Source organism: Anopheles stephensi, chromosome 2, assembly GCF_013141755.1.
Source record: "Anopheles stephensi strain Indian chromosome 2, UCI_ANSTEP_V1.0, whole genome shotgun sequence".
Classification (NCBI taxonomy): domain Eukaryota; kingdom Metazoa; phylum Arthropoda; class Insecta; order Diptera; family Culicidae; genus Anopheles; species Anopheles stephensi.
In genome coordinates this window covers 55,827,039-56,365,859 of record NC_050202.1, presented here as the reverse complement: position 1 = coordinate 56,365,859, position 538,821 = coordinate 55,827,039, and the positions used below count along the sequence as shown (strand labels likewise).

The window sequence follows — 538,821 nt, the reverse complement described above, 5'->3', positions numbered from 1 at the left end:
GCAGGTCGATAAGCCAAGAAGAAGTTATTCTGAACGCTTTTAAATGCTCCTAGAAAGCGCTTACTTCTTTAATATATTACAGCAGCATTGGAGCAAGTTATAAGTGCGTCTACAGCAAATTTTCACTTTGCCTTTAAATGAGATTGATTGACGAATCGAATTAAACGACTAAAGCTTTATGTAGATCTCTAAATGAATTGAACCACACAAATCACCCATTCCATCACAATTGCTCGCCTTACCTCAATTTACACTGCTCACTTTGCCCACCTTTTTCCCTCTCGTTCGCTCGCCCGTAACGAGGCAATAATTTTCGTCAAATAAGTTCCCCCCATTTTCGCGTCAACCAGCCAGCCAGCACTGGCTAAACAAACAAACGAGACTCTTCCGAAACCTTAAACCATCAAACCCGAAACGGGCGTGAAACTGGAACGAACTCGTGTGCCGAATGTGCACGCGTGTTACGGTTTAATTAACCTTGACTTACCGAAACTCGTGCCGCGCCGAAGTCGCGAATTACGCGGAAGGGTTTTGTGGTTGCTGGCCTGGGTAAAGGCAAACACTGGCCGATGACGTTCGTAAGTACGCCGGTCCTAAAAGGTGTTCGTAATAGTGTGTCATTTAATTTTTCATGCTTAGTTGACGCTCGTTCCCAAGGGGAAGCAGGAGGGAGGGAATGAGAGAAAAAGAGGGGAATGATCGAATTCAATTTTAACTTCGAAGCTCCATTAGACACGAAACCCGGAGACCGAGAGTCGGAATCGGAATTGGTCAGTTACCAAACGTCGAAAGGAAGCTTTCTCCGGGAGCTTTGTATTTTCATTCCTTCTGGATTGATTGATGGCAGTGGGCGTTCTATTCCCGGCATCGATGGGGGTGTGCGGCGACTTTTAATTAACCTACTTCCCTCAACTGAGACCCCCATTGTTCCCTTGCCGTACAAAAGCTTTTAGTGAAGCCCGATGGACTGTTGGCTGTAGATGGTGAAGAGCTAGCCTAGCCTGCACTATCAATTATCAATCATCACCTGCAAACATGAGCCGAAGTTAGGGAAAGTAGAAAAAGCGGAGGGAGTGGGTGTGGGGGAGAAGGGGGTAGCTGGTGGTATCGAAAGCAAGACGTGTCCATTAGTGTCTAGGGTTCGTTCGGTTGGAAACATCTCGTAAAAGGACTCCCAGCTCGTGCCAATCTCTCTTTCGCATCGTGACGAACCTTCCTCCGGCGAAGGTTCCTTCGGCCTTGACCTTCATCGGCTCACCTTCTGCTGTGAAACTTTAGCCATCGAACATAGTCACCCGATAGTCATCCGAACGACAAACACTTTCCCCGTGTGTTTGAAACCTGAAAACCGATGCCCGCTCCCGTTGATGACTGCGCTCGATCTGCGCTGGAATGTAAATGACACAAAGGTGTTTGGGGCCTGCATGCATGCTTTCGATATCCACCCAAGCCCATCCCGCCTCCCTCACTCCACCCGGCTCATCCCGGCATCCAGGTGACGCGCGCCACAGTGACCCACTAAACATATGCCCTGCCTGGTCGACTCGACGAAACTTTTACTGTTCCCGGCCCAAACTTCGTCTCCTATTCCACTTTCGCATTGGCGTCAGTGGCCCCCAGTGGGCCACGGGTGGGTGGCCCCGGGTGGGAGAGAAATTTGTAATTTCATCATTCCGATAAATATTTATCGCGAACCAACCATGTTCCGCCTTTTTTTTTGCTCCCGGATGAGGTGTGTTGGCTTATGTGTTTGGCGCAGTGTGGTTCGGGGGAATTAATCCACTCATACTGGCTGGATACATTCCTTTGCTTTGTCAGGTTGGATGGAATTTCGTTTCGCCGAAAACTCCAACATTCTAGGTGGAAGCGTATAAGCTGGCACGTTAGAATAGGTGAGGTGAAGAGGTAGACTTTCTGAGTGATAGTCCCGGATAATTTATTTAACAAGTTTTGTAACTATCATATTAACGTACCTAATGAGTATCGAAAAAGCCTTCTCGCATCAATCAATATCTTTTCTAAACAAGGGCCGGAGTGATTATATTACATGCTAATTGGGTCAAAATTATGCTCGAATCAACAAATGAATCCTTCCAGGAATTATACATTGCAAAATATTCATTAATAATGAAACAGTATTTTTTGATAATTAACGGCAACAGGTTTTTGATAATCAACATGTTCAGGTGTGGAAACCGTTCGTCTGAATTTTATCTGTCAAGCAGAAATGAAATGTTTTATTATTAGTAATTCACCCATCCGTCAATTGTAGGTAATGCCCGGGACATCAATTATTCAGCCATTATTTTGGTAATTAACCACATCTGACAACATGTTTGAGGGTTGGCTGAAATACTTTGGGGAAAACTGCTCACAGATGCATAGTTTATGTGGATAATAATTTCTGTCTTCGAGGTTTTTGTCGTTGTCGTTGGGTTCTCTCGGGCATTAATAAGGCCAAAGTGGCTGAACGGTCACATTAGTCCTTGTGTCGTAGAATCGATGAACCGTTCTTTCCTTCATGAGATCTTAAATTTTCTTCCAGGTACAGATTCCTTGTTGGGCGAGGGATTTAAGATCATACATTATTATCTTCGTCCAGAGCTATTAAGGATGAGACACAAGAGTCGATGTTTGTTTTGAGAGCATTAAAGCCAACAGGCAGTGCTAGTTGCATACAACTATTAAGCTTCTGATATCTCCAAACGATGACGAGAGCCATGATATCTTCAAGGCAAGGCGCTCCTTATTATGCTAATTTGCGCATTCCATCTTGATATCCTCAAGAATTGCCAGAAATAACTTCTGCAGACACATTTGTCAGAACAAAAATCCCTCCGTCCATAAAGAACCTTTTCCCAGTTCCCATTAGCAGAATTGTTGGAAGTAGATGATCTTGGACGATTTCTTTTATGAGGGCGATCTATATATGAGGCTTCGCCAAAGAAAGTAGTAGTCTGGTCCTATGAGTTATTTCTTTTTATTATCCTCTTTTGTCTTCTACCATAATTGTCGTTTCGTCTTCTGAGTTATATATATCATCCGTCCAAGACCTAAAGCTCATTGAGGATAAAAATAAAGCTGCAAAAAGCCAGTCATGGATCTAAATATCATGTTTGGCCCTTTAAATAATCCTTCCAGAGATGAATTTCGAATGTGTGGTTGTGGTTCGTATCAACTCTTGATACTGATTTAACAAATTAATTTCGTTTCGATGTTGTAACGATAGCCTGAGCTACATGGTTACAAATGAACCTACAGTCTAAACGGTCAAAATTCCATTGCTTGTTTGCATTTCTATTCTACTAATCCGTAAATGGTCCATTTAATTGATTATTCCGCTTGACGCTGTTCGGTGCTACCGTATAATGGACCCATTGGCATCGATGAGGAAGATCAAAGGGTCTGTCTGGGTAATGGTCCTTCTCGCCCGGAGGTAATATCCATCGTATGAAGTTAATAATCATTAGCGTGGAGGTTCCACAACTACCGGAACTTGTTCCAGCGTTCGGGTGGTGTCACTTGAATATATACATTGCCCTCCTAATCACCATTATGCGTAACGATGGTAATTTTTCACTATGCAGAGTTGGCACATACACAACTACAAGGGGCACATACATAATGGTGGTCAAAAAGTTTGAGGCGGCTCATCCGGGCGTAGGTGCCGTCCGGTGAGTTGCCCGGCTTCCGTCCACCGTCCGTCCAGACGTCAGGCACGTGACACGACCATTTATCACCGTAGCCGTACATGAGCATTAACACACTGTGACTAGTACGTGCGAATGCACTCCTGTCACTTGAGACCACACAAACACGTGAACAATCACGGAGATAAAACCAAAGCAGCCATAAAGTATTCCGCTTACGATCCCGCCACGAACTAATGACAAAACTCGTCCAGTGGTGCTGGCTGTAATGTCGTGCGCGCCGTTAACCGTGGTGAACGAATGATGGCACACATCGAAGGTGCAGCATAGAAAAAGAAAGTTTTGTTTTTGACTTGTGTTTTTCACCTCTCTCCCCCCGACACTCCCCCACGAGATCACCCTTCAAAACGTTCCACATTTAAATGCGATCGCAATGCGGTGGCACCCGGTACTGGAGTTCGGGATTCGGATTTTCACCATCACACTACTCGTAAGGAGGTTTTTTTTTGGAGCTTTTGAAGCCAGTTAGACGCTGTTACGTTACGTTGATGTTGTGCCAATCGAAAGACGACTTTGATCCTGTGTGCGGTGGTGACAGTTTCATTGATGGAATATTGATAAGCAGCCGAGAGGCTCAAGCTCGTGACGTTTAATGAAGACGCTGGTTTCCGTTGGACAATTTGAACGAGTAAACACGAGCTTGGGAAGGTTTCTCTCACTCTGGTTTCCCCCTTGAATGTTTAATCTCGCTATGTGCTTGTTGTGCTCCGTCGATACCGAAGACGATCGAGATTGTTTGGTGGCGGTGTTTATCCTGTCCGGAGGCATCCGCATCATCGGCGAAAAACCAAACCCCGGGGACGTGCTTAAATTCCCTAAATTCTACACCAAACAGCAGCTTCCGACGAAACCTAGCAATTGGTAAAGTTTTAATTAAATTTCCTGAGCGCCGTTCCACGAAGGACCCACCCCCTGTTTGGCGATGGATGTTGTTAAAGAAAACATTTCAATACCACCCACACGAGGTGGCGAGGGTTTTCACCCTGCCCCAGAAGAAACTGTAACCGCTTCCATGCCGGGCACCCGACCTTCGGATGGGTTCTTCTCCGTTGGGTGCTTGCACGGGAATGCACTTTTCAAACTCATGGCACATCAATTACAGTGTACACCAAACCAGAAACCACTTGTTTCAAACCCGGGGCCAGATTCGGGTTTACGTTAAAGCGGAACGCAAACAAACAGAATTTAAGATGCCGGGTAAAGAGGAACAATCAGAGTGCAGGACATCAATCAAGTATGTTCGAGCAGAAGCTAACCCGGACGTACGAACGGAACGGGCCAAGTTACCATTTGTTTTGTTTGAAATTGAGAGATAATTGAACATTGCTTTGCAATGCTGCTAACGAATGGTTTCTTCAGCTCGATTGGTTAGAAACTAATGAAATCATGCTTGAAGAAGCAGCCGTACAGCTTAAAGCGGGTGCTTTGCGATATTGTTTGAACCGAACCGAAGTCGACGCAACAAATTTTGCGGTTCGATGGAAGACGAAAATTAGTTGCAGGCGAGCTTAAATTCTTCCCTTGTAGCAGGAAGACGGAAAAGCTGGTGGTGTTCCGAGCTGTGTTGCCTACATTTCTACTGGTTCGTAGCTGAGAGTGCTCGACAAGCGAAAACGCTTAAGTCGGCTGTGGCTGTATGTAGGCAATGGATTTTGTGTACTGCACATTGCATACATTTCAGTCGACATTGATGATGCCGTACAATGGGCTTATGAGAGGTTTTTTATTTTATAAAGAATGGTCTGACCAATGATTTATTTTTAAATTTAAAAAATTATTTTTTATCAAATTTGTTTTCTTTTTTGGAATTCAGGTATCTTTAAAGCATGTACTTTGAAATAAAAGAATGACCATTCATTGAAATAAATAGATAAATTAAAATAAGACCTCCAGTAGAGGAACAGTCTAGTTGAGATTAGTAAACATGCTTGACCACGCCGGTTTCAGTCACGATGGATCTGGAATAAAATCTCTCCTGGATCGGCACCTCAAACACAATATTAAGCTACGGGTAAATTAAGTCAACGAAGCCTGAAATGGTTGGCTGAGACTTTTAGGATCGATGACCTTTTTGACTGGCTGATGACTATCGGAAATTATCTGGGTGGTCCGACTCAAACGGAAATTCCAGGGTTCATATCGCATTGGGACTGTTTGGATGTCCATAGTATGGTGGTATTTGTTATGTATTTTAAATTTTTCTATCCTTCTTTTACTGAATTTTACATGACCCTATCACCTTTAAAGGTCTTCAACTATCATTCCTGGCTTTCAATGGCTTGATTTTACCCGTTGCAGGATAGTCTGGCTAATCAGCAAACTTCCTTTTTTCAATTTCCTAGCAAATTTTTTTGCTTGAGAAGAATCTTTTCATGATAAAAATCACTAAATAGAAAAACGAATCTCAAGTGGTCAATATGACATCAACACTGATTAAAACAATTTAAATCAGCAATTAATAGAAAAAAAATCGCACATTCACCAACACTTGTGAATCGAACAAACCGAGTTCTTTTCAGGCGATCGAGGCAGAGCTTGATTCGGGGAGAGTAGCCCTGTAAAGCTTGTTGATGGGTGTTGATGGGTTTTAGCGGGCGATTACAGCCACTCCATCATCATAATGGAGAGTACCTTTGAGAATTGTTTGAAGACGCTATGTGAATGTGCGAAATGAAATATGCATGGGTTTATATTGTTAATATTTGTTTGTTTCACTCAGAAACAACATTTTTTAAATATCTTTTCATTCCAACAAAATCTAAAGCAAATTCATCTTCATCCAAAAATTATAAATTAAAATTTTCTTTATCATCTCCTGTTTCAAGGATCAAAATCACATGTCGCTTAGCCCTTCTGACCGATAAATTTACTACAAAAAATATTTCAAATTGTCATATGTTTGATAATACTTAAATCGCTTGTAGTCACTGCAGGCCAACATACCGGCTTCATGTTTCATAAAACCAAACGTAAAAGAAAACCAAACCTTTGCTGCACTCGATCAACTAGATGCCCCATTACAGTAATGATTTCAAATTTAACCAACATGTAACAAAATAAACCACGAGTCACACAAAACAACTTACCCGTTGGCCAGCGAAAAACTCGGTGACCGTTGGGCCTATTTACCTCTTTTCCAGCAGCAACTATCCGCTACTTTCATAGTGCGTGAGTGATTTAGGCTCTCTCTCTCTCTCTCCTCCAGTTTATCTCGCCTTCATCTGCCATCCATCAATCTCCCATTGAGCTGTTCTGATTTTCCACCGTTCTTGATTCGTCGATGCGTCTTTTGTTACTTCCAGTGCTTGTTTTGATCTCACCCAGCTTAATTTCCAGCTCACTCCAACGTAGGAAACCGTAAAAGAAAGAAAAGGAAGCACGCACGCTGCTTTTTGCGCAAGGCAGCCCCTGCTGATATGGGTAGCTCGATTAGAGCAAATTAGATAATCGAGCTCAGATCGCGGCAGGAATGGGTTTTGCTCGATGTAGCGCTCCCTTCAGACCGCCGTTTCACTTTTCCGTGCATTACCGATGGCTTGGGGGTTGCTTTTTTTTTCGTTGTTGGTCTATTCTAGGTTGCTCAACTTTCTACTGGGGCCGCTTCCGCTGGGAAGCAGTGCAAAATTGGCGCTTATTACGGAACACCACATGCCGTTGATGTTGCAATGGGCATTTGAACTTCGACGAGAGTACCAACGGGTGTCCGTTGGAGATGTTGGATCTTTTTGTTGATGGTGGGCACGCATAAGGATAACATTGGCAGGCGATATGAAGCTCGTTTGGAGAAGGTTTTGTTTTTGCTTTTGAAATGGCAATCGAAATGCTTAGTGATGTTTCGGAGAATTGGTCAATGTTTCTCAAGTTTGGTAAGCACTTCGACATCAGGATATGATTTATTTACGGTGTTTGGTTTATTTTTATGGACCATTTAGGGACACCCGTAGACTTCATTCATGTAATTACCATTTCGTAAAACTTTGATACATTGAAGCTTCGGAACGTTCGGGGCCAACAACAACTGGCCATCTCGTAACGGTTACGGTTCATCTTGAGTGATAAATTCTTGGAATCAAATAAAATTCCTACAGTCGCTGGGTGAGCAACCGACATCAATCATCCGTAGCAAAAGGTTAATGGATAGGGTCTGATGGTGATGTTTTCGCTTTCCTTCGAAACGCCCCAGCATTCTCCGAAAACCCGGTAATCTATGCCAGTGACATTTTCAGTTGATCCTTTTTTGTTTGCTCCTCTCCCGTTCAGCTCATGACGTAAAACCTCGGAACTGTTTGTCTTTAGACTTTGCATCGGAAGCGTGGTGCTCCCCGATACACCTTCCGAGACATTGCGGAACTGAAGCATAAAATTGACCCATTTACTTACAAACCCTGCCCGCTCCTGGTGACGGAGCCATCACAGCTTCATGCGTGAATGATATGTACCGGGTTAGGGTTTTTTGGGGGATTGCGTAGGCCATATGCGACCGGCCATTTCCTCCGTTTAGTCGGTCGGTCGGTGAAAGTGAAACCTGGCTGGCGTCCCGGGTGCCAGGGAGAATGAATTACGGTCCGGTTCGATTGAAGCAGGTGTCGAAGCGAATTACATCGGACCCCGTAGTACCGTTCCGGGAGCGTAATAGAGACGCATTTGTCTTGCCGTCTCGCCCGGTCGGATTTACACCGCCCCGTGTGCCGCCAGCCCTTGTGAGATGCCTGCTTCCGAGACGAGAATCTCCGAACGAGAGATCGGTAGAAAATCGATGAAAATGATTCAATGGAATATATACCGGTAAAGTAGTTTCTTACCACACTCAATTGGGTTAATCATTGATGTGTTGGGGTTTTGTTGCCGTTGGGGACTACTGGGGCCACACCGTCACAATGGCTAACGGAATTCGCCTTAAACCGCGCGGAAGGGCGACCAGTGCAAGCCAGAGAAGGTTGATACACGTGTTAAAGCAGCAGCACTTGATCGCTCAATTAGTGCGCCATCGAATAAATTATGCATTCCAGTGTATATGATCGAGAAGGGAGGAAAACAAGGGATCAACATTATTATGTCCCCAAAAAATCCTCAGCATGTGTATTTCCCGGCACAGCTTTCGCCCGGGTCATATGGGTCCTTTTGGTGGCGTCGTTTAGTTGCTGCCGCAGCTCGCTTTGTCACACTCGTTCTTATACAGTAGGGCCACGGTAACAGACAGGGGATGGTTTTTCCGGCCCAAAAGGAACCAATGAAGCATTAATTTATTGACCGGATTTTCTCTTCGTGGCACCGAACAATTGTCGCCAGCCTTCAGTGGTGACGTTTGTTCGGAGGGCGTTTATTTGCGATTCTCCAATACGGAGCCACGACCGGATACAAAGCAGGAGAAAATGGGCAAGTAATGCTTTGATGCGTTGAGTTTTTGGGACGTACTCTTGGGGTTTGGGTGAAGCGAGTGGTGGAAAGGGATTAGAGGTTTCACTGGGAAATTTAAGATGTGGCTAAATAGAAACTGTAATGTGTGCGTTACATTCAATTTCTCGTGTGTAAAAACGAAGTAAGGCTTTCGATTCTTCTTAAGAGATGCTGAACATAATTTATAAAATTTTATAAGAACTACGTTTGAAGAAAAAATAATTTTGAACGTTTATATGTTGAAAATTGCGGTCGTTTTTCATTGTTCAAAACACACAAACGGTAAAAATATTCTAAAACATTCTTTAAATATTTTATTCCTTAACTTACAGGATTTTATTTATAAATTGGATTCTAAGAATCACTAAGGAGAATTTATTAAATTTAAAGTAGAATATTCCAAACCTATTTTGGAACTTTGCAATCATATTATTGAATCTTGCATTCAATGAAGGGAGAATGTCATTGTGGCTGCAGAACTTTGCAATCAACTGTTCAGTTTTCCACTAAGTGTTTGGTCCAATCCTGCAGAACTGGGATATTGTGTAGTGTCATCCAATCGTTTGTTTCAATCCAGACGACGTTTGATTCACATTCAAACGGGGCTTATGCAAAAATAGATGGAGAAGTTGCTTAAATTACTACTTTGTAGTAATACTGCTGTATGCTTTCTAGGATTATGGACATGTGTCTTAAGCTGTTTGAACACTATACACAAGCTCGGAGTAAAACTACCACCATTAGCCTACTAAATGTGTCACATTATACACCGCTTACAAGTCCCAAATTTTGGCATCCGTCATCCGACAGCTTACTTTCCTTTAAGTACACATCCACAGCTTTAACGTGCCTTCATCAGTGACAGCAAAACGCGACGATCCAGAGCGCAAAAACAAAGCCCTAGGAGAAAGACCGCGACTACCGCTGGAGTGGCATTAGAAACTGTAAGTAATCAATTTCTGCGGTTGATCGTATGACTGATCTTATTATGGCTCCATAGCTCCCTGCTGGCAGTCAGCTAACCGAATTGGGCTGCCCGAACCCGATCCAGCCCATTTCTCTGCCCTTGGCGGGAAAGGTGGGATCGGGAAGGAGGAAGCTCAAGCAGGGGGGAAATGAATTCGATCACGGCCATGGTCATTCTAGCGCTCGGAAGCACTCCCAGCAGCAGGTGTGTGTTCCGTTGTATAAAAGCAACTTGCGCAATTGCAGCCAAACATCAGTCGTTGTTCAGCTGTTCCCGGTAGAAGTACTACAACCTTCCAGCATCCCGATCGCTTTCCAGTCCATTGCTTCCGATCTCCAGTGTTCCAGGGCTTTTCCGTTGAAAGCCTTTGTGATCTGTAGTTTCAAGTGGTGTCAGTGATCGGTGTGCTCAAGATCGTTTTCTTCGCTTCAAGATCAAAGATGAAAGTGTTTGTTGGTGCTTTTGTGTTGGTCGGATGTGTGCTGGCATACGGATCGGCTCTTTCGGCGCAAGGTGCTAAGGTTGAGTGTGCCGGAACCGAGGGTGGTCTATCGTGCCATGGTGCTAAGATTGTGCGTAATCTCGTCCGACGGTTGGCACGGTCGGGAAAAGCGGACGATGCACTGAAACTTTTCCCAGGAGTGGAAATTGTTGCCAACGAAGACCCGGAAGAGCGTGAGCGATCGCTGAACGAAGTGGCGGACGATGATCGCAGCATGTTCGGGCGCTTTGCACGCTATCTGCAGAACCATGAGCTGAAGATCAACTTTGGACAGCTGGTGCAGCGTGGCGACATTCAGGAAGCGATCCGGACGGCTTTCGGTGCGATGGATCAGGAGGTGATTGCTGACGTGGCTGAGGCGCGCAAGAAGGATAAGGGTGGTCTGGGAGCGATCATGATGATGGGTCTGATGATGGGCAAGCTGCTGGCGGCACTCGGATTCGGAGGGGTTGGTCTGCTGGCACTGAAGGCACTCGGCGTGTCGATGGTGGCACTACTGCTGTCTGCCATCCTAGGACTGAAGAAGCTTACCGAGCAAGGTGATCATAAGGGACGGCACAACGATGAGCATTTCGAGGTGCACTCGGAGAATCAGCATGGCCATGAGGGTGGTGCTCGTAAGCGCCGTTCGGTTGAGACGGAAACGGTGGCCAACCAGATGGCTTACACCGGGTGGGCACCGCTCGTTCAGTGAATGGTTGGGAGTGGGCTGGAATGGCAGTTAATTAAATTATTTATTTATCCAACATAATTTATTGCTACATGTGTAGAGCCGAAACCGCATACGGGCTAATCTCCAAAGGATACTCCATAATAAAGTTCGAGCAGTTGGGCAGTCCCGTGCATGGATGCAAGCTGCTCAGTAACTGTCTAAAATTGTGTTCTTCATTTGAGTGTTTTACTAATGACTTAACTAATACTGAACTCATAATCTCACCAACACAAATCACATGTCTCTTACGTTGACTAGAAAAAGCTGAATCCGAAAATGATGTTCTAGTTGTAAACTTATACAAAACAAGGTTCTTCAGAGTTGAAATGTTTGTGGCCAATGATTTTCAAGGGACGGTATTTTAAAGCAGTGTGATATGATGCTCCTTAAATACGCTCACAATACAAAGATAAAGATTTTAAGATGCTACGATAACAATTTCATGGCTCTGTAGGGTAAAAGCTTTCCGCTTGTTCTCTGTCTACCCATATATTTGCTCTTCAAATGACCGCTCTTGGACAAAGTATTAAAGCCGTCCTAATTCATCAACATAAAACAGAATATTTAATTTAAAATGGCTTCAATTTATAAATTATACCAAATTTTCCTCCTTCCGTCTGCTGTGGGTTGCTTTTCACATTCGTGGAATTTAAACTAAGCCACTGCCTGGCTTTGTCGTACGGATCGTTTCATCGTTCGTTCGCTTCCGCGAAACATTTCAATGTCTTGCGGTTTGCATACAGCACAGGCGGACGCAAATAACGATGTAATTTCAGCTGCACAATAGACGCAACGCTGCACGACAACAAGGCGTCCGCGTAGTCCGCGCCATTTATGAGCTCCTGCCGCGCTTCGACAGGCACTGTATGTTACAAAAGTTATCAAATTAATTTAATGAGTAGAAGCTTCCGCGAGAAACCCCATTGAGGGTGAACAAAATACGGGAAATGGAAGTTTAAACTAATACTGCAGCACTTTGGCGCGCGAAATGAAGTGTTGTTAGTAAATCATTAAGTTATGTGTTGTAATGTGTAGAGCTAAGTAACTTCCATGAATATTTTCATATTTCCATGTTTAGATCATCCGAAAATGGTTAAATAATTAGGTGGTAAGCAATGTATGGTGGCTTTACGAGTAAGCTGTTATTACGATTTTAACAGGGTATTTGATTTGATTGGTATGGCTCTGTTGGTGTTTCTCTAGTTCAGATGGAATATTCAACAGGCCAACGGCCGTTTGGAAATGTGATTGCAGCGTGGTTTTGGTTTAATGATCGCTACTGGCCAATGCATGGCCTACGCATGGTGCACTATTTGCTGTTCAAGATAAAATGTTTTAGTTCGAACTCGAACTCGTTTACATTCCTAGTATTTGAATTGACATTCCTACAGTAGAGTGGGAAGTGGTAATTCCCATTCCCCTTTCCCATTGATATATTGTCCAAAGGGTACAACTATCAAATATGAATTTTGCGGCTAAACTACAATAAATCAATACTTAAAAAGTAAACAACTATTATCGATGGTATTTTTTGTAGTGTTTATTTCTTGGAATAATCAGGAGATTAGAAATAACGGATTAGATTCAAAATTTTCCATGAAACACAAATAAAAATGAATGCAACTAAAATACTGAGTTTCCAAACCGGTCATTTTCACCACCAAAATAAGTAGAATTAACAAAATATTTTCAAACGATAAGTTAAGTTAACATTTTAAGTGTCGTATTTTTCCTTAATCAGGAAGTCCAGTGGCCAAGGATACACGGCAAGACCGGAGACCAAATCCCGTTCAGACCGCTTTCTCGTAAGCAGAACCGTCTATCATTTTCTTGGTGATATGGTAAAATACACTAAAATGATCAGTTTTGTAAGTTTGGTTTGAAATTAACAATAAAAATCTTAAAATTTGGCTCAATAAATAAAGAAAGAAGCTTTGAAACAAAATTTCAAGTTGCAATGACTCCGATTTATTATATGGCACTGCACAAAATGATTTATGGATTGCCAGATACTAGATTTTAGCTCCCCATTATCCTTTGCTTTGTTGGATTTTTTTTCCATATCGACTCCCGTGGCGTGCAATTGCATCGTATCGCTAATGCAATACATGCAATTTGTTTGTATTTTCGACACATTCCGATGAAATGTTCGCTTTTTTCTCATCCTTTTTTTCTCCATTTCAACGCCTTACCGAACGGATGTGACAATCGCAACGCCAGCAGTCGTCCTCCAAACCATCCATCATTAGCCCCTAATGTGTATCGCTTAACATCTCCCGGGCGAGCCGTTTTCCACCCACCAGCCTTATATCCCTCACCCCGGACTTATGTAAACTCATCCATCTTCTCCGTCAACACGGTGTTGATGGAAAGTGAAAAATCAGCTCATGATAAATCGCCGGCCGCCGCACCGACGATGCGCATCCAAATTAACGATACACATACTACACCGGTGTAAGTCCCGGATTCGGAGACGTCCCCCAAACTCCTGACCCCCTTTCCTTCCTCTCACACCTCAGATATTGCATTCTTTCGTTTGCTCCCCTTTCGGCGAAGCGGAGTGGAAAACTTTTCCCTCCAGTCATGCGGCGCGACCACGCAACAAGCCGTTACTGATGCACAATTTTTGCACAGTCTGCAGGTGCCGTATGCAAACAGTTACTGTGCGGTGTGGGTGTTGTTCAAATGAAAAGTGAAAAATTTTAAACATACACACACACAAGCCTGGCGCCCCTTTGCGTTTTTTTGGGCGTTGGGTATCATCCATCCTGCAGACAACATGGATCGTGGAACGCTTCGGAACCGGCTGCACCGCTGGCACACTTTTCCGCCGTCCGTTCGGGGACGGTGTTCGATACAAGATGGTGGATCTCACCGCTCCGCTCCGCTTTCCCGCACGCGTGCGCCCGTGTGTGTCTGTGTGAGTGTGTATCGTTCGCGCAAGGATGCGCGGTCAGGCTGCAAACGGTTGGTGCAAGCTCGCGTGTCCATGCACGCTTGTTAATTAATCCAATTGGAAAATGTGCTGTTTGGAAGCTTTCAAACAGTTTACCAAAGCGAGGAAAATGTGTGGAAGAGGAGAAGGGAGGAGTTGGAGCCGTGGCAGGAGGAATGTTAGAGAGAATTTTCCTTTTCTCTTAACACCCCAACACGGAGCACCTCGTGTGTTGTTGGGGTGTTTGGTGTCTGTGTGGCTGTACTGCTGTTGTTGTTTTGTGGAGGTGGGCGAATTTTCTTTTACCGCCGAGCCTAGTTTTCTTCTTCTGCGCCCTAGGAGCACGGCAAGGGCCGATACAACCGCGTAATGGTGGGGATGGCTGCTCAGCAGTGTGTGAAGTGAATAAAACTCGTTGTATTCTCGCAAAATCTATCATTTTATGGCTTCTTAGTGTTTAGTGATAACATCGGAGCGGATATCCACCCCCAAATGAGCGTCTAGTCCGAAGTCGTGATCGAGTGAGTGGTAAAGCAGCAGCAGCAGCAGCAGCGTGTGGAGAGTGTGAAGTAGTGCGGGGTCCATACAAGAGTCCTGATCCTTCGTGTGTCGGTTGTGTTGGGATAGTGTGATAGAGCATCTTGAACAGTGATCGTGTCTTGCACCATGTCGCTCAAGAAGGTAGTGTCGATCCTGGTGATCTGTGTGGTCGCCGTGCAGGGTGCCAGCGTGGCCCAGAAGGATGCGAGCGTGGCCAGCCAGCTTAGCTGGGCCTGCATCAACAACGTGAACTGCGTGACCGGGCTGGCGAAGGATGTCGTCCAGAAGTTGCAGTCTCGCCGATCGATCGATTTCGGTGTGTTCAGCGTGCAGCCGGTCGAGCGCATTCCGCTGAGCGTGGAAGGACGTTCGTCCCGCGCGCTAGACTTCCTTAGCTCCAACGCGCTCCAGGTGCCGGTTGGACCGACCGTCCTGAACATTGAACGATCGGCTGACTACCCGAACTATGTTGAGGTGTCGCTGCTCAAGAAGGAAGACGGTAGGTTGTTTTTGGGGGACGATGTTCCGCAGGACCTCCGGTCAACACTCAATCTGGGTCCGGTTTTGTTGCAGGAGCCCGCGGACGTACCCGCAAGCACATGCGCTTCTTCGTGCCCGCGTTCCTGGTCTTCAGCCAGATTGGCTGGTATGCGCTTGCCATCGCCGGCGTGAAGCTGCTGGCCATTAAGGCGTTTTTGGTCGCTAAAATTGCCCTAATTGTCGTAGCAATGATGACGTTCAAGAAGCTCATGGAACCGGTCGCGTAAGTATTTTCTCCATGGTGATGGTGGTCGACGAATTGTAAGCTCAATGAACCCCTCCCACAGTGTCATGCCAGCGCCGTACTTCGACCATCCGGAACCGTTCATGATGCCGTACGGCATGGACTTCCACCATGGGTTCGGTGGTGCTAGCAACGACATGTACTCGATGGGACTGGGCGGCCATTTGGGACACCACGACGGACCGTCGGCACTGCACGCCGCCGAGGGTGGTCTCGGTGCGGCCAGCAACGTGAATGCGGCCGTCGTCGATGCTGCTGCGTCCACTGCGACCGACAAGTCGAGCAGCTCGCCGGCACAACCCGTTGCGGTCGCTGGCGGTAGCGAGCGTCATCACTTTAGCGCCGGCAGCAAGATCAAGCGGCAGGATGTGTACTCGCAGCCCCAGGCAGCCAAGTACTTCAGATAGGCGCAGCTTATCCACCCACCAAACCAACACCACCCACACACAACCCACCATACAAAACCTGCAAGAAAAAAGTATCCGACACTCGACTGAACTGAGCTGAACCGTGTGCGGACGTTGAAGGTCGCACTGGTTTGGAAGATCGCGTCCAACCCCCACCGCGGTGGTGCCTGTTGTATAATTTGTTTCCCACCAAAATCGCAATCGGATGTCTCCCGGTCGCCACCCCCCGGCCGGGTGGTGATCGCGCCGAAGACAGCAAAGCCTGACGAAACGTTTGTTTGCCAAAAAATGTAACTATAACCTCCGCCCGTTTTCCATCCCATCCTGCGTCCCCAATACGTCCTTGAACAATTATTCCGCGAGACCTTCTCCACTCCAAGCATGCGCCCAAAATAAAGCATATTTATTTATTTATTTATTACTTGTGACGGAACACGTGTATCATTGAAAGTCTTTATTTTCTTGCATATTTTTTCCACAGTCTCAAGAATGATCAAGCACGATCTTCGATTGAAAGAAAAGGGAAAAATCTGGAGCAGGCAAGAACATCGGTATGGAAAACAAAACTCTAGCGCCTCATTTTCCACACTGACAGACTGACCTATTTTCCGCCGACGGAACTTATCGAATCGGTGCATCGAAATTGCAATGTGCATTCGTGTGTGTGTGTGTGGAAGGCTCTAATGAGGCATGGTTAAACCCAGCACGGACGTCGGTCACTGCACTTGTTGCCAGTGGAATGCAAATATTCACCTCGCTAGGGATGGATTTTCCTTTTCACTCTTCAACTATCTCCCTCTCTCGCCCTCGCTTCTACGCTCTTATCGGTGCATGTGGTGTTTGCTAGCAATCGCGCACAAAACCCCCTTTTTTCCGTCCGTCCCTTATTCTTTCGCTTCCAAACGGCGTGCGCGAGCGTGATAAACGAATCGTAAAATTGCTTCCGCGAACCGCAACGTAGCGAGAAAAATATGAGCCAACGCGAGACTTTTGCACCAGATCTTCTTCCGACGGATTAGAAGCATCAACGGGACGGTCTCATTAGTGCGACTGGGATTTATCTCGTGCTTGGCGGTTGGTGAGTCATGGGTACCGATACGCCGGCAGTCCGAAAATAATTGGAATACCTTTCACGGTTTCGTGATGTAGGATGGTTGGATGGCATTTACTGTCGGCATCGGTGTGGTCATTCTCGAACGATGTTCCGTGTGAGGAAGTTCGGAGCAATTTCGAGCAAATCGTTTACCCCGACTGATAGGAGCGCCGAAACGATATCAATTAAAGTTGCACTGTAAGTCAGTGATTTTCTATTGGGAAAAATGATTTCAATGCATGCAATTAGTAGGGTTAGTAAATTGCTGCAAAAGGATTTACTTTCAACAAGAAAATAGTGGTAGCGCTAGTCTTTGGACGTAAATCGGACGTAAAGTTTGTTCATCAAAGTATTACTCGCCTGTCCCAACTATGGCGATTGCTCTAAACGGTTTCAGAGAATTTCGTAGCTCTCTTCCACCAAATGCATGCTTGGTCAAATCTTCACATACTCACGCGAATAGCTTAAGATGAATCGGTTGTTGAATTCTATTCGAATGCACCATCTAACTAGCCGCCTTTTGTATTAACCCAGCAGTAAACAGCTCATCAGTTTGAGTTATTGACCGCATTATCAGGTAATTTGGTGCATCTCTGCTCTACGGCTATGCTAGGAGCAGCTTTAAGTGTCTTGTTTATGGGAGCAGCTTTAAGTGTCTGTTTAGAGCAATAGCTAATAGTTCTTTGATTGATTAAGACACATTTTGAATACAGGAAAAACTTCTATATTTTTTCAGTCGAAAGAAATCTTTAGAATTTCAAGAATATTAAAATCCTCACAACAGATTTTTGGAAAAGAATCTTCAAGAAGTCAATGGCTTTGGCCTAATCAAAGGTCTCGGCTAGCGATTTCGGCTTTCCGTAACATGATTTTATACTCAGCTGAATAGTCAGCCTTGCGTACGGGGATAGGATTTGAACCCCGGTCCTGCCATGTCAACCGCCGTATGCTGACGGCCCCAGAACATTTTATTATATATTATATCAAATTGTATTTAATAATTTCTCTAGATCAAAAATTTCTTTACAATACTTTTCCAACGTTTGCCCCTGCTAAACAAAGCACAGCATTGCCCAGCTCAGTTCCTTCCGCTTCCGTGTGTTAAATTATAAAATAAATAATCCTTCAATTTTCGTTCCACTGGCGTTCCGCTGCCACACCATTGCTATTCTAATCTGTAAAGCAAACACCTTGATACACAGTAGCAAATCCGTCCAATCCAATTCAATACCGCGGCCGCCGGGAGGAGAAACATAATCCATGCGATTTTCCCGTAACACGATCTACGTTTCATGCAGCCAAGTGACCAAAGACAAACTGGAGCAAAACAAAAAAAAAAACAGGACTATGAATAAAAGTTATTCCGGTTCGTTGAATTGGCGTTAGAGGAAAATGGTGAAATAATTATAACTTGTACCATTCGGTTGGCGACTGTTTGCTCGAATCATTAAAAATCTTGACGATCTGCGAGCGCAAAAATATGTTTCAGAATTTTCAAAGACAGCGATACTTTTGCACGAAACAGCCTGACAAGCGACGATTGTGAGTAGAAGATAATCTCGCGGAAAACGGAGAAGATAAATGAACTGGAGAAGTTTTTCCTTCCCTCGAAGCTTCGAACATTATCTCCAGTTTCATACGCTTCGGGCAATCGGCCGGGGGAAAGAAAGTGATAAAATCCCATAGAGAAGACCGTTGGTAATAGATAAAATAAATTATTTATTCGAATCGCCCATCAGTTCACGGGCTTTGTTTGAAAGGTACATTAGGACACGGTGGGAAGGACGTCCAGTCCGGGAGCCTTCCCTAGTGAGTGGGCGCCTGTCGCTGGTAGGCAAGGTCATGCGAATCAACCGTCAACCGTCGGTTAAGTTCGCTCGAGAACGATTCCACAAACCCGTCCAGGGCTCGGGCCCACCCGGAACTGTACGTATCCACGTGGTGATGAGGTTCCGGTGCATGGGCAACCACCTCGTAGGTGACGTACTTCTTGTGCAGCAGTTTCTTGATGCCCAGTATGCTCGCCAGCACCAGGGCCAGTTTGGAGACGAGTAACGCCTTTCCGACGAGTAGGGCGATACCCTTCAGGACCAGAGCACCCAAAAGGACTGCCTTCATGACGACGGCGGCCAGTATCGGTGCGTACTGCTTTAGGCGTCCGCGGCCCTCCTCGAACAGACGGCGTGTGTCGAGTGAAACGCCCAGATTCAGCTTGCCGCCCTCACCGGACGCGACGACCACATCGGTGGCTCGGGTTGCCCGCCACCGGAGGCTACGGCTGTGGATGAAGCGCCAGATCTTGTCCGCCACCATCACGCTCAGCTTATGGTCGTCGGAAGTGGTTGAACGCGCCAACACTGACATCTCGTCCGCGTCCGAGTCGGAAAGTTGCTCGTCCGATCTGGAATGGAAAAGCGTCATTGTTAGCGTATTGTAGCGGGTCACACAATAGCGGAAGCTTTTCTCCGCTAAAGAGCACAAAATGTGGCGCCTGCCGGTACAAGGCATAGTGAATGTCTGGCCATGCAAAACTTTGTGCCATTGTCTGGGACTAGTTTCTTCCGTGGGGGGTTTTGTCCAGCAAGAAGAAAGGAACGATTGGCGAGGCATGGGACGAGGTTGATTGGGTTTGGGATGTCCACAACACACATCGGACATTTTTCAACGTTTGTCGACAGCATTAGTTTTCCCCCCGGGAGCTCAATATCGGAAGTGGACTGGGTGGAAGAATTTCCATTTGAAATCGCCTCCGGCCATCAACGCTGTCGATCGGGAAGGATATTGTGCAAAGTTCAATCTGTCCGTTAAACAAACACACCCGTGCCTACTTTGATTGAAAAAACCTTTGTGTTGGTGTAGTTTTACCAGCTGTCAAATTAATGTCAAACACGAGCGGGCCTAAACATATTTGCGCAGAATGTTTCGTTCCATATCAAATGCACTCCATTTGATGCGTAACGTACCGTGTTTTCATCAGCTCGAAGCTATCCCCCAGGCTAATGCTGGACTTTTTCAACATCCGGTTCATGTAGGTGACCAGCTTCAGCATCACGCACGAACTGTTGTCCTTCTGCGTACACTTCCCACCAAGTCTGCTGATGAAGCTATCCTCTAGCGCCGCCTTACTGAGGGTCCCGTGTTCCGATTCCTGATTCCATTTTGTCCCCGAAAAACAAATCGCAAAAATATTATTAGAATCAGGTGGCATACGGTTTCCGGTTCACCATTGATTGATCGCTCACCGCATGGTTGACAACACTGCCACTATCGACGGCCGGATTCGATTCGATCAAACCGACCAACACACACACTATCACCACTCGCAAAATGTACGCCATGTTTTGCCCGGAACTGGAACTGGCAAACCGTTCGGATCGATGCGATGGTACGAAAATAATAAACGTTTCGCTGGTGACACGTTTCTGATTGCACTTTCTGCTGGGGCACTGGGATTTCAAGCGTCTTCGCACGACCTAGGGCAACCGCTGCACATCTTGAACTTGACGGAGACGAAACAAAACTGTGTCCCCTGGCTGATGTCTTCCATTTATAAGCCCAACGACTCTTCTGCTCGGTCCACCGTACCATGCTGAAGAAGAACTTGCTCCGTACACATTTTTTCCTTCCGATACCGGTTTTCACAGCCCAGGCCAGCATCCACGCGATCCGGCACGTTAAACGGGGCCACACGACAGGGCAGAAGAAACCCCGGTACCTTCGAGGCAGTTCAATGCAAGGCTCGCCACCTGATGATGAGAGGATTGAACGACGATAACTCGCACGAACTCGTCTCGGTTGAAATTGTTTTCCCTATTACAGCCCGTGCGTGCACCCCACCGTGGGCCGGAAAAATGCATGTCAAACATCCTGGGCGGAACTCGCCCTCGATCTACGCACCGAGAAGTAGCGAAAGGGCACCCAAGGGGTGAAAAACTCGTTCGGAAACCTAAGCTTTCCGCGAGGAAAAAGGTATGGAAACCGAAAGAACGCGTTCGGAAAATGTACATCAGCCGCCCAGCCCAACCCAACCGAACGAACCACTTTCCATCACATCCGGTCGATCCGGTTCCGGGGCTGGGGATGGAGTGGTCCGGGTGCGGATGGTAATTCCTGTGGGCCTCTCGTGGCGCGCTTTTAAGGCGATACGATTTAATGCAAAGTGTTCGCGTAGATTGCTGTTTTTAGTCCGACCAGCGGGCCCTAGTTGGGAGCGTCGTGTGTTTTTGCGCCGCAGGAATTACGTTTCTGCGTAATGGGTGCATCTTTCCCTTTCGTAGCTAAGAATGGAAGTGAAAACCGTGCTGGTAGGTATGGTCGGTTGTTTGTAGCCGGGACGGTAGTAGCAATTCTGTGCATGCGGCCATCGTTGCCTCGTACGAGTAGCATAAAATTACTGGAAGGGAACTTTGCTTGCGAACGGTTCGCTGTAGTGTGCTATGCAGACATTGGTGTATTTATTTTTGTAATTTGTATACATTCAAGTGCATCTTTCTCGGTAAAGGCTTTACGGCGTACGTCTTGGGTACAGCTAACGAGACTCAAACAAAACAGGTGCAATGAGTATGAATGGTTGAAAATTGAAAGAAGATGTTTTAGAGGGCTTGAAAGTATATGGAGAGGATCCACTGTCACTTTTTATGTTCAAAGCAATCAACTAAGTCTTCGGTAGCGGTGCAGTATAAAATATTGTCCAAAAATAACGTAAAAGTTTTTTAAAATAAATGATATGTTACATTAAATTTTGAACTATATTTCGGAAAGTGGCGAAGTCGTACCAAAAGAGATTTTAACCAAATTTGGGAACACTTAGTTCCTTAGTCGACAGAATTCCTTGAATGGCAAGACTATTTTTAGACGATAATGGGCAATGTTTGTGCCAAATGAGGTGCCGTGGAAGAAGAGGTCTTTTGAACGAATAATTTTCTTTGTAGACCAGGCCCTATTGGTCTTTGAGAACCTTTAAGTACGCAAGAACGCTTAGGCTCTTTGGACGATATCGTCTCTATAATACGGGACCAAAAGGACGGTTTGGCTCTTGGAAGAAGGTGGTTGTTGAGGGCCTCTAGGCCTTCGTTGAGGATGGTCGTTGAGGCCTTCGTTGCTCTTTCTACGACATAATAGCAATGGGCATTGAGATCCTTTGAACGGTAAGGATCTTCGGTAAGGTCTTAATAGGCAGGACTTCATTATTAACAAAGCAACTTGAACAAAGAATTCTATTAATAGACGAGAATTTATGGTCGGCATTCAAGGGCTTCAAGTTCTCTCTAGTGCATAAGGCTTCATGGTCGATGAAGCCCTCTTACAAGACGAGGCCTTTTGCTAGATGAAGTCTTACGGTTAGAGAGACCCTTAAGTCTTAAAGCTTAAGGTTTGTAGTAGACCAGGCTCCAATATCACTGAAGACCTTTGCATGATCAAGATTCTTAAGATTGGCTCATGAAACAACGTATTAAATTTTGAATTGATCAGCTAACCTAGAGCGTAATCTATAGAAACACTTCTCAGTTCCAATTTATGCATTAGTCCCATTTATTTGTCCTCTGTAATTGTTGTTTTTTTTTCATCGTAACTTATACGTATAATGATAGCTTTCTATTTTAACATTGAACTTTTTTACTTATCTCTTCTTCTTTCTTTTAAATAATTATTATTAAGCTCTGGAAATGAAGTCGTTAAAAGTTGATTGGAAAAAAAGCTCCTCACCGGTCGGTTAATGTGTCAATCAATTTCTCACGCTATCGCTATTGTCACTCACGGAAGATGTTCTTTGTTTTCATAGCTTTAAATCCTTTTTTCATGCAGTACAGTGGAGTGAAAAAGTGTGATAGTGGTCAAAGAAAATCGTTTCAAACTGGTGGCAGCACTTTATTCTACGACCAGCGCCCGTCAAGTGGTGCACGAAATTGTGCAGCCGTTAAGATGATCTAGAGCACAGCTGCAGCAGCAGCTGCATCGGTGTGGCAGCTCAATCGGTGCGCAAGTGTAGTATGACCCCCGAAGGAAAATGGACGGCCGGACTAAATAAATAAATAGGAGAAAAAATAACCCTTGCACAAGAAAAAAAAACGGATCTAGGGAAAGCGCTTCAGTCCTTGCTCATCCGTGCTGATGGTCAAGTGGCCGCGATGTGCCATCGCCCAAGGGGTTGTATCGTTATTGGGTTTTTCTTTCACTTACCCAGCACATTTTCCACTTCTGCACTTCGATCGAACCATTTTGCTCGCCGTACAGCGCTTAACGATTCCTTCGTGTGGTTGTGTTTTTTTTCCCTCCCATTTATTTTTTATCATCATGAGCATCACCATCATCATCATCTCCGGTGCTGGAAACGGTAGTTTCCGTCCGAAGGGCGAACACCGACCACAGCGTACGCTTCTCACAGTCCTGTAATAACGGGTCGTGTTTTTCACTTTTTTCCATGGGAGTAGGACACGCCACTAGCAGAGCAGCTTTCATTGATAAATCACGATTTTAATGCGTACCGTGCGACGATGCCACGCGTACGTACTACGTCTTGCGTGAACTGAGCATAGCGCTGTGAATACCAACTTTGGGCTGCGTGCTTGCCCGGGACTGCCCTTGAAACAGGATGCCTGACCGTGGTGCCGTTCGCCACCAGCAAGTCAACCGACAATTTTCCCGCACGCTAACACCGAACCGGTTCCCACTTTCGATGGACCGAACGGCCATTTCCGGCGTGCAAAGTCACACACACACAGCCACACACAGGAAACGGGCTCATGTTTTCTCTCTAAATCAGGTTAAGCAGCGACCAAAATCAAAGCAAATGTAATGTAGTCCAATTCAAATGGATCGATTGCCGTTGGTCTGATTGATTTAGCGTACGGTGGAATACGCTAACGAGCCGATGGAGGAGCGAAACGGCTGATGGATCGATTATGGTGGCATCCGTCGCCAGGCGCCGGATTGGAAAACCCGCAAAGCACACAACCGAGCGCACCAGAACAAGGACCAAATGGTAGCGCGGAGAAATATGATGAAACCTCGGAGATGGATGAGAGGGCTTTGGGTTTGATGGTCTGTTTGATCCATTCCAGAAACTGCTTCCATCCGCCGTGCCCATCGTGAAATGGAAATGGTGAAATAAATCTTACCCGAATGAGATTACGTAGTTTCGGGGGTTTGTTGTTTTTCTTCGACGACTCGCGTTTGATCAATGTAATTTACGCTCGGAATCAATTTCCAAGGAGGTTTTGGAACCATCATGGACCTTCTGATGGGACCGGTCGATTTGGTTTGGTGATAGCCTAGTGCCGACCGGGATCATTAGATGATGATGTATATTGCTGGAAGGAAGCGTTGACATTATAATGACCGAAGGTAGCAATATTAATTGCGAGAGTTCGTGTGAGTTAAGCGGCAATCAGTATTATCTTATTAGATGATACTGGAAGATAGGAAACGGTGTCGTTTAAATATGAGTGAATGAGTCAGAGAAAAACTAATCATCGGCATTTAACCCGAGGGAATATTTTAGATGCCAAGTTGATGTTCCAAGTGCACAAAGCAAGTTCCATCAATAAAGTGGCGAAAGAAGTGTGAAGTGACAAATCGGTCTGGGAAGCGAGGCCTTTTGCTGAGCTATATGGTATAATTCTCATCACAGTTTTGTCCTGAAATGAGATTAGCTTAAGAATGTTCTAGAATTCCGATTCTGAGAATGGTATCCGATTGTCCTTGATGCGACCTATTTGAATATCGGACGTTATAAGAGAAAGTAAATCAATAAATCAAACGAACTGTTATTACTGATTTAAATAGCAAATACATCCACGCAGTTCACCATCGCGGAACGATTGTTTAATTTATTGTACAACATGTCATAAATATTTACACTAGCATGGCCTACACATGCGGGGATGAACACGATTCGATGCATGATACACAATATGAACAACATTGCTCCCTCTAATTCTCCGCCTTCACGTCCTTCCCGCTGCTGCGATACTCCGAGTAGCCTTGGTAGGCGAGATCATCTCCAAACTTTACATTGCCTCCCTGAGCGTCGGCCCGTCCCGAGTCCCGGTAATAGTTACCGTACGGTGAAGCATATCCACTCTCCACCGGCCGGGAATAGTGTTGCCCACCACCACCAAACTCCTTGTACGGACTGAACCCAATCGAACCGAGCCCTTGCGGTGAGTACTGTGGTTGATAGCCGCCGGAAAAGATATCGTTCGTACAGCAGCTCTGGTGAGGTTTGAATAGCTTCAAATACCCAATCACACCCGGCACAACGATGGCCAGAAAGCCGAGCAGTTTCTTAAAGCTTGCCAGGCCAAGCACGAGCGGCAGGAAGAGTAGCAGCTTCAGCTTGAACACCTTCAGTATCAACAGCAGTGGGATGAAGATTTTCTTTAGCCGATGGCGCGTAAACAGTGGTGCCTTCTTATCCTCGATCACATCGATTTCGTCCGAAATTTCGTCGATAAAGCGTGCCGAGTAGCGGCCCTCCTCGGTGAGCTGGTCCGGGATTTGGAACTCCAGCGCTGTGGATTTGACGAATCGTTCCAGCCGGCGTAGTGCGTACTTGTAGAGCAGTTCCCACTCGGAGTCGGAGTGCCGGGACTCGCCTACATACTCGAAGCCTTCCTGAGCTAGGGAGCGTAGCTGTGTTTCCGGAAGCCGAACGATGCGAGCATCACTGGTAAGTCTGTTAGGAGAGAAGAGAGGTGTAGTTAGTTTGCCATCAGAGTCTAGTAGGACTTATTTTCAAAGACACTTACTGGTACTGATCCTTATCGAAGAACTCGCCGAATGTGCTGAGCGCCTGGGACTTGAAGCATTCGGCCAACTCCCCGTTCAAACACTGGGCGTTTGTACGAGCCAGATACGGGTCCACATTGCTTCCCGTTCCAAGCCCGATGAAGTCGAATAGATTCTTGCCCTGTCTTCGTTCCTCACCGACAGCGGGTTGCTGCTGCTGCACCGGAAGCGCTGGACCATCGTCATTTACTCTGGAAGTTTGGTCCGGGAGCTTGATGCCCTCCGGGAGTCCTGGAGAGACACAGTACGCTAGCAGTAGAACCGCCAACATCAGCCATGTTCCACCGCGGTATGAGCGCTTCACGAGGACATCCATTTCTGCAAACAAGAGGATAGCAAAGAAATCGGGTTGTAAGTATCGCGGGTCAACTGTGTCCTATTGTATTATCCCTAACAATCTACCACCTAGCCACTTTGCTAACATCAACCGCTGCTTGTTCATTAGCGCTTTCCGAACCTCTCGTAAGTGCGTCTCGATCGGGCCTCGTGTCCGACGGTAGGGCACCCACTATCGTATGCTCCGATAAACCCATCAACCACGCACGTCATCAGGCGTGACGATCGGGCCAAAACGGCACACGTGAGATGAACCACCGGTAAGCACGCAGCTGGCGATCGATCAGTCGATCAGGCTGATCGAGGTTACCCACTGAGCAGCGAGCGAGCGTGTGGAAAACTTGCACTCGGTCGCAACCCAAATCCACACACACACACACACTCACACGCACGCGATCGATCGGCAAGCGCGAAAAGCGGAACGTGCAGGAAAAATCGCGTCGAGCCTCGAGCCAACGAACGGAATCGGTGTATCGGTGCCCGGTTCCGAAAGCATGCAACACCGATCCGAGAAAGCAGCGCTCGGAATTCGAATTTCTCTCGCCAGCTGGCCTTCCAAGTCCCGAGCATCAGCAACAAAACAAAAAAAAAGCCACCGACACATGGCGCACATGTGTTGGAGGGTTGGGAAAAAGCGTAGCCCCAGCAAACTCCAACCCGGCCTGGACACATTTAGTGCGTGCGTGTTGTGCAATGGTGTGCTGTGCTGTTGTGGCTCATAATTACGTTCCGAAATGAGAAATGTTATCGTACTCCAACTGTTGGCTGGACACCACAAACAAACAAAAAAAAAAACATGACAGCGCAGTTGTAATCAACCGACAGCTCATGTGTTCATCTAGCCCGAGTGCGTGCTATCGAAATCGAACACGCAGCTAATGGTCGAGTTTGTGTAGCTTCTGTATGGAAACTTGTTTCCATTTCGCCGGAACTGGAACCATGAGCTTGCATCAACAAAGCCGACCGTACACTAAACAATGTTGTTAACACTGCTTCTGCCCTTTTTTTCTCTTAGCTAAACATCACAAGGGTTAGCCAAAGTCGAGCAAAGCTTCCGAGAAGTGTCTCAAAAAGGCGATGCACAGCTCATCGAATCGTGTTGGATGCTGTTGAAACATAATACTTTCAATTGAAATTTCGGTGAATTGGTTTTGGGAAAATCGAGTCAAAGTTTCTTCTTCTAGAAATAAATAATCGGAAGCTGGCCGAGTTTCTCGCTCGGTTAAAGTTTCCTCCCAGAACTCACTTGACTCCCGGTTTTTTTTTGAGGGCGGAAAATGTCATGTTTAGTTTGTTTGACACATTGTCTATAGAGATTGGACTTTGGTATAATGATTTCCGTCCAGAAGTTTCCGGCAAGGTCTGCATGTCCTGATTTGTATCGAAAGTTTTTCTTGCTTCGATGAACAGTTTTGATCCTTTCAATGGGGCTTTCCCATTCAAACTAGCTGAACATCATCGAATGTTTGACGAGTCAAAGTTTAGTTCAACACAAAAAAGGTACTCGAAGCAAAACAAATACTTTTTACCCTACGCAAGGGACAAACTATCTGCCTGCTCAAGCATTGAATAGCTCTGTTCTGTTTGCCGATGCAAACACCCTTGTTGCTGCTCGCAATAACATAACCACTCCAGACATGAGCGTTTGTCTCTGGCAGCCATCATATCGGTACATTGGCCCACGGTAGTCATTTTGAAACCCATCCAAACACTTCAACATTGAAGTTGACGATTGAGTAACGAAATGAAATGAAAATCAGCCACGTACGCAACTGTTCATCCGCTCAGCCTCAATCTATCACGGCGATTCACTTTCACTGCGCCACATTTATCCATACGTGGGTTTGGTATGTGCGTGTGTGTGTCTATACATTTACGTTCAAGGAACGGTAGAACTCACAAGAAAGTCCTTTCCAAGCATCACCCTTAGGCTGTTCAGCGTTCTGGCATCTGTCAGCTATCAGTAGCTCTACACAGGCACGTGGCAAACACACACACACCGAGTTGGCCCCAAAGTTGCCGTCAACAGCACACACTCCCCCAAACCGGCACACACACACACACTAGCGCTTGTCACGTACCGGGGAGGTTGGCCGAAAGTTGGCTACACTTTCACTTGCTCACTTTCGAATTGTCATCGGTTTTTGCGCGGTTTTCAATAAATTTTTGGGGTCGTTCGGGTTTACCAATTTGCGCTTTTAAAGGTGCGTTGCTAGTAAAAACATCCTTTACTCAATGATCTTACCGATCTTCGTTTTATCTCAGCATCCAGACCTGGTTCACCGGGTTCATCCTGAACGCGGCCGGTATCACGCACGCAAACCGCAAAACACTGGCGACGACCTCCACCGGGGGTTTGTGTCTGAACCGACGCACTAAGACCCCACGAATGGGGTGCGCCAAATACACACGCCCCACCCCACACGATCGGCTCATAGCCGGCGAGGGCGAGAGACCCAGCGAGAGAGAGAGAGAGAGAGAGAGGCATGAAAGTCGCAAAGAGAGTCGCAAAGATGCAGCCACACACACACCACCGGAGCCCCTTCGGAGAAAGGAGAACGAACACAACAACAAATACCCGATCCACCAACCCGGTTGGAATGTGGGTGGGTGGAACAAGGAGCATGAAAGCATGGCGCATTTCCGCCGATTCGGTGGAAAATCGGCCGTGAGTGAGCTGGTTAATTTCATTAGCTTTCGAGCGAGATTCAATTTCAATGCGAGCTTTTTGGCCACCAAAGCGCACGTGTTGCGATCGGGTAAACGAGCCTCGGTGCAGCTTTTGCCGGTCCGTTGCATTCACCACCGAGTGGAAAGGAGGATTGAAGGGGGTTTTGAAAAAGGCGAATGGTAGTGGCAGGGATAAAACATGGTAGCTGGATCGTGATGGGAAAGCTTCAAACCGGTTTGAAGTTAATGCCATAACGGAAAGAATCGCTCATAAGTGTGGCCGGCTTGCTGGGGAGTACTATCAGCGGCCTGCACTTTGATAGCTGGGTAAATATATTCTTCCGTCCCAAGGAGTTGCGCTTTTTTTCGGTTTGCGTGTGTTGGGGTGTGTATTAAAATCGGGAAAACAAATGGTAGCACTCAGCTATATCCATCAAGCACTGTGCCGAGAAGCATATGTTTTTCAAATTAAGAAAATTAATCGAACCTAATTAATCGGCTCAATTATTATGCTGCTGTTATGCAAAGTATCGCTCCGCTAATAGAATTATAATTGAAGATTATTCTTTGCCTGTTTCACTTAGCTAGTAAAGTAGCGCAAATTGATTTTTTAACTCATTACATCAATCTTCATTATCAGAGCTATGATGCAATCGTTCTGGGAGCAATCGTAGATTATTTAAAAGTGTTCGTTAATGTCACAAGTTTTTTCTTGCGGATAGAGGATTAAATCCTGCTTCCTCAACGCCTCTGAAAAAATGTTTTGATTGGTTGATGAAATATTAACCAATGTGAGTGAGTAATATCGAGCAATTGAGATGTTTTCCCTAAGCTGAAGTTGAGGTTTATGGAACCTTGTCGTCCAAGAGACCTCCAAGTCAAAGAGATATGTTTTGTCTTACATGAGACCTAGTTTAATAAAAAGTTTATTGGTCCTTACCGATCACGGGGCCTCATCTTGTAAGAGTTCTTGCCTCGGAAAGAACTTCACCGATCAAGAAGTTTAGCCTAACAGGGACCGTTTATTCTTCGGCTAATAGTCTAGAGCATTTATCTTCCATAGGCCTCACCATCCAAAGACCTTTTTCACATAGTCCCTCAAAATTAGATTGAAAATTGCAAACGTTTTTGAACTGAAACGAAGTCTAATTGTAATGAAGGCTTATTAAAGTTTTGATCCTCAAATAACACTCTGAGACAATAGATGAATAGATCCCTCATATAATAGAACTCATAGATCTGCAAATCTAATGGCACATTTATCGATGATTTCATCGTTGATTCATCAACGGTGTGGTTCAAAAATTGACCCAAAAAACATTTCCTTACGATTATTTAATCTCTAACAATTCATAAAAGTTTGAAGGTAAAAGACTCGAGAAGGCCCCCCCCTGACAAAATTTGTTAGGCGCTGTAGGATTTACGCCTAAAGGTATGCAATCCGCAGTACACGTTGCGAGAGCTTCACAGTGAGCTTTCAGTGTGCTTTCAGTGTGGTCAAAATTGGTTGAAGAAAGTCGAATAAAATATTGTTACTATTTGATTAAAATCCCCTCTCCGCTAACCCTACCATTCATTTTGGGTTACAGGAGCTTCGTACTAGTTTTCAGTCGCACTAGGGGTGAACAATTGGGCCTAAAACATGCACGGCGTTCTCGGACGGTAACGGAACAGTAATTCGATGAATACTGGTTACCTTGCATTGATATTCAGCAAAGGAGGAAACATAAGAATATCATAATCTCAAACCACTTGTTAAAATGTATTGTATCAAGTTCTACTCGCTGTCTATTAACAGTATTAAGGAACAATGCACAATGTTTACATCAAATGGGTTTTGACCATACAGAAATTCCACTGTACAACAAAAATGACAGGCCACAGTGCTGCACACAAAAGATTCTAGGGGGGGCCTTCTCGAGTCTTTTACCCAAACCCGTTTTCCAACGAACCCCTTTCCAAACGGTCTTATTACAACACGCGGCCCAGACAATAATCCCGTAGCGCCGGTTGACCTTCGTGTGTACGTGAGTCGTCGGCCATCCCCGATTCGATTACGTGAGACGCGCGTGTGGCAAACATTGGCGACTGTGAAACGATTTGTCCTATTTATTAGAGCCGCCATCGAAGCTCGGACGAGGGAGAGGCCATCGTTTGTCGGTCATGTCCGAAAGCTGAGCGGAATTTTGATGACCACGGTCCCCGGGTGTAATCTATCATTGTTTTTCTGTTCTGTTATTTTCCATCGGCATTCAATCGGGATGCCGCAGGTCAAAGAGGGAAGAGGAGTTGTTTTCCGTTTCTGTTTCTTGCGGGAGAGATCCAAGAGATTTTTTCTAACCACCTTTCGAAATTGGCCTCTGACCACAATTTCGGTGCAAAGTTTAACCGAGAAAGAAGTTTTTCTTTTCCCTGGGAATGGCGTTAGCTCAACGAGGAGAGAGAAAAAGAAATCAATTTAAACCAATCACCAGATTTCAGCAACAGATTGGTTTGTGGTGGTTTTGCTTTAAACAAAAGCGTAACCAAACATTGTTTTTTCTCTCACCATCGAAATGGGCGCCCAAACGCATCCCACATTTTCCAGGACACTTTAAGCTTTCAGCTGAGTAAACAGCCCACCGAACGAAAAGCGCATAAATAATGGGTGTCACCCACTCGCCTTAACTGTTCGCACGATATTGGAAACCGGGTCATTCGGAAAACTCCCCTCTCCCAACGAGCTCGCTAGGATCCTTCGGCCACCGTCGATGGATGAAATTAATTATCCCGTGCCCGAAAAAGGAGCAATCGAAGCGACGGTTCATTATGAAGCCCGGGCGTTTGCCATTTACGAGCAGGTCCCATCCCCGGGGGTCGTTCGGTGCGAAAGATGGTTCCGTGGCTCAAAAATGGCATCGAAAACGGTGCGAACGGAGCGGCCGGATCCTTTTGGTGCCGGGGTGCGCTGGACCAGCCGGGGTCACGTTTGTGCTATCAATCTTTCACCAGTGTGCTCTGGCTGGGGTTTGCTCTAGGGTGCCGGCTCGGTTAGCTCCCTGTGTTCATAGCGCTCATTTCAGCAGAAAAACGGTGCGTGTGGTTTTTTTTGCCGCTTGTTTTTTGTTTAATACTGTTGCGTGCTCATTTTCTTTGCTACACAATTTTCCACGTGATCGTCATTTTGTTTCGTTTTTCCTTTTTCCTCGCCGTTGCTCCTTAATTTTGTTGCTTTTCATTTCGCACGGGCTGTGTGTGTTTTCCTCTTGGGATATATCTTGGCTCGGGTCGGGAGATTTTCCCCACTTTTGTGCACAGCTGTGTGTGTGTGTTCGTGTTTTATTATTTTCTTTTCATTAGGTTTGCGAGCGAAAAGGATCAGTTACACCGGTTTGACAACACCAACAAAAAAATCTACGGATAGGACACGGGACGAGATAGCTCAAATCCATACACAACCAGGTATTCACATTTTCTTGCACAAAAATCCACAGCAGAAGGGATGAAGCCCTGGCACATTATTCAACTGTTCAACTGGCGAAAGGTAATCTCATATTCTGTGAACTATATATCTTAACGACGCCACAGGCTCAGGTGTAGTCCGGAACGGCTTTTACGTATTAAATACTCACCCTGCTGCTGTGAGCCGGGTTACACCAACAAAACTCCACACACACAAACACACTAGGAAGTTGCGAACGAGACTCTGGTGAACGAGAGCGAAAGTGGTACTGAATGGTCGAAAGTTCACTTCATTCGGTTTTATATCGGCAACGCTGGCAGAGTTTTTCAGCCATCAAATGAACGTACGAACGGTTCGGCTGGATGTCGCTGCACACGGTCCTGGGAGGGAGGTGCGTATGCTGTAACTTCAGGCTGGCCAAGGTTCTTCTGCGCGACGCGTGGAGTCGCACCGACCGGGATGCAGCTAACTACGTCACATCGCGTCATGTAGGTCACCACTGTGTTGGACAGTTAGTGTGAGCCACCCGTGAGTCATCTTCACCGGGCGGAACCTTGAAATGGTGGTATCCGTGAGTGATTGAAGAAGCCTTCATGGTGGGCATGTCGGGAGAATTTGTGGTGAAAGTATGCGCCTTCCTCGCTCTGATTTAAATACAATTCTAAGCATCACGCACCATGGCGATAAGAGTTTATTTTGGGGGAATTCTGGTACCAGAACGCAGAAGCAAACATTGTCGGTTGCATGATTGTCCAACTAATTTAATTCATATCGGAATGATTTTCTCAAGCAAACAACGCACCGAGCACCGAGTTTGCCCTAACAACGATCCGATATGATACATTGTCAATATTTGAACGAGAAAACCCACCCGAGTACCGAATCCTTTGCCTTTATTTTCCCGCACACAATTTTCTCTTTTCTTTTCAATCAACGTTCCCAATCCCACCCTCCCCAAAAAAAAGCTCACTCCCACATGCGCACGTACGCAATCAATCTCGCTCGGATCGGTCGCGGAGCAAATATATTCGACAAGTTGATAACAAATTCTATCTCTCCCTTTTTTCCCCCTGATTTCGTTCGGCAGTTCATGAATAATAAATCGCGGCCCGAAACGCGTCCTTGCCGGCTGGGCGGGAAAACTTTTGACCTGCCCCGTGATTGTAGTACGGTCCAAAGTTGGCCCAAAAGTTGGGCAAAGCATCGCAAGCATCCAGAAGTAGCAGCAGGAACAGAGCAGTTTTTTTTCATACGCTACTCTTGCTTTCTTCAAACACATGTGGTGCGTTGCTGAGACCCCTTTCGCTCTCAAACCGGAGCCCAGCGAAATGTGGCGATTGCATAATGGCGTGGGTCTTTACGCGAAGTACAGCATCCCGGGACAGTCGACAGCCAATGCCATCGGTAAGATTTAGTTCAGCAATTCTCTCCTCTGTGTGTGTGTGTGTCCGTGTGCGCGGACACACACTGTATCGCTATTAGCTTCCCGGTCGGACGTTGTACGGTACGGTGTGGAAACGGAAAGCATGAAAATCAACATAAAACACAAACAAACTTAAACGCCAACACGTCCTGAACCACCCAACCTTCCCGAGCGCACCGTACAGTCAAGCATCAATCGGTTATGCAATGCCGGCAAATCCAGCACCAGTACACTCAACCGGTCACCGGGGTCCGGCTAGGGGGGTTCGTGCCCATCCGAGTGAACGTGTGAATCATTTTCCCTTGCCACCGGACCACCAGTGCTGGTGGCGTCATGCGGTGCGGGCACTGGGTCAGTCGGTGAACAGCATGAAAGCATGAAGCACCAACCGTGTCCGTATGGGGTTTTTCCCGAGCAAATCGCGTCGACGTCTAAGAATTGTGTAGCAGCGGCACGGTCGATAACCTTCTGGCGGGTTTGGATCCGGGTGTGCATGTTGCACCAGCGGTGGGTAAATCCACCACAAAGCCATGCCCACCGTACTACATCGAGCAGCTGTCTCGGTGGCTTGGTAGCGTAGGATTGATTGCATCATAACGGTGCAGTCCGGGATGTCTTGCCGTATGGGAATCATGCACGTTCGTTGATTCGAAGTGAAGCGCCTAAAGGTAGGCAATCACGTGTTTTAAATCTGCTTTGAATTTGCTGCTCCTCTGACCGTTGGAGTGAATGGGAGAATTTGCTTTTAGAATTAACAATTGGAGTATTAGTGTTGCTTGGTAGCAATTCAAGGGACTTAACTAAGTTTGATGTACGGCCTGGTCGTATAAACCCTTTTCGGGGATGTATGTATGAGCTGCGTTATTGTTAATGTGAATGTTTGTAAATTGCTTTTGAAAAGTGTGAGGATTTGAGTGTTTTTTAGGGCAAATGAGATGAGCTGAATTAGATATAAATGCTATTGTTTCTGATAAATAAATGTAGGAGTCTCAAGAATTCCACTCAGCTAGCCGATCGACAAGCTTTTTTTCCAATATTTTGGTAATGTGCTGGAATCCAAATAATGAAAATCTATAAGCCTCCGAACGGCCCGACAGATCATTCAAAGCTAGTTTTTCTTACTAAGTGGCCTCAATTGCACTGAAGCTGTCGCTAAATAGCATATTTGTCTGGCTGCTTAGAATCAATAGCTTCCACTGCACAACAGATTGCTGCAAGCTCCGTGATAAACACAGCGCATGGTTCTTCCAGCTGTTGAGAAATGTTTAAATGCCTGGCAAAAAGTCCGAAGCGTGTTTTACCAGCTCCTACCAGGAAAAAGGCCAAGATTTTTCGAAGAACATTGTGATATGCCCAGCATATGCACAGTATTGATATGAACAATACCTATTTTATAGATGGCTCCAACATAAATGTGTTTGAGAGATAATAGAACATATTATCAACTACGAACTGTCATCAATTTGGGATCAGTTAATTCGAACGCAAGGATAGTAGATATCGTCGCAAAATTCTGGGTCATTAGCTAGTACTAGTGGGCAGTCGTCACTTTTTTAGTAATTGAAATAGCTTCCATCTGTGTACCATAAACTAGGCAGCTCCGATATTCAGTGCAGATAGGTTAGAGACATCCATATAGAACTGATAACATTAAAAATGCTATGAATGTTCTAGCAAATGTGCATGCGCATTCGAACTCCGATTATAAAGACATAAATTAAATGTTTAGCATAGCTGCATCATCCAGCATGATATGCAATCCGTTGTACTGACTCATGAGCTTTCAATTGAATTTGCCTAAGTGAGGTTCAATAAACTATTCAAACTAGTTGAAGGCCTGTTGTCAAAAGCTTTCCAATGAAAGCAAGCAGCTTTATATTTGATCAGCTAATCGCTAGCCTTTTGATGTTGTTAATCGTTTAAGTGTGAATAAATGATGAGGGTTTGAATATATTTTTCTGCTTTAATTAAATCTCTAAATTCCAGTTTTAGCAATCATTTTGAATCGGATAAAAGGAATTCTAGGCAAATAAATATGTAGGAAGAGCACACTTAGCTTGTATTAATTAAATACGATATTCCGGATTATTCAAAAACTTTCATATTCCCCACACGGTGTTGTGTGAAACATTTTCTGAAGAGAAATACATCAACTCGCAACTCGCAGCTATCTGTACACTCTTCCACCTACAGGCACACAATGAAAAGGTTTGATTGTGTAAGCATTCCCTTATCAACTCCCACGGCACACCATCCGTAGAATCTGCGAGAAAAAAGAACCCTCTCCGGTCTGGTTAATATAAATACACATCATTAATGTCCGGAAGTGGGTGACTACTCGGGCATCATCAGTACGAACCACCAGATCTTCCGCCCACCGGTTTTGTCACCAGGAAATGAATGTAAATGGAAACGAAATAGAAAAACGGCAGCAGCTTCTTTCTCGTACGGCGGGACCCTTTATTGTTCACGACTGCTTGCGCGTCCAAATTCGCGCCCAGTGAGCTCTTTCCCTTCCCCTCCCTTTCCAAACACGCTACATTCTAACACACATTCTACCACGCACGGTCCCTTTACTAGTGACGGATTCTACATTCTAGACATTGGGCGTTTTGTCTCTGTCACGACTGTCGTCTTGTATGAACGACACTACTATAATTTACATCCACCACATCAAGCCCCAACCGACGCAAGGGCACATCAGCACATCGCTGACGTGTTCGTAACGTTACTCTACTCTGCAACCGCAGAGTTTCTTTTCGGAGCTTTCGCTCGATCCGGAACTGCCATAGTAGGACATCCCGGCTGCATGTTCTTCATTGTTCTTAATTATAATGCCACTGGTTCGCATTTCATTTCCCACCGTGCCCACATTACTTTCTTTCAACATTCACTCGTGGGCAAACCTCCTAAATACACACATACACACAACCTGTACATAGCAGATATGTTTAAAGATTTTGCTTCCCTCCCCGGATCAAGACGGCAGCGGCAGTAAGACGAGTCGCAGATTTTAAATAAATAAATAAATAAATAATTTAAATAAATAAATAAATAGCTTCATAAATAAATCCACCGTCGATCGATTTTTCCTCGGAAGAGAAAGGGATTGGAAAGCAACAAACAGAATCGGGACAAAGCCGATTAACTTCCAACGGAGCAACACTGCATAAGCTTTTGCTGCTAGTGCTAGTACTTCATGAACGAGCGATATTCATTCACGTAATATTCCCATCACCATCGGGGCCGTCCGGGGGGTCCCCTAACACACAGAAACCAACTGCTGGCTCCAGTTCGCTTTATCCTCGTAGTGAATGTGTAAGGCAACTAAGGCAGGAGAACGAAGCATCCTCGCCCCGTTGCCGTAGCTGTTTAGATGGCGTTTGAAATCTTTCTATCCTTTTTCGGGCGGCTTCCGAGCTACAGTTTGCGGGCATGGACGAGCTTGTTGATATCATTGAACGTGGTAACCATGGCCGGATTCGATAGGTCCTTGTACCCGATGCACTCCTTGTAGTGCGCGTCACAGTCCACCCCGTCCTGCCCATCCTTGGCCGCTCGCATGTACTTGAAGAACCGCAGAATGTCGGGATTATCGTTGGTCGGTTTCCGCAGCTCATCCAGTTCCCTGGCGACAAAAAAAAGCACGAAAATTGCAAATGCAGATTAGTACCACGGCAGTGTGGACCGGTGTCGTGTAACATTTACCTGCTCAGCTGCGCCGATATCAGATTACTGTACGGTGCATATTTGGCCGGATTCGCGTACATCAGGCAGACGAGCCGCTGCCGGCACTGTTCCTCCCTGTTGGATAATCCCATCTGGGCAAAGATGGCATCGAGCCGGGACAGGAGCGGACTGTAGAAGGGGTCGTAGTTCGTCAGCAGCAGGCTGCTGCTCGGGATGTCGTGGAATATTTTGAAATCGTTCTTGGCCGACTGTTGCTTCCGCCGGTTCGCTGCCTGTGCCATCGATGGTCCGACATATGTTACGCGGCCACCACCGTACCCTAGCCGGGACAAGGCGTTGGCTGCATTGGTGTGAGCGCCCATTGAGGCCTGGTCGTAGATGATGGAGTTGTAGCTCGTTCCTGCGGCGTGAGCATCTGGTTATTGAACGAGAGTGGACATTAAGATTTAAGCTGGTTGGAGTTGTGATACATGGAAAGAAAATTCCGAATTCTACAAAAAATGGTTCAAATATTGTGCAGCTTCATACGGGGGACTTAAACTTAAACTTTCGAGATCTCAATTTGATGGCGTGTGAGTTGTTTAAATTAAAGTTTAAATTTAATTGTCCTTAATTACATCTCTCCGTCCCCTGAAAGCGCTACAATGATTCTAAATGGAATTAACTTCATTTACTGTTGCATTCATTCGCTAGCTGCGTCACCAGCCCATCGCGCCCCTTTTAAACCCATTCCTCCTTCCCAAACATACCATCCGACGGCAAATAGCCGTGCCCGTCGTTCATGCCAAAGTCGTGGTCCGCATTGTAAGACGTGGTGTCCTTGAAGTCTAGATCGTCCACCGTCTGCACCGGATGGGACAATCCAGAAACCGACGACAGTCCTGCTAATACGAGACGAATGCAATGAGTCAAGCTGCTGGCCAGACCTGGACCGCTCGGGCCGGTCCTAACGAGCCTGCTTACCTTTGCCCACTATTTTGCCGAGTGAACCGATGATGCTGGGCAGGAACATCATGACCAGGACGGTTTTTACAATCTGCAATCCAATCATGACGGGCCAGAGAAGCTTCTTCATGCCTGTAACGACACGCCGAATGGGGCAACCATGTAAACATTGCAACTATCCACCCAATCCGCAAGCGTTCAAACATGTACCTTTGAAGAAAAACAACCGTCCCGCTTCGGGTGCCTTTGCCGAGGCGCGGCTTGCGGCAACATCTGCGGCCGTACCAAGAAACCGTGCGACGTCCTTTATGACGGCACGATCAAAGTTGCTGAGCGCTGTGGACGAGTTGGTGGTGGTTCCGTCGGCCTTTGGTCGTCCAGCGACGAACGCACTTTCAATTAAATCCTTTGAATTTCGACTAAACCAATCGCCCACGTAGTCGGTCAGGGCGCTCTCAAACTCCTGCAGCTCGTTCGGGCGGTGTGAGCTGGTGGTGGTGTGATTTTCCGCGTTTACTGCTTGCACGGTTGGATGAAGGTTAGCCATCGTCAGTAGCACCAGTACCGAGCCGAGTGCCATCGGCCGAGATAGACGTCTAATTGTTACCATGATGGAAGCTAGAACTCACTTCGTCCCTTTTTTGCGTCCCGTTTGATGTATCCTTTCACACGAAATAGCTCAATTCAGCAATTCGGTGTGGGCCGGTTTTTTTTTGTTTCTACAATTCCTTATTCCTTAGGCGGTTGCGTGTGTGCGTGGTTGGGGTTTAAGGCTGAAGGCTTGCTTCCGTTCGGTTTTATCAGTTCCTTCCACTAGACGCACCATCGGCAACGAATTTAATAACCAAAAATTAGTTGCTGCTCGTCGTACTTCGAATCGATCGTTCGACCGGATAGCTTCCACCGGAGAATCTGTAAGCAGGGAGAGAAAAAGAAACGGAAAAGGCGGCAATTAATTAGTGCTGGGTAGGAAAAGGCAGTGTAGGCAGTACACGGTAGCCGCGCTGATTAATGCTGCGGTACAGACAGCTGCCCGAGTGGAAAACGGAACAAACAAAGCAGATTGGGGTTTAAATTGGACCATTCTATCGCGTGATACCGATCTGACGCTACCATACTGACTCGTCGTCGGGGTTTCCCAGAGCAAAAAAAAGCGAAAGAGGAAAACCGAATTCTGGTTGTCGGTTTTCGAATATGTTATTTTTCCATCCAGGCCCGGCGCCCAAGTGCGCCCCGAATGAGTCTGACGGGTCCGCTGGAGGATGTTGTGTTGTGTTGACTAACGATAATGGGTTCCGGATCGAACGTGAGAATTGAGTGCATTTTTTTTTCTGTTTCGCCGAATTTCATAAATCAACCGTGCTGTTGGGTAAACGGACCTGTTTTTGTTTGGTGCAACCGAGAAACCCGGGAAGCGTTTTTTAATGAACTTGACCGGTAAACGGTGTATAATGAAAACAATCATCAATTCTCAACGCTTCTCTACGGGGAGGAAAGATCAAACATAAATTACACGCCTCTGCTAGCGGATAATAATTTAAGAATGCGTGGAAGCTTTTTTAATTACGCAAGCGTTTAAGTTAGGTCAGTTTAAAGTGTTAAAAATATAATTTTATCAAGTGTTGTTTAAAGTCGCTTAAGTTGGTTGTAATTGAAGCGTTTACTTAGAAAGCTACCAAACGCAGCTCCATTCGGTTCCGTACGTACGGTGAAAGCCAAAATAGCAGAGCCGTTACCTTGCGAGCGAAAGTCGTCAAATATTGGTTATTGTCTAATGATCATACTTGATCGTGGGAACTTTTGGTCTCTCTCTCTCGTGGTGAGACAATCGATGCTTTAGCAACGTTTTAAAGTTCACACCGTTTAAAGCTCCGTCGAGCAAATGTCAGTCTGAAAATTAAATTAAATTTGTCGTAACTGATATCCCTAACTGCTTAAAGCAATCAAAGCACTAACAACTATATTTAAGTTGATTATTCATGTTCTTTACGAAGCTATAAACAATATTTTAATCTGTTTTACTTATATTTGTGACGAGATCAATAAGCTTTATAATCGATAAACTCTACAAGGTATTAATTATTAAATGCATTCTTGAAACTTGTAACTTGTAATTAAACATTGAATTTATATATTTTTTAATTAAAAATATGATCATTTAATTAGTGCAATACATGAAGAGGGACGAATTTTTTTTTCACAGTTAGCATCATTTAGCAGCATTTAGTCTAACACCGCAATGGGTGTGCACGTAAAGTGATAGCTCCGTCATCGCTTATCATTAAATGGATGGCTTTAATTGTATAAAATTCTGCTCGTGCAGAATACTAATCAGCATCAATTATCTCGTTCAAATAAATTATGTTCCATCAAACACCGTGCTTGGGCAGTGTTTTATGGAACCCTTTGTGATAATTTTTTTCTCATTTTATGTCAGCTGAACGTGTAATTAAAACCTTTAAACGAGTCGGTAATGGATTATCTGCTTTACCTATTTCACTTGAAGTTTTAAATGGAAACTGTTAGAAAAATATAAATACTTCAGACCCCCTCAAACGTCTAGCGAATTAGCATTGTCAAAATTTCTCTCATAACTCCTGCATAGAAATAGAAAAAATCCCTCAAGCAAATTTCACGCGTCTGTTCGGTTACGAAGCATCAGACAAACCACACAGACCTACACAAGCCTACAGAAAAGGGCTGAAGCTCGTGTTTGTTTGTATAAATTCCCTTTCATACATGCTATCATACCCACTTCATACTAGCGTTGTTGCATAGTTTCATAGCTTTGCTTTGTCTGCTCGCAAGATTAATGCTAAAAAAAATGCAACGCGCTCCGACGATCGTTGCCATTAACGCTTGAATATGGCGAGCCGTGGAAGCGCAAAAAACCCACTCACATGCAAACAACAATCGAGCGAGAAGCTAAACTGAAGTGGTGGTTGCGAATTGCATCGAAATGGAAAATGGAAATCAACCAGCAAATGCATTTCACCCACCCAGCAGCGTACCGGCGCCTCGGTCGGAATCGGCTTTCAGGCGGTTTGCCTTTTCTCTCGCTTACCATCCGTCTGGGAAGATGATGCGTGGATTTTGTTTTCCATTTTATTTTTGCACGTTCACTGACCCGACCCGCTAAAGCATCTGGCGGGGTGTATGTGTGTGTGTGTGTGTGTGTGTGAGTTAGCCACCCTCCTCGGGTTTTTCCACCCTTTTGTAATGCATTTCTTATTAATTCGCCGACTAAAAATTAACTCGACATTTGAGGAGACTCGAGAATTGGTGGGTCGTCTCGAAAGGCAACAACGGTTCTTTGACGAAATACGACCGCTACGATCCTCACATTCTCAGCCCCGGAAAACGAGACCCCTTAATTTGGAAGACACACACAAATCATCGCCTCTTCCCAAACTCGTGTGCCGTTGGGTTGTCCGTTGCAGAACCGTTGTCCGGAGAGGATGGTACGAGGTTACCTACTTCTGCGCCCACCGACCGGTTGTTGCCAATGGCCCACCAAAGATTATCAGAGCGGAAATCTTTACCCTTCCCGGCAGGGAGCAGGAATCGGGTGGAAGGAAGCAGAACCGGACGGTACGATTGATGACCCCTGCTGCCACACTTTGGTGGCACAATTTCGACTCAGTGCTCACGCGAATCGGGCAATCGGATCGAATCGCGTTCCCGATTCTCGACAATCGCACGCCGCAACCCGGTAGCGATCAATCACCGAAATTTGAACGAATAGAAGCGAACGCACTCATCGTTTACGCCGATGAGCCCCGGCAATTGGCCCGGTTTGATAAATCGTACACATCTCTGCTCATCATCGTCATCATCACTCCTTCATTTACATCGGGATGGCCACCGTTTTCCGTTTGCTATTAAATTTCTTCTGTTCTCGTTTAGGTTGTTTTCTTCCTCTTTGGTTTGCTGTTATCTCGAACCGTTTTCTTGTCTTAGCACTGAACTCGATTGTGTGCAGTTAAGTGTGACGTCACTCGAGACACACACACATGCTACATATGAATAACAATGTCAAGAGCGGGATCCGGTTGAAAATAGATCAGAGTTTTGAGAAAACCTGTTATGAAAATGTATCACTTGGATTAGGTTTTTTGTTCCCGATCGATTGCCTTTCGGAGTTTACGCATTCTGTAAGCTCCGTTTATTGGACTTCAAGAGTGATATTCTGTCTGTGGGTGGACTGATCGTGCCCGGAAAGGGACTTTAAATATTTGGGGCTGAATTGATCGAAACTATCTTGCCTATTTATTTACTGTCCTAAATCGTCAGAGATCCTTCAATGATTGATTCCTATTCATGGAAGGCTTCTTATATTGCTATAATGCTCAAACAGTCCTTGCTTCGATCTTTGGAATGTCTAGTCCATCAGCCAGTCCAATTGTCCTCAACCGGGTTAAATTAATGCCAAAGAATAAAATAAATTAAATCGAATATTTTTTCACATTCGAGCACAGACTTTAATTTGCTAGGTTTAGCAATGTTCAAGAAAACTGACAATTAAAAATCTGAAACTTAACCTCCATATCATTATTTTGATCGCTCTACTAAATTGGGAGACTAACCGGCTTTAACTTGAAACATCAACCCCTCCACTGCATTCAGCGCGGATAATAATTGTTAGTGCAACTACGGCCCCAGGAAGCAATCAAATTCCCATCAATGTTACATTGTGCATCAAGGTTATGCTTTCGTCGAGGAGCTTATTGGAAAACGGGCGAATGAGAATTAGTGCACACAGCTGCACTTGACCTTACACTTATATAGCAATTACTGCTTTCCTGGTAGCCTTGCCGGGGTTGAGAAGAAAGCATTGAACAGTAACACAAAGCAGCAGAAATGTAACAGCTACTCAAGACGAAATACAGTATGAAGAGGGTAGCTTCTTCCGAGTCCGAGTAGATTTTTAAAAATTGCACTAGCTTTCTCGTGATCAATAATCATCAGAATTATTATTGTTTGCAACGGAAAAGTGAGATCAACCAAATAAAAAATGAAGCCATTTCCACTTCACTTTTTTCCCCATTCACCAAGTCAGAGATCGAGAAGATTGAGTGCAAAAATAAAGTGGAAAATAGCGGAGAAAATATGTTTTGCGCAGAAACTGTGTCAACACACCATCGAATGGCCATCGGATGCCAGTCCAGTGACGAAAAGCACTACATAGCAGACCAGCCCCACGGAAGTCTGCCAGCCCTACGAAGCATCCCATCCAACCCATGTCAGGTGCTCTTACCCTGAAGGGCCACAGTTTTGCATCTCGGCCACACCTTGCCCGCCGGTATCGGTCGGGTGTCGTTTCTACTACCACTTTCTAAAGCTGTCTTGAGGCAGCCGCATTTGCTTGGCCCTTCTACCAACCACTAACCAGCCACGTACACGTGCGATCGGTTCATGCTGCAAAATACAATTGCGCCCAACATCCGACACCGTTGTAACGCTGCTCGATACATAGTGGATGCTCGGATCTTTCTTCGCCCGTTTTTATTAACGCATCAACCACCTCATACGCACGCATTTTTCACCACTCTTGTTTTGTTATGATAATTACAGGGTGCTTGTCTACCGATTTCGTGTCGAATTGATCCAATCATCGATGGTTTTCGACAGCGGGAAGCAATCGAAAGGAACCGAATCGAACTAATGGGGCGACTCTCGCAGCAACATAAACAGCAACAGTGCGCGGGAAAGTTCCGGTGGGGCACTGAGGAGCTGCCTGCCAAGTGCCGGCAAAAGTGGGTGAAAAAAGCCGGTGAAACTGTTACGCTACTCAGGCGACCGCGCCTCACCAGCGTCAGCGGAGAACGCAACGGCCTTACTAGGCCATCTCGATTAGTGGCTCGGTTCCAGCGGTTTCGGAACGGAACGGAACGGGGGCCTCGAGGGTACATTTTCCCTCGGTTTTCCCTTGCGTCACGTTGGGTGTGTGTGCAACGAGATGAGTTGCCATCAGACGGCATACTGCGAAGACAAGGCGCCGTGGGTTGTGTACCGAAACTCGTCTCGTCTAATGTCGCCCTTGCACTGCATCTACGTGCACACGAGAAATCGAAAGGTGGCTTCAATTAAACACCGCACAGCTAGCTCAGAGGGTTAATTGAGCTAATAGAAAGCGAAACATGACTGTGGGGGGAGAGTTAAGGCGGCGAAGGTAATGAGTCGAGCTGGCGACGCGTCGATGCGATGAAGGTGATGGATGCAAAGCAGATTCATCAGCACACTTCCGGCACACGGGATGGGACTGGTTGAAGCGCGCTATCGATCGATCGGTAAGCTTTGACCGAGATTTGGAAGTGGGAAGCGTGGCTTTAATTAATCATGTGATAAGGAGCAATTTCTTAATCCATTAGCCAACCCTGGGTGACTGTGTCGAAGATGAAACAGGTAGCTTGGAGCTGTGTTGTTTGTTTGGACGCGGAGAAGCTAGATTAAATTATTCAAGCACAATCAGTCGCTCGTATTGTCAGTAACAAGTATATGAATTAGTAAGAGTATAGAGTTAGCAAATGTATTAAACAATTTTGAAAATATTTGTTTTATATAATAAATACGAAGAGTTTCTAGTTTGTTTCTCTGCAAAAATCTGCGCATTAAAACGCAGAAAGACTCCAGATTTCTGCATAAATTTTTGGTTGTATTTCAAACTGATCTTCCAATGAGCTCACCAAAATTCCAAGCCTTAGAAAGCGCAGCACCTATCGATGCTTCAAGATGGGGTTTTCCAATTTTTATCTGCAAAATTGCTGTCCAGAAATGCCACACAATTCTTGAACTACAATCGAGAGAAAGTTGAGACGATAGCTATGGAATAAATTTACATCGTCCAACTTTGTATCATTTCTACTTCAGTCGTGGGATGGATGGAGGATGGAATCTTCCAGAAAGCACATAATTGATGACCAGGATATACAGAGCAAGCAAGGTTAAAATTACTCAGGACAAATAGAACAACTTCAACCAATTCGTTTTTTAAATTAATAGTAATTAGTACAGTCTAACATGCTCTATACGTAGCTTCTCACAAAGTGAACTAGAATCTATCTCTACTCAGCAAAGTCACAGGACTCACAGGACTTAAACAATTATCTACAGAAATGCATCAAGCTCAATTTATTTTCTGTCAGACATGTTATACACTTTTCATAAAGGTTCCCAAGCGGTTACAGGAATTGCGCCATCGTCAACTATAAAAATATGCAAACAAACATTGCCCGCGCGTTCACAAAGAAAAGGCTTTCATTCTTCACAAAGCACCACACCTGCGCTCAAGTGTCTCCCTTTGCTGTGCTGCTTGTTCCGATTTCGCGCGCATTTGAGTTCTTTATTCGCATCTCGTCGCGCGATTCAATCCCAAAAACCCCATGGTGAAGCAATGATGCGATATTCCAGAGCTCAACAATGCCATGCTGCGCTTGCGGAATCCGCCGTGTGCACATATAGAGATAAATCAGTTTCGCCAGTTCCAGATTCACAAACGAACGCTGAACGATGCAGTTAGGCAAAAGAACGCTTCCCGGATATCCGGTGACACCGTGCTACAATATGGCAACGCCATGAATCAGTGACGCGCGCTCGGGCCAGGATGCGACACGGAGAGATCGATGGGAGAGAAAGAAAAAAATGGGTCATATGACAGTGTCCGTGGGGGTTTGGGCGTTTTGGGTCCGGAAATTCAATTAGCATGACTGCTGCAGTTCAACATCCAGTTCGCATACTCGCTTAATCCAACCCACCAGGTGGGTGGAATTAGGGGGGGGGGAGGCAAAAATGAAAACGGATAAAAATAAGACGTAAAAGTGAAAGCCAACTTGCGAGACACGCCACACCACGCCATCTTTGCAATGTAGCCGAGCAGGTAGGACAACGGTAGATCCCAGCCGAAACCTGCCCGTGAAGGAAACCGGGTGGGTGACGGGGTGTGTGACATTCAGGAACCGGTTTTCCGGTCGGTGGAGTCGCTTGCGTGCGGGTTGCCCCCATCGGGGTCAGGGTGCTTCAGTTCGCGTGGAAGGGAGGACGCCCGTTTTCGGGACGTAATCTTGTACTTCTCCTGGATGGGAGAAATTTGTTTGCCCAACAAAAGTTGGCACGGAAAGTTGCCGGTATTCACTTTCGAATGCGGGAGTCAGCATCAGCAGCAGCTCCTTCCTTCCCTCTGCTTTGTCGTAATAAGTCACACAAATACAGAAACGCACTCCGGGATGGAAAGTAAGACTTTCCGACCTTCTCCACTGAACGGCTGTTTCCGTCGCTGGGTGGCTGCTTCTTTTTTTCGGCTGGCGGTACTCCGGCCATCTCGAGGGCGCATCTCGTTCGAACGGAAGTATGAAAATGGATGGTTTAGTCCGTTGTGTGTTTTTGCAGATGGTTTTTTTGTTGTTGCCCACGCTCCTCCTTTCTAAGTCCACCTTCGCTCACTACCAACTTTGGGCGGCCCATCGTTAGTGGTAATGTTTGACAGAGTAAATCATTTTATGTTTTATCATGCCTTTAGTTCTTTTTTTGTCGGCATTTTGCTCGGCATATTTTATATCATTTCGATGTGGAGCTGGCGCTTCTGCCGGCAGACTGGTTTCATTTACGTGACTAGAAAACGGAACTTCAAGTACTTTTTTTTTTTTGGAAATCGTTTTGACCCTCCCATTGCGCTAGAAAAGGATCGCTTTCAACAGCATTGCAGCATGGAGCAAATGTTTGTTTTGATGTGGTTCTTAAGCCACCTCATAAAAGGCCCTCTGTTTGGGTGGAGAACGAACATTCGGAATCGTTTTCGGTTGGTAAGGTTCAAACTGGTAGCAAATGATCTGCCATACTTTATGCAACGGCGGATAGTTTGCTAACCGACCATCTCTATCGGAAGTGTCTATTAGGACGTTCACACAAAGTGTATGGGAAAATGGATATTAAAAGTAGCTGCTTTCAATACTTGTACTAAGAATAACTATTGGAAAATGTTTAAAAACGCATCATCATATTGCTGTAATTTATTCAATGACCCTAAGCCCTTATAAAATAAACGAAACACTTTCATCCACTTATTCTTGCTTAGCAAAATTTGAATCCTTAGCCCCAAAGTCTTTATAAAAAAAAATCTTCAACAAAGTCTTGCTAGGCAAAAATTTAATAAATTCATTGAAAATCAGTAATATAACCTGCTACAAAGACTTATACAAATTTAATAATTTGTTCAAACACACCCGGGTAAAGGTCTTCTTTCACGATTTGGAGAAGGAAACCGTCAATTGAACTCTATACTGTAGCATTACCCATAAACCCCCTTGAATGCTCTGTATTGTAATACCCTTGAACAAATATTTTGAAAGAATTTTCCTTTGATAGGTACTAAACGATGTCTTGAAAATAAAATAGGTGTTAAAACAAATATTTACATTTCAAAAATCTTTGGGAAAAAGTCAAAAAGCTTGCTGAGCTTGCTTGAGACAAACCAAAGCAAATGCTAATAATACGGCTACGAGACCTCTTACTTAACAGTTAAAAAAAATCATTAATTTTCAGGGCATTGTTAAAACACCGCAGGGAAAGCGTAAAAATGCTTGGGGACACCCAGTTTGAAACAATGTGTTGCACAACTATCATTGTAGGTTTTTACAGGAAGCTATCTTATCACATTATTAATATTTTATTCACTATTGTTTTAAATTGGCGGGAGGCAGTCCGGTGACCAAGGCGATAATGGCGCCAGTCTGCACAGTTAAGTCACAGAAAGCCAGATTTCGGCAGGCCGAGATCTCTCGACGTTGTAGTGCCACCGAAGAAGAAGATTGTTTCAAATGAATTACTTACGGTTTGAAAAGTTTATTATACAAAGCTGTTGAAGAAAGCAACCCAGCAAAGAATATTTGTTCCATCGCAATGTTATGCAACGAACGGCATCCCAAACCATCCCCCAGTTACCACATTGGCACACCACCCGGTTAGGCTGGGAAAAACGCATAATCCCAAGCACGGAATACACGATACCGCTCAAAACACTAAGCAAACCACCATTAAAGTTGGCCTCTTGACTGGACTTCAAATGGTACGACTGGTTCACCCTTTCACCCTGTGGCCGGGACTGTTAAGCGCCTATGCAAACCCCCTTTTCGGCAGGCGTCGGCCCCCAGTTTTATGGCCGATCCATTCGCACACACGGCCAACAAAACATAGATAGTAAAAGTTTAATTACTACCTATACCGCCATAAAATACGCTCCAGTTATGCAGGGAAGTAGTGCACACGTCCACGAACGGGTGGAGCAAAAAGTTATTTCGCTTTGTTTGTTTGTGCCGCTTACGGTAATTCGTAGCTCGGGTCGGAGCCGGAAACACATGTTTTATTGACATCGAGCGGTTTTCATACATTGATCCGTCCCGGGGGGAGCCCGAAAGGAACTAATTGCCGATCCGTCCGCTGACATCAGCTGCAATATTTCTGCTGTCTTCGGTGTTTTTCGAAGCTCTCCCTAGCGTCGTTGTTTGCCTATTGACACTTTTCCACCATTTCGTGTGTCCGGCGAAACGGCAAATTGCCTCTGGTGAAATTTGCTATTATCGTGCCCGGGAAGACCCGTCGAACGCGTTTAGCGGATGTTTATGAACCGCAAACAACCGTACAAACGCTCCCGCCGCTTCCGTGTGCCTACGCTCTAAAATCCCATCAAATCCTCGGTCCGATCACAAGTGCAAATTATTATTCGCCTGGTCAGGCGATATCGTAAATTAGATTTTAAGTCCTCCGTCCGAGCATCCGCACCGCACTCGAGAGAGAAAGAAAAAGGCCTGTTTTTTCGGGGCAAGCTTTTGTTTTGTTCCTGTTTTTTTCCTCCCCTTGGAACGCACCAGCCAGCCAGCGTCAGTTGTTCGCTTATTTCCCACCTGAGTTCGTTTGTTTGCTTCTGGGTTTTTTTTTCCGTTTCTCGATCACATCAGCGACTGGGCTGTTTACTCCAGTACAGACCGCTACTACTTATCTGGCTCTGGCTTTATGCTCGGCTGGCCCCCTTTACCGGGGGCTGACTCTGCACCGGTACCTGTACACAGGCAGCCGGGTCACTGGCATTTGGGCACCCAGCAGGCGCGTATAATATTTTGGGCCATTTTATGAGGTCGGAACCGATTTTTGATGCCACGGACGCATTTTTCGCTGACGTCCCTCGCCGCTTATCGATCTGTGCCGCAGCGCGATCACGGTCGAAACTGTTTCATGGCCCGCATTTTTTTTCCATTGCCTTTTTCTCCTTCCACACAGATAGCTGCATCCCGCGATGGGGCATCGTTTGGCAGTAAATCACGCTGGCACGTTTGCGTATCTCCGAAAACGGTAGGACGCAACCCGCCCCAAATAAGTCCGAAACTCCTTCCAGGAATCTGGATCTTCTTTCGATCCCTACTTCAAAGTGACATGCACAAAAGGGACAGTGAAGGAGGACAGGAAACCAAATCTGACGGCATCCGGGATGAATTTCATCGATTCTCGAGCGGGAAGCAGCACGCGGCTTTAACTACTTCAAAGACGCAACGACCCGCGCAAAGACCTTGGCTTCGTGGTGGTGAGTTTGGAGCGGATAATGTGGCGAAACCCCCCTACCCTCCAAGGATTGCGAAGCTCGAAATCGGATGTCGATAGGATCGATGGGGTTGGATAAATTGTTTGGAGCAAAGTTAGCGACGGTGGAATGTATGCTAAAGCGATTTTTTTTTGCGTGGGAAGACGTTAGTTGATTTCGTTAGCACGGCTAGCAACGAGGATCACATTTCCCAATTTTGAATCTTCTTCGGGCTTTTTGGTTGCTACATTCTTAAAGTTACATTCATTGACTTAAATTTTTGCGCTAGCTTGTAGAGGACTTTTTGTCTAAAAATAAAATAATAAAGAGGAAGTTCGTGGAAGTTTCCGTGCTTGCTTCACCACCTTCACTTTAACAGAAAGCTCCATACATCTTTTATCACTTCCACGGACCAGTACTCCCGGTTGTAAGTATCGATCGTCAAGAAGCGGACGATTCATGAATCAACCACCACTCGCCACGTGTCCGGCTCTGCTTGCCGATGTAACACAACAGTTTGCTCTTACGTCTGCTCAAGTATGCTGCAGGCGCATATTTTCCGAGAATAGTAAATCGATTTAACCCTACGAATGAGTGCTATTTTGCTCTTGTCGACACGCTTTTCTTAGACAAAGCATCATTGCTCGTCCGTCCTTGGCCGGTGTTAGAAGATCTTCCCACGCCTTCATGAAACATTAAGTAAATTTATTCGTCATATTGGAGCCCGAGTGTGACTGCAGGACGCTTGCCAATGCCGACGGTGTATATCACTTGATCGAAAAGGAAAGCCAATCTATGAAAACGGGAATTCCGATAAAAGCCGTCCATGCAGCAGCCAGCGAGAGAATTCTTCAACTAACAACTTTCCTTCTGCAAAACGGGTTTTACTACATTTCGACGCATCTTAAGGATGGAAGTGAGATGTGGCTGAAGGCAACAAAGAAATGGATGGGGCCGCAAGCTTAATTGAGTCAACGATGATTCCCAACGTCATCGCCCCACTGGTCAATAGCATGGTCTTTGGTATTCGCTGGACGTTCGCCGGGGTGTATATACAATTATGTGTAATTTTTCCTGCTGATTGGTATACATTCAATTACCATTGGACCAGCGATGAATGGTGCCTCGGTTTGAGAATGTATCCTTTCGGTACATTAAACATCCTTCCACACGATGGAGAAGGTAGCTATCCGAATTGTTGCGAAAAATGTACATGTCTAGGTAACTAGAAATGATCTGTTGGCATAACTTATGGCAGTGGTTTGCAGCAGATATGGGGAATTTGCTTGGTAAATATCGGAAATTCATATCTGATGAACTAAAGATAAATGTTGTAGGTCTCCAAATTTCAAGTGGGTTGCTTTTATGCCATAAAACGATTCGAATTGAGAAACAACTTCTTGAAGTTCAAGATCATAAGTTCCACCCAGATAACTTATGACTGACGGAGAAGGTATCAGCTAGGGATGCTTTAGGAGCTATTTGCGCACCGGAAACGCGATTGCTCGTTGCCAACCACTGACGTCTGACGTAGCATCTGCATCAGTTCCGTACCGACAACGGATTGAAAGAATTGCACACGTGTGCAAATAAAAGCCAGCTATTCCTTGCGTCACACGGTGACGTGCTTTCCGTCGAAAATTACTCCACATTCATGCAGCGCTACGTCGTGTCGGTTGACATCCAGCATCCCTGACTTGTACAAACGCTCTGTGATCTTTCCTTTTCATTATAACAGTCACCGTATAAATATGTTGGTATGGATGCTTTTGGCTCGCTTCCCCGGAACCCGTCTTGCCATTGCCAGTACGAGATCATTGTGTGCATTGCGAGAGAAAGAAATAAGAAAGAAGCGGTATACCCGTCCAGAAAGTAGTAAACAGCAGCAGCGTTTTGGCTTCAGCGCTGGTTGCCGTCGTCGATAACGTTTTGCTCAAGCTAATGTAACGCTCCGATTGGTTCCGGTTCGATTTTCACCCTCCTTTTAGGTGAGCTTGGCAAAGGTGGTTGGATGGACGGTGAGCTGTGGGGCACGTCATGCAATCTCAATCGAGTCGAAGTATGGCGACTGACACTACCGGGTGGGGTGGTGGTGAATCAAGAATCAACTGCTTATCGGTGTTGGGTCTTCGGTTTTATTTTTTTTCGGGGCACCAGGTTCGATTGCAGCTGCACTCGAATCCGCTCGTTGCACTTTCACGGCACACCTCGTCAAATCGTGCACTTTCTCGCGCGACTATTTTTTACCACGCTGATTCGATTCCATTTCTCTTTCGCGTTGGCGTTGTTTGGCGGGCTTGGCGGTCAACTCCCGGATTTTTCTTTTTCGGTAATCGAACACCCAAACACACACAAACACACTCAAGTATACACACACTTTTGCATTAAACACCTGCAAATTATCGACCTGATTCGATGGCAGGGCTCACTCCACGCTTTGGCACCTTTCACTTCCGATACAAGATTCGAATTTAAAAATGCGCATGAAAGAATTAAGGAGCAACACAGGCACTATCACACACACACACATACACACTATTTCGTCACAGCATAAGCTCCCCCTTTTTCCGGCTGGGGTGATGCGCGAGAATAAGAACAACAGCGGGAGAGAAAGAGAGAGAGAGGGAAAGCTCCTTTTTAGCGGGTCGTCACGCACGTGATCTCGTCTCGGTACCGTGTGTCGTTTATGCGGCAAGACGTCTTGCTTCGACCGATTTCTCCAGCCAAATAAATCCGGTCGCAACGCTGGGGCGATCGCGAGCCTCTAACCGACGATCGACGCTGGCTGGCTGGCTGGTTCGCGCCGAGAGCGCTGGTTCACGATCACGTATACGCCGTCGTGGTGGAGTGGTGCGTGCGAGCATACAGCCGGAGAGAAAGCAGCGTAAGACCAAAACAACGCGCGCCGTAGAAAAGCTCCCAGCCGTGGTGGACGTGAAGATGTCGGGCGCTAGCACTGCAAGACGAATGTCGTCATCGGACGTCATTGTTTCGGTGGGTCGAATGGCCAGAAAGGGCCACGGCGAGAGAGAGAGAGAGAGAAATCGCGAGTTGGATCAGAACTGCATACAGCCGTCTGTCTGGTGGTTGTCAGTCGATGCAGTATAGGGCGATTTCCCGGTTATCCCTGGCACCAGATGTTTGCTGTCTGACGTCAACAGCCACGCGAGAATCCGGCCAACGAACCGACGGAAGCTGTGGAATGCTCATCTCACTAATGAGCTGCTCGCTAACTGCCAAGTTCATGGTAGCCGACGAAACGGTGTGCTGCCGTTCGGTAATGCATTAGCGGCCATCCCTGCACCAAAAGAAAACAACAGCCCGAGAATCGCTACGACAAACAGCGTCGCTATAATATCTTACTCAAACTAAGTGACGACTTAGTGGGAAGCGAAACCGAAAACCATGGACCGCTTTCACATCGTACGGTCCCGGATGGCCGGCAGGTGTCGTCAGCACGGGTCCGACCTTTGGTCAGCTGGCACACAGCACCAGCGGACGCATTGGGCGTTAGAAACACTTCAGACCGGCGTTCGGCTGGGTGGTGGAAACAACAACGAAAAAAAACACCCGAACAAACACGGACACTCGCCGTGTTCCGCGGTTTATGAGTTTATTTTTATGAGCCTCCAGGTTAATTCTATCAAATTGGATGTGCCTGCTCGGGATGGAATTTACATAGTAAAACACTGGTCGCGGCTCACAGCTGAGAAGGTGATCATCGTAATGGTGTTAAAACATCCAACAAGTAGTTGCAAAACAAGTTGCCCTCCCGGTTCTGTGCATCCGGGTGGAAACGCTGCGTTCTGAAAGTTTCTCTTTCATGCTTCGGTGCAATAAAGCTTGGCTTATGTCCGTTCGAAAGTTGGAATGTCTGCTGTGAACGGTTTTATGGAAGTTTAGCTAGAAGTTGAGCCCGGTGGCATAAAGAGACACGGTAGCAGCGGCGGCCTTTTTTACAAGGCAGAACTGGCATTTGAATTTCATTTGAGACTTTCTGGAAAGATATTATTATATGGCCTATCAGATGCCTATTCCAAATAACCGACTGTCTGGGCAGCCAGCCCGAATGTAATTGCTTATACATCCTATTTTAGGCATCTGATTTTCTTGAAATTTTTTTTATATTCGGCTGAATTACGACTGTTGTTATCTAGAAATTTAATAAAAATTATTTGGTTTAAAATGTTTTAAGGAACTATGATTCTCAATACCCCTTCATCAAGCAATCGAGCTACTGGTCTGGCCAGTGGACTTTGAAGGTTTATAACTTTTGAATGCTGTATCCAATTTCAAAACGATTTTTGAATTTTTAAAATAAATCAAACTAGTTTTTCTCCTAAAAGTTGGTGTATGTAAATCATTTAAACTACTTAAATTTAAACTAGTTTTGGTGTTATAAACGGTTACAGATAAAAAGTTTTTTCTGGACGTTTTTTTTTTTAGTTTTTAGTTTGGACGGTTCAGCATATGTCGGTAATAAAAGATAAATAAATAATAAAAATAAGTTGGGGTGGTCCGGTGGCAATGGCAGGCAGAATCCGAATGCTCGGTTTCGGATGTGAAGCGATTGCAGTGTGGTTATCCAGTTATATTTTAGAGGTTGTAAGGATGCTTTGCTCCGGGGTTATTGCTGGCAGTGATATGTTGATGGCACTGTGGTGTTAAAACGGTTAAACTAGACAATACAAACATTTGTCTGCGTACAATGTTCTTCAAACCGCCCAGCAGCAGCTAGACCACCACCGAACTCAGAAAGTATCGACGAATTCCATCCCGTAATAGCAGGGTCTGATCACGAGCTTGGACTCGCCGAACCCAACGCCAGCAAGGTCGAACTCGGGCTCGATCAAAGCTAGGCAATTTAATTGTAAAAGTTCAATAAAATACTTGCATAATTTTCTCGAGAAAAAAAAATCAAATCAACTTTGAAGAACCATAGCATGCAAACCGCTTGACATTGAGGTAACATGTTTCATACCGATGGAATGAAAAAGGAGCCAGTTTGGATTGGATTATATATTCAAAAATTATAGCCGTATAAAATGGGCTGGTTGCCTGGAAGAAGAAGTTTATCCGATTACCCGTGACAGGTTTAAGCTCCAATCCAGAACAAACGCTCCAATTAACAAATTATTGCATCGAAAGCATACATTCTTAAAATGCTTCAGTCTAAATTCGATGGAATCTTTCCTACCTTCAGGGGACTAGTTATTCGTCCTCATCCAACGAGAAACCTGATAGAAGATTAAATCCAAAAATGCTATAAAATCAAGAATTTGGAACATTCTTGATGCAAGGTTGCAGTAAGAGAGAGAATTCCTGCGGAGAAAACGTCCACCAACAGTGAGCAGCTAGGCCGTGGCAAGACACGTCTGTCGATCATCAATCAGACTCGTTCTGGTTTCACTGCACATGGATTTGAAAAGGAAAAGCGTAACAACAGACGGTTCCGGATATTAGGGCAGACACGGTGAGCAGACACTCTCACTGAACATCTTTATCCCGCTGATCTGCTGTACAGAGATCAACAGATGACGATGGCATGTCTGTGACCGGTTCCCCGTCCCCGCACTTACCCCGAGATCGAAAGCTTTGGAGCGTTGTTCGTCAACGATCTTCCAACCGCTTATCACGTGTACGTGATCGCGCAACGAGAAATCCTTACCCTTTTGTTACATTTCCTTAACCAGATTTCGACTTGGTTTTTTTGGAGGAATGTGAGCACAGGAGAAAAAAAAAGATAATTTGGAATCACTTTCTCATTGTGTCCCGCTAAGGTTTCGTCGGTTTTTTTTTTGGGGGGACTCATAATCACACTTAATCACAAGCTCCAGCGATGTACTTTTCCTGCACTGAGGGCACTCTGTGCCGTTCATGACGGTCTGCTCGTTTGTGGCGTTTGTATCGCTGTCATTCGATCGGACGCACAGTCTTCAAGCGTTTACTTTCTTTCAATTCTTACCCCGGTAGGAGATCATGCCGTGTGCGCACTCGTTTTGGGGTCTCCCATGGGTTGCGCTTTGTTGTCGATGATCATCACCATCATCTTCATTATCACCGGCGAGTGTTTGAACGGTGGCCAATCCTATTAGCCTGGTGAGCCTGGCTTTCCAGCCCAGGCGGTCTCCCACCCGGGAAAGGCACCGCTAAGCAGTTTAGGCCGAAACCAATAAAAAGCCACAACACAATTGGAAACTCTCAATTGTCCAGTCGCGGTGGGACTGTCGGTCATTTTTCTTTCGTCCACTTTTTTTGTGCTCGGTTTGTGTTTGCATTTAGCGTTCCCCTTTTATCATTCCCCCCCCCCCCACCCCCAGCCAACCAAAAACAACATTCCCAACTCGCCCCCCTCTCTCGTGGGGTCCATCACTCTCACCGAGATTTCCCTCTCACCGCACGAAAGCGAAATTAACATTCACACTTTGCCTCAAATTTGCGTCTCCCCTGGGAGCTTCCCTGTCCGAGACAGTACTTACGACCAGTTCCGTTTGTACCGGTCACCCTCCCAAGACAATTGCCCGCATCCAGCCCGCTCCCGCCCAAATGATTATTGTCGCTGGTCGCAGAGAAAGCACTCGGGCAGACCGCACCCGTGGTTCAGGAATCGGAAAGTCCCCGGGCCGAAACGATGCTGGAACCCAGCCGCACTGAACCGAAACATCATCATCCGATCGCAACAGCCAGGTACAAATTCACCCCTAACCGGACACGTCACCAGTCTTGTGTTTTTTTGTTTGTTTCGGTTGATGTTGGTGCAGTTGATGCTTTTTTTGTTTTATTCGCTCGATTTCTGGGTCACCAAATTGATTCGAAACACTCGCGCACCACTCACTACTGTTTGCTTACTTTCCCACTAATTAACGTTCACTCTTCACAGATTCGGGCACAGGACCCAGGGCCAGCTTGTGCAGGCCGGCATGGATGGCCAAAACTTCCACACGCGGTGCGTGTTTGCGGTACGCGTCTAATATCTGTGTCGCTCACTAATGGAAGCAAATGAACGATTCCGATCCGGTGGAGCTTCGCATTTAATAATGTTATGCCGTGGGGTCAGGGCGTCAGTTGGAGGTGGAAAAAGGGAACAGTCGACTGGTAGTAAAAAAAAAGCTTAGAATAGGCGAGCCGTGTTCGTTATCGCTAATGCAGTCAAACCAGCAGGGCGTGTGTGTGAATTTGGCCTAATTTACCTGCCAGTCAGTTGTGCGCTGGCTACTGCCAATCGCACGGTCCTATAAATCATTCTGTTGCTGGGGGGTTCTGCTGTTTGCTGTACGTAAACACACGAAACCGCACCGAATCGTCCTGTTTTGTCGCATTAAAGGGAGCCGTTTTGCCAAAATTGGACTTGTCTACTGCCATGGTGTAGTGTTTCCTTACGGTCAGTTGTCAGAATCAATTAAGAGAAGTGCTAATGAGAACCAGGGGATATAGCTGAACACACTCATGTATCTTACTATTTTTCTCTATCTGCTCGTATGTATAAAATTAGTTAAACAAATTAAACAATATAAATCCACTTCACTTAAAACGAGAACTACGAATACTGTCGGTAGTGAGCAAGACCTGTTTAGCATTAGGATGGATAATAAATGTATTTCAAATTAAATAAATGGATTTCAAATGATAAAGTGCGATTTATCATGATGGTAAAGCCCTTTTCCAATTAATTATCTAATTTATTATCAATTATCTCTCAATTTTCTTACTTTAATGCACAGAAATCGCGAATGAAATTAAAAATCCGAATTCGTTTCAATCGGATTCGGTGGTTCTGATTCGAGCGCCTGGTAGGTATGCAATATTTTGCTTCCGTACAGGAAAATGATCCTCCCGTTTTTGTACATTTTGAAATTTACCATAAAAAAACCCGGTGCAGTATGAATTTCAATGGCAACCTAAAAACATCCAAGGAAGGTGCTTGTACGCTTACTGGTAGGGGTAGTGTTTGTTTGAAATGCGCCAACATTTATGCAATCCGGAAAGCACCGCTTCAACATTCAAAATTATTATTCAAAAATTGAAAAAATACGAAAGCAAACTGAAAACTGCCTTTGCTCCCTGTTTAGTTTGGTTTCCGATTATAATTTACTCGCTTCGAATCATATTTCATTTGTGTTCCGAAAATCTTTCACTCTGCTGGTCCCTGGTTAGAAAAATTGTCCGCTCCAGCCACGAAATTTTGGTATTTTTCAGCGCTACCAGCTGTTTGTGTAACAGGAGAACATGCTGCGAGCAGGTATCCTGTAAATTCTATAATAATTTCGATATACGCCTGTCGGTATACTACTCGTGTGGCATGATGTTCGTGTCCAAGCTGCACGTGTTATAGTAAGCTAGTTTAGTGGCTTTATAGAACGCTAAATTAGATCGGTTTGGTTTATGGTATGCTGTTTATAGTATTTTACCACTATTTACTTATGGTACGCTATGCCATACAACTTCTTGTTTATGGTGTGGTGTACTATTTTATTGCACACAAATATTTTATGGCCTAAACGCCGTAGTACAGTTTTTAAACGAACTTGGCGTTAATTTTTTGTAAATTTGTAATTCGTCAGCACATGTGGTGATGGAAATACGGCATCAAGCCGTCATAATTTAAAATAAACTTTTAAATTCGCACCGCTTGCAGGGAAAAGCAGCAACAAGCGCCTATTGAATTGAATTGAAGGAGGCCAAGATTGGCGGTTGCTTTGATGGCAAAATCATGAATTCACAGATAATAGCTGAGTGAGGATCGATCACAGGGAACACTGCTCACAGTACTCGCACCGACAGTGCCGGGTGTTGCGGTCCTAGTGCAGATGTCCCTCCAAACTTCCCCGGTGCACAAACCGATTGGCGCAGTGGTCGTAAGTAATATGTTTGCTGTTACTTATGTTTTTCAAGGTACAGAATAGTATCGTAGAATAGCATATCTACAGATTTCTCAAGTTACCGGAAACTTCGTCACACGTCTTCAGCATCCACGTCGTAATGTTCATCGCATTACTAAGAGTGTGTAGCACGTAGAACTCAAACAGACAGCTTCTCGACTGTTTCTTTTGAATCAGATTTTTACTAGCCTATATTTTCTGGCTTATCCGACACATTTTCGGTAGAAAAACTAACTTCTCTTCATAATTCGCTAGCGATCAAACGAATTAGCAGGTTAAACACCTTCGCTCGGCCCAGCCTGGTTTCGTCGTCTTCTTCTTCCTTGGCACTACAACCTCGAGAGGTCTCGGCCTGCCATTTCTGGCTTACTGTGGCTTAATGTTACACTTGATAAAGTAGTCAACCCTACGTATGGAGAGGCGGTCTAGATGGGATTTGAACCCCGGCCCTGTCGTGTGAAGACCGGCGCCGCTGTCGCCTTGGCCACCGGACCGCCCCAGTGATGTGCAAATTGAGTCGGAAAGAGTGAATGAGTTAAATCTTAGCAAAGAATTAGATAATTCAAATCATCGCCAAGAGTTATCACTCACTCACTCACTTATGATTTCACTCTCCACGCCGGCTAGCCACTCACTCACTGACAGAACTCACTCACTGAAGATTAAATTTAGTCGTGAGTAGTGTTGGGTTCGCAGGAGAGCTACCGGGAGGCCTCGTCTCAATAAAATGGGGGCTCTGAGCGCACACCTCGACTTCAAAAAGGTAGCCCGGCACTCTTCGAACTCTTCGCCCTCAGTGAGTGCGGAATTACAGGGAGGTCTCACCTTTCGCATGTTGGTGAGCAGTTGCCCTCTCCTCTTAAAAAAGAGCTTCTTGACCCAACACTAGTCGTGAGTAAAACGCCTCGCAGGGAGGTACTTTTGAGGAACCACTCCTCTCCGTTCCCCCTGTCGCATAACAAAAAATGTATTGAGCCGGCCCAACACCAAGCCACCCTTCCATCCCCCGGTAAGCAGATCTCTAGATCAAATCACTACTTGGACCCGATCTTACCGTCTAAGGTCTTAGTGAGTTAATTGGACCGAAGTGAGTTAGTTAAAACGCGGTAAGTGAGTGATCAGTGAGAACTGAAAGTTAAATCATTTATCGAAATTCTACTCTCAAACAATGAGAGGTTATTCCCATCAATAGTTTTGTTGCGGTCTGTTATTTTTCAAATCAAAATTGAAACTGAAAAAAAAAAAGTATTGGTAGCTAAAATTTCGAATTTAAGCTCCCTCCTTCGCTCTCATGCAGCGATCGAGATGTGTTTCGCACATTCAGCCTATGTTTGAATTAAAATCCCATTCCTATTAATGAGATGACACTTTCACCCCGCCGATAGTCGTCTGTGAGATGGATGAAGAGAAGAGAAGATGATAATCGATACCGGATCGAATAAAATCATCCTCAACTTTATTTTAATCTCAAAATTCAAGTCCAGAAACGGATGGGTCATCCAAAGCGTTCTGTTATGGTACATAATTCTCTCGCAAGAGCATCAAACGCATCCAGAAAAGCTTGAAGACCCCTGAACTAGTTAGTATAAGCGCTGTATTTTCGTCCATAATTAACTCCAAACAACTGGCAATGTAGCTGTGTAGCTCGGGAAATTTTAGGAGCACCATGTGTGTTGCCTTATTAACCCAATCATTCCCAGAGTATTATTTGTTTTACTTTACCGTGACTCATCCAGATGGTTCCTCGAGCAGCGAGACTAGCTGCGTTAAAGCGTTGTATGTTGCGATTTCTGCCATTTGGTGTGAGATTAGCATAAAGTTTGCGATTAATATGTATCGCCCCTATAAGCGGTAAATGTAGGCCTCGTTTGGAGCGATTCGTAGCTGCTACCCTCATGCAAACGGCTTAGCGACAGCCCCAAACCCAACTTCGATAGTGAGTCCGATTATAAGGGTGGAATATTTATGTATTATTCAAATAACCTTTTGCATCCTTTTTTTGTACTTTCTACCATCAATTGTGGCTTATTTTACAAATTAACGATCCACAAAACCATCCAACACAATTCCCTTCAATGCTCAATAAAAATCCACCGAGACCGTTCTCTCGCACCTTATTACACCGATTTGACCGAAAGTGCCGAATCGAGAATGAATCGCAATTGGCACAAAAGGATATTACCCCCTGATTTTTTTGTTAGCACAACAAAACAATTTTCCCAACCCAAACCCAATCCCAGCGCCAATCGTACGGTTGATTCCACAGTGAAAAATTCAATTCCATATCCAATGTCAACGCTGTCTCCCCGAGTCGAACGGGGAAAAAGTCAACCTTTCGTAAATGAAAATTTCCACCTCGCATCCCAATAACACCCATTTACCCCGGGGAAACAACAGCGAAGCATTCGAAAAGGATAAACTCGTTCGTTTGTCTGCACGGGTTTTCAATCGAGCGGTGTCCTTTGGTGTCCTCAGTTGCCGAGCTTTACAGCAGAGGTTGTTACCGTTGGTTTCATGTACAGTGAAGCTCGTAAAACAAATTGCCATGCCCATAAATGATAGCACTGCAGACGATGGAACTGTAACGGGGTCTGTGCTCGAGGCCTCGAGGGGACAGAAGAAAAAAATCAGTAACGTTATCGATAAAATCAATTAACCGTGCTGTGTTAGAACACGGGGGTTGGTCCCACCCCAAACGCCTAAAGCAAACTTATCTCGAGTGCAGTTTAGTGCTCAAAACTGTTAGCTGTTTTCCGACTACCTGTCATACGGTGAGTGTCCTTCAACACCCCGGGGGCAAGTGCGTTGCTGATTGAGCTGGTAAATGAATTTCCATTTTATGGCACCGGCAGCCGCACTCATTTATCAATCAATCTGGAACCATAATCCGGGGCCGGCTTATAACGCCAGACGGCTTCGGGGAGGCACTTCGAGTGCTCACACGGGTGGCGGTGACTAGGGTTACGATAAGGAAGTTTATGTGTCGTGCGAAGTGCGCGATAATGGCAGCTCACTGGGCACGGCCTGTGGAAACTATTTTAATCCTTGCCTGCAGGCTGTTTGCACATGTCGAACGTCGTCTGTATGTTGCTGATTGAAGAGGGTAGAATATGCAACAGGTTGACATTATAAAAAAGAGCGTCGAAACGCATTTATGATGGGACAGACTGGCTGCATCGATCGATTCGTATTCGTGGTGGAATATTTTCGATGCACCGGAGATTAACTGGATGGCTTGTTGAAGAGGCTTTTTATCGTCCAAAAGCACCATTTGAGTTCATATCCCAATTTATCAGTCGATAATAAGTCGACCAACGCAAATTAATTATAGCAATTCTTCCTGACGCTCCTCTCAAGCTTTATTCGGTATGAGTAAGCCTTTACCTTTATTATTAATTATTATTAATTATTATTAATATTATTCATAACTAGTCAAGCCTTTTGCTACCTTCGTTTCGAGAAACCTTGGACATGCCAACCGGTGAATCACCCCCATCGATCACCCATCCTTTTCCGGTACCGTGACCTACATTTTGATAACACGAGAAAGTGAAGCGTGACGAACCGGTTCGGGGAACCGCTGACAACACTTCCCTCCAATAGAACAGTGCTGTCGAGGGGTTTTCGGTTGCTGTGGACGCTTTTCGCCGGCTAGTGTGGATCGTTTCCAGGGCAATGGTTCCCGGTTCGTTGCCCAAAACGCTGTAATGATGGTTCTAACGAACGTTTGCTCACTATAGTTTGTTCAGGGCGTATATGAAATACATCCAGAGCTCGGTCTCGATAATGTATGCCAACCGTTTAAGGTTGCCGTCTGAACCACCCCACCCAAGGGGATCAAGAAGAAGTTGATGTCAGTTTTGCTCGTAACTAAGTAATTTGTTCCCCCACTGGGTCATACAGGTGGAAAGGCATGTTGTGAGTGATACTGTGGTTACTATGTTAATAAGTTGCACATTTTATAATGGATGTGCCCGCATGTGGTTAGGTTTTGTCTGGAGTTGAAGAAGCTACATCATGCAAAGAAGAATGGAAAAGAATGGCAACGCATTTCTAAATTGGGAGTGATTTTCTGAAATAATTTTAACTAACCGAAATATAGTGAAGAAATTTTATTTATTCTACCTATGGTTCTCGGTATGGTTCTACCTACCTCAGGAGGCTAAACCTTTTTGCCCGGGAGGCATTTAGGTGACATTCATGGCATCCTTGATTTGATTGTACCAGTAGCTGGGAGTTCTTAGCAAGCAAGTAGCATATCCGACAAAGGTTTTAACTATTTAATATAATAATTGTTGTAGCAGAAATTGGGGCAATAGTGTCACTATAAGCAATCAATTATGTAGTTTACTTAAACGTTTTGCAAAAATGCTGGATGTACTTTCTCATTACCATTTCCCATAATGCCATTTTACACTTATTAATGAGTCCCATAAAAAATAAAACACCTCCTCTACAGACATTTTATTTTTACTCATTTATTTAAATTTTTTTTTATCTTTTGCTTATGTAGGCTTGGAGCAGACCCTAAAGCATAAATAGGGGCGGGGTTCAAATCACTTTTGGGAAGACAATCCAACTATGCGGAATCAATAAGTCTAGTAAGCCAGAAGTGGCAGGCATCCCAGGTAACAACATCGTAATGCTTTCTCGCTCTATCTAAGTAGCAAGTAAACCTACCAAAGCGAGAAATGATGATGATTTTGTTACCTGAGATGCTGCTTAAGATGTCATTATTTCAAGAAAGAAGAAGAAGATATAGGCTCTGGGTCCATGGGACCTTATTGTATCCATAGACCTCATTCGCTTCTTTCCTGTCTATGGTTACAAGTATGTCTCGGTTAAATCTCTCCGTACAGGTTGTTGATGCGTAAACGTTGATGCAGGTTGTTGCCACAGACGTTTTATAATTAATTAAAAATGTGATGATTTTTTGCGCTGTGGAGCAAGAGGGCCCATTAGGAATAATCAAACTAGGTCGTGAAAAAATGGAAAATCGGTTCAGAGACATCACAAGTTAGGGATGTCGGTTGTTTACCAATTCCTCCACTTGCTGTGCCTTAAAATTAGTCGCGTAATGATCAGAGCCAACCTTCAAACTAACGATAGGTGTAAGGACTCCTTGGGGTTCAATGATTGGCGAGCGATGTCAGAGAAGCTTGTTGCTGTTTCTGTGTTTCTGAGCTATTCATGTCACCAAAGGGTTCTTTTCGGTTAAGGAACGTACAGTCATTTCTATACTGTCCGCTGCTTATTGGTAAGATAGATCAGAACATGATTCCAAGTCCAGAAGTTCTGTACAGTTTTAGTTAGTTTTTTGATAACTTATCTCTCTATAAATATAGTACAAAACTTGTGGCACTCTTGTCTTACACATTTGATCCGATTATTTGCTGAGTGGCTGAGCAGAGTGGCTGTACGCAGCCGTGTAAGTATGGGCCACGTGCGCAGCCAAAGGAAGCGCCGAATCGGTTTATTTTATTCGGCCGAAACAATTTAAGGTCAATAGCCAATGTAGCTGATTATCATAAAATAGTTGATTAAAAATGAGAAGACAGGCACGAAAAATCGTTTTTAAATTATTGGAAAAAAAATTAAGTTAAGTAGTTAATAATTTAAAATGGGTGGCTCATTTGCCACCACGGCACACTTGCTCCAATACTTGCTCCAACTGCCATTTCAAGAGACGCTCAACGAGTGTAAAAAAAGGATCCAACCACGGATTTTGGTAATAGTTCAACAATGTACACAATGTTGCACATGGAGCAACAATGTTGCTCCCCTTTTGACTCGCGTCTTTGTGAGATCCATCAATGAGGGTTCCTTTCCTACCATATGGAAGTCTGCTTGGCTGGTCCCCCTTTTCAAAAAAGGTGACCGCTCTGTATGCTCCAATTACCGTGGTATTTCACTACTCCCCCCCATTTCCAAAATCCTTGAATCAATTATTCTCTCCTCCATCCTTCCTATCATTGTTGGTCACCTATCCCCGCGCCAACATGTTTTCATTCCCAAACGCACAACTTCCTCCAACCTTATGTGTCTTGTATCCTCTGCTCTATCGAACATGTCATCCGGTGGTCAAACTGACGTCGTATACACCGACTTCAGTACTGCCTTTGACAGTGTTCCTCTCGATCTGCTGATTGCCAAACTCGAAAGACTTGGTATCGGGGGTGGTTTACTGTCCTGGCTGAAGACTTACCTGGTTGCGAGATCGTATAGAGTTAGAGTTTCGTCTTGTCTGTCCGATTCCTTCGTAGGTTCCTCGGGTGTTCCTCAAGGTAGTGTCCTTAGTCCTATTTTATTTCTGTTATTTGTTAATGACTGTGTTTCCATCCTCCCCGCCGAAGGTTTTCTGTTTTACGCAGACGATCTTAAGATCTTCCTTCCTGTGTCCTCGTCTGCTGACTGTTGTCTTCTCCAAACTGTACTTGATTCCTTCTCTGTTTGGTGTCGTAAGAATGGCCTACTCCTGTCCCCCGATAAGTGTTGTGTGATCTCGTTTTCTCGTTCTCGTTCTCGTTTCCCGTTTAGCTACACCCTCTGTGATACAGTAATACGTCGTGTATCCTCTGTAAAGGATCTAGGTGTGTGGCTCGACGAAACGCTGTCCTTCAGTTCCCACGTTGATAATGTAATTAGCAAGGCTAATAAATCACTGGGTCTGATCATTAGGCTATCGTCCGAAATCCGCGATCCCCTCTGCTTGAAGTCCCTGTACTGCTGTTGGGTGCGATCCTCCTTGGAATACGCGGCTGTAGTCTGGTCTCCCCAGGCTCCACTGCGATGGCCAGACTGGAGAGTGTTCAGCGCAAATTCACTCGTGTGGCTGTTCGTCGCTTCCTTAACGGCTATCATCTTGCTCTCCCTCCCTATCCAGTCCGTTGCCGTCTTCTTGGGCTTGAAACCATTGAGGATAGGCATTTCCATATCCGTGCTAGCTTCATTGCAGGTCTCCTGTTAAATGAACTTGATGTCCCTTCTCTTCTGTCTGCCATCCCCCTTTATGCTCCTTCCCGTCGCCTCCGCGATAGACCTCCCCTTTATATCCCATCCCGCCTCACCCGTTACGGTTCGAACGATCCTCTGCTACGAGCTTTGTCGGCTTTCAACAAGTGCTATCACCTGTTCGATTATAATGTCTCCTTGTCTCGTTTTCGTGTCCGTCTTCGAGAAGTCTCTTTCCCTGCCACCTAATCCTGACTGTCATCCTCGCTTTCCCTTTAAGTGTTAATGAACATTGTTGAACCATCATTGGCGGACAATATGAACTAAATAAATAAATAAATAAATAAATAAATGTATTTTATTATGCGATTTTTGTTTTGATTTTTTATCACCTTATCGTAAATCATTATACATCAAATCTATTTTAAGATCTGCAAAGCTTAAGAATTCTTATTTGAAAGAATATCAATCGGATTGTATAGTTGTGATATGAACTGCTATTTACACACAGAGGTTACGTCGTTTTATTACTAATTTTATTTAAAAAAAGAACTTGAATATCCTAATCAGGGTCGGTCCGGTGGAAGATAGCAGTACCGATCATCACAAGGAAGGACCGAGCACCAAACCCATCCAGGCCGCCGCCCCGTACGCAGGATTAACTATTCAGCTTTGTATAAAATCGAGTCAAAGAAAGCCTGCAATGACAGGTCGAGACTTCTTGAGCTTGTAGCTTATATTTAACTATCAAGCCGAACCACATCCAAACTCATACCAGTGTTCTCGGGCTGTTCATTTTTATTGGATTAAAACCCCTTTTGATGTTTGGCACAAATTGGCAATATGAACCACCTAACCGATATTATTTCAAATGCCATACATCAAACCCATCCATTTCTACAACAAAAGCCGCTTTCAAATAAGCCTCTCGAGAGTACAAACATTAGCATCATTGACGGTTGATGGCTCGAACGTAATAACTTTCAGCTCCACCGTTGCTAAGTTGCTCCACTACAACCCTACCATGGAGCGGAATGAATGGGTTAGCCGATTCTTTGAATCTTTCAATCTCTATAATTAAACTTCCATCGCCCACGTACGTGCCATTTTACAATGGCAGTGTTTTGACACGCAAATGAAAGTCTTTTTCCTGCCAGCAATCGATCGTAAAATTCGTAGCATAAAAGCGGATTAATGGGATGACGGGATGGTTGGATGTGTCGCACCCGAGTGGTACGCCAACTTGTACGCTTTTTGCATATTGGTTTTGCACGGAACCCCAATAAACACGGTCGATGGTAGCAAATCAAACAAAACGCTGCTCCGAACCATAATCGAGGTCTGGCGAAGCCGGTCACCGAACGGCGATTATTGTTGTTATCTTCCGCGCAACTGAACCACTTCCGATTCGGCCGAATTCTTTGCCGTTGCCTATCTGTCGACAGCTGCATATCAACAGTATCAATCCGATCGCCTGTACCGAAGCTGCTCGTTAGCATGGGACGTAATTGATGGTGTACGGATGGCATACCCACAGTCAATTACACAATCAGCACCAGCAACAGTAACGGAGCAAGTGAGCAACGAATACATACCGCGTTGATGCCGTGCAAGTTGTCGCTCAAAACAGGTCATTGTGTCAGAAGATGATGTCATCATGAAATGGACAATCAAGAACTCGAGACACGACAAGTTCGATAAGGTGTTTAGCGTTCTTAAAATGAATCCATAACGAAATCCTCGAATATCTATATTTGTTGAAACATGCTCCATTGGCAACCGGGCCTTGTGGGCTTGTGAACCGGCGCGGGAGCTAGAAGCCTCTTACCTCATACAAAATACTTTATCCTCTGATTTATTTAACGATAGCCCAACCAAGTACAAACTTCGCGGTACGCACACACACACACACCCTACATTGACTACACTGTACAAAACTGTTTCGCTCAGCCGACCCTAACGATGACTATGACCCGATTTTCACTGAACCTATGTGCGGAGCTTACTATCGATATCACGTTCGACTTTTTAATCGCTATATGTACAAAAGTTGTTTCGTCGCACAATCCTCTCACAGTACACTCGGCTGTGTGGCATCCCGAAGCATGGCATCGAAAAGGCTGTAAAATTTGCAACAGCAATTTAGCGATCGGTGTAGTGCGTTTTGCAGGCCAAGATGACAACCATATTGATGATAACGGCGTGCATGTCGATTCGCTGACGAGGGCAGCAACAAGTAGAGCCAGTTTCCAAAAGCCCCCCGCTATCCTGTGACCTGGCCTTGGAGTGATGCGTTTCGCTGGAATCAATCAGGCTGTCCCGTGCTACGATGGCACGTGTATGGTTGAAGCGGTTGCCGATTGATTAGCATCGAAACGCATCGGTAAGGGCTCAAGATTTTCTCCGCCGCCAGTTGTGGTAGCGATCGGGAAAGTGGCGCCAGTAGCGGAAAACTCCGTTCTCCTCTACGTTAGCTGCTCTACTTGTGCTGCTGCTGGTGCGGCACGGCAGGCACATTTGAATGGGGACCGTTGATTGGGTGGGCAGCAGTGCGGGCTGCATAACGTTAGGCGCGTTCGGCTTCAGCATTCATTCACGCCGGCACAGAGACGCTCCTGCTCCTGGTTGTCGTTCGATGCGCACAGCTTCTGTTGCTCCTCCTCGTCGTTGTCTGTTAGTACTTCGGACTGATTGATCCAATGGCTCGGAGGGTGCTGAGCGAGACAACAAAAAAAAAAATGGGGGGAAAAAGAGACGGAACCCGTGAAAATGGTAGTCTATGAAGTAGAGGAAGCAAATAGAGTAAGTCGAGAGTGTATTCGAGTAGTTTGTTGTTCGTTCAGGAGTATAAATAAACACGGTGCAGTTCCAATATCAGATGAAGGCCCCTTTCTCCAACACTGTCATTTTGAAGTGTCCATCTCTACCGATCGATGCCACATAGCCTGACTCAACAAGACTTGCCCAATTACAACGAAGTCAAAACATGGAAGTTCCTTTTTTCATCAAGAATCCGTTAATTTGCTTGAAACCGCACGAGCTTATTGATAGTCCTGATAAATAAAACTAACAGTTTTATGGACTATTGTAAAAGATAAATAATTGGCAAAATCTTGGAAAAATGAGCAAATATTTGATGGACTAGTTTAAAGAAGAAACAAGAGAAAAAGTCACCTAGTGCGTCAAATATAACGCTTCAAATATTAAAGAGATGATATTTTAAACAAACCATAACCATAATAATTTAGTAAAAGAAATTCTAAGGCCGAACAAAGCTGCCTGCGACCATTCATCTCAAAATTTTTGTGTAAAATTTTATATCCTCTGGTTAAGCTACAGAAAACCGTTTTCTCCAAAAGTGGTCAATCTATTCGAGTGTATCTCATCAATAATATGCTATTTCACTGGAAGTCATCATTCTGGCCCTGGATATATTCATCACCGAAAAAGCCATAAATTAATGAACGAAGACATCAATTCTGATTTATGGTTTGATGTCGTTATAGGCTGTTGCCGTGATAGAATGATGGCCACCAGATGCAAAGCATTTCTTCTTTGTGAAGCAAATTTGCATAATTGAATTTGTGAATGGTGCAAGATGTATGGCCGGACTGTTCGAAGGAGAAGAAAAAACATAAAAAATGTTGAAGGCAAGGAAAGGAAAGAAGCGTTTTGGACACGCTTGAAGCAAGCATGAATAAGGCAATTTAAATAAGAGATGACAATGTTAACAAAACATAGAGAAAAATGAAGAATGTTTTAAATAAGTAACATAAAACAATAAAAAGAGTGAAATAAAATAGTGGGAAAATTAATTGTGAAAAAGAAAATGTCCATTGTAGTAAAAGCAATATAGGTTTAGGTTGCTTTCTTGGATAGACAGATAAGCAACACCGAAAGCAGTGGCACACATGAGCACAAGAGAGCGAGTGATAGGAGCGTGAGCGCGAAAAAAGGGGAAGCAACCAATCAAAGGCAACCAAAGGCGCACAAAGTGCGTGGGAAGGTTGGAATTGTGGCAAACCTCCGCGGCGTTACGGGCACCCGCTACGGCCCACCGGTGGTCAGTGTCGGGGGTCAGGATCAGGACATCAGCTCGGTCAGCTCAGTATGGTCACCGTTCTCGGTGATGCCTGATTCGTGCAGCAGTGCCGCTGCATGGCGATCGCGCACCTGCGTTACTTCCGGCAGCGTTCGATCGTCGGCGAGCGCACCGTCACCGGTCGCAGTTCGAGCGCCTCTCGTTCGTCCGGCCGTGGCAGCTGCACCGTTCGCTCGGCTTCCGTTCGAGTGGCCGCCCGATCCGGTCGAGCGGCCGCCCGACGCCGTCCGGCACAGTAGCTCGTTGAACTCTTTCCGAAAATTGTCATTCAACCAGCCGTACAGCAGCGGGTTCGAGCAGGCCGAACTCATGCCGGCCATATGACAGATCGCGTACGCCACCATAATGTCCTGCGTGATGGAATGGACGTACAGATCGGCGAACAGGTTGAACAGGTTTAGCGGTAGCCACGAAACGCCAAAGATGAGCGCGATGCTGATCAGCAGATAGTTGGTGCGTTGCATCCTGCGGCCACGTTCCCGCTCGCGGACTGGTTTCGCTTCACCGGGCTTCCCGCTCGTGCTGGACGCTGTACCGACCACCAGCCGGTGCTTTAGCTTCAGGTAGATTCGAAGGTACGCTACCGACACTATGAGAATAGGCAGCACGTACTGTACGCAGAGGGTGAACGCCGAATAGTAGACGCGGCCGTACGCGATCGGCCAGTCTTCGATGCAGTACGACACGTACTCTATGCCGAGGCTGGGAAGATTGACGTCGTAGTGGATCAGCTGTCGTGTGATGAACATCGGCGACGCCAGCACTATCGAGATGATCCAGATACCGGTGAGGATGGCGATGGCACCCATTAGCTGGAGGCTATCACGCGTTGGATATACAATTACCTAGAGTCGGAAGGTTTCGGGGTTGAGTGTTAGAGGGATCAAGCACAAATCCTGACGCGTGCTCGTACTCACTTGATACCTATCTAATGCAATGGCGGTGATGGAGATGGTCGACACGAAGATGCTCGTGGCCTGCAGTGTGCCGATGGATTTGCACAGAAACGGTAACCGGCCCATCGGCCAGTATTTGGTGAGAATTTCCACCAGTGTCAGTGGCATCGTCACGAGGCACAGTAGGAGATCTGTGGAAAGAGTAGAAGGGCTTGCATGCATTCTGAGGACTAACTGAGCTGTTCTAGAGCTGCGTCTTCAGCAGTGATTCAAGGTAATCCTTGATGGTTTTTGAAAGTAAACTGAGGAAACAAGACTTTAAGCTCTCTTTCCTTACATCCACAGGACAGAACAAAGATGGGAGAGCAATGTTTTCTTACAGAACTTCGATCATTGGAATCAAATTACCGTAACAACTCTAATTATACAATGCTAATGATCACAAACCCGCATTCAAATTGAAGAATAACATGAATTCAGCTTTAAACAACATGAGCAAACATCATGGCTCCGAAATCCAAACAATCCGAAGGCAGTATATCGCTTTTAAAGCACAAAACGCCAATGAAGTTCTGATGAAGTTTAGGATCTATATACCTAATGCTAACGTAAAGCCCTTGTTTGCCCAACCTCGCTCATCGATTCTACGAGGCTACGGTGGCTTAACGTGTTCCGAATCAACTCTACCTTCGTTACGTTGCACGACCCTCCCAAAAGAAGTCACAATTTTGACTTCAAAATAGAACGAACGTCAAGCGGCAAACAGAAGAAAAAAACGATCGGAAAAGCGTTCCGGCATCATTTGCATATTTACGAATGGAAATGTAGGCAATTTCCTTCGAATGTGTACGCTTCCGTCGTGGCAATCGAATTTCGAGATTCTCATCAGTAAAAGAAAAGGAATGAAAGAAACCGTATCCGTATCCTCGCCCCACACACGCACCCGGGCACAATCCAACCGTATGGGACCGTAGTCGTTGTCAAAAGTGTCGGCAAAATACCTACCGGAAACGGCCAAATTTACGATGAACATGTTGCGAGCCGTACGCATCTGCGGTTTCCGGGCGACGGCCAACACCACCAGACTGTTCCCGGTGGCACCGAACACGATCAGCGTGCCGTACATGACGATCAGGATGTGATACCAGGGGTCGGCCACCTTCCGGTTGTTGCTGTACTGCTCGATAAGCCCCTGCCGTATGTTGGAGCTTAACGTTGTCATATTGTCGAGCGTGAGATTGAAGCGGGTCAGCACCGATTCCATCTTGGATGGGATGACGTGCCGTTGTTTTTGCGTACCAAGCTAGAGGCCGTTCTGCGTTTGTTGTGTGATTTATTACAATCTTTCTTTTTCAAGGGTTTTTCGTTTTTCGTCCACTATACGCGCCGGGTGATGGCAGCCGGCCCGGTGCGTGCTGGATAATCCTGACTGGGGTGAAGGATAATACGCATTATCATATCAACGCACGGCAAATTGGAATGGCTCGTGGCGTGCATCCTTGGTTGGTAAACTGTTGACCGAAAGGGATTGGTTTCCCGGCTGGGACATCGTTCTGTAACGGGAAAGCAAACGACAGGTCGGCCTTATGAGAAGGTATGCTAATGAAAACATTACCCAAGTTTTTCATCATGCATTATGCTGTACATCATCATGCATTCATACAAATCTCACGTGAAATGACATAAAAATATCAATTTTTTATTTGGTGTTACTAAAGCTTAGTTCTATTTACGGAGGCGCACCAGGTAGTTACAGAGTCCTAACGCCCCCAGGATTATATTTCTGAGAAAACGGATAAATTGCTTAACGTATCAACGTGTTTTCAGCCTCACGGAAAAAAGTATTCGCAGATATGAATGATGCATAACGCAGGCACATTTCCAGGAACCTAGCTCACCAAACATGCAATCGATATCAATTATGTTTTGCTGGAAACATTATTATATATCTTTTCCAATTGGATAAAAAGAAGCAGTGTGAATAATGTGTTCTCGCATATTCAGAATCAGCTTATATTTAGTCGGGCATGAAACGCATCACTGTGTAAGATAGACTAGGATTTTAAAATTGTGGGATAAGTTTGTGAACTTTGTCATCCTCTTGTACCACTAAGAATTTAATGCTGTGTGAATGTCGTTTTCCTTCAAAGCACCCTACTCGAGGCTGAACTCTTCCCACACTGAATCCCTAGAATTCTTCTCTTATTACTATCATTACTAGAAGAGGCTTATAGTCAACTCACATCAGTTCGCTGGCTGGTGCTGAAAGGCTCGTTGATGAAAGGAAAATAGCATTGAAATGAGTTGAGTTGATAGTGAACAGATTTTTGCCAGAAAGATTCAAAAGGGGACAAAAGGGTTCATCTGGGAAGACATTCACCAGGACTAGTTAAGTACTGCTTTTCCTTCTTTTTTGTTTTGATTATAGCTGAGTTACTACGAATGTAATTTTTTTATTCATATAGAACGGCCTAGTCGTGTTGCTTAAGAGTGTACTTGACTCTGTGTAAATTGTGAAGTGCTAATTACGGAGACCGTACTTTGTTAGTTGTGGAAGAGTGCGAGAGTGATATAAACTCATTCTTGTTAACTTTGGGCGTCTATGAAATCAAAACTACATCAGATAACTTAAAGGGTTAAATGTTGCTCGTATCACACACAGTTTTAGGGCAATTAACGACCATCTAGGTGAGGACGGCCTTTAACAATCAAGATTCCTTTTTTGAAGCTCTTTAAGAGCCTCTGAGTTGTTACACCATCTTCGATACAGAATGACTGGATAAGGCAGCTAGTTTAAAGCTTCTAGTAAAATGTTGCTCCAAAATAAGCTATTGGTCGCTTTTGTGATCAGTCGAGAGTATTTTTGGTAGACAATATCCTTCTTCCTTGGCACTACAACGTTGAAAGCTATCGGCCTGCCGTTTCTGGCTTTCTGTGACTTGGGTTTACCCGTAGCTAGATAGTCAGTCATGCGTACGGGGAGGCGGTCTGGATGGGATTTGAACCCCGATCCTGCCGTGTGAAGACTACCTGGGCCACTAGACCGCTCCGATGTCTGACAATGCCTCATATTAAAGAAATTTGTCACATGCGCCGTCTGCTGCTCATTTTGAGTGATCTAATTAAAGCTTTGTTTCAGATATAGACGATATTTTGATTTGTTTTTGTAATAACTGCCATCTTGATCAAGGCATTTTACAACAATTAGATGGGTGCTCTGACTCTTCTTTGATCCAAAACTCCAGCCAGCCAACCAACCACCAGTCAGAAAAGCCTTCATATTTCACTATTTTTTCCTCAGCGACAAGCCTTGTCGTGCGAACAAACCTTGAATTGATGTTGCACAAGGTTTCCGGCTTGGACGAGTCGCTGCTAGGAATCGACTGCATTTTTTTTTGCACAAATTATAAGCATAATAAATACAAATAAAACTAGTTTGGTCATGTTTGATAACATGAAATCGATTTTTTTTTCAAATAAAACCAAACTGATATTCTTGATCGTTTAAATGTGATCCACCATTTTCAGATAGCTTGCTGAAGGAAACCACCCTCCCATTACCACGAAAGTCACCTAAGCCAATGCAATTTTTCCCCAGCATTGTGTAATACTAACCACCATAATCTCATCCTTATCCGTCACTTCGTCACCTTGCTTATGGGAGAAATCTGCACAACAGTGTGTACTTAGAGTGCTCTCTACCCCAAGGGAACGGATTGCTCCCGAACAAAAGCAAGCCAGATTTTATAGCAGCCAAGATCGTGGTCCCTTCCAGAAGCCCGGGTACCAGGTACTAGAAGACGTGCTCGTTTACCACATGATGGCGCAAATAAATGGGCATCATTACTCATATCGATACGGTATTACATCGAAGCTGGTGGAACGAGCCGCGGCAGACGGCACTGATTTAGCCGGGTTACGTGCTACCGATAATGCTGTGTCCTTCTCTCTTTCTCTCTCTCGGGCGAGCTTAGCTTTACGCTACACCGCCATCGCAATGTGCTGCATCACGTACAGGTGTAATGCCATTTTTATCAACTCGTGTAGTTTTTTTGTAAGCGATTTCATTTGCAGCAAACATCCATTTTGTTGCGGTCATTGCACCGAATCAAACGAACGACTACGGATGAACGGTAAGCGATATTCAACACATCGTTCATTAGATACGCTTCGTACGGAATGTTTGGTGTGTAGATTTAACTTTAGTGAGAAAAAATGGTAAAAACGTGCTGTACAAATACAAAGTCCGGTAAGTGTACTTTATGCATGATGCTTATGGGTTATAAAGCTGGGTGTTGAATGGATAAAGTGCTGGCCATTTTTTCTCACTAAACCTTGTTCCAAGAAGCAGTGCGAATGCGATAAAAATTGTTGATTTTATCCGGCTGTTATTATTGATTTGAATTTGGAATGTCAACTGCTTGGTGCAATCTACCAGGCACAATGTGTTAATGGATAAAGTGTTGAGCAATTTTCTGGCTTAATGCATTCCAAGGAAGAGTGCAGTTGTGCTATAAAAATTGTTTACAAATCCTGTTTGATTAATTTGCATTTCAAAGGTCAATGTAAAGGTGCTGGCAGCTATCTGCAACGACATTAAAGCCATTTTTACCTAGGAACCTTGGAAATTATGGCAGGATTATATAGTGCAACAAAACCTTTTAGCTCGTACTCATTAAGAAGGCATTTTATCGCCCATTTATACCATTTTCCTTTGCATTTCCCAGTGAACTGTTAGCCACAATAGAAATAAAACTATCTTTAACGAGCTACAAATTCTGTGTAGCACACGCTCGGCAATTGTTTATCCGACCGATGCAGCTCTACAATCCAACGCCCCTAATGCATCATTAAGGTCAGTATAAACTCTCTAAAGTAAACCTTATCCAACCTGCAAATGCATCTATTCACCCATCTATCCAGCGGTGAGTGTAAACATTAGCAGATCGAGCAGATATTCCGAACTCACAGGAAAAAGGCTTCCCATTTTCCGACTCCATTTTCACTTCATGTACCAGTTGAAACCAATAAGGAAGGGGCCAAAATGTTTATGTACTGTACAGTGATTGTGCGTGCGATAATTCGAGAGCACCGATTTACGATCCGTTCGATTAGAAATCGATTATCTCGGCCATGGGAAATGTGCTCACTTGGCAGTTTGCTCTCTCTCTCTCTCTCCCGCTTTTCCTTACCGGAAGTTCGTATCCCCACACCGCAAGGCTAATGGAACAATCTCTTTCCCTCAGAGCGGTAGCTAGAAGGAAGAGGAAGCAGCCTCATAAAATCGACTGCCAGATTGAGTGGAATCCTCCGATAAGGTGGGGACAATTTTTATGGCTCTTTTTCAACAGACGGTTTCGGCGAACGAAACGCTTGTTTCTATTTTCTTCTCCTCACTCGCCACCGTATCCGGATCAAACGATGCGTACAATAATCGATGGCCCATTCCCGGTGCTTCCATGCATTCTCACAAAAGCCGGCAAAGGATCAAAATGTGCTCTCGTCTTGCGAGCTATTATTATACATCGCTCCATTCTTCGCTCCGTAGAACAGTTTGGTCCTTTGTCAACGTGATAGAAGAGATTCGTGCGCTCTTTTTTTCTTCCTTTGCCTAGATTTCACAACATCATTATGAGCTACTGTCACTTACATGCGGCTGCCCTTTTTATGCGGCTTTCGTAATGTGTGGCGTGCAGTACTGCTAGTACCCTTGTCTGTTTTATGTAGAGAAATTAAACTGTCAACAGCCAGCTGACTGATAAGCGAGTCAGAAAGGGCGGCCTTGTTTTGCTTAATCTAGTCAAATAATGTTGTCACACGCATGTTTTGCAGATGGGTTTTGGGGGCGTTCATGGACGATGTATAGAGAATGATGAGATAAAATTCTAAGAACGTATATTTTTAGCAGAAAGGTCAATTTAAACTCTGTCGAGCGGGTGTTTTTCTATGGGTGGTATTTGGAGGAAATTTTTCTGGCCATATATTTATCGCAAAACCAAAACGGTTTTTATTACAGAAGAGCGCTCACGGAGCTTGGGTATCAAACCTAAATGATCAATGAATTCCCAAAGCAAACGGTCGCCATAAACGGACTGACGAATCATGAACCGAATCGACCAAATCAGCAAAGTTACAAAGTTGTACAAAACTGCCAAATCAAATTGCACCAAAATCGGTCCCTTCCATAAAACATAAATATGAATACCCCTGAAATAAAGTATAAATAAAAACGCTCCCTCACACAGCCAAGCGAATACACTGCGAGGAAAAACAAAACACTCCATTCCGGTTCGGTTTGCAAAGGCTTATCGATGGGGGGAGGCTTACGTGCATGGCCATGCTCGATATTAAGCCGTAAATTTACCATGGGAAAAAAGCACAAAAAACCCTCCGAAACGAAACGCACGAAGGCCCGGTTGGATGGTTGTATCATGCGAAAGTTGCTCCTGAAAAACCGCACGCCATAACAATTCAATCAGCTGTCGGTATATAAATTTTACCATCCGACCTCTGTCTGTCTCTCTCTCGGTATCGCTGCCGTTTTCTTGTTGAATGCATTTGGAGCTTTTTCCTTTTTCCGATATGGATGCCTCCGGTAGATTCTGGCCTCGGGAAGAGTTGGAGAGACAAATGTGGAAGCCCCGGTACGGGCTTGATGGGGACCGTGCCCTGTACATCATCAATGCTGTGAGCTGTCATTGGCAGCCCCGTATCGAACAAGCCATGTTTTAACGATTATTCCTGCCGGTCTCCGGTACGATTATGGCTGTTATTTCCTGCCCCGCTTTGGTTGTGCGGGTTGATGTAGTATTATTTTACTTTTTTTATTGAGCGTGCCGTTGTCGTTTTAGCGCGCTTTGGGCCCTTCGTTCCAATTTGCAGTTTGTTAAAGCCCAACGTGAGTGAAGCTGATGGTGATTTAAGTAAATGGGGTTTGTTGTACTAGCAGCGATCCGTTCTACTTAAACATTGTTTGGGGAAATTTTCGTATAATTGTAATGAAATATTTGATGTGTTACTGCTCTGTACTGCCTGCCTTGTCTGTTAGAAGCTAAAAATGATAGTAATTTTATTCAACCGATATCCTTTAGGGACGCGTACAGTGGATCAAACGGAAATTTGGACAGCTTAAAATTGTGCAATTGCTGGACTTTGAGGACGATTTTTTTAGCCTAGGGCTGGATCATCATCATTTTCTTTCCACTCAACTCTTTGTTCATCTTTCAATAAACCATTGACACAAAAAAATTAAAATCGGATGCCAAATGGCCGCGAAGAAACGAAAATACGGATCCGTTTTATGGAAATTATTAGAAACGAACCGTTCAAAAAATTGGTTTAAGGTTCTTTTTAGCTGTTTTTCTAGTTTCTTAAATAAATTTAATAGGTTTTAATAGAATTTTTACTCATTTTAAATGCATACTGAGGCAAAATGAGCCTCCTGCAGGAAGAACTATATATCTGATTCGTTTGACGTATGTTTAAAGGAATGAGGCCTTTAATATTTTTCTAGCATAGCCTTTAATTTATATCTAAATTTAAGCAAAATATTAATAATACGGCTACGAACCGTCTTTCTGATCAATAACTGACATCAGCAAAACTTATCAGAACTTATTCATTTCCAAGAACCTACATAAGAAAATCGCCCTTTAAATCTCAGTAATTGTTCGATTTTAAGGTGTCCGGATTTCCGTTCGAGGCACTGTAACTTTAGTACACAAGCCACAGGCAATACATTTAATCCCTTTCTCTGTACATCCAACCAATTTCATGGCAAATTTCATGCAGCCTTCCAAGCATAATGTCTCCCTCTTTTTACACCCTGTTTAACCGTCACCAGAACAAGACCCAGTAAAATGGCTTTTTTCCTTCAACAAAGCTCCTTAACATGGTGCGGTTTGAAGGACATTCTTTAAGAGACGCGTACCAATCTGCTTGACGAGAAACGTTTATTGTTTTTATTGCCACTGCGCCATATAATGCTTTTGTCCAGCAGCTTTTGAGCTTAAAACACTGGTAACTGCTTGGAGAACTGCTTGGCGAAAAGCAACTGTCGCGATTTTCTTTCGCTAGCAGCTCGTGGTAATTTGCATGGCAACCACATTCCATCTTTCAATCCCGCTAGGATGTACAAGGGCTTGGCGGATCGGGAATCGTCCACTATTCCGAAAATTGAAACTAACAAAAACATAAACTGCATTATGCTAACGAGATGACAACGGCGTGCCGTACACACAAACAGCGCGAGTGCACCATTCGCTAGGCAAACAGATACAATGGAACGATTGTCCCACCGTAGGGACATTGTCCGTGCGGTAAATAAATCCGGTCTGGGATGTAAGGGAATTTACAGCTACGAAGCTCGGCGAGATGGTTGACGTGCAGCATATAAACTTTAATGCACGTGTCCATTATTTATGTCCATTGTATGATGGACTCCGCTCCACAACATCATCATACAAAATCCCACTGATAAAACCTTCTTTGTTCGCTTTTATTTGCAAATTAAATAAAGGGCTTACGCCAGTTTACCCGGTGGTTGAGTTTAAATTTAAAATCACAACTTTAACTTCACAAACGTGCCGTTCGACGGGGTGTTAATAGCAATTTAACAAAAGCGCTCCCTGCGCTTCTCGGATCGTTCGTTCTCGAAATCGATGGAAAACACTCGATTTGCACCGTAATGCTGGCTCGTTCGACCGTTGATCGTAATCTACTTTACAGCTGCCATAGTGCCGTAGCGATGACTTTTTTCCGGCTGCGGGATGGCCGATAGGGAAAGCTTCGCTAGTTTCGCCCAACTGGCCAAGTGGTTTGGCTGCGTTTGTCTTGTGCTGTGAATTATCCTGCCTAGCCTCGATCGTGTTGATGGAACGCAAATCGCTTAATTAAATTTTCCTCCATTACCAACTTTAGAAAACACCCACCCCAGCTCGTCCTTGCCAAACCGACCTCGCCACCCCCCGATACATCAACATTACCGAGTTTCATCATCAATCTGCATTTAACAAATTATATCACCCTCTGCTCCCCATTATCCACAGCTCCGATTGGCCCGGATGACGCACAGCGCTCCCCGTAGCTACAATCAAACGCACGAGAGACACACAGCCGTGGAGCAGTACTGTCGGATAAGAATGGCATCTTCCCGGCCGGTTGTGTTTGGGGTCATGCAGTCGCGAGCTGCTGCTGCTGCGGTGACAAAAAGCAATCTCGCCTCGGTTTTTCGACGTGGAAATTTATGGCTTTCGCAACTTTTTGCTCCGGTAGCTTCTTCTTTCCTCCACAGGCCACGATGTGATAACAGCGAATCTTGTGCTTAAAGCCCGACTTGCGCTGATCAAACTGTTGATATAGAAAGTACCGAAGAGAGCGAGAGCCGGTAAACGGGGGAAAGAAAAAAGCAGAACATTCTTATGAACATTGTTCGACCCGGCCATCCGACCAGGAACGGGAGGGAATTTATTGCAAACACTAATTTCGTGCCAACGCACACAAACACGTATTCTTACCGGAGTGACACGGAGAAATGTTTTGTGGGTGAAATGTTTAAAAAAAAAACTTTGGCATTTTACATAACCGATGGCGTTGTTTGTGCGGGGATCGAGAGTTTTAGATACGCATTCCATCTTCCAAAACATCGTTTTAATTTTCGTGGAAAAGTACGGTGCGTCTTATTCAATTATGAATTCGGTAAGTGTATGGCAACTTGGTAAAATGTTAATGTCAAGAGTAAACATTCATGCGACATGACATGAACTGGAATTAACTTCCGTGTTTGTGAGATTCGTAGCATCCTAACTTTTTCTTCGCCATAATTCGATTTAAAACATTTAAAATGATTAATCTGTCGGAGCGGCCCTTTAGTAGATGCAACGACGGCGACGGTCGTCACACGACAGAACCGTGGTTCAAATCTCATCTGATCCGTTCCCCCATAGTTAGGACAGACTATCCAACTATGCGGTATCAACAAGACTAGTAAGTCTGACATGGCGACATGGCCCTACAGGAGTCGTTATAAGTAGAACAAAATGATCATTCAAAAAGCTTGATTTTTACAGGGTTTTCAAGATGCGCTAGTAATGTTACAGCTATTTCTAGGCATTGACCAAGATAAAAAATCACTAGTAGAAATATAATGTAATGTTTAAAAGTTATAAATAGTTTTAATTTTGTCATTATTTGAAAATGACATGGAAAATGTCCTATTACTTTTGAACTGTGCCGAGATAGAACAGTAGAGTTTACTTGATCTTAAACATCCACATAGAGCATCGACGTGGCTTTAATATTAAGGTCTACGACAACTTCAACAAGACGATTTGATGAAAATTAAAAAAATCCAAACTTTTTTAATTTGTTTTCAAGAATTTAAGGAGTTTCTACAGCATCCTTTAAGACAACATTTTTATAAAGGTGATTAAATCTTAGTATAGTAAATCAAAAATATTGAGCTTACATTTCGAAAAAAATGGTGATATTAGTTAGGCCTATCAAAAAAGCTCGACAAATAATCAAAACAAATCTGTTTACAATTATCTGCTTCAATCAAATTTGAATGCTTCTGGTGGTGGGCAAAACTTTTCTTAGCAGCATTTCACAGACATGGGTCATCATAGGCCCGAGTAAAAATTGCTCTCGAAAACCCTGCAATAGGGGATTCATTAAAGCACGATCTTGCTGTAGGAAAAATTACATAGGGCTACAGTATGATTTATTGGAAAAATAAGTTCCCTCTTTCGTACTCTTAAAGCCATTTCTACAAATTATTTAAATACCAGCAAGCTTCTAAATCCTCTCTAATGATTTAAGTCTCATTTTGGTCAACTCCCTAAAATGTTCAACCTTAACATTAGCGTTTCCCCCCCATTAATTGGATTAAAAAGGCATTAAACTTTAGAAGGGAAAGAGCAAAAAAACAACCCCTCAGCAAATGAAAAGCTATTAGGATGATGAATTGATGTTCCGAACAAAATCCATCATGGAAAGCTGTTAAACAAAAGCTTGGCAAACTATTTATCGAGCAAAAATCCCTACCACTAATTAGCTCCACTTTTATGGCTGCTCCAACCATGGAAAACCGCAAAAATGGCCACCCCCTACCGCTCGGTGCAAAAAACCCACCGTGTACCATAAAAGTCCAACCTCACTTTCGCTAAGCCTGTGCTTATAAATGTTCACCGCCAGCCAGCTAGCCAGCCAATCATCGTGACCGACCGACCCTTTGCCGAAATTTGTCACAGTGGATGTGGTTGGCAGATGGAAGCCCCATGAAGGCTTAGAGCGTATTTTGATGATAAACAAACAAAACATACAAACTCTTGCACACCACACCACATTACACCGAAAGAGGCCGACAAACTGTCAACTCACGTTCGCGGGATACGGGCGCGTGTCGGGATTCTTTGCGTTTCGCAGGGCAGCAAAGTTTTCGCCCGGCTGTGACCCATTCCCACTCTTGCCCGCCCGTGTGCCATCGCGTTTGTGATTTTTTTTTCCTCCATCCCATTCGTGAAGTTATTTGGTGTCCTGTTCGAGAAGCGCCACGCACCATTTAGCGCGAGTTTTCCTTCCGAAGAAAAATAAACATTCCTTACGGATTCCCTCCTCTTTTATTTTTTGTGTGTGTTCATATTACATTTTCTCTCTTTGGCATTAATAATGCCGATAATATTGCGCTTTATGCACACAGCAGCGCAAAAACTGCGTTCAAAGTTTTTCCTTACCAGTATCGCACATTCCCAGCAGCGAAGCTTTGAACAGCGTCGTGGTGAAGGTGCCGGACTGTTGGCGAAGTGTTCATGCTCAGGACGTAGGAAGCGCAGTATCATTGAGGAACGCACGGTTGGTATTCCGGTTTATTTAACAAAATATAAATTTCACCACAAATTGTTTTGTATTTGCTTTTTTTTGTATTCTTTTCACTTCCGTTACCAATGTCGTAACGTCAGGACACGGGCACAGCGTTTTATTGTTTCAGTTCCGGTGGGAACATGTGGTCACATCCTGGTAGTGGCATGAAAAAGAGGCCGACACCTCCTGCACGTCACCAGCCCGTTTTTACACCACCTTTTATAAGGAGTGGCCGATGGGTGGTAAAACTTTTCAAATTATAGCACCATAGGGGAACTGATCTGAATCGCTTCCACGCCGCCCGATTCGACCTACCTAGCAAACCACCGATGGGGGACGGAAAATTAATAACTTGCACCACCACTCCGAAACACAGGGGAGCAACAAACGGGAGTGGCTTGGCGAAAAAAAAATTCACTTCGCACTTATTGAACGCTTATTGTTGCTCCGCTCACAAGTAAACTCGCTGCTTCGATTAATATTAAACCATTAAATTGGATTTCCGCTTTCCCACGGAAGCCTATATCCTTACAATTTTCCCACACAACACACTCAAAAATTGCTCGTGCACGTTTTATCCCACGGTAGGGAAACACTCGCTCGATGGAGGCACGTTTCATTACTTCCTATTTTCACCACCACTTTGTGCAACATTTATCACTCGTTACGGGATGCCATTGTGTGCTGCCTTCAAGTGGTGTTGTTGTTTTTTTTTTGGTTGGTCACACTCAAAAACAACACCATTTTTTCCTCCCTATCGCCTCACTGAGCATCACCCATAAATCACGCTTTTCGCTTTTTGAAACTCGATGGAGACGCCTAGTGCTCCGTTACACCTATTAGGCTGCGTACGTGTTTTTTTCCTCTACGCCGCCCTCAGCTTCAAACGACCTAGCGAGCAGCAATTCGCAAACACACTTCGAACTCCGACCGCGGTCAAATCACAACTGACGCTACGTTGTTTCAGTGTGCCTATCAAGAGTGGAAACCCCGGCAGCCAGCACCAGCTACGAAATCGAGCATGGTGCGAGACCCGAACGCGGTTTCCCACCCGAAGCACATCAGCGCTTTCACTATTTTGGGCTGCGCTTTCGCAATGCGCAGAAGATCACGGGGTTGTAAGCAAACGGCAAAGAACGCACACACATCACGGCTCGCTATAGGGAAGTGTGATTCGAATACCATTTCGGCAGGGTACCATATGCTGGCATGCGATGTCGAGCGTTGTTGTGGACTGATTTAGGATCTCGCTGATTGATGCTCTCTTTCGAAACGGGGGGGAACGGAGCAGGGCTAGCGGGTGTGACCCTGCCAGCCGTTGACGGGGTTGACAAGACAACAATCCTCAGGCACAGGCAGCCTGGGTGTAAGATGCATTGGGTGAACTCGTACGCTTATTGCTTTTCCGGTCGGTGGTGGCTCAGCTCGGTTCGAAGCCGGCGTTCGTTAATCATGACCTTCTGCGATTGCGATGTTGTATTAAACCGGGTTGCGTATGTTTTTTTCTGCTTCCATACAGCGTCGTTGTCTTTGGCTCGACTCTACTTCCCGGTGCTTTTGGGAAATACGACGCCTCGTTAAAGGGCGTATGTTTAGTCGGTTCCTGGAAGCAACTCACGGGGTCTCAATGGATTACTGCCGCGCGTAACCAAACGACGACGGTGAGGGGAAATGTGTTGAAAATCTAACAAGCAAGGTTGATGATACGAAAAAATAATCTGAAAGGGGTGCTTTGTCTTTAAGAAGACATCTTTAAATCAAATCTATAATGTGGTAAGGTAAATATTAGCATTTAATGTTGCATAAAATCAATTTTTACTGAGTAATGTGGCTACGTATTGAAGATAAAATAAATCATGATTGAAGATATAATGTGATAAAGTAAAACTATTCCATTAAAAGATCCATTTCATTAATTTTTTTGAGTAAAAACTCACCTAAATCCAGGAAAAAGTATACAAATTCCAAAATAGTCTTCTTAACTTACACACGTATTATGCAAATACCCTTCTCCTGACGAATGGAGATGAAAGTAAACTGGGTTCACCTCACTATCCACACAAACAAAAATATTCCCCAAGCATCTCACTAAAGCAAGTATCTCTTTCAAGCACAGCACCATAAAACACGTTCCCTAGGCCATCTCGGAACGGCGCAGTAGTTTGAAGAGGCAAAAAAAAAACTCCTCCTTACATAAACACATTGCCGTGCTTGCGTGCTTAAAGATTAGCATCAATCAGCAGTACCGAGCACTAGGCAAACACTGCAAACCTTCGGGCGTTCTCCGCAATACGATATTCGTTTACATCTGGTTCGTATCATTGCCAAAAATAATACGCCCCGGTCTGGGTGGGCAGGGCACAAAACACCATCAGACATGTTAGGTACCAGGCAATGTATTATTAGGTCATGTTGTACAGGCAATTGAGTGAGTTGTTGGAAAATCATGACAACCCCAAACCTATCTCTCGGTTAAACCATGAATGGATGAGGTTGTCCGCTTGTTTCTACTGCCTTAGGGGAGATAGCTACAAGCAGAGAAAACAATCGGAAGGGATTGTTTGATTGAAGCAAAAGGATACAGTTTGATTGGGTTGCTGTGTGGTGCAGAACATGCGTAAGGGATTATGAAAATTTATGTTAAGAGAATCTGTCCTGGGGACGTTTGGGAAAATTATTATAATTCTTCAAAGTACTCTTAAAATTGTGGTTACTTGGGAGCATTTTCTTATTTAAATTCTGATACTAGCATCCAACCCGTTTAAACGAACCCTTCAAACCCACTTACAGCAAATTGACGTCAATTCTGAGTAATGTCTTTCAAAAATGTTGGGCTCAACTCAACATGGATACATTGTGGCCATTGTTCTGGCCCACTTCACTATCTTCCTCGGTTGCTGGGAATCTCCTATCGCTCAACCGCCAACAAGCACCGGTACACGAATGTCATGTAATGCTAACAACGAGATATTGATGAGCAGACCGGTGCAGGGAAGATCCTAGCGGCTCCAAAATGCTTTGTTCGCAATTAGCAGAAAACCGTTTGACAAGGGTCACAACATCCGCAAGGGTCTTCGGTGAAGCTAGGCGAATGAAGGTTAACCGATTTCTGCTTAATCGAAAGCCTTTTCAAACGAAATTAATTTCAATCCCGGTATGAATAACTGACGATTTATTTCGGATTTCGCCTTGGAAAGTGCAGCGATTGGTGTCCGATTTTCGGCTATTTCCTTGACAATTGTCATACTGCGCTACGTACGAGCGCTAAATCATAGCCCAAAAGCTGGTTATGTTTTATTCATGATGAAGCTCTGGGATGCGTTTAGTTTCCCGACCCAAAACACCTCACACCGACAAGAATCAATTGTGCTTAACAAGAGCTGACGGCGAGCTGAGTAATGCCCCTTCGTCAGCCAACCGATGACCCGCCCGCATTAAGCGCTGCAAAATTTGTCGGATATAAGATCGATAAAACAATATCGTCGTACTGCTATCAACCGATGGGAATGGGACCTCACCCCGGGGGAAAACCCGTTGGGAGGATCCGCTGCAAGAGGGTGGAACAGTGTAAACAGAAAAAGGCCATCCAGTGTACTGTTTTCGCACGTTTTATTCACCGCATCCGTGTTTCGCCGGACCGGGGCTGGACACTGATGTCGTCCCGGGGTTCTCTCTCTCTCTCTCTGTCCTACCGTTTACATATATTCGCTTCGGTGTGAGCCTTTCGTGAAGACTGGCACGAGCACGAGTACGAACCAATAAATAATTCAATAAATAATTAAATCAATAAATAAATACATTAATCAACAAATTACTACTAGACACCGACACGGACCGAGCTTCATGGGGAAAAGCCTTTCGGGGAAGAGACAGCATTGGGCGATGATGAACATAAAGCTCGAGTTTGCACAATTTTCGTTTCGATAGGAGTGATGTGCAATGCGTGTGAAAGTGAAAGGGAAAGACGGAAAAAGAGATAGAAAGCACGGGGAACATGAAAAATGAAGTAAGAAAAGAAGTAGGATCGAGCGTGCTTAAGAAGGAAAAATGAGACATCGGACAAGTGATGACGTGTTTTTTTTCCCCTGAAGGAATGCCACACCACCAATGTTTAAGTTGAAAGCGAGACTAGAGCAGGTTCGAAGGAAGCTTCAAGAGAAATTCTAGAGAGAAAGTACTGTGCTTGGAATGTGTCATGGCTCGGTGGACCGTGTCCTCTTTAACAAAAAGAAAAAGCGTTCTAGATTTTATGATTATCGATGGCATCGAGGAAGCTGTAGCCGCTGTACGCCCGGTTGCTGGCCCAATCCTTGCTGTACGCATTGTAGGGCGAGGCCGAATACGATGGGTACGCTCCGTACGCGGCGTAGGATAGTTCTGTGAGAGAAAATTAGAAGTTTTAGGCCGATCGCTTCGTCAAGGAATCCTCGATCACTTGAAGCTCACCTGGACTGGATTCGCTCGAGATGTGAGAATGGGCATGAATGACGTGTGGCTGAATCTTGCAAATATTCGTATTGCGGAAGAAATGGAAGAGCAGCAATCCGCCAGCAATCAGCAGCACCTGGATCAGTCCCACCCCGAGCAGAATCGGCTTGAGCAGCAACTTCAGATGGACCAGCTTCAGCATCACAGCCAGCGGAAGAATAAGGCTCCACTTGCGCTGCTTCTGCTTCTTGCCACGGGCCTCAAAGTCTTCGTCGGCCAGAAACCGGGCTCCACTTTCCGCACCCATGCCCACCTGCACACCATGGCTGGCGATGAACGTGTTCAGGGACCGTTGCAGAAACTTGGCGCCTTTAATTAATTCACTATCGTACGCTGTTGGAAGGTAGAAGCAGTAATAGAAGGCGTCAATTCACCAAACTGCTGACCTCATTGGCCCATAATCTCACTTACGGCTAATTTGTCGTGCCTCCGGAAACACATCGTCCTCCTTCGGTTCGTTCAGTCGCACCAACTTCAGACCACCACCGGTGCTCTCCACCGCTTGATTCTCGGCCGCGAACCAGTTCATGCGCCCGGTCGCGAACGACCACAGGTAGCGCGAAAACCGATACTTGAAGCAGGACAGCAATCGCTTTGACTTGTAGCACTCCGACTGGGTGTTGAGCACGTAGTCATCCAGCTTGGTTGGGGTCGTACCGGCCGGTCCCGGGTCGGGCTCACCGACCGCACCCTGACAGACGATCGCTAGCAGCAGTACGGCGACTGCAATCACACCGCATCCTTGTGACATCGTGATCGTCCTTTGGATATTCACACACTTTCCACACTGTCCACACTGCAGGGAAAACTGACGTGTAGACACACAAGCACACACAAGCACACGCACACACGCACTCTCTCGCAGCTGACTGGACTGGTGAAGGCGTAAGATCACTGCGCCAGCTCGGATGGATCTGTTCGATGCGCTGATGATTGATGCACTGTGACTGCAGCTATCCAAGGCCATCGCTTTTATACGCATCTCTCGTTTCCAGGTCAGCGGCGATCGTACCGAACCGATCCGCGTATCACTTTCCCGGATCTAATTGTTCGGGATCCCGTCCTGGGGTCCGATCCCGCGAGCCGATTCCTCTCAGGCGTCTTTTCACTATCGATCGTATGCATGAGAAACGCATCATTACGCCCTTGGTCCGGTTTCTGTGTGCGAGCAAGGCATCCGGCACTTCGGTATGAATGAAGTTATGCAAATGATAATGCATGAATGAATGAAACTCATATCGTTGAGCCAAACAATCAAATATCGCTCGACAAACAACACGCGGTTTTAAAGTTCCACGTAAAAAGTCGATCATTGGAGAATAGTTCCACTCGTAACTCGAAATAAATCAAAGGAATGTACAGAATTTCCATTGAACATTGGATATTTTTTGATAGATTGCGTTATTCCGGGAATCCTTTGGGAAGGCAAAAATCATCCAATGTAGCAATAAAAAGACACTACAAATTGTTTATCGCAGGCATGCTTTTAAGCCTGTTCATGCAAATAACATGCTGAACACCAGTAATTTAGGATTCTAGGAATGATAAATATCTTTATTGAGATTGCTATCGACATGAATATTCTGTACTCAATCATAAAATCCACAAAAGCCTATGATCAGTCTGGTAATGTCTGCAATGACATGTACTGTAATTCCAAGTATCCAAAGTTCTTTCTCCGAACTTCAATTTTCCTCAATTTCTGATGCATCTATTTTTGTACCAGGGCTAACTCCCATCACTAGAATATCCCACTTCAAAGCCAATGATGGCATTTTTAAGTATTTTGGAATGATATATATATGTTCGTAAGTAGCGTGTAGAAGCATTCTCAAGAAATTGTTTACATCACCCAATCCATCACAAGCTGGATGCAGATTGGTCGTGTTAGAGTAGAGAGAGAGAGCAATGGTAAGCACAATCGTTAGCAAAGCAATCGAAACGTTTGCTCGAGCTCATGGTTAATTATTTACTTAAAGTCAAACGTACGTCAAAAATTTATGACCCACTCACGCGCTCGGAAAGTGTTCCGAACTGATGGGGTGTGTGGATACGAATTATGAATTCATATACCATTATGCGTGCTACCACAATCTCCTCAAGAAGTTTGTAGCGTTTTTCGGTTTAACACGCACTTCAACCTGGTTGGATTAATAGGTCTTGGGCGTTCTGTTTTTGTGGCAATAAAACGAACCACAAAACCACATCGGATCGATTATAATTTCACATAAAGCAGCACAATCCGTCATGAAATCGGAGGCAGAAGTAGATATGGCTTTTCATGCCCGATGTGAACCGTGTTATGGCGCTCGATAATAAATCCATGCAGGCGGCTTCTTGCGCCGGGTGAGATAGAACGTTCTGCAGATGGTAGGTCAAGGTTTTTTTTTTTTCGATGATGATGGTACTAGCTGTTGCTGTGTTGTTTTTTCTTCACTTCCTTTCCTTCATGACCGGGATCATCAACCGGCCGGAGAAAGTGGTCAGCAAAAAAATAAAACAGGGGTAAACTTTCATCCAGTGAGTGATGCTAGCCGACCACCTAGCCCTACGATTAGCCCTATCGACGAGCGGTGTACAGGCATGATAAGGTTGTTTGCAGCTCCTTGCTAAATAAGACATTGTATTTGCTGGTCAGTTAAAAAATCCATAATATCGTTATAAAGGAATCTCAAAGAGTATAAATAAATACAGAATTGTCTTATTTTAAATATGTTTAGTAATTACATTTATAAAAAGAAAATCAAAATAAATATATGTTTTGAAAAAAAAAATCTTATAATAGAACGCAATATTAAGAATATGCTGTAAGTTTATGTTTTTTTTTAATTCTTCTGCAGGCGAATTTTAGCCCATCACTGTTATGCCAGCCCGTGCGATGAGCGCGCGACATGAAGATGCGTTGATGTTTTTTTTTTTTGCCTTGGAATGCTAATCACTGGCGACACGAGTCGGGCGCACACGCCCTTAGCCTTAGCAGCTCTTGCCGGTCACTGGCCCAATCACCAACTGATCTAGTTCGCAGTTCCGCCTCAGTCCGGGGTGCATGTGCATACGGCCAGTCAACGGCTGCAATTATGTTTTATCTGACACTTATGCGATCGGTACCGGTGTGCTTGGTGGAGAAGAGAGAAAAAAAAACAACAAATCGCTCGCATAGAAGCGATAAAGCAAAGAGAACGGCAAAGAGATGGAATTAATCTTCATCTCCCTTTGAGCGCGTTCGCGAGCCTGTGCGTATGACGCGCTCAGGACCTTGAAGACGAGGCCGCGGCCATCGTTATCGTTATTAACCGAAGCGTATGTCTGGGACCCTTCCGACGACGAGGGACCCTGCAGCGTTCGAAGGTGTAATTAGCATAGTATCACTTTTTAATGAGATTAATTTAAATGTATCCAGACTCGCCACTACCACTACACTGTGCATATGTGGTGGTGAAGGTGGTGATAGTGTAGCTAGCTAGTCCGGATGATGGACTGAATTAAGTGAAACCGGACATGATTACGGCGAGTAATTGTAACCATCCTGGGCTGGATCCATTGATTGATGGATGGTCGAGAGTGTGTTCCTTTTTTTTTACAAATGTTTTCACTTTGAATGGCATGTGGATGTTGTTTTTGCTTACAAAGTTTATGCTTATCGTTTAAACTTATTTTTTAAAATAATTTTTTATCAAAGTTAAAAACATCCTTTCTAGAAGTTACTTGTGTGTACTCAATAGCTCAACAAGTTAACCGACAGCCCTACTCATCAAAACAATCTCCTCATGCAAAATGAAAACCAATTACTCGAATGGAAGTGCATGGATTTAATCGTCACAGGTGGTGCACTTGACTGGAGCTTTCGAGTTAAAACAGTGCCAACAGCAGTGGTGCATTTCCGCTCGACGCGAGGTGTCATGATCGGTATTGATGTGCTTTTCATCAACTCAACCGTCACCTTTTAATCGACAAGAGTTTAATGGATGGGAATTAACACTACTTGACACGGTTAGCAACTGTTATCCACAAGTGTCTGTTGGAGTGTGTTTGAATATTTAAGTGTGGGGCGGTCCAATGAAACAAAGATAGCTATAGCTACACTTTCCAAGCACGGAAGGATCGGTATCAAATCCCATCCAGACGCCAGCTTCAAAGTAAGCAGGACTGTCCATGCCTCTTTTTCCATTTTATGGCTCTTCAACGCCAAGAAGACTTGACTTGGTTTGCCGTTACTAGCTTCCTTGATCTTGACTTGGGGTTTGTGGAGTCCATCCAAACGGGTTCAAATTCCTGATCCATCGTCTAAAGATTGACGCCACCAGCTCAACTATTCGAACATATAGTGAAGACCCCTGAATGGCCTCAAATAAATGAAGAATAAAAGACCTGAAGCAAGAAGAAAAAAGACTCCTAGTTCTTGTGTACGAGCAAATTTCTAAACACTATATTTTTTCTAAATTTAATGGCATCAATAACGGTTGCTGAAGAATTACAATATAATCACATCTCAGTCATTTATCAATTCGACATGAAAATAAATGGAAGGTTTTTGTGTGCCTTTTGTTGATTCAGTTTTTGTTATTCAATAGGAACGGCCTGGTCCTTTTGGTTTGAGGAAAACAACACACGGTTCGTGGAAAATTTAAAAAATTCAAATTTATGTCCGAAAAATATATCCAAGCGTTTTCGAATTCGAACTTACATGCAGCAAATGTTTTCTCTCTCTCTCTGTGTCTCTCGTTTTAATGCTATGTTTATCTCGCTCTCACTAAGTGTGAAGAAACTATAAGCGTATGGTCGTTCCATTCAGACCATAATTATTTTATTTTATAACTAATAAAAAACATTCGTCTAAAATTGCAAACAAAAAAGTAGAATTAGATTGAAATGAGACAAGACATAATTTTTGGTCATTTTAAAAGTAAAAATTTCGTAAAAGATGTTTAAAAAAATATTTTTTTTCTACTTGCGTGTTCTGTACAACAGCACCGCTGAAAAGGCCTTTTCGCTCCGCACTATGGGACGCCCGCGAACGGTCAAAATCACGCTCCATTTGACAGTTGCCTAATTTGACAACAAGAAACGGAGAAAAAAAATAAAGGAACGAAAAATCGAAAACATTATCATTTTCGCAAGTGAATCTAGATATTTTTGTGATTTTTATCTTCCCCCGGCGCAACCATCCATTGCTCAAGGTTGTAATTGCTTGATGTGCTAAACAGTGGACGAGTTGGACGCAGATATCGAACCCACAACGACTGTGGTGACTGTGCAGCATTGTGTACTGGACGAACCCCGTATGTAAACCAACATACACCAGAAGGGAACACAGGTTCATCCCAACAACAAAACGGAGGTGCACTAGCGGGCAACGAAGACGCTAGCATTCGCCATGGCCAATGTACGAATGTCCCAGCCGGGCACACCGGCCACCACCCAGCCAAACTACATGAAAGTATTCATCCAGCGGGACTACAGTGAAGGCACGTCGGTAAAGTTCCAGAACCGATTTCCGCCCGAGCTGGAGAGTAGGGTAGGTAGTAATTGGCAGCTTCGAGCAGCAGCGCAAAAATCACTATGCTTCGCTTTCCTTTTATTTTGCAGATCGATAGACACACGTTCGAGAGCACCATGAACAAACTGAACGAGTATTTTGCAGAGGCAGAGAAAGGATCGTGCAGCACATACTGCGAAGGTTGCCTGGCCTGTATTACAGCGTACTTGATCTACATCTGCACGGAAACACACTACGAAAAGGTAAACAAACCTGTTCTGGTTCGGATGTGGTTCCCTTCTTCATTGCAATCTTTATTCCTGTGTTGTGCCATCCTGCTTTCAGTGTCTCCGGAAGGTGTCAAAGTACATCGCGATGCAAAACGAACGGGTATACAATCCAAAGGGGCTGCAAATCACGGACCCAGTGTACCGTGGGCTGCGTGTAATAGAAATTTCCATACTGGATCGGCCCGGGCGCACGTGACTGCCGCTGTCCCATTCAACGGAGGAGTTTTTCATGTAAGGAAGGTGTCGCGCCCGTGCGTTGCCAAAACGTGTCCTCCGGCGAATAGGCGTGTAGGGGTTAAAAACAAAACCGCAGCATTAGCGTGCAGCAATCGTATGGAAACTGAAAGATAGAACAAAACTTCCAATCGACGACAGCGGAGTAGGATCGGGTGTGGGAGCCAACCCACCCCCGAAAGGACTGACGAAGGACAGATCGACGCACGGACCAAGGACGCGCATACACCTACGACTCTTCACACACCCCATAGTGACAAACTATTCCTGTAGAAAAAAGCAAAACACGTCTACGAACGAGACAACGATACGCTACGGGGAAGATTTATTTCTACCACAGCGTCAGCGGGACGATACGTCATGTTGAATATGTTTAATAGTAGCCAACCTTTTAACCCTAAGGCTCCATACTTCGTCGTCGTCGTCGTCGCGATTTTTCCCCCCACTTTCCAGTCAGAATGCAGTCGGTAGTTTAAAATCTGGTCAGCAGTTGGCCGCTTGCACTGAAACCTCAAAAACCAAAAATCCGTGCGCCAAACGGAGAAGGGCATTAGTGGCGCAGGCAAGACGGGCTGCGCATATGAAGATATCATCACATGAATTCCATTATACTTATACAAGCCTATTCTACCTAATACCGTAAGGATGAGTTCAGGCTGGTGAACCGTTGGGAAAGGATGTACATGGCGACGACAGTGCTCTCTTTCTCTCTCTCCCTTACTTCCCCCCTGTTTGCAATCACACCCCTGCAACCACTCCAACCGACATGGAGTCCGGGTGGAGTTTGGGCACTAAAGCAGATAACGAAATGGCAGCAGATATGAGTCCGTTTAGTGTATTGACAAACACGATTCTTTTTAAAAAAAAAGCAAATGGAAAAAGAAACACGTTATTTCCGTTCCGTTTAGGGGTTTAGCCCCGGTTTCTTAAACACTTGTATTGGCATCACCCGATCACGCTGGCGGTGGTGAGAACGGTGAGTGAATGATGAGCGAGTGCAACGTTAATAGTGGGAAGGGTATGCATTTGTGCAGGGAGATCATAATAAATGAGACGAAAAAGATGGTTCTATATTTATCTGTACACCAGCTGGGGTTGGATTATTCGTTTGGTTATCGTCTTATGAGAAAGAAAAGAAAGGTTTGGTCTTGCTTATGAAGGATTGTTTGTCACAGAGAAAATAATTAATTTGAAAAATAAGGTACAAAACACATTAACGGCTGGCTTGATCCTAAGACATTCTCCCTGTCCTAAAACCATGGTTTTACAGAGCAACTTTTACAGTCCTACCACAACAACAACCCTTCTCTGTTAAGTTCAAATATACTCAGATTAATCATCGTGTCTCTTACATTATGCAGAACAAGCCCGAAAAAAACCGATTTCTTATCCTGTACCTTATCGTAGCGGTAATCGCTTCGTAAGATAATCAGGAAGGCCTATTATTTCAAATATCGAGTGATATTGCCGTTCTCTGAGGTGAAATCTTGTCCGGATTGTGCTATTTTAAAGGCAGGTCAAACAATCTGTTCAAAAAAGAGATTGTCATCAGTTCTTGATTTGATTTTTTTTGGTTTTGATTAAAAAAATCATAATTTTAAGGGGATTTAATTTGGTCGTTGAGTTATTGGATAAGGTCCTCTAATTGCCTGAAAATGTTATTGTCCACCAAAGGTGGATGAAGAAGGTCTTTGGAGGCCCAGAGCAGAATGGCAGTCGAGGGCCCTCTAATTGTAACTCGTTAGCGAGTAAGACTAACATAATTTACCTCGTCGACGAAACCCCAAGCGGTCGCTCCTTCCGCTCCTAGATTGATCCGCTGCTGTTGTCCACGACTGAGATCTGTTGGGAGTGTATTCGATCGATGACGAGCTCACCGTCTAAAGATATTTTTCATAAGCACCATCGGCCTCATTTTGAACAATTATCGCATAGGTGACTTTGTCCTGGACATGGATAGCGGGTTTATCATTTTCAGAATAAAGTCACCTTTTGAACGGATGTCCCTAAGCTCAAGTTTTAGAACCATAAAGCCACCACAGTCCTTGGTTTTCCTGGTCAGACCGGAACCTACTATGTTCGTCCTTTTTCTCAAGCGAAATGATATTGTTAAACTCGAAGACGATACAAGCACTTTTAAGGAGGGTGTATTCAGTTTCCAGCATCATCGACAGAGATACCGTGATACAAACGATGATAGACTGTCGGGTAAATCGAAAGAAAAATCGGTAAAACTTGTCTAGTTAAAGTTAACATTACGTGAATCGATTGAAAAAAAGTTATTTTAATTGATCAAATCCTATCCGGAACGTTACAGGGGAACTGACTATTCAATTACGTGGAATAATTTTGTCTAGAGAGTAATGGAATGGTCTTTATGACCACGCAGGTCGTTAGGCCAAGAAGAAGACAAATAGTCAGAGGAACTGACCACAGTGACGGAGTAGGCGGCCCCATCGAATACCTCGTATAAGGGAGCTTGTACTAGGGGCCTCGAATTGGGACCCTAGTATAAGGATCTTAGTGCAGATTCGACCTGGTAGAGGTCCAATCCATTCATTCCGCCTAAGGTCTACGAGGAACTTCATCCTGCACTGATTACCCATACATTATCGTAGAGCTCAAGCAAGCTTACCATTTCCCGCTCCATTTTCTTGCCCATTTCGGATGCCCTTAACACGATTAAATCCCTATAATCCGCCTATTGTTCAGTGCTTACATGTTGTTTGTATTCCTTTTCCCATCTTATCTGGCTTTAACCATTTCTGGCGGTTCGTTTTGTCGGTGCTTTTCATTTATTTCCGCTTAAAAAGCCTTTCCGCTTTCCGCATTATCTATCCCCTTTAGCCTTCCTGCCTATGCCTGGCGGGGTTTGTTTTGCATCACAAAAAAGTATATTTATATATGGATATACAATCACAAAAATGTTTCTAACCATCAAAGACACGCGGTTGCTTCATTTGCTGCTAATTATTAGTGTACTGGATCATGCAACATGTGTACTGTATGTCCGTGTATTGTGTTGATGACTAAGTTTATGTGGGGTTTAGGGTTCAAATTTTCCCTTACAAAAGCGTTCTTCGTTCCAACGGTGCATGAAGTAACATGTTGCCACGTGCTAAACCGATCCGATTGCCTAAACACTTCTTGCCTGGGGATGACGTTCACAACAAAGTACCGGAGATGAATGATTGCACGGGTCACATAAGATGCCTGCCAGTCTTGGAAGGGATTGAAGAGATGCAGAGCTTTCTCCTTTGCAGTTACCAACCTCCAACAGCCACAAGACCTCAAGTGTGGTCTTGTGGCCGTTGTCGAGTGAATTGGAGCAATTTGAAACAGCAACTACCTTCACATATGCCCGTAAGCTTCAACAAAACAGGCAAAAGTACACTTACAACATAAACGCACGAGCAGAGGACCAACAGTTGAAGTTAGGCGTAGGGTAAAATAAAGTGGAACCCGAACAAAGCTTAACAATAGTATCACTGACGCCCTTTTTTCTCCCCTGGCGAACCCAAAAAGGAACAACGACAAATAGTCCAACAATAGTGCAACGAAACAATGGCGCCCGATGGGTGCATACAGTAAGCAACAGCAGCAGTGTCAATAGAATTTTGTAGACAGCAGTCATCAGACACCACTGCTAAAACGAGGACGGTAGCAACATTGCACACTCCATGGCATCCCTTATCGGAAAACTCTTATCTGCCTAACGGACTGCAAGCTCTGCTGCAAGCATGTCGTCCGTATAATCTTGCATCATATACCATAGCCTGCTTGGTGTATGGGGGGTTTTTCCCTTTTTAACTGCCTACACCGACCAGACCATGCTGGTGGCTGCCCACCTAGTTCTACACTACTAGTCTTACCTTTTAACCAGCTTCGGCTATTGTGTGGACGTTTTGTTTGCTTTTGCGTTCTGTCTTTGGAGTTTGTCACTTGGCGCTCTGTATCTCTCCCTCTGCCACACATACACACACACACACAACACTACACAGAGTTTTTGCTTTGGTTTCGTAAAACGTACTAACACGTACCTAATTGCTACTGTCTCTGTGTGTTTCCCCCGCCCTACTACTAGCGTGTAATAACGATGTAACGCGAAGCCCTTCTTCTCTTCTCACCCCTTTTCTGGTGGAAACAAATCATCGTTTCCAGCAAATTAACAACCGCATTTTCACACCGACGGTACACCGATAAAAATTCGGTCACTCCATCGCCTCGCCTATTTCCACTTAGCGACACCCTCTCGCACTCGCACTACACTACAATCATGGCCTGCTAAGAACGATGACAGCTAATGACTAGGGATTCCGACCACCGGGCAAATGATCTCCCCACTTCTTCAACTCTGGCCGGAAACAACACGGATGCTAACATCGATTTGTATTTGCTTATTGAAATTTTTTTTCTCTCTTGGACATACAAAAAAACCTGGTGAAAAAACTGCAATCATGGTTTACACGATTCTGTGGTGTTTCTTTTTTTGTGTGTGTGGTGATTTTCCCAAAATTGACCGGTTCTGTGTAGCCCCCTACTTCACGTCCCCTTTTCCGATGCTCTCCACCCTCCCGATAGTGTATTATTAGTTCTAGTGTTCTTTGTTGAGCATATATAACTACGTGTAACTTTGCTTGCTTGGTTTGCTTGTTTTAAATGTAAATTCCCCCCATTTGAAATAGGAAACAGTTGGACTATATTGAACAAACATTGAACTAACAGCCTTGTACGAACATCCGTGCCACCGGGTTCGAATTGTGTATTGTTTGCTAACATAGTGGCCACAAAAGCCTTCCTCCGTATTTCCACTCTTTTGCCTCTTGGCATTTGACTTAATTTTCCCCTCGGAATGTTTTCTTTCGCTACAACACGAAATACGTCAACCAACGGCGGTACTTTCCGGTGGCCATTTTAGACGGCATTCTCCTTATCTCCAGCTGAACTACCACCAGCACTGGCTGCGTTATCCGACGAGTCGGTGTAAAACTTGGGTCACAACAGCATACAAAGCTTGGAGCGCTTCTTGACCGGTTTGGTGGGATGTTTCGGCTGTGGCTGTGCGGTGGTACTGACGGCGTCCTGAAGCTGCGATGGTGGAAGTCCACTGCCCGGCGTTACCGGGACGGAATGGGAGGATTGATCCTGCTGGTGTTGGTGCTGCTGCTGGTGTTGCTGATGATCGCTGGCATGATCGGAGATCTCCCCAGGTGGTAAAGGATGATCTCCACCGTACGGTGTTCCATCATCCGTACCACTCTTGGTACTGCCCGGTTGTGACACAATCGACGATGGACGCTCGTTGCCGGCTGTATTGTGATGTACGGATTTGGAGAGCTTGTTGCGGACGGCTTTCCCAAGGGCACCCGTCTTCCGGAGACTGCTAAAGCGGGGCTTTCGTTCGTGTACGGGCGTTGTTTCGGTTTTCTCCTCCGGATGGGCACAGTTGAGCGTTGTCACCGTGAACTCGATGTCGGCCAACGGTTCCTTGCCGGCTGTACGAAGTAAAATTAGACATACAAAAATGATATCCTTTTTGGTTAACTGGAACACAGTCTTCATTCTCGCTACTTACCAGCAAACTCTTCCACCGGCTTATCGATCGTGTCGTGATCGATCCAGGTCAATCCCATCTCTACCTTTTCGGCCAGATCGTGCCAGTGCTGCCGGTTGTCTAGCGTGCCCTCGTACAGTGGACTAATCCACGGGAACGCTTCCGTCAGCACCTTGTACAGCGGCAGACAGATGACGTCAATGAACCCAACCTGCATCTTAGGCAGCTCATCCTTACGCTCACTGTGTACGCAGAGAGAGAGAGAGAGAGAGAGAGAGAGAGAGAGAAGAAAAAAGCTCGGGTAATGGACCGCAAAACACACCAAAGTACAATAAAACAAACAGCAACAACGTGAATCAAGTGGCCAGTCACCACTCCCACAACGCCATGAACGTCATGGTGATGGATTTTATGATCACTGCTCTTGCGTTCCCAGCGAAGTACCCTGCCTTCGCTTCCAAGGACAACGCGTATCGATAGCATTATCGTCATACTTCCTCCCCCCCCCCCCCCTTTCCCATCTACACCGCCTAAATCCGACCAGCCGCCCGAAGGACATGGCCGGCACACGGCACTGGGATAAATTATCTCCCGGCGACTCTCTCGTGCAGTTAATTAAAGTTATGTGCCCGCTGGGACGCACGCTTCTCGCCATGCTGGCTCGGGCCGTCTTGAGGCCGTTAATATTTTACGTGCCTTACGTCCGATAAGACTCTAGCCCACGCTGAATGCCCGAGATGTCGATGGTAGGTGGCACGTAATTTGGTTACGTCCGGCATTGAGCTCCCAATCAATCGGTACACGGATTGCGCCGTGCCCGAATTATTCTCATGATCTCATGATTGGAGGCTGATAGCGGAGGGTCATGGATCGTTCTGCGGGCTAGTGTGTAATAAGCTCTTTTACGATTCGGGTGTAAGGGGAATTCGTACTCATGGGAACTATTTTTAGAGAATCGTGATGATCGTGAAGTTGAGACCAAGTTGCAAATAGCGATGTGCCCGAAGATTTAATACTACTTAGAGGTAGTAATAGAATGTAAACTTAAGCAAATAAATAGATTTGCTATTATTACGTGCTATTAGTGCTTTTAAAGATTTGGCTGAGATGTGAGCTCCTATCACCCAAGCAATCTTAGTTTTTCCTTAGTTTTTGGACCTTTTTGAAAAACTTCATTGCATGCAAAATAATCCAAAACTATAAGAATATAATTGACAATACGGCGTCAAGCCGTAATACTACAAATATAAATAAATAAGAATATGGTTGAATGTATCACCTCATAAATATAATAAACAAATTTTAAATATAAATTTAGAAATATTCAAAGATTGTTGTTTTTTTTTTATTACCTGTTCTGGAGTTTTCAAACAAACTGTTTCGAGTTTGGACCCAACATATATTTTTCGAACAAATGCAACAAATTTTTGCTCCAAAATTATACATTAAAATAAGTGAAACATGTTCGTATAGCACAATAAGTATGCTTTACACACGTAATAATACATTAACTTATTCAAAGTAAAAAAATCAGATTCAACAGAAATCTCTAAACAAAACCACAACGCAATGGAATGGGATGAGTTTCCTGATCCTAAAATCATCTCCCATAATAGAATTTTTACCCCAATTCAAACCTCCAAATGAACGCACGCACAATACTCTTACCCCATATTTCAAAGATACGAGTTTCAATTTTTGTCACTATCATTTCTATTTCCAGCAAACACACAAAGCGTAAGCCCATTCGGCTGAAACCTGTTCCATGCTTCCAACCCTATCAATCCTTGCACAGCACCAGCGTTATAAATGTCGCCCCCGGGGTTGGTTACCAACCAACAACGATTGTGGTGATTGTGTGTGTGTGTGTTTGCGGGGCTCGGGACTTTTTTGGGGCCTGATTGTGTAAAGGATAAGGAAAGGCTTATTTTTCAATTACCGTCTAAGCCCCGCAGGAATATCCGCCAAAGTTTTCGGGCGCTACGGTTGAAACCGTCTGTTTCAGTAATTGAGACCCCTGCATTGAGCCCTCGGCCCTCGGTTCCGGTTGAGAAAAACAATGATAAAAATAACGCTCCCAGCACGCTAGCACACATCGAATCGGCGCCAGCCCCGACCAACTGAAGTGCCTGAGAGGATTGAATGCTTTTGCCACGCCGTGGAGGTTATAACTGTTTCATTAGCTTGGATTATTGGCCACACTTTATCAAACCGGGCAACCCCCTCCCGGCGTCCGGGGTTGCTCAGCAAACGGCCTTCGCCAACCCCGACCAGAGTGGAAAGCAAAACACGACCTAGCACAATCATAATGAAATAAACAAATTACCGATCCATCATCGCAACGGGTTGCTGATTGAGCTGTAGCTTCTCCAGATCGCCCTGGTCGAAAAACTCGTCCGCCACTAATTTGGCCACCCGGTGCTGAACCTCCCACGGTTTCGCAATGGCGCTCACATCACATGCCGTCATCATCATGCCGCACAGGACTGGATTTTTGTTGGCATTGTTGGCCGGTTGCAGAAATGGCGATTGAAAACATGGGAAAGAGAGAGAGAGAAAGCAACACATTATTAGTAGTACCACATAAGTGAACGTAATGGCAACCCGTGCGTCAATGTTGCCAATGAAAGTGAATCGAGCAGCAGCAGCAGCAGCATTACTTACTTTCCTTCTTCTCCTCGCTCTGCCAGTCAAACTCGCCGTTCTCGATCAGCTCCAGAAATTGGTTGCGCTTCTTGAAGTACATCGCCAAATCCGTCGACAGGATGGCTGTCTCGACGACCTTCATCACCGTGCGGAAGTCTTCCGGTGACAGTGCCTGCCATTAAACATTAAAACCGAAAAAAAAACATGTTACCGATGCACGGTGCAGCATTAGTTCAGTGCAGGGGTGGAAGAAAAACAGCACAACGCGGGAGACGCGAGACGGGCGGGGTTCCGTTTGATCCATCACTTCAAGACACACCGGGCCTCACAGTGACAGGTGAGGATCGTGCCCGGGTTGTGTTGTTTGTTGGTTGAATAATTAAAACCCTACTGCACGGGTCAATTGAACGGGTTTTTGCGTGGGGCCGGTGAGATTTTTTTGTGCCATCATAGTGCAAAAGGACGATGGGAAAAAATGTTCTATTAGTATGTTCACCTATCGTAGGGCAGAGGAGGTGTAGGTGTGAGACCTGCTTTTGCTTTCCTTTCTTGTACTGACATCAGACATTTTACACGAGGTGTGTAATGTAAATGAAGAGGGGTTTCGTAGGTCATATTGGAAAGAAATGTTGAAGATAAATGGATGGTATATTCTTTTTGAAAGAAAGGTCTATGATACTTGAAAGAACTCTAGGAAATATGAAAGGGTCTTTAATGCTTGAAAGAACTCTAGGAAATATGAAAGGGTCTTTAATGCTTGAAAGAACTCCAGAAAAGATCTGACAAGCATAGTGTTGCGTTTCTGTCCGGTGGCAGAGGCAACAGCGGAGTCGGTCTTCAAACAACATTCAAGTTCAAATCCCATCCGGACCGTCCCTCCATAGTGAGGGACTGACTATGCAACTACGTGGTATCATTAAGTCTAGTAAGCCAGAATTGGCAAGCATGACCTTAAGACTTGGTTAGGCTAAGAAGAGATAGAGAGAGAGAGAGAGAAAGAGAGCACTGCGTTTGTTACAAATAAATGCAACTTCAAATTATTCAAATATGTTCTTTTAGATTCTAGCTTGATAAAAATTTTGGGAAGAACTGGCTGGTACCGGTGATGAGTTCAATATTGTTTCAAAAACTTTTTAATTTTTTCCAATATTCTTACATAAAAACCTAAATGGCAAAGCGCCTTACTTTAAATTCTTTTGGTAAATTTCACGGATCAAGCAATTGACGCAATTGAGCAGCTGAGTTTCAGAGAACGATAACGAACAATCTCGTCGTCATAATACAGGTTATCCCTGAGTCACTGGATACATTCCCTTATATTTTTGCTTTCGTCTCAAGGTCTTTGACAATTTTTTCCAAGTATTTTAGGATTTTCGTTCGTTTTCGTTTTTTTTGCATCAAATAATAGCCTCCAATGTATCCAAGCAATAAAAAAGGAATTACAAATAAACTATTATAAAACCTAAACTTTCTAGAAAACTATTGAAAATTGTGGACCGGCAGAAACATATCTGGAAATACGTCGAAAAGCCTCAGGGCGATGTTAAAAATTTTTGAGAAACAATCAAAAACCTCGAGACAGAATCAAAAGTATTTAAAACACCTTTTGGTAAACATGGGAAACCATTAAAAAGCTTCGAGACAAAGGGTATGGTACACTACCATGGAAAACAATTAACAAACAAGCATGCCACACTCAACAGGTATAGTTTTCATATGGTATATGAAATTTAACATGCTAAGCTTGAGCAGAAATTCAAATTGAGCTCTAAAATAAAGGAAATAATCAAGGTACAAATTCATTAAAAAATGGGATTACGATTAAAGGAATTATTATTTCAAGCACCAAACTTGAGTCTTGAGTGTATAACAGGAGCTCAAGCTTTCAACGCAATACCAAACAACTTTGACTTCATTTTCATGATGCAAGTGAGCAATAAAAGTACTCAGTGACAGTGCTCTTATAGCTATGCTCTTATTTCCAGCCAAGAAAAAAACGACATTGCGTGTATGCTGAACAGTTTGAAGTTGAAAGTGTACTGGAGACTTGTTTTTACCCACAGAAAGGATATGAAAGGAAACAACTTATAGTAAAAGAGCTCAATATGGGCACCAGTAGCACAAAAAAGCTATCAATTACAATGGCAGCACTACACAAAACTATGCATGAAAGAGTATGATCGTCTCACTGCATTTCGATTCTCTCACGAAAGCAAAGGCTCATAATGCCTTATAACCGATAAGAATGGGCCGGAAAATTGTGAAAGGAAAATGCACGCCACCCTTTTGCATTACGCTGGCAGTTTTTATGCTAGTTTCTGCCGCTTGCTCAAAGGTAAATAGTATTGTAATCTCACACTTTCATTCATTAGTGTAAAGCTCGCCTAGCGTTCATTGTGTGTTTCTCGGCACCGTGCCTGGGCGATTCTATAGAACAAAAGGCTACTACTACAAATCGTGCTGCGAAACACGTAGCTTTTCAGCCCTTTTTTATTTCTTCTTTCATACAAAACCGACCACCCTTTTCATTCCAAGCACAATAAGACACCAGCGGAAACAAAGAGCATGCGGGCCACTTATTTTTATCATCCGCCATCAATCGTGTAATTTCCTTCCTGGGAAGAAAATGTCACTGGCTTAAAACCATCCAAGCCCCCGCCATCCAACCCGTCTCCAGTAATCCGGCTTTTTCCTTTGCCAGACACGGGTCACCACTGCCCGTCAACGGAGGAATCCCAATCCCAACGAAGGACCTTTGGGGTTCTTTTCTGGGTAGGCAAAACGAATAACCGAAGGGGGGCCAAGAAGCTTTTTTGGCAAACTCGGCAACAATAATGGGTTCCCCGTAGAACGATGTGGGCCATGTGTGTTGGCATCTCCACGTTTGCCATTGGAATATATTTTCAATTTTACGATCAAAACCGATGCGGTGCGAAACCTTTGGCAAACCGCAAAACGAAAACCATCACACTGAAATACCGATGGAATATGATATTTGATACCCGGTTTTTACCGCTCGGGATGGCAAATGCGATCCCGTCTCTCTCTCTCTCTTTCCCCCCTGCCAATGGTAGCATTTAGACATCACTGCCAGTGAGGAATGCCCGTCGCTGTCTCTCAGCTGTCAGCAATTTGATACGAATTATATCGATTTTTGATCTGCTTGCCGTTCTGTTTACCATTCCAGCGGGGCGGGTGTTTTTTTTTTCTTATTGTCATTGCGTTATCGGATCGGAATCGTCAAAAAAAGGGGAGCCGACAAAATGATGGGGATGACAAAATTTGAGAATAATAAATTATGCTGCGTCGGCTGGTTTTCGGCTGGTACCGCTACCGCTCACACGCAGGTGCGTTCCTTCGCAGTTAGAAATTAATAACCAATTGCGGTACTAAATTGTTAGCACATTTGGTTGCCAATCGACGATAACGAGCAGGATTCAGGTTCTTACGAGCCGATCGATCGACGCGTGAATCGGGAGTTTGGTGAAGCAGCAAACGGTGACCGGAATCGGTTAGGATTCTGTTCCAACTTCGAGGAATAAAAAAACGCTTCGGAATGGAAAATTCTTCAGTAATTTGACAGGATTTTTTTCTCCATTTCGTAATGAAATGAAATGCTTCAAATAATATTTGGAAATAGTTAAAGAGTTGAAAACTCTGATTAATTGAGGATTTTCCCGCAGTTCGGAGCATCGTATAGCTATTTTCATCCCCCAATCTGATGAAATTGGAATGTTTAAAGAGGATTTCGAACTCTTTTCAATCGATTTGCATGTCAACAACTGGTCAACAGTGCTGTCGAACAGTCCGCCCCGAATGCTACTCACCTGAAAAATGTTGTTACCCTCGGAGTTCAGTATCATCACGCACTGATCGAAATGGTGATGCTCCATCGTGCTGGTCGTGTACAGAATGGCCAGCGGGCTGTCGGTCTTCGATTGGAATGCGTTGTTCGTGCCCCTGTGGTCGAGATCGTGGCACAGGCACGCCACCAGCAGACCGAGAATTTCCAGATCCGTCATGAAGCGCTCCATCTTGCCGGTTTTCATCATCGCAAACATGGTCTGGGCCACGTTCAGTGCGTGGCGCCAGTTGTGATACTTCACCGGACGGTAGTTCTTCCGCACGCTCAGTATCCAGCGGCACAGGACCTGCAGAAACGGGACAAAACAACCACACCCTGCGTTACCATGCGTCACCATGCGTGCCTTGTGTTTTTTTGAATCCGCACACTCCGCTTCAAAGCCAGTTTGTTCTCCGAAAAGCGGCTTACAGCACGGTACACCGGGGTAGGGAAAATGTAATTAAAACCGAACGAGGACACTAGAGAAACCTGGGGGGAAGGGGGGCCTGTTAGAACGGTGGTAGTGGAAGTGGTTTTGTGTTGGTATGCCGGTCGGTTCCATCACGTTCGATGTCCAGATCCTGATCCCCGTTGGCTAACTCAAGCGAATGGCATCGTAACAGATATATAGAGAGACGAAACAAAAAACTTTCATCCATCCACACCATCCAGCAGCGTTCACGGAAAGCAGATCCACTTTTCGGTGTCCTAACGAATGGAGATTTACGATGTCTCTAATCAGCTTTCGAACAAGGTCGCGATGGGTGAGTCGCAACGCATCAAACTCTGGCCCCATAAGACGTGGACAGTAAGGGAAGTAAGCTCGTAATCGTATTTTACCCGTGGCACATAAATTTATGCCCCTAGCGTTACTTCCTTCTCCGCGCGTACACGAGCACACAGGCACACATGTGTAGAAGCTTCGAACGATTGGATTTTCTCAGACCCCCCGATCAGGGGGGGGGGGGGGGCAAAAAAAGAACACTAGTGCGGGTGCGATTGGTACCCAATAAAACTGCCACTTACGTCGTATGGAATGTGAAATTGTTGAACCAGATTGCATTGTAGAAACATCCGCACCGCTGCCCGGCATGTATCATCGTCGTCGAGATCGAAGTCTGGGAAAGAAAAATGGAAAACGGAAAGGGAAACTATTTTAAATAGCAGTATCACATTACGAATGGCATCCCATCGATAGGTTGGTTTGAGTAGTGGACCAAGAAATTGGTTTAATTTGAATAAGCTTAACGGAGATCCTTAGGCTCGTAAGTTTGTACAATCGTACGGATAAGGCTTTTGGAAGATAAAGAGTAGAATAGGGTTTCTACACTTTTGGGATCTAATTTAAAGGATATTATAATCTCCTTTATTCTTTTTCCTTGGCGTAGCAACCTGCTAGGTTATGCCGACCATCTAATGGCTTACTAGACTTATCGATACTACGTAGTTGGATAGTAAGTTATCCCTAGAGAGAAACGGTATTAATGGGATTTCGTGTGAAGACTAGTACCTCTTACGCCTCTACCATCTGACCTTCCATTTCGCAATGTATTAAGCATCTCAAAAATTTTATGGACTGCAAGGCTGCATCCGGTCTTCGACAGATTATACTCCACCTGATCCAGCCAATGAACTCGCTGTGCTCCACTGCTACACCTCGTGCCGAACGGATTGCTGACGAGCATCTTCCTGGTGTGGCATGAGTTCAAAATTATCATCACGTGCCTAAGCAATCGGATCCTCTATCGTCAGCATATCAGCGCCACCAATTAACTCAGCCAGCCAAATATCTCAGGTTGATGCTCGCACTCACCGCCAATGATAATTCTAAACCTCTGCCGCTCGATAATGTTAAGGGTATTGGCGTTGTTTTAGCGTTGTTATCCGACGTTACAATCGTACCAAGGTAGGAGAACTCCTCTACCAGCTCGAGATCGTCGCCATCAACTGATACTCTGATGATACTGAAGTTGTCCCTAGTACGGACAGAACCTCCGGCAAGTAGGTACTTTGTCTTTGTCACATTGATCCTCAATCCAATCCAATGATGTCGATATCATCCGCAAAGTCAAGGAATTGTAGAAATCAGGAGTAAATTAAGCCACGGATGTCAAAATCTGCGTTTCGCACGAGTCCTTCCAGAGCGATGTTAAACAGCAAACAGACTCATTCTTCTTTCTTGAAGCTGCTTCCTCTGAAGGTAGTTGCCTGCCATTACTGGTTTCTTTTGACTGGATTTTGTTCATATATGCTCATATAAACCGAAGCTCTCTGTTTTTAGAGGACAAATTATGATACTACCAAACAAACAAATTAGTCCATCCAACAAGCTAGAAGCAATGCAATATTATTTAATACCATTTTTGAATTGACTGCTTTCAAAATAATCACACTTTGGAACACTCATCAAAAAACAATTAAACTCACTTAATTCTAAATAAAGCATAACTCCACAGCATAATCCTCCTACTCGCGCTGTATCTGTTTCATAATGACAACACAAAGCAGAGCTCGCAGTAAAAATAAAATTTCTAGCACAACGTTAAGCCGGCTAGCATTTGATCTCGCACGCCCCGAGGATATTGAGGAGATAAAACAATATATCATATCCACCCGACCGGGGACACTCGAAAACAAAGAAACCAACCAAAAAGAAACAGATTGTATATATATTTATATACGACGTGACAGTTGCTTAGCATCCGTAGCATCTGTCTCTGGGACCAGCGTACGCCGATAGGACCCGTAGGCCGGCGTGACCAGGTACTGCAGATGTTGCAGCTTTTATTATTCCTTTTTTCTTTTTTGCTGTATGCCTACACCGAGCCACTCGCTGTATCTTGGGTCCAAATTCAGTCTGGACACGCAAAAACCGTTGCCCGTAACACAACGGTCGGTTTGTACATTCGAATAGAAATTCAGACCTCGTCAAAGATTCGCCCACCCGCCGTCGGACTTCCCCGTGCAGGGAACGATCAGGGAAGGAGGGTGAGGAGGTACACGTTCCAAAAGCCGTTTCCAGTAGAGAGAGAGAGAGAGAGAGAGCCAAGTCAGGATAGAGATAGGCAACTCATGAAAAATTCAGCACCGCCTAGTACTTGATGAATGTGTGATCGTGATTAAATTCCCTCCATACCATTCGCTCATTCTTATGTTCGCGTGTTGAACGATATACTTCACCTTCAACGCGAAGCATCTTTGCCTACGCTTGGTTATTCTCCACCTTCCACGAAGAATTCTTTTAGCTGGAAGCGAGAAGCGAACTCACTGGTTGCATCAACGCTGTGTCTATTACTGCCGTCGAGCTTCACCAAACCAGCACGATCCGCTAGCGCAAACCGATAGCGAACGAAAACTAGCTTCAAATAGATTCCACCGGCAGGTCCTATGGAACGGGAATCTGGGTGGAGAGCTCCTCCACCAAACTCCTTCCCACGGGCTACTGACGCTAGAAGCCGTTTCGTGTTCTACACCGTGTTCCGATTTTCTGCACCATTCCATTAATTATGCCAACCGGGCGAGAGAACGGCACGCTCTGGGCAATCTCAACGTAAACCGATACCAATAACGGGCGCTGACCGGGACACCGGAAAAGGATTGTACGGTGCAAAGGATAAACGACACGGCAGGAGGATATGTGCTTTTCCAATTAGCGTAGCGATGTGGGCGCTAAAAATCCATTAACCCTGGAAATCATTCCATCCTGTTGCTGCTGCTGTTGCTGTTGCATCGAGCACTCACACACACACACACACACACACATCCCAAATGGCACCACACACCAAACAGGCGAGCAATCAATCGAAACCGTTCCGGGAAAGCGTTCCGGAACGGTTGAACATTCATTCTCATTTGCAGGAACAATTTGGTATTCCGTGTCGGTTTAACGTGAGGCGAGTTTGTCTTGACTTCGCCCGGGGAACCAGCAAGCGAGAAACTGATCTGAATAAAAGCGGACCACACACACACAAACACACTTCCGTATTCTTCAAACGATCGCTTTGTAAGCTGAACCACCCAGGTTCACCCGTAAACGATGACCGGCTGACCGAAACCGAACCGAAAACCGTCTTGATTGCGGTCTTCCATTTTGGGCGCCCAACGTACGACCCGGCAGGAACAGGTTGGCGTGCGGTGCCCGGAAAACAATCGCATAAAATATTAATTTACATCATTATGCAGCAGCTAACAGCCATCGGAAACAAATCCGATTCCGTTCGTCACGTTCGGTGAGTTTGAGTGAGCCTGGATGCTTATTATTCGTGTGCGTCACTCACCCGAACAGGAAAGTTAGCCATTCCTGCACCAAGCTTTCCGTACAATCCAATTAGTTTTTCCCACCAGTGTCAGTAAGTTGGGCGTGCGTACTTACCGATGAACTTAAAACTATACAGCTTGTACTCTTCGGCCGACTGGATGGTATCGTTGACCAGCTTGAGCGTCTGGTCCTGACTAGCGGTCGCGTGGTACGATAAACATTCGAGCGCCACCTTCTGCTTCGCCATCAGCTTGCAGGCACTCTCGTACATCTGCGTGTTGTGGATGCCGAGCCCGCAAAAGATGGCGAACGCCTCGAAGATGGAGATATCACAGTTGGTAAATTGTAGATCATTTTGCTGAGAAGAGAAGAGCAAACAATTAGTAACCGGCGACAAAACACCTGCCTCGATCCAGCCTACCTTATTGATTAATTGAGCGACACCGATGACCGTCTTCTGCCCGTTGATGATCGGCATGCACAGGATCGATTTAACGCTGTGCGTCTCGTCAAAGGACGACGTGGTGGCAACCGTACCGTCGCCGGCTGGTACCGGCGGCGGACCCGTTTGCCGTTGGCAGATTGGCTTATCCTTGAGCCACTCGAGCACATCGCTAATGTTAAGCGTTTCGCCCGTGGCAGCCACATACTCTGCAATCTGTGCCAGCATCGAACTGTTCAGATCGCTCACCGACGGTCGCAGAATGTTGGCCGATGATTGATGGCTGCTGCCGAGCTCGAAAATCATCGTGAAGCGTGTCGAGATTGCGTTCTAGCAATTGTGGCGTACAGAACGAGGGAAGGAGGGTAGGAAAAAAGAAACGCTTTAGACATTTTCTCTTACAAATCGTCTGATCGACGTGTGAAATCGTAACAGAAATCCATCATTTTGCGCTTCTTCGCTTTTCGAGAGGATATTTAATATTTTACCATATTTTCATCTTCAAAAGGGCAAGCTTTTCCCAGCCCTGATTGAGGCTTGAGTTGATTGCGGAACGTAAACTTAACCTCAGCAAAAAATAAAATAAAAAAGCGAGTTATTAAAAAAGTGCGGGAAAAGCGAACGAAAGCAGCAAAACGATGGAAATTTTCCGCTACCGTTCGAGTGTTTGGCAAATGAATAACCTGGTGCTGGAGCACATCCTCTACGTCCACGTTGTGGCTGGTTCGGCGCGAAACGGTTTGATGAGTTCTCTCCGGCCGTTCCAATATCCGTTCAAGGTGGTTCTGGATTGTTTTTTTTTTGCCGTTCCGCGTCGGATCAAGCACCGCCCAAAAGAGCGATCGACGGTGATGACGGATGCATGGAAAATTGAAAGGAAACGATAAAAATCAGTGCAAATTGTACCAAAAAAAAAAGCAAAACAGATTTTAATCTCGATGCTGATTACTATACAGAGTGAAATAGGCGTACACCGTGAGATCAAAGCGAGTGGGAACAGGCATCGTATGGGTGCGCGTGTGCCGTGTTCTGATCGAAGCAGCAATCTACAAATGACCAGGCGTCTCCATTAGAGGAAAATTTTTAGAAAAAAATTATTTGCAGGAATGCATTTAAGAATGCCTTTAAGAGAGTGTGAATTAAAAAATAACTACACAATAGATCGATCGTTTTCCTACGGTCGGTAATTGAAAGTAAAATAATAATAATTTCCCATTTCGTCGCTCTTAATTACCGATTCGAATTTCGCTTTTCCCACGCAGCAAAACTGCGTGCACTGCGTGTATAATTGAACACGAGGCAGGATGGGCTCATCGCCTTTTTGTTTCTTTTTCCTCTGTTTCATGTTCGGCTCTTTCTATCGGAAAATGCACGTACGCTCTCTAGGAGATAGAGAGATACAAAGAGAAACAGCGAGCAAGCGGAGAGAGTGCAGTAGTGCAGGCTTATCAATTTCCCCCTAAAATGAGATTTTATATCCGGCGGGGCCGTAAATGACGCAAATGCGTTATTCAATCGAGCTTAGCCCACGCGTTGAAGGTGTTGGGAAAAAGGCAGATGATGTGGATCTAGATTTGATTTCCATCTGATTTATGCAACGATAAGATAAGCGCTCGTCGGCTCGATGCGTTTAGTCATTTTAATTATTCAGATTTCTATATTTGCCTTTGAGTTGTTGTTTTCATAAAACAAACCGCAATAAAAAAAAAGAGAGCGACTTGTACTCGTACAGGAAGGTAAAATTTTCTGTTGAAATATTAAGCCCTTATAAAAACCCAATTCCCAACAATAGTTTGAGGCTTATTTCGATAGGAATATCAACTAAATAATGAAAACTAATTTACGGCACTCTTGCGCGTTGCGTGATGGTTCGGCATCAGCTCATATTTTATTCCCATTTGCCACACCGTAGACCTATTCAACCGCGTAGCGTGACACTGGAGTCCACAAACGGGTGCTTCAGATAATACCACATTCGAACACACGGGGTTCCCATTTGTTCGGTGCTGCTGTCAGCACAATCAATATAAATAATTCTTTCCCCCTTGCGAGGTCTTAAATTTGGTCAGTTTATTCTGCCGGGTTCATCGTTTTCCTGAACTAGCACCACTTGCAGAAAATAAGCCAGCTAGAGTAGCCTTTCGGTGGCCAAGCAATGACCTGTTTCGTGCCAGCTGACCACCTTCACAACGCTCTGTGTATGTGTGTGTGTGGGTAGATTTCATTGGTTCGTGCAAGGAGTGTTATCGAGTGTGCGTTATCAGATCTTTCCGACGATGGTTCCCGAAAAACACGGGAATCTCTAATTAACAAAAGGGGCCCCTAGCGAGCTCTTTCCCTCTCTAGCATCTCTCTATATCTCTTTTGCCCTTCTTTCTTCCATCCCTACGCTCGTTTAGTTTGCCCTTAGTAAAAGGGAAAACGGCGCACGTCAGCAAGCCCAGCTCACTCCCTTCCATAATCAACATTGCGTTGCGTACGTACGTGACTACCGGTGCGTTTTATCGTTTACCGAACATTTCTTCTTCTCGATATGGAGAAAAAGCTATCAAGCTTGTCTGCATGTGTTTGTGTGTGTGCATACGTTACGTGTGGTTATTTGGCCCAACGGCACAAACTATCTATCGTGCTTACGTGCGCTTTATCAACGTGTCACATTTACTTTCCGGCCCGGTAGCTCAATTTCACCGCCCCAGTACGTTGCTAATCGTGTTTGGTCAGGTGTTTTTGTTCATTGCTATTTGCCACAAATATGGCAACTCGAGTGCAAGCGTACTACCTCCACCGAGTGTGCTTCCTTGTTTGCTAGTGACTAGGCCAAGCGTGCTTCAGTGCTGACGTTCCCACTGACAGCTGTCAAAATGCGATCGCCAAAAAAAAAACGGCACCCGTTTACTTGGGCGTTTGATCGATGGGTTTTAAACGTGCTGGCAAGTACGCGTACTGCAAAACGGCACTATGTACACGCAATGTAACAATAACGGCAGCATACATTGGGTGAGGCGGGTTCATACATTTTACCAGCAGCGGTTACCTTCAACGTATTTCGATTACAGTCGTCATCTAAACATGCACACTTGAATTTAGCAGCAAGAGCCATAAGGAGTGAGAGCGTTTGTTGTAATGCGCAAGCCAAATACGCCAAACGAAGCGCGAAACGGAATTCAGAAGGTAAGTACCATGCATTTGCACTGTTGACGGCCATTAGCAGGCCCGGTGGTGATAGCTGCTGCATGCTGTATCAACAATGAATTCAACCCGGTGCTACACTTACCGCTTCACCGCAGTCCAGATCGAGCAGAAAGACGGCGCACCGTTCGCACTTGAGCAGCTCCCGGGCCTCGGTCATAATCTTCGTCACCAAACACTCGAGGTTGTTCTGCTCGGAGAAGATGTTCCGGGCGAGATTGAGCAGTATCTGGTTGCGCCGGTACTCCTGGACGGACATTTCGAAGAGCTGCGCGTTCTGGATGCCTATGCCGCAGAACGTTAGATAGCGGCGAAATATCTCCACGTCGCGCTCGGTAAACTCGGGCGAACCTGCGGTGGATGGGAGGTAGAAAGGCATCAACTTTGGACATAACATTAGCAAAGAGCCCGTCTAGAGCTAGGGCCGTTACCGTTGGTTTTGTTAATGATCTGTGCCACTCCGATCACATGCCCCTCGTAGTTGCAGATCGGCATGGACAGGATGATGTTCGTTTTGTAGCCGGTCTTCTGGTCGATTTCGCTGTTAAAGCGCGGATCCTTGTACGCTTCCTTGATGTTGATGGTTTCGTTCGTTTGTGCGACCGTGCCGGCAATGCCGACACCGAACGGTATGATGATTTCGTCCTGCTTCGCTCGCCGGACCGCTTCGTCCAGGGCTGTAAAGTGTTCGTTTAAGTGCGGGCCGTAAAACCGAGCGAGATGAGAGAACATTGAGTTTTAAATTATCTTGAGTTTCTTAGCAAAAAAAAAGGTTCTGCTTTGCTTGGGCATCAGAGATTTCATTTTGAGTAAGATAGTTTTAATCATTACGTACTCAATGACTTGGTCGAAACAATTCTCAACCACAATTAAATTTAAATAATATTAGATTTGGCATTGCAACCTTGAAAGGTCCCAGCCTGTCATTTCAGGCTTCCTGTGACTTGAATTAACCCGTAGCTAAGTAGTCAGCCATGTTTACGGAGAGGCGGTGTGGATGGGATTTGAACCCCGGTCCTGCCGAGTGAAGACCGGCGTTGCTGTCGCCTCGGCCACCGGACCGCCCCTATAAGCACTGTATAATGGTAATAAATTCTTTTAGTGTATCATATTCAAAAATTTTAAATTTGTTACGCTTCTGAATTCTTATCTTATGCTTGGGAGCTTATTCATGTAACCATTGTTTTATATACCAAAACTACACTGTACAGGATTGAGCATGGGAACAACTTCACAAATATTCTTTCGTTTCTCTTTCAGCCAAACTTAGTAAAAGTTTGCTTCTAGTTCCTTTTAAGGGACAAAATCTCACAGTGACAGACACTTAACTAAACCAAAATTGTTTTTGATGATTCACATAAATCTTAACGAATCATTCCGTACACTAAATCACAAAATCATCACGTCCCGAACAGCACCAAAGCCACCTTCTCGGGTGGCTGTGAAATGTGAAACCCCCAGCAAAGCTTTCGTCAATTCGCTCAGCAGATTGATGTCCCCGCCAGTCAACGCCAGATAGTGGCCCGATTCGTCAGCACACCGATGGCGGGGCCGCCCGCACCCCTAATGGGGTGCCATCAATTAGTACTTACGTGTGTTTTGCGTTACGTCGAACAGCTTGGCGACCAGATACTTCCCCGAGGGTGGCCCATTGACGAGGAACAGCGAACCCCGGTCGGCATGCGTCAGTAGGCCCACGTTGACCAGAATCTTGTGGCACAGCACGTCGATGTCGAGCTCGTTGGCCACGTCCCGTATCAGCTCCATAAACAGCTCGCCCTCGTCCAGGTCGGCCAGGTGACTGCGGTTGGAGATGGAGCTCCGGGAGGTCGGCGAACGACATTTCTGCGAAAGCGAAAGCGAAACAGTAGTAAGCAAACGACTGCCAGCCATAGCTACGAGCACATTACGTCAGCGCCCTTGGTGTTGCTCTTCCACACCCGCGCATATCGATGAATTGGCAAAGTTGGTCCCCGGTGGAACGATGTCGATGATGGTGATGATGACGCCGGGGAGAATGAAGACACCATTAGTATTCATCGTTGGTTGCATTTTAAATGACGCTCGGCTGTCAGCCCGTCAGCACGAGACACCCGGTGTCAGTAAATCGGTTAAAGTTCCTCGGCCCTCAGTCAAGTTCACTGCTCGTTCAAGCGCGCGGTTCGGAGGCGTGGTGCTCAACAGATTACACGCCTTCACACCTTTGCTCGCGCAGCCCGTTAACAATGCGGTCGGAATTTTTTGTTTATTTATTTAAGTGTGTTTCTTCTACTGCTGTGCGATTCCCTTTCAACCGTTTCACCACAGATCGGTGGCGGAGAGGGACAACACGGAAGGCTTCTCGGAGAAACCACCTTAAACCGGCTTTAAACCATCCACAACGGCAACGGCAAACCGGTGACGTTTGATGTTTATACTGCCTGCCTGCTTGTCTGCCTGCCTGTGTTTCGTAAGCCTTTCCCAGCCGAGCGCCAGCGAAATCGACCGAGTCCCAAGTCAGAACCAAGGTGCCAGTAGGGAAACGAATGAATGTTGTTCATGAATAAAACAAATCGTTCCCTCGGCGGCTAAGGAAAGTACACACTTTCCTTTTCGGTCGTTCCTTGTGCCAGCTTCATGCCGGCAACACAACACCCCCGAGTTCGAGCGTCTCTGTTCGTTTATTAATTTGGTACTTTAGTTCTTAGGGAGGGGGGGGGGGGGGTTGTGGGCCGGTAGCTGTACGGTACGGGATCATTCGCTTAACCATCGAAACCGAACACTCAACCCGGTCGGAATGGTTGAGCTTGTTAGCGCGCTGGAGTGGATTGCGGAACGGAACTTATTGGCCAAACAACGTGCTCACACGTGTAATGTTATTCTTACGCTCACTTACTTTGGACGGCGGGACGGAGTGCCGGATGATTGATGTTGGCACAGTGGTTTTGGGTGATTTTTGTGCGTTGAAGATATATTTATTTAAAAAATGAAGCCCTTTTTTAAATTGAAAGTGTGTGTTTAAAGCGGCTGAGATAAATCTCATACCGTGCAAGGTGACAGTACTTATGAATGTTTGGATGTTATGAATTAATCTATTCTTTTAGTGGGAATAATGAGGCGTACTTCTAAAAATAAAAAACTCCACAATCATGCGCGAGGCCATTGCTCATTTTATTCTATTACAAATTGGGGATCTTGTTCACCTTCATCAACGCTCTAAGGCTATTAAGGCATAACCAGTGCTTGAAGTAAGCGAGCAAAGCGTAAAGTCCCTACTAAAGTCCTAAACATTACTACAGATCCAGAACCAGAATACTTTACTAACATCGACCATGCATCTTTTGAAGGCTTTCTTAAGAACTGAATTCATTTGAAGAACAGGTAGGTTTGAGCGTTACCAGAAGGAAAATTTTGATCTCTTGGCCGTATCTTTCTCATAGATACCACCATAACTGACCTTTTGACACTCATTAAAAAAATATGTTAGACATCACGATGGATGAAGTTTATTTTCTGCTAAAAATGGTCTTGGGATTTTGAGGAGGACTGATACGAACCGGAACATCTGCTCGTACGAAGGACTGAAAATCCATCCATGAGTAATTCAAACCATGAAAGGGAGACATGGTAAACAAAGATCTTTCCAAGAAGGTTATTGTACCAAAGAAGAAGGAAACTAGATAAGATGAATTCTGATGTTATTACACTATAACATGTATGATGTCGAAACGAACTGGTCCAATAACACAGATGGATTCAATCATCGCTATGCCATTTTGAAGCTCGCTATACAGAATTTATAGTTTACAATGGCAATGTGAGGGGCGGACCGGTGCTAGAGGCGACAACGGCGTGTCGGTTTTCATACGGGAGGACCGGGGTACAAATCCCATCCATACCCATATCCCATCTTAGCATGATAGCAGGCATGACCTAAGAGGTCGTTAGGCCAAGAAGAAAGAGAGACATGGCAATGTTTCAGTGCCCGAAACCATGCAAGCCCATTATGATGACCGATTGGCTGCATAAATCCTACGATAGGTGAATACAACAATACATAAACACCTAAATACATAGCAATAGCAAAAATTCCCAAATCGTTTGTAACAAACCTGATTTATTATAAACACACAAAAGCTCCAATAAGTAAAATAAACAAACACTGCGAAACACAATCCCAAACACAATGACTAGTGAAACAGCACCACCCCATTTACAAAACCTGTTGTCACAAATGGATGCTAAAAATGGCTAAGCCTTCCCATCCGGCGGCGACGGCTTCGGCCGGCTATTATCAGCACGCCTAACGATCTGCGAATGAAGCGCCAGGGTAGCGCAGGCAGCGCAAATGTTTACCAAACTGGAAGTTGTCGAATAATTAGCGCTAAACGCTGCAGCTCATTAACATTTCCACACCGGAAACTCGCCGGTGTGGCTTTCACCCGTCCTGTAAGGTGTTTGTGTGTGTGTTGTGTTGCTGTGTCTCCCATTAACCACCCTCGACACACACACACACACACACACACACACACACACACACACACACACACACACACACACACACACACACACACACACACACACACACACACACACACACACACAAACACATGCATACATGCGCAGGCTCACGTAAATAGCTTCCCGTGGCGGCAGTCCGGGAACAGTTAGTTAGTTGCACGGTGGGACAAGCGAGCTAGAGTTACAAATTGTCTCCAGCCTTTTACCATACCTTTCGCCATCGCTTTCTGCGCTTCCGCCCGGCGAGGTAAATCTAGGTCACTAGGAAGTGGTTAAGCAAACACTCGTTCACAGGAGGCAAGCGCTCGCCCTTGCAAATGGAATGGTGACGCGAATGACACGGCGCGTTCAAGCCACCAAACCCTACCGGGCACTGGGCTTGGCTCAACTGACCGTCAATTGCCTTGTGCCGCGTGTTGTAATGAGGTGAGAGACCTGAACGGGAGCAAAACGAAAGGAATTGTTGGTACGAAACAAGCAGCACGTCCTTGACGTTGGCATCTTCACAAACACCGGACAAAAAGTAAAGGTTTGGCTCCGTTTTCTGCCAGCGTCTCCAAAAGCTTCATTGTCTTGGGGCGCGTTGTTCGAGTGTCCGCACAGTGACGCTGTAAGCACACCGGCACAAGTGTCATCTATCACACACACACACACACTGCGTGCACACTGCCACAAAGACTGAGTGTGGTCAAGGGGCTCTCCAGAGCGAGAATGGCAGAGACTGTCGCCAGTGTCTGTAACGAGCCACCGAGCATAGATTCTTTATCTCGTTCTTTCCCCACTACCAAAGACTGGGCGCCTCCATCGTCGAGCACACCCAAAAGGGGGCCAATACCGCCTCCTCCACCACCACCACCACTAGCAACGCTGTAATCCGACGCGTGTACCCTTGGGAGCTGGAATCGAACGAATTGGAAGTGGTGGCGTTGGTGGTGGTAGCAGTGGACGATGTTGTGTTGTTGTCGTTTCGAGACTGGTTCTGGGTTTTGTTTCGTACGACCGAGAAGCAGAATACTTACCACGCCACGGGGTTTCAGGGTTCAAGAGGAGCGGAGAGTGTGGGAGGCGGGGCGAAGGACAGAAGAAGGCGAGAGGGATAAATACCAGACACACTGTCTAACCTTCCTTCGTAAATCAGGAACGTGATTGGGTTACCAGAGCAATGGCTGGCATGTGAAGATTTGCGTGTTTTTCCTTTCCTTTTTATGTCGTACGCGTTTTTTTCATTTTCATTTTTACGCTGCAAATTCATAGTTTTATGCTAAACGATTTCAGTAGTGGCTGGGAAAATATCTTATTAGAAACATCAATACAGCACATTCTTTTGTACGATAAATGGATGCTATTTTTCCAAGAAACATAACAAAAGCAAGGGCTTTCAAGCGAAGCATCAATATTAATTGGGCAAATATCGCTACTTCGTGTGTTATATTTCCATTCACCCGAATACCTGAAGAAATACCTCTTCTCAAACATTTCCCCTTTGGAAATTGAGAACAGCTTGCACAGCATAGCAATCGCCAGCAACGCTTCGTACAGTGGCTTCCGAATTGTCCGGAAATCCACCCGATCTGGCACTGGCTAGCACGCGCCCCAAACGCACGGCTGAATGTCTTCAGCTGCAATAATTTAATTTAATTTATGGCTCAACTTTCCTCGCCTCGTCTCGTGCGCTTATCGTCTGCCCGCACCGAACACGAACACGAAACCTGCGCGAAAGTTTTGATGCGTACCGGGGGTCAGGTACCGGCCATCGATTAAAACTCGGTAACAACCTTCCCGGGTACGTGGTGTTCTGGCCCGAAAACTTTCCCCCAGACGAGGAAGCAACCGGTTCGCTCCGTTCGTGAGTTGATTGTTGTCTTGCGGGCCCTAGGAACAAGTTCTTCCTGTGCACCGTTTACCGGGTGGTGATGTGTTTGCCGTGTGGTTGAACACCGTTCACTTCAAGTCAGCTTTAGAGTTTCTTAGAAGGGGTGCGGTTTTTTGGAGATTAATCAGTGTGAAGTGGTTTACGGTGGGACGGTGGTGCTACGCGGTGCTAGCTGGTAGCTGGCGTTGCAGTTTATTCACTCGCAATTGAACTTTTGCGCTTGGTTTGGTGAGCGTATATAGTTTGTTGGCGTTTGTTTGCGTCAACATGTAATTACATTTTACTAATTGATACTTCTTTTCAAACATATCCGTCGCAGTAGTAGCAGTAGTTGTATGAAAATGACTGTTAATTGTACTTTAATATAATTTAACCGCTCAAAATCAAACGATTTTGTCTTGCCCAATTATTTGTAATTAGTTTATTTGAATTTTGTATTAAAAACAGATAACCAGACAATGTAACAGTGGTGGTGATGATACCGGTCTTCACACGACAGGACTGGGGTTTAAGTCCCTTCAAGACCGCCTGTAAGCAGGACTGACTGTATTACTTTGGGTAAAATCAGCCAAGTCAGTAAAAAAGCCAGAATTTGGCAGACCGAGACCTTTCGAGGTTATAGTGCCAAGCAAGAGGACAATGTAACGGTCTTCAATCAGTTAATTTTAGAATCTCTGTCATACAGGAATTGAAACAAATCTATCATTTCTAAATTACCACTAGTCTAGTATAACAAAATGAGTCCTGTATCAAAAGGTAAAATTTTAAACAATCTTGAGATATTTATTTTTTCTCATTTGAAGCTTCTTTTCGTGTGTTTTTATCACATTTTGTCCACATAGGGAAGACGAAACGTGTCCGTGAATTACAATTCACTTATACAGCAAATACGACATCCAGCATAAAACAACCACAAAGAAATCCTTTTACCCGCATTCACGATCCGCTTATTTGCATAAAACATTTTAACAGCTTAAAGCTTTTTAGCTTGTATAATTCACAGGAATAAGGAAGCAAAATACTACCCAGAATGTAGCACACCAGCTTTAAAAAAAAGCGGCACAATTGTCGGATGGAAAATCTCCTAAAAAAAAACTTACTTTTCATCGTTCCTGCTAATGCAGGATGCGCCAAGGGTGTACTGTGACCACCGAGCAGATCGTGCCATCTTCCATCCACGCTGCACCGTGTCTATAACGAGCAAAATTGACTTTCTTCCACGTTTCGAGCCTTCTCCATAATTTTTTTCCCCTAACCGTTTGCAAGGGACGGATTTATTTCCAGCATGTTTCTTTCTGCTCTCTTACTATTGCTGCCTGCCCGCGTTTCCCGATGCCTTTCCTAACGTTTGCACTGCCAGCCAGCTTCTCTGCTTTGATTTACGGCACCGTAGCTTCCATTTTACGAACCCGGTGGAGCTCGTGGCAGCCTTCGAAAAGCACACCCCAAAAGCAATCAACGCTACCTTCACGAGCGCTGTGTCCTTCTCGCTGTGCGCCCATTTTGTACGCTTTTAATTCATTTTAAGTACATTTTTCTTTAACAAACCGCGCGCACACAGCACATCTCCGGAAAAGATTTATATGCGCTCTGTGCTGCTTCGTTCTAGTTTTGCAAATGCTACGGCCACGGGAGTGGAAAGCCATTCCCATTTTGTGACTAAATAGTTGACCGTAGATAGATGGCCAAGTGCTTTTATCGTCTATCTATCATCGGTTGACGTGCGGCAGTTTTTTTTTCGTTCGTTGTCGTTCGCTGTGTTGTTCAGCTGAAAGAGCACACTATTATTATCGCAGTTTTATTTCCCTCCGGGGGCTTTTCTAGCGAAGAGACAATTTAATTACCAACACCAATTGTGTGGAATCCGCTCTGTGCGTGCTCGGAACCGCCAAGGATGCTGGTGGATCTTGTTGGCAGAAATCATACTTCAATGAGGAAGTGAGTGAGAAAGCAAACTAGAAAAAGGAGACCAAAAAGCAAGCCACTATAAATCATCATCTTATCGGGAGAATAACTGCAGGAGCCGGTCTGTGCGCAAGGTAAGCTAAGCACCACTGCTGCTAGTGCGACTCATAAATCTCATTTAAAAAACCTTTTTTTTCCTCCAATAAATTAAATCACCTACCCGTGCTTGCCTCAAGTCGCTCAAATGGTGGGTTAAGGCACGGTCGAAAGGCAAACATCACCGCCCAACGGTAATGCCAAGGGTTTTCTCGCCGGATAAACAACCGGTTTCCGTGTGGGTTGGACGGTGGATAATTAAGCTGGGACTGCTAGGCCGTACTGCGGGCACCAGTTTGACCAGTGGGCAATTAAAAATGTACCAACAAAATGGGATCGCTTCGGACAACAATTAATGAAGGCAAACGCACTGGTAAGCGTTGAACAATCTTGTGGAAAGCAAAACAACAATAGCGGCAACATACCATATGGTCAGGAAACTTCAGATCCATAGAAATCTACTTTATAACTGTGTTTGAACATGCCCCGTTGCGTCTCTAGACATTTTATTCATGCTTGTTGCTCTGGAAATGGTTTTTTAAAGAAGCGTAAGGGAATTGTTAACCAACTGTAATGTCACGCTGGATGGCAGGTACATGCCACTCAGCCGTGACATGCTATCGACGCATTTCACTGCAAAACGACGGCTACCGGTGCACCGGCAACCGTAAATACCGGTCGGTCCTTGACCACCGCCTGGGTAACCGGAACTGAGATTTATTTAACTCAATCGTGCCATCGTCCGTGCAGCATCGTCGTCCACTTGCTTTCGACCGCCGGCGGGAAGGGTAAAACACCGGCAACTAGGTTATGGTTATTTCCTACTTCAAATCATTCCCCCTTCTGATTCGCCCGAAGCGGTCCGGTCGGTCCCACCGGGAGGACAGTTGCCTGTGAGACTTCACACAGAATGACAACCGGTGTGTTTGTCCGTTTGCAACCACCGACGGTACGGTACGACATTTCAATCGATGAATTTATGTAGCCACGGCTCGATCTCTGTGCAGAAAACTCATCCTTTCACCTGCACTCGTTTGTGCTCGGCACTGTGTTTGTCGCTGTGGTTTTGCAGCGCAACCCGAAACAAGCTCAACTGGGCTTACAGCAGGGCTTTTGCAACGATGCAAAACCACGAGAAGCATAACAGAAATGCTTTTTAAAAAAATAACACCCACACGCACGCACACGCGCCCACAAGCATTGACATAGACCATAAGCGTTAAATCCGTGCCGGTCGATAGGCGATGGAGGCTTCGCTTTGTTTCCCAGCTCACCTTTGTTTCTGTTCAATGCGTCGCAATACAGGGCCATCCTCGATAATGGAAAACGCGAGCGAGCGAGCGAGCAAGAGCGAGCGAGCGAGCAAGAGCGAGAGAGATAGAAAGTAAGAGCGTGGAAAAACACCCACACCAATGCTTTTGTGCGCTCTGTTTCATTTCATCGAAAATAAGGGGTTTATTGGATTTCGATCATCAAATATTAACGCTCACAATTGATTGTTGCTTTTTCTATTAAGCCGTTAAGGCAACCGCAACAAAAAAGAATCGCTCGAAAACAATGTAATTTGTACTGCATTGTCTGTAAATTTAAATTAAATTCGATTGTGTAACTGTCTTCACAAGGGAAAACGAATTAAAACGAATCCTGGAAAAATTAAATTCAACTCTAATTTTATGAAAAGCACTATGCGCCTCCATCGTGACGCTGATTCTGCAAAATTGCCTATTTCGTGTTTAAAACTGTGCCTCTTAAATTGTGGTGAAATTGAAAACTATTTTCAATAATAAATACGGTGGGTCTCAAATCGAGAAAAAATAATTATTTGATGCAAATGTATTCAAAACAGTTTTTTGGTAACAAAACTCACATAGGGTACCAGGCATCTCCATCATCACATTGTTTGTCGAAAATAGGCACTTTCACTACCCAAAATTGCCCTTTTCTCTATGCTTTATTTCATCTTCATTACATTGATTGCGTAGAGCTGTCCCCAAAAAATAATAATTTAAAAAAGTATCCAGCCATTCATTTTTCATCTCACATTGTCTACAAAGTACCATGCGTCTCCATCAAGAGAATGTTTCTTGCCAAAAACAAAATGTCCTTTCGCAATAAAAAAACTAAGATAATCATAAAAGTTGGAGCCAGCACATTCAGAAAAAAAAGGAATTTGCGGATCTCGGCTCATTGTAATGTTTTGCGTGTTTGATTATCATTAAAATGCTTTCTCCATTCAAAACGCAGCTAAGCAACTTTGCCCCATTTCACTCAAACGGTAATGACGTCAATGACACTTTGCTTCGCAAACATTTTCAAATCTACTTCGCTGCAGAATCCCCCCCCCCCCCCCCCCCATCCACAATACTAAATTACCCGCTCGAACCTTTACGAACCATTGCACCGGACAAATAAACGCGCGTGAAACTGTTCCGGGGGTATTGTTTTGCCCGGCCCCAGCTCGGACGACCCGGGAAGCAATGCAGGGAACTGTCAACCATTACGCCACCATTACCTTACCAATCTTGGCGGAAGCAGTAGCAGCAGTAGTTTTCGTAATTTGTCCACCGGGCGGCACTAAGCCCGGCCGGCACTGGAACGGAACGCCAATTAGACGATTAAACTTTACGAGGTTCCATTTCCATTTCCAGCGCGTACCCGCACCATAATAATAGCCATAATTAACCCGCGCCTTGCCACTCGGTTCGCTCCTCCTAATGAAGCGAACACTGTCAACAAGTAGCAGCACCTGGGGTCGCACCCTGCCTGACACTGAGCATGACAAAATGCATTCAATTAATCTGCATAATGATACCCGGGGCCTTCGCCTTCGGGAGGGGCTATAAATTATCATTAGTACCATCTGCATCTGAGTTGCGGAAGCTGGTTCGTTTCTGGACGATAGGAGAAAGGAGTTTTTTGTTGTTCACTTTTTTGGGACTTTCCAACGATTCGCGTATTGAATCGTTCTCGCTCCATCTGATGCTACAGGGGTACAATGTACGTATGTTACGCGTACGTGAACTCACCTTTACCGGAGACGATGCAAGCCACTGCTGGAACAGGTCCGAGGTGACCGACGCACGGTGCGGCGATTTCGGTGACTTGGAGCTATCCCCGGCGGTAATTGACTGCAGCTTGGCAACGACATCGTTCGGAGCACGTTCCCGAAACCAGCGTTCGATGGCGGCCGAATGTTCCTCGAAGAATGCGCCCACCTCGTCCAGCTCCTCGAGCGAGCAGAGCGAATCGGGCGGCCCCGACCGGTGCGATGGGGACAGATGGTGGTGGGTGGGTGACTGGGACATGCTCGAGCGGGACGTATTGGGGGACAGCAAGTTGCCATCGTCCGTCGAAGGTCGGGAAGTGCTGCGCATTAGGGTGCAATTAGCACTCTCGCCATTTTCGGCCGGACTCGACGGTCTCGGTGAGGCGAGCTTCGGCACGGTACAGCAACTATTGTCATTTGGGTTGCCATTATTGTTGATGGGCGGTTCCAGTGCATCGGTGGAGCTTGCAGGTGGTGGTGGTGGTGGTGGTTGAACGTCATGACCATCAATACCGTTGCTGGTCTCCGCTCGACTACCGTTCTTCTGCGGCCAATCAAGTGTCTCTGTGGACTCCATGACGCTAGCAAAAGCGAACACTCGACGGTTCGATGCGTATGCTTGGCCGATGTGTATTTGCTATGCGCTGCCTAAATAATAGGCCGGACGGTAACTATTACATCCGCCGGTGCGGATGCTAACGCGTCTCCATGAACCATACCGTCACACACTCACACACGCACACCAAATCGTCGTTTAATTATTCACATTACCACTTGTGCCACTTCGCTTAGCACGCATTAAAAAAAACCACACTCGGTCGATCTCTTTCACACATACACATTTAAACACAATAAAACACTGAATGTTGACACGAATCCTACGTGGAAATATTGGGCGTACGGGACCACAGTACGACGGGAGCGTAATCAAATAGTGTTTTAGCGCCAATTAAGATGTCGAGGCTAAATCCCCTGCTAGCCGTGTCGGTGATTATCGCGCCTGCTGTTGAGCCTGTGTGGGAAGAAACAGCGAGAGAGAAAGAGAAGTGAAATGTTAAGAAAGAAAATCCTGATTGAAAGCGCCGAAAGTCGGCATCTGGCACCTACTCAAGAACTCAAGCCCATTGCCATGGTGAATGTACGGAAAGAAACAAACACAAAATGGAGTCAGGAGAGCAAGCAAATACAAACAAGCCACCGACCAAAAAAAGCAAAACAAGATATTGACCGAAGGGAGCCACTACTGCTAAGCCCATTTCTGAAAGAGGGAACGAAGGTAATCTGCTTGTTGAGCAACGGTATGATCGTTAAACCTTCGCGGGGCATTATGAAGGTAAGCATTATGGATTCACAGTTGCTGTTGCTGTGTTAGTTGTTGATGGTAGATTAAGGGAAAAGAATATTACGTTCTATTATTATAGCGGGTAAGGCTCAAAACGCAAGAGAACTCCTCAACTTTGTTGTTAGGCGCTTTGTTTTCTTGGAAACATCATCCTTTTTTTTGTAAAACATCTATCCTCCATTTTTAATTTACTATTTTGAATTCAAAAATTCAATATTCACTCCACGTGCTTTAAATGATTTTTTAGCGACGCATAAAACATGGAAGACTCGCTGAAGAAAAGTCAGACTTGCGAAAAGACACCAGCAAATCACGACCGGCACTATATTTTATCCCCCCCCCGAAAGCACTCACATTTAAACTCTAACGCAAGCAAACTGGAACACGGAACCACGCTTCTTTAAGCCATCAATCTCGTCTTGACCCGTGCGCCCACGGACAGGCGATCCTTCCGGCGTACGATCCCATAGCAGACACCGCTATCAAGTGATGCTTTTCGCTACAGAAACGAAGGAAATAGCTTTCTCGTAAGCTGCTTGGCCGAACGAATCGAAGAAAGATTGTGCTCATTAAAGCTTAAAACTCCATCCCAGTGACGGTCGAGTCGAGCGTCGGAGGATCACTCAATGGCATCCACCAGCAAGCGAACAAGCGAGCACACCCGACGGTGGCGCTGATTTTACCCGGTCTTGGTTCTTGTTTGCGCTCGCATTTTCAAAAGCACAAAAACTAATAGCATCGATCTTCGTGGAAAAGGAAACACCAGGAGAAGGAAAAGCTGGAATAAAAAACTTTCCCTTCCGAGTGACTCCCGGCGGTGGCGGTTCGTTCCCGGGTTTCTGTTTTCCTGATTGGAAAATTTCCGAGAAGCAGCATAAGCATGATTGCACTTCTACCATCACGGGCTCACCGCTAAATGGTGCTTTCTTGCAAGAGTTCTTAACCTTACACAGCCCATACACACACACACACATTCTCGCACACAGCCAATGAGACACATAAGCGAGCATATCGAGTGGCTGAACTGTCGAACCGAAAGCATCACCAAGGACGCGAAACGTCAGGAAGCATCAGCCGAGTGGCCCAAACATTGGGATAGCTGGGTGTAGCAGCGAGACAAGCAGCTATAAATAGCACACAGTAAGCACACTGGAACGAACCCTCCTGGCACCTTTTTTTGCTTGCCGTTCCGTGCTTCTTTTTCCCCGCGACGAGCTTCCGCCTCGTCGCTAGGAAAGCTTCCGCAAAGTTTTTGGCCAGGAAATTGGAAGTGATTGAAGGCAGGCGCATCGGTTTTGGATTTGCTAAGAATAACATTTCTACGAAAGATGGCACCACAACCGACACACTGAAAAGAACCCAAAGTTCAATGAGGCTAACGACTGTACTGTTGAGTGGTCAGCTTGTACTTAAGCGGTAGAATATTGGAAACTCGGTTGAGTAGAGCAATGTTGATCCAATATTATAATTAGTTTCGGAAATATTTTCCCCTTATTATGAAGTCCTTCACTTGTCGGTGGATTCTAATCCACTTGCCGCTTTTCAAACCAGTTCCTGGCAGATGCTCAACTTACCTGAAGGAGCCGCTTACAGAATCACTCTCAACCGACTGTCTGCCAGCTCACGCAACACACAACCATTGCTCCGTTTGTCAGCTGTGTGCCAAACAATAGCACAATCACTGCGCCATGCCCTGCAGTGATAAAGTGGAAACCACCATCACCATCATCCCACACTTCACTCGCTGTCACACGTGTGCCAAACCACAAGTGCAGCCTCTCGGGGTTCCAGCTGGAAGTCAGTCCCACCTATCCGGCAAGACTTTTTTCGTTTGCTCTTGCGCCGCTTTTGCCGTACGAATACTTGACAGTTGGCTGCAGGCGGTGAGCACATTAGCACCAGGCATTAGACACCGCGCACTGGCGAGCGATGATGGATGTTTGCAGTGTTTGCCCGGCGGCAACAGATAAATAGCCGTGTGCTGCACAGTGCCGTACTTCGGTAGTAACACAAATCGGCAGCAGAGAGAAGTCAAAGTAGTGAAAAAGTTGCAATTTCTGTACACCGGCATGTTGTCTAGCTACCTTTGCGAGAAACAGCGACACAGCTGAGCCGGGACCCGGCGTATTGTGCTTGGGGAATTGCATTTGCTTTGGAAAAGAGTGTGTGTGTGCTTTGCTGAGTGCTTTTGAGAGCATACAGTGTGTTGGAGCAACATCCAATCTATAAATCCTGAGGAACAAGACTTTTTCGCTCTTTTGAAGGAATTGTATGTGTGGTAGAGATCCAGTGATCTCGTTTTTTCTAAAGCTTTCTTAACGGATAACTCAGGAAAAAGGATCTTGAAATGTACTTCTTTACTGAAACTGAAAATTACTTAAGCCACCTCAGTAAGATCCCACATAGATCAACTTTTCCTACAACACGGCGCATTGCAATAATAAGAAAATACAGTAGGGCACATTGGCATCGAACCGGCTCCGGAACCTGGAGCTAGCCCTAGCGACCATGGCTTATGAGGACAATCTAAGTCTCATAGCCCTTCGGATACATTTAATGCACTCAACGAGCTTCCAACATGGCCTACAGGCTTTGGAGAATGTCAAACCAAGCACCGGTCCATGGGGCGGTCATTGAATGGCGGACACCTTTCTCCAAAGGATCAAAGCTCTCAAGCCCTCAGGACCAGCTCATAGGAAGATATCCCTTGAGGTTTCTTGAATCCATGGCTCCAGGCATCTGCTTAGTATGCTTATACTATGATTCATCTGGTCTGTTGAATCTTGCCTCCTTCAACCAACATTTACTCACAGGTTCTTTGGACGCTACATATTTAAATTTGTAACACGTGACCCAAATAACAATATTCCGAATCGTACCTGTGTTTAAAAACCTCCTATTCTATTGTCCTCTATTAATCTTAAAAAATACCTACTCGGCCTTTTAAGAGTTTTGAGTCGAACGATTTAAAAAAACTACCAGCGCCATCTCGCGGGATTGCGCAAAAGGCGTTTGGCGATCGTTCGTTTGAGCCGCTGCTTGTGATGCAAGATAATAATACTTCTATTGAAACCAGCGTCTTCAAATTAAAATAAAGCTAGCTATTTATATTCCACTCTTAGCTATTTGAATCACCTCTGTGGAGTTTTCACCTTGAATAAATCAGAAATAGCAACTAGGGGCTCTCGATTTTAACTGCAATCCGACTAAGGATTTGTCGAGCGCTTTCCACTTCGCATTAATCCTTTTCCCCCAGACCACCAGAACCGGGTCGTCAGGTAATATGTATTAATGAGCTCTTTATTTCCGAGCGCGCACTCTTTTCTGCTCATTTGCAAACCGACCGACCGACCGACCAACCAACGTATCCACGTCATCATCATCATCATCAGCATAAGGTGGAATTGGAAGCGTTATTAAAGATGCCATTATGTGCGCTCAAAGTGAAGCAAGCAGCAGAGGCGAACGGCTCACCTGATCGTATCCGTAACCTTACACAGCCCCTGACCTGGGTTTTGGTTTGCAATTTATAGTTTTGCGCTTGGTGGGAGATTTATTTTTACTGCAGGTTAAATACTTCTCATAAAATGTTCCGAGAGCACTGTTAAACCTTGGGCAAGACGTTAAGCAGACAACGAAAAGCTAATTGAATATCAATTTAAAAAAAAAAGTTGTATTTTTGAACGGTTAATATGGACATATTCAAGTTGATTATAATCTTGTAAAATCAAAACTGGAGCACAGAAAATTGGGTTACGAATTCCTACTAACATACAAAGCTTCATGCACCCGTACTGACTCAAAACCCTCTTGAAATTGAAAATCTAATATAAATTTTATGCTGTTTAATATTGACGCAATAGTCCCATTACGTGAACCACACAGTTTTCCCGGAAGAGCTACACTACCGGTACATCAAACCATCTTTCCCTGGCGCCGCCGTACAGCTGCTCTAAGCAAGTGAGCACATGCGAGTTCCCAACTATACACCCACCGAGTGAATTAATTTTCAAGCAGTGCATATAAACTTTATTGCATCCTGCTTTCATCCATCCTACCGGATGTTGATTTATTGCACACGGCTGGGTAGCAACAGGGCCGTCACTCCAGAGCAAAACCCAACACCATCACACACTACACAAACTTGTGACCTTTGCTGGACAAAACTTCAAACCGAACATCACCGAACACCGCAACACGAATGGAATGTCACACGCAACCGCGGGCCACATCGATTGACCATTAGTGCTATATGGTGATCGGTCGAAACTAACAGAAAAAACACACACACAGGAACGACAACACGTTCATCGGCTCTTAAATTTTATGTGCCGTTTCGCTGCTCGTAGAAGGAATTGGGGCGTGAAGTGGGTTGCCTCTAATCCTATAGCAAACTGTTTGCCAAATCGGTGACCCTGACATGATCGAGAGAGAGGGAGAGAGAAAGACTCCGGGCCGATATAAATAGATTTTCGACCATGGGTACAATATTCATGAAAATATACGTAAGGCCCATAAAAAATATGGATAAAGTGCTGGTATGCCCCATACGCTTAGTTTCTATAGCAACAAAGTAACAAAGTAACTTTAAGCGAATACGCGCGTTGGTATAAACATTTGCATAGATGTCCGTGTTGGTTGGTATTGGTATAATATTATTTATGATGAATCGATCAAACGGCAAGACCGGGCGGCTGTGTGTATGAAATGAAGATATTTGCAGCAGCAGCTGGCGTGCTCAAGCTCGCTTACATTCGAATAAATTTCTCCTCGAGCTGATCTGACGCATTAATAAGGCAAGGAATTTATAAGAGGTTGAACATTTTTCAAACTATTTAGAAGCCGAGCTTGGAACCGATCAACCCCTACCTAACAGACGAGGCTTATTGATTTATTGTTGTCCAATAAAGTTGTTATAACTTTGTCCCTCGATTCGCCCTACGAAAACCCCTACAGAGAGAGAGGAATTTTCAATAACAACATTCCATTGCTTCATGTTGAGTTTGAGAATCAACCACATCCTACCACAATTACATACATATCCTGTGCTAGGCGAACTTCAATCGGAGATATAGCCATTCAATCACACTCGCTATCAGTATGGTTTCACTATGCATGCATGATAAAAAAAGTTGTTTACAGGGATTCGATTCCAATAGTGAAACTTGTAAGTCGCGAAGGGTAGTGTTTCGGAGGAATAGTGGAGTATTTCAAGTCCACTTTGAAAATTTACAATCACTCTCTGGAATCTGGCATACAGCATACAACATGCACTTTGGTGGGATGGCAAGAAACGCATGAAGGTTATTAATACGATTTTAATATCGCTATAAAACCCCCCTATTTTTTCGTGTATTTCTATGTTGTTGGATAGCGAAAAACTTTACTCCCATTCGTAGAGAAAACTCATTCGTCTCGTCAGTCATTCGCACCGAGTGTCCTTTGCATGTCATCACTTTTCTACCCTCGACAGCTCAACCGTGTTAGGATTTTTCGTTTATTTATTTATCCACACACACACGCCCCTCTATACAGACCTCTCTCAAAGCCGAGGTCATGGCTGACCGGTGAATCTGAACCCCAGCTTCACCCACGTTACACCGAAGTGGTACCGGTCTGTCAAGCAGCGACACTCGTCCCCACCATTCGCCGAAGGAACGGTCGGAGCCGAAGGTTCTTCACGGTTTCAACGAGCAGCTTCAGTCGGTCTCAGCCTGCTCACAGTTCACAGCCGCCGTGCCGTGCTTCGCCAGAAATGGAACGAAAATAAACATATCAAGTGTCACCGGCAACGGCTCACCGCGCCCGAGCTGTCCGTCTGTCTTGCCGTCTATCTTCGCCATCCTGCGGGAGGACACAGCACGATAAGGAATGTGTTTGCATTCAACCACATTCATTCTAGCTGCAGCAACCGAACCTTCCCGCACCCAATCTCGGTGCCATGCGTTTCGCGACGGTGAAGCGAGCGTAACGAACAGCAGTAAAAGCTGCACCGGTATTAGGTATCTGATGATTGAAACCAGTCAATTACGGGTGGTTATCCAGATTTAGCGCAACGCCAGGTACCACCGCACGGAAGCATAGATAGCAAATAGACCTTCTCCAGTGAACGTAACAGCTCAATCAATATTTTCCAACCTCAATAAGCATATTCGTTGCTTTGTCCCTGGACGCAACGATACGATCTCATTTATCATAACCTTCGGAAAAAAGAGAAGCTCCAGAAATCACCACAGAATGCGGGACAGGAATCCTCAAGAATTCTTCGCAAAATCAGACGCTAATATGGGATTACTGTACCGGGAAGGAAAAATGGGAAAACCTGAAACCCAATTCAAGCAAACCGAAACCCCAGAAGGGGCAGATCATAAGCAAAAGCTGATCATCCACCAGCCAGCGCAGGGAAGGCAGGATAATTGGACTAGCTTGCGCCCGGGCATAAGCACATATATACTATTGCAGCGAGTTTTGCCAACGTTTCATTTGGCCTTTTTGTTGTTGCTGTTGCTACATTCAAACCCAACCAAATCCACTGCGTTGAGCTGCTCCCGCTCCGTGCGAAAGTGGAAAGGCAAAGTTTATGCTCCACCGTGAGCATGTCGTACTTTCGGGGTCGCTGATTTTGCCAACTCTCGCTCGGTTCATTCTTAAGAGCCAACTCGGAGCTCCATTAAATAGAGGATGCGTTTGGGTGGACTCCGGGTTCCTTTTGCGCAAACGATGTAAGTATGCAAATTGGATCGCTTCCCATTTGCATAACAGAATCATTCATAACTGAAACAAGATGCCGGCGCATTCGTAGCACCGGGCATTTTGCCATTTGTTCTATCCGCCGACCCGAGTCTGTACGTTGGCCTGCGAATGCTTTCCAGAGAGTAGCAGAAAGCGAAACCGTAACCAAACAACGGCGGACCAAAAAAAAAACTTGAATGAGCAAAAACCCGTAAGCCACCATGACGACTGTCATGACAGTTTGGCATTCTATTTCCGGTCCCCCGGTTTCCCACCCAAGAACCCGTCAAAACCGTTGCCTCCAACACCAATCACTGCAAGTTTTCATTTCCGCACACGTCAGAGCCGGAGCCGGGTACAGTTGATGACTCTTGTCAAGATGTTCACACACACACACACACACACACACACACACCTGGGACGTAACCAATACCGAGAAGGTGTGGTACCTGTGCCGGACCTCAACCATTTGCCGCAAAAACCATAAGTGTATCTGAATCTATGCACCGGATAGATACCTTAACGCTGTTTACAAATTTCTGCACCGCCAGTTTGTGGGAATTCCAATCGGAGCAGCTGTCCGATGTCTTTGGGGTGCGGTTTTGGGGAAATATGGTTTCTGGTATGGAAAACTGACATAATACCTGTTTTTTTTTGTTTGTTGTACGGATGACCTATTGGTGTAATTGACATTCGATATGAAAAGTGACATAGTGACTAAGGGAAAGGTACATTGTGCAGCTGCTGCCCCTATGGGAAGCGGTGGGACATTGCTAATGATTTGTAGGTTTTATTAGAATGGATATGGATAATCTAATCAATTAATTAGAATTCAAATTTGGATAGAATCGAATCGATTTTGTTCGAGTATCAATAAAAGATAAAAGCGGATTTATCTTTAGCGTACTAACAAAATACGATTATAAAAAAATCTGACTAAAAACTTTAGTCACTGCACTACAATCTAATTTACGCATAAGGATGCTGGTTGTCCAACGGCCATACTACAGCCTGATAAAATTAAAAGCCCGAGTAAAAATGCATGTAACAGTCAGAACATTTAGCCGAACTCCTATTGGCCGTGTTTGAGAAGGAGATACTCAAAAGGATCTCCGGAGTCGCACGTGTGGAAGGGCAATGGAGATGCCGGTGAAATGAAGAGAAAGTCTAACAATCATGCAGCGCCATGCTCCGGTGTGCTGGCAACGCCATGAGAATGGCACCGGACAATCTCGACGTCGACGAATGTCGTTTTGGGCTGCTACAACCACAGAGGAAGAGTTACAGGTCCAATTCCTTCTACTAAGGTGATGAAGCTATCACCAGAGAAGCCAATACATTCGATTGAAAGACGACAGAGTTATTGGGAGGCGGTCTGGATGGGATTTGAACCCCGGTCTTGCCATGTGAAGCCCGAACCACTCCAGAGACTTTATTATGCTTAAAATACCATATTTTTTGCTGGGCTAGTTAACCACGGATTTCACATTCACATTACAGCAAGCATCATTTTCGCATTTACTTTTCCTTCACAGAACGGTACCCAGTCAACTCGCCCGAAACAAGTCCCCTAGACCGAAATGTTTCCATAACAAGCTCCTGCAATCGAAAGGCAATCAGGAAAACTTTCACTCTGAGCCTTCGAGGATTTCGAGCGAGCCAAATCCAGCCCGCTCGTAAAACTCGAGAAATTCATCACGAATCGCCCCTCAAACTATCATCTGCAGCATTATCCTCCAGCAACGAGGGATGGGCTTTCCTCGGCACGAAACTTTCCGCACGGCGCTCCCGATGGATGGCCCCGGAAACGCACACTACTGATTTACCATTTGCAAATTTATGACCCCACAAAATCCCATGATAATCCCAGCGGCGTACAGTTTGATTGTTCTGGAGGGCGGTGGTGGTAAGCATTAAATTCCGCTTCCCCGACAAGCCGCACGGATTAAAATCGATTCCGCTTGTTTCGGTTTGGTTTGGAGATTACACGGCACGATAGTGACCGAATCCGAAGCCGAGACTTACGAACGCATACCACGGACCGACCGGACAGGTCTCGCACAAAGCTTGCCTGATAAGGAAAAATACGGATTTAATGGGCACACCATTAGACGGTAGGACCCCGACTAACCTCCGCTGTGACCGATGGAGGCGCCCGGTCGGTCATTCGAATGTCATTAGGAACGGTGGAAGCGGTACAAAACTTTGTCAGTTTAGCGTGCAGACCAAGCAGGCCGGACTGTCATAATTATGGCTGTAGTAAGCTGTGAGAACAACGATACGCGTTCGGAACGTTTCCCCCGGCCTTGTTTACTCGTTTTGTTTGTCCAGTTAATGTTGGTGCATGGCTGGGATGGAACGATGCCAAAAACCGATAAAGTAGGGAACATTTTAATGGCTCTCAAACAGCACGTCGATGTAGGAAATTGCTCATTAAACTCGGCCTTATTCTGTAGCCTGACAATAGTAAAATCTTTATAGAATTTAACCCATTTTTATTCTTCATCCCTACGATAAGCTTTGATACGAAGCTCAAACTAACGCTCCGTTCAATGGACGGTATTTTCTAAACCATTTAATCTTCACCCGAACGAAATCTTTCACCATCATCCTCCAAACAATGCGAAACTAAATAAGTGAAGAAAAATTCTACCAAAAACCCCAACTCCATATGAAGCCGTGTTGTTTTCGGAGATCGTTACGCCCGCTTGCAGCGTGCGTTACACAGCGCTCTTACGTGGCGGATGTGCGCTTAAGACCCTGGTAAGCCATTTATCGTGAAAACCCGTCGATTCATCGGTGTGCGCGTTTGGGGCTTGCGTTGTGAAAACATCCGCCACACCTGGTACCAAAACTTCTCGCACACAACTTTTTTTTTTCCTTCTATTTTTTATTTTTTTGTTTGGGTCTCTGGGACACACAAGCTGTCCGGCCACCTTCATAATCGGTGAAACGCTTTTCTCTCTCTCTCCCGTTCTATGAATCCCCTAAACAAAAGGTAGCGATAACCGTCCCTCGATCCCAGACCGGTTATATGTCTCTATTGTTGTGCTTTCTCTCTCTCTAGTACACCTTTTACGTCGGTCGGAAATCATTGACTGCTGCTTGGGCTTACAAAAACCGACCCAGCCGCCCAACAAAAAAAAGGATGGCTCGAGAATGTTGACTGCGTGCGTAAACTAAATCACCATCTGTGTGTATTTTGGTGAACACCGGTCTAGGGCCACGTCGTAAAGGACACCGAACCCCGGGTTGGCCCAATCGACTGCCAACCCGCAGGAAGAAAAATAGATGAGACCCATCTAGAAGTCAAGGTGGTGTTACCGGTGTACATGCGTGTGTATGTGTGTGTTGGGAGCACTTGAGCCACAACCGGTTTCCACAACCGTAATGCTAATCTTTATTGCGCCCCAAAGCACTCGTTAGAGCAGCCGATGAAAGAGGACGATTTTGTATCGTGTCCGTGATCGGTCTTCCTCCACCAGGGAGGGGGATGGGATAGGCTGTTTTTACCAGCATAGGCGTCCCATCAGACACCTATTTTTTAAATTTGTTTACGCTCATCTACTGTGGAAAGGTGTTTTTTTTCTAAATTCTCCTCGTAAAGTCCTCGTAAAGTCCCAGAACATTTTTATCAACCTCCACTTTGTAATCGTAAACCCTCAGTTCATCATAGTGTATCTCAGAATGAAAGAGACGAGTAATCATTAAATATATCACTCCATATATCAAATGTCTACATGTTTGAAACAATAAGCAATTTTGACACAGACCGCAACCGAAACAATCTACGTCATATCGTTACTGTCACTTGTTTTAGGAACTGGGAAATACTTTATATCTTTATGTTTAAGGATTTATCAGTATTGTGAAATAGTGCTTAGATTATTCGTCAAGGCTAAATCTTCTTGATTTAATGAGCTATTAGGTTATACCGGCCATCTGATGTGGTTTGATACCACGTATCTGGATAATTAGTTCTAACTGAGGGGCAACAGTCCGAACGAGATTTGTTCCCCGGTCCTACCGAATGAAAGACCAGCGCCGTAAGCTATTTCTGGCCACAAGTGACTCGATTTTACCCGTAGCTGGATAGTCAGTCCTGAGTACGGGGAGGCGGTCTGGATGGGATTTAAACTCCGATCTTGCCGTGTGAAGACCGGCGCCGTTATCGCCGCGGCCACTGAACCCTCTCGCTTATGTATTTAACAGTGTGGAGTTATTTTGGCTGGCCAAATAAGACATTTGAGATAATCAATCCTGTGTTCGCAATTTCAATTAAAGTTTCACAATGCCAAATTGGTTTACGGTGGCAAAGTTCAAGCTAAATTCATGCTCCAAGTATAGGTTCATAGCTAATACGGCATGGTATTTGTATTCAAGCGGTTCTGCATATCAACACGGCTATTTGATGCCAGTAATAACGGTCGTCAAGACCCATCCAGATAGTTCTCCAGAGCAAGTTGGGTAGGGCTGCAAAGCTACAACAAGGTGACAAAAATGTGACTAGTATGTCATGACTTTGCCGATCATGAAGCCAGAATGAAAAGTAAAAAAGCCTTCCATATTAGCTTGTGTTTTTTTCTTCTACTTACTAAAAAGAGTCTTAATTCTTCTATTCAAACAGATAATTAAAAATTCAGAAAGTTTACAATCAAATCATTAATGCTTCAAAAGTTCTCTTAGGCAATACGATCCAGCAATCCGTCATGAAATGAATTTTGAAAAAAAAGTACATTATTGTAAAAAGCCCATAATTATTGCCTCCAGCATAAGCTATCATCAACTGCAGATAAATAAAATATCAATCTACTTCACTAGCAACACAACATCATCGACATCCAGCAGGCAAACACCGCCGCGGAAAGATTATCGCTCCTCGCCCGGCAAGTGGTGGTGGTGGTGGTGGTAGTGGCTTTGAGTTTTATAATCGTCTGAAGAAGCTCGAGCCAGTTCCCGCGAGACATCCACTCAACGGAAGGATTTGCCTTTCCTTTCATCTTCTCTGTCGGCTAGCCGTCCCGCCACAAACAGGTGTTATAAAGCGTCGAGTAGCGCGCAACGCAGTACCCGCCAAGACTCGCCACCACACGCAACAACGTCCGAAAGTGTGCGGGAGCCGCGACTCGGATAGCACACTAGCACGTGGGACGGCAGGGCAATTATCTTTTGTCACGTGTACCGTTCACACACGTTTCGCTTTCGCTGTGTTCCGTCCCGTAAAAGAAACGGCAGACCGTGTAGTATCGATAATGAAAATAAAAATTCGCTCGATACTTTGCAAAACTGGCGCCAGCTCTCTATTCGCTTCTCTAGGGGTGTATTTTTATCGTTTGAAAATATTATCAACTGTTTCCCAGTGGCCACAAAAGTGAAGGCACACAAGCGGAACCAATGCCAGCAACAACAAAAAAAACCAGACAAGGAAGTTTCATTTCCGACCCTTACGAACAGGAGGAAGCACCCAACAAACAAACAAACAGAACTGAGTGACTGAAGAAAAAGAAGACAAGAAACAACAGCAGCAGCAGCAGCAGGAAAAGAATGCCAAATTCCCACGCACAATGGAATGTCGCGTGGGAGCAACAAAAAAAAAACAACAACACGCCACACTGTAAATAATCTTTCGAGCGTGAAAATTTATCTTTTGCGCACTCAATGCGCGCCCAAAGCGACTTGCTCAAAAATGGGCACGATATTTCTTCGCGGCTCCAATCAGCTTGAATCTTTTCGAAGGCTTTCGTGCTTTCGTGCCATACCGACACAAACACACACACACTGAAACTCAAACTTCTTGCTTTGCCACTTACCCACTTGGCCGGGATGCTGCTTGGGAGAGCTTTTGCAGGAAACACTTCCTGGCCTGGTGCCTGCCAAGTACAGCGAAAATCACTTTCGTTTCATCCGGTTAACTTTATTCGCCGTTTTCGCGCGCGGGGTTTCCGATTTCACTTGTCTCCTGTGGAGATCAGACGAGCACTAGCCGACAATCACTTTAATTTTCATCCCAATCACAAGTTACGAAACAGCGGTCACGCACACACAACCTTTGCACTTGAAGTTCTCCAACTGTAAAATAACCAATTTTTTTCCGAACTCAAATTACACTCACGCACCAATGGAAAATCGAACATTATTTCACGCTGAACCGTGCCGGGTTTTTTTCTCCACCCGCCAACACATCGCTGGCTCACGCGGCGTAATCAAATTTCCACTAGCGTGCCCAGCGCGCGACACGGCTGTGCCCGGGGATCAATGGATTTTGGCACGGCTGACCTCGTCCTCGGATCGGCGCCTAGCACACGCACTCCCACACACACACACAACAATGGCTTACCCGACCTAAGCGTCTAACCGACAACCAGTACCGTCACTGTACACCCAGCGAACTTCGTCTGGTACCCAAGAAAATTCGTTCCCCACACACAGCTCACACACTCAACAAAATAGAACAGGAAAAACCCCTCGAACGTTTTACTAAAAAAAAAAACTGATACCTCAATGTGTTCTACCCACTGCAGGCTGAAAGAAGATGTTCTCCCCAGGTCCTCACGCCCAACAGCCCGAAGCCACCCGAGGGAAACACAGTGACGGTGACAGTGACGCTGAACGAACGGCGAAAAACCACCACCGTTTCGGTTGGAAGCTGTCACGAGTCTGGTCCTGGTCCGAGGATCGTAAGCTCCAGCAAGCTGCCCCTTTGGCTCTCTGGCAACGGTAGCGGACTGCTTTCCCGCTTTTCCTTTCCTAGCTCTTTTGGTGGCTTTGGTGCCGCGTGGGATGGAAACGAGAGAGAGCAATACCGTAGATAAAGAGATGAAGAGCGAGCACAGCAGAATATGACGCTCTCTGTGTTTGCTTTACACTTTTGTATTGGAATGGAGTTGCCGGGAGAAAGAGAGAGAGAGAGAGAGAATGCTTTTGCACACCGTCGGCATGCAAACAAAGAAAAACATACGAGAAAATTGAGGGGAAAGTTGCGTCCTCGGATACATTAAACGGAACTGTAGGGAGGGAAATCTTTGAACGGTGTGAAATGCTTGATTTGTGAGATATTTTCCCCGCTGATACGTGAGCGCATTGAGTGACAATGAGTGGTTGTCCACATATGTGCACAATGGGGCTAAAACGCATACTTTGGTGGTCAACATGGCTCAAAAAGATCGTTCTGGGAGAATATGAAATTGATTGATCTCGGTAATAACTAATCTAATTCTTGCCTGGTGCAAGCAAATGTTAACGAAAAATCGATTGACTTGGTATTTTATGACACTATAAAATTGAAAAACTCCATCATGTCTTCTAATTAGCAGAGGATTAAATTTAATTGGCAAAATGTATGCAGTGAACAGCTACTTGGAGTAAACAATCCGAAAGGAAGCTGTTCTCAGTACAAACAGTGAAGGACAATATCAACTTCAACTAGCTTATTATTTGAAATTTACTAATTTTCTTTAATAAAGTACTCATACTTAAATATGGAAAAAGATATTTAATATGGTACATAGGAGCTTTTTGACGCTCTTTTATAGGAGCTTTGAAAGCATTTCCTCCATGTTAGTTGCCATATCTCGAGTATGCTTGATTGATGCTATTTATGGGTTACTTCCATTACGGACGGTCCGATGGCTGAGGCGATAAGTTCGCCGGTCTTCACAAGGCAGGACCGGGAATCGAATCCCAACCGGACCACCTCCCCGTACGTAGGGCTGACTGTAACATTAAGCCACAGGAAGCCAGAAATAGCAGGCCGAGACTAATTCAAAGTATGTTTGATGCTTTTTCATATATTTCTTCGAATATTTTTTTAAAAATTAGTTTTTGGTTATCATGCCCCATTACAGGGTTTTTAAGTTGATAAGGCATTAGCATCCACTTTTAAGGCAGGCTTCTTAGATGGAATTGCAAACAAAGCAAGTTGACATGGAAACGGCTTCAGATGGTAGGGAAATACCTTTTATTGTGAAGTCCTCAGATGATATTGTTAAAGTAGCCGTGTAAAGTAGGACATGTACAATATCAACGGCTACTATGACAACCAGCTGACATCTCCATCACCTTAGTGCGTTCATCTTCAAACCACACTTACAACCTATCAAAAAATTATTTCACGCTCCATTTGCATTCAAACTCCAAAGCCAAACAAGCACCCCACAAACTGCTTCCATTAAATTGGCCTAATGCCAAGACACAAACCCCCCTCCCATTTCAATCGATCGCGTTGATCGCGCACTTCAATCAATCGTTCATCTGTCTGTATTTGTCTGTCACCCGGGGTTTGTTTGCTTTTATCGTACGGCGCTGAACAGGCACTCGCAAACGGCGATCTAATCACAAAACCGTCGTCTAACTCATCATCATCATCGCACTGCAAGACGCTACTGTGTGTTTGTGTGTGAGTGTTTGTGCTGATTGGTTTGTTTTGTCTTTGCTTTGCCACTGTCACGGGCGTATGTCGTTGTGTGTGGTATACCAATCAATCGCGCGTAGTAAGGGTTTGCACCGTACCGCACACTCGCTTAATCGGTTCTCCACGGTTTTCTTTTCCTCAATCTCTCGTGTGAGCTCCTCCATGCTCTATCAACACTAATGATCACTTACGATTCAACCCAATAACGTGTATGGACGACAACAACAACTACACACCTCATTAAATCGTATGTTGATGGCGGGGTTTTTTGTGCTACCAACATCCGACTCATCCGAGGCGTCGATCGGCATGTTTCGTTTGACGCCAAACCCGTAAACATTCCCTTCGGTCGCCACCCAAAACCCGCTTCAATATCGACCGCATCAGCAAGGCGCACCACACACACACACACACTGCACTTGATCGGTGACGCTACCGATTGGCAATCGACCCGTTTGTCAATATTTACCATGTGCCGCTCGTGCACGTCCCATCCGCCGGGGTGCGTTATCGCAATCACCTTTAACGCGTGCACTCACTCACGTTCGTCACTCACACAGCTCGACGAAAGAGTCGCGCGTCTTCTCGTGCAAGCTGCTGATGCCTCCCGGTTTAACTACCATCTGAGAGCAACGACGGCACGACCAACTGGATGCAAAAGAAACGGTCGCACAAGCTTAGGCATCCAGCAGGAGGAAAGCATCACCGTCACCGGGTAGGACCATCACCGCAGCGGGAGCCCTTTATGTAATTACGATCGAATTTCATCACAACAAACGCAAACTAGTTAACTAGGACACAGCTCACTACACGCAGCTCGAATCGGAATTCATCTTAAACCCGGGGTTGCCCTAGCCCCGGGATAGGGATGACATAATTTTAACAACTCTGCACCGCTAGTTGTAGCAACCTCAGACAGCACTCACGCATATATTCACTTGCAAGAAGTAATACTACGACACAACACACACACAAAACTCCCCAAAAAAAAACGCTCTCCACCTGACCTGGATGACACACGACTACGAACGAAGGAACACACTCGTGGCGTCGCTTTGGGACACGTGCCAAAAAACCGCTGCCGTTCGTGTAAGATGCGCCCGCAAAGACCCTTCCGTTCGCACTGGCTACTGCGAGTGGCGTCTACGTCGTTCTGCGTCTGGACTCCGGAACGCCATCCAGCCAGTGCCCCAACCGTGCGCGATGAGCGATTTGTTGTTGTCGCAATCTCTCTCTCTCCTGCTCCGACTCTCTCTCGATCGAGGGAAACTTCCAGCACCCCCGGGGGCTTTTAGTTCTCCCGAGTTGCCACTTTGCGCCCTATCAACTGCCCTATTGCGTACGGGCGCGTGTGTGTGTGTGTGAGCACGCGTTGGCACATGCTGCCATTGAATTAGCAATGCGAACTGCTGTGTGCGTACAGGCAACGCTGTGATCGGGCGGTTGTTTATGTTATGACTGCCAATCGACAGACACTCCGGATCCCGTGAGCTCCCACCTCTAGAAAAGGGAAGACGGTGAGTACCCACCACTCAACGAGTGAGTGTTCAAATCCTTATCAAACCACCCCGTCCGGTGGTAGTTTTAAATAGTAAAAGAAAGGTCGCTTGTTTTTTTTTGCCCCGTTTGTGTGCCAGCAATTTGTAAGTTGCACTGAGTAGAAGCTAGATGCACAGCGAAACCCGAGATCCGGTCCGGTATGAATGAAAACCTCACACCATACACCATCTCGTCGCACGTGCACAAGTCAATGGAGGCGCCTGGTGCCAGCAGAAAATTACCCCGAGAAGCAGTCACAAAGGGAAGAAAGAGGAAGCAGGGGTAAATAATAACATCCGGTTGTTGATTGCCAAGTGCGACTCACTCACTCGCGCCGGGTGCTAAAGCAACACATCCAGGCCCCAGGTGTGCTTCAGCCGTGCGTGTATTTTGCGCTACAAATTTAATTTGTCTTGCGCTCACTAATTTGCTACCGTACATAATTGTTAATTGGGTTGAATTAATTTTTCTGCACCCTACTCGCTTTTTTTTCTCTCTCTTTCTCTCTTTCTACTTCTCTGTTTTTCGTTCCTTAAATGTAAATTTCTGGGCTGATATATTCCAGCTGCCCGGGACGACGGTGTGTGGCGGTGCTGTAGCAGCTTTGTTCACACTTGCCACTTGCTGTAATAACAACAAGAAATCGGGTTTCAGTTAATTGGCGGACGGGTATGGTGAGGAGGAAAAAAAAGTGCATTTCTTCTGCTTACTCTCTAACCTTCTCCTTTCCGCTGCTTCTCCATTGTACAGACTCGCTTCAAAAGTGCGACAGCGTTAATTGGACCAAATTGAAACATTGATCGATGGGACTGAATGTTTGATTTATCGACGCTTAATTGATTGCGGCGGAGAGGTTCTGAGGATGGTGATGTTCGTTCCTTTTTCTCCCACTGACTTTCGTCGATCTTGCGCGCGAGAAATCAACAAGAGAATCAATTTGTACTTTGGGTCGTCGGTTTACCGAAAACACGTTGAGCTGACCAAAGCAGCTTTCGCCGGGAAGGTACACTGGAAGCAATTAGCTTGCATAAGCAAGTCATTAGCCTGCGCTATTAGATGCTTATCGGAATGGTCGAGTCGAGGCTGTTTACCTATTGGCTCCTTTTGAGATGGGGTCGGCCATTGTTCATATTGATTAGGTTTTTTTTCCTTTTCTTGAAACAGTTATGAAAGGGCAGTTGCTTGTGCGTGCATTGGAGTACGTTGCTTCTGTAAGTTGAATGAGTTTTCGAGAGAGTAATAATTGCATTCGGAGCTTTCTTTTCAGCTTTTAATTATAGAAAGGGATGAAAGTTCACTTAGTTATCGCAATTAGTATATCGCAAGATCACTTGATTAAATATTCGTATTGTATATCGTATATATATTGTAGACGCGGCTAATGGCGATCGTGCATGAGAGATAGGACCTCAAACGATCGAGGATAAATTAATGTAATATTATTTTATAAATTTTTTTAACGATAAAAAATTAAGGAATCTTAAATATAAATCAACAAAATGAGATACTAATTAATGCCTCAAAGAAGAAACAACTCACACAATCACGTGATCACAAACACATTCAAATATTTATTATTGCTTCATCGTCCTAATCTACCCATTCCATCGCTCCTGTTCCCGCCTCACCACCCTCTACGGACGCTCCAGCTTGCAATCGAACACCCGGGCGTACGTTTGCGTGTACAGCAGCCGACAGGTTGCCGCATTATTGTCGAACCGCATCTCCGGCACCTTGAACTCCGGGTTGATCGCCACCCGCATCGTGTACTCGCCAAAGTCCAGCTCACTGATGTCCACCCACTGGCAATCGATATTGTGCCGGTAAATGTCGGAACAGTTCACCGATATGCCCTGGTCGCCGTAGTTCGCACACGCGTACCTGGGCTCCACACCCGGCAAACACTGATTATCCTCCAGACAGAACGATGCCTTATGACCTTCGGCCACCCGTTTCCCGTGCGCATCGATCACATCGAACGTGGCGAACACTTCCATGCTGTGATAGTGCATGTGGCACAGATGCCACTCCCAGAGGTGCTTGGGAATGTGTGGTCGAAAGTCCGCCGTGCCCATGTTTACAACCCGCGCCGTAAACTTCAGCAGTCGACGCGTCTCCAGATGCCAGTTTGGATTGTCTCGCTGGATCTCGTACGCTTGGGTGGCCACACAGTTTTCTTCCATCGCACACTGCAACAGGTACATGAGACGATCCTCCAGATGTAGCGATTGTTCCATCTCGACGTGATCGAACACAAGATCGGCCATTTGCGGGACACAGGTAACGGCCGCCACATGGCCTCGTCGATCACTGCACCGCGCGTCACCTTCTCCAATGGGGTTGTGTAAGCAGTCGGCCAGTGAGCTCTCATTACCGTAGCACTCCGTCCCACTCAGCAGTACACGTTCCGGGAGTTTGCCGTTCGCTTCCGACTCTTCCGAGAAGAAGTCCGTCTGGACGGCATTGTTTGCGTAGCCAAGGCCCAGCTGCCGACAGACGACATTTCCCTCGAGCAAACCCCACCCATCACCACACACACTTCCCCAAGGGCCGGCCGCACCTTCCCCATCAACCACTCTCACTTCCACCCGTCCTTCGCCGGCCACCCGGCCCCCCACCAGCCGCAACTCGAGCCGTTCCCCGAACCGCTTCTTCGCCACCTTCAACTCAACCGGAATCGGCTTTTCCGTCGTAGTTTCTGCCGTGTCGTGCTGCTTACAAATCACACCGGCCGCCTCACCCGACTCACAATCGTTCGTGCCCCACCCGTCAAAGTGACAGTCGGCAAGTTCCGCTTCCTTTCCACCGCACCAGAGATTATCCATCCAGAACTTTCGCTTCGCCCGGCCGAAATAGCCCGTGTGCGTTGGTTTGACGTAGCCCGGGAAGCCCAGCTGTCGGCAGACGACCTCCGCCTCGGACTGGTCCCACTCGTCATCGCAGATCGCACCCCATTTGCCGGCGTGAAAAATCTCCACATTGCCTGGATGGACAAGCAAGAAAAAAAACGAATCACAAACACTGATTACTGCAGCATCATGCGCTAGCGGCAAGGATAAATCGTTCTCCGCGTGGGACTGTCCGCGTGCGGGATTTGCGAAGCTGTCTCACTTTGCAGTGGTAGTTTCCTGCATAGTCACGCTAGTGCGCTATCCATCATTGGAGGCCCAAACTCACCCTCAAAATCTCCCCGACCGCCAACCAGCTTCAGAGCGCCGTCCTCCTTCTTCAGCCGTTTCAGATACTTTCGCACAAGGTTTTCCCGTTGCAAACGAGCTTCTTCCAGGGCGGAGATACGACCTGCACCGTCTTCAATGGCACCGTCAACGGTTAGTGCCGTTAGCGTTAGCGCCAGAACACACCACACCGGCAGAGACATAATGAAGTTGTCCTGTTCCTTCTGAAGATCGTCTCGAACTACTGAACGATTCGCTAAACTTCAGAGGATCCCCCTATCAGTGCTGGCCGATTCTCGTTCCCCCATTGATGATTACCTCCCGCAGCAACCTCCCCACAAAAGTGCTCCCTCCTTAGCATAAATAAAAAAGCATCAGCCGCATTGGAATTGCTTTCCAATGTCAGGCCGGCGACACGCAATTGTGTCACCCGGATTGCGTCCGAAAGCGGTCGGCAACTAAATCAAACAATTAGGAACTGTCAACGAGGAGACGCGTTCGGGTGGTGTGGTTGTGTTGGTTAGTGCAAGGGAGCCAATCTTCAGTTGAACTTATCAGTACGCGAACCACAATGTCTGGACGAAATCGTTCGTCGATCGTGGGGCTGTTTGCTTGGGGTCTTCAAAAATTGATAGCAACGCGCAAAATGCAGCCGAATGCTTCAGAATCGTTTTTTTTTTCGGAATCGAAGCCGCTATTACTCATTATCAGAATTGGTTTTTGTTAGGAGTTTGAATAGATCGCTAATATGGGAGGGTAATAAAATTTGCTGATGGCAATTTTGAAGATGATGCAACGACCCAAGCATTCCAAACATCCTGAGCAATTAGTTCTACCATGCGCGATGGGTGCCGGAACGTGCCGGAACGTGTGGCTGTTCTCATGCACACCATATGTCGTCATCGTCTGCACTCGTTCCTTCCTTCCTTCCTGCACCTCAAAGCGAAACCCCCGTCGGAGTTTGCTACTTTTTGCGCGAACGATTCCTACCGACTCAATTGAGATTCATTCATTCCGCATTCGACAAGTGTGCGATTCGATTAACTTAATGGGACTTTGGGGCGAGCGCGGCTCACGTTACAACGGGTTTGTCCGATTTCCTTTCCGTCTCTCGGAACACAGTTGCTTCTTCACGTTCATTAATTTCGTCAGCACACACACACACACACGCGCGCACTGTGTACATTGTGGTTCGCTTATCAATAAAACAGATGACCGAAGTACGTGCCACACGTCATGCAGTCTCTTTTACCGATAGCGACATTAAAATGCTTGCGGTATTCCATTTTTTGCTTCCTGTACTGTTCAGAAGTTTGTTCTACTGGTTCAGTTGCTGTATTTTTTTCCCTGGACTGGAGTAATGTAATCAGTGCAGGGACAATAAACCACATTATTTGCTGCCATCAACGTTAACCAGCCGATTGCACATGATTTGTTTTATATTGCGAAACACGGGGCATACATGGATGGAAGCATTTTTCGCAATAAGATTTAATCACAAATACTGCATGCATTTCACTTTAAATAAATGTATTAACTGATACTTACAAAATGCTGATACTTTGTGTGCCAAACGTCCGATTCAGAAGATATTGACAAGTTCTGAGGAATTTTGGAGGATTCATCTTCTTCAATATCCTGTTCATCTAGAAGCGTGGAAGATCCTGTTCGACTATGCTTCGAACGTTAAAAAAACTGACTTCTACTCCGTCTGATCACAATTTACAAGTAGATATCAGTGGCTTGTGAGCTGAACAGCACTCAGGATTTATCCAGACGTAATATTTCATCTGAACCAATCTCTCAGAGTTTCTAATCGGCACCGAGGTCTTAAGCAGTTCCATATAACCCATAGTACGATGCTAACATACAGCAAGTCCTCAGACCAAAGTCCTGAGTACCACATACTCTCTCCGATAGTTTCACCGAGAGTGAGTAAACATCCCAGACAATGCATAACTTTTTCTAGTAAACACTACAGGGCAGATAGTTGGGATTCATTATTAGCAGTCCTATCTGGCATTGAAAGAGGTCTTCAGAATTCAGGAGCCAGTAGTGTGAAGGCTTGGCTGCTATGGCTGAAGTCTTCAAATGAGCCAAAGAAAGGCAAAGAGCATTTGGAGTATAAGATCGATTATGACCACATACTTAAATTGGCTCTATGTAACGACGCTTCACGAGCTTCTTCCGCGTTCCAGGGTTCTATTTCTAACGATATCTGTAATAATAGAATAAAATGTGTTAGCTGACGAACGAGTACAAGTAAAATGAAATAGATAAAATTGAGATTTACAGAGAAGGTGTGATATTATACTAAAGCCCTCAACAAATCTAGCATCTCAATAAAAAAATCTTATAAATTGAAGTAAAAAAAAAAACAAAGCGCAACTATCAATTACTTCCCGGTCGTTGAACAAAAAAATCATCGCTTTAATTTAAATTTCTCTATTTATTATTTAGTTGTATGCATTTTCTCACTTTCTACGATTCTAGCACTCTTCCTTGCCACAAAGTTTTGCATCCTGCCCAAGCCATTCGACACACATGCACGCACGCACGGCAAACTTAATTCCCTTCCCCTTCTGCTGTTCAAAAATTTGGAATTTATTCCATTTCCACACACTCTCTCTTGCTCTCCTTTACTATCTGCATTCTGATATTACACGTAAAAAGTTCCATATAGTTCTCATGTTTGTTTCGTGTGTGTGTGTGTGTGTATGAGTGTGTATTTTCTGTTTGTTTGTTTGTGTCACTTAATAATTATCATCGAAATTCTATGCTTGGCTTTCAGTGCCGCTTTCCGCCACTAGCAAATACAGTCCAACTGCCACCGCCTAAACAGGCTTGCGCACGCACACAGGTTTAGGTTATGTGCCTTCTACTACCACCTGAACCCTCAGAATTTGTTTCTGTTTTGTATGATCATATTAAATGAGCTTCATGAAGACGCCAATTTTTGGCTACACCTCGACTATAACTTCATCGCACCACCACCGGCGAGCTTGTACCGACAGGGGAGCGAATTCCAATATAGTAGCCATCGAATGTATCATTTAGTTTTATTACCAGATTCTTGTACTTCTCAATATGTGTCAAATAAGGAAGGTATGAAACATACACACACACACATATAGAAGATCTTTAAATATCTTTTGCCAACGCCATGAGGGATGTGTCCGCTACCTACGCTACCGAAAATGGTAGCGTACTATCAAACCTGACCCCCCAAGCACACAGCACAACTACCCACCATTACGCTGGTATCTACTAGGATTCCATTTTTTTCCACTGCAGGACAATCGGAGGGAGAGAGGGTGACCTTTCTGCTTCTACCTTCTGCTAACCGCTACTATATACAGTAAGTTTTTTTTTATTAAAAGAAAAACACATCTTGAGGAGGTTTTGCTCTGTGTTTCGGTATGCTACAGCAGCTTGTATAGACGTGTACAGCATGAGCTAGCTCTCCTTGCCCTGTCTTTCGGAGAACCACGGCACTCAATCCCTCCCTAACGTAAGTATGCTAACAATCTACACATCCTACAGCATCTCGGCAAAACGAACGTAACACACGTGGTCTTGGCTTAAAAGAAAAAAACTTGCTTTAAAACAAAAGCTCATACATTACACCTGTAGTAGTAGTAGTGCAATTAGCGGCACAGTTAGGTTCGCTCGCAATCACAAAAAAACTGCTTTTGTTTATACTTTTTTTGTGTGCGCTTGATTTTGCTCCGTTTAAACGTTTTAAATAAAACCTTAAAGTGCCGAGTTCCGTTTGCGTAGTAAAACTTAAACCTTATCGTTTGTGCGGCACACACGTTTAGCTGTACAATTTAAAATAATTATTTAAAAAAAAAAGCAAAACAAAACGTAAGCACATCCTGCTGCTCGACCCTAAATTGTGCTTCCGCCGCGTGCGGGATGATGATACTACATGTTTTGAACACAATACTTGAAAGATTCGGTAAAAACGCTAACAAATTCCTTGCTCCTACCACCGCACGCCTTGATTAAAGCTAAAACAGCCCTAGTAAATGATTGCTTTCACTCATACTTTGTGTTTGACGTGTGTTTTTTTTTCTTTTTTTGTTAAATCTTTGTTCCGATCTCTCTTACTCTCTCGGTCCGTCCTATTAGTCCCCCTCGATTCTTACCGAGGTTTTATTCTTTACACGTTTGCGGTAACTAGTTTTTAGTGTCTATAATTATGAATAGTGTATGCGTGCGAATAGAGTTGAGTTATTCCATTTCTTATCGGTCCGCTCGGCCATACAGCCGTGCTCCAGTAGCCGGGAAGATAGAGCTGCTATTTACGTTATAATTGATTAGTACATGTGAGTATGCAAAACGGCTGCTAAAAAGGGCTGCTTCCTTTTCAACCATTCGAATATTAAGAGTTTCATTTTTTAACTTCCTTTTTAAGTACTTTTCCCCCATTCCCGTTTCCACTGACAGTACTGCTTCGGCACCCAATCGCGTTCACAATGCACGTCCGTTGCTAAGAAACTAAAGGCTAGTATAGAGTTAAAATGTATTCCGCCGGCCAAAGACTATTTTTCTTTTGCTTGGGAGTGTAAATAGCTTGCCGGAAGCATAAATCATGCATACTTGGATTGTTTATGAGCATTTCTGAGCATTTGTCGGGTAACATAGTAACAGAGCAAGAACTGCCGCGATGGTATGCACTCACAAGCACACAAGCGGATTATTTTTTAAATATATTACCAAAAAGCTTCTTCTTGTGCTTTTGATCTGAGCACGTGTGTTAACTGGTCTTGGTGCTCCAACTACGTAAGAGAAAAACCAATCATAATTGCAATTGTGAGGCTTTTTATGTACTTTTACAGTAAAAAAAAACGCTTGAAGCGGAAATCATCGCCGTCCCAGCACTCAAAACTCTCGAGAAGAGATCGCGAGAAGCAAGCTCACTCTAAAACTGCCTGCCTTTAGCCAGTGCGCGATGAAAGACGCGGGAAGGGGGGTGGGAGGGGGGAGGACACCATTTTAGCTTTGGTAAGATTTGTTTTGCTGCTGTTGGTTTGTTTCTTGTTCGCATCCATTGATTGTGTTGTACACGTGGCAGTATTAAGATTAACACAAGACTAAGCGATTCTAGGCGATTCCAAATTCGAGCTCCGAAAAATTTAAAATAAAAACAACACTGTGCGACGTCGACAATAGATAGAACAAATAAAAACAAACCGATCTAATTGTGTAGTCAAAAAACTATAATTCTCATACAAACAAATCACGCATACTTCTTAAATGTGAAGTACCGTGCAAGCATTTGTCTCCATTAATGGCTCGCAAATGCAACGAAATTACAAAAAAAAGGATTTGCATCGTATTGTTAGCGTACGGTAGCGCCAAAAATACTGATCCAACAAACTGGATTCCTTCTCTCACGCTCTCCCGTTCATTAATTACTATTTGTGCGTTATGAGAAACTGTTCATGTGCAATCACTAAATTTGTGTACCATTGACTGAGTGAGTGAGTGTGTGGGTTTGAGGATGAGAGACGGTCTGAATGGTCCGCCGTGGTAGAAGATTCAATTACTTGTGCACGTATTTTTGCTTTGTGTCACGCTTTTTCTGTGCGAAAATAACACACACACGGTCCCGCAGATGGTGAGGACAACCCCCGGTGGAGGAATGGTTTACAAACTCGAGGTTTGGCACCGAATCTGCGGACTGCACGAACAACACACACAGTTTGGTTGTTCCGTACGTCATTGGTTGCTACTACCGTGCGCTACTAAGAATACTAATCCCGCCTGCTCATCATCGCCTGGATGTGCCACGTTTCGGGGTTCTGTGTCAACGTACGGCCGCCAAGAGATCATAACCTCCCCGGGCTGCAGCTGGGAACAGCACGCCTGATTGTAGTCCCAGCAGTTCGGCTCCTCCTATCAACTCTCGTTAGGCGCCTGGCTGCAGCTCACCGTTGTTTGACTAGAGGATAGCAGTTTCTCGTTGAACGGAACCGGCTTTTCGCGGGGCGTTTGTTTTTTCTACAAAAGAATAGGACCAAAACTCGGTTAAACATGTTACGACGGTTAGGAATCGGGGCGGCGCACACTTACTTTTCTTCTAAATGGAAAGCAACCAGGCTTCTCCACTACCGGTGGTGCGTTCGTGAGCAGATCGGGTGTCGGACATTCGTTCACACCGAACACGTTCAGCTCCCGGAAGCATTCCGTTTCGATCATCTCGTCCTGCCACGGTATCGATACTGAGCCGGTGTTGAACTTGGTGTAGAAGTTCTCATCGGTCGCGTCGAGATTAACGCCCTTCACGGTGGAAAACTGCTCAATGTCCAGTACATCTTTGGCATAAACGGCGTGTGGCTGGAGTTGCAAGTAAACAAATTAAAATTTAAATACCCCTATCTCCCTCAAAATGCACACCCTTCCGGCACACTTACATCCGGCACAAACGGAGGATCATTCAAACCAGCTTCGAGCCGTTTCCAGTTAATACTGTTAAAGAATGGATTCAGCTTAACCTCGCGCGCACCGTGCCGCCCATTGCGGCACCCGAGCCGACTTTTGACCGCCTTCATCAGCAGCTGCTGGCACAACGTTTTCGCATCGTCGCTGAACTTGTGCGAATATTTCTCCGGATCTTCCTTCACCCGCCGGTCGACCTCTTCCCGCTTCACCTTCTCTTTACGGGCCCGGAACGGTGCCTGTCCCTCGATCATCTCGTACAGCAAACAGCCAAAGCTGAACCAATCCGGCGAGAACGCGTACTTCTCGTTGTCAATAACTTCCGGTGCCATGTAGCCTGTTGAAAAGTGACAAAACAACCGTTAGTTTAACATAGTTACAAAGAAAGTCACACACTCACACAGAGGACTTACCAACTGTACCCACTCTCCCCCTAACCATCTCGCCCTCCGGTATCTCCACGGCCAGCCCGAGATCCGAGATGCGCACGTGACCATGATCGTCCAGCAGAATGTTTTCCGGTTTGCAATCTCGGTAAACGATTCCCTGCTGGTGTAGGTGCTCCAGCCCGCAGACCACCTCCGCCGCGTAGAACCGTGCCCGGGACAGTTCAAACCCAGGCTCACCGCCCATATTGTAGATGTGAAACTTCAAGTCACCACCTACAGTGAAGAACCGAAACAGCAGTGCATTAGAGTTTGCCGGTAGTTTTTCCCCATCCCCAAGGGAAAGCGGTGTTAGCTTTCATATAGAGATCGTGAACCCCCTCTCTCTCTCTCTCTCTCTCTCCCTTTCTTTGCAACTTACCGTTCATAATCGTCAGCACCAGACAGAGGGCGTCCTTGGTTTCGTATGCGTACGCCAGGTTCACCACGAAGCGAGAGTTTATCTTCTGCAGTATCTGCTTTTCTATCAGCACCATCGATTCGCCCTTCCGTTTCTTGATGCGCTTCTTCTCCAGCTTCTTGCACGCGTACATCTTTCCTGTGGCCCGTACCTGCACCAGCGAGTGAGCGAAGGGAAAGCAAACAAAACGTCCATGTTAGTGGATGCATCATAGCGTATGCGAGCGTTAGAGTTAACTGAGTGCGCGTACTGATGCAATAAATAGACGCAATTAGACGTTTGCTCCTTGATTGATTCAATTTACATCCATCTGCATGATCACCACGAGAGCCCTTCGACCTTTTTGGGGATACGGATTTGTAGGCGAAGTGTTAAATTCAATTAACCGTGAACAGAACGGTACAGAGAGAGAGAGAGAGAGAGAGAGAGAGAGAACGGGCGCCGTACTGGAGCATGTCCAATCAATAAACCCATTAATAGGTTGAATCCATCGAGTTGAACATGAAAGATAAATCTGGGAATCAATTTGCCATCTAGCACCAACCAACTAGGAGGAAAATAGCTCCAAAAATTTAATGAAACCTATGTATAAGATTTTATTCCAAAAGTTAATCTAACTTTTACATGAATTAATTTTAAAGAGATTAATATAGTTAATGTAACTTTAAAAAATAAATTCCAATTCAGAAAACAGATGCAAGGGCTAGAACACCTCGAAGACTTCCCTTTACGAACATCCTCTTTTGCTACATAAATATTTAACCATCTTTGGCTGCTTTCGGTGCGAACAGTTGCATTGTACGGTGGAGTGACATTCATCCCTCGGCAGAGAATGTCTTCTCAACAGTGCACAACACAGCGTCACGATCGCCATCTCCATCCGGAAGTGTTATGAATTATTCATACACCAACAACTACAAAAAACCTCCCGTTTCCACTTTCTATCCTGCTAAAACATTGACTTTCGTCTCGTTTCGGGCTCTCGTGCGAAGAAGAAAGGCACCGCCATTGATTTTGGTTCTTCGCCGTTTGTGACACTTTGCTAGGTTTCGCTTTCCCCAAGATATCTCCATTTAAATCTAAATTACAAACAGTATCTCAAATCCAACGGAAAAGGGCTGAAGAACAGAACCGAAGCGCTGCTGTCCGTGTTTATTTTCCTTTCTTACTGTCCACGCTTTGGAACGGTAGAATCCTACGAACCGTACGAATCCCTTTTTGAAGGCATTCCAAACACAACAACTACATCTGACTATCCAGAGATACCCGGGAGGTACCGGTTCTGCCGGACGAGCACCCTCTTTGCTCGATCAGCGAACGGAATCCGACCATCCTCGGAAACTCGGCATCTCACCAACATTAGCCCCATCGTCGGTCGCTATCAATATTCACTTGAAGAAGGCGAGCAGCGCGACAGAACTAGCTGCTGGCTTCGTTCCATTAGCTTAGCATTCTGAGCTCACCTCTGCCCGTCTTGCTGCATACAAATTACTTGCATGCCAACATTGCTATCTATCATCCTTTACGGAAGAAATCGTTGGAGGAATTCTTCCGTTCGCTCCGCAACGAAATGATGCTTTCGATTGGAAAATCAAAGGAAAAGCAGGGTACATCTTACAAAATTCCAACCCTTTACCCACCTCTACATCACTACTACTCCAAGGTGTTTCTTCGACACCCTTTCCCGGGCAACGAAAAAAAGGGAATTCAGATCAAATGACGAAGCGATGTACACACGGTACCGGGAACGCGTACCCAGTTGTACCGCAGCTACAACAAGGCCAGCAGAAATCAGTCAGCTTTCGCGAATCCTAATCAATATTAATAACAACGGCCCAACCACCATCTCCGAATGCTCTAGCTCCTCCGATTGGCAATCCTACCCTCTTCCATAATATTGCCCGCGCTGGAAAGCTATCGGTGCTTTTTATTGTTAACAAGCGCGTCCTTTCTATTCTAGCCGGCCAGAAAGTAAATCATGAAAGCATTTTCACAGCTCCCTCGAGGCCATTCCGTTTGCGTCTTTTGTACGCTGCCAAGATGGCTGTAAGAAGCGAGCTAGAGAGAGAGAGAGAGAGGAAGCAGAACAAGGCCTAAGATAATAATAATAAAAAACACACCAGCGAAAAACATCCCCCACGAAAGAGAGACTACATGTCGTCAAAGTCACCATTATTTTCGGCAGAAACCGGCTTTACCACCGTCAAGCGAACCGGTGGAACGGAGCAGCGTTTAGCTTCGAGACGTTACAGCCGCGTTTCGCTACCATGGGAACTGCATGGCGCGTAAGAAAGATCGGGAAACATTGTTTCTTCCTTGCTGAAATCGTTTCATCCAGAAACTCGGCATCCTTTTTTTTTGTTGCCAGCTGCTTGACCCGAGCCTCGATGAGAGCACGCGGGCGGAGGAGGAAGCTCACCGTCTATTGTTCGGTTGGCCGGATTAACGTCGTGCGGGCAAGCTTTAAGAAAATCGATACTAGGACAGTGCATGCGAACAGGCGCTCCATTGATGTTGGAAGCCGAACGGAGGACGAGACCGAGGGCGCATAATTGCAGCTCAATAGTGTATCAAGTATCTGGATCGGATCGCTTGATTCTAATTAGGTTCCCCTAACTCCCTGTGAGCGGTTGCAAGCATCGCTCTTGTTAAAATGGTTACGTTCGTTGGTATTGAGCAAACCACACCGAGAAGCTATTCAACACAGCATCGACAGCTGTGTCCTTATTAGCGTATAAATATCGTTGAATTTCTGAGAATTTCCTCGAATTTCTAAGAATCTGATAACGGTATGTTGATTTCAAACATTTATGTAATTACTGCTGAATTAAACCAATTCATCTAAATCGCTCTATCAGCAGCGTACTACCATCCAGTCCACTGGAATATTTGTTCACTCCCATCCTACAACACTACCAGAGATAACATTGGTAATAAATGTACCGGCGTTAACATTACTTCTACTGTAATTGCCTTCCTTCAAACGGACACCGACACGAGTGCAAGCTACCACCAGGGAAAAAAAATTCTCCCTACTTTCGTTCGTTTGCATAATTGCACCCTCTCTTAGCACGGCAGGGATGCAAACGGATTCGAATGAACATCCTATGCCGATTTTATTCGATACGATATGAAAAAAAAATCCCCAGAACAGAAAATCAACCGCGCAAAGCCTTTCCCTTGTTGTAAGCAGTTTGGTAGAATTCGTACTTCATTCCCTTTTTCTTTTTCGTTATCTCTTTCCATTTACTGTTTGTTCCATTTGCTTCTTGGAACCCCTTGCCAAACAGGCTTGTAAAGCGAAAACATTTTGCCGGGTATGGCGCTTCGCACACAGACAGCAGCAACAGCAGCAGCAGCTCAAACTTTTGCTTTCAAGCAACACCTACCTGACATGCGCAGACTTCACCGAAACCACCCTTTCCCAGGACACGGTACATGCGGAAAGTTTTGTAAGTAACCGGCTGGGCCTCGAGCCACTTCCACTGTAAATATCTGCGAAAAAAAACGAATGGGGAGAAAGAGAGAGAGAGCGAGTTAGACTTAATGTTTATGCACGGTATACACGGTCGGAATAATTTCAAACTGGCCGCAGAGGCGAAAACATCCCTAAAACAAGCAAACAAATTAATGCGCCTTCCTTTTCAAACACTTATCACCCGTTGGTTGGGGTTCGAGTAAATCCAGGGAAACAGATCGTACGAAATGGAGTTGCAGTAGTAGTAGTAGTAGTAGTTATAGCTGCTAAGTGCTTTCAAAACAATAAAGTGTAGGTCAAGCTTAAATTAAACCTCTTGCCGTTAAGTCCCTAACGGTCTACTTTAAAGCTTTGCCAGAGGAGAGAGAGTACGCTTCGTTCGTCTTCGTAACACGATCCCCACCAGGAAGCATCTCGAACTTTTCGGCAAACTTTCATTCTTATCACTCAGGCGAGCTTTCTGTACAATTCCTCAACATTCGATGCGGGTGATGGATGTGATTGCTATGGTAAAAATAAGAAGCATTAAAAAATCTAGCAAATTTCTACTTGTTTCGAAGCGATCCTCGGGGAATGTAAAAATAAACGTACCACCCTATCCCACTGGTAAGTGCTCGATCTTACCGGAAACTCATGGGTAGCGGCGTGGTACTTCAAGCCGCTTGTCCTCAGGGCACCTCATCGCACCGAGAAAAATACTCGAGAAGTTGTACTCCCTTCTGGTGGTAGCTCAAAAAAATAATTCCAAACGCAACTTTCGCCTCACGCTTGCACAAGTTTCGCCTTCGCCGAAGTAGATTAAACGCGGCGATGCTAGCGAACTGTGTTTGGGGGCAAACACAGGATTGTAGGTGTAAATGGCCTGGGCCTACCGAAGCGATTTTATTTTTATAACCCTCCCACGTGCAGAAACGTGCTAACGCCACAAAACGATCAATATAATGTTGTACACGGGACGATCCTGGCAATCGAATTCGCCAAGATTCATTACATTTTTGTGGGATGTTTAAATGCGGGAGAGAATAATCTGATTTGAGAGCTTTTTATGGAGCTTTTACATCGGTTCGGTCTACACCGTTTTAGATAAGAATTCCGATCAACTAGGACTTCTGTAAGCTATATGCCCACTATTTTCATCATTCTTTCCTATTGCGTATTGCGCTTTTCACCCGAAATCCGTCCAAATCCGCCGCTCCACACATGAAATTGATCAGGATGTTGATGGACAAGGATATTAATCTTAGTGATGAAATTTCCGCAAAACGTCTTCCGACAACTAGCTCCCAGCTTTATTACGGTGCCTTTTCATTACACTCGTGCCAATATGCCTGGTCCGTGTGCGTATCATAGCTATTCGCCGAAATACGTGAACGGACGGACGGTACCAAGCTCGCACCGTACCATCGATAACAGCCACGTGTCGTTATCCTTCCATCCCAAAACGGGAACAAACAGTGAGCTTATCAAGCTCACACACACACACACACACACACAAATATCCGTCCGCCGGGCGTTAGTTTGTCATTGCCTTCATTTCGACACGATTACCCGGAAATGCGCACCTAACCGAATAGCCCGGGTGGTCTATCTATAGCACACATCCGAGAACACGCACTCAGGCGAGAGAATGCGTTTCCAGCAGCTAACGCAACCAAAATTGCATCTCCTGTTTGCTTTCTTCCCCCTGCCCCCCGAATCAGGCAAAAACCGTGAGCATGACACGATTGCCGCAAACATCAGAGAGACAACCAAGCGCAAGCTTCATATTCCGGCAAAAGTCATAAAGCATTAAACCAACAATCCACAAGCACAAGAAAGTTGCCGCAGCAATCAAACGCGATGGAAGAGATCCAGGTGCATCTTCTTGTTTGGTGTGGAACCGTTATTAATATATTTGTGTCGAACGTCATTTCGCTGCGCAAAAGTCTTGGCTCGAAAGCTCGCAATCGCGAGGTACATCTCGGCAAAGTACTTCATGTTACTATCCTTACTATGTCGATGTCGATGTGGCGCTGTGGATACTACAGCAAGGCACCCAAAACGGACCAATGATTATGTATCCTCCAGACGCCACTCAACCGGATCGAACCGAGCGAGAAGAGTGACATATGATCGTGCCGCTCGGTGTGTGCATGCTTATTGCCCAACGGCAATGTACACCACCAGAGAGACAGTGAGACAGCGAAAGATGGCGAGGAGAAAGCGAATGTAGACAACCTACGATGCGACTACATTAGCAAACAAACACGATACGTGTAATCGAGATATAATTGAATTAGACCAGCGAAGAGATCCTTCCCGAAGTTGACAAGCGATTTACCCGCGCCATGTTCGAACTCCAAAAGAGGACTCTTCGTGTTCTGCTTCTTCCTCCCCACTGGCGATGCTTGCTCGTGGCAACAACTCGTCGAATTGCATGCGAACGAGCGATTCAATTGCCCGTCCACCGACGTATTTCGCACTGCAATTCCACGCTAGGGAGAAAGCTTTTCCCAGACATCCCGTAACCCAACCACCGCACCTTGTACCCGTTGTACAAAATGAAGGTTGGGGAAAACGGCAAACATCATTAATTCATGGATGATGTATGTTTTGCTATGGGGGTGTATGTTTAATAGCTGACAAACAACGAGGCCCGGAAGTGAGAATCGGGAACTAGCGTGTGTATGTGTGTGTGTGTGCTTCGTTTGCTCCCCACCAAAAAGTGGGAGGAACGTTGGCAACCCTCTATTGGCAAACATTCGCCATTTCTTCTTTTCCCCGGCGCTTCTTATTGCCGAGGCTGTTGGGGATGATAGTGGTGCAGCACCGAAACGGTACAGAACACACGAACTGCTACCGGAAGTCATCCGTCAAAGTTTATGTCTTTATTGATTTTGTGTCTGAATCGCACACGGTATCTTTATGCACCACGAAAGTAGCGCAATGCGAGAAGAAGAAATGCACAAGTGGTTGCTGTGGCAGTGTTTCATCGCAAATTGGCTGCATAATGAGCGCTGTAAAGTACGGTGCTGAATTGCATCTAATTAAGGAGGATTTAAGCTATAAAACGACGGATGACCCACATTCACGTACTGGAAGAAGAGATATGGAGTAGTTTGATCAACAGGCTGTAGGTTTATTTTCCAGAAATTCTTGGTGGATCATTGGAAGGAATTGCGTCCTTTATAACATAGCTTATAGAGCTTTCGGAAGGTAATACGAACGTTCGAATAATTTAGCTTTGGATGTTTATCTATAAATCAGTCTTTCACGAAAACATGCAGATGAAATATAGAATCCAGCTCCACAGTACAATTCAAGCACCCAACGCCAGCCAGCGGGCAGCTGATGCAGACACTAATGACCAATAAATTTCAAATTTGTGTTCCACGCGCCCAGACATTATCCCGCTAGAGCATCAAGCGTCCACCATTCACAAGAAAGCAACACTTTAGCCGCCGAGTAAATCGAACCACTAACGAGCAGCAACCAATAACGGACTAACCGAGCACAAACTTCTTAACAAACTGTGCTCTCCACGTTCGTGAGTGCGTACCAGTGCCATTTAATTACTACTCCAAACTGAAAACCATACTCCGGCGGAGGACACCTCAACGTGCCCTCTCTCGTCGGGTGACTTACTAATGACAGAAGATAAAAGTTACCATCTCGACTCGATTGTGCTTTCCTTCCTTTGTGCCATTTAAGATTGTACCATATCAAGATGCAATACACAGCAGTAGGGAAACTGCAACACCGAGGATGCATTACTCGAGGACAGCAAGCAATTCCATTTCCACGTGACACACTAAATGCCCCCGGCGCTAGCGCTAGTGGTCGCAACCTTTTGCAAGGATCAGTTCCATTGGCTGACATTGAGCAAGCAATGGGGAGTTCGGTTGGGCGCGTCCTTACTTCTGTGTTCAGTGCAACGGGAAATGCAACGGAAAGAAATCTATATCGATCGGCGATGGTTGTATGATGCCAGTTTTTTTTTTCGCCCCTTTCCCCAGTTTATTCATGTCCATCTAGAAAAAGGGAAACTTTTATACAAGATAGTCAAAAGAAGATGGAGGAGGAAAAACCAGCTCGAATGGAAAATGCGGTTCCCGGCAAGGAACCGAACGCAACGGGCGAGCAATGCTGCTTGAACAAACTGAACCCCACCACCGTTTGCCGACAACAGAAAAACGAGGTAATGGCACTAAAAGGAAATATTATTATGTACCGCACACGACGGCTGCTAAACCATTTTCCTCCGATTTCCGGTTCTTCGCCGGGTTCCGTGTTGGAAAGTCGAGAATTGTTCAACCGCGTTCGTGCGCAGGGTACGAGGCTGTGGCGAACTTACCCTCTTAGACTCTCTAAACGACATCGAGGACATTAAAAGCCTTTCCAGCGCTTCGTTGCTGCTGCTGCGCTATGGAATTTGATATTACATTCCGTTCGCTCTAGAATCGTTACATCGTCCATTTCATCAATGGTTTCGCCCGTCCTCTACCCAAGCACCCCGAATGAGGTGCTGATGAGGAGGAGGTGGAGCTGTTGGGTTGGTATTTGGTTTTCTTCAAAGTTTTGTAATCAATTGTTTGCACTAGTCGCTCTGCCCGCACACTTTACGATCTCGCACTCTAATTGCCCTACATTTATCAATACCTTAAGCGAGAAGGCACGCGGAAGGATCTTGGGTCCGGTTCGGTGCGAATGGGGGAGGGGGGTTTTATGTTGAACAGAAAGTAGACAAGTGGTTGCTAATTAAAGAAGAAGCAGCAACATTCGAAAGCTGCTGCTATCAAAGTACTACAATTTTTTATTTCGTTTTTATAATGGCTGGGAATGGAAGTAAGCGCTTATCGGATGTTTGAGTTTAGAGCTAACATAAAACGTTAGGTTTGAGTTCGGCAATCAGTTAACGCGAGAGCATCAGCAAAATGTAGCGATAAGTTTATACTTTAACCAAGAATTTGTAGCAACATTCATTCGTCTACGATTTCGGTACCTCTTGAAGCTCGAAATGCCTTTATGTACGTACCTGAGCCTGATAGAAGGACAGTATATTGCAGAGAGAGAGAGAGAGAGAGAGAGAGAGAGAGAGAGAGAGGAAGCAAATACTCATGCTAGTCAAATAAATCCACGTGCAGATCTGGACGCGGTACCTTGTGCAAGTCATGCCCAACTTGGCATCATAAATAACTTCTCGAAACTGTCCTACTTAAATTCCTGCTCCATGTTCGCTGGAATCGGACCGGGAGTAACAAAAAGCTTCTCAACGTCATAAATTATCCCGTTACTGCTGAAGATTGACAGCACGTACCAGGAGTATGCACAATGATCTTACCGCTGTGCACTTCCACTGGCACAATATTCTTACCACAGTAGCAGCAGCAAATGGAACAGCCACGCCATCTTTAGTCTTCCCCTACTTGCCCCTCCATCGGTGTAATAGTGGCAACAGGAGAGCACAATTTAAGCTACAATGTTAGTTTCCATTTACCTATCCATATGTCACACACCCTGCGGTTCAAGTACCGACGCGGTTTAGCATACGACAAAGAATGGATTGCACACAATATAGAATGGTGGACATTTAAAATTCTCGTACGTTCTCGTACGATGTAGGGCGAGGCATCCGTACCCGGTGCGCCAACGATCACTAACTGGATCGATGGCCCGTTATCTCGGAGACTGGTTGAATAAATTACGACGCTGACACTGGAGGTTAAGTGTGTGCGCTTCCCCCGTTCATTGAGAGGTCTTTGAGCTACTTCTGGTACAATCGCATATTAGAAGAATCAGTCGCGGAATGTGACAGTAAAATCAAACCCGGCGATATGGACCCGTGGCTTGTTAATTGGCGCATCGAAAGAATTGTACGACTCGATTCATTGCTTACAGACCTCACTGATGATGCTCACCTCGAACTATGAGACGGTTAATGCGTTCAAAGGGTTAAGTAATTTATGATCAAGCGGTTGAGAGACGTACACAAGTTATTTCTTTGCTGGAGTACTTTATCCGTTAATATTTGGACCGTGTGCACAAGACACATCTTCATCTATTAACACACACTGTAATAAGTCCATCAAAAGCCGAAGACACCGAGTTTCTTTTTCAATAACTGAAAATAGAAGTTCATAAACTGTCGTAAAAAACATCGAAACAATCAGTTTTACGCTAGCACAACTACCCGTGCCAACATACTTTTTACTAACCTTACGACGGTCTTCATCATTTCGACACGCCCTTTGGCATAATTTATTGAGTGCCCAGTTGCGCTCGCTACTTTCATTCGCTTCTGGCGGCGGGCCCCCAAGGCGACAAGCTAATGTGGCATGAAAAATGGAAAAGTAAACTCGATTTTGCATTGTTAGTTCGCTTTCGGCGGAAGCCACCACTCGTCGCACTGCTCAGGGAGCGCTACAACAGCAGGCAGCAGCACACGACGGTACGCTTCTTGAAACATTGAATCCGAAACCACATCAATCACTTCTTCTGCTCGTGAATCAGGTGCTGAAACGCTGGTACGCTGCTGCTACCATGACACCGGGAGGGGGAATGCCAGCTCTTGCCTTACCAGCGGTGTCAACTAACACAAACGCCAAACGCCACACCAAAGCACCGCCACCGCCAGTCAGTCAGTCAGCGGCAGCTAGTCAGTTACTCGACGAAATAGGATCAGCCTTGGAAACAGGACCAACCAACAATCCTTCCGACCGCTTCCGTATGAGTCGTTTCTTAAGGTTCGCATCCTTCCATAGCCGTCCGCCCGCCTCAGCTGTGTCCTTCAGAGGCTCGTAACGCACACGTGCCAGTCGCAGCACATATCCGCAATTACTACCCACGCGCAGCTTCGATTGGCTTCCCTGGCCGCCTGCCCCCCTCAGAAGACGAATGAAAGCCATTTTCGCTCAAAAATATATTATTTCCAATGTTTGATTGGAAAATTCAATTTCACTTCACATACGGTTCGATCGACACAGAGGCTTCTCTCCCTGCTGCTGTTCATCGACCGTTAAAGGAGGTGAGCTACTCAAAGACATTTTTTGTGGAGTATTTGAAGTTCAAAAGTAATACTGTGAAGGTCACTGAGTACAGGCAGGCTTCGTGACACGTTTACGCCGACAACGTGTGCTATCAACCCGACACACACACTCAGATTGCACAAAAGGTTCTTTGAAGCATTTTGGTGCTTACAGTTCTTTTCGGCGAAATTCTAGTCCACAGCAAAGCGCGTGTAGGCTTTCACCAATTCTGGTCCTCTTACCGCAGGCACACGGACAATCCAACACGGTCACATTCATTGCTTTCCCAATGGCTCAACAAACCGACTTTCCGAGAGCCATCCATCCGCCTCCAACTGCTGGTTGCATACGGTTGTGAAGGACCCGTGAGAAACTCGACTGCACCAATGAGTTAGGTAACGCTGTGGACGCCATTTACAACGAAAGACCTGCCATTATCGGGCGTACACACAAGCAATCCTAATCACGGTCCTTTGATACAGACTTTGGAAATTCGAGAAATGCATACCACACAACCAACATACCGGAATAGTTTACCCGTGTACTCTCTCCCTGTCCCGACGACGGTCGGTGTCACCTTTTAATCCCTTGTCCTTGGTCTTGGCCGACAAATGCTTCGTAAAACCAGTGTCTTCATCAGTGGCCTCTTGTCGAGACCTGGAACCTGGTGCTCGACAACGATTGCGGTAACGGTTTCAAACATCCTGTAGGAACATTTCAAAATCCAATGATGTCTGTCGACCACTCGCTTCGCTTCTGCTTGCTTTGTCCCATGGCCACTCCATTCATTCTGCTCGCTGAGCTTTTACCATTCGACGACAGTCACACACGTTCAAACCTCCCGACCAAGCAATACGAGCGAAACGACCAGCAAAATGATTATATCAACAGCAACCGAACCTGTTAAGGATAATATCTTCCGACACAAATACCGTAGCGCACCCTAGAACCGATGGGCCTTTCGATTCTAAAGCACTTCGTTCGAAACCACCGTCGGAATGTTTCTTCCCCCCTCCCCTGTTCTCTCGCCCGTCCCCTTGCGTACGTACCTGTGGAAGTACATTGAAGCCTCAAATTCCCGGAATGGCTCGCCGGCCAGGAAAGCCCGTACCGCCGTAATGGAAGCCTCGAACAACTCTTTGCTGCCGGCTGAAACGACACAGAAAACGATGGAGAAAACGTCAGGTCAGGGTGCGCGCGCGTGATGGTAATCGAATGGAAATGGCCATTTAGTTGAAATTGCATCAGGGTAGATGCGTCCGATGGTTGGCAGGCGGGGACGGTTGATTCTTCACAATCGTCATCACATACCCGCGTCCCATGCGACACTTACTCGCCAGTTTGGTCCGAATCTGCGTCACCATATCATCGTTCAACACGTCCAGCACGAACTCGTCCTTCTCGTTGTTGATGGTATTGGTGGTGACCGAGTTCGAGCCGGTCAAGCTTTTCTCCGGATCGTCGTGGTTGCTGAGCTTCTTCGTGTCGCCCCCGATGCCACTGTCGTCGTCGCACTTCCCACCGTCACTATCGCAACCGCCGCCTCCACCACTGTCCTCCCGTTGGCTTTCGGTGCACAGGCCGAGATAGCGTTTGGCGACCTCGTACGCCAGATCGACACGATGCTCATCGGACGCAATTTCGTATCTAGCAAAGTAAAGCAAAAAGAAAAAAAAAGGAAAGGAGGCAAAAACATTACTACTACAATAAAATCAACGCAATCAGCTAATAGAGGCCCCCATCGCGTATGGGTTCCACGATCGCATCCACTTAATCATATGCCGTTTATACTGTCGTCGCCATGATAGCGAAGAATGGGGATGTTTTAAATGGGTGTTCTATGTAGTTCATAGGACAATCTATAAAATGTTAAGGCGCCCTCAAGAAATCTTTCAACCCGAATTGTATCCCTGATCGCAAGTTATAGATTTTCTCTTCTCTAAGCTTGCAATTAAAAGTTTCTTACCTCCAGGAAATTCAACCAGCAACGCATTATCATGTTTCACACTAACGAACCAAAAGCTAATACAGTAGCCAAAAGCACTTCCCGGCTACTAAACGGCATCCTTCAACCGTTCGAGAAGATCGGTTAAGAGCAATGCTTGGTGGGGTCGTCCTTTCAAGTTGCTCTCATTGGCCTTGAGCTAATACGTCAAATTTTGAACTACCATTTCCCATTCGCCCGTTCGCCTGCCCGTCACATCCAATTTGTTTTGCGAATGACTTGCGAATAAGAATGAGAATCGGGCTAAGGGATCGTTGCACATGATACAGAAAGGTGGCCCTGCTGTGTGTGTGTGTTTGTGTGCATGCTATAGTTCAAACAATTGCGAATGTGAGTGGTGTGTGCAAAAACTTTGCACTAACATGCATGGCAGCCAGCGCGGCATCCGGAAGAAGTGCTACACCGAAAGCGTTTCCTCCCGGTGTCTTGCAAGGTATGGCAAAGTTCAACAAAGTTCAGACCCAAAGATATACCTCCCATACCTTCATACCTCTTAACGTCAGCCAAAATTGCATTTGCCTCAAGTGCTAGAGGCGTACGGGGTTTTTGCCAGTGCCAGGTGCCACCTTCTCCCTTTGGAGCGCCCGGCACCACACTTGGACAGCTTGGCATCAACCAAAACTCCCCGTGAGGGAGACGCAAAAGGATCCAAAAGGATGGAAAATTTATGGTCCTACTTTGCAGTTTGGCGTCTGCTCTGCTTCTTGACGTTTTGTGCCACACACTTTCCGAACGCGGCGCATGAAGCCATGATGCAGCACCAGGACGTGTACAGGTCCATCGCCCAATGCACTCTCGCTCATCTGACAGCAGAGTGGAATTGTTCCGGGTTCAGGGCTAGTGTCTAGAGACACAACGTCACCGCCTTCGATGTGGAGCAAATGCTCGGAGAAGAGTATGCCCAGGGGTAAGTGTGTGTGTGTGTGTGTGTGTGTGGGGGGGGGGGGTAATTGTTTAAATGTGATTAAAAACAAAAGCACCACGGCGTCATGGAGCGATAGTTCGCCATCGTACGATCGCAGAACAAAAAACAGAGCACGACATTGGAGTCCAACCCGGGGAAAGGTTTCATCTGATAACCTGAAATACAGCAAAACAACAAAAAATACTAGCAACGACCGAAACCGAACTGAGTGCACCATAACTCATTTTCATTTTGATTTCAAATAAACGACCGACCTAGTTTCTAATTGAAATTCTTCTGTCGAGAGGGATGGGAAGCACGCTGTGAGGATATTCTAACAGCATAATTGATGTCGTTTTGAGAAGGGGAAAAGGATTCTTTCCGTTAATTCAGTTAAAATAGCATTATGCAACATTGAGATATTACAGCTATAACGAAGATGTGTTACAGGGAAATGCTACGCTTCAATACGTATCGACGAATTAATAGAAAAGGCTCAAGAAAGGGCACACGTATGAAGATATCGTCTTTTAACGGGAATCTCGGCTTTAAGAAAATTGGTTTGAGTTACATCAAACCTTTTCGATCAAGCCATAAAAGGAAAAATCGCTACCTTGAATTCTGTAGAAACAGAAAAATGGAGATGTTTAAACATATTTGGTTCTGAGATTTCAAACATCAGACCTCATGCACTTGTGCTTATCATAGCATTGAGGACTACACCAAAGCTTCGGTACTAATTTTAAGAATGCTTTCGGAGACTATTTTGAAATTAAGATCAAAAAAAGCGCAACTAGACTGTAAAAGGATCTCCATCAAGAAACACACCGAAAAGAAAATACTCCAACACTTTCCTACGATGCGCTGTGTAGTAACGACGTGCTCACCCATCCTCACCGCATATGTGCGTCACAAAAATCGAAAGCAAGCTATATTTCATCCCATTTCCAACCCAAGCATTGGCTTTAAAAAAAAAGCCACACACACACACACACACAACCGTTCGTATATTCTCTTTGTGCCAAAAACAAAAACGATTGCCATTGTTTTCCGGTCACCAGATCCGTAAGGAGACCGGGTTGAAAGCGGTGGGAGCGCAAAAAACCGCGATTTTGCTGGCACTTTTTCCCTTTCCTGGACTCAGCACATTTGCTCGGTCGGTTCGGTTGAGAAACACATCGTTCTTCCTGTCGCTGCCAGCATGTGTGTTGGTGCGCTGGATTTTATGATTGCGCCATTAACCCACATTTCCGCGAGATTATGCTCAGCAAGAACTGTCGTTGCTATCGCGGGTCTCGACCACTGGTATAAGTAATCCGCACAAACACACATGCGGGCGCGTGGAGGTTTATTATGTTCGTTGCTGTGTCAGCAAAACAATGCCGAGAGGGAGAGGCACGGTGTACGGGAGCTAATAATTCTAGCAAACTTTCAAGCTTCTAGAACAACGTTGCTAGCTCAGCATCAATATTCACTTTCTCCATTCCGATCACCTATCGCACCCCACACGTGTGACGCACGCGAAATGTAATACCATCCTGCGCAACCTCAACTTACCTTGTGGCGTCATCGAGGAAGGTGATATACCGGGAGTACTGCGGTCGTTTCACCTTGCAGAACTGACGGAACAGCTCACGTCCGATGGGCTGCTGATCGACTACATAACCATAGCTTACATCTGCAACAGTAAAATATAACAGGGACAGAGAAAGATAGCAATAAGTAAGCGATTCTAGCGATACTTCTATATATATACAACTAACTACAATGAATTTAACATTTCTCCAACTCTTTGCGACAAGCAATAATTTATTCTATTCACACTTCAAGTCCTCAAGATTATACTACCTACCTTACAAACCAGCTGAAAATCTCATTTGTGGGAATGGGTCTCCACAAAGGAAATCCTCTGACAGTGTCTGACGCAAAATTTTAAGACTTAAAAAAATAATACCCGGAACCCTCGCATTCAATAAAATCAAGGCACTAGAAGAACCTTATAAATAGAAAGAAACCCAAACCGTGTCTATACATCCCATCCCATCGAGACAACAAGGCTAGAAGCTTTCGGTTCCTGCAGAGCAGTTTACTTTTTTTCTTCTGCATAAAACATTAATAATGTACGAACCAGCGTGGGACAAATCCTAACCTACTATATAACGAGCGAAATCGAAAAGGGTTTCGGGGCATTACAGGTTTTCCGCTTTTTTTTTGCTTCACTTTCTTTTCCACAATTTGGCCCTTTTTACACTTAATATTAAGAATCAAGAGTTCGTTCGTCTTAGGAATTAAATTAACGACGCGTTTCGAGTGACCGCATTGACAGCAGAACATCAAAGGCGACCGAATCACCCCCTGCGCGAGGGTGGATTTTAATTTTATTTCCGCTCCTAAGCGAAGCGTTCATGCAGAATCGGATGCTTCCTGCTGCGGATGAGGGTACTATTTGGGATGCTTTTTCTTTACGCACACAAAAACACACGCACACCGCATTGATTAGACGAACCTTTCAATATTTTGCTCTGAAGTTTGATGTATTGAGCACTGGTTGAGGCCTGTTCGCATCCTTTTATTTTAATATAGCCGAGCCACTTAAAATCAATAACAATAGTGCAATTGATAGCTTCTCCGACCGAGTACAGACACTAGTTCAATTTGCCCACCAGCATCAGGGGTAGCGCCGGTAGATAAAGGCAAGAACCCTATAAGTGCATCGAGGGTAATTGAGTTCGAGCGTGTTGGGTAGAAATTGCAACACGCTGCATTGTCTGGTCCGTCCTCGTTCTACTCGATCACCTTTGCTTATGACTCTATCCTTAGCACCGTGCCGCCTTTGCACTGCTGCGGACGTTGACGTTAATCTATATTAATGGCTTTGTCCTCGTCCGGATGCCATCCCACCTACAGCAGCAGACGGTTCCTCGGAGCAGCAAGGAAGTAAGGGTAAACCGAACAATTCGATCGGAGATGGTCTGTCTCTGCCGGTGGTATAAGTAATGTTGGGCAAATGTTTACCATCCATAGAACGATCGTTCTTACGACACCTTTCTAATAAGCAACCCGGATGAAGAATGGAGCTACCAAGAGCATGCATGCATATGTCCGTGTTCAATACTGTTGGAAGTCTACTGTACAAGGGAGGGTCACTGTAAGACACTCTGGACCGAACCTATCAAGAAGCTCTGAAGAAATCCTATGAAGATACTCTCCTATCGTACAAGCCACATTCTATTCATTCGATAGAAACATTGGAAATCTTTAAAAGTCTCTTCAACCTTTTTTGCAGAAACCATCAGCAGCTTGGCAACGGTACAAAATGGCTAAGTGCTGTCGCAAAGCGTTCCATCCCGTTCCAGACACTTTACCAGCCGAGCAGCAGCACACGGCGCACGGCACGGTAACGGTAGTGAAACGAAAATTTATCTCATTACTTCCGCCGTCCGTGACATATTCCCCAGCCCTGCCGTAGCTCAATTTTCTCCACGGGCTTTTTCTTGGGAGACGATTTTCCTTGTGTTTTTTTTTTCTAATTTTTTGCTCCAACAAGAACAGTCTCAAAGTCCAAAGTACAAGATTTATTCAGGTATTGCAGTGCTTTCCAAGTCGATTACGTTGGTGTCATAAGCAGGATGTTGCTAGGCAGCTGTCTAACAGTGTCCTTTTCGCAGACCACCAAGAGGCACAAACACAGCCTTTCATGCCATGCCGGGTGCAAAGTTGGCAAAACATCATCCTTGATGAGCTTGTTGGCTGGCTGGCTGGCTAGCTGGCTGCTGCTGTCGTTATCCGTTTGGCGTCATAGGATTCGTTGGCACTTTAGCCAAAAATTTGGTTCGGCCCCAAAATTTTGCGTCGCCCGATTGTATGTTTGCAGTTTCGTTGCTTTGAGCCGGTCTTTCGCGTGACACATTTTCTTTTCGAAGCCCATTTTCACCTTCCCAAAAGCCGGCTCATCCGCTGCTCGTGGCATGCTTTCCTTTTAATCAATTTTGTCAACTGGCACTATTAACGCACACTGCCGACATTCAGCGACGTGCCGTTTCAAACGTGCGTCTTTGGTTTCGCTTTGATTCCGCTCCAGCGTGGGGTACTGCTGGTACGCCGCTGCTTCTGCTGTGCAAATGAACATAATTTCATTCTGACGGCTACTGTATACGTCTCCATTTGATCACCCAGCCCAATGTGCTCACCAAATTATTACTTCATTACAATATAATAATAAAAGCACTGATTGCGTTATCGCGACCGTGCGAGCTTCGACTACTAGGGGAACCGCAATGAACAAGAGAGAAAAATGCATTTATCGTAACACACCCTCGAAAACACGATTCTCGGCAGTTTAGGGGGTTATTTGCTCGATATCTTATCTGCTTTCCCTGATTTAACTACGTGTATGCCTGTTGTACTGTCTCGGGGAAGCTCAGTCCAACAGTCAAGCAAAAACGAGACCAATTCCTCACGATTTTGCTATTCGTCAGGATTTTAAGCCAACATCTGCACACATTAAAGGAACACAAAATGGCCGTCCTGTATTCGCTCATATATTTTGCCTACACTAAAGCGCCATCATGAAGATGTTTGTCCGTCTTTGGACAGCAGCCAAAGTACATGTTCAACGGTCAAAGTTAGTTTGTGACAATAAATCGAATTACTTCCATCTGCACCACGCTACTTGTAACGAATCTCCGATCCCCGTCCCGCAGAGTTGACGGTTAAGATTGGACCGGGAAGCATTAAATAGCAGAGCAGCTGGTAGCTAAAAACATAGTTCGTACAAAGCTACCACAAGCAGAATAAAAGACGAAAGTTGCGGAAAAACAAAACAGCACTTTCCATCTCACCAGGGGAGGGCGAAAATTCGTTCCAGGTGACTTTTCCGCTTCCAAGAACGCTGATTAGATTTTCCAACAAAGCCACATCAGCGCTAGAGTAAATTCGTACGGAAAGCACTCGCGCACACTCACACCCAATCGATCGATACACGCTGGCTGACTTCCGATGCTCCGATGGGAAAGCTTTCGGGAGGACGTCACACGCCCGGGAGAGCGACACCAAAGGGGGCGCGCGGGCGCGCGTGTAATTCCCATCTTTTTCGATCATCTAAATCCCATTAATGTCACACGATGGAAAGCATGGGAAAATTGCTTCGCACTGGGGCGCAAATCCTGCCAATGGGGGTACACACGGGCTACAATCGTGATTCCGTCGCCAAACGTTCCGTCTCCCGAACAGGAGGACAACACACTTGCTTCAAGTGGTTGGTTGATATGGTAGCGTTACTTCGGGTGCTGCTGTTTGCATTCTGCACGGCACTACCTTATACGTTGGACAAAAAATCGTTCTCAATCTTACAACGGAATACGGAGCACGTCTTGGAAAGTTTGCCCTACCCTCCTCAATCAAACACACACCCGTTTGAAGCAGCGAACGGGTAAAATGGTAGGTTTCGGTTGCGTACATGTATGCTTGCAGAGTGGCCGGGAATGCAGAGAATGCAAATAATACGACACCGTTCGGTACTGCTTCGGTCGCAAAGAATGGTGCTATTGGGAGTGTGCTTAGTTAGGAACTGCTGATGCTGCTGGTGCCGGTAGAATTGATTTGCTTTCTTAAACTTCCGCCGTTGGTGCTTCCGACTTCCGAGCGTAAAACTTTGCATCGGCTCTCTCATCTTCCACCCTAGCAATGTGTGGTGTTTAGAAGTCATCCAATCCATTAAAAAAGGATTTTATACCGCATGGAAAAGAACTCACTAACTTATTCATCACATGTTAATGCCCTGGGCCAAGGTCCCAAGGCTCCTAACGTAAACCTTTCGGAAGACGAATATTACGCAGTTGTTTAAAACAAAAACCATGAGTTTTCTGAGCGGTCTCACGGAATATGTGACGCAATAGGAACTGTGGAAACTGTCTGAAGCATCCAGAAAATAAAAACACTGTAAATAATCAAGTAGTACTAGGGTCGAAGATTATGAAGCCGAAACTCAAAATGATGGTGGCACTGGACCAGCGGCCCAGCTAACAATCACTGATGGGGTGATGTACAGATTGGAAGTTGTCCATAACTTCACCCATCTGGGATCAAAAGTCAGCAATAATATCAACATAGATATTGAGGTACGCGCAAGAGCCCAAACCACTAACCGATCATACTACAGCCAGAGGAAACTTCTCCACTCAACATACCTGTCGGAACGGTAGAAGCCTGTCTTAAACTGACGAAACACTCTTGGCCGCATTCGAGTGGAAGATGCTCAGCTCAGAAGGATATTTGGCTCCGTATTGACCTCGTAAGACAATGAAGACGAGCTATGGAGAGCTGGTAATGTCCTAAGTATGACACCCAACAACCTAGCCCGTAAAGTCGTTTCAGGCCCTCCAAATGGACAGAGAAGGCGTGATAGGCTTATATTGAGATGGAGTGAAGGCTTCGATATGTCCGCCAGAACGCCGAAGTAATGGATTAGCAGACGACGGCATTAGACCGTGAGCGGTATCGAGGAGTTTTGCAGCCGGCCAAGACCGTGAGGCGGTTGTAGCGGTTTTTTAAGACCAATTGCTAAATAGTCAGTCCTGTCCTGCCTACATACTAAAATTCCTGGACGAGATACAACCAAAGGCAGCCCTTCCAGTCAAACTTCTGATAAAATAAATACATACATACTGCTCCGCCAATTAGCGTTTATAAACAGCCATGAAACGTAAAATAAACCAACAAACCAAGAAAAAAAGTAATCATCATTTAGAGTGACTACCAGGAAATGCAGTATCCCACCACCAAAAAGGGCCGCAGGATGTGTGTTCGGCATTTAATTACAGCGTACCGTACCGTGTGTTTGTACATTAACGACAGAGACATGCAATGAAGTTTTTGTTTCTGTGTCTATTTTACAGTGCCCGGAGAATCCAGGATGGCGAACGTATGCACCGTGATGATAATGAAAGCTACAGTTTGCTGGATTTGTATGGACTTTTTCTCGCAATAAAGCTGTAACCGCGTAACGTGAGAACGTAGCGAATGTTTATTTCCACTTCATTTTACCTCCCAAAGCCCCGTTGTATCGTACATTCCCAATTCCCATTCAATATGGTGGTGGAAAGGAGGCAGAGGTTGAAATTTGGATTTTTGCTCTTCGCTTGTAGGCGTGGGAAAGAAAACCCCCGTACAGCACACAGATTATTTATATTGTTAATTAAAAGTGCTATAAATTTACTTAAATTTATCTCTTTTTCTTAAATAAACGATCATGGAGTAATTAGGTAAGATTAGTGGATTGCTTGGAGAGGGACAGCGCACGTTAGGCATTAAAGGCTGGATTGTTTTAAATCATTTTCAAGAACAATTCATTAAAGATAAACCCTTCTTAAAGAAAATATAATACTATTTCCGAACAGAAACATAAGTGTAAAGCCATTCACATACAATTCGCCGAACCCCCGACAAAACAATTCCACTTATAAACTTTCATCTCTTGATGGCAGCAATTTTCTCCTATGACACTACCATTTCCATCTGAAGACTGTGTGACAGTTCTTTCGGCAAACCATCCTCGCCCCCTACAATAAGTTTACTTCTTGGAAGAGTAAAAGAGAAGGACAGCAAAAAAAAAATGCTTCCATCATTGCTTCAATTTCCGGCGATTCAATTTGCATGCCAATGGCACGGTTAGGGCAACCGGTACGGTTACTCTATTTTGACTGACAAAAAAAGATGGGTAGAAAAAAATAAAATCATCCCCAACAAACAAAACTTACCTATTTTGTTCTTGAGATCGATGCATTGCGATATGTGAGGAAACTGGAGGATCTTGCGCCATTTTTTGCTCTTTCCTTTGTTGCTGTCGGAGCCTCCTGTAACGACAAAGAAATGGAAAGAAAAAACCCAGAACATGAGAAACGGGTCGCCCAGTCAAAATGATATGTAGATAAAGCGAATGAATTGAAAGGCATTAGGTAAAATATTTCTCATAAATCATATCGACCCGTACAAGCGTAACACGAGGCAAAGGGTCAACAAATAATTCACAATGAATATATCACCACGACTATCCTTTGGAGACAGCGAGAAAGGAAAAAAGTATGGTTCTTTTTTTGCTCCCACTGCCACTCGGAAAAGGTGTGAAAAATGAAGAAATGATTCCAACATTAACACCAATTTGGTATAGAGACATCATTTACTCTAAACGACGAGATCGTGTCATGTGTGCCTACACAGTGGGAAGGACTAGCAGTTCAGTTTTGCCCTTGGCCGTGGTTTGTTTTTCTTTTTTTTATTTGTTAGCACAGGTTGTTGGCAACCCGATTTTTGAATATATAAAAATGCTATTTTCACTTCCACGAAGGATTCACCGTAAAGACGCAACCCACCGTATACGCTGGGGACATAAACCAAGTGTGGGTTTGGATAAATACTTTCCCCCCATTTTCGGTTGCGACAAATGGACCAAATTTATGTGCAGCACACACGCACACACACAGCCGCACTCTGAAGGAGGTTAAAGGTTTTTTATTTACCTAAACTTTGCCCAACAAAACAGACCCGGTACGAGCGTTGAAATCATTGCCGGTCTGTGCTGCTGATGCGTAGGATGTTGGTAGCGAACAAAAAAAAGCCCCTCACTACACAGCGGCCATATTTGTGTGTGTGTGTGGATACCGGTAGCACATGTATATAGATATTCTTGAAAAATCGAAAGTCCCAAAAACACGACAAGACACCAACAACAAAGAAAGCGAAACAATCAACCATCGTAAACAAGGACCCCACAGAGTAATCAAACGAACCCACCCGGAGGCATCGGGCGACGACAAGCAGTAATTGAAACGGAAACAGAACAACATTCCTCCGGGAAGGGGCCCCCCCTCCCCCCTTGGAGTGGTTGTGGAGGAGTGGTTGGGGAACCGATTGAAGTGAACCCGCAGGGGAGTTGAAGAATAAATTAAATGTGAAAGCATCCTACCAGAGCAAATAGTATTGAGTGTAAAGAGGACCTTCGGTGTCCTAACCAACGAGCTACGATAGCGCGCGACCGAATGTGACTCTGGGATGTGCAAAAATACTTCCCGATTATAAAGGAAAGGAGAGTTGAGTATGAGAATGATTGGAGAGATACATTTAAAAAATAAATACAATTTCTATTTGTGATTGTTTGCAATAAAAATTTGTTCAAGTCCTAGTATATGTAATGATATCTGAATTGCTCAAACACTTATCTCTAGTCCATCGATTAGGTCTCTGATGATCGAGGCTCCTTTATCCCGGAAACTGAGAACTTGGCAAGATGAGTTGGACGTCTCCTACAATCCCATAGATTTCCTGGCCGCAATTCCTAGCCGAGCTGGAAATTACTGAACTGCATATGTCTCTTAGGACTATGTTCAGGATATGTTACTGGGATACTACTAAGACTTCCTGGGGGTTAGGATCAGTATTGATCTTAAAGAGATAATGCTGAACCCTTTTATCAGGCAAGCAACCAGGAAAATTCTCGCTCATAGCTCTTCTTTATTGCTATCTAATAAGAAAAGATGTCTCGAGAACCCAAAGAATCGATTAATTGAAACAGTTAATCGTACAGATCATTACTTGAAGTCCAAGCGAAATAGACTTGTTACTCCTTAACGATTCTACTTCGCACTTTTGATTAAGATTTCCTACATCTAAGAGACCGAGAGTCCTGTGTCCACGCCACACCCATATGTGTAAAGCTCGAACTTGTTACCTGCTAACCAACGTCCGCTAACGAACACGCCCGTCACGACAAAACTCCCTGCATCGTTCCTGCAAGTCAAACAAAAAGCAAACCAAACGCGCTGACACACCTTACCGTCGCGAACTGTACAGAGGCAATTACAGGCACCTAAATTGACATAGCGTACCATTTCTGCAAAAGCCCTCGTCACTGCACAACAACATTCCCAGGCCAAACAGGGTACCAACCCCGACACCGTGGGAGGTTGCGTGCCATGCTCGAGTTAGTCACACGCTTCGTTAGCTTTCGGAGCAATTTCATCAATCAGCTTTTACGCTCGCGCGGGTCGGGGGCGCATTCGAAGAGTTTCTGCTCTGAATCTGAACCGAAAGTGTACGGTCACTGGCGGTCAGTAAACCCACCGACTCCAGCGTCCACCTTTCGCGGAGGCATACATTAAATCTTTCAAAAGTTTGTACCGATCGAAATGCACACCACCACAATCAGGAGGGGAGCTGTACCACGGACAACCCTTTTAGGCATGCTGCCGTTTTGTGTTCTGACAGCATGTAGGGATGCGGGAAGCGGACTACTCACAGCAGACTGAGCAGCAGCGCATCAAATTGAAAATTTGGAACCACGTGTATGTTGCCGCTGATGCGACGGACGGGAAATGTCGTTTATTTCGTTCAATGGAATCAATTGTCTACTACTGGTGGTACTCATGGTACAGTGCACAGCAATTTCAGATTCACAGTGGAATGGATATCACTTTCAACTCTATCCCCGCGGCCAAACCGGGGGTACCCACATCAACCGTCGCGCTATTATGTTTTTCAAAATTTATCAACCGTCACTAGCGCAGAAGAGCATCGTGCTTATCTGTCGTCCAACATTGCATACTTCCGGTTTAAGTAGAAGTCCCCACCCCTCCTGCTTTGCAGAGTTGCAGAACGCGACCAGAGCACCGGAACCATCCATCCATCTCCGTGTGGATCCCTCTACGCGTGCGAGTTGATTCGAGAGGGAAAGCGCGCGACAGGAGATCGCGACACCATCACTCTTGGAGTAATGGCATTTATCAACAAACCAGCCGTCGATATTTAACGAATGACTGAACGTGAACGTCTACTACAAGCATGAAATTCTCGGATCGATTTAACACACCAGCGCACTTCCGCAACGTGAACGACTAGAAACACAGCACAGCTTCTGCCAAAAAAAAAAAGAAGCAAACCTTCGCCAACGAAAAATGATAGCAACGCACCCGAAGCAGGATATAAAACTCAAATCCCAACGTAATCCTGTCGTGCAGTGTGTGTTCCGTTACATCGTGCGAATCTGGCTGAGAGGTTCAGCATTTCTGCTTCAATCCATTTTAAAGCTCGTACCCGCACACGATCGATATTATAACGAAGCCACAGGGCCACAGGGAGGACGAAGGAAGGACTCGTTATTAATGCAGGGTGTGTCAAAGTCCCGCTTATACATGCATAACCCTTGCTGCTGCTGCTGCTGCTGGATTGCTTTGAATATTTGACACGGCCTGTTGCCCAAACGATTATCGATAGCTGTTCTCAAACAATGCGCTAAATGTTGGGTTGGTTAGTTTTCCTCGGCTGAGTTATTCTCAAGCTTTTGCTTACTTCTCGTTTTTTCTTCAGGTTACTACAACGTCAGGATTTGTGGTTATATCCTCATATTTTTAGATCCCTTGAAGTATTTTAGATCTCTTGAAGTATATTCTAGTCCTACGTAGGAAATAGCGGTCCTCACATGGGATTGGATACCGGCCTTATCTATCTATGTTATCTGATATTTCAGGAGCTCCTGAACTACCCATAATTGCGTAGATAAGTATTTCAGTCTTGTGCACGAATTAGCAATCCTCGAAGGGATTAGATACCTGTCCTGACAGTGGTATACATATCTTGACGACATGATGTCAACTTGCTCATATTATATTCATCGAAGTCAGCATTGGAGCATCCCGCGGGAGGCTCCGGATATAACACTCCGGATCGTTGCTTTTCGATTCTAGAAAGTTTGATAATCAATATTCTATACGTAATTTAAGTTAGCGTCAACAATTTCGACCAATAAATCAAATTAAAAGTTGTTGTAAATTGTGTTTCTCTTTACTCGCAGAGCTCGCACCGGTTGGTCTGGGAACCTAAAGCCAGAAATAAATAACCTTCCAATGGTTTATGTTTAGCTCGCTGTTCCTAGCTAGCAAACCATCCACCATGAACTTCCTCGTACCCTATCGGTTGGAAGGTGTAAAAATATCGTTCACATAAAGTATTCCTCCCGAAACAACAACAGTAACACCGAAAACACTCCTCAATCACGAGCACGTTACATCGCGTTTACCCCCGGGGTCGAAAAGGGTTCCGGGGAGCGAGGGAATGCGCAAACGTTTTTCAAATTTATGCACGAACTACGAGAACTGCATTCATCTGCATCGCCGTCAGCGATCGTCGTAGTTCCAGCGCACAATACACGCGGGCGCACGGCCACCCCCGTCACCCCGTCAGAGCCGTCAACGTCATGCGAGCAATTTTGCAGTAAGTAACGTTACCACACACGTCCAAACAAACTCCTACTTTAGCCTCCTGCATACCGGCGCTCGACTTCTTCCTTCCTGTCACGGAAAAGCCTGACCGCAAAACGATCATTCCTGTAACGCACCTACGGTTGGTATGGTGTAACAAAGTAGTATTATTTTTTCGAATTTTCCTACCATTTGAATGGTGCCTGCTGCAATCAGCATCATTGCAAAACCGCAGGCTCTCCCCGAACAACAATAAGATGGGATGGTTGAGAGGGAAGAAAAAAAAACCCGGCGGATAAATTTCCATTACTGCTGCTGCCGCTGCTGCTGCGAGAGCTTCACCGGTTTTGATGACGTACGCGCGCGCTTACATGCATGTTGAATTGGCGGCGAAAGCGAAACCCATTCTACACGAACCGCTCCTTACACAATGTGCTTGGTTCGACGTCAAACAGTGTAGTGGTGTTGTGGAGGTCTGATCGATTTTAGCTTCGATTGCACGAATCAAATTTCGATTTGTCATACCCATTGATTGGATCGCTACTTTTTTACGTGTGTGTGCACACTACACACACACACACGGGCAAGATGCAATTTATACCATACCGAGAGCATCCGGGAAACGATTCGTTGGTGGAGGGATAGGCTAAGAAATAAAAATAACAGACTAAGAGGCATTTACAACTTAAATATTTTAAGAAGACTAGTAAGACTTATTACAACGATTTTACATAAAAGACAACCACAATCAAGAACTTGGTTGTGACAACCAAACTTACTACACGACCAACTATTTAGCTTGGTTAGCTTTAAAGTTCCCGATGTACTCCCGGCGCGGTTGCACATACTTCGTTCCGAGTATTACGTGTGTGCCCATTTTTACTGCAATGCACTGCGCCGTTATGTTGACAAAACTGCACGGTAAGCAACACAACAGCCGACGGAGGAACCTTCAGCGAATATTTTGACGTTGGCAAAGGCACGTTTCAATTGCAATCAGCCGGTAAGCAGCGGGCGCATAGAAGCGTGTAGCGAGCGTGCACTTGGCCATGGTCAACGGGTCACACCAAAAAAAGGGGGGAAAACGGAACGGTACTAACGGCCCGGAGAGTCCGTTATACTCCAGATGTACCAGAAAAAGGAACTCTTTCTTACTATATCCTCAGCCAAAGGGTGAGCCAGGCATAATCTTCCCTAGGAAGCAACTTTGACGATCAGAAATCTTTATATGATGTATAATTCTTCTTCTTTCTTGGTCTGACGACCTCACAAGTCATGCCTGCCATTTCTGGCTTACTAGACTAGAATTGGTACCGCATAGTTGGTAAGTCAGTCCTCACACTATGGGGGAACGACTCAGATGGGATTTGAAAAACGGTCCTGCCGTGTGAAGATCGGCGTCGCTGTCGCATCTACAACTCGGACACTCTGTTGTCTTCAGTTGATTTCAATAATAACAAGAAGCTTAGTCAACAGAGTAAATTTAAACACTCAAGTGGTAGACATCCTTAAGCATAATGTAAGCCTCTGTACAGCAAACACTCACCGTACCGTAGAAGCAGGTTCGTTACCAACGAGTGCAAACGGCTCCATCAAACTCAAGCCGCTGACCGGGCGAACACGATGGACAAGCACAAATCAACCAAATGCAATTTACACCATTAATTACAATTTCCTACCGACGGCATCGTTACTCTCCAACCACTAGCTTCATCCTGCCCGGAGCAAAGGACACCATTCGACCAGCTCTCTTTAAGCGCAAAACAACGATGGCGCAATTTCCTGTCCCACTTATTTGCATCTCAAAACGATGCTCAAGGTGTACAAAAGTCGTTAGCTGATGAGCGCCATTGTTCTCCCGGCAGTGCCTGCTGTCAATATTTTGTACGTGCATGGATATTAGATTATACACCAAATCGTTTGTCGATCCAAGGCAAAGATCGATTGATTTACACCTTCGCGTAATGTAAAACAAAACAAACTTCTCTTCGAAACTCCCATCCCTTCTAGGGCAAGCTAGCCACCGTATTCTAATCACCTTTTGAGGTGACTTGGAGCCGATAAAAGCTACAGCAAACGACTGCCGGCCTCTTTGGCCGCCGGTTATCACTTTTCCTTGATCGCTCACGACCGGCTGTACTTTTAATTATCCGAATCAAAGATGAAACACTTTGGACACGAGTGAGTTAACGATCGCAACGGTGGATAATGAAGAAAACTTTACTAATGACATTTGTCACACCATCGACCGCAGCAGTACCCCCAGCTCTCGGCCAAAGGACCAGCAGCCTAAGGGTATATGCTGCTGAGATCGATCGACCCCGTCACGACCTTCCTACGCGGCATCAAGATTTCGCTTTGGCATCCGAAGTGTCCGAACTGGCATTATGTATCCTTACAGCCGCATTACTACCTTCCAGTAGTGTACATTGCGCCCCTTAACTCTCCCCGACAACAGCCGACAAATCTTTAATTCATGAAGACGTACACACTTAATTATCCGGTTCGCGAAACTCCCGCCAACGGCAAGACGGTTTTTGTTGCGCGTCCTTTTGACGGAGGCCGCCCAGTTGAAAAAAAAAACGACGTGGTGCTGCGGCATCACTCGGCTGTCAACGGGCCTAGGTGCGTGCGAAGGCACACTTCAATTAAATGACAACGATGATGGTTGAATGGTGGTAAGAAAATGGGCTAAATGACAGCCTGTTCTTACCCCTAATTTCTTTTCAAGCATTAAAGCATACCAATTTCCCGAAGCTTTGAACAGCTCTCAGCACTACAAGGTGGATTCATTTTCTAGACAACCCGACGGTTGGAATTGGAAAGCTTTCAACAACGCGGAGTGGCTATCGTCATTACAATTGCCGACCGCTTTTTTGACGGTCACCAAGAGACTCTCTTTGCTACTGTTATCGATGATTGGAGGCGATACCTTTAATTACCACCCTCCCAAATGGTGGGCTTTACCTTCTTGGGACTTCATGGTGGGTCGAGCACTAAGCGAAGAAAAAGGAGTGTTCTCACGGTACGACATGGCCATGGTCGGTAACCAAACCTACCAGTGTGACCATTGCACGCTGGTAAGAATAACCGCGCCACAATAGTAGTGGCGTTAGCGTAGTGAGCCGGGACAACATAAATAGTGTGGTGCGGGACATTAATTGATCGTTTCGTTAACAGGCGTCGCTAATTGCCACGGCTAAAAGGTGCACCGGCAGAGAGTGCAATGAATAAATAAACTTCGCCTGTTGCACCTTCTTCTCCTACAGTACGCTTTGATTAGATCGAAAAGGGCAATAATGATGTTGTTGAACCAATTTCCTTCACTGGTAAAGCCAATCAGAAGCCATTAATTATTACCTAATGCAAACAAACAACAGACATCAAATTATTGATGAAAATGTTTACACAATCTTGGTGAGTCGCTTCTGAGACTAGGACGTATCTCGTGGGCGTGATTATCAAATTCAAATTACTCCTCTTCCGAATATAGCGAAATTGGCGTCCTGAGGCCTGAGCATGAGTAGAATAGCATTTGAACAAAAAAGCACCAAAATTGCATTTGCTTTCCCTTAATTAAGTTCCTCGATTTCTCGATCACTTCGTTCAAGTCCTTGTTTTTGCACTCCACATTAGACAATGATAAAGTCCCACAGTAGATTCTGTCAACAGGAGCAATTTACCACCCCAGAACAGGCCAGCGGAATATAGCGCGGCATCGGAAAAATTGCACGGTATTGAACAATTTTCCGGCCGATAGTTTCTAGGTTCGCCGCGAAAACCAAAACGCCTAAAAATAGCCCGAATCCTTACGAGCTTCGAGCCAAACCAATCGTTTACGAGGTCTGGTTTTGGTGTGCCCGGCCAGAAACCCCCCTGGCATTGTCTCTGCCGCCATGCAAAAGAAACCCAACCGTGCCCAATGTGCTCATCCATCCAATATACTCTCCGATTCCTCCATCGGCGCTCTCTTGGCTGGCCGAGAAAATGCGACGAGTTAATCGAATTCACTTTCGATTATCGGAAACAACCGTCCGCGTGTCGTTCGCCAAGGTTCATGCTTGGCCAAGCGTATATCGTGTAGCACCGCAGACTGACAACGATCCCGCCGACGGACGTTTCCTCCGCAACTCCGCGATTGTCCTGACGTCCTGTTTTATATTTGGCGAACTTTCCACCACAAAGATGTAACTGCTCCTATTATTTTGTGCATATCAATGAGAGCGCGCGAGGCACTTGTTTACTTCGCTTCGGGGATCGTGAATTTTGGACGTGCAAACAGCTTTCCGACGGACGAGAACAACGCTCGGTTCCTGAGGAGGGTGCAGAAGTTTGCGGTATCGTTCACTTTGTAGATGAAATCTTTATTCATTTCGGGGCCGTACGAAGCGCCAGCAGTGACGCCAAACAAACGAACTGGCTCTAGTTTCTTAACGAATTTGCACATTTTGTGGCTTTGATTTTTGCCGCCCGCAAACAACACCTCAAAACTTGGACCGCAGCAAAATTACATTCTAGCTCGCCCGGATCGCGCACAATATCACGGAAAGTTTACACTGCCGGATGCAACATTTTGACCACGGCAAACGATACCGAGCGCTGGAAAAAAGAATATTAGCATCAATTTTCATCGATTGTTGAAGCAAGTAACAAACCAATCGAGAAGCCCCCACAGAAACCGCGCCAATGGTTTAACTTGCTTCAAAACTTGCTTTCCCAATATATCGAACCTTAACAGTCAATCACGATATTAGTTTGATAACAAGCGTAACGAACGCGTTTCCCACCTCATTTGCATCTTGTCGGGGTTCGAGCCGAGCGTACCATCGCACAAAGGTGTGATAAACGCAGCAATTTTCCTAATTATATCTACCCGTCGGCCAACGATAGCTAGTTACGTCGTAGCGCCGCGCGTCACAACTGTTGGTAGGCCATCCAGCATTTCTACGCGCTTCGTCGCCGCAGACCTGCCCCGGGATCGACCAAACTCGACCTGGACTCGATCGCCAGTTCGTCATTCACATTCACCGCCCCTCCCGCCGGGGGTCACAACTACTTGCAGTACGAGGGCAGATGCGAAAAAAAAACTCCCGATAGACCCGATGCCCGTGCCATCATAACAAAGGCAAACGCTTCGAAGGAAGCGAGAGCTAATCGAATAGAAAATGTGAGAATCAAATTATCATTTTACGAGGCGGCATCACTATCACGGAACAGGAAGGGAAATGGCCCGTCGAAGCTCACCGAACCTCACAAGGAGAGTTCGTACTGCCTTTTTTTTTTGCTCGTTTTCCATTGCTGCTCAAGATGTTGTAAAGCTGCTGCTCTCCTCTTGTTCACTTGGCTATAGACCCGGCCTTGGACTCTTGAAGAGATACGTGTGAGGTACCGCATCCACACGAGAAGATGCCACCGGGTAAACACTCTATCTGCCAGTCAATTGAAAATCTGCTCCTCTCTAACGGGCTGGCATCGTGAAGTGGTGTAGCAAAGGCGCTAGACTCCTGAGCCAGGGGGTGCGTGTTTTATTTGTATGCAAAACAAACATGCACACCATGTCAAACGTCGTCTCCAAAGCAGACGAGAGAATGGAAAGGGTGAAACGCACTGGAAGAAACATGAAGCAGCCACAACCAACAACACGGAAAGGGTTTGGAAGGTGCGATTGACGTTGCGAAACGCGTTTGGTCAACCCCGAAGCCACGGCGGAGTGACACTACCCTCCACAAAACCGACGTCATTCGGAATCCGCCGCTGCTGCTGCTGCGCGGTTTATTGGATTGCCGTGTGCCGTTGTGATAATGAAAGCTCCCTGGTCCTTCTCTACACCTTCTTCTCCCCCCCCCCCCCCTGCTGACGAAAGCTGCAGCGGTGATAGCTGAGGATGATGATCGTGATCGTGATGTTGATGATGGTACGTACTGATGTTGCGCCGCCCATGCTTTGTACTTTGGATTCTCCCGACCGGCCACAAACCGGTACGGAGCAGTTTAAGCCGTTCGCGATTTGGCTTCATATTTACAAACTTCGATCCTCGACTGCGCGGAATCTCGTTTCGGTGGTATTAGGGCAAGGCGCGATTGCTTGTTTTCTTAGCATTAAAAAATAAACATTTTTAGTACAGACATTTTTATGGTCCCCACAACATCTGCGCATCTGCCATACCAGTAAACCAGGATTTTAAATTCAAGCTTCACAGAAAACCTGTAGACGTCACTAGCTTCGAAGAACGTCACAGACCCTAATACCTTGAGTTACGAATATAAATGGAAAACGCGACGCGTTTGATCTTTAGCTCAAGAAATCGTATAAAAACATCAAGAAAATAAAATTCATCTAATCTATTTGGAGTAGGATCAGCGATCGTTACGCATATAGTGTTCGGGATCTGCTCAAACAGCTCTATTCAACAGTACAACGAAAAAACAACACTTAACTACCGTGTTAATAAAGCCCACCGGAAGGTCCGGAAGGTGCGCGAAACTGTGAGAAAACAGTGGTGATCCAAGCGGCCAAGTGGTGGTGGTGGCGGGCGGCGCTTTGTTTACTCACAACCAAATCACATGCCAATCTCGGGGGCATGTGGCACTGGGAATAAATAAACCGGGCCCCATGGGCTAGCCTGTCCGTTACGGTTGTTTAGGTCAAGATAAGCCCGAACTGGAAATAGCGCTTATTATCACTTATCTCGTCAGCCGCCCGGGCCGGCTTATGCTGTCACAAACCATTCTTTCCCCATCCCGTGACAAGCGCGGGGCCATAGTCACAAGGTTGGGGAAGCTTTAGCGAAGCAAAAAAAAAAAAAGGGAACGAAAAACAAACATGGAAAAGTTGCACGCAGATTTTTGGCTAGTATTATTCTAGAATTTTTGGCGGAATTTTAATCAGCTAAAGTTGCTAGGTTATGCGGTTAATTTTCAGGATGCGCTGTGATTTTGGGATATCAAGCTCCATTTTTGAGAATATCTACAAGATCGAAGTTCCACAATATCTCATATCTCAAGAATAGATTGACAACGCGGATCGCGGATGCCGAAAGATCCCGAACCTCAATCATTGCGACCTAAGACAATCTGGAAGGTCCAGTATATTCTTCTTCTGTAGCACTACAACCTCGAAAGGTCTTGACCAATTTCCGGCTTCCCTAGACTTTTTTTATTTTTCCCGAAGCTGGATAGTCCTGGTCTTGCGTACAAAGCTTATTTGAAACTAAGTAGAAAGTTTGCCGTCATTCAAATAATGGGACCAACAAGTTAATTTGATCAAAAATGTATTACCAACGTTATCTTCTATACCCCCAATATTCAGACATCGCCTACACTTCGTCAAACTTCTCTCAACACACAACTGAACCTAAAAACAAAAGAAAATCCCCAACATATCCATCACAGTTTCGCTACATCCGGCCGCTTCCGGCAAGCTTGATGAATGGCTACACATGACCCTCACATGAACCAGGATTTCTGGACATTTGTAGCGCATAAACCCTCTTCCCCCCATACAAGCCCTCCTGTATAGACCGAGCTTGCTGCATGACCCTTTCCGCTTTGTGCTTTGAACTCCGAATGTCCGACACAACAGCAAACATATTGTACCGTCGAACAGCCCCAAACCCCCCCCGAAAAACGGTTCCAGTATGTTCTCCTGTCAATGCTGTCAAAACAGCTCGTGCTACAAAAGATTTCCGATACAACAAAACATGACATCCCTCGTTTTTTGTTGATTGTTGGTGTGCGCCTTCCGGACGACATTCGCACAAAACCATACATCTTCACTACTCTTGTGATCTCGGTTTGATTCAAGAATAGCAAAAATGACCCCTCCGGTGATGGGAGGACAGGGGTCGAAGTACACTAAACATGGAACATCGGAACCAACAACCAAACTTCACACTTGTACCACCATTTTGGAAGCAGGATAGATTGCTGGGTTGTGGATTGCGTTTGAATATATCCCGCTTCAAGTGGATCCGATCATGGATGGCGCGCCGACGCACTTCATCTTACGTGGTGGTAAACGGACAACTTCATCCCCATCTGTCAATGTCCGACACTGCCGACGGGCGGACGGACGGACGGACGGACCGCTGTCAACACAACACGCAAAGGGTCCATCATGAAGACCTCGACCCGACGGCATCGAAAAGTGGGAAGATTCAATCAACAAAACGTCATTGTTCTTTGCCCTCTACGCAATTTTTTGGTGCTCCGTATGGTCAATTTCATGTTTGTACATATTATCGGAAAAAACGGTAGAATTTAAAAATGGGTTTGATTTGTTCTTTATCCAAGTTCAATTTTTATCCAAGGGTTTTACACAACTCACGCACACACATCGCCGTTTTAGCCGCTTTGAGACATGGAGGCAGCTGTTTGACAGAGGCCACTACGTCTACGTCATTCGTGCGACGTCACAAACCCGGGACCACGTTTAGTAGACACCAATAAAACCAGGGCCCACAGTGCGATAGATATGACGACGCTATGTGTCCTGTTTGCACAACTGACGAGACCTTTCGACGAAATAATTACGACCCACCGTGTTCACTTTACCCCTGCGGCACCCCACCGTGTGTTATCGATTACGCCATTCCAGATCGGACTCACGATGCTATGCTGGTCCCGGATGTCTCTACCGGTGGCAGGGCCAGGATCAACATAACGGGCACCTTTGTTGAAGCCTCGCCTCGACACGGTGTGCGTGTGTGTGTGTGTGAGGGTCTGTGGTCGTGTAGGTCACATACGCCACTCCACCTCAAGTGCTCTACCAAGGGCGGAGGGAAGCAGAAGGAGATGATAGAGGCGGAGTGTAAACAAAAACATCACATTTTCCGGAACTGGTGGTGCCCTGTACGTGTGCGAGTTCTTGCTTGACCAAAAATTAATAACATAACAAGCTAGATCAAACAAGATCCTCTCTATCAAGTTGCAAATGGGCAGCTGCTGGTACTAAATTGATTATTTAAAGCGCTCTACGGAATGTTTGCGCCTACGGAAACAATGGCAGCCAATAGCTAGACATGGGATTCGTACGCCCCAAAGGGTAAACTCAAACGGGACAAAAGTGAAAAAGGTTTAATTAAGCTTTAATTGATAATAATTGATTGCTTTAGAGTGCTTACGGTTCAAGAGCCACACTTACCTACGGCATCTACGGGGATCAAAAGCAATTAATTCTAGAGCTGCTATCAAACGTGCTAAGAATTTTCGTTACATTTCGCTTCGATTTATTACATTACGCAATATCGAAACTCAAAAAATAATCAAATCAACGCACAACTACTGTTCATGATTACAGCATCGAAGAATAAAAGCTATCGTTTCCGCCAAGCAGGAACCCATTTTCGTACTGACCACGTTTTGGCCAAAGAGACCAAATAAATAACAGAGATCCGAGACGGGAGAGAGCAAAAAAAAATGCCATTCAGTAAATCAAATTTGAATGTGACATATAACTGCTTGCTGGTTATCCTTAAGCTCAGCAAACTTTGGCAATAAAATGAGGTCTAAGCCAGAAGTCGGAGCTGGAACTCCTGCTGTGAGCTGCTGCTGGAACCACCATTCTATTGACTTTTTTCTCCCTACATCCCTGTGTTCACTGGTCTTTGTCAATTCAATGGTACATTGTAAAAGTTTTCGGAATAAGGAAACTTATTTTACGACTTTTCGGGCTTTCTATCGCCTGTTGACGGTTCGGCAACAGACAGAGATCACACTTAACTGCTGTCTGTACACAAGTTACTGTTGATTGAAATTCCATCGACGAAGTCAGCTTAAGTTTAATTCGATATTTGGTGAATGTCGTTTTTGAGGTCGGAATTTTCGTTGTAAAAAAATGGTTCCTCAGGATAATCCTACCGTGGGCAAACAAGACGATCGATCGTAATGCGATACAACGCACCGTACGAACTCGCGCGGTGGTGAGCAGTACCGTGTAACTCCCAGCCCTATATGGTGTCTTGTGGCCGAACTAGCCACACGACACTCTCTAATCGATTCGACACATTCTCGCAAATGGCTTACACAGTTTGCGCCACCGTCGAGTGTGTTGAGCAAAAACCGGAAGATAAACAAAAATTCGAGAAGCACCCGTACCGTATATACACAACGCTAGCCTAAATCATCCGTTAATCGGTTGGTGGGGAATTCAAAAAAGAAGCAAAACGCCCAAGTACCGGCCGACTGGCACGGCAAGCAAACTGGGCGCGCACGTTGTGTGATAAACGCTTGCCTATCAATCATCCATAATGCGGGGTTGTGTGTTTGTTCGATTAAAAAAAATCAGATCGAAAGCGAAAAATGACTCCCACACACAGGCTCTTTTTTCCATTGAAGTCAGCTGGAGGAACTCCACCGATCGACATCCTGAAGCCAGCAATTAAGGGAACATTTTTATTTATCTCCTACCAAACTTTTGAAAAAAAAACGATCGTAATGCTGCCTGGCCGAAGCTCGAGAGGTACGACTGACGTAAAATACGCCACGCCACGAAGCTTCATTGCAGCAGCATTTCGTATCTAAGTAGGAATAAATTCCCTTAGGCAGCAAGCAACATCTCATAACGGCTTGTTTGAAAGACCAAACAAACGGGGGAAAAACCAACAACCAAACAAACAACCAGACAAACAAACCGCCAAAAACAGGAGCAATCAAATAAACCACTCTGCATCGTGCGCGTACGGGGGAAGAAGACCACGAAACGAAAAAATCTCAGAACAAGAAGGGATCGCAGGAGTGAGCGGGAAAGCATAATGTGAGGGTAGAAAATTGTGGAGTCCCAAAATTAGATCGTTTTTCGCGGGTGTGCCAAAAATAGATCCAGTTTACCCAGCCCCACCATACATATCAATCCCACCACTCCAAGGACAGGCTCGCTACAATCGCGCACATTTATAATCGGTCTGTCCGAACCGTCTTACCTTCACGCGCCTTCAGGTAGACCGTATTGGCCACGATATTCTCTAATTCCATTAGTTCCAGGTTGGCGGCTTTTTGTTATCCGAATGGCGACCCAAAATAGTGTACCGATGCTGTTGACCGGACTAACACCCCCTGCTCCGTTGATCAGCTGCCAGTTGGGGTTGGGTTACTGGGTGTCGTTGAGCTCGCGCTCTCACGATTGCAATTTTCGCGTGTGCGTGTGTGTACGTTGCGGTTGCGTGCGCGGAAATCTTAACCGGTGGAAAAATTCCGAAATTCTTCACGCCCACACCGTGTACCGAACTAGGTGGGTGCGCACGTACATGTGTTGGGTGTATATTTCTGTGTGTGTGTACGTTATAGAGAGTGTTTTCTTCTGTTTCACTTATTTGTTGCTTCTTCGCGGTTGATCTGCACGCCACCAGCTGCTGCTTTACTGGACACGATGGACGATTGGAAGCGATTATTTTTATTTTTGCAACACCACTTTCACTACTAGCTTTTTGTATGCCGCCGACTCACTCTACAACGCGTGCACCCAACACTGACAACACTGCCAAACCACACATCGACACCTATGGGACGCAAGGGTTTACAGTAGCAGCAGGCAAAACCTGGGTTCTGACTGACTGGCTGCCTGTCTGGCAAAACGCTACGATTCGATGACCCTAAAATTTAATGTTGCACACTGCTTTCGGGTAAAACAAATGACCCGCGGCTGGTCAATTCAACGCGAACCACTTGTGAACGGCTCACACACACAGACACAGGTACAAACGCACGCACAGCACATTCGATCACGCGATCGCGGCTGGGATCGATTGTAGCTAAGCAGTAAGGGCTGTTGCTGGCTTGCACCGTCGCGTCGTCGCTTATGTTGTGTGTTATATTTACACACAATTAACAGGGTTGACTTTCGCTGGTACTTCCAGGTGAAGTAGGCATGCACATGAGCGTCGTGTGGACCAGTGTAGAACTTTGGCGATTTTGTAGACAGCTATCTGAAGTGCTGCAGGGAACTGCTTTTATTGATTTATTTCTCCACGATAGTCAGCATAGTAGGCATAGCTAAAAAGAAATGGAAAAATAAAGAGGAGGATTAGAATATGTACTGCAACCAGGATAGATGGTAACGATGGTGATAATGATGATGTCTTTCGTGTATGGACAAAAATAGAAGATTTAACAGAGGGTTTGGAGTAGTTATGGGCAAAACACTCGAGAAACTGCAAAAAAGATGAATGAATGAAGACCAATTATGAGCCTTTCTGCTTACGTCTACTCCAAAAGAAAGAACTCTATTTCCAGACAGATTTCCAGATTACCAGACAGATTTCAGATTTTATTCAGTGGTGGTGGTAGTATTCTTCTAATGCACCCGTACTTAAGGAAGAAGCCTCTAGTGTCTGGAGCTTTTATCGTTGTTAACATTGCACACATAAATCAGAATATCCATCTAGAGCGGAGGGCAACCCCGGCAGCAGATTTCATCTGGTCGGCGAGAAAATATTGGTAGGTCTCAAAACAACTGATGATTTCTTCATCAAGACTCCAGGTACTATTCGTGTGAATCAACTTTAACCAGTTTTCTGGGACATATACTAAAACAAATATAAGGTCACATTAAAAGTCCTCTGAGTTCTGAGGCATACAGCTTTAATAATTGAAAAATCATACAAAGTTGAAATGTCTGGTCCGTGGTTTCAGGTTTTTCTGATACAATCTGGACATTCTGACATTTCAGAAAATATCCTGGACAAGAAAGACATTACTTACTACACAAAACTCGCAGTCCAAGTCTGGCGCTTGACAACAATAGTTTTGCTTTCGTAGGTGAATCGTCGACCGAATGGACTCCCAAGTCATCTCAGCCAACCCAAGAACCTTCCCCAAACATTCTGTACCCAAGACGAAACAGTAACTGATCGCCAAAGCCCAGGGAGAGTTGACAATGTTCAGCTCATTTATTAAGCCTGACGATCCTTGTCAGTAAAGCCTGGCGATCCTTGAAGAATGCTTCTTGCTTGTAGAATTGGATCAAAATTTAATCCTCTCAGTTATTTGCAGTAGTTTTACTTTTTACCATCGAAACTTCCTGTCAGTTTTCTTTATGTAAAACGTTTTTAAACCCGAATAAAATCAGCATTAATGAGTTACATACACCTGCCTAAAATAATTGAAACCAATTTAAATTCATTGCATCGTAACGAATCGTGCCAAAACGTTGTTCTGAAAGCAACTCCCCTGATTCCGTACTCAAAAATCTCAACTCTCGCCTTAACATAATTATGCTGCCGGTACAGAATAAACGATTAAACGCTTGTCTGCCGGAGAAATCCCCCCGTGTAGTGAATATTTTAGCAATTTCCCGATGCCCAACTCCAACGCTTCTACCTGCCGCATTTGCTCGCGTGTTCGATGGACAGCTACCAACCACCACCTGGTAGTTCTGGCCCAAAAAATACTTTCGTGCTGAGGTTGAGCGACACGCTACATTGTACACCTTCGCTCATAACGGGCATCGGGGCAGTGTACACCAAGACACCATTTGCTTTACAAATCACACGAAGTCACCTCCGCATCGTCATCCGTCTACAGCCTTTGACCCCGCGGTAATGTATACCACCCGCTGCCACCACCGTAAGCATGACCCAACAGCGAGCCGACACAATGTCAGAACCCTTCCAGTTTTGCAACAAGTTTCCTAGACACGGCAGCAAAAGGGGCAACAACATTCAGCGCGCAGCAAAACTTATGGGGCCTCCTTCCCGCGGTCGCGGTCGGTGTCAGCTGGTACACCGTGCAAAACCGGCTCCATCGGCAAACTGAAAGGAAAGGCACACCATCACTACTACACTGCTGGAAGGTTATGCACTGATTTATCTATTTTTGAAACCTTGTCAAAGTGTCATCCAATCTCGGATGATGTCGCGCAGCACGACGGCGAGGGTACCGGCGTGTCCGTCCGGTCATAGGCCTCCAGTCGAGTGAGCGAACCGTCCGCGATGATGCTGCTGACGTTTGTTGCGCTGGCTGGCTGTCTGAACCTGTACCGAAAAGCCGAGGTCAGCCAGCGGCGAACTCGGAACACGGGAACACTGTTGCATTTGCCCGTGCGGTTCACCAATTTCGTTACGCTCTTTCGTCGAACATCTGATCTGATGGGGTATCGTAACCTTCGTGTATCCGTCAATCTTGGAGTGGAGTTGGAGGATAGCAAAAATCCTTTAGAGCAAGAGGGTTTCGCCAAAGAAAAAAATCAACAATGTGGCTTGTGACAAATTTTTGCAAAAAGTCATGGACTTTTGTGAAGGACATTACGTTTAACTGGTTTCTCGCTGAAAGCTCGTCTCGCACGCAGCTTCTAGCACTCCACAATGTTGCTTGCGTTAGATCTTGCTATGGAAGGCTCCATCCATCATCGGGCCATCCTTTCGCATTCCGCACGGTGGCGACAGCTCAACCAACCCGCGTTAGCAAAAAAAAAACCCCTGACGAACGACTACATTGGTCCTAAGCAACGGGTGCATTCTTGGGGTGGATCTGGAACCTGTACCCTCTGTGGGGAGTGTCAATCAATGCCTCAAATGGGCAGCCATCAAGTTTCCGAGGTGCATCTTTTTGGACAGAGTCACCGCGACACGTTCCGTCCAACATCCGTTTGCCCATTCGAGCCCCGTTCCGCCCTGAACCACCAATGGTGGTTTGCAAAGAAAAACAAACATGAACAACCACTGTCCTTTCTCGGGTAGCGTGTTGCATGGTTCCGCAATTTGACTAGGTCCGGCTCACAGCGCTCTCTCAGCAAAGTTGCAAGTGCAAGTGAGAAAGCGTAGAGGTCTTGTGATCGACCAATTTATATATATATATGGTCAAATGTTGCGATAGTAATACAAGCAGCGGTGTGGTTGAAGACCTCTGCCAGCGTACCTGGGACAGGGTGGTGAAACCAGTTCCAGCAGCGGTTGCAGCGCAACAAGTAATGGGAGGCCCCCATTCGGTAAGCCACCTGAATATCTACGTCGTCCGCTGCCTGAGCATCGATCGGTGGTTTGATCGTTTAGTTTCTATTTTATTCCATTCCATCTATCGATTCCGCCGCCGAGGTTCGGAGAGCACAGATATTTTGAACCGGGCTCGGCAAACCAGTATTTCGATCAGCGCCCTGCTTCGGAGTCCACACACGGAGTTCAAGTGGTTTCCCTGGACGCATCACCATCGGCATCCGCAGTTGTAGCCGGTGGCCTCCGAACTGATTTTTCTAAATAAAAACGCAAACACTCCAATTTCGGAATGAGGCTATGAGGGGAACATATTTACGATATTATGGCGGCCACCGGTGTGAGCAAGTGCGTGCGTGCGTGCGCCGCTCTCCATTGGCCCGATTGGATGTTGAAATTCATGCATTGAAATGTTGATGGGTGCCTTATGGTGCGTAAGCTTCTAGGTGGGGGATGATGATGTACTTTACTTTTAGTGCGAATTTCAGTTTAAACGGTTGCTCAAGCAAATCTTGATTTCTATACGAGATCAATTGTTGAAGAATAAGACGAGAATTAGACCAATCAGATACAAAATCTCGACAAAAGACCAATAAATACGGCGGGAAGAGTTTTTAAGGAAAAATGCTGCCTAAACAACCGCCAACACCGGTCGTACATACACGGGTACGGGTTATAAATTTGCTCTTTGACACGAAGGTTAAACGACTCCTCATTTGCACGAACCCCTCTATGCTCAACCCACCTACGGAACGGAAATTTAAACCTTTTCCCACCCCTTCAAGAGAAAGCACACACATTAAAAGTTCTCCAATTTACTCGACCTCGCCGCTGGTAGTTAAATATTTCTTGGAAGGTTACGCTCGCCGGTCATATGAAACCCATGCAGACAAGCATTGCGGGACAGCAGTGTAGCACCTACGAAGAAAGTTGGGCGAAACGAATTCCGTCGAAGAATAAAGAGCTTTCTAAAGATGAATTTACTGCAAAGGTGGCAAAGCATTGTATTGCTGATATAAATCAAATGACAGAAAATTATTTGCATAAAAATTATCGTACAGCATCGATGGGGCTTTACAGCTCACCACTTGGCATGCGAAATCTTACAAATGAGCCCTAAGGTTTGGCAAGGGTCTTTGCATATTTCAATAAGCATGTCGCGAGTAATTATGATCGATGAATAGTATCGATACGGGGCCGGATGCTAACACGAAAGGTTCGAAACATCGATTTTAAATCCTATCCAAACCCTCGTCTCACTCTGACTATGTTCCTTCTTCTTCTCCTCTTGTGGAACCACAACTTCAAGGAACAATCACCCGCCAATTTTTGACTTCTCAAAATTAAAATTTCTAAAAGCAGGATAATCAATTCCTGCATTCAGGGAGCCGATCCGGATGGGATTTTATGCCGGGCCTTTCGTGTTAGCAGCTTGCTCCGCTATCAGTTCTTCCGCGATCTCTGGACTCAAGGCTTGGTAAACCTCGTGTGGTTCGGCCTTGTCCTAAATTCGTCAATTTTACTTGTTAGTCCACATTTTCATAAAGAAATAAGTCTCAATCGCTGAAGTTAAGAGAATTGGGAATCTGTTTCCTTACGCACGGGGACTAACCATCTAGATTCAGGAAAGCTTATTCAAGGAACCCAGTAATGCAAAACCTCTTGTGATTGTAGAGTTAAAGAAGAAAAAAATATATCACGAGAAGAGAAAGGAAAACATACAGAAAAGTTCCCAATATGTTACGGGTCGGTCTGGAAGGACTCGCAAGCCGTATGGTTGGCATGTCTGGTATAGCGATAATACAGGGACCGGCAGCCTAGACCATATGTCTCCACGATTGTTTGTAAAACTCCAATAATATGCTTTTTATTCAAATATAGAATTTTTTGTCATTTAGAAATTATTTTTTATTTACACCTATTTACACGTCCATTAAATTGAAAAACACAATTCCTCAGTTAATGCCGATTTCCCGCTGTAAAATTCTCTCTCGCTCTAGCTATCAAAAGTACACATACACACAATCCGTCAAACAGGGAATCCCAAGCGAAGGATATCTTTCCTTCTCATTCGATGCACTTGCACCACCCATCATCACCCATCTGCACCTTGCCTGCCTCCAGTTCCCGCAAACTCACCTTCAATTCTCAACAGCACCCACGGACAGGAACACCTACTCCTTGCAAGCTTGATTTATCCCGCTGGTGACGATGATGCTAGTTAGTATGGAACGCTAGTTTTGATCCTGTCGGTGGTGTCCTGTTCCACACGTCAAACTGCGCCTCTCTCTCTCTCTCTCTCGCTCTCTCGCGCTTCTTCTTTCTCGCTCGCGCGTGAGCTATTTCGCTCGAATCTCAATGAACCAATCTAGCAGCCCGTTGTGTACTTGTCGGCCAGGAACGGCAACGACGACAACAACGTCGGGGTGTGGTAATGATGGTACCCACCGATGGTGTCCGTGAAAGATGATGATGATGATGTTGCTGACGGCCGCCACTGAAGAAAAGCGAAATGCATTCCTTTCTGCACTGCACTCCCTCCCACACCACTTTTTCGCCACCCCACCCGTGTGTAACTGCACGCGCTCGCGTGTGTTTGTGTATGCGTGTAGATTTTCGGTTCACTATTGTTTCACACTCTCGATTGCGTTCACCCACTCATGCTGTAGCACATTACGAGCGAAAAAAAAAAATCACACACACGGCACACAACACTTGGCTGCTTGGGATGGACCACCAGGCAAGCACAAATTAAGGGGTCCTCCTGCTGGACACCCTCTCCCTGAAAAACAATTGCACGGCACTCGGTGCTAGGGCGCTAGCAAGCTGGAACGGTGCTGCACTGCGTGGGGAATTGTTGAAATTCACTTTTTCGCTTTCGATTGCGCGCCTCGCAAAGATACGTTCGCTCGCCTTCGTCGTTCACTTCTTGGCATGTCGCGCGTTTGTATTAATGGAACGCCGTGTTGGCTCGTCCTACACACTGACTCTGCTGCTGCTGCTGCTGCTGCTGGTTTGCTTTGCTTTCCATTCAAGCGCACCGCACCTCACTAACACACACGCAGCGCAGTCGAAGCGCACCGCACGCACACACCAAACACCACCACCATCAGAACCCGGTACGTACGTACGCACGCGTCACCGAGATGAGCAAGATCGCGCACACTCTTACGCGTGACACAAAACACACACACGCACGCACGCACACAGGCACACACTTGCACACACCCGCGCGTTCGGCCGTTCTTCGACGGCCAACCTACAGCACTGCCTGGCAGACACACAGCGAGCGGAGGCGAACAAGTCCAGTGGACAAAAAATAAATAATAAACGGTATGTGTGTGCAGAACCGACCACGGAAGTGACCCCGAAAAACCGACTGACTGTCGCTGCTTCTTCGTTTTCGCTGCTTTTCTCACTTTCTTCCTTCAAGCAGGTTGCTACGATTTTACATCACTTCCAATCGCTTCCTTTGAAGGCAAACGGTTCACAGTGCACGGGCGCCGTACCACGATATCCTGCGCTATCCGGAAGTGATCAGCAACTGCTGGGGCCAACAGACGGAATGTCGGAATGAATGAATTACCCGCGAGGGTGTGCGTATCTGGAAGGATGCGGCGGAGGCGGGGGGACAAGGTGAGCAACGATGGGGTGGTTCAACGACCAGCTTCCACACACCACAGAGCACAGGATCGATGCGAACGGTTTCGAGCAAAATCGGCCGACAAGGGGTGTCCACACAGCTTTCGATAATTCCCAGACTCCCAGGTAGCCTCCTGTGCAGGATGATTTCGGTGCTGTAAGTGTGGCAAGCGGGCTGTGTTTTCGTTAAACAACCGATTTACCCTGATCGCGACTAGTTTCCGTGGACTCGCGACGACGAGACGCACATCCGCACGCTTTGAGTGTCAAAAGAGAACTTATTTTTTATGCGCCTCCAATGCTTTTCTCTATGCTGCTCTCCGTACGTACGGAACAGGCACTGATTTCACACACACCTTCGTGCAGGCAAGGTTGGTTAGGCGGTGGTCTCTTCCTAGCTGCATCGAAGTGTGATTCTTCGGAACAGTTGGTGAAGCAATCGCAATTATTGGTCAAAATTTTGAACTGAGTTTCTTTTTAATGTGTAATTTTTGTAACGAGACTTTATTTTGAATTTTAAAGGACATTTCCTTACCATATTGTTCTTTAGAGTGCAAATCCAAAACAAAAACCACGTGCTTTTAGCCTCTAAATGTAAAATTTATTCATTGTAGTTCAAGTCTTTTGAACATATCAATATCACTAGCAAACTATTAGCTAGCTCCTTGGTAATTCCAGTCCACTGTTGTATGGCCGTTATGCATGGCCAGAGACTCTCGTTTTAAGTAGAAACACTCTGCCTGGGAGCGGTCGTCACACTCCCTGGGCCAGGATAGCTTTCACCCTGGAGTTCGATGTAGTTGGAGTTTCTAAAATATAAGAACAAAGCAAACGATTAATATCAAAATTTCATTAGGCCGCCTTATTGTGAGAAGTGTTCCAACCTGTACAGAACGTAGTGCTGCACAATAAACAACACATCGAACAGAACGGAGAACAGTCCTAGTCCGAATTTGGCACCATCCCCGAAAATGGACTCCCAATCGTCTGCAAAGAAGCCAAAAAACAGGAAGCTCAGATCAGCTTACTCTCCACAATCGGGAACTATCTTCCTTACACCTACCATAATTGTATCCGTTGATTAGCATTTGCAGCATGCTAAAGGATCCCCCGGTAAAGTCGAGCAGCACGTTCCCGATGCTCCAGCCGACGGTGCTTTTGCGCCGATAGTTTAGCACCGCTTGCGGGATGTACTTCACCAGAGTAACGGCCAGCTTAATGTAGCTTAGGTTGTAGAAGAAATCCAGCCAAAGGTAGGTACCGGTTGCAACCAGCACGCCCGAAATTAGCACAACCAGCGCAAAGACCGTCATCAGTGCACGTGCCGTGTAGGACACTTTCTGTTGACCGCGCTCGTAAAAGAAACACTGTACAATAATCAACCCCGTGGCGAACGTAGCGTGAAGCGAAAACGCCACGTCGTTCGCTAGCACCGGAATCAGTCCACGAGGGTTACGGTGCAGATACTCCGCCTGGACGGACCCGTTCCAGAACAGGGCACAGTTGAACGCGGCATACATCGTGTGGCCCAACAGATTTAGTGCGAGATAATCGAACGACAGACCGACGACGCTGGCACGTGTCCGGTTTTCCCATATCTGCGGCCAGAACGACCAGGTCCAGGCCAGGAAATACGTCCATCCGATCACCGACGAAACGCTGATAAGCGTCCAAGATTTTGCTACCGTAACGCGCACGAACGCTTGGCTTAGATCGATCACATTGCTGGATGGGGTGAGGTGAGCCAGCAGATCGAATATCCCGGCCCGCAATCCGCGGAGTGATATGTGCTCGGAACGATCGATAAAATTGGAGGTCGGAGGAACGTACTCGATGCTATCAGGTGTCAGTTGTACATAGTAGTTCCCGTTGGTAACATTGGTCTGGGTAAAGTTGACGATTACACGCTCGGCCAGGGGCCCGTGCAGTCGCAGCGTTACATTTTTAGTGCTGCCTACAATAACGGTGGTGTCCTGTGGTCCAAATTGTAATCGCAGCAGGGTTTTGTTGCTTTGAGCCGCAGAGGATGCTGGTGAATGGTGAAGAAATTGTATTATTATAAGGCAGGTTTAAGCTTCTCGAGTTCCAACTTACCAATGAAAAACAGTCCCAGAATCCATATCGCTGAAAAGAGGAAGAGGATAATCTTAATTAGAACCAATTTGATATAGTTCTACTACCGGCCTTCCTATAAAAGAAAGGGAAGAAAACTTGAATGCTTGTATTCTCACGTCACAAAACATCGATATCGTTGCTTTTATTCTTAATTGTCACACTAACTTTACATTACACTACATCAAAATCACTCCAAATGGCATCATCAGTTGCTGATACAGTACGCCTGTCAAGTGCACTTAATGCTAAAAACGTATCACCCTAAACGTACAACGGAACAGATGCGTTACACCTAATGTCGCAGTAGTAGCAGCCCTATAATAACGCTACTGTCCTGGCAGCACTCTCTACGGCAGACTGTCCTTGCTGCCTCCAGTATTGCTGACGGTGGTGGCAGTCGTCGAGGAGTCCTCCTGCAGCGTTTTTGCTTCACCCCGATTCCTGCAAAACCAGATCAGATGATGATGGGTTGGGGTTTTAATTAGCTCCAATGAAAGCGAACGATTGCCCAATGCAATGGCGCGCTGAGCGATAAGGTTAATTATATTAGGCGGAATATTATTAGCGCAAAACCAACGATCCGTTGTACATTGGTTTTTATTTGAGTGTGTGTGTGTGTGTCTTTACTTGTAATGCATGCCTGGGGGAGGGGTGAGTAGTGTGTAACTGTTCCGAGCGGTTAACGAGCGCTGTGTAACGCGGGTTTTAAGGTGTTTTTGGTGTGTTACTGGCGCGTGTAGGTTATTCAGTATCAGTGCTGGTAATGGCATGCGGTTGTTTGAGCAATGTTTCTAGATTGGATTCGATAGGATCGATCCGTTTTTTCGGTGTTCTGCAAAGAAGAAATGTTGGAGAGCGGTGTGTTATGTTTTTGGTAGATGTAACAGAATGTCTTCCGTAAGAGATCAGTGTTGGTATTAGCTAGCGTAAAGTATCAATAGACGGTAGGATTGCTCGTAGTCCACTACAACCACCGCTCATACCTGTAGAGGATGTAGTGCTGCACTATGAACAGGATGTCGAACAGCACCGAGAACAGGCCGAGCCCAAACTTGGTAGGATCTCCGAAAATGGATGCCCAATCATCTGGAACAGGAACAGATAATGCGTTATTCGATGACGTTCTAGAGGGCTATTGTTCACCTAACCCTACCATAGTTGTATCCGTTCAGCAACATCTGCAGCATACTGAGCATGCCACCGGTAAAGTCCAGCAGCACGTTCTCTATACTCCAACCCACGGTGCTCTTGCGCCGGAAGTTTAGTGCCGCCTGCGGCACATACTTGATCAACGTCACCGACAGCTTAATGTAGCTCAGCACATACAGAAAGTCTAGCCAGTGGAAGGTGTCCGTACCGACGAGAATTCCCGCCACGACGATGACGATCGCGAAGATCACAATGACTCCCCACGCGATACGGGACACCTTTTGTTCGCCACGCTGTAAGAAGACAACAATTCAAATTAATCTATCATTAAATCATTAAAGGGTTTACCAGTGCTGTCCTTACCTCGTAAATGAAGCACTGCGCCACGGTGAGCAGTGTAGCGATGGTGGCATGTATCGAAAACGCCACATCGTTTGTGAGAACCGGATTAAGACCCCGGGGATTACGATCCAGATACTCCTGTTCGATGTAACCGCTCCAGTACAGCGCACAGTTGAACGCGGCGTACACCGAATGGCCGACGAGATTCAGCATAAGGAAGTCGAACGAAAGTCCCACCACACTCTGCCGCCGATAGTTGACGATCATCTGGGGCCAGAAGGAAACGGTCCAGGCCGCGAAGTAGATCCATCCAATCACGCTCGAGATCACAATGATGGCCTGCGAGTTGGCTACCGTTACGCGAACGAACGCTGCGGCATCGTCGATCAGCCCGGTAGGTAACGCGTCCGCCTCGAGATCGAACTGACCCGGGGATAGACCGAGCAGCGTGACTTCGTACGCCCGATCGATGAACCCATCGGATGCCGGGCTCATCAGTATCGAATTGGGCACAATTTCAACGAGATCCGTATGTTCTTTGGAGAAGTTTAACCGCACGGCTTGCGCTATCATGCCCCGCACTTTGGCCACTATCTGTTGCCGTTCGCCGACGATCACTGTCACATCCTGTGGGTCGAGCACTACGCTGGCACCGATCGTCGTTTGTGCGTTGCAGTGGTCCGAGGCGAGCAGGCCCAGCCATATCGCTATCGCTATCGCGAGGCGGCACGTTCTCGTCATCTTCAGCCGATGGTTGCAAGCTTTCTGCACTGGCAAGACCTGTAAGCGGACGATCAGCACTTCGTTATTAATGGATATCTATTCAAATGTCTTGATGTGCCCCTTCCTCCCAAACGATGGCTACTAAGTGATGGAGTTTCGTTTTTACAAGGATTCATTAACCGTAACCGAAGGACCACCGGTAATCAATCTCCTCCCCAGCGCAACCCGACAGTTGACGCACACGGAGGGACACGTGCGGCAAGCACAGTGCCACCAACATCGCCACTCCGATCAGTGGGGCATATTCATAACGCGAGCTCGTCACTTTCGCACAACATTTTGCGGCCCCGGCGAGCGAAAGTTGACGGTTTGGGGTTGGCTCCAAAAACTTGTCGTCGGTTCGAAAAAACCGCAACGCGACCCGATCGACGGGTAAAGCCCCACACATACGGTAATGGGGCGCGGCGACTTAATGCCGGGGAAGTTTTGTTTTCGTTCGTCTACTACACAAAACTTGTCGGCTGCATGTTGGTGCGTGCTTCCCACGCGGTATCGGCACGCTGGCTGTACTACTGTTAGCGAGTTCCACCCTCTCTTGGCTAACGTGTCTAGGCGCAGGCTAGGGGCACTGCCAAGTGTTGGTACATAGCGTTGCGGTGAAGGAGGCTTCTTAAGTTTGCTAGTTTCAAAACCAGGGGCGGCTAAAGTTTTGCGGCGAATGGCGATGGGTTGAATAGGAAACACTACCCAGCTCACCGAGCGGAAGGAAACCACAGCGGCACCAGAAAGGTCACCTACCTTACAGGAGGTTGCATTGCGATGGGCCGGGTTACTTCTTACTTGCGTCATTGTAGGTAGAAACTTTAAACAAAACACCAAAATATTACATGACACGCTTCGTAAGCTTGATTTTAAATTTTAAACTACTGATGTATGGGCAAAACTTGCAGTAATCAAAACAATTGCATATGAACAACAACAAAAAAAAGCAAAAAAGCCGACAGCCTTGGGGCAACACCAATGCAGAATATAAAATGGCATGCCCAACCAACGTCCGACAAATTTTAGGTCATCGCAGACATTCCGCCCAGCATGCTTCATTCATAGCACTGAACACTTGACCATTGGAGTTGGTTGTCTCGACACCCTCTCGAGACGGAAAGTGAATTGATTCGATTAGATGGCAAACGGACTGTGAAGTGCCGGCGCCAATAGATCTTCACCGATGATCGTCTTCAAGAGTTCGCCCCGATAATCCTCCACAATTGATCGAATAGGCAAGCAGCTAATTGCTTCTATCGCTAAGCCATTAGGAATTCCCCGAAATATGGGCCAGGAACTCGGGATGTTTGCTGCAGTTAGCGTCACTCGAAACATCGTTGTGCGCGCTCTTTGCTCACAACCAAGCACCACCATAAGTAGGTTTCTATGTCGCTACAGAAAAGGAAGTCACAGGAAGGGTGAGTTCTTCTAACGGTGGTTCCAGCTATAATGTATGCTTCTCCGAAAAATAAATATCCCTCCAAGCACACCGTCACAAAAAAGTAGCGTTGTAAAGGTAATAAACAAACAAACGAACAAACCAAACACAGATAGCACCACATGCAACGTAGCACGGCGCACGTAGAAATTTGTCTTACTGATGTTAATCACGGCGGAAGAACGCACGGCACACGAAAGGTAACGAAAGGAACCGAACACGTGCTAACGGTCGCACTGGTCGCTAGTAACTGTGGACGGTGGACGTACCGGCCGCACTATCGTGGACCGCATGTTGCACCTTTGATTTGGTGCAGCAAACGCTGGTGGTGCATCGTAGGAATTCCCGACTCCCTGGGCAACTCCCGGAGAAACCGGTGGCGGCCATGTGAGCAAAACAACACACGCCACTCACTCATCCTGCTATGTGCTCCATAATCCGTAGGAGAGTTACACTACGCCCGTTTTCTTCTCCCGAAGAGTGGCGATGAAGAGGGCTGTATCTTTACAACCCCGGCCCGCCGGTTATCAGATCTCTGCCGACAGGTAACCGCCTTCACCGCCATCGACACTTGAGATAGCCTACGAAAATGGAGATGATCACGCTGCGAACAGCCGGCTAGTCAATCTCGCGACGCGACACCGTTCAGATCGGGTCTCCCAGCCGCCGGTAGTTTTCGATCGCTGTCCCTTTTTGCGCAAAGAAACGGATTGTGAGCAGCCCGTTTTGACGAGTGCCTGAGAAGCCGCCGTATCGGAGGCACGTGTTGCATAATAATCGAAAACGCGAGAGGTGAAAACACGCCGTCTGGCGTGCACCGACAAACTGTGACCCTGGTCGGTGATGGGGGTTTTGCGCTCGGTCTCTCCACTTGCTGCGCTCTCATGGCACCCGTCGCTTCGGCAGGCTTTGAACGCCTGACATTGAACGCCAAGATCGAGCCCCTCTACGTACAACCTCTCGTTCTCTCTCTCTCTCTCTACTTGAAATTCGAAATGGAACATACCGTAGGGCATATGCGTGGCAGTATCGTCCCAAGAGCACCGTGTGGCCTCCGGAAAACCGGAACGATCTGTCCAAGCACGCGGGGTGGATGCCTTAGGAACACCTTCCCATCCCTGAACTTAACCCACTGAACCAGTATACGAGTGTTTCCTTTTTCGGGGGGGCCCGAGAATGTTGCGGACAGCTTCCTGCTTTGGCCACAAGTTTGGATGGCAAAGAATTCTCTCAGCCCAATCGTACGAACCTGTGCTTGGTTGATACCTGCTCCCCGATCGTTGATCGACACCACCGAAAAAAAAAACACCTTTGCGGACGATGATCACTTGAAGATCACCTTCAACTGCAAAACCACAAAACACACTAGAGAGCCCCCAGCCACACACAGCACACCACCGGTGACCCACGGACGCAGAAACACGCTGCACGTAACGAACCACACAAGCGGAATGCGCAAATCGCTTGCCAACTGTGCGCTTTAAATACTCGGACGCGAAATGGCCGTGCGCACACACTTGCCCACCAAGCACGGGCACGATGTGCGAGTGTGTGCGTGGTGCGGTGTGTGCGCTCGCGTCCGGGCCATCCATCCGCCTTCTTCTGCGTCCAACCATCCATCCATCATCATTGATCTGTCCCGCGCCGATAATTACACGGGTCCCCTTCTCTTGGTGGTGGTGGTGCGGTCAATTAGTGGGCGCATCTGAGGGTTCGTCGCGAAACAAATTGGGCTCAACTTCTCCCGTTTATTGGCATCGCATGTGTTCCAGTGTCCCGTCTTCCGGGAACACCGAACACCGAAAAAAAAAAAAACAAAACCATGCCAGAACAGAGGTTAGTGGCCGTGCCCGAGTATCAATTTCATCAGACCGCTGGCCCGCATTTCTACACCAGTCCAGGTCGAGGGAAGTCTCAGGGAACGGTGTAATAGGATTATGTTTGAAGTACCTGGTTCAGACAGTGTCAGCCGTTTTAAGTGGATTTCAGTGCAGTTTCACTACCAATCTCCAATCTCTTCCACCAATCGGGCCGGGGGCCACTAACAATTACCTTCGCACCGGTTTTCTAACACTCTGCTGAGTCATTGTGTGTATCTCGCAAAACCCATTCAACACGGCAGGGTGACAATCTCCTTCGCGGGTAGCGTCTTATCGCTGGATGCATAAATATCCCTACGAGCCAATTCGACTGACAATGAGGACATTTATTATCAATTGTTCTGGGGAGGGATGTTTTAAGGGATTTCGTAATGGGCAATTACACTCCGCCGTTGCGGCAGTGATTAGATATCGCCCGGGAATGTGATTTACAACTTGGGTTTCTTCTAGACAAACAAAAAACATGCAACAGAGAGGGGAAAATTCTGTTCGGAATGATCCACGATGGATTGCGATTGTTTGACAACGATCGACAGCAAGGATTAGCTATTCCCCGGAACCAGTATTTTCCAACATTCGTCATCGCACTTAAGTAGGTGCCGTTGACGTCTGCATGATGCAGCAGAACTGCTTCTTGGTAGAATAGTCTCAAATGAAAGAATGATGCTGTAAACATTAGCAACTCATTTGTTATCACAGCACCACGAACGAACAGGAACTCTGTGGTTGGAAAAGCGGTGATCTACTTTTCGACACCACTACGCGACAGAGTTCCTGATCAATTTGAACATCGACATTGCGTCATACACACGGCCATCAGCTCCGGTCGCTGCTTTTATCACTCCAATCACACGCCACGATTGTTGTCTGCTGATGTGCACGCATCGCATCTAACATCTAACACCTCACGACACACTTTCAACCGGTGAAGAAAGGTGAACGTCGATAGCAGGTGGCGAACACTAACACAAAAATTATATTTAAAAAATCACCCCGCCCGTCTTCCCAAGCAAATCCCTACAGATAGCAGCTACAGTGCAAGTGTGACGACAGGAATGGACTAACCGTATCGACCATCGGCTTCCACTCCGGGATGTTAACCCAGCTGTAATAACAAGCCGGTGTGTGTGTTTCTTTTCTTTGCTCCCATTCTGATCTGCCCAACAACCCCCCCAATGGTAGGTGAGAGATCTTTCATCGTGATAGGGATCTGTTGCTATTGCTTCCCGCGAGCACGTTTCCCAATTTACGTAATTAATAATCTGTTGCATCGTGTGCATCTCGTGCGGGATAATGTTACCTCGTTCGATTCTACACCCCTTGTCGTTCTGGCTGGCTGCTGTACCTGTGCACGGCACTCTCTCGCTTTCACTCAGTGCACCCTAAACACTTTCCAACTACAGACTGAACATCGAACCTGCGTGCGGTGCTATCTGTTTTTGCGACATCGGAGGCCGCTATCCTACGTGTGTACCTCGTGATGGGCGAACGCGTACCGTGCGCGTTTTGAGCGACGTTTTGCTTCGGCGAAGCCAATCAATCGGGTACATTTAATTTTATCGGTACGCTCGATATCGATGCTCTCGAGATCGGATCGCTCGGGTAAAACGGTGTTGTTAAAAAAAACCCCTTCCCATCCATGTTATAGACATTGCAAGGAATCAAAATTAAAATTGATGGACAAAACAAACACCAACACCACCAACATCTTCCTGGCGGTTCTGATGAAACTGTTATCTAATCTTAATACTCTGTCTCTGCTTCCGATGGTGTTGGTAAGCCCAGCGGTACTACGCAACCACCGACCCCCAAGGGTATGAAATAAGGGTGAAAAAAGTAAAGCTAGAATTAAAATGTTTTTAAGCTGCACGATATGATTCATTGACATTGCCCGGTTACTTACCATCGCGATCGCTGCAGGCATTCACTTCAAACCCGTACACACTGTACACACACGGTTCACTGTACCATCTTTTGGACTGCACTTTCCTGCCGAAGACGCGCGCGGGCACGCTGGTACGGTGGTACGATACGCAACATTTACGAGTCTGATTAACAACGATCGACACGGTGGCGCCGGCTGTTTCGGTTCTGCACCACCGTTAATAGGGAGAGCCGGCACAGCATCCGGGGCTAAAAATAAATCACGCGATCCGAAACTATGCGTTGCGTGTGTGTGTGTGTGCATCGCTCTCAACAGATCCTTCCATTATCGCGCGAGGTTTAAAACACTGACGCCCCCTCTCAGCTCCGGGGATCGTTCTCGCGGCGGTAGGAAGCTTACTTCTTTCGCCTGTAAGCATGACTAGACAGAACGCGCTTTTATTCGTGCTTGCATGTGACCCCCGAGCGGAAAACGGTTCTGAGTCAACGACCAACAGCGGCCATTGATGACGAAATAAGAACGATTAGTGTGTTAATTATAACGACATGCACCTGGCACCGGCTAATTATACTGATAAGCAAGGAACTATTGGCAGAATCGTATACAGCGCGATGGGAATGTTTGTCGGAGCGGGTTTCAACTTACCGGACGCCCATGCAGCCATAGTAAGCGGAAGCGGAAAACGTATAATGATAAGCTAAGAGCTAAGAAAAGTTTTGTTCCACACGCACAAACAGGAATAGATTTACATTGTTTCTTTAACAATTACATCAAGCTAAACACTTTTCTTGTATTCTTGTATGTTTTTCCTCGCCCAGCTGTGTTGTTTGTTTTTATTCGCGTTTGACAGCTGGCTCGTTTTTGCCCTGTTTTGGTGTTTCGAGCAGAATGCATTATTCGAGCAGTTTCAAGTCGAATCGGGATGATTGCAATAATTTTGTCCGTTAATTGCTGTTTTCAACGCGTTTTTAAATATTTGGACTATCGAATTGAAGAAACACGGTTAAATAGGTCCCGATTACTCCGCAGCTCTGAAATGGAAATGATACCGACGATATTTTTAAATTGTCGAGACTTTCGCTTATGATATTTACCCCGTACAGTAGACCAAAGTTCAAGTTGATTGATTTCAGGATTCGAAACTTTGGCTTCCGCTCAGCAACGTACAGAGCGAAGCTGGTGATCATGATCGTTAGTTCACTATCGTCCTGGACCGTCTCTTTACGCAAGCCACATAGCTGTTTCTCAAACTCTTGCAGTGCCCGATCCGTGGCGACGCAAGCCCCGATTAGCAGCATATCATTCAACGCCAGCGGAAACACCCAAACCATCATCATGGCCAACACTTGCTTGAAGGTGAATCCCATCGGCAGCCGGTACATGCGTATCGCAAAAAAGGATCGATCCGTTAGAATCAGGAAATGTTCGAAAAAAATTATCAGCAACACCCAACCATAAACATCGCAGAAACATTCGATGATTTGGTGAATGTGCCGGTACAGCTGTATCATAGAGCGTAGCTGAGTTTCGCTGACGGTGGACCGGCGGATCATATTTTGCATTTCCACTAGCACAATCCTTAGCAGCATTGCAAACAGCCCGAACGAGGCACCTGCTGCCGTGTGCGATAGGTATGAAAATATGCGCAAACCGTAAAGGATGAAATGATTCGTCTGCACTATGAACAGCACTGCTGAGGTAAGCACCATGTAGGTGAGCAAAACGCAGTACGATAGCGAGAGCACGCACATCCATAGCCAGAAAATAAGGAACGGTTGCTTGGATTCTATTTCGCAGCGGTACAGAGCTTGTATTTCTTGCACCTTCACTATCAGCTGCTTCCAACATTCAGCTAACGATTCCTGCGATGAAGGCCACGCCATTTTAAACGTACTGATCACATTGAAAAAGATGGCTATAATCGTTTCAATGATGACGAAGTAATAAAATAGAACAACCCGGGTCGCTAAGAAAAAATGAAATAAAACAAACTTTTAGCTCTGGTGCCTGACCCGCTTCAAGGCAATTTTGCATTGGGATGTATGTTACCGTAGGATTTGCATACGAATGCTGATTCGTTCTTGCCATAGATGAACCAGACGGCCAGTAGAATGATCAGCAATAAACCCACCAAAACAATCTTCGGTCCCGCTCTTCCCGATCCTAGTCGGCCTTCTTTGTCGATTGTTAGCGAGGAAACTCCAAAACAGTTCTGCGCGCGTAACGCCCATCGTAGCCGTGTCACAAATGCGTCGTGCTTGGTGCGCTGAAGCATAATTGAAGCTTCATGGTTGGCCATACCGAAGACCGCCTGCTAATTGAATGGTTCGCGGTACACTGAACGTTTGTTTGCAAGCTATTGAAGGCATATGTGCTATTGATTAACGCAAAGCGAGCGCCACCAATTGATATTAATTATTAAAAGCCGCGCGGCTTCTTGGCAGCCGGCTCTCGATTATGTCTAGACCTTGAGCTTGAGTTTGTTGATTGATTAGAGAAGCACTAAATTTGTGTGTGTGTGAGAGAGTTTTTGGAATATTATTTGTTGGGAGACAAAACCATTTGTTCGATGGGACTCTATTTCACAACCGGTGATGGTGATGCCGACAGGACAGTTGGTGTTGATGGAGCGACGGTCTGATAATGCGTTAGCGGTGCAAGCCTGCACAGGGCAGAACCGGGTTCCGAATCTAATCAAGCCCATCTCCCCGTACGTAGAACCGCTATCACACATCCTCTAATAAGGTATGTAATATATTTTTAATATATTACATACCTTAAAAATGTAAATTCAAACTTACAAGAATAGCTATAGCGAAACATCGAACCCGATGACAATACCCATAAGGACCGGGAGTTCTAAAATGATTTGTTTTCCTTTTCCAGGATTGAAAAAAGTATTCTAGAAATGCGTACACTCGTTTAAAAAATAATGTGTTGTACATATTGATCTTACCGGCTTCCAGGATAATATTTCAAACATTCGAGCAATATTGTGAGTTCGCCCTAAAATCTGCCGCGCACTCTACTGTAGCTGTCAGAAACGTCATACGATTGTCAAAGTCGGCAAAGGACAGAAGAAAAAAAAATAACACACTGATTGTAAATATTGCGCGTGCTAGTGCTCCGGGTTATTCAATCCTGCAAAAGAGAGGCGATAAGCGTTTTGGAAATGCAGTCAACAAAACTACTTATCGGTATAGTAACAAACGCCAATGCGTGCGCCGTACGCTGCCTATCGTCCAATAGTGCAGCCATAGTGAAGGTGCACCGCAGTATCTACGCCCGCCGGTATCCCACCGTGATGGTACTTCCGAATGGAGCCACGATCAACCTTAGCTATCACGAGCCAAGAAGGATAATAAAGGTATGCATCTCGCGACCGATTATATCACTGAAGACAAGAGTAATCACCGTTTAATGTTTGTTTTTTAGCTGCCCCTTGATTTGAGTTTGCTGACGGAAGCGGAACGAAAAGCACGCATTGAAAAGCGTAAACCCAAACTAAAGATCCGTATCGACGATGATGTTGAGGACACATTCAATGCCAACAAATACTTGAAGTATATGAAGAAAAAATAAGCCGTTTCTGTGGAAATGACGTGCATTATATAGCTTGTAAATAGGAAGCAACACTATGTAGGGTGAAGAAAAAAAGGATACTAATAAATCTGGTCGCTTGCCGGTTTAGAAGCGCGTACAAAATTGCATTGAATTCGTGTGTTACTCCAAGTAAGAAATCAAGATCGGTTAAAAATAAGTGTACTAGAAAAAATCATGAAACTTTAATTAATCTAACCAAAGCATGAGTATAAAACGAGTATTTTTCACGCTTGCGATGTTTTTAACAGTATTCAACAATCCAACATACAAAACCATCCGATTAAATTGAAAATATCCCTTTAAAAAAGGCAAAAAAGCAATGACATTATTTAAAAAATATTAAATTTTAATGAAAACGAAGAAAATCCGCTTTTTAAGACTTCTATCTATTCTAGTTTTAAATTATACATAAAAATATGAAGACATTTTCATCTCTTCGTACCGTACCAATGTTACATCGCTTTGGCCAACGCTTCACTTACAACGCTATGGTGTCGTATGGGTGTGTGCGTGAGCTCGCCTGCACAGCCGTACGTAGCATAGCCAAGCATAAAAATACCTTTAATTTTCTCTTCAATATTTCTCTCTCTCTCTCAGACACACGCTCACTCTCTCTCTTTCTCTATCCGTCTTACTAGGGGTGTACGGGTGTATATGCAACCCCCCGTTCGTTGTTGTGCTCGCGAGGGTTAGTGCTAGTGAAAAATAGCACGCACACATCATTCGGCAAGCAGCAGCAAAACAAATCGTGCGGGTCCATAAACGCGTTGCGTACACCGTTCGTTCGTCGCGCACACAGTACAATCGGATCACAGCAATGCCCTCCTAACAAAACGGTCAGTGTACGCGCGTGTGGCGAAAGTGGATTGTTTTCCCGACCATCTTTTAGCGTAACATAATACCATTTTGGCAGTATTTAAGTGTAAAATTGTTGCTGACGAAGAGAAATGTTTTTGTTTTTCTCGATGTTGTGTGTGTGTGTGCTCTCCTTTCGTCGACGGGGCTGAACAGTGCAGCGAAATGTAACCAAACTCGCATTGCCTACTATGTGGATGGCAATGATTTTGGTGCAACGGAATGTGTCTCGAACGGCGTTCTGCTTGGTGCCTTCTGCTCCCATCTCTAAGCGTGTGACCCATCTTTGAGCGTTGGCAAATGTGCCCACAAACACACACACACACACAGGCACGTTTCCGTCTGGTGAAAAACGTTGATGCGAAAGAAAAACAGTTAGCCTTTATCGGGTAGCGTAACCTACCCACCCGCGTTCCGAAATGGTGCAAAGAAGAGAGTTTGTGTAAGATGGAAAAGTGGAAAAACAGAGTGCTTCGTCGTCGTCGTAAGCACGCACAAGAAAAATCAGCGTAACTGTTTTGGGACTCGCTCCCCATCAATGGAAAAGCGCAACATGGAAAAGGTCAATGTGAATATATGTGCGTGCGTGCGTGTGTGAGTGTGTGCGGATGCATTACATCGGTCAGTTGCAGTTGGCACCGGAGGAATGCATTTTCGCCAGTGCTTTTCATGCAGTTGCGTCTTTGATAAGAGCATTGCGTGCGCGTGTTGGTGTGAGTGGAACAGGAAAATGAAAACACGCGTAAAAAAGCCCTTCGAAGAAAAACGGGGCTTACTGCGTGAATTGAGAACGAACGAAATCCTAGAGCGAACGAGAAAGAAAGATGTGTGTGTGTGTGTGTGTGTGTCTGGTGTTGGAAAAGTATCGAAAAAGGAGAAGAAAATGTCCGGGACTTTTCATTCTCGTGGAAGCATCTCTGGCAGCATCACGTGCAACAAAACGAAACAGAGAACAGAGAAAACAGACGCCACGGTGTGTGGCTCTCTTTTTTGTCGTAGCTTTCCATTCAGATTTTCATCTGTCGGGGAAGACCGTCTCCAGGAATTGGGAAAATCTGTAGTCTCAACGCTTGCTCTGTTTGTTTGTGTATGTGCTAAACCGGAGAGAGAGAGAGAGAGAGTGAAAAGAACGATCTCCATAGAGAGAGCGAGAGCGAGAGAGAAGCTGATACAGAACGCCGCTAGAAGAAAAAAGAAATGTCAGCAAATGTCAGAACTGTTGTTGTTTACAGTTCCGCTGAAGCCAAGTGTTCCCGTGCCCATTTTTCGCCGGATGCTGGCTGGCATCGAAACCCACGGATCATCATCATCATCCCACCCGACACCATCTCTAATTGCGACCAGGAATGGATGCGGGATGGCTGCATTCGTTGCCAGCGATTGCTATTTTTAGGACCATATTTCCTCGCAATCCCCAGCGCAAGAACCCTTTGCAGCCCTTTTTCTTTTGTGTGCGCGCGTGGAAATTCATCAAACCATTTGAAGAATTCGCGGAGTTTCGGATCGAGGTGTGTTGCAATATTTACCAAGCGTCGTGTTCAGATTCCAAATTCGAAGAGAGATATAATTGTGTTTCCTGCCCTATTTATAAACTTTCTGACTGCCCCCCACGCGAGCGACACTCATCCTTACTCACTGTATACTTGAAATATTTCGTTTATCAAAAACTTGACGAAACTAGCTTTCGTCAAGTATGGTGTGACGTCTAAGCGTAAACAAAACATCTAAACGTAAACATACTCCCCCCCATGACAGAATGTCATAACAAAATAACTAACACGCGGTACTAACAGGACGGTTTCGCAACAGGTAAAACGCAAATTTTCGTAACAGGACGCGTGACTAATCCCTTTGCCGTTTTCAGCTTCACTACACGAGTAAGCTGATCCTCTCCAGGGTGTACATCAATGATGCGCGCCAGTGGCCAGCGGGTGATGGGGAGGGAATCGTCCACAAGGATGACCAGTCTGCCGGGAACGATTTCGCACCGAACCGCAACCTTATTGTCCTTCTGCATTTCCTGCAGATACTCAGTGGCCCAATGCTTCCAGAAACGTTGCACGAATAATTGCCAGGTAATCCCCATGTCAGAGCAGTTGGTTGCGATGATGTTTTGCTGTTGCTCACTCTGAAATAACTCAAAAAATTCTTTTAGCGCGTGTGACGAACCTTCAAGTTGTTCACGTTGTCGGAGTGTATATCCGACGGTAGCCCGCGCCGGGCTGTGAAGCGGTGTAAAGCGGCCAAGAACCCTGCAGTGGTGAGATCGCTGACCAGCTCCAGGTGAACCGCCTTGGTTGCAAAACAAAAGAACAAAAACAAATAACACTTGGCAGCGGCAGCTCTCTTGTACGTCGGCTTAAGACAAAATGGGCCGGCGTAATCCACTCCAGTAACAGAAAACGGCCGGCTCGGAGTGATGCGTTGATACGGAAGTTGGCCGGTTTGTTGTTGCACTAGGGCGGGATCCTGTCGTATGCAACGAAAACAATTACGGACTACTCCTTTCACTAATCTCCGTCCGTCGAGCGGCCAATATTCTTCTCGAATCTGGGAAAGTAATAGTCTTCCCCCGCCATGCATCAGCTTTTCATGAAAGTGGTATGCGATGAGACGAGCAAACAGATGGTTCTTGGGAAGCAGGATAGGGTGTTTGAACTGGTAGGGAAGCTGTGCAAGCTTCAATCGGCCACCCACTCGCATTATTCCTTCCTCATCGAGGAATGGTTTCAAGCGCCGTAGAGGTGAGCGCCGCCCTATAGTTTCTCCCTTTTTCAGCAACCGGATCTCCGATGAAAACTCGTCTTGTTGCGCCAGGATGCATAATGTGAGTTTAGCTGCTTCCAGGAATTTAGGTGTGATCGCGGATGAAGTAACTTGTGACGATTGTTGTGTGCGTGTCCGACGAATTTCAATATCAGCTTCGGCCGCCAGCAATGAATTCGATATTGGCCAATCAAAAGCAGGTAGCCCCAACCACTCGGGACCACAAGTCCATATCGACCTTTTCAGCATGTCCACTGCTGACATCCCACGAGATACCAGGCCGGCGAGATTTGTTGAGCCGGGAATGTGTTTCCACTGACGAGGACGTGAATAGTTCTGGATCTCAGCAACACGATTAGCCACAACGGTTTTCCAGGTGTTGGGTAGTGACAAAATCCAATTTAGCGTGGTAACGTGTACGTTACTCGTCTTCAAACTTAGCCGTTTAGCGAGTCGATCGCTAGTTAGATACGGCTGCGATGCGCTGTCCAACAGCGCGCGCGCAGGATGAGCAATTCCGAAATTATCAATAATATTCACGAAAGCAGTTTGGAGCAATACCTGCTCGGGTGCTTGCTGTAGTGCTGCTGCAAATGTGCGTTGTGTGTTATCGGTGGCCGTGTGATCGTTAGCGGTGTTGTGTGTGTGATGTGGCGGAGCTGTGTCACTAGGGCTATTCGGTGTGAAGTGCAGTTTTGTGTGGTGTGCCAAATTACAATACCGGCATTTGTAGTGCGCCGGACAATCACGAGCCGCATGATTCTCGCGTAAGCAATTTGTGCATAAACGCGCGGTCATCGCGAAACGATAGCGATCCTTAGGCTCCATTCCTTCAAATCGTGGGCATTTTAGCAATGAATGCGAGGAATTGCATAAAATGCAATTTGGCGTTTCATGTGACGTGGTACCAAAACTAGTTTGACGCGGAAAGGTTATTCGCCGCGAGTGACTCAGTTCGTGACCCTGTGACGTATGATGCGCGATGGTGGGAAGCTTGATGCCCTTGAGTGAGTTCGATCCAGTGCTCGGGTGCGCGGTAGGAGTTAGCTTTGCCTGCAGTTGAGATTGGACACGAATCAATCTATTCTCGAAATTCTCTCGAAATGCAGCATTCTGCGTTGTTTCTTCCAGCGTGGAAGCGGAATCCTCTAATTCTTGTTGAACACTCTCTAGGTCCTTGCATAATGTTTCGAATTTTCTTAGGCGAACCTCCACTTGTACTTGATCCCGTGCGTGAACGAAACTATCCAAAAATTTCTCGTACCGAGTAAGGGACGCCAACAAAATTGTCCGACGGGACGCCAAAACAACGGGTGGTACGGGCATTGTGCAATCTTGTGTGTGTGTATGTGCGTGTGAGTGAGTGACCTGCAGTGTAATGCGTGATGCGGCAAAAACAGCTGTACGGTGCACGAAAATCCAAACGAAATGTGGTACGACACAGAAAACGGTGAACGATGGGTCGATCAAACTCGCGAAAGCACCAGAAATTCGAGCTATATCCTGGTCACGGCACCATGAAGAATTCGCGGAGTTTCGGATCGAGGTGTGTTGCAATATTTACCAAGCGTCGTGTTCAGATTCCAAATTCGAAGAGAGATATAATTGTGTTTCCTGCCCTATTTATAAACTTTCTGACTGCCCCCCACGCGAGCGACACTCATCCTTACTCACTGTATACTTGAAATATTTCGTTTATCAAAAACTTGACGAAACTAGCTTTCGTCAAGTATGGTGTGACGTCTAAGCGTAAACAAAACATCTAAACGTAAACACCATTCTTAGTTGGAATGAGGGATGATGTGTGTCCGTGTGTGTGTGATGGTTTTGGTTTGGAATTTGCTTCTAAAACCCCTAGCCCCCTTACACATCCGGCGGTAAGCTTCCCGGAATGCTAGAAGACACAATTATTTATGTGAAGGGATTTTAGCTGAGCAAAAGGGAAGTCGGCCTTCTCTCCGGTTTATGCTGCCACATTCCAAAAAAGTGGAGACCGAGTTGCCCTGCATATGGTACCCCACCCAAAAACCGACGCATCCGGCTTAATGCTGTTGGGGAGTAGCATCGTTTTGATGCTTGCCCGTGTTGTTTGATCACCCCAGTAGGGTTTCAGCATCCCACGTTCTCGACTTCCTATTTCGATCCGCTTTTCCGCCATGTGAATCAAGCACGATTCGTGACGCGCTAGAAACCGCAGACGATGTTGGCGTTTTTCTTGCTGGGCTTGGTGCCAAAACTCGAGCGCGATGATTATTTTATTCCAACGGCAATGCTACCGGAAACGGTTGCCAAGTGTCAGTGTCAGGTGCTTCAGGAACGAATTCTTGAATGTACTCGAACTGCTATGGCCAGTCCAGCAAAATAAACCTCTTGAGTTTAAAGAGATAATTTGAGGGGATTTCGGGAAAGAAACAAACCAAGATGTTTGTGGAAATTAAGCAGATGTTTTTACTAGTAACGATGGAATAGAACAAACTTTGATCGCCATGAGCTGAAGGGTATCGGATTGCACTAAATGCGTAGTTTGAAGAAGAAGTTTTCCTAATATGCAGAAACCCAGAGGAATACGTCTTGCGTTAAAGAAAAAGACTAAATCTGGACGACGATCCAAGTCGATCTTAAAGCTTTTTTGAAAATTAATTTTCATCTTCTCTGGGACGTATCGATCGGTAGCTACCCCGTAGTGGATGCATGCTGATTGGACAGCGCCCTCCTCTTTCGGAGGAGTCTGCCTGAAAAACTCGGTTAATCTGCATCGGAGATCAGTTGGAACCACCATGGATCGACGACGAGATCTTCGTCAAACATATTTTTCATAGGAGTTGTCGGTCGTTTTTCTGAATGATTGACACTGTTCGCATGTTTTGTGATGTTTAATTGGTTCAGAATATCCTATTTTCTTTTAATGGATCCAAGTTTTAAAAGAATATAGTAGCCCAACGATCAAGACTCAGATTTTCCTCATCAGTTTCCGTCAGACGTTTTTCGTCTATCTCTGCAAGTAAGACGATATACCACTCGCATCTGTTCTATCAGATCGTCAGGATGTGCCTTACCATTCTCTCCAGGAAACCCTATCTCAGAATGGCTCAGGGATGGAACTTATAGTACAAACAACCCTTTAATAATAAATGATACCCTCTTGCTTAAAGTATTGATTTCTGAAGGCTTAATTTAACTCTCATCAAAGAGAAAATTGATACTCAAGCACCCTATCACCCCTGAGCGTACCAATAAACAATTTCATCAACAAACTTGGCAGCCAAAAAAACACTTGCTGACACAGTTGCTTCAGCCGGCCGACGCGAGTTACGATTGATCGGTGAGCCTTGTACGACCTTGATCTTTCAGTAATGGACCCCACGTACCGGTGGCTTTGGCTTCATTCGCAGGCCCCAAAAAATCACACTATCACCATACCGATTGATTGTTGATTTACGATCGAAACACGACAGGACAGGAGCGCGGAAGAGAGAAAGAAGTCGTTGATAGGACGACCTTGGAAAAGAAACTAGTTTTAATCTGTAGACACATATCAAAAAGCGATGAAATAAAAACAGGTCGATCAAATTGATCTTCCGGTTCGTGCCGATCGTGGCACAATAACTGACGCGTTGTGAGGATCGAAACCCATTTGCCCATTTGCTGCTGGTTTGTTATCGTATTCACGATTGCTCTGAAAAACTCCCTTTTTCCCCATCATCACTCGACTTCAAACTGTTGCTGCAGCAGTGCAGCTTATCTTATCTGAAGCTGACGCCGAGGTTTTTTTTCGTAGGTTGCTCTTGTCTTGATTGCCCCTCGGGAATGCTATACCGTCACATACAGTGCCTGTTTCCTTAACATGAGTGCCTCCTTACGAGCAGATTGATAGGTACAAGCTGCGGCAGTACTGATGTTGTACACGGCAAGTAGAAAAGGGTTCGTTGTTTTTTACCCCTTTTTTCGGTGGGGGAGAGAAGCTTGATAATGGTATCTTTATGCTTGGGAAAAAATCTTAACTTCATAGGCATTTAATTTTTTCCCGAAAAAGGTTTTTTCCCTGAAAAGATAGTGTTCTTTGAAAAGTGTATAGAAATGGTAGAAAATTATGTGAAATTTTAGGTATTTTTTTTAATGCTAAGAAACATACTCCTTAGCAATACGGCCAGACCGCCCTTTACGAATAAAAAAAGACATACTCCTTTCACTTTAAATTTTCACGTTAAGTAGATTGTCTTATAGGAAATGCCTATTTTTTCAATATTTTAAGCTAATTTTGATTCAATTATTTGACTGATAATTTTGATACTAATTTATAAAAAAGTCAAAAATACAACACTTTTCCTAAGTGCTGAAAACAGTAAATGAAGTATCCGCGGCACAGCTTTATCAGCTGTGCGCCGCGCACAATCAAAACACACGCGCGTATCACACCCACGCACGCACGCATGCAACCGTTCGCTATCTTAAACTTATCGCACCCACACACACACACACACGCGCGGATCAACGTCTTCCATTGTGCCCGTGACTGTTCGTGACCACGTTTCCAGCCGCCGATTTCCGTGTTCGTGTGTGCGTGCGCGAAGAAGCATCCCCATGAGCGTCTTAGCTGCGCCTAGTGAGCGTAGTAAGTAACACCTGGCGTACACTACCTGGCGTGCTGAGGAGACGTGCTACACGAACGGCAGCGGAAGTGACTGCGTTGACTTTCCCGGCCACTTTTCGGCAAACATTTGAACCGATTTCCGCTAATGCCCGGCATTTTAATGTGTCGGTGAATGGTTTTAATGCTTTTGCTCGCACCGTTTAAAATAATAAATAATAATGTTTGTTCCATCCACGTTCAGTTTGACGCAGGTGTGAGACAACAGTGCACACACACCAGGTGGAAGGCAGTGAAAAGCAGAAGTGAAAAACAGCAAAGAAAATCACCCCAAACTTTAGTTTGGGAGAAGGAGAGGGTGGTGCTGCTGCTAGTGGGATTCTAGTGAAACGTCGTGAAAATGCAGGTCCCGTACGCAGCGATCCCCACCAGGAGACGATGAAAGGTCTGGTGCCCTGGTGAGAGCGAGAGAGAATTGGGGAAAAAGAAAGGAAGGGCACGTTCGCACGGAAAAAACAGAAGCATAGCCTACTACTACTACGCACGATCCGTAAGATGCATGCATTCGATCGGTATTCGTAAACGGGCATTAATCGTCTTTAGCTGCGACCGAACGTGTCAAACGCCAACGGTGTCAAACAGCTTCCGTTTGGGCTGCCATAGTGCAACCGATACAAAGTCTAGCCGCGAGTGTTGTGGGTGCGAGTGATATTAATGCATTAAGCCAGTGTAGGAGAAGTTCCCGTGCGTCGATGCAGCATGCATACAGTAGCAAATAGTAAATAGTTAAATAAATGCGATGAGTGCCAGAAAAGATGCTGCACAGCTGGTTCGGCTGTTGGTGCAGTAAGTGAAACGCGAAAAAGTATTGTTTGTGTGGGTGCGCTGCGGCTTATCTGCGTCGAGTGAGTGAGTTTTTTTTGTGTGTTATCGTTCGGTACCCGTCATCGTGCCCGATCGCGCTCGCAGGTCGCAGGTTTTTACGCACATTTTTACACCGGTGGGCACTGGGCCATACCAGCGTTCCGACGGCCTTCGAGCGATGTGCGTCTACATTGTCGCTGTCGTCGAACGGCTTGACACGAAGCGCAAACGCACACCGACGAGCCTGCGGGTGGTGAGCTGATAAAGATGAACGTTGGACAGCACACCGGCCCGGGGCCGCCATTGAGCCGCAATGGCTGCTCGGACCGTTCCGTTACCGGGCCGTCCTGCCGGGCGCTCCGGACCGCCGTATCGGCCCTCTACTGTCTGGACGATTTTCACCGGGAGCATATCGGGTCCGGCTTCTTCTCGGAGGTGTACAAGGTAAGCTTGCGGCGATGTGTAGCTTCCTCCGGACCGCGGTATCGAATCCTCTGTCTGGACTGTCTTGTCGTATGTGGGTAAAACCCAGTCAAGGATGCCAGTCAGATGGCAGGTTAAGATCTCTTGAGGTTGTAAGGCTAAATAAGAAGTCCTGGAAGGAACAGCAAGTTATTTATTTTATTTATCAAACTTCAAAGCTTGACTCAAAAATCGTTAAATTATAAATCTGTTCACCAGTTTACCTTTCGACATTTAATTACCAAACAAACAAACGAATTAATCGCGAGGAAACGCACGCATGAAATGGATAAGAAAAAACGAAAGATCACTGCCCGGTGAAATCGGACCCCTCCCGCTTCCCCCCATTCCACACCGCCCACCTTTTGCGCGTCCCACCACTTGATCACTGGGTTATTGATTATGCGTGTAAAGGTCAAACAATTCCGTCACTTTTGATAAACCACCACAACAACCGACACACACACACGCGCGCATGGCCGCTGGGCTGTTATTTTTGTCCATTTTCGTTTTTAAAGCACATCTCTTTATCCGTGCATATGGGGCCTTAACAGTAATTAATAAACGCACCACCGTGTGTGAACATCGTCACACACCGCAAACGTGTAAAGTGGCGGCAAACGCATAGGAAAAGAGCTGACGTATGAAGCTGATTGACGGATGTGTGTGTGTGTGTGTGTGTGTGTGTGTGTGTGTGTGTCCTTCAATACGCACATACGCTCGTAACGATGATAGTAAGATAAAAGAAATTTTCTCTTTTTCATTTGGAAAACAACCTGCACCACGGTGAAGAAGCTGCTGCTGCTGCTGCTGCTGCCTCTAATGTTTTCATTTTTCCGCACTGGATAAAAGATGTTGTCGGTCGGCCACCAAAAGAGGCGGCCCCCGCCATTGGAAGGGATACCACACACGTTTCACTTTTCTCTTTTTTTCCCTTTGGTCCGTCCCTTGTTTCTTTCGGCGGGTGATCTCAGGGGTGCGATGCATCTTAAGCTGTACGGAATTTAATTTTAAATATATCGGTGAAAAGACGCCAAAACGTTTCTGAATGAAGAAAATTATGTTTCGAGGGCAGGTTTCAATTTTAAAACTAAATTTGTACACTGTGCTGCATATGTATAAGCACACTTAAATTTTATTGTTGAAGCAAAAAATATATAGACGGATGAACATAATGTTCATCAAATTCTTAAGACAAATAAATAATATTTATATTCTCCAACCATTCACATATACCTTTTTTTAATTTAATATGATGTTCCAGCTAGAGCAATAACTTTGGTTGATAGAGCTAAGCTTGTATACAATTAATTATAAATTAAATTGTGCAGATAATGATCATCAATCGGTTTTGGTGGTTCGTTTTTGAAAATTGTCCTAATGTCCATAAAACAGCATGCAATATATTGAACCAGCTCATAATTTAAGGTTAGTAAGGACACATTTCACTACTGACTACTTTACTACGGGTAAAATTAAGTCACAGAAAGCCAGAAATGGCAGGCCGAGACCTCTCGAGGTTGTAGTGCCAAGAAAGAAGAAGATATGAATTCCTGTTTGCATTTTTTCCAACATGAGTTCCTCTGCAATAAGCTCGTTCTTCAAGAATAAAAAGAACATGATTTCTTCATTTTATACAAACGTCTTACAATTCGTTAATTTGGAGAATTATTTTTCTCATCATAAATAGGCATGGCGATCCTCTGTCGCCCAGTCGGGGCGGTTCCACACTTCCACACAGTAGAAGCGTTCGCTGAAATCGGTTCGTACGCAGGAAAAAGAGGCGAATGAGCTCTCAAAGACCCAAAGCCTCTATAAATAAACGATTTAAAAAATCGTACGCAAGATTGACTATCCTGGTGATAAAATTAAGTCAACTAATCGAAAAATAGCAGGCTCAATCCTTTGAACATTATGGTGCCAAAGAAGAAGATTGGGAAGAAAAAAACGTGATTTTAGTCTCTAAAACTTACTAAAAATCCATATATTTTCTGTTGATTTTTTTGTTTTCGACTACAAAGATAAGTGATCGTATAGTTACGCTACGCACTGTAGATCACATCTCGAATTCAACACCCACATTCGCCACTCTTAATCTGTGAAAACCTTACGGTGACAATCCGGACTATCACCTCGCCTCGGTTCATCAACATCAGCTCCGCCTAACGCTTACCTTACACACCTCATCTCGATTGCACCAATCTCGGTCGGTGGTAAATGAATATTTTTAAAATCCATTAGTTTTCCTCCAAAGAAACTTTTCCTTTCCAGCGGCGTCCGTAGCAGCAGGCAATTTCCCTGCGTGAATTAACATATGCTGATTTTCGCCCGATTATAGGGGTAAACGGAAAATTGACCGAAATTGGACACCGAAATAGGCAAAGATCGAGCGAGCGCCGCAGAAGCGTGCGGCGTGGGGCCTAATGGCGAAAGTCTGGAGCCTGCGCCTGGTAGCTTAGCTTAGTAGCGCGGTTCGGGTTTTGTATTGCGAAAATCGATCTACTTTTCACGCAGCGTTACAGCCGGGTGGTCATGCTCAGTGCACCAGGCGTTTAATTTCGGACCACACGGTGCTTAAGATGTTGGGTAACGGTTGTGTTTTTTGGGGTTTGGTAAGAAGGACACGAGGAGACAAAAAAAAAAACCCACCGAATCGCGTCACATACAATTCGGTTCGGGCGCGAGCGAGCATTGTTTCTAACAATTTCGATTTGTCAACGACGGTTTTGATTGGAAGGGTTTTTACTTTCTTGGTACGCATTTTTTTGTTCGCTTTCAAATTATGGAAAACCGTTAGTAAAATTTAGCGAAAGTCGTTTCCAATTCAATTACGAACCCTATACCGAGCGCAAAAGTAACCCACAGCGGGGAGTACTGTGTTTTGCTCTGAATTTTCCCAAATCCGACCAATAATTTCGGATGCCTAATTGAAATATTAAACGTATCTAGTTTTTTTTCGGGACGGTGGTAAAACCCGTCGGTAGAGGACACCCTGTCGTTACAGTGCACTACTGAGTAGTAATTTGGCGCGGCTTCGATTTCCAATCGCTTTGCGACCAAACAGATCGAACGCCGGGGTTCCACCGTAAAGGGTTTTCGGTTCTTCAGTGGGCTGTTGGCGCTGCTTTCACGCTTCGAAGCGTTATTTTAGCGGGTCAGTATTGATTGGATTTTCCGATGTTTTTTCTATCTTCTATCTTCTCTACTTAATAACACTTGTGCTTGATTCGGAAACATCTCCTGTGAGGAGGGGGCTTGATGTTTTATCGCCTGGATGGCTTGTTAGGGTAAGGTTGGTATTTTTTTAATAACCGAAAAAAAAGTGATACACTGCGCCGTATTTCAGGTGCACGTGTGCGGGCAGTAATAGTAATAGGCGGGCGTCCCTAGGAAATCATTTACTGGCGGCTCATCATTTAAATGTGGTAGAAAGTCGGATGAACGCTTTCCCAAAATGGATATGTATATGCACAGTTGGTTGTCTCTTTTTTTGTTGGCTTCTCCGCAACAACTATCCGCATCCTCATTTGTTTGGTGGGTACTATCACGCGGGAGATGAAATAAATTTTTCCATTCCGTAGGGCATTGGAGAGAGATGAGTTTTTTCTTTGCTCTTGATACAATGATACATCATTAGCGGGGATGGAAAATGATTCGTTTGCAGTAATAATACTGGCAATATAAAGTGTGGCAGTAGATGAAAGCGTTTTCATCTTGTTTTTTTTTTTAATTTGTGGAAATTCGATTCGATAAAACTGTGTCTTAACAATATATGCACCTGTTTAGTGTGTTTTGCATTATGTCTATTGTACGCGGACAAAATATTGCAGAATTATCTATGGATTTCGAGACCATATAGCCAAAACAGTCGAGGAACTGTTATTGAAGATCTACGATCTACGATCTACGAGTTCTATCGGGGTGGCCCTGTAGCAGAAGCGGGTTCGATGACGATCTGCATATGACAGGACCGCACAGTGAACAGGACTATCTAGTTACATGAACTTACATGAAGAATCCTGTAATCGAAGGCCAAGATCTCTTGAGGTTTTAGAGTCAAAGAAGATAATTTTTATCCGGAAGAAAACGTCTAATGGATTACAGACTCTGGCCTTAAAACAGTACTGTACGACCGTTCAAATTCAACTTAAAAAATTGATGTGAAAAACCAAAGTTTTATGGTGGCTTCATCGTTGAGAGACCTCGAGTGAGAGGTGTAAGTTTCTGTTTAAGATGAAAATTTGCGATACAACAATCACCGGCCATGTGTAAATCAATCATCATGAGTGATCTTCCTGATGGTGAACACGTCGTCGATCAAGTAGACTCCAAATTGACCGGCAGACAGTAGTGTCCAACACATATTTTTTTGGGAAAACCCTTAACCGAATGATTTTGTAGAAAAAAATTGTCTTCAAATGTCAAAACGGGATATCAAATCTCGTCATGATCGTCTGCTTGTGAGCAGGGATGACTATTCAACTACGTGATTTGAAGCCCCGAGCTATCAGCCCAAAATGTAAAGCCAAGAGGAAAAAGAAAAGTTTCTTAAGACACTAAGCAGACACCTTTTTTTTTCAGCAAATCCTTACTGAAATTCTGGAGAGTATCAAATATTTCTGTAACCTATATTCATATGCAACTGTTCGTCAGAAAGAGTTGAAAAAATAGCATTTATATGAACGACTGCCAGGGCTAGGTAGTCAGCTAATTGCCAGAAGATCACCTCTAGTTTGAGACCCTTGTTTGTAAATTTTGTGTAAACAGTTTCTTTATTATCGCCAAACGCTCTACAAACTCGTCCATAAATGGTCTACATCATCACCCTACGGTATCGCGCAAACGTGATGTATAAAACAATTCAACCACCTGACGGTTCCATCCACCATCATCCTGGATGGGCTACTCTTATCAGCTCGCACATCACAGCCGAACTCGAGTGTGAAGTGTTTGTTTCGATTGGACATTCTTCCCTGTCATGTGCAACAATGATTAATGTGACATATTTTCGATGCAAAGAGCAACATCACCTTCTCCTGTTCGCTTATCAACAGATTGTCCATTCTCTGGAATGCGTGTGCGTGTGTTTGTTCCCAGGCTCAAATTAACACGCTCGGGTGCTACACCCCTGCCTGTGTCAGTTGTTTTGGTTTGGAAAGAATGTTGCCGAATCATTTATCGTGTCGTGCACCTCACATACAGGCGCCTGATGGCGGTAATGGTGTACGGTCGAAAAAAGTGAAAGTATTGCTAAATTACGCCCAATCGAACACACGCACGCATTCATTTTCTTGTTTACCACCATCACCTTCCCCGGGTGCCTCCCGATGGCACCTGTTGCCGTGCGTCTGATCATCATCGAAAATGTTAGGCTCTCGTATGCAGATCGGTCAAATTCCCGCCACCATCGGGCCATGCCGCCATATGCGTGCGATTTTGGCGTACCGCTTACGCAAAACCAAAAACTTCGAGCGAAAAACCCTTTTGCGCATCACGGCGTGTGGGGCGTGTTGTGCTGGGTGAGGAAAAAGTGAGAAAAAGTTGATTGTGCTCCTTTCACCGTACCACCGCAACGGGGCTTTAGGGAATATAATTAAGCAAGTTAGCAACGAGCGTCGGTAATCGCTAAATCAGCATTGGGAGTGTCGTGTTGTATCCAACGCGACGAGTTATGCTGATGCGGCGATCGCTGCTGGGCCGTTTATGGGCCGATAACGGAATCGGCTGAATTCAATAAAATAGTTAATTTCAAGACACCGAACTGTAAAAGACTCTTTCTATCTATTCAGAAAGAAAAGTTTTAACTGGCGCCCGAATAGGGACCTGACAAAAAAATCAGCGGGAAGTGTATAAGTTAAAAAAAAATCCTATAAAGTTAGCCATTTAAAAATTGTGGCTAATCTCGTGGTTGAAGGAGCCATCATAATAACGAAGCGAACTTTGGGACACCGTGGTTAATTCCCGATTGCTGCCAGCGAGCCCCCAGTCATCAGAAGGATAAAAAGGAACATCTTGCTGTAGCTGCCCAATTTTCCCCCGAAGAAAAAGAAGTCAGATGCCCATGGAAATTAACTCAACCATACTGTAAGTAAAAACCTAAAAAATCCGAAATCAGTGAAATTTTGGTGTTTAATTAAATAGCTTCTGCTGTAATTTGTTAGTGGTGAATCGTGATCGTGACAAGTGTTAAGTGAAGTGAGCATTTAAAACACAAAAATGACCAATCCCAACACTGAAATGGTTCTACGATCTTTCGTGGAGATGGGAAAAACCCCTGACTTTTTGAGGGATGTTCCTATTTTTGATGGAAACCCAAATGAGTTGATGAATTGGATTTCGGATGTGGAAGATGTTTTTATCATGTATAGAGATCTTCCTGACGACTCTGTGCAGTTCCATCTGATCGAACGAACAATCAGAAGGAAAGTCCGTGGAGAAGCTTCCGATGTGTTAAATGCAAATAATGCAACATGTAGTTGGCATCAGATAAAATCTATCCTAATGCTTTACTATAAAGATAAGCGTGACGTGAAGACCCTGGATTATGAATTGACGTGTATTCGTAAGGGTAATTCGGAAAGCCTCGCCGGATATTATAGCAGGGTTAACCAATTGTTAGCCGCTATAATAGCACAAGTTCAAACTGACAGTAAGTACTCTCTGCATGCAAATGTCCACATAAACTATTTCAGAGAGAAAGCTTTGGATTCGTTTATTAGAGGTTTAGAAAAACCATTATCCACTTTATTAAAAACTGCTGACCCGAAGACCCTTAGCAAAGCATATCAATTTTGCATTGATTACTTTAATATGGACGTTCGATCAGCACCTTTTAAAAATCAATATGGAAATCAAAATTCTCTTAATATTCCCAAGCCAAGAGATTTAGGCTTCGAGCCTCAACCCCCTAGGGTAGCACCCAGAAAAATTGTTTATCAACCAGTACCCCCTCCTAGAGCAGCGCCTCGTCCAGCTCCACGATACAATTCCCATTACCTGCCTAATCAGCAATATACCCCACAGAGGCAACAGCCCGAGCCAATGGAGGTAGATAGAAGTATAAATTCACGTCATATTGACTATGGTAACAGACCCACATATGGCGAAAAAAGACCAAGACCACCATCAAGTCAAGAAGCGTGGGTAAAGAGGCAAGCTCACCCATTATATGCTCATCAAATGAATAAAAATGCCAACGACGCAAGGTATTGTCACGGACAAACAATAAATGAATTTGAGCTCACAGAGCAAAACAATCTTGTTGACAAATTACAAAACATAAATTTGCAACACGAGCATGATCCGTTGGAGGGATCAAGTCGCGATGGTCAGAACCATTTTTTAGAGTGGAAGATGAGTTGGTAGTTCCCAGCCTTCCTTTTATTTATCTTAAAACTACCATTGGAAACTTTCCGTTTTTAATAGACACAGGTGCTAATATTAATTTAATACATCCACAATTGGCACGTGCATATGAAATCAGTAAACCGTACGAATTTTCAGTAGGTCAAATAAGTTGTGCAAATAGTACATTTGCTCCTACTAGTGCAATTAATATAAATTTTTTCCATCCCAAAATTGATTTTGAAGATCGCTTTTTGTTACACAAATTTCACAATTTTTTTTATGGAATCATTGGAAATAGCATGTTGAAAACATTGAAAGCTAAAATTGATCTAGAAAATGACCAAATCACATTGAGTAGAAACTCTAAAAGATTCGTCATCCCAATCTCATACTATTCTCCACATAATCGGTCATCCCACAATTTGATCCGAACATCTCATCTATCCAAATTAGAGCTAGAAAAACTAAACCAGGTTTTAGATAAAAACAGAGATGCATTTTACAAACCAGACAGTAAACTAACATGTACAACCAAAGTGGAATGTGCAATACACACTTCAGACGATACACCTATCCATCAAAGAGTGTATCCATATCCTGCAGCATATGCTGACGAAGTAAATAAGCAAGTTGACAAGCTATTAGCGGATGGAATAATCAGACCGTCTCGCTCAGCTTGGACTTCACCGGTATGGATTGTGCCAAAAAAACCGGATGCATCAGGACAAAAGAAATTTAGAATGGTTATCGATTATCGAATGTTAAATGCTAAAACCATCTCCGAAAAATATCCAATGCCCGAGATAAATTATGTGATAGACCAATTAAAAGGAAAAAAATATTTCTCGACTTTAGATTTAGCTTCGGGATTCCATCAAATTAAGATGAAAGCATCAGATATTGAAAAAACGGCTTTTGCTATTAATAACGGTAAATACGAATTTACTAGGATGCCGTTTGGTTTAAAAAACGCACCGGCTATATTTCAAAGGGCTATCGATGATGTACTTCGAAATTTTATTGGAAAAATATGTTACGTTTATATAGACGACGTAATAGTTTTTGGCGATGATTTAGAAAATCATTTGAAAAATTTGGACACAATTTTGACAACATTAAATAATGCAGGACTAAAAATTCAATTAGACAAATCAGAATTCCTTCGCCAAGAAGTTGAATTTCTTGGTTTCATTATTTGCACAGAGGGAATAAAACCCAACCATAAAAAAATAGAAGTTATAAATAAATACCCTGTGCCCAAAACCATTAAAGATTTGCGTGCCTTCCTAGGATTAATGGGCTACTATCGACGATTTGTCAAAGACTTTGCCAAAATTGCTAAACCTTTGACAAACATTTTAAGGGGAAAGGGATCTGACACATCCAAAAAGAAAATTACATTAAATCAACAAGAAATCGAATGTTTCAATAAAATGAAGCAAATACTATCATCGAGCGATATTCTCATCTATCCAGATTTTAACAAACCATTTATTTTGACAACCGATGCTTCAGATTATGCAATTGGATCCGTTCTTTCTCAAGGTGAATTAGGCAAAGATAAACCAATTCACTTCGCATCAAGAACACTATCTAAAACTGAAGAGAAATATTCCACCCCTGAGAAAGAAATGCTTGCAATTTTCTGGTCACTACAAACTTTCCGCAATTATTTGTATGGAGCTAAACTCAAAATATTAACTGATCATCAACCACTTACTTTTGCCCTCTCCCAAAAAAATACTAACGCAAAATTAAAACGTTGGAAAGCATATTTAGAGGAGCATGACCACGAGATTTTGTATAAACCAGGCAAAGGCAATGTTGTAGCAGATGCCCTCAGCAGAATAGTTTTCTCTATGACTGGTACGCAACATTCATCACAAACTAGTGACGATTTTTACATTATCTCTACAGAAGCACCACTTAATGCTTTTCACAACCAGATCGTGTTGAAAAAAGGGAAACCAAACACAGTAATTGAATATCCATTCCAAAATTTTAAACGTACAACAATTTACTCCGAAATAATAACCGAATCATCTCTTTTACAGATTCTAAAGGATCATTTCACAATATCAAAAGTAAACGGACTTTTCACGAGTGAAGACATAATGGGAAAATTTCAAGAGGTTTATAGGAAGTATTTTGGAAGTCAGAAGCTCCTTAAGATTCGATTTACTCAAAATCTTCTGGAAGACATTACAGACGAAGATCAACAACGAGAAATAATCACGGCAGAGCACAATAGGGCACATCGTGGAGCCCAGGAAAATAAGTCGCAAATTTTACGAAAATACTATTTTCCAAAGCTGCTAGCCAAGATAAAAAAAATTGTTTCCAATTGCTGTATCTGCAATGAAAACAAATATGACCGAAACCCTATCCGGTATCCTCAACAACAAACTCCAATCCCCGTACACCCTTTCCAAATTGCACACATTGATATAATGTTTCTCGAAAAACATTATTTTTTAACTTACATCGATAAATTTTCAAAATTCGCTCAAATTAAAGAAATTCAATCGCGAGCCGCCTTAGATATTGTTCCGGCAGTTAAAGAAATAATTACAAAATACCATCCTCCTAAAATATTAGTAATGGACGGCGAAAAATCTTTTGGTACACAAGATCTAATAGATTTTTATAAAACTCACCAAATCCAAATATATTTAACAGCTACAGGTCGAAGTGAAATGAATGGAGTAATAGAAAGGTTCCATTCTACCATATTAGAAATTTATCGAATAACGAAATTTGAGAACAACAATTTAACTATTTCTGATCTAATCGAGCTTTCACTTCACAAATATAATTCATCCATTCATTCGACTACTAAATATACTCCTTATGAGATAATTTTACCGTCTGTCCGTTCATCAGATATTTGTGAAAATGTTTACAAAAATTTAACAAAGAAACAGGAGAAAGATATTTCATATTACAATAAGAGAAAAAAGGAAATAAATATAAAAGAGGATATGACAGTTTATGAAAAAACCAGAGCCAGATTAAAACACAAGCCGAGATACAAGAAAATCAAGATTAACAAAGTAAACAAAAGCACTATAAACACAAATGATTCACGAAAAATTCATAAAAACGATATAAAAATAAGATAGCTAACAATACCGTCATTCTAACATCATTGTTCTCTTCTTACAGTTTTCTATTTGTAGTATGTACCCTAGCTGAGCCGAGGATCTCTATTCTGAAGGTAGACAACCAACCTATAGTTGCAATGGACGAAGGTTGGGCAAGAATAAGGATAGATAGCCATATTTACATACACCATTACAATTTAACTGCGTATAAGGGTTATATTCAAGCAATTAAGGACGATTTCGAAAAAATGAGCAATAATCAATTTTCCAGTATTATCCAAAACCAATTCGAAGAACTGAATACCATATTGAAAAGAATGCTTCCCACTAAAAGATTCAAACGTTGGGATTCCATAGGAACAATTTGGAAGTTTATTGCAGGAACACCAGATGCAAACGATCTTCGTGTTATTAACAAAACAATTAATAATCTCATCGATGACAATAATGCACAAGTTACAATCAATAGGAATATTAACAACCAGATTAAAGAAATAACAGAAAAAACTCGTAACGTAATAACTCAATTCAGATCAGAATCATTAGAAATTCATTCCATCAATATTTATCTCCACCTAAAAAAGATGATAGACACACTGCAGGAAATAGTTGATAGTATAGTTATGACGAAAGCGAATATTTTAAACGAAAAAATATTGTCAAAATATGAAATCAATTGTTTGGAAAAAAACCTGGCAGCAGAAAACATTCCGTTCGACACAACTCTAGAAGCGCTTTCCTACGCCGACGCCTCTATCGCCACCAACCGCCAAGAAATAATGCTGCTCATAAAAACACCCAAACTCGACCCAAGAACGTTCCGTAAGATAAAAATTTATCCAATCCTGTACCACGACGGCAAGATTCACCTCCAGTATGACAGATTCATAACTCACGAAGCAATCAGATACCGTGTTAGCACTCTAACCCCGAAAATCTATAAAATCAATGAAATAGAGTTGGATGAATCAGATTGCATTCCAAGATTAATGGAAGGTCGAGAAGCAGAATGTAACTTTACGAAGAGTCCAGCCAAAACTGAAATATTACAGATTAATAATCACGCCATATTGATTAACTCTGTAGAGAAATTTACACTCGTCTCCAACTGTGGTATAAGCAACAGAACACTTCAGGGATCGTTCGTAATAAGCTTCAACACATGCGATATTTACATAAACGACGTGAGATACTCATCCAAACTCACCGATCTAGTTGGAACGTTGAACTTATATCCACTCGACGGAGTGTTTATTAAAAGACAGCTGGAAATTTCGAACATAAGTCTGGAAGATTTACATAATCTGCACATCGAGACACGTAAAGAATTGGAGCACATTCGCTTACAAAACAACTCTTTTCAAATAACCTGGCCAACGATAAACATTTTCGGAGGTATCATCTTTCCTCTCATTATACTGGGAGTAGCATTGCTTTACTGGTTTACAAAGAGGTGCAAAAACACGCAAACGGTAGTCACAGTACATAATTCGTCACCAAATCAGACACCCGACTACGTCACATTTCCTAAACAAACACAGTGAATCGTGGACGTTCACATCTGAGGGGGGGCGAGTTAGCAACGAGCGTCGGTAATCGCTAAATCAGCATTGGGAGTGTCGTGTTGTATCCAACGCGACGAGTTATGCTGATGCGGCGATCGCTGCTGGGCCGTTTATGGGCCGATAACGGAATCGGCTGAATTCAATAAAATAGTTAATTTCAAGACACCGAACTGTAAAAGACTCTTTCTATCTATTCAGAAAGAAAAGTTTTAACTAGCACAATAATTTAATTCAGCTGCGTTGCTCGCACACCTGCCCGCCTGGTCGTGCCAACCAAACATCGACAGCGACGAAATCGGTTTATTAGTGGGTAATCAATAAAGAAGCCAAAGTAAATATGGGGGCATCGAAAGAAGAAGGCAATGAATGGGTGGGTAGCCCATTGTTTATGTAAGATTTGATTCGGAATCGAATTGAGGAACGATTGTTGTAACGCTGATCAACAAATCACCCGTAATGATCGTGCAATTCGCGGACGTATCGTGTGTGTTGGATTCGATGGTAATCTGATTGTTACATTCTTAATCCATTTTTGATGACCCTCAGCAATAAGATGACTGTAAAGGGAAACATAATTTTGATAGGATAAGATGGGACGAACTCTTGACCAGACATGTCAAATACATGCCCTGGGGACGTTTTAATTCGGGCCTGCAAAGAGCTGTTGAAATAATCGACTATTAAGAGCTTTTAAGTAGGTTTTCCGGTAGATATTTTGGCACTTCAACTTTCGTTGCGTCCTAATTTGTATATCTGTAAGTGGCAAACTAGGTAATACATAGTATGTAAACTGTCTGACAGTTAGAACAGATCCCAAATTTGCTCGACTTTAGCGTCCGAGACCCACATTTTGAAGAAAAGTTTTACGATGTTCATCACGTCGCTTGGTCTTCCCAGAAACTCAATACTGGACTATCTACCTTGGGGTTGACCAACAGGCGATCAAGTCTCTCTGTCGATCAAGTTGCACGCCTTCCAGCAAAGTCTAGGCGACCAATCATTATCTCGCATATAGTTAGTTGTTGTCTCTCTTTTACATTTAATTATACGGTCCAAAATTTGCCTTTGTGGCTCATGAAAGCTGTTTTTTTGCGTTCAATCAGCACGTGAGTAGAAAAGTGTTTGACACCACTGCCCCCCGAAGCTCTAATTGACGAGTTTTAAAATATTCGAAACTTTCATTTAAATGGAAAAGCTTTATTTTTGCGCTGCAGATAATTAGTATTTAAAGGAAAATGGCAATCGAAACACCAACCCTGGTATGAGAAACCATGTGTATAATGTTAACCCAACCCTCCCGGGTTAATAAATACATGCCATTTCACGTTCCTCAAGCCAGGTTTTACTTTCGTAATTTTACCTTACCGATTAACCGTTTTATCCCCCCAGAGGTGCTAAACAGCTCGACGCGTGATTAAAAAACCGAATGCAACAACTTTCGCTGCAATAATTCTCCCTGCCCGAGGAGAGCGACGATTTTAACGATATCGGATCATTACTGAAATAGTTTTTCCACCGGTGTGTGTTGTGGTTTGAATCATTTTTCATTCACTTTCTCGAAAAAAGAAAAAAAATGGAAGCCTTTTCGGCAATGCGATCGATGCAAAACAATGCGTTATTATGCTGGAAACATCATTAGAGGCGAGTCCAAAGTGGTTGTTGTGGCACAACCACCATTTTGCCGACATCTCGCTGGTGCCGTGTTAGCGCAGGAATCTGAAAATGTGAAACTTTTGACGATTTATCCACTATACTCGCATTGCATGGGGACCATTTTATGTTTCGATTCGGCGGCATTGACGAAAACTCCGGTGCAATTATGCTACGGAAAACGGAATTCCCTGGAGGCGACGAAAAATTTCTCTTCGAGTGTGCATAAAATTAAATTAATGGCACAAATCGATTTCTCACAAGGGTCCGACAGCCCTGTATTGAGTGTCCGAGGGAAGTGAATCGGTTTGGTTCGGTGACGAAAACCGTCCCACCCAGACGTCGGATGGTTCAATGAACTTTATGTCAGTTTATGGAGGACAGATCCACTTTTCGGTGGACCAATTAGGTCCCAGATGGTGATATCTCACGGAATTGGAAGGATGACGATTGCTGATCCCCCGATAAGCTACGTACCACTAGGAACTAACTACTCCACTTGCTGTTGCTGTTGCTTTGCCCAATGTTTGGACGAGATAATTTTAATCGCTAGACGGATTGGGGCGATGTTCGTGTATTGATAACAGGTTCACACTATGGTCACGATAAGTGGTCGTAAAGTAATTAGGATGAAATGGGCTCTCATGCCTATTGGATGGAGTTGATAACTACTGGGTCCTTTTTATTGGACACGCAGTTTGATGGTGTTTCGATAGAGAATATTGAGCATATTGCAGGTTGTTATTGAGATATGACTCCAGAATTTGCCCCATCGACTATCCTTCATTAAGTCCTTGATCGTTTCCCTTCCACCATTGAGATCATCTAGAAGGTTTATCTTTCCCTGTAATATCAGCCAACGGAAGTTACTCAGTTGTATGCTCTGGTCGATTTTCCATGGTGTCAGTTGCACTCTTGCTTAAAAAACGGGGATAAAAAGAAAAACCACTCCAACGACGCTGTGAAGGATGGATTACATCTGGAACAGCACACACACACACACACACACGGGCCAACCGAGAGCAAGATATTGATCACGACGTCCTTCAGTTGCCTGGGTCGACCTCAATCATCCGCTCGCCGGGAAGTTGCAATGCGCGCACAATCTTAATTGAAGTGCATCGCACACAGCCCGGCAAGGTTTGATAAATGTCCGGGCAGCTATAATCAGTGACGGCATCTTTAACCGTGGCACCGAGAGCGAAAGCAATGGTTATCCCTCGCCGCTGTTATTGCCCATGTTACCGTGTGGGCTTCAGTTCGCTCAGTTTATAGCGAGATGTTGTTGGTGACATTTTCCAGCTCCGCTTCTGTCAGTAGTTCGCGGCGTTGCGATTAGGTATGCTGCTGAGCGCGCGCTCGCTCGTTCGTGTACGCTTGGTGGAGAGTTAATTTATGCAACACGGGCAGCTGCCGGCCGCCTTACTTTATAGCAAGCAATCTCTGTACTCACACGCCCAGTTAGTAGTGGTTTGTTTACTTCCACTTCCGTCGAAGGTATGGTAGGTTCGGCGGGCATCTTTGATTTGAAACGGTGCCCCATGCAACCGGGGTGGGGATAGGTCTTATTTACGTAGCCCTTCACGAAGCCCTACCTTTGTTAGAACACTATTTAAATAGCTAGATAGAGCAACAGTTGGAGTAGAGTGGTGGTCATGAACTTGATCGGCGTTTCCCGGCCCAGCCTGGTAGCACAGGGTCATTGCGCTCGTATGACATGCTAGTCTGGGGCCGTTTGATTGCCGCGTTGGGCTGCGCGAAGGCCGAGGACCGTCGGAGGAGGTCGTGCGTCACGTTTGCTATCGTGTGCGGCGATCGCGCAAGTCGTGATCGGAAGTTTAGCGACGTTTGATGCTCTAAATGTGCAAGATTATCCGTGCCGTGGCCCATGCTTGTGGAGCGCGGCTGGAAGTGGAGCTACGAGAACTGCTAGAGCAAAAGAGCTAGAACTGAAAGAGAAAGATCGTAAAAGGTAATATTGTGTGCATCAAGATCTCCCTTGAGCGGGTTGCATTTATGGTGAGCGAATCAAAAGGGGTCCACCTCGTGTTCGTTCGTATCGTCATCGTTGCTCTACCCTACGATATATCACGTGAGTCTCCACGATCAAATGTTTTGATGGCCAATGTTTAGCCTTCCAATTAGCTCAATTGACAGCGCTTTTTAATGCTATGGAACGATGTTTTGAGTCTATAGCAAAGCCCAACAAGTGATACAAAATATGAAGATATGTTATTCTTCAAGTGTAAATATCTTCAGAGCTCAGGAAAACTTGTAGCTCCTCCAAATTGCAAGCGATAATTACATGTACGGACATTCTCGATGAGAATCTCTCATCCTATACTGTAGCCCAGATTCTTCAACAGTTAAGCTAATATGGGTGAATTAACTGTAAAAGCTGTATTCTAAAAATAGCATAGAAATCAACCCGAAATCTAGGTGAACTAGAGAGAGAGAAACCTCATTTCTTGCCCGGATGAATAAATCTATGTCATAATTTATTTTAAAGACCTACCCAAACTGATGATGCAGATAGAATGTGGATGAAGCTGGCTAAAGTGAGGCAGGAATCATCCTTCTCCTCCCAAAATGCAACGCAACTGACCCAGAAACCGATCCGTGTAAAATTTCATTTCCAAACACTGTAGCTGATCGATGCTTCGCGATTGCGAGCTTGCGTTACAGCGATGATCCAGAATATCCCCAGCCACTCTCAAGCTCATCACGTTGCGCCCACATACAAAGGAGGGCTAACAGCAACGAAAAAAGCACCTTACCATATACATCGTGAAGTGTTTCGCTTGCATTGAACGGTGGATGCCCAAATCGGCAAAAGGAAAACCTACTAAGCAAAGTGTAAAAATATCTATCGCTAGGCTTTCTCTCCATTCCATTTTCTACTGCTTTGGACTCGCAGATTGAATCAGGTCCACAGTACAGGAGGTGGATGGAGTCCTCGATACTGGGTGAGCAGCAGGTGAGCTTAAGAAGCGGGAAGCATCTGGGTGGAGGCCGGCTGGAGCCGCGCGATCATTATCATCATCATAATCATCATCAGTGTGCGTCAATTACGCGAACCATCAGAGATTTATTGATCGTCTAGGTAATGGACGAAACGAAACGGGCGTTCCCTTCTGCCACCCGGAACAGGGCATGAATGGAAAACCGCAACGCGGGCTGACCTTCAGCTCGGGATCTCTCGAAATGGTTAGAAGATCGGGTTTTGGCTTTCTCGGCTTGTGAGCAATAACCTTCAAATTACGTAAAGCGAATCATCGGGACGGCGGCTCAAGATTAATCCTCTTCTTCGGGGGCGTTCACTACCCTACCGAGACCGAGCTTTTCGACCGAGGAGACAAGTGAATTGCATGCCGGCAACAAAACGTAACGTGGCTCGAATCTAGCAGCATTCGACATGTGATGTGAGCGATCTTTCAACAGCCGTTAGACGATCGTAATCAGAAGCTGGCAGATGCAATCCGACCGAACCGACCTCCTCGCTGGTGGTTGCGGTTGTGCAATTGGAGCAGGATGATGCACTCTTAAAGCTGACGTTTATCCGTGATGAGCGTTGCGCTGGCTGTAACTATGTTGGTGGATGGGTTGAAGATTTTCCAAATGACGCACTTGCGGTACCTTGGCTAATGACGGTTAAATTGGGGCGTCTAATTGATTTCTGACTGTGGCACGGTTTGTGCATGTTTTGAGGTGGAACTGGTTGGAGCCTTGGAAGAATTATGATTATGAGATAGATCGCGCTGTGTTTATAAATTATTCTTGCTCAGCTAGTTGGAGTAATCTTTTTGCCAATTTTATTTAAGAAAATACAGCCTAGCAGGGTTGAGTATACAATTAAAGTTGAAGGTGAAGTATAGAATTCTGATTTCCTCAAGGTTTTTATGCATCAATTAAGTCAGATTATTGATTTCTCTCATGATGCTCATTAATTACTGTTGTAAAATCCCATACATTTCTTTATGGGTCACGGAAACGATTAACGTAGAGGATCGTTCCTATTGAAACAGCCGGGAGAGTACCTCCATCTCTTATCCCATCGATATCCTCCAGTACCTAAATATTCATCCAATCGAACGATAATTAATGTACAGGACTATCCCGTTTATTTGCACATGTAATCGCGCTGCCTAAAGCATATGAGTGTGGTCCAACATTCTTGCTCGAACTATTCCCGTGAGAAAGATGCTCCAACTCCCCACCTTTGAAAAAACCTTTCTCTCAAACCAGCAAGCCACCATTTTTTTTCTTCGGGCCAGCAGCACCGAGAAAAAAAAGCACGCAAAAATATTAATTGTTTCACAGCTACTTTCGTTTGCGGGCCGGCCCGGTCCCTCACCCAAATCGGACTGGCCCGCGCTCGGAATGTGCGAAATGTTGCTCCGTTTTGTGGGGATGCGTGGTACCCCAACCAGAGGTGACCAAACATGTGCCCAAAGCACAAGTGTGTAATTATTAATCGCATCAGCGGCCGAATGATGCGTGTGTGTGTGTGTGTGCGTGATTAAATCGAAAGTGTTAACGCCATTTGCTAAAAATCTGATGATCGCTATCGATGCCGGTCGATGCCGGGAGGCCGAAAGTCTTCGATGCGCTTTTGCGGGCTTCTTTCACTTTTGTGCCAAACAATCACCTGGCCTCCCCCAGCCCCCAAATACCCCTCCCCTTCTCTTGATTGCCGGGTGAGGGACTAATGCAAACTAATCGAATGGGGCAAGCGCGCCCGATCGCGTGGAGTAATTAAATGTTGCAGATCTTTGGCACCGTGACAATCGGCACAAAACAATCGCGCGAGCAGCTGTTGCGAAAAAAAATGCCGAAAAACTGGCCAGAAAATTAAAGCGGAGCACAGTACGAATTTTCCAATAGTCAATTGCGATCATGATTTTGATCGAATCCGCTTTTGCAGGGTACGATTATCAGATGCCAACGAATGTGGTTGGCACACACGGTGCAGTTTTGGAATGTTGTTGGCAAATTGTTCGCCGCGTTTTCATATCGCGATCGAATCATTCAGCTAATGTATTGCTGTCAGCTCGATTATTGGACATGCCATCTGTTTTTACAGTCTGGACCTGTTGCGTGTTATCAACGTATTCCGATAGCATCGACTGGAATTGTGGAGCTTTTCGATTTCGTAGCTGCACATTGGAAGCTATTGGATGTATTACAGCAACTTGAAGCATTTCTTGTGAAGGCAATGATCGCTAGGTTCGCAACGTTTTGGGCAGCGAAAGGCCGTGCTCTTTCGGCAGTACACACAGTACATGGTGATGACCATAAATTTCAAACCGTCCATCATCGACCGACATTTCTCGCGTTACAGCTTACGTTAGAGCGTGGCAGCATTTATATGACCCACCGTCGTGTGTCGTTGCACGTTTTTCCCCCCTGCGAGGTGTTGCAATAAACTACGTTTGCCTCGCCTCGTTGCGAGTCGGGCGATGCAAAAGTGCATCGTGCGAGGGTGTGGTTTTGTTGTTTATGTGCTCCCGATACAGTAACGGCCGTTTAATCCCGGTCACTAACACCATCGTTTGAGCGCATCATGCGGGTGAGATAGAGCAGGATGTACATAGATCGACAAGAATCGACAGTCAGAACATTAGGCTTCAGGAACAATCGAACACAGTCGGGGTGTCGTTTGTCAATGCGCTACGCCTGAATGGTTTCGTTATTGATTCTGTTTTTTATATGAATTTGAAACAGTTAGCTCTAAGTTTTTTTTGGGAGGGCTTTTAAGAAAATTTAAACACAAAGTCATTCTAAGGCGTGAGCACGATTGATTGCGACGGCCACGAACATGTGACGTTGTTGTTTTTGTCTTCTATCGCCATCAAACGCGGAAATGTGGAAAAGAATACTTTGTGGAAGAAGCGTTGGTGTTAATTTAATCACCCAGAATATGGGGGGGGGGGGGGGTGCTCCCAACCTAGCTGCAAGTCGTTGGGTCATTAGCTGTGGATCCCCACCCACAAAAGACGTTGGGCGATCTTTATCACAGCACGAACGTGAGGTTATGGCAGAAGGCGCTGTGACGCGTGTAAGCAGAACCTTCCACGCGCCTTGGGGGGGGGGGGGGGGGGAACTGACATACGTTGGTGCAGCGTGGAGTTGCGAGTAGGCGGTCACCGTATATGCAGCGTCCTACGCCCCGAAACCTACCGACCGATATTGAATTCACCAACGAGGAAGTACATCGTCAGGTCCGGACGTCACGTGCCATCGAGCACATGGGCACAATGGTTCGATGTTCGCATTGTTTCACCGGCGTCGTCCTCATCACCTTGATTATGCAGCCCCCTGTAAATGTTTTGGACGCGCGAATGTTTCTTCATACTTTGACTAGCTGCTGCACACGCGCCCCAGGGTACCGGTGGTGGGTCATTGACGTTTGGACTATTGGAGCTATTGAACACGGTCCATTCTGGCTATCTCTCTCTCTCTTGCCCGCATCATTCATTGACCGGAAGCTGTTATAGGGCGTTAAAATGCTCATTTCCTGACCAACATCTAAGCACCTCCAAAAAAAAAAAGCAAAATTTGATTGGAGAATTGGGAAATGGTTGCATATTGCTCTTGGTATTCTAAGCGCCAGAAGAACAGATCTTGAAGGTGTCTAGCAAGCTGTAAATGGCGCTATTATTTTTAATTATCCACTTTTTGTGTGTAATGTTAGACAAGAATTTCTATCAGTATAATTTTATAAGGGGTCTGCAGATCTCCAGAACCGGGGTTCAAATCCCATTCCGACCGACTATCCAGCTACAGGTAAAATCAAGTCGAATGAAGCCAGAAACGGCATGCCGAGGCCTTTCGAGGTTGTAGTGCCAAGGAAGAAGAAGATAATTTTATTAGGACTCATACCAGCGAGTCAAAAAAGAGTTCCTTATTTTCTTATTTAAATCTTCCAAAAAGGAGCTTAAAATTTTTACTACTGTTTGCATAATCAGTGTCTACACCTTTTAGACGTCAGACTACGATTTATGTTTTCGTGTAGCTTTCCTTGGCGGAAAACGTAAGTTTAATGCATTATTATCCTTCCGCCACGTGATATAACGAGTTTTGCACTGGGAAGCAGCGTCAGAGGTTCAGACAGAACAGATTGTTTTTTTTTGTGTTGTCCCCCCTTACACTTCCTTCTGAGCGAAGTAAGGGGGGCCAAAAGCAATCTCCGTACTTTGCAAAACGCAAACACTCACCACTTGCTAGGAAGTCAACCTATTGCTCCGTTCGTGTACAGGTGAACCACACGATGCGACGTGAAGTCGTACAAGTCGTGGCACAGAATGACCTGCTAGTAACCGCACGAAAGTTTAGCCGACGCTGAGTAATTGGGTTATGACAGCCCACCTGGTCCGTGACTTTGGACCGGTGACATGACATAGTTGTCGGTTGGCGTGTGCTATCGAAATCAGTCACACTCTTCCTGCGGTGAGATCCTAGATGGGGATGGGTACTGCAGTTGAAATGGTTCCCTTGTCTCAAGATCGATATTGGGCGAAAATACTTGACTCGTTTGTGCGAAAAAAAGTAAGAGTCGTTCACGATTGTCAACAGCTTGACAGCGAATAATTGGCGTTTGTCAGTCATCCGGTCTAGCTGGCGTCCATTAGCAACGATTTCTGTTGTAGACTTCAAGTTGTGTCCTGAATGAACTTACCCGGTTTCACGTTGTTTACCTCAGGATATCTGTCCTTCACCGCATCGGAAGAGTGTGTTTATTTGCGTTTAAATCACATTTCGGTTTTTGGTGCAAAATTCCATCCCCGGAGCGGATGTTTCCATGTGGGGTAGAATGCAACCCCAAACCATCTGTGCGATATTTTAGGAACGCACACGTCGCACACGTCAATGTCTCGTACGGCCGGAAGAAGAGATGTCTGTGATTCATCGTTCCCGGCCATGTCTGAAGCTGCCGTACCGCTTCTTTGTTGCCCATGATGTTTGCTGCCAAAATCATCTCGCAAGAAGATGCGGCTCGGTTCATAAACTAATTCCACGCCATATACGTTTGTTACCATCGGAGCGCGCGTTGGGGGGGAGATGTTGCAAAAAAGCAAAACAAATACGTGAAAAAATCGCCATAAACACAATCTGCTGTTGTGTTGCACAGTTGAAAAGTGTTGCTAACTCGGCCTTTCCTCATTTCTTTTGCAGGTAAGTGTTTCACACGAACAACCGATTGGAAGCCGTTTCGATGATGGACCGATGCGAAGGATTGGCAAGTTTCCCAGAGCCTGTGACGGTGGAGAAAGAAGACGATACAGGCCGTGGGGGGTCTCCTCAATACCGGCACCGGTCGATTGAAAGCGGTCATATTCATTAAAGAAAACAGTGAGAGGGCTAGATAGAGAGAGAGAGAGAGAGAGAGAGAGAAAATCGCTGATGAAGGAATTGGATGGAAAATGCTTTTTTCATCTTTTCCAACCTAGCCCCCGGTAAAATTATGGTAACCGCGCTCTCCGGAACAAGCGTGTGGCCGGTAAAATGCGGCCAATCTTTAGTGGGATGGTTGCGCAATCTCGCTTATGATTTTGGGAAAATTCCTTCACTTCACGCGTTCACCGATGACGGAATTGAAGGGAATGGTCACTTTGCTTTTTAGTAGCGGACAAAATGGATATGATGTTGTAAAAGCTTTCGGAGATTCGGGTTCGGTTGGAGACATTGCATAAGAGACAGGCACCAGCAGAACGACTCGTAACTTTGAAGATAACGTCTCCAAGATATTTTTTCCCAAGAATCTACCCGCGATGGTGAGCTATTGCCAGAGGTAACTAAAGGACATAAGCTCCATGTGTTAAGCTAAAGCGATCATCACGCGACGATCGGCCCGAGAAGGAAGTTGCTGGTGAAAGCAGGAAACATATCGGGTGCTCGGCACTGCTCATAATCAATGGATGGCCAGGAAAAACAAAACCCACCAATCGACGACTCTTCACATGCATTTGGTTTGCACGTTATGTCTACACACTGTACTTGTTGCGCAGAGGGTCTGACGTATGTGCGGCTTCGATGCGCCTGAACGAGTGATCACCGATGCGTTTGGCCGGTGCGTGTGTGTCTGTTAGACCAGCAGTGTCCACCGTACCATCGTTTGGTCATTCGAACACCTTACACGACACCCTTTCAACCGGGGGACAAAGTGGTTGCACAGTGGTGTGCCGTGTGCCTTAGCGAAAGAAGGGAAAACAAAGTTGATTTGTAAAATGGAGGGAGGATCCGTGGAATCCGCGTGGAATCGTCCGAGAGACACAACCTGACAACCCTCACTTGGGACAGTATTAGATACGCTATTGCTGGGTTGGTTTGGTTGGGTTGTTTTCGGCATTTTCTTCCATTGCACAACCGATTCGATCGATGCTGAGACACTTGGTTCATGACCACTCGGTTCGGACGATAACTCACGCTTTCTACTGCTAGCTATTACGCACAAAGAACGCTTCATGTAAAGTGATCTCAGTGTTGCTCAATTCTATAATGGGACGTAAAATATATTCCCCCTTTATTGCGGTCTCGTTTGAGGCGCAATGGGGAACGAATCACGGACCAGGGTTTTCTGTTTCGGAGATTTCGAAAAGATGAAAGCGATTAATCCTGCTGTGCTTGTTGCAATTGTTGCTGTCGTCTAATACTTGCATGGATTAATGACACGCGGGACTGCTGCACACGGTACTTTTAAATGGTGCATGAATGAATGAATGTTAAGAAGGAGAGAGCAAAAAACCGTTCTGACTGACAGTTGGAGTGTGTTCAAGAATTTAGCAATTAACACTCCTCTGTCGGTGGCGTAGAACGTAGAATGAAAACGCTCGAGCTACATCGCTCCGGTGGGCGATGGTCTCGTTCTTGGTGTTGTATGGGGAAGAATATTTTTGAAGATGCTGAAAGAGATATGACATGTCCACTTGTGTTACGTGACTCGATGGTCCTGGCACTTCAGGGTGCCTCTGGTGACTAACAGTGTTTTGATATTTATCCTGCACGCTGCTTTCCACGGGAAGCGAAAGCAACGATAGAGTCGTTTGAAAAATGTGACCCGTGATTTTTAATTGCGCTTGCCAACAGACTAGCAAATTTTTGGCGTGGAAAATATCATTCAGAAAGATGATGATATTTTAATATTGGAATTCGCAATAACTAGGATTTATTAATGAGCAGAGTACGTTTTAAAAGAGATTTGATTAATATGTTTAATTCACCGAAATGTTATATCTACAATCTACTGCCAAACGTTTGTCTCATCACGAAAAAGTTTATCCTTTCTCTCCATATAATACATCTTTATCTATCGCACAGCGTCCATCAAAAGCTTGAAGTCAATCGCGCACCAGGGAAACCATCGCCTTCGGGTCGAGATAATCGAGCAATCGGCGTTTGAGCATCGCATCACGCGTGAGCTATAAAGAGCTTAGTGTTCAACGAGCGCACTCATCCGGATGACCGGCACGTAATCTGCCGCACCACCAAAGGAATCAAAGGTTCCAGCCCGATTAGCCCGACCTTTCTATCTGGCGCGATGGGGAGCGAACTTTTGCCAGTGTCACTCACATAACCATTTTTTTTTATTTGGAAATCTTTTCGCTTCCAACTTACTATCGAACCATCGCAATGAAGGGCGTTTAAAGGGAATTGCCACTTCAAATTATCGTTTGCGGGAATTCTTGTTATCTGGTAGCCTCGTGCAAACCATCATGTAACTGTCATGCCGCTCATCACTCGGAGCGAATCTTTGTTGTACAAGTGGAGGGTTTTTTTTTACTATATTCGATTAGTAAAACATATTGGAACGATGTTATATTGGGTGCAGCTACGTAAGCACGCAATGTTATATTTTTTTTATTGGAGAAATGCGATCACGCGATATTGTTGTATGATCAGTTGTATCTCCAACGTTGCTAGGCACAGGTTTGAATTAGAGGTTTGAATGATTTCTTTTATAAATTAAGGACAAAAAATCGACGGGAAGTTTTTTTTACATAGTTTTACAATTTTAAATCCCTGGAGCTTAATGTCATCCCAAAATCTTGATAATGTCCTAACCAGATAAGGCATCCACTCTAAAAAGCATCCTTTAAAGTAAAATCTTTATAAGATATAAAAGGTTTTTTTAAACCAAACTCCTTCATCACGATAGCAGATTAGATAATTTTAAATAAAATAATATAATCAATTAGCTACTTAAGGATGTATCGCGATTGGAATCAGTTGAAAGCTTGCGCACCAATCTATCGTGCACTAGTTTGTATATTTATGAGATATGTTTGTTCAAACATTTCCCACCGAAAGCGAGGAGCGGGTCGAGAGTTCGGCGAGTGTGTGTGGGCGGTCGAAAGCGAAACGGTTTCGATGCGCGCACCCGGTGCTGCCCGGATTGTCATAATAGTAAGTTTTGCGGTTTGTGTTACGTATTTGCCCCGAGCTGAGCTGCTGACCGGGAAGAGTGGAGTCTCCGCACAGTTGTGGTTGGTTAGTTAGTTAGTTTGTTTGTTTGTTGATTCGTCGGTGTCAATGAAACGTTTCGTGGGGGGTGTCTCAGTTGCTTTTGGTACGGTTGTAGGTACTGAATTTTCCGACCCAGACACACGCGCATAACCGAGAAGAGAAAGGTTTCCGCTTAGAGGTTGTGCACCAGTTAATGTTCGGCTTTGATCAATTGCTTCATTTGCCGAAAAACAAAAGCAAAACAAAAAAAATGCAACATCTTTAAGGGTCTTCCACCAGGCAGGCAGAGGGAGTCTTATTGGGGGAGCGTTTTGTTACAGCAGCGGAAAATCAACGTGCGTGCGCTTTAAAAAGGGTGAAAAGCTAGTCGTGCCGTGTTTATGTAATCTGGCTAGGTGTTACACTAATTAGTGCTTTACAGTTTTAACACTTGAGACATGAAGCAATGTAGCTAAATGTATCGAATGTAACCGGTAGATTCAAATCAAGATGAGATGTATTATGTATTTAGTTTATAAAACATAGCCATCCTAATTGAATATTCCTTAGACAACAACCTTTACCCCCGGGGCGGCAAGTAACATTCGAGGAAGTTGACACGATTCTGCCTCGCGTTTAATTGAGTTGTCGCGAGTCCATCACCTAGGCCGTACGATACGGTGCATCGTTTGTTGGTAGACAATCCTCCAGAAGTGGGTCACAGTTGTGTCGTCTGCTAGTTGTGCTGGTAAATATTTACCACCAGGCAGGTAGGCCGGCCGCCCAGCAATGCACTTTAATGGGTGTTTACCTGTTTTTCCATCGTACGTATAGACGCCGAGCCGTTGCAGAAGGAGCAGTTTGGTATTGATTTTGTGACTCTCAAATTGGCTACAATGGTCACTCGCAGGAGACGCTTTACGGAAATGTTTGTTTGTTTGCCGTGCCGGTAGTCTTATTGGGCGGCCGGTGGAATTTGTGTCATGTTTTTATGTTTACTGTTTAGAGTCTTGTGCTTGTCCTGCAACAACAAACAAGTGTCTCCAAGTTTAAAACAATGTTAAATCAACATTCAAGACACAATTGAAGAACACTATATTTCAAATAAACGCATTGGATTAGACACCAGAAGCCTCTAGGGGTCTCGTGTCAGAGACGTTAGAGCGTCCAATCTATCACTCGATAGACCCGATAGGATCTGAATCCCGTTCAGATAGTCCTCCCGACAGCACAGGCCTCAACCGCTCCTGCTACGAGTCAACTCGAGTCAAAATAGCCAAAGTTGGCAGACTACGATCGCTTACTCGCAGTTCTTCTTCAAGCCCGCTTCATTCTGCTTACTAACCTTGATTTTGTCTTAAATTTAGCCTCTCCAACAGCTTGTTTGCCCACCGCCACAAGATGTCTGGGTCTGCTTTTCCCTTTTCTTTATGTAGAGAATTTACTGGATGTGATATCGTGATTGTCTTGCGATGATTCGAAAGGAATTCACGATGGATGGGTATCGTGAATTTCACAGTAGAGTAGGATACTCAATGTTCGTGCCCTTGATAGCGGGGCGATGATTGTACTACACCGTAAGCCTAGTACAACCGGAACTGGCTTGCACAAAACTGGATGAGAATTGGTAACACGTAGTGCCCTAATTCACTATTGTACAAGGATACAAGTCACGACACACGATCCGGTTCGAAGGACCAAAATGTAGAGATTTTACTGGATGTGATATCGTGATTGTAGAGCGATAGATGTAACACGTCTGGTTTCCTTGCGAGTGTGAATTCAATTGTCCTTTATTCTTATGCATTAATTAGAGTTCATTACAAATTCATCATGATTCATTTCTACCCTATAAACATTTTCGTAATTCGAACACTTTACTTACTTTTTAATTACACGTTTCGAAGGGTACACATAATGGTACTTCGTTCGTAGCGCAACGTGTTCGCGTACTCCCGTTAGTCCTGAATCTATCGGCATCGAGTACCTCTTTCGACATCCCGTCGGAACTGTTTCGTGGGCCAATCAAATATTCGCACAGTCGCAAAGTTTATAGCGTGCCCGCTGGTAGGCTGCCCTGGAGCGGCGTTGGTTCGACTCGGAAAGTGCATCACCTCATAACCATCGCTCCAGTTTCGTTTTCTCTTCCCGAGTGCGTCGAAAAATTCACCGTTCAGCTTTGCACGCGCATATACCGCCGAAGGTTGCGAATTATTTGTTGCCACCGTCGGTGTGGGGAAGACCACCCCACCACAAGTGCACCCTCGAACAAGCGAGCACTTCGGTTGTGTGTTGCGATGCTCCACATTTTCCGGCAACTGGGTTTTACCGACGCCGGATCCGAGTAACCGATCATAATGTCTCTTTTGCTCACCCCAAACGTAGTGTGCGACGCGCACACTCGACTGCTGACCGAGTAACGGTCCTTTTTGCCAATTTTTCCGGAATGCTAGAGTGATTGCTGCTCCCGTGTAGTGACGCTGTGCGAGCAATGCACGAGATATGTAACATCGACAAGGGGTTTGGCTCTGAAAAAAAAACAAGCCAATTTGTCGTAGCTCGGGAAGTCATCCGGCTGTAAAGTGTTGTAGAGGTAGCAGAGGCACCCTATTCTAGGGGGGGAGACTCGACACACTCCAGCATAATCCAGCAGTGAAGCCGTTGTATATGGTGATAGAAGGCCACTCAAACTCATTTGGGTTATGTGTTTCCAAGTGGTTTTTTCTGTGGCCGCGACTTGTATGCCTCCATTTTGGATACGTTTCGGCGACTTGATGGTGGATTGGACAAACGCACCAAGAAACGCTCTACCATCCGGTCGATATGGTTACAGTTCTATGGTCACCAGCAAATCTCGTTTCTGGGGTGCTTTCATTTTCGTCCAACCTCAAGCAAGCTTCCATTAATGACGCTGACAAAACAGGGCTGTTTTGTTCTCCATTGCTCCATATGACGGATGAGGACACATTTGTGACAATCACGCTGACTCACGCATACGCACTCCCGTATCACAACAGACCTCAGGGGCCGTCACCATGGTAATGTGTGTCTCCCTTTTACGGGGGGCGACGTGTCGTTGTACGCAGGGTGCTACACTAATGAAATAATGCTCATTCATGCGCAACCATCCCTGAGCCACCGAATATGGGAGCAGGAATTCAAAGGCAATCGTCCGTTCTCCACCACTGCACCGATATGCGAAACGAACGAGGAGGGGGGGACCCAAAAAAAAACCGGCCCTGGGCGACCGGAGATGCAATCGTTTACCGTCAATTGAATCGACATTAACCAGTGGCCGTGCCCTATCCGCTGCGCTCGGGGCCTATGGGCGTAAATCGAGCGTGGGAATCGGAATTCGTCAGTAGTTGTCGGTCGGTTTCAAGTGTAACTTTCGCAATGCTAGAATACGGCATGCACAAACATCTTTGGAAGCGGAGAACGGAACACACGGCACAGAGAAAGGAAGTATAGGCATGAAGCTATTCCGTCAAGGTTACCGGCGGGATGTGTTCGAATTCTTGGTGACTATTTTCGAAACCATGGCAACTGCTTCGGATGCTGCATTCTTGCTGTTGCTAACACGAAAGAATTCGCATCAGGAAGAAGTGATGTTATGGAATAAGATGTAGGATTTTTGAGCATAGCAGCATAGAAATTGTCTAGACATGGATGTCTCCGAGTGGATCACGATTATGAAATTGAAAATGATGAAATTCCACAGTCGCATCATGCGCTCATGCGTGCACTTACGAACTTAGCTCGAGAGGGTTGATAGGGTCCCTGCCCTGTTACTAGGGAACCGGTAACTCCGAGGGCTTTAATGCTCTCTCTGTCTCTATCTTTCTTCTCGAGCGTTTTCTCCTTGCACCCTATCAACAGCCGGTATCATGTTGCTTCTTGGGAGGCTTTATGCCGCAAGGGAACTACCGTGGAACCAGTTTCTCACCCACCACTTCACCGGGTGGAGTAGGGATAATGTCACCGACGCCCCTTGATTCGCCGCGCGTGATCTAGGCCTTGGCTGGCCCGGTGTACGATCGAGTACAACCGCGGTTGGTTGGTGCACACATGTGACATCACCGTTTTGCCTTGGCGGGATGCAAAATTACTTCACCGCGACATCGCAAGAATGTCATTTGGCTCTGATGTTGATGGCCGGGGGGAATGTTAATTTGGCGTCTGATTTGCGTTGTGCGAGTTGATGCGTAGCGTGCGAGAAAATTGAAGGGAACCGCATTGGTTCCAGAAAGGTACGTCTGGTACTGAGGGTTCGGTGGTGATTATTGGTATCAATCGGTAATTTGGTGCTTGCCGATCTGGGTCTCGAAAGTAAAATCGATTACGGGTAGGAAATGGAACGTATCGAAATCAGGCGCATGAAATTGCTAACCAAAGGTTTTATTGCTTCATCGCTTAGAAGTAATTGTTAAGCAACATAAAACATGCGCATTAGCTTGATGATCGATCAGCATTTTCCTAATCTCGTTTTCTCTTCCCGCTATCGAGGGAACTAGAATTTGAGCTTGTAATTTAGTTTCTCTTTTCTTTCTCGTACGGTAAACAGTCTAGCCTAACAATTTTGTCAACACGATCGTTTCTGGCAAGAAAGAGCTGCTGGAGATATATTATTTGTGACAAGTTGGGCAGCTTAATAACATCCTATAAAGCGGCCACGCCCCAACCCGTTCGGCAACATGAATGACAAACGATCGAAGTTTGGAAATTTGGGTCGGGTTTCTACATAAAAGGCCACATGATTGAGTACCATGCATTAGGCGTGTGGATTAGTGCAAGTATGAAACGGTTGCCGGTTTGATGTAAAATCTCTCGCACGATCACAGCATGGAAAATGTTTATCTCTTCGTCGAATCAAAACATAACAACATATTGCCTTGAAGATTTCAAACAACTGTAGCTGTCCCTCGGGTAGGATTTAGAGACGCAAGAGAAGAACTCCTCTCCCCTTGACGTGCGTGGAAGATGCGTTTCGGATGCGTTGATCGCCGATTCTGAACGCGTGCACCGTTGGCGTGGCGTTGGAACGGTGCAGTGTCTAAAAATAACCACACCAAAAGGCTTCGGTAGCAATCCGATCCGAGGACCGGTTGTCCGTGAAATGCACGCGTTTGCACTGATGATGACATGCGCAACGGATCCTGGGCCGAATGTGCTACATTTGGGCTATGCGGCGTGCGTGTGTGCGTACAATGCAAGGCTAAATTACCGTGACAGTGTACGTCGAGAGGAGCGGAAAATCTGATTAACTAAGGCATCAGGGATAGTGTCTCGCGGCGGCCTCCTTTTCCGTCCGGAATGTTACGGTATAGAGATGTCAGAGAGTTGCGAATGAACAAAAACGAATCTGCCTGAACCTGAAGATGGAAGATCGTGTGTGTGTGTGTGTCGTCCTACATGCCGTGCTATTTATGCCACGGGTAGGCGGCTTTTCTACACCGGTGTGTTTATTTACGCTTTTACAGTCGTTGCATGCAGTGGAGAGCGTATTTTTTTGTTTCGTTTAACTTGAAGTCTTCATCATGTCGGGTGGGTAAACGTGATGGAAAAATAAATCGTCGGGCCGTCGTGATGGATAGATGGATGGCTAAAGATGATGTTTTGTGTACCTTTTGAGAAGGAAAACGTTGAGTACTTAACGGTATGGAAGTGGTTGTTGTTAATACATTGTCTTTTTCTGGTCTTTGTCCTAGAAAGGCTGTCCGTTTAATGACTGCCGACGTTCAAAAGGATGTTTTTTTAAGTTTATTTCACTATTCTTAAATGTTTAAAGGTTTTCCATCTACTCTAATCTGTATTGCATATTTTGCTCAACATAATAAATTTAAAAAGGAGTTTAGATGAATTTACTATAAATATTCCTACCAGGTTGTGCGAAGCTAAATTCAAACTATAAATAAACTTAGTTGAAATCTTAATAATAATCGTTGATACTAAGACGCTAACCAATGACAACTGCAATCTTACCCTAAAGTTGGAGAAATTAAAAATTAAAAATTTAATTATCAAAACTCAAAATAATGTCCCTCGAAAGGATTCCATAATAAATGAAAAAGAAATCTATGCTACAACACTACGTGCTTGGCTGTGTTGCGTGCAGCTTCGACCGATCTGTTTGCGTTACAGTTTTCACCACAAAACTAGAGCAAAGTGAAAAGGGACACTGTGTGGCGTGGTCAAAACCCCACAAGAGAGCGACCGAAAGCGGCTCGAATATCATCCTCAAATCGTTCGCACACACAATCTGTGACACAGCTCGAAAGGCCGTGCCCTAGCGTGACCGGAAGGGATGGCCATATTGGCGTGACAAAATAAAAACACCCCCCTCCCTCTCCATTGGCGTGCTCACGTTGCATAAACTTACGCAATCGAGTCCACCACCAAGCAGGCACCACATTCTTGCCACATTCCCGCACTCATCCGGTGTTGCATGTGGGACGTGATCAATCACCTCCGGCCGGTGCGTAGAGAAAGCACCACCCGTGTGTTGGTGTTTTCCTTTCCGCAAACTCCTCACCGAATGCCGAGATACCCCAGCCGGGAAAGCGAATGAGAATGAGCAGGAAAATGCAACATCGCCATCGACACACTGACCCACTGGTGCTCACTTCGGTTCTCGGATTTTCTTGGTTGGTCGCTCTCTCTCTCGCCTTAAGCCGGCTTTGTGGATCTGTTCCAAAACAGCTTTGGGACTTTCCTGTAGTGGAGTGGATTACCAACGAGCGTTGGTAAGAAAAACATAAATTTCCTTCGCCGTTCCCCGAAAAGCGGGCGTGCATCGAGCATGGATAAAAATATACACAGCACCAGGCTAAACACGGCCGGGAAAATTGAGCGGAGAAAGAAAGAAAACCAACCCATCCAACTGGAACGAAATCGACGGAGGAAGATGGTTAAAATAAACGACATGCATATATATTTCCACCCGCCCATGATTTCGGGTTTGCTCGCTGGAACCCCGGTGGTGAGACAGAGCTAACTTGGCATAGTGTAAGTGTAACGAATCTGCACGAAATTCCAACGAGAGCTCCCACGCTTTCAGGCTTTCGTGGCAGGAAAAAAAAAAACTATAGCTCCTAAGACTTTGATGAGAAAAAAGGCATTAGTTAAGCCTCCCGAATCGGTGTAAAAAATCAAGTATCTGTGTGAAACAGCTGGTCTGTTTTGTGAGGGAGTGTTCTGTTGCTATGGCTAGGAGTTCTAGAAACGTGACAGCCCAGCTCGCACAAAGCAAAACCGCAAACGTCGCTTTCGGTTGGAAGATTGGAAGCCGAGAAATGACGAGAAACGAATCGTTTCTCTTGCTTCGATTACAATCGTTACATCATTAGCAGGTTTTTTTGATTGACGTTCTGTTGGAAGCGCACTGCCGATGGTTGGTTTTTGTGTGTGTGTGGCGCCACTCATCGTGGTCTCGTCCCGAGCGCATCCGATCGACGGTTTACGCGTTCCGCGCCCTTGAAGGTAATGCGTAACGGCGCCAGGCGGATTCCACCGATTAAACGTACCCGCGTCTCTAACCTGTCTAACCCATCCGGCTTACGGTCGCGACAATTACGCCCGCTAATCTGAAGGCGTCCGCAAAAGCGTCACTTGTTGCGAGGTGACCCACAAGCCCACGGATAGTCGGCCGGGCGTTCGGGTGGTCAACGAACGCCGCACACCCAGGGCGTCTGTGCGCGCGTCTTCGTTACGCACGAAGACGCTGCGATGGGCGTGAGCGACGGCACTCATGACCCCAATATTGTTGGGGTGCAACTGCAACAGTTGCTGTTTTGTGCGGGGTCGCATCGAAGCTATTGATTAGCATGAATTGCCGTTAGTATATTGGTGTTGGTGCAGAATGGTGGATCTTACAGGGTTTTTGAGGTGGATTAGAAATGTTGGAGGCAACTACATGAGCTCTGTACTGTCCGGACTGTTCAGGAATCCTCTTCACCTTGTAAGGTGTCAATGAGGAAGTCGTCCCAAAAACACTGTTATCGAACTGAGGACTCCTTCCTCAAAGCTTTTTGAATTTCGAATTGCTATCGAAGTTATTAAGATTTAAATACTAAAGGTTGTTGTAACATCTCTATCCGATAAGCTCCCTTACCTTTATTGCAACATATTCATTTCGCTGTGTTAACATCAACCGCCCAATAGTTTCATCACTTTATGATATTTTCTTGCCAGTCGTTAATGACTATATTGGCCATCCCAACCATAATCATTAACACTCCGCTAGAAGATATTATGGATGCATTAAAACTGTTTACATTAACAAAGTTCATGCCAATTGTGGTTTCGTAAGCTGCCAAGGGTGCCCCACAATCGACGCCACGTTCGTATCAGAGTGATTAGGAAGAAATCACTGTGTGCATCGCCGTTTTTGTTTTTCCCAAGATCGATGTTAATAGGGTAACCCGCTCATAAAAATCGATGTTGAAACAATAGCTGCTGCTTTTGCGTGGTAGAGTCAGTTTTTGTATGCCTCCACTCGAAGCGTCCTGCCTCATCCATCATTTCGTAAGCAATCGAATTAATTAGTGTGTGTGGTTGTGTGGAACGACCAAAGGGAATTATGAATGGAAATCGATCGAACGGCGGGGCACATCATCGTCCAACGGGGATGGGGAAAACAAGTTATGATTAAGTGATTGGAGGCCTCCATCCCAGCTTAGTTTTTCCTACGCGATCGACACCATTATCATTATTGCAGCATCACAACGCTCAACGCTAGTGTCTGATGATGGGATGGCTCAGGAACCTTCGCGACTTCGACAAGTGCATGTGTACATATCCGGCACGTGGCGCATGAATTAAGTGTGGCAAAAAAAAAAACAACCTGCCATTAAATTGACCTATTAGCTTTCCGTGTACCGTTCAAAAGTTCGATTGTTTCCTTCCTTCCTTCCTGCGCGAAATTGCATGCAAAATTGCCAACTTTTCCTGGGACTGTCCACACGATCACCACGCAGCACGACGCCCCATTATGCGACGACCAATTAGCGGTCCACTCGGAACCCGGCGTGCGTTCACTTTCGATTTTCGGGCAAATTTCGGCGTGCTGTCGACAACCTGTCGCATCCTTCTGCAGGGCCGGAAGGCGGAAATGTCCAAACAATCCGCCCTGTTCGGTTTAAACCAGTTTCAGGGTGGAAATGGACCTGCACCAAGTAACAGGCAACAGCTGTTTCGCGCGGTGTTAGGTTCGCGAAAACTTTGTACACCCCGAAAAAAGTGACATAAGTTGCGGTTGGTTGAGCCCACCCGAGCGAGCGGCCCATTCACCGAACCTCGGCAGGATGTTTGGTACTTTCTCTGTGTGAAGCTAGCACGAAGAAGAAAATGGACGGCCGTTGTTTTTTGTTTCGTGTTTTGATTAAAGAAAAATAAAATAATAAAACAAGATTCGGAAGGAACAATGTCACATTCGCGGCACGTAGAAAATTGAAAGTGACAACTGGAGTTTGGGGTGCAGGGATTTTGGGGCAATCAATCCAAACGTCGGTTGCTTTGGTTGCATATTTTATCTAACTGCCGGCTGGTGGATCTAAACGCTTTCTTTCGTTTGTTTGCAGTGCGGTTGCAAAATAGATAAATAGATTTAATCACAGATTTTACTCCCCGAAAAAACGCACTGCAAATTGATGTTACGTAGCGCCTTTTTTTTTGGTTGGGAAATTGTTACTATTGTTACATTTCCTTTAGTAAAAGGAAAACCTTTTTTCTCCACGCTAAAGCCGCTGGTGAGTGCTCTCGTCTGTTAAGTTTGATTTATATTGTTTTAACTATTATTAATCGAATTCCAAGCGATGGGAACCCGAACTATCTCTCGCCATTGGAAGTGTGGGCCCAAGAGACAATTGCGGGGAGAAAGACCTTGCGTGTCGCAGAATTAATCGCTACTTTACTCACCATTCCTCTATCTATAGCTGGAAGCGGAAGTCGATTAGCGCTACCCCGTGGTCGGAAATTGGGATTGAAAAAGGTTCCCGAAGCGCGCTCCACACCTTGCTCGCAATGGCACTGCAATGTTTGCCCTTCAACGGCACATCGCCACTGTGCGTGCGTATCATCTTCACAACACACCGGGCTGCTTTGATTGATTGGTCGGTCCGGACCGGATCGGTTTTCGCTTCCGGTTTTTGGGTAACTGTCATCGATGGTGGATTTTTTTTCTTCTAACTCACTTTTACCCAAGATCGCGAAGCGACTTTCCGTTTGGCCGTGTGCGGAAATTGTTGTTTACCGGTCGTCGGGTTGGTCGATGGGAAACGCCTATTTTCCTCCTCGAGGTGTTGAACGTGTAACGGAGGATGTCGTTAGTAATGTTGTGTAAACGATCGCGGACCATTAGTGTATAAATTAGGTTAGGATTGTGGTTTAATTATAGATATTTGATGTGTGCGTTGTGATAAGGATTGTAATTACCTTTTTGCAAGAGAGTACGTACCGAGAACACCGAGGCCAACATACTGACAATGATGCATCGTACTCATTGCAGAGGCGCTTAAGAAACGCTTAGGATCAATTTATTATTTAGTTATTTGTCTTAAGGGTAGTACATTTATTTGAATAACATTATTCATATGTAAATTTTTGTGTAATTAAAAATCTATCGTGGAAAAAAGGCGTGATACGGCGCAGGCAGCAGCTAGCGCTAGGGGTTCATGAACCTCCGAATAATTTTTCCGAACCCCACGGAGATGGGAGGCTTAATTTTCCTTTCTAGGCAACCGTGAACGGGTGCGCGCGCGCCCACACGAGAAGATTCACGGCCACTTGCTGGCCAACTCTCGCCCAATTTCAATCAAGACAATCAACCAGCCCCGTGAAGTGATGTGCAGCGGGAAAACACAATTCCGTGAGAGAGTGGAGAGATGTTATCGGAAAAATAGACTCCCGCCACTTCGCACCACCGATCTCCACCGGTCATACCTCAGAAACCCCAAAACCCACCCAAAGGCCTTTCTTCGCGTTATTTTCATCACTGTGGCGTGGCGCATAAATTATGCACCACCCAAAAGCTTTCTTTTTAAACGGCTAGAGCCCCCAGTCGAATCGCCCCGTTCGCGCGCCTACTCAGTTTGCTCTGGGGGCGAGGGGTGGCCCACCTGTCATGATCAAGATCGGATCGGTGACCATTTACCGAAACCGAATGCGTGAAATATAACGTCGTAATGGCTGCTGCCTGCCCGACAGGATTATTGGGCGGGTGGAAAAATGCGCCGTTTCCAAACGCGAATGCCTCTCCGCTAGTCTGGGCAATTATTTATGTGACAGCTCGGCTAAAGATTAATTCACAATATGTAATTCGCAACCAACCAGCGCCCGGGATGATGTCGCACCATTTCGCGAATCACTACCATTGCTCACCACATTAACGAGGAGCATTTAAATTCACGCTTCAAAGGGATACAAAATTATGGGTCGAGCGTCGGAAATGGGAGCTGCTGTTAAGATAAGGCGCACGGGGCGTTCGAGCGGTCTCGCCTCCCACTTCGCGGCCGCTTGTAAGCGAGCCAATTAGTGCACGACTCACCTTGATCGTTCAACTTCACGCGCTCTATCGTGGGCAGCCTCCAGAAGTCAACAATTTCCGAGCGAATTTATGGTTGCACTTTCTTATCATCGCCGCACGTGCTCTGTTGGAGGGTACGCGCATGTGTTTGTGGTGTCCGCAGATGATGGTTGGCCGGGTGTCACGTTGGGCGGGTGGCACATGCTCCACTCTTGCTACCACCTGAACATCTATCTTATCGAGTGGGCCGCATCATCAAAAGGCTGACGGCGATGCTCGGCGAGCGTCTTGGTGATGAGCGCAGATTGGATGACTTTCTCTCTAAGACCACCAACGGGCTCATCCTTACGAGGTGATCAATTAGCTTCTTTCTTGCGCTCTCGTGACTTGACGATCGGTTAACGCAATTGTTTTGCATACTACTATCGTTTGTAACGGATCTGCATATGTAATGGATAGCGACAAAGATCGTTTGATGCAGAGTGGTTAATTTCGCTATGTCAAACATTGACGTTGGATGTGTCCTACGAATTTGCGCCGTGGCTGTTGTAAGCAAAGATGAATGTTTATGATACGGTCGTTAGCGCTTGACAAACGAATATTTAATTGTTGTGCTTTTTTATAAAGACAATGAGAGTGAATTCAATTGTCTTTGCTCTAATGAGCTTGCAGTTAAGCACGGTGTCTGCGTGCCTGAAGGTAACGGCGTCAGAAATCAATATAAAGCGATCATGGACCTCTCTATGGGTAAATCTCTGCAGACGAATGAGGCCCGCCACTTTCAATGCCGCCACGGTTTTGTTGACAGATTTATCTCACAATTGAAAGCGTTTCATATCCCTGCGGGTGGCGGGAACCCATATTCTTTTCTATCTTTACAATCAGGCAGACGAAGTCATATCTAGAGGAATGCCATCTCTCGGACATATTTTTCTATCTTGAATGGATCAAGGTTTTTTTTGACTATACAAGGACTTGGGGTATAACTTATATTTTTAGTAATTTCAAATCTGAACCTCAATTTGAATTCTCCTCTTCAGCTCTTGTGATCTACCACATCTTCTCAAGATTAATTGCTGCAAAGCTTACTTATGTTTGCCAATCTTTACTCATATCTAAAGGAATGTCGTCTCTTGAACATCTTTTTCTATCTCGAACGTTTGAAGGTTTATAGGGAAAAATCTAGAACATTGCTCGTATCAGTTTTCATTTCAGTTTGCCAATAAATCGAATCAATTATTGCGGTTCCACTCGAGTCGGATAAGATAAGAAATGGAAACAACTGCCTTTCATCTAATATCAAGGTACTTCAAAAGGACGAAGGTGCTGTTGAGAGTTTAAAAAATGCTCTAAGTTTGCTATTGCTATGTAGCAACGGCTTTAAGAGGCAGTCTCTTTATATTATCAATCCTTTAAAAAAATGTATACTTTAATTCTCCAGCTAAGTGTTCTTATAGAGCTAGCAGGTAATTTTTTGTTGAGGTCTTAAAATGCTCCAACCGCAGCACGCACAAACAACCTCTAATTTATGAGACCGCTACTGACGTCATTCAGATAACGTTAGATTATAAGCGCTGCAAATGCTTATTATGCAGCAATGTTTGTGTGTGTGTGTGTGTGTTTTTTGTTGTTGCTTGGACATCCCCCAAAATGGCTCGTCTAGCCGAACGTTATCAGGTAATGTGAAGTAATTTCCTACGGAGAACGTCTTGGTCACGTTGGTATAATTACCAGCTGTGGTAGTTATTGTTTTGCCCGGTAAGCCTCAATCTTCAAGTGATGTACAATGACTATGCATGTACGCGAAACTTCTTACCGTTCAAGTTTCCTGCACGAACAGCAAAAAACTCCCCCATACGCTAATTACCTTAATATGTTTGTTCTGCTCTTTTCCAGGTGACACATCGGACTACCGGTGATGTAATGGTGCTGAAGATGAATCAACGGCGTGCCAACCGACCAAACATGTTGCGTGAAGTTCAGTTGCTGAACAAACTGTCGCATCCAAACATTCTGAGGTAAGTGATAGGGTGGACAACCACACCGGTTGATATTCATTCATCGAAGCGCGCACTTCCATTCATCCTGTTCTGAAACATTAAGTTTGCCACTACACCACCTGGCTGGCAGTCTAGTCAACGTCGTCTGGCCAACCTGTGGGAAGATATTGAGCGGCAACGGGTGTGCAGTGTAATTGATTTAAAAAGCCATTTCTCATTCCTTCGATCCAACCCGGTTGACTGAGTTGAGAAGGGTCAAAGCAATTTCCCTAACCTTCACAGTCCTCGTTCAGTTTTACCGTCTAGGGTCTGTGGCCCGCCATCTTCGACGATTCTGACGAAGCTGCTAAGGGTACGTTCTAGGCAAGGAAATGTGCCAGGAATTGGTTTCTGTTTACTATCCCGGCTGTTACCGCGGCTTGAGGAAATGGATGGACGCTGATACGAACTTCCGGTGGGGGTTTGCTCACTTTTTTTCATTCAATCCGATTCTGGCTGGAAAAGAGGCTCGTCTGTACGATGTCGCGCCGTGGGAGCAAACATCGTATGGGTGAGGGTAAAAATTGCACGTTAACACGAACGCGCACAGAAATGCATTTCCTTCTCCATCGTCTAGACTAGCAGGGGGTTTGTTCGTCTGTGTTTACAAGACTGAAGACCAGACCCTTTCCATCGGTTGTCTGGCGCTGGTTGTTGGGGATTGGCCCATTAGCCGTTAGGGCGGTGGTACTGCTTGCATTCCACAAATCGTTCCGAGCACTTATGACGGAACGGAATGTTGTGATTGACGGTGTAATGGTGTTTTCATTGAGAACAAACCACTCTTCGCAGATGAAAAAAATCAATATTCACAGCGAAAGTAAAGCGAAAGTGTGTTTTAAGTTGGTGTGATCTTGACCCACCTGTAGGCTTTTTGCTAGGGTTTAATTGAATTGCCGTACGCAGGATTGGCTATCCAGCTGGTATAATCAAATCGCGATCAAACCCAACCTAATCCTGATCGAATCCCAATCGAACCTCAATGGAATCCCAATCAAATCCCAATGAAATCCCAATCCAACCTAATTAAATTCCAATCGAATCCCAAACGGATTCGGATCGGATTAGTATAAGATTCGACCCGGTTTTAGTTCGAATTCAGATCAAATTTGGATATGATCCCTTTCGAATCCGAATCAGATTCGAATCTGTCATTAAAATCCAATCCGATTCGAATCTTTCTTGGGATTGGATCTTCGAATTTTCCGAGACACGAATCTTCCAATCCTACTTTTCAGGTGGTAGTGCCGAGGAAATCATTAGACAATGGTCCGGGATATTTAATATTAGGAGCAAATAGTATTTTTATTCAGAACGAATATCTGATACTCTATTAAAATTTTCCTCTTAAGCTCTTATGAACTACCACATCTTCTCAAGATCAATTTGTTACTGCCACTTGAAACCAATCTCCAGAAAGCTGGATTGGAAGATCACCCCCAACACACACACAAGCTCCTAGCCCCAAAAAAAGAGAAACTAAATCACACATTTCGGTGCATGGACCCAACCACCCAGCCAAAAGAGGCTGTAGTTTGCTCTGTTTCGCCTTTATCTTAAGGAAAGATTTATTATGTGCAGGTTTTCGAGCAGCTCGAGCACACACACACTCATACGAGCGAGCACACAAAAGCATCCATTTTCACAGCACAGCATGGGATGGAAAACGCAACGATCACTCAGGCCCGTTCCCTGGCATTGGGAAGGGTACACACAGCAAAGTTCAAGGGTCGGTGGCCCTTTACGATGCGGAAAAGATGCCCAACGGTTAACGATGGCGAAAAAGTCGGGAAGGAAAACTGGTAGTGGACTAACGTTTGCAGCAAGTCGTTCGTTGGTTTGCGTTGGGAAGCAACCACGGTAGACAATTCTCTGGTGCCGCGTTGAGGGCGAAGATTTTCCCGGCCGATATGTAAATGGTCGCAATGTGTGTGTGGATTAAAAGCAGTATTATGCTTTTTAGTGTTTAAAAGGTTTGAAGCACTTTCTTTCTTGTTTGAAATAATTTTTAATGGATTTTTTTAATTCAACTATAGGAGTCTTAAAATCCATTTCTATTGTAATAATTTCCTGGGGATAGTTTTAGAAAAAAATCTGCCCCAGAGCAACTTTTGAACGCTTCCGTTGTCCCTTGCGCATAAACTATTCAGCCACACACATATTCGGAGTGTTTCCCCCGTGTTGGATTGCGCTGTTTTTTTTCTTTCTTTCTTTCTACTATTTCGAGCATAGCTCTGGCCTTGATAGTTCATTCTGTTATGCTCGCGCGCGGTTCGTGAGTTTGTTGTTATTTGCGGTAATTTATTCATCTTCGTAAAGCCCCTAAGCCGGAAATGGTAGCCGTACGGGCATCGGATGCAGAGCAGTTTCTCCCCCGTGTGCGAATGTTTGTTCCCGACGACTCCAGCGCCGTTCAACATTGTTTTATTTATTTAATTGCAATCTTTAATATGGACTGCCGGGATGGGTACTCTCTTGCTCCACCCTCCGGAATTGCTGAGTTGGAGTTTAAACAAACTGTGATGTAGGTGCGAAGGGTTGCGCACGATGATCGTCTCGCTTTTGCTTTTGTTTGCGTCCAGGGGCTTTTGCACATCGACTCTTTTTGTGCCGCAAAGTACGATCAACAGCAGAGTTTTTGAGGCTTGGTTAGGCTTTTCTCTTAGTGGCTTTTTTATTTGTGTGTTCCTGTTGTTATATTCCTTTTTTTACTCTCTGTGTTTTGCCTTCTCACACATACAATTGCTCCCGAATCGGTAAAATTTTTTACCATCGATTGCAAACCTTGGTACGCCACAAAAGGATGGAGAAATTCATCTCTCTTGCTCTCCAAGAAGAAGAGAAACGAAAACCCTTGTTCAGTTTGCAACCAGCGTAATGAAATCAAAACAAATGAAATCATATGAAAGGTAGCCAACACCAACAAAAAAAAAAAAAAAAAGCAGAAACGGCCAAGTTGTAATGAAAAACCTGAAAACACCTTTATACAACACGTCTACGCACACAAGCGCACCCAACAGCCTTGGCAGTGGAGACGCCTGATGAACGGCGAGAGAGCGTTCGCGCCTCGGTGGATGCCACCCCGATCTTCGACGGCGGGTGTGCGTTGGGATCAGCATTGGGAGGAAATTAACGAAACGAGAGTGAAAGCCCCGGCCAACGCACTGTGTGATTCGCGCCCGGCTTCTTCATTCACTTCTTCGCTTCTTCTTCTGCCTGTTTGCTCTTCACTGCACTGCTGATCGTTGTCTCCAAAGAGTTTGGATTTGGTTTTTTTGCTTCCTCTTCTTCTGCAATGTATGTTTTATGTCCGTTCGAGTGTTCTCTGTTTGTTTGGCGTCGGTAAGATCTATCTTGTTGCAAATCAAACATTGTTTTTACCTTCATTTCCATCACTTTCGTGTTTTCGCTCTAGTTTTTATGGTAGAGTTTTAATTTTTTTTAAAAGTTTTCTTTGGATGAGTCTTGTCTTCTGTTATTAGTTCAATGTACACTACTATTTTATTTGATCTTTATTTTCTCTTTTTTCTTTGTTTTTTTTTTTTTGTTTTCGTTTTTTTTCTTCAGCTAGATTATCTTGCTGGAAATCAAACCTTGTTTTTACGTTCATTTGCATCACTTTCGTGTTTCCAATTTATTTCTTCTGATTATTTTGAGCGTATTGTTTTTTTATGTTTTCTATTAAATGAGTTATTTTTTATTGTTATTTCAATTTGGTCCTATTTTATTGAAATTTACATGCGTTCAATTTACACATTTACTTTTTTTATTTTATCTTTTTTTGTTTTTGCTATATACTCTTATTTGCTTTTTTCATTTAATTTTCTTCGCCATGGTTTGCTTATCGCAAATCAAACATTGCATTAAATTCTAAAATATTTTTTATATGAACAGAGCGTTATTTTAATTTCAATGTACACTACTTTAAATTTTTTTCTTTTTTTCCTTCTTATTTTCGTATTTTTTGTTATAAATTTGTTTTTGTTTTAATGTTATTTTTACTTTTGCAGAAAGGCTTGGCCGTATTGCTTAGCTTCTTCTTAAATTTCTCCAAAGTTTTAAATAAATTTCTTACCCAACTTTCCCTGTAACACCGAGCACATATTCGCTTACCCGCGTTTTCACAGCACATCCTACGGCTGTCACGATCATTGACAGTTTGTTTAACACCGTCTGCACTTGATCGTCGTCATCGAGCATGCAAACTTGCGGCTACTTGCACTGCTTGTTTTAGCAGCAGATGCATACAGAAAACGTTAAATGTCCGATTAACATAAGCAGCTCGGGAAAAACTGGCAAACGTGCTGCGATGTCGAGTGCGAGGTGCGTAAATGATCACGTTTTACATTTGGCTTGGCGTGCAACCGCCGAGGCTGTGTTTTGTTATTTTTACGCTGCTCGCATCGTTCGATTATGGGGTCCGGGGTGGTATGCACTTGATGAAGCGCCCGTTTGCGCATAAATCGTGGGTGAGAGAGTCTCGTTTTCGCACGAGCAAAGGGGAGGAAAACTACAGCACGCTCGTCGATGCTATGCTGCTGCTGCCTTACTGTAACTGTAAGGTAAGTCAATGTTGCCACCAACTAGCACCAACTAGTTGGGGTGCATATCGAGCGATCGGTTGGTGGTGGTTGAGATTTTCACGGCGTCAGGTCTTTGAACTTGCTGAAGGTTACGGTGAACGCGAAAAGGGTTCGGTTGCAGTCAGCGTCGAGAACTGCAACGGAACGCTTGGCACATCCACCAACGCTAATGATCTAGAAGAAAGTTTCTCTTCTATTTTGGGCTTTTTGTTGGTACGAATGCTGGTAAATTGTTAATAAAATTCACATGAAAAATTAGTTAATAAATATTTGTTTTTAAACAACAAAAAGGAATCTACCATTACGCTTCGTTACGCTGAAGGACGTCCTTCAGTCGCATCCAACGTGGATTGGTTTAGTGAATGTTTTTAAACAACAGTTTGAAATCATTTTTCTCCAACTGTCATCAGCTTACAATTCGGTAAACCGGCAGATGTTGGTATCAATTATTCAGCAGTTAAATCTTCACCATTTAGGCATGTCCAACTGAACAAGATGGAACGCTTCAGGAACGACCTTTTAAATTTTGTGATCGTTATTTTTGTTTTGTTTCTTCGGCTTCGTCACACGCTTTTTATTATTACGTCCGCTTAGCATGCAAACAACTCACATTGAATCATCATCTCGCGACCGTTAAGAAGGTTTACCCCCGAATTGTTTTTTTTTTACATATGCTTTTCGCCATTTTTTCGCTAGACGTTGTTATTGCTTTCAGCGTTAAAATCGGATTGGTTTGACGGCTTGGCTGTTTTTTTTTTCTTTCAAATTCATTTCCTCCCCTCAAGTGTTTGGCTACATATTTTGTTTTGCGGTATGAACTTCTTTTCTCGCTGCCGTAAATATATCGTGGGCGTCTGCTCTTTGGGCCTTTCTATTTTTAGGCAGAACAACCTGTGTGCTATTTTTGGGGAGAAGTTTTGCATGAAGAATGTGAATAATTCGGTTAGCATTTTTTTTTTTGCGTGCGCACGAACTCGAAGTCTCTTTGACCCTATAATTTGGCGCTCGTATCATTATAGTAATGAGATGGCGAAGGCTATGTTTGTCCTAACATGTTTGTTGCTTCAATTTGCCTAATTAGATACACGTATACACACGGGCACCATCGATTGGATCGCTCTTATCTCGCGTGTGTTTACAGATAAAATACGCCTGCGATGAGATCATAGACCGACCAAATTGTTCCTTACATTGTTATGTTTGCGCTGAGCGATCGCGCGTGTGCCCAGCCACGCATTTTCACCCAGCCAGCCAGCTCAATAATTCATTACTGCTTTGATCGGATGGTTAAACTTTCGCTTTTTCGGGGAGGGAGGGCCATTTTATTGCCCCCATAGTGTTAAAACTTGTTATTTTGGGTGGATGTGAATGCATAATACAACATTTATCCGTACCTTTCCAGTCGGCTCTCACAAAGCGAGAGGAGGTTTTAAAATTTGTTTGCCGAATATTTGAAAAAGATAAACGGTTGGCTTGATATGAGAAAACGCTCCCTATCAGGGGGCAGTAAATAATTAACCGAAAACCCTTCCAAATATTGTGTCTGTACTTTCGCTTTTTTTTTGCGCGGGGCCATGTTTTGGGGCAGTTTGTTTGTGCTTCCGGAAATGCATACCGGCACCGGTGCATGTGTAGCAGCAAACGATGCAATCAACAACGAAAATATGCTACGATGGGCATAACGATCCTCCGTACTGGTCAGTAAAGGTAGCAGTAATAGTGTCCATTGCATAAGACAGATTCAAGCCGCAACACAGCGCGCAATGTCGTCTTTTTTTGCATCTGGCCAATCCGTTTCCTTGTGCACGCCGTCAGCTGGTGGCTTTTATTTTGCCAACCCAATCATGTCGGGCTATTGCCGTGTTTGGCTGTAAAAATGTGTCCAACCAGAGTTAAGATTCAAGAAACGGAAGGTAGAGAGAACGCAAAAAGGGAAACAACAATCTGCGGCCAACATTGCCATCCGTCGGCCAGTCGTCGTGATGTCTCACGGAAGCGGATAGAGTACGGAACCGGTACTTGGTTCAATCGTCCCCCTTTGATCGTTCCCAGTCGGTCAAGTGTGATACACACAACCGTATCACCGCAGTCAGGCAATTGTCCCGGAGATGTACATGCTCCGTCAACTACTCTCTTTGCGACATAAAGTCTCAGGAATTGCTCCATTTATGTCTTGCTGCTGTAAGATATCCATGCTGTCGCCCTCTCTGCCAGTCGAATAATACCCGAAACACATTGAAAGTGAAATTTCGATTTGGGAAAGCTGGTTTGATGTGTTGTGTTGTTTGCCGATACAAACCGATATTGAATCGAGCCGGGTGAAATGACCCGAAATGGTTGTGTATGTTTTGCAAATTCGCAACACGTTTAACGGATTTGCATTCACTCGTGGGTGGGGGGGGGGGGGGGTGCAGCAGCAACAACATGAGGCCTATACCGGTATGCGCGAGAAGGCACGTGCGTATAGGTAAAGTGAAACATAAAATTTAAATCAACCAACACAAGTGTGGCTTTATGGGTTTGTACCGCTTTAGAAAAATTGTTTATCTAAATTGGTTAAAGTTGGCAGGTTCGTGCGAGTTGATCATCGACAGTTTATTGCCCAGTTTAGATGCTGCCACACTGCTGCAAACAAACATGGAGTAGAGTCGCTCGTTGACACTTGCCCGTGTTTACTTGCTTTAATCGCACACTTGGGTAAATAATTTACCTCTTCACGCATAGACAACCAGCATCTCTCTCTCTCTCTCCCCGATCGTGCGCTGCTGTGGAAGTCATGGATCAAGTGTATGGCAACGGTTTTTGCGCAAGCACCGAGGAGTTAATAACACGGCCCAATATGGGTACAGGCTCAAGATCGTTCAGAGCTCATGATCGACCTCAATTTGTCGAACGGTGGTGAGATGGGGTGCGAATCTGAAGAAAGGTCACCACGGCGGAGTATGGAACGCAGTGTTGGAGACGTTCTGTGCTAATTGAATTCCGTCCCAATGTCTGGAGTAAGGTGTCCGCCATAAGAAGCAGTGATACATTGGAATTCTTAATCTTCTCACTTCACCACTTTTTCTGGCGCCAGGTTTGTCGGCATGAATGGAAAAATCTGATATCACAAAATGAGACCTAAAAAAACGGAATCGCTTAGCGAAGTGTACGTAAGAAGCGGCTTTAGACGATCGTAAAACTAACCCAAATAACTGGCACCATAAATGACGCGCCAAAGAAGAGGCGTCCAATTACGTGATGTGTCTAACGCACACCGCAATCAGCTTGAGAAGAATTTCAAACTCCAATTCAAGACCACATCAATCGATTTCGAGATCGAGAGTTAGTCCGCAAGTCGCTCACGAGGGACCTGCTGCTCTGCCATAAATCATTAGCTGATAGCTTTTCATCGAGAATGATGGGAAAATTACGGCTCGCCAGCAATCAACATACTGATCGGGGACCGATTGGACAATCGGGTGGAATCAGCACGATGTCCCTGAGGCATCAATGGGACAGACAACGTTCCCCTTCGAAACGGAACCGGTACTTTCTTGCCGCACCGTCTCACGAGAGCTTCACCGGCCACGTCTAACGGTTCCTTCCGCTTTCACGAAGCTGCGGAAGGAAAGTGGGCGATCGAGTTGATTAGGTGCGCACTTTGTTGCGCTTTGCTCCTTGCCAGAGATTAGGCTGGGTTGACAGACGGTGCATAGTCGCCAGCCCATGTCACGTGCCTAATTTTCGGCCTAACGGGTAATATTTTCTCCGCAGGCCGGTAGACATCCAGATACTAACTCGTACAGCTATGCTTGACGAGGAATGATGAGCTTTATGGTTAGCTGATGCGATCGTTCCCTTGCTTCCAGGCAGGGGTACTAATAATCGCCTTAGGGCCGGTTCCTCGACTAACGAGATTATAACATTCAATTCAGCCTTCAATGACCGAGACATTCCGCGGTTTGGTATGTCCCGGGCGTTTCTCCGAGCTGTGCAAAACGTGATTGTGTAACGGGGGTTTTTGGGTACGATTGTGCGATCGATCGTGAAGTTGCAGCAAGCGTTGATGTATGGACCCGATTCTCACAGTGCGATAAAGCAACCAGGTCTATCGGTTTGTTCATCGATACATTTATGAAGAAGCTGTGAATGGGTTTTCAAATTAAAGTACTAATTTCGAACTTCTTCTGTTTGCAAAGAAAAAAAAAGCTCGTGAAGAAGAAATAATCAACCCCGGCACCTTGTGTTCCACCTTCCCAATCTCAATCAATACGAAATAGCAATATGGTTGGATGGAGCCGAGCCGCGCCACATTTGGTAGGAAAAATGGAGCGATAAACAAGCATCATTTGAATATTGGGGGGGGGGGGGCTGAAAAATCTCCGCTCCACCTTAAAGGGCGCCGGGTAGGCCGTGCTCTGTTCGAGCGGAACGTCTCTGAGATGGAATTGAGCCGGGCCGGGCCAGGAAATCCGATGTGGATTGCTGAGCACAATTGGGTTGGGTCGGGTTTTGGTGGTGGATTAAAGGGTATTATTTAAAACAATAAAAGGGTGGAGGAGATTAGTTCGGGCGGCCTGTCGGTCGGTCGGTCGGTCGGTCGGCGGTAAATGCAATTCCAGGCGTACCAAATCGGGTACGAATAAATAAGTGGAGCATCGCATTGCATTTATTTGCTTTCGAAGGCGCGTGGTGAAGCTGTGGGGAGTTTTTTTGGATACAAGATTGTATTGGTTAATTTTTAATATTTTTTAAAATATTTTGAGGTTTCATGTTTTGAGGATTCTTTTAAAACTTTTTTTTGTTTGTTCAGCATTTGAAAATATTCATAACAACACAATTTTTCTTGCATTATTCAACCGCTTTTCTCTGAAGCATCCATGTTGTCTTTCGGAAAATTTGTATTACAATTGAGACATAAGCTGATTACGATGTCTTAAACAGGCAGCTCTAAGACACATTGAAAGCAAATCTGGGCAGTGACTCGGTAGTCTGTCTCTTTTACTTTGGCTCAAGAACCTCGAGAGGTCTCGGCCTGCGATTTGAGGCTTCCTATAACCTGATTTTACCCGTAGCTGGCTAGTCACAGTCCTGCGTGCGGTTTGGCGGTCTTGATAAGATTTGATCTCAGAAGCTGACGTGTGAAGACCCTCACCGCTCACGCTTCTGCCACCGAGGCAAGCTAATTTGCCCCATTATAATCTAATTCCTTGTGATTGTTAGGGCTCGAGGGCCTCGAACTCCATAAGGGGCCTCTGTCTCCGGTACAGTTAACAGATACCACGTGTTAGGTGCCTCCAATTTCCATGTTGTTCAGGGCATCCAAGGGACTTAATTCGCCATTTCTTCTTAGTGAGGGATGTTAACCATTAAACGGCTGGTGTTATGTATTGGGAGCACGAAATTAAAACTTAAAATTAAATAAGACGGATATTATCAGCTCTTCTTATGCTGATGGTGTACAATAATCCCAAGACATTTTCACCCTGGCGTTTGCCTTATCTCGGGCATGCTCGTTTAAAGTAGAAGTTTTCCTGGTATCATTGTTTGGTAACATTGTTCTTTAAGATCTTGATAACTATTCTTAATAATTCTTCAAATGTTAGTGTCCAAACGTGTTAACGATTGCAAAACCTCTAGACAAGTCATCATGACAAGGTCCACAAAGGAATAAATTACCTCTTCTTGAAGTGAATCCGGAAAATTGTCGCTTCCTGCTTAACGTTTGCCCGGGTTGATGATCGCAAGCCCCATTGGATCTCGATTACATCAACCTGAGCATTATGGTTGTTTCGGTTGCAGCCGGTAACCAGCCACCATAAAGTGCAGTGATTAGGAGAGGACCGGTGGCACGTTTCGATGCGCTGCTGCTGCTGCTGCTCCACCACAATGACACCCACCTATATATCTACTTTGTTTCGTTCGATTATGTCGGCCCCGGGGTGGCGTGGTTTACGCGAGGAAGTTACGCGAACGTGAGGGACCTGCTCGAAGGCGATGTAATCCATCGCAAAACCGCATAACTTGGGCCCTGCCGACTAGCCGGTCGTAGTCGCCGATCGGATGGCCATAATACCATAGCCGGGGCCCGCAACCCGATGGTGTGGAAAAGAAATGGCTCGCCGTGGGGAAAGATGGTCGCCGATATTGTGATTGGGGGCGCGAAGCGGAAAATGAAGGTGCAATGGGAAGAAAAACCGGTTGACCGCCTTCAGCGTAATCGGCAGGGAAACAGGGAGGGGGCACAGGAAAATGGGGGAAAACAAGCGCACACTGTGGTCGACGGGTACATGTTTTTTCCCCCCTGCAGAGAGGAAAATCTTACGGAGTCGGATTGGCGAATCTAAGCATGTTTCATGAGCTGTGCAGCAAAAGTAAGGACAACAAAGGCACGGTTAGACTTGCTTCGCTGATCGGGCACTGATTAACGCCATATCCACGACAGTGCCGAAATCGGATTATGGGACGATTAACATTTCGGGACCTAGTTCCGGGAGACCGTGACCAACAAAACGGTACGATGACGAGCCTTCTGACCTGAATTTGTGTCATTTTCATCGCGTCATTTCCTCGTAATGATTGGGATTTTACGCGAAAACCAGGCGAAAAACAAAAGCCCCCAAAAGAAAAGAAATGGTTAACATTAGCACACATTGCTCTCTTACATATGGTACGGTGGGGCCAGGTTGTCGATGCGACTCCGGGCACCAAAACAAGGGCAGCAACATCGCGCTGGTTTCTTTGGCTCCTTTTTTTGATCGTCTTTCTCTCTCAAACCAAAAAAAAAACACTGATGTCCGACATACAAGAGCCAACGAACGATATGTCGAAATGGTTCCACCTTCTCCCGCGTTTTCCACCTTCGCCATCCACGCCGCAGAAGAAATGCACTCTAATTATCTCATCAACACCTGCGATCGTATGATGCTGCTTGGATGATGCGCCAAGCACAGGAGGATCGTCTGCATTCGCGGGCCGCTCGATCTGGGCCAACATCGAAACAACTGACCGAAAATCCCTGCCACTGCACGGGGCAGACCTCGCGCATGGGGAAGAAAAGATAGAAAGTCGAATGTGCCAGAGCCCCCTGCTGTACGTATGTATGTAAGGCTTTCGGCTGTGTGGGCCGTGTAGACCGAAATGTACTTATTATGCTGCGCGATGTGCTAATGTGGAAGCGTTGGTGCTGATTGCTTTATGTTAGGGGGTTTGCCAGGAGCGCCAACCTGGTGGATGCCAGATTATGTCCGTCTGAAGGAGAGTGTTGGGCACCTCGGTTCTTCGGTGTAGTTTGTGTGGGAAGCCAAGCCACTTTTAGGTGCTATTTGGAGAGCAAATGAATGAAAGATCTTGAAAAGGAAGATCTTGAAAAGGTAAAAATAATGAAAAATGTTGGAAGAATCACAGTTTTATTGTCTCAAAGACTGAATTACTGATATTAATATCTAGCAGATATTGCAAGGACTGCGATCTAAAGTTTAACAATTTGTAACACTGTACTATCAGATGGTTTTGATAGAGAAATTAATCGAAAATCAGATCAATAATTGAGGAGACGTAGATCAGGCATTCTGCTTATTATTTGGCCCTACAACCACAAGGGCTCTTTGCCTGCCATTTCTAGCCTCCCTTGACTCGATCGTAGCTGCATAGTCAGTTCTGCGTACGTAGCGGTGGTCCGGACGGCATTCGATCCCTGGCCCTGCCTTGTGGAGTCTTGGACCGCATCTACCATCGACAACTTTCCAGGTTTTCCAGGCGCCCAAGAGATTTATTAGGAATAAATCAGGAGGTTGCTGTCGAGATACACAGCCTGGTCGTTTAACTAAAATATTTCAAAAATACAGCTTGGCAACTGTTGTCCTAGGAATGAACCAAGGATTCTGTTCCAATAAATTGCCGACTTAACCTCACATATGGTTCACATTTCAATCAATAATTCTCAACCATTTTTTGAATATCTAAGAATTATCTCGAAATAGTATATGATTTTGTACAAGCTCCGTTGCTTCATTTCTTTTTATAGCTCCATAATGCCGCGTGTTATCTCTTATTGTTTGCCCATCTTAAACATAGCATAATTGTATCAATTATCACCATCTCGCCGCGAACAATTTACTGCTTCCCACGCAACGCTTTCTGACTATCCATTCCAACCACCACAGAACGGCTTGCTCTTGAGACGATCGGAAAACACGTGTGTACAACCACTTCTGTCCAGCGTAAAGCCGGTGCCGCAGCACGATCGGCAAACTGATTCTGAGTGTGCCAAGCTCTCCTGAACAGGGGCTCTCAGGAAGCACGTTTCTCGAGCAGCACTTGTAGCTGTACCAGCGCCAATTACCAAACTTTGCCGTGTTGAGATTGGTTCCATTCCTGTTGGCGTGAATCGGAATCGGCAAAACTGGAGAATTGTGTTAATTGCCACTACCGCATTACCTAGATTTTGGGTGGCTAGAATTGAGCGTAGCTAAGCTGATGGATCATTCTCCGGGCTCGAATGCGGAAGAATACCGTACGAAGCGCGCACGTTGTTAAAGGTTAGCTAAAGTGGTAAGCAGGCAACACTTGTCGGCATGCTACAGAGACATGCTAATCGTACGCCTGGGGTGGGATCTTCGTGGGCTACGGTCGGGCTGCTGGATGTAAGTACTTGAGTCGGGTCGGGTACGGAAAACAATCTGTTGGCGAAATGAATTCGTAACTAGCTATATCTTTCAAGAGCTGTAACGATCGCTGCGCTACTCATCTAAAATTTTAATTTTGGGGAGATGAAGAAAACCGGGGCCGGCAAAGGTTTTTCCTCCCCTTTTTGTCCCGCACAACAAAAGCGAAAGCTGCAAACTGTCTCCGAAAACCCGTTCGGCTAGCACAATTTTGCCACCGGCAGGCAGCGCTGTGAATCATGTCACGAAGTCACGAACATGACCAGTTTTCCTCTAAACGCCCGCCCGCAGGCTTATCGAATTGCGGGTGCGGAAAAATGCTGCCCGTGCCGGGCGGATGGGGCGGAAAATAAAACCAGTTTGCAGTTGGAAAAATGGCTGCAGGTCGTTTTCCGGGGTTGTGTGCTCACAGACGATCAGGAAGTACCAGTGCGGTAGATTGATATGGACAACGGCAGCATCAGGCATGTTTCGGATCTGAGCGTCTAATGTGGCCCTTGCGTGGAGCAGTAGCTCATATTTGGAATTGCGGAAACGATGTGACGTGTTTATTCAATCACCACAGCATCACACGTGTGGTACGTTCGAAGTTGTGACTAGCAGCTGTAAACAAGTTATTACAGATGTTCCACGGATATCGAGTGTGAAGAGTGCTGCTACTGACCTGCTGTAAGGGATATGTTTGTTCGTCTATTATGGCTGTAATTTCTTGATTGATGTATGGTGGATTTTTTGCATTCTGACTACAGTGATAAGATCCTTCTGCAAGTCACTATGAATGAATATCTCACAGTGGAATCGCTGGGACGTGATCGTCACCTCACTGGATCTCTGCTTTGTGTATCTCCACAGTCCGATCTGTCAGACGGTGTCCGACTGGCGCCATATTTCATCTCGTCATGCGATGTTTCCCTTGACCCAGATGAGGGGAAGCTCCATATTTGGAATGTTTTCTGTTTTTGGAGTAAATTCGGCCCGTGCCCGCTAACAAGGGCTTCCGAAACGACGAAGGAAGAAGGGTACAGCGCACCACGGGAAGGTTCAACGACAGCGTTGATCCGGTCATGCCGAGTGGAATGTGTTAAAATATGTGCTGCCTGCACAACGACGCCAACCAAGCTAACGCCAGCCGCTAGTGATGGAAATTGGTTGGTATCCGTGTTTTTTTGTTCTTCCACCCCGTAAACTTCAGGCTGACCTTCGCATTACGATCGTCACGACGAAGGGAACAAACTTGCCTTTTGTTACGCATTTAAAACCGAACTTCTTGGGTGGGTTGGAGCGGTTAGTTTGCGGCGATGATACTTTAGTGCCTCTGGCTTGGCAACGTCGATGTCGAGGTGTGACTTCCGGGCACATAAATAGACCGGATGCTGTGGCTGAGAAAAGCTGCGATGAGATACTTCCTATCGTGCGTACTGCCAGCCAGCCAGCCAGCTCGCTTCATTGTTTCCGAATGATGCAGCATCGCGAGCGAAAGTCGGAAGCAACTGGTGTCGGACCATTGTTATGACGAGCAAACGGGAGAAGGGCGGTTCGGCCAGGGCGAACGCAACGATGATCGACGGACGTTCGTTGACCGGACGGTCAAGTTTGGAATGGCGGTTTCTTCCCGTACCGCAAAACGGTGTCTGTACAAGACTGACGTACCGGAGGTCAGCAGGAATCCGTTAAGTAACACAGATTCTTGGGATTTCCCAGCCCGGGCGAAATAGATCAGGACAGGACAGGAGATCATCGGCTAAACGGTTGCGGTGTAAAACAGTGGGAAACAGCTCGCGAGCAGATGGACCACGGTTGGAGATTTCCTCTTGTCCGGTTGTCGTTATTGTCTTGCTGTGTGGTTGTAGTAGTGACTGCATCAAATAGCAGAGAACATCGTCTACTTTTTGTGATCCGATATTATATAAATCCATTAAATCCACTTTAATCCATAAAAAACCAGACATAATCGTTATTATGCGACCGGTAAACTATTGTAAAATCAAATCGAATGTAAAAAAAACCTACAGTCAATAAAATCGACGCGATTGCTTAAACATTAGTGCCCGTTGCTTTCATCTCGCTTGGTCGTCATTACAAAATTTTCACATTTCCACAGTTTGTGTCCGTATTTTAGGTTTTGTTTTTCTTTCGCTCCCCCTTTAATAACGACACCTTGATTAATGAAGTCAACAATCGACTCTCGGGCTTATGCAATTGCACACCGATCAAAACCGCACGGCAAAAGACCGATCAGATGTGCCCTGAAGGGATCGTGCCAGAGAAAATTCGCTTCATCTGGACGCCGAAAACGATTGGACGCGTACCGTTTTCGGTATGTCGTAAGTGGCTCGAGAAGACATTATCATCATTAATTAAGGCAAAACTTTAGGAAAGGAGTGGAACAAAAAAAAACCTTCAGATCACGCCAATCGAACCACTTTTGAATTATTACTGCACTGTCAGTTCCGCTTCCGACCGCCCGACGCTTTCTTTGGGCCGTCGGAAATCATGCGTTGTAAAATGATCACATTTAATGGTTTATGTATGATCGAATCGCGTCGTTGAGCAAACAATCAATAATGCAAGACTTTCTGCTTATGTCGGCATTGGATTAGACAATGCTTGTTAGTTGATCAGGAAATCGTTGCAAGTTACGTTGCGGTATTATTAATCGCAAATAGGATTACTAGAACGTTTCCGAGAACGAGTTTGTCGTGTGGGAACTGCATCATCAATCCACATCCACATGTCACATCCAGCAGATCAAGTTGCTAACCAGCGAAAATTCCTTTTTCTTCCCATCGACAGGTTTATGGGCGTCTGCGTGCAGGAAGGACAGTTGCACGCCCTCACGGAGTACATCGAGGAAGGTTCACTGGAGCAGCTGATCGCGAACAAGGCACAGTACCTTCCGGCCCTTTGGAAGATAAGAATCGCACTGGGGATTGCTCGTGGCATGCAGTACGTACACGATGTCGGTATCTTCCATCGCGATCTTACGAGCAAGGTATGGAGAGTCGTTATCAAAGTGATCAACTTTCGGGTTTTTATTGAATTTCTAATGAACCTTTCTTTATCTATATTCCACAGAACGTGCTTGTGAAACGGTTACCGGATGGTATGTTCGATGCAGTAGTCGGAGATTTTGGGCTAGCAGCTAACATCCCCCGAAAGTGGTTAGTAGTACACAAGACTCTCCAACACTAGTCCCATTGGAGGAGGTGTATGATTGAACATTCTACTCTTCATTTTAGTGGCAAACCTCGCCTTGATACTGTTGGCTCACCGTACTGGATGAGTCCGGAGTGTCTGAAAGGACAGTGGTACGATCAAACCAGTGATGTATTCTCCTTTGGAATAATATTGTGTGAATTAATAGCTCGGGTAAGCGACCTGTTTAAGGCTGCCGAATGAACTGCAAGACATTACTCCGCTAACGCTCCAATTTTGTTCAACACAGATTGAGGCAGATCCGGACATTATGCCCAGAACTGATACGTTCGGTTTGGACTACATTGCTTTTGCCGATGTGTGTCCAAACGACACGCCACCGGCGTTTTTAAGACTGGCCTTCTATTGTTGTACTGTAAGTATGCGATTCCCTACACCGTCTCGGGATGCCAACTAACCTTTCTTTGACGCTACTCTTTCGTTTAAGTATGATCCAAAGAGTCGACCAACGTTCACGGAGTGTGTGAAAAAGTGTACACTGCTGTCGGATGTATGCGAGGATAGCTACAACCATCTGCAGCAACAGCAACAGGCACACTATCGCATGAACCTAGCTAACGGAAGTGCGATCTCGAACGGTGTTGGCGTGAACGGGCTGAACGGTTCGACCAGCAGCAGCTCCGAACCGGTACCAGCGGTGAGCGAAAACGCTTCCACCGGCAGCAGCGGTGGCAGCAACACGTCAACCCCGTCCGGTAGTGGGGAATACTCACAAAACCCGCTCCACCACCGGCGCTCGCTGTCGGAGAATGTGATCGTATTCCCACCGCACACGACGCCCAGTGATAAGGCACGGTATCACATGTACCAGCGAGGGAACTCGGTAGTTCGGCCGGCCGAACCAGCAATCCCGGAATCGCCCACCTACTCCAACCAAACGCTGCGCAAGGTCGCGGAAACGATGCTGCTCAAGGACTCGCAGTACAAGCCGCGCGCCAAAACGGAACAGGGCAGCGGGCCGAAAGCGAACCCGTTCAGTGCGCTGTCGCAGCTGAAGGGTGTGAAAAAGATTCTCGGACCCAAACCGGCCGTAACGACGTACAGTTCGGGTGATTTGTTTAGCTCGTGCTTCGAAATATCGGCACCCTACTTCCGGGCCTGGAACTCGGTGCAAAACCAGATCGTGCGAAATGCGCGCGACGGTAGAAGCTGTACGGGGCTGGCAAGTGTCAGCGGGTCCAATTCGGGCGGTAGCAATAGCGAGGGCCAGCCGAAGAGTTTGCCGAACTCACCCACCTCACCGCGCAAGGAGTATGGCGAGGAGGACGACGAGCACAGTATGGCGGGTGGTGGTGGTGCGCTAGCGAACGAGTACCGCAAAGTGTCGCTCGGAAACGTGCGCAAATATCGGGCCAGCTTCACCGAACTCTCTAGTCATCCACTGTACAAGAGTGGCCAAATTGAGACTGAAGTAACGGGTGCCGGCACGGTGCCGGGCGCGTTAAAGGCGCCCAATGCGGGTAAAGCGGCTGCGGCTACCACCAGTATTGGCGGTGCGGCGCCATCAAACACAGTCAATTTAGCTACGGCCAAGAAAATGTCCAACGGTAGCGTGAAACCTATAATGCCTTCCATCGTGTCCGAGGATCCTGCTGACGAGGAGCTGGAACTGAATGAAGAGGAGTCAAAGCCGGTGATTAAACACGTGAAAGCTCCCAGCCAAACGGCGCACAGTCTGGTTCATTTGTGTGGCAGCAATAATGGGGATAGTGGCACGGAAGAAGGTCAGGACGGTGCAAGCTGTGATGGAGAATCGACCCAGCTGGACGATGAGGAGGAAGAGGAAGAAGAAGAGGTTGTGGTGGTTAGGCAGAAGAGTGAGGGCGGTGAGCAGAGGATGGTAGAAGAGCGACTGCTAAACGCCGCAACTGGCACAACCATTATTGGAGAACCGAGTACGATAGGCGTCAGTGGGAAGGAAGCGTGTGCGGAAGGTGACGGAGTGTTTGAGGCACCGCGTATTCTCACCCGACGGGGATCGACCGAGAGTGGATTCTTTTCCTGTCTCAACGAAGACTTTGGCACGTACAAATCTTCTCCCTGCTGCTGCCTGGAGCAGATTGCACACTTTGAATCGACCGATCGGCTGTCCATGTGTCGGTGTATATACGCTGGAGCATCGACGCTAGCTAGCGGAGGACCCGGGACAGGCTCGAGTGGTACGCCTGCCGACGGTTTGACCGGTCTAATGTCCAACCAGACGCTAAACGATAGCTCAAGTATACTGTTCTTCGATGACAGCTCGACCACGGTCAGTTCACTGCGAAGTATGGACGATTTGGAGCTTTCGGATTCAATTCGCAAGCGGTTCAACCATCACCACCATCACCACCTGCACCATCTGCATCCGGCCCATCATCAGCTGCACAGTCGGCACCATCACGTGCTGAGCAATGTGGACATTGACGCGCGTTCGATCGACATGGGTCTGATCAATCGATTGGCGCTCGATTCGGAAATTAGCAGCATGATCCAGAAGAACCAGTTTACCAACCAGCTGCTGTACTGCAAAAACCGTTCGTCATCGATATTCACCGACAGCTCGGACGATATCAGCAGCCTAGCCGGTTCGGACTCGCTGCTGTGGGATGATCGGTCGTGCAGCAACATGCCCAACACCCGCTCGGCCCAGATCGCCAAGATCGTCGAGTACTTCGAGCGCAAGGGCCAAACATTCAAACCATTCACTGTACCTGATACGCTTCAGCTGGGCGCGTCCGCCTCCGGGAGCCACTGCGGTGGCCCGGGTAGTTCGGTACACCTTCAGCATCATCACCATCACCACCATCATTATCATCGTGCGCCTAGTGCGGCCTATTCGACGGGTGCGACCGCATCGCCCTGTATTGCGATGAGCGGTGGCACGAATGGCGCCAACGGAGCCACACCACTAGCAACACCAAATGGAACAGCAGTCATCAACGGCGAGGCAGGACGAACGCATGCTTCCAGCGCTGCTGCTGCGGCGACTGCAGCCAACAACGCAAAGCTATCGCAGGCCGAACTGAAGCAACGGTTCGAGTACGAAGCGTTCTGTCTGGAGCTGGAACGGAAGCAGCAAGCGTCGGGAGCCGTTCCCAACGCTCCCCAGATTCGGCTCAACAACATCTGCGAAGGAAACGTGCGCTCGAAGTTGCAGCTGTTCGATAAGCTGAAGCAGCAGGGTGCCGCCGCTACGACAGCCGCGGCAACGGCTAACGGCATCCCGCAGGCGAGTAGTAGCACCATCTGCAATGGCAGCGGTAGTAGCAATAACGGTAGTAGTAATTGCACCGCTGCTGCTACGCACGCCACGAGCAGCAGCACCAGCAACATGAACGGGTTAACCATAATAGATAAGTAGAGAAAGGAGGGTTGGTATCAAGCAAAGTCCTTTATCGCGGCTATTATTACAAGCGCGCAGGAGGCAAGGAGGCTGAGGAAAAAATTGCTATCGCGGATAGCGAAAGTAGTAATATTAACTACCTATCGGTCGAAAAGAAAAAAACTACATCTTTACCTTCAAAATGACGGTTAGCTAGATGTGTTGTGTTGTATGTTATGATCCGTCCTAACCGTCAGTGGACGATTGAGTTAAACACAAAAGCAAATCGAAATGAGAAACCAATGCGCCAAAACAATTCTAACCTAGAACCTGATTGGATGTGTCAAACCAAGCCAACCCGTACAGTTGAAGAGAAGAGAGAGGGAGAGAGAGAGCAAAATAGTATAAATATATATATTTCAATTCTTGCACTAGCAAGTCACTCTTGCCGTCAGGGGCCCGTTCTTGCGCGATAGAAAATTAGGAGCAATAGTTAATAATCCGGTCCATATCCTAGGGTAGTGTCCTGGCAGTCAGAGTGGACGCTGTAGTCGTTATTGTCGTCGGTGCAAATACGATCCCACAGTGTCTCGGCGGAAAGCCCTAGCGCCACAACCATAACGCTCTTTGAGCGAGCGTGTAAATGATCTTCGAGTTCCATCCTTTAAATGAACTAACCACATTTTGCCAAACACTCGACAAGAAAAGGAGGAGGTGAATTTCCCAGTCACACACACACAAAACAATCCGTTAACGAAACAGTGAAACTAATAAGGCAACTAGCAAAGGCTCGAGCGTTGCGCCAGTCGTCTGGTGACGGGATGGGCGCACACCCGTAGCAAGAAGAAGAGTGAATCAATTCGTAAACTTTTTGACGTCCATTTTTTAAGCAAACAATTAATCATTACTGTTGTAGTACACCGAGAGGACAGAGCGAGAGAGCGAGAGAGAGAGGGAGAGATGGAAAAAGCATAGAAAAGAGCAAACTAGTAAAAGACATAGAAAATCCATCTTTTTCGGGTGATAAAAGATTGTAAAAAGGGTTCTGGTTTTATGTGTTTGGGTTTGATCTTCTCATTTCCGTTTCCGATGTCTCCCGCAAAAGGACTGAACGATAGGATGTAGCAGACACACACACACACACGCACTCACACACAGCTGTGCAGAAGAAATAATGCCAAAAATTGCGATCTACACACATTTACCACGGCTCCCATACGAATCAGTACACGACTATGATTTTCGTGGCAGGCGCAATTCTCCTAGGTCTTCCCTTTTGTACCGTGTGTAGGTGCTGCTTGGTGTTTTCTTTTACGTTCGATTCACCACAGCGGTTTACGGTGTTAAGGAGAGACACACTTCAGGAAGTATTTTTTAAAGCCTTATGTCCGCTAAACTAATCCACCCCACTGGCCCTACCTCTGCTAGCAGCCTTCTAAAGCTGCTGCTAGTTCCTTTTCCAGTTCTGTGTACAGTGCTGTTGGTAGGTTATAAAGCAGGCGTCCAATTGGTTTGGAGCAATGCACCCGATTCGAAATAGAAACAGTCGAAGGAATGCGGACGCTTGCTTTATACCCTTCCCGGCACTATACTTTACTGTCGTACAAGTATTCTTCTCTTGTTTTTTTGTTTTCCTTTTCCTTCTTTTTACCACCTAGTAAAGATGGGCATGTTTGCAATATATACTGATTTAGTAGCTACTCATATACGCATAGCAGCTGGATAGAGATTAGTTTGCTGGTGTGCACTATTCTTAAGTTGGGATCATTTACGCTCGGCGAGTAAATAGTACGTAATTAGTGTATTTGAATGCAGTGGCGTTGCATGTATGCTTGAGAGCTGCACTAGGGTGGGTGAGCTATGCTTTCTAACTTGTTTAGACAACCGGCGAACGTTTGGCGGCATGAGATTATTTATTGCTATATTCTCTTCACCTATCACCTATCTAGGGTGATCACCTCTTTGCCACTGCAAGTGATTAGTGCGCACGGTTACGTTGCTTTTTTTTCTGTACGGTGCAAGTGTGCGCACTGTTCGGTTTATAGGCAACAGCATCCAATACCCTTACGTGTCCTTAGTTCGCTTAGGGACTTTACTTATGCTAGGGTTATAAATTGTTTTTTTTTTCCCGTGCTGTAAATAGATTATTTAGAAGAGGTGTGCGAATCCCGTGTTCGTACTAATTTTAAATCACACACACACACAAAGCCACAGACCGACACGGAACCTATGCGTTACAATCATCAGGAACATCAGCAAGTATTACTGAACTATATATGTGTATGTATATGTTTATCAACGTTTCAATTTTTCTGTCGATAAAGCACGGACCGGAGCCGTTAAGTTTCTCGGTCCCCGTTTTAAAAAACCTCCTGGTGGGTCACTCGGAGTGCCCCCCACTCCCCCCACACTACCCCACTACTATTACTACTTCGCAATCGATTCGTAGCCAAACCGCGCCGCGACCCCATCCCGGTCGGGGTGGGAAAGAATTGGAATCCATCCAAGCCCGTCGTACAACCGTACATAAGTGTGTATATTCATCTCTATTATAGAAACCGGTGTCACACACCGCAGTACAACACGCTGTTCGTTTATATACATCAAGAGCAAACTGTTATTTGCCGTTCTTAGGTACACATACACACAGAAAACCCCCCTTTACCACAACGGCGCAGGTTGAACACTAGTGAATGTAAAATAAAAATTAGTAACAAACAAAAACAAACTGTTTTCTTCTGCTACCGCCTGTAAGGTGGTCATTGTATGCAGGGCAAATTGTGGCAAGAAAGGATAAACTCTTTCACCAATTTACACACACACACACAAAATTGTTGCGAGAAGAAAAAAAGAAAGGAAGGGAATTAAAAATGTCTTGCCCCCCACCCCCCCCCCCTTTCCTCGGTCCTTAATAAGGATCAATCCTTCTTCTCTTCCTTCTAAAATGTATCGCTTGTATATAGAAAGTATACAAACTATTAAAAAGTTATTATATATTTGAACGTAATTATTATTGTACCATTCAAAAGCAACAGTCTGAACATCACAGAAGAACCGTACAGAAGGAGAAGGAGGAATAATAGTACAGCGCAGTAACAAATCAAACGAAAACAATAGGTCAAATGGAAAAAAAACAATCCGTGCAGGAAGGAAGAGAAAACAACACACAAACTGTATGTACTTTTCAGCAATGAAACGCAAAGCAGTAAATTCACAACTGTGTCAAACAGCAAATGGATGAGAAATGGAACAAAAATGTTAATAAACATTAGTGAAAAAAGATGTGCCGTGTTGGGTGTTTTTGTGTTGGGTTGATTTGGGTGTATGGCAGAGCTCTCTTATGATCCGAAACGTGCCGATACTAGCTAGTCCTTATGATTGTTGAAAGAAAGGGGCCTTGATTCGCGCTTTATTGGGTTGAAGGACGTTCGGCGAACCAATTGGCAAACTAATGGCTAAAAGGCAGGGAAAAAAAATTCTAGGCCTGTTGCCTCGTTTTTTTAAAGCAGTTCAAACACTGAGTACAACCTCTTTATCAGCTCAAGCTGTCGCGTATTTCGCGTACCGTTGTCCGCCTCTGGACAAACCTTTTTCTTGATGGAGAAAAATTAGCGGCTCTCTCTAACTGAGAGGGTAATGGCAGAATAGGCGGCCTCCTAGGGCTTCTAGGGACAATCTCCACATAGGTTAATTGATCTGGCCGGTTTTAATACGGCAGAACCGAGGTTCAAATCTTATTCATTCCTTTCCCCCGTAGTGAGGCTAGTGTATTCAACCACGTGATATCAATAATCCTAGTAAGCCAGAAATGGCAGGCGCATACACCAGGATGTCGTTAAGCCAAGTAAAGAGAGAAAGAGGGAATCGGCGTGGCCGTACTGCTAAAAAAATGAAAATATATGGGAAGCCGTCAAAAAACCTCGGAAAAGTGTCGAAAAACTTCAGAATATTCTGTATTCTATAAGTAACGCAATCTGCAGCACGTGATCCTCGGAGACTTGATTTGCAGTATAGGCGACGAACCTGTTGCTTGCTCGAAATGGTATAACGCTCTGTATTTAACAAATATTTAAATATTAAAAGTATAAAATCAGACTTTTAAAAGCTCTAAAATGTATATAACTGCATGATTAAATATTTTAGGAAGAAACAGCGGAAGTTTTTCATTGCGGTATTCCTATGCCATTGCGGTACCACGTGTTGGACGTTACTGTGCCATGGCTAAAACGTTACGTGCGTAACGCTTCGGGCAGTTCGAGCAGGAATTCGAGTAGCTTGAGCAAAAATCCAGCTGTTGCGATGGACACGAGGTTTATTTTGTTGCAGGGCACATTTTACTTGAATGTTAGTTATTTTAAAATGATTTATCATGTTTAGTAAGAACTAATTAGTCAATTAGGAGATTGTTTTTTGAAAGAAAATCGCTCATAAATTAATCTCTCGGTTTGATGAATGAATCGTTTTAATACCAATGTTTTGATCGAACATTACATTTACACGAGTAAAAGTTTCCTTCAACGATCACGATCGTCTTATGTTCGACACTCTTGACGATGGAGTTTGGTGGAGTACACATGTAAACAAAACCTCCCCTTCTTCTGTCTTGACTGAAAGGCTTGCAAGAAGCAGCAGCATACCCGCGGCCACGGCCAAGGAGAAGGAGAAATGGATCAACGGAATAGAAAGTTTCGACGCTCGCGTTCGCGCCATTCGCTGTTGATCCGCCGTCCGGTGCGGTCGTAACTTTCTGATCCGTAAGCAGTGCTCGCACAGCTCCACGACCTCCGGTGTGTTGTGAGTGTGTGTGTGTGTGGGAAAAGTAAAAAAAAGATACCCCAAAAAAAGGAGTGCACGATGAGATTAGGATCACCGATCATCTTACAACATTTTAAAGGATAAATAAGTGACATCAGTGTGAACCTACAGCGGTGAAATCCGGTGTGCCACCCGAAGGGAAAACCGAGAGATAGTTGAAAAAGTTCGGTGAAATTCCACTGCGTGCGTGTGCAAGTGCCTGCCAGTGTTTTGTTGGTGTGTGAGAAAGTGCGTGTGTGTGTGCCAGTGTGCGCGCTTGTGCGTTCCTTTCGTTCTGTGAAGCGAGGATTGCTGGTGACAGAGCTTACGCGAACGGAAGTGAAGTGGGTCACGACGACGACGACGCAGGAAGGAAAAGCGTGAAAAGGATAACCCTCGATTTTTAAGTGTCCAGGGGTCAGTGTGCAGTTATGAATGTTTAAGGTGTCCAACGCTCGAGGACGCATATTCCCGTGAAGTTTTCAGCAGAACAGCGAGCAATAAAATCCCGTGGAGGATTCTGAACTCCAGCCATCCAGCCATCGTGCAACCCGAACAGAGAGGTAAGTTTTTCGGTCGCAAGGTTCCAGAGGACAGTGGTGTAAAGTGTCAACGGGCTCAAAAGGTTGGAAAGCGGACCGCCGTTGCACGGCTGGTTGAATGTAGGTTAAAACCGAAAATCGTCCGTATGTGTCGTGCCCTCGGCGATCGTATACTTCTCGGTCCTCGGACGTGACCGAATCGCTGCGGTTCGTTGCGTACTGTTGGTCACTTTCTCGGTCACCGGGTGAGCACCTGTGAGAGCATGTGTGTGAAAGAGGCTGAGTGCGCTGTGGTCCGCGGCACAGTACCTCGGCACTTTCTCCGACCATTCCACCCGTCTGAATAATAGCACGCGAATACATGCGCGTGGACCCAGCGACATTTGGATATCCTGGAACGCGTCATGCTGAACTTTGCCGCGAAACTTGCCGACCTGGTGCCGCAGGAACTCTGATTACATAAATCGGATCTGCGGATCGGCGTTCGGCACTTGCCCCGAGCTGTGTGAGTCATGATGGGGATGAATTTCCAACACCGCCCGTTGACGGTTTGCTAAGCCAAGCGTAAGCCGGACACGGATATGTTTTTGTAACGGATATGCGTCACGGTCCGGTCGATGTGCAGAAATCAGGCAGGCAGCCGGGCTCACTGGCTCGCGATGCTCGCGTAAATGTGGGTCACACCACTCGCGCCATCTAGCCGATCGTCGAAACGGGTTTGGCACTGGCACCTTCGCCTGCACACGCCTGGTGCTTATCGAACCACCTGTGTGTACACGCGTTTGCCGCCACCAATAAGACGCGTCGGCTGGATATTTTGATAATGAAACCTCGCTGGCATAATCTGCATATTCCATCCCATCCCAACCATCCATTCCCGGCTTCCCGGACCAGGAAAATTTTTGACCAAACACGGTGTGATCGGTGGAAGATTTAATTATGACGCATTATACGCTAGCACGGGGCGGTTGATGTGGTTTGCGGTCATGGTGGTAGCTATCGGACACTGCAAAACCTGGCACGTAATGTGCACCTTCGCGGTTCCAGAAAGCTGGATACCGATGGAAAGTCACACATACATACGTACAGGTTGGGCCTACGAAGTGATTAATGCCTTAGCTATTGGACTGATGAAAAGCGGCGGCGGCGCCATTGGCAAACAGAGCCGGTATCTCGCAAGGAACGGTACATTTTGATATATGATTACGCGCACCTTTTTTGTTAGTCTAAGGCGTTGGAGCTTTTTGAAGCTTTCGTTGCGGCGTGTGAGATATCTCGTATCATCATGCATGATGGGAAAGATAGGACATCCAAATAGCGGGGTGGCGTGTGGCGATTTGGGACATTTTGGGGAATTATTTAAAATATTGTCTATACCGCAAAGCACTTTATCAAATCACTTTAAATCCATGAGCAGGTTTTGACCAGGTACCAATGTCATGATACCGATCTTGTTGGCGAGTTTATGTTTCCATTTGTCAGTGCCATGTTCAGTGTAATTTGTCAATCACGGTGAATTTAAAAAATGTTCGTCAGGTATAAAATTGTTCACAATGGCAGGCATTATAATATCCTTAATTTTTTAAAACTTTATGGTATGTTATTAGGGGGGGATTTTATTAAGCTTAGTTGGCAAATTTTTGGAAAACGATACTACGATTAGATGAACCAAGAAATTACAATTAATCAATTCTGCAATTGAAAAACTATTTAAAATAAATATTGTTGAGCATCTTTCCCTAAACTGTTAGTCATGGCAATAAGGAGGCCGTCCCTTCACACTACTTTACAAAAATCAATGTGTTATAGAAATTCAGGATATACGGCCATTAGTTGCTGATACTCAAATAAGTTTAAGAGGTAGTTGAGCAATGCTGGGCACGCGCATACCAAGAAAAGCTCAGGAAGCTGGATTCCCGACTCATACTGAGTCATAGTCTTTGAGGGATTAGCGGTAGTTTGAAAATCTTAGATAAAGGTGGTCCTATTATATTCTCCATCTCAGTATATAAGCTTTGCTTGCCTTGAAAAACATCATCTAATCTCTGACATCTGCAATAAGGAAATGGTAACAAATTTAACCCTAAAACAGATTCATTTAGCTTTAATTTTAATATAGAAATTAACTTACTCACATTTCAGTTTATTTTTTAACTATTAAGGACATCTACAGACAATTCACTAATTTTGTTTAAAGTGCCTAGATTCTATTCTCTTGAATATATTCAAGAGAAGAGATGTGACTTTAATATCACGTTTTCTGCCAGCAATTGTTAGCAATGTATGTTAAGAAAATGATACTTCATGAGACGCTAACACACCTAATTTAAGTGGAGTCTCTGCGAATATTTAAAAAAAATGTCATATTTATCGTATTCGAAATACGTTTCCTTAAGCTTCCCTGTCGGCCGTGGTGCGTCGAGATATTTGGAGGCCCCGAGCGGAAGGGCAGTTGCGGCCCCTCTGATTGTAATATTAGAGGTAAACCACAGGATTTCCCTCACCGACGAGGGCCCTGAGTGGCTTCTTCCGCTCCTAGGTTAATCCGCCACTGCCTGTCGGTAAATATATTACGCAGAGAGAAATGTAATGATTAGTATGTTTTGATAGAAAAGTAAGACAAGCACAATTAAATGATTCATATTTGGTCGGATAAACTGTGTTGTGCCTCAGAGGTGTACTTATCACGTCGGGAGTGAAGCAACTTAATTAACCGACAAAATTTTAATAGAAGTTTAGTAAGTAAGTGAATGGAAGACGTGACCTAGTAGTTCTTGATGGAAGGTCCCGAGGTCCTTATTTAGAGAAGACTGTTTATCAAAAGGCAAGCTCACCTCTCTATAAGCTGAAGCAGTCTGCAATGGACCGCTCCAAGACCTCTGACAAAGGGAAAAACAACTTGGCAAGGACTAGTAGAGGATAGAATAAGTCCTAAATAGTTTATGATTTTTTAAGGTACAATAAATTAAAGGTAAAAATCATACAAATCTACACAAAGTAAGAAAAACTATTCAGCGATTTTAGAGCCAAATACTATGCGCTTCTTACACCATGAGGAGCAACACAAGAAGACGAATTTTTCCTCCCAAAAAAAATGCGCTGCATTCCGGTATTGGAGTTATTTTAATCCATACCATAAAAGGAAAATATCTCCACACTTGACTATCACTTATTCCGACCCGGAACGGTCCAACGTCCGGCTATTGGTACGGACGGCATATTTTAAAACCCTCCGTGCGTCGTCATTGATCTCCGAATGCAAAAGAAAGTGTACAGTTCGAGAAACAAATCCTCTATACTTAGCAACTTTCACCGGAAGAACAATCGTACTGAGGGATAAAATAAATGACATCATCGGACGTACCAACCTGGGTCCCGCGGTTAAGAGCAATGAGTAATGACATCTCTTTAAGCGATCCTTTACAATAACACACAACCAACACGGAAGTAGTTTTGGAGATACGGATTCAAGGGTTTGCTTTCGAATTGTCAATGGACCCTTCGGAATGGCGGTTAGGTGGCGTTGGAATGCCACAACAATCACTGAGATGAGATGAGGTACACACACACACACACTTCTCGATCAGTCGATTTGTTTTGATCCTGGATCATCGATAGCTGTGCATCAATCGCACGCAATTATTTTGGTAAATTGAGTGAGTCACAGCAAAACTAGACAGCTCGAATAGGACAAAAACGAGAGGCAACAATCGGTAAGGTGTGTGTGTTGAGTTGAAAATGAATCAGCACCATTAACCCAAATTTCACTTCAACCGGCTGGTTAGTGACGGGGGGAGTGTGCGTTCATTGCTTCCACAGACATTCCGCTTCCTGGGCTGATCGGTTCGGTCTGCCCACGATCAAGTAGCGTACCAGCAGCGTCGAGAGATCCGCATCGGCAAAGGAAGCTTGAGCCCCACCCTGAAATGCGACAAATGCCGCAAGCATTCCGCACAAAACCACCAATTGTCACTTTCGCTTCCGCGACAACGCGCTCCGAGCCGCAGAAATTGAACATTTTTGGACACGCGCACCTTCGGCGAGCGAGATGAATAATCAATTTTTGCATTCCAACATCTCCGCTTGCAAATCCGTTTCGAATTTCGAAAACCATAAACGACCAGATGATCGGCTGGACGCTTCCGGGCAGTCCGGGGTGGATGGGATGGGCGACGGGTAGAGTTGGTAGAGCACACACACACACACACACACGAAAGCAGCACTTTCACGCCCGGAACGAGGGCCAACTGTCAAACTTTCGCCCCGGGTTGTCCGCCACCCAAACTCCCACCAGATCAGTCTCTCCGGCTTACCGGCCGTCGTCTCTTTTTTGCTTCTCAGCAGCTGCTTCGGAAGGTTCGGAAGACCTTTAGCGCCGTGGCGTGGGTTGAAACAAAAGGCGCAATTTTTCCACGCTCACCGCAAACGAACGGTGGCCTAACCTTTTGTTTTCATCCGACCGATTCGCTCCGGGGTTGGCCAAAATATTGAAGCCCGCACTGGGATTGCGGAAAAACGGCTCGTGTCGTGTGACTTGCGAGCATCCCGAAACACGCCCGGTGTCACAGTGCGCGCGAGGGGGAAAACTTTCATTTATTTTAATCAGTGTACCCACCATTGTCTTGTGGTGCTGATGCTCTCATCTCGCTCCAGTCGGCATGCTCCTGCCAGTAAGACACGCCACGATCTTGAACTATCATACTCCGGGAACCATAACCCTGGGAACAGTTTCCCTTTCCGTTTCGTGAAGATCGTTTTCTGCTTCGCATGCAACCACCAGAGGCTCGCCTGTTCCGATGCCGTGGTTGGCTTTCATCTCAACGTAGGCTTTTCACAGCAGAACAGGAAGGTGAAGGTCGGCGCAATCTAATTGATATTTCTTTTTCTTACTGTTGTTGCTCACCTTCCACAAATCGGTGAGAGTGATGAGTGTTAAGGCGGCAAAAGCTCAATTAGTAGTTTTCAACAGTGATGTAGCACTGATTGGGGGAGCTTTTCCGGCGAAAGAATGATAGCTAAAGATTGGGGATAAAATTGGTTTTTGGCAATGCGGAAAATCCGACCTCCGACAGCTTGCTCGGCGGAGAGCAGAAGATGGTCAATTGATGGTTTCGTGCGAATTAGATTTGTTTGCTCCGATAGATAATGGGGTTGAAAATTGACTGGGATAAACGACAACAATTATATTTGATTAATTTGTGTTGAAATAAAATTGGGAGATTATTTTTCTTGTTCTCAGACTGCTCTAGAAATTGGATAAAGTATACTAAGAAACTGTCTTGGTTTGTTTTCCTTTGGCATGAGACCATGCATCGTCTGATCGTTGGATCAAAGTTGATTCCTTATTCACAAGGAGATGGTGGTAAAGACTTGGAGTATCTTACGAATTTGTCCCTTCATTTGAAGTGACCCAGTGGCGGATCAACCTAAGAGCGTAAGGAGCGGTCGCTCGGGGCCTCGCCAGTTAGGGGGGCTTCTTGGGCGAGGGACTTTCTGTTATTCTCTGAAGAGACCTATAACACTGGTGGATGGCTAGAATCTGTCCTTCATTTAAACATGTATGCCACATGTCGACAGGATTAACTCAATAATTCGCTCGGTCATTCAACTCATAGAACAAACAAATTTTTAATTGCAGTGTTTTGACTATGTTGGCCTATTAATATCTTTTGCTGCCTCTTCTTTTGGCAGAACTATCTCAGGAGGTCTTGACCTGCCATTTCTCTCTTCCTTTGGTTAATTTTGTCCGTAGTATGGTCATTGCTTGATAATAAGGAACGGTTATGATAGGATTTGATACCATATCCTATTGTTAACATTTAGATCACAATGATCGTCTAATCTATGACAATCAAGCACAGGTTAGTGCTCTGATCTCTGGATCCTAGAAGTTGATATTTAATACTAGGACAAGGCAACAAGACAAAATAATTTGAAGGGTTCATTCTGTTTTCCATATGGATGTTTTGGTCGTTCTTCAGAAGTGAGAGGGTGTTGTGGAATTTCTCCTTAAAAATCTTAAAATCAGAGTCCTTAAAAATCTTTAGAAAGGGTTATGCTGAGTTTGCGATCGAAACAAGCATTTTATAAAACATCGGGAATGAGAGAAGAAACATTATAGAGAAACAAAGTTATCAATCTCTTATGGTCTGGAAAGTGAACAAAATCCCATTAGTTCTTGCAGACACCTCTTACACTCATTCAAACATAATACGTCAGTAGTACTCGTAAATGTTTACAGTCTGATTAGCATCGATAAAAACCTCTCTCTCTCGCGTGTGATAAAACATTCCAAAGACATCTCCTTTTTTTCCTCATCCAGCGATAACTAATTTCTCTCATTACATTGCAATCCATATTGGAATCGCGTATGCGCGCACACTTTTGACACATCATGAAGCCACTTTCCTTTCCGAAAGCAATTAAGTTCCGCTGGGCCGATCGATGTCACCATCGGCGATGAACGCACGGCGACGATGGCGAATGGATTGTTTGCGCATAAGTGGCCAATAGGCTGCAGATAATACCGTTAATGCGAAATGAATAATCAATGAAATGGTTGTCCCCCCCCCCCCCGCCCCCTTTGCAGTGTTGGCTATGGCTTATGAATAAAGCGAAATCGGTCAGGCTCGCACAGGTTCGTCAACCTTCCGCATAGTAAGCGAGCGGCCGGTCCGGGTCATCACCACCATCATCGCCAGGTTTTCCATCTTCAAAAACAACGATAAAACGATCCGGCCAACATCAATCAGCCTTCAGGGAAGTAAAATCTTCCTTCTGCGTGCCATCGCGTGCTTTCGGTTGGGGCATTAGAAAGTTGACTGCGGTGGTTGTGAGGAATGTGACTGAAAAATAAAAACGAACCATCCTCGCCCCGGGAGGATTATTCTTGGCTATGGATACTAGCTGCACGTTGAAAGCAGTTTTATTGTCCTCGTCCTCCTTGTTGAATGACGTCACGCCAATTATTTTTGACCATTGAACGTGGCAAAAATCTCAGCACGAATGTCATTCCGATGCATCACGATGCATCGGATTATTAGCAGTGAAAATGAAAGCTCCGTCCGGCTTTGACTCACCCACACCGGTGGATGGATTATTAATTGGCCACATCTAATTGGCAAACACCTTGACCACGGATGGGGTGTGAACAAAACAAAAACAAAAAAGCTCTCACTATCAACCCATCGGCAAACAGTGGGAATCGTGCGCGAAACTCTCTTGCTCGGGGGGCGGACTCGGTTGATTGATTAATGGCTTGACTGATTTTGCCAACAATAGACGACACCGATCCGATCGTTTTGGAATGATCGTACCGGACCGGTGTGGGTTTTCCCACGCACGCGACACACTGTCCACCAGGCACGGCGGGAAAATCGGAAGGTTCCCGGGTGTGAGATTTGGGTCGCCACTGTCGCTTCCGGGCGGGAGACACCATCAATCATCCGGGCTGGTTAGGGTGGTTCGCTGTTATTTATCTATCCAAGCCATAAAAGGAAATTGGTATTTGGAGAAATGGATTTGGTTTTGGGACAGCGAGAGGGAGAGAGAGATCGAGCAATAAATAGATCGATTCGACTGGAGAAACATGATATTTAGCATTGTGTGGCGATCGAGATAGAATGTAGGAAAACTGTCCGGTTGTTTGCAATCAAATTATTTATCATTTAATATCTAAAAAAAGAGAAGATTGCGAAGGATGATCATTTAAAATCTCATAGGAGATAAGTTCAAATGACCAATATCATTTAATCTGAATATAGGTAATTGTTATTCCAAGCGTGGACTAAGCTCTCTTTTATGCTCCATCTCAACAGGGTGTTCAAAGTAAATTTGACAGTTGCCTCCGAGAAAATAAAAAAAGGGGGAAAAATGTATCATTTAGGACAATTGATTTTTGTAGAAAGAATAGCTTATCGATCAATATGTTTCGTTTAGGCCTAACGACCTCTTAGGTAGCTTATCTGCCATTTCTGGCTTACTAGACTTTATGATACTACGTAGAAGGATAAACAGTCCTCACAACGGGGGAACGGTTCGAATGGAATTTGAACCCCCAGTTCTACCGTATAAGATCGGCACAGTTGATGCCCTTATATCGTTGCTATTTATTAAAATTATTCAAAATATTCCCCTTCAGCATCGATTACGGCCTCGATTCGGCTCCGGCACCTGCAGTAAGGCCTGGCAACCGTGTCCCTAGCAAGGACCGCAAAAAAGCATATTATTTTTGTGACCAATTCCATGAATAAAATAGTCGCTAAAGGGGCTCTGGGTCTGGGAAGTTTAAAGGTCCTGTTCCGGAAAATTCGACAGGAATACATCGATCAAACGCAATCCTATCATCTCATGGGCGTTCTTCTCTCTCAAAGCATTCTCAAATATTCCGTCGCAGTTTTCCATCCCATTTCGATTTAATTCACTTTTGATTGACGTGCCGCTTGTGTTGATAAGCCAAGGCAATAACTTATTATAATTATAGACACAACCTTAACCGTCAAAATTACCATTGAACACCCTGTATCTTCAAGCTGAATTTACAAGAGTTTTTTTGGGGCATTATTCCTCAAACTCTCTTTTGCAGACTAATAAAGTAACAAAACTAACTCCACTCACCACTCACCAATGCCAATTGTCATGTCATGTCGCACGGAAACAATCTCATCTGGATGGATCATTTTCATGCCATTTCTACAAGCTCGATTGTCGTTATAAAGCTGTCCAAAAGCTTAAGAGCTCACTCATTAATCCGCTTGTGTTCAGTACGGTTTACTGTGCTTCCTCCAAAAAAAAAAAAAAAACAGCACGCTTTAATTATGCCATTATTATGCACCGCAAACGACATCATAGCGGAACCATCTTAAACGACGTGCGCCGGAAGAAAAACGGAAACCGACAGCTACTCTCATCTTTCACCACGATCGCTGTGTGTCGCGCTTTCCACCTTCAGGGAGCGGAGGATCCCCCCCAGATCAGCTGCTATAATTTACGTACTTTCAATTCCACTGTACGCTGCTGCGCGAATGATGAAAAACACACATTTTAATTGCCTACCGGGGAGACTCTGTGTGTGTTTATGTGTGTGTGGCGCTAACCAGCACACAAAATAGAGTTATCGAGTCGAGCGTTGAGTTTGTACGAAGTGTCGTGGATGATGGTTGTCCACGACCGGTGGTACACCGATGACCTTCCTGACAGTTGACGAACGTTTGCAGAAGGTTAAGCTTACTTTCTTTATGTTAAGACGAAATGAAATAATCATCACGACAGCTGCCTTTGACGAACCGGGAAAGCTCAACAACAGCTTTGTCACAACGTTTTTCACCGCCCGTTACTCGGAGCCCGATGTTGTTGGTGTGCCTTTCGAAATGGACGATTGTTTGGAGCGATGAAAGTGGGCACGATACTGGCTGTTTTTCTCACACGTTGCACAGTCGATTAGTGTTTTTGTCAAGTGTCAACTGCTGGTGTTGGCGACATGGCGACTCGTGGAGGCTATTAATTTTGACGTACGATTTGTGGTAATCAATAGTGAAACGACTGAAAATGCAAATTTTAAGTATCCATAATTAGTGAGCTAGCTCTTAGCTGCTTGCGATGAAAGATTCATATCCGTGAGAAAGCCTACAATTATTAGATTGAGTGTTAGGCTTGTAGGCTCTCCGAGAATCGATTTCGTTGTAGGCGTTTATTCATTATTATTTGCCCTTTTCCCCTTTTCCAAAGACGCTATAAATTAAACGACTAACCAACGATGAAGTTTTTTTTTGCATTTTCCATCAATTATTCTCCTGTAGTCAGTCTTCAAAGTTTAGGAGTTTAGGGTTTGGGCTCCAATCCCATCCGAACTGTTTCCTCGTCGTGAGGATCGACTATTCAACTACGTGGTATCAATAAGTCTAGAAGCCAATAAGCAGAAGTCTTCGAGTTCCACGTCCGGCCTATGCCTTTATATTCAAAGCTTTTTTTGAGTCTTGAAGGCTAGGAACAGGTATTCTTAGCGAACTAAAGCACTAAATAGTGATTGAAATCCCTAATGGGATTTAATCAAAGACAGTCAAAGACCCATCCCAAAAATATTCTTGAAAATTAGTCCCATTGTTCTATTGTTCCCGTTCAAGGGACTTACTATCAAGCTGTGATAGAAATGAAGTCTAGTTGTTAGAAAAAGCAGGTGACTTCTCAAGGGGTTATCTTGTGTTAAAAGAGCTTAAAAGCAGACGAAGAATCCAGTCCTGCGAACATACGAGGCCAGTCTAAAGGGGATTCGACACACGATCACATGTGAATGACTGGTGGCTCTACAATTTCCCAAGTCCCCAGACCATTTCGGATTCAGATGATCAGATCGACGGATTCAGAAGGATTAAGAACATTCAGATCACTATAATGAACCTGAATTCTCTATAACCATTTAACCAATGAAGACCATGATCATGATGAAGATGGCCAAAGGCTAAATATTCAGCTAGGGTTATATCGAGTCAAGAATATCAGAAGTTTCAGACCTTCTGAGGTAGAGCAAAAGCATTTCAAGACTAAAAAACTGCTTCCAGCTATACATTGAGCTCACACGGACTTAACTTAGATGAGATGGAGTTGGGACACTGAAAGCGCTAAAGACTTACCAAAGCAATGCTCCTGAAGTCTCGAATTCTAACGATGTACAGTTGTCAAATGCCTTCATTGGGCCGCAGATGATAGAGACTATACTAAAATTATAGCACACACGTGTAAACCCTAACTTCCCTGTAATGAGACATCATAACCTCAATTTCCCGTGACGACAGATTCAAATCTACTACAACACAATTACCATACCTTAAGAAAGCTCAATCACACCCAAACAATAATGGCTCGCTTTAAGCAGTTGCGAGTATCAATTTCATGGATTGTGACAATCTCACCATCACCCGCGTGTGACGCCTTTTCGCTTTCACAGCAAGCGCCGGGGACGGTTCGTTACGGGTAGATTCCCACCGACATTTTTTTTTGGAAGTTCATTTCCGTACCCTGAGGCGCTTTGTTCCATGGTTGGAGACACCTCTTTTTTTGCGGGCCCGATTGTCACATTTTCACCCCTTTTATCCGGTCGATTCATTTGCTCTGGCGATCTTCCAAGGTAAAGGTTTATTGTGCGCAGTTAAACTGCTGATGATACCCTATTTTTGCAGGCTGGACGAGTAGGATTTCCTCGTCGTTTCGCTAAAGTGGGCTCGATGATGGTGAAATTCCGCATGAGGGTTTTTTTTCTTCCCCGGTATGCCGAACGTACGGATAGCGTTACTCCAGAACACCGTTTATTGTTGCCCACATCACAGGAACCGTACCTGCACGGGCTCATCCGTCCGTAAGTCTCACGCGGGTTACCAACAACGTACCGTCCAGCGAACGGTACTTGACCGGTTAGTTTGTTGATGGTGTGCTCCAGCTAGTCCCCTTTGCGTTTCCTCGAACCATCCTTATCGTACGGCATCATCACCGAAACACTTGTCGAGGCGTCGGCTGGCATCACTCAACCGACGGATGGACAGCTCAAAAGCTCCAAAGCAGAGAGTCCAGAAAGCAAACCGGGGGTACATTTTTCGAGTGGGAAAAATATTGCATTAATGCACGGTGCAGTTGGTACAGTTGGTTCTCGTGTTGCAATTCGTTCCAAAGCCATCCGATTGTTTGATAAGGTGCCATGTTTTCGGTTGCTTGCAAATAAGAGAATGGGTTGACTTAATTGTGAGAAAAATGACCCCGGTAAGAGCCACAATCACTGAAATTGCATCAAGTGAACCGACACATATTTTAGCAGTAAAAGTGTGCTGCCTTTTTGTGCCAAAACAGACAAGGATGTGTAGGTTTCATAAATATGAATGAACTACATGGGGTGTAGATTACTCTTAAGCTGTATTTATGTATGTCCAAACTTCCTAGACCGCGATCAATGCAAAGTGTTTGCTGGGCGGTTGTGTTTTGCATTATTAATTACTTAACGGGTTTGGGGAGCGATTCGCATACTGTTGTCCAGTAAAGGGAGAACGAGCGTTGCTTCCCTTCGAACGAACGAACACCTAACTGTAGCCCTAATTGTTGAGCAACGCAGCCGCAGCTCATCATCGTACCACACCGTAAAAGGAAGAATTCCGTCATGGACAATGCGCGCGAGCACCCGGAACCGATCGCATGACCCAGTTTTACGGCCGGCGCAGCGGGCCATCACCGCCCAAGAACGAAGCATCTCGCAGGGATTATGATCGATCGGCAGACTCCCGGGGTGCTACAATTCGATTCGACTTTTAAGTGAATCTTGCAAGCTTGTTTACTTTTAGCAGCTGGTGGGTAAACAAAACGAAAAACAAAGCACCGTGACGTTCTTCTAGCTTCCTTTTAAACTAGCGTGCAAAAATCCACCCCGATTCGAAACGCATTTCCACGTGGAAATAATAACTATTGCCACTAGTGCTGCTACTGACTGAGCATGGAACGTGAAATTATGAACTAGTTTTATGTGGTGGCCACCAGCGAGGCGTTCGCAAAACGAAAGGCAAACAACGTCGAAACGAGTCGCTGCTGCAAATATCACTGCAGTACTGCAGTGTTTATTATTTGATCGTGGCTTGAACTGAATTTTCCCTCGATCTGGAACCCTTTTGATTTTTTTTGCCGGAGCAACAAATCGCAAGCGAAACCGTTCTCACCATATCGAGCACCCGCAGTTGTGAGGACCCCGGGTTCCGGGTTCGTCGCTTGTACGCGCCCCATTGAAGTCTTTCGTTTTCATTCAGCTTCCGTTGGCAAGCGGCAAATCTATCGACGACACTAGAAGAAATAGGATCGGTCGGCTGTTCCTCGTCGCAGCGAAACCTTATGGTGCACATTCCGCAGTAGAAAACGAAACGGAATCTCTTTCGCTCACTTGCCGGAGTAGAGCTGGCAAGCGGCACGGGCATGTGCCGTACTGTGGCGTTGAATGCACAGGCGTACTGTGTCACACCATGCAAGGGGGATGCAGTTTGCTGCTGTTGGCGCAGGAAATGTGGCCTCGGGGCGGAAGAAGAAAGTACATCCACAACCGGTTTCGAAACCGTTTTCTTCTACGCGCAAAGTGATCAATCACGGCCATTCTTGTAGGGATGTTTGTTTTGCTGAACGGCGTTTCCTTACCAATCGGGCCTGTAGCTCAATCAATGTGTGATCGTATGGAGGTTTTTGCGGTGGAATGTCGGGTTTTGAGACACAATTGGGAATGGTTTAAGATGAGTTTAAGATATGGGGATTTCTAACGTCTTTAAGTGATTTTCACGTTTGCGATGATTTTATCCGAAGCCTTTTCCCATGCTCCGTGCGTTTCGTTCGTTAATTGTGTGCATTCGAATAAACCAACCAAAGAGCCATAATTTTCAACCAAAATGAGCTTTTTTTTCCTACAACTACTCAGCAGGATGATGACCATGAGCGCGAGCTGCTTAAACGCTCCTCTGCATGTGTCATTGAACCATCCCCAAAAAAACAACCCCCACACACACACACACACATAAACCTCACTCGAGATGTACGATTGATGGTCGAACGAAGATGGAACTGTAGCACGAAAGCACAACAACCAGCCCGCCGGCCGTGCTCCACAATTCCACCGAATGTAACGAGATGAAAATGTGTGCGGAAAGAAAAGAGGGACAAGCAGAAAACAGAAAGAAACACACTGGATGGTCGGATAAGAAAAGGCTTGCAAGAAGCAGTCGGCTTACAAACGAATGCGGAAATTGCTTCCACTCACGCACTCGGCACCGAGCACTTGAATGTGATTCCCAACGCTCGCACGAAACTTTCACCGAAGCGGACGAAAACTCGACCCGCCCGGCTGAAGATCGGATGCGAGGGTGCTGTTTTCTTGGTGATTTGGCCGTACACCCTAACTAATCAGGTAGCATGCAGAAGCCACCCAGTGCCGGGAGCCAACGACCTCGAGCGTGAGAAGCAAAAAAGGTTAAAAGTGAAAACGTTCTTAGTTAGGCGATGGGGTCGGATCAGAACTGACTGGCTGGGGTGAGGTTCTTGAAGGCGGTCTAGCCAAGCCGCTGGCCCGACAATTAGGCCAGCCCGAGAAGAAGGAAAACAGATGAAGCAAACAAACAACTTTCTCTTTGCTTTTAATTTGGTTTGATGTTACGGAAGATTCTTTTTTTTTACCGGATGGCTGGTAGAACAATCTTGAGAACCGGTTCTTGAGAAGGGGAGAAATCGTAAGGGTGATACTTAAATCTTGGATAAAGTCAGAATGGGAAGAAATGTGTTAAAAGGTGAAACAGTACCCAGTGAGAAGTTCAGGACAAATAGCCAATAGAGCCTATTCCGTTAAGGGGGATTCTTTTGGTTTAATTTAGAATCATAATGGCTAGGAATTTCAACACAATTTTTCATAATTTTATTCTAGAATTTGTTATCTAATACAAATCTAATAATCTAGCAATAAGGCCAGGCCGTTCTTTATGAATAAAAAAAAATCTAATAATCTAATAATAATAGATATTTTTCCACAAAATGAGCTGGTTAGATGTACCAGTCAGATCAATCAATCTCCTTGAACTTATCCTTTTGAATTAAACCCAAACTTGACGATGTTTTACAGGGTTTCCAAATAATTGGTAATGTTCTATCCATTTTGGAACTCTGCTCAAGATGAAGTGGACAATTTACTTGTGGAACCAGTGGCGGATCAAGCTCCTTGGAGGCACTAAGCAGAGTGATAGATGAAGGCTTCTAACACATCGAATCTGCTGATTGGGGGATAGACGGAGCTTTTACGGAGATATTACACGAAGCCTCTTAAGGAACCCGTCCTAATGATCGATGGGCCAGCTTATTCGAAGATAAGCCTCTGTCGATATGAACGGAGTCCCAAGCATCAGCTTAGATTGCTTATACTATGATCCGCCCCTGTGTCGAATAAAACCCTTTCGCACCTGCTCCAAAATGCCCTAGATGAAGAAGGCAACTGAGCTGTACAGAAATATCTTAGTCAGAGATATTTCCATCCGGTTCTATATTTTTAATAATCTAATTAATCATGAGCCGAGTCCAGAAATTAATGGAACATTACCAGCTTATCATGCATGTTAATATTGATGCTTATAATGGGAAAATTTCTGCTTAAGGTTTTCTGCTTAAGAAGCAGAATAATTCAATCTGAAAAAAAAATCAGTTCTTCTACAATTTTTCTTCTTGCCTTTTTGAATCGAAAACTTAACCCTCAAACCGATCGTATTGTTATCATCCAATCTCATCAACTTCCTTTCAATACCTTGATATTTCTTAGGCAAATCTCTTTGGAAACTCTGGCATTCAAAGAAGAGTACTATAAAAGCGAATTCAATACGTAAACTTGATTTCATCTGCTTACTGCCATTGTCCACCAATCAATGCTTTGTTCGTAGCCCAACCAGCACCAGCACGATCGGAACAACCACACACGCACACGCACGGTTGTATCGTGTACGCATCTCACTCTCTTCCGTCACGATTCTCCCTTTGAGGTTGGAATATGATGATCAGGTTTGAAGCGCTTGACCGATTGAACAAAACCTGAGCCCAGCGCGAAGGCTCACCTTGACCCATTTCGCGCTTTCACGCAGCTTCTCCACTGTCGGGAAAGCGTGGTGGCGTTTGCCCACCGAATCGAATCGAAAGTCGACTCCGATGCTGGTCCGGTTCTCGGCCATTGGAAACGAGATGCCACGGCGGATGTTGACAACTGATTATCATCATCATCATGATCACGATCCCCTCTCTCTCTCTCTGCTTGCCACCTGTCCACGGATGCCAACACGGAACGACGATGATGGTCAGTCAACTTTCGATTCTGCGCATCCGCAAAACTCGATCCGCGTCGTTGCAGCAGGTTCTTTCTCCCGGTGTGTGTGTGTGTGTGTGTGTGTGTGTGTGTGTGCACGCGCCTTGTCTTCTAATCATCTCGTTCGGCGCGATAGTAACCCTAAGCATTCACGTTTAAGCGACCGGCGGAAACGGCGGTCCAAGCAAACCGAGCATTAAAGATCGCCCCTCCCGGCACAAATTGGAGACCCGCCGGTGGCGACCAGGGGGCGAGGACTGGCGTTTTGACCCAGTTGACGGTCTGGCGAGAAGGTTTTTCCGAGTAAGTGACCGATGAAATCGAGACGGAAGCAACAAACAAACACGCTCTGCGACACGCCACCGTAGGGCAGCGGAATGTGAAATGGGAATCGGATGGCGATCGGATGGCTCGGCACGCACGGATTGGATGAAGAGGATATCCCATTCATTCGAGATATTCTTGTGACGAAACAGATAGCCGAAGCTTCCGGTGTTTGTTTTGTTTTGGGAAGCCTTAATACGCTAATTTGCTTTTATAATTAGCGTGCCCCTTTTTTTGGTGCACAGACCAGCTTGATTTCCTCCTGAAATTCCCCATTTTTATATGGCATAAAGTACTGATTGAAATGGCGGCCATCGCTATCCGGAATGAAAGTTAACTATCTTAATCGTTTTGTGATGTATTCAAACGGATAGAAACTCACAGGAAAAGCAGGAACTGAATTGATAGAAAACTCACCGAATTAGAAACGTGATTCCAGTCTTTCGGACTTTGGCTGTCTGGGCGAAGCACTGTCCACTACCATCAGTGTTTATAATGCTAATTAATGCCCAATTCACTGCTGCTTTAACGTGGTGCGACAAATGGTTATTCTGAATCGGTTTCGACCACCTCAAACCAGGCCACTTTAATTTGCACCACCGACTTTCAAACGCGGTTCCGAAGAGCCGAATGGAAAGTGAATCGAAGTGCACGACATCTACTGTGATCAGGGGTTCTCGAACGGTGCGCAGATCGATCGTTGGTGTGGGCAGAGATGCTTTTTCGGGGGAGGGTCTCGGGAGCTTTCACTCACCGCATAGCTCACGGAAGACAATTTTTAGTTCAATTTCCTGGTTAAAACCAGGGTAAGCAAAGCTTCCTTCCTAGGGGCGGAAAGAGACATCGAGAGGGAGAGAGAGAACGAAAACATTCATTACCGCCTAAAAACTGCACAAACCACCACCGACTTAGAAGAAAAAGGAGGTCAATTTCTCGACATTGCGTAGGGCGTGCGGCTGAGCGTGCCGGTCGTCCGTAGGCAAATATGTGTTGAGTAGGAGAAATTGACAAAAGCACAATCGAGCACGACTGGACGGGTATCGGGTTTCATATTTACCGCTACCAATTGGGGAATTCGTTGCAAAGCTACGCAACGTCAATATCCGAAAGCATTCCGGAGCGAGTGATCCACCCCAAAAAAATAGGCAACATTCTCCAACATTGATTTGATGCCTGGCGAAGAAAGCGTCACGAGGAGAGAGCGTTCCCGAAGGTGCTAATTTACATTTTTATAATGTTCAGAATTCCTTTCGTTGTACGCCCTAACCTGGAGACACTTTGGACGCACGGTCCAACTACGAGCATAGAATCGTTAAGGCCAGCCACCTGGCCTAAAGAGACTGTTCTTATGCACCGTTGCATAACGCAGCTGTCGATCAAACGTCGACAGCAAAATTCGGTCACCTGTCGAATCGGATCTTTCTGACCGGCGACGATTAGTATGCCAGACTGGTGTGGGATCGAATGTCGGTTAGCAGGTCGAACAGGGGTTGACACATAGCTTCCTAACGGGACCAGTTAACCTTTTTCTGTCAATCCACGCATACACGATCGATCGAAAGTAGACGGTGTTTGGAATTTCGAACACCCGCAAAGCGGGAGCGTTCCCATCAAAACAAGGATTTCCGCTGGTTCCTTAGGGCACAATAAATGAAAAAAAGTTCATCAAATCAAGCGACAAAGGGAACCACCGCAGGCGTAGATCCACTTCACTTGTGGGAGACTGCCATGGCAAAAGCGCGCAAAGACAAAGGGGTTCCGTTTCGCGGGAAACAACTCACTTCAACTCACTTTTCATTTCCGCCAAAGTGTGCAGCTCGTCTAGCTAATTTGTACTGATTGCATTGGTGGCAAGATAACGCAGAGAAGATCAGCCGCACAACAACAATACACCTCTCAGAAGGTGTAGTAGCACCACGAAAGCCGTACGAAAAAATTAAATAAAATAATAGCTCGGCACGCTGGAAGAGAAATCCGGTCTCCGGGTTCAATGGAACGCAAGCACGCCTGAAGCATCGTCACGTCCGTACGCGGGCGTTCGGGTCACCGTTTCCTTTGCCTGCCTTCAGTTGGATAGCCAACCGTCTTCCGATTAAGGTTTCCACAAGCCCGATCGTGCGTGGTCGATATTGATCCATCCGATTGTTCCGGTGCTAGCGAGAGACAGGCGAGAGATCGATTCGATGTGCGGCTTATGGATTTCGCTTTCGATTCTTTTCACTAACCGGAGGACGGAGGTGATGGCAACACATTTGGGGTATTTTTGGGCGAGTTTTTCCACTGCTGGTTTTGCTAATTTCCTATCCCACCGGCTGGTAGAAAGTGAAATCGCATAACGTAATGTTGTTTGCTTGCTGATTGGATGTAAATTTGTCTGATTTGTTGCTGCTGATGAGATGCTGAACTGTAGCATCGGAAGAGGAAAGCCGTGAAAATACGCTGCCAGTTGACGGAACGGAAGAGTGGATGAGGTGGGCTGATGGCCACATACTTTTCCCCGAGATTTGCTGATTCGATATGCTAGAGTGTTGGCGAGTTTTGATGAGAGAAAACTTTAAATGTTGGGGTTTTTTGTTGGGGTTCGTCTCATCGATTCGTACAGTTGTACTTCCGCGAGGGAAAATGTTTGATTAGAATGTCGATGCGAGAAAATGACTTTTCAATGATATTAGATTAGACAGAATTAGATTTGATTTGAATTTTGAGCTTCAAAAACTGATCTCCTATTGCTCTTGAATCTTCCTTTTTTTCAGCCTGCCAACCTGAAGGATGGGAAAACGAACCCAACTGCTCCCACTGGGAGTAACACTGGGTACGGTACTGTTGCTACTTACCACCAGCTTTGCCTTCGCCACCGCATACACCTTCGACGATGACTTTGAGGATCTAATCGCGGAAGAATCGAACGTGGACGAGGAACTGCTGCCCGGGTCCGTTTTGCTACCATCGGACGTATTCAACGATGGCAAACCATTCCTGGTTGATCGTGATCCCTCCACCGGAGCGATCGATTTCCTGCACAAGAAGACGGGCAATCAGATCGATCTCGGTGACAGCAAACCGTACGAACCGATCAAGGATAGTTACGTGAGCGACAAGAAGGATGTGATCATACACCAGTCGACGCCCAACTTTCACGACTTTCTCAATCTGCCCAAGATGTACTCGCCCGAGAACTTTGTGTCGATATCGAGCTCGTACGCGAACCTCAAGTATCAGGGCATCAACAAGGGTTCGAACCATCGGGATCATGTTAACACACACATCGTAGCTGCCACTTCGGCAACTGCTGCACCAACCACAAGCACTACGACGACACCGGCACCGGCGACTTCGACAAAGTATTTCTACAACAGACCACATTACACCGTAGGCAACTACAATCGACCGGGGCCTGGATCGGCTAGCTCCAACTCTTACTATAGCTTCCCTGCCACGTCGGGACGACCGATTACGACTCCGACTACCACTACTACGACTACAACGACTACCACTACCACGACCACACCAGCCCCAACAACGACCACGACCGAAGCACCACGAACTACGGTTAACTCACAAAAGCAACTGTTCACTCGTTACCCTTACAAGAGCACGATCAAAAACAAGTACCTTGAGACATCCGAACAGACGCGCAAAAAGTTCTTCCTTCCGTCGACACTTGCACTACCGGGGCCGACGACTACCACGACCGAACGGGCTCCTTCCACACCGATGCGATCCTCCACGTACTACTCCCCCTCGGTAAGGCCCCAGTGGCCCACGACCTACCAGACACCGACCACCACACTGAGCACCGTCTCCGTGGCCGCCTCTACAGCTCCCGCCAATCCGGTTCGCTTCGTAGACGATGCGGTGGAGCAGCAGCACAAGATCAAGTTCACCATGCCCGCGCTCAAGTACGAAGGCTCCAGACCAGCACCTTTCCGGCCGATGCCATCGCAGCAGGAAGGTACGGTGCCGGATCGGGAAGCGGCAGCCAGCAATTCGAACACCAAGATCGATCTGCCCAAGAATCCTGCCGTCATGTCACTGTCGGATATCTTCAGCACGCTCGAGCAGAAGAAGCGTATCGAATCCCAGCAGGCCGAAAACAATCGGGTGGAGGAGGTGGAAGAAGTGGCGGAGCAGGAACACGATTTGCCAACGACTCCTCCTGCAATTGTGCTGTTGAATGATGGGTCGGCCGGATCGGTGACGATAGGATCTAGTGGTCCGCGGATTGAGCAGTCGATCGATCTGTCCGATCAGTACGTGCGATATGAGGTTCATCCGCAAGCTCAGGGCCCACCGAGCAGACCGTCGCTGGTGGAGACACAGCATCAGCAACACCACCAGCAACACCACCAGCAACATCAGCATCAGCAGCATCAGCAGCAACAGCAACAATACAACCAGTTCCAAGTGCAGCAGTCGAATGGACATCGTCCTCAACCACCAGCGATGGATGTGATGGGTGGTTCGTACGTCAAGTACGAAGTACAGCAACCGCAGCTGAACGTGGTGAAGTATGGAGCAGTTCCAAGCATGAACAATGTCGTCATTAGTCCTAACCAGAACTCGGCCACATTCGTTCTCGGATCGCAACAGTCCGTTGGCAGCAGCATTGGATCGTCAAGTCGTCCCGAGGGTGCTGGCCATTTCGTCGGGTCTGTGTCGCAAGATTCAGCCTCAGCGGCAGCGCTGAGCGCTGGTCGACCCTCGTATCAGATGGGTCAGGTTCTGGATGAGCCACACGATCAGACCAACGTTGGGGCATCAGTTCAGGTGCAGGTGAAACCGCAAGATATCATCAAGACAACGAGTGTCCGCTTCCCTAGCGAATCGGACGACAAGTACGATAATGCACCCATCATCAGCGGAACACACAAATCCGAAGTGCTGCCTCCGAACGGACATTCAGCTCCAGTACGCAACGATCAGATGGTTGTGTTTCCTCCTAACCAAGACATCGCTAGCACACTGCACGAGGTCTCGAACCGTATCGTCTTTGACTCGCCTGCGCCACCGAGCGATACACTCAACCGGAACGAACTATCAATCGCCCCCAATCCGAACTATCCGGCTGACTTGCCCGAACAGCTTACGCCTCCATCCGGTCCGGAGAGACCAGATCTGATTAAGCAACGACCTCGACCGCCGGTGCCTGCTCAAGGACCACCGTTCCGATACAGCGAAATTCAACGACGTCCCTCAACGTATCCAAGCGATCGTCCTTCCCGGCCAACACTCACCCTACCGAACATTCTACCTCAGTTCCGACCGAACGCGAAAATCTCCCAAGGACATCCACCGTACATGAAAGAACCAGGAACGTACCGTGTCCCTCCTTCGGGCATGCTCGTAAAGACGGGTCCTCCACTTCGCAAACCTGCCGGCTATAACGTTCCCAACAGCCTTCCACCGACGACAGCAGTACGACGAACGCCTCTTCCGACACGGCTCATGACACGCCTCAGTCCCGCTCCGAGCCGTCCGCAAATGCATCCAGCATCGGCCGAGCTGGAGAACCGTCGCTACTACCGACTGCCGCCACCACCACCACCGCCAGCAATGATCAAGGATCGCGTGTACAACATTCAACCGCCACGTCTACAGCCACCACCACTCCCACCACAACCGGCCGGAACTCCAACGACCAACATCATACCGCAGGCCGTTACTTCCTCGGAAAAACCGAACGAACCACTAGAGGACAGCGAATTCCACCGCAATCCACCACAGATTTTGCGCAACATACTTAAGGACGATCAACAACAGCGTCCCAAGCTCGAACCCGTTGTAACACTGCAGATGCTACAGTCGAAGAAGCAGGCATCATCCATCAATTCCCCAGCCGCACAAGATTCCGTCGGCGAGGAGAGTAGCGTTGTGGTGACTGGATCGGTACAGACGCAGCAGCAAGACACCGGCAACAAGGATCGACCGGTTTATGTCGTTTATCCGGTAAAGAGTACTCCAGTAAGATTGGACAACAAACCAAACGGTGATCCAATTGTGGTTGGACACCGTGGTGAGCAGCACCCGTCGAAACCGATTAGTCCTGGCACGGAGTACCAGAACACACCCTTCTCGATTGCTTCCCACTTTGAGCAAGAACCGATCCTAACGGCAAAACACAGGAAACCGAACCCCAACGGCAAACTCAACTTCCCGTACAATCTGGAGAAACCGGACCCGTTCGCACTGGCTCAGCAACTTGATAAGGAGCAATCGGCAGGACAACCGGCCCAGGACCTTTCGGATTCAGACTCCGAGTATAACCTTGGGGAGGAACCAACGAATGTTCGCGACCAGGATCAGGATCTGATTTCGAGCAAGTTGCAGCGCTTCCAGACGGACAGTACTCCCATTGCGATCGCTTACACTCCAACGGAATCTAGCCCACTGGGGTCGAACAATATGCGGTACAGCAAACCGGTAGGGGGGTACGAATCGGCCGCTAGCAATTACTACTATTCGCCGTATGGTGAAACACAGACGGAAGTGTCCTATCTGAAGATTGACGATGTTGACGAGTTTGGTAATCCATCTCGACGCTACGAACAGAGCTTCCAGGCACCGTTCCAGGCTAGCATGAGTCTCGATCCGGTTAAGGTGACCAATCCGTACGAAGGATGGGCCGTAGTAACGTCTTCTCCTCAAGCACTGAAGCTCCAACAGCAGCAAACGATCAGCAAACCCGACCCTGTCCGTCAGCATAACAGTCCAAACTCGATCGATCGTTCCGACACTGGTGACACTACCTCAACGGGCACAGGTGATGATGGTGCTGATCGTCCATCAGCAGTTACCGCATCGTCCGCATCCACCACCACCTACGATCCGAACAGCTTCCAGCCCGAACTGCAGGGTGGATTCCGACCGATCTACGGGGCGGATATGAAGCTGAGCGAACAACTCAATCCCGATCCTCAGCGTTCGAGCATAGCCGATCTGTTCGCGGAAGAGAATGGTAATGAAGCTGCCGAAGCGCCACAGAACGCTACGACCAAGCTGCAGCCGGTGGAATCGAAACCGAAGGTGGTGAAAAAGGAGGAACCGGACAGTGGAATGGATCTTGATCTGGAAGCGTTTTTCGATCAGTTTACGAAGGACTACGATGATGGGGATGGCGGTTTGGATGATGTGACCATGAGCGAGGAAACGACGAACGAAACTTTGCCGGGCGGTGGTAGTGATGAAAGTCAGTACCGTAGCGAAGGACGAAGCAGTAATGGGGCGTCCGGGGAGAAAAGTGTAAGTTCCTCGACGGAAAGTCCGACTACGGCAGCAGCTCCGACGGTAGAAGAGTCTGTCACGAAAGCGACGTGAGCACTACTATCAAAGAGAAACTGGCCTTCAAATACTACTCCTATCCTTAGGTATGAATTCCTCGGTGGATATGAATGAGATACGTGTGTGTGTGAGAGAGATTGCGCGTGAGTTAGATGAATGAATGCGAACCTAGGGGATGTGGACGAGGTACAGAGTTAAGTTGGGTAATGGGATGGGGTTTGCTCGTGGAACCGTAGAAATCACCCAACTTGCAAAGGAAACAAATGGCCAATCCAACCGGAGAGCAGCACAACCGTTGACAAAACCCCCATAATCCTCCGAAGCCAATGGACGATTGCGATGAATTTAGAAACAGTGCGGACGTCCGGCGGTACCGAATCTTGAGTATCTAATGTTAAGCAAACACCGGCCACCATCTTACAAGGCTACCATCGCGAAACCGAGCGGGTTGCGGGTGCCGATGCCGTTGGACGATGGTGCACACGCTAGTCAATAAAACGGCGGCCACAATCCAAAACCTGCACCATAGAAGGAAAACGGAGAAACAATGGACGAAATTCACAACGGATGTAGGAGTAGGTGTTTGTCTGGTTTGTCTAGGGTGTAAGCAAGAAGGCGGAAGGGAACAATGCTAACGATAAAGCATCGATTGTCCGAGCTTAATATTGGATACTTGATACTAGAGACAGACACGACAATTCCTAACCGAACGGGGGTTGAGAATTGGGGATATTGTATTGAATAGTTCGAGCTTCAATGTTCTTACGTACGGTCGATCCTTAGAAAATGATTCCCAGCCGACAGGGTAGAAGAAAACTACTTAAGCCTGTCCTTAATCCGAACCCCTTGATTAAAAGTAGAAGTAAGGATGCAAACTCCATTCAGACCATATATGCTAACGTTGAAATGTTACAACGGGAGGGTCGCTCTGCAGCTCCTGGAAGAGCGAGCGAGAATATTCATTTAAATTAAATTATTTATTTATTTATTAACAAAAACCGAACAGCTGCGACTGCTGATGATTGAGAGAGGTATAATATGGCAGACAAATTTTGAATTTTCTCCTATGAGTAAATTATTCCGATTGAACAAATTTAGATCGTCTTATATTCCCGTTTTCTTTTGGCAATGAAAACATGTAGTGAAGAGTAAGCACGCGGGGAAAACATTAAATTCAACTACAGATAACACCTCTACGATATGCTTGTCTTAGGAGCGGATGGAAGCAAGTGTCCGGAGGTCCGGAAAACGATAAGAAGTACGACAGAAACCTTCACTAGCCAGTAAGTTACGAACGGTAGACCGTGTAGAGGGAACGATTCCGTACTGTGTAAGAAATAATGAGACAATAAATCGAATTACAAAACTAAACCACCGTCCGTCTGTCATCATCGCTGAGTAACACAAATGACCGACACCGATACAACACAGGTATTCCGTTTTGCAAATGGATTGCTCTAGCTTAAGTAAAGGACACACCTGCCAGCATGTTTCAGCAGCATTTTAAACGCTCGCTCAGCCGCACCGGTGGCATCACGCTCAGACTCGAATTTGGTTCATAGGATTTTCTGGCGCCTTCTGCCAGTTCTTGAAAATCATCTGCTTCAGCTGCGACAACTTCAGCGACGGATTTTCCTGCTTGAGACGCTTCAGTTCTTCCTCTTCGTACGCTTTGTAGGCCGCCTTCATACGCTTCTCTGGGTGCCGGTCGGCGGCAGACGAATCGCCCACGCTCAGCACCGCAATGGCTTGATCGATCGTTTGTGCTACTTCCGTGTCCGCCATCACACGGTTCAGATTCTCCTCGAGCGGTATTTCCTTCGCGATGGGTTTCGGTTTGGGTGTGGCGGCAGTTGACGCTTCGACGGCCCGATTGCGCTTCTCTATTTCGGACTCAATTTGAGATCGTGTTACCTTGGCAGCCGGTACCTTGGCCGTCGTCTTGATGGAGTTCATCTCCTGCTCGAGCAGGGCTTTCGTTTCGGCCTTTTTGCGGGCCGCTTCCAGCTTGCGTCGTTCCTCTTCCTCCTGTAGGTGAATGAAACACGCCCAAACGAGCGGGTTAAAACATGAACATCACAAGGATTCACGAAATTCAATACCTTTTGCTTCTTTTTCTTCGCCAACTGCTTGTCGTCGTCTGCCCATAGGGCATCCTCGGCCGCTTTGGCTGCCTTATCGTTGGCGGCCTTTTTCGCTTCAGCTTTCCGTTCTCGGGCCTCGACGGCCTTCGAGTTGATTCCCATCTTTTTCGGCATTGTGGAACGCTATCCGAAAGAGCGTTTCTATTGCGGCGATCTGTTGCTCACGGTAAAGCACGCACTCTTGCACTACACATTCAAGTGTTTTTCAAGATTCTGCTGTATGTAGTTCAATTACTCCTACTCGCTGAGAACGCTTGATTTATTTGTACGCATAGCAAACTTAAATAATGTCTTGTTCTTACTTTGAATAATAATTTACGGTGTGTTTAATCGTTCTGCTGTACAATCACGGTGGCAATATTTTGGTAAACAAACACCATACTGATTTTGACAGCGTGGTTGACAGGTACGTTTATACCGGAGTGCTCAATACTATGTGGATTTCAAATTGGCACAGGGTGCTTCAACGGAGAGAAAGAAAATCGTTTTTAAAATTTGAAAACAATTAGTCGTTACAAACCCATAAAATGTGTGCTGCTTTCAAATTTACAGATGTTGTTCAAGTTTTACACTAAAGTTACAGCTAATAAAACACGAACGATGTTTGTGTAGACTAGTTTATTGTTGTAGTACTTCGTTAAACATACAATTCTTAGTGCTTAGTTTGTTTGCGACCCGATGAAACAGAATAAATAAAATATCACTCGTTCTCGCACGTGGCTTCAATCTTTCATCGTCGGCCAGCATTTCACCCCTGTTTTTGTCAAGATTAATAGCGATGAGATGTAAATAATTTGCTTCGGTTTGTTTAAACACGTTACGTTCGTAACCTTTTTGAATCGCATCACATTGTGTGGCGTAAGTGTGAATGGTGAGGCAGTATGGCAAATAAATTCGGCAGCGTCAACTGTTTGTAAGGAGGCAACAAAACAATGTTTGTAACAAATCAACCACACACATACACAGATGCCAGATGAGCTGATCCTGTATCGATGGGGTTAGAATGGGATTTTAATTTTGATCTTTCTACGTGCAACATGGTAGATTGTAAGTACAGCTGCTGTACACAGAACATTGCATGGCACCAGGTTTTTTTCTTTCTTTACGGAATTCAGACACTCATTGTGCTAGTGGTTGGCATTCAGTAAAAAGCGTATCGTGCGATTAGGATTGCGATCGTTAAAGCACCAGTGATCGAAATTGGATGAAGTTGACCGACTCCATTGTAGTCCGCCTCGGTCACATACTCTGGAACGTGGCGCGTTTTGTTCATCATCCAGTAGAATGCGTCCATTTTGTGCTTTCGCTTCAGTTCGCTGCCAACGTGCTGGCGGATGCGTGAGTTGTAGTCGTTTAGCCATTTTTTCTGTAATGCAAAGGGGAATAATATTATTTAAAAATAGTCTGACATCAATAATAGTCTTGTCAAACTAACCTCTGGCACACTTAGCAAAGTACGATCGATTAGCTTCGATTCGAAAGGTACCAGCGTCACATCCTGGAAGGCAAGAAATTTGTGTCCCGTTGGATGCATCTTGCCAGTATCTACCACTTCCAGGACGTTCTCCAGTCGAATTCCAAAGGCTCCGTCTTTGTAGTATCCAGGTTCTAGAAGAATAAGGTACAATGAGATCTAGTATCGTTTTTCTCAGGTGTCAGAAAAGCAGATCATACCATTAGAGAAGAAGTATCCCTCCTTGAAGGTGAACCTCTGCTTCGCCGTATAAGAAATACTGATCGGAGCTAAAAATAAAGAACAAATTCGTTACCAAAACGTACGACCATTCGAAACGCACCTTGCACCTTCGTTACTTACATTCCTTTACAGCCGAATAAGATCCAATACCATGCCCCGTTCCGTGCGGATAGTCATTCATCGAACCCCACACCGGACCACGCGCCAATGCATCCAGTTCGGCCGGTTTAAGATTCTCCGGGAACGTCAGCATCGACAATCGGATCATACCGATCAGTACGTTGGTGTAGGCCCGAATCTGATCTGCTGTCGGTTCGCCGAGATGGAGCGTACGCGATACTTCCGTCGTACCATCCTCATACTGACCACCGGAATCGATCAGCACCATGCCCTCGGACAGCTCAACGTTGGTACGGTTCGAGGGTGTGTAGTTCGGTCGGCTAGAGTGCACACCGTAGGCGACGCTGGTCGGGAACGCGATTCCTTCCGAGTTGTTTTGCGTCTTGCGGGCATGATCGATTTCACGGGCCAGTGACATCTCGGTTATGTGATCGCCCGCAATAAACTGGAAGAAAATGAGAAATCAAATTGATGTTTGCTCAAGATTTCGCGCTCCATCTGTTCAGCGTAACCTTCTGACTCGTGAAATTTCTCACATTGAAATGTTTTACACCTTGTTGTTGTTATAGATAAGTATGGGCCATAGACCACCGTAATTGAATTGATCTTACTCACCCGTTCTTCTAGCCGACTGAGCACTTCGCACATGGCAACTCCATCGCGTACGTGGGCCTGTCGCATGCCCTGTCGCTCCACCTGATTCTTTTGCGCCCGCAGGAATATGATGGGTGATGGACGCTCGTACACGATGTTACGCGGCAGCGTAGCGTGTATGGCTTCCGACGCACCAGAATCGAAAACAATCGCCGCCGGCACCATAAACCGATGCCAGTGTTGAGCGAGCGTACGCAGATCACGCCACACATCACCGTAATCGCGCAGCTGGACACAGTTCTCGTTGTGGCAGGAGTGAGCCTTCAGGTGGTTCTTCAGCCCGAGCGTTTCGCGGCTTGTGTTGGTGTACAGCACCAGCTCCCGGTGGGTCACCAACAGGTACGCCTTGAACACGGGCACATGTGGGATATCGCTGCCGCGCAAGTTCAACAGGTACGCCACCTCGGTGAGCGAAGTTACGATCATACCGTCACAGCGAAGCGCTGTAAGGTTGGCACGAAGTCTCGCTACCTTGCTGTCCCACCGTTCACCAGCAAACCGTACCGGATGTACCTTTATAGTGCCCGATCGTGGAGCTGGACGTCTTGGGCCCCACACCATATCGACCAGATTTCGATTGATGTGCACCATCCGGATGTAGTCGGCATTCAGATCGGTCTCCAGGGCTTTCCACGTCGGGTGTGGTATAAGCTGGGGGTCGGCCCCTACACGAGCTTCTGGAGATAGTTCCGATAGCAGATACTCAGCGACGGTTGGACGTTCTCCATTTCGGAACAATCTCCAGGCACAGTTTAGCTCCTGATCGGCTTGCTCCACAAATCGATCATCCGTCCAGAAGGCAGCCGATCGCATTAGCACTACCGCCTCACCAATCGTACCACTAAATCCAGTCAGGAAGCGTATGCGTTGGTCCGACTCCATCAGATACTGCGACTGGTGTTCATCGTACATCGGCACTAGATAGGCGTCCAGTTCGGCACTCTGCGTGGAGGTTCTCGTGCGCATTTCCGTCCGTAGCGCTTGAAGTCGCTTCATCAGCACATTGTCAACACCTTCATAGATCTGCGCATAGAAAGAACCAGCACGTGGAATGATTGCGCGCCACGCTAGACGATCGCCTGGTGACTCACCTGAGTACGATCACGGCTCTGCTGGCATTTGGACCGTCGTATACCTTGAAATTCGTTGGCAATCGTTTGGCCGACCGCTGCCAAGAGGATGCCCAGCGCTGCATCATCGAAAGAAGCAGAACAGAACAGTAAACAGAACAGTACAAAGGATGACCGGACGTCGATCGATCGGTGCCGAGCATTATGCAACCGTGGCCAACTACAAACAAAACCCCCATGCCCAAATGGCGCTTGTTGTGTGGCGCGCTCGTACGCCCGATTTTGTTTGCTTAATATGGTGGGAAAAGCGGTCAATGGAAAACCCTTTTTTAAACCCATGTAACCAAGGAACTAGACAAAGGGAAAACGGGACCAAGGAGCGAGACAGGGAAAAGAGTGATTGGTGATCGCGGAAATGTTTCCCTCGCCCTCTCCGGGGAAAGTCGTTCGGAAGAAGGTGGGAAAGCGTTATTGCGCCATCATCACATCAAACTCGTTGGCGGGTGTGGACCGTGCTGTGGCTGACGGATTTGATTGAACGTTGGATATCGAATAACATGGAGCCAGCCTTGGGCCAGCGGCTTGTTTACGGATATTGGGGAGTGTCGATATGCGGGCAAAGGAAAAGCTCCAAAACAACCGCAAGCAAATTGCAATGCATTGGTTGATGATGATGATTTACGCCAAGATGACGACGGAACCGGGTGAGGAATGATGGTTTATGGTTTCTTGTGGTCGCTGTTTGCAATGTTGGTCGCGTGCACTTTTGCGCTACTTTCCCTGGATGGGATGGATGGATTGTAAACTAATTTTCATTATTAACGATCTAATGATAGGCTGCGAGGGCAGGCGCTTTTAGAACGTTTATTCTTCCTGCTTTGGGTGAGTGCAGAGAAAGGTGCTGAAGGGAGGCTATGCTCACACCAGGAACGTGATTTGTATGCTGCTAATGTGTTGTTTCGGATTCGGCACGTGATGAACATAAATTTTCTGAGCCGAGTTCACATCAACAAAGGTTTCAAGAATTCGAGGTTGGTTTTGGATCGCCAATGATCGATAGTAATGGGCGGCTGATTTGATGTATTCGAAAAACATAGTCCCTAAACTATGAGAGTTGGCGTATGTTACCGGGACTTTAACCTTATCGATTTTATGCTGCCCAGCTTCTTTTTCTTGCTAGGCACTACCATTCTATCTTCTGACATTCTATTATCCTGCAATTTCTATCTTCCTGTGAGTACGGGGAGGCGGTCTGGATGGGATTTGAACCCCGGTTTCATTGTAAAAAACAGCGGTTTGCTCCGCTCATGAAAAGAGCTGTTTGACTCAACACGTTACTAAACTTTTTTTTATTTATTTATGAAGGACGGCCTAACGGTATTGCTTGTCAATAAACATGTTGACATCAAGCACAAAGTCAAAAAAACATTTACTGTAATATAAAACTATATCAATTTTAATAAAATGATAATAAGAATAAAAAACATTTTAGACTATTTTAAAATGTTCTTAGTAAAAAAATAATAAACAAGGTCAAACATTATTATTTGTTTCTCCTATCATAGTAGAAAGCCGTACTGCTATAGAATTATATATTTAATTGAACATATGCTTTGCTCTTACAGTTTTTAGTTTTCAAATAACACTGAATATAAAATCAAATGTTCGCATATAATTATGTCATGTACTGTATTTTACTACACAGACTTCACTGAAAGACAATTTGTTCTTACCTCATCTATAGATATGGGTGATACATCCAACACGCAAAAAAATGCCTTCCGATTGATGATCGTGACAAAGCCACCGCGTTTCGATCGCTCATGAAATTATCTCCTACCGCTAAAGAAGCGCACGGAACATGTGCGTTGAATTAAAAATGATTCACGGCTGCAGTTAATACGTGCATTTTTACTGCAACCTTCGGCGCGAATTGCATTACTCACAGCAAAACAATTTGAGCTATTTGCAAACAGAGAGTGAGCTCGAAGGCACACGCACCGCACTTGTTGTCTCTGAAGGAAAACCCCTTTTTTCCCGCGAATCCACACCATCCCTCACTGGGCGGTTAATTGGTTTCAAGATGTAATTCATCAAACGCGGATCTCGGTCCGCGCGCTTAATGCAATATTAATCAAATTCCCCGTCTGGAAACGGTTTACCGGATCGTCGCAAATCCGTCGGGCGGGCGGTCGTTATTGGAGCAAATCTTGTGATCCATCGTCCAACGATCGGACCTACCGTGCCTGTGACCCTGTGTGAGAGTGTGTGTGTGTGCGGATATATTAATCGGAAGAATGGAAGGTCTTCTCCGCCTTGAATCTCGCTGACCCAAGAGAACCCCGGGACATTTAATTGAATTTCTACCCTCTAATAGCTACGCGTCGATGATGTTCTCATTGTGTTCTGCTGTGTGTGTGTGTGTGTGCTAACGCGGGTGCGAAATGGGTGTCTTTTTGTAAATGGTCCACGAAAAACTATCGGAAAAACCGCGCACCATTTCCATCTGGGGCGTCTTTCACCCGACAGAAGTCGCGGACCGACGCGGACAGTGTGGACGCGGACGCTGGCATGGCGCCAGTTATTCTACCCGCCATAAAGAGTATCCGCAAACGGTCGACGAGCGGGTTTGGGAACGGGGTGGGTTTGGCAACCCAAAGAAGAAAACTCGTCACACAGAAGCAAAACAGAATGCTTCTCCCAAATACGAATGAAAAACGGATAGCCGGTTTTTGGGGAGCTTTCCAGCTTTTCCGTCTTTTCCATCTGCCATTTATCTCTCTTCTTTGCCGCTTTCTTATCACCACACATCACCTCACGTCTGGTTACCCCCGAGAAGCGTGAATGCACATGTTGGATTTTTCCTAACAGTTTGTTTGTTGTCGAGGAAAAGCGTCCGACAGACAACTGTCGTGATGTTTGTCTGTGTTTTTGCACGCGGTTTAATTTATTGATCTTGCGATGGAAAGGAACTGTAGGCGTGGACATGTGAACCGAAGAAGATGTGTGGCCCCAAAACGGCGTCTTGTTACTAGGTCTTACGCAATGGGCGTCCTTCGCGCGTCCCTTTCCATGGTCCCGGCTTGCTCAAGGACGAATGCAGTACGGTCAGATGGTGGTGGTCGTTCGCTTGCTGGCCGATGTAACGCCGTAACAAATTGCCGAACCAGGCGTGTGGGCATTCTAGTCCAACCGTTAGACCTATCTGTTGCAATGGTGTTTCAGCTTGGGCCGTGCGGAACATTGAACACTTCCGTTCTTAGCCGGAACGATCGATCGATCTGTGCGGAGGATGATGCGGGTTTTGTTTGTCTCCACCCGTTTGGCCATTCTGGGTCGTAAGTAGGTAGCAGTTCTAGAGCATATCAAACGAACTTCGCGCTGATGGAAGGAGGTGTTACCTCCAGCAGCGAGCGTAAGAATTCAAGTTCAAGAGCTACCGATCACTTGCTGCGAGGGTTGGGTTTTGCTACGCCGCTACTGTTTACATCGGCTTCAAGTGCTACACAACACTTAGCCGAGCGGAGAAGTAAACAGACGCTCAGCTCGAACTCTGGAATGTTGGTGCTGCAGCAGTGAGAATCGCGATATTTTTAACGTTCAATTGGCTCATGAAGCGTTTAGCCGAGGGAAGATCACCGTACCGTGAGCTTATCTAGAATTTAAGCATCAGTAATCTATAGCGTGGAGTTCAGTGTTTGGCGTTTGGTCAGAGAGGCCGTCCCGAATTTGGCATCGTAAAGTTGGATAGAACTCGCAGTAAAAACACTTGGCTTGACGGTTGGCGTTTTAAACGATTCTGATCGTAAACGTGATAATAATTCAAAGAGTGTATATAAGTAAGTCCTAATATGAGGGACCAAAACGATCAATTAATGATCGACGAAAGACTCCATACGCCGCAAAACGGAGCACCTTCATTGTGGGAACCTTCTGGCAAACATTGTTTTCGCCCTGCTTGTTAGCGATAGGTCACTAGACACCTACGCCTACCCGTAACGCTCCATCGATCGGCACTGATCTGTTCTAAGCTAGCTTGTAAGTAGCGCAGTGCGGCTCAAAGCTGCCGGGGCCTACGCTCCCTGCGGCCGTTTTGACAGCAAGCACTGTCAATCGTTTCCGTGCGTCCGGATATGGTAACGCGCTCGAAAGCTAGCCGCCAAAGTACGAATGCGTGCTGCTCATTTTGGGCGAACATGCGTTCGAACATCACTCTTAAGAATGCCCGCCGGATGCCTCGGTTTTGTTTCCATTAGTATGGGGGTTTTTACATTTGAATAAAGTAAATAAATAATCAAACTTTTCGTGGGAGAGGGGGGAGGACGATTTGGATGGGTTTATGTTTAAGTTATTTAGTCTAGTAGTGGACATGTCGGCACGGTGAGCAACATTAAGACAAGCTATTGTATGTTGATGTTTTACATTCTTAACATTAATAATAAAATGGGCAAATGGTAGTGACGCTTACGTTGAACAAATGCAACTTAATAAGGTCAACGAGAGCGTTTGCTTGGAATTCCACAATTTTTTGCCATGTAATCGATCCTTCTGTAAACATGAAACCTCGCACCAATGTAAAAGAAATTTAAAAAGGTAATAATTTTTAGCATAACATGCTTAACGCACAAAAATTGTGCGGAAACGAATCATGTGTTGGAAAACGATCTCAGCAAAAAACCGTTCACTTCCGATCGCGGTTCGATTTCGTCAATATCAGCCTTGAAGATAATGTTGGAAGTTCTAAATTTAGTTGTGAAGATGTTCGGCTACATGATTCATGTACTATGAGCAGATCCGTTTTCTTTATCGCCTGCCGTATCCGAGCTCCGTTCGCACTTGAACCCGCCATGGACCCGCGGAAAGGGCATATGGTCCATAAAGCATGTTCTGGAGTCCGGACTGCGTCTCGGGAAAATCACTGCCACAACTGGCTACGATCGTCTTTAGTACGGAAAAAAGCACTCCCGATTTTGAATCAAAGTCATTAAAAAAATGGTTTAGTCAAGCCGTGGGCACACACACACACACGAGAGCTGAATGAAAATACATTAAACGCAACGTAAATGTGATTCCGAAAATAGCTACTAATCGTGTGGACTCTGGATCGGCACTGGAAAATTTATGTTCTCAACTCTGTGCCATACTCGCACGCCGGGATGGATGTGAAGCTGGATGGAGGCGCGCAATTTATCGCACCAACGATTCGATCGAAGAGCGGTGTGTGATCGATCGGTGTGTGTGTGTGTAGTAGTAGTAGTAGTACTCAGTACATCTGAGTGGAATCTACTACTACTACTTAATCTCTCGATCGCGCACTCGAATAGAGGGGGGGGGGGGGGAGGGTGAGGGGAGAAACACACTGAGCAAGATGGGCGACGGAAAGGGCGTCCAAAATATTTAAAATTGCGGAAAAAACACTGATCTCCAATCGCGTAGGACGCTCACCAAGGGTGCAGTTTAATTAGATGACGAAGTCACGGTTGTGCTTACCCAGTAGAGATCCTAGTCCCGCCAACTGTGAGCCAACTTTTCGTCGTTGCATTTTTGCAATCGACCGTGACGCGAGAGATGGAACTGATGAGCTCTAGGATTTTCGGAAGCGTTCTCTCGTTTTTTTGACACTTTATTTATACAACAATTCACCGCACACGCTAAACAGTCCACAAATTTGCCACGGGCGTACGATTAAACACATGACATCGTAAATTGTGCCACTAATAACTCCAAACGGGAAGGGTGCGCTGTGTTGCACTTTCGCACGATCGCGAACGAGTGAGTGAGTGAGGCCGCCGCGTCTAAGATGCAACGGAACGAAAACACAACGCCACAATGTCAATGTCAGCTGCAGCTCTTCTATCTCTACGCGATCATGATCGCGAAGGAGGTTTCGTTTTTCCCCCACACCGCACGACAATCTGCTGCAAACTGGCAGATGATTAAAAACGAAAACTCAAATCACTAATCGCGACTGAACCGCACGGGTTGAGTTCTGGGTGTAGACTGAAGCGCGCCAAACAGTCCCGATCTCAAATTGACTACGCGCGTTCGCCCGTTCGTGGCCGCCTTCGTTTCGCTGTACGTACCGAGCGCGGAACGGCTAAACGCTGAATAAACGCATTACTGTTTGCACCGATTGCTGACGTTGGATTCGTGGGTGGTACGGGGGTGAAGCGAAAGGGGGGGGGGGGAGGGGATAAAAGTTGGCCGGTGGGTGGTTTTGTGAGTGTGGGACGGATGGGGTATTACATTCGGTGGCCGGGTGAAGAGTATCGTATCGTGCCCGGGATGGTTCGGATCGATTGTGTAACATATCAGTGGCAGCGATACAGTGGTGAGCATAAATATGAGATTAGATGGAATTGATAAGAAGATTTTTTTTATTGCTAGAGTTTGCTATACTGTTCGTTAGACTCAAGAAAATAAAAATGTAAGAAGAATTAAATACAACTTTTTTTTCTCAATAGCCTCGACCTGTCTGTATTGAGTATTGTAGTTAAATTTTAGTTTAGCAGTTAATTTATACGTTATAATTAATTTTATATTTTTTATTATAAGGTGATGCATCACATATGTTCTTTGAAAACGCAAGTGCTTCTTAAACACAGTGTTGTAGCAAGAACTGACTGCCAGAATGATTTTCAACTGAAGGTTCCATCGGGAGGCTTCAGATCAGTTAAAAAGGAATTAAAATTGTAAAGCGTTTGATAATCAAATACGAAAGCATACAAAAGGTTTCTAAAAACCCCAAAACGTGTATGTATTTGTATTCAATGTATATGTCGCTACTTACGTTGTTTAATGCTACTAGCTCCTGGTTGGTCGCTGTGTGAGTTGTGACCGATCATTGCCTGTAGTATCAATAAGGTTAGTAAACTAGAACTGACTAGAATCAATAACAAAACAAAATTTTAACCGTTGTCAGGGCAATGAAAAGTTTGAAGCAAGCATCAACATTGGAAAATAGTTACAAAGAATAACCTATTCTCGTCTCACATTTACTTTTAATAGCGCCTTAAACTCGTTTGTTTTTATTATCCTCTACCAATAACGACGTCTTGTAAAACAAATTTACAACTTTGCTTAATAGCATCTTGCCTTGTAGTGACACAAGATGTTGGCAACGACTGTAAACACATTTTCAGAGCGCATGCAAGGCGAGGGAGTCAGCGCACCGTCATCGTTGTACATCGCTGGCTGTTGACCTGCTCGCACCGCCCTGCCTGTCCATGCATCGCGAGTACAGAACTGGGTCTGGCAATGACGTCACGAATCACCCAACCGACGCCATTTAGCCGCGACCAAACCCATCCGAACGGCTAGAACGCGGAAGTGCGCATGAAGGCAGGCGGAGAACAACGGGGGAGCCACGGCGCTGTGGCGTTCTAGTGTTCGAATTTTCCACCCAAGAAAAGCGAAACCGACCAGATGTGAGCGAAATGGTTTCCCGTGCTGTAGTGCGGGAGGGCGCGAGTGTGACCACGATTTGGGAGGTCAGGTTTTGCCTGGATGAAAATGTTATTTTTGCGCCACCAAACGTCATCCATCAAACGAGGAAACGGTCCACCACTCTTTCTTCCTACCATCGGTTTGCGGGCGTGCGAAAATGCGTTCGCTCTCGCTGGCTGGCTATTACCACCGATTAGATGGTGGGATAGTCTCGTAGCTCCATCTTGCCAGGGGCCAAGGTCGCACCGGAGGGTGCTGGCCGGAGCGTTAGGAAAAACCGAACAGGCCTGCCTGCTGTCCTCTATTAGCTGTGCGGCTCGTGTTAGCCAACACGTCTGCAGGGTGATGATACGGCAACAGGATTGAAATGTGAGTAAAAATGGAAAACACGACACATAACTGCTGACAGCGTGACAGGCGAGCGGACGCGAAACGAGGGACTGTTTAAGGATGAATTATGGTGGCGGTACAGTTGAGTGTGTCAGGCTAATTGTTGTGAAAATGATCCAATGCGTGTGTTAACTCGGAAATGTTTAAGAATTAATAATAGTTAGAGCAAACCGCTTCATTTAATAAATATAGAAGCAGTGTTAGGTACAGCTAATACAATTTCCTTCCATCAATTCAGTGATCATGTTTCCTACCAATGACCTACATATCGTTGTCTCGAATCTTCCACTATCCTTAACTTCTTGCTGAAGGATGAGTCAGCAGGCAACATATTTCATACAGGCGAGCCTTTACTTTATTGCCGTTCCACACCAACACCCATCAATCGACACCAAACCACCCATAACGCCCATAGACTGCGCTAGGAAATAACGCTATTCTGATACGCTAGTGGCAGTGGTGATAACATTTAGTGACGGTCATAAACACTTGACAGCAGGAGGATCCATGCCTGGGAAAGCTGGAAAAATCAGCTGTGTGTGTGCGTGGTTTTTAAAGTGCATCTTGCTGGCGCCAGTGGGGACACCAATCCTTAGAGTGTACTAAGAAACGGTTCCTTTTTATGATCCATTCTTATCAGTAAAGTTGGTGGGCGTCGTGAAGTTGATCGTTGGGCTGGATGTGTCTTGCGTCGCATAATTGCTTTCGGATGATGTCAGAACAACAGAATGGCAACGTAAGAACGGTTCCAGTCCGGTTAGTGGATTAGTTTTACCAGGTATTCTCATGTACTATTTATAAAGCTTACCGCGAATTGCAGAAAATGTAATGCTGTTTGTAACATGTTTCTTTTCTTATAAGGCTTTAGGATTTGAGATCGGTTTTCACTTGATTAATCGACTTAGAAATAGTCGAAAACAATTCTTTTGACTTATTTATTTATTTATATTTCTAGTTAGACGGCTTGATTGACCATACGGCGTCAAGCCGTCATTATCGAAAATAAATAAATAGACGGCTTGACGCCGTATTGACAATTATTTTCCCTTCTTCTGCCATTTCTGGCTTTTTGTGACTTGATTTTACTCCCACCGGACCGCACCGGACTCTTTTGACTATCCTTTCTTATTATTTATAATTAATTTCTTCTTTTTATACTTTTTCTTCAACAACAAGAACAAGAAAAATAAGTAATTCTTGCCTTGGTCTTGTTCTTCTTCTTCTTCATCTTCTTCTTCTTCTTTTATATTTTCTTCTTCTTCTTCTTCTTCTTCTTCTTCTTCTTCTTCTTCTATTTTTGCTTCTTCTTCTTCTTTTGTTTTTTCTTCTTCTTCTATTCTTCTTCTACTTCTTCTTCTTCTTCTTCTTCTTCTTCTACTTTTTCTTCTTCTTCTTCTATTTCTTTCTTCTTTTTCTTCTTCTTCTTCTATTTTTTCTTCTTCTTCTTGTTATATTTCTTCTTCTTCTTCTTCTTCTTTTACTATTTTTTCTTCTTCTTCTTCTTTTATTTTTTCTTCTTCTTCTTCTTCGCCTATTTTGTCTTCTTCTTCTTCTTTTACTATTTTTTCTTCTTCTTCTTCTTTTATTTTTTCTTCTTCTTCTTCTTCTCCTATTTTTTTCTTCTTCTTCTTTTTGTCCAATTTTTTCTTCTTCTTCTTCTTCTTCTTTTATTTTTTCTTATTATTCTTCTTCCTCTACTTTTTCTTCTTCTTTTACTTTTTCTTCTTTTACTACTTTTTCTTGTTCTGCTTCTTCTTTTATTTCTTCTTCTTCTTATTTTCTTCTTCTTCTTATTCTTATTTTTCTTTTTCTTTTTCTTCTTATATTTCTTCTTCTTCTTTGTCTTCTTCTATTTTTTTCTTCTTCTTTTTCTATTTTTTCTTCTTCTTCTTGTTCTTCTATTTTTTCTTCTTCTTCTTCTACTCTTTCGTCTTATTCTACTTTTTCTTGTTCTTCTTCTTCTTCTTATGTACTACAACCTCGAGGAGACTTTTCTTGTCACATGTTTCTTCCTTGACTATATACTACCCGTAGTTGCATAGTCATTGCTTCATACGGGAAGATTATCTGAACGGGTGTCGTTCCAGCGCCGGTATTATTTCGGTTATTTAACATGATTCGAACTGTAAAGTAATCAAATTAACATGCAATCTCATTGGAACTAGTGGTCCATCCCCAAAAAATAGTATGTTTGTGGACTAGAGAAGACAGTTCCTATTTAACTAACATTTAAATTGTATATCTCAAACTTTAAATCTCGTATCTCCAAAAATCGTGAGCCGATAATGGCGAAAGCTTAGGAACCATAAAATTTAAAATATGTTTCTTAAATTCTACGCATCTTTAGTAATTATTCCATTCATTTAAAAAACCCCGTCTCTGTTTCAAAAGTACCAACGAGTGGGACCACCTTCAGTCGGAATAATTTACGATTAGCATGGATGGCATAAGGAGGGGCATGGAAAACATATGCCGCAAAGCACGTTCAGATACAAGTGTCTGCAAAGAATGTTTTTTACACTTCCGGACGAGCCTACGGATTCTAGGCAGAACTCTTCTCCCGCTCCTCCCGCTCCTCTCGCGCCTCCGGCAGCTCCGGCAGAGCATGTAAGTCACAACAAATCATTTTGTGAGGCGCTCGTCTGGAGTGGTGAACGAGATGAGTACGGTGTTTTCCATTTCACCAAGAACCGACTCTAGAATCTCTTGGCGGCGTGTGTGAAGAGTTGTGTGTGAAGTCACCGTATTTGGCATTTCGTTCGTATGGCTTCAAAAACATGGTCGAGCCTTCCGAAAAGGCAATATCTACCTGTCTGTCTGGCCCGGTGCTGGGATTAAAAGGACGAACAACGGGGTATGGGTTACATCACCATTACCACCAGTATGACCGGTAATGGCGTCAAGACCAAAATCCTACCATCACCACCACCAGCAGCAGCAGCCCCTGTTAAGGGGTGCATGCGGACAATGCACATCGGTCGAAGAATGACAACGGGTGACATTCTAAAGTAGGATAAGCTACATCGTTTCATGCATCGTTTGGAACGGTTTGCCGCTTTTGAAAAAGGGTGAGCGTGTGTGTGTCTCTATGTTTGAATGAAAAACAGGTTTTTCACTTTTCTTCAATGCACACCGTCACCGCACAATAGAGCAGCAAGGGGTTGTATCTGGTCCAGTCTGTTCGGTGTCTTCCCCATGTACACGTGTGTGTGCGTGCGTACTTATGAGAGTGGAATTTAAAAATCGAAAGCGCAGAGACAGACACAAGAAAAAACCATCATTTAAAAAGCCAAACTTCTCAACAGTTTTAACCGTACCACGCTTGGCATCCCTCCCACAGGAAAAACAGGTACCGACCCGTCGCCATAGCAACCGCTATCTACATTCTTTACCCCGGTCGGCGTTAACGTTGGTGTGCGTGCAATCGATACGCGACGCACAGCATCCTTCGAGCAAGTGTGAGTGTGTGTTCGTTTGTTTGGAGATTGGCATTCATCTCAAACGCTCCTGCTCTCTCGCTCGCGCTCGCTAGCAATGTAACGCGCGCTCTCTCACTGAATCGGCCGGTCTTTGCGGTGGTATTGGTGAGGATGCCGTGCGTTACATGTTTTTCGTGGAATTGTTTGTTCCTCTCCGGGCGAAGAATTTCATTTTCTACTGTGCCGTTTGCGTGTGCAGGTGCGTGTTTGCTCCGAGTTTACGGAACTTTGTGCTTTAAATTACACTGTGAGAAATAGAGGTTTCATCCAAAAACGCTTCCACTCGACCGCGGACCTGCAGTGATTTCTTAGTCGTGAGTTTTAACGACCTTTCGTACTACGCGCGTAAAGATTGCCTTATCTCTGATCTCTGGGTTCTGTTCTTGCAGTGTGACGCTCTAGCACCTTGAAAACAATCGTGCAGAATCGCCGAAAACGCAGCATCCGCTTCCTGCCAGGGGGTGGCCAATAAAGCGGAACAGAAGCGATATCGCACGCATCCGTTCACTCATCAACCCTTGTGCGCAGTGTCTGCAGTGTCTGCTGCACCCTCCGAAGGATGAGGCTATTACGGATGAATTTGCTTCTCATTACGCTTCTTAGCGTAGGATTGACGCTGTGTAAGTGATTCTAAACCCGTGGCATTTTTTTTACTCTTGTGTTCCTTTCCGTCCCTACGAATGGTATCAGCGCAGTTGGGCAGACTGACACACTGGCACCTTATCTACTGTGCCGAAATAAATTGAGCCATCGAGCAGGAGACTCTTGAATGAAATTTGATTCATTTACCATACCGCCTCTTCTCCCAGCATCCGCCCAACAGACGCCGTCCGCGAGTCCGAGCATCGTATTTATCAGCCCGGAGCAAATCAAAGACATTGGCGAGCAAGTGACGCTCAACTGTTCGATCGCGAACGTGAAGAACTACATCGTCGGCTGGCAGAAGAGCAACCGCGACCGGACGAAGGAAAGCAACATCATCTCGCTCGGGGTGCAGCTGGCCGTGACGGAGGATCGATTCCGGTTGAACTTTACCAAGGAAAACAATGCCGCCAACTATGTGCTGGAGGTAGTAGCTACACACAAGATCCTAATAGGACGGCAACCACGAGGAGTAACCCTATTTTCTTTACCTCCGTAGATTCATGATATCGTCAACACGGATGCCGGTTTGTACGAGTGCCAGATCCAGGTGAACAGTACGAGCAAGATCACCAAAACGGTCGAGCTGCAGGTCCGGCATCCGCCGATGCTACTCGAGAACCAGCACACGAACACGCTTACGAAGGCGGAAGGTGAGGACGCACAGCTTGTGTGCCGTGCTGAAGGATATCCACGTCCCACCATCACCTGGCGCCGTGAGTACAACGCCATTCTGCCCATCGGGGGTCAAACGTTCACCGGCAACGAGCTACGGCTTAATGGACTGCGCCGGGAAGACCGTGGCACGTACTACTGTATGGCCGATAACGGTGTGGGTCGGACGGATACGAAGACAATCACGCTGGAGGTGGAGTTTGCTCCGGTGATTCGTGTACCACGGCCGAAAGTAGCTCAAGCCATCGATTATGACATTGACGTCGAGTGTGTGGTACAGGCGTTCCCAGCGCCGGCTATTTCCTGGTTCCGAGATGGCAAACAGATCCACAACGGCGGGTCTTACAGCATCTCCCAGATCGGTTCACCGGACGATGTTACAACGTCCGTGGTTAAGGTCCATTCCGTGGCCTCGGAGCATTACGGTGACTACGTGTGCAAGGCGACCAACAAGGTCGGACAAGCTGAGGCTCGGTTGAATCTGTTCGGTAGGTGTTGGAAAGGAGAATGCTGTCAACGATTTTGAATATTGTTTATTTATATTATAATTTTTATCCTTTCTAGAATCTGTAATTCCTGTTACCTTTTGAGTCGTTATAATTTTTGGGTAGGATAAATCCATTGCCGGAATTAGCTCCTTTCCCTTTAACCATATCACCACGTTCCAGTTTTATGTGTGTGTTTGTTTTTCCTGCTTCATCCACATCCATTTGCCGTTATATTTTAAACTGTGTTTGTGTGAGTAATTGCCTTAGTTTATCAGTCCGCTTATACATCTTTATTTTTTAAAGTTTTCTCACTCTAATACCTTCCTTTTCTCTTGTAGAGCAAAACGTTCCCAACATTAACTATTCCGGGCTAAAGTGGGCCAACGGTGGCACCACGACACGGCACGTCGTACTCGGACACATGCTGATCGTTGTAACTACCTTACTGCTGGCAACGCTCTTGTGAATAGGTCGCGGGAAAACGTATGGCCCCAGGGGTAACACTTGGCGCCATGCGTGTTTCCTTGGCTCGCTGGCAAGAGCTGGACGATGATCGAATTCCTCTCACTTGACTGGAAACTGGACAAAATCACAATATCATGCCATCGTGAGAGATAATCAGGAGCAACACTTCTCTACCTGGAGACTGATAGTTGACATACTTTTTTACCTTTAAGCCCCGTCATACCCATCCTCATAGTGCCCGGTGGTAGGCTAAAGGGGTACCGTAACTAGAGTGCAAACGCGAAACAAAGCAAAAAAAAAAAAACTTCCCAAAATAGAGATGAATCCGACGACGAACGCGCATATCTCACCACCCCTCCCGGGTGGTAAGGCTGTCTGCAGCAAAATGGTACAATTTTATTCATACAAAAACGTAGAAACAAAACGCGACCAAGCAGGTAGATCGTAGGTAGTGTTACGGAATAGAATGACGATATATTTTGTGCGGTGAATATTCGTATCATAAAGAGGGAGCGCAATTTTGAATCAGAAAAGAATTTTAAAACTATTTCTTCACCTTTTTTTTTTTGGACGCCGTCGTTAGGTAAATGATAGAACAAAAAATGGAAAACAAAAACAGCAACAAGAAAAACGATACAAAACGGGGGTAATAGGATGATTCATCGGCATGATCTATACACAATCGTTCATTTTCGGTCCTATGCTCGTTAGGCTAAGAATTTATGCAATAGTGGAAAACACGAAAGACACCGAAAAAATCGTATGTTTGGAATAAAATCGAAACTTTGCACTAACTGCACATCATTGAGTTTGATGTATTTTTTCAAGTTTTGTTTTAGATATTTTTTATAAGGTGCGCCTTTTTTAAAATCTTCTTTAAATACAATAGCGATATCAAATTTCTTAAAAAAAGGTTTAACTCTTGTGAATAACACAATTATTCGTAAATTTTATTACAGTGTTATTCGACGATCCAACCATTCGTTCTTTTAAACTGAATTAAAAAAAAGGCTAAAGTAAAAGAGCTTGATTGTGCTTTCAAGCTGCAATATTGGGCAGATTTATTACTCACAAGCTTAGCTCAAAGATTGTACATTGAGATATTGTCTTAAGATTAGCTTCTGACCTTGATGCACTTTGCTTGAGATACATGTGATGCTAAGTGATTTTTTACATCTTACAATCAGTTGTAACAATGCGTAGTTCGGTTTACAAAATAATGAGTTTGGTAGATATAGTCTTCATGAATATTTTCAAGCTTTTGTGAGGGGTACATAGACACTCGGTTGATCTGATTTTTTTTATTACTTTCTCAGGTCAGTTTAAACTGTAAGAATGTTGAGCTTCCTTCAGGAATAATCTAGAAAAATCCTTTTTAAAGTGTATTTGATGGAATATATCCCGTCCTACCTAGAGGAGTAGGCATTTTAAAGGATTTCAATGGATGAAAATTAATTCTATGAAATCATTACTGATGTCATATCTACTTGTACTAAAATACTCCACTCAAAATATCTGTCACACCGGACGAAGCTGAGACTGTACAGAACATTTATACTCCCAGTAATCACATACTTCTCTGGGACATGGACTCTGTCCAGGACTGAAGAAACTCTGTTAGCCGCGTTCGAGAGGAAGATGCTCCACGTATGTGTGGAAGGTGAATGGAGGAGCCACTACAATGCAAGGCTCTACCGAGCTGTAGCACCTGATAAGTGAATAAGTATTTCGACTATTCTAACTCAAAAGATGCCTGACTTCGAGTCATTTGCTGTTACACAGATTTGGAAATCATGACACAAGAGAAATTTATCCCAACCGCTGTGCCTGCCTATGAGCCGGTGCCTATTTTGCAGAGGAATACTCTTCTTACCCTACAGTATTGATATACGATTAGATATGACTACATACCTTTAACGGTTTTTATTAAAACCTGAATCAAGCCCCTTGGAGGCCCAAGGCAGAATGGGATTTGGGGCTCTAATACATGTGTGGCTCTTTGCAAGAGACGGTCAATGCGGCCCTAGGTGGTTGATTATTCTGCCAAACGTTAGATTTGCTCATTGCTGGCATAAACAAGCTCCCCCCAAATTGAAGGCAAGCTAAGCCAACGTTGGCAGCAGCAAATAAAATTCAAAGCGATATTTTCATACTAGTTTGTGGTTTAAATAATTTTTGATTACAAAAAATGATTTAATTTCCTTTTTCCATGGGATGGATTCATGAATTTTAGCTCACATAAATGTTAGCTATTGAACAACATTAATCAATTGTTTGCGTTACAATGTGTTTTTTTTCTAACTTATTGCACTTACTTTTTCCACATTCTAATCATTTTAAAACCCCTTTCTCTACAATTAAATTTCACTCGCTTTGGTTTGATTTATTCCGATAATTGAAACCCTCCCCGCCCCAGCCCTTTGCTAGGCGGAACGGATTTTATTTCGCAACCTAAAAGGACGGACTCATCATCACGGTGACATTTATGGCCGATACGATGGATGAATGGTTGAGTAATTGATGGCGGTATGTGTGCGATACATGCACAAAATATTTCCATTAGTACAAACACACAAAAATAAACCAACTGAAGCTACAGTAGAAAGCAAAGCAGGCAAGCACTCAAATAAATATAAGTAAAAAAGGGAGTATTCTGCAAAAAACTGGCCGCTGTCTTCCGGCTAACATGCACACTTTCGGATGGCACACGTCGACGAACCGAAAGTGGACGAACAAAAAAAAAAACAAAAAAGGAGGGAAAAACACTCCGAACACCCGTAAACGAATTAAAATGCACGCCCGGGAAATGCTGTGAAGGAGGGGACAGTGTTTTCTCCGCATAAAACATTCATTTTCATCACCTGACCCACCGTAAAGGGAGGGGGGGGGGGAGAGTTTTGGAGGACTGGCAGAGAGGTTAAAGGTGGTAATGAGAATTGAGTGATTAAAAACGGATGTATTAAACCAGGCCCAATCCCAGTCGCAGTCGTTGCTCATCGCTGCATGTGCTTGAGTCGTGTGCGATCAGCTTGAAAATGATGATGAGAGATTAATTACCGCTTCGAACCGTAACCCGACGGGGCGGGGCTAGTTATAGCATCATTATACCTTATTATCGGTATGATAACTATTTTTATTTGAAATTTGTTATGCGATCGAGGGGAGGCGAAAAAAAAACCTCTCATCGTGACAGTCCCCTTTTCCGTGACCGTGAGTTATGTTCACACGCGCTCACGGCAAAAGTTTTGGCCGTTTTTCCTCTATTTATTTTTAATTAAATTAATACCCTCCCTTTTTGGCCATTTTTATTTTACCACTTTTTTGTTCTGTTTTTTCGCCGTTGCTCTTATTTCTTCATTCATGCGGGGATCATTCTCAATTATTTTTAAGCCATTCGTTTCGGTTATCGATAGCGAACGGGGAAACGGGAGTGGTGGGTCCTTTTGGGGGGAGGCAGTCTCACGTGCTGTCGGGATTGGTTCCGGGATTGATTACCGGTCGGGTTTAGCCACCGGAACACGGGGTTGCACTGTTGCGGTTGCGGTGGCCACCGAGCGGCAAGCCTGATGGCAACCGAAACATTTCACGATTGACCGATTATCGGTTGATCGACAGGCCATATCGTGTCCGTGTCCCGTACTGACGAGTGTGCCATTGAGCCTTTTCGATACATATCGCTTCTCTGGAGCGCACTTTTTCACTGTGTGTGCACCGGTGCACCAAAAAAAAAAAAGTGCATTTCGCGGGGGGCCAAGGAAGCGGCGACATCGGTAAACGATTCATTTTTCATTATTTGTGCGTGTTGTCCACAGTTGGATTTTGGCAACATAATTAATTATCCCAACCTTGTGGGGGGAATGGATGTACGCCGACGGCGGGGGTAGTCCGCACGGGAAACCGACGGGTGCAATATTATAATTAAAGAATAAAGCGCACACAGGAAAAACTACAACAACAACAACAAAAAACCCGGCGCATATTGAAAATCGATGGTGCGTAATTGCGCCACCGATGCCACCGGTTGCCTGGGTGGAAAATGGGTGACAGCAGCAATATGCCGTCGGGTTGGCTCGGTGGAAGAAGGGAGCACGGGAGGAAGGGTAGGAGTGTAAGGTGTGTAAGCGAGGGACATTGTGGTGAACGTACTTAAATTAATTGAAAACGTTTGAAATAGTTTAATCGCCATTTGGTTTGTGTCATGTTGTAAGGTAGTTTTTACGAAAAAAAAAAACAATTTTTAATGGTCCTAACGATCATAACGATTTACGGGTAAGGAATTACTACCAAATTAACACGAAAAATGCTTGGAAGTATTGTACTTCCATGAAAAGCATCTTCTATTGATACTGATTCCAGGGAAAGTACTCAGAGTTTCAGTATTTTCTATAGAATTATTAGACATTATTGTGCGTGCTTTCAAAGTAGATGGCTTTGCTCTGCATATATTTTAAATATTTCTATTTTGAATTAAAAACCACAAAAAAATTTAGAATTGAGTGTAAATATTAGACGTCAACGACTCTAATGGAAATGCTTTAATTTCCATTCTTAGAAAAATACAGGCACCTCTTAACGGGAAGTCCTTTAGCAGCTCCAAGACCAAGATCTAATTCATGGTTGTCTTTAAAATAAATTTAAGCATTATTTCATTTACTTTCTTTGCCTCGATAATCACTTGATATTGCCTTCAAAATGATTAAATGAGGTCCTTCGATAAAGTTTCCCAGAAAAACCAATTTGTTGTGGGCTGCTGAGCTTAGTTGAGACTAGTGATGGGAAAAATGAATCCCCAATCCGAATAGGGATCAAAATCCCGATCAAAATCCATCCATCGAATCTTTCTAGGACCAGTCCCTACCTTCGAATCTTGCGAGTTCCGAGCCTCCTAACACTAGTTGAATGACTATTCGGTACAGTTGTCAGACTAAGCGATAATTCACTCACTCACTCATACTTTGTGATTATTACATGGACGGGGTTTAAAGATGCAAGAACGATATGGACACACGAATTTTGGTCTTTAATGTCTAGGCCTTCTTCTTCCTTGGCACTACAACCTCGAGAGGTCTTCATCGTTTGGACGGGTCTTGCAGCATTAAAACGACCGTTACAACAAGCCTCGGTTTTCATCATCTGTTTCTGATGCATTTAAAGCATTGTTCTGGACTTTTAAGTGTTCAAAATCTGTATCACCTCATAGACACTTTATTCTTATTGCAGAAGATTACGAGAAATTAAGAAAGTGGTAAGGATGGGTCTAACTCTGGACCCAACGCAAGATCTCGCGCTTTGAACTCCGTTCCTGGGATGATCGCATTGAATACAGGACAAGGTGTCTGATGCTTGGACTGCCTTTTCTTAATGAGCGTCCAGAGCAGGCACAGTTATCGTTGATCACAGGGCTCCTCAACAGTAGCATCGACTGCCCAGCCTTGTCTAACGTTGCTCGTTAGCGCTGTTCTCAGTTGTTATACCGTTTGAAGTGTTTTAACATATGTAAAAACTGTGCTAAAAGGGCTAAGCATTTAAATTAATTACCATAAAAATTTAAAAAAAATATTCTGACTCAAGACGGTTCTTGAATTCTCTTGGTATAAAAGCTGCACTTGGTAAGTTAAATTACTCATACAGTAGGATTCCTTCTCTACTTGAAGTCCCAATGTGGACACTCAGTTCATTCACCATTGAACCCACTAAATGAACCGTAGTTGTAAACGTTAGGAAATTAATCTAATTTTCAGTTTTAAAACTTTCCACCATTACTCCACCGAGCGATATTGATATTCAAGGCACAAAGACCCAAGAATCACAAAGCCCGGGTCGTTTGGTAAAGGTTCCCTTTGTACTTCAAACATTTATCATCGCTTCAAGATAAATCGCTACGGTGCTAGAAATCGGTGCTTTTGACGATGACAGCCCCTTAAGCGCTTGTTCACCGTTAGCGCTTGTTTTGTTGTCCCGCAAGTACACCTTAACTGCCAGCTGCAGCAAAAGCGCACGTGCCCACTCGTATGGAAAGCGATGCGCGCTATTCCTCCCAGCCGTTTGGTTTGAGATGGAAAGCTTTCCCAAGCGGTCGTCTTTTGCAAAACTGGATTCATCGTTAACGCGTGTCTTGTTGTCGCGCAATTTGACACAATCATGCTCGTGCGCTGCCACTGACGGTTTGAGGGTGTCAATTTAACGGTCCAGCGAGCACGGAACGGGTCCCATACCGACGGGGTCTTGAACCTTGACCGTGTGGTTTGGGTTTCGGGAGGGAGCTTGAGCAATTGGTTAGAAATTTCTTTCACGAGCCGTACGATGATGGGTAAAATGCATCGTGCGAGCGGTCGGAACCCGTTAGTACGGTGCCAAAGTCTGAACCTGACGGGTGTTCCTCTCGACGATCGTTCACGATGGCCGACGGTTTGTTGCAGCGATTCAGCACGATCGGAAGTGTGATCGGTAGCAGCAGTAGCAGTACGAGCATGCCACCAATGGAAACGGCCAGCATCACTCAACGTATTCATCACGAAACACCGGCGCTGCTTGCCGGTGGAAAGTATCCCGTGTATGGACCAGGAACTGGACCGGACCTGTACGACGACGAGGCGTCCGAATATTGGCACGGGGCGGGCAGCAATGGAGCGGGTGGTTTTTTCCCCAGCTTTCTGCCCTGGGGTCCGGGACCGCAAGGAGCGCATCCGGTGCCTCCACCACCACCACCGCCGCCACCACCACCGGCATACCCACTGTATCGTGGACCGTACGGAGGGCCGTTTAACAAGGGCCTTCGCTTTAAGGGTGCCTCAGTCGCGGTGCTAACACTGCTGGCTTTTCTATTCTTTTTGAGCATTCTGCAGAACTATATCCGCGACTATTCGACCACCTCGCAGCCGACCGTCATTTTGCTGTCCGCTGGTGCGACGAAAGAAAACCTACCGATCTACCCGTACCGTATACGACAAAAGGAGGGCCAGCGTGGCGATGAACCACCGTCCCGGTACGACGAGGAGGTGGATGCACCGATCGAAGAGGTTTCGGAGCAGAGCGAAGGGACAACCAGTGGATATCGGGCACGGATCAGGAAAGGACATCAACGACCTCATCAAAAGGGTAGCAGCAGCAGCAGCAGCAGTAAAGGAGTGTCCTCGGGGAGTATTTCGGCCGTACCGTCCAACGCACCGTTCGGAGATATTTTCAAGGTAAACGGATTGTGAGCGGCATCAATCGTACCACTGCAATAGTGGCTTCAGTGGACGATCCGAATTGACAGCCGACGGTAGCTTTGGTAGCGCTTTTGTTTATTTATTATCTCTTCGCTCGGGCATAATAAAGGTAGCTTTTTAGTCTTAGGCAGTGACTGTGTGTTTGGTGTTGCGTGTTTCTGTTTGAATTGGGGCGTACGGGCATCTTGCGGGAAAAATCAACTCCGATCGGTTGTGACTTTCGTATGTTTGCTGATAGGTTTTTTTTTCATGCATACAGATGTGCATATGCACATCGGCTGTTCAGGTACTGTTTGTTTAATTGGGTGCCTTTTGGAAAGTGTGCTTATGTGGTTATTGTAGTATTTGGCAGGAGCCAAAGAAAGATAAACACAGGATTGTGTTTGGACGACTTCGGAATGAAGTTTTAGTCGCCAGAGCAAAGCACTAATTTGCTAGGTATTGCGTTAAAATTAATAATTTTCTCGAGAAGAATCTTTGAAAAAACTTTTTAGAAACTTCGTAGTGGGATTTTTTATGCGATCGTGAGATTTAAATCATCCTAACGGTCATGATCGCTTTCTTCTTGAGTTTTGATTCTCGGTGGGTTTGTAGAGCCAGTGATCCTCCAGCACTCACTCTACTTTGTCTGTTCTCTGTTTTGTATTTGTTCTGGATGGACATTTCGCCGCAATCATCGCACTATTTCCTTGCAATCGTTCATTCATCCAGTCATTCATCTTTCTACACACAAGTGAGATTTAACTCCGGCAAACAGTAGGAGTGAAAGGAAGGAACGAAAGGTGCTAAACAACTATACCATTCGGTTGACAGAACTCAAAAATAGACTTCAGGCAGGTATCATCCCCGCCCTCTGACAGATCTCTAATAAGAACATTAGCAATCTTTTGATGTCCCTATATGTGTCCAATAAGGTGGGTCAAGTCGTTGATATTGGTATCAATATAATTATAGCGTGCTGCTTTTTTATAATAAACAGTACAAAATATTGAGTCACTCATTATCATGCACTGATACTTTAATCAATGGGAAAAGATATCCTGTGACCGGACTTAATTTATATGAAGCATCCTTCCCTTAGGAATCGCGAATTAAATATGTAAGTATACCATTTGCAATGGTATTATCAGACTCGAATTCGTACCCCAATCCACATACTGGCATGACAATAATTGTGCTTCGCTTTGAGAGGAAAAAGACTATAAATCGATTGCTGCAAATTTACACACACAAACGAACTCTCGAATTTCGTCCTCGGATTTCGTTTTGCATTCATATGTTGTACACACCCACCGACGACCGTATCGTCCGTCTCGTTGCACACGAACAAGCCGGGGGAAGTGATATATGCAGATTTATAGTGGCGTTACGTTGTATCCGACACATTTCTACTAGCACTATTACTAATGGCGGCTACGGTGATGTTAGCGTAACGTCCCACAATCCGTGCCGAGCGTATCTTTGTGCTGTTCGATTCTAAAGAGTGGTGTTCCGCAACACAGAAACACTAGAAAAGTAAAAAAAAGGAGAGCTTTCTCTACTCATTCCACACACCACGCTAGCAAAAGTCCTTGCGTGACGGTACGTGGGAAAAACGGGTATGTCCCATGCGTTGTGGGCCGGGTGATAATGGAAGAAGGGTGAAGGTGAATTATGGCACTTGAGGCAGTAAAAATATCGGTAATAAATTTCAATCCCCCATCGTCGTAATTCAATTTCGGATTCCTTCTGATCCCCAGGAACAGCAGCAGCAGCATCCAGCGGAACCGTGTTACGGTTGGGAGCCGCATTGCGTCCCAGCCGATGGTGGGATTGTCTGTCCGATCATCTTGATTGGGTATGCAAAAAGGAGACACCTCTTTTTCTGTTGTTCACTGTTGCTATTAGGCTAGGGTTTCTGTTAGCGGTTTTGGTATGGTAAAATATTGAATTCGAGCACTAAACGGTGTCTCGTAGGGCTAGAGTAGTGTGAGTGCGAGGTATCAACATTCACGGCTATGGCTCTGTTGTGCCATTAAGATAATAGAATGTATGTGAATAAATAGTTTTTTGAAGAGTGTGTTCAGCCAGAATTGGGATTTGCGACGGCATTTGAGGTCATAAATACAAAAAATTCAGCTAAGCTGCGACAAGTTTTGAGACGTTCGTTCATTAGTTAAATATTTCAACAGGCTTGTATCTTGCCAGCTGCCTACAGTAATAATTAAAGCCTGGTGTTTTTGTTTTAATTGTACAAAACAGACATGAGCTTTCCTTGTGAAAATTACTTTTCTTTTTTTTTCTTTTTCATCGCAAAATATCTTTCCTATTTAGTTTGACAAACATACCTGGCCATGCTATCCTTTTCCAGAGCTTTGACCCTGTTTTTGTGACTCTTCACGTAATGCATCCGCCAACTCATTCGATAAAACCACAGGCAAAAGAAAATGAACCATTCTTGGTGGTAGTAGCATCACAAGTGAAAATGGTTAGCAGTTTTTGGCCACATTACAAGTTCCCAATGGCATGGAGTGGCACACACTAATTGCATTCCTTTCTTAGCGCGCGTGCACACACACACGTACACGAGTCTAATTACAGTCTCCATTTCATTTCCCGAAAGAACGGCCGAACCTGTGTGTCAGCGATGTGTTCGTCATCGTCCGCTGCACACTGCTGCCTGTGTGGGGAAGAAAACACCAGGCGTCTCCATGATGATGCTGTTCGATGAACAAGCACTTTTCAGCGGCGGAGGATGGTGAGGATGGAAATAAAATTTGAAGAAGTGCTTTGCTTCCCATGCTCACCGGGCTGGAAAGTGATGAAACTTTCACCTGAATCGCGTGTGGATGGTGTGGCGCCGCGGCAGATGCATCACCTGCTGGGCTGGTGCAATAGTATATTGCGTCTTGGTGCGCACCCGATTCTGATAACGATAAAAACAGCACCCGCGTTGGAGTTGATGACCTTTCGGTGCTGGCACCGCTTCTGCTGAAGGCGATGGTGATGATAAAATAAATTGTAACCGACGGGAGTCGAATTCTTAGAAACACAGCCAGCTGCAGGACGATTGCCCGACACCGGTACGACTCTGTCCGGCGAGGTCCTTCTGTGCGGTAGGTGTTTCCGTTGAGTCATTTTCATCGAACATGGTCACGATGATGCCAAGCACTGGCTGGCTGATGAAAGGAAACCGTGTACTCCACCAAAAAGCGGACAAAAAAAAAACACAAAATGGCAGCTCTAGTAGCTCCCGCACTGCTGACCTGCTGCTGGTTCCTTTGGTAAAGTAGCTTTTCCCTGTAGTTGTTCCATTATCGTCGGCAACAGTCAACGGTTGCGGTTAAAGGTGATGGGTGATGGGCCGGGGAAATGGCTTCATTAAAATTGTTGCACTTTTGGCAGCCCGGCCACTTGTAAGGAGCAGCCTAGGCATCCTTTTGCTGCCGAGCGTTTGTTTGTGAGTGTGAAACGGGAGGATTTTTTTTTCTCTCTAGTCCTCCGCATTGCTAGACTTCTGCCCCAAAATGGAACACGCAAGCAAAGGCACACAACCATACACGAAATTGGCCACCAGTGCCTGGAACGATCGGGACCAAGCAAACCGCTTGCACACACATGGGACCGATGAAGATTGGCTGGAACAAATGAACATCCGTTTCGGGCCGGGTGCAACGGGTGCCGTCGTCGAACGAGGAGTTGATGGGCGGTGGTGTTGTGTGTGTGTGTGTGTGTGTGAAGTCATTAAATGTTTCTTTTAATTTTCACCCCTGGAAGCTCTCGTTCGCCATGGTGCAGCATTAATTTGCAGCTAATTTACAACGTGTTCTATCGCACACGGCCACTTGCTGCCGACATCAAGCGGCAAGGGCAAAAAAGGGAGCATTTTTTGGGAAAGGTTCTTAAAATGCACATTCGCCAAAGGAGTGCAACGAGGAAAACTGCTGCCGTACCGATGGGGATGATGTTGCTGGTTCGCGCAAATTGGTTCGCAAAAGCGTGAAGGGTAAAGCAGCTAGGTGCTGTCGTTTGCTGTGTTAAATAACGACGCTAAATAAGGTTTGGCTGACTGAAGCATAGACTAGCTTTTATTGCTACAGTCTTACTAATTGTTGAGTAGTTTACTGTAGTTTGTATTAATAAGTTTAGTAAAATGGCTGTTGAGCGTAACTCTGCAAAATGTTGATAAAACCAATCAAATTATGAAGTTAAAATGTTTTTAATCCTCAGTTAACTTAAACGGTAAAAAAAGGTGTTTTCAGATTAATGAATTTCAAAGAGAAGAGGATTACTGCTCCTTTTTTACAGTTGGTGTCGCCCGACATTTATTTTTTCACTGAGGGTGCAAAGCTCTTACAGTGTGCAGAACTAAATGGTAAGGGTTGAGCTACCTAGTGAGGACAGAGCTACTCTTTGAGAGCAGAGGACACCGGGAGCTACTCGGCGAGGACAGAGCTACCTAGTGTACACAGAGTTACCTCTTAAGCGCGGATCAATGAGTTTTTCACTTCAAAGTGAGAACAGAGCTACTTTGTGAAGACTGAGCTACCTAGTGAAAGCAGAGCTTCAAAGAGGTACTTCTATGTGAAGATAGAGTTATTTTGCAAGGACAGATCAATTCTATGAGCTATCTAGTGAGGGCAAAGAGCTTTAAAGTGAGAACAGAGCTAATAAGGAAGGACTGAGCTACCCTAGTGATGGCGGAGCTACAAAGTAAGGATATAGCTTCTTGGTGAGGCCAGAGTTACTTAGAGAAGGTAGCCTTACCTAGTGAGGCTACTTTGCGCGGATAAAGCTAGCTCATGAGGGTAGAACCGCTTAACGAAGGAAGAGCTATTTAATGAGGGTTGAACTTCAAATTTAGAACAGATCTACCTTGTGAAAGCTGAGATAGCTAGACAGTTACTGAAAAATTAAAATTCAATTAGTTGATTTATTGTATTCAAATGCACCCTCAAAAATGCATCTTCTAATGTGCCCATTCCCTGTAAAGTCCACTGTTTCCAAGAAGCTACTAGTGTTGGTTCAACAAACATGGTGCAACAGCCAACTGCCTGGTGAAGCTGTGAATGAAATTACACACATTTCCATGAGTAATTGAAATGCGCTCGTGTAAAAAGCGATGTTTACTTTAAATAAACCTTTGCTTTACAGCTCCCAGTCCTTACTGTTTACTGGCGAGAGTTAACACCCCTCTTTCGCTCTGACCCCGTCCTCGTTCCCATTCCCATCCCATCTCATCTCATCGCTTTTTGCTAAATTTGCATTTGAACGAAAACTCGGCAAACTTCGAGTTCGATGCAATCCGCTGCAAAACTTACAGCAGACGAATGAAACTTTTCCCTTAAGATACATATAACAACTTTGACCGTTCCCTTACTCCCACTGCTGCACCGTTCCGCCCGCGAATCACATCCAAAGTTCAGTGAACGAAACAAAATTCCTGAGCATTTGCGCGCATCGCAACCCGTGTGCCTTCGTCGGCAAAGTTAATTATTTAAATTTATAATTAGTTTTAGGGAAGCTAATTTATTGGCCTTTGTGTTGTGCGCGGCGTGCGGTACTTTGGATGCTCACTGTTCCTCGACACCGAACCGAACAGAGCTGCAAACTGTCCGCTTCGTTCGTTCCCTTTGCTACCGTGGTTAGAATGCATCCAACCAAAAACGCATCGGCTTTCCTCGAGTCGCTCCCAACAACCACAGCTCGAGAAAAAGGGCTGATGGATCGTCCGACTGCGTGAAATCCGACGTTTCGGGACGACGTTGATTGATGTTACGGTGAAGCCACTCGTCCGAATTGGCGTACGGTGCAACGTGGAACCAAAAACAGCGCGCTCACTAGCTCTCTCTCTATCTCCTAATCCGGGACGTGTCAATCGAATTCGGTGCCGGGTTTTGTGTCTTCGAGCGGCCAGCTGAAAGGGTCCGTCTCGGGCCGGGTCAATGTTTTTGCTTGCTTTTCGACCATTTTCGGTGGCCATAGCTTTTGCAATCATTTCTTGCCACTGTGACCGACGGCGAATGAGTGACCGTCCGTCTAGCGTTTGCGAGCGAAAAATGGTTTGCATTGTCATTGGAAGTGTTTCCTTCGCTTTTTTTATCGGAGGGTTGGGTTGTTTTTGGAACGATTGGAGCAGCAGATGTATGGCTGTGGTTTTTCAGCACCGCTGTCTAAAGCCTGCCGTGCGAGTCTATAGCTCTGTTTTTTTCTTTTTGAGTTTTCTGCAACCGAAGTGCAACCGATTAGAAGAGGTACGAAAAGTGCAATTCGATTGGTTTTCCGTGCCAAACTCGCAAGTTTACGCAAGGGTAAATAAAATACAACTCATCGGCAAATTGATCGTTTTCGTGCAGCGGATGAGTTTAGTACGGTTTCATTAGATTTTCGAAGCGAGCAATAAGAATTGGGAAAGGTTTAGCAAAGCTCTTGGTTTAGGTTTGCATTTAATGGAATTATAGTTGGGTATGGTTTGGTTTTAGGCTCTATGTTTTCTAATTGGGGTTATTAGATATGTGAAAAGTTTATTCAACGTTTTTCTCATTTCTCTGTCGATTATATCTTATTTCTTTCATGATTCTATGTCGATTTTCTCTCATTTTTCTCTCGATTCTCTCTCATTTTTCTCTGATTTCTCTCTCATTTCCCTCTTATTTCTCTCTCGATTGTCTCTCATTTCTTTCGCTATTATCTCTCAGTTATCTCTCTATTCTATCTCGATTTTCTATCAATGCTCTTTCGATTCTCTCTTGATTCTCTTTCGATTCTCTCTCGATTATCTCAATTTTTTTCTCATTTCTCTGTCGATTCTCTCACATTTCTCTCTCGATTCTCTTTTGATTTTCTCTCATTTTTCTATCGATTCTCGCAGGATTTTGTCTCGATTCTCTCTTATTTTTCTCTGAATTATCGCTCATATTTCTCTCGATTGTCTCTCATTTTTCTCTCCATTCGTTTTCATTTCTCTCTGATTTCTCTCTCGGTATTCTCCCATTTCTCTTTCAATTCTGGCACAATTTTCTCTCATTTCCCTCCCACATGTGTCACTCGATTCTCTCCCATTTCTCTTGCGATACTTCCTCATTTATCTTTTATTCTATTTAATTTCTCTTTTATTCCTCTCTCGATTTTCTCTCAATTCTTTCTCGATTTTCTCGCAATTCTCTTTCGATTTTCTCTCGACTTTTCCTCATTTCTCTGGAGATTTTCCATCATTTCTCTCCCAATTCTCTCTTATTTCTCTCTGATTTCTTTCGCAATTCTCTCTCATTTCTCGCGATGCCTTCTCGATTCTTTTTGATTGATCTTTTGATTCTCTCTTGGTTCTTTCTTGATTCTCTCTCCATTCTCTTTCGTTTCTTTCTCAATTTTTACTCGCTTTGCTCTTAATTATCGCTTTATTTTCTCTCGATTATCTCTCTTTTCTCTCTGAACGTTCTCTCATTTTTCTCTCGATTCTCTCTCATTTCTCTCCCGATTCTCTTTGATTTCTCTCTGATTTTTCTCTTGGTTCTCTCTCATTTCTCTCGATTCTTTCTCGATTCTTTTTGATTGATCTCTGGATTCTCTTTCATTTCTTTTTAAATTTTCTCTCATTTTTTTCGCATTACTTTTTAAATTTTCTTTTATGCTCTCGCGATTTTTCCTGATTTCTCTCTCTTTATTATATTTAATTTTTCTTTTATTTTTCGCTAAATTTTCTCGCATTTTCTCTAATTTTTCTCTCGATTCTCTCTTATTTCTCTCTCTATTCTCTCTCGCTTCTCTCTCGATTCACTCATTTCTCTCCCGATTTTCTCTCGATTCTCTCTCGTTTCTTTCTCTACAATTTTTCATTTCTCTCTCATTCCTCTCTCTATTCTCTCTCATTACCCTCTCATTTATTTCTCATTTTTCTCTCGATTCTTTCTCATTTTTAGCTCATTTTTCTCTCGATTCTCTCTCGTGTCGCTTTGTATTCTCTCACATTTTTCTCGCGATTCGCTTTCATTTTTCTCTCGATTTTCTATCATTTCTCTCTCGATTTTCTCGCTTCTCTTTCAATTTTCTCGATTGTCTGTGATTTCTCTGTTGATTCTCTCCCTTTTCCTCCTATTTTCTTTCGATTTTTCCTCATTTCTCTTTCGATTTTCTCACATTTCTCTCTCATTTTTCTTTCAATTCTCCCTCATTTTTCTCTCAATTCTTTCTCGATTCTTTCTTAGTTTTCTATGAAATCTCTCTCATTAATCTCTCGATTCACTTTCATTTCTCACTGAATTTTTTCGCATTTCTCACTCGTTTCTCTCTCGATTCACTTTCATTTCTCTCTCAATTCTCTCTTATTTCTCTCTCAACTCTCTCTCATTTTTCTTTCGATCCTCTCTCATTTCTCTTTCAACTCTGTCTCATTTTTTATTCGATTTTCCCTGATTTCTCTTTCAACTCTCTCTTATTCCTCTCTCGATTTTCTTTTCTTTCTTTTTCATTTCTTTCTCGATTCTCTCTCATTGCCCCGTTAATTTTCTCTAATATTTCTCTCGTTTTGCTCTCATTCATTCTTAATTCTCCCTCATTTTTTTCTTTATTCTCTCTCTATTCTTTCTCATTTCTCTCTGGATTCTCTCTCATTTCTCTCTTGATTCTACATCATTTCTTTGTGAATGCTCTCTCATTTTTCTCTCATTTCTCTTTGTATTCTTTACCATTTCTCTGTGAATTCGCACCAATTTTTCTCTCGCTTCATTCTCATTTCTCTCTTGATTCTTTCTCAATTCTCTTTTTACTATCGCTCAATTATTTCGTGATTATCACAGAGTTTACACAGCTAATCAGACATCATAAAGCGCTTGAATGTTTCTGCTAAATATCACACTGCCTCTATTTACCTGTAATTTAGCATCCCGAACCCCAAAATGGCAAAACGAAGATTGAATCGATTAAACAAAATAACTTTTTTTGTTTCGCTTTTCGTCAGTCAAATTGGCACCGCGCTGGTATGATTTAAAAGCAAACATTGTTGTGTACAAAATTATAAACTTTTTCGATCTGTTCTGTCGCTTCAATAAAAGTAAGAGACAGTCGAGAGACAAACGAGAAATAATATAGAGAGAATTGAGCGAATATTGAGTGAGAATCGAGAGAAAAATGAGAGAGAATCGAGAGATAAATGAGAAATAATCGAGAGAGAAATGCGAGAGTATTGAGTGAAAATTGAGAGAAAAATGAGAGAGAATCGAGATATAAATGAGAAAGAATGGAGAAGGAATCGCGAAAAATGAGCGAAAATCAAGAGAGAAATGAGAAAGAATCGATAGAAAAATTATAGAAAAACGAAAGACTTCCGAAAGCAATGAAAGACTGGGACAAAAATGGGAGATAAATCAGAGAGAATTGAGAGAGAACTGAGAGATAATCGAAAAATTGAATTTAGAGAAATGACACAGAATCAAGAAAGAAATAAGAGATAAATGAGAGAGAATCGAAAGCAAATAGAAAAATGATAGAGCGTCGAAAGGAATCCTCATAAAAATGAGAAAGAAGAGAGAAGTGCGAGAAAAATGAGAAAGCATCGAGCTAGTACCAAGAGAGAATCGAGAGAAAATCGAGTGATAATCAAGAAAATTTAGAGAGAAATGAGAGAGAAATAGGAGAGAAATGATAAAATAGTGATATAAAAAATGACAGAGAATTGAGAGAAAAATGACAAAGAATCGAAAGTGAGAATGGAGATAAAAATAAGAGAAAATCGTGAGAAAATGGAGCGAAAAATAATAGAAAAATTAAATAGAATAGAAAGAGAAGTCAGAAATAATCGCGAGAGAGCAATGCAAAAGAAATGAGAGAAAATTGAAAAAGAAATGAAAGAGAATCCAGAGATCAATCAAAAAGAATCGAGAAAGAATCGCGAAAAATGAGAGAGAATCGGGAGAGAAATCAGAGAGAAATGAGAGAGAATAGGGAGAGAAATGAGAGAGAATCGAGAGAAAAATTAGAGAAGGTTCAGAAATAAATGATAGAGAATCGAGAGAAAATAAAGCTAGAATTGAAAGAAAAATGAGGAAAAATCAAGAGAGAATCAAAAGAGAATTAAGAGAGAATCAAGAGATCAGTCAAAAAGAATTGAGAAGAAATCGCGAGAAATGAGAGAGAATCAAGAGCGAAACTAGATAGAAATGAGAGAGAATCGTGAGAGAAATAAGAGGGTATCAAAAGACAAATGAGGAAAAATCGAGATAGAATCGAAAGAGAAATGCGAGAGAATCGAGAAAGAACTGAGAAGGAATGAACAAAGAATCGAGAGAGAAATGAGAAAAAAAAATCGAGAGAGAAATAATAGAGAAATGAAATAGAATAAAAGATACATAAAGGAGAATCAAGAAAGAAATTAGAGACAAATAAGAGCGAAGAGCGATAGAAATCAGAAAGATTCGAGAGGAAAATGAAAGAAAATTGACAGATAATCAAGAAAGAAATGAGATGTAATCGACAGAGAAATGAGAAAAAATGTAGAGAAAATCGAAAGAAAATCTAGCGAGAATCTAGAGAAAAATGAGAGAAAATCGAAAGAGAATCAGGAGAGAAATTATAGACAATCGCCAGAGAAATGAGAAAAAAATTAGAGAGAATCGAGAGAGAATCGAAAGAGAATCGAGAGAGAATCTAATGAGAATCGAAAGAGAATCGAGAGAGAATCTAATGAGAATCGAGAGAAAATCGAGAAAGAAATGAGAAAGGATCACGAGAGAATCCAGATAGAATAGAGAGATAACTGAGAGATAATAGCGAGAGAAATGAGATAGAATCGAGAGATAATTGAGAGGGAATCGAAAAAGAAATGGGAGAGAAATGAGAGAGAATCGACACAGTGATTTTGTTGATTATTACTAAAAAAATATTTTTGATAATGCTTAATTCGACAGCACATGCGGTGCTGACAATTCTGCTTTAAAACGTCATCATTAAAACTAATAAAAAAATGCAAGAAGAATATTCGAAAATCACCTCCTTAAATGTACCTTCAGTTACTTGTGTGCAAATTCTTGGAAGTAATTTATGTATTGAAAATAATCGAAAAGCTTAGCTTATTCCCCTTGCTTCCCTATTTTATGCAACTATCTGAAGATGATTCGTCTTGTCATAATTGTTAAGCCGCGCAGAAATGGCCTGCATCCTATCGCACCGACTCTTGTAACTAATTTAAATTATCATTGCATTTGTTTTTTCTGCGTTTCCATTCGCCGCGTTTATCCGAACTCTACGCCGTAATTGAATTATAATCTCTGACAATGGCATCCGGCAAAAGCAGCATTGTACTTAATGTTATTTTTGTAGATAGAAGAAGAAACAGAAAAGCGCACGCAAGATAAAAATCTCCATCGCAGTGGAATGCGTCGCTGGGTGCTGTGTTACGGCGTTAGGTACGTACTCCGTCCATCGTTACGCTTCTCTTGCTATCAATGTGCAGGCCCGGCCTTACTGCCGGTGCGGGTGCCAGTTTCGGTGGCGCCGGTTCTTAGGAAAAGTTTGTCTTGCGAAATGGTTTTCCCATGAAACGGGGACCGTCCCAGGACAGGTCGGCTTGGAAGTGTGTAAGCAACAACTGATTTCCTTCCGAGGAAAGTAACCCGGACGAAAGAATGAGCCGGGAAGAAGAATGATGCAGGCATCATCCACCCCCGGGGGAAGGTTTGATAGGACGGTGAGCTGGATCGGGCAGTTGGATCATTGCTAGCCAGGGTATGATTGCGGTGTATTATGGTTGAATAATTAAATTAAACAATTGTTGAGTAAGAATTTGCGCTACCGAGGGATGAAGCAACTTTTGCATCCACAAAAGATCAAGTGATGACATGTGATGGAAGCGAGAGAGAGAGAGAGAGAGAGAGAGAGAGAGAGAGAAAGAGGATCGCACGTGTCTTTGGGTTCGCCAAAGACACACGGTCCCGAGATGAAAGCTTGCTCACGCCAGGAGGTTTAATCCGATGGAACGAGCGACCCAAAAATGCTGCTCACTCCCTTGTCATGGTTCCGGTGAAAATCCGGCACCACCGTACGATTGCCAGCCCAAAGGGTGGAAAAGTCGAAATTAGTTTTCGCTTAAAAATGCCATTCCACCCCAGGTTTCGTTGGAGCACCTCCCCACCCGGGGGGTTTGCTAGGGGAGGTTTCGGAGGTGGTTGTGTTTGATTAAGATGATGTATGTTGTTGCGCGGGATTGATTGTAAATGAAGAAGTTTTACCGTGAGCTCTGCCGGTGAGTGGCAGTGTCCCAGGGCGACTCGGACCGGGAAAACCGGTGCACCGAAGGGAAAGTTTGACGAAGCTCGAACTAGGGGGTGAGTTCAGGGGGAGCAAAAGGTTCGTACGGGGCCGGACGACAGGTAAACGAACAATCAACGTGGAATTCAACGTAGATTAAAGAAATCAATCACCGTGTTGGGTAATTTCTGACGGTGGGCGTAAGTTTTTCTGCCCAACGTAGTAGGATTTATTCCGCGGAAGAGGAAGTATAGTATAAGTTTTCAGCTCCACAGCCATACAAATATGAGTGGAAACGGAACGGAAAGTGGAAAGCAGAAAGGACATTGTTTAATGGTGGCGAAGTTGCATTAAGGGGTAACTATTTTGTGGGTTGAATTTAATTATGGTTAAAGCTCAATATGGGGCTTGAAAGTGAAGAGAGCATGGACTTTTGAACTGTTGAATCGCCTAGGGGAATGTTTAAAATAAGGAATGGAAAAATGGAATCCGTCGAGGAACTTTGCAATCATATAATGGAATCTTTGCATAAAATTGAGGGCATGTAAAGCCGAAAAGGGGTTGAAAATGTTGCTTTAATTATGACGTTGCTGCATGTTCAGACGATAAAACTAACTGCCACGAGGCTTTCCAGAGGTACCTGGGGGCTTGAGCGCAGTACCCAAGTCACCCGGACTCGAGTCTGTATCGGATTACAGGAAGCTTAACCAATTAAGCAATACTTAAATTTCCCGATCGTAACAAAGATGTTCAGAAGAAATTTTTGGCTCCGTATGTATGGAAGGACAATGGAAGAAGCCGTTTAAATGACGTGCTCCTTGTACGTTGAGTTGATGAGTTGTACGGTGATCTCACCATCATGCAGTGAGTTAGATTTGCCGTTCTTCGGTAGACTGGCCATGTCATGAGAATGACACCGGACGACATAGAAGGCGTGATAGGCTCAACGGTCGAATGGATTGGCAGAAAGGGGGCGTTAAACCGTGAAAAGTATCGTGGATTGTTGCAGCAAGCCAAGATCACCAAGTGGTTGTAGTGCCTGATAAGTAAGTAACTAACTAATTGAATAAAAATGGAAATTAGTTTTTTCTATGTCATACTTAGCATACCAAGTGTTTTTGAAATATCTTCGTGAACTTTATATTGATTTTTAATCTTACATAAACCAATGTGAATAGCAATACGGCCAGGCCGTTCTTCGTGAATAAAAAAAACTATATGAATAAGTATATAAGTAGATTAAGAAGGTATTTCTTGATTAGTCGTAGACGTCAAGTACTGAGGTCAAAAAGAGTTAAAGCTTCATCCATCAATTATTAGTGAGCTGATCTTTGCCCATGAATCATGCTAATACCCTCTTTAACGACCAGGCAACCTCCTAAGCCATTATGGTTAATAAACTACACTGTCGTTCACCGCTCGTACCGTTCATTTGTTACCTTTGGGATGATGTTAATTTTAAAACATCAGCACCACACGTCTACCACACTTCTGCAGAAAAGCTCCACTTTACGTTTTGATAGCGCACAAATTTACTGCATTCGTGACCGATGGCCATAGTTCAGCCTGGTCGCGGGGCAAGTGAATCGGGCGAGAGCAACATCAATGTTCATTAACATCATCGCTCGGATCGCTCCCGTTTAGCTCCCCAGCACCGGGTACTTGGGCACGAATTTAGTAAAACTTTGCAGCAACGGTCCCGCTTAATCCCGGTGCCGTGTCGAGATGGGCGGGTTGCACTTATTTGTTGCATCGTTGGCGATTAAATCGCCACCCGGCAACGACGGACTCAGGAATCGCCCCAGGTCCCGTAGTGTGCAGTAACAGCTGGCACGTTCTTTAATCAAGTGGAAAATGAAAATAAAGACACAAAACTGCTAATGCTTTTCCCGCGGGGAAGGGGGGAGGTGGGTGAAGAGAGTCATCCGGTTGAGCTCTGTAAGCTCAGCTTTCTCGGATCGATGCCTAGATCCGTGACGTTCTTCACGTTCTTCGTTCGGAGGCTAGAGGCACCGTTCGGGGTTTGTTGTTACTGCTGCCAGTTCTGTGCTGCTAACCGTGCTGGTGCTACTGTGGATTACGATACACGTAACCGACGTCCAAAAGCCGACGTCGAAGAAGATTATGTTGAAAATCATTTAATTTGTCTAGGGTCCCTTAGTTGCACCGTGGGACGGACGCGTTGTCTGAGCTACGTTCGCTAGGTTCATGGTGAACCCGGGATCAGGCTGCTTTGTGCAAAAGGTGACGCTGGTGAGGTGGATCTAAATTCTGTATCTCTCTTGCTTCCAGCTGCAAAAACGGGCCCGAGGAAGGACTGGAGATAGTTGGTGGCAGTGAATTTACACAACATACACAGTCAGGTAGGATGGAATGCATTGGCGGGATTGCTACGTTCCGGTAATGGAATGCACACGTGTGCGACACACCGGGAATGCACCGGCAATCTTTGAACCAGTCGAGCACCGAGGATACGAGCAGCATCATCTTCATAAAAAAGAAGTTTGAATAGCTTTCGGAGTCATTCTTTATGATTATCGAGCCCTTCCAACGATGCCATGAATCTGAGATGGAAACGAACCAAACCGTTGCTGATGGGGTACTATATTACTTGGCTGTCTCTAGCCTTGCCTCCAGTGAACGCCACCCATAAGACGGCACACTGCATGGGGAATGCATGGACGCGCTGAACGTCTTCGGATCGTACGAAACGGATGTCCAGTGTCGATGACTTTCATCGTCCATGGCATCGACCACATGAGTGACGTTCTGTGTTTGCTGTACGATTTTTAGGGCCGCTCGACGCCAGGTTGCTACGGAAAATCGAATTTACGTGCTCGAGCGTTTGCTCGGGGAAGCCAAGGCACTGCAAGGGCGAAGGGTTCACGGTGGTACGCTTCTGCAGCTTGATTTACCACCTGGGAATAATGGACTCATGTTTCTTGAAAGACGACCGAGATTCGCCGAGATGAGAACGTTGCGTCCTGGTTTCTTTGTCAGACGGAAATGTTTCTCTGGTGAAGAGATTTGCCACCGTAGAAAGCTTCGCATTGCAGCTGGATTTGTCTGTGCACACATTAATAAAGGGCAATTGAATTGGCCGGCGTATGATTGTGTTACGAGAGCTTTTAGAAGACTTTATTGTGCAGGGTGACGTGATGGGAGCAATTGGCAGTACAACTTGCATAACAAAATTACCCAATATGTCAACCAGTAGGTTCGTTTGGTGGTCATGGGAAATCGTGAAAAAACGTGTAAGTTTAGTCATTCAGTTTAGTAAATGTACAACAAACTCGTAGTACTAAAATGAAGAAAATAAAAATAGCATGAAGCATGGAGAGTATTAGCTAAGTTTTAGTCCACGGCTCTGAAGAGGGCAAAGTGCCTACCTACTAGTTACTACTTAAAAATCTAGTTTGAATCCGATCATGAGAGCTAGCTTAAATTGTTCGTATATTTTTGATGGGAAAACATGCAATCTCCAATGCTTTCCTAAAAGGGATCCACATCTTTGAATCCGGATCCGAATTCCTTCCGTTATTACAATACTTTCTCTTTTGATCGATTCCGTTATTAAGGATCCAATATTCTGCATAGTAAATTAAAATGACATTCAATTAAAAATATGTAAATATCAAATGGTTTAAATGGCTACCAAGTTAATAAAAAAAGGGTTATTTTGGGTTATCTAAAAACCAGTGAGGCTCTATAGCAATAGAGGCACAGTGAAGAGGATTCAACTAATCAAGATTTATGGATCTAATTGTTTTGAAAATATTTTGAACTATTTAATAATCTTTCATAAACTGATTACTTGGCACTGTGATAAGTTTAGTAAACTTAGTGTATTTTATTCCGACTGATGAATTCTTCATGAAAGAAAGAAAAATAGTTTACTATAATTCATAAATCTAAAAAAGACACCCACGTCTCCCTCATAAATAATGCAGCACGTCGAAATACACTTAAAACAATTTCGCTTCGAGTGGAAAATGTTATCGTACGATGATTTTTATTAATACTCCTTCTAAACATACAAAGCTTTTGGGGATCCCCCTTCGCTCTCTCTCTCTCTCTCGTAAAAGCTCCCTGTCCAACATTATGCTAATGTTCTCGGTCGGTCGTTACCATCGTTGTTTCACAAGTTTACGATGACGAGCACACGGCAACCTTCATCCCTTCGATCAGTGGCACTGCCTGAGCATACTGTGCTGCTGTGCTGCCGACATGAAGCGACAGTAGCAGTAGCTTAGCTGGGAGTGATGCTGTAATTACAAAATTTATCCTCCACGATGGGTGTGGGTGCGCGGTGGAAGCTGAAGACAAATCGATGTGCTTCGGGTAAGGTCACTGCTATCGTCGATGCAGCCATGTTAGAGCGTGCGTAATGCAGCCAAGTACAACCATGCCCCCCCCCCCCCAAAAGAAAAAAAGTCCTCGATGTTGCCATCAACGCTAGAACGCACGGGGCTTATGGTTAGTTGTGGTACGAGCATGTGTACGCGATGGCGAGATGGCAGGATGTATTGGTAGAGTAATGTGTGGTTTTCTTTACCATCAATTGTGCATACGCTCCGCAGAGCACACCGAACCGTAGTGAAGTGAACCACCGGGCGCGGAATCCGGCTCAGTCGATAGTCCGACACTATAACGGCGTGTGCTTTCCAGGCCGGCGTCCGCACTCAATCCTTGTTATTTGCCACATCGCTTGCCCAAGCCACAGGCGCCACCCTGCGGGAAAAGCGGAACCTGTGTATCATTATGGCACTTTCCCAGGACTTTCCCTCGGTAGTGAAGTGGTCGGGATCTTGTTGGAAGGTTTTTTGATTATCGTGCCCGGTTTTTCCTTTCTTCTTCTTGTTCTCGTTTGTCACCTCACCCATCGTTCAATCCCAAATATGGCCACACACACACACACACACACAAACACAGTGGACAGTAAAATCAGTGATCCATTAATTGTGTCATGTTTATTCCGAGATTTGTGGCCGTTCGCGTGAATTGTTAAATAAACGCACCTAGCGTACAAAGCTGCGGGCATTTGTTCTCGTCCTCGCCTCGGTGCCTTCGGTGCGGCTTTTCTAGCGGACCTACCTACCTACCTCACCTCGCGATTTTTTGGCTGCTGTTTCCCGTGCTGACCAGTGAGTAAATCCTCAATATCATTACTGGAATTAGGGTAGGTTATGGATGGTACCGTACCGCACCGTACCGAACCAGTGTACACTGGTACCATTATGGTTGGCCAAAATTGATGCACTACACCCGGCCATCGATTTGGTGTTCCGGCAACGTCCGGTCGTGTGAAAATGCAGGTGATTGTGAATCTATAGCGGCGTGAAGTTTATCTCACACAAGCATGGAATTGGGTTGGGGTTTGTTTGCTTAACTGGACATTCGTGTTGGGGCTGGCACGGACAGAGAGGGCGAGAGAGTCAATAAACACACCCCGATTGATGTTGTTTGCTATTGCTGGTTGTTGTAAAATTACTGAGATTTTATATTTGCTCATTCCTTTGAGTAATGAAATCCTTTTTTTTTTTCATTTAAATGCATTTCAAAACTCCGCTTTCCGTTTGCCACTGGAAGAGTTGTAGAATAAGACTTGAACAGATTTTCACAAAGAATTTTTTTTGCACCTTTTTCTCTGTCCGAATAGATAGGCACACTGTTTCGTTCATACAATGGCAAGTTTATTTTTCCAACCTCAAGCCCCAGCACGAGGCAGGTGCATTTTTGACGCGCCGTAGCTAGTGGAAAACCGGAAAAATTGCACCGAAAACCCCATTCAACCGGAAAACGTGATCGGTTTCGAAAAGATGCCACACATTTATTGTCTCGCTCACCGCACACAAACACACACACACACGTATAACGTGAACGAGTGTGCGGTCATGATCAACCCGTATATTCCCGGTGGACCCACGGCTACCTCCGATGATACAGATGGGCCGATTTGCTGTCAGCAGCCGGCCGGCACCAGCTCCGAATGAACTCCCAAACGGCTGGAATGTTCTGATCCTCCAGCACCGCCAGAAGAGGAGACCGACCACCATTGTTTTGTGGAAATTTGAGCAAAATATTTGTTTTCGGTTGCGCCTGCATGCACCGTGGAATGAGCATTTTTATACTTCGGAGTTTTGCTATAAGCTTTTTCAGCCAGAAGTAGAAAAAAACCACTGGAGCCGATAAAAAATAGCAAACGAACGATTTGGCTTGCTCATCCGCGATTCGCAAACGTTTGATGTGTTGTGGTTGGTGAGGTGTACGCCAAAAAAAAGAGTGCTAGTTCCGCACGTAAACGATCCCGCCACTTGAGTCCGTCACTCGGTGGGCCTTGATGATGACGACACACACACACACACCCGTGTTGCCCATTGTTTGCCACAAAACAAATATAGCCTTTTCGGATTAAGATTCAAATCCGGGAGCTGGCAGTTTGTTTTTTTCGACGGGCTCCAGAACGCCCGTTACGCAATCGGCCAACCGGTCAGCAGGTTTTGGGATTCCCTCGCAAAAACGGGATTTATTTTGCAAGAATAATTTTTCCCACCATCAGGATGAATCTGCGTGATGGTGAGATGGCCACAGTAAATCTGCCTGATCGGGACAAAACTCGAACCGCGTTCCATTGGAGGCATTTATCGAGGGGTTTTGGTTTAACATTGTAAAACATTATGCTCCCCTTTTGTAATCGGTTTAGTGGAGAATGGACACACTCGAACACACGCAAAAAGCTTCATGCTAGATTAGAAGTTTAATAGAATGAGGAACGGGACGCGTTGCGGTTTGGGAAGTATTTTAATGAACAATTGTGTGCTCCATTGTTTTTTTACCTTTCTTCTACCAATAGCTTGGTATGCAACATATGCTGCCTATCGACCGCAACACTGTTGTCCGGTAGACAAAAAAAAAAAACAAGGAGAGGGTTTTAAAGGTTTGCTTCGGCTCGGCCGCAAAACTGAATTGGATCAGAGGGTTTTTCGTTGTGATGAATCAGTCAGTCGATATGAATTGGTATTTATTTAGGTGGTTTACTCTTTTAGGAATCATTTTAAGCTGTGCTTGTTCATAGAAGGGAAAACTATGAGAATCGAATTGAAACTAGAAAACACCACAAAAACTTTTGCCCCAATCACTCGACTAGCAAGTCACGTGCGAACCTCCATCTATCATCTGCCGGAGAGGATTATTTGGCCCAAACCATTCTGAAGTTGATACATTTTAGAGTTTTTTTTTATCTTTGTATCGTATGTTACAAATTTTACACATTCTGTGGATCAAACAATTAGATTAACAACCGTTGGGAACGGACTCATCATCGAATGTTACGCGTTTGCTCTATGTGTTGTGCGTATTGCATACCCTACAGGCGTTTTCGGAGAAAAAATCGAGCAGTTTTTGAATGTGTAACGCTTTTGACGGTTTCAAAGGGAATTGAAACAATGTAAAAATATCGACACACGCTTAATTTTTATCCACAAAAGAGACACCGAAAACCGTTTGTCACATCATTGTGGGTTTCGGTCAACATCCAAAGCGTTCGAATCTCCCAGCGTCTGCGAGAATGGTGCAGACAACTGTTGTCCGTGTCCTGTGAAGCCTGAGTGAGATCGATGAGGTTTCCCTTTCGCACGGCCACGGCCGGCTCAAAGAAACATGAGACCCGGAGGAATAACATCGAAATTGAAATGGAAACTAATTAATGTTTATCTTACAATAATTAAAATTATACGGCTGAGGAATTTCGTTTAATGTCCGTCACAGGCCGCCAGACAGGCCCGACCCGACTGAGTCTTCCGCTGGCAGGACGAACGAATCGAGCAACCGGAATTGTCTTCGTACCCGGGGCGAGCATTCGGTCGGTCGACCACGCAGGCATGGTCGAGTTTGTTTGCCGTTTGTCGACGTCGAAGCGGCTGCACGCGCGAGAAGGATTCCATTAAATTTAACTACCGTTTTCGCCGGAGACGGAAGACGATTGAGCGTGGCGCCTGCGATAATTGCTTCTGGAATGCTCCCGAGGAATGGTGCCGCGTCGTGCCAACCCATCGTTGGTGGAATGCAGCATTTGTCAAGCGTTATCGTAAGCCACAAATTCCACAACGCTCGGCGGGGCAAAACTTCGAGCGCTCGGTGCTCGGCTAGGGTAGCAAATGTATAAATTAGCTAAAAGCTGATTGAAACGCCGGTGTTGCTGCTGCTGCACTTAGGGTATTCGGGTATTTGGAAACTAATGCGCCGGTGGATTAAATGAGGGATAAAATTAGAAACACTGTTTGAGGCAAAAGTGATTGGGTTTGCCGGTTTTTTTTTAACGAAAGTTGGAGAAAGTTTATCAAAGAAAATATCCTTTTATCCTTTTGTAAGATGTTAAAGATATTAACTCTCGAAAGTCACCCGTCGCGAGTCGTTTAATCGCAATCGTGGCAAGTAACACGTGCCCATTCCTGACAAAGTGAAAACTGAACACAGACAATCCGACCACAGTCACGGCGACAAACGATCTTCCGGGTCGGAATCCCGATCATGATGAAGCTGTGCAAGAACTTTAATCCGCACCGGAAACGGAAAACGAAGCAGCAATCTTTCCCATTCCCGTCCAGTGATTTCGGGCTGGAAGAACCTAACCAAGTAATGGAAACCACTTGCGATGCCGGAAATCGTGAGCAATATTATCGTCATCAAATTGCGTTATTATTCAACTTTGGCGTACTGCCAAAAGTTTGCCCGAGTGGGTGTGCATAGGGAGGAGTTCCGTTGAGGATTGGGATGTGGTAGAACTTCTGATGGGTAGTATCGGCGCGCCATCTCACAGTTTCTGGTCAACGTAGCGAATCGTACGTACGCTTCCCAGTGTCTCACGATGCACAATTGCACTGGCGATGTTCTTGGATGTTCCGGCGAAACGTAATGTAATATTTATGCTTCATTGATTTGATTTATTGCGACCGTGCGACGCTGGTTTGGCTAGTGGAATTTGAATTTTAGTTTTCTTTTCGCATCCTTCCAGTTGGCAGTCTAGGTTGTACGTGGGCAGTAATCGCTTACGGGAAGCGAGGATTTCAATTTGAGCAACCAAGTAGAGAAGCGTGCCTTCAATGCCCATTAATGAGAAGAGAAAGGCCGCAAGGATGGGATGCAAATTTATTGCGTGCCCATGAAAGCGGGACGCTGCCTACCACGATTAGTCACTTCCAGCGGGAAGCTAATCGTATTTCGTCCCGATGGTTGATAAATTAGATTGCTAAACCGGCTAATGCTTACTTGCCGGCAGGGTGCCTCCCAATCCACGCCATAAGTGGGTTGATTTTGTTGTCATCTCACGCGCATTTCAGGCACGGTACCGTGCACGCGCCTGCACGGTATGCAAATTGGTGTGTTCACAACATAAACCCGAATGTTTCGGAACAAGCAGGCCGAGCGTTGTGGACGATGCCCGCACGCCCGCTAATGGATTGAGTGTTTATGAGTTGTGTATTGCACCAAGCAGCCCGCGCGAGAGAATATCGACAGCTTACCATATGCCCACCGTCGTTCCGGTACCGGACATAAGGACTCGTTAGGGCTTGAGGGCGTGTGTAGACAATCGATGTAAAAGGCTTCTAAGCGCTGGGACGGAGCTGGAGCACTAGCAATGTCATTTGCGAAAGTGGAAATTCCGATCCGGCCGTAAATGTGGGAGCCCACCGGTCCCTTGCAACGTGTATTTAATGTGCTAAGGCACATTATGAAACGATATAATTACAATGTGTTACACATTTGAAAATTAGCATTAGCGCCGTCCGTTGGGGCAGACTGGGTTGTGGAGCTGTGGCTGATAGACATGTTTATCGGCACTGGTTCGACTAAACGTTGAAGTAGTCTGCATGCGGCACAGAACACACACCAATACAGAAGCCCGTACAAGTTAGTTTATTGGTGTTGATTAAAAACAAGCTCTTGGGAGCTCGCCCTGTACGTTAAGCCCCACCGGAAGCAAATATGATTGACTGGCCAATCGATTCATCTAACTCGATTCATCCGGGTTCGGAGAAACAGTTTTTGAATGCATAAACCTCGGTTGAACCGATTGGGGGAATATTTTATCCAATTGATTTTTCCCCGAGCTACCCTTTTTTTGTTGCTCGTTCCTTGTCGACACTTGATTCACGTGACGGGGGCTTACATGCACGTCGTAACGCGAGCCGTTAGTGTACGTGTACGTTGCGGTTTGTTGAACGTTGAAAACAAATAACGATGGAAAACAGGGTGAACAAAAAAAAAAAACCAGTCAACAATCATCCGTGCGAATGAGAGCACTAATGATGGACATTCATGGGCAGGCGTCAACAAACAAACAATTTTTGTGCCCGATGAAAACCACATCAATCATACGTGGGGACATTGATTTATCAAAACCCCTTTACTACGGCACATCTGTTGTACGTAAATGGGAAATGGTAAATTACACACACACACACATACACACACATGGATGCATGGATGTTTCCGTCTGTCAATCGTGACAAGTTTAATATGCTTGTCCGGTAGGAATATGAGTGTTGTATTATACATGGATAATGCATTTTTTCTCGTAGTTGTTTTTTTGTTTGGTTACGTTTAGCAAATTTAATTAGGGGGAAAGCATTACATAAAGCTGATAGCATAAAACCGCTTTATGGTGATTGATGTTAGTAATAACATTGGTAATCCATTTAGAGATTGGTTTTAAAATAAAAATCTGTTTGCATACTTGTGATGAGATAAATGTTAGTCTGTGGTTTACAATTAAAATTGAACCAGTGGCTGGGTCGTTTAATTTTTTTGTTAGTTTATTTGATTAGCAAATAGCATTTAAAATGCAAATTTTTCTAATGGGTTTATGAGAGGAAATGAACAAATAAAAGCTGTTATCTGTGTTCCCATTTGGGCATCGTACATATTTTGTAAAATTTTATTTTTTATTTATTTTTCATATTATTTATATCTACATGGTGATGTCAGATGGTGTATTTCAAATAAAGACGGTTTAAAATTATATGAACCTATAAGTCTATAGACCTTCAGTGATGTCTTCAATCTTACATTGATACTTTCTCACTAATTTGCTGCTCGTTGAATTTTCTTTGTATCTGTGTTGATGAGTGTTGTGTTGTATCGTTTACTCGCTCACGAGTAAACCTTTTTATATGAATTATTTTATCTTTTACGACCAAGTTAATAGTTGTGGTAATGCATTTGGTCTTGGTATAATTGTAGACAGTAAATTGATTTTCTCTATTTTCACAACATAATTTAGAAGACGGGAAAGAAGATGCTCAGACGCTTAGACTATTATATCGTATGACCAAAGATTTTAGCGATCCGTTGTGCTTTGTTTGAGTGTAGTACAAATCATATTCTGGTGTGTTTTATTCTTCAAATTTGACTATTTATATGAAATGCGTGTGTCGATTATTGAATCAACCGGTCTAGAAAGACTAGTTATGGCTTGGCCCAATTTTCAACAATTATAAAAACACGTGCTGTGTTTTACTCGAGATTCAAACTAAAGAGATGCTCAGACATAATTGTGAGAGATGGTCTGGCCGTATAACTGGTGAGGTCCTGTTCATGGTAAAACTTTTAAATGACGAAATAGAAGCACTAGGACTGTTGTCAAGAGCTTATTCTTAAGTATAGTAGCTTAAAAATGGCAGGCATGACCTAAGATATCGTTTATCCAAAGAGGAAGTTGAAGAAAATATTAAATAAATAAAGAGCCATTGGTGGGACAATTTATACCTAAATGTATAAAAATTCTCATCATTTTACTAACATTTAAGTTAAATATGCCTTCATTTACTTTAATAATCTAGTAGGAAACAATAATCTTCTCAGATGATAATACCGATCGAAATGAACTGGGTTAGAACCACTGGCACTGGCACACCGTTAAGATTGAATCCAACGAGTGCTTCCGCTCCCAGCCCGAACGTGCTTTATTAATTAATCAGCAAAAATAATTAAAATGAAAAATGTAACACTATTTTCATTTGAAGTCGAAGCACGAAATTAATCTCCTGGTGGGGAAAAGTGTTGGCAACGCTGGAACTGTTGGTACCACTAGCCGGATCCAGGCCAGCGAGTCTAGCGGGCACTGGGTGACTATAGATAACGTGTTGCGGTACTCGCTCATCGCGCTCACCCGAGTGGCAAGATGAATCGGAAGGATATTAGATAATGAATGCTGCCTGCCTGTTGACTGACTACGTCCCGGCGACGACGGCATACGGCAGTCAATCCTTTTACCCCGTCGACCGAACATCCACTTCCAAACGGTCTGGCACTGTCTCGACTCGACTCGAGCTGATAGACAGATAAACCAGGCACTTCTTGACGGTTGGTCGTGGAGCCACCGACGCCGTGCCCCAGATCCAGAAGTTGCGTGCGGTATGATGAAACTGGAGGGATAATAAATCTACCTGAGAAATAAATTTAATTTCTTTTAATTCGCAATATCAACACGTTGCGTGCAGTACCGAGATAGAGCACCCCGGGCAGAGCATCGGGCAGAGCATTAATTTGATAGGAAAGTTTTTGGCTCCAAACCGAGAGGGGATAAGCTAGGAGGACGCCGAGAAGGTAGATTTATGCGAGTGTCAAAATTTCCTTACTACTACTCTACTTTCGGGGCAGCAATACCTCGAGGGAGTGTTTACGGGTGAGGCGTGCCTGGGAACGGCGAATGGAATTATTTACAATTTAAGCTCCAGCCAGGGTGGGATAAGCTAGAGGGGCCGGAATGTTGTTCGGTGTTCGGTTTCGGTTCATCTCATTTCACAGAATTCTAGTAGTTCTCTGATGGATTTATAGACTAAGCATTGGGGTGGTCAATAAAGTAGGAAAATTTATCTCAATCTTAAAGAAAATACAATTTAAGCAGGGCATTTCAACAACGCAACTATTTTGCACCCTTAGGCTCTCTTTATACTAATTATTTGATATAACTCAACGAAGGCTTTTTCATGCCTCCCAACGCTGCAGTCTTTAACGGAAGAGGCATCAACAGTTGGCGGGCCCATTCAAATGTTAAATTGCTCCTCGGCTGTGAAACAAAGCGACAGTGAACAGGGGAAAACGACGCAAAAAAAAAAACGCACCAACACATCCTAGTGCTCCTTAATTTTAATGATCGCTCAACATTTAGCTGCTGAAATGTTTTTGGCCACTCGTTTTCCGCCTGGTTTTGCTAGCTTTTGACTCCGAAAAAAAAACATCTTACTGACGACCACTCTTTTTGCCGCGGCCATGATACCGCCAAGCACGATACTCCAGCTTGGTCAAGGGCTTGGTTTCGGTGCGGTGTGCAGCGTTTCATTCGGCCGAGTCCGACCACTTTATGATCTCGGGCCAAGTGATGACTACTGGCAACGGAGTTTTTTTCTTCCTGGAACCTGTTAGCCCAGGATTAAGAACCATTGATGGCAAAATACTTGGCAGGCGGCAGTAGGCTGCAAAAATAAAAAAACACACACACACACAACGATAATAAAATGCAAAATCACCTGCTGAAGGTCCTCCGGGGGTCTTCCTGAAGCTCAGGAAACAGGGATGAGGGAAAACAGCCATAATTTTTAATGGAATCATAAGCACATAGTTAACATGCCGACCGAGCCCGAAGGATGAAGGAGAAGTTTTGTTTTCTTTAATTATTTGCACTGTAGGCTGGATTTTACATTTAATTTAATTTTCTCTCCTGTTTTCTTGGAAGTTGTCCACTCGAAATAGTGAGGCAGGCGTAAACGGGAAATGGCCAGCACTCGTCAACAGCGCCATCTTGGTTTTGGGGTTTAATTGGATGGTTAAATTGCAATGGCCATCGTGCTGGGTGCTAGTAGGATAAGTCACGCTCCGGTGCGTTGGTCAAGTGACCGCAAAATTAAGGTACCGTTCTTCACGTATGGCGGTTAGGGCAAAACCCGGCCGAAGACGTTCCAAAGCGCCCAACTAAATTGGGCGATTAGAAACGAAACCCCCTCTAGGTCCGGCTCCGGCCCAAAAGTGTTCCAGGAAACGGGCACCACTATTAGGGAACCGACGAATGTCCTGTGTAATGGACTAGAAGCGAGGTGTTTCGTTGCCAACACCTGCATCTATCCGACCGGTGTTTGGCATCTGGTTGGTACCAACCCTTTGCTAAAGATGAACAATCGACCATCATTTGTTTGTTTCTTCTCACACGCTCATCATAACCGGGACGGTTGTTTCCTGTGTGGCTTCGTCCATTCGGGTGTCATTCGGGCAAATGGGTGTGATTGTGTGACTCCGAATGACTTGGAGAGTGAATTTTATCGGTGTGCAACAACACAACACAGCACAGCTTTTGGCCGATCTTGCACCACTTGCCATGATACTTTTCCGAATGGGAAGAAGGTGTGAATATCGTATGAATGAAGTGTCCATAAATAAGTTCCCGCTCCCGGGGCTTTTGGAATGACCAACACCGGGGTGGGTTGAAAGGGTTTCACCGTGCTAAAGGAACAAACAAAAACGTCCTATTTGTCGGGTCCGTTCACTGGATCTGAGCAGCAGAAGAAGCACGAGGCCAGATTGGTAGAACGGTTGAAAGATTTCATTGATTGTTGAGGTTATGATGCTGGCAGGACCCGACCAGTCTCCGAACATGGTAGTAGCTATCGTGCTTGCGTACAAGTGCGGTGTTAGATGTTTCGCACACACCGGATGTCTCTCCGTTTCCATTCCCGAACGCCAAGCACAGGGAATGGGCCTCGTCAGGGCTGTCGTTGTTTGTCATCTGATGGAAATGATAGGCAATAAATTTCCGATTGCTTTTGTGAGTGTGGAATCTTGAGTCTCGAGCACTTGAAACACGCCGTCACCGACAGACTCCCGACAACGATGGCTGACCAAGAAGCTACGTCACGTTCCCGGTCGATAATGTGGGGAAAAGGTGCCGTCATGGGTGCGGTTACCACGATGAACGTTGATTAAGGGAACCCGCTCTGCTTTGGCTGCTCATTCAGTTGCGAGCCAGATAGCAAGTACCTCAAGTATTCTTCGGTTTTCTTTGTTCGCTCGGTCATACCGGTGATACGGTGCGTACCGTATGTGTGTGAAATGGAATGAAGATACAATGGCGTACCTGGTCGGTGGTGTTTGTGGTTTCTGGATCATATGGTTTAGTGGAGCGAGCTGGGCATTATGAGGAAAGAGCGTCCAAGAAATCATACAATCAGTTGGGTCGGGTATTGGCCCATGGCTAGGATGTGTGCTGGTTGATTGTTTATGATGCTACGCACAGACTAGCCTGGTCACTGTCTGTCTAGCTTGGAGTGTTGTTTACAAAACCAACATGTCAGTGGTAGCTGTCAATAATCGCCAGCAAAAGGGAAATTTATTTAATCAGCTTCCAGTATCATGATCGCATGGCAGTCATAAATTGGCTTCTGCGTTTGCTTGAAGAGTCTTGTTTTCAGTTAGTCTTAATTAAATATAATAAATGTAAAATTTAATTAAATCCCATATTCTCGTTAGGATCAATCGAATTCGAATAGAGACGCCTGGCGTTTTTCGATGGAGGCGCCTGGTGTTTGATGGCGCTGGGAGATATTGAGGGAGATTTTAAAGAGAGAATAAGTGGGGTAATAAATGGCTTTAATTAATCATCTAATATCACTTTCAAATGCAACATCACTGGCTGACCTTTCTGGCTGTTTTTTTTTCCTTCTCACATCTCACACACACAGTTTTGATTTGAGCAAACTATTCACCGCGTGCCAGCAGCTGTTGCTAATTACTTTGTTGACTACCCAAATTAGAGTCTCTACCTTGAATATGTCTTAATGCACGTTCTCTTCTCGCCCTATCTCTCTCTCCAGGTGCAACCAATCGAAATCATCCTCTCCGTACAGTTAAACTTCCACACGAAAGAGTGTACTTTCTTCCTTTCGGCACATCCTTCCCGCACGATGAAACCTCTTTAGGAGGGTTGAAAACTACGAAGCCAGCCATCCACACGTGCCCGTTAAAACCGGGCAGGGTCACAAAATGCTACTGCCCTGACGAACGCCAAAACGTGATCTAATTCCGAAGTTTCGCACCGTTTCACACGCGCCCACCAAGTCAACCGGAAAAGGTTCATTCATTTCACGGCGTCACGTGGCCACTGGTGGTGCTGTCGAAGAATAAGACGCTTCTTTTTGTGTCTCAGTATGATTGTGTGTTTGCTCCAAATGAAACGAGTGTTTGATGGAAGAAGCCGTCACATTCGCTCGGCTGCCTCAGCATCTTCAAATGCCTGACCCGGCTGGGAAAGGTGTCATTCGGCACGGGTCTTTTCCATTAGGGGCATGATGAGCGAAGCGTGGTGTGAATGGCGCATAAATAAAGATATCACGTATTACAAGCTGGCCCAACTTTTGCTGCTGTCCGAGTGCTGATGATAAATTCGTCGACGTCGTTCTTCTTAGTCTTCTGCTCCGCTCATCGTTTCCGATTGAGGGGGATGCTTTCTTTGGGAAGCGATTCGCGAACAAGCTCAAGCAGTACGGCAGGTGGCATTGATTAATATAACGCTTTCCCAGTATCTCTCTCTCTCTCTCTCTCTCTCTCTGTTTCGTTTGGACGGAGGGTTTCATTCCGACAGGTACAGACCGAGTGCCGAATGACGATGTTTTGATGGCATTTAGGACGCCATTTGCAACCGTAAAAGGCACCGTCACCGATTTGGGAAAGAAGTCAACCGCTAATGATATGGTTGCGCTCTCGGAAAATGGACTCGCTGCTATTTACGTACTGACGTGGGTGCGATTTTCGGTACAGCGAATTCGCACGTTCTGGTCTTTCAATTTTCTTTTCCATCAGCACCACCGGCTCGTTCGCCCACAGCTACAACAGTACAACACATTAGCGCATAATTTGCCATTCTCATGCGAATCGATTTTGCAATTCAATCGTTCGCAGCATGCACGATACTGTCTCGAGAATTCTTTCCAAACCTGTTACACTTTAGACAAGCGAGCGACGAAATCGCTTGGTAACAGCTGGCTTTGGTGCACCCCTCAAAATCCAAAAAGAACCGTTATCGGTTTTCTCCGATAGAAGCACATCAGTAAGGGATTCGATTTTCGATTTTAAAAGTGACAATCGGAAACCCCTTCCTAGGCATCATAATCGAACCAAGCTGATTCCCCTTTGTAGCGCACACATCTTTACACGCATTCTTAAGAGTGGTGAAGGAGCAAATCGAGCAATCTGTGTGCCGGAGCAGTTAAGCCAAATTTCTATTTCTCCCTCCCTTCATTGCCACTCGCAACGAACGCCGAAAAGTTCGTTCATCCTTGCACAAGCCACAGGCCGGAACGGGGCGAAACACAAGGAACGGGTTGATGAAATACGCATTAAGCTGATTATAAAAACATAGAATTACGATATGCATCAGCAATTTTCCCTGTTTCAACACTTGCCGCGTCATGTAGAAACATGCACGGTGAGTGTGAGTGTGGTTAGGAGATTAGGGCGGAGAAGAGACGAGCAACGGTGCCGGTGGAGAACGAGACACCGGCACTAAACGGGTTAACTTTGAATGTTCCAAAAATTTCCGACAACACCGACCGACCGACCGACCGGGGTGCCGGCATGTGCTGAAAGGATTATCATAACGCAACGGAGACTTTGTGCTGATGTTAAGATATATCTTATCACTTCTGTAGCTGGCGTTTCATGCGCACTTTTGCGGATGGTCGAAATCCGTGTGCGAACCGGGTGTGCGAATACGATCACACGACCAGACGCCATGCTTGCTGGAGCAAGGGGTTGGAAGCTGGCCGTGAGGTTGGATGATGGTTTTGCTTTCGGATCGACGATCCGTGCTTCATTTTCGGGGTACGGTCTTGTCGAGAAGCCAGCAAACCGTTCGCTCAAGTTGATTCGAGTGTGTGTTAGTGTTGAATGTGTCATGCTAGTTCTATGCCCGTGTAGAGCGTGGAGACGTTTTATTTTTCATCTTTGCTATCCATGTTGTCAACTGGTGGAGTACTGCACCAGGGTTGGGTGAGGCTGCCGTGTAGACAAAACGATGTGTAGATAAGTTATAGTTTTGCATTTTTCTCACCCATCACCATCATCATCATCCCCGGTCCGGATTGCTGGATTGCTTGGAAGGATGAAGTTAGGGCGCATCCCGCTCACAATCGTTACTCATGACTGAAGCATGTTCCCAGACGCCCAACCCGGAACATATACCGACGCCTTGACAGACGGAGCAGATACGAAGAAAACATCACTGCGGGGAGAGTAAAAAAACACATCCACCAGATGCGTTGCGGATTCAGGGTTCGGTTTCCGTGTGTTGGTGGCCTGTGCCGCTGCTGAAGTTGGCAATATGCAATCTCCTGTTCTCCACGACATGTGCAACGATTATTGCAATATTGCAACTTGGTGTGTTGGTGTGCTCAACCCTTGATTGTATGATGGCGTCGTGAAAGTGGGTGAAACTATCGATCATAAACGATTTTTCAAACGATCTTCAACGGGGTGTGTGTGTGTGTGTGTGGTGAAATATTTCACTCAATTTGTAGCAACGGTGCAAAGTGCAAAAGTGCCTGTGCATATTCCCTTCATCGACGGCAGCACGGATGCACCGGCAGCAGTCACGTTCGAAATTGCATATGAATCTACGTTACGCTCTTTCTCGCACTCGGCTGCTGGTGCTGCTTGTGGTTAACGAAGACGCAATTTAAATGCTGTTTAAGGTATGGTGATGGGAGTTGAAAAGCTTACAGGTCGCTTTTTTATCTGATTCGGGAAAATTGGCATATGTCATCGTGATTGCGTTGATTGCGTTGATACGCGGATGCATCGAGGCGGAGATGGTGTGGAAGTTTGTTTCGTGATTTGTATTACTGAAGTGTAAGAGTAAAGGATTTTTTAATATGAATTGCGATTGATTTGATTGCAACTTAACGCTGCAAATCCTTCTCGTTTATAAGAGAATACACAAAGAAAGTGTCTAAATGTTTTTAAACAGTTTGCAGCTCTATTTCTTACAACAACTAGAAGTAGACGGCAGGACCGGCGATCAAAACCTATCCAGGTGAGCCTTCCCGTACGCTGGGCTGTGAAAACAACTACGAGCAAACTCAAGTCATAGTAATGACGAGAAGTGGTCAGGAAAATAGGACACCTTACGAGATTGTTATGTTAAATAGAACAATTTTCTGGTGGTAAATTACTCACTTCCGGGTTGTTGTAAGCAAAACACTACGAATATATAGCGGTTCGTTACAGCAGAATATTTTTATAAAGAGCTGAATATCGTTACTTTATGGTAAAAGGAATCTATTATATTCCAGAAGAATTGCTACGAGAAAAAAAGGCTTTGCAACTGAAACTTTTAACCTTCGCCTATGAATCTTTCTTTCTAGCACATAAGAGGCATCATCGTTTACTGAAAGTTTTTTCCCACTCCTATTCACTATTAAAGACTCAGCCACTCACTTAGGCTCTTTAAGAAGATAGTGTAGGCTTCCCGCTATCATCCCAGCAAGAGGGCGCCAGATTTAGCTTTATCCCACCCAGCAGCATAGTTGAGATTGCAATATTTGCTCAAACGGTTTGTGGCACTCATTACAAAACTCCGGTGCCAGGTTTTGGTCGGTGTAGCCAAAAACATCTGGCACATCTCGCCTGACTGTCACTTGAGCCAGGCTTGAGAGTTGAGAAGCGCTCAGATCACTTCACCGACCCGCCAGCGATACAAAAGCGGCGCGAGAAACAAGCAAGTGACAGGCGGTGTGCCACCACCGCAGACTGGAAGTGGTTGCTTAATCGAAAAGTTCATAAATGTCCTCATAAATAAAGGCACCGTTGTAGTGTCTGTTACTCGCACGCCACGCTCTCGCCCGGTGAATGGTTAAACGCAATGGGTATGGGTTGTATCCAGCTTCCAGCAGTGGCAAGGATTTCGGTGGATTACTTCCGAAAATTAAGAGTGCCACCGGATTTAATGAGCGAACTTTTGGCCACCAATGTCTTGGGGAGCTGTGAAGGCTCGAGAAAAAAACGGGCACCCGGGTGGTAGATAAATAGATGCAAGCTTATTTTCCCATGGAGTTAAACTTTGTCGGACAAGTTTTGTCTGGGCTGTGCTGGCCCCAAACTGGACCGGTAAGATTTGCAATCCTTTTCCTTCTGGGTAGACTTTTGGGCCTGATAGTCCGTTGAGGATAGAGCGAAAAAAAGGAAAACATCCTTGAAGGTTAGCTTAGCACCGGAGGCGCTCTTGAATCGGAATTAGTTTGCGCTCGTAGCATTCAGGAGCATCTTATCTGGAACATCCAGAGGACTTCCATCTTTTCTCACACTGTGGACATTAGCAGGGCTTTCGTTTGGAACAGTCTTATCGGTAATAGATCGGTCAACTGTTGCCTCAGAACAACAAACACCTCTAAAACCGGAGGACACATTGCAAAAAGTTCTGGATCAAGGTTTTGCTTATGCAAATCACTTCATCGTGGCGTGCCTTTTGCAAACCCCATCAGCGTCCGCGAGATTCTTGGCGAGCCCGACCCCGAAAGTATTAGTCGGTTGATTATTTTCAGCATTCAACCGAGTTTAATCATGCGGCCGGACAAAAGCTCAGACGGGTATGTCAACGCAAACGTGAACCGATTGATGGATAGGCCCGGCCATGGTTGCGTCTTACGATGACCTATTTCGTGTCTCTCCGGGTTCTGAGCAAGCAGATGTTTGACGAGTTTCGTCAAGATTGTGTCGAGTCTTAACCTAACTTAACCTCCTCGCCACGGATGATGCACGGGCTACAGTGTTCGAGACGGACACGGACATGGGGTTTTGGACTAGGCTAAAAACTTATCAGATAATTGATCAACTCTTGTCCTGGTTGTAGTAAGCGTCACCACGACGAAAGGCATTGAGCTTGTTCCAGTTTTTTTTGCACCCCTTTTGCTACAACTCCCTGCACCAGGACGTTATCACCCGGACCGGAATTAGGTGCCATGTTGGGTGGCCGGCTATCGGGCATGATGGAAAAATGGTTACTTTTTTGCCTCCTATTTTGACGCCTTGAGAATGATATTGCACGGTGAGCCCTGTAAAAAGCTTGTTGTCGACTGGTTGATAAGCAAACACGGGCGCAGGTTGGGAAATAGGTCGCCAGGAATCCCGTAGCAGCAGCAACAACAACCACCTTCAAGATCGACGGCCGGTGATGGTGACGTGATGGCGATGATGATCAGATTAGATTCCCTCTCGGTCCCACTCGGCCGCTGGGTGGTGGCAATAACACTTTCCCGTTTTTGCACCCGTTTTCATCCGGCAAGATGTCAATATCGGGCTCCGGATCGAGATTAACCATCAACGTGCGAACATTTGCCGTGCTACCGTGCCGACCGTGTTTCTTGTCTTGAGTTGGGTTTTTTTGTCTTGTTGCTTGCTCCAGTCTTGTCTGTTGGTTTTGCTTAGCATTGTTGACGTGACGCGGTTGGTTCTATGGTCTAGTCCGGAGCGATGGATTCATTCCCACGGAAGTATATTGAATGAAATATTTACTAAATGTTCCTTGGGCTCGAAGCGAGACCAGGGCGGGAGGAGATGTTTTCGTAACAAAAATAAATTGGTACGTCCACCAAACGAGTGCAGACAGTGGTGTTAGGATCGGTAGCTAATAAATGATGGATAGAAACGGCCTGTGGACAAGAAACGTTTGTTGCCGTTGGTTTTAATCAAGTTGTTTGTCATGTTAGAGGCGCAACGACAAACGTGCTTGTAGTGACTCTTCTTTGACTTTTAGAGAATCATTGCAATTTCTAGCTAGAATGACCTAACAGATCGACTTACTCAGGTCAGTTTACTTGGAGACTTCATCAATTTTATCTATCTTTGCGGTTATCTGCGTCAAGCTAAACAAAGGCTTTCCACGTAGTCTAATCAGTCCTAAACAAATGGTCTGATTTGATGAATATTGCTACTTTCCTTCAAACTTCAATTTGCAGGTATGGACCTATTAAACATTTGTTTCACCTTAATTATTTACATGTTAAAGAAAAAGAAGCTGGAAACCAAGCTGTGTTGTTACACTGCTAAAGCCTTTCTCACACGTTTCGATGCAACCAAAAATATTAACCGAACCAACTCGTCCTACCTACGTGCTGTTCAATCCGGGCCCGTTAATCAGGACTTGTGCTAGTTTTTTTTTACTTTTCTTCCAACCACATCCTTGCACTCATTATTCATCTTCAGCAAAAGCGCGATAAAAGAAATCCCATTTTCCAGCACGAATCCTCTCCAGCGTCCGATCAAAGAAACGGAAGAAAGCGCCCCGAAGACGGCTACGCTAGAGGCACTACATTGGACGGTCATTGCACTCGGCCACAAGTCCGCCACCATCGCCCCGAACCAGCGTCAAGGATTGTGTCCTCTCGCATTGTTAAGTGGAAGAAAGTGCTCGAAGGACCGGCGCCAGAATCCTTCCTCCTGCGAGGGATCTGTATGCAGATTGCATACCCTCTTAATGTTGATTTCACTACCATGGGCATTGTGCCGGTGTGCCGCTTGGCACCACTGCCTTGTCGGTGGATTTTTAATCACATACCTTTCTCCCTGTGACCCCCCCTCCCTTTGTATGACAGTAATGGGGAGAAAGGATGGGTGGTACTGCCCGAAATAAAAGTAAGCAAAAATTACCAGCCATACTTTGTCCAAAAAATAAAACAACGCAACAGCTATAATTTGAGCTTGGCTTCCTTAACGCACTCGTACACACACACACGTACATAAAATCGTGCACAAAAGCCACCACCGAAAGCTAATGGGAGTGCGAGTGCTTTACTTGCCGAAGGTACACAACACAAAACAACAAGCTCGTCGACACCAGTCATCAGCGACAAGATGATGTACCGCGCGCCCGTTCCTTGCCGTTCCGATCCACGAAAATGTGTCCTCCACGCGGTCTAGCATCCATTGTTCGGGGTTACTATTCTTGGAATTCAGAAACCACTCACCTCACCTCTCCCCACCCAAAATGGCGCTGGAATTACTTCATACTTGAGGGCGCAGTCGAGTGCCGAAAATATTCCTTCGCAGCACTTCATCCATCGGAAGCGGTTTTATCCGGGCGGGTATGGGCGGGCTGCTGCCGACGTCAAAATCGTATGCATTTACCGGTGTGCACATTAAAAATGATTCGCTTTGCTCGTTTTTTCGGGTACTTGTGTCGTGTGCTTTGCTGTGTTTTATTTTTGAAATCTTTTAAAACATCCACAGACGAATTTTGCGCACGCGGCGGGGGACAAGGCGTTAGGATGTTCTTTGTTGTGTGAAGCTCGGTCCCGGGCAACCCTACACGGGGCACAAGACGCCTCGATGCACGGTGTACGTACCGTGGGTGATTTTGCTTCCTCCTGTGGGACGTACAGCAAAATGTGGCTGATTGCTGAACTGCCTGTACTGCCATCGAACCGGTAGCCGCGAAGTCAGTGATCAGTGATTCGCGCTGCAATCGGTACCACCATTAGAATAATTACTTTGCACGTTCACCACGACGTGACGGGAAATGGCAAAGAAACGGCTCAATAATTTTAAGAAATAAAACCCAAACGAAGTGAAACAGGTAATGACTGTGTATGCTGTACAGGAGGAATGCAGATGCAACGGACGTAGCTGTTGGATGCAACATAGGAAATCAAGCGAAATTGGTTTCCTTCTCTGGAGATATGGTACAAATTTCTCATAATGTATTTTTCTAGGAAAAAGGGAATGTCAAAAGAGAAATAGTGTTAGGTGCACGAAGTGCAGGAGCGTAATGTTTCTGGATGGTAAAAAGGTGATTTTGGCGAAAAAAGGGATTAATTTATTTGCTGACTGATGATCGCACAGGAGCGGTTTGGTGGCTGAGGCGATGAAAGCGTCGGTCTTCATACGACAGGACCGGAGTTCAAATCCCATCCAAAAACCGCCTCCCCGTACGTAGGGCTGACTTCTTTACTACGCGTTAAATTAAGTCACAGAAAGCCAGAAATGGCAGGCCGAGGCCTTTCGAAGTTGTAGTGCCACCGAAGAAAAGGAAAAATTATTTGTAGATTTTTTGAAGGTTTATTTTGTTTGAGAAGCGGTGCCAATAACGTTCAATCATAGCCGTAATTTTCTCCCTTAATTAAAGATTACCGAGCTAAAAATTGCACTTGTTCTTACACTGCTGCCAGTCTCTTATTCTTTGCGAGGCGCAATGCGTGATCGTTGCATTCCCTGACCTTATTCGGTCACATGGACCAGGCGACTGACGAAGCCTGATCGTTGATCGATTCTATTTTAATTGATCAACTCACCACACGGCACTCTTTCTCTCTCTACATATTGATCACTCTAGTCTGTAATCGAACACAGTCATGTCAACACTACGAATAATCCTAATAATCGTAACTCCTTTCTGAATACGAATTGCGTGCGCCAAACAACCAGGTGCATACAGATGGATTTATAGAACCATCTCATTTCATTGCTATTGAAAGCGGTGCAGAACAAGACTGATTGAAATAAAAATAAATGCAGCTGTATGTTTCTTCTTCTTTCTCTCTCTTGGCCTGCTCCTATGGAGCACGTCTAAGAGACAAGGCTTGGTATCCAATTTGTTTCCAGGAGACCCCCGGCTGCATCCGATCTCCCTCAGGTCTGACTCCACTTGGTCCAGCCGACGAGCTCGCTGCGCTCCTCTACGCCTGGTGCCGAATGGGTCGCTGACGAGCACCTTCCTCATCACGTGCCCTAACCAGCGTATGCTTCCAGCTTTGGCAACCGTCAGGATGTCTGCATCGCCAAACACCTCAGCTAGCTCGTGGTTCATCCTCCTTCATACACCGCCAAAGATAGTCCGTAGCACTCGCCGCTCGAAAATGGCGAGTGCATTGGAGTCCTCCGCCAGCATAGTTCAGGGCTCTAGTCCAGAGTAGGTTGGAATTCTAAAAAGTAAATAAATTTTTCAAACATAATTTTAACTTTTAAGACAAGCAGTGACCATAAGCTTTTTCTTTTGATGAATTAAAAATGAAAAAAGAAAAATACATCTTTAAAATTTCTTACTTTCATCGCAAACTAAACTGTTTGAGAAAATTTGTGGATACAATCAAACACAGCCCTTCTTAAAAACATCCCAATCAGTGACTTCTTTTTAGCCCCTCAAAATCTCGCCTTTGCTATCCTATTGTATGCTATATGCTATTGTGTGCTATGTAAAACAAACCCATTAGGTTGTAATATCTGTTTATTTGCCCAGCATGCCAACGCATCCTGTTAAGTGTGTTTCTGTTCCTTTAAAGAACTCTCGACAACTTCAAGGTATCAAATATCAAAATCAATATTTAAATCTCCCTCACGCTTTCAATTTGTTCAGAACCCCAACGAATTTCAAAGCGGCGTTAGATAACCAAAAAAACATACACCCATCAGCCCTACTATCAGCTCCCCCTATCTGTAATCAGACGCGTACTGCACGAGGGATGAAAATGCCCGCCAATCTAAAGTCAACAGTATTATCCTCCTAACTCTAGCCACTACTTTACCAAAAGCTGTTTACAAGGATCGTCTTGCAAATCTTGCAGCGAAACTGTCGCTAAAAAATCGTTCTTCCCCCATTCCGCCACTCAGAAAAAAACACTCCAACTTCAAAAAAGCAACGCCACAGCAGCATAAACGAACATCCGTGACCCCGTTCCAGTGAACACGCACGGCGCGAAGACAATCGTTATTGCGCTCGGGAAAGTGTTATAAACTTTTAAAATATTTTCCATACAATTTCCTTTCAGCCGTTTTCATTTTAGTTTTTTTCGCGGAGCCACGCTTCCCAACGCACCACTAATCCACTAGTTCGTTGGGTGAAAAATGGTTGGCCTTAAAACCGAGCCACGCCGGTGAATGTGTGAATGGGGAATATGCCGGCGACCGAACAGCATGTGACACATTTATCGTCCATCGGTTTTTGGTGTTCTTTTATTTGTGGCCCGGCTCGTGAACATGGCGTGCGTGCAAAATGGCGAAAGGGGAATTTTCTCCCTTTTTTCCCCCGGGTGTGGCCTTTTGTTGGAGTGTTGGAGTCGCCGAATTTAAATCCTTTTTTGTTTTCTTTTTTTTCCTTGATGCTTTGTTTTGGATGCCTCACGATATCCAGGAGGCACACATTCGTTCGCTCGAAAGAGGCCTCCGCTGGCTTTTTGAATTCCAAAAATTCTCCCCAACACACACACACACACACACACACACACACACGTACGCAGAAAGCTATTGACACAGTCAAGCATTCGGAAGCGAATTTTCATGGATGCACATAAAATTGTAGAATAAACGTTCGCTATTTGCTCTTGTCTGCTTTCTCTTCCCGTCATATTTTACCGGTTTTCCTGTATTGTTTCGTTTTTCACTCTCGTAGCATAAAATCTTTCTGTACCTGCCGTCCTGATCATCGTGCCGGCGAACGACAGTACAATCGATCAGCAACCGATCGACCACGGGACGCGAGTGTATCGACCGTCGAGCCTTTATCCAAGACTAAGCACTGAGTTACGGTTAGAAAATTGAATAATATTATTTCTGCGACAGCATGATGGACAGATTGTTGACGTACTCGGGGAGCTCAAAAAGCATCGGAACTTCGGTATCGGCCACAAAAAAATCGCCTGGAAAGCCATTCCTGACAGCGACCGCAATAAAACGCTGGCTCATCCTCCAGTTCGATTCGGCAAGGTGTTTCGCTGGATGTTAGCTCGAGCCTTCCAGCTGTTTAGTTTTGTGACGAATGGCCCAGATCGCCGCGGCACGGGGCTCACATTCGGTTTTTATCTAAATAGTCTCGCGCAAACACCGGAAGACGAATCGGGAAAACCCCGAGCCAGGCAAATACAGAAAATCGACATAAAGAATTTCTTTTCCGACCTTTTTTTGTGTGTGTTGAAAAACCCAAGCCTTTGGCAAACAGAAAAGAGGCCGACCGGCTCACCCTGGCGTGTGTCTTCCCGATCGTATGGTTTGAATGACAGATTCAGAGCAGAATGGAAATTTTGACGATGCTTAAAAATTGATGACCGACAGACAGTCGCACACACGTGCTGGAGTGAAAGTCAACTCGCTTCAATGCTTCTTCTTTCCACCGATTTTCCGTTTCGATCTGCAAATGCTGGGAGGTGGAAATTTTATGATGCATCCCGCTCTTCGTGCACACGCTCACACAAAGAAATGTCGTTTTATTTCTTCCCTCGAAGCAAAAAGGAGGTATCAAATTTCCAAATTACCATCGAACGGTAGCGTTACCAATCCGGTTAGAAAGGTGGTTTACAATTTCCCGAATGGGTTCCGACTCCGGAAACAAAACACGCGGCGGGAACAAATAAAACGTTGGCACTCAGTGGAAAAGAAAAACCCCAAGTGCAAATTTTTGAGCAAATACCGTGAGTCTGTGGTTTTCATCGCTCGTTTATCTTCGCTTTTCGTAGCATTTCGTATTTTTCTTTTAGACCAGGAACGGGAAAAGGTCTATAAACCATTCAATAAAACAGTCGTAAAAGAGTTTCGCATAAGTTGTCGCCTCCTCGCCTCGTCGTACTTAACGTTGTTTTAAGGCAACACCAGTAAAAAGATGCACGGTTTCACGCAAAATTTGCATCCACCCGGAAGCCCACGGCCAACGCGCCCCAGGATTGAAGGCCGGGCCCATGAATATTGTAATGAGCGCGATTCGTAAAACTTTATACCGTCAAGGGAACAAGGAAACCCAAAGCTTTTCCTATTGCTTTGATGCGTATTGTGGAGTAAACGGATGCACAATTAAGCTGTAAGAGGAAAATAGGAAAGCCTTAACAGAAAGAGCTGATTGTGATTCTCTAAAAGACAAAACTTTCAAATAAACCTGCCATTTCTGGCTTGTTGTGACCAATTTGATTTAGCTCGTGGCGAATTATTAGATTTTAATACCATTTAATGAGCATCGTCAGAACCACTCCCATGTCACTTCAGCAATACCAACAGCACAATTAAAGTTTGTGTGTCAGAAGCGGATCTTCCTATAAGGTTGATCAGTCCAACCGGATAAGACCCCCAGCTTGAAGGTCCCCGAGCTCAAACACCAAACGAAAAGGGTTTTCACAAATCAAACAGCCTTCTGCCTATCTTTTGCAAGGCAGGACCTGCGATCAAATCCCACCCGGACCATTCCCCTGTGTTGAGGATTGACTATCCAACTGCGTGGTATCAATAAGTCTATCAGTAAGCGACTCGAAGAAGATCCAGAGCATTCCTTCGAGGCAAAGTATAACTACTCTATTATGAGAAAATATAAGGCTAGTACGCCTGCAATAGGAGTAGCCTGATGGTAAAAGTGACAATAGTCCCGGTCTTCATGCGGAAGAACCGTGCTAAAAGTCGCATTTAAACCGTTCCCGAGTAGTGTGAACTGACTATCAAACTACGTGGAATCATTTAGTCTAGTAAACCAGACATGGCAGGCATGACCTTAGAAGTCGCTAGACCAAGAAGAGAAAGAGAGAGACGCCTGCAAAAGGTCAGCAGTAGTGATGAGTTTCCGGGGTCGCATGCACAACATTAGACCGCATTTGAGCACCGACGATATCTACTGCCGATTAGCGGCTCTGGGCTAATCGAATCGATCTAGGAACCACATTTCATGTAGACCGGCTTTTACACAGTCTTTACGTAGCTTTGGTCTATTGGATGAAATGTTGTCCAATTCCAGGATCCATTTGCATCCAATCGTAATGGAAATGTTAGAGTAAACGCATACCTTAAGTTGCATGCTTTGTGTGCTGTCAAACAGATAGCCAATTTGACGACCATATAACCGTTTTCTCGATTTCGAAAGGTTTTGTCGAAACATTCGAGCACGGTAATAAGGACTGCATTCTTCGTGGCTTGACGAAACCGAGGGCACTTAAAAGCTAGCGGGCGATATGCTCTCAACAAAAACCTCTTTTAAAATTGGGAGGAAAAATGCAAACCTCAAACTAAGTGCAACAACGCGAGTGCATCGAGCAAAATGGCGCAGTGGTCACATTTTAAAAGAAGCATTAAACATTCATGAGACAGCCCTGGGCCGCGGCCAATCGCTCTTAGCAACTTAGAAAATTAGCATTAAACAAAAAGCGCAACATCAAATCCTATCGTCGTAGTGACGATCGTCCCAAGCTGAAATGGAAAGGTGTGAAAGGGGTATTCCTCGGGACGTGAGCTTTCACGTGTTCACGTCACAAAAACGGGCTCTAAAAGAGTGCGACTAGTTGCGTGACGTGTGAAGTGAGTTGAAGTTGAAACTAATTATTTAATGGAATGAAGCTTCAGCGGCGCTAGAACTACCAGGAAGTGTTAACCACGGGGAAAACTTTTCCACAAGTATGTAAACAGCACACTCCCGGTTTTACACATGTTTGTGGCGACTGCATCTCCCTCTCACACACGCACACATATAAACACAACCTCGTAAACAACCTACTCGCGAAAATGAGAGATGAATTTTCCTTTCCGTGGAGTTCCGGGCTTGGTGTGATCATGAAGTGGCCTAATGTTGTCTTCTTTCTTTGAAGAGAAAAAGCTATCAGGTAGAAGTTTCTGCACGTGCTGCTCGTTCTTATATGACGTTGCTCCCCTTTTTTCTGAGGGCACAATGTAGCTCCTAGAGCCAACTCCACCAGCAGGATGAAAACACCGGGAAGGTAATAAAATGCAAACGCGGAACCCGGAAGCGTGATCTTCACGAGAGTGAGCACACGTCAACGATTGATCCCCCCTGTGGGGTTGAAGCGCGTTGACGACAGAACGGTGTGATGATTTGCTAATACATTGCTGCCACAGCAATGTACCGAGAGTGGGGGAAGCCTCACCAAAACCGGAAGCGCAAAACTTTTCCCCGAGAAAGCGGAAGTGTGGAACAGAACATGGTAACGGCAGTGGCGATGGGGATGGGGGAGCGAGCGTGTACTAATGAAAATTCCTGCGCTATATTTTATTCATCACCAGTAGAACCGGACCAGTGTGTGTGTGTGTGTGTGTCTGTTTTATGACGGTGGTTTGCACTTTACAGCGTGGCAAAGCAACACCTGGCTGTGATGAGGAGTTATGCTACGGTTTTGGCTGTCGGCGTTGGCGCACTCCTGCACAGTGACCGGCAGCCATTATTGTTGGAGACGGTTTGATTACGATAGTTGATGATAATGATGAGCAGCACCGGCAAACGCATAATGGAACGCGCCACGATAAGAGAACCAGCGTGTGTGTGTGTGCAAGTGCGTTTTTATGGCGCGACAAATAATAGCTAGTAAAGGGACCAAGGGCCTCCACCATTACCGTTTACATCTCGGCGTTGTATTATTAAACGGTGGCCACACAGCACAAGATAATGTGCAGGTGTTGGAGCGCTGTCCCTTTTTTTTTGCAGTGTGGCCCAACGACGGCTGGCTAATAAGAGGTTTCGGTGGCAAGAACCGGCTACTGTGAGCTTTAATTGGGGCAATGGGGAACAACGTGCGTGGTTTGTTTGTTGTTCGAGACGAAAAATCGGATTGTTATGAAGGGTAGAACGGATGGAAAAGTCTTAATTTCCATACTACAGCAGGAAAACCAAACGAGAAAATACTTGAAATAAGAAATGAATACTTAAAAGTATATATATATCCTTTTGAAAAAGCAAGCAAGTTAAAGTTTAACTGGCTAAGTGATTAATCAAGACACAGATTCAGATTATTATAGTTTCCAACAACGATTGATGCAATCACACTCATCGAATTCTCAAATGTTGATGCCTCAGACACTCACAGGCAAAGGCAAGAGAAGAGATACAGTTGAAGTCATCAATGTAACGCCCTGTAACCAATCTATTTAATTTTGGTGAATTTGTTAGATAAATTTGGTACTGTTTAGCGATAAAAATAAAGGAGATTTCTAATCTTCACAGCAACATGATGAATAGTACTACAAAATAGCTCTAGTCTAAGTGAACTGGATTCCACTTGCTAAGACGAAGAGACCAGCATCAAATACAATCAGAGCCATTAGACTGTTCGCGGGACTTGACCGTTTTCTGGTTGATTTCGATGCTTCTCAAGAGCTTCTATGTCTATAAAAACCTTGAGAATATTCAGAACACATATGTATCTAAATATGATTTAGAGTCCAGCTGAGCAATCGCTGTGCAAAAATTCCCCATGGTTGCATGTATGGTCATGGTTGTGGTCGGTTGTGTTCAAGGACCGATAATGTAATTGCCTAAGAAGGAAATAAAACCGGAGCAATATCCTAACAAAATTATACTTATTTTTTGGCACTAAAACCTCGAATGGTCTCGCCCAGCCATTTGTTTGTATCTGTGACTTGATTTTACCCTTAGCTTGACAGTCACAGTCCTGCGTATGGGGAAGCAGTCTGGATGGCATTTGAACCCGATCGAGCCATGTGAAGACCGAAGTCTTCATCACCTCCCATTTTACATCACATTTACATCATCTTTTTTTTAAGCAACACGGCCAACCATACTGATATGGATGAATAATAAAAAAAATCATAACCATAAAAAAAGCAAAATAGTTTTGCTCAATGTGATTTGTGAGGACTGATTGAACAACTTTATAGATAATCTATCTGACATAGTTAACATAGTCTTACTCATTGAGACTTTGGTGGCTATACAAAAATAGGCACATAAGTTAAAAACTCTCTTTCACTTTCAGTTAAGTTTAACTGATACCTGATAGAATTCCCTGTATTCAAAGAAAAGTAACAGAAATTTTAGATTTACCAACCAAAATAATTAATTTATTATAAACTTTTCTATATACTTCTTTTTTAAATTTTTATCAACAACATATTGTTTAACACTCCAAAATAATCGGATGCTTGCCCTCCGACAGTAGATTAAAATCTCGTGCCATAATTATGTATCACCTCCTTATCATCGCCTGTTCTGCCGAAAAAAAAAGAAGCTCCATTTTCATAATTGTAAGTCAGTGCACGGTTGGCGAAAGATAAGCCGCACTAAACATGTCGCCCATGGACGTGGTGTATTGCTTTTTTGTCGTTGTTGTTGTTGTTGTTAAACCAAACAAACAGTCACGTCTGAATTGATGAATGGGCAACACTTTTACTAATAGCATGCACGCTAAAAGAAGAAGCTCCCAGCACTTAACGTAAATCGAAGCTGACGAGACACGGCGTAAGTGAGTTGCCGCCGTTGCGACAGGGAAACGCTCACCAGAAAACTCATTGCAGTGCGAGTTAAAACTTTTCTTTCTGAATAGATAGAAAGAGTCTTTTACAGTTCGGTGTCTTGAAATTAACTATTTTATTGAATTCAGCCGATTCCGTTATCGGCCCATAAACGGCCCAGCAGCGATCGCCGCATCAGCATAACTCGTCGCGTTGGATACAACACGACACTCCCAATGCTGATTTAGCGATTACCGACGCTCGTTGCTAACTCGCCCCCCCTCAGATGTGAACGTCCACGATTCACTGTGTTTGTTTAGGAAATGTGACGTAGTCGGGTGTCTGATTTGGTGACGAATTATGTACTGTGACTACCGTTTGCGTGTTTTTGCACCTCTTTGTAAACCAGTAAAGCAATGCTACTCCCAGTATAATGAGAGGAAAGATGATACCTCCGAAAATGTTTATCGTTGGCCAGGTTATTTGAAAAGAGTTGTTTTGTAAGCGAATGTGCTCCAATTCTTTACGTGTCTCGATGTGCAGATTATGTAAATCTTCCAGACTTATGTTCGAAATTTCCAGCTGTCTTTTAATAAACACTCCGTCGAGTGGATATAAGTTCAACGTTCCAACTAGATCGGTGAGTTTGGATGAGTATCTCACGTCGTTTATGTAAATATCGCATGTGTTGAAGCTTATTACGAACGATCCCTGAAGTGTTCTGTTGCTTATACCACAGTTGGAGACGAGTGTAAATTTCTCTACAGAGTTAATCAATATGGCGTGATTATTAATCTGTAATATTTCAGTTTTGGCTGGACTCTTCGTAAAGTTACATTCTGCTTCTCGACCTTCCATTAATCTTGGAATGCAATCTGATTCATCCAACTCTATTTCATTGATTTTATAGATTTTCGGGGTTAGAGTGCTAACACGGTATCTGATTGCTTCGTGAGTTATGAATCTGTCATACTGGAGGTGAATCTTGCCGTCGTGGTACAGGATTGGATAAATTTTTATCTTACGGAACGTTCTTGGGTCGAGTTTGGGTGTTTTTATGAGCAGCATTATTTCTTGGCGGTTGGTGGCGATAGAGGCGTCGGCGTAGGAAAGCGCTTCTAGAGTTGTGTCGAACGGAATGTTTTCTGCTGCCAGGTTTTTTTCCAAACAATTGATTTCATATTTTGACAATATTTTTTCGTTTAAAATATTCGCTTTCGTCATAACTATACTATCAACTATTTCCTGCAGTGTGTCTATCATCTTTTTTAGGTGGAGATAAATATTGATGGAATGAATTTCTAATGATTCTGATCTGAATTGAGTTATTACGTTACGAGTTTTTTCTGTTATTTCTTTAATCTGGTTGTTAATATTCCTATTGATTGTAACTTGTGCATTATTGTCATCGATGAGATTATTAATTGTTTTGTTAATAACACGAAGATCGTTTGCATCTGGTGTTCCTGCAATAAACTTCCAAATTGTTCCTATGGAATCCCAACGTTTGAATCTTTTAGTGGGAAGCATTCTTTTCAATATGGTATTCAGTTCTTCGAATTGGTTTTGGATAATACTGGAAAATTGATTATTGCTCATTTTTTCGAAATCGTCCTTAATTGCTTGAATATAACCCTTATACGCAGTTAAATTGTAATGGTGTATGTAAATATGGCTATCTATCCTTATTCTTGCCCAACCTTCGTCCATTGCAACTATAGGTTGGTTGTCTACCTTCAGAATAGAGATCCTCGGCTCAGCTAGGGTACATACTACAAATAGAAAACTGTAAGAAGAGAACAATGATGTTAGAATGACGGTATTGTTAGCTATCTTATTTTTATATCGTTTTTATGAATTTTTCGTGAATCATTTGTGTTTATAGTGCTTTTGTTTACTTTGTTAATCTTGATTTTCTTGTATCTCGGCTTGTGTTTTAATCTGGCTCTGGTTTTTTCATAAACTGTCATATCCTCTTTTATATTTATTTCCTTTTTTCTCTTATTGTAATATGAAATATCTTTCTCCTGTTTCTTTGTTAAATTTTTGTAAACATTTTCACAAATATCTGATGAACGGACAGACGGTAAAATTATCTCATAAGGAGTATATTTAGTAGTCGAATGAATGGATGAATTATATTTGTGAAGTGAAAGCTCGATTAGATCAGAAATAGTTAAATTGTTGTTCTCAAATTTCGTTATTCGATAAATTTCTAATATGGTAGAATGGAACCTTTCTATTACTCCATTCATTTCACTTCGACCTGTAGCTGTTAAATATATTTGGATTTGGTGAGTTTTATAAAAATCTATTAGATCTTGTGTACCAAAAGATTTTTCGCCGTCCATTACTAATATTTTAGGAGGATGGTATTTTGTAATTATTTCTTTAACTGCCGGAACAATATCTAAGGCGGCTCGCGATTGAATTTCTTTAATTTGAGCGAATTTTGAAAATTTATCGATGTAAGTTAAAAAATAATGTTTTTCGAGAAACATTATATCAATGTGTGCAATTTGGAAAGGGTGTACGGGGATTGGAGTTTGTTGTTGAGGATACCGGATAGGGTTTCGGTCATATTTGTTTTCATTGCAGATACAGCAATTGGAAACAATTTTTTTTATCTTGGCTAGCAGCTTTGGAAAATAGTATTTACGTAAAATTTGCGACTTATTTTCCTGGGCTCCACGATGTGCCCTATTGTGCTCTGCCGTGATTATTTCTCGTTGTTGATCTTCGTCTGTAATGTCTTCCAGAAGATTTTGAGTAAATCGAATCTTAAGGAGCTTCTGACTTCCAAAATACTTCCTATAAACCTCTTGAAATTTTCCCATTATGTCTTCACTCGTGAAAAGTCCGTTTACTTTTGATATTGTGAAATGATCCTTTAGAATCTGTAAAAGAGATGATTCGGTTATTATTTCGGAGTAAATTGTTGTACGTTTAAAATTTTGGAATGGATATTCAATTACTGTGTTTGGTTTCCCTTTTTTCAACACGATCTGGTTGTGAAAAGCATTAAGTGGTGCTTCTGTAGAGATAATGTAAAAATCGTCACTAGTTTGTGATGAATGTTGCGTACCAGTCATAGAGAAAACTATTCTGCTGAGGGCATCTGCTACAACATTGCCTTTGCCTGGTTTATACAAAATCTCGTGGTCATGCTCCTCTAAATATGCTTTCCAACGTTTTAATTTTGCGTTAGTATTTTTTTGGGAGAGGGCAAAAGTAAGTGGTTGATGATCAGTTAATATTTTGAGTTTAGCTCCATACAAATAATTGCGGAAAGTTTGTAGTGACCAGAAAATTGCAAGCATTTCTTTCTCAGGGGTGGAATATTTCTCTTCAGTTTTAGATAGTGTTCTTGATGCGAAGTGAATTGGTTTATCTTTGCCTAATTCACCTTGAGAAAGAACGGATCCAATTGCATAATCTGAAGCATCGGTTGTCAAAATAAATGGTTTGTTAAAATCTGGATAGATGAGAATATCGCTCGATGATAGTATTTGCTTCATTTTATTGAAACATTCGATTTCTTGTTGATTTAATGTAATTTTCTTTTTGGATGTGTCAGATCCCTTTCCCCTTAAAATGTTTGTCAAAGGTTTAGCAATTTTGGCAAAGTCTTTGACAAATCGTCGATAGTAGCCCATTAATCCTAGGAAGGCACGCAAATCTTTAATGGTTTTGGGCACAGGGTATTTATTTATAACTTCTATTTTTTTATGGTTGGGTTTTATTCCCTCTGTGCAAATAATGAAACCAAGAAATTCAACTTCTTGGCGAAGGAATTCTGATTTGTCTAATTGAATTTTTAGTCCTGCATTATTTAATGTTGTCAAAATTGTGTCCAAATTTTTCAAATGATTTTCTAAATCATCGCCAAAAACTATTACGTCGTCTATATAAACGTAACATATTTTTCCAATAAAATTTCGAAGTACATCATCGATAGCCCTTTGAAATATAGCCGGTGCGTTTTTTAAACCAAACGGCATCCTAGTAAATTCGTATTTACCGTTATTAATAGCAAAAGCCGTTTTTTCAATATCTGATGCTTTCATCTTAATTTGATGGAATCCCGAAGCTAAATCTAAAGTCGAGAAATATTTTTTTCCTTTTAATTGGTCTATCACATAATTTATCTCGGGCATTGGATATTTTTCGGAGATGGTTTTAGCATTTAACATTCGATAATCGATAACCATTCTAAATTTCTTTTGTCCTGATGCATCCGGTTTTTTTGGCACAATCCATACCGGTGAAGTCCAAGCTGAGCGAGACGGTCTGATTATTCCATCCGCTAATAGCTTGTCAACTTGCTTATTTACTTCGTCAGCATATGCTGCAGGATATGGATACACTCTTTGATGGATAGGTGTATCGTCTGAAGTGTGTATTGCACATTCCACTTTGGTTGTACATGTTAGTTTACTGTCTGGTTTGTAAAATGCATCTCTGTTTTTATCTAAAACCTGGTTTAGTTTTTCTAGCTCTAATTTGGATAGATGAGATGTTCGGATCAAATTGTGGGATGACCGATTATGTGGAGAATAGTATGAGATTGGGATGACGAATCTTTTAGAGTTTCTACTCAATGTGATTTGGTCATTTTCTAGATCAATTTTAGCTTTCAATGTTTTCAACATGCTATTTCCAATGATTCCATAAAAAAAATTGTGAAATTTGTGTAACAAAAAGCGATCTTCAAAATCAATTTTGGGATGGAAAAAATTTATATTAATTGCACTAGTAGGAGCAAATGTACTATTTGCACAACTTATTTGACCTACTGAAAATTCGTACGGTTTACTGATTTCATATGCACGTGCCAATTGTGGATGTATTAAATTAATATTAGCACCTGTGTCTATTAAAAACGGAAAGTTTCCAATGGTAGTTTTAAGATAAATAAAAGGAAGGCTGGGAACTACCAACTCATCTTCCACTCTAAAAAATGGTTCTGACCATCGCGACTTGATCCCTCCAACGGATCATGCTCGTGTTGCAAATTTATGTTTTGTAATTTGTCAACAAGATTGTTTTGCTCTGTGAGCTCAAATTCATTTATTGTTTGTCCGTGACAATACCTTGCGTCGTTGGCATTTTTATTCATTTGATGAGCATATAATGGGTGAGCTTGCCTCTTTACCCACGCTTCTTGACTTGATGGTGGTCTTGGTCTTTTTTCGCCATATGTGGGTCTGTTACCATAGTCAATATGACGTGAATTTATACTTCTATCTACCTCCATTGGCTCGGGCTGTTGCCTCTGTGGGGTATATTGCTGATTAGGCAGGTAATGGGAATTGTATCGTGGAGCTGGACGAGGCGCTGCTCTAGGAGGGGGTACTGGTTGATAAACAATTTTTCTGGGTGCTACCCTAGGGGGTTGAGGCTCGAAGCCTAAATCTCTTGGCTTGGGAATATTAAGAGAATTGATATATATATGATTTCCATATTGATTTTTAAAAGGTGCTGATCGAACGTCCATATTAAAGTAATCAATGCAAAATTGATATGCTTTGCTAAGGGTCTTCGGGTCAGCAGTTTTTAATAAAGTGGATAATGGTTTTTCTAAACCTCTAATAAACGAATCCAAAGCTTTCTCTCTGAAATAGTTTATGTGGACATTTGCATGCAGAGAGTACTTACTGTCAGTTTGAACTTGTGCTATTATAGCGGCTAACAATTGGTTAACCCTGCTATAATATCCGGCGAGGCTTTCCGAATTACCCTTACGAATACACGTCAATTCATAATCCAGGGTCTTCACGTCACGCTTATCTTTATAGTAAAGCATTAGGATAGATTTTATCTGATGCCAACTACATGTTGCATTATTTGCATTTAACACATCGGAAGCTTCTCCACGGACTTTCCTTCTGATTGTTCGTTCGATCAGATGGAACTGCACAGAGTCGTCAGGAAGATCTCTATACATGATAAAAACATCTTCCACATCCGAAATCCAATTCATCAACTCATTTGGGTTTCCATCAAAAATAGGAACATCCCTCAAAAAGTCAGGGGTTTTTCCCATCTCCACGAAAGATCGTAGAACCATTTCAGTGTTGGGATTGGTCATTTTTGTGTTTTAAATGCTCACTTCACTTAACACTTGTCACGATCACGATTCACCACTAACAAATTACAGCAGAAGCTATTTAATTAAACACCAAAATTTCACTGATTTCGGATTTTTTAGGTTTTTACTTACAGTATGGTTGAGTTAATTTCCATGGGCATCTGACTTCTTTTTCTTCGGGGGAAAATTGGGCAGCTACAGCAAGATGTTCCTTTTTATCCTTCTGATGACTGGGGGCTCGCTGGCAGCAATCGGGAATTAACCACGGTGTCCCAAAGTTCGCTTCGTTATTATGATGGCTCCTTCAACCACGAGATTAGCCACAATTTTTAAATGGCTAACTTTATAGGATTTTTTTTTAACTTATACACTTCCCGCTGATTTTTTTGTCAGGTCCCTATTCGGGCGCCAGTTAAAACTTTTCTTTCTGAATAGATAGAAAGAGTCTTTTACAGTTCGGTGTCTTGAAATTAACTATTTTATTGAATTCAGCCGATTCCGTTATCGGCCCATAAACGGCCCAGCAGCGATCGCCGCATCAGCATAACTCGTCGCGTTGGATACAACACGACACTCCCAATGCTGATTTAGCGATTACCGACGCTCGTTGCTAACTTGCGACAACACAAAGCATCTGCTGTTGCAGGGCACTCGCACACATCACCCACCCACAACGGTAGCATTGCCGGCAGCATTACAGAGTGAAACAGCAGGAAAAAAAAACGCAAACCCGGGCCCGCACACACACACACACAAAATTGCCAGATAAAGCCATTTTATACATCGCGATAAGCTGGAAGGGAAAAATCCAGTTAAAAAGTTAATAAATAATTCAGCAAACGGAGAAAGGAAAACCTCGTGTGAGGGTTTTGGAATTTCCATATTGCGAGTGTCCTCGCCCGAGCACCGAAACCCAGTTGCCGCTGCTGCGAAGTGGTTTGAAAAGGCGACAAAATGGGACGAAATTAACTTCTGCTTTTGAAGTCACAACTCCCACCGGACCGGCCGGCTTGCAGTTCCCGGCTTCGAAGCGCGTTTCGCGAATTAATGCAGGAGAGAATGAATAAAAAAAAACGAGAGATGAGTGGGGTAGGAGTTTGTAGGAAGCGATAGGGAGAAACTGTAAAAATGCACCATCCGCCTTGGGGCAGGGCTTTATGCCACCGTTTGATCTTCTCATCCCTGTCACACGCGGCTAATTCCATCGTCCCAAAACTCAACGAGATGCCAACAATGGCCAACAACCAGGATGGAGGAAAGGAGCCATTTTGGAGCAGGGGGGGGTGGGGGTGGTTTAAAGTCCAGGCTGAAGCCAAGTACTTTTTTTCGCCCTGTGTGTGCTCTCTCACTCACTCTTTTCCTTTGCTGCCTTGGCTTAATCCATGTGTCATCCCAACGCTTTCCGGGGGTTTTGGCTTGTTGGATGTGAGTGGGTAGCTTTGTGCGCGTGTGTGTGTGGTGTTGTATCCCCAAGCTGTGGAGCTTGGGAGAGAGATTAAACGATCCTAACGACCGATGGCGGTCTTCACATAGGGGTCAAACGGTTCTAAGCCTCGGGTGTTCAACTGACGGACAATCCGTGCGTCAATCTATCGGTCACACAAAAGGTGACGCTGTTTGGCGTTTGGAGGATGCTATTTAAATCTTATGTGGAACGTTTCTATCGATCGTGGAAGCCACCCTAACCCCCCTTCCCCCCTTCCCACTGTTTGGTTGGGAAAACCCCGTTGAATGAATGTAGGATGTATAGGCAAGGGTTATAGAACAAAAAACACAGGACTTGCGTCCGTTGAATGAGGTTGCGTAGCCTGGCATTTATGTGTGTTTGTGCGGGGTAGGATGCAAAGGAATTTTTATATGATAAATTGTTTAGTTACTTCATTCCAGGAATATGAAGGCGATGGAGGCAAGGAAAATATGCGTTAAGTAATGTGAAATTAGACTGACAAGGTTTAACAATCGAGTCGGAGGACATTGTATCGCCTGTCGTAAGTTGGTCTTACAATTATGGTGTTTAAAGTTCCAGCGATCCAAGCGTACGTGCAAGTACGTACAATACCAACGGCTACTATGGCAATACCATCTGAGAATATCACAATCAAGGGTATTTGATTTTCCCTGTCATATGAAGCCGTTTCCATACCAACTAGCTTGGTTTGCCATTTCATCTAAGGAGCCTGCCATAAAAATGGATGCTATTGCCTTATCAACTGAAAAACCCTGAAAAGCACAGATTTTTTCTTTTGTTTTTTTTTGTATTTTTTATCGTTTATTTATTTTTTATTATTTTGCTTTATTTACAACTTAGAACGATCATCTACTTATTCAAGCATTAATTTCTATTTCAGCTTAAATAATTGTTTGTCCCGAGGCAGGCCAGGCCCCGAGCTTGGGCACACACTCAACAAGCCCAGTCAGTAATGAGTGGCACTAATTTCCATCTCTAAAAATCCCCCTTACAGCCATACTTCTTCAGCGGAGCGATGAATTGTCACTCTACCAAACATGTCTCCCCATTCGGATGCGCCTCGGTGCAGATTAAGCATATGCATTTAATGCAATGAGCAGTTTTTCCCCCATTTCAATTTCCCTCTCATTGCTCACGCTTTCTCCCACGCATTCCGATGTGGCTCCACGGGTTTCGGTGTCACTGTCACCGGGCTCGGAAAGGCTTGCTGCGGTCCGTCCAGCACACCGGCCCGTCAGTTGCATCGTAGCGACGATGGTGGTGAATTCGATTGGCGGTGTTATTCCGCGTGCGTCCGTCGATCGCAGCCAGCTCGTGCAGAATCGCTGGAATCCGTACGCATCCGGTGGACTCGAGCCGACCATGCCGCTAGCGCCCGGGTACGGCTCACCGTACGACATTTCGCCATCGTTCTACGGGGGCCATCCGATGCACCATCCGGTCCATTCGCTTGTTGCTGCCGGCGATGGTTCGCAGGGGTACGGGATGAAGTTTAGCTCGTCGGCCGACGGGTATGGGGCCAGTGCTCATGGCAGCTCCGGAGGGTACGATTACCATCCACCACCACCACCTCACCCAGCTCCACCGCCCCAACCACCTTCCATCATCCATTCGCTTCCACCACTGTGGCCAGCGCCATCGCACCACGGGAAGTCCGGTAAGGGCAAAGGGGCAGCACTGTCCGCACTTACGCTGTTGGCGTTTCTGTACTTCCTGAACCTGCTGCAAAGCTGCCTCAAGGAACACATGGAAACAATGAACCCGACCGTGATGGTTATGACGGCCGGTGCAACCCGGCGCAAGGATATGGCCAGCAGCATCGAGCAGGGCTCGTCCTCGGTCGAAGATGCACCGCGGGAAGAGATCGATGCCGGCCCGGATGTGGATGCTATCGATCGGTACGAAGGGTTGTCCCAACGCTTCCAGCTGCTCACATCCTCGAACGTAACGCGGAATCCATTCCACTCGGCCCAACCGAAACGCTCCAACCGTCCAACGCCACGCAAAAAGCAATCTTCCGCTACGGTTTACTCGCCGAAAAGGAATCGACCACCAACGCAACACACCGGAAGTGATTGGTACGATCGAAACTGAGGCTTCGGTAGCGGTGAAAAGCCGATAAGTGAAAACAGTTGCCGAAAAACAATAAATAAATATCGGCCAAACGCTGTTGGTGATGATGGTGGATGGAGTTGTTAGTTTGGGGAAATTGATTGCACTACCGGTTAATTTTTGAGCGGTGCATGAAACTATGGGGTTTCGAAAAGGGGCGTGAAGGATAATTTATGAACCCGGATGGGTTCGGTGCATCGACGGTGAACAACGAACGACCCCACCCGGTAGATAAGAACCAGGACGGAAATTGTGAAAGTGTACGGAAAGTTTTTCGATTAAGACGTTCTCACCGTTCTGTGCCGGTTAGCATGATGAGGAAAAGAGAGGGCAGCAGTGATGGAAAAAGCACCGATGTTTGCAGAACAAGCAGCGGAAATAATTGTTTTTGAATAGTTTTTACCACCTGAAGCTACCCGTGCTCGAATGTTTAAAATGCAACACACCTAACTCAACTCAACCCAAGCAACAACAAAAAAACCAACTCAACTGAACTGCTGAAGTCACTCCGGTAGTTGCTCGTGTTTGTGCACCCGAATGTTTCGACACCTCCCCTCCCCCCAAAAAAGGGCCCGGAATCTATCGCTAATTGTCAGCATCCGTTCGATTGATGGTTGCATCCCCAGCGTCACCGGCCGACTGTATTGACTTTCAAATGCAGCCCCACCAGCCTTAATTATGCTCCACAGCGGGGATATGTATACCGTTCGCACCGCAACGCAATACGATCGAATGCAGGTCGACCGGGTTGCGCTTTTCACCGTGTGACCGCTAATAATAATTTAGATCATTATCTGGTGCGAACTGGTCGAGCGAGGCAGGCAGGCAGACCAATACGACCGATACGACACGGGTCAAAACCTCTGGTGGTGATGGTGGTGGGTCATTAATTTATGAGGTGATATTTACATTTATAGTGCAGTTGTTGATTAATATTTATTGTAGTCTCATTAGCATTTCATATTCATTACCCTCCCTACCATCCTACCCTGGAGGGGAAGTTGGTGTTTAGGAAGGGTGCAAGGTGTTTTGAGGGCAAGCTTTGTCGTTGTTTTGGGTATGCTTCAATTGTGCTGTGTTTCAATAGATGTGATGCGAATAGTTTCGATGCAGTTTGGGCGCCCAAATGGGTCACTTTTGTTGTATGAATTTTGATCGCATTTGAATGTTTGGATGGATCAAAACCCCATCCATGATCCCGTTAGGGTATGCGTAATATTTGTTCGCTTCATGCGCAAACATGAATTCCCCAAAGCGGGAAGCTCCATCAACAAGTATTATTGGCAGTTGTGTAAGCCATGTTTAGAGAATGTTGGTTGTTTGGCAGAGTAGTTTGTGAGTATTTGCTTTATAAACTTGGCATGGGTGTTGGAATTTAATTCCATATTGTTCGGGTTGAATTATTTTGACATCTGATGCTGTTTAGATGTATGAAGTTCAATAAATCAAATTATAATACCGATAAAAAATTCAGGAAAATATCATTATTTAATTCAAAGAAACTTACATCCTGGAGCAATTTAACCAAGCCGTCGTTTAAAACTGGGACGCTTTTTAAGCCCTGCTTTAAGCTTTTTGAGATTATTATATCCTTTGGACTACCTTAGTCTGTCATATATAATTTAAAATTAATCATCTTTAACGGGATTAAACAGGGCTAAAAACTCAACTATAAATGTTTCAAAAATTTCCTGCATCTCGTATATGCTTATCGGAGTCTTAGCTCCCTTTACAGCATAGATATCACTGTGAGAAATACACTAACATCTCCGATATTCTAAGTGTGAGTGACTACAGACTTGTTTACGTGGCATTTATGATGATGCGTTTATTCGTTTAATGTCCAGATTTTGTATGATGGTACCTTAATGATAGTATTCAGTTTGTATGACTAACTGGAAGGATTTGCGCCTGGGGGTTATGCAAAAAGTTGTCTAGATACTCGAAGGAAAGTTTGTGTCCCCAGATATTTTAACTACAAGGTCCCTTTGTCTTTGTCACTAAACTCTTCTAATCTCCTTTGGCTCGGCAACCTCAAGAGGTCTTAGCCTGCTATTTTTCGTGTCCTTGACTTATGAGATGAGATATGATTATGAATTGTTCTTAAGTCACGTATGTGTCACCTGGTTACTCCAAACAAGATTTACGTACTAGCGATATTATTGACATAAGAACTGATAATAAATATTCCTTGTTCTCTTCCTCAATGTAGATCTCCTCAAATTTCTTTACACTAAACCGTTCCAAATAATATTCAATAGTTTAAGTCTTTCAACCCTTTTTTGAACACTCCCACAATAAATCAACTCGGCTCGGAAGCGAACCACAATCGTATATAATGATTTGTCGATACAGTGCATGACATCCCGATTGGCCCGAGGTGGTACTAAATTAGTCGCATTACTAATAGAGTCATCGATCACCATCCATTTTACGGTCGGTGGGTCGCTGGCGTTCAACGTCGCATCCATCCTACACGCTCAAAAGTGCCCACCAACCGGCCAGCGGTTCTCCCGCCCCTAGACTCGTAATAGCCCTCGAGGACCGAGGAAGTTAAATTGAGTGAAATTGATTCGGTGAGGCATGTAAATACACACATAAATACCGGACGGGGTGGAAAGAAACAAAAACCCAAAGAAAAACACTGCTCGATTGAACAAAACGCCCGTCTTAGACTGGCCGACACTGGCCGTGATAAACCATGCTCTACGTTGTCGCAGCGTCCGTGTGGTCTGCTCGGCAAACAGTTGGCGCCTGTTTCGACGAGGGAAAACTACACAGGAAGGAAGGGAGTGGAAAGGGGGCACAGTTTTCTTATCTCATTCTTACAGGACTTTTCGTCCCGTTACACAACGTTCGGGTAAATAGTTCCAAAAAGGGGGAAGAAGCCTTCAAGACGAGATTGCCCACCGAGCAACGTGTGCTGCCTCAGTTGACCAGTTCGGAAAATGTGCCCAAGGACCGGTAGGGGTAAAAGAACGGGAGAGGAAGCGAGAGAAGCCAGACGCAAGTGCGCCAATTCCCTGTTCAGCCGTACCGCCAAGGCACAAGGGGGGCAGGGGGGTAATCGGCAGCAACCGGACCGGGACGAAAAACATTAATTGTTTTCATTTACCTACTCAACCTCCTTCAATGCCGAACCTCCAGTTCCGAGAAGCCCTTTTTCGCCCGTCCTGCGGAAACTTTCTTGCGGTCATGTTTCGTACCGTACTTGGGCTCTGAAAGTTGGTCTGCTCGTGGGGAAAAACCTCCGATCCCGATGGACAGTAAACACTAAATAAACGGTACACGGGCGTTCGGCTTCCGAGCGAGCGCTTCGATGACTTGGTTGACATCGTTCGACGCTGCGGACGGATGGGATGGGAGATGGTCCGAAAGTAAGACATTCAACAAGCGAACTCACAGCCACACACACACAAACACACATCGAACGACAAGCGAAGGAACATAGTTTTTAATGCACTTATGCACCCGGGGAGTTGTGGTCGAGGTTGGGAGTTCCGCACACTGCTACAGAGCTATTAAATCTTTAAGGTTTGTTTTTTTTTGCTGTATTTGTCTTGCTTGTCCCGTGTTTTTGAAAATGTAGTTGAAGTTACCTGGAACTGCTGGCAACTTATTGCCGGGCGAAATTTATAGCTCTCAAGACTCGGGAGGCAGGACAAATGTTTACTATTGTTTATAGCCGACGATAGTACGCTGTTTACCTTGGGAACGATAACGGTCCCGAGACGTAATTGTACGTATGAGTTGCTTTTAATGTAGTTGTGGTTGAGTTATATGGGAGCAATGTTTTACTAGTTAATTAACTTGCAAATAAAAAAAATGCAATTAAAGACTTATAAGGATAGTATTTATAATTTTTATATTGATAGTATTTTTATTTTTTATTTATTAATTATGACGGTCCGATGCCGTATTGTCACCACCGCATGTGGTGACTGTGAATTACATTCACGCAAAAAACAATTAACAAAATTAACTAGGCATTTCCTCCTAGTTATTTGCCATATCCCGGGCATGCTCGGTTGTGACGGAAGATGGGTGGTTGTTGTCCATTTCTATTGGGTGGGTGTGTGTGTGTGTTGTAGGTTTTTTGGTCCAGTTCTATTGCTGTGGCTATGGATTCGATGGGGGTTGGTTCGCTCCGGTTGACTATTGTAGTGTGTGATTTGGGTCTGGACTGAAACAAACAAGCACAGTTATTTGGACAGTACAAACATGAATTTTTCTGCGTGCAATGTTCTCCAAGTAGCCCAGCCATGACACAGCCTATGATCGACCAAGTCAACATCGGACTCAAAAGCGATCGGCGGATTCCATCTCGCAACAGCTGGAGTGATTCCACTGTTTACGAGGCTGTACCCGCCGACCACTCCCGAGCCCAACGCCAACACAGGTGGACCCGCCGTATCAAAGCTGGGCTAACTTGCAGCACACTGCTACAGACGAAAAAGCCTGCCTCTTTTTACGGCAGTATGGACATCGCCCTCGTATTATATAGCCCCGTCAACGCAATACCCGTTGCACTACATAAAACACTTACCACAAAGACAACACAACATATAACAAAAGGAGTGGCGGATGTGGATTGGAAGGATAATAGGGATGCGGAATCAAAGGATAAGCATATATTGATAGTATTTAATAATAATAATTTTCAAATGCTTAATATTTAAAAACGGTGGTCCGGTGACCAAGGCGACTGCAGCGCCAGTCTTCATACGAAAGAACCAGGATTAAAAAAAAGTATTTTTCTGTGGTCCTGTGGTCAGGTCCTGTGACCTGAAGCCTTCAAATGGCAGGATCGGGGTTCAAATCTCACCCAGACCGTTTCCCCGTTTCCAACTGCGTGATAATTAACACGGACGCTACCTGAACGACCGGGGTTCAAATCTCAGCTGGCCTGCTCTCCCATAGTAGGGAATGATTTTTCAACTATGCAGTATCAATTAGTTGGGTAAGCCAGAAATTTTATCCTTGACCCTAAGCCGGTTGTTAGGCCAAGAAAGAAGTAGTTAGTAGGGAGTAAAAATTGAGATAATATTGTCAACACATAATAAAAAATTCACAGAAAAGTGATTAGAGAGTTGTGTGAAACAAAAAAATGGTTGTTCAAACTCATACTAAGAAATTTATCCTCAAAATCAGACAATTGTACAAATTTCGTACACGGAGCTAAAAGTGTTTTAAAGCAATCAATATTGAGTTAAAATTAATATAAATACTTAATTTAAGACAATCTCGCATGAATTTAAACCTTAATCGCTCACATTGTTAAATAAGCTCATCAACATTCAAACCCTCTTACTAAGAACCAACTTCAGCAAAACAATTAAACCGTCTTATTCATATCTCTCAGTTCCCTTAAAAAAAACGCTAAACCGACTGCCAACTAAATTGCAAACCTACCACTAAATCAAGACCACCGAACACCGAAATACACGGCCGAAAAACCATCCCCACAAAAATATGAAATGAAGATACTCTTCCGGACCAACTCTCAGCCACAGCCCCGACAACGCGCATAAATCATGCATCGTAAGAAAATGCAGCGCGCAAAAAGAATCGTTGTCTAGCAAGGAAAGAAAAGTCGACAGAGAAAGTCGACAGCCCAAATACACTTGGGAAGCCCGGGCGGCTTTCCCTCCCTGCCAGCTAGCCCACCAGCCCGGTTCATGGCAAGCGTAGCACACAACGCTCTCAAGATGGTAAAGATCGTACCGAAAGACGTGGACCGAAATCGTGCTCAGCAAAGTGCAACGACGATGAAAGCGATTCACAAGATCAAGACAAGAACGCTGGGCAGGGCGTCGGCGGCTGGGACTGCGGTGAGCATAATGAACCGCCGGAACATATTTTCCGCTACACTAATCGAGTGTGCAGATGCACACTTCATTCCGGCACTGGCATCCGGCAACCATAAACTGCTGACTGATGTAGGAAATGGCAGCGAGCAACTAAAAGATAGAAAAAAAACACACACACAAGAGCACCAGAGAAAGCTCACAATCGAGGAGAAAAAAAAAACCAGCAGTGAAATAAGGGCGTCGGGCTTTTGCTTCTTCAAGGCCGGTTGTGTTGAGTAAATTCTTAGATCTCCTCATCGGCAAATGGATGGTTTCTGGTGGTGGCCCTGGTAGAAAGTGTATCATATTTATCATATTTAGAAAGTGTAAATATCTACACGCCGCTCAGCGGCAGCCCAATCGCACAGCTGAGTTGAAGCGCCAGAGAAATAGAAACGACTTAAAAGCTTCTGGGCAGGCGTATTTGATGCGAACGGACCAGCGGGATTCGACTGACAGCTTCTTGAATCGCTTTTCCTTCTCCTTTTGCTTTTGAATGTTCCTTCTGATCCCAAAAAGGTAATCCGTTTTCTTTGAGAGCAAATTTTTGCAGCAAGTGTTCCACCGGGCTGTGAAAACTAAACGATGCATTTTTGTCACACCAATTAAAACTCAAATTTTAAGTCGACGATTTTAAAATCTGAAGCCCCAGCGCCCAGCTCGTGCACACGCTCATTAGGCCACTGTTGACACCCGGTGCTTATCTTGATGGATTGGACAGTAGGAAGCGTCTCAGTCGCCTGCGTTAAATTTTATTCACTACACAAATAGAGCTTATCGTTCGGGAGCGCACGGTCAGACACCCGGAAACATGGCGAGCTGCTTGGGGTGTAATTAAGCGATTACAGCTGGCACTTAAGATAGCGTTAAGATACCGCTTAAACAGAAGTGCTTGCCATCAACATCACGCTTGTTGGCAGCATCCGGACAGTATCTGTAGCTTTCATGAGCATAATTCGAGCAGCATCAACTTTGTCTAGTAAAGGCAGCTGACCTTATCCTTCTAATCTTCAAGATCACATTGCGTACATTTGGCTTGAAGATTGTACGAGAGATCGCATACGACGTACCAGATCGGAGTAAATTCTTTCTGTCCACAAATCCGTTACAGCACGCTTTGCGTTGTTATTTTATTGCCGAAGGAAAATCGAACTCTGTTCTCCCATCCACGACGACGTATCGGCAAGAAGCACGCAAAAGCTTTTCCATCTAAAAAAAACTCGAGCAATCGTCAAGGCAAAAAGCAATTCAAAACGAATGCCCCACACTGGCTGATGGAAATATTTATTAGATTTCCAGTTTTCGCTTTGACTAAACAGTTCCGCTAGCATTTCTGGAACTTGGAGACGGCGAAGAAAATAAGTAAATCGGTCGGGACTTGCTTCAATAGAATGAAAAAGCAATCGGGAAGTATTCGAGATAGCTAGACCTTGCAGCCGAGTGCGGCGCGTAAATCGAGTCTTTTGCGATTACTTTTTTCCGGGTTATAATATTTATAGAAGTGACAAGACTTGCGTTTTATAGCTTTTTAAACAGTATCACCCGATTGGCGATATCCCCCATTGGCTGTTCACAATTGACAGACGAGAAATAAAAACATTTGCCACAGAGAAAAAGCACAGACAACTCGCTTCTCATCTGTCACACATCTGGGTTTTGGGGTGCGCCACAAGCGTTAAAGTCCATGTCCCAGTTTTCCCGGCGGCACATTCACCATCCTGCGGTGGTTTTGCGTATCCTCGGGGAGGGGAGTTTTCTTTGGACGAGCCGAAGATTTATTGATAATTTAATGCCCGGCAAAGGCGAGTTTAGGAATAAATTTTCCTGGTGCGCTCGCTCTCTCTCTCTCTCCTTCTATTCATTCAAATTTTCCTCCACCGAATCGGTGTGGAATGGGATCACTTGGCTTGGGTATGTGTGGTTGTGGTGAATGGAGAACGGTCACCGGGGGTGACTATAAATCTTGCACCATTTTCCGTTTCCAAACAGCAAGAGCAATCCAAGGGCTCAACGTGGACAGCAAAATGCGACCAGTTGTTGACAACCGTGGCTTCGGTTGATGCGGTCGCATACGAATTCTCGGTGCCGGTTTTCGAGCTAGACAGACCGTATTTAGACTAACTGCGGACATTTCTCGCAACAAAATACCACGATCCAGGAAAAATAAAATAGTTGAAAGGGTTTTTGTGGGTAATCGGAATAAAAGTTCCATTTTCTATTGTTGGAAAACTACCACAGGATGTAGCAGAAAGCGGTTGAAATCATGTAAGAAAATGTATTGTCAAACGTATTCTAATACTGAGCAATCGTGATCGAATAAGAACTTCAAATCGACTCACCATTCCTACTGCCTCCGGGTATTGAGCGTTGATTCTGCACGGCGACATTGATAATTGCCAATTAGCCAGCGTTACTCCACCCATCATACACCCATCTGCTGGAAGATGTCACTCCAAACGCCTCAAGATCATGCCCATGTTCGGTGCATCGGATATCGCTTCTAAGCACATGAGCAGCTTTCGTCAACTGCCAGCAAAAGCCGAGCCAATCAACGGTCGTAACCGAGCTGAAACAACAACTTACTCGAGAACCACTCGTACAGCGAGCGACATCTACCCAAATATCTTGCAACCAAGATATCAAGTTCCGTGTACCCCCAACCACCAGTGTTGTGCTACCACCAATTTTCACCTTCGTTGCATTGCACATATTAGCTTCCCTATTGCATCAAACGCAATTTCGGGCACTCCAGCACAGCTCAAAGCTTGTTGCACCGAAAATCTGTCCAAAAAGGTCGGTTCCTACCTTTCCTGCCCGGGGGGAAAAGAGCTAATACACTTGTACGCTAGTCGTGGTAAAGTTTTGCTCTAATGCGAAGAACTTGAAGCCGGTGCTGAGAATGCTTCCGCTTCAGTACTTCTGCCCGCTCGCTGCAAGGATAACGCGAATGGCCAAGAACACGGATCGGACTACATGAAAGGGATGTTGATTCTTGGTAGAAAACAAATTAAAAGCCTCCGCTATGCCATTCATGCTTGTGAGATAGCCTGCAACCTACCTAGGTCGTCCCTAGCGCTTTGTTCGGTGGCTCCCGGTTGCGTTGCGGAACGATGAAAGACAGATCAAAAGTTTAAGCTAGCCATTGTCTCCCGGGGTCTCTCGGTTGTGATTGGTTCCTGGTTGGCCGGTGCTTGAGGCCACGTTCCTTGAAAGGATTTTCCAACCAACCAATGTTCTCTCTCGCCCTCACTTATCCGGCATCAGTGTCTCATTCGTATCCTTCACAACTGCATGCACCGACCAGAAGCATTACCCACCCAGGGCAATTAAAGCAGACGACAGCTCTCATTCTGGCAAAAAGTCTTCCGATCCGGTTCACTTCGACCACAAAACCCGAAGCCATTGACCATTTAAATGGCGGATGAAAATGATGACCGTTCCGAGTAGGAAATAAAATTCGATTAACTGGCCGTAAATTGTGGGTAAATTTATCGTCCACCTCCGCAGAAACCCCCCGACTTGCCGACGATAAATGCTATCATTGATGCTGGTGCTCATTAAACAGGAGAAAGAACGAAACAAAGCCAACGACTTCAGGACCTGATTCGTGGTACGATTGCCCGGGCAAACGCGTGCCATAAAATGTGCCGTACCGATCCACTGTAACGATCGATCGGCAGGCAGTGATAGTGTAATCGATACTGTGCTGAGAGGGATTTATGCATCGCTTCTTGTTATTATACCCAATCCGGAACGATTGTCTCCTAGTTTTTTATTTGCGATGTGATTCCGGCTTACTCATCAGTAATTTAATGGTTTTTCAAGCGCTAAACTTTGGTCAGAATCTGTCAATTTGACTTTCTTATTGTAATGGTCAGCAGCTCATCACACTCACACACCTTCGCCCAATCAACCCATTACGGAAAGTGTCTCCTCCTCTGCCGATTTGCTCAGCCACGTTAAATAATCGTGAAAATAACAATAATCATTAGGTGCGTTTTCCCGCCCCGTCACTCACTCAATTGTCTGTCCCGTAAGCACGTAAGTAGACAGCGAGCTAAAGCCTCCACCCTGCATTACAAACACTCAGCTTCGTCCCCTCCTCACCTCTGTGCCACTAATAAAAGCCTCCTCTCGCTCCCAATGGAGCAATAAACAATCGGCTTATTGATTTCTGTTTGCTTTGCTTTGTTTCCGTCCGGGCCGGTGTTCGGTTCGGCCCGGTTCCCCTTTTGTTCCACTCGACAAGTGGACAATCCATTGGCCGGAATGGGAAGGCCGTTTGCTGGGAAGGTTAATTTCCGGCCAAGAAAAACAAAGCAACTCCCAACCACCCAACAACAGAGCGAAGTGAGCCCATTTTCGTCCGGCATCTTTGAGATCAAGAAGAGTTTTCCCCATTTTTTCTATCCCCGTTGGTTAACCTTTGTCGTGAGAGTGTATCAAGTTCAAGAGGATTTCTGGTGGAAATGACATCGAACGATTGGTTGCGAAATTTTAATGGAAATAATCCATTGCATAAGCGGATCGGAGGGAGAAAATAAAAGTGGGAGAGTTCAAGTTGGTTCGATTCGATTGATATTGGTTTGCCTGTTAGCGCCTGCTGGGTAGGCAATGCGCATTACACGTTCAATGAAATTGCTGTGTATATGGCAGGATGAATGAAAATGAATTGCTATTAGAGTTTTCAGAGAGAAGAAAGCATACATTTTCAGTTAGTAATAAACCTTTACTAAAAACCCAAATATTTCCACCATCACTCATGGAACAATGGAACACGGCTACCACAAGTTTTCGTAGCAAAATCCGCTTCAAAATGACGGTTAACGACGGTGTACTCTGCAAGTATAGTCAAGAAATTCGTGGCTTGTTGCTATTATCGTAAGATTGCCTTAAAATATGTTCGAATCTAGGCAGCAAAATCGTCCAATACATCCTTCATATCAGAAGCTAAAAGGTATTTAGTCCATCCCTTCATGTTGACCCTAAAGTCCCATCCTAAAGTTCATGCTTCTTTTTGCCCAAGATGTCTAGCTTAGATTTTCACTCCAATCTTTACCGGAAGAACCACAGGACAAAGACATGCACAGATCGAGGTCGTATTTCCAGTTCCAGTTAAGCATATTTATAAATAGCTCTGCTCAAAGAAATTCATAGCAATAAGACCAGACCATCCTTCATGAATAAAAAACAGATTAGAAAATTCATCCAATTTAACCACAATTAGCACATCGAGACGAAAAGAAGTTAAATAACCTCTCTCATGGGCAGGGCTAACTTCGCATATTAATTCCACGGATGAATCCGCCGACAACCATAATGCGACTTCCGCCATTCATTATTCTATTGAGAAGCAACGAATTCTGACCGCCAAATTTTGGATGGCAATCGCTTTCATCACTTTCAGGGTCGTACCTCAAGAGCTGCTTTCGGTTCAACCTCGAACAGCTTAAGCAAAAAACTCCCCACCGAACAAGGGCTCGATGTACTCACGTTAATGGCACTTGATTGAATAATGCCACGCACATTCTCCTTTCTTCCTGCGACATGCCTGCCAAAGCAATTGGAACAATTTAATACACCGTGAAGACTCGGATCCACTGACCCTCAGCCTGTGGAAGATATCGCACAGTTCAAGTTCAACCGTGACGTCATTGGTGTGGGGACGATCTTCACACGTTTGGAGAGAACCTTGAAATCTATCGCACACACACCGCACTACAAATACAAAGTCTACGGGCTTTACATTGCGTCTTGAACTTGTCTGGGACGATAATAGTAGTTCAGCATGCGATGTCGTCGTCTACCCACCGGGACAGTGATGGAACAAAGAGCAAACAAGTCGCTCTATTAAGACCATCATCAGAATGCGCACATTCACCCTTCTTGATAAGGGCGTGAGTAATAAGGTAAAAAGAGCAACTTATGCAACTCAAGACAACTCTCATTGCGATCAGTAAATGCAGTTGATCAGAAAGCCATGGAGCATAGGGACTCTTCTTCGGGTGAGTTGAAGTAATTGGTTCACACAGCCTCTTATCAGACGCGAGAGCAAACTTTCCATACCACGATCACTATATCCCGCAGGAAGCGTCCACAAACCGTGGTCCATGCGGCTCATTCATAATCTTAAATCCAATAAAAGATAATGCTTCCCCCGGGTTCTCGCTGGTGGCGCTGCGAAGCCGCCGCGACATGGCACACGGCACACAACACTTATCAGTCCGTCCGGCATCTCGCGAACCGTCGGGTCGGGTGGGTTGGCTCACGCACCATTTCCACCTTAGAATACGAAATCTCTTCACCCCGGTGCGCTGTCCAAGTGAGGTGTACAGTGAAGTGATCGATGTGTGTTCCGAGCTCGGGTCCGGATGTGGACTGACCGGCCCCGAATGCACGATTTAGATCGACAGATTGAACAAATTGAAATCCAATTAAACGTCAATTAAAGTGTCCTTAGAGTGTGTGTGTGTGCGGCGTGAGTACCCGAAGGGATATCGATAGGAATTCTCCAGGTGTGGCTCTGTGGTCAAGTGATTTGGGAACCCTTCATCTTGCAGAGGTTAGTGAGGGAAAGCGGGCGTGTGTATGTGTGTGTGTGATTAGTGGTAACCAATGCTCTGTCACACCGGAAATGAGCATTAACACTCGAGTCAGACAAATTTAGTTCTCCCCAACTCCGAACATCCATTATTTTTCTGCCATCGGGAGGGAGCCTGGATTTGCCAGAATTCCGAATAGAAAAGTGAACACATACAGAAGTCGGTGAGTGTGCGTGATGGACAAGTTGAGTGTGATAATCGTACAGATGAAGAGCACCAGTCACAAATGAGCCCTGATGGAGCTTCCAACCTGCCATGAAGTAGGATAATTGAGTGGGATTAAAATCAATGACTTGAGCCATTGTTCTTTTTGCGATCAAGTGTTTGGTGGGTGGGGTTGGGAGATGAAGGACGAGATGAATTTGATCATGTTAGCTATTAAGTGGAACTGCTAATTTTATGTGGCGTATAGCAGAGCTGTCAGCAGCGCATTGTGAACGTACAGGAATTGAAAACTATTTTAGAAATTCCTGTTAATTGTAAACATTATTGAACGTTCGAGAGCCGATGGGGATGAAAATTGAAGAAGTGAGCAATTTTAAAGGGAATTTAAATTAAACACAACGCAACAAGTAATTAGGTGCCTGTACGATTCCTGATCGAGTTTTCACTGACATTTTTTGTTTTTCTATGTATTCGTGTGTTCGAGCAGAGTTTGCGAATATTTTGGCGAGCACTGTATATTATTCAATGTTGGCGAACAACTGCGCAAATTTCAATGCACACTATGATAGTTGAAACGTAATATCTTCGTGAACGCTCTTTTTTTGAGCTGAAAGGAACTATATCTGATCTAAGGAGACAGAGAAAGTAAAAACCAAGGAAACTAAACTAGTGTAAATGAGAAAAGGATTGCGAATCTATTTTACAACAGCTGTTTATGATGGTATGGGTTATTTTCTCAATCAAATTATCGTATCTTGATCAGGAACATTAACAGATTTGAGCTTTGAAAAGTACTCTTAGCTGAAGCAGTAATCAGCAGAGGATATAACCTGTCGGAGGCTCATGAAATCTTTTGACCGGGATGTAGGTTCTTTGTGTATTCAGCCCGCTTGACACAGGTCGTGATCAAATGCCAGAGCAGTGCATATTCTACTTGATTTTCAACGCTGAACCGTAGCTAAGATTTTGATCATATTTTTTTCCAGACTTCGATATTGTCCTAGAACTCATCCCAGACTTCGATATTGGAGCCAGTTCTTCTCTTATGCATCGATGATTTGGTTGAAAGATTAATATTTTAAATTGCCAGCAGGCTCAGCTTTTTTATCTATGAACTCAAATGGACTTGGTCTACAAATTTAGGCCTATCTTGACTTTATTTCAATGGTTGGTGGATAATATATTCAAGTCCTCAATATTTTCGTACAGATTTGGCAACAATCAACCTCCAATCTTCTACTGCGAACTATGGCTGAGATATTTCTTTCGCGACCACAAAGCCCTTATTCTGCAGCGGATCCACCATCTACTTTTAATTTTCTAGCCAATATAGTTGTAATCACAATATAATCCATCCGTGCAGATAGCACTCTTAAAGCGTAGCAATTTCCTCAACAGTACCCTACTTTCTATCCCAATAAACCGTCGGCAGATCATATCCAATATGATATGACAACCGGTGATAATGCTACAACGACACAGAAATTTGCTCGTCCACAGTTTCCATCCTTTAACTAGCTGTGTACACAGTGCACACACTCACCGCTAAGTTTTACGTGGGCATATGTTTTATTTGCAAATCATCGCTAAGCTTTCATGTGTTTCGATCGGTCCCAACGCACCGAACCGAGCCGGGCCGGATTTTTCTACATCAAAATTAAAATTTTAATAGTCGTTCGGTTGGGTTCGCTCACCGTTGTAATGCTGACGAATGCACGTTTTTGCCAGCCGCGCAATCTATTGCCATCATCGGGCCACCGTTTGTCGGTGTCGGGTGGAGCGCAATATCCTTTTCGGTAAAGGGAAAATTAAAATATGAAAATGAAGTCGGACCCGTGCGATCGTGTCCCCCGTGAACCGTTGTCACCGATGTGCTTACTGGTTCTTGCTGCAACCTCGGTTCCAGCTTTTCCCTCCATCCACACCGCACCATGTAGCGATATTTTTAATTCACTTCTGCTCTTTGCGCTCCGGTATGCCGCGTGCTGTGCTGTGCTGTGAAAGCAAAAACGACATGTCAGTGGCAGCGTGATTGCGAGTCGGTAGGCCATCTCCGTGGGCAGAGGGCAAGGATGTACGGTAAATTGTTTCGGGCACAAATACGCATTGCGTACGCACATAAAAGGGACGTTGTTTCGGTCGTGTAGGTAGAAAAGGTAAATTTGCGAATGGAAAACTGTTTCGCAAGAAGAATGAATGCAGGTTTTTCCATCGTCCGGACGGATGCCGGCATCGGCACATATGATTGTAGTTAAATTTGCGTAATTGCGAAAAAAGGGTCTTTCGATGGGTTGTTCAAGCGGAAGGAATTGTTGTGTTTCAATGGATGGATTGAGAAAGCTGATGAATATTTTTGTGGTTTTTTTTAACTCCGTTTGAGGAAATTCAAAGAAACATGGATATCTGCTCGGTTAATGTCCACCGTTCTTGTTACTACTGGTCGGTTAATGTAATTTGTAATTAAAAAATAGTTAGATGTTCTGCGCAAGAGGTATCTACAGCCATGATAAATCAATGCAAAAGCTTTTTAGTTTAAAAATATGAAATCGATATTCACATCACAGATCAGTTAAACCATTCTTTATTAAATTGGAGTTTATGGATTATTGCAAAGCGAATTATTGCAAACATTTGGTTCTCAGTATTGCAAGGGTAAACGAATTGAAATGAAAACTGCAATAAACACTTCTTTTCCAATTAAAATATCTAAAATGCAATCGTTTGGCCTTCAAGGAAAAGTTACTTGAAGCATGTACAGAGACGGACAAGCGAATAAAACCACCTTCGATACTCGATTTTCAATTTACTATTTTTTAAGCTTCTACTAGGAATAATCGTAACAAAAATTTTGCAAAATCATCATCAACATCTTAATATTTAACCAAACTCCAGTTAACCAAAAATTGGCCACAAAATATCTACCCCTTTTTGATAACGAAATTGGACTTCATTTAAACAGAAAAATGGAACAAAGGAAGGGATAAAACTATTTAAAAAATGAAGTTCAAATTAATGAGGTTCAAAAATGGAACAAATATTAATTATACTTTTAGGAAAATGACAAAAATATACACCTAATTGATTGCTAAATTATCGAATACAAAAAATGTACAAGAAAAGCCACTAAGTAAATAAATAAATAAGCTGACTTACCTTCGTTTCCAGTGTCCCCTCTCCGTATCGTCATCGTACGTAAGCAAATCGAAATCGTCACCAGCACATCACGTCACCATGGATACCACCGATGACAGCTACGATGAAATCATGGCCCAGGCCGGCAACGATGGCAAGTTTCAGCGACGGTACAATCTGCTCTTCAACTTCGGTGCCATCTGCTTCGCGTCCATGTCGTACATGAGTATCATCCTGGCACTGAACAAACCGCCCCACAATTGCCACGTGCCCGGCATGGAACTGTACAACATTACCGATGCAAACCATTGGAAGAATCTTACCTTACCCAGGTTGGTGTGACCTATGCTTCTGGGGCAATCTGATTTATTAACGCACGGCTTATCCTTGCAGAGAAATGGATAACCGTGGCCAACTTGGATATAGCAAATGTCAGATGTACAACGTCACCGAGGAGCATCTGAAGCGCCATTACACGGAATGGAGCTTCGAGAGCAGCGACATCATTGGTGAGTGTGTGAAGCGTGTGGCCACTGTTCCACTCTACGAGCGCATTTACATAAATAGCTTGTGCTCGCAATGGTACCGGTTTCTGCTCGAGCGATGTCCATTTCGATGGGGTCAGTAGAAGTAGAAAGCGGGGTTTATATTTTCGAATCATATCAAAATAATGTTAAATGCATTCCATCTCATTTACCCATCCGATTTCGATCCATCATTAGAATAGTAAGCATGGAACTCGACCAGCCTTGAACTACTCCGTCTGATCCTTACGGCATTTCTCGGAGGAAAGCTTCGTCCAACCCATTCGCAAAGGGTCGATTTGAAAGGAAAACTCTTCAAGGGATTCGTTTGCTCAATTTAAAGAGGATTACTTGCGGGTTTGTCGCTCCGGCCCGCAAAACAGCACGCAGAAGACTCCAATCGAGCGGGTGGTTTTAGTAAGCAAACCGAAGCCTCTCTTGAGGAAATTCAGTCGATTGGCTGTATGAAAATAGCAACAACAGAACAACCCCCCGGGAACCGATACTACTACCCAATTCCTTCAGCTTGAAGGTCCCTAAGCTTGCGTCCCCTTCATAGCGACAACCTCAAGAAAAGCGCTTGCGGCGTAAGATTAGACGTTTCGGGCGCGTGTTAAACGGTTAGCTCTGGCCGTGTGTTCCCCCCCTTTCCAGCGCCAGCAGGCCGTAAGCCCGGCAAAATGCGTAACCGAACGGACGAATCGTGAAGAAGGTTTAATCTGGTGGAAAACTATTTTGCTTATCCACCATTCCACCTTCCGGGAGGCGCGTGCCACTATTTCACAAATGGACGGGATTTGATGCGGAGGCATTTAAGGAAAAGCAAACACAGAGGAAAAAATTGTAGAAAATTCCGCAACCAAATGATGATCGTCATCCGGTAGATTTCCTCTCCGGTTCTTTTTCTCTGTTATTGTTACTTTCGAAGAGGAAAACATATCCTTTTACAGTGCATTTCCGACAGTATTGTAACGGTCATTTATAGGCAATTTAGGTTAATGGAATGTAGGGTTTTTTTCGTACTATTTTGCATGCTTTTCCCCATCTGTGAAGGTGCGGAGGCTCTTTTTCGCAAACGAAAAAAGGTGACCCTTTCAGTTATGGGTTTGAAAAAAATCCCGAGGAAAAAACCCCAAACAACTGCCGATTGAGTCTTCGTCCACTCAGGACGCTTGCTTGCTGGTCGATGAAGTGGGATTTGCTTTGATGTAAATGGTGGATCGAACCGCAAAAGCCTTTGAGACAACAAAACGGAGGGGAAAAAATGTTGCAGCTAAGACGAACCGAAGCCGCTTCGATTAAATGAGGTTTGAGAGTATTTATGTTTTTTCCTTTGCGCAATGTATGCGAGCCTTGGAAGATTATAATATTACTGGTTTTTATAGCAAGCGCTGCAACCCTCTCGCCGGGAGCTTTATAGAATGGAAATCATTTCCTGCGAGATTTTGGATTGAAGTTTAAATCGGTTTTCTAATAGTGCTTTCGTTTTGCTTAATCAAAAAACATTCATATAGCTTCGCTTAAGATGATTACTTACGGTCAGCATACAAGAGAAACAGTCTTCGAACGGTTTGATGTATGAGCATGAGGAGGAAAAACTATAACACGGTTCAAACTCATCATACGAGACAAGATAAAGTTTCAACACTTTTTTCCTATAGGAGGCAAATGAGATTACATTTTCTTGTCTCTCGTTTTGAACGACCCTTACGTTTGTTTTAATGGAGGAATCATCTTTTCCTTTGCATAAGAAATTGTGTCAGCAAGCAAGTAGAATTATCACTTTTTTATTATAAAACCGGGAACAATATAATTCCCTGGCCGAAATTTCCTCTGCTGAGGTGAGAATAACTTGTTACAACGTAACTTTCATATCTGACCTTGCTTATACTAGCAGTTTGATTTTCGTATTGTTTTGCTTGCGTCGAGATTTATTTGAAGATAGTTCTTTGTCAGGGTGAAAAATATACTGTCCAAAGAATCTTTCATCCTTATGAATAAACGTTGATTCTCTATATTAATCTTACATTGGTTTTCAGTTGATAAGGGAATAGCATCCATTTTTACGGAAGGCTTATTAGATAAAATGGCAAACATAGTTAGTTGATATGAAACCGGCTTCTTACGACAGGGAAAATCCTTGTATTGTACTGTACTCAGATTGATATTGTCATAGTAGCCGTAGGTATTGCACGCACTTACCCGAGCGCTAAAAGGACGTGTACAATATCAACGACTACTATGACAATACCGTATGAGGACATTTCAATTATATTCCAAGAGTAAACTAAGAAAATGATAACCTATTTTGAAATGAAACACTTGACCTACGATGCGGTGCACAGTGCATTCAATTACTTGCAGGCAATTTTTTACAGCATAAAACATCATGAAAAAAATATGAATTTCCACGAATTAAGTGTAATATTTTATGAGAATTTATCTTAGAAATTATCTCACCTTGGTAGAATCTTCCCATTTAGTAGTATTTGTACTATTGGTCACAAAATACTGGGCGCCTCCATCGTGTGAAAAGTAATTCTTATTTAGTTTAACAAAAACCTTTGCCAACTTACATTAATTTTACTTAACAACACTATTACTAAAATATAATGGTAAACTTTAACATTACAGGTAGGAATATAAAATGTAAAAAAGAGAGTCAACAGGAAATAAGTTAAAAATGGAGTAAATGCATGTATTGAAACCCTTAATTACCTTAGCCTACCCATTGTATTGGATGAACAATTTCATTATAATCTTTTTTAGCCTTCAAACTCCATTTACGCCTCGCCGCACCCCTTATCTCTCTTATCCCCGATATAACAGACAAGAAAAAGTGAAATTGTGTTATGTTCCTAAAGATGCACTCTTCAGCAAGAACTATTAAAATCACCGTCCCATCCCATTGCAAAAGGATAATGTGAAGCCTAAAAATAAACCATCAAACTTGCCTGACGTCTTGCAAAAACGCGCCGCTTAAGAAAAGAAACCACACCATACCGAAGCAGAGCGAAAAGGGCTTAGGGCGAGCAAAAAAGAAAATACAGAAGAGGCATCAAATGTAACACAGGAGAAAGGAAAGCAACAAAAAGTTAGCAAACAATGCGACACAGCGCGACCTTAAGCGGTTTAAACAATAATACTTGTGATACGGTGTGCACCCTAACGATGGCGCCCGCTTTCACCGACTTTCAGCCCTTTCTGTCGCTCTCCCCATTTCGCCGACGGTAAGGACGGTGAAAGTTTGCCCAAATTGTTGTAAAATAATCGGAGTGTTGCCCATGGCGCAGACATAAATTGTGAATGATGCTGCCAAGACTCAGCCACCCACACATCTTGCCATGGAAAGATGTAGCCGTCGGTAGAAGAAGGAAATTCTTTGCATAGTCCAAAACGATCTTGTGAAACAATAATACCAAATCGATGGTGAAAAAAAGAAACATCGTGAACGAATTTTCTCTGAATGAAAAGAAAACCGTCGATACGAGGGATGTAATACAATCCGTTGACTTGGCTGGAGTTTTTGCCCAAACGAAATCTTGGCTCGAGAGGCTCCTTCCGGACGAGATAGCGATGCAAAGTGTTGTGAAAATATTTATTTAATATCAGTGTCTGGTAATGTAACGAAATGTCCTAACAACGATCTGCTTTGCTTCTGTACTAGCTTATACAGTGCTTAACAAAATTATACCAACACCTGTCGTTTTTTTTCGGAATAAAACTAAAACTAGAAGAGTTAGGTAAAAAAGCTATTTTAGTAAGTGGTAGAGAATTGAAAAATAATTTAAAATTTTACAACATTTTTTCTCTACCCTTATCTTCTTCTTCTTTCTTAATTCTTGGCCAAACCAACCTCTTAGGTCTGGCCGTTACTAGCTTACTAGCCTAAACGATTCCACGTAGTTGGATAGTCAGTCCTTACTACGAGGGAACGGTCCAGATGGGATTTGAACCTAGGTCATGCCGTGGTTAGACTGGCGTCGCAGTCACATCACCACCGTGCGGCCCTAATATTGCTTAAGACCTTTCTTAATAACCGTTCAAATTGTTTAATTGGCTTGAAGAAATGTCACCCAAAATAAGTGCTAAAAATTGTAGACAAAGAAACAAATTGGCAAATATTGGTTAATATTACCTTAACATGAGTACAAAATTTCTGAAACCTTATATAAAAGTAATTCAGAATCCGTTTGAAAAAAATTAGAATGACTAATATCATATATAATTAAATAAAATTGTAATAATATAATATTAGCTAACGAGAAAAAACATTCTAGTCTTTTGTTCTAAAAAAACTGGTGTTTGTAAAGCTGTGCTCAGGACTGTACAAAGGAGTTGGGAGGATTTGCAACTGGAATTGGTACAATATAAAAAAATATTTCATAATTTTTATGGTTCCGTAATTGCCCTTATTAAAATAATAAAGAATAATTTTATTCAATTATTTTTCTTTGAAATTTTCCACTAACGTAATACAAGATTCAACCGCTCTTTCCTTAAAGAATTTTCAAATTTCTGAGACAAATGCAAGCAAAAGAATGAAACAGGTTACAAAAATGAAACATTCCTTGGAAGCTAACGAGAAATAAAAAGAAACGAAAATTTTCCTCCTTCTTCAGAGAAGTGGATATAAACTGCGAAAGGTAAAAATAAAAAAAAAATAAAAAACTTGAAGCTCTGCTCCACGCAGCTTCTGTGTCTGAGTACCCTCGGCAACGAAAGCAAAGTGGCAGGAAATTTTTTTCCTCCTCTTGCTATTCCACGAAGAAAGTGCACCGAACTCTTCGCGAGCCGTTGTTTTTTTTTTTGCCTAAAACTCTTTCAATTTTTGCCTCACTTCTCAAGGCAAATATGTGTTGCTACAGTTTAGTACCTACCAACCTACAACCGGGTACTGCTTGGCTGTGAGTAGTATGTGGAGGGGAACGGAAATTCATTGCTAAACGGGAGCGATGAACTTCGAGCAGTACAGCGCAATCCACAAGGAGGGCGAAATGCCGAAATTCCTGTAGAGCTTTCCCAACTGTTACTTCAGTGTGGAAGAAAATATGATAGGATTTATTTTATAAACAATAACCCCCCCGATTCGAGCCGATTAACGTGTGTGTTTGTAAATTCATTTGTTCGACAAGAACCACTAATGCACTTCGAAAGTTTGGAAAAGCGTGACTCTTGCATTTCCCACCACTAGATCGGAACTTTAGGTGGATTTTCTCAGCCCTCAGCTTTTCCGAGCAAACATACACAATGGTTAAACATGCAAGAAAAACACTCACACGGACGGCGATTCCTGGTAAAACGCTTAACCCTCTCTGCTCGAATTTCACAAAACGACAAGCGAGAACAACACGGGTACGTGCTTTCGCCACTCACCCGAATTGTATATTTCAACGCGCACTGTACGGTGTTAAAGCAAATAAACGCATTCTTTGAAGGATGATATTATTCCAACCACACAATAGATGGTACGTGAAGTGCGCGCTGTTCTTCCGACGCAAATCCACGGTGCATGAATTTGTCCGAATTAGCACGATGCGTGCCTTAAAAATCCCACATTTAGTAGCCGCGAATAATGCGCGCCATACGGTTTCGATTTGTTGTCGGCTTCATTTCTTTTTTTTCCGATTTGGTTTACTTGTACTTGAATCGACCGACCGATCATGCAAAGCTGAACTGGCAGTGAACGGTGAAATTAGCGTTTTATGCTGTGGGAAGGAAACAGGGCGGTGTAATCGAACGGAAAATGCCGGTTCAAGGATAATCACAAGAACGATACGGTGGGAAGAAATGGGCTTTGTGGGATGCGGTTTAAAATTACTTACTGTGGGATGTTTGTTTTAAAGAACACAGCTCACAGTCTAGGGTAAGAAGCTATTTTGGGATATTGGTTAATGTTCTGAAATGCTACAGGAAAAGTTTGTTGAAGGGAGATAAAACGTTTGCTTACGAAATTTGTTCCTTTGTTGCTGTTGAATGAGATTCAAAAAGCTCTGGGTTCAACATTCAAGATTAAAGTGCTATTTCATTTGTGCTTTTTTATCCAAATTTACTCTCATCTCAACTTATCCGTAAACTTCCCTATCGATAGAGGTTCATTCTTTGATTACCAGGAGCACTGGATGAGGAAAAATCATTGTTTTAGCTCCTCTAAGGGACGCGCCACAAGCGCATCAATTTACCCGATTCCAGACACACAGCTTTCTCAGTCCAAATGAAGGACCCAAGAAAGGCCTTTTATGCCGCTTGTTTACTTGCTCAAATTTTAAGCCTGATCCTATTCCGATCATAAGCTTTTTATCCAGCTCAGGAAACAGGTATCAAACTCTCCTCTTACCCTATCATTTCTGCCTGTTCTGACTAGCTAAATGTCTAAAGTACAGCTCATAGTCTCGCAGTCTAGATGAAACCGCTCAAGATCGCTGCAGACCTCATGCAGAGCTGGATATTCCGGTGGCATGTTCTAATGGCATGTTCAGCTAACCGAAAGCTTCTGGGTCCTGCATTAGCTCGCTTTCTTCAACACCAATTATCTGGACAAAAACACCTGTTATAGACAAGATCCCAATTCGACAAGCTGTTTCTCATTTCTAACTCCCTTTTGTGTCCTCGACCAAAAAAAAAATACAGACTGCGCGTACGGGTATGACTACGATCGCACCTATTACGACCGCACACCCATCACCGAGTACGATTGGATCTGTGACAAGGGATTCCGCGAGACGAACATTTTCATTTACAACCGGCTCGGTGAGCTCGTCGGAACCGTCATCTTTGGCCATCTGGGTGACACGTAAGCATCAACTCCAGCCCGCCGGTTCCTCTCGTGGGGGATATTGGAGGACCTAGCTAACCGTTTTAACTCTCTCTCCGATTCTCCATCCCCTACTGTTTCACCCAGATTAGGCCGCCGGCCGGTGTTTTACCTGAGCATACTGATCATTACGGCCGGTCGTCTGGTTTCGATGTTTACCGCCGCCTACTACGTCGTGTTTTGTATAGCGGCCGTCGTTGGCAGCCTGACGGCACACTCCATCTTTCAGGCGCCTTTGATCATCGCCATGGAGATATCGAAAAGGTAAGCCACCGGCACGATTGCCAAACAGTGGAGGACGCGTAAATTGGACGTTCCTGTTTCATTTTTTTTTGCATCCCTTTTTTGTGCTCTCTCTCTTCCTCTCTCTCTCGTGCAGCGAAAGACGTGGCCACATTTCGATGATGCAGTGCATCGGTTGGACGACCGGTTTGTGCATCCTGCCGATGGTGTTCTGGGCCACAAAGGACTGGTTCTGGGCGCTGCTGATTGTAACGATGCCGATCGCCGTGTTCGTATTTATCCCGAAGTAAGTTTGTCCACTTTCCGTTTTTTGTTGTTGTTCCACTGTACATTCCAACGTGCAATGGTGCAATCAAGCTGTACGTTGGTGTTTGATGCACCGGGCTCCGCGAAAATTGTGTCAAATGCATGTCATCAGCAAAACTTCATTTGACTAGCATTCCGGAAGAAATGTACTCTCTCGGGAGCATTTTTTGTTGCCGTTCTTTTGGTTGGTGAAAATTGGAAGCTAATTGGAGCGTGTAAAGCATTTGATCGTCACATTCAAGTGGATTGTTGTTTGCTCGTGGCAGTTACGATATAGGCTTTCATCGCTTCCAAACGATCCACTCGCATTCGATTGCCTTTAGAGGACCCTTTTTTCTGTATAATTCTAGTTTTGTGGCAAGTAGATTCATCTAATGCTGCAACGGCCAAAAAAAAGGCAGGCATTAGATTCATCTCTACCCATTTTCTCACGTTTAGAAGCTACTGCGCGACAAAGAATGTAGCCCCGGATGCTGGCGAAAGAAACTGCATTTTATTCACTACACCGGAAGCAATATGCATAGTTCCATTTCGTTCCACTTTGCAACGCACGCGCTACCCTTCCATGCATCCATGCATTCATGCAGGAAGAGGGAATTTTGGACGCTTCCAGCAAGAAAGCATTCCAACGAACCAACCGTTCCGAGAAGCTTGTTTCGTGAGCAAGTGCATGTGTGTGTGTGGGGCTGCCACCGGGTAAGCATTTTGATTGAAAATGCAACAATGTCGCGCACGGTGCTGAAGAATAAAACTTTTTAATTTACGTTGCTCGCTGAAGATGCGTTCGATGGCAGGGATGCGATATGTTGAACGTTTACGAGCGTTGAAAGAGCTTGCGAGATGATGATCACACTGGAGAACTCTTGTGTGTCGTTTTGTGGATGAATATGATAGCTTTTGAATAGTTTTAAAGATGTGTGCGGTTTGTTCTTTTAAAAGGAAGTACAAAAAGTATAAATTCAAAAGAGTGCTTGTAATCTATCGTTAAAGGCGCGTGAAGAACGATCGTCTGTGGTGTTCATTTGTGTTCATTTGTATTCATCTGCATTATCAAAATTAAATTAAATTAAACTATCTTGACAAGATACAGATTTAAATTAAGTTTTTGTTTTAAATACTTAAAAAAGGGATTTTCCAAATTTCTATTCCATACCATATTTACGACAAGATTTTCTAGATTTCGATCGCTCCTATAGAGGTCGTAGCTATTAGCAAAGGAACTCATTTTGGTTCATTTTTTATTCAAGAAGAAGTTAGTGAAAAATGGGGATAATGAACTGTTCTACACATTTATATGCATTGAAATTATTATTTAAAATAGAAAGCAACTCGTGTTGATGTCTCATCCTTTTACAATGAGCAACAAAACGTTCCAAGGAGCGATTGAATCTTAGCTAACTCCTTGGTAGCCCTCCTTTGGCACTAAAGACCTGAGAGATCTTAACATTGAGTCAGTAGAAAGCGTGTACTTATTTTTTAATATTTTTATAGAAGCTAATAATTTTATTTTTATATAAGCTAATAAGTAAAATGATGATTTACAGTAGAAGTTTGAACGACGATGCTTAAATTAATACAAACCTTATAGCAAAATTGTCTACTTGCTTAACACAGTAGGCTGTTTAGACATGGCACGGCAGGACCAGGCTTCAACTCCCATCCAAATCCTACGCGAACGAAGGATTGGCTATGCATTTTATGAAATTTTATAAAATTCAATATTTAAAATAGGATTTGGGTTTATAAATAGCTGGAATTTAATCTTCTGTTCAATGAATTCAAAATAACCAAATAATGCAGGATAATCAAAAAAAATAAGAACATCACTTACTGGGATGAGCCTTTGTACCGAACGACTGATATGACTTCTCTCTTTCTCTCTCTCTCTCTCTCTCTCTCTCTCTCTCTGTTCCCCATTAGATACACGATTGAATCACCCCGCTGGCTAGCGACCCGCGGCAACTATCGTGAAGCGATGGTACAGCTGAGGAAAATTGCCACCATCAACGGTATCCGGGAGCTGCCGTTCGACGAGAGTGTGCTGGAAAAGCGGCTAGCCAACCACCGGACCGACACCGTGTACGGGCTCGCCTCACTATTCAACGGCTGGCGAATGGCAAAGAACACGATGCTGGTCATCCTGTGCTGGTAGGAATTTCGCTCCATTTAAAACCCGCGACCATGTAACCTACTCAAGTATTCTAATGGCCTCTCTCTCTCTCTCCTACCTTGCGGTTTCCAGGACGGTGTGCAGCGTGACATACTTTACGCTGGTGCTGCTCAGCTCACGGATGGACGGTAACCCGTTCCTGAACTTCATGTACCAGGGTCTGATCGAAGTGCCGGCGGCCTACATGGGACAGCGCGCTAGTGACCGCTACGGACGTCGAGCAACCAATGCCCTCGCCCTCTGCTGCGCCACCGTCGTGTGTATCGTGCTGGTGATGATCGTACGCGATCCGGCCAGTGAAATGGCGGCCACCATACTGGCGACGGTGGTTAAGTTCTGCATCAGCATCACCTTCTTTGCCGTTAATCTACAGTCGATCGAAATCTATCCGACCTGCTTGCGACAAACGGGTATGGCCGTGGGGACAATTGCGGCCACCATCTTCGGCATCGTCGGACCGTACGTTGTGCATCTCGGCACGGAATATGACGTACGGTATCCGTTCCTGGTGATGGGACTTTCGTCGGCGGTGGGCATTTTTGCGGCCCTGTTCCTACCCGAAACGCTACACCAATCGCTCCCCAACACGATCGAGGAAGCGCAGAAGTTCGGCAAGAATCAACGGTTCTGGTCATTGCCAAAGGCACCAGCGAAGTCTCGTGCGGAGGAAACTCGAACCGACAAGCGGCATGGTGTGGATGCAAAGCCAGAAGAATCCATCCGATTGGCAGTGCCCGAAGGGGAAGCTGAGCCGGCTCAAGATGACGGGATCAAATAAAAGTATCTTCAATCTTCTTCGTAATTGCTCGTTTCTTTCGTTATCACTGCACCAGTCAATCAGTTATAATCATTCGTTGTATGTTTGTTTTAGATTTTGTATTTCCATTCCGTGTTTTTCCTTCCACCACATCTTCACATCGTTCGTCCGTATGCCGTTCGGGAGGCTCTGCCTAGATTCTTCCCCACACTCATCACTCGATAGAAGAGTTGTTGTAATGTATTTTTGCTATTATAATTTGATTCCTTGTTTTCCTTTTCGTCATTCATAAATATTTGCGATACGATTCTCTTCATTCTTCCGGTATGTAGCTCTCTCTCCATTCGGTTGGCTTTGTTGGCCACGTGTTTCTTCCTGTCAACGGACCTATGGACAGGACTGTCTGAGCAAGCGAGATATTCCATCGGTTAGAGAGGCTCGATGGAAAATGAACGTAGCGTATGCATGATTTTCACTTGTTTTTATCGTCCCGAACGGGGGGTTTTGCCCCCCAAAAAAAAAGCTCACATTCACTCGAAGGACACAATCACATAATATGCTCGAATGCTTTTCGTTCCTTGAATCCTTTCAAACATCTTCCATTACATTTTTCGTATGATTTTGCTCCTTCCCGTGTGTTTACTTTACATTAAATTACACTCTTAATGAAACCCTGACCATGTCTTTGAGAGCGGTCATGTGTGTTCAGAATTGTCCTAACCGTGGTTTAAGGTTTAAATTTTTCTTCATTCAAATTTTTACGTCGAGAGTTTGTTTTCTCCTCTCTTTTCTTTTTTCGCGCGTTTTTAGCAATACAATTTTATCTGTTATGTTCGATTTTCTAAAACTCATACTACGCATTAAGTGATTTGGTTTGGTTTTGGCTAGAATTTTTGTTTCCTTTTTCGTTACTAAATCGATATGATGTTCTTCTGTTCTTTTCTTCTCCATTTTTTGTTTCGTTTCACTTACTTCGAATTGTTCACTTATCACCATGATTTAAATATTTGCTAAATTGTTTTTTCCATTAAATTTTTCCTTCCATTTTCCAAGAGACATTTCAGTGAATGGATCGTAACGAGGATTAAAATTTGTGTTTGAAGATAATTTAAGTTGCCCGGTTTCTTTTTTACCACCGATGTGGGACATTGTTCTTTTTTCTTTCCTCATCCTCCTCAGGGAAATTAAGGACTCAGACTATAGTCAAGCGGTTAGCGAATCGAACTTGGGTTTCTTAAAAATATTGACTTGTGTGTGTGTGTGTTAGTGGAATGCATTCCTCCTCGAGCGGGCCCCAATCTCAACACACCATATGTTCCAACAGCCCAACCCGATCTCGGCCGGACCTTTCCCGGCAGTCACGCTGACCGCGGTTATGCTAAATTATGCTACTATGTAAAATAACGACGTGGAACAGATCCGCTTCCCCCTAGACGAAGCGTTCTTACCGCGTAGAGTATGTACACTAGCGAAGGAAGTTGATTGGAAAGGCGCGTTGATAAGGTTGGTTTTGTTGTTTTGTTTCGTTGGTTAAAGTTTTTGATTGTTTAAGCTTAACACCACCAACTCTGCTGCTGCTGTCCTATCCGCGTTCTACCGAGCTATTGCTTTCCGGTTTTAATACGTTTAAATCTGTACTAGAATTTACAATCATTCTCATTCGAATATGCACGCACACTATTACGAGATTATCTAATGACAAACGTTCAATCTTCCGATAGTAGTTTGATTCGATTTTAAGTCCTTGTGTTCTTGTGTGCCGCATTTTGCGCAATCAACCCCTGTGGAGTATTTGGGGGGTTTTTTTTCGGTGAAAACGTTCAACAAACGTTCGAACAGTGGAAGGATTGGTTGGTTTAAATCAACGAATGAATAACAGCAATCAGTGTACCTCCCGGCACCAGGTGACAACACTGATGATTTAGGGCCCCGGGGGGTTTCAAAGTCCTTCACTTCCCTGTCCTTCTCTCCCTACCTTCCATAACCTAATATCAACAAAATCGTAACTGACAACGTGCATAATGGTACTAGCAGTAGTAATTAATAGTTTCTCTTGGTTTCTTTGTCCTGGCTCTCGCGCTGTTAACATCTATTTTATCTGATTCAGCTTCTATTTGCATTTGGTTGGCCTGCGTTTCGTCTGCCGTTCGGTGCCATCCTTAATATAATATAATGCAATCGAATGGTTCGTTCGTTTGTTCGTTTCTGTTTCCGTTGGTTTTTTGTTTTGCTTCTACCGTGTGTTGTGTAGTTCATTTGTCTGGTTTCCGTTTGTCAAAAATATCACAAATTTTCCATTCCTCCCCTCATTTACTCTCCCCCAGTTTCCCCTTCCCGCTCACTATACCTTTTCGATGCCAGTTCTATGTCGGTTCCGTATCGATTTGCGAATCGATTCTCCTGCACACGTACAGACACACGCACCGAGAGACACACATTCGCGCACGTCAACAACCATCAATAACAATCACAAATCACAATGTATCGTGCCTGGGTTCCTCCGCGAAGGACCAGGATGTCCCCTCCGATACTAATCTGGTTCACGCACACTCCGCACATCACAGCAAGGCCCGGTTACGGCTTGCACTCGAAACACATCACAATATAGATGGACAGTCCTTGTTTTTTTCTGTCCCGCTTGACTGATTGAAGCTGTCGCTCGTCATCACGTTACGACCATTTTATATGTCTCACACGTCTTTGTTCGGTTCTGGTCACTCTATCGCTCTCTCTCTCCCTCTCTTTCCGGCGACTGGAACACTTCCTTTGGCAGTGTAGAGCGCAATTGGTGGTACTACAACGAATCTGGTTCCCGCGTAAATCACTGCACTGCCGATGCTTTTCGGAACTTATCATACTAAGAACGTGGTAGAACTAAAGGTTTGTGCGTGTTGTGCTTTCCTTAACACACTAACTCCAACACAGCCGACCTCGCGCGCTTATCACACTCACTCACACCCACTTACCGTTCGATGCCGGCGGTAAGGCTTCGTTCCGTGCCTTCGAACAGCTCCGGCGGTAGCAACGAAGGACAGCACGAAAGCATCCGCACGGTCGCATCTTCGTACGTGGTCATCATTGTCGCACAGGCCGCCGGCCGCTAGAGACCACCGCTACCCTTGGCAGGACCGGACGATAGGCTGCTACTGCTGACACCGGAATCGCTCGACTTTTCACTCAGCGCTCCCCCGCTACTGCCCCCCGTAACGCTACCGACACCACCGCCACCACCAACCATCACCATGCCACCGCCCCCATCACTGCCGCCACCACCACCACCACCGAGCAGTCCACCCTTTTTCGCCGACATCGTCCGACTGTTCATGGTTTGCGACGAGCCACGCTCGGTCGTCCCGTTGAACCGGCGGGCCGACTCGACCCGCTTCAGTATTTCGTTCGAGCACTGGGCAACGACCGAGTCCAGGTTGTTCGTTTCGTTGTCGGACAGGTGATGGTGATGATGGTGATGGTGATGATGCGCCGCCATTAGCGTCGCCATGCTGGTGTGTTGCTGCTGTGACTGTTGCACCGGTTGACCGTTGTTGTGCGATTGTTGCTGAAGATGGTGCAGTTGCTGCTGCTGTTGCTGCAGCTGCTGGTAGGAATGTGGATTGTGCGAGCCTTGCGATGACGGCACCGGTGAACCTTCGTAGCAACCGGAATCCCGTGGAAAGTGCCTTCGGCCGAACGGTGACGTCTGGTGGTCTCCACTACTCCGCGTCGTACTGCCGCTGCCACCGCTCAGTCCACCGCCGAGCCCGCTGGAACAGTTGACGTGGTTCAACCGCAGGCCTTCATCGTTTTCCGAGCTAGACCCGGCCACATCACCGTCGGACGTTGCTGTTTAATGAAGCGAAAGGGCACATCGGGTCAGATTAATTATCGCGTCTGTAGTAAAACCCCCGTTTGGTGGACGGAGGATGTGCAAGAATAACAGGACACAAGATTCTACATCCACCGCCACCAAAGACAATAATGAACATTCGCTGCTTCACTTACAGTCCAAATCGTGCAGCAGCTGAACGGCGGCCAGTATCTTTGCCCGATGCTCCGTATTGCCAATGCCTAGGTAATCTAAATCGGACGGTTCCAGTTCCTTGAACAGCTCCAGGTCTTCGTACCTACAGTGAACAGAGAGTTGGAATCATATGCACGGAACAAGCAGCCGGAAGTCAATCGCACTTACCCGTTGAGCACAAACACGGACGTGTACTCTTTTAGGCCGATTCGAAGAAGCAGTTCCTCGACACTGGTCGGACAGCTCGTTGGTAGACGGTGTCGGCTGACCAGCTTTCCACCGTATCCCTTTAAACCGGTCGTGGGAAGATCGGGTAACACTTCGACGCTAATGAACTTAAAGTGTCCTAACCGACCGTTCGCGTAGCCTCGCCATACGCCGGACGCATTCATCGAGAGCACGTCAATGATGTCTCCTTTCTGATGGAGAATAGGAAGCAGACGGTTTGCTCGGTAAGTCAACAGCCGATCAGTCAGGAGTAGTCCCCACTTACCTTAAACCGGAGCGCTTCCTTGTCGTACGGGCTCGGGCAACTATCGACCAGTGCGATCGCTCTGCAGATCGGTAGCATGGTGGTGCGATCCTCCGCCGACAGGGAACTGTGCGGACTGCCTGGACGCACCAGAGCTTGGGTGCCTTTGGCCGAAGCAAGGAAAAGGAATTGTAAAATTGGAAACAAAATTTCAGATATTCAAACTTACTTGATCCGGATGCACTCGGTAAGCTTTCGACCGAACTGGCCGAATGCTGGAACGTTTGGTCGCTGATACTATCCAAACAGTTACTGTAATCACGATTGTTGCGATCCGCTCCACCGAACAGTAGATGATCCTTTGGCGATGTTCGAGCGTCATTAGACTGAGGGCATTAAAAAAAAAGAAGGAAGGATAACGCCATAGGCATTAAGAAAGGACACATCGCTAATTACCCTGCTCAAACACTTACGTGATGTACTAAAGCTATCTGTTGACTTATGCTTAAATTTTTATTGTTGTGCGAGACTGCCGCTGACGACGCGGCCGCCGTCAGGGACGACGTGAGATTGTTCCTGTTTTTGGCCGCCTTCAGGCTTTTCAGATTGTTGACGGTGTTTTTTGTACTGGTGCTGTTGTTGCTGCTCGCGCTGCTGCTACTATTGCCGCTGCCATTGGTGGTGGTAGTGCTGTTGCTCGTGCTGGCGCTACTGATGTCGGCCGTACCGCCGAGCAGCGTTGGCAGATTGACACCGGATGCACCACCGGATGCGAGCGCTATACTACCACCAACGGTGCCGGATGTGTTTCCCACCGAGCTAATGCCAACTGTCGCCGTTGCTGCTGCTGCCGTTGCTGCTGATACTGCTGCGGACGACCCTGCTGCCGGCACCAGCGATGTCGCACTGCCGATGAGCCCGGATGTTGACCCGGGTTGCCCCGGGAGCCCAACGCCACCGCACTGCCCTTCCAGCCGCTTCAGCTGCTGATGGTGGTGCAGATGCTTCTGGAGCTGCAGTGCGTTCGCTTGCAGGATGTCATCGTACTCGGAGGATGGTGTGGGCGATGGGGACGGTGATTCGTCACCCAGTCCGGCACTGAGCGTTCGATAGCGGGCGGTGCAGTTATTCATTCCGATCTATTGTACAGAAAACACCGGACAAAAACACATCAAAACAACGAAACAGCGCGGATTACGTGGAAGAGCGCATCATAATTCCTCCTAATGACATCGAGAGATATGTTAGTGGCCGTCCGTCCGTTGGCGCTTCGCTTTCGAGCAGCGCGCCGAGGGAAAGGGGGAAAGCTTTGCCGCGAAATGATGATAAATGGGTATGCCGGGGCGCATACTTCACCGTATAATCCGCACCGACCGAAGAGCTAATCAGTCGTGGATTAGAGCCGGATTTGAGACCGTGCCCGACTGGCTGGCCCGCGTCAAGCGAGCGAAAGTGACAATGGCCGCTTCGAACGGTGGTGGGTGATCACTTTCGGTTTCATCTCACGTAGTGTCCTCATTATTTTGCCCAAATCCTATAATTTGCACCGCAATGATACACTTTCTTACCGTGGCGCCTTTGCTTCTCCGGTGGCAGTGGACGTGGCGGATAGAAGTTTTCAAGAAGATTATTTGGATTTCGTTTTCCACCCTAACAGTGGAAGGATATCATCAAAGAATGAATCCGAAGTAGGGTTGATGGGCTATTTATTTCGGGAGTGTTACGGGACGCAACATACTGAACCTTGCACTGGGCGCATTTAAATTAATATTATTCAATTGAAATACAAAAGGGCGTACTATGAACCATAAGGTAATTGGACCGAATAAAAAATGCATGAAGGTAATTAAGATTATTTATCAAGCTGTTCAAGCAACGCCACGACAGTCCCTCAAGAGAGTGACAGCTCTCCAGCGGAACCATTCATCCAGCCGCTGCATTATGCCACCCCATTAAGGATTCCGGTACGGTACCATCAGGACGACCTGCTTAGTATTCGAATGGTCATAATTAAATATTAACATTCCGTTCCATCACTACTGCTTATAAATATTACAACTCCCGCCCTGACGCCCGCCCCAAAAAAGGGATTTAAACGAGCAGGTACTATTCGTTGGTCTCGGGGCTTAATGCACCTAACTTTTCCATCTACTGAGCGGTACCGACTTGGTCAGAGGTTCAAAACAACTTCGCAACACTCGATGGCTTCTTCACAAAGCATCGTATCGTTACGGAGATGGACGGTTTCCTTTTCGCTTTTGTTTCTCTCCCTCACATCCCTCCATAAGGTTCCCTCTTTTATCCATCCCGAAGAGTTAGGCAACGTCTTTTGCCGGTAGGTCGGCATTCTTCAGTTTGCCAGAAACCTTTTCCCTACTTCCAAGGATAATGATAACGTTTATTAAGTTGATAAGCACAATAATGGCATCCGATGAAGATGATGAGATACCCACACCCGGGCGCGCCGCAAATCCGTCGGGTGCGCCATCCCGGGCGACGATGGTTTTTATTAGCGATGTTTTATTTTTACTCTCCCAATGCCAATGCATCCACAGAGCTTGGTGCTGGGAGAATTATAATTTTATGCCTCCCGGTATTATTGCCAGGAAATGGAATCCCATCGACAGTTTTCATTTTCCAGCGGTTTAGCTACTTTTGCTTCGGTCGAAGAAGCCAACACACCGGAATGTAATCGGTGAAGTAATTCTAAGGAATTGTCAAGAAATCCAAAACATTTCTCCGTACCATGGGCATGGCAAAAATGGGCGCCATTATCAGAGCAAAAAAACAGTGTTTTGGCATACACCTTGCTGATGGTGGAAAAGCAAAAGGTAAGCCTCTAAGCAGAAACCGTCATTAGTCACTGTTTATGATGCTAATTAAACATCGAAATATACATAAATAAAGTAGCTCATTTCGTAATCATAGGTCTGCTTGGAAACAGGAAATCACCAGCACGGGAGCTCGAACAAAGGTAGAAGTAGGTCAGCAAACTGTGGACCAAAAAATTTGCATACAAATTTACAAGTGACTGCCGAAATTGTTAGGTATTGTGACATAAAGACGGAATAGCTTATTATTTCCATGCCAGGTGCCATTATGCTTTATTCTATCGCCCTGGGGGCCATTTTTACATTAAAATTTAAAACAATTACAATTCCACAGAAAAAAAAAGATCACTATCTTCCCATTAGCCGAGATGAAATATTAATTACATTCTCGCTCAGTCAAGTCTGCCGCCACATCATCTCCCCGGCACTTAATGAAGAACCCTGGTTAAACCACATTAGCGAGAACAGATTTTCCGCCACTGACTAATTTAATTCAACTAAACCGAACTTGCCACGTCGAAGTAATGGCGAGAGAGAGAGAGAGCAGAAGAGATAACAGTAAAAATTAATCACTACTTACCGAAACCTGGCTCAACCGGGAGGTAACGCTGTGTAGATCCGATATTGAACCGGCATAATCTCCGCTTTCCCGATCGTGCGATCTGCAGCACCGTGTGCAGCACGGTTGTGTAACGGATCAATTTCCAATGTCCGAAGCAACGGTATGGCAGATGGAAGATATCGGAATATTGTAGGTTAAAAAAGAAGAAGCTAAATCAGTGCATCTGCTCACAGAAAAAAAAACCTCCCAGGTATGGTTTATTTATAGCATTAAACCACCTGTACCTGAGGATGCTGCTGACGTGGATGACAGTGCCGCTGATGATGATGATGATGATGAAACATCAGCATGGGGTACCCGCCACACGCTACGGTAAATTTAAATTCAATCAAAGACCTCACCAAACCGCACACAAACTCATCGTTCGATGCGTCGTAACGGTCGGCCAACTGACTAGAGCGAGCGCTGTCGGAACCCTGGCGCTTCCCCAATCCTGGCGAACTTTTAATTGGACGGGCGTCGGGTTTGGATTGATTAAATTTAGAGTAAAATTATAATTACCGGCTATCTATCCACACGATCCCCACCCTCCCAACCTTCTGATTGGCTTCCGAGCCCTGGGAATGTAAACAACGTTCTTTAAATCAGATAATGAGCTTAATCGATTTACGACCTCAACCCTCAATTCCACCATCATCATCATCATCGCCGCCGCCATCGCTCACAGCAGAACGATCCTAACCGTTCTGCGCCTTCGGTAAACGGTTTACTTACCGGGCATGTTTGAGGGGTATAATGGTTGGAGGGTTCGGTGGTTGCTGGGGTACGATCAAGCCCCGCCGTGGACCCCGCTGCGGTATGGAAATGTCACCCGCGGACCGCAACGATATCACACTCTGTCCTTCCCGCCCGTTCGTGCTGTAGCAGACGCGACCACCCTGCGAATGTGTGTGGGGAGGACACGAAATATGATTAGAATAATTCTTCTGCCCCCTTGTAAGCCCACCCTGCTTCGCTCACCTGTATGGTAGCACTTGGTCCTCCACCACTATCGCCACCTCCTCCACCATCGCCCGCGTACCCGGCGGCACCGATTTGCCGCATGCCGGACATCAGGAAGTCGTCCGGATCGCTTTCGTACGGTGGCTCATCGTACCAGTGACCTTGGTGATGAGGCATTCGCATCACATTCGTTACCGCATCGTCGTACATGTACGTGTCGTCTGTCAAATTAGAGATAGAGAGACAACAAAAAAATGGCGATTGTCAAACACTTTGGCCTTTGAGGTTTTTTTTTGTCTCGTTTGATAACGACGTAGTGGTTGTGGTTGTCAGTATGGAAAGCATCCAGATCGTACCCGGTGCACGGGTAACATGATTGCCCTGCCGGATATCAACATTCTTGATTGCATCCGATGATGCACAAATATTGAAGCCACCCTCGGTTTGGCCTCGTTCGGTTGGCCACCGGTCGGATGTCACCCTGTCAGATGCCACGCAAATACGAGGGGAAACACCGAATCCAATTTGCTTTCTTTTTGTACACGGGCTCATTTTCGCACAAAACCGCTCTCCGCCAATGAGTCCCCAGGGTAAAGAAGCAAGAACCTCAAACCGCAGCAAAAAGGGGCAAACACACACCGGAGAAAGAAAAACTGGCACCATGCGGATGCACACACATGCACACACCCAAAACATGGCGACCTGACTTCCCCGTTGGTCGAAGCCATGGCGTGGGGTAAGAAATTAGATTCAGTGCACCGGCAAAACGGTATAATGAACTTTCACCCTTGCGCCAACGGCACCATACCCAAAGGCACCGGGAAAGTTCCGGGTTCCGGGTCATAACAGGATTAGCAAAATGGTGCCCCCATTCTCTTACGCTCGTCTCCCTTTTGGTCCACAACCTCCTTCTTCTTGGCTTGCCACCACAAAACGTGGCCAAACCCCGTTTGATGATTCTCCAAGGAGTGATCGGTTTGATTGGATGCAATCAGCCAATTCGTCTGCGTCGGCGAATCTACACCGGGGTCCGGCGTGCACCTTCCCTCCACCATGCTGCCTTACTTACCTCTCGAGTCTCTGCTAAGCTGCAGCAAACCTTGCCGAATGTCTCGGAGTATCTGAAACGAGAACCAGGTGCAGAAAAGAAAAAAAACACAGACGTTAGAAGGGACGGCACCCGATGTGATGGATCTGGGTTTGAAACACATAGACACGCACGCAAACACACACACATTCAAAACCCAGAGAGAGAGAGGGAGGAATTGATTGGAGTTGAAGGAGGAACAGGGTGGAAACAGTGTTCGAATCGGGCCAATTTCTGTACGACCCAATCCGAACCGAATGGGCTAATGAACCGGGAGGGCTAGGGAAAACCGTTGTGCTGTCGAATGTCGTATGTACATGGAAGCCCGAGAGGTGGTCTGGACCACACTTGTACTTTTAAGTGTGAACCACCAGGGTGAAATGCTGGATGTAAGTAAACCGGGTGCTAGATAACGCATGCCGCAAGCAAAACTATTCTAACTCACTCCGCCATTCCGTTCCGATGGCGGTGGGTTTCAGAGGGGGTACGCACGTGAGAGAGAGGTTTTACGTGCCGAGGATTACATTTCGCTAATTCGCAAGTTAATCAATCACTTCAACTGGCCTACCTACTTGAGGGGATTGTTCTCATGCTGTAAACCTTCTACGGCTTATGCTCCAACTGCTACCTAAAGAGATTTCGATCGATGCACACACCTACTCACACACACACACACACACACACAAATGTTACACACATACGCTCAACACCTACAGATACCACCTCGGTGCGTCACCGCTCATCACTTGATGAGCCCGTGGTGAGAAAAGCCCAAAAGCTTCAAGTTTTGCTATCCGTCTGCCACCGTCCATCAGTCGTGTTGTGCGAAAAGTCTAACTTTCAGGCGCTAGCGCGTGTCGGTACCCCGTACCTTTCGGGTAGCGTGGCACGATGTAATAACGGATAAATTAGGCCCAATCAAGATCGGTGCCTCTATCCGCCCTATTCACCCCACTTTCACCGTGCGTCGATTACATATTAGCGAATATTAGCAGCTACTGGAGAGAGGATGATTAGGATAGAGACGAACGGCTCATATCACGACTGCTGGAAAGCCGTGCTGATGGAATGTTATCAACGCTAGAAATTTTCGGCACCAATAGCGACGTGTTCATGGAGCATGTTCATGTTGTGGTTCTCCCACCGTACCGGCACACGATTCTGTCTAACAAACATTCCTGCATGATTGATTGGACGTGCGAGCCTCAATCAGACCGAGCACGCAGATAAATCAGCGCACTTATCTATCATCGCTGATGATGGTAAGTTATTAAATTCGTGTTTGAAGTCTAATGCTCTAGCGCCGGGCGATTGTTTCCACTTTTTGTTATGTTCTATCAATCAAGGCAAAGGGGCCTAATTTTGGCGGTTTGATGATTTATTTCTAATTACATCGCCTCGTCAGCGATCATTCATCGTTCACTTGAAGCAATGCTTGTAAGGATAAAGCTCACTTAATAGAATATTACCATTCGAATAAACAAACAATCAGAGTTAAGGGAAAATCACTCTAGAATTTAACAGGGTTTCATTATTTACATTAAATGAAAGGAACGCTTTTTAAAGCTATAAATCCCCTCTTTTGTAACATAACAATACTGGCTTAAGCAAAGTTTTCCTAACTCCTCACTGTCTGGATAGCTCCGGTCGCCAAACCGGGCCAAGTGTTTGGTGCGCTTTGCATAGTTAATTTTTCATTATACCTGCTGCACGGTGCGAAGATATTAAAAACTTTTCCCAACGCCATGATTGAAAATTTGCCTAACTCCCCAGGACGTCGTCCCCAGGACACTGGAGCCGACGCCCCCAGTAAGTCAAGTAATTTGCAAACCATAATGCCCTAATTCATATTCCAAAGTCCCCCGAACTAGCGCGATGAAAGATGGCCCCATTTTCCCCGGAGGACACCTGTGACCCGGCCCAATCGGCGGAGCGATGCAACCGAAATAGGCAAATAGTCGTTTCGTCCAAATTCCAAATCGTCTCGGCGGGCGACCCGGGAGAACTTTTCCCAGCCATTTTAATGTCCGTACGAAGGAGGGTCGAACGGAAAAGAAACCGAATGCTGGTGCGTTTTGTAGCCATTATTATTACAAATCCTCAGGTGTAACGTATTTGTCCGTTAGCGCCCCCGCTTCCTTGGAATTGCTGGCCCGTCTCGTCCAGCATTCGGCAGATCATCCCCCTCCGACCATCGGAAAAAGGCTCAAAAACCTAATTATTCGAGTTAGCCTGCCACATAGCCTGCCGTATCCCCTCAGGGACACTGACCAATTCCTTGAGCCTAACTAAGGGATAGCATTGCGTTGTAAAACATAGCGATCGGTTAATATTCGCACACCGTATACAACGCGACACAGTGACTGCAGGCCCTGCAAGAGCATCAGGGTTGGAAAAATAGCCGCTCGGTGCCCGTAAATCATTGTGTCGCTCCCTTCCAAGGAAACACAACTGCAACTCCCTTCACCTACCCGGTCAAAGCTGCGCACAAGATACACAAAAACCACCGGACGCCACAAGACGCCACCACCTTGGTGCAAGCTTATCCATCGAGACACCACCTCGTTATTACCACCTCGTTGGTAGCTATTTTCGGGGTTTTACACTTTTCCATAAATAATTTCCGAACATTTACAGCAAAACCCGTCGGCGGCAGATTAGTCATACGGATCGTTGACTCCGCCACGGTGGTTAACGGTGCCGGACCGTTTTTCGGGTACACGGACCGTCCACGGCCTCACTAATGAAGGCATTTTCCTAGCGCCCGGGACGAAACGGGAATGAAATTATGCTAGGTGGAACTTTACACGACCAGTTGCTTTACCTTGCAGCACCAGCAAACGGAGCCGTCTGCTGCCCTGACTAGCGAAGAACACCACGGGTTTACGACTCCCGGGAGATTAATTCAATCCTAGCGTGATTTAATGCGGTTGACTTTGGTGCAGTTATCAGCACGTTTTACGTTTATGTTTGCACAGTGCGACACACACACACACACTCTGTACGGACGGACGGGCGAGACTTTGGTCACCCTTTGTGTGACACGTTCACTGCTGGGGTCGCAAAATGCCAGTCCCGCAGTTCGTGCTGGGTTAGAGCCGTCCAATGGCGTTCGTCTAGAAATTGAAACGGTGCTAGCAGATGGACGACCCCGACAGGCAAGCGGCTAATCAAATCTGCCCGCTCCTTTCTTTGGTCCAAGCTGGACACTCTCATGGAATGCAACAATGAGCCGGGAGCCGGAACAGACTGAAGCGACACGTAAGCCACGGAGAGTATCGTCATCATCGAGGCGAGAGGTTTATGCGTTTGCGTTTGGTACGTTTTCAATTATCGGTCAATCAATTCGATTCAAGCGATTCAGCGTTTGGCTGCTGATTTTGCTTAGAAGGTTGTTCGTGGGGGTTAATCCTATTTTGATGTTGTGCTGTGATCCAGGAGAGCTAGATGGAGATTTTAATATCTAGCAAAATATATTATGATCCTTTGTCCAAACTCAATCTTGGTTTGTAGGACTTCGAGCTAGTTCCGTCTGCATTACATTATAAAATTCATCCAATGAGCTCCATCCCCAACAGAAAACAACACCAAACAAATGGCTAAAATGTTGTTTCACTACAGTTCTAACGATTCCAATTTCGCTATTCGTACCGTCTAATTTTACATTTTTCCCCGTCAGGTAAACTCTTGCGCAAAGATATCGTACCAGGACGACCAGGACGCAACGTTCAAAAATGTTGTTCCCTGGTCGAGATGTTTTCTTTGCCATTTAACCAACTCGGGCGAGTACCAACGTGCCCTCCTATCGCGAAATGCGATCAGCGAAGCCGCTCTGCAGACAGCTCAACGAAATTGAAATCCAACGCACCACTGTCGTTTCTCGCGCTGTTGTCTCTCCGTTCTAGGAAGCTCTAAAGTGAGCAAGGATAGCAACCGATATGAAGCACATATCGCGCACGTTGGAACCGTACACCTAATGCCACCACGGACACCCTCCATGAGATGAGGGAATATGGAATCTAATAAAATTTCATTATGAGATCAAATCCGCCGCTTCTACCCGAATACTTCTACCCGTGCCGCCAGGGGGACCTGAGTGAAAAACACACGAGCTAAACCGCGATGAAGGTAGGTTGCAGGAGGCATACATACACACACACACACATGGACGAAGGATGGGATCGAATGGTCGGTAGCAAACCCGGGATTAAATGAATAAACGGGAAACCAACAAAAACACAAAAAACCGAGGGGCTACCATCGTCTAGTGAACACGGTGAGGTACATGCACATGGAACATACACAGCAAGCAGAACGTACCCCCACACGCATTACGGAGTGGGGCAACTGTACAGAGTGGGGTGATGAAGAATTGACTAGGCCACTAGCTTCTAGCTGCTAACCGATAACCCTCAGCTGATCATTTCTATTTACACTAGGCGCGGAGGTTTCCTGTGGTTTTGGCCATTTCGGACATTTGGCGCAACATGCTCCGGAACGGTTAGAACAACCAGTATCTCGCGGATACTAAATCGGATCGGAGTATTACTTCGAGCAGCGAGCAGGAGGTGCAGCGAGGGGAGTATTGATGCGGGATGAGACTATCGTACAAATACAACAAAAATCACTACCAAACGGGTAATCTCGACGACGACGGGCCTGGACGGGCCTCTACCGGGAGTCCTGAGTCGTCCACGCGAATGGACGCGGGTGTAGGCTGCGTGTGAAGTTGTGGGGACGAGGTTTGTGGTAATAAATTGTGTACAAAATACCTCCACCAGGATGCCATAAACAGACACACACATAACATTACGCGGAGCCCAGATAGGGTGGGCCATCCTTTCAATCCCCTGTCCTGAGCTGGTTACGAATGGTTCTGGTTGGGAAACGGTTCTGCTGGTAAAAATGTTACGTTACCCAGCTTATTACATTGCGGTGCATCTGTTTTATACTAATCCTTTAATGCAGTTCATTTTAAGGTTGCTAATTTCCGGTGCTTAACCACGATTGGGTAGATCTACGAATTACTTACACTTGCTCCAATGAATATAATAAGCTCACACGGTACAAGTCCACCGCGATCATTATTGACGTATAATTGGTCATCCGATTTATTCGAAATCATTTAACACGGAATCGAGCTGTTTTGCTACAATATTTTCCTAACCTCATCCAACAACGATCACAAACACACAAACTCACGCTCACACATACACGATGACGACGAATGACGACGAAAACACAGCTAAAACTTGATTACTTATGAAAGGGGTTTTGTTTTGTAGCAGTACGACTTCTTATTCTCCTATAAAACACGTATTTGTTCCTTTTTTCCTATGCGGTTTACTTTCGTTCTACAGGTAAATGCCAATCACCGTTTAGATAGATCACATTGCAATTTAGATTTGCCAATCATTTTCGAACTTTGTCTTTTTCTTTTGTTAAACCCTACTAGTAATATATTGCTAAACAACATTCAAAGATCAGGCAGGCAGCCCCTTTCCCCCGTCAGTTGTGGGCAGCTGTTGCTAAAAAGTTGGTATATCGGGTAGATATGCGTTCCTCAGTCAAGGGCATGGTTTTTGTGCTCGGAGGCGGATAGTTGAGGCTTACAGTTGATCGCTGCGGATCCAGTACGGCGAGTTAGAGTTGGAATAGTTTCGCTGCGGTGCGGGGCACACGTGTTCGATGAGTTTTTTGTTTGTTTGTTTTATTTTGCGGTTAGTTTAGTGTTAGTAGTACAAGTGGTACGCGTAAGAAGCGGTCGAGATGAAAGAAGAGAAAAAAACAAACAAACAAACATGGGTAAAGAAAATTGGGTGAAGCACCGTGGGTACGCTAGATGTGATGCGCGATCGAGCTATGGAGGGAGGGTCTTTGGGTTTTGTTTTTTTTTTTGTTTTGCTGTGAAAACGTTACGCCAACCGGTAAACTAAGAAGTGGAAGTGGATGGGATGGAGAAATAAAAACAATACTATAAATTTTAAGCTACACGATATCAGTTTGCAATTAACCGTCCAGTGATGTAGAATGGATTGCAGAAATTAACTGAATGAATTTACTTTGTTCCTTTTACTACATTCATACAATGCTTCATTACACCAATCTAAACGAATTCTAATTTAGAAAATAATTATATTTATTTTTTTTCAAGCGGGTATGTCAGGAAATTATTGACGAAGCCTCTCATATAATGACCTAATTGGTTTAAAAATACCGTAAGTTTACGGAATGCCAAGGAAGCCAGCAGTGGGAAAATTTGTCGGAACAAGCACAAAGCGGCAATAGCTTCGACCCCTATTTTTACGTACAAAGGTGTTGAAATTGTAACATTCATCGCTGAATCTTCCAGGCAATTGATAAAAGCTCAGCATCGATGAAGGCTTAAATAACTTTATAAAGAACTATTTTAATGCCTGGAGCCCTTCGACATCTAAAACCATTTACAATTCATACTATAAGCTGCAATGCATGTTAGTCATAGTGTCTACGATAATTTAGCAATGAGCACTCTCAACTGCCAATACTTAAGCCCTTATGCCAATCCAGATGATACATGGTTTGCTGCGTCTGACGTAAAGTAAACGGGTCGAGCAAAACTTCAAAATTAATAACTTTGCTGCATTTACCGGTGCAGTTGGCATAGCGTAAGGGCACAGGACCAAAGGGGGACCAACTTACAAACAACCAAACGGAAAACAAAATTAAAACCAAACCAACCAAGAACAGGGAAACCCGAAGGAAATTTCTAGTAGTAGTAGTAGTGGTAGTGTTAGTAGCATGCTTTAGCAAAACGGACTTACCTCTTCGTGCTCGCGTTGAAATTTTTCCTTCTTCCGAAGTGCTTCCTGTATTTTTAGCTGTAGCGCAAGTGTGGAAAAATTACAAAATGGACCCAGCAAAAGTCCCACCCGATTGGGGATATTAAAAAAAAAAGAAACAAACAAACAAAATTAGAACACTAACAAACTGAAACGAGCGGGCGAGCGGGCGAGCGAGCGAGCGAGCGAGCGAGCGAGTGTAAATGAAAACGGGAAAACTCACTAGCACATAACTAACGTGAACGTGGAAAAAGGAAAAAAGGGAGCGAGAAAGTAAAAAAAACAACGCGACCGGTTTAACGATAAATGCCGTGAAAACAAATGAGCTGGTGAAAAGTTTAAAGTGCCTTCCCGACTGCACCAAGCTCCGTCAGAATGGCAAAGTGGCGCAATGTCACTTTTTCTCCTTTAGGGAGTAGTAGTTTCGACCACGTTTTGTTTTTTTTTTCATTCGGTCCTTTCCCAGGCAAGCGTTGGGATGTGAGTTTCGTCATGTCCGGGACGATTTGTTCAGCTGCCAGTTCCTACCTCGCAAAATGGCCACCCAAACTTAGCCGCCCGGGCTGGTGAGTTTTAATTTTACGAAACGAGGTAACAAGCTTGAAAAATAATTAAACGTGTTGCACGTAGTGGCGGGGCGGTGCCAAAAAGTGGGAAAACAGCAAGAAAATGGATGGACAAGGTGCAGCTGGCGGCAGCTAGAGAACCGAAGCGATTTTGGGGCCACATTTTGCCCACTCGAAAAAAAAAACAAAACAAAAATGCTTGCCCGTGGAAAAACCACCCTGTGAAAGCTTAATAAACGGCGGTCGCTGTCGAATGGAAATTAAACGGAAAAGTCTCACCCACCCCACTCGCCGTCCGGCCTCTCCCTCTCCACCTGCGTACTTACCCTCTGTATGGTTTCTTCGAAACTTGGTTGCGGTCCACCGCCATTCATTTGGAAGTGTCTCAGTCTTTCGTTCTGTGACTGGGAGGAAAAGAGATAGAAAGAGAAAGGAAAAACAAGAATGCAATCAGAGTGCGAAAAATGTCCCTAAGTAGAAATAATGAACGAACACCTAAAATCCGCCACTGCAAACGACCACAGAGAAGAACCAGAAACAGGAACGGAACAAGAAAACACACCGAAAACTCCTTTATTTGGTCATTTTTCAAAGAGCCAAACCGGAAGTGCGCCATGACGCAAAGCGGCACACGGCAACCGCAGTCACAATAGCGCGCGCTCAAGAATCACACCGTCAAAAGTGGCCCCGGAACGGGAAAACTGGGACCCGATCGCCGGACCATCCTCCAGGCCCTCGGAGTCAAACCTGAAGGTGCGGAACAGTACCGAAAAGATTCGCTTTTCCGCATGCAGTGCTCGCGTAGCTGTGCCTGTGAACAATTTGCATAATAAATTAAACGTATTTTTAATTCTTGCTACAATCAGCTTTTTTTCTGCGGAATGCGTTTTTCCTCTTCAGTCCTTTCCCCACGCTCCTTGGGACACGTCCATTCTTTCCCACTGCGTCTTGTAGTTCGTTCGGTCCACTTGCAAAACCTTGGCTATTTGTTTTTCCACGGAAATCAGGTCTTTATTTTCGTGTCATTTTTCTTGCCACTTAATGTTTGGCTTTTTTTTTGCTGCACTGAAAAATCGTGTTGCATCACGAGATGGTTCGTGTGCTGGCTGGCTGGCTGCTCCGAAGAAATCACTTTTAATTTTCTGCCAACACTAACTTTATTGCACCCGTACTGACCAAACGGCACGCGATTGTAGTTTTGTCAGGTTTTAACACTTTGCGTGTACTTCCTGCTGTGGGGCGGAATGGAATGCGTAACACTACAGTGGCACATAAATTAAGAAGTATTGCTTATACGATAATGGTGTTGTATGAGAGGCAAAAAGGAAAATATTTTTCCCGGAATTTAAAAAAAGTGCGGTAGGTTTAGAAAAATAAATTACTAAAAAAATACAAATACCACCAGGCGCCTCCATCAAACATTTTAAACAATTGGAACAAACCACCAGGCGTCTCCATCAAACTTAAAATTTTCTGTCTTTTTTCTCCATAAGCCTCCATCATTGCAGACCATTATCTTCGTCCTACACTTCCACAAAACCATTAAAAGTTAGATGCGCCTACCCGTCTACATCGTCGTCGTCGTCGTCGTCGTCATTGTGCAGCTTTTTTTGCCATTCATACAAAATGCCTTTCATCAACATTTTGCTACGAAAAATGACGACAGCAACCTTAAAATAAAAAGACGAAAGACAACCACCACAGACACGCCGTCTGGTCAGGTAATTTTGATTTCGTCTTTGATCCGCGCGTCGCACAACGCGAGAGGCGGAGCAGGTGAAGAAACACTTGAGAGTAATCAACAAAAGCCTACCCGTCCGAAACCCGGTACAATCGTAAGTCAACCGGCTGGTTTTCCTCGGCCGGTCGATGGCTAGACATACCCCGATGGACAGCACCGGGGATTGTTGGCCACCGGACGGCGTCGTTCGGGCTTTGTGTGTGTGCGTGTGTGAGAGAGAGGGTCTAGTTTTGCTTCTTCTCTAAACCGGCTTTCCCGGTACAATTAACCACCAAGCGGCTCCATTCACACTACGCATCAGTGTCGTCGTCGTCGTTGGATGACGATGAAGACGTACCGCGTTCATCCGTCATCCGTCGCCTTGCATTCATCATCGAGAAGGATAAACGAACAATGGTCTAGCGTTCATAAGAGTGATTGCTCCCCGTCTAGCGGCAGGCCATTGTGGACAGCAAATGGCCTTTGGTGCACAATAGTGAGATATAAATTTTCTCCTTTACCAAATCTTCGAGATACTAAACCTTAGAGTAAAAAATACACCCGATTAAGGGTTTAAGTAAACAACTTTATACATATTTAAAAATCCTCAACACGTACTGACGCTGTTTTTTGATTTTTTTTCAATGTATCAAGATTTTTAAATAAAATATAGTTTCGTAGCCTGAACCTCTCCATTCAGTTTCACACTATGTCTTCCTCCCATCGTTGGTGCTAAATAATTAAAGCATGCTTAAGCGACTACTACTCTTCAAGCCTTAAAAACCTCCTGCTTGCTAGCATCAGGTCAGCAGCTGTGGTGGGAATTTTATCAGCACAACCCTAGCTCCTCATTTAACAGCTCCCTCGTGTATCATTAAACCGAGTGCCGAGAAGGAACGGCGCTCCATCTTGACTGTTGCTTTGTCTTCCGTCGTATCCCCCTTTTTTTCGTCACATTTCCACCAACAAAAATACAATCAACCTACGACGACTTTCCGCTTCCATAAACCATTGCAAAAGGACACACACACACACACCGGTGACGGAGTTCACAAAACACACTAAAATATATTACGGTTGATGTTGTAACCTGGCGCAAACACACACAGTGAACCCGCAGATCATGTCCCGGCTGCTCCGGGAAAAGGTGAAAGTACGATATAATTTCACAAACGAAACGGTGTCGTCTACCAGCACACCACGTACACGCCCGGCACTGTGTAAGGGCATCTCATAAGTAAACGAATCACAATGCAAAGGGTTAACGATAGGAGTGTAACCTCAAACGACACCGCGACGATGGTACGGGCACCAGCCGGGGGGAGGGGTTTTCACCCACCCCATTTTCACCCACCCGCGTCAAGAAAAAGGACTCGTAATTATGATTGCTATCACGGTCATGCGCGGGCGCGCTCGTCTCGTACGAAAAATGCACACGAAAAAGCATTTTCTCCAAAAATGAGGTTGAACAAAACCGTGCTAGAAATGCTGCACGAGCCTTGCTTCCTTTTGAAGCTCACCGGTGGGAAAGTGAGTGCGTTTCTTGGCCTGACTTGACATGGTTGGCTGGCTGGCTGGTTGGCTGGCTGGCTCACCGGTTATCTCGTGCAGGCAACAGCAACAGGGGAGGCATAATTTTGAGATTTTTATTCACGACCACAATCTCATAACCGGGCCACATAAATATGGAACGGAATGTTGATTTTTTGGCATAAAACCACCGGGCGCTTTGCACACGGGCCCGGCGAAAGATAGCGCCTGATATGATGAACGAGCCGGGCGCGATGAAGATCTTAATTAGATTGAATTTTTCATTTCATGCACGCTTGGCAATGTTTTTGTTGTTGTTTTTGTTTGCCCGTCGAGTGAACGGAGGGGGGGGGGGGCTTTTGTGTTTAATTTCACAAGATGCTTTTCTTTTTGCGCATCGATAAGGATGGAAAACACGGGCATCTTGTTCCTGCGGGATGGTTTTTCTAGATTTTCTGTGGGTTGATATGCTCGAAAAACATATTTTAGGAATTTTACTTTATTCAAACAAAAACTCAGTCATACAGCACTAGACCCAACTCCTTTGGGTGATTTTCTAGCTTCTTAAGCTTTTTTGAATTATTGCTTGAAAATCAAGGGACAAGAAAAAGATTTTTGGGCAAAAACCATTATAGACATTATTATTTTAAACATGGAGACAATGATCGCAGATCTCCAGAAAAATGTTAAGAGGCCGAGCACGCACATCATTGCATACAGTTTCCCCCTTAATTTGACCATAAACTTGGGCTCGCTCCTCTCTATTTGCCTTCCCTATTTTATACCAACGTTTAACCCCGTTTTATTTTCCTTGCGTATGAAGTTTAAGGTTACGTACGCAAAACTCCCACGAAAGTGCGTCATAAAAATGCATTTACTTTCGCTTTCGTACCGGAACCCGGTCGGGAACCCGACAACTTGAGACTGATATTTCCGCACAGCTGAGTCGCTGTTGTCACAGTTACAACAAAAAAAACGTTAAAGAGACCAGGACAACCTCACACTGAAACGAGATAAACCATACTGCACCGATGCAGCGCACAAACAAAGAGCAATTAAAACTGCAACAGTGCATCACCTTCGCTTGTTCTCCATGCTCAGGCAACCGTGCATCTTCCGTCTTGGTTGGAAAAAGAGGGTTGAATCGGTGGATAAGCGCACACACACGCACACGCACACATCCGCAAGAAGAAAGCCTTCATCGAAGGCTAAAGAATGCTGCCGACTCCACCCACCGACCGTAATGTGACATGATACGTGCTGAAGTTGTTGCATTCTGTCTGGGGCCGGTTAACAAAGAGCCAACTAACGAGGCGGCGGGTTCGAAACCTGGCCAGAAGGTAACGATGAGAAACCAACACAACAACCACTCGAAACCGCTGCACACTTGAGGCGGGCACTTCGGCGGAGTGCTTACTCAGCACAGGCCAGACACGAAGGCGACACTCTCAAGTGGCCTAGGTTGGGCACCACCCGAGCCCATACGCGCCGTTTCCTTCGACACAGACTTCAGGTAGGCGCCCATGCACTCATGCACGGTTCGGTGCATTCTGCACGCCCCACACCTCACGAACCTCACGCCCGGAAACGATTCCGTCCGGTCTCAAGGATATCATTGACAGAGTCATTCAGTCATTTTCCTGCCCAGCCTCGTGGCGGCGAGCATTTCTTTCGCATCCTTCAAGGATGGTGCCCCAGCTTCGAAGATGAATAGATAGCAATTATTACTAATGCATGTGGTGTGCAGTGCCGCCCCCGTTCCATACAGATGTAGTTGCGTCCTGTTTACTCCGTCGTGTGCGTGAGTGTCTTTTTTTCTGAGTTGTTGTTGCTGTAAGTACGTGGTGCGTGTACGCAGCGCAATCTTGACATCCGCCACGGCTAACCTTCAACCTTTCGCGTAGGGGCGAGATGCTGATAAGTAACCTTGCCGGGGTTGATGAGTAAGACAAATAAAAATCGATAGCATCAGCCGAGATCTCGGTAGTCTCTTTCTACTGTTTGCAGTGTTGGCAAATGGTGATTCTGTTCATTTTGTCGGTGGCACGGCAGAAATGACTTACCCTTGACTGCGTTGCAGTGCCGCCGGTGGTGTTTTGATTCGATCTATCACGCCTATTTACAGTCTTTAGTCCTCTCAAGAGCCTCGCCAGGGTGGTACGCTTTTTGCTGGTCTCACGGCCGTCTGGAATGTGAGTGTGTGTTTTTGAAAAGAAAGGCAAACAAGTATTAATACAGAAAAAATGACTTATTTCGCTGCACAAAAAAAAACCTAGAAGGAGGCCTTTTTTCAAATCGAATTTTCCATCTGTTTTTAATGAATGTAGCAAATGGAAACATTATTCCAACCGATAAACATTTCCAACGCAGATCCAACCATTTTCGTAACAGTCTAGCACGCTTCCGACGAGGCACGAGAGGTCATAATCCGATGACTGCGAGCCACTTGCCATTGCCGGGCCATCCAATAAACAGTCACACAACGAATGGCAGAACTCCACACATTCCTCGTCCATTCGTTCCCTCGGATATCGCGAATATTTTGCCGGTCGCGCGATCCAGACTCCATCCAACCGACCGTTCCGTCGGTGCCGGGGTCTCACAGTCGCGTAAAATAATCTACCAGCGAACGGGATGGAATGGAGCGAAAGAGAAAGTACAATCCCGTCGGACGAAAGGGGGAATTGACAACGGACGACGCCTTTGTTGGATAATTTATCTCAATTATAATGGCGTTTTGTTGTGTGCCGCGGAAGCGATGATTTATTTGGCGTTAAATTAGACAGCCACCAAAAACGCTTCTCCCCGCTCCGAGGGCGCGAGCGCACACGCTTCGTAATGGGGAATAAAGTGGCTCAAGTGAATGCCGTCCCCGAGAGAGAGAGCGAATTCGTGAGGTGGACAACGGTGGTGCAGGTGCTCGAGACAAATTTTCGGCCCACTTGGATGGGCATATTGAAACGAGCTTGGAACGGGCGGCCTGAAGTGCTGGCAGGTTGGTTGATTGACGGAAAGGCTACCTTATGTTGGTGAAGCATATCGACACTTACCCGTTGGTGGAAATTCGTAGAAGTACGCTGAGCGTGGGCTGAGGCAGCTGAAAGTAAAATAAAAAAAGAGAGGAGGTTGGAATGGAATGGCCACGATCGATATTCGCATGTACGATCACGCGCTGAAATCGCAATCGGTATGAGTAAATAGTGGTGACGATGCATGTTTGATTCTTTAAGTGATGAGAGGGAAAGCAATTATACGAAGCTTCATAAGTGGATGCTACTTTATGTCATGTGTGACAGGGATAAAGGTTGAGAGGGAGGTAGTTTACGTGAATGCTGGTAGTGATGGGAACAGCCACTCAGTAACGTGATTTAAATCAGACTGAAACAGGTAGAATAATGAGTTGAATCTTTTGCTCACTCTTCAAGAGCTGAATGATTTATCATTGCATTTTAACTCACTCATGAGTTAAATAAATCATTAGTGATTTAAATCATCTCATTCATTGCGGGCATTTAACTCATTCGCTTATTCTAACTCAGTTTGCACATTACTAAGTGCTACTGATTGCAGGCTAACATAAAAACTAAAAATAAATTTAAGAAATTTAAAAAAGTTTCCAACAACTTGAACGAAAATTCATTGAATTTATTACTAACTCCGGAATCTAACAAAGTAAAGTGAAAAATATATTTTAAATTTTCGTTTCATTCACCTCTATGCCAAATAATAAATAGTTTACCTTTAGATGCACTAACTACCAATAATGGCACTGTCGTCAACTTTGAATAAAACAGAAAACTTTCAACCCGATGAGCACTAGCCACAGAGCTCCATTATGTATGATAAAACATATGAAATATCATACCTGGGAACACCAAATCGAACCATAATTCACCAAATTCCCCGATTCCCAACGTCCCCATTTCCAGCAAAACTTTCCGATTAGAACTGTCGACACCTGCAACGCACGGCTACGGCCAAACCGTTCGGTACATTCAATATCCTTTCTGCCGGTGGATGCATAATTGAACTGCACAAAAAGAACCCCACTCACAATACACCTCAAAAACGTTCGTTTGGCGATGGGCTTGAGGGTGCTCCTGGAGAAGGGATGGGGAAACGCATTCCTCCATTTCCCATCTCTTGCTTCCAGCGCCCTTCCCAAAAATGGGTCCACGAAAAATGTCTGTATGCGAGCAAACCAATGGTGACACCTTAAATAAACGATCACGACTCATTCGGGCATTCTGTTTTCCGCCATTTGCTAATGAAAAGATGGCTTCGAATTTCCATTTCAGCATTTCTTCCATTCCCGAACCTGTTCTCCTCATTCCCTCCCTCCACTCCACTCTCTATCGACCCACGGCAAAAGCTAAAGCCCATTCAGCCGATGCCGATTGGAAAAGCCATGAAAATGCAATTGATTGCAAACGGACGAATACGGGCGAAACAGTAGCACCCGGCAACAAAACGCACCGCGGGAAAACCACGAAAAGCACCTGGCCTACGTACCAAACGGGGCACAGGTTCGCACGTTTCGATCCGTTGTTTTATCGCTGCTCGCACAGCATTAATACGCAGCCAGTTTGCCGGCGCGTTGTCTGACTATTGAATATGGAACGGAAATAAAATAAGCGCTCCCGGATAGGGAACGAAACACAGGAAACGCGTCCCGTGAGCAACCATTACGTGCACCATTCCATTTGGCATTCCCAAACCCCGACGCCAAACGGCCAACCCACCTCGAACCGACCCTGTAGGACGCAATAAACAATCATAGCATTTGCGATAAAACATGCATCTATAATAATACGAAATATGAATAATTTATTACAATATAATCGATACGCTTGCCCTGCGTTCGGTTGAGGTCTTCTGTTTTTGCCCGTTTGATGACAGCGCACCAAGAGTGTGATTCTCCGCACTATTTGGCCTTTTGTTGTTGAGGTTTTATGTCGCCTTTTTTGCTCTTTTCATCATCCCACTGTAAGCCTGGCCGGCAACCGGTAAAATCGAAACGGGCAAGAGATGCATAAATGAGCGCCGGTAGCGCTGGGGCACCCGTTTGGCAAGCGAACAATCAGCGGCCGGTGGATCAAACTGTTGCCACTTAGGAGTCAATTGATTGAAAACTTGTCAGGCGTGAACGATGCCTGTTTAAATCAATACGCCGGCAATTATCGAGCCGAGTGATCTTTTAATCGATTTCTCGGGCCGTTTCATTTTCTGGGTACGTAAAGCATACAATTATAGCCTGGAGAAAATACAAGTATTGGAGGTTAAATTTATCCACCAAAGACTAGTAGAGTGGACGAGAGAACAATAAAACATCAAAATTCATGTAACAGGGTCACGATCCATATAATTGAATCCTTGAATCACTCAGAAGAGTGCCTATTGATGAACTTTGCAATCATCTTCTTCTTCTTTCTTGGCCCGCCTCCTATGGTGCACGTCTAAAAGACATGGCCTACAGTAGTATTGGAAGATTCGGTTTACGGGAGCTTCGAAGATCCAATCCCTAGAAAGATTCGTAGTGGACTGAATCCTGAATGACGTATTCCAATCCGCTTCGGATTCGATACGGATCGAAATCCGATTGGAATTCAATAAGGAAGTGAATCCTACCCAAATACTATTCGAATCCGTTTCGAATCCGATCTTTATTTGATCCGAATCCGATCTTATCCTAATCCGACTAGGATCTGACTAGAATTTTTTTAGGATTCCATTGGGATTCAATTGGGATTCGATTTGGGATTCAATTGGGATTCGATTGAGATTGGATTGAGATTCAATTGGGATTCAATTGGTATTCCATTGGAAAACGATTAGAATTAAACAAGGTACAGTTGTTTATTTTGCAGAACAGTATCTTGGCAATCTGTTTTGGATTTCATTCAGACTGTTTAGTCTAATTCGACATGACATCCAAATGCAAATTTCCACCGAGAGCATTCTACTATAGAAATATTCTACTATCGATTTAAATAATTCCACTTAACGATTCAACTGTTCCATTTTATGAATGGAAAGCCTCAAATATTACTACCCTAAATATTTCACTATCAATTTAAAACATTCTCCTAATTGATTCAACAGTTCCATAATATGGATGAAGCCTCTGCGATAATACAAGAATACATGAATGTATCGCATCATGACAAACAAACAAACCCCGTTCTGATATAATAACTTAACATAGAAACTTCACTACTTCAATAACAAAAAACCGCTAGCTAGCTGCCCTAATCCCATAATTCTGTTCACCATCGGACTTACCTTTGCTGAACAGCAGCACTGTTGGCAGGTACATTGGCGGAGGTTTGTGATTGTTGTGGCTGGGGTTGTTGCTGTTGTTGCTGCTGTTGCTGTTGCTGCTGCTGTTGCTGCTGTTGCCCTTGCTGTGACTGTAGGGTCGTTCTGGCCACCCTTGGAGCGAACACGCCGTACCCGAATCCATAAATTTCGTCCTCCTCCTTATCGGACAGGCAGCTGGAGGGCTAAAATGGTGGACGGAAACAGCAAAAAACAAAAACAAATGAATCGTAGCCCTTGAGACACTGCCGCTGAAATAAGAAACGATTCCGGACGGAGTAAGGTAAGCGATGCAGATATAAACATCCATTTGTACAGCCAACAACGGTGGTCGAGCAATTTCGAGCCCCGAAGGCACAAAGCAAAGCCCTCCCTTCTCCGACAGGATAATCCAGCACGGGGCACGTCCGATTGGCGGTGCAGGTGGGGCGAAGAGAGTTTGCAATTTAATTATAACAATTAAAGCTGTCGCTTTTGATTGTTTTTTTTTTTCTTCTCGATTTGCTCTGCCGCGTTCTGACCTCAAGCAAGTACAGAAACACACCGAAACAACAGAAAAACGGAACGCAAGAAGAGCCGAGTGTGTCACTGGCCGGGTCCTGCCTTCCCACAGGACAGCAAGGCAATCTTTTTAGCAAGAAGAACATCTTCCTTTTGTCTGTAGGTTTTTTGGGCAACCTTAAATGAGGTGTGCTATTTGCTTTGCTGGGAGACATTTTGGATTGCGGAGCGATTGGGCCTATTATTATGTTCGGCAAAAGCTCTGAAACATACCAACGCACAGTTGGCGACCGATCCGGCCAACTGGCTATCTCAATGAGGATTCGTTTACACTCAACCTTTTGGGCCATCTTCGGGCAGTCCCCAAAAGGGAAGATGTCCGAAGACCTCACACAGTTACCGAGTTAATCAAGCCACACACCACTTACAACCACTTGAGAAAACATTTTGATGCGCGAATTTTACCCCCAAATCGGTTGCCAAACGATGAAATTAAGGCGGAAGGAAGCGCGGGGCCCATGAAAAACCAACACATCTCATCAGGTGGATTCGATTTGGGTGGCAAACACGGCAATTAGAGTGCAATTTACGACAGGTTGCACATTTTCACGTCGACCACGGAGGCCAGTGACAGTTACACGGGAAGGCCACACCTAAGCAAACGCTAAGCGGTCAATTAACTGATCGCCCTAAGAAAACGGGTGAATCAGGAGTATCAAAGCTCAGCTGCAGTGATGTCTTGTGACCGGCCGAACTATTGCTGGGCAGAATGTTTTAATCAGCCATTCTTGGAAGCATTGTTTCGCTTAATTATTGTAACTATGTACATTAATCCTATTAAGTGCCAATTTCTCCGGATACGCTCCCAGACATACCGAGAATTGTTTGATGCAATTACTTACCGAATATTTGCCGGGCACGTAGATGGGCTGGCTGTGGCTGTTGGGCAAACCGCCGTGGCACGAATTGCCTCGATGGCCCCGTATCAGTCCGCCACCGCCACCGGACGAACTGTGGGGACTCCGTTCCGACCAGGCCCGCTGTCGTGCTTCCTCCAGCGCCGAAAGGACCTCACCGAACGGGGCGAGCAACATTTCACAGTACACCGATGCGAGCCCTTCCAGGTGGCCTCGTGCACCGTCCTGCAAGCAAAAGGAAACCCCCCCGAACGAGAAGAACACAATGTAGTACGAATTACAACACAAATACAATCAGAGAAGGCAAAGGAAAACTCCATATCAGAGTTGATGAAATAATTAATAAACAGTGCAACGAGGGAGGCCGGGAAGACGGTTCCTTTTTTTTCGACTGCCCTATAAAACCAGGACCGAAAACACATTGCAGCAAACGCCACTCAAATGCATCTATTGTCTTACTGGTTCTTCTCTTACATTCGCTTCCCCTTTCTCCCTATCGTTCCCTGTGGTGCAGTATGAGGCAATAATGATGCTGATGATGATGATGCAGATTGCAAAATATAATGCATCATGAAATTTGAGCTTCATACAATCGGGATCGGCCTTTCTTTTTTTGTTGGTGCTTGCAAATGAGTTTGGCTGCCTTTTTTTCGTTGCTGCTGCTGCTGCTAAACTACCAGATTCATCAACATCCTCGTTGAGGACTGAGATTCAATTTGCTGCTGCGTTTCGTGGTAGAATTTTCGCACACAAAACCTCCACAAACGCTCCGGCCTGCCCCCGGTTTTGTTTCCCCCTTCTGGGGTCTGGCCAATCAGTGTGCAAGAGACTGCTTCCTTTGTACGACGCGTGTGTACCGCCCCGGTTGACAGCTGAATGCAATCAGTGCCTGGCAGAACCGATCGTGCGGAAGCGCTTCTCTGCGCCCGCTCTGTTGTTTCGCTCTCCCAGCCCCAGTGCGAGCGCCATATCTCGAGCGTTTTCGGCAAACTACACGGACCTCATCGAAGGAGGACTACCTTTGATGCGTTTGTGAATGGTACTTGAAAGCCGTCGTAGGATGTAGACCAACAAAGCGACATCATTAATTAAGTACCCAATTAAGACCGCACTGCCGCTTGGCTACCTACCGGTCCTCGTACCGGTTTCTCCCGGTGTGATGTGTGCTCAGCACTCCGATAAGCTACACGGCGAGACCTGCCGAAACCCAGAAAGTGAAAGGATTGTGAAGTTCTCGTCCGTTTCTTTAGACGGCAGCACACACACACACATATACAGTCTGCTTACGTGCTCAGGAACGTCTCGGGTGACGATTTTGCAATTCTGGAGCTGAGCTCAGAGTGCAAAGGATCAGAGGTAAAAAGAGGGTCTAGGTCAATGGTAGGAACATTGCACAGCAAAAACCCAGTGCCAGAGGAGTTAAGAACAGCTGCCTGAAGTGCAGGTTTCGGCACAACACACACACACACACTGCTCGGCAAGGATCACCCAGAAAGCAAAGGGGTACAAGGGCCATCTAATGAAGTGTAACGAACCGGAACCAAAAATTCTGAACCCCATCAGTGCACGACAGCTTCGAGCGGAGCACACCGGCGATGTGGCAAACAATATTTGCTCTTCCAAACTAATTTTTTGAAGAGCTTGAAATTCGACACCCGGGGTTTTACGGCGAGAGGAAGGTAAACCATGGTAAACAGTGAACCCCTTGCCAAAAAAGCGTATTAAATCCATCCAATCCTTTACAAGACACACACACACGCACACTCCTCTGTTTGCATCGGTCGAGTCGTCAGGGTAGTGCAGGTTCGTTGACGTTCCTTCGGTAGTTTTTGCGTGTCGGTAAGGTGAAAAATAGTTCCAAGGTACAACGACGGTCGTTAACGTCTCAATGTAAACAGGAACCTCAAATGGGGACGTCGTCCCGGGTTCTGGAACGGTGAGCTCTACAGAACCTTCGACAATGGGCTAAGCACGCGACTAATGTTTCAATTAGAATTTCCTTTTGCTGCTAGGGCTAAACGTTGGTTGCGTCATTTGTTAAATTGATTGCATGTGTTTGGAACACAAACACGGCAAGCTCAACTACGAAGGAGGACAAACTTTGAAATATTATATCACGCGGCCGGCTTTAGCGTCCAGTCTTCCGGAGCTTTAAAATAATCGATCCATACTCATCAGACACAGCCAAAGCAAGTCGGGAGATAAAAAAAAACGTCGACACAAGGTCTTATTGTACGACACAATTAAAGTGATAACATCCCACAAGCGTTCTGGCACAATCTCGTACGTTTGCTATTATCTCGCGCGGCTCCAGCAGCTTCACTGCACTTCAGCCAGCTTTGCTTTGTGCGGCGCGCGCCTTGCCGGGTGGTGTTGCTTTCGTTTCCTGTGAAGCAGAACAGGTTGAGCCTACGGTAGCGTCAACACACGCGCCCCGTACAACACGCGACTGTCTTCCGGCTCATGCGAACTGTGCACACACACCGCGAGCAGGCAACTCCAGCGCTATTGAAGATGTCTACGGCAACGGCACGCCACGTGCTTCCACACGCCTTTTCACCAAACAAAATGGTGTTTTATTTTTGTGCCAAGGCTTAATCTCCCTCTGGCAAAGGAGTGGCGTCGGTGCGGATATAAAATAGCAAAACGGGCAGAAAAACACACACACACACACACGCACGGCTCCTACCACATGAGCCTGCCGGAGTTTTGCGAATAGGCTGGATGGGAAGCTTTTTTGTGCCACGTTGGGACTTGGTATAGAGTGGAGCGCCCATACCGTAATGGTGTATTATTGTTATTGTTGTTTTGCTTTGCAGGTGTAATATCATTAGGGGTGGGAGGAATAAAAAAATGGTACAATAAAACGTGGCATTCCAACTACATGACCTCACACACACACACAGACGTTTCACACTCATTTTCACGCAATGCGATTGAAACGCTTTAGGCGTAATAAAATGGTTTATGGACGCAACAAACTCCACCGTTTGGAGTGAGGTTGGTTTTTTCAAGGGTCCTTATGGACACGCTAATGTACACAGTCTTGGCTTTTATATTCAATTCATTTTATTAACTGGCAACTGCATGTGAAACTAGTTGTGATAAGGATAATGCGTGAACGGCACACGAATTCGGTAACGCAGGGTTAATTAATTCGATTGCCACCGTTGGTAATGGAGCTACTTTTGATCGTAATGGAGCATGTTCAAGCACTCTTCACTAGACCATAATATTGCGCGATGCTTCCGTATAAATAATAGGAGCATATTATAGTTCTCATCACTTTATAGGAGACATAGCGAGGTAACGATGACCTTTTTCATACTCTTGACACTTGCTTCGCGCTCTTCACTTGTTGGAGGAATCCTCGAAACTGTTGGCCTTTCTCCCAGGCTGTCCTAATTTGAGCATACCAAGACTCCTAATCCCATCAGTGATCGGAGCGTGTCCTCGTGATCCTTTCAAACTTAAAGTCAAAAAATCCTCCTGAACATCTTCACCTCGAACACAGCTGAGAAGCTTTCATTATAATTTGGGCAGATCTCAGTCACGTCTCAGAGGCGTACGTGACTAAAATGAGTACTCTTCCTAGTTGCTAACTCTCACCTGAACTGAACTTCTCCACAAAATCTTAATCGTAATGAGTCGAATCAGAGGAAGGCCAGGAAAAACGAATATGAGTAATGAGTGAGTTTTTTTTTTTTCAAAATTTTGTAATAATATTCAGGACATTGTTTGACTTCTGATCGGTCGGAAATATCAGTTTTCAAAGTTCAAGTGATCATTGACCTCAATGTCTAATTAAAAAAAAACTTCTACTTGTGAGCTCCCAAGAGACCCGAATACATTATCTATTACCTCTCCAACTCAGTGTACAGCAAAAAACACTTGCGACAAATTCAAAATGTTTAGCTAAACTAATTTTGCTATCGAAAGACAAAAAACACCACACTTCAAGCTCTTCTTGACTATCACATCCAACCTAGACAGCAGCCGCGTAGCACCCCTGGCAACAAACTCAGCCAAAAACCAAACGTAAATTGAAGTGTAAACGAAAAAGCCCACACGCCCGCATACACTCCAAATCGGTAAGTAAAATCAATATCACAACCACAAATGGTGCGTTTGCCACCTACGAACGACGGTTTGTTGTTTGCACACATTCCTTTTTGTTTCGTTGGCTCCCCGACCAAAACCGACGCTTTTTCCTGTGTACCATTAGCACCCGGCGGAAAAAGTTTCCACCATTTCTAAGGCAAGTTTTCTAAGCGATAGCCCAGCCCCTTCCCCGGCACCCAATTGAAGAGCTTTTATTAACTCAAAGTCGGCTGTTCAAAGAACGGGGCTACCGAGGCGTTCCGAGGTACATCCGTGTTCCGTGAGCCTACTACGATCCACACACACACACACACTAACAGTCACACCGTCGCAAGGAAACGATTGGACCATCCGCCTTTCTGGTGCTGCCCGTCGGTTTGAATAATTCAGCTGCCCAAACTGTCGAAAGCAATACGGCCTAGGCTAGCCCACGTGCACCAAGGTAGGACGAAAGCTGTCGCTCTAGTCGCTCGGTTTGCCATTTTATTTTTGCTTGTCGGCTTCATTTTCATTTTGATTCACTTTAAAGAAGCAGAGCGAGAGAGAGAGAGAAAAAAAAGCCCTCCACCCAGACTGGCAAAAGGTTGCTTTTCGGCTTAGTTTTCGGCGAACGCGGGGACCCTTTGCGCGGGAAATGTCAAATCGAAAAACGTGCCCGGCATTTCGTGGTTTTGAGCGCCGGCAAATGCGCACCGTCTCGACTGGCTAGGACGCTAGGAGCGGGAGGCCCAGGAAAATTGAGCGATATTGCTTTAGGCCGAGACGTTGCCGGAGCAGCATCGAATTTGCTGGGGCGCAAATTGGAGGGGCGCGTGAGAGTGTCACACTAATTTGCATACGGTACGGATTTCAATTTCCTCAAACGCCGGGCTAGCACTGGGTGGCGCGAGCGGCAACGAACGTAGAAAGCACGTCGGTCGTCGTCCGTACAGTTTGGTTGAAGAAAATTTTTAAGCCAAACCTATCAGATGAAAGGATGGTTCGATTTTCGTTCGCATTACTTTGTTTTGGTTTGTTGCTTTGGGAGGTTTTTTTGCGTTGGGATGTTTCCATTAGTCATTTCGTGACTTTGCAGATCAACCCTTTTGAAGAACTTAAAACAAGATATTCGAGGAATCCTTGTTCATTGCCTTAAACGAAGTTACGAATAGTTTACTTTTCACGAAAATCGAATTTAAAGTTGCGTTACGTCAATTTTCCTAAAAAATAAGATTTTGACTTTAAAAAAGAATGCTATCTATAGTTACTTCTTATCAAGCCGAGATGAATTAGTGTCTGTTTTAGTCGTCACAAAAAAAGCGGTATAACTACATCCCCAACTCTGTACTTCATTTGAGTCTAACTAATCGCTTACAAGTACGATTCCGAACCAATGACAAGCTTTTTGGAACCTTTTTTTTCTACCAAAGGGTCGTTCATTTTGGGACCTGGTATTCACAAACCGCATACGGGAAGATCAGACACAGACACAGATCTACAAGTCACCGGTAAAAATTGAGCGACGACTGTACCGGAGCTTAATTACCAAAGATGATCAGTACCGTACCTACAGACAGTTCTTTAATAGATTCTACGCCGGTACCATGTTACCACAGCCCAAACATGGTTTCCATTTCTGACGTTACACATTCGGTAGATGGAACACACACACACACGCAGCACAAAATGGCTCCATTCACCAAAAACTACCCGTACGACCGGCGAGACGGTTTCGGGGGCCCGCCATAATCCGTTTGTAACCGACGAGATCGAGATGATGTAGATTGAACCTGACACGACACTGTACCCTGCCATTGCCTTTCGACCGAGTAACGAGCGCACCGAAGTGGTAATCCCGACCATGCCCGTACATGTTGGCAAATCATCAGCGAAGGAATATTAAACGAATCAAAAAGCCATCCGTCGGCAGACGAACGCAGTCATCGTGTCACCGAACCGCAACCGTTATCCGCATCCGTTCGCTGTACATCCATCGGCACCGAGCGATGCCTACCGCACTGTTAGCTGTCTCTTCTTCAAACAGGGAGGTTCTTATTTGGCAAAGCATCCCCAGAAGTCTCTCTGTATGATGCTCTGAGTAAGGGTGGCGATCAAAACCGAACCGGGGTCGAAATTCCGGACTCCTGGCTGTCCAGCCGGCCTGGCTGTGCACGCCCAGTCGCACATCCATTTCCTCTCAATTTATTATGCATAACGTGGCGCTCGTGGTACAGATTGTTTCACCGGAGCGTTCCGTCGATCCCGGGCGGTGTCCGGTACATGGTGGTTTCGGGAATCCTTACGTTGGCACCATCGTGAACGAATGGTTCATTTTCCGCTACAACCGGCGTTGAGTATGATTTTTACATGATTTTTTCAACACTCTTCGTCGTCCTGGGCGTCCCAATTTTCCGAGATACAAACGAGGTACTGAAGGACGATGAGGTAAAACTCAAACACACACACACACACACACACACACACACACACACCGAGGCGCACTCATGAATTGATGATGAGCTTTGATTTTGCCCCGGAGTTTACAGTTTCACCGAAACTCGGGCATATCCGGGTTCCGGAGCTCTGTCCACCGGAGCAACAACCGTAACCAGTGTGCCACGGTGCGTAACGCAACACCCGTACCATCCGTGCGTACATCAAACTTTCGCCCCGCCCGCTGTAGCTACCCGCAGCACTCGATGCGAATCGGTGTGAAATAATTTCATCCGCCGAAAACCTCCGGGAAGGACATTGCAGCAACGGCCGACAAATAATTCAAGCACGGGATGCAAGGCCATTGCGAAAGGTGGGTCGGTTTCGGCAAATGAATCATAACCGAAGCCAACGGGGTTGTGCCGGTGGTGCCTGGAAGGAACGTTGGGAACCACCAGCGGGAAAGGCAGGCAGTTACGCTTGGTCGACGCCCTTATTTGTGTTCTCGGGGCCACAGCCGCTATATTAACATTGCCGAGCCGAGCCGAGCCGTCTGAGGGAGCTGATTGAATAATTAATTTACCGACGAAATGATAAATGTAGCCGGCGAAACACGCCAATTCGGAACCGGCAGCTTCAGCTTAATTCGCACCGCAAAAGCGGAGCGTATGTTTACCGTTCCGAGCCTCACGAATGTCCGCGACTCCCTCAGAATCCATCCACGGTCCACAGGCACACGTACACCTTAATCTGGGCTTCTTTAGGGATCCTATGCAACTGGGGGACAGAAACGTGGCCAACGATAGAAATAAATTCAATTTCTCTTACACCGCTGTAAGACTTTGGAACTGAGGTCCCGTGAACCCTTCTCTTGATACTATTTTTACAACAATTCACTGGAACAATTCACACGAAAGGAACGGAACGATCCATTGATCGCTTCTGCGCCCGGTTCAGGGTAATCCGGCTAATTCTATTTCAATAAATTTTACAACCAACTCCCAACTCTGCTTTCTGCAGAATCCGTATGTGAGCTCCAACTGAATTGCCCTATTGATTCTGGCCTCCCTTTTCCAGCTATTGGCTCCCCAGATGGCCTTATTGGTGTGGCGTGGCCTTCGTATCTGGTCACAGTTCAAGTGTGCCATCGAAGAGCTTTAGAGTCGATCCGTTGGATTACCGGTGGCTTAGGCGGGTGTTCGATTCTTGCTTCCTTCGGGTTCAGAATAGCTATTCGAGGACCAGGCAAAAAACTGGGGCCCCAACTTAACCTTTATCGCACAAGGAATTGTTGTGAATAAAAAAAAACAGAAACACATTTTTTTCCCTACTGAAACCAGTTTTCCACACCAACAATTTTCCGTCGCTGCTTCGTACCGGTGGATGGGTTAATTATACCTTCGCGTTCACCTGTTCACGAGCCCTCCACAGAGCGGCCCACATCGAATGTCACAATGAAAAATCAAAGCTGACATCGAGCCGCCCGACGCTGGCAGCGTGCTCAGCAAACAGCTGTCACATTCACCAACGGAACCGAACGGGATGAATTGTTTTCGCCCCCCCCCAGGCACAGCACGATAGCTACCGGGCCCCCTGTCAAACATGTTGCCTAACTTTCGTGGAGTACGGACACGGCCATCGCCAGTCGCCGATAGGAACTTCTCATCTACGCCACGGTCGGGCCCAGACAGACCTAGCTCGCAGCAGTGCCATTTCACTCTCGACCGTTGGCAGGCGGACACGAAATGGATAAATTTATTCAAATTATGGTTTTGTTATGTAAATAAAATTGTTTTATTTCCCACATTTCCCACGCAATACCATCCTTCGATCCGCTGGGGCATTCGGTCATTAGGCAATGCGAAAGGGTTTTGTGTTGCTGCTCCCGCAACCGAACCACCACCTTTCTTTGCCACTTTATGGCTAGTATTACGCTTTGTAGTAGTTGTAGTTTCCCAGGTTTCCCCCTTTACCCCCCCCCCCCCCCCCCCACCATCCAATCCTGAGGAAAGTTATTTTGCAGTGCCTAATTTTTATGTGCTTTTAATTCGTATCCATGTGGAACCTTTGCTCTCTTACGACCGAGAACTCAGGCGAGCTTGAACGCGCGCGCACGCGTATACTTCCTTCACTGTACTGAGTGAAGTTTTTCCCGGACCTCTTCATACACTAATTTTCTCATAGCCGTTTGGAATTGGGAGCAACAAAAAGAAGTAAAACACACCGATGAGAAAGTTTCGCTACTGCTGCACTGCGACCTCCTGTTGCGATTGTGGCCAAAGGGATACGTTATCACACGCACGGATGCACAAAACCACACCACAGAGCGAACTGTCCTGAGGCAGCAGCTGGGAAGGGAACAACGGGCCACTAGACTACGGAGGGTGTGTGTGTGTGTCCAAAGTCATAACGCTCCAAAAATGTACAGTGAGGAAACTGCCAGCGGGAAGCAGATTGTTGCTGGAAAATTAAAAGCCCTCTGCATTCCCTTTATGAGCTGGTGCCACCGTTTCGGATGGGGGGGTTTTATAGTGAGTACGGATTTCCGGAAAATGTCCAACTTGTTTTCCGGCTTTTGCGAAACCTCCCTGGGTTGAGGGGTCCTGGCGGTTATCCTTTCTTTTTTTAATCCCGCTATCTGCAGAATGAGGCGCTGTATTCTTGTTGTGTGTTGCACCAATTACAGCATTTTGCTTTATGAGTTAGTCCCCGGAAACTTTTCCCTGGAAAGGATAGACACCAACAAACCCAAAGCGAGAGTATATTAACGTCACTTTACACTGGCGTATGTTGTCTGTATATGCGTTTTTAATGTGCCGCAATCAGCTTTAGTTTTACTAAATGTGATCTCGACTTGGCTATCCCCAAATTCCTTGACCCCTTATCATAATTATAGATTAACTTTTAAACATTCAGGATGAACATGTTAAAAACAAATCTCGTTAGCATTGCTACTGTATGTCTCTTCAAAGTAGCTACTTACGAATATAGTCATCCAATTCACCTTCACTTACTTTAAGAAGTTCCATGCGATATTACTACGAAAACAAACATCATCGGGCCGGGGGTCCTTAACGCTTATCTCTATGGTAGACCGTCCCGTTTTAACGACCACTTAGAAATCGTTGATTGCACTCCTGCATACCTGCCCTAATTTATGTTCGTATGAGTCAAAAGAAACTAATCCCTCGACTGTGTGTGTACCTTTCAACGGGCGTCTTTAACCCGTAAAAATCATAAATCCAACAACGACTAGCCAACTTCTACAAAAAAGGGAAATGGGTTACAAAATGGATCCTTCACACGACACACCGTGGTTTATCTACTTCAGGAAAGTTGAGCAAAAAAAAAAAAATCGCCACGAGGAGAAGGTAGCAGAATCATACTGTTCATGGTCTAATTGATGGGGTTCGCTGGGTGTATTTGGGGTATAGAAAGGAGCAACTCCCTAGCCGATACAACTCCACCACGGTAAACATGGGAGCGGTGGCATTTGAGGAGCAAAAATCCACGCCGAAAGCTCATCCTCCCCGGAACCACGTAATTGATACCTGGTTTGAAGAGTGCTCCGTTTTCAATTTCCTTACCCCTTGGGTGGGACATGCAAGCTACGATCCACTTTTTATGATGGTAAGTTCGTTTTTCCTTGTCGTTTTCCACGCTTTTCCTTAAGTGGGGGGATGGGAGTTGTCCCCGTCAACGACCGGAACCTCGGAGCCACCCCCATCAAACCTCGGAACGACTAGAAGAGGCTCCATAAATTGTGTTAAATTAGTTTTGAATGTATTTATGGACGCTTGTCACGGTATCGTGACATTTACATGGTGGAAATGGAATACTCGCAACCAGACATTGACCATTTGTAGTTGGGTTGGGGAGTTCCTTTCTTTTACACTTTTACATACACACACACGCAGACATTGCAATTGATTTCATTATTCATTACATAAATACAGGAAACGACAAAGTGATACGTTTTTTGGTCCTATCTTTCTATCAATTTATGTGAAGGTAGTGTCACATTGCTGAAAGGTTAAACCGCTAGGGTTGAGCTGGGAAGAGGGGACAATACAGAATACAGTCACGTCCCGCAATACGCGGATAATGGGGATCAGAGAAGTCCTTGCAGCCTTATAGACACATTGATTATACCAGGCATTAAGAAATCGTATTCTATTTTACATGTTTCAGTGAACATTGTAAAATACAATCAATAATTTGAATATGTCAGGAGATATGGCCATCAGTTGCCGGTCCTCAAATAAGTTTAGGAGATAGTTGAGCAATGCTACGCATGCTCATGCCAGGAGAGTAACTTAAGCAGGCTCAGAACGCTGAATTCCCTAGTCGTACCGTGGGATTAGCTCTCAGAGAAGAACAAGAATTTAAAAACAATTCCTATTATTGTTTAATGACGTTGCTCGGAAGTGGAAACTACGGAGACCATCTTCTTTAAGCCAATCCAGATCCTGGCATACGCCGATGGCATAGCCATTATTTGTTTGAGGTTCTCCTGTGTAGCAGAAGCGTACCAACGGATCGAGCAAACGGCACCAAACATCGGGCCGATGATTAACGAGACGAAAACTAAAATGATGGTGGCACCACCAGCGGCCATGGTAGCAAACACTGGCGAACACTGATGGTAGCAAACAGGGCTGATGTACAGGTGGTCACACCTTTGAAATCGTCCAAAACTTCACCTATCTATGGTCAAAAGTCAGCACCGAGGACATTTAATATGAGTTACGCGCAAGGTTGCTTACTTTTAATCAGTTTCCATAATGCATGTCACGCTGGACGAAACTGGGACCTCTATTTATCCCATAAATTTATATTCCTAGCATTCGCATAAGCCTCCGAGACATGGACTCTGTCTAAAAAACTGAAAAACCCTGTTAGCCGCACCCAAAGGGCAGATGCTCAGAAGGACCTTCGGCCACGTTTGTGTGGAAGGATAAGCTATACGAGCTGTACGGTGATCTCACCATCATACAGCGAGTTAGACTTGCCAATCTCCAGTAGGCTGGCCATATCATGGGAATGACACCGGACAATCCTAAAGCATCTCATAAAGTTCTAACCATGTCATTGGAATGAAATGAAACAACCCAATGCGTAAAATCCTTCTAGGCCGTCCACACAGCCACAGGAGGCGTGGAAGGCCTAAATTGTGTTTGAGTAATGGAGTAGAATTCGCGTATCTCCGAACTACAAAAAAATAGTAATTGTGGAGATACCTTCAACTTGATTTGCTGCTCTAAAAACATACATAATAGCACCCTCAATTATAGCGTTTTAGTTTGATTTGTCTCATACAAACATTTATTATCCTTTCAACAGACACAAACTATTACCCCCGTCGCATAAATGCCAACGATGATTTAAACTCTCCCGCATCCATTTATCACATCCAATGTTCGAAACCATGCCGCGGTACCTTAAACACGCAGACCTGGATATAAATTCCCGTTTATCATGCACCGTATCTGCTTGCACCGTTGAAGCTGTTAGAAAGTTTGAGCAAACACATATTATACGGCGGCGTCGGCTCATGAAACCGACGGGCGGAAAACTATTTGCCAAAAACATGTGTCCCCAACCCACCAACAGCCAACCTGGAATAACGTCGTTAGAACACCGAAACCAGAGAAATATCATTATCACCTTCATCTTCCGTTGCATATGCATCTTGCTATATTGCACTTCCACTCACAAAAGCAACTAAGAAAGGCTTTAAACTCGTGCTTCGGTCGTTGCGGTTTTTCCCTCTAGACTTTCTACCCACCTCCCAACAGAACGAGCACCAGGAACAATACTGCTCCGAAGAATGTCGCCCTAAGGAGGAAGCGTTCGAGGACAGTTGCCAGCATTTTAACAGCAGTTTGCTGCCGAGCCATCCAAACTGCATCAAACCGGCAGCAGCAGCAGCAGTGGAAAACAATTATTAAACAAACGAACAAATGGGAAGGAAAAAATTCAATATTCATAACGTGTACGGCACGTGCGCTCGGCAGTGCTGGCATGAGGTGGATATATAAGAAAATAAGGAATTTTTGCGGAGCGAAACTCCGTGAGCGTGTGGACTCTTTATATTTCCTTTGTGTGCCAGGATACAAGATACTGTTGCAGGAGTCGTCCGACCGACCGAGTCCTAGATTTCGTTCCTGCACGGAGCATCATTTCCAGCAAATGACACGGGCACGGGACAGAGTGTGTGTGTGTGTGTGTGTGAGTTCCGAACGCTTAATTCCAGCCCAGTAGTACATGCAGACTTTCTTTTTCCCCTCGGGGATTAGACGAGATTGTCGTGCCGGGGACAAACGAAACAGAAAATTTCTCAATTGATCGTATGATTTATGAACTTGAAGGCCTACGTGCTTCCCTCGGCTAAGAGGTTAGCGCGAGGCGACGCACCACAACTCCAAGACGAGGACGCTCCCGGTCGTTGAGTGAAGCGCCCTGTAGCAGGTATAATATAAATGCTTTTATAACTTCATCATGCATTCGAAATTCGTGTGTGAATTCACAATGAAGATGGTGAGCTGGGGTGAGCGAAATTCTTGCATGAAATGAACGCAAACTACGCTTAATCTTTACTCATAGTTTGCTGAAAAAGATAGGATGGTTTCAGAGGTTAAGGCGGTTCGTTTTTCAATTTACATTTGATTGATGACTTTAATTGTTGGACGAATGATGGAGCAAAAAATACAACTTTTTCCGATATAAAATCTGAAAGTAGAAAAACAAACAACTGAAATAGAGCTTCGCTACCCATTCGTGTCTGTGTCTTCATTCGATCGAATCGAACCGGCTGCATGGTAAGCCTATTTAATGTCAAATCCTTCAGGCGCTCGAAATTCATTAAAATATAAACAACACCTCCATTTGCGTTAGCTTCACTATTTGACATTTATGTTCGGCGATCAATCCCGGGACCACCGACAACTGCCGACCTGCCTGCCGGCGTCCTATTCCGCTGTGATAACTTTGAAACGAGACCGCGGTCTTCACACGCATGGAATTCAAACAAATTTCCTGCAAAATTAATTGAAAACAAACACACATACATGCCACTCACTCTCTTTCTCGCTCTTTCGCGAGGACTTGCGTCAAAGGTATCGCCGTTCCCTGGTCGGCACAATTGCAATATACTGCACGCGACCGCCCCAAAAAGGCTCAAGTGAGCTGTCCCGATGGTGTCCATAACTTTCGTTCCTGCACAGCAAAAACAGCAACTGACACAAGAAAAACAAACGACATCAAATTGAAAACGAAACGAAAAAAAACAGAAGAGAGGCACATCCTACACCCATATACAGCCGTACGCACACGGACACAGACCCGTGCCAGACATGCTAGGGAAAGGTGGAAATCCGAGCAGCCGTGACGTGTCAGGTCTCGGGGCCTGCTGTCAACAGGGAAGGAAATGAGAACCTCCGTACCTTATGGTGGTGTGAAACTAGAACTGGCGAGGCAGGACGCAGACGGTTGTTTCTGGTTGAAATTGATTTGTTTTTAATTACTGTCAGCAACTCATGGGGTTGGGACAGGTTGCATACAGTGAAGCTGTCACCAGATGTGCACCCACGGAACATGAAACCTTTCGATGCGTATCCCGTACGGGGTACGCCACCTGCTGAGGGTGGTGGCATGCCAAACCCATCCCTGCCCATCATGAACCACGCCCTGCGTTAACCTGTTTTACGTTGACATGGAGATCGCTCAGCTCTCGAATCGGATTGACACACGGCACACAAACGATGTGTTGAGTGCGTATGGCACAGGAATCCATTTATTGTGTCACGACGAAACAGCGGCAAAAAATCGCTTGTAATGCCACAACCACTGCCATTGGTTGCATACGGGAAAAGGATGCACCGTAGCCATCGGTGTGTGTCGCGCGTGCAAAACGTTTTAAGTTTCCTTTCAGGGCCTCCCGGTCCGGAAGCAGTGGTTTAGCATGTAGCGAGACATTGTTAAGCTGACGCGAGCTTTGAAACAAAACCGATCGAGGGGGGGTTCCGCACACGCCCAACTTGGATGAAATTACAGCAAGATGGCGGTAAGTGGAGATCCTAGGGGGGTTTATCCGCAACTGTGACAGGTGCTTCGGGTGGATTGCATTACCTATTGGGGGGATGCGATTGACTGAGACCAATGAAAGATCAACTGTAAGTGTGCACTGGTAGTGCCACGTGCCAATGAGCGCGTGTCGACCGGAGACATGCCCACCGGAGCGTATCTATTAGCGCTCCTATCAAAGTATAGGGTATGCGTTACAAATCCTCCAAGAAACTTACCTTTCTGTATATTTCCTCTAGTTCTGTTAAACCTCGTACAATAACTTGATTCTTGATAGCTCTATCTCTCACTTATTTTAAGCAGTTTGGGATTTGATTCTGAATATTGACTCTCCCACACCAGTCGCTTGGCACTGGACAAACAAAACGCCCATATTTTTCAACGCAGCACACACATTAAGATCGTTGGTGACACGAAGCGGAGATATCCGATAGAGCACCCGGCTTGATAAACGATTTGTGGACATTTAAACCACTAGATTTCCGCCCATATCGATACGTTGGTAAAAAACCCCCGGTACGGTAAGGTTTGATCCGGGCATGAGGAGGGTCCAACGGTTTGTTTAGTCCTGTGGCCACCGTAACCAACCAAAGCCGAGGTACCTGGCCGATAGTCTAACACTATTTGCATTCTATTTCCAAGCGCTGGGCTATCACACCTTGGGGAAGTTTCGATCATCTCTATCCGATTGTGTGCTCACGCTATAAAGTCCTCCCCGTAATGGGGAGACACTGGCACTGGGGCTAGATATCTGGTCCATCCGAATGTAGCGACAGAGTGTAACGCAGTATAATTTGATTTTATCACCAGTGTCACCAGGTGTGTGGCGATCCTGGTGACCTATGGATTGATGATGGTTATCATGCAAATAGTGCGATCCGTGCGGGAACTGTGTCGAGTTCGGACAGAGAAACGCATGGCACACCTGTACATCGGATTTAGAAGGCCCGGCAAATGCGTCTGTGGCAAATGAGGGCTTGGGAATAGTTGTCGTAATCCGATGAGGTTCATTTAGAGGAGTAGCTTTCACAAAATTTTAGACATTTCTTGGAGCTCAATGGAATCATATTCAATTTTCACTACATAAATATTATACTTCACATGGAAAACTGAAATAGAAGAGTTGCATAGCGACCCGGAAGCCAAAGGGACTGAAGCGTAAGTCTTTACACAACAGGACCCGATATCGATTCCCATGTGCACCTCCTCTTGATATGCAGGACGGAATATTCAGCTACGGATAATCTAAGCCTCATGGAGTCAGTAATAACAGGTCAAGACTTCGCTAGACAGTAGAGCCAGAGAAAAAAGAACTAAAAATTCTCAGGAAGCGATCAATTATGCGTACGATTTCTTAGCATTCATTCCACATGATTGAATAACGCCAAAAGTCAAACAAAAAACATTTATTCTAAGACACCATATCCTTAAAAACTTCTGCAAAATATTCAAATCACCGTTGGCGTAAAATGCAACCGGCATAAACCAACAAAGATCGCTGTCACCGTCTCAAAATAAACACACCCGTGTATACCGTGTCCCAAAATATAAAAGCCCCGTTTCTGGTAAGTTTGTTGTTTGAGCACCAATTAACAGGTATCGAACCAATGAACCGGAAAACAAATAACTCGCCTACCGAGCGCTGGTTCGCTTTTTCCACCCTTTTGTAACACAGATGGTCCGCTTCTTGCTGGCACTATTTACAGATGCTGCCACCTTTTCCAGACACCGACTTGCTGCCATATTTCATTTTCCAACCTTCCAAAATACTTCAACGTTCGGGCCTCCAGAACGGTACCGCATTCAATACGGTAGACGCCCGCATCTTTGCGCCGTTCAGACCAACCGATAAAGGACATTAAATCGACATAATAATGTCAATAAAATGTCTAATAAATATCCAAACGACACCAGCGACTGGCAGCGCCGTTCCCCGGGAGACCGTCATCCGTGGAGTGCGCGTCACGGAACGTAACGAAACGGAAGGGCGGCATTTGCTCTACCACGAGCGTACCAAAACATCAAACCACCATCCATTCATCGAGCCCGTACGGCCAAAAGCGGAAGGAAGCTGTAGATAAACAAGACTCCATTATTTCGGTCTCGGTATGGCTTCGGCGCGTTGCAAATGGAGCGATTGAGGCGCACGAGTTTGGCAAGAATTGCTTGTACTTTTCCTACTTCAACCCCCGGTCTTGATTTTGTTTTACTGTTCGAGAAGCATAACGAAATCTAACATGTGAATGTCAAACCGACAATCGATTGGCTGCGAACCGTTCCCTAGACACTTGCACTTCCAATCAATTTAAAGCGAAGCTCGGCAGTGAGCTAGCGGTGCTCGCACATGTTGCGGGGCAGACAAAAATCGTCGACAAATTATTCTGGTCTCGAGTCTGGATCACATTCATGGGAGGAATGTGTGCACGATGTCGTTAAGACAGGAAATTTGTCATGTTTTGGAAGGATAAGCCGTTTTATTTGTCCTATGTAATTTTCTGAAAGTCATAAGTGGAAGCGATTGTCTCTGGTCTAGTGAAAGCATCTAGGTCTTTCCAGTAAAGGTTGTTGATGGTGTCTGTCGACGAAATTCCACGAAGCCAAACATTAAAGTCAACGATTCAAGGCATTGTGGTGATCGGCAACTTTTCCAATTATTTTGCTCCAGTTGCCTCAAAAGTTTGGGTTTAATAAATATATTTCCTTCAGATTTCCGATATTCTTATAAGTACTCACATAACATAGCCAATAACTGTGAGCTGTAGGATTTATTGAAATTGAAAACTCCAAGTCTCAAGTGAAAGATACTGTCCTATATTCATACTAGTTTTTTTTTCCTTTTACGGTTTCAAAATTCAATAAACCCACATAAAGGCTGCGCATTACCAGACATGCTCAATCATGCCACATCAGAACGCCCCATTGATATGTATGGCGTTACGCGTTGTTCGTATCGTTGGATCGTAAAATTTGATGCATCTGGTACGGCATGGTCTCCGCGGACGTGGTGGTTCATAATAATACTCCTCCCTTGAATCCATAACTGGCACCTTCGCCGGTACGCCCTTCCGGCGACCGGATATGATTGCACCATATAACCTGGGTACACGTGAAGCGAACGGTTCCCAACATCAAACGATTTACGATCAGCCAGTCAACACAAACATGGCGCGAAGATAAATAGAACAATCTACACGCATCCCAAGATGGAAGCGGGCGAGACCAGGATGATCAGAAAACCTGCTCGCAGGCCCATCGTGTCACGACTGCCCGCTGCATTAATCCGGACACCAGGAGGCTTCACCCAGAACAAAGCTGATCAGTAACCCAACAGGGAAAGAGAAAAAAAACACGAAAGAAATACAGCAATAACCAATCTTTATCCGAACGTGATCCAAAAGATGGCGCGAAAGAACATCAATCGTGGGTAAAAGAAAGACGGCGGCACACACCGGATCGACACCAGGACAATCTATAAAAGATGGAGCCCGTTAAGGGAGATAAAAAATAATACACCCAAAGGTAGGCAGGCAAACGGTAATGGCAACCAATCCGATCAATGGCCGTCGATAAGGTCTTATCGTTTACCTGTCAATGTGCTGCCTTACAGCAGCCGCATCCTTCACCCCGTCTAGCTCGAATCCAATCGATCTCACCGCACCACTGAACGAACGTTGGTAAAAATTGATTTATCTTCAACGACGGCGCGACTGGCTTGAACCTCAGTAAACCGGGAGTAGCTCACCACCAGGAACATCACAGGCCAGCAAAGCGAGAGCGAAAAACGCCGCGCCGGCTTATGCTTCCGACGGCAGCTTTTCACTCACGTTGACGTTGATCATTATCGGCAAACGGGAGTGATTTACTTCAATTTCATCTTCTCACTCGGGCGAAAAAAGCGTATTAGAGTTTTGTTCTGTGTTTTTCTCCACCAGTGACCTCTGCTCATCCTGTCTGCACACAGGCCGCTGTGCCATATTTTTGCCACTGCTTTGCTGATTTATGGGATACCATCGCCTCAACAGGTTCCCCCTCGAGTACAGACGGTTTGCCCTTTTGGAGTGGATTTCGGTATTGCGATGAGTTGTCCATTGCAGTTAGCTCCACAGCTGGTGGCGGTAAGTTCTTTTTTGTTTTGCCTCCATCAATGTCTTCGTTTAACTTCAAGACAGAAGTTTGAGAGCCACAATGTCACAATTCCCGCGAGGGACGAACGAAAAATAAATCGCATTCGACAAGAAAAACCCCAACTAGCCGACAATCTTCGTCATAAGCCGGCTGAAGAGGATCACCCCTTAATAAGCGGCCAACTGCCAGCCAGACGACGCGACGAACAGTGAAGATTATCTGACAGCTAGGCCAATTGTTTACACTTTTGGATGCTTCCCAAGCGACCGTCTTTCTTACACGAGCGCATACTAACGTAGGGTTGAAGCATCGGTACACCGTTTACAAAACCAGCAAATCACAACTCCGTTCCCCGTTTGTATACGAAGAACAACGGACTTTCAAAACCCCGAGCCGTTGGTCAGCTTAGCGCCCGACCCGTTCCCTCGCGCACGGCCACTTTCCGGAATGATTTGTGGTCTGGTTTAATGATTTGTTGTGTTTGGATTAGGGCACACGCGTGCAGCATGTTGTAGCGCTCCGAACTGCACCAGACTGGATCTGCTCGAAGCCAATCGTCCCCGGGAACCAAGACGCTCTGCCGAGTGCTCACAAGAAACCGAGCTCACGCTTTTCCAAGACTCTTCTTGTTTTTACTCTTCCCCGTTTTTGGTCGTGTTCGTCGTCGAGCAGATCCCAAAAGCCACTGTGGTCTAGGATTTCGAAGTCGTTAAACGGCAGAAGCCAGACAGCATTGCCGGCAAACCCGGGAGCGGATAACATCTGTCAATGCGTGCGTTGCGTCGTGCTTCTTGGCATTGCGTCAGCCATCGACAAATACGCTTCGGTTTTTATTGATTCCTACCCTTCCATGCTCCAGCGTCCAACAGACTCCACCACACACGAACACACACTAAACTAAAACTTTGTTTTGGCAATAAAAAGATTTATGTCTTGAGCGAGGCACGCTTAAGCCGGCTTATTGTCTGGATGAAAACCTGGTGATCTATGGGCTAGCGGGAACAATTAATAATGTTGTTTTGCCATACTGCCCCAATCCGCCGGTAGCGATTAGTTTTTGATGCAGCGATTACAGCTCGTTGGTGGATGAGCTGAACGGGGAAGCGCAAACCATCTGCCATTTGTCAACGTGAATCCTAGCCCAGCTTTTTGTGCCGCATTGTTTACATTGGAAATAATCGTTGTCTGTTGTTGTTTTTTGTTTTGTTTTGGCTAGCAAACATAATTCAATTATTATGTCTTCACTACCATTTGAACGCGGTTTGAGTGATTGTAATGCGAGATCAAAAGGAAAAGCATGCATCACATTCCTGGCAGAGTTATAATCTGTACAAGGGTGTGGAAACGTGTGGATTATCTTTAGAAAGTAGGAAATGCTAAACATCAAAGTCAGAATTTTGCTTGTAGGTTCAATAAAATCCACTTGATTCGCATGATAATCAATAGCCTACCCCTATCGAGAATGCTCTATTAATAACGTCCATGAGGAATCAATTTACTTCAAGGATTTGCTCTTTTTCTAGCGCATGTTTCAAGAGAATCGGGTAAATATTACCCTCCAAAGCGATAATCACAACTGGATTGTATAGAACTAAATCTTCAATAAGGTTTTCGAGATCAAGTGTCATTGTTATCCAAAAGAGGTAGTGTGTTTAAATTTCCTTCAAATAACCCAGCAAGTTAACTGTTGCCTCTTGTCACTCGTGACACCCTTGACCGCCAAAGTCTAGATTACCCCGTACTCTACATTGGAGTGGAAAATACGAAATCAACACTTGAAATATGGGACCAAACGCAAGCATGCGACAAAATGCAAGCATCAAAGGATCAACTCAGACCCGTGACCATTTACCAGGCAGAATTGTTCCACGAAAAAACCACTCAAACCCACGAACATTCCGGCGCTAAACGTGATGCAAAACTTTTCTCCTGTCCAACTTTACGCTCTGTCTCATGTTTACCTCGCATGTGTGTGTGTGTGTGTGTGCTTGTTTTCTCCGAGAACCTCTACCGGAACGCTTCTGCCAACTATAACCGAAACCTGCTTCACTCTAATGGAGTCCTTTGCAGTGTGGCTGATGCTCGTACCACTACAACAACCGTGTGTGGTCAGTGTCTGCATGCGGTTCTACAAGCTCCTCTTACCCGGCTACCGTTCTCTTCCTACCGTCGTTGGAGCATTTTTCTTATCAAACAACCCGACGATTGCTCAACGATTTTCCGGAGGCGTTCCATCCAACGACTACCGGGACCGGGACCAGGAGCTTCCGTTTCACTTCCTGTAAGCACATTATGACTGCTTCCTGTAATAACCGACGGCGTACACATCCCAGCTGGTACACCGAAGCTCGTGTATGTGGGTCCGTGTCCGTGTATGTCTGTGTTGTTGCTCGTGTGTAAGACTGGTACCAGCTGGCAACACTACCATCAGTCACATATGCTCACACACCGTGGTACTACATCCGCTACTAGCAACACACAGACGCACCGAGCGAAAACGGCGTTTGCTCCACCAATTTGCAGCAAGTCTACATTCAGGCGCTTTCCGCCATGTCAAGGATGTGCTGTACTGGCGGTGCTACTTGGTGTCGTATTTATTTACACTCGAGACAACGGCGAAAATGAGGTGCCCTCCTTCGAACCGCATACTCCCTCAAGGCTCCACACCGTGCCACCCTAACCTAACTAACAAACGACCCAGACAACGGCAACGCCACGTCTTACCACGTCTTGCCACAGCTCTAGTAAAATGGCGGAAATTAATGTGTACCAGGGCCCCGTGAACTTTCGGACCCGCTTTCTACTGTTCGCTGAAAACCGCCCGGGCTACACGCAGGGAGTTTCGGGTGGACCGCGAGACGGTCCTGACGGTAAACTTCTTCGTACGCGTGTGCTGAGGCCTTCCAGCAAATGCTGGCAGCCATATGCGGCAAATGGGCAGAGGAAGTTCTGGCGATGAGCTGAGGTGGGCTTTTGTTTGAATTCCTTTCTGCCCGTGCCTCACACACACACACACACGGTGGTGGTCATGGCGGGGCAGAACATTTTTGTCATTCACATCGTTCCATACTGTCCCCCAAATCCGAAGCCGACGCACGGTAAGCGGATGGAAAAGTTTTCACTGCATAGATTCTTGGCTCGACTTTCTTTAATGATAAGAGACTCCGGTGTGTGTGTGTGTGTGTGTGTACTTTGTAGTGCAGAACCTCGAAAAGGTGCTATCTGGATAGCGCTCATGCTTTTGCAGAGCGTATATCTTGGTGGGGAATATAACCAAGCCTCAACCGACACTGGGTCCTCTTGAAATTCTTCGCCAATCCTAAAGACCAAGACCTGAAGCTCCTGAGCGCTTGGATGGATGTAGCAAAACTAGGTTCCACCCCACTCCTCTAGTGCGCTGAGTAACTATGGCTTTGGCTGTGTGTTCATGTTTGTGTCCCTCAACGGTGGTTCAGGTGGAAAATCGATTTTTCCTTCCGCTTACGTGCAGGGAACCCGGGCTGCGCGGCATTAGAGTGCGGTTGGCAAAGTTAGAATATGCAATGTTTATAAATCCCACCCACGCTTCCGGTCAATTCTCTGCCACCCGGTTCTGAACCCGAAACGACCATACACACACCGTGAGGGAACGACGAGCGCTAGCCGTGTGAGTGCATTCCATTTTCCATTGGGATTACTTTTCACTTCACCTTCACTTCACTGCACACACACACACACTCGATGTACCATTTTCGGTGTGGCTGCACGGGAAGTGCACTAGCGTCCCGAACCTTGCACACAACACAAATAACAATCCGGATTGCGGATAATGTTATTTTCACGCTCCTCTTCCCACGGAAAGGGGCGGGAAAGCGACTTCCGCCCGTTGTATCCTAGCATCCGTTCCTTCCGCCGGCCGGATGCATTGTGCAAATGGTTACCAATCAACGGAAGCAGTTCAATTCCGTCTTTCGTGGGTCGAAGGGAGCAGAGTCGTGGCACAAGTTTGCCCCGGCTCTCTTTTTGCTGGCTGCATATCGAGTGTATCGATAAGATCGGGGAAACTCGAATTTTCCCGTACAATGATATATATGTATGTGTGCGTGTGTGTGTGTGTGTGGGATCGAAATGGATGCATACTGGAGAAAAGCACGAGGATCTATTAAAGGATCACCGATGGATTAAGGAATTAAGCAAATATAGATCACCGGTATGGTGTGCTTTACTGTAGGGTAGGACCAAGCTGTACGGGGTGGAAATATAGTAAACCGGACGATTTTAAGGAATTGATTTTCCCTCCACTACTAACAGAGTACTAATCTCTCCCCCTCTCTATGGCAAGAGCTCATTCTTCTAATGGATTCCAGCTGGTTGGATAGAAGTCTTGCAGTATGTGAAGCACTTGCGATGTATGTGCGCCCGCTGCTTCCGATTCGATCAATATGTTCAGCCAAGAGACGTTTCTTAATGGAACGACCGGAAGTAGTAAGCACTCGACCAATCGTATCGTACGTACGGCTCGTAAACTCTTCCTCACCGTCCAGTAAGTACATTAAGGCGTTCTCACTTAACCTAGATATGCAATTTGCATACAGCCTTGCGCCGATTAGGCATCGTGCACTTTGCTTTATGTAGGAATTTTGTTATCTCCTGAAATTGCAGAAGGGGTACAGGAGAGAGTGTTCAAACATTATGTTCTTCGTTGTAGACTACAGTTTAAGTAACTGCTCACATAACATAACATAACAGGAACATGCTTTTTCCTCTGAGTCCTCTCTAAGCTAGAAGACCAGTTACTGTAAGGGTCGTTGTAGCATGTTGAGGGGCAACACCTGCAATATTGAGGTCATATTTTAATTTTTGTTCGTCGTATGTCACTTAAAAATGAACATTGACAATACACATTCAACAGTCATTCTAAATTGGTCGTAAAATCCAGGACATCCTTTACTTCCTCGTCAAATCTCGTCTAGTAGCAAGAATATTACTATAAATGGCCATACCTTGACTACCATCTACTCAATTTAAATCAAAATAGTCCAAAAAAGTTTCTAACCCGTAAAAAAACGCAGACAAATGACCAAGCTTTTCACGTGGAAAGAAAATACCCGAAAACCCCTGAATAGGACACATTCTAGTAACTAGACTTCTGACGCTCTTAGTGCTCGCTTGTCCAGAGAGCCGAACCGTTCCAGCAGTGCCGACACTAACCGACACCAACCATAAATAACGAACCGCAACGACCGCAAGCAACCAACCGGGTGAGATTCTTTTCACCTCTTCTGTCAACTTCAGCAGCTTCCGCTGCACTTAACACTGGATCGCTGGGGTTCGCCAACACCAAAAAAAAAAAAACGAAAGAAATATCTCACAGAAATGATTTCCATTATTCGTTCGTGCCCCGGTACGGTGCACCATTTTTCGCTACATTTTTGCCGCGTTACTTTCGAGCCTTAAATAGGTGGTTTCCCGGTCCCATGAGATGAGGTTATGTGCTGGGACAACCCATCAAAACAGCCCGTCAAAGCGATCCACGCGAAAGTGAACCACGTCCGTTCGGTTTGCGCTAAGACCTAACGGCTGGCTGGTTGACGGACGCGCGACTGACTGACTGACTTGCTTTCTAACGCTATCCGGACAACTTTACCACCCGGTCCGTTTTCGTTTTTTTACCGACATAAACAAAATTTCCCATAGACGTGCGTTTCACATCCGTGCATGGAATGGAGTGCTTTATCTTGTACCGAGAAAACACCGGAAGCACTCGTAATCGCACTCGCACAACCCATCGCGTCAGTAAGTCGCCCCCCTTTTGACGTTGTTTTAGAGTTTAGTATGAAATATTAGAATGCGAGCGTAAATAACGCTGCTAGGGGAAAAAATTGCTGCTGTTGAATGTGTGTGTGTGTGTGTGTGTGTGAGAGAGAGTTTGGACAGGAAATGGTTGGCAAACCGTTTAACGTTCCCATGTGCTGGCCACTGACCACCTAGACCGAGACGTCAGAATTTTCTCCCGGGAGTAGATTATGTCGCTGCAAATAGCTTTTGGTGTAGGTGACTGAAACACACTCACACGCGCTCGTAAACCCCTTAGCAGATGATGAGAAGCTTGGTTGGGTTGTTGTAGAAAATTTACATCCTTCGGGGACTTACCTGGAGTAAAAGGGAGAGAAAGAATAAAAAAAAAGAAGATAAGTACGTTTCCTCTTGAGCAATATCGGGAGTGATATATATGTTATTTTTTCATAAAATGTTGCGTTGATGAAAAAATTATGTTGCGATGTTTGAGTACGATAAATTCGAGAAAAGGAATAATTGAAGTCACTTCCAATAAATGTGTTCATTAGAAAGAGTATCAATGATTTAAACAATAAGCAAATTTGGCATAACAAACAATCTAACCAATCTACGTCTGATTTTTGTTATATCTTGAACAGCCCATTGTTTTAAAAATTGGTGACATTTTTCATGACATTGTTTGTCATCAAATCAACAGTCAAAAAACCAAGCACATCAGGATGATTCGCGCCGGAAAGTAAAACCGGGACATCATGAAGGCTGCTGAACACTATTAAACCCATCCAGAGCGAGATGGAAGAAGAAAACTATATCGACAACAAAAAATATTGTTCACATCGACGCTTTCTTGGCCAATCTGCAAGCGTGAGTGCTCTCAACAAGGCTTCCGGATCATTTTTGATGGTTATATCAGGGTGCTGGAAACTATAGTGATGTCTTGGATCACTAGAGTGGTCAATGGAAGGCTTTTTTGTTCGAATGTGGCCTCTTAGCTAGCTGCATCTTAATTCTCTGTTTGGACGCAGATGAATGTGAGACTAATCGATCGTCGAGTAACAACAAGGCGGAACTATTAGAGAAAATTTAGTTGCCAGGGCTTGTTTCAGGTTCCGAAACCGGATCCAGGAAGCAATCGATACTGAAGGCGGATATTTTGAGTAATATCGACCAAATATCATACCATGAGCAGCTTACCCCTCTTTCTACAAAAGTGAATTGTCCTAAATTATTATATTTTCCTATATTTTTTTTCTTTTCCTGTAGGCAACTGTCAACTTTACCTTGAACACCCTGTAAAAACACGACAGATAGCAATGCTATGTAATAAACAGTTTTATTCATTTTTAAGCCATGAATGTTTGCATTAGAGAAAGAAGCGCGAGAAAAATTTGTTGACCATAATATTTAACGACCCAAAACACAAACACCCACCCCATGAATACATTAAATCTGACATTCTTTCCCCCATCGCCACCAGATACATGTGAAATAATCGACATGCAGCTGCAGCTTCAAATTGAATACGATGATGGCGCAGTTAGCAGCTAAAAAGCTAGAAACGGAAATGTGCGGAAGAAAGGTTAAAAAGGGAGAGATTGCAATAAGAATTACGGTCTGTCGTAAAACCCAATCGCCAATTTAAATAACAAATGCAACGTGATACGGAAAGCAAACGGTCAATACACAAACTCAAAAAAAAATATGGAAAAAGGTAAACAAAAGGCGCTGTTATAAAACTGTGGGACCATAAATCATGCTTTTACATCTCACATGGCATCATTAACGCAAACATTGGCTGCATTCCGATGGTTGGTAAGCGTATGATATCACTCTGAAGAATTTTTCTCTTCGAATAAAGAGGATTATCTTTTTTTATCTGAAGAATCAAGTAAGACACAACCGTACTTGAATATCCGTCCGCTTAAACATGACCCGAAATCATTCAATAATAACCCACCATCTAACCGTGACCAAATATAAATCGTTCACAACAATGGAACAATTACCGATTGACGGTTGGGACGAACGGTGGAAGGCATCCAAGAGAGAGAGAGAACGATGGCTTAACACCAATCCGATCCGAAGACGCAACAGAATGGAACAGCACAGCATGAAAAAAAAAATCCTGCGTTCCTTCGCAACGAGACGCCAAAACGACAGAAAGAATCAAAATGTAATTCAACCGTAGCGACGTAATGACCACACCTTAAGCACCGTTTCGCGACGCTCCAACGCCTTGGCGTCATCATATTTTGCCCTAATGGCCAAGGGCAAAATCGAATCACGCCGAACCGTAAGTCGTTACCGACGTCAGCCCAACAGATCCATTTAGCTGTGGGAAAACTCCCGGGAAAATTGTAAAATATATCTCCTCCACAACCGAAGATCTGGACCAACCTTCAATCGAAATCAAATTTCTGCTTCCATCACCTTGACAGCTGGACGAGCTGGCGACCAGTTTTCACTTGAGTCAAGTAGACGAGAAATAAAAATTCACACCCCCGTCCTAAAAGGAAAACCTCACGGAATAGGAAAATCGCACGTTTCATCTTTTCCGTTGCCTTTTGGGAGTGTTTTATTTATTCAAATTCACTCTCGACGGTCGACTGGACGAGTGGTAGATCTAGCGCCCGCCCGGTGAGTGATTCACTTTCGCAGTCCATCCTTTTTCCCATTTTCCACCACTTTTCCCAGCACTCATCCGCCAGCACTCATTACCATAATTATAACGACGCGCTTTTAATGCTGATTATGCACTTCATTCTAGGGATTGCTTTGCAAAGTCTCCCTTCCTCAGCCATTCGCGAATCCTTGCTTGGGGTGGTGTTTTAATGGAACTGATTCCTATTTGAGTGTTGAGTTTCGGACGTTTTTTTTTCGTTTATTCTCCTCTGTCCGTTACACTTTTGTTTCAGAATAGCTGAGTTCTTTGTTTTTTTTTTGCTGGTAAGACCGGTAACAAAGCAATGGGGTTTTTTTTTTTGCTGTTACTCCACAAAAAAGTTCTACGGAAATCAAGCCGCTCAAGAAAGTGAACCTCCCCTCTTTGGCCCGCTTTTGTTTGTTAACGACGCTCGCTCGGACACAAAAGATTTATCCGTGTGGTTTATCCGAGATGATCCGCTTATCTGACTTCGGACTTTGGTCGTCGTAGTGGAAAAGTGAAATTTTCTTAGAAAACGTAGCTGCTTGAAAGAGTTGTTGTTTAAGGGTGTCTCAACGTGTGGAAGAAGATGTTTCGGGACAGTGACTTGAATTAATATGTTTGCCTGACTGTTCAAGCTAAATCTCCAATTTTTCACATATTAAGCGTTCTAGCTCTCGTCTAAAAGGAAATATTAACTCTTTACCCAACTTCTGTAAAATATTCCTCGCCCAATAATCCTCCCTCCCATACCTAGTGCTTCAAATAATAAATTAAATAACACTAAATTAAATCCCGACCAACCGCAGGCACACCAACCCACACGGTATTAGCCCTCACAGAGCGCTGGTAGCAGTTTTGTCCCTCACAAATTACCTTGCTGACACACGCATTCATGGGCTGATCCTTTTCCTTACCCACACACACACATACGAGGATAATTCGAATTTTACGCTTTTCCCACTACATTCCACCAGAAGAGAGATGTACACACACACACACTCATCCAGCACCCGCACCCGAAAACCCCAAAAAGACGGTCCCCGGTAACCGTGGTCCGCAAAAAGGGTCATCACCAGAAACTAATTTACGACCGCGTCCGGTGCGAAACTTCAGGGATTAGATGAGTGTTTTGCCAGTGGGATCCGAACGGGATGGTAACTTTCATCCAACCCGCCGTAAGCCTCCGGGGCAAAATGGGCCAAAAACGGAACTGTCCACACTGTGTGTATGGGTGTGTGTGTTTGGAAGGTAAATAAAGAACAATTTGTGTGGAAATTATTTTGAATAAATTTTCTCCCAACCCATGTCGCAGGCTCAGACACACTCTCTCTCCACCAAATCACCGGTGGATGTTGGTTGAACGGAAAAGCGCTACCACACACACACACACACAGACACAAACGGAGGCCGGAAAAACTATTCCCTCCTTTGATGGTGCCAACCATTAACGGGCTCCTTTCGGATGACAGTGGGAATGGGATAACATTTAGGCGACCTTAAACATCGGCTGACTGTGGCAACAGTGTATCCTCTGGCTTGGAGGGGGATGAATTTTCAAACGCTCGCAGAAAATGGAAGCCAGTTGACCAGCTTTTTTCCCATTTTCCCCGGTCTTTTCTGTAACCCTTTTCTGTCCATTGTTTGGTCGAACGCAGCAGAGTGCAGTGCAAGATCTGCAACGCAAGCAGAGTTCGGATGACTGGCCTGTGGTAGGAGTGGACCCAGTGTGTTTTAGGCTACATCCAGCACAGGACCTAACTCTCTTCGGAATTAGGAAAACAGAGACCAAAAAAGCCACCCCTTCGGTAAGCAATGTTCTTCTAGCTACATAGTCAGGGTATTGCAATTCCTGGTCAGGGTAATAACTTAGTCTGAGGTACGGCAAAAAAAAACGCTTGAGTTGTGGTATGAAAAGTGCATTCAGTTGCATCTCTCTATTGGTGGTGCAACGCATCGCTTTCATTGTGTGTAATCGTTCAATAGTGAGAGGGATAATATCGATTTTTCCTGGGCACTCTAATGCTTTTAACCAATCAGGAGCGGAAGTTTTACTACTGAATCATTCCCCAAAATCTACTAATCTGTAAGCCCATTAGCCTGGTTCGGAAATGACCAGAGTTGCTTACGGCAAAAAGTGAGTTGTGAGAGCAATTTTAGGATCCCAGTGCTTGGGTGTAAAAGTTTGATCCATTGCTCAGGACACCCAAAAAAAGTAAATGGCACTAAAGCATTGGGGGAATCAATAGAATTCTACCACAAAACATTGTAGGGAACAGGATGGCGTTTTGGGCCAGGATAAGAGCTAGTTTAGTTTGGTGTTTAGCCATAAACAATCAGGGCAGGTCCCCTTTGGCTCCAAAACGATTCCACGGAGGCGCCTACAATCCTAGGAGCGTTCTACGAAGTTACGATTAAAGGCAATCAATAAATCGATATTATTGTTGGAAATTAACATTACTGATTGATGAACATCGAAATACAACCGGTTACAGTGTACAACATCCATCCAGAACAAGAATTTGCCATCCAACACGCAATATCCGCCACTCGATTAGGCCTCCAATAGCTAATTTTCCGAGTCAAAAATATGATTCAAGCATCACAATCAACTCAACGTCACGCATGGTAAACATAACACTCAAACAAATTTCCCATCAACATTCAGGCTAATCCTTCGGAAACACACACACACGCCCACAGAGACCCACCACACAGGAAAGACTTTTTCGCGTGAACAAATTAGCTCAGCCAGCTTCTTCCTGCCGGGCTAGCGTCTTCCTGCCATGTAGCGTGAGCGATTTGTTTACTTCCAATGTTGCCTGCTTCCGGTTTGGCTACCGATGCTGCCTTTGTTGCACGTGAAACCGACCGAAATTCGGCAAACGAAGCGAACCCACCATAGGCATGGGATGGCATGGCGCAAAGGGCATCTGTTTCTGACCGGGCCACAAGAAAAACCACATCAAAGCAAAGCGAACAAACCTTTCGGAGTTTTGTTTTTTTGCTTCTCCCCACTATTACAAAACGGGTCAGAGGTAAAGTTTACTTCCGAGCCGGAAGCCTTAGCACAGCATCACCCGTATGTCTCGGCCAGCTAGCGTTTTGGGGTGATTTGGTTTTGTGAAGTTTGAAAAAGTAGTGGGAAAGCGTAGAGTTTGCTTTTCCGATTCAGGGTTTTTTTTAGTGTGTGTAAATCCTTTTGCTTTATCAACATTACTCAGCAGAGTTCTCACGAAGCTATCACTTTACATCTTCGGCAACGAATTACTTTAAACAAATACGACTTCACAATTCGGGTTACAACTCAAACACACCCCCATCGCCTATCTTTCATCTCCGTATGACGAGCCTTTATTGGGCTTTCAATCAGTGATCAGCAGTTTCCATCCCCCCTCAAAGCACACACACACATAAGCTCGTGTTTTTTTGGGGAAAACAAAACACCGCTCGAAAAGCTCCTATAAATTTTCATCATCTGAATACCGCTTGCAATTTCATCAGCAATTTTCAAAATTGAAAAGCCTTTCACGCTGCTCTCATCAAACTGTTCCACCAGTGTGCGACCGGAGCGAAACATTTGTCGGCAAAGTGTTGTTTGGCGCAGGCTGTTCGTCTTTGGGCCTCAGCGTCGTCGTCGTAAGAAAGGATAAAATTGTCACTAAAGCAAGATTTTATCAATCGCAAAAGGGCGCGCGGGGCAAGGACCAGAGATGGTGGCCACGATGAAGGCCCGGCATCTCATCTTCAGGCCCATTACGATGAGAGGTTTCATCACCGTAAAAGCAAACCGCCGGATCAGATTTCGGTAGTGTCGGGAGCGCCCATGTCATCGACCCATCTTAAAGGATATCGGTTTTATTATCGCTAGCTTTGCGCATCGTATTTGCAGTGCAGACCGTATAATGATGAGACTGATATCGGCGTACATCGTCTCGTAAGACGCGTTATTGAACTGGCTGACTTTTGCGCTAATGCTGAAGATAGTTTGGCACTGTTTACTGCTTGCGATGACATCTGCACGTCTTGTAGAAACCATTCAAGGGTAATTCATTTTATCGACTAAATAGGATGAATGCGTACATTAGTCCTACATCTTTCAGGATGCTCAATGTATTAAAAAAAACTGCACAAAAAACCTTTCACAACTTCTCCAAATCGCATCGCAACGTATTCACCACTACGATCCGCCATTTATTTCGTGCTCTCGACGTGTCCAGCCTTAAATTAAGCCGTTTCGTTTTTATTTTACCGCTCCGGTGCAAAGGCATTGATTACGGTCCGCCGTGAGGACCACTCAAAGCTCAATGATGCTTCAAAGCATTCATTTTGACACCGCATAATTATTCGGTGGCTTGACAAATTACGCCATCCGAGGTGCTTTGCGTTAGGATATCATTAACCGAGAACTCATCAATTCTAAATCATCGTTAAAAGACAGACACTTCCGTGTTGCCATTCGGTCCCGCTAATGCAAACTCCTCTGTGGAGACATCTGCCCAACAACACATTCTACTAGCACACACCCGAGACGAAAAAAAGCCTCCATTTTTGTTGGCTTTTTTCCCCCCGTTTTATAGCCCCCGATTACTTTGGCACTGCAAAATTATGGCAACATTCCCTACACCGGTGCGGGAATGTTGTTCCTTGTACCTCATTTCACACATAACAACAGCGCGCATGGTTGAAACGCGCGTGCAGTAGTGGCATGCGTTGCTCGCCAAGGAAGAGCAATAACCGTGCCGGGCTATAATCTCGCTTTAATGTGGGTGGTCGATGGAGGTCCCTTCTGGATGGTCAGCCACACGGTGGAAGAATACCCGGACCAGCGCCAGCACACGGGGAGACCACCCCGAACCGGTCCATCTCATCATCGTAATGGTCATTTCTCTTCGCGAACTCCTCGCAGGCTGGACGAACTGGGGGCGCAACAATTCGATACCACCGTGGTGTGTGTCTCTCTCGCTCGCTGTGCGCTTCTCGTAAGCAGTATCAAGTCCTTCTGTTCTACCGTTGCCACATATTATCGTTTCCCCGTGCGCCTAACCATGCGTCGTGGTAGCGCTTTGATCGCAAGAAACAGCAAACTACCCATCAAAAACCGGTACGTAAACGGGACCCTGGTTCATTATTATTAACGTCATTATTACATATTTTGTTGGTTTTCTTCGGCTGCCGCACGCTGCCCAAAAGCATTGGAGGTTCGTTCGGCTAGCAGGCCAGGAGGTCGGAAGGGCTATGAGGCGAGGAGTGGCGAGGTTAATTTATTTCTGCAAGCGCTAACGAAAAAAAGCTGCACCTGCAGTTGGTGCAGTTTTTTGCAGTTGCACAACAAACCGATCAGTGGGGTCGATCGTTCTGGACCAATATCTTTGAAGTGGTAGTTGGTATTGAGCCTCGAGAGTTGGGAGAGTCATGTCTTACTGTTATTTTTGGCCACAAGTTCTATGCTAAGATAAATATTACTACATCTTAAAGTATCGACATTCGAAAACGATTTCTTATATCCAAGAAACTCCAATCACTGCAATTTGTAGACTAAAACTGCACTCCCAGTGCTCCCCATCGCCGAAAAGAAAACATTGTTCATCCGGGCATTACTAAATATGTCTCTTTCTCTCTCGAAAAAAAACCCTGGTAAAATATTCAGCAACTGCATCTAAACTTCTACATACCCAGCATCATCACCAGGACACGGTGGTGCAACAACAGCAACAAACACAGACGAACCCGACGAGCTTTCGCAGCGCATGTTTACCGAACGACCATTTGACCAGCATGACATGTCTTGGCTTTGTTTGCTTTTCATTTGTACCCCACACGGCTGGAGGTGCACGTGGCAGGTCCAGTGAGACGACGATTAGGTCATCGCTTACTTTTTAAGTTCTTTCCGGCCAGTCTCCGTCAGAAGCTTTGGGAGACATATCCCGACGGCACCCGGGACTGCAACAATCTAGAGCGATAGAAGTGGAAATCCATCTCCGAGCTTTCGAAACACGGCACCGGCGGATAACATGACCGTGGCACCATTGGCAGCCGGGTTCAGACCCATCATGACTGGAATGATGCTTCTGCTCTCATGTATTATTCAAAAATAGTCCTTCAGCATCCTCCAGCATCCTGAAGGGCCGGTACAGCTACGTCCAACTCACCGAAGGTCGGTGTCCGGTCTCATTTTGTTAACGTTTTGGGGTCATCACTAATTCTAGCGTTTGGATATCCGTGGTGTGTGTGTGTGTGTGTTTTTTATATATCTTTCTCTCTAAAATAAGACGCCACCACTGGTCTCTATCGAGCCAGGATCAAGCAGTCAAATAAGCTCCGCTTTCGCCAAGTCACGCTTTTTTCGGAACCGAAAATCATTGCGCCTTACAAAATCGTAAAGCAGGATTTTGTTTTTTTTTCTTGCGCCCACTTCATGGCCTGAACAGCCCTCGGTCGCTCGGTTTTTGTTGCCACGCCAACCTCCTACAACGAGTTCGAAAAGCATCCAGCCGCTTTTACTGTTGTATTATTCATCTGTGCGCTAGCCCGGACTCCGGCCACCCTCCCGGGTATCACATTTCGGCCCCAAGAGCAGAAAACCACACGCCGCCGCCCGTACAAAATCCCTGCTAAAACAAAAGCAAAATCCCGGAGCGAGATTCTATTCTTCCTCGTTAGAGGTAGAGCATTAGCGAAAGCATCATGCGGGTGGCAGGAAAAGTTCTCTTGAAGGCATTGAAAGATAAGCACAAATTTCAATTAATCAAAACAGTTCTGTGCTCTCGGTGAGGGGTGGGTGGGCGAAAGTAGTAAAACCGGAATGCGGAAGCGAACGAAGCGAAGATGAATGGAGCGTGACGGAAAATCGGGTACGTCTTTGTATTGATCGAAACCGAGCGCGAGAGGGAAATTTCCGAAAGTAAAAAAACACAAGACATCTCCAAACAAACGGTCTACCGATTTTGGTCCGGACGGTGGCCCCGGGGCCACGCCACGCCACGAGCATAAAGCGAGAGAATAATAGTCACGGGATTGGTGCAAAAATAAGTTGCACTCTGCTTCGATTTTATGCAAATCCCTACACTCGACCTATCTATGCCACTCGATGCGGACGCAGTCATCCTCGCGACGTCAGAGCGAACACGTGCCTTTTCGGGCGAGTCGAGCAAGCGGAAGAATAATGTTATCCCCGTCAAGGGTTCTACTCTGCTGACAGGAAAATGTAAGGATTCTGCACATAACTTCAAGAATTTGCTTTCCAACATTCCTGGATGAAATTTAAACACATCAACCATGGTCTAGAACATCGTCCATGTTGGATGTTTGGAAGATTTAAGACAAAATCATAGCTTTCATAATGAATAAATAGTCCAGAAATGATGACTTCAAAAAAAAGGAAGGACCAGATCTTCTTAAGACCAAAAATAAACACCAACAATCCCTCAACAAAAGAAAACCTCACCAAGCAAGATAAGAGTGAAAAAGTCGCATCCCGGGAATGTTAGGGAATGAATAAGTAAATAGGATGATTTTTCATTTCTCGGACGCCAGACTGCCCGGGGAGGACAGCAGGTGAAAACGAGCCCGAAAATCTTTCTCCAGAACTCTCGCCATAGAGACCAGAGCAGCGAAAAAGAGCTAGATATGCGAAAACTGCCGGCAAAAATGGAAAGATTTGGCACATTTCTATCTGTGCCATCGTAAGAAACGAAGTGCGACCCCGAAAAGACAAACTTCCCGAGTACACGTGGCACAAAAACCCCAACGTTTGGAGAGCAGTAGAGTGCTCTTCGACACGGTGCTTTCTTCGCGCGGGTAAACCTCCTGCACATTCCGGCTCGTTTCTTCGCGAACAGCGGAAATGAAATGTAAATTTTCTCTTCACTCGTTATGAAATATACAACTTCCTTACCCGCACTACCGAACTCGAGCGCACTATCCAGTTTGGATTGATGGCTCCACGCTTTTCAAGGAGGGCGCGTTCCAGCGGCTGGGCTGGACGAAAGAAGCTGCTCACTGTAAAGCTGACAACACCGACCTATGCAGCGATTGAATGTCAATCAATCACAACGACCCCGCATTATGGAGGCCTCTGTGTACATCGGCAAACGGATGACGACAACGATTCTATTTTCCACTGGCTGACGACTGCAACTGGTTGCCAAGTTGTGCTTCTCCTTCTCGGGAGGCTCCAGTGCCTCAGAGCAAGTTGGGTCAATTATAGTGGTGTTTCACAATTTGCATTGCAATTACAATCCAATTCATCCAGCTGCATGTTATGGGTCTTTTATTTTCCCCGATAGCCTACTGCCGATCGAGGACCCGGGTGAGTTGCATCTTATGTCTTTAAATTCATTAAATTGGATCATTTGCTTGCGGGACTACCTTCTAGCACAAAGCGCAGAGCGAACCGATTCATTCATTAGGGGAATCCAATTAATCGCTCGATCGGAGCACCTTCTTGAGACGATGCGATAAGAATATTCCCTCCTGATGCCTGACGAAGTACTACATTATCCCGGCGCACCGTGTATTCCTTTCCATTTTCAAAATAATTACTTCTCGGTGTAAGCGAAGCTGCAGCTGAGTGCAGTATCACAAATGGTTCTTCTAGCGGGAAAGTTTTGCTCCTTGTAAGAAGGATCCACTGTGATTGCTCTTTGCTAATGGGTTCCCATGCCATTTGCCGGCCGCTCCTCTCTTCCCTCGCTTCCCAATTACGCGGGTCCACGCGGGTGCTTCATTATCGTCAAAGTGCGAAGCCGAAACGCATCTTATCATCTTGCCACAACCCCTTTTTTGTTGTTGCTGTGCAAACGGTGTCGGCAACAAGGTGCGTTCATAAATTTAATGCTCCTCACAAACAGGGGTTCGCGGCAAGGAACGACTGCATGTGTCCCCCGAGGGAACGGGCTGTAAGAGCCGCTACCCGGATATGAAGGAAGTGCTCGATAAAAGCGTTCCAAAGATAAGGACTTCCCGACCGACAGTTAGCATCACCTTCGCCTTTGCATTGCTTCAAAAGCACGATCCACCAAGAAGTCACCCCAGGAAGACTTGAAGATTAGTGAAAGTATTTCGCAACCCTCTTTCATCGCTCGCCCGGTAGAGCATTAAAACCTTGTGGGGGGTTGTGTTTTGTGTGTAGAACGGGTTGGATATAAAAACTCAAGCCGCTGCCAGAAGGGGTGATGCTGTGTATTTTTTTATAATTTAAATTGTAATTAATAAAATTAATGTGCCACCAGCGCCGGGCCCCAGTTTACGTTCCGGAGCGTAGGAAATATATTGCACTTCCAACCAGTGGGGCTAATGGAGCAGAAACAACTGAGCAACTTGGGAGGGCCAGGAGGGCTTGTGTTGCAGTGGGGAAAATCGTGAGGGAAAAGTTCTCAATCTACGAGTGTCGAAAGCGTAGCGGTTTGCTCCGTGGAGCTAGTGAAAGCCAACGCGATGGAGCAAAGGTTAAGCAGGGTGCTACATATTTTACTGTGTTTCACCTTGGTTGTTTTTTGCTTACAAAACGCGTTTTCGATTAATCCACCGGCTCAATTCAATCACCCGCTGGATGCTATAACTTACCAGATGTAAGCAATTTGTTAAGATAACAACGCTAATTTACTCTACATGATTAGCTTTCGCAATCTTTACTCGCAAGAAGTAAACAAATTGTTGAAAAAGAATGCTTCAACCAATGGAGAAAAAAAACGTTTGTCCGCTTCAAACGTTGCTTTTAATTAAAATTAAAAATTGCTTATTTATTTCATGCGAAGGCGAATGGTCTAACGAACATTCCAATTTCGTTTCCTTGGAACAATCCGCACCCATACAATGTGCTCCGGTATGTTTGACATTTTAAGCAAATAGAAAGCTAACTAAAACAAATCCCAAATCCTATACCAATCAACGATAATCACTAACAGCCAGTCGGCTTTGGAGCCTCCCGCAGAGCGCGCCAAAAGATCACACTGATCGTCCTTACCGGCGTCCCCCAACCCTTTTGCTGCCTGCTTTCGCTTGCTGTTGTTGTGCGCGATTTATATACGAACCTACACGATTTTTACGCTCCTAACATTCGTACGACGCGGAACCCTGCCGAGCTAGCTCAAAACCATCGCGAGGACATAAATAAGGGGACTTGTTTCGATTTCGATTTTCGGAAAGCACCACAACACACGGGCTGGCTGGCTTGTCGCACAGGGTTTAGCAACAAACAGAAACAGCTAAACTCGGCTGAAGTGCATTTGTACATTCGCCAACCGATCCAGCTTTGCAATAATTCAAACATTTAACCCATTTGGTAGCTGCTTACGGTTTCGGGTTGGATCGCACGTACAAAAGAAAAAGGAAGGTACGGGCGTAAGGGTATGTCGCGATTCTTCGATTTGGTACACAAAACGTTTCGCGGTCGCAGCAATCGATGACTTCAAGTGGGCGCACAGTGGGAAAACGTGTGAACAAATATTTTTGGATTGTGGAATTTATTTATATTTATCTGGAGTTCTCATCATAATCATACACAACACCATCAAAAAACATAGGGATCTTCATGAACGAACTAAAGACTAGTTTGAGGAATGAGGGCTAATGAGGTCTGTGGACTCACCAGGACTAAAGACTTTTGAAGACTAAGGGCTCATGATGACTGAAAATTCATGACAACCGTGGTTTCATGAGGACTAAGTATCCATGACGACTGAGGACTCCTAAAGACTGACGACTCTTAAAGACTGACGACTCATGAGGTCTGAGGACTCATGGGGACTGAGGATTTATCAGGACTGAGGACACATGAGCACTGAGGAGTCGTGAGGACTGAGGCTCATGAGGACTAAAAACCTAGGGACTTATGAAGGCTAAGGCTCATTTTTAAAGTTCCATTTAACATTTTATCTTTAAATAATTCTTTTTAAAAGTGATTAGACCTAGACAATTATTTGACTTTTTATACTTTTAGCTCGTTTCACAATAGATAGTTACCTCAGTTTTTGTCCCCGCTTTGTCCCAACGTGAAGGGCGTAAGTAGCGATGCCCTTTTTTCCAACTATGTTCTTCTACGACAACACCACACATCGTGACTCTCGGTGAGCGGAATTGCATTTGTGTCATTATGCACTCGAGCCCGCATTTGTGCAAGCGAATTTCTACGATCCATTCGATCCGCTTCTACTCGACCCATTGACCGTTTTAGGGCAGTAATTCTGTCAAACATAACGCATGAGATCATTTAATGGATCCCGCGTAGTGTTTTGTGCGAACCAAACCCATTCCAATGGCTCGAACCGACGACCAGGTCACCCCCTTTCTCATCTCCTTCGACGGGATAAATGTCTCGAGCAATCGTTTTGCTTTGACGTGAGCTTAATTCGCCCTTTCAAATTTATTGCTAATTACCTCATGGGCATGGGTACCAGCCTGCCGAAAGCTTCTCCTAACGCTTCTTCACCAGTGTGTGGCGCCCGTCAAAGCATTGCGCCCGTTCTGCGAATTGCTGTTACAGCGCACGCTGCCCTTCTTCGATCGCTGAAGTTGCGCGGCTTAATGGAAGCTTAGGCGAGCTGCCCGTCACGGACGGGCGGATTATATTGCAAGAGTGAATCCTGCCGGCGCACTCCAGAACCCCCTAAACCCCGGCATCATCAGCATCATTTTGAAGTTTCCGTCGTCCCACCCGACCGACCCATCGGAACGAATCGACCCGAAGCTTATCGCCGGTACAGCGGAAAAGAATGCGGCACAAAGCGAAGTAAGCCAACTTCACGATGAGTTGGAGCGAGGGCAACATCGAAACGATGAAACATAAGCATAAACAAGAAGCTTGTCCAATGTGTTACGGCTCGGTAGCAGCGGTAGCGGGTGAGTAATACCCTCTCAGGAGGGGGGGGGGAGAGAGGGGAAGGGAATGGGGAAGGGGGCGGTGAAGCGAGAAAATCAATCGATCTGTTCCGCGATGGCCACCAAAGGGCTCTCCGGGGCAGCGCACAACACCACGGTCGAGAGAGATGCAGCAGACGGCTGCTCGGATGTGCTACTTTTCTCATCTTTTTCCCACCATTGCGTCTTTGGCAGCAATTCTTCGATTTATTCTGTTCCCTCACTTGCTCTCTCTCTCTTTTTCTCTTTCAAGTCCACCAGTTTCCAGCGCCTTCCAATCGATCCCAGCGAGTGGCCACGTCCGCCCGATACGTAGCGAATGGCTTATTTAAAGTTGAGCTGTAATTTACGGAATCGATTCCGGAGGAGCGGTTCAATTACGATATTAAATTGATTATTCGAGAAAACGGACGGACGTTTTTCGGACACGCTGCCCGGCTAACGGATGAATGAAGATTGCCAGCAGCCGAACGTCCGGGTGAGCGTATCATCCGCCGGCCAGGCCAACACTCCACCGTGCAAGAACCGCTGACACTACGAAACAGGTTCTTTTGCTGAACAGAGACCCGGAGAACACAATCGAGTGTGTTTGTGTGTGTGCATGTATTTGCTGTGAGTGTTTGTGTTGGATTAGGCGAACGAACAACTTCATTAAAGTCGAGCTTCCGCGCGATGGAGTTAAGGCAATGAAATTGAAAATGAGCAAAACGCAATGGAAAATACAACACACAACAACAAAATGCGACGACGATCGGTCTCTATCATGCTTTCCACCTTCTGGAATAATAACCTTCCATTTTGCTTCGTTTGCCCCTGAGTGCTGTGAGGAACGGAGGGTTCAATGAACCGCTGACCGTAACGAAGGAGCATCACTTTATGATCATTTATGCTATCTTTTTTATCAATAACTCCTTTGTTTTGTGGGGTTCTTTTCCCTGGCCCATTCGATACCGCATCGATTAAAAGATCGTGTTCGATCTTCGATCTCCGGGCACGGAAGCAATCAAGCGAAAACAATGGTTGAGGTGTTGCATTAAGGTATGGAGAGCAGCAAACCATGTACATTTGCGTACACCATAAAAGGAGATATTTCAGCAACGATAGCTTGCTACCGCAAACCTCAAGATTCGTTATTAATAGCTTCTACATCTATCCTACATCTATTACCATAACTACATCAACATAACATCATCAAATTTGACCAAAAAAAAAACCTTTAAAGTTGAATTTGAACAATTAATATTTTACGTATTTTAGCTATTGTTGCATCAAAGGTTCATCAGAATCGATTTCTTGACATTTTCCCTACCAACTTAAGGGAAGCTTCAGTCGTGTTGTAGAAGGCCCACGACCTGTTGAAGCTGCAGTTATCAAAAATTACACAAATTTGAGATTTCCCAAGATCTTCTCATAGGGTTTACTCATAAAACTTTCGAGTTCTTGAATATCTGCTCCATAACCTCACTTTCACAGAAAGGAAAACAATTTGATTTTTATGCTTGTCAAACATACTAGCTGCAAACAAATGATAAGCATTATTGTAAAACATAACTTATGCACCAAGAAAATTCGTTTTCCTCACACAGCTTGCGATACGATAAACGTAATAAAATAAATCACAAAACAACACATACCGAAACCGAAGCACTCGCCCAAGGACGACCCACCAAATTGATAAATGAACATGCCAGCATTATCATTGCACCCATTTACAGTCTCATCCCTTTTTTTCCTGTTTTGCAACCACCGTTCAACGCTACCCCTTGGAATCCTGGCGGATTTGCGTGAAATATTAACCCAATCATAACGGTTAGCTCTTATCGGGTGGAAAAGGGAAAGCATTTTCCATGCTCCAACTTGGAAAGGAATAAATTTAATCGAATCAACCTGATACAACCGTTTGCGCACCGGTTCAACCCGTCAATGGGTTACGCAGATTTAAGGTGCAGCTCCTCAGCACCAACTTCAAACAACCTCCCAGCAAGTCAAGCCTGGGTAGCAGATAGTACATACGTCAATATTCATATCATCTAGGCTTTCTCGCTGTTGTTGTTGCCGCTCCCGCTAGCGATCCGATAAGAAAGCACCGAAATTGATCGACCGAACTGTGTAGTAACGAAAGTTCAGTCAAGGAAATCCACCAACCTTTTCCCCGAAGTAACTGCACCTGCCATCAGGCCTAATCCACTCATTCGGGGGGGTTTCGGGGTGGGGGTTGGAGCAGCAAGAGAAACGTAACATTCTAACAAGTTCATTTTTTATTCCCCTGGATATGGTCGTTCCCGTTACTCAAACGAATCGAGCACACATATAAAACATCGACTCGTTTACGTTAACTCTAGCATGCTATTCGATTTCCTCCTCCACGTGTACCGAACCACCGAGTTGAGCAGCATGTTTTATATTCTGTACGCAATTTTCAATTCCTGTCTCGTTTTGCTATCCATCTGAATAAATGGTTTCCCATTCCTGATTCACCATTGTCGGTTTCCGGGGTTCCGTATATGCGAAATTGAAGATTTCTCCACAAGTTTTTTTTTTGCTATTCGTTCGAAAATTTCGGAGGCTTCGTCGCTAAGCGGGCTTTTGGCCGATCGATTTTCATTCAACGCAAAATGTACTCGCTATTGTCGACTTTCGCATGAGAATGTCTGCGCTAAATCGAACCGTCCTGTAGTTACTTCAGCGAATTTAGCTTAAACTCTTCCTCCGCTCAAAAAAACCTTCACGTTTAGAGGATCGGGGAATCGAACTCCAAAGACACACACACACGCTCACTGGCGGCCAATGTTCAATGATGGATGAAATGTGATTTTTCGCACCACAAGTATGCAAATCCATACTTTAGGTAAACGATAAGAAAACGGGGACCACCCAAACCCGGGGACCACGGCTATCCACGGTTTTCGCTTGGAGTCGACGCCACCTGCTGGATGGAGCTCCGATACCATCAACCATCATAATAATGGTTGCCTTTGCGCCGCCGTTAAGCCGGCCAGTTATAAATGGGTACTGGATGCCGAAGGTTTCGGTTTCGTTTGGTACCGCCAAAAATGCGTCCCCGGTACTGTTTCTACACACTATTTCAAACTGGAGCAGCCCTTTTGTGGCGTTGAAAAATTGACGATTTACTCTGTACTCGGGGCAGTACCCGTTCCAGTGCTTTGTTCCGTTGGTTTTCCATCCGTTTTGTTGTTTTTTTTTTTTTGGGCACAACATTTTAACCAAACAAATGTATCATTTCGTGCGTTTTTGCGTTTTTATTTTTACATTACCTTCCTTTGTGCCTGCCCTTTAACAAGCAGCACAGCTTTTGAATAATGTGTGCGCTACCATTAAGACACCGCTAACGGATGGGTTGGTCCTTAGCGAGTTCATAAATTTGCACGTGACTTACCTGCGAAAAAAACGAAGAGAAAAGAGAGAAAAATCTGGTAAGTAAAAACACATCAAAAGAGTTCACCATTTTGCCACGACATACATATGATCCTTTCCCCGACAGTCGTCACACACACACACACTTTATTCCAGCTTTATTGGTTCAATCCGGTTCTCGCCCTCCAAAAACGAGCGTGGAAAGCACGGTGGAGATATTTATTATTCTTGCATTTTTTTTTCTGCTAAACAAAACAAAGCTGTAGCACACACGGGCGCGTTAAAGCCAGCCGCGAGACTTTGCGCTGCAATTATTCAAATGCTCCAAACGCGGCTACCGGCTAGCGGAGAAATTTATTCATAATTCCAGCGTGTGCTCGCGTGCGCCCCTAAAGGAAAGACACGCCATCGTCGGAGTACATGGGTGTAAACAACGCCGCGGCCCAGCGACGACGACGACGGCGACAAGAGTCGACGCTGTACTGCCGAAAAACTTTGTCCCTCGGGAATGGAGTGGAGTTATGCGTCGAGGCGCGGCATAAAGGAAGTTCTGCACATCAAACAGAAAAAAAACTGCAAGCTTGCTACTTCGGGAGCTGTGTGTTATGTTTTTTTTTTTCGGTGAATTCCCTTCCAAATGTTCTAGGGGACTTACAACATTCCTTGTCCCAGCTTTCGCATGTTAGCAGCACTGGTGTAAAAACATTTCTTTTTCTCCTTTCGGGGTTGTTTGTTCCACTTGCTGGCTGGCTCATTACCATAGGAAACTAATAATTCCGTCACTGGTACACGCGGACAGGAAGCCGCTCAATAACAGTCAAATTTTATTAAAAAAAGAAGAGGGAACATCCTCTATTGACAAGCGAAGTTTCGGCTGTCGGATCGTCGCATAATTTTCACATCCATCTTCTATCGCTCGTATGAGGCTCTCGCGGCAGAGCATCGATAAAACGGAAAGGTAGCAACTCATAAGGCGGGCTCACTGATGATGATGATTATTGTAGTAGTAGCCAATCAATTTGTACCTCGGTAACTACATAACTATTGTTGTGGTGACTCTATCAATGCCATAGATTCGGCGTAAAGAAATCACCAATTTGAAGGCTTAATGTAGTCGTTCTACATCAAAACCCTTTTCCACAGCCACAGTCACAACCCGAACAACATCGGTTCGAAGATCGATTTTTGAATCGCTTCAAGAGACGACACACAATACTTCAGAATTTCCACAAATTGGAGAGTGACTACAAGCGATTCATAAATATTTATACATATTATTGACTGCCGACAATGCTTCCCGATCACATTGGTCACGTTCCATCCCCCGACGAGAGATCGAAGTCCCGGGCGTGATACCGTCAGCAGTCTCCTCATGGGGGCCTAAAATGTCAAGTAATTTTCACCGCCACCACATCTTAGCTCGCGCCTGCACGGTGTTAGTATAGCCTTTAACATGTCTTTCCGCTTCCACTACGTCCCAAAACCTGCTTGATTGACAGGATCATTCTTCGAGCGCACACGGCGAAAATGTGTGACATGATTTTTAAGGAGGGATTTTTTCCCGATTCCCTGTTCAACGCCGACAAATCGACAACACTCGGGCAGAGAAAAACTGGCTTAACTTTTCCACCCCAACCTCGGATAAGGTGGGCGGGAAAACCACCCCCCCCCCCACGAAGTTTCCCCCCCCCCCCCCACACCGAGGGATAATGGGTTTTTGTTAGACCAGCGAACGTGGATAGGGGTGGTCGTTTGTGATTTCCCGAAGCATGGGAGTTTATTTAGTATTCGCAGGACAGACATTTCTGCCCAACAACGCAACGCAAGAGATGATGGAAAATTTGTCGATTGGAAGGCAACAACAACGGGGGGGAAAAACCTGCTTCCTGTTAACTGACAGGGTGAAAGCGTAAATGACTGAATTTAATAAGCCTGATAATGGTGTTGGCACGCACTGGTGTTGGTATTGCTGGAAAAGGGGCTGATGAGAGGCTTCACAGCCAGCAGACTTAGAGCGTCGTTATAAACTTGTGGTTTCGGTGTTACCGTAAGCAGGGTGAGTTTGCTGTTTGTCAAAGTCGGGACTTGAAATCTTTGCCAATCATCCCACAAAACGCCGAAACACTTGTTTGCTCGTTTGCTTTCGTCTAGGTCCCGGCAAAAACAGTAATCACCCATGATCACATGAACACCGACTGAACTGATCAATACATTGGAAAATATTTTGATTCTTTCCCGGCCAAACACAAGACTCACGATACTGCCTGTTGTCAAACAACAAGCAAATGGCCCTAATAAATCCTACACATATTTATCTAATCATCCCGGTCGCAGACGGACGGCAATTACGGCCAAAGGAAATTCACGTCCCAAATGCGAAGGGTACGCTGCAAAATTGCTGCCTAGCCTGCTCGCAATAACGCAATTACAACTTTCACTCCAGGCACACGACAACAAACACCATCCCATCCAAAGAAAACGTCCAACCCCACGCTCGCTAAGAAGCGGAAACATTCTTTCCGCAGTGCTTATTTCTTTAAATAAAAACCCTGTCATGTCGGGAGCAAACGGACGACCCGTGCTCGAATACCCAGCTCACCGGGAATACCCGTGAATACCCCCACAGCCGCAGACCAGTTTTCCACCGTATCGGCACGACAAAAGAAAACGCGGTGAAAATCCTTACCAGATGGGTTCCGCCCGGTAAGGCTCGAGCAGCAAAAACGGTCGGCTTGGAAATTTCCCCCGAGGTAAACATAGCATTTTCACAATGAAGCGTGGCTCACCGTCGGGCTCAATCAGACATACCGAGGGCCCGACCCCTACTCGCTTCCCCGAGCTGAGGATTGCTGAAATCATTTCCTCCGAAATAAAGAAAGGTGAAAAAAACCTCTTCCCCAGAAATAACCCCGTAACACCCCGTGGGAGTGGGTGAGAGATAGGGCAAATGACGCCCTCGGCAGGAACGAAAGAAAAGCGGGGCCCCAACAGTAAAGCCAAACCTGAAGGAAGAAAAGTTTTTCTTCATCTCTACCCTCTACCGAAGGGAAAAGATTTTCCTCATTACCCTTAGGGGCGACAACCGGGCCGGTCGTTTTCTTCCAGTGCGAGAAAAAGTAAACATACTCTTTCACAATAATAGAATCTCAAACGAATCACTTGTGCTCGAATCGATTGTTGCTCAACATGGTTGCGGCATGGCCGCTGTCGACGCCGGGTGTGATGATGTCGCGTGCTATGCCTAGGCGGTCGTCGGAGCAGTCAACGTTAGTTACCGCAAGCGGCGCACCACCGATGCGACGTGATTAATGGGCTGTAAACGATCCTTGAATTCGACGAGGACACTTTCTCGGCCTGGTAGGTCGACCGGTTGGAGCAAGACCGTCCAAATCAGGGCGCCTAAATTTTCCACACACACCCAGACGGAAGCAAAATATTATCTTTTAATAAACATCCCGCAGTGTGTGTGTGTGTGTGCCGTTCTCTTGCCCGTGGGAAAATGGACGGGTGTATGTGCAGGCGGGCTGTGCTAGCAATGCCATTTACTACATAAACAACAACTCCTCCGTGCACACACCACGGTACGGTGCGCTGTGACTCGGTAGCAAGTGTGGTATGTAATTGAAAAGAAATATTTTATCAAATCTGAAGCAATAAGAATGTTTGCATAATATTGCGTAAAGATGTGCAGCACGTGGATGGGAATGTCTTACGCGTAGGAAAAAGGTTTTTTTTTCTTCGTTATTCTAATGAAAACATCATTACCGTTCGAAAACAGCGAAGCGCACGAGATGCAATCATAAAAATCGTGTGTTGTTGCACTTGAGGCCAAAATTGTAAATTGAATCAAAGCAATTACACCGGGACATTGCTGATAGCGATTAGAAATTTTGGAGGGTTTTGTAGATGCTCCCTTGATGTTAAGGTCACTATGTAGATGAGTTCCTTTTGTTTGGCGTGGTGACTTACGGTGGGGACTCTTCGACTACGAAATCTACTGATAGATGAGGCCTTTTCGACAACAATATTTTCTACAAGATGAAGCCTGGGTGATTAGATGTCATTGGTGACTGAGTCCTCTAGGATCAGGTCTTGTGGCAAGGTCTTGTGGTAGATCCATTTATTAGACGAGGCCTCTTCCTCTTGCTGATGAGGCTCCATGGTTTAAACCTCTTTGATTGCAAAATCTAGTGGTAGATCTTCGATTTCTATATTTCTTGACAGTGAGCCTTGGAGGAAAAGGCTTCTTCGATTACGATGTTTCTTGGTAAATGAGACCTGAGCAAAGAGGCTCCATGATTTATGACAATCATAGGATTGTCTACCGCGAGACCTAAATCATGGCTTTACGGTCTAGGCTCCGTAAATCATGGAGTCTTGATGCCTCAACTTTGGCTGACAAAGGAAGATACCCTGTCAACCTCTTTTAGGTCTCGCGGTAGACAATCCTATGATTGTCATAAATCATGGAGCCTCTTTGCTCAGGTCTCATTTACCAAGAAACATCGTAATCGAAGAAGCCTTTTCCTCCAAGGCTCACTGTCAAGAAATATAGAAATCGAAGATCTACCACTAGATTTTGCAATCAAAGAGGTTTAAACCATGGAGCCTCATCAGCAAGAGGAAGAGGCCTCGTCTAATAAATGGATCAAAGGATCCTTGTGTTAGAAGATACCTTTTCGAATACTAGATTGATAGTTCTGATACCTTGGAAGAAGAGGCTTCTTCAACTATGAAATCTCGTGTGAAAATAGTATTGGAACACGAAGTCATTTTCAATACCAAGTCTCTTGATGACTAAGGCTGGCAAAGGTAGTCCCTTCTTTAAACAGCGCTTTTGCTATACGAGATTCGTTAGACAACCAGGTCTCTTGGAGACCCATAAGACAATGAATTTCCTTCGACAATGGCAGAAAATAAGCTTTCTTGGTTGTAAAGCCCCTTGGACAACAAGAGTCCAGGAGCACAACGGAAGGCTCTTTAAACGAACTATAATATTTAGTACTCACACAATTAAATACAGTAAAGCATCGAAAATATACAAGTTTACATTTAAATAACTTTGTTTTTTAAATATTTAACCATTTTTTACAAAATTGCTTATATACTGTACGACCTCAAGTTCCCAAAATGATAGAATACGGGATAATTTTCCTTCACCACTTTTCCTTCCACCCGTATTATCAAAGAAAGCAATTCCCTTTCCTCTTATTTAGCGGCAACAGTTGAAAAGCAATTACGACAAATAAAAGCCTACCCACACACACACAGATAAACGTCACAAACACGTGTCCGAAATGCCACCTTACGGCCACACAAAAGCGTTTCCGTTCCGATTCCGAATTGTCGTGTCCGATTGTCGTTTGCTGAATCGATGGCAATTCTGGGTGTCCGTCCCAGAGGCGGTTTTCATCCATCTGCGGTGCTACATCTCTCTCTCTCGGTCCAGGTGTGACCGAATCACCGATCAACACACAGCCAAGTAACACCTTTCGGAATGTCCCGATCGGCTATAAATCGCACCATGAGAAAAGTGCGAACAATGACCGAAAAACCCACAAATTCATTACTTCGAGGCGTCCCTGCCAGACGAAATACCCGGAGAGCCCCAGCAAATAACCGGTGCGAGGTGTCACAGGCTCGCCAACCACGTATACAATGGGTCACACCAGGCAATAATCGTAAAACCAACGGCACAAAACACTGGCCGGACACAGTCTCACACACGGACACGCACACTGGCCAGCAGCAAAACTAACCGTGCCGCGCTGCGTGTTTCCGTGGCCTATCCTTTCTAATTCACGCACGACGCCATTTTCGCACCTTCGCTCGGCCACCATTCGGCCACGGGCCATTTCCTGGGGACAATAAAAAGTGTAGCAATTCGCACCTACCACCAATTCCCGGGGACCAATTCGATTCTCCGGTTGCTTCTCTTCCCTTGATTCCCTGCCGCAAAACCCTTCCCCGAATTGATCAACTCGCAAGATCAACTTTTCTCACATATTCGGGCGGAAAATTGCTCTGCCATTAAAATTGACGCACCCCTGCGAACACCCATTGTGCCTCCGGTGAAGATCAACCAACCCACTAGCCTTGAACGATTCACTGAGTCCCACCGGTTTGGGAACAATTTATCATAATTCCCGTGCGAACCCTACCCACAACCTAAAACTTTACCCAAAAACAAACCACCAAGGCTCATTCGATGGGTGCCGGAACCGATAGGCACCCCCGCAATGGACATTGGATGCCTCCCCGTGCTCAGAGTCACCGTCCCGAAAAACTATCGTCCCCCGGCCTACTGGCGCAAGCGGTTGGGAAATTAAGGTAATTTATTGCCCTGTACCCTGTGCCCGGTCCTACCGGCTCAGTGCATCGGAACATCCGACCTCCAAATATTCACCCCAAAAGAACACATGTTGCGCGAGCACGCGGCCATTGTTGTCGTGGCGGAGAAAATTTATCACCAGGTTGCGTTTTTTTTTCTTTCTGTTGGACAATTATTGTACATCGTTCTGGTGTTGTTGGATGGATTCATAAACCATTGATGGGTTGAATGGTGTGATTAAAAGCGGCGGAACGGAGCATGGCGCCTTTTAAAAATAACGAATAGTCGACAGAACGTCATGGAAAATTAAAACCTCCAAATGTAACGCAATTAATTATTTCAACTTTGAACTTTGCAAATTGTTTAATCCAAAAACTAATATCCGGCTTAGCTCTTGGTGAAACGCTCTGTTGAAAAACTCAATCTTAAGAGGATGTTCTTCCCTTTTTTGGAGTAATTGTGCAACGAACGGTAGTCGAAGCATGGCACACATAACTCACAAAGCACCATTGCAGAGGAAAAAAAACCTGGCTCAGATAGTCAACTTTCCAGTGCAGCAGCTCTTCCTCCCATTACGGCCAATTAAGCCCACGAGCAACGAACGGGCTGACGGATGGCTGTCAGGAACCGAAGCCATTCTGGCGCGATTGGGACCGGCACAGCCAAATCCAACAAAAGTGGCAAGAAGTCGGTCACGTTTCCGTACGAACCATACGGTGGTACGGATCCTCCCAACAAGCGACGGACGAGCGCGGGGCGGTGAGTGCGTCTCGTTAGCGAAACGCGGTTTACTGAAGCGCGCTAACACACCAACCAGCAGCCAACGGCAGAGGGGACACAACGCGGTGGGCGAGAGAAAAAGCTTTCGGGGATGTTTTCTATTTTGCTGCCTTTGCTTTAAACTGCTTCTTTCCTGCCATCGCTTACTCGAGCAGCAGTGCAGCAGCAAATACAGGAAGTTGAGCTTTTCGTTCTGCTTCTTTGTGTTGCACCATCGTTTTGGAGGTGTAATCGAATTTTTCTTCCAAATGATGCAAGACACTGCGAACAGAAGTGACTCCTCCTTGCTCTGTCTCTCTCGCTCTGCACATCTTGACAGCAGCCAGCAAGGCAAAATATTGTCACGATGGAAAATATTCTCACTGTAAAGCGTATTTACATTACCCATTTCACTAACAGGCTTTTGTCGCATTGTCAAATATGCTACGACGGTACGAGTTCTGAAGGCGTTGGCGTTAAATTCGTAACTCGCTCGCCTAAGTGGGTTTGTTTACTTTGAAGGTGATGTACGCGATTTGCGGAAACATTGCACCAAAAAGGTGTAAAATGAAGATTAAACAATTTTCAGTGATATAAACTGGAGTTATTTGATCATCAGTGGTAATATCTGCAACTTCAGCAACCTCATTCTTTGACTGGATTTTATTGATGAGTTACCGCTGCCATTAACATCAGTAATCCTGTTTTTTTTTATTAAGTCCAGATTCTAAAACCAAGCCCCATAGGAACCTCCCGCTGTCCAAGATATGAAAAATCTAATTTCAATTTGTACTTCACAGACAGACATTCCACAGAACAGACACTCACAAAAAAAAATCTTCATTTTAAACGAACCGGTCAGTCAGTCAGTTAGTCAGTCGGCTGTAACCCGGGGGGCACGGACAATCTTTAAATCTCGCAGCACAAATTTCGCTAATTAATGAGGCTAAATTTAATCACCGAAAGTAATCTCGACCCGTCTCGCTGTAGGCAGGGAAAAAGGAAACTACGACAGCAGGCGGAAAAATAAACATGCCAACGCTAGGGATAAACGGTTTACGAGCTTTTCACTGTGGCCGCTGACAGGTCCGGTAAAATATTTCACCTTACAAACAAAAAAAAAACATCACGCGAAAGAAACCCACCAACGTGAAAAACACCTTGTGCACAGGTTACACAGGTCTTCACCGTTCCGAAGCAGCTCTTTAAGCCCTGGCTATCGATTACCCTGGGCTAGCGTACGTACGTAACCGTTTGTACCGAAGACGAGACCCTTTTTCTGCAAACGTTCTAGGTTAATCTATCTAGCCGGTGCCTATCGATGAAAAGCACTTTCCCTTTTTTTTTTTCTTCCTTTTCGCCTCGCCATATCCGTAATGTAATGCCTGCATTTGCTGGTGCTGCTGCTGCCTGAAGTGAGTGAGGAAACACACGACGACAGCTCACGCTGAAAGGTGTGCCACGTTCGAAATGCGGCACACCAAACGAGGCCGGATGTAACAGAAAAATAGTGTGGAACGCTCTTGGCTGAGGACACTGAGCCGAAGTCGCGGCAACACAATTTATTGCCTCACGTACAGGCGCTTTTTTTTCGTTCGTTCGTCCGAATCCTAGTTACAGCTTTCACGTGTAGCGCTGCACGTGTAGGACTGTATTTCCTATGCACGCTCCAAGGTTCCAGCGGCAGTTTGTCGACCGCTATTTGCTTTACCTATACCGATCCTGAAGGATCGGCTCACCACTCTGCACGGCGCCGTAATCGATAGGAATTACCGGTAATAAATTACCTCATCCAACCGTGACAGTAGCTTCGGGGTCACACACCACGGTAAATGTCGCCCAGCGGACACACGATCCGTCCACGATGTGTCTCTCGCTCGCTCCTAAAGATCCTGGCCATGGGACATCCTGTGGAGTGGCTAGCAATCATTTTTATGGCCGTTGAAAATCGTTCCCTCCACCGTGGAACGCACCCACAATCTGTGGCACCATTTTTAGTGGCAAGCTATCAAAAATCGGTTAGATTAACGCTCTAGCCATGAAGCGCACTGGCCGGGGCGCTTTCTTCTGAACCATCTTCAGGATGGTGAACCCGCAGGCTACGCGCTCATCTCAACATGCCACGCTCAGTAAATGTGGTCGTTTTCGAATCATTAGAAATTATGTTTATTGTAATGATTATTAGCGAAGCGCTTTTCGGATCATGCAAGCGCCCAAATGTCATCCGGCGCGACCAAAGATTTACCCCCCGCAGTGTGTGTGTGTCATATATAGACTGGAGACACACTCTGTCATACACACACAGAGCTAGCACATTAGCTGTTCGGTAGATCAAAATTTAAACTCATTATCACCAATCGCCTCACCATTCCTGGCCGAAAAGCAGCAGTGGTACCCAACGAGGTGTCGCATTGCGCCAGCGCCATGACCTTCGAATGATGCCGGATGTTCGGCAGTAGCATTTCGCTTTATTATGATTATTATAAAATTAGCACCAAATTATTTTACCAATCAGCTCACCTGGTAGCGAGACTGGCGAAGCCCACGGGTTGCAGGACGAATAATGAGTGGAAATTGTAATTTATGACTACCGTGCTAGGCGAACTGTTGTTGTTGTTGGTGATTTTCTTGTTTGTTGGTTCATCCCAGGGGATTGTATCTTTTTTCTCTTTTTTTGTGACTATTCAACCCCCAGAGGTACTCAACCCGATGGTACATATGACAAAAGTGCCAGTCTTCATACGATAGGACCGGGGTTCAAATCTCATCTCAACCGTCCTCCCGTAGTCTGACTATTCAATACGCAATATCATTATGTCTAGTAGACCAGAAATGGCAGGTATATGACCTAAGAAGTAGTTAGGCCAAGAGGAAAGAGAGAGGTCTTGTCCTGGCTTCACTAGTTTCCCTTAACTTTAATTTATAGCTGCAAAGCTCGATGGTCAGTTATTCGTACAGGCATATGATATCCGGTTCTACCATGCGAAAGCCAGCGCTGCTACCTCTATCTGCCACCAAACCTCTCCGAATCTTGGATCTTCTATCTGCCTTCCGTTGCCGATATGACTCGGAACAGTTAAAGACCAGAAAGAGTAGGTTAAGTCTCTGATTGCAACTGCTACCTTAGAAATGTGAGGTTAAAGCTGCAATACCCAGGAGATAGCCCCGCCGTAGGCCCCTTGAGCCTCTGTTTGCAGATTTACTCCATGATTTATTAAACTCTTGTTATGGAGAGAGATGGTTTTCGTTAAATATTGGAAAATATAAGTTCATATTCGTATGGACAAAAAAAAAAAATCTCTTCTTTCCGTCTTATCTGTCATGTGCGTATCTGTTGTCAATATTTCTAATAACTCCAAAAGTCTAGACCAAACTATTTCTAAACCTTATTTAGTATGTAAGATATTTCTTGGATCCAATAAAACATTCTTCCAATAACGCCAGACAAATGAAAACCTACATATGCTAATAATGTAATATTACGCGCTCGACCACCTCCCAACGTGGTCGGTCACTTCAAAGTGATTCGGGTGCAATTGCTTTTGTTCACACAGCGGCACAACACCGGTCCGAGTGGATTGTCAAGAATTGCCAAGAATCGCTTAAGAAGCAAAAAAATAAACTATATAACTCACTCACAAACACAAAAACAAGAAGCCGACACAGAAATCAGCAAGCGTGCCGAGAGTGTTCCAAAGAATAGAACCGGGAGAGCATACATTCATCCTGCGAAAAAAACACAACGGGTTGAAGTGTCATTATGATGGATTCATAAATTATGTAAATGCATTTGAATTTTTTTCTCCCCGAGTTCCTTCTTTCGAACCCTTTCCTTATGGTGTTTCTGTGCCGCTTTTTTTTCTCTCTCAAGGAAGTCTTGTGCGTTCGGCCGATTGATGATGATTTGCCTTTCCGCCGAGCCACAACGGTTCCCGGGACCCGCGATGAGGAACGGACTTCATTCACTCCGTTGGCTCTCCGGGCAAACCTCCCTTTCCAGCCCGGTTCGTGTGAGGGAAGGTGCGAGAATTCCTATTAAAGCTACAGCGCCGCCACCGAAACCTCGCGCACAGACCTCGAGCGACCAGCGAGCGTGAAAAATGGGAAAATGATTGCTCCATTTTACAGCAATTAAACGCAGAACGCACCCCGACCATACACGCGGCAAACCTGGGGAAGCGGTTCATTCTCTTTTTGCGCCCGTAGTTCGTGCTTTTCCTGAAGCATTTTTGTTGCTGCTGTGTGTCATTTGTGGCTGGTAAGAATTGCTGAAGCGAAACAGCGGCATCGAACCGCTTAAGGCCGGAAGTCTATTACAAGGATGATGTAGTAATGAATCAATTTAACGAAAAGCGTTGTCCCCGAGCTGTTGATAGCTCAGCCAGCTACTAAACCGCATCCTGCCTTGACTGACGCGAAGTTCCAGCTGACAACTTCCATTGGGAAAAGAAATGATTTCAACGATCAATTAATTTGCCCAGTCTCGGGTCGATATCGACCAGGGGGGCAAAAAAGAGCCCCAGCTCCATCAAAGGGTGCGATCGATTATTGAAGGGCGCACACACACACGCGCGCTTTAATGCTCCATGGGCTGTTATTATGCTGCACACACACACACTCACATCCGGACCGTCCGGCGACCGAGCCCTGGACGAAATTGGGCCAATTACACGTTTATTATTATCATTCTGCCACCAGCATTAACGATGAATGAGCGGCCACCGATCGGTGGCCACTGCATAAACATTGATCCGCGGTTCATAAAGCTACGTGTTTTTATTTTTTCACAATCTCCTCTTCAATTTGATGGGTTTCATAGCAGAACGAAGAAAAAAAAGCAGCCCCCATTCCGTTGTCCCCAACGATGCAACCCGAATGGGTGGGACATGCATTTGTGTGCATGCGTGTCTCGGTGTGTTTGTTTATGTCATATTTACTTTTTACAACCAATCGTTACATCCAGTTTTTGTTGCATACCGTACCGTGCACACATGATGGTAAACATGGTTCAACATTCCGCGCGAGCTCCCTTTGATGTTGTGTTGCATCCACAGACCACGAAATTAGTTTTCCAATGCGTGCAACATTGATGCAGTTTTTGTGTCATTTTTTTTTGTCAGTTTGCTTGGCTCCATTTACTTTAGATTAACTTCCAACTGAGCGCTGATTGCTGGCCGATATTCAATGCAATGGGCCATTCGTGTGCTCTCCATGGCGTTGATAGACTTATGATGAGATAATGTTGCACGAACAGTCATCAATCAAACTAATTATGCCTATTCATTTATTTAACCGAGCCACAATTTGTTTTCCAGCGCTTTGTTTAATGTTTAATGCGCTCGCCTGCTGACAAGCGGCCCCGGCCAGTTGCAAATAAGTATGGAATTAAAGCCGGTCCAAGGGAGTCAAAGTGTCGATGTGAAAACAATTGTCCATGATTCATACGGAGAGGCTTGTTCAAAGTGAACTTGATGACTTTAGCAAGAAACTCAGTGGTGATGTTCAAAGTATAAATTTGTTTTTATTACTGTTTGAATATTTTCATTTTGAGTAATAGTTCCATTTACAATGAGGACTATCAATTCTCGGAACGTTCCAATGGTGAAGGCAATAGCAAAACCAATCCACGAGCAATCAGGAGTCCTCAGGAGTCCTCGGGAGTTCAGGAGGAGAAAGATTCGTATCGGAATTGGATAGTAAATGACGGATTCGATAAGGATCCATTCCGATTCGAATCTGATTGAGATTCGATTCAAATCCGATTGAAATCCGTTTAGAATTTGTTTGCGATTCGATTGAGATTCCATTGGAATTCGATGGCGATCGATTGAGATTCAATAGGGATTCTATGGGGATTCGATTGGGATTCGATTGAGATACGGTTGGGATTTCATTAGGATTCGGTTGGGTTTAAACGAGGTTTAATAGGGATTCTAAAAAGCTGAAATGTCTAGGTCCATATAATCCTCCACAAAACAAGAACAACACTGTTCTTTCTTTAAGATTTATGATCAAAAGCGAATTGAGCTCGCGGATTGACATCCTAATTAGACTAGAACAATATCATAATACAGGCTAATAGTGTACAAGAAGTAGCAAGAACGAACCTTGCTGAATAATAGTTTCTTTCTAGCATTAACACCATACATTACTTCAAAGACTTCATGTAACTAACAAGAAAAGCTACCGCTCTAGCAACACTTTACCGTTTTGTCAGGTCATTAGCATCATTTACGTTGCCTAGAAAGAAACGTCCACTAGACGTGTTAGCTAGTGATATGTAAGAGTCGCCTGTTTTTGCAGGAGCTTTTGCAGTTCGTAGCAGTCACGATTTCGCTCTACACTATCCATTTTCCTTACACAGGTACCACCCGAATGGAAGCAATCTGATTAGGCGCAGTCTTAAGAAATCCACACCCATATCACCGAGCCCACACTTAGTGGCATACATCAAACGAACGGAACACAGCACTCTCCCGTACTGCACAATTGTATGTACAAGCACGCATCCTACAGAGAAAAGGGGCCGTACCTATCCGTTGCACGGATATCCCAACCAGCTCAAGAACCGCGAGTTCCCACCGTAGTCAATCGTAGCGACATCCCTTGCTTCCCCTGTCGCAGTTGTCGTTTTATATTCTGTTTTCTTTCTGCTCTCAGGCTTTTCTCAACTCCCCTTTTTCTGCTGCAAAATATCCTTTACAAATGGGTGTGTGTGTGTGTGTGTATGTACACCGTACCACCGCACCTGTGCCGCCCTTCCACGACACGATCAGGAGACACTTGAGAAATGACAGACGATGGGCGCCGCACCATTGTCCCCGAGGCTGCGGTTAGTTATTCATTAAAGTTAATGATAAATGTTGCCCGACGTGCGAACTTCACGTCACTCCACTTCATCCAAGCACCCGCATTCGCGCTCGGGTGCATGCTCACTTTTCTTGTGGCACATCGTCACCAACCTGATGTTACCGATACTGCCTGGGCCACCATCCTGGGGTGGCTCGCTTCAATAGGCCCGGGACCTCTTACTTCGCACTTCAAACAGTGCGGGAACGTGCTAAAACTCACACCGCCCTGTCAGATGGCGACGACGGCTGGCTGGCCCTGCCAAAGGAGTATCACGTTACTGTCCAACCCCCACCAACTCCATCAATCTGTCTCTCCCGTTCACCATTGGCCGGGATTTCGCGCCATTTTCTTTTACTGCGTCGTCTACATGCAGTTTGTACTCGTTTTTCTTTTCGCACTTTTCCACACTCGCGAAAAGTCGGAGCGTCCCCCATTTGCCAACTCGGAGTACCGACACGGGTGGCAGGGGCTTTTGGCAGGGGCCGTCTGTCTGCCTGTCAGTCTGGAACAGTCTGAGCACAGTTGCATTTCCCGCGGCCTATGTAACGTTTGCCGGTGTTCCAAACTCGTGGGGAGAGGGCACGGCAAAGAGTCATGAGGGCCGCACCTTCAACCATGTTCGTCCAAGCGTGCAGTCGCTACACACTGTTGACGAAGCGACACTACGTCGACGACGTGAACGACAAAACGCCAAGATGTTTGCGAACAACTGGCGAACGAGTCAACTTTTCTTCGGTCTCGCCGTTCAAAGCCGTGCAAGTCCATTTCTGCTGCATTTAACATGGCGCATTTTCTTTTTCCTGCTGCGCCAGAGACCACCGGTTCTTTCATCGTTCACCTTCGGTGGCTCTTTGCTACGTTTGCTGTGCGTGTGTGCCACCACTGCACCACTGCACGCGCTATGTCTGGGGCTTCTAATGTAATTATTTAATTAACATTTTAATGGGACTTTCCGGCACCGCCAGCTGTATTTGTACGGCACACCTTTGCGGCGTGTTCTTTGCCCTTCGTTCATCGCAACTGACCAGAAGATTCTTTCATTGCGTATTCAAAGGACATACGGTGGTACGGACAACTTCTTGCTCTTTCAGTACGTACCGGGCAAGTTTTGTTTGTTTATTGCAAACGTTGATTTGTGCGCTAAACATTGCGCAAACATCCGCCAAGAACTGGAACTCTGGAAGTTTGAACTTCGTGCTGATACTTACACGATTGATGATGCTTTAAGCACAATTGAATCTAGTTTGCTCAATTTTCGTGCCGTATGGATATGTATGGCCGTATGGAAAACCTGAACCTTAACAGCATGGAAGATATTAAGTAGAAATTCTGGACATTGCTCTGGACATCTCCAAAAACTCGTTGACCACGTGCTTTCACCGCTTGCGTCACTTTTAGTTAACATCTCAACACAGTTAAGTAACTCCCAACTGTTGCTCAAACTAACAAAAGTCACACGGTTGCCCGTTGTTGTCCATTCTTGTTTTTCAATTTTCCAATATTCGATCCACGAAACATCTTATCGAGAATGCCATCGAGAACCAACGCACCGCTTGCAGAAGCAGCTGTGCTGGCAGCAAACTTTGAGCTGAATTAAAAAACTTTACTTCCTTACCCGGGGAAAGTAACTCCCCGGGAAGGAAAAAAGTTCACTATCACCGAAGTAAACTTTACCCATTACTGCTTGGTTGTAAAAACCACGAGTGGTTCGATTACAGCAAGGCAAGCCAAACCACACCGACCCACCCACCCATGCAGTCAAGCGACCTGGAAGATATTGGGCAGGTCCCCGGCTATCTAATTGTTCCGATGGCTTCCCGAACAACAACGGTAAGCAAATATAGAGGGAAGAAAAGTTCCTTTTTTCCGGAGAAACCTGGCCGCAAACTTTAACCTTTTGTCCCGTTGTCACGCGGTTTACAAGAGCAGGGCAACATTAACGTAAGTGCGACCTTCTTGAACCTTTGAAGAACCTTTTTGTCAAAAAAAAAACCGACCACGTAATATATTTTTTGTCAGTCTCCTGGACTCCCTGACGCTACCGCCGGAGTATCCCTTTTACAGGACCGTGAACAAACAATCTTTGGATCTTTGGATTAGTTAAGATACCTCGGGCGGAGAGGAACATCAGAAGCAGCGATAAAAACAAAAACCTTCCATCCGCAAGAAGTATCGAATGAATCAGATTCCGGAATTAAGGAGCTGTAAGCAAAAACAAACATACATCCACACACAAAAAAGTGATTGGACGAAAAAAAGGGATTCAAGTCAGCGACGTGACTGAAAGCTGCGGATCAAACAAAATCGACCGACGGCGGGACCGAGTCCCTCAAGACGATCAAGGCAAGAAGGATGAGTTAATGAGATCATCGGGTTCAGGACGGGGCATCCGCTCCTTCGCGCATCAGGTTGGCCTCCGACATGTCAACTCGCTTACATCGTGAGCCACGGGTTTGTTTGTTTGCCCTGCGCCTTTCCCGGTTTCCTTCCGCACAAAGGGACAATCGGTAACAAAAAAAATTCGCCAACAGCTCCCCTCGCCAACGATATCATTAGAAGAGGGAAGCAAGAAAAACAATCAAAACCGGTTCAATTCCATCCGCAAGCAGCATTTCCTGCGTTCGCTCTTACATCCATTTCTTCGACTTCCAGCTTTGATCGGGACCAAACCGATGGTGCAGGACTGCAAGGTGGAAAGTAAAACATCATCATTTACCGGTAACCGACGACCGACCGACCGACCGCTCCGGAGAGCCCTTCTTCATCTGGGCTGCTACTTTTATTGGTGGCTTTGTTATCTTCCGCCCAAGAACCCAAGGAACCGAAGCAAGGGAGAAAATCCTTTTTCGGAAAGCTCGTTGTCAGCAAAGGTTTGCCGGAAAGAACGCACTCACTGACCACCCCATCGCGAGAAAGCGAAGGAAAGATTACGGAACACACAGACGAACGAAGAAAAACATCAGCATAAAAACCCTGACTTTCTGAGAAGATCACCTGCGCACAGGAAGACTAGTGCCGCTCCTTAATTAGAAGGTCCACCACCCTGAAAAGGGGTGTGGCGACGTATTTTCCCCCCGAAGCCCACCACCACACGCCACAGCAGGTAGATAGAATTGTAAAGTGCTACCGAAAAAGCGGAAGGGACAAATAAATACATTCTGTCCACCGAAAAAAAAAGGGTCATTCCGGGTTGCATTTCAACCCAGTGTCCCGTGGGTCCCGAAGATAACTGAGCGTCCCTACGCGATATCTTCAACCAAACCCCAAATTCCTGCATTCATCGAGATGTTCGGGCACGGGCTGCGCGGTACTTCGCTTATCAGCAGAGCACATTAAAATTCGACCAACCAAAGTCCCTGGGGGTGACTTTGTACCACCGATCTGGCGGTATCGTTCTTTCTGAAGAGTAGCGAAAGGAACACACCGGTCCGGGATCAATTAGCTGAATGTGACATTTCAATTTCACCACCGCTAGCTAGCTTCACCCCGGTAGCAGCAGTTTATGCGCATCGTCACCGGTGAACGCATTCCTTGCGACCAGACGACGCCCTTTATTAGTGGCCGCTGGTCGCTGGTGGCCGATGTGTGGTATTTTCTCATTAACTCGACCACCCGCGACACACACACACACACGTATTGTGGTGGCGCTTTTCGATCCCAAGATGCCCGGATGCCACCGGCAAGGTAATGGACTTCTTGGAAGATGTTTGTCCAGTTTTCTCTCCCATCACTTCTTCCACCCGGTGATGTTAAAGTGTGGTGAAAAATGATTTCACCGATAAGCGTTTCCTCGCACTAATTAAAGCAAACGCGACGCAGATATTCCCCGGGGTAGATAAATACGGCTGTGGGACATATGGATGTTCGACCGGAAAACTATGGCTGATTGAGACACAACGTGCTCCGAGCTCGTAGGCAGATTAGAAGAATCCGTTTTCCGTTTGCTTGCATGATTTATCAATGCAGCCCGCTGGGAGAATGCTGTAATTTAAGCTAATATTATTCCCCGCGGACGGTACCGAGATCGGATACAGGTTTTTTTCTTCTGTTACTAACGGCTTGATCAGTGATCAGACGAACGGTTATACCCATGGGCTTCCCCAGATGTGGACGTTGTGCATTTTAAATTGACTTATTTAAAGAATTGATAAGGACAACCCACCACATGCCTAGAGTGGTCCGTTTCCGTGTCAGCAGCTTATCACGAAACGGGCATCTAATGGGAGGGCGTCAAATTTATTCCAATTATAAACAGAGTCCTCATCCGAAAAAGGCTTCTTCGAAATGATTTATACTATTCGGATAGATTTTCGGAAACAATCTCCCAACGCTTTCTATCTTATAGCCATTTATCTTCTTTACTTTGGCGCAAACTGCAACCTCAACTCCCAATGTCCCAAAAGGTCCTTCTCGCTCTCGCTTTCCGAAAAGCAAGTTTTCACCACTTTACACGATAAACACTTTAAAGCTGTTATACATCACACAATACACACCTACGTTGAACCCAACATTGAAACCACCCCCAAACAATTATGCGGTTCCGTGGTGACATTCAGGTCTACGCCGTCTAACCGTCGGCAGTGCCCTGCCACCCTACGCACTTTCAATTCCCCAATCTCTCAGCAGGCAGGAGATTGGGGTAAACACATAAGTCGTACCGATAAATCGATAATTTATGATGAAATAATCGTCAGTTTCCGTTAGCTGCGGGTGCTCTATTGTGCTGTCGGATGCAGAGGACACACGTGTGGGGAAACAGGGAAAGGAATTTTACCGCTCCATGTTTTCCATTAGCCGTGTGCACTCCAAAACAGTCATCAATAGAGCGTACTCGCGCCACTAATGTGTCGATTGGGACCAGGTTCGGCTAAAGTGGGAAAAGGGAGTTTTCGCCGACGACCCCAGCGTGCTGTGTGCAATCCATCAGGCGTTGAGAACATATTCCCAATACGACCCAATCGGTATGGTCCGGAAACGGCATCCGATCGACACTAACGACATACCGCATCAGTGAACAATGTTCGGCGCATTTTCCCCGCAAATGTTTTCAAAATGGGAAAGGCGAGCGAAAGTTCGTCCGGGATTTTCCATTTTCCCGGCGAACACTTAATGCTAAAACCCCGCTAATGTATCATTTCGGTCGAAAATCACAGCTACCCCTCTGTTTGCCATTGCTTTTTGGACCACCGCTCAGTGAAAGTTCGAATGCACCGCGACCCGAAGGCCCCCATTAGCTCCCCAGGGAGAGATGTTTTCTACTTGAATCCTTGACTGTGCACTACCCATTTCAACGAATGTCAACGGCCAGAATAGTTCGAGGAGTTTTTTGGTCAGTGGCCAGCATGGTGTTGAAACCGCCATATGCTAATGGCGCCCCATCCGATTCTTTTTGTACGCCTCTTGTATTTCGGAGTCACCAATCTCTGTCCATGTCCAGGACTCTTAGAACTGTATATTCCTATCCCTTTCAGAGCTCTTCCAAAAGAGTGTATACATAAAATACGGATTCAATAACTGTATTAAAAATATTAACCACCGAACACCACGATTATTCGCCCAATTCTGCAATTAGCTTCACACTCAATAAATCGCCAATAATCTCCTCATCTCATTTCGATTTGCAAAAACACAATACCTTTCAGCTGCTTAGCACGTGCTTTCAAATAATTTCATAATCGCTCACCCATTCCTTTTGCCGGCAGTAAAACATTCGCCCAAAAAGACCCCAAACAAGGACAACAACCACGTACCACCATACCCTCAAGAAGTACGGTTAGACTTCATTCTTTATTCATAAGCCTCCTGTTGCGTCGTCGTCGCCGTCGTCGGCGTGTGTGCGAACACACATAACCAAATGGCGGAATTGTTTTCTTCGACCAACTGGAAGGAAAATCGAAGCAGGCAGGAGGCTTGTTTGCTGCTATCGACAGGACGTGCCTAACACCATCGGGTCGAAGATTTATCAGAAACAGGTAAATTCGGTACAAGAATCATGGCCTGTTCTTTTGGCCCATCTGTTGTGTGTGTGTGTGTGTGTTCCGGACATTACCTCCACCAAAAACCGTCCGCCCCTGTGTGCATTGATTCGGAAACGCTTGATCATCCTGCATGACTGTTCATAAACTGTTGGGGCAATTGGTTGGTGAGCCCATCATCAGCATCAACTTCGTCCTTGTCAGCAAGTACAAATGATCGCCCATCAACACTGTGACACTGCACTTTTCTTGTTGCAGAAGCGTTTCGCTCGGTTTTTCTTTCGCTTGCTTTTCTGCCAACATCACCGAATCATAATTTTCTCCCCCCCCCCCCCCCCCCCCCCCCGGGTGGAGAAGTTAAAGTCAGAGTATGAGTGTCATAAATTTTCCTACAGGCTCGTCAGGTCGTTCTGGTTTTGGGGAGCAGCATTTTGCACGCACTCATTGCGAGTTGCTGGTGCTGCTAAATCCTGGTAATGGTAGTAATGCTTTCGGAAAGAAAATAATCCCACAACTACACTCCATAAAAGAAGGAAATATTCCCACATATTCTGCACTTCATAGAACCATTCCATCTTTATGGTAGCATTACCATAACGTTTCCTGAAAGCACATGTATGCCCCTGGGGGGGGGGGAACCTGGGACAATCTTCAGAATCGGATGACTAACGCAAGCACGATGACACATTGATCGTTAATTTAATGAGCAGCAAGTGCATCATCTGCTTGACCATTAGCAGGACCCCGCGCTCGGGGCGGGTACATTCGCACAATTGTCTATTCATTCGCTGCCCGGGCCTAATTTCAAACACACATCTGCAGTTTATTAATGGGAGAATTATGCAGTGCGAACGGGACACGGTTGATGGTACCAACCCAAGTCTGATGGCGTCAACTCTCCAGTGTACAGAACGTACCGGAATATGATATGCTGCCCTGCGGTGTGATGTTCTATGCATTTACGCGCTACACATCGCCGCTGGCCGTTGGATTAAAGCTGGATGGATTTGTTAGCTGCCCACGGACGCTTCGTCCCGGCTGGGCGGATGATAAATGATCATCCGGGATTATAACCAAACGCAACTATGATGCCATTCAATTTACTTACCGCTAGACCGTTGACCGTTTGTGTCCCACAAAGGACAAGATCCAAGTTGCTGCTATGGCGCTTTTCTTGGAATGTGTGGTTAGCATATCAAACCATCCAAAACAAAATTGAATCAATTTTAGGGAGAAAGTTGTATCAACAACTTCAAGCTTTCTTTGCATATTATTGCACTGTAAACGTTAAATTGATCATAAAATAATAAACCCTCCCTAATCCATTTTATGCTAGTAGTATTATAAATTTGTTAATGTTCATCCTTCAGCCTTGAAGTAAACACAAAGGAACTCGTCCATCATTCTACATCACGATTGCCCCAGAATCGTTTGACCTTATCCGCCTTCGCTTTCTGTTTTTGTTTCCAAAGGACCACGATTTGCTTTGATTTGCTTTGAAACGATCGGCTTAGGACTGTAAAGCATGCTTTTATACAACGCATCAAGGGCTCATCCTTTCCGTACATCGTCGAAGGACTACGCACGCCATTGCGTGATTTCCGACGCACACATTTCTCTGGGGAAAGGAACTGCGCTTCATGTTTCTTTTTTTTGCGCTCTCTCTCTCTTTGTGTGTGACTGCCGTTGTTTATCCTTTCAAGAGGCTTCAAACGCCACAGATCTAACCGCTGGCAGGCGAAAAAATAAAAAAAAAACAACCAACCATCAAACACATAAAACAAACCGAAGAAGGCAAAAGATTAGGGCCTGAAAGTCTGCCACCGAAACCGGGCACCCACACGTCCTTCCATCGTTTATTTTTCGTGTGTGTGTGTGCGTGGTTGAGAGCCTCTCAGAGATGGATAGAGGCAAAAAAAAAGCTTGGAAAAAATCATTCTGACCTTTGATTTTCTCTTCGTGGAAGGAGGCCTCCCAACAGAGCAAGACCAAAAAATCAATCGATAGTCTGTGATGCCGGTTGGTTGGGGAAAGAAAATCCGTCATTGATCTATCGTCCAAGATGACCTTGCTCACTGAAGCGGATACCGAGGCTGTTCTTGTAAATTCTGATGTTGAATTAGAAATTAGAAAAGAAATTGAAAAACTTCAGTAAAAACATCATTCTGAAGAAACTAAATATTAGCTTCACCAGAGATTACATTACGAACAACTGCTGGCTTTCCATGGTGCGAGATACTAATCGTGGCACATAGCTGCATCGCCAGGGATATTCCAGAGCTAAAGACATAAAACTTCTCCCTCACCAATCTCAGACAACTCCCCAGGAAATCCCTTTTTATAGGATACAATTTCGCTAATTTCTCGCCATCCTGCATGTACCAGCAGAGGTGGCAAATCTGTACGTGGCCTCCCAAACCCAAGAACACATCATAAATTAAGACATTCACTAGCAGCATCTGCTAGCACCCCTTGCTAGGAGACACACTCCAGCCACTCGCACATTAACTCACCAGCGCAACCACCATGCGTGTACGCACATGTGGTAAAAATGGTGGAAAAGTCTCGCCATTCGCCCCACTATCGGGACCCGATGCAGAGATAGCGGGAGAGCTGGTGCGTCGAAACACCACCAAAACTGACAAGTAATTTGTCTATTTCGGGTAATTAACAATGAGCCGAAACTGAAACGTAAGACGCAAGCCACACGCACCCCACCACAACGGCCGTCATCTCGGGCGACTTGGCAATTAATTAGTTTCCTAGTTTTGTGTGTTGTCTTTTGCTCAATTCCCACCGAACGACGGTTGGAGTTTTTACGACCGAAACAATCCGACCGGCGAAGACTGCAAAAGGGCAGGTTTATCTCGCGCCAATGGTTTCGAGATTTTCGGGGTGCTTTTTCGACTTTTCTGACCTTTCTTTCCACCTGACACCGTCGTCAGCTCGTGCGCATCTTAAGTCGTTGTAAAAACATGTTCCAGTTTACTAACACTGTGGATAAACGGGTGTTCCCCTGCTTCGCATTTCCTGCCATTGCTGCTGCTGCTGCTACTTTGCTTGATTGATTGTGGCCAAGTGTTCAGACATAATGTGAGGCCCACATTCCCGAAAGTCGCCCAACTCCAAAAATGAGGGAAAGGGGCACACACGGGACACGCACATTCTTGCGCGTGCACAGAACTCGTTTTGAAGCGCAGAGGACCGGGTTTTGCTCAAGAAAGCAGGGACGCCACCATAGCAGCGATTTATTTTTCCCTTTCGGGAGCACCGTCGGAACGAACAAGTGATAAAATAACAGCTTAAATCAATTAACGAAAATTAATGCAGATGAGTGCGAGAAAGTGCCACTGACGGCCAGTCTTCGCCGTGAAAAACTTCAACTTCGGCACGACTGCTTGAACTTTTGTTTTCTCTCCGTTCGCACTGCCGCCGCCACCATCACACTTCATGCTCACGCTAAACAGCTTATGCTTGACTCGGTTGATTTATTCGGCGCGAAACGCGACGACGACGCTACCAGTTTTTGACGACGAATTCCATTCATTTCAATCTCAACTCACCCTCCATCGCCACCTCCAAAGGCAACAGTTTGTCTTCATCCCCTGCATTCCCGATTCCTTTTCCCCCCCTGCTTCGAAGGGCGATGTGAACAAATCAAAATATTTGCGGCAAAAGAATTTAAATTTTCGAAAGTTTTTGTTTTAGGTTGGTGCCTGCTTCACTTGGGGGGGGCGAGTTTTGTTTTAATCTCGATGCAACCAGCTGGGTGCCAATGGTGGAGACGTTTCTGCCGTTGCGGTTCGTACGATTCTTGTAAACCGGGTCCCGTAAACCAGCACCGGGCAAGCGCTAGGCAAGAGAAACCGGATGGAATGCAGCAGTCTTCCCACCGAAACCACCCCGAGCCGAGTCACCGTCGTTGGAATTCCGAAAGCCCTTGGAACATGCGCGAACACAATAACATGCGTGAATGCAGCGAGAAACTGTTTTCGCCACTCATTTAGGGCACGATCAAATCTAGTCAGAATTGCAATATCCACATTCCTACGCTACGATCAAATGTAAACGAGACGAGAGATTTGTGCTTTTGGGAAGCATAGAAAATAGTCTTGACTGTTGAGGATATAATGTCAATATTATACAAGACAAATTTTATTCTTGATATCATTGGATAGGTTGTTCTGCAAGCCAGAAATCACATTCCAAGTCATTTTCCATAAATAGTCCTTCAACATACGATTAGCCTGGACCATACGGTTGCACACGACCGATTAAGCAATTTTGTTGCCTAACAGCAATCACTCAATGCTTCAAATATACGGTAATGGAAGGTTAGTGAACTCGAGACGCCTCGGATAACGGCCACATTACATAAGTCATCCGAAATGTGGCCCGCAAGCGATAAACGGAGGACCGATTACCGATCCAATTCTGTCTAATTAAAGACGCTACCAGGGAAGCAGCTACCCCCGTTTACCGAATCGTTCGGGTTTTCGGGCCACCAATTATCATCACCAGCGTGCACCTCCACAACCCATTTTCCACACCACGGTCGGTAGTCCCCGAGGCGGCTTAAGCATCCGCGACAAAACATCCGCAGACGTAACGTTTCCGGTTGTGATGTTCCGGGGGTGTGCTTAATTGTGTGCGCCAAACGGTTACCATGGCCATCGACAGCATCGTTGGTTGGTTTCGACGATGGTGGCATCGTCCCGACTCCGCGACCCGACGATCGTCGTCCAGACTTAAAACCAACATCAAACGTTCCTGCAGCCATGGCAAAGGACGTCTTTGCTCTTCCACTTTCTTGCTTTCGCACGATCCGTTCCCGTGCGCTGTGTGTCTTCCAATGGCAATAAAATAATGGAACACTATGCTGCACAATGGTAATTAACAATAAATTTTACTGGCTAATTAAGCACATTGAGCGCAGTGATTATTATAATTTGAAACCGTGGCCGTGTTCGCGTTTCCAGCTGTGGCTATTTTTAAAGGGAGTTTTTTTTTCCTTTCTATATCCCTACCGCGATGACAAACCTGCCCGGTGGTGGTACAGCAGTTTGAATAGCTGATGGTGTCGGCTAAAGGACAGGAAGATTGATGAGATGGTATTATCCTCCGGCAGCGGATGAAGTGAAGAAAAAACACACACACACAGATAGAGGGTGCCACTCCTTGGCGCTAGTGTGGCCACACTGCACAATATGCATTTCAAGACGGTAAGCTAATAGGCAATCTCCCCCCTACGCCGCACATGCCACACATGATTCTCGCGATGGAATGTGCGCCACTGTTGTAATTAGCGCGCCGTTTTGGTGGCACATTAAACATCGATCAAGTGGAACGTATATTCGGTAGCTGCAGGCGGTGATTGCGAGACCCGCCTCAGATGCCATTCCAACCGTCCGTTACCACATGTCGTATTTGATTTAACAATTGTTTGGACAGATGTAAGAACCAGCTTATTAAAATAGTTTCAGAGAGATACTGTGGAATGCTAAGCCGGAGCCGGTGGTACCGGAACATAATTACACGGTTTTGGTTATGTTAATTCAAATATCTGCATAAACCAACGCATTGTTTAAATTGCGGGATCATGCCAAAGATTGTAATGTTCATTTCACATCAGTGTCTAATTCGATATTAAACGGAAAGGACTCATAGGAAGCATTTCTCTTCTAAGACCTTTAGCGCCCAAAATGTTGCTCCTTCTTAAAGTCGTCATCGTCGATGGAAACTTGTCGCCCAGGTCTTAGTAGTCGAAGGAGTGGATGTCTCCAGGTAGATGTCTCCCAGCCGAAGGGAGCTCTGTGGGCTTGGTCTTCCAAGAATCCTCGTCTACCAAAAATCATAATATTCGAAAGGGCTTCTCTAATAAGAGACTCCAAAGTTGAAGATATCTTGTGGTACAGGGAGCTTGATCTAATGAGAGACCTTGACGCCAAAGAAACCCATTATCAATAGGATATCAGCGTGTCAGAGATCACAGAACCCACAAAAAGACCAACAAGAGTCTTGTTTAGTGCGATTCTCTCCAACGACCTCCTCAAGTTTGCATTACCCCCCTATTATTCCGTTCTTTATTTATTCCTTCACCATTAATTATACGATTGTCACAATCAATTGCTTCATCTTTAATATTTCCTTTCAATTTAATAAATAGCTGTCAGGTTAGGCTCGTCTTATCGAATGCTTCTTTTTCGCCCTGTTTCATTTTCGTCCAGATTCCGTATATTGCAGCTTGAAATAAACGCAACACGCTTTTCTTTTTACTTAAATAACCTCTGCCACTCGCCCTTCCTCTCTTCTCTGTTATGATAAATTGAAATTACTCCACATCCAAGCGGCCCTTTGCTTACTGAAGTGGAGCTGGTCCGTCTACCCGACAGTCCCAATCCCATGGAAACATCTGCACGGAGCACTGGCACAAACCGCCACCAGCGTGCCCCAAAGTGATAATTATGATTAATCGTTCCGCAAATCCCACGACGCCTCTTTAGCACTGATTTCTGTACGTTCTTGCCTTGTTTGTTGCCCATCTTCTCAGTCACTATCACAAGAAGACGGACGGCGCCGTACTCTTCTTCCTTGTACCGTGCCGCCAAAAAGGTTACGCCGTAGAACGGAGTTTTTATTTCCTTTTTGTTTTGCTCATTTAATCATGTGTCATGTGTTATCTCTCGACGGAGCGAAACATTCCCAGACTCGACCCTACTCATCCCCACAGCGCAGCGATGACGGATGTCAAGCGTCAGCTGACGAATTGATGGTTGATACTGGAGCAACCAAGGCATAAAATTTCTCATCTATTTTCCACCTCATAAATCGCCACTTTCTCTGCAAGCGTTCCGGCATTTTTAAGAAGTGAAAATCTCGACTCTCCACCCTAAGGCAAAAAGCAAAATTAAATCACAAAACAATAACCTCAACGAACGCTTTGCCGAAAACAATTTGCCTAAAACGATCGCTTCACGTGTTAGATTAAATTGTCTCTCTCTCTCGCGTCCAGCAGCAGTGTGGCCTTTGGCTGCCCGAAAAACTGTCCGTGAGAGTTGGTCCGTTGTTTGGAGGAAATTAAAGCCAAACTTCAACCAGAGCAAAAGTGCAGCACATTAGCATTGTAATATGGAATAAAATAGCCATTAGTAAACATTGCGATGTAATTTAATTAATTACCACTCCTCGGGCTCATTGCGCATTCTTGGCCGATAAGCGAAGTTTGTACAGGCTGTAACGCGGTAATAGTTTGGAGGTTAGCATAAGAAGTTTGTTAGTAATCACTGCAGCGTGAAACTCATTGAAATGATAAAGCCACCGGGAATGCTAGCAAAAGTTCGAAACTCAACCATGCTGAAACTCGTCCATAATTTGACCACATAAAAGGCACACAAGGTGCACAAGGTGTAACTTCCTAACTGCGCCTTTTGTGGACGCAGAAACCACGCAGAACAAAACATCCAGCAGCGTGGTGGAAGGCATCGAGCCTGTTTGAAAGAGTATTTCCGTTCTAAAGCTACAATAAGCTTACATTACAAAGCAACTACAACATCATACGTATTACAAAGCGCTATGTAATGCGAACCAGCTCACTGCCCTAGCACGTGTGAGTTACACATTAAGAGGCTGAACTTTGGTAAGCCATATTTTTCGCATTCTATGCTGACCGTTGCAATGTGCGTGCGAGGTGCGTACGTCAAAAGCCTATTAGTGACACAAACACATCTGTGACATCGGGCGACCAGCTGCAACCAGGGCAAATAACTGCTGTACCAGCATTCAAGGATAGTATGAACCACACCACTACAGACAGCCCCGCGCATACCCACCCTAATGAACAGACAAAAGGGCCATGCGGTGATTTTTTTTGTTCGGGCAGGTATCGGCGCCCTCTCTAGGCACGCCAACACGTCAAGCGATAAAGTGCAATCTGGCCTTCAAATAAAATACTCTCACATACATACACACACCACTGTTCCATTCTAAAACTATTGTGCCTATATTCGTGCCCTCAGTAGTGGCAAAAGCTGCAGAATTGGTAATCCTGCTGTGGAAAAGGGACAGATGACTATGTCAGGAAATTTCACACCCGCCTCGCCTATGGGAAAGCCATCTGCTCGGGCTGTAGCGATGGGCGAACCGGGAAACACACACACACACAGGACAACACTTTGTGCTACAATTTATGACCGTTTTTCATTATCCACTGATTTCTGTCCCTGTTCCAGCTGGAAGGTCATGAAGGACAATGTCGACCACCGTACTGACCGAGGAAAATCACATAAACGAGACAAGCGTGGCAGCGGTGAAAAACGACCCGCAAATGTAATTTTTAAATACAAAATAAATGCCTTCTACAACAGTTTTGGCATGTACCAAAGTCAATTGTTTCAGACGATGCTCACAAAAAATTGGATATTTAATTTAAGGAAAGATCTCCTAAAGTGAGGCAGTTAAAATTCATGTGAAACTATGAGACTCCAACTCTTTCGGGCATCCCATAACTTCATCAGTGATGACAGGCGTAAGTAATGCAATTAGATAATTTCAGACCGAACTTTTGCCTTCGCCAAGGAGAGAACTCGCGAATTGCTCGCGCCTTGATTTGGTCTGCAATAATTTGATTAGCTTCGGAAAAAACAAACCAACCTAATAAAAAAGTATTCACGCGGGATATGCGCAAGCTGGAACCTGTGAGCCCTGTAAGTTCCCCGACCAGTACACGGAGCTAAAGTTTTCCTTCTGCTTACTGTTAAATCCAAACCGGGCAAAACTTGATGTTCGTTTGCCGGTTTTTTTTCGAACGGACAGCGAGCTCAATGAAACTTGGAACTCTCTATTAAAAAGTGTACAACAAGAAAAAGCTTCTTGGGGGAAACAAAATTCCCCCAAAAAAAAGCCACACCGGCACGAGAGAGAAACGTTCCGAAATTAAATCCAATTAAGTAAATTATTTAATACCGATGTACCGTCCGGACGATGACGGCGAACGATGACAAGCAAACTAACCGAGGCTGGTCCTTTTTTGCTTGTTGGCATTCGAGAAGTAATTCTACGCGGAGGACCCACCATGAACACGAAATAAAATTCACAACCCCGACCAAATCCGCACTATAAACACGACTTTACGATCAATTATAAACGTTGGTAAACAAACTACTGCTGCTGCTGCTACCGGATAGGCTGGATTAATGAAGTCAGTGAGGATCGCACTCGCCCCAGTCGTCCTCGCCTGTTGATCAATACATTCGCAAGCATTTACCGCTCGCAAATATATTCACAAATACTGTACACAGCACCCCCGCCGCTCAGCACCTCGAAAACAAATCATTTAATTAGCGATGACTATCACCGGGCTAGTCTACAGAATTGTCGAAAAAGTTGATTCGACACACCACCTAATTGCTCCCCGTTTTGGCGCAACCGAACCATCGAATATCCTACGCGAAATTGATTTCTATTTAACGATAAAACAATCTTGCTCTAGTGAGGTTTGGGGTGGTTTTGGAGGGAGAGGCATGGGGGAAGGATGGTTTGCGTTTGATTAAAATTTAATTGCACCGATTTGATGATTTTATTGGTCCAAGCACAAAGGTCTGGCGAGGTGAGGCCTCCGAGTCTATAGCGGACGAGCAGGGAAAAACAGATGAAATTGATTGAAATATTTATCCACCCCAACTCCACACCAGGACTCCAAGTTCGGGAGCGAGAGAGATCGCCCCGGCGAGTTGAATCCCGAGCCGTTCCATTCCCCAACCTCCCTACCGCGCCAAAACTTGACGATGCGGTCAAAGTTCAAAGCAAAACGCGCTTTGAGTCAAGAGTCTCACTCCAGGCCACGGTGAGACGATTGGGAAGAAAAAGCGCCCCATTATTGCCGGTCCCGGGAACGGAAAAGCTCTTTCATCTCACTTTGCGAAGGGATGATGATTATGCTGGCCACCGAGCGCGCGCGCGGTATGTGTATGCCCGTTGTCCCGCGGGTCGAACCACCCAACGTTTCTTGCTGTGGATGAAGGAGAACTCTCCGCTGCTACTAGGAGCTTCAGCTAATCGAAACTCCCCAGGTTCCAGTTTCGTTTCCAGCCAGGGGTTTCGAGGAGAATCAAATTATTTCCAGCGCATCGCCCGGAACGGAAGGAGCTGGCGAACAGGCGGCAAAAACAAACGAACGACTGAATGCGGGGATGCAAGCAAAATTTTGACCCGGTCCGAAAACCGAACAAAAAATCCCGGACGAAAGATTATTGCCCTCGCCAGCTGCTCCCCAGTTGTGGAGGGATTTTCCCGTCCCGATGGCAGGTAAATGGTAACGATAGCAAGGACCTGTTGTCGGTTTTGCCCGTTGTTATCTGACGCATCGCAATAAGTACGAGAAGCAGGAGCACCGTCACTCTGCGCTCTCTCGCCGAGTTCCTTTTACCGAGACCAGCAGCTCTGGCCGGATGACAGGTAGGCAGCAAGCAATCAGATCAAAAACGTTGACGAGCGCCATCATCCATTACCGTGGGAACGGTTCGGCAAAGATAAATGAGAGCAGGTTTTGTTGCAGGCCCCCGGTAACCACAGCACGATGGGGGAGCCTAGGAGCCTCATTCGACCGACGGTTCAAGATCATGTCTGAAAGTAGTCCTTCCATATTTTTTTTACTATAACGAGAACCAAACACACACACACAAAGACGTCCCATTCTGTCCTTCGAACGGCAGGGCAAATTAACATATCGATTTCCTCCCACCGAGAGGGAACCCACAAAAAAACCGGCGACGCTATCTAATACTCCGATCCTTAAAGAAAGGCGCGTCCTGTACCCTGTTGCTGGCCTCGGTGAAGTGGATTGACCTTTTTGCCGCTATCCAAGCTTACATCACCGGGTTTAGAGGTTCCCTCCTCATGCTGCGCTACTCTTACTCGCAAAGTATTATCCCAACTTCGATTTCCACATCCTCAGGCTCCAGTCCTTTTCTAGCCTCCAAGTCCCAGGACCCAGGCAAGCTGTTTCTGCCATCATCGTACGCAAACAATATTTTCGGGTATTTTGTTATTAAAATCCCTGTCTCCCGTCGCATAGGCATCTGTACCGGGACTGTCTTCGTTTACCGTAATTATTAATTTCGACGGTTCGGCAAAAAACGACGACTTGAAGTAGCTCTCGTACTAAAATCGATGCGAAAGAACGGTCTCGGTGTATTTCACATGCAGGCGACGGCCGCACGCATACGCTGGACCTTGCGATAACCTTTCGTTTGCTGGTGTTTATTTCGCGAAATCACGACTTCAGTACGCTTCCTTGGCTGGTGCGGGTCGTTCGGGTCGAGGGTAAGCATATGTTTCCAACAGCTGATAAGCATTGCGAAATCGAGGCTCACTGTCATTGCAGAACTGACTAACAATGAGTGGTGGTCGGTGTTCAAGCAATAAACAGCGCTTCTAAACGGCGCTCGACCATCGGCACAGCTGTGACCGACCTTATTAGATTACGATTGCTAGTTCAGATGATTTTTAGTTTGCGTAGAGGAAAGTAGAGCATGCGTGACGATGTTCTCAATAGACATGATGCAACAAGGAGCGAAGTTCTCCGCAGTCTATTTAGGATATTAGTATGTACTCCTGGACCTTGCTTCCAGAGATTGAACAGAGATCCTATCTTAAAGTTTAAACTAAAGCCCCAATATCTCTGCCGACTCTAAAAGTTCCTCCGGAATACCTTTTTTAAACACTAAATATAAATTCTCCACTCCAGGAAGTTCATTCCATTTCCACTTTCCCTATCACTAATCAATTACCTGAACCTCACGACCGAAATTGCTTCGGACCACTATCGATTTGCAATAACAATTCGCAAACTTCGTCCAGTCCTCGGCTATCTCCCGGGCACGTGGGGACGGAATAATGGCTGTACTTTTGTAAAATATCACCATCCCCCAAACCAGCGGTCCCGAATGGTACTATACCGCATGTGGAAAACCCCGGTGTGTACGGTTATTAGCGAAAATGGCATCGGCAATGGTTTCCTCTTCTTTTTCTCGGTTGGATCTTTATCTCTTTCCCTCGCTGTCTCCATTTGCCTCGTGGCGTTTCATACGTTTCCGACCTATTACTGCACCATTTTCCCGACGGCTTCGACCACCCCGACTCTGAGCGGTTACAGTCCCAAAAGCCACCCAGCGCAAATGCAGAGCAGCCGCCATGCACAAGTTGGCCCGTAACATGATCCCTGCCCGGCAAACCAGCAGCACCAAGAAAGAAAGCTTGAAAGCAAAACTTGACGGGACACCGGATGGACAACGAGTACTTGCCATCACGAAAGCCCTGCAGCGCTGCTGCCACGTCAGCCATGGGTACCGCAGGCCCGCAACTGGGACGGACGAACGAACGGACCGGAAAACCAAATATAAAAGTCACAGACCCCGCAGGAGTCGCAAAAGTTGCAGTCTTCGTTGATTTATTTTTATGATTCTCTGGCCTCCCCAAAATCGTTTGCGAGGTACCGAGTTCCTCTCTGGCCCGGTTTAGTTTTACGTTTGCGGTACTACTTGCAACTGGAATCTTCTTTCAGAGGGGGGGATGGGCGGTAACAGTCGTCAACCAGCCCCCGGAGATGGGCGCCTCGAGAACGAAGATGTTTGCAGGCCTCCTCGGCCAAACCCTTTTCATGATGGGGTTCTACGAGGGTTTTTTTTTTTGCTTTTGCAGGTCATTTTTTGTTTGCTCCATTTTTCGTGTGTTTGCGTTTATGCCTGCAGGTGCCATCCGACAACACAACCAACCCGAACCCACCGACCGTATGTCTCAGGTCACCGTCGTTTCGCTTGACTTTTATTTTCGAGTACATACGACCGTGTGCGGGAAAGGTATCTGTCTGAAAGGTTTTGCCCGAACCCCCCTCCAGGCTACCGGGGTTGAAAATCGTATCTAACTTTACGTCGAGGCCGTACCAGGCAGCAAAAAAAAAACCTCCCAAACAAGGACAGCCAAAAAACACTACTACACAACTAAAAACAACCTCAAACGAACGAACTCCAATCGTAAATTACGTTTTATTGCATTTTAGTACAACTTACGTCGGTTTTCGGGTGAGCGTTTGCATTTCTTAAGATTCGTGCTACGGCCAGACATTCGGCGGATAGGGTTTCTTCGCGCTCACTTCATCGTAACCTCCTCGGCGGGAAGCTTTTGGGACGATCTTCCAAATCTTCCTCAATTGGCAAACGTACTTCCAGCCCCAACACGGGTTAGATTCCGTTTGTCGAACACAACTTCAACCGAGCTCCTGCTCGGTCATCGGTCGGTACATTAGCAATGAAAATTACCTTTTCCGAAGTTGCTAGCTCGGAACGATATTGCAGGCGGCGTGGCGGGTTTGCGTTACAAATGCTCTACAACATCATGCCCACACACATCAAAGCTTTTATGTTGCTTGGCGCTCGCATGAAGCACATCCAAACGGCACACCAGCACGATCAGGAATTCCGTCGCTTCCCCCGAATTCTCAGTGCGACTAATTTGGCCCGAGTTTTCTACAAGACTGTTGACAACGATGCGAAAACGAAAACTGAATAATCATAACCGGGAGGGTGGTTTGCTCGTCAGCTGGCCTCCAACCAGGGAAGGAACGGTGAGGTGATGAGCGTCGTCGTGGATGCGGATTATGATAATGCTCTAGTGGTTACTGCCAACTCCACCCACTAGTTCCTTTTGTACAAGCATCGGAAGGATAACGCTCGGACTCGCCCCGGTATAAAAGACGATGGCGTAATGACGTAATAAAAAACTTATTCCAAACCCATTTACGTGTAGTGCAACTTTGCCCATAAATAGGATCATGTTTGCTCTGTGCTCACACGCTACACACCTCCGTGGCCAAGTGTATCCATAATTTTAGCTCACTCTTCCTTTCGGCTGTGCACCGTACCAAGATGGCGATGAATGCAGCATTCACCAAAACCAACCATTCCGGCACACATTTGCGGCAAACGAATTGCTATTTTTCCATCATGAGAGACTCGTAAAATTTTAGATACATGAAAAACTCAAGCTTTTCTGTTGGTTGGGGTTTTTTTTTTGCGCGTGGCGTCTGTACCCAGAAACCGGTTTGGCTTAATGTCTGGCTGATCAGTACTTGTGGACAAGAGACCAGTGGGAAAACCATTACCAGCATGCAATGGAAAAGCTTTGCTAGTGCCGTGGCATTAAACCCACCGGCGGTTCATTGAATAAGCGTCCCCAAAGTTGTTCGTGAGCAATTAAAACATTGAACCGTGCTTATTGTGGTAACAAAACATCAAGTTTTTATTTCAATATTTACGATCGTCTAGACTTCAATTGCTCATGTACTGGTAGAAGTTCCATTTTAAGAGCCAGCCGCATAACAGTTTCTTCCATCACAAGCTCCTTATTGCATCATGCACTCAGAAGTTATACCTGTCGCGGACGAAAAAATTCCACAACAACGGCCTTAAGAGATGCAATCGAAACGTCACTTATCCCGATAACAATATGGAAATTCTTGGAACTCAGGAACTATAAAGCACCGGCATGCGTAAGATCGCATGCTACTTGAAACTGAAACTTGTTACGCGCAGCTATGGAGAGAGAAAAAGCAAACTGGAAAGTTTGAGATCGTTGCAAAAAGAGTTCAGCTCTCTACACCAGCCAACAAAGGCAACGGCCACGGTGAAAAGGATTCGTTACGATCGGTTGAAATTAGAAAAGTTTTCAAACCTATCCTATCTAGACTTTCGTAACCGTGTACAAATACGGTTCCCGGGAGATTTGTTCCGTTGAGAGTTGGAAACTTTTCAACTTTTAAAGTTGGGCGAGAGAATGGACATTTGGTTTCTTGAAGATTCTCTCTATATCTAAAGTAGATTCCAAGTTCTAGACATCTATAAGTATCTAATTAATATTTTAAAGGACTTGAATGGCTTCAAGCAGAAACTCGTTAATATGGATCAAGGTGCACTTACCGGTGTGGAGTATGGATGTGCCGTCAGACAAACGCCGTCCGCCTTGAGCTGCTCCTGCAGCAATGCCTCCAGCTCGCTCAGCATCAGCGGTGAACTGTCACGCTCCAGGCTGTCACTGTTGTCGGACAGCAGCGATTTCGGATCGTTCAGCTGGAAGTACACGCTGGCCGCACCTTTCTCCCGGAGCAGCCGCACACTTTTGAGCAGCTTGCTCCGGTGGGCCGGATTCTGCACACCGATCGCATCGAGGTCCGGATCGCCAACCTGCTTGCAGATCTCCAGATCGTCGTATCCATTGTCGAGAAAGCTTTCCGCGTACTGGCCCAGCCCGAGGGCGCGCAACCACTCGCACACGATGTTGCTGACCGCCATCCTTACCGGTCTGGCGCAGGGGGTTCCCCTTTCCGTGTACGTACGCTTCTATCGATTTCCCTAACCTCACTTCCCTCGGGAGGGTTTGGCAACAACAAACCCTCACACACACGCACGCACGCACACACAATTAACCGCACTTCCGGCCGGAAAATGACTGGCTTTTTTATGTTGTGATAAGCCGCTCTCTTCCTCTTGAGAACACTCCCGGTTTTCGTTCACTACGCACCGAACCTTCGCCACACTTCCATGCGCGCGTGGGAAGTAATGGCGGCACACATCAACAAAACCCACCACACACCAACGCTCACATCCAAGCAGCTTTTTTTTCTAAATACACGCGCCTCACACTCACACAGCACTTACGCAAAAAGCTTCACTCCGTACACTCGGGATTCCTTCCCCACTAAAAAAAATTAAAGCTAGACTGTGGAGTAAGAAGAAGAGGGAACATTTTAACAACCCAAGCAAAACGAAGGTAAACACAAAACGTTTAATTAAACTTGTCCTTCTGCTGCGTAGCCGCGTTCGCCTCGTGTACGCCATGCCCGTTTTTCGGTGGCCGGTTTCATCCTGTTTCCTTTTCATCTACTCGCTTGCTCTCTCAATCTAACTTCCTCGTTCTGTGTCTTTCTTCTTCTTCCTTTTCTTACAATATTTTGTTCCGTTTTCCACCTTTTGTTTAATGATCATTTTCGATTACTTTTACCTTTTTCCATGTTTCTTTTTTCCTCTGAGCCCTTTCCGTTTTTCATTTGTTATACCTTTTTTTTGGTGCTCGTACTGTTCTTACGACAAGTCGTACGAGCAAAAGCTTTCCTGGTGCCTTTTTGACAGTTAGGATCTTTTCAGTTATTCGGTGTCGTCCACTTTCGGTTGTGTGGTTCTTTTCGACCCTTTTTAGGAATTGGGTTGTTGCAGAGCTTTCCGAGAGGCGTGTTTGTTGCTTCCTCTGCTCCACATGTTCCCGGCTCTTCCAACTTCCACTTTGCCAAGGACTTCGAGCTATGTGGCAAACGTTTACGATGCTTTCGTTGTGTACTTTACACACCTATCTTCCCACTGCTGTTTGGTGTTGCGCTTCTTCTGTTTTTGTTTCCTTCACATTCCTTGAGCGATGTCGCTTACTTAGTGGCCTTTCGTTTGCCCCGGCTGAAAGGAAGCTACGAAAGTCTCCCACAACTCCCGGGAAGAAGTTGCCGCATGCAATGGAATGCTTGCTCTGTGTGACTTTGTTCCTCGTTCGATTCCCGTTTCTACCATCCACGATGGAGCGAAGCACGATGGCTAGTAGAACTGGATGCAATTACGAACCGCGGTCAGAGAGTAGTGAAACGCGGAAGGTCCTCCTTTTTAGCCCAGTTTTTTTGCCGATAAAAATGCTACAACACCACATTGCTCCATCGTCGCAAAGCATCCAAGGTTCTTCCCGGCTTTGGTTGGCTCTCCGCCTCGCAACAAACGCTCTGGCTCGGGCGCAGATTCAAGCGACAGATCAGCCTGCAAGAAAAGAAACGGGAGACAGAAGAGAAAGCGTGTGTAAGAAGCAAACAAAGTTAACCATTTGGAATCGTGACGAGTTGGTTAATGATGATGATAAAGATTATTATTACGGTGCCCTGTTCAATCGCGGGCGCGCGCCGGCCTGCTCTCACACACGTTTGAGTTGCTGCGTGGTGGTGCTCAAGATTAAGGAGAAAGAGCGGTAATGCGGAAACATAACAGCATAATACTACAAAAAAAACCACACCAGACAAAGTCCAAGTAAAACAGTACTCATACGAGGCCACAATCTCTTCCCTCAGCAGGAAACGGGACTCCGGTATTGGCATCTGAAGAAGAGCAACAACAACAACAAAAACCACCGTCAAAAGCAACAACGGACCGTGGGATGCTGATCCGTTCTTAAAGTCAAACGACGAGCAAGGCGCAACCTATCGAGCGATGCTTAACCACTCATCTTCTCGTACTGCTTTTTTCACCCCCTTTTTGTCCACCCACTCACCCACCGACCCGAACCAGGGCATCATTTTGCTGTGGCTCTCTTAAAATTCGAGAAAGATTTATGACGCGCGTCGTCGAGAAGCCGTGCTCCACGACGCCGGTGACCTCCAGGAACCACGATCTCGAGGAACGAAAGCCAAGCTCCAACGCCGCCCCCCACCAATCGGAGCGGGTGGATTGAAAAATTTTCGTTGACAGATTAAGATTTATGAATGTGGCAATTAAAAAGAAACGTGAAGATGGCTGCCGCACATAAACCACGCCAGTCACGAGATCACGTGCATAAAGGTGAAGCGATCTCGTAGGCACGGACCGGCTCTAGCTGTTGACGATGACGAAAAGGCGACGAGAACCGAAGGTGTCTAGCAGCAGCAGCAGGAGCAGCAGCAGTGCCCGGGCAGAATACACTGTGAACGCAATGGGCACACTAATGGAAACCACTGTCGTTTGAAGATGATGATGATGACGGTTGGTGATGACTTATGGAGACAAACAGCGCGTGAAAAGTGAATGCTGAAAGGTGATCGTTAGAAAGATTCCCCAAAGCGGTACGCGCATTGTTCGGGACGGGACACGGTATGAAACGTGGGCACCGTCGTTAAGCAGCTCGTTGAAATTTATGCTCATCCACTCATCATGTAAGCTCGGTAGACAAACAAAACACTTCACCACGGGGCAAAACAGGCTTTTTTGGTTAACTCCCATATAATCAGTTCTAATGTCCCGGACTCCTGAGTGGGGCGTTTGGGGAAGCATCCATCTCGGTCTGATACCTCTGGTAAAGGGTAGAGTGAAAATGTTGCCCTTTTTACCAGCCGAATCCGAATCTCGTCTAAGATTGCGCGCGGACTGATACTCCTAAAGCTTTCGAACAAGCAATAAGCCGGCCGGGAAGAAGTACAAAAAATAAGATTGTTTATGTGAAATCCCAACACCCAGACATTCCGCAGGGTCGGGACAAAATGCAAAACAAGGCATACCTTCAGCACAGCAAACTATGCTGCACAAGCTGCTTCCTCCGGAGGACGTGTGCGCATTCGAGGACAAAACAAATGCTCACCCACCCGAACCCCAACCGCAGGAACGATGAATGAATTGTGGAATAAATGCGAAATTCCCAAGCCGTCACCTTGTCTGGCTGAAGGTCACAAGCATTCCAACCTAAAGGATGGAAAAGGACACGATGCTGGCATTAAGCAAACAGAAAAAAGAAGGTAAACCTAGGTGCCCGGAGCATTCTTTCATTGACGGATCGGTCCCCGTTCGAGTTGTTGTTGTCCTTCGAAATGCTTGGCCTCAGCGCAGGTGGGATTTTCGCAAAGGATTCTTTTGTCTCGGCATTCCCAGCAGACATTACCAGGTCGGGGATCTGTGATACGTTGTTTCCTTCGCACTGTCTGATGACGGTCGGCATCCTAGGTGTCTACAGTAACTCTGATATCCTCTAGAGAGAGAGAGAGAGAGAGAGAGAGCGCGCGAGAGTTGCCATATTTCTTATCCTTCATCTCGGGCTCAATTTTGACTGGAATAAATTTTCACCCCAAAAAAGCACCGCAGCAGGTGAGCCCCGATACGCAAAAAGGGTCACGAGCGATACAAGAAGTCATTCACCTGAGCACTGTTCGCTTGCTTGCTGTTCGCACGATAAGACCGTCCCGAAAAAAACCCGGGCTAACCTCTCGGCGCGTCTGAGCCCATTTCTACTTCGGTTGCTCGAAATCTGCACCCCAGACGCACCACCAACATTACCAGGATTGGACGCTTGTTGAAGCGCTCGTTTTCGGTGTGCTTTCATCGACCCGGTCGACGGCAGTTCGGTCGGACGCACAACGGTGACGGTGTATTAGCATAAAGTTGCAAGGTGTGCGCTATGCCCGTGTGCCCTTGCCAAAGGCGGGCAAACTTTGACAGCAATCTAAAGCTATTCGGTAGCGAGCGAAAGTATGCAAATAGTATTTGCATGTGGCGTAATGTCGCATGTAAATCCTGCCGACATGTGAATGGGAAGCACCGATGCCGAGATAAATGGAAAACAAATCGTGGTCAGAGGATACAGTCGCAAGCTGATCCTGGGTGAATCTGATATCACTTATCCATCATGTAGCTTCTGGAGCAGGTAACGAGGGTTCGGACATTAGAATAAGTTTAAAGGAATTCCAATTTCAGAGCGAACGATTTACCTACTATCCTGGAAAAGCTTGTCTCATGCGGATAGTGTTTTAGTGCCGTTGGGAAAATCCCTCACGATAAATGCATAGGGCGACCCCGATGTTACATTCTCAAAGCATCGTTCACCATCGATATTTGCATATCCTAGGGTCTTAGAATTTCTTGATGATATTCTAAGGTTGAAGCTAAATTTATTCATTTGCTAGTTCAATCTCATGCCCTAACTAACCGTTCGGACGGTTCCGTAACATATAGCTAACAGGTAGAAAACAGGAGCATTACATCTGGTTAGTGTGTTATCACAGGTGAGTTTCAACGATATCGACGATATCTTTAAAAAGTGCATCAATTCCTCTCTATTACATGAAACCAAAGAGCACAAGGTTCAATATTATTCCTGAGATAACCTCAATTTTCGGTACCGTATTTGTTCTCAAAAATCCTTCCAGATATTCAAATTTAGTTTCTTGGAACCTTTCAGGCCACTTTAAAGCAGTAAAGCTTCCACTAAAGCAACTCAGCAGCCTAGTGTCCCACAACTGCAGCTCACCTAACTCGATTATATCTCACACGACTTCGCCACGCCTTGCCAGCCACGAGACAAAACATAATCCGCTTCCAACAACCAACAACAACCCAACTCGAAATCCAAACCTAACCCGTCTAGGCCACTAAACCAAAAAAAAACAGGATCCATCCACTCTTCCCCACACTTTACACTTCACGCTTTCGTAGAATGGTTTTTTCCCTCCGCTCCAATGTGGCGCACTGTTTTGAATATTAAATATTTACAAAAGTTCGTCTTTAGTTTGGCTGTGGCGAATGGTCGAACACAGGATAACACTTCACTGCTGGACAAGCTATTTTCATTAACCGTGTGCTACGAGCTGATGGTGAGTGTGCGAGAGAGAGAGAGAGGGAAATGTGTCCTCCCGACCAACACCAAGCGCACTTGCTAATTGGGTTCTTGGCGCTCGTGAAACTTTGCTTCCCAATGACTTCCAGTGCAGGGCGAGCACTGCGGGTCGTTCGTCATCAGCAAACGCTCTCATGGCTGGAAGAAAGAAGTTTGCACCTCATTTGCATATCGCGACCACTTCGGCTAGTGGTGAAAGCGTTAAAGCCATCGTCAACTAGTGCTGCGGGATTGCGCATCGGAATATATGGGAAGTTTGATGCTGGTCGCCACTTCCTGGAACTTCCGGGAAGTACGTCACCAAGCACTAACGCAGCGTCAAATCAGAGTGAAATGGTAGACGGTTTGCTCTGGATTCCATTTACCAAACCATACCGGGGAAGGTTTTAATGTAGATTCCAAAGGCTGACATTGGGGGATGGAGATTGAAACATCACACACACACGCATAACTTTGGTAAATTGAAAAACACAAATTTCATAATGCTTTTCGGTAAAATTCCGTGGTTCTCCAGCGTCGCGTGCCATCAGAGTTTTTTTTTTATTTACCCATGTTATGATCACAATCAACAGTATCTCGCATAAAAGGGAAAAAAAATCGCCATTCTACTGGCTGAAATGGGGGAGATTTTTTATGTTGCTGACAGTTCATGTGAGCTAACGCTAAAACCCCTAACACCACGGTTCGGTGCAAAACGGTGGAGAAGGAGATTTTGTAAACACGAATGGGTGAATCACTTGGGTCTTTTTGGTTTTAGATCACAAAGCAAAGGCAGGTGTACACCCCGGTTCCAACGGGCACGATCGGAAGGATGAACAAAGTAAAAAAAAAAAACAGAATAGATAATTTGACTTCCCAGATAAAGGAACCGAACAGCGGCGAGCAATAACCATACGAAACATTGCGTTAGAATTTTCCACCACGTGGGCTGTTTGTTCGCAGCCTAACGGTTTCGGCGCGTGCAGAACCAGACGCGTCAAAATCAGATAGCGCGGCTAAACGTGAAAGAAACACAGAGCACCCCGTTTTATGACCAGAAGCTGTTTTGTTAGCGTGTTGTAATTTAAATTGAAAGAATGTAAGCGCGTGAAACGTAGCAGCGCGCAATACCTTCAACTTCAGTGGGATGCATTTAAATAAACTCGCCTACTCACGCGCCGGCAGCCAATAAGTTTCGTGGAATTATTATCAAACATTTTCCAAATTGATTTTCGCTAGCATCGATTACCCATAGGCCCAAAGTTCCCGCGCGGTGTACAATTACACGCTCCAGGGAAATCCGACTCGAAGCCGGGTTCCAGTCTGGCTCCCGGAAGGCCTACAGCGGCCTTAGCATACCAACAACGACAAAAAGAATCTGTCACTCTCGCACGGCACCCATCGGTGGACGCACCATCAAAAGGCGTTCCGCATTTTCTGCATTGATCAAACAGCGCCCCAATAATCAATATTTGACACCGCCCGATACGGCGCATCGGTGTGCCGATATCTACCGAAAATGCTCACCCACCGTGAGACGTTCCAATCAATCGAACGTCCCGATGTGTCGGAATGTTTGAAACTGGTTGATTTTAAAGCCATCTCCCGCTAGGCCAGACCCAAATATGCACGCAACCCGGAGAAGCCGCGGGATCGCGACAACGCTCTTGGAGGAGTAAATCGATTTCTCAGACCAACGATCCAACACCTTTCGTGACCACCTTTTACCGAAACGACAGTTCCGCTCGATTAATGCTTCCTCTGGCCACAACCAAGTTTTGACGAGACACAGCGGGATACCTGCCGTCCGTCGAAACCCGTTGGTGGCCAAAATACGTAAGCTCAAACATTAAGGTGGTATGGAGCACAGTGGAGAAATTGACGACTGACGACTGTACGGACTTCCACTTGGGGCGTCGTCTCAAACCCAGCACAAACCCGGAGAGGAGGAAAACGATTTCAGGTGGGTGTCCTAGGGGTGTCCTTCTTTTTTCCATTTCTTCACCCGAAAAAACTTCATCGTTCGTGGAAACTGAACCGAACCGTGTGCGGATAGAATTACTTCAATCATATTTCATAGTCGTAGCCGGTTGGTGTGTAGGTCGCTCTACACAGACCGAACAAAATTAAAAGAAACTGGCATCCAAACGCCAGGAACCACGAATAGGTGCTGCTACAAGTCGAGAAGACACATAGAACGAGATTTGATACCTAGCTCTTTTTTCCACTGGTCCACCGTAGTCGTCGTCGACCCATCTATCTTGATGTCGCGCGCGCGCGCGCTCTCTCGCTTCCTTTCCCATTTGTGGGATCTCGCCCAATTCAACAGATCCACCGGCGAACGATTTGTCTGCCGCGACGCGCGTTTTTACGATCTTCCCACCGGAAATCTAACCCGCCCTGAAAGCACTACGTTACCTACGTGCGCCTTCGGGTTGAAGTTTCGATAGCGCAAACCTCCTGCTTGTACATCCTCTGCTTGTCTAAGAATCGTAACTTACAACCAACTAGGGGACGAAAAACGGTGCTCATGTCAATCCAATCGCACCCCTTAATTTTTTGTGTCGTTCACGACTCCCAACAAAACGATTCGGGCGAAGTGATGGATACGTGTGTGTGTTTCTTTTTTTATTTCCCTTTTACCCGTTGGACACCCAAGACTTCCATAGCAGGGAGAAAGCAGAAGCCCTGCATCGGGTAACACAGAACGGTCGGTAGACTATCCTTGGGACAACCTGTCAATACACACAAAACGTCAGGTTCAAGTGTAAATGTTTCTCCGGAAAGGAAATACTCATCCGGGCCGGGAGCAAAGGAACCTGTCGTCAAACGGTCCCACCCCGGGAAAAGCACATGATCATCATCTGTGCGAGGGTATAAAGGTGAACCTTCAAATGATAACTCGCTGACGCGTTCGTGTGTTCGTTCCCTGTTGGTAATCGGATAGGGGTGAGTGCCCATTTTCCTCACCCAAATCAAACATGACTGATGACTGCACAAAGGCGATCATTTGCGGGAATAACGCGGACCTGGGCTGCAAGGTGCCTGGCGCTCGAATAAAGAGATTACGAAGATATTTCTAGGTCCCCTTTCGAACTAGTTCCCCTGCAAGACGGCGCCGGCAATCTTAAATATACCATCAAGGATATGCTCAGTGTGTGTGTGTCTGTTATTCCAAATCGTTAAAACAAAACCCCTGTGTTTTATGCATTACACGTAGCAACCCTCCATCACTGATGGTCCCCTTATTTTTGTGAAACAAGGCATCATCTCTTATTGCACGGAGGACAACACCAAGCAAAGGTTTTACCGCGCTGGCTAAGGATAATCTAATCAAAATGTAGAATTATTTGTCCCACCGGGAACAAACGCGGGGCGATACCTAGAATTGCAGATTCTACCAGCTGTTCGCTTTCGGTAGTAAAATCTTCCAGCGAACCCCCTTCTTGACAGGGCGAACGAATCGCGACCATCGTGGCTGATTTGTAAGCGAAATATCAAAAGGGCTGATGGGCACTAGACCTATTTAATGGAGATGATGGTACTCCGCACCGTGCCAGTGACAGGTTATGTCATTTTCGTCACGCCGCTGTCAGGCGACACAAATTCGTGAAAGGGCGTTATTAAACGTAATAAGATTTTTGTTCTTCAGAAATGAAATAAAAATAGGTCCCTCCCTCAACTCTCAAAATGGCAAGAGAATGATGTATAATTAGCTACTAGCAGCCGAATTAAGTTGGATGATTAGACCATTCTTCTTGAAGTCTGCATCTTTCGCCATCTTATCTGAAGATCAGCAAGAAAAGCTCCATGCAGTGTACGGTTTAATTAATACGGATAAATATTCCAAAGGAGGCAACACCATTGACTCGCTACAATAAAGTTAATGTGCTTAAAATTATTACTAACACCGTACGCAATGCGTTTCAATTCATACGCATAACAATAACCGTAACATAATCGTAAAGATTAACCTTATAGCCGCACACACAGAGCAGTGCTGTGTTACGAATAAAACGATGTTATACAAATCTCCGGCTGCCATTACGAGGATTTCATAGAGCTGGCTCAATACGAGGCTGGCATCATTGCTAAACCTAAAGCTCTAATTCCACTCCCTGGCCCTAACCTCCCTGTCAGCACCGTCTGTCGTGTCTATCCTATCCGAGTTCTCCAGTGCCAATTGAATATTTCAATTACGACAATCGAACTTCTGCAACCCAAAACAAAAACAACAGCCACGAAACTCCCGGAAAACTTCAGCACAAAACACCCGCATCACCATACGCGATGATGCTCAGTTGGGCTATAAATTTTCACGAATTAAACTTGAGGCAACCTTCTCCCACTTCCAGCCAGTCATCAGCAAGGCACCTTCAAGGATGGTGTATCGCACCGAATTACGGCACCAGCGCCGAAAAGGCCCAACAAAAACACACTGTGCGCCATGGCACCAAACAAACAGGGCCCACACAATACACACGCACGGCGAGAATATTTAATTGGCAGGATAGAATTTCGTTTTCGGGATCGTTTACGGGATAAATTCGTGACCACCGATTCCTGCCCACGTTTTCGTGCCGCTCTTCCTGTCGTACCTTCTCGTCACGTTGCCGCTTGAGAACCGGGAGACCTTTCACAACTACACCCGTAAAAACGTAGGTCCCAGACAGTCAGGTACCGGGAATCGTTGGAAGATTGGAGGATTTTCCAACGTGCCACCGTCAATCGGGAGTACCAGAAGAACTAGGTGGCTGCGAAAGGATAGCGGAAGCGAACGGTACGAAACTAGGGATGTTTAATTAGGTGCTATTCGAGTTCGGTTCCGTTCCCGGGTTCCTTCCTTCCACCCCTGCAGCCTCCTGCCTCCAAGTAAGGCCGGGCATGCTTGGGAATAGGGTTGGCGAGAACCTTTTCCGCTTATACGCCGGTCGGATTTAACACCAGCGATGGCGAAGTGAGAAAGATAAATAATGCCTTTTCTAACGTTGCCGCTTCGTGGGGACACCCGATGCTCGTCCTGTACTATATCTCTTACGCTTACGGGTATTGAAATCTTTTCGGAAACTTTCGAAAAAGCGCTTTTTCCTTGGCAGATGGATGATGGAGACGGGTCTACTTGGTGCGTCGTGGTGCAGGTGTCGGGCACCGCCCAGAGAGAATTGGATTTGGAACGCTTGCCGGTGCACAAAAACGAACCAAAGTGCGGGCGAAATGAATTCTCAACACCAAGGAAGCTTTTTGTGTCCGTCGTTTCTTTTCCGGATTTAAATTTACGCCGCCGGGACAAGGAAGCGCTGCCGGGGGACAGCGTGTCAGGTGTATTTTTAATCAAAATACAGACCCACTTCCTAGCTACAAACGGTTTTGTTCTTAGAAGAGTTCATTTGAAACTTAAAAAATAAACATTACGGAGTGCTGCTTCAAACGCAAATAGTTTCCAACGAGCGAACAGCGGATGAGGATGTGGGCAGGTGCGTTTTTTCAAAAACGTTCCAAGAAATAAGGAATATCAATAAAACCCATCAATAATTTATTGCTTTTTGCGGATATCGATGCTGTTTGGATTCTCATATTTTCCCGCCTGCAGCGATCAATAATGGCTGCATGAAAAGAAACGTCATTAAGCATTAACTGCGTCAAATTAATTTACAGACAAAAAAAACCCTGAATCGCTGGAGTTAATTTCGTTGCGTGCGTGTGCCCGACCAAACCAGCAAACCCCAATCTTGTGCGTCTGATGATCATTAAACTGCACTAAGCACAACGGGCATATCGATTTTAAAACCAAACGGGTTGCCTTCCTTCGACAAAGATAAAACCGGGAGATACGAAAGAGCGAAGGAGAAAGCCAACCATCGATGGGACATAAATTTTGCTATACGAGCACCATTAAACTCACATAAAACCATCCATCTGAGCGGTTAATGCCGGCGATGGCGACAGTCTTAAAAATGGTCTCACCGCCAAAGTCGTCGATATGACGACGCTTATTGACCGCTATTTGGCGAAGGTTTCCTCGCCCTCTCTTTTCTTCCGAAGTGTTTCCCTTGCTTGTCATACTTCTTCGGCCGGCGAAAGACGGCGTGCAACGAGCCCTGAAAGAGAAACCCCGGACGCACGATCGCATCAATCCGGAGGGGACCCCGGTGAGAACTGCAGGTGGTCTTGACAGCCGATCGCCCAAGTGTGCCCGTGTGTGTGTGTGCGTGAGTTTGGCCAGGAATGGAGCACCGACATACACGGTCGGTCTCCCACTCCAATATGCACAGGCGATCGCGATCTTTCGCGGACGAGCACGGCATTTAAGATGGATGGATAACGCTTCATTCACGAAGCGAAAAAGAAAAGAGGACAGATATTTTGCACGTCGCTCTGCCCTTGCCCCACACCCAAGCGTACACTGCTGCCATTCTGCTCTGTGTCCCAAGGGAACACCCTTCTGCCTAACCGCTCCCAACGCCAAATGGACGATATCAATCTCTGTGCCTGTGTGACAAACCTATCTCCGACTATCTTGAGTTTGCATCAACTCTGCCGGTTGAAGCGATTATTGACGTCGTCCGTTCGCGTCCTCCCTGCGAGAACTCCGACAAGGTAAGGGAAGACCCACCCCCATTGCGCCCGTTCTGGAATTTCGACATTCCAGTACTCGGTCCAAGCTCTCGCTCGCTGCCCACTAGAAACAAAGCAACAGCAGAAGCTTCATCATCATCATCATCTTCATCAGTGAGCTTCACGGATATCATCTTTGGCTCAGATAGTCTGCGAGGGCCTGTTGTGTTCTGCCTTCTCCAACATTTATCTTTTTTTTCTCCTGCAGCACCGTTTCCTTTGTTTTGATTAATGAGATTAAAAATGGGGTAAAGCTCTTGCTAAGGTCAGGCTCACCTTGTCGTACCCCGGATTGTGGAGCATATAAACAAAAAAAAACAAGCGGGAAGATCTCTTCAAACCAAAGTTTTTTTTTTTTACCAAAAGAAAAACAAAACCAGAATCTCCCGGAAAAGTACCGAAAAAGCATGATCCGCCGAGGTTGTTTATGTGCAGGACCACACAGGACCGGGTGAGCCTGCCTGAGATCATTTATCACAGGGTAAGACATCTTACATAAAGCTGCTAAAAATTAATCTTCTTGGTGAGGTACGTTCGAATTAAAACTTACAAAAAGGGTCAGACTTACCATCCGATGCCTCCAAGTAATTGCCACCTATCGCCATCTAAACGTTGTTCTGCCCAGTACAAAGAGCGACTCTCGGTGTACACAGAGAGCCTTACGGTCTTTCATTGATGCTTAATACTCTCAATCCGATTTGTGACATTCACTCAACGAAAACGCATTATTCGCTTCTCCAAATCCCAGCCCCGACAAATGTCCTTTCTAAACAAAGAGCACATTACTTCCCGGAGCCTCAGACTCATTTAAAGCCTACGAGAATAATTACAACAGAGTCGTGTGGGAAAAAATTCAGGGGCACCGAGACTGCTGGATGCTGGCGCTCCATCTGCAATCGCCGGTTCCGAGACCGGTTCGGGTTCTTCTACGTCCGCAGCCACAAAGAAGGTTGCACATCTTGCACGTTCTTCTCTAGCAGCTAGCCGAAAGCAGCCACGGATAGAAAGACTGGCGTAATGAGAAAGCTCAAGAAGAAGACGCACAACACAGCAAACAAGTAGAAACGCACGAAAGCAGGATTAATCTAAAATAGATCTAGTGAGCGAAGGAATTTTGCCACATTTTCCTCGCCAATGATGAGCTTTGCCAGGCGGCTCGGCCGTAAGCTGCCACCAGGAAGATGGGATATGCTCGGTAGTAAAGCTTTCGGCGTTCTCGGGTGTTTCTTTGTGCTCTTTGCATACGTTTTTTGCGCCTTCATCTTAAGTTTTCTGTGCTCTTGCTCAATTCCTTCCTGACGTACGGGGTTTGCTTTTTTGTGTGCTTCTCATCCCGCTCGCTCCTTGCACTAACACCACTAAGGCGCCGCTACGCACTGGAACACCACCACCACACAAGCAGCTGATGGGATATGTTTGCTGTGCGTTCTTCCCACATTCCCAGGGAACTGCATTGGTGTTGCACTTTTTTTTTCTTCGACCTTTTTTTCAGCTGCACTTTAACGCTTCCTGTTGATTCACACACACACACAACTCGCTCTCTCGCTCTATCTCGTATGACCGTGAGCTTTGTTTTTGTTGCATCGTACGCCATGGACACTGAAGATGCGGCCCGAGACACATTCTTACGGTTAAACGTCACTGCGCGGTGTATGCACACACTGTTGCAGCACTGTTTACGTACAGCACACCAGCGCGCCACTACAGCCTGCAGCATCCGAAACCGTTGAAGACAGAGCGTGCCACACACATCTTCTAGCTGACCGGCCAGCCATTGCGGGGCTACGTACGTGTGTGTGATCGTGAAAGGTAAACCCTCCCGGTACGACGCAGAGACAGACAGCAACAACAAAACAAAAAAACGTGATTTTCAACCTACCGGCCCTACACTCCGGTTGCCTCACTCGCTTGCTACACTCTCTTCTGGCCCCAAAAACACCGAACGAACGAACGTGAAAAAAGGCAAACGAAAAACAAAACCGGAAAGCAGCCCGGTTGTTCATCTCCGTTGCCATGGCTATTCGTCTGCTTCTCTACGAAACGCGCAAAGTTTTCCGTGGCACGGCCTAGGCAGAGGGCCGTCTTTTTATGCTTGCCGTTTTCTACAACACGACGCCACGATTTGCTGGCGTACCGGCGAAAACAAGGGCCAACCTTTGCCACTGCCTGCACGTTCGACACACGCCAAGAAAAATGGGCCTGCCCCGAGAGCAACACACAACGGTAGGAGAGCACAGGTTGCTTGGATTTTTTTCCGCTCGCTTGTATTAGCCGCACCAACCAAGTCTAAAAACCACTTGACGTGAATGAGAAGAAGAGCTTGGCGAACACAAAAAAACCGTGTTAGTGGCCTCCTTTTTGAAAACATTTTTGCTTGTTTGTCTGTGTGTTTTGCACAACGAGAGACAGCGAGAAAGATAAAGCGAACGATGAAGGGATTAGAATGAAACCGGAGCCTACACAAACAGTACTACAACAAGCGCCGCGCAACAACCAAACAACATTAACCGTTTTGTTATGAAGCGAGATGATGGGGTGGGCCAGCCAGCCAACCAACCAGCCCCAAAAAACGCCAAACCATAACAATGCTGTGGTGCATAACACAGCGCGCGAGAGCTTTGGCCAGCACGCTTTTCCCGCCACCATACACACACACACGCTCACAGATTAGTTTTGCACACATACACACACACAAGCCCTTCTCTTCCCCCCACTCTCCACCACCCAACCGGTGATTTTGATCGTATGTTGTTGGTGGTTGGCTTCTCGTTTTTTGCTGCACAAAATTAGGACTTCTTTTTTAGTTGAGACTTTCTTGCAGTGTTTGCTTTAGGAAATTCGTTATTTTTCTTCATCCACACGTTTCCTTGAGCATTTCACATTTTTTCTTTGGTTAGGACGAACTTTGCTGGCCTTTTAAAACTTTCACGTAGCCTTTTTTTTTTCAGGGCGAGAAAGCCCACTAACCGATTGGTACACACACACCGAACACACTTGTACTATGTACACTAGCGAAACTTTATCCTTATATTCCTTTCTGTCATGCGGCAACAATGGCCACAACAGCACAACACTGCAGACCGACTCACCGCTCTATTTTTCAGTGTGGTGACAATTTCCTCTATTCATCAAGCACGGATTTTGCGATCGCGAATATGTTTCATCGGTTCGCGATAATCGAGCCGCACGTCCGCACGCTTCGAGAGATCAGAGAGAACTGACGGTTTTTATGCTACGCTATGCTACGTTGTATATGCTCCGTTATGTTCTGCCGACGCGTTTTGTCCGCATTCTCGCCGAACGCACGGAACGGAATGCGAGCATGGCAGTGACAGTTTCGGAGAGAGAGAGAGAGCGAGATTGTGAGAGAAATTTTAGAGCCGCATGCTCAGAGAAGCAGGCGGTAGCCAGGGATGTCAAATCGCAAGTTCAAGCATAGGGTTTGTGCGCGACATGCGGAAAAAGGGTTTCAAATAGGAGTTAAAATATAGTTATATTTAAAGTTAAACAAATAAATTAACCGATAACTTCAAAAATATTTGTTTTACATGTTTTGTGTAACTCACATCCCTGCAACAACAAAACATTATAAATATACAAAAAAGAAGATTATTTTAACTAACCCATACTAAAGTGTTTTTAATTCTAAACAAATGGTTTTTAAACCACTTTTTTGTCTGTTCCATCTAGAACATGTTGGTGGAAATAATTTGTTAGTACCTGTTTGTCCTACCACCTGTCATGTCCATCCCTATCAAGAGGCGAGGAACTGGTAGCCGAAATGAGCCGAATCTTAGCACGAGCCTCATATGGAGGGTTACGCACTAGGTAGTTCCATCGAGTTTCGTTTCCTTCATTGTGCTTCCCACCGATACAAAATACTTGTAAGTCGAATTTATTTATTTTTACCCTGTTTAAAATTTCAAAATGTGTACGCATATCGCTTAACAATTTGGAAACTTAAAAAAACTTTTCAACCTATTTTTTACAGTATTTTTTTGTCCATAGAACAATTGTCTCCACGTTTAGGACAATAAGCGATTAGGATTAGGACAAACAATTTGAGTAATCCACTCATTTTTGCTGTTATGTCTCTAATCACGCATTTTTTTAAAACATGTAAACACTTGTCCTGACATTGGCCATTAATTTTTCAACTGCGACGACATTTTCTACAATTTCCTTGCAGAATAGGTTTCTTTTCTTCGCCCTCAAAGAATCACTGTTATTTGCTCTTTAGCCAGCGGAATTAACACATAAACCGGTTCACAAATTGACCGACACGCGTACTTGTTGAAAAATTAATCTTTCCAATGCTTCTTCCCGCACACGACCGACCCAACACCCGACGTGCATCGTCGCACAAAACTAAACTCAACGGTTTTGTTTTCTCCGTGTTATCAGGCCGGAAATCCAATTAAGTTTCACATCCGATTTCATTCACCTAACGATTTATCCTGCCCGATCACGCATTTGCTGCAAACAATGGAAACAAACAAACGAATGAAACGTTTCGGCCCTGTTGGGGACGATGGTGGACGAAATCGCAATCTTCACGCAGTCCACCGGTATATTAGCTAGCACAACCAGCACGGTACCGAGGCGGATCGTCTACCGTTGCGGTCATCCTTGAAGTCAACGTGCTACTAAATTATTCACCTCCGTATTAATTTGCACCGTGTACAACTGTGTGCGGGGAAGCTTAAAGTTCTGAAGATGGTTTCCTTTACGGTTGGTCGGTTCGTCCGGATGCTTTCTTTGCCAGAATGTCGGTAAAAACATTTGTCGCTTTTTTGCTGTTGCTTCGGTTGAGTATCTGTGGCGAGCATCATTTGTGGTTAATTGTAGACGTGGGAAATCAGCTGCCAATAGATGCTATAAACAGGTAGCTGGGGCTTGTTGTCCTAGTACTCGGATGCTTTTTGATGTGTTGTTGTGGAGAACAACTATTGCCAAACTTTTATTTTCACAAGCGATCTGAGACGTCTAAAATTAACGAAATCCACTCAGATGTGCTCGAGAGAAAGATTCTCAAAACGATCGTTGGCCCCATATATGTAAACAGATAATCTTGGAAGCGCTATAAGAATTAGAATAATTAGAATAGCCAGGCTCGTGTGACCTGCGCATCTCTTGAGAATTACACCGAACGATCTAGCTCTTATAGACCTTTTAAGCCGTCCAAATAAACAAGGGAGATGCCAAATGAAGAGTACACCAGAAAGGCCGGACTTTGGACTGGCAGTATCGAGGACGACGCCCTAGAACTTCCTGTAATACATCAAGATGTTCATATTCCAAGGCTCGTCCTCACTATTACTATAGTCCTTCACATATTACTTCAATAAAATAGTCCCAGCTACCAGCTGCGTACATGCTTTTGCACGGCCATTGCTACATCAAAAATCTAATTTACTGTACTCAGCAAGGCGCACCACGTTATGTCCATTCGTCCATCAACGATATTGACAAATTGATTTAACATTCATCCACTGCCCTAAACATCCCGGCAACAGAGCAATGGCCATCGTTCCCTCGTCCCGCTCGCTGTGTGGTCCACTGGTTATAATGGGTAAGAGTGGAAAACCCTCACCCCATTTCCGGCCATTGCTTCAATCGAGGTGAGAAAATGGTGAAAATTCTTTCGTACGCTCTGTCTAACAAAACTACCAGCACAACCAGCGAGAAGTGTTGCACTTCCGAACGTTTGCTTTTAATGATGTTCCCTGACATAGGTTGGGGGGAGGATGGATAGAAGGAAGGATAGTGGTCGCCTGTGAACCGTGCCAGATGGTCAATCAAGATCGGGATCGTACTATGTTTTTTACTTTCGCCTTTTGTTGTGCTGCCCAGAAGAACACCAGAAGAATATCGAAACCAACTTCCGGCCTTTCGCCGTTCGATGCGTGCAATCAAGCGTGAAAGGGGGAGAATATGTCCACCGTAGAAGAATCTCCCACCCCAAGACCTTCGTTCACAAGAATTCGGTTAAGGTTACACGCATTTCGACAGACTGAGCATGTAAAAGCATCCCGATCGTGCAGAGAAGGAAGGAAATGATTGAAATTTATGAATCCAGATGCACTGTACTTCGGGCCCCCAGGTGGATGGTTCGCGGGGGGATTGGAGTCATAATGGTTTTTGGGCAAAAGACTATCGTTTAAATTGATATTTTACTAGCGAGCAAACAACAGTTTTGTCTGGAACAGAGTGAGTTGGTTGGGTCCGAACAAGGATTGAGGATGAGAGTCGAATAAAAAGATTTGACAAGCAAATGGTCAGTTTTGTGCGATTCAGTAGACTTGGGAAGGTCTAGTGGAAATGGAAACCCAAACCCAACCCAGCGCTGGCCAAAGAAACGAAATTGAATGGGATGTTTGGAATAATACTTATTTTTCTCTTAATATAAAGATTAAGAGAGATACTTTGTACTAAAAGATCCTGTTGATTCACAGAGCTTAATGGCATGAGACATACAGATTATCAACCTGTTGGGTCATCAAATCAGAAATATTTAGAGTTACAAATTGTACTTTAATCAGCAAGAAATATATGGAGACGTTAAAAGTCATCCAACATCCTTAGCTCATCCACTATCCCCGAGGAACCTTATTCAATATCTCCTTTCTCAGAACTCCTCTCAACACTATAACTTGTTACGAAGAATCCCCAACACAGCAGCGATAAGAGCTTCGGCCCAGCTCCCTCTACACTGCACGCACACATTCGACATTCGAGTCAAGTGATGTGAGATCTGTGAAGTGGTTTCTAAATCGGATGTGGTATATAATGATAGCAATAATATTTACTTCCGCTAGATGAGCTTCAAGCACGCACACGGCAGCAGAGGACGTATCCTGCCGCTTGCCGGAGAGGATACCACTCCAGGGAACCAAACTCCAATCACTTACCGCAACGAAATCCATCTTTTCTTTTCAGCCCTCGCTGTTGCTAGCTATCTGCTCCATAGTTTGCATACACGGTTGCA

General features: G+C 45.2%; 21 protein-coding genes, 2 long non-coding RNA genes and 1 pseudogene across 50 annotated transcripts; 12 read left to right on the top strand and 12 right to left on the bottom strand.

Moving 5' to 3' along the window:
• The first annotated feature begins 10,514 nt into the window (after nucleotides 1–10,514).
• LOC118502422 lies at nucleotides 10,515–11,270 on the top strand. Its single transcript, XM_036034649.1, has one exon. The coding sequence runs from the start codon at nucleotides 10,515–10,517 to the stop codon at nucleotides 11,268–11,270; it is 756 nt and encodes a 251-aa protein (XP_035890542.1).
• Nucleotides 11,271–14,676: 3,406 nt separating this feature from the next.
• On the top strand, nucleotides 14,677–16,381 carry LOC118502937. The gene is made up of 3 exons (XM_036035688.1): nucleotides 14,677–15,262; nucleotides 15,337–15,526; nucleotides 15,591–16,381. Exons 1-3 carry the CDS (start codon nucleotides 14,890–14,892, stop codon nucleotides 15,952–15,954), a joined length of 927 nt encoding a protein of 308 aa, XP_035891581.1. The 5' UTR covers nucleotides 14,677–14,889; the 3' UTR covers nucleotides 15,955–16,381.
• Nucleotides 16,382–18,794: 2,413 nt separating this feature from the next.
• LOC118502938 lies at nucleotides 18,795–20,547 on the bottom strand. Its single transcript, XM_036035689.1, has 3 exons — nucleotides 20,290–20,547; nucleotides 20,011–20,195; nucleotides 18,795–19,448 (listed from the first exon to the last, which is right to left on the bottom strand). Exons 1-3 carry the CDS (start codon nucleotides 20,383–20,385, stop codon nucleotides 18,854–18,856), a joined length of 876 nt encoding a protein of 291 aa, XP_035891582.1. The 5' UTR covers nucleotides 20,386–20,547; the 3' UTR covers nucleotides 18,795–18,853.
• Nucleotides 20,548–24,816: 4,269 nt separating this feature from the next.
• Nucleotides 24,817–32,561, bottom strand: LOC118502936. 2 transcript variants are annotated; one of them, XM_036035686.1, is made up of 3 exons: nucleotides 28,419–28,604; nucleotides 25,798–26,155; nucleotides 24,817–25,724 (listed from the first exon to the last, which is right to left on the bottom strand). In XM_036035686.1, the coding sequence occupies exons 2-3, from the start codon at nucleotides 26,151–26,153 to the stop codon at nucleotides 24,980–24,982; spliced, it is 1,101 nt and encodes a 366-aa protein (XP_035891579.1). In that variant the 5' UTR covers nucleotides 26,154–26,155; nucleotides 28,419–28,604; the 3' UTR covers nucleotides 24,817–24,979. The 2 variants fall into 2 exon arrangements, with proteins under 2 accessions (XP_035891579.1, XP_035891578.1); XM_036035685.1 differs by lacking the exon at nucleotides 28,419–28,604 and adding an exon at nucleotides 32,455–32,561 and having other exon boundaries at nucleotides 24,823–25,724.
• A 3,590-nt stretch (nucleotides 32,562–36,151) lies between these two features.
• On the bottom strand, nucleotides 36,152–52,797 carry LOC118502934. 2 transcript variants are annotated; one of them, XM_036035683.1, is made up of 6 exons: nucleotides 51,771–52,797; nucleotides 38,554–39,255; nucleotides 38,362–38,475; nucleotides 38,148–38,282; nucleotides 37,417–37,813; nucleotides 36,152–37,336 (listed from the first exon to the last, which is right to left on the bottom strand). In XM_036035683.1, exons 2-6 carry the CDS (start codon nucleotides 38,951–38,953, stop codon nucleotides 37,129–37,131), a joined length of 1,254 nt encoding a protein of 417 aa, XP_035891576.1. In that variant the 5' UTR covers nucleotides 38,954–39,255; nucleotides 51,771–52,797; the 3' UTR covers nucleotides 36,152–37,128. The 2 variants fall into 2 exon arrangements, with proteins under 2 accessions (XP_035891576.1, XP_035891577.1); XM_036035684.1 differs by having other exon boundaries at nucleotides 37,129–37,336; nucleotides 38,148–38,279.
• A 9,179-nt stretch (nucleotides 52,798–61,976) lies between these two features.
• On the top strand, nucleotides 61,977–62,842 carry LOC118502933. Its single transcript, XR_004905099.1, has 2 exons — nucleotides 61,977–62,154; nucleotides 62,221–62,842. It is a non-coding gene; the product is annotated as an uncharacterized LOC118502933 (long non-coding RNA).
• Nucleotides 62,843–67,432: 4,590 nt separating this feature from the next.
• On the bottom strand, nucleotides 67,433–83,538 carry LOC118502932 (neuropeptide F receptor). 5 transcript variants are annotated; one of them, XM_036035679.1, is made up of 6 exons: nucleotides 83,129–83,538; nucleotides 82,470–82,911; nucleotides 71,743–72,290; nucleotides 70,759–70,928; nucleotides 69,913–70,686; nucleotides 67,433–68,453 (listed from the first exon to the last, which is right to left on the bottom strand). In XM_036035679.1, the coding sequence occupies exons 3-6, from the start codon at nucleotides 71,999–72,001 to the stop codon at nucleotides 68,322–68,324; spliced, it is 1,335 nt and encodes a 444-aa protein (XP_035891572.1). In that variant the 5' UTR covers nucleotides 72,002–72,290; nucleotides 82,470–82,911; nucleotides 83,129–83,538; the 3' UTR covers nucleotides 67,433–68,321. The 5 variants fall into 5 exon arrangements, with proteins under 5 accessions (XP_035891572.1, XP_035891573.1, XP_035891574.1 ...); XM_036035680.1 differs by having other exon boundaries at nucleotides 83,449–83,533; XM_036035681.1 differs by having other exon boundaries at nucleotides 82,470–82,907; nucleotides 83,449–83,533.
• Nucleotides 83,539–86,188: 2,650 nt separating this feature from the next.
• LOC118502931 lies at nucleotides 86,189–88,026 on the bottom strand. Its single transcript, XM_036035677.1, has 3 exons — nucleotides 87,496–88,026; nucleotides 87,043–87,417; nucleotides 86,189–86,973 (listed from the first exon to the last, which is right to left on the bottom strand). The coding sequence occupies exons 1-3, from the start codon at nucleotides 87,833–87,835 to the stop codon at nucleotides 86,837–86,839; spliced, it is 852 nt and encodes a 283-aa protein (XP_035891570.1). The 5' UTR covers nucleotides 87,836–88,026; the 3' UTR covers nucleotides 86,189–86,836.
• A 4,089-nt stretch (nucleotides 88,027–92,115) lies between these two features.
• On the top strand, nucleotides 92,116–94,167 carry LOC118502930 (golgin subfamily A member 7). The gene is made up of 3 exons (XM_036035676.1): nucleotides 92,116–92,599; nucleotides 92,671–92,823; nucleotides 92,906–94,167. The coding sequence occupies exons 1-3, from the start codon at nucleotides 92,459–92,461 to the stop codon at nucleotides 93,044–93,046; spliced, it is 435 nt and encodes a 144-aa protein (XP_035891569.1). The 5' UTR covers nucleotides 92,116–92,458; the 3' UTR covers nucleotides 93,047–94,167.
• Nucleotides 94,168–95,788: 1,621 nt separating this feature from the next.
• On the bottom strand, nucleotides 95,789–142,354 carry LOC118502929 (cGMP-specific 3',5'-cyclic phosphodiesterase). 8 transcript variants are annotated; one of them, XM_036035674.1, is made up of 15 exons: nucleotides 141,391–142,354; nucleotides 138,322–138,580; nucleotides 124,418–125,449; nucleotides 114,610–114,862; nucleotides 113,449–113,694; nucleotides 113,103–113,368; nucleotides 110,512–110,613; nucleotides 109,808–110,158; nucleotides 109,501–109,744; nucleotides 106,155–106,246; nucleotides 105,112–105,435; nucleotides 101,303–101,456; nucleotides 100,965–101,124; nucleotides 98,660–98,880; nucleotides 95,789–98,579 (listed from the first exon to the last, which is right to left on the bottom strand). In XM_036035674.1, the coding sequence occupies exons 3-15, from the start codon at nucleotides 125,012–125,014 to the stop codon at nucleotides 98,080–98,082; spliced, it is 3,510 nt and encodes a 1,169-aa protein (XP_035891567.1). In that variant the 5' UTR covers nucleotides 125,015–125,449; nucleotides 138,322–138,580; nucleotides 141,391–142,354; the 3' UTR covers nucleotides 95,789–98,079. The 8 variants fall into 8 exon arrangements, with proteins under 8 accessions (XP_035891567.1, XP_035891562.1, XP_035891564.1 ...); XM_036035669.1 differs by having other exon boundaries at nucleotides 141,929–142,084; XM_036035671.1 differs by having other exon boundaries at nucleotides 141,848–142,079.
• A 1,649-nt stretch (nucleotides 142,355–144,003) lies between these two features.
• LOC118502928 (lysyl oxidase homolog 3A-like) lies at nucleotides 144,004–145,903 on the bottom strand. Its single transcript, XM_036035666.1, has 2 exons — nucleotides 145,638–145,903; nucleotides 144,004–145,443 (listed from the first exon to the last, which is right to left on the bottom strand). Exons 1-2 carry the CDS (start codon nucleotides 145,837–145,839, stop codon nucleotides 144,095–144,097), a joined length of 1,551 nt encoding a protein of 516 aa, XP_035891559.1. The 5' UTR covers nucleotides 145,840–145,903; the 3' UTR covers nucleotides 144,004–144,094.
• Nucleotides 145,904–148,065: 2,162 nt separating this feature from the next.
• Nucleotides 148,066–197,003, bottom strand: LOC118502923 (G protein-coupled receptor kinase 2). Of its 2 annotated transcripts, none has more exons than XM_036035662.1 (12): nucleotides 195,628–197,003; nucleotides 189,487–190,555; nucleotides 174,078–174,173; nucleotides 167,878–167,998; nucleotides 164,745–165,058; nucleotides 164,461–164,560; nucleotides 156,319–156,424; nucleotides 152,891–153,080; nucleotides 152,497–152,745; nucleotides 152,059–152,420; nucleotides 151,714–151,981; nucleotides 148,066–151,645 (listed from the first exon to the last, which is right to left on the bottom strand). In XM_036035662.1, the coding sequence occupies exons 2-12, from the start codon at nucleotides 189,536–189,538 to the stop codon at nucleotides 151,587–151,589; spliced, it is 1,917 nt and encodes a 638-aa protein (XP_035891555.1). In that variant the 5' UTR covers nucleotides 189,539–190,555; nucleotides 195,628–197,003; the 3' UTR covers nucleotides 148,066–151,586. The 2 variants fall into 2 exon arrangements, with proteins under 2 accessions (XP_035891555.1, XP_035891554.1); XM_036035661.1 differs by having other exon boundaries at nucleotides 151,718–151,981.
• On the top strand, nucleotides 196,731–197,977 carry LOC118502927. The gene is made up of 2 exons (XR_004905098.1): nucleotides 196,731–196,821; nucleotides 196,925–197,977. It is a non-coding gene; the product is annotated as an uncharacterized LOC118502927 (long non-coding RNA).
• Nucleotides 197,710–202,983, bottom strand: LOC118502926 (annotated as a pseudogene).
• A 6,782-nt stretch (nucleotides 202,984–209,765) lies between these two features.
• On the top strand, nucleotides 209,766–210,414 carry LOC118502925 (39S ribosomal protein L55, mitochondrial). Its single transcript, XM_036035663.1, has 2 exons — nucleotides 209,766–210,071; nucleotides 210,140–210,414. The coding sequence occupies exons 1-2, from the start codon at nucleotides 209,877–209,879 to the stop codon at nucleotides 210,284–210,286; spliced, it is 342 nt and encodes a 113-aa protein (XP_035891556.1). The 5' UTR covers nucleotides 209,766–209,876; the 3' UTR covers nucleotides 210,287–210,414.
• A 572-nt stretch (nucleotides 210,415–210,986) lies between these two features.
• Nucleotides 210,987–281,543, top strand: LOC118502922. 4 transcript variants are annotated; one of them, XM_036035657.1, is made up of 8 exons: nucleotides 210,987–211,143; nucleotides 218,761–219,824; nucleotides 258,368–258,489; nucleotides 274,535–274,733; nucleotides 274,817–274,902; nucleotides 274,981–275,110; nucleotides 275,187–275,312; nucleotides 275,385–281,543. In XM_036035657.1, the coding sequence occupies exons 2-8, from the start codon at nucleotides 219,648–219,650 to the stop codon at nucleotides 278,298–278,300; spliced, it is 3,756 nt and encodes a 1,251-aa protein (XP_035891550.1). In that variant the 5' UTR covers nucleotides 210,987–211,143; nucleotides 218,761–219,647; the 3' UTR covers nucleotides 278,301–281,543. The 4 variants fall into 4 exon arrangements, with proteins under 4 accessions (XP_035891550.1, XP_035891551.1, XP_035891553.1 ...); XM_036035658.1 differs by having other exon boundaries at nucleotides 211,018–211,197; XM_036035660.1 differs by lacking the exon at nucleotides 210,987–211,143 and adding an exon at nucleotides 211,211–211,229.
• Nucleotides 281,544–282,792: 1,249 nt separating this feature from the next.
• On the top strand, nucleotides 282,793–307,963 carry LOC118502920 (protein split ends). Its single transcript, XM_036035655.1, has 2 exons — nucleotides 282,793–283,618; nucleotides 302,516–307,963. The coding sequence occupies exon 2, from the start codon at nucleotides 302,532–302,534 to the stop codon at nucleotides 307,074–307,076; it is 4,545 nt and encodes a 1,514-aa protein (XP_035891548.1). The 5' UTR covers nucleotides 282,793–283,618; nucleotides 302,516–302,531; the 3' UTR covers nucleotides 307,077–307,963.
• A 45-nt stretch (nucleotides 307,964–308,008) lies between these two features.
• Nucleotides 308,009–309,566, bottom strand: LOC118502921 (coiled-coil domain-containing protein 124). Its single transcript, XM_036035656.1, has 2 exons — nucleotides 309,143–309,566; nucleotides 308,009–309,068 (listed from the first exon to the last, which is right to left on the bottom strand). Exons 1-2 carry the CDS (start codon nucleotides 309,296–309,298, stop codon nucleotides 308,580–308,582), a joined length of 645 nt encoding a protein of 214 aa, XP_035891549.1. The 5' UTR covers nucleotides 309,299–309,566; the 3' UTR covers nucleotides 308,009–308,579.
• Nucleotides 309,567–309,785: 219 nt separating this feature from the next.
• Nucleotides 309,786–318,829, bottom strand: LOC118502919 (xaa-Pro aminopeptidase 1). The gene is made up of 7 exons (XM_036035654.1): nucleotides 318,215–318,829; nucleotides 312,746–312,843; nucleotides 311,616–312,677; nucleotides 311,001–311,445; nucleotides 310,859–310,927; nucleotides 310,620–310,792; nucleotides 309,786–310,550 (listed from the first exon to the last, which is right to left on the bottom strand). The coding sequence occupies exons 1-7, from the start codon at nucleotides 318,264–318,266 to the stop codon at nucleotides 310,326–310,328; spliced, it is 2,124 nt and encodes a 707-aa protein (XP_035891547.1). The 5' UTR covers nucleotides 318,267–318,829; the 3' UTR covers nucleotides 309,786–310,325.
• A 5,346-nt stretch (nucleotides 318,830–324,175) lies between these two features.
• On the top strand, nucleotides 324,176–327,108 carry LOC118502918 (lachesin-like). 2 transcript variants are annotated; one of them, XR_004905097.1, is made up of 6 exons: nucleotides 324,187–324,353; nucleotides 324,429–324,659; nucleotides 324,849–325,108; nucleotides 325,181–325,844; nucleotides 325,921–326,094; nucleotides 326,183–327,108. XR_004905097.1 is itself a non-coding variant. In XM_036035652.1 (5 exons), exons 2-5 carry the CDS (start codon nucleotides 324,599–324,601, stop codon nucleotides 326,308–326,310), a joined length of 1,113 nt encoding a protein of 370 aa, XP_035891545.1. In that variant the 5' UTR covers nucleotides 324,176–324,353; nucleotides 324,429–324,598; the 3' UTR covers nucleotides 326,311–327,108. The 2 variants fall into 2 exon arrangements, 1 of the variants encoding a protein (XP_035891545.1); XM_036035652.1 differs by lacking the exon at nucleotides 325,921–326,094 and having other exon boundaries at nucleotides 324,176–324,353.
• Nucleotides 327,109–332,627: 5,519 nt separating this feature from the next.
• On the top strand, nucleotides 332,628–333,610 carry LOC118502917. Its single transcript, XM_036035651.1, has one exon. It carries the CDS (start codon nucleotides 332,708–332,710, stop codon nucleotides 333,509–333,511), a length of 804 nt encoding a protein of 267 aa, XP_035891544.1. The 5' UTR covers nucleotides 332,628–332,707; the 3' UTR covers nucleotides 333,512–333,610.
• Nucleotides 333,611–386,748: 53,138 nt separating this feature from the next.
• Nucleotides 386,749–387,588, top strand: LOC118502421. The gene has a single exon (XM_036034648.1). It carries the CDS (start codon nucleotides 386,749–386,751, stop codon nucleotides 387,586–387,588), a length of 840 nt encoding a protein of 279 aa, XP_035890541.1.
• A 12,074-nt stretch (nucleotides 387,589–399,662) lies between these two features.
• LOC118502916 (beta-alanine transporter) lies at nucleotides 399,663–414,213 on the top strand. 2 transcript variants are annotated; one of them, XM_036035649.1, is made up of 8 exons: nucleotides 399,663–400,017; nucleotides 403,388–403,686; nucleotides 403,748–403,863; nucleotides 410,509–410,671; nucleotides 410,780–410,956; nucleotides 411,072–411,221; nucleotides 413,162–413,389; nucleotides 413,484–414,213. In XM_036035649.1, the coding sequence occupies exons 2-8, from the start codon at nucleotides 403,454–403,456 to the stop codon at nucleotides 414,187–414,189; spliced, it is 1,773 nt and encodes a 590-aa protein (XP_035891542.1). In that variant the 5' UTR covers nucleotides 399,663–400,017; nucleotides 403,388–403,453; the 3' UTR covers nucleotides 414,190–414,213. The 2 variants fall into 2 exon arrangements, with proteins under 2 accessions (XP_035891542.1, XP_035891543.1); XM_036035650.1 differs by having other exon boundaries at nucleotides 399,677–400,220.
• Nucleotides 414,214–414,450: 237 nt separating this feature from the next.
• Nucleotides 414,451–535,124, bottom strand: LOC118502914. Of its 9 annotated transcripts, none has more exons than XM_036035639.1 (18): nucleotides 534,923–535,119; nucleotides 519,779–520,577; nucleotides 442,499–442,738; nucleotides 441,060–441,280; nucleotides 437,828–437,874; nucleotides 436,841–436,962; nucleotides 431,854–431,931; nucleotides 430,944–431,000; nucleotides 424,123–424,174; nucleotides 423,072–423,274; nucleotides 422,826–422,989; nucleotides 422,070–422,151; nucleotides 419,132–419,797; nucleotides 418,888–419,044; nucleotides 418,680–418,822; nucleotides 418,355–418,605; nucleotides 418,168–418,289; nucleotides 414,451–418,008 (listed from the first exon to the last, which is right to left on the bottom strand). In XM_036035639.1, exons 2-18 carry the CDS (start codon nucleotides 520,148–520,150, stop codon nucleotides 417,269–417,271), a joined length of 3,717 nt encoding a protein of 1,238 aa, XP_035891532.1. In that variant the 5' UTR covers nucleotides 520,151–520,577; nucleotides 534,923–535,119; the 3' UTR covers nucleotides 414,451–417,268. The 9 variants fall into 9 exon arrangements, with proteins under 9 accessions (XP_035891532.1, XP_035891537.1, XP_035891534.1 ...); XM_036035644.1 differs by lacking the exon at nucleotides 534,923–535,119 and adding an exon at nucleotides 534,801–534,895; XM_036035641.1 differs by lacking the exon at nucleotides 534,923–535,119 and adding an exon at nucleotides 533,713–533,969.
• Between the last annotated feature and the right edge of the window lie 3,697 nt (nucleotides 535,125–538,821).

What these genes read in the sequence shown, in the direction of transcription:
- LOC118502920 (XM_036035655.1), top strand. Translation starts at nt 302,532, where the DNA reads ATGGGAAAACGAACCCAACTGCTCCCACTGGGAGTAACACTGGGTACG.
- LOC118502937 (XM_036035688.1), top strand. Translation starts at nt 14,890, where the DNA reads ATGTCGCTCAAGAAGGTAGTGTCGATCCTGGTGATCTGTGTGGTCGCC. An exon ending in GCTGCTCAAGAAGGAAGACG is followed by an intron (nt 15,263 to 15,336) that starts GTAGGTTGTTTT and finishes GTTTTGTTGCAG; the next exon opens with GAGCCCGCGGACGTACCCGC. An exon ending in AAGCTCATGGAACCGGTCGC is followed by an intron (nt 15,527 to 15,590) that starts GTAAGTATTTTC and finishes CCCCTCCCACAG; the next exon opens with TGTCATGCCAGCGCCGTACT.
- LOC118502922 (XM_036035657.1), top strand. Translation starts at nt 219,648, where the DNA reads ATGAACGTTGGACAGCACACCGGCCCGGGGCCGCCATTGAGCCGCAAT. An exon ending in TGTGTGAATTAATAGCTCGG is followed by an intron (nt 275,111 to 275,186) that starts GTAAGCGACCTG and finishes TGTTCAACACAG; the next exon opens with ATTGAGGCAGATCCGGACAT. An exon ending in TGGCCTTCTATTGTTGTACT is followed by an intron (nt 275,313 to 275,384) that starts GTAAGTATGCGA and finishes CTTTCGTTTAAG; the next exon opens with TATGATCCAAAGAGTCGACC.
- LOC118502919 (XM_036035654.1), bottom strand. Translation starts at nt 318,266, where the DNA reads ATGCAACGACGAAAAGTTGGCTCACAGTTGGCGGGACTAGGATCTCTA. An exon ending in AGAGCCGTGATCGTACTCAG is followed by an intron (nt 312,678 to 312,745) that starts GTGAGTCACCAG and finishes TTCTATGCGCAG; the next exon opens with ATCTATGAAGGTGTTGACAA. An exon ending in TTATTCGGCTGTAAAGGAAT is followed by an intron (nt 310,928 to 311,000) that starts GTAAGTAACGAA and finishes CTTTATTTTTAG; the next exon opens with CTCCGATCAGTATTTCTTAT.
- LOC118502921 (XM_036035656.1), bottom strand. Translation starts at nt 309,298, where the DNA reads ATGCCGAAAAAGATGGGAATCAACTCGAAGGCCGTCGAGGCCCGAGAA. An exon ending in CGAAGAAAAAGAAGCAAAAG is followed by an intron (nt 309,069 to 309,142) that starts GTATTGAATTTC and finishes ATTCACCTACAG; the next exon opens with GAGGAAGAGGAACGACGCAA.
- LOC118502936 (XM_036035685.1), bottom strand. Translation starts at nt 26,153, where the DNA reads ATGGATGTCCTCGTGAAGCGCTCATACCGCGGTGGAACATGGCTGATG. An exon ending in TTCGATAAGGATCAGTACCA is followed by an intron (nt 25,725 to 25,797) that starts GTAAGTGTCTTT and finishes CTCTCCTAACAG; the next exon opens with ACTTACCAGTGATGCTCGCA.
- LOC118502928 (XM_036035666.1), bottom strand. Translation starts at nt 145,839, where the DNA reads ATGTCTCTGCCGGTGTGGTGTGTTCTGGCGCTAACGCTAACGGCACTA. An exon ending in CGGTCGGGGAGATTTTGAGG is followed by an intron (nt 145,444 to 145,637) that starts GTGAGTTTGGGC and finishes TTGTCCATCCAG; the next exon opens with GCAATGTGGAGATTTTTCAC.
- LOC118502925 (XM_036035663.1), top strand. Translation starts at nt 209,877, where the DNA reads ATGCAGTCAACAAAACTACTTATCGGTATAGTAACAAACGCCAATGCG. An exon ending in AGCCAAGAAGGATAATAAAG is followed by an intron (nt 210,072 to 210,139) that starts GTATGCATCTCG and finishes TTTGTTTTTTAG; the next exon opens with CTGCCCCTTGATTTGAGTTT.
- LOC118502917 (XM_036035651.1), top strand. Translation starts at nt 332,708, where the DNA reads ATGGCCGACGGTTTGTTGCAGCGATTCAGCACGATCGGAAGTGTGATC.
- LOC118502932 (XM_036035678.1), bottom strand. Translation starts at nt 72,001, where the DNA reads ATGGAATCGGTGCTGACCCGCTTCAATCTCACGCTCGACAATATGACA. An exon ending in TTGCATTAGATAGGTATCAA is followed by an intron (nt 70,687 to 70,758) that starts GTGAGTACGAGC and finishes TTCCGACTCTAG; the next exon opens with GTAATTGTATATCCAACGCG. An exon ending in CGCTGCCGGAAGTAACGCAG is followed by an intron (nt 68,454 to 69,912) that starts GTGCGCGATCGC and finishes TGTCTCGCTCAG; the next exon opens with CACCCTCCGAGCCATTGGAT.
- LOC118502938 (XM_036035689.1), bottom strand. Translation starts at nt 20,385, where the DNA reads ATGGCGTACATTTTGCGAGTGGTGATAGTGTGTGTGTTGGTCGGTTTG. An exon ending in GCAGTGTTGTCAACCATGCG is followed by an intron (nt 20,196 to 20,289) that starts GTGAGCGATCAA and finishes AAATGGAATCAG; the next exon opens with GAATCGGAACACGGGACCCT. An exon ending in TTCGAGCTGATGAAAACACG is followed by an intron (nt 19,449 to 20,010) that starts GTACGTTACGCA and finishes TTTCCATTCCAG; the next exon opens with ATCGGACGAGCAACTTTCCG.
- LOC118502916 (XM_036035649.1), top strand. Translation starts at nt 403,454, where the DNA reads ATGGATACCACCGATGACAGCTACGATGAAATCATGGCCCAGGCCGGC. An exon ending in CGAGAGCAGCGACATCATTG is followed by an intron (nt 403,864 to 410,508) that starts GTGAGTGTGTGA and finishes AAAAAAATACAG; the next exon opens with ACTGCGCGTACGGGTATGAC. An exon ending in ATGCTGGTCATCCTGTGCTG is followed by an intron (nt 413,390 to 413,483) that starts GTAGGAATTTCG and finishes TGCGGTTTCCAG; the next exon opens with GACGGTGTGCAGCGTGACAT.
- LOC118502914 (XM_036035639.1), bottom strand. Translation starts at nt 520,150, where the DNA reads ATGGCGGTCAGCAACATCGTGTGCGAGTGGTTGCGCGCCCTCGGGCTG. An exon ending in CTACGAATTTCCACCAACGG is followed by an intron (nt 436,963 to 437,827) that starts GTAAGTGTCGAT and finishes CTCACATTCCAG; the next exon opens with ACGGCCGTGAGACCAGCAAA. An exon ending in ATACCCCTCAAACATGCCCG is followed by an intron (nt 422,152 to 422,825) that starts GTAAGTAAACCG and finishes ACGGTGCTGCAG; the next exon opens with ATCGCACGATCGGGAAAGCG.
- LOC118502929 (XM_036035674.1), bottom strand. Translation starts at nt 125,014, where the DNA reads ATGGAGTCCACAGAGACACTTGATTGGCCGCAGAAGAACGGTAGTCGA. An exon ending in ATCTGGACTGCGGTGAAGCG is followed by an intron (nt 110,614 to 113,102) that starts GTAAGTGTAGCA and finishes AAAACAATCCAG; the next exon opens with AACCACCTTGAACGGATATT. An exon ending in AGGATGTGCTCCAGCACCAG is followed by an intron (nt 110,159 to 110,511) that starts GTTATTCATTTG and finishes CACAATTGCTAG; the next exon opens with AACGCAATCTCGACACGCTT.
- LOC118502934 (XM_036035683.1), bottom strand. Translation starts at nt 38,953, where the DNA reads ATGGTAACAATTAGACGTCTATCTCGGCCGATGGCACTCGGCTCGGTA. An exon ending in CGGCAAAATAGTGGGCAAAG is followed by an intron (nt 38,283 to 38,361) that starts GTAAGCAGGCTC and finishes GTCTCGTATTAG; the next exon opens with CAGGACTGTCGTCGGTTTCT. An exon ending in CGGCTATTTGCCGTCGGATG is followed by an intron (nt 37,814 to 38,147) that starts GTATGTTTGGGA and finishes TTCAATAACCAG; the next exon opens with ATGCTCACGCCGCAGGAACG.
- LOC118502931 (XM_036035677.1), bottom strand. Translation starts at nt 87,835, where the DNA reads ATGTCACAAGGATGCGGTGTGATTGCAGTCGCCGTACTGCTGCTAGCG. An exon ending in GGAGGCACGACAAATTAGCC is followed by an intron (nt 87,418 to 87,495) that starts GTAAGTGAGATT and finishes ACCTTCCAACAG; the next exon opens with CGTACGATAGTGAATTAATT. An exon ending in CTCGAGCGAATCCAGTCCAG is followed by an intron (nt 86,974 to 87,042) that starts GTGAGCTTCAAG and finishes TTTCTCTCACAG; the next exon opens with AACTATCCTACGCCGCGTAC.
- LOC118502421 (XM_036034648.1), top strand. Translation starts at nt 386,749, where the DNA reads ATGGTGGTGAATTCGATTGGCGGTGTTATTCCGCGTGCGTCCGTCGAT.
- LOC118502930 (XM_036035676.1), top strand. Translation starts at nt 92,459, where the DNA reads ATGGCCAATGTACGAATGTCCCAGCCGGGCACACCGGCCACCACCCAG. An exon ending in CGCCCGAGCTGGAGAGTAGG is followed by an intron (nt 92,600 to 92,670) that starts GTAGGTAGTAAT and finishes TTTATTTTGCAG; the next exon opens with ATCGATAGACACACGTTCGA. An exon ending in CGGAAACACACTACGAAAAG is followed by an intron (nt 92,824 to 92,905) that starts GTAAACAAACCT and finishes TCCTGCTTTCAG; the next exon opens with TGTCTCCGGAAGGTGTCAAA.
- LOC118502918 (XM_036035652.1), top strand. Translation starts at nt 324,599, where the DNA reads ATGAGGCTATTACGGATGAATTTGCTTCTCATTACGCTTCTTAGCGTA. An exon ending in TAGCGTAGGATTGACGCTGT is followed by an intron (nt 324,660 to 324,848) that starts GTAAGTGATTCT and finishes CTCTTCTCCCAG; the next exon opens with CATCCGCCCAACAGACGCCG. An exon ending in CCGCCAACTATGTGCTGGAG is followed by an intron (nt 325,109 to 325,180) that starts GTAGTAGCTACA and finishes TTACCTCCGTAG; the next exon opens with ATTCATGATATCGTCAACAC.
- LOC118502923 (XM_036035661.1), bottom strand. Translation starts at nt 189,538, where the DNA reads ATGGAATTAGAGAATATCGTGGCCAATACGGTCTACCTGAAGGCGCGT. An exon ending in CGATCTCAAGAACAAAATAG is followed by an intron (nt 167,999 to 174,077) that starts GTAAGTTTTGTT and finishes TTACTGTTGCAG; the next exon opens with ATGTAAGCTATGGTTATGTA. An exon ending in TTCCTCGATGACGCCACAAG is followed by an intron (nt 165,059 to 167,877) that starts GTAAGTTGAGGT and finishes TTACTTTGCTAG; the next exon opens with ATACGAAATTGCGTCCGATG.
- LOC118502422 (XM_036034649.1), top strand. Translation starts at nt 10,515, where the DNA reads ATGAAAGTGTTTGTTGGTGCTTTTGTGTTGGTCGGATGTGTGCTGGCA.